The sequence below is a fragment of the Diabrotica undecimpunctata genome, chromosome 4 (genome assembly GCF_040954645.1).
Source record: "Diabrotica undecimpunctata isolate CICGRU chromosome 4, icDiaUnde3, whole genome shotgun sequence".
NCBI lineage: Eukaryota > Metazoa > Arthropoda > Insecta > Coleoptera > Chrysomelidae > Diabrotica > Diabrotica undecimpunctata.
In genome coordinates, this window is record NC_092806.1 from 31,166,887 (window position 1) to 31,743,602 (window position 576,716).

Genomic DNA, 576,716 nt, shown 5'->3' on the forward strand with positions numbered 1-576,716 from the left:
TACCAAAGCTAATCGTATCTCGGGGTATAGAGTTGTGTTATAGAGGTAGCATCTTTTATCAGAACGACCACATCAAGCGTCATAGACGGGAGATGGTTCTTGATAACTGATCCTGCAGATATGGCGAGAATATCACCGAGTGATAGCCGGGTAACGGATAGGAACTTCTTTGGATAGTCCTATCAGGGAAAATGAATCAATCCCTGCTCTCCGCAGATTCAAGGGGTTTCCTGACCCGGGAAACTAGTACCTGCTTAGGGTCCCTTATCCAGGGTCACGGATGAAGTCCACAACGGTAGCCACGGCGGAGAGGATTACCCTTTTTACGGTATGGATGGCGGAAGTGGCAATCCCTTGATTTTAAGGATTGTATAAAATCATAATGAACAGAACCGAATGATTATCGGAATAAGTAATCTCCCACTTGTTGGTCAACAGCTTAGGTGTAAGAGCTGACAAGTAGTAGGGCACTTCATTGCCCTGGAGTTGAAAAATTTGCTCCAAAGGCAGAAGAACTAATTTGAATTAGTCAACGGTATTGGAATGCAGAAGGCAATGGGAAACCACTGCATTAAAGGCTTAACAGAACATCCTTAGTAAAATCACAATGGACAGTACAAATACAGAATTTGCATTAGTGCCGGGCACTCCTTTACTGGAGAGAGGGTGCTAAGAATCCCCCGGAGGAACAAAATATTAGCAAATGCAACAAAAAGAATTGGAACCTGGGACGTCCGAAGTATGTTAAGGCCAGGAAAAACGGCCAACATCATAAAAGAAATAAGACGACTTAATATAGATGACACAACAAATAATAGAAATGGCGTTGCAATTATTATTAGGAAAGAATGGGATGATGCGGTTGTAGGATTTCTCCCAATCTCGGATAGAGTAGTTTTGTTGAAAATAGATGCAAGACCCAACAACCTTAATATCTTACAAATTTATGCACCGACATCGGATAGCTCAGAGCAGGAGATTGAACATTTCTATGAAGAATTAAGGAATACATTGAAAACTATGAAAAAAGACGAAGTCAGTATAATCATGGGAGACTTTAATGCCAAAATTGGAAATTGGAAAGGATACAGTAGAAGGCATAATAGGAGAGTATAAAGAGAAGAACGACTGATACAATTTTGTCAAGAAACAGATAATGTAATCATGAACAGCCAATTCAAACTACTAGCTAGAAGGCTATATACCTGGAGGTCTCCTGCCGATAGCCCGCAACAAATAATTAGAAATCAAATAGATTATTTTCTAATACATAAAAGGTTTCGTAATGGGGTTACTTCGATAAAAACCTATCCTGGAGCAGACATCAACTCCGACCATAACTTATTGCTTGCTGAACTGAGAGTAAGGATGAAAAAAAAGAACGATGGACATACAAAAACTGCAACAAAGCAACGTAAAACATCAAATACAAGAAGAAATAAACACAAAATTTAACGACATTGCAACACATAATAGGAAAGGTATAGATACAATGTGGAACGAGATTAAAGATGTATTGGTAACAACAACAATAAACAACATCAAACAGGAATGATAAATAAAACAACCATGGATGATACATCAGATTTTAGAGCTTACGGAGCAAAGAAGAGAGTTTAAGAATAAAGACGCAGAAAAGTACAAGGAACACTACAAAAAGACACTTAAAGAAATAAAATTAGCAAAAGAATCCTATCTGTTAGAGAAATGCTTAGAAATAGAGATGAAAACATACTATTCAATACGCAAGAAAAACTGGACAGATGGCAGGAATATATAGCAGAACAAGAACAAGCTGAATTTTACCGAGAATATTAATTTTGGGACCCCAAAAAAGACCCAAAAAAGGTTACTACTTTTACCCCCGGGCTTCCCCATAAAACCACCCACGTAGGGGGGTAAAAACGCAAAAAAATTGATTTCACGTCCTAAAATTTTTTTTTTTAAATAAAAGATATAGCTGGCATAATTTTGAATAAAAATGTTTATTAGCACTTTTTTTGTAGAAATAATCTAAGAAATAATGCTAGAAGCGACCGTCGATTTTAAATGTCAGTTACGCGCGCGAAATCAATGTTCAATACTATTTGTATCAGCTCGACGGTAAAAATTTGATATCTTTTCATTTAAGTGTTCTATCTACAAAAATCAAGATGTGTTTTAAAGGCAAAGAGTTCAGCTTTCGTATGAAATTTTTATATTTTGCCGTAAATAAACTCAGATTTTATAAAGGTGTTAAATAGGGGAGTTCTAGTAGAGATGGCGTATCAGTTGAGATGACTCGCTGTTACTATCCCCGTACCCACTCACATTGCTAACATTTTGACAACCTTATACGAAAGCCTGTATTGAAATTAGTGTTAGTTGTCTACGGCGCTGTTCTATACACGTGTTTAAGTTGTTTAAATAAGTAAAGATATTTTGCGAATCATTGAAACTTTTTACACTACGATAGTCGGATACAACTTCAGGTGAGATAATGCTATATGTCTATTACTTATTAAACACTGTAACCTGTTAGATTTTTTTTATTATTCCAACCTCTTTTCACGGTCACATTCCACAATTTCGAGGTAAAGTTATACGTTTATACGTATAAGTTTAGGTGAGTTGGCTGGTGATTACTGTAAGAGAGATAGCGCATGCCGGTAAATGGTTTTTAAACTACTTTTTAATTTTTTGCAGACATGCCGACGGAATATGTGCGGAAAGGAAGTGTGTCTAGAGGCAAGTGGTCGGAGGCGCAGCTTGTGCAAGCAATTACATTAATTGAAAATGGAGCAATGGGTGTAAACGAAGCCAGTAGACATTTTCAAATACCAGGAGCGACATTGCGCCGCCGTCGAAAATCCAGGGATTTCCGAAAGCGTGAACTTGGTCCGACTTCTACTCTTGGGATAAATAATGAAATTAAATTGGTAAATCATATCACAAGGTTACAGCAACATTATTTTGCTCCTACTCGGACAATGGTAAGATAAATTAAAGCACACATTTAATAGGGAAAACCGAAAAGCTGGTTATCCTTGGTTGGAATCATTTCTACGAAAAAATAAGCAATTGTCAGTAAGAAAATCTGAAGGTGTATCTACTGCCAGAGCTTTAGGAATGAATAAAACTGATGTTTCTGCTTATTTCACTTTGTGAAAATACTACAGTTTGTTCATTTTATTAATTTTTTTTAGAAATAACATCTTTATTTCATTATTGAAAGGTAGTCAGCTGAATGCTCTTTAACTTGATAGTTTACGCGATTTTGTATCTTTTCAAATAAAGATTATAACGAAGTTCTAACGCCATCTCTTCTAGAATTACCCTAAAGAAACTTGGCGCGATTTTTGCCATTTTTTATGATTCTCATGAAATGAATACAATCTATCCTTTAAAACCTTTAAAAAATAAATCACGCAGAAGAAGAGACCTAGGACGAAAGAAAATGGTAATACTGAGGATGAAGTAAGCTTAAAGCCTAATCCTTGAAGTGAAGAAAGTCTATAAGTGTTTCATTCAAGTATCAAAATTTTACTTACAAAAATACAATACAAATAATAGTTCTAATCAAAAATTAAGTCTAAACTTTAGTACTTTATTATAATAATATGTAATATCTAATATTTGCTCGGGATCAATTTTAACTGTTTGTTTAAAAAATGTAGCCTGAATAATCATAATAACATGATAGAGTTACAAAGAGAGTAAATATATAGTACCTCAAACGTTTAGTAAACATTTGGTGATATATCCTATAAACAAGTTACTTTAATAATTGTCACTGCTTTGTCTAATTTTTTTACCTTCTAAAATACACCTGAATGGCATATAAATTTTATTTGAAATCTTATAAAATAGGAAGAATATACTCATAACTCAACTGTTTTACGGGAAGAAAAAGAGAGCCTACACATTGATTTGTGAATCAATTCCCACTGATTTACTCCGCTACAGAATGTGAAGATTCTCGCAGTTTTTAAACTTGGAATCTTCTCTTCCGAATAACCACGTAAACATTTGGCGGGCCTTCATGCTGGCTTTGACCATCCCTCTGCTTTTGTACCATTGTTGTGTATGCCCGCTTTCGTCGAAATTGTGCACTTTCAGTCTGATTTGTGTCAATATTCCTACCAAGAGCTCGTCTACATTGTGGTTGATGCCCACAGAGATTTCTATAAATTTTGCACGGTACGTGCAAGCTAAGCATTTGCCATCTGAAAACAGAAAATATTAGTTTAAAAATATTATGTTATACATTATTAAAAATATTATGGTGTAAAAATTAACGATAATGTAACATTGGCAAAAAAGAAACACAAGTAGATTTCCAGACTTAAGAATATGAGGCTTAAATAATTATCTTTTTTCTTCTCCATTGCACGAATTAGACATTTTTTTTTCTGTCCCAGCATCGTACTGACAATCTTTTCAAAGGGAATCTTCTTGTATATCACTTTTTTTTTCTCTGCCTTATTTTGCAAGAACTTTTGATATGCTCTTTTATTTTCAATAATTGCAGTTTTTACCTATTTATTTCGTTGTCGTAATTTTTTTCATTCAAAAGGATGGATGAAGCGAATATAGCCATTTCAGGTAGAGTCTCAGCCTCCCTTCAGTCAAGATCACCATGTGTGGTGAAGGGCCACGTCTTATACGAGGTATCTCTGTTAACACCAAAAGTTACGGATCTAGACTGGAAGGTCGATAAACATTACTAGAAATGGTAAAAATATTGGATACTAGGAGCCAGGACTAGCAATTTTATTAGATACTATACAGCGATATATAATCCTCGCTTAGGGAAACAGCTAAATCAGTATGCTAAAGAGACTCAGAAGATAGAATTTAGAATGGTTCTAAGTAAAATGCATATGCAGAAGCTAAATGATGGCGGCATAGCTGAGAAACTGCGATAAGGAAAGCAACGGAAAACCACCCCATTAAATAATTTTCCTAGTACAAACTACTATGATAAGACAAACATAAATGTGGCCCTCATTCCTCGGTAGGTCTTAAATTGCCAGAGGGTGTGAATAATCCACAAATCGGTACATGCGTAGGTACATGCAACGTCAAGTCAATATATGAATTAGGTAAAATTTATAATGTAATACAAGAAATGCAAAGATCTAACATCAGCATTTTGGGAAAGAGTGAAACCAGATGGTGAAACTTAGGAGAGATATCAATTGGTCACACGAGAGTACACTATTCTGGTAACAGTGGAGCACATTATCTAAATGGAGAGACGTTAATTGTTGACAAGAACACAGTAGTCTGTAACTAGCTTTTTGCCAATATCGGATAGGTTAGTCACGATTCAACTACAAACACTTCAGCCTAAGTTCAACATATTTCAGATATATGCTTTAACAGACGAGAAAGAAGAAGAATAAATTAAAGAGCTATAGCATAAATTAGAACAAGCACTATATACCACAAAACCTAGAGATATCACAATAGTAATGGGCGACTTTAAAACAAGGATACATGCCGGCACCGACACTATTCAACCTGACCTGACTGAATATGTGATAAGACAACTGAATATATGAAGAGGTAATCTCCTAACAAATAAATCAATACAGATGACCGCTTAGGCCGATGACATTAGCATCATGTCCCGCAGAACAGAAGAGACGGCAGAAATATATTCACAATTAAAAACAGGGGCAGAAGAGACCGGAGTAGAAATAAATATTCAAAAGACAAAAAAACTAACACAGGCAATAGCTAGGGCAACAGACGCACAGTTAAATTAGAGGATGATATTGAAACTATAGAAAGTTTCAAATACCTAGGACTTAATTAGAATTCAAAGAAGAATAGTAAAGGGAAACAAAGCTTACTTTTCACTCGCTCATGTGTTCCACTCAAAAAAAAAACACACTGGAGATCGAAAATCAGGGTCTACAAAACTATTATCAGACCGATAGTATGTTATGGATGCGAGACATCGGTGATGACAGAAGACACAAAACGAAAGCTGGAAGCCCTTGAAAGAAAAGTCCTAAAAAAGATATTTGGACCTATTAACGAAAACAGAGTATGGAGATCCAGGTACAACCATGAACTTTACCAACTATTCAAAGAGACACCGATCTCAGAATTCCTTTAACTTCAGAGACTTCGATGGGCTGGTTATATAGTGAGAATGGAGACTGGAAGATTGCCATAAAGAACCCTAGAGAGTAAAATGCAGGGCAAACAACCAAAAGGAAGGCCACGGAAAAGATGGGAGGATGAAGTGGCAGCGGCCTCGCAAAATTTGCTAGATGTGAGAACCTGGAGAAGATCGGCGCGGAACCGGCAAGGTTGGAGGCATAGTTTGGAGGAGGCCAAGGCTTGATTTGAGCTGTAGCGCCATTATAGAAAGAGAGAGAATGGGCGACTTTAACGCAAAAATAGAATAAGGTAGTGAAGGAAATATTGGATTGGGCACGCAAATGTTAGAGGGGACAGACTTGCATTGTTTTGCAAAGAAAAGGATTTCGTAATTATGAACACCTATTCTAATCTCCCTGCTAGAAGTTTGTACACATAGAAGTCTCCAACAGATAAGCCGAACAGTTTTGTAACAAATCAAATAGACTTGCATCTGATCAACAAGCAATACTGAAATTCAGTTAGATTCACTAAAACACATCCAGGGGCAGATATAGGATCATGATCCTGCTGTATCAAAGAGAACTGGGTTTTTCAACAATTTTTCCGGGTTTTCAATGAACCAGAGAAGTTAGTGGTCCTTTCTAATTGTAATCTCAGGCTACCCCATCAAAATTTAAAGAACCTTTTTTGGCTTAACTTTATAATACCAAGAAAAATGTAGTAATATTAATTGAATAGTCACAAAAGTGGTAAATGGCTTTAAACATAAAAATTATTATTGACTAGGATATTAAAAACCATTTTAATCTGGGTGTTATATGCTTTTCCATTTTAAATTTTTAAAGTGGCAAATAGTACCCCAAATTCATTAAAAGGAAAGGTATATAATTTTATTAATCAATTTATAATTTTATTAAGTGTAATTTTAAAATAAAAATTTTTAAGATTTTTTCTTAAAATTTAATAATAATGTTACGATAAATATTATGACTCATAAAACTGTAAACATATTATTTCTAATTCTATTCTATTCTAGTAAGTTCGCAGCTCAGCTGAAAAACCTGTCTGCCAACCTGACTTTTCGAGAGGGTCGCCGTTAGAATTCGAAGGAATTCTCGATTAACGATATTTTATATTTAAAGAGGGAATTTTGTTGAAAACAGTTAGTTCTAGTTCTAGTTTTGAATATCGAGTTTAAATTGTAAGCCGGAAATAAATATTGTAAAATAAATTAGTTAATATTGTAATAAAGACTTTAATAAACTTGTAAGTGTTATAAATGTAGAACCTTTTATAATAAATAAAGACAATAAATTAGATTTAATAAAAATACTACAATAAAATCAATAATTAATATAGCACTATATATTATTATATTTTCTATTATTTCGTTTGACAAAAGCTTAAGTCGATACCATTATTTCCTGATAATATTTTAAAGACGACATTTAAGAGCGTTATGTCTCTATAATTTTCGCAGATTTCATATTTCCAGTATCTGAGATGATTTTAAAATTCCTACGCGGTAGTTTAAAGTATGGATACGCTTTCATATTGCATATTCACGCTTCTATAATACACATCCACCGTTCTTTACTAGTTCTGCATTTCCTCTGTTTATGCCGGATGCTTTGCTATTATTTAGAAGCTTTATGACGTATATAGTTTTGTGATTAAAAATCGTACTGGGTTTGTTTACTTTGGTCTGATTTAAAAACAATAAATTTTTTCTGAAAAATGTCTATTTGGATTAAAAACGTCCTTAACTTTTGATCAGTAGTTTATTTTGTAACTTATTACAAATCCTTGTTAAAAAAAAGTTCCATTTTAATAAGCGGCTATAGTAAATACGCTGATACCACAATACGCAAACTGTCAATTTTAGGGGCATAATGACGAACTATTGTGGAAAGTCATCGAGATCTACAAGATGTGTGCATTATGGAGAAAGTCACCCAGCAAATTATCCTAAATGCGTGGTGGCTAAAGAAGTACAGAAAATTCAAAATAAATAAATAAAGCAACCAGACTTTTTCGTAGCGGGAAATATACGGGGAATACCACTTGGAAACATATATCCAAAACCTACTTAAAAAAAAAGAATAATAATACTGAAACTGACGAGCAAATAGCTAGAAAAAATAGTAATACTGCTAACACTAATAATAGAAACAATCAGAGCTAAGGTAAAACTTCTATTACTGCAACTTTAAACCTTGTATTGGAATAACTAAATCTATTAGATGCAAGAATTACAAAAAACACAACTAAGGTACGATACCAAAAGTGTTGGTGTCATTTTCTATGTAAATCTTCATGAAAAAGCTTATTTTCATTTTGGACATTGAAAGAGAACTAGGTAGCAAGTAAAAAGTAAACGATGAAAAGTTAGAGGTTAGAGGGTGGATAAACAAAGGGACCTTAGGTATTTAGCGTCTAAACGGCTTATCGTATAAGGGTATGTAAAGGTCGCTAAAAAGGTGAAAAGGCAGGATGATTAACAAGTAAAAAACAAACATAACGCCAAAGGACACTATACCACAACCTTCTACAATATCAATCAGAGTAGTACACTGGTAGATTTAAGATATAGAAAAAATAGTTATATGTGACATAGCTTAAACGCATTTTACTTATGAGTTATATATCATATTTAATCAATATTTATTATTGGAAATTAACCCGAAAATGGATATAAACGTGTAAGTGCATTAATAATAAAGCCGACCGTATCACACCACCAGGAAATGGGCTGGAAAACTCAAGAAATATAGGTCACAGCTAGGGATGGCGGTTTTTGACAAAACACCGGTTTTCGGTTATACCGGTTTTTTTTACTTACGGTTTAACCTGGCGGTTATAACCGGCCAAAAAAACCGGTTTTTCCAAAAACCGGTTTTCGGTTTTTTTAATCCAATAAGTTACAAGTTTGCACTTTCAGTTTGCTTCTGTATTTATAAAATAAAATAAAATTTGAATTATGGTTTTGTTTGGAATAATTACTTGAGAATAATAATTATGATTGGGATCCAAAACAATACCTAACCGAATCCTAATTACCGTAAAAACCTAATAACCGGTTTTTACTTTAAAAATAAAAAACCGGTTATAACCGGGACAAAAAAACAACCGATAAAACCGCTTATTGCGAAGTAAAAAAACCGGTTTTCGGTTAAAACCGGTAGGTTTTTCCCATCCCTAGTCACAGCTGTGACTATTAAAACGAAAAAATATAACATGGCAGCAGCAGTAGCGTATTGTCCACCAAAGTATAATATTCAACTAGAATTATAAAAAAAGAATATTTAAATTCCAGTAATAATAGATTTGTGGCAGGTAGTGATTACAATGAAAAACAAACATGCAAAACCATGGAACTGTAGTTCAAAAGACTATCTTTTAATTATTTAAAATAGATAAAAACTAAATTAATCTATCTGAATAGAATGTAGTAAAAAGGTATTGCATGAAGTGTATTTCTGTCAAACGATCTTTTATCAAAGTTATTTGATTATTATATAACCGGTAAGTTTGTCTTCGTCGAGCGTGGTGCACTCTGTATACTAGTCTTTTAGTTCAAAAAACCGATTTACCGCTCAGAGACATAATCTCATCCTCCCTCCATCACAATTTTTATTACTCCTCAAAATAATCTTACCTTGTGTTGACACCGCTCTGCTCCTAGCCAAGTCGATTTTATTGGCGACGAGGATAGCCGGTCTGGATCGCAGCTGGTCAGTATCCTGCAGCCTGCTCAATTCCGTTTCCGCCTTCAGAAAACTAGCCTTGTCAACAACTGAATAAAGGACGATGAAAGCGTCAGGGGGGTGGTGGATCTTGTCGACAACGTCCTGCAGCAAAAATAAGGGTTTTATGCGTGCGTGACAATAGAGCCATAGGGTGATATCAAAAAATGTTTGATGAACGCAAGAGGCATAATACTTTGTTTTTTGAGGATAAGACATTTGAAGAAAAAGGTTTAGTTTGTAAGCTTTCATATAAAGTTTATTCTGATTTAAAGCAAAAAGAAATATTTTATTGTTATACAATATAGAATAGATATGAATACAATTATACAGCTTATATAAATTGCTTCAAACTATTAAGTCAAATACAGTGAGTACACAGACCATAAAGTCCAGTACAAAGTATTCAAATAGGTTAAATTAATGACCACCTAACTGTACTATTATTGATTTCATGAACGGATAAACTAGACTAAAAAGACTCAAATCTATTAAATAACATGACCTAATCACTAGATTTTAAATTTCTAAATTGTTTTTAATTAAATATTTTATTACTCTATAAACAGTTGTCAATGGTACTTTTCCCGTGCGTCATTAATACCTGGCGAGTTTTTTTTTTATTGGCTTTGGCTTGAAACCTTTAGCCAAATAATTACATATAAATATTAGTATTCATTCATACAGGATTGTACAAGGAGGACACTTTTCACACTCAGGGATTCATCAGAGCGGCTTTATTGTAACAAACAAGACATAAACCACCGCTAGGTAGGTGGGCAACATATATGCTAAACATACAAAGGAAATGTTCTCGCATACGATCAATTTTACACTCATACCTTTAATTTAATTTTTACAAGAAATACCATAATGATTTTAAAAATTTTTATATTGTCTTCACTTAATAGAAGATTTACGTTTAATGGTGTACTTAAACCCTCTTTTATCAATTCTTTTAGCAGCCACGTGCTTGTATTACGATGTAGTGGGCAGTTGAAGAATATGTGATTTAAATCAGCTATACTAGTTCCACACTCACATCGGTCTGTTGGGAGAACTCCTATTTTGTGTAGATGTTTCGGAAAACATCAATGATCTACTTTTAATCTTAAGACAGTTGACACTGTGTTTCTGCTTAGTGTGACATCTTTGTAAAATTGTTTTACGTCTACTGATGGTTGTAATTTGTATAAATTAGTGCCCCTGCTTTCACCAAACTGAATCCATTGTCTGTCCCATTTATATTTAATATGTTGTTTGATATAGGCAAGTAGGTCACATGTGTTAAATTCTTCTATCACCATATGTGGGTGCTGTAATGGATTTTTAGCTATATAATCAGCAATAGTATTGCCAACAATATCTGAGTGTTCCTTAACCCATAGAAATTTAGTACCATATGGATCTGATAGTTTTAGTAACTGGTGAAAAATTTCTAATATGAATATATTGCTATTTATTGTGAATTTAAAGTTTTTGCAAGGAGTGTAATACTGACAGTGAATCACTGCATGTGACAATTTTGTTCCACTGGTTTTCACAGCATAATTCAAGGGCTTTGTATATAGCACATGCTTCAGCAGAAAAAATGCTGGATTGATTATTTAAAATAAATGATTTTTTAATCTTCATTTTTGGTACAAAGTAAGCATTGGTTATACATGTTGGTGATTTTGACCCGTCTGTATAGATCACAATATAATCTGAATAGCCACTTAAGATTTCTTTAAGAGTAGTGTAGCAAAATTCGTGTATTTAGTGTAGCAAACAATTATCCTGGTTAAGAAATATTAAAGAATGGACAGGAATACACAATACAGGCGAGCTGTGTCACGCCGCCAAGAACAGAATTCTAGTAATGAGATAGTCGCCTACGCACTTTGGTGTATGGCATGTTAAGAAGAAGAAGAAGCAAAATTCGTTTTGGTATTTACGGATAATAATATTTGTAGCTAGAACACTTGTTAGATGTGGTATATCCAACGATTCCCAGATAAGATTACAAGGGGAATTTATTAACTTCAGTTCGTTGCAAATTATAATTGCTCTTGCAAGTGGTGGAGAGTTTTTTTTAATGAAGTATGTAGATGTTAAATCAGCTGTATTTATTTCATTAATTATTTTTGCATTATAAGTGCCACGATAATGTTGGTTTAGGAAATGTTTGCTTGCCAGATATTCTCTGCGCAATGAGAGTGAGTTTTCAGATGCTAGAGCTAGGGTGGCTTCATTTGGAGTGCTTTTCATCAATCCTAACACAATCTTTAGAGCTTTAAATTGGATTATATCAAGTTTACGTAAATTGGTTATGCTAGCTGACCCATATACCACACAACAGTAATCTATTATAGATCTTATATAGGCCCGATAAAAATTCAATGCAATGTTTTGATCTGCACCCCACGATCTCTTACACACCATTTTAAGAAAATTATTACCTTTTTCGCAGGGACCAATTGTATAATTAATATGTTGAGTCCAAAGCAATTTTCTGTCAAGTACGACACCAAGATATCTAAATTCCGAAACAATTGGAATATGATTGCCATGTAAGGTTACAGCGTGATGTTTAATAGGGTGTTTTCTTGAAAAAAAAAAATACTACGGCACATTTTTGTATAAAATATTGAATCCATTTAACCAAGTCCAATTATCCAAGTTGTACATAATATGTTTGAGTTCAGTAGTGCTTTCACTGTATTTTTTTTATGTGAGTAGATGATAATATCATCAGCATATTGTAAGCAAACAATATTGGGAGACCATAAATTGTGCAAATCGTATGTGTACAAATTGGCGAGATAAAACAACAGATATACCTGGCGAGATAAAACACATACTTTTTATCTAGCATCATTGTCGTCCACGCATGAAATTAAAGACAAATCAGCTACCGTCTGTTATTAAGTACAGACACATGTTATTATTATGATCGCTCTGGATTCAGTACATCATCGAAGAGAGATAGGTACAAAAAAGACGCTTGGGGACGTTGTCAGATTTTAAGTACAATTTGTGACGTTTGTCTGGTTTGTTTATTTGTGGTTGTCACTTTGTTGAACTTTTGCTGTTTTTTGTCCTTTTTTTGCATTTAGAAGTTATTTATATTACATTATTTTGTCATTAATTTACATACAAAGTTAACCTCATTCACACAGCACACAGTTAAGGAATGGTTTTGTTTAAGTTCCGCAAAAGTGAAAGAAATGATAAAAAGAAAATATTTTATTGAATATTTTTTAAATTGCCTGGAAAAACTCTTATTCCACAAGCACAAGAACTCGTCCAACAGCCTCGCCGAGTTCCAACTCAGTAAAAGGTTCCGCATCTACGAAACCAATAACCCTTTCACGCCTATCCTCCACCTGAGGAAAGAGTTCCCGTATTAAACGGAGCGAAGTTTCTCTTCCTTAGGCAGGGGGTAGGGTATCTTTTTCCCTTTAATTTGGTACAGACAATCTTAAAGCCCTGCCCCCAGAGACCCCTTTCGAGATCCTAAAGCAGGTTACTCTACCTTTCTTTCTTAGATCTTCTTATCTCATTCCTGTATTAATTCTGAATTTGCTTTAATTCATTTATTCTCTCTTCCAGTAACAAATAATTTGTTTATTACCGATTATACAAAAAAATCAAAAGTATGAGTAGGTGTGCAATATATAATGGTATAACGATTAAAATCGTTACCTATACTTAGAAGTGGCCCAATTTTACAAGTAAAGCCGATTATCCTACACACTAAACTTCAAGGAGAAGGAAAATCTGTGGCTAGTGACGGCTGGCTGTCACGCTGGATACATAGTTTATTTTCTTGGAGTGCGCGGTGGAAAGTTATCAGCGAACCCGACAGCTGCAAGCGAATTTTCAAACAATCTAGAGAAAGTTATTGCAGAAAATAACCTAAGCCCAAAACAGGTATACAACATTGAAGATACTGGGTTAAATTTCAAACTTTTGCCACGAAAAACACTGGCTGCGTCAACTCCTTTAAGGAAAACAAGAAAACTATCATAGTGGATGGACTCTTATTTGTTCAAGCATTGGTTTGTTTGTAAATTAGTGCCTAAACTAAAAAGTAGTTTGTTAAGTTTGAAACTTCCTGTAAACGCACTTCTTGTCCTCGAAAATGTGCTTAGCCACCCGGATGAAGTTGAATATGATTGTAACACTGCAATAAAACTATATTTTCTGCATTCCAATGTAACAAGCCTTCAACAGCCAATGGACCAAGGGATTATTGAGTGTCTAAAAAATATAACTAACATTTTTCACTGAAAGTAAGTTACAAGAAGCAACCTTCAAACTATATCTAGTATGTAAAGTTACAATACGAAAATATGCACCACCAAACATGATTTATATCGTTTGAATGTACCTATTCCATTAGAACAAAAATATAATTGACGAAATGTGTAGTGTATTTTTGAAACGCAAGCCTAAATAACAGAGGCACATTTTTTGAGAGCAACAATAGTCGTTCGCAAATAGAGATGTATCATTATCTCCGTCTCCGTCAATATAATTGCTTTCCGCCGTAATGTAATTTAACCATCTGTAGCTAAATTACATTTCGGCGGAAAGCTTTGAAATGCAGTTGATGGATTTAAAAAATAAAGAATTATGGAGCTCAAAATTAAAGCGACTTTGTGTCTATTTAGAACTTTTGTAGAAAACTAAATGATAATTAAATTTACAGCATATGTGGAGTTTGAAAGATCTGGAGAGCTAGAGACGTAAAGTACATTGGTTTTTAACATCTAGAATAGTATTACTGACTCATATGATCAACTGAAGAAATTAATGTTTCCTGTTCTAGAACTCTACTCTGTTCTAGAGTAAATTAAGAAATCGGTTTATCGATGGGAACTTGGAATCGACCTAAAATTAAAAACAATAATATATACACCTTTAGCCTTACTGTAAAAAGACATAAAACGCTGGTAATGCTTCGCTGGTAATTTTAGGGGAGTATTTGTAGTTTTTTTAGTGATACCTTTTATATTATTTATAATAAAGTTTTAGGAAATGTAAGGTTAGTTGAACTCTTAAAGAAATTTAAACACTTAAGTTTTAAAAAATAGTTCTTTAAATAAACTAAATTTTGTATTGTTCATATTAGGCTCTTTAGTACAACGAGTTTGCCAACCATTGTACTAGAAATAAGTTATTTCAATTACCTAGAGTATTACACAAAATTTGCGAAAGATAGCGACATTGGCTACAGAGTATTATGTGGGATTGTATACTTTTTGCTTATATTTTCTAATAATTTATCTATATTATGAACATTCGTGAAAAGTGAGACTACGTCAAAGCTGGAAAGCCAGGACCTTGCCGGAACGTCGTCAAAAAATGGCTTTTCTCAAAACCCTTTGTATTCAACGCGGAGTCAAACCCGGAAAACCACAAAAAGCATATATATATAAATATATATATATATATATATATATATATATATATATATATATATATATATATATATATATATGCTGTATATGAAGACATATGTACGTATATAAATTAAAGACGATGAAACCACAAACACAAGGGCACTTTATGACAATTTTCACAATAAGATCGCCTCAAATAGCAGCTGGACAAATATGAATTTAAATTGCCCAATCTAGACAGCAGCGAAATAAAGACAGAATATTCTCTGATGGCAGAAAAACACTCACTTAAATAATTTACGTCATGTACATATGTACAATCAGATCTACATGACAAATAATATAACACAAAACATACGTACGTTGGAAATTAGTGAGCTTCGTTGTTTGATCGAAATTGCATTATATATTAACTCCCCACATTGGAGAATTTATTTTAAAGTTCATCAAGCGTGATGATTAACAAACAGACACGATGTGAGAGAAACAATGATTATTTTGTTTTAATTAAATGAGTGGAAATAAAGATAAAATCAATTAATGAAATAGAAGCGATACCAGTATTTTAAATTTATTTATTAATTTACCAAATCATATCTATCACTTGTGCAATATTTACTGATTTTTAATAAATACAATTTTTTGTAAAAACCAATATAGCTATAGGGAGAACATTACCAACAGAAGGGGGTTTATTATTTATGTCACTTTAGTAATTTGTACATTGATAAAAGGTATTTTGAAATGAGTTTGGTAATTGCATCAAAAATTATGTAGGGAATGTTTATATTTCTCTAAATATTTTCATTGAAAATTTATCATTATTATTCACAAAAGTAGAATAAAAGACCAGGGACATAAAGTTTTTTTCGTTACACTGACTCGTCCAGGAATCGACAATTGTTTTGAGTAGTATGGATCTCTGTTACAAAAACTTATATGTTTCCATCAGTCGATTTTTAAGTTATCTGAATTAGTTATTAACAAATTAAGGTCAAAAAAGGTAAATTTTCACTTTTTTTAAACACATTTAAAAGTAATGAACTAAGAACCTTCATATTATACGGAATATTGGTTTTTGTAGCGCTTAAAGTATAATTAAAATTTCAAAGCGATTGGTTAAATAGTTTAAAAGTTATTTTATTTGTTTATGTCAAATTAAATTTTTTTGCAACAATATTAGTCAGAACATAATGAAGTTACATTAATTCTACGGATAGCTTATGAAAGAAGAAGATTTATTCTATGAATATTTTTTAAAAATGATTTTTACTATCTTTTTATGGCTTTGCAGTTTTGTAAATTCAAAAAATAAAATGTTTTACGACCGGCTATTAAAAAATCCATTTAGTAAGGAGTCAAAAAGTAAGACTATAAATCAGGTGTGTATGTAGAAAAGGTTCGTTTCAAATTTTTTTTTTTATTTATTTACGCTGTAACCACCAGGGTTATTAGCGACCTAAAAAATGTAATACAGGTAAAGTTAGAAAAAATTACAATAATTGATATAGTCCTGAGTCTTTAAGATAACTGATTGTGTTTTTAACGTTCATGTTTTTTCCTAAGGCTTCCTTTATATTATTTGGGATAGTGTGCTTCTTTCTTGCTGCTTCATATGTTTTGCACTGAGTTAGTATATGCTTCACGGAGAGTGTTGCTTGACAATTTTCACACATTGGCGGCTCAGTTCGCGTAAAGAGGTGTTTATGTGTAAAGTTACTGTGTCCTAGTCGCAAACGTGTTATTTTCACTTGGTCGTGTCTATTCGCTGTGGGTTGGAGCCACGGTTTCACTAATTGTTTGATTTCCTTCAGCTTATTTTGTGATGCACTCCACTTATTTTGCCACGAACTTAACACTTTATATTTTATTTCTGACTTGAAATCATCTGAAGAAACTTCATTAATAAGAATGGAGTCCTGGCTGAACGATGCTAAGCGGGCTAGTTCATCTGCTTCTTCATTTCCTTGTATACCTGAATGTGATGGAACAAACATGAAGTCAACAGTGATCTTATTATTATTTAGAATCTCTATTTCTGATTTGATATGTGAGGCAATTGGATTATTGGTATATAAACGTTTAATAGTGTGAAGTGAGCTTAGTGAATCGGTTATTATGAGAGACGGGGACTGTTTCGACTCTTTTATGTGGATAAGTGCTTGTAATATTGCAAACAACTCCGCAGTGTATGACGAAGTAATGGGATTGAATTTAAATTTTAAGGATGTATTGGGTGTGAGAATGGCTGCACCAACACCGTCTGAAGATTTGGATGCATCAGTATATATCTTATAGTGATTTTTATAAGTTTCCATTTCTATTAAGAATGATTGTTTGATCAAGTCTGTTATAGTCTCACGTTTTTTATATATACTAAGGTTATTATTTATCTTGGGAATTGGTATTAACCAAGGTGGAGAAGTTAGGAAATTTATTGGGAGAATTTCAGGAAATTCGAGATGTAGGTCATGAAGGTTTCTTCTAACCCTTTCGTAAAATGGTGGATCTAGTCTTGTTGTAGAGAAAGTGTCTGGAAATCGAACTGTGAATGTATTGGTATAAGTAGGGTGTTCTTTATTACTAGCTATTTTAGAAGCATATGAGAGAGAAAGGTATTTGCATCGTAAACTTAGGGGTGGTTCTCCTGTTAAGCATTGTAAACTTTCAACTGGTGTCGTTCGAAACGCACCTGTAGCCTGTAGCTATTCGTAGAGCTGTGTTTTGAACAGTTTCTAATGTTTTCAATACTGATACTTTGCTTGATGAATAAACCTCTGATCTGTTCCCCAGTTTTTGCTGGAAATAGTTTTCATAAAATTTAATCCTGCTTGACATGATTTTTTAAGTTCTTCTGTATGTTTTTTCCAGGAGAGTTTTTGGTCGAAAACCATACCTAAAAATCTGATATTATTTGTGAAATTGAGGGTTTGATTATATAGCTTCAGATGTGGAGTTAGATTGTTACGTTTTCGTGTGAATAAAATACATTTAGTTTTTGTCGGTGAAAATTGTAATCCAATAGGCCTAGACCATGATTCTAACTGATTGATTGTTTGTTGTAAATGTTTTTGAATAGATGTAGAGTTTTTTCCTTTAGCAAATAAAACTAAATCATCAGCGTATAATCTTCCTTTAACAATGGGTGAGCATTGTTGAAGTATGTCGTTTATGGCTATTAGAAAAAGGGTTGAGCTTATAACTGATCCTTGTGGTACTCCGTTTTCTTGAACTTTTTTATCTGAGTTAACGTTGTCTGATCGAACTATGAAGCTGCGAGATTGAAGAAAATTGGAAATAAATTTTAACATATTGCCTCTGATATTCCAATTATGCAATTTTGATATGATATTGTATCGCCAGACAGTATCATAAGCTTTATTAATATCGAAAAAAACTGCGATACAATCTTGCTTATTTGCAAATGCTTCATGTATTCCTGACTCTAAGTCTATTAGGTTATCTATAGTGGATCTATTTTGCCTAAATCCGCTTTGTTGTGGAATAATTAGTTTTTGTTGTTCTAAATACCATCTCAGCCTTTTATTTACCATTTTCTCTAATACTTTACATATAATATTGGTTAAAGATATTGGTCGATATGACTCGATATGGTCGATAGGTGATGTTCGTGATTTCTCAGGTTTAAGAAGTGGTAGTATTATTGCTTCGGACCAAGTTGATGGGAAAACCTGGTTACTCCAGATAAAATTATAAAGGTCTAGTAATAAATTTTTCCCATTGTCTGGTAGATGTAGTAGAAATGCTAAGGGGATACCGTCTGGTCCTGGGCTTGAATCTTTAGAAGAGTTTAAGACTTCAGCAAGTTCTATGAAGGAAAAAGGAACGTTAAGGTTGTGAATCTCATGTCCGTCGAATTCCAAAATGTTTTTTTCTACGTTGTTTTTATGTATTTTAAAATTATCAGTGTAATTTTCATCACTGGAATCTAATTCGTATTGGTCTGCTAACATATCTACTATTTCTTTTTTATCACTAATTATTTTGTTATTTTTTGTTAGAAAAGGAATCTTATATGGTTGGCTTTTTCCAGAGATGTTCCTTAAGTTTCTCCAAACTGTACTTATGCTTGAAGAGGTATTTAGAGATGAGATGAATTTTCTCCAGGATTCTTTTCTATTCTTTTTTAGAATGTATCTTGCCTCAGCTCTTCGTTTTTTGTAGTCCGTTATATTTTCGTCTGTTTTATGATGTTTTATTCTATTGAAAGCTTTCTTATACGCTCTTGTAGCTTGGCTGCATTCAGGTGTCCACCACGGAAGAGGTTTATGTTTCTTTAAAATTTTTGTTTTTCTTACATACGTCTCTGCGGCTGCTGTAATGGTTTGTAAAAATGTACTTAAAAACTTGTCAATGTCGTTTGATGATGTAAAGTTGGTTTGGTTAATGTCCTGTTCGATTTGTTTGGTAAAATTAGTCCAATCAGCATTTTAAATATTCCACTTTGAGATAGGCGATTCGATATTTGTGGTTTTCTGATGCGTTAAAGAAATTATAATGGGGTAGTGGTCACTACCATATAAGTAGGGTAGAACGTCCCATGTTAATGTAGTGGACAGAACTGGGTCACACAGAGAAATATCAATTGCCGATGATGTGCCATTATGTATGTTAAATCTGGTTGTCTTCCGTCGTTAAGTAGATTCAGATTTTGGGATGTTATAATATCTTCTATAATTCGTCCTTTCGGGTTGAGTTTTATGGAACCCCACATCGGATTGTGGCAGTTAAGATCTCCAACGATAATTCTAGGTGAAGGAATTTGTTCCAAAATAGCTGTTAAATCTTCTTGGGATATAGTTTGATTTGGTGGGATATATATATTACATATATAAATTGTTTGAAGTATATTTATTGCAATAGTTATTAATTCAATATTATTTGAAGTCACTTGTAACTGTGTGCTCATGAGTTTTTCATCCACGTAAATTGCTACTCCTCCACTGGCAATGTTTTGGTTTAATCTGTTATTATAAAAACATGAATAATTACGAAAGTTATATACATGGTTTGAATTTTTAAAATTTGTTTCCTGTAGACAGATAATAGATGGGAGTGTTTCAGAGATAATATGTTTTAGTTTTTCAAAATGGGTGTAAAACCCATTTAAGTTCCATTGAAGAAGAGAAGTGAATGTAATTATTCTTTAGAGGAATTATTTACCGATAAGTCGGAATCTTCTTCCGACAATGAAGTTTTCACTGCAGGGAGAAAACCTATGTGTTTGCCAAGTTTTCGTATTAATTTGGTGCTTTTGGATTTCATTCTTTTGTCGATGTAGTATGGATGTAATTCCGATAGAAACTTTATAAGTATATGAGAGTCTTCTGAGTACAATTTTGTTACGCTGATTATGTCTTTTGATCCTTGTATATTTTCGAATAGATCCACTACTTGATCGAAGTTTAACAATTGCTTTTCCCTTTCTACATATTCTCTAACTGGTTCTAGTAATGTTTGGAGATTTGGTATCTCATCTCTTAAGTTTTTGTCATCAGTTTTGGTTTTTTCTTTAATTGAAGCTTAGGTTTTTCAAAGTTTTCTTCGGCGGGTGGCGTGATTGCATCTTCTAAGGTTCTTTTTCCGCTTGCTTTGTTCGAAGTTATCTGGGGTTCGTGAGAATTCATATGTGTATTTTTATTTGAAGGTAAGTGTTGACTTGTTTCAAGTAAGGTTGATTGATGTTTTTGGGTATTAGAGGATGACTCAGACGATGTGGGTGTTGCGACTGTAGTGTTAACTGAAGAAGTGGTCAAATGTATAGATGTATTTTGTAGTGAGCACTGTTCGGTTTGGTTTATTGATGAATTTGGGATTGCTGCTGTTTGTAATGTGGTTTCAGAAGACGTAGTAAGCGTGGAGGAAGTGGTATTTGAGATTGTGGGAGTGTTTTGTAGATTATCTTGTTGAGTATGATTTATTGATGAATTTTGTCTCATTTCTGTTTGCATTGCACTATCATTGTGAAGATGGCTAGAAGTTGAAATATTTGGACAATTAGCTGCCTGGTGTCCAGTTAATTTGCATTTAAAACAAGTTTCGTTTTGGGCTATAAATATGCGGTATGATGTTTGTTCCAACTCGATAATAAAAGATTCAGATAGTACAAAGTTGTCTGGAAAAGATGAAACAAAAATTTGTCTTTGGAAGCTTAGAATATGACTGAAGGCAGGATTGGTTGCTCCTATCCGTAGGTATGATATGTCTGAGAGAGGATTTAAACCTAGTTTTATTAATTCGTCCATTATTAAGTTAGAAGGTATGCTTGGACATACATTTGACAGGATTAAGCGGACTGATGGAGTTATTAATCTTCTCGCTTCTAGTATATTTCCATTTACTATTATCTTCTTTGTTTCTGCTATGAATTTATCTACTAGGTTTTTAGATGATAGATATATGCATATTCTACCGTTTGATATACGGGATGCGAAAATTATATTTTTTGGTTCAATATGCTGACTCAATCCTTCAAGATAGTCATTAATTGTACAATTCTCTAGAGTGTTAAATAGAATAGCTTGATCTCTGTTTGGGATTGATATACTACGTGGTTGACTAACTGCTTTTGAGTATGATGCATTTTGTGGTAGCTGACTGGAAGATGACATCTTTTAAATGGATTTAAAATTCGACTAAAACCGATGCTGTTTTACAGCTTTCGTTGTGATACCAGTTCATGGAAATTGGATAATACGTATAACTAATTGCAGTGATTTACTTAAATATCTAAATCCAAATAGATGAAAAAAGTATATTTTATCTACTCACGATTCCAATATTCAGTATACAAATCACTTTCACTTTTATACTTAATTCTTCGTTTCAAATTGTTTTTTATACCAATAACTTTACAGATTTACTGACGCCTTGAGTTAGCGCTTCAAATAGTGTGTAAATAATATACAGGGTGGTCCTTAAGTATTTGTACAAACAGAAACCGTAGATTCTGCACTTTAAAATATTACGATTTAAGCCAACTTGCTTTAATAAAATGTTGATATTAAAAAAGATACAGAGTGTTAAACTGAAGATTTAAAATTTTATTTTTCGCTATAACTTTTACCTTTGTAAATATTTTTGGACAAAAATTTACAGTTAGATGCTTTTGAGTAGGATAAATTATAATTTTATACTTACTTTAATGTAACTAATAGAGGGCGCCACATATGCCACATGTGTGGCATAAATTTGCGCTTAACTTTTTTACTCTTTAAGTTAGCTCTATTTGTGTTAAACAATATTAAAGATACATTATTTCTACAAAGAAAAGGTACAATTGTCAGTAACCTGAAAATTTAACCGTTTTGGATATAAATGCATTTTATAAGTCAGCTGCACAATAATTCTTAGTTTGATATTTGTGCGGTAAAGCACTGAATACCTGTAGATAAGCATAATTCATAGTTTATTCTTATTAAAATAACTCAAAGATAATAATGTAACATCACAAAATGCTTTGTTATATGTGCTAAATGTCTTATTGAAGAAAATATATTTCATCTTCTTCTTTAGGTGCCGTGTCGGTATTCAGACGTTGGCCGTCATCATGTTTACAATTTCCCTTTGCTATCGCTTCTTAAGTTTCTATAATGGCGTTGTATTACTTTTTCTCTATTGTAAAATGCTAAAAACAGAAAATATGTGATTTATGCAAGATGGTACATAACCACATTCTAGAGAGAAGGCAGTTAGAACATACTTAAATACAACTTTTCTGAACGTTTGATTGATCGTAGTAGTCATATTCCTTGGCAATGTGGTGAGATATTGATATAATTATTTAATTCATAAAAAATCCGAAAAGAATACTTATTGTTCATTACTTAAATTGTTTACCCATTTTTATTAGGACAAATAGAAACTAGAGCACAGGTATTGAATAACACGCATGTGTCCTGCTTCATAATACTTTTGCTACAAATCTAACCTGAAAGACTCAGCATTTTTACAAAAACATCATCGTTGTCCTAATAACCGATATTGTTATAAATATAGTAAACACACAGGCAATTTAGTTCAGCATAATATTAGTTCGTTAGTAAATCATAATAGTCCATTTGTTCGAGATGTAATTATAGTTACTCGTAAGCTGTAACGTAATCATATAAATAAGTAATGCCATCGATATATTCATCCATTATACATTATAGCCACCACGTAGCCCCGAATTTAATCCGCTTGATTTTGGTGTATGGGGCGCATTAAAACAACGTGTCTATAAGAATCTCATAAACATTCGTAACCAACTATAGGAAGAAATAAATACTGCAGCAGTTTCTTTAGAACCAATGATGCTATTTAATATGAGACGGTCTTTTATGGAATATATTGACGAATGAATTAAAGAAAATGGTGGACATATCGAACATTTACTTTGACAAAAAGTTGTGTTGTTTAGTTTAACTATTTCTTAATTTGGTTTGTAAATAAAATGTTTTGATTATGACTTCAATTTAACATAAAACGTAAAATGTTTGATGTAAAATCCTATTATTCTGTTATTTTGTCAAATCCTATTATTAATTATCCTGCTGATAATTTTTTTTTTAATATTTCGTTAACTGTTAACTTTAGTTAAAGGTATTTTATACCAAAATTCAGAAGTATTAATGTTTTTGTCTATTTTTTCTTCGTTGACTGGAGTAATTGCCTTAGATCAGAATTATGCAGCTGATTTTTAAAATGCGATTATGTCGAAAACTGTTGATTTTTGAAGTTATTAACAAGTATATCTTTTTTTTTGTTAAAATAATGTATCTTTAATATTTTTTATCCCAAATACAGGTAACTTAAAGGGCAAAACGTTAAGTGCAAATTTATACCACATATGTGGCATAAGTGGCGCCCTCTATCAGTTACATCAAAGTGTGCATCAAATTATAATTTTTCATATTTAAAAGTACCCAGTTGTAAATGTTTATATATAAATGTTTACAAACATGAAAGTTATAGCGAAAAATAAAATTTTAATTTTGCACTTTAACACCCTGTATTTTTCTTAATATCAACATTTCATTAAAGCAATTTGACTTAAATCGTAATATTTTAAAGTGTAGAATCTACTGTTTCTTTTTGTACAATTACTTAAAGACTGCCCTTTATACAAATGTGTCTGAATAAAACAGTACTTAAAATGCTGGACAGACTTAAAAACATCAGAAGCCGATCTTATTGAGACTATAATGCTCCTGTACCGTATGATACTAGAATGGAATACACATAGACTCTTACAACACCAGCAAGAGTTATTAGTAACCCTATAGAATAGAATAGAATAGAATAGAATATATAGAATAGAATAGAATATATAAAATGTTAATAGTCACTTAAGTTTAAATCGCAGCAAAAAAATATCGCCAATCGATGCTCACAAAATTTTCCGCTGCCCCATATAAAAAAAAGCGAAATTGAAGAGGTGGATTCCAAAAGGGCTTAAGTCTTTTTTTTACATTTTGAAGTCATCATTTCTAATATTGGAAAAACAATTCATACCATAACAGCTTAAGTCAAGTATACTATACAGATTACAAATCAGTCCAAAAGTTGCCATTTCCAAAAGTGCTTTGGTCATGCCTTGTTCTTTTCCAAACAGGCTTAAGTCAGCTGTTGAGTGTTTGCGCATGCGCAATTCCAGTTGTCAGCATCCATTTGCAGTGAGTTTCTGGTTATGTTGACTGTTTGAGGTAAAACAAGTGAGTAATCGACAACGTGTATTATAAGTATAAAATGAGTTAAGATTTTGTAACAAGTGATTTTTCAGTATCTGTAAACGATATTAATAGTACCAAGAAGAGGAGGCAAGAGAAAGATGCAGATCTGTGGGACAAAAATCTCAAGAAATAATAACGAAGCTCATTCAGATCCTCGCGTTGTTTGTGCTCATAAAGTTGATGTTTGTAAGGCATATATAATTCTCATCTATTAAGTGATAGCTGAACTAATTTCTCACTATCAAAATGCCAACTTATTACGGCAACATAAACAAAATCCCTAGTTTACAGCTTTTAATTGTAATTTTATATTTAGGTACAGTTAATTTAAAAATTACGGTAGTATGGATAACGAAAATTTGCTTAAAATAGAGGTTTTTGGATAGTTAATCATTTAACGTAGTTATTTTGTACCTAAGTTCAAAAATTATTTCACAATACCAATTTTTAGGTACGTTACCACGTAAAGTTTACAGTTTGTGTACTCATAAGTTGAAGATTTGTTTTGAAATAGTGACGATAAGTGTACCCAAAAAGTATATAAATTTTAACATTGTGACATACCACCTTAATGCTCAAAATCATTCATTTTTGTCTCTGCAGCTTGGACCAAAAGCGTTGAATGCATGTTGAATCTTTATTATTCTCCCATGATGATTGATTGATCACAAATATGTAAACTTGTCTACCTCTTCTACTTCTTTACCGTGTATCATTATTTGATTATTTGGTTATTTATTTCGGAACAAACTTTTGATTAAAACTGTAAAATCTTATATCTATTTCTCTCTACCTAAAGAACAATTCATAAATAGTATTCCCTTAGCCGCTGCCACGAGAGCTGAATGGAGGAAATAGATAAAACTGAGATAATTAAAGGTAAAACCCTCGGGAGCCTATTGAAATCTCTCACGTCCCACAATTAGAACACTATGGTATTATTACATTTCTATTCTTACGGAGACGAAGAGCGATATTACAGTAACTTTTGTGTCGTATACTCGAAGCTGTTAGCATAATGGGAAAATGTTTAATAATACCGTGAATTAAAAGTTAAAAATGCTTATTTTTGTAGCACAAAAGAGCGATGATAAAAGATGTTCCCGTTATTGTTTAACTTTCATTTAAGTCGGTCAGATGGAATCATATTTTATCCTTATTCTTTGTTTTAATTATTTATTATTATATTTTAAAAATATCATGAACTGTGTAGTTTATATACAGAGTGTCATTTTGGGAGTTCTAATTAGACGTTTTAGAGAAACTTGACATAATTAATATCTGAACATTTAGGATGTGGGGTTTTTGAATAGTCCCAATTATTTTAAAATATTTAGAGTCAGTTACCATTTTCGGTTATACTGGAAGTTGACTAAAATTTCCCTATTTTAAATATAAAATAGGGAAATTATAGCCCTGTATATTATTATTGATTTTTAAAGAACAGTTCTTGAGAATTCTCTCAATATCAGACTATGCTACCTTAAATTAAGTTTTGTAATTGAGGCCATCACAAAAGGATGGACTATGTTTAATCTAGAACTCGCTAGTGTCTCCCTTTCGCTTTGAGTTTGTATATTACCATAAACAAATAAAAGCAAGAGGATTATAAATAAACTATATTTAAACCAAGTTAACCGAATAAACAAATTATATATGCATACAGAAGATTATATAAATCCCTAATATTTACGAATTAAAATATGCGTGATAAAGATACAAAAATCAGTAGTTATTCATAACCCAGACTGCTTTACAAAAAATGATCGAATTAGCGTAAAAACACAGCTGATTTCGAAAACTAAATATTATAAGACGAATTTTGGATATCTATATCACACAAACCGCTCGTCTACAAAATCATAACCATACCAAACATAGGGGGATAAATCGATAAAGGGGTAGAATGCGAAAACATAGAGTTGATTCCAGTTTACTCCAATTAGCCTCTTCTACTTAAATCCGACTCTCACATTCACGCTGGTATTCCCTGTAAACCGAGCAACCCAACTGGAGATCCGATATCGAACCCGGATGAACGTTGGGTCGGGAACTGACGAGAGAGAGAGTGAAATGGCCCTCCGAAAAGGGGGTTTGGCGTTGGGTTAACTACCCAACCCTGTAAAAAACCTTTTGTTATGAGAGCTACAAAGAAAAAAACCGGACTGTCTAACCTACGGCGAACTCGCAAACGAAATTAGGATAATGATTTAAAAAATTGCACGTGGAACGTAAGAAGCCTTTATCAGCCTGGTGCCACGGCACTGCTCATACAAGAAATAAATAAAGTCAAAGCAGATATAATTGCTTTACAGGAAATGTCTAAGAACATGGTAATAGCTGGGACACCATTTCCGCATAAAGATAATAAAGATATATAAGGGAACTTGGAAATTTAATGATAAAACGATTAACCAAATAGATCATATAATCATCGATGCAAGAAACTGCTCTAACTTATTAGATGTTAGGTCTTTTAGAGGAGGAAATATAGATAGTGATCACTATTTAGTTAAAGCACGATTTAAAGAGAGAATATTCAATTTAAAAAAGGAGATCAGGAAAAGGAGAGAAAAAATCGACATTATTAAACAAAAAGATAGCAAATAAAAGATCAAATAAGGACAGAAAACTTAGAAGAAGAAGAAGACATTAACTAACTATGGGCAAATATACGAGATATGGTGTTACAGAAATCGGTTGAAATATTAGGTAAAACCAAGTCAGAAAAAATCAAGGTTTGATCATGAGTGCGAAATGGCTACAAACAGAAAGAACGTAGCAAATCAAAAAACCATTGACGCAGGATGTACACGGAGAAAAAAAAAAGAAGAGTATATACATCTTAGAAGAGAGGAAAAACGTACATATCGATGTAAGAAGAGGGAATACGAACAGAACACTTCAATGAGATACAAAATATTACAGTTCTTAACAGATGGGCGCAACATTTCAGCGAACATCTAAATATAAACGATATTGAAGGAGGTTACAACATAGACAATCAACAAAATCTACAACGTCAACTACACAGTGAAGGCCCAAAAAAAAGAAGTGTCAAATGCTATTCTAAAACTCAAAGACAATAAAGCTCCGGGAATCGATGAAATCTGTTCAAAAATGTATAAAAAAGGTGGTAATCTTTTTGCAGCAATCCAAAAACTAGTAGTACTTATATGGTAGAATAAATGGGTACCAGAAGAATGGCTAAAGGTAATGATATGCCCGTTGCATAAAAAGGGTGATCAATTGAAGTGTAAGAACTATAAAGGCATTACTCTGTTAGCATCTGCGTATAAAATCTTCGGCAATGCATTGTTTGAAAGACTTAAACATTTTACAAAGAATATTATTGGTCAATATCAATGCGGATTTACTGCTGGAAAGTCAACTACACATCAAATTCAAGGACATATTCAGATTCTAGCAAAGTCACTAGAATATAACATAGATACACACTATCTCTTCGTCGACTTCAAAGCAGCCTATGACAGTGAGAAAAACTGTATTATATAATGCAATGATAGACTTTGGGATCCCACCTAAGTTAGTTAAGTTGAACCAACTAACAATGCAAAACGTAAGCTTATGCGTTAGAACTGAAGGAGAAAACTCTACGTTCTTTGACATTAATAATGGTCTAAGACAGGGTGACGCGCTGGCGTGTCTCCTCTTTAATATTGCCTTGGAAAAATCAATCAGACAATTAAATATTAGAATGAATGGAACTATTTTTAATAAATCGACGCAAATTCTCGCATTTCCTGTAGTATTTTACAAGGTTTGCGGACGCGGCAAGTGAATTAGGACTTGTGGTAAACGAGGAAAAAACCAAATATATGTTGGTTTCTAAAAACCCCCAAAATATCCAACAGAGAATTCAAATTAATAACCATACATTTGAGCAAGTCAAAGAATTCACATATCTTGGATCGCTAGTAAACATAACAAACACAACAAGCGTCGAAATAAAAAGACACATAGCAATAGCAAACAGAACTATTCACGGTCTCCAGAAACATTTAAAAAATAAAAATATAAAACATGCAGTAAAGCTCAATATATACAAGACCTTAATAAGACCGGTTTACATATATGGGACTAAAACGTGGACATTATCTCAAAATGATGAAAGATTTCTTGGTATTTTTGAGAGAAAAATTCTTAGAAAGAGTTTTGGGGCCGTAAATGAAAATGGGCTATGGCGTCGAAGATATCACTTTGAACTGTATCAGTTATATACCGGTCCAAGTGCAGAGACATAGATAGGCTGGACACATTGCTAGGAGGTCAGATCACAAATACACGATAAAATTATTATTTTCAAAAACAGAGGAAACAAGAAGTAGGGGACGATCACGAAGGAGATGGATTGATGATGTGGAAGATGACCTACAGATTCTAAGGGTTAGAAGATGAAGGGAAGTTGCCAGGAATCGACAGGAGTGGAGACTTCTTTGTGAGCAGGCCAAGATCCACAGCTGATTGTCAAGCCACTTATGATGATGATACCAAACATAGAAAAGACCAAGTCATCATCAACCGATTCCCAATGGGACATACTCTGCTTACACACAAATACACAACTATATCTTTAAAAAGGTGGAGTTGGTATATATATCTTCTGATATATACCAAGTGCAACACTCCATATTAGTGAAACATGTAATTATCAAGTGCTCAGAACCACAGGATCTCATGTGCCCGTAGGTATAATTTAAAAACCTTGTTGATTTCCAATCAAATATCTTTGTTAAATTACCTTAAAATAACTGAACTGTGCACCAAATTGTAAAATATTATGTATTTTACTGTCTGTGCATGACCCATCGCCAATAATCCCAAGTGGTCGAGGCGGGTATATTTGAGCAAATAAAAAATGAAAGAAAAAAAGATATGGACATATTAAAGTTAAAGGCAATGTTCCTACCAAAAATCATTTAGGAAGATGATCTGATCAGATAGAGGGCATGCCTAATTACACATTCTCGTTAGCAAAACAACGTGCTCAAAAGAGAGACAAATAGAGAGCAACAGTCATGTAATGAGGCCTTAAAATACATATCATATTCCATAAAATGGGATATTACTGTGGTTACCATAAAAACATATGATGCACATAGGAATTTTAAAAATAAACAGCTTTGTTTGGAAATATAAAGTCGCATACAAGCAGGTTAGTCATCTTGCCAGTAAGGGTTAATAATAAACTCCCCCATTGTTCGTATTCGCAAAAACCATTTCAATAAAAAATCATCGATACCTATCTACTTGAATATAATTTCCAAAGGGAACGAAACAGGAAGTTAAAAGGAGAGAAATTTGGTAAAATACTACTGGGAGTGAAGTTGACAAGTCATTTCCATACATTTTCTAAAAATGAAAAGGAATAACTCTGTCAGATTTAAATAACAAATAGCTTCAATGAAACAAGAAAATAATGTTTCGCATCTGTCATGAGTTAATCCTGAGTCACGCTCGTTTTGTAGAGACGGTCATTAAGGTTTTCGAATAAAAATATATTTTTAGTGTACAATTCGTTTTTTTGTAAGAAAGGGATCAACGTAGTTATCACGACACTAATTGAATCATTTATTTCAGAAAAGGTTTATCACTTCTAAGAAAAATAAGAGGATTAAGAGATAGCTAAACATCAAAAGAAATAATTTTTACGTCTTAACAACTAAAATTCTTTAACCTTATAGACGGAGATTTTTTAAATATAATTTAATGAATCTGATTAGTAGAACTCTTGAGAGTAATAATTCGTGTTTTCACATACGCTAATGAAATATATATTTCAAGTGAGGCCACGAAAATATGGTTAGAGAATTTATACGAAGACCTGCAAAGAATTAACAGCGAGATTTAGAAAGAATAAAGCATCGGACCTAGTGAAATGGAAAGAAGTTGTAAAGAAGTGAATCGAAACATTATAAAACTAGTTTAATTATATTTTATTTAAAAACATTATCTTATTTCAAAGCCTATTAAGTTTTAAGTAAATATGTTGAAAGTATTAAACTCCGCCTCTGGTAGAGGCTGGGCGGATCAAGTAGTAACTAGAATACTAGTACCTGTCCCTGTGTCCCTATTCCGGACAAAGGAGGAGGCTTACAGCGCTAAGTTAGGTTGTGGAAAAAGAAATATTACTAAACATCTCACGCAAAAGCTTCAGAATTTGGAGCTATTACTTAGGGAATGCTCCGAAAGACACTTTAGTTACTAATTTGATTTGAGGAATGTTGAACAAATGGATTTCTATGAATGATCTTTATTTCACCTTTTTAATACACTTTGCCCATTGAGGACTTTAAGAGAAGTCTAGTACATTTTTGTGCTGTGGCTATATGCGCACAAGCCTCAGACACAGGGCCGCTTCAATGTTTAAAAATTACAATACTTAACATACCAGCCACCTTGAAAGGCACATCTATCAAATTACAAATATTAAATGATACTAAATGTGAAAAAAAATACGCAAATATAAATAAAAAAATGCTAAATAATTAAACACTTAAAATAGTAAGAATAGAGTTCATAAAATAGTAAACGCTTTGATGTATTAAAAAAGTTCATCGTTCATCACCGCTAACTGATCTCTTGGTAAAGCCTTTTGTAGTCCGAAGAGTGACAACTATGGTTACATCATCTGGACCAGGGCCAAGAGAATAAACACGACCCACCAACCAATTTAACAGGTGATGTCCTTTATCCTTTATAAGAACTGAATCTATAATCTGAATATTTGACATATGCACCTTCTATTTTTGTCGTCGTTGTAGTTCTGATAAGTAAGATCATTCATAAGTAAGATATGAATTTGAAATAACTCTTTTCAGATGAGCTTTCATAGATTTAAAACATGATTTATAGATACCTCCAAAGTGAAGTGAATATACTGGTATAAATTGCCAATTTATTTGATTATTCGCACAAACATCTCATATATTGGATTTATTTGTATTGAGAAAGTTACCTAAATCCTTTAATTCATTATAAAATCCAATAAAATTTGTACTGTTGTCTGACAAAATCTGAACTGGTTTTCCACGTCTAGATATAAAACGTTTTAATGTAGATATAGAAGATTGAGCAGTAAGATCAGTTACTAGTTCCAAGTGAATTGCTTTGATAGAAAGACAAATAAATAAATTGACGTATGCTTTGTAAAATAACGGATTATGGCCGCTTTTGGTTTTCGAGGTAAAGGGTCCTGCGAAATCAATACCCGTAACTGAAAATGGAAATGAAACAGTAACACGAGCTTTGGGTAAGTTGTCCATTATCAGGTAGACATGTTTAGGATTAAAACGAAAACATTGAACGCATTCTCTTACTACCTTTTTTGCAGTGTTTCTGCCATTAATAGGCCAGAAATTTTCTCTCACAACTGCTAAAAGATGTTGGGCACCTGAATGAAATAATAGTTGATGCTTCAAACGAAATACTAATATTGTCAGATGTTGATTAGCTGGTAACAATATAGGATGTTTTTTTATCAAATTCAAAGTTAGAATTATATATTCTTACATCAACTCTAATTATACCTATGTCGTCCAAGAAAGGGTTAAAAGAACGAATTTTACTTTTGGAAAAAATCGTTTTTCTCTTTGAAAGATGAGCTAGTTTGATTAAACAATGCATAGACCGATTTAACTCTTAAGCACAAAGACAACCTGAGTTTCTTTGAGTTTTATCATGTATAGAGCAATCAAAGATAAACCGTAGCCAATAACCAACGAGTCTCTTAAGTTTGATAATACAAGATAAATCATCGAATGGAAACGTAAAATAATTGAGTGTAATTAAAACTTGAACTGAATTCTTCATTTCGGGAAGCGATATTTGAGTATCAATACTAGATACTTTCCATAACTCTTCAGGAAGAAACAAAAATTGTGGGCCATGCCACCAAAGGTTACAGGTTTTAAGAAGAGAAGAGCTAATTCCGCGCGAAAGCAAATCAGCTGCATTTTGACTTAAAAAAACATGTCTCCAATTTCGAACTGCTATCATTGACTGAATCTCACTGATACGATTGGCTACAAAGGTTTTAAGTAAGTGAAATGGAGTGTTTATCCAACCAAGAACGATAGTAGAATCAGTCCAATAATATGAGTTCCGAAATTAAAGTTTTAATGATTTATTTACTTTATTACCAAGGTGAGCCAACATGATGACTGCACATATTTCGAGACGAGGTATTGAGACTCGCTTGGGGAAAGTTACCTTAGATTTGGCAAATAATAGGTTTACTAATATTTTACCTTATTCATTGATATTGCGAATATATATATATATATATATATATATATATATATATATATATATATATATATATATATATGTGTACAAGAGCCATATGATATTTCACTAACATCAAAAAACCGTGCATTTCTAACACAACAGAATCCTTGAGCATCACATGCCTAGGAACATTTGGTTCATTAAAATGAAATAATTGATCATATAATGTTAACCATTGAGTATAAATATCTGGAGAAACAGATTGGTCCTAATCAATTTTTTGTAACCATAATTGATGCAAGGGAATTTTGGATTTTATTATTACGAGATACGGTATATGTGCAGATAGTCTATATTAGTAGGGGAAACTCAAATCACCAAACTAAAAAATTCTGAAATTCTGAAGCTGCTATCCAATCCAATGGAATACTTCGCTTCAACGCTCAACGCTTCAAATATTACCATGTATACCAAACGCTAAATAAATATTCTAACACTGTTCTTTTTATGGTCATTTATTTCTCTTCATTTCTTTCTATTTTATTTTTCCATGTATACTAGGTTGCAGCATTATAATTGCTGTCTAGTTGTAGACCTTGCTCCATTTTCAATTTTACTTTATAAAAAGCTTCATAAAAAAATGTTTATTTTTCATTATATCAATACTTTTCTGTACACTGTATTTATAAAACCACAAAGCTTTTTCTTGTTATACTTTTATAGCTGTAGATGAATGTTGTAATTTTTTAAATCTCTTTAGTTAAAAAGAATATTTGCGATAATTTGCAAAATCTTCTTTGTATCATTGTTAATTTTTTTTGTGATTGAAATGCTTGTTTTTATGTACCATGTTTTATACAGCAAATAACAAAGGATATACCTTGATCCCCACATATAACACAAGCGTGTAAAATCCCCACAAAGTAAATATGTTTGGAAAATCGTGGCAGAGATTATCTTGTACAATTTAATTTATTCTAACATCCCCTATTTCAAAACGTTATTTCCGTTTAAAGCCTTACGTTTATCCAGTAAACAAATATAGAAACTCAAAAGGAAATCGGAGCTTCGAGGCGTAGACGCAGATGGTTTCATTAACAAAACAAATGGGGAAATTTACCAGATACGTATTATAAATGGAAAAACAATAATGTGAATTTTATATTAAGAATAAAGTTACGGATCAGTAATATTACGGTAGAAATCAGTATGTCACAATAACGTGAAATACTGAATTGAAGAGCTTATTGCAACATAATGGCAAGCCGCAATTTTACAAAATTCTATTTTATTGCATTATGCATTAAAGAAATATATTGTAACGATTTATCTATCTTTATTTACAGTCTTTTAATTTATTATTGTAATGTTCAAACACTTAATTTATTGAGTATTTATTTAATATAGTCTAACACTTATTTACACTTATTTTAATTTATATTACAATTTATATTCCCGACAATAGGCTCATTAAACCGCATCCTCATTGAGTCGACATTGTCGATCGACTCTGTCTATCGACACTGGCGACCGACAAATCGAAAAAGCTTCTTCACACCAGGACCCCTATTCCCTAACTTGTGTGAGTGGTCATGTAGGAGTTCTCATATAGTCCTATGCGAGTACTCTACTACTCTACTGGATAAAACTAAGAGAATTGCTAAATTTTAAGAGAATGGACATGCGCCGCAGAAATTATAGATGACAGAAGGCCTATAAAATGAAGAAGAATATATATTGTATACAATACATATAGTTTATATGAAAGAAAGGTTACTGAAGTTTTAAAAAACTGTTGACTTCTATTTGTTTTTGGTTTTTATATATATTTTTTTTAATGGATGATGACGATATAATAATAACTAAAAGTTTTTAAAAGAATAGTTTATAATAACGAGAATCGACAAGACAAAAAACAATACACCGTGATACAACTAACTTAACAGCAAAAACTTTTCTTCTTCATTTCCTTTTATCGTGAATATGGTTGTGGCTAGGCCTACAGTAGGTACATTTGAACTAAATAATAGGCCAAAGTTACTCGTTCGCTTTGGCAACGCTGGGTAAAATGTAGTAGACTCTCTGAATCATAGTGAATATGGTTTTTTGACACCATGTGAGCGATGACCAAGAGAGTACTCACACCGATGAGTTGTCGTGCACGAGCACTCTCATGAGTTACAGAATACGGCCCCAGGTAGGCAGAATATTTGTCGACAGTCGAAACGAAAATGTGTGATGAAGATGACTTCGAAGATGACAGTCGAAACTAAAAAACGTAAATTATCGCGTAAAAGAAGATTTTGGGTTTGACCAAGTCTTCAAAGTAGAAATCAGTATAGCGGTAGTAAACTGATGGAAGATTTGAAAAAGGATGATATCGATATATTTAACCTTGAATACAGATGTAACGGTGGTTTCAGAAATTTTTTTCGAATGTCGGAAAGTGAATTGGAATATTTTTTGCAAAAAATTGGGCCAAAAATTTGTAAGCAAGAGACCAATTGTAGACCTGCCATTCCAACAAAGGAGCGTCTCGCCGTGACTTTACCATTTTTATCTACTGGAGATTCGTATCACTCACTGATGTATCTATTAAAAATTTCAAAACAAGTGATTTTTCAAATTGTTCCGGAGGTCTGCGATGCCCTTATTGCTACATCACAAGATTACATAAAGGTTAGTAGAGTTTTACTAAGTGGTACTTACAGCACCATAGCAGTAAAATGAAGTGAACTAATTCGGAAATAAAACTAAGTTTTCAAAAAAATGTAAGTAGCAAACCCAAAATTATAAATCGTGCTGTCATATCTACTATGGTACTGTGCTTATTGTGACGTGCCACGTCCCGGACATTATAGTTGTTGAATGAAATGATCCATGGCTTCATCATATTCAGTACCTGATTCTGTCGGAGTTGAAGGGTTAGTAAAAGATGAACATAAAAAATGCTCTGGGGATGGGTGCGGTACTAAAGTCGTTATTGAACTAACAGGATACTGCTGGCGCTGAGGCTGAGGATAATATTGCGGTGGTGGCTACTGTGATACTGGATAGTTGTACTTGCCCAATTTTCCTTCAAACAGAATCGTGCTTATCATGTGTTGCACTCTATCTTGAGCATAATCAGTAGGTAAATTTCGTAATGTAACAGCAACTTCTTTTCCAAATACACTAAAGACATTCTTTTTATTTCTTTTCGAAAACACCTACGTCATCATCCTGTATGCATCAATAACCATTGGGTCATTACGGTTCCTTTTCTTGGATGGCACATGGTCAAGATTTGGTGACTTGAACTGTTTTTTCGCACTTGTGTTTCCCTTTGGGCGTTTAACTTTTTTGACATTTCCAGCATTTGCATTATTACATTCTGCTAGATTGTCTTCTGTCGCATCATTTGTGGGAATAAAATATTGACTATAATCAAGATAATCTATATTAGATTAATTTGAAGTTAAATAGGTTAGATAATAAAAATAAACAGGTCTTTTCATTTCAGATGTCTAAAACCGAGGTAGAATGGAAAGCTATTGCAGAGGACTATTACAATCGTTGGAACTTTCCAAACTGTGTCTGAGCTATGGACGGAAAACACATAGCAGTGCAATAAATAGCGCCACTGAATTTTTTAATTACAAAGGGTTCTTCAGTATTGTTTTATTTGCCATAGTCGATGCAAATTATAATATTATTTATGCCAATGTGGGATGCCAAGGGCGTATTTCTGATGATGCTGTGTTTAGTAGCACTGTATTTAATAAATTTCTTGAAGAAAATACAATGCATTTGCCTGCGGAAAATCTGCTTCCAAATAGTGAAGTAAAAAGCCTGTTCATTTTTGTGGCATTTTTTCTGTCTACAAACATAATGAAACCTTATGCAGGGGTTCATCCTAAGGGTTCTAGTGAAAGAGTATTTAATTATCGTGCAAGCAGGGCTCGGAGATTATCTGAAAATGGTTTTGGAATAATATCTAGCGTATTTAGAGTATTTCGCCAACCAATGCTATAGAACCGACTACTGCCTCTAAGATAATCTTAATAGCATGTTATCTATTCAATTTTCTTAGAAAAAGTACACCCAGGAATATTGACAATCCTCCTGGAACATACGATGCTGACTGTTCTGACACCACAGACTTGATTCCAGGAGCTTGGAGAAGTGAAGTTTGTAATCAACCTGTATTAGTAAACTTACCAAAACTATCCAGAAAACGTGCACTGCGTGTTCTATATGCGACAAACGTGTTAAAAGACTATTTTATGACACCAGAAGGAGAAGTGCCTTGGCAATACCTAACGTGATAAAATGTGTATTATTATAAAAATATTATGTAGCCTAATAAAAAAGAAATTGTGGGTGTAAAATATATTTATTTTATCCTCCGAATCCAATATCTCTCTGGTCTTATTTTTGTCACGTAAGAATCTTAAACTTTCATAAGCAAACAATTTACTTTTGTACACATCCTCCATGCCACTGCCAGATTTATTGCCATCCTTTGTTTTTTTATTTCTTTTGCTAACTGACTTTAAAGATTTTTTATTTTTTGTTCTACCACTTACTTTTTTATATTAAATTGACTGGCAATTTCAATCAAAGCATCATGCCTCATGTTTCGGTCTTTATAATATTTGCCTCTAGTGTTCCATATATTGTTTTTAATATGTACGCTTCAATACCATCACTTTTTCTTTTTCCATTCCATTTTGCCGAGAAGTACAAAAGACGAGACTTTGGATGAGACTGAGACTACGCCGCGCGCAAACTGAATTATTTTTATTAATGTTGAAAGTCGAATGCTAGCTAGTACGTCCACACTTCGGATTCGACTCGACTACCCTTTGATTTTACCGACAGAGCATGGAAAACCAGTCGACAGGTTGAACGACATCTTTTGTCTATCGACAAAGTCGATTGCCGCGTACACACTCAGTCGAAAGTGTCGATAGACAAAGTCGATCGAGAATGTCGACTCAATGAGGACGCGGCTTTATATTTCAAAACTCGACTCGATATTCATTTTTAAACTAACTGTTACAATAAAGGTTTCTCTATATAGAAAAAAAAAAGATAGTGCGAACACTCCTGACCACGGCGCAGTAGACGAAATCCCTTCGATTATAGGGATCTGGAGATCCCTAGAATCGAAGCGTCTACCTGTTCCACAGTATATTGCTAAAAGAATTCTTTATAAAGCAATATACTGTGCCTGTTCGCCGGTAACCCTTCGTGAACCTTTTCGAATGCTGTGGAAGCCAGCCAGGTTTGTATATGTGGTGATTATTGCAGTCCATCGTGGAGTTATTGCTGTATCTTATTAGTGCAATCATTAGTTTCTGTTGAATTGTTCGCTTAAAACGCGATAGTCACATCAAAATGACGTCGACTACATATACACACGTGCTACTTAAGAGCTATTTTAAGCAAAAATAGCATTTTAAATGTAAATTTGTTTAATGATAGTGATCGCAGTGTAGCAGACAAAGACTTTAGGCCCAGTAACCATGATTTTTCGTCTAAATCTAGTAAAGTGGGCATTTTTGAAGCGAAGCTTCTGTACTGGCGTTTTAATTCATCTTATCTCTACAGTAAAAAACTGAAGCAAGCGTCACGGAGCTAGCGTCACAAGATGGCATCGTTACGGGTAGCGTCCCAAAAATAGCGGGTTTTTTTACATTGATTCACTACTCTCGATTAATTCGTTTTTAGTCATTATATCTTTACTCTAAATACATTTAAATAAAAAACTGCATGAAACATAACTAACAAAATACAGGTACTCCAGTAGTCAGAGACGAAAATGCCACTAAACCTCCAAAAATCATACGAACAAGCTGAATTTTGCTTTGAATTGAAAATGTTAATTTTGGGACGTTAAAAAAGATACAAAAAAGTTTACCACTTTTACCCGTGGGGTTTCTATTAAAACCCCACACGTAGAGAGGGAAACACGGAACAAAATCGATTTACCAAGAATCTGTACGTCATAGAAAAAAATGTTTTAAATAAAAAATGTAGCTAAGATAATTTTGAACAAAAATTTTATTAGAATTTTTTGTGTAGAATAAATGTTCTCTCAGAAACAAACATTTGAAATATGCTTAAAAAATGCTGAATTTAAACTTTCACGTTACAAACGATATAAAACGTTTAAAACTGCTCTTTTTTAAATGCACTAGTACGTTTTTCAAAAGTACTTAACTTCTGCTATACATTACAACAAAAACCGTCTCCTTGGAGGCACTTCCCGTGACGTGCAATCATTTGTAATGTAAAAGTTTAAATTCTGCGTTTTTAGTCATATTTCAACTGCCTCATATTTGTTCCCAAAAATCAAAATTGAATTTTCATGTTATAGGTTTGAAAGACTGGTCTTCAGTAATGGAAATTTCACTACGACCGGTCAATAAGAGTAGTCAATTTTATTGATCTCATGAAAATCCTAAAAAATGGCAAAAATCGCGCAAGGTTGTTTAATGAACAGCCATATAGAAACTACCTTCATTTGCGGCAAAGTACAAACATTGCATATAAGAGCTGCACTTTTCATCTTCAAAACACATTTAGACTCGATACATCGATATAAAAAAAACCTTAATTTTCTTATGAGATCGCACATACCAAGGATGTTTCACCCTCGCGACCTATCATCGCGGTTTACAGCAATGTCCATGCCAGAACAAAATAGTTTGTTTTACATCGCGATCGAGCTGTTCATCGCGTGGTAATTTACAGTTAAAATAACTTTACTTATTTAAAGTTTATTAGTGGTTTTCAAACTACGTGATATTCCCCAGAGATACGGATGGTACAACAAATATACTGAAATGTATCCAGACTTATTCTCATATAAGCATAAAATCTGTGTGAGTGGTGTTTCTTAAGCTCGTTTGAATTACAAATGATCCACTACTTTTTACTTGAAGACAAAAATTCACTCTCGTTACTATTGTTGCTCATGTACATAATTTTATAATGTAAAAAAGCTCAATTTCCCGAAATAACCTGTCAGTCACCTCAGAAACCGCATAGAACACAGAAAGGAAGGTATCTTCGGTATGTTTTGCAAGTCGTCGATGTAGACCGCGACTGCGACCTCCACCGCGCATATCCATGTATCTTCGGTATGTCCGTAACTTTACATAGGGTTTGAACTACCTCGGTCTTATACTTGTAAGACTTGTGATTAGCCATTACAATTAAGGTAGCAAAAGTCCTTGTCGCTTGGGAATTTTAGACAGTGATGGGCAAAATTGCAGGTTATAGAACGAACATTCTTTATTAGTAAATGTGCAAAGATTTTTTTACTTTAATTAAGAAATATTATATTTTTCTAAAGTCAATCGTAATAAGAATTTAGCAGTTCATCGTCTATTCATGCACGGGCAGAATGATGTTTGTTACAGCCAGTATACAATTTGCGTCCACCTGTGAACGATACCGTTGACTTCTAACTTGAATCTACTAAACTGAAACTAAACGTCGTTGAATACTAACGACGTTGACCTTCAACGATAGACATTTAATGACATGTACGATTTTCACATCTTTGACTTCCTTAGCTGTATATACTTATTTTATTTCAGTTCCTTTTCCTACTTAATATTTTTTTATATTAATTTGTAATAAGACACACATTTCCTTCCCAAAGCATGGACAAGATAATAAATGTGGCGTTTTATGATGGGAAGTTGTTTTCACATTTCTGTTCGTCTCTTTTTAGTCAATCTTTGTGACGAATAAAACATTTAAGTGTCAAACGATTTCATTTCTTTAAAGAACCCCAAACAAAATAAATTTCTCCGTTTTATTCTGCGGCATCAAATTTTACCGTCGAATAATTTTCTTTGGGTGTCTTTATTGAAAACTGAAAACCTAATAATCACTGTGATCGATTCAGTAATGAAAATGAATGAATAAATTAAAATAAAATAATAATAACTTACCTTTAACGTCCCTGTGTTTTGAAATGTTAATTCGGATTCTTCTCCGTTCAGCATAATGGATACCGTTTGAGCTCCCCGCAGATCTGCAAACATAAGTTATTGAAAGCGAATTTGAATTTGACTGAATTAATTTTGTCTTTCCTCTTCTGAATGGCTGTTTACTTATTCATCTAAATTAGAACAAGGAAAAATAATATGCATCGGTACTAATTACTCTAAGCAAGGCACCATTTTTAAACAGCGCGATTTATTTGTGAAAAATCTTACAGTTAATACACGTTTTTTGTTTATGAAATCATTTTAACCCACTAAGTCTTGTTTTAAAGGCTTTAAAAGCGTCTAGATATTTCATCTGTAGAACATTTTTTTAATTTTCTTTTTCATTTTTTATGGTCCACAAAAGGAAATATGGCGCTTTATAAGACATCAAAGAAGGCAGATAAAGGAACTAATAGAACCCCCATATATGATTGTCATGAACAAGTATTCGTCCATACAGAATACGAATATGGACGAATTTTGAGAAATATGATAGAGGAAAATATAAGCACAATGAAGAGGAAAAACAAAGCGGGTTCCGTGCAGGAAGATCGTGCACCGATAACGTATTTTGTCTTAAACAAATAATAGAAAAAAGATCGGCTAAGAATCTAGAAACTCATATTACTTTTGTAGACCTGCAAAAAGCATATTACAACATCCCCTTAACAAAACTGTGGACAACGTTGAAACGATCTAACATTAACCACACATTGATAAATGCTGTACAAGAACTATACAGAGACTCAAAGGCACAGATAAAAACAGGAAAATATCTAACGGAAGAATTCCTGGTTACAAAAGGCTTGCGACAGGAATGCTGTATCTCACCAACCTTATTCAAGATATATGTTGCAGCGGCATTGGAAAGATGGAAAAGAAAGGTGCATAGGATGGGTATAGAGCTTAGCAATGAATCTATATATACACTCCAGTTTGCTGATGACCAGGTAGTGCTAGCGACCGACAGGGAAGACATGCAGTACATGCTGAGAAAACTGATAGAAGAATATAACGACTGGGGAATGAATGTCAATACAACAAAAATCAAATATCTTTGTATTGGAAACGAGTCAGATAACATCGACCTCGAAAACGGACAACATATTTCCTGCTGTCAGAGCTATGCCTACTTGGGTGTTGCCTTTGACAATACAGGAACTGATACACGGGAAATAGAAAAACGAATCACTCAAGCAAAGAAAGTCTTAGGATATCTCAATGGTATACTGTGGAGTAAAGAGATAATGAAAGGAAGAAAATTTAATATATATGAGACCATGATTAAAACTACTCTTCTTTAAGGCGCTGAAACATGGAGAATTAGTGAAAAGAACAATAATCGAATAGAAGCAGTAGAGATGGATGCAATGAGAAGATCTTTAGGTATTTACAGACGAGACCGAATCAGAAATGATGTAATAAAACAACGTATGGGAATAGAATGAAATATAACTCAAGATATAGAGAAGAAACAATTAAGGTGGCATGGGCATGTTCAACGGATGTCAGCAACAAGACTCCCCAAAAAAGTAATAGAATGGCAACCGATAGGTCGACGGAAAAGAGGAAGACCCAGATTAGAATGGCAACACGGCGTAAACAAGTCCATGAGCGAAAGAAATTTAACAACAAACGACTGCGAAGATAGGAAGATATGGTGTTTAGGTATCGGACAACGTCGAAAGACGTTCTAAACCGATGTATATATATGAACAAGAATTCTTGGTGAACGTGATTTGGGCAAAGGTAAGCAACATCTGGGGATTTACCAACTATGAATATTGGGAACTGAAATACGAAATATTTTATGTTATTATATACTAATATTTGTCTTTTTAAAATAATAAATTTAAAATAATGGCATTAAACGTATTGAATATATTGTTCCTTTCATAAAAACATTCTTAAAAGTTCATAAAAAAATTTTAGTGAAATTCTAGAGATATTTTTAGTTTTATTTAAAACTAGCGGACCCGACAGACTTCGTTCTGTCAAATAGATTTGTAATGTGGCAGATTATTTCTTTAATTCTCCGTCACCGTCTTAAACAGAACCGTCACCATGATGATAGGGCGGTGTTTGAGGGTCAGCTCGGTTGACCTAAGTATCTTCGCTTCCACGAACTTTAGCCACCCTTTTGGACCCACTAAAAACCCCGACTGGATGTTTGCCAGAGGACTTCAAACTAAGAGGGGAACTTAAGGTTCAAACCTGATTGAAAAATAATCTATAGGGATAGTGGGAACCTAAAGATGACAAATATTTATAAAGTGGGTGCTTCAATGACAAAACATAAAGATAATTAATTATTTATTATTATTATTAACATAGGGTTAATAACCGATGTAATAAAGAATAATGAAATAAAACGTATATAATTATTTTTAGTAATCGCCTTATTGTAACTCAAGTGAATCATAATTATTAACAAAAATCTGTTTTATTTTTATTGTAGTGCTTTATGATATACAATATTTTTTGTTTCAACAGGATGGTGCGCCTCCGCATTATGCTTTAGATGTTCGAAGGTACCTAAACGAAATTTTTCCGAACAGGTAGATTGGAAGACGTGGACATATTGAATGGCCAGCGAGGTCGCCAGACCTTAATCCTTCGGATTATTTTATGTGGGGTCATTTAAAGAATGTTGTTTATAAAACGAAACCACCAAATATTGGAGACATAAAAACAAGAATTCGTAAAGAAATAAACAATATTTCTCAAGAAAGCATAAACAAGGTTCTACAAGAATTTATACAACGTTTGGGTTACTGTCAAATACCACAAGGGCTACAATTCGAACATTTAAGATTAAGTCATGTATTAATTACTGGATTACTTTCAAGTTATTTATTATAATTTATTTATAATTTATTAATATTATAAATCAATAAAAATTAATTTTCTAAGCGCATATCTTTCAAATTATATCCGTTAGACCCGCAGTATTATACTTTTTTGGAATCAGCTCTTTTTATAGATATTTTTCTAAAAATGTCCTAAAGTACAGGGTGTTACATTTAAAAAAAGAGACGATGACGTCATCACTGTAATGTGTATTACCTTGTATAATGAAATTTTATTGTAAAATGTAGGACATTAAATTTAAAAATTGACGTGTTTTAGATTTTTTTAAAAAGCCTTTTCATTTAGGAAATATCGAATTTATTCCATACTTTACGGACACACTGTACATAGAATATCATGCCAAACGTAATGCTTATAATTGACCGTCCTCAGTTTAGTTAATCTTTGGCTGTTGTTGCTGGGAATTTCGTATTTTACGAATCTCCTCATTATTGGTCTACCCATTTTTTTTCCTTTAATAATTTATTAAAATCACTCATTTTTAACTTTATATCCCGTTTTGGTAATGAAAAAACATTTCAATAAAGCAGTATTATAAATTCGTACGTACTTAATTAAAACCGTATTGCTTTACGACTATAGAAAACGTTCGTCGTTTTCGCCTTAATTGAATCAACATTCATATATTCTAAAGACTCCCCTTGCCTGCGCTTCTCCAAGATGCAAAACGTTGTCATACAGAATCGAGATCGTTAGGTATTACACTTTGATGTTCCAAAAATATAATCTATTTCTAAATGAAATACATGCTGGCAAAATGAACTTGTTTTCGGGTCAGTGGCAACGAACTCATGTTCATTTGTAACACACAAACTTGTATTTTTTGCTTTAAGCAATATTTTTAATTAAAATCGTGTAAAAGAGGCTAAAAGCAGATTTATCATATGACTGAGTTAATTCTGAATATATAGTAAAATAAACGATATAATATAGCTTGTAAAAGAGTTTAAATCATTCAATATCTATTTTGAAATAAAACTAATTTATGAATATTTTAAGTGACACTGACAAAATATCGAATTTATATTTAAATCCTCTTTCGATTCAATGCTAGTTAAAAACCATTTAAGCACTGTCCTGCTGTATTTCACCAATTATAATATTTATGGTCAAAATGGAAAAGCTAGCTTTTGGAAAAGGTGAAAAGGGTGGTTGTAATCCAAGTGCTGAGGAATTCTATTTGTTCTTTTCGAAATGCCTGTTTTCTTTGCCACTTTTTCAATTAATTTTGAATGTACCTTACATTTCACAAATGTAAACTTCTTATCACAATCAATTGTGGTTTAATCCCATATAAATACAATATCATAATAGAAATCTTATTTGAATATTCTTAAACCGGTATTTTCTTAACATTTTTTCTTATAATTTCGACGATGGTTCATTTCTTATGTCTTCATTGCATAAGCTGTCAGGTTTTGTAGAACCCTTTAAACTTCTTAAACATTTTATTTCCTAAGCTTTAATTATGGTTTTATATTTTTTATTCAGATTTCACTTAGGGAAAGGGTGTACAAAATGACATAGATTAAAAAAAAACCGAAAATTTTGCTTAAAGAAAACAGTTTTTTAAACAAAACTTGGATAGAACACAAACTAAAGTATTTGAAACACTTCAGAAGTTTTTAACAAAGTCGGAGAAAATATAAATTTTTAGCAAAACATATAAAAATGAACAAGAAAAGTTCATTTTACCCCACCTGGCGGGCAAAATGACACATTAATAGCGATTTATATTCTTCAGTCGGTACAAAGCTCGCAAACAAACATTTTTGTTTCTTGTCTAGTCTACTCTCAGTTCTCAGCTCTAGTGCACACTCAGCATGTGCCCACTTTTGACACGAACAACAGCATGCCATAGCTCACCTTTTTTAGACAACTTGTACAGTTCTGTACAGTAAATGCAAGCATCATCATCATTTTCTTCATCAGCAGAAAAAGGGTCTCTTTCATTTTCCGACTCGCATTCTATAAAAACATTCTTTTTTATCGCTCTTTTTATTTTTGGAGGGATCTCTGGTTTCGGTTTGCTTTTTTCTTTTGCCTTCTCAAATTTGGAGTTGAGTAAGGAATAGAAGTGCCTTGACGTTTTCTTGCCTTTCTTTTTGCTGGCCGAAAACAAATGGTCCGACTGGAACTGGACTTAAATCTGCCGGATCTACCACTAGTAAAATGCCACTTGTTGGAATTTGCAAGTTTGACTGAGCTGTTATCACATTAGGGACTTCTATGGTAAAAGAGGAAGGTCCAGATTTTTCATTATTATCATAAACGTTTACAGTAGGTTTGACACTATCTACTACAACAGTTGTAGTTTCAGATGCTTGAAACATCATGTAGTCGGGGAATACATCGGGATTTATTGGGTAGATACCAGTTTTGAAAAATCCATGAGCGGCATTCTGGACATTAGCTATTTTTCCATAGGCTTCATTTACCAGACCATCAATTTGGAACTGAGTCTCAACTCGACCAGGATGAGCTTTGAGCCATTTGGTTATTTCTTGGTTATAATAGGTTTTGAGAGGACCAAAGAATGCTACGTCGAGAGGTTGCATCCGATGTGTACAGTGAGATGGCAAACATAAAAGTACAATGCCATTTTCTTTGGTGTACAGAACAAACCTCAAGATATTTGTGACTTGAATGTCCATCCACAATTAACAAAACCTTCTCGGTGGAAGATGCCTTAGCATATTTTGGAAATGCTGCAACCATTGTAAAAACACTGGACCCGTCATCCAGCCAGTCTCCTGGGAAATACATAAAGTTTCTGCTGGTGTATGGTCAGTTAATTCCTTTTTCACATTTTTTCGTGGACATATTAAAGTAGATGGAATATTGCTCCCGTTAGTGTACATACAGCAAACAACTGTCACGTGGGAACTTCGTTCGGCGCTGGTAATTGCACCTACTTGTTTGCGACCGGCTGTAGCAAACACTTTCTGCGGGTGTTGTACGGTAGATACTGCAGATTCATCTGCATTATATATCTTCATGGGATCAATATTTTCCTTTATCAAAGTGTTTTCTAACACTTTAAGAACCTAAGCTACTTGAGGTTTATTAAAGGCCTGCGCTTTTGCTGCAGATGTGGCTTTGGGTTTACGCAGTGTTATATCTGGATTTTTTCTGCGAAATTCTCTTAACCAATATTTTCCAGCGGCCTTTTTCTGATCATTAAAATTATATTTAAACCCATTTTTGACTGCTAAATTATAAGATAACTCTAATACGTTTCGTCTCTTTAGTGCAAAGAACCTTGACTCTAGCATTTTTATATGTTCAACCAACTGTTTTTTCCATTTCTATGGGAAAAATAGGTTTAAACCTGCCAAGTCGTTATTCCCCTGTTTTTAAATTCTTATTTTTTTGCAAGGTATGCCTTCTTAGGGTTGCTTGAGGTATATTGATAAGATTTGATGACTTGAGCCACCCCATTTAACCTTCATTAACAGTTTCTATTGCCTTTACCATGGAATCTGTATCCCATGATTGCCTATTGGTCGTTCTTGCGTAATTTCGCGGCATAATCTGTAAAAAACAGAAATGTTATCCATTTGTAAGGCACAATATTTTTATCTATGTACGATCAGGTAAAATGATGTATTATGCCATTTTGCCCTCTATACCCTTATGTCATTTTACAACACATGAACTTAATTTAAAGAAATACAATTTTTGACAAAACAATAACTTTTTAAATAGGAAAACAATAAAACAATAATCCTTATAATTTATCATAAATATTTAAACTTACCAGTTTATCGCACTAAAAATATACAGCAGATTTTAATATTTCGCGCCAAAAACTTTTCGATGCCAAAAATAAAATAATCGAATGTGCTCCCACTCTGACCGATGAAGCGGAACTGAATGCAAACTAGCATGACTGGTACCCACGCCAGAATTAGATATTTGTTTCTGAGGACTCCTGAACAGTGAATTCTGTATATACAAGCACTATGTCATTATCATCTCATCATCTTTGGCTCTACAACCCTGTATGGGTCTTGGCCTGTTCAAGAATTAGTCTCCATTCCCCCCTATCTTTCGACTTGGCTTTCCAATTTCTGACCCCTAGATTCATCAAGTCATCTTCGACTTGAGTTTTAAATCTAGATCTTGGCCTACCTCTCTTCTTGGTTCCTACTGGCTCTTGATATAATATCTGTCTTTGGGGGCCTTCAGTGTCTATTCTTTCAAGGTGTCCTAGCCACCTTAGTCTATTAATTTTAATACAACGGACGATGTTGCATTTTTCATAGCATTGATACAACTCAAAATTGTAGCGCCTGCGCCATATTTACAGGCGCTTTACAACCAGGACAGGTTTAATAAGAGTTTCATACATTAGTATCTTGGGTTTTCTGCCAATTATGTGTGATGTTAAGAGCTGCTTTAGTCCAAAGTAAGCTCTTTTTGCCAGGTATATTCTTCTTTTACATTTCAGGTACTTCCAGGTCTTCCAGGTACATTTCTTCTCAGGAGTGGGAAAGGATCAAAGAGCAAGAGCAGGGATATCAATATTTGTACACAAGAAATTTGAAAAATATATTAAATCTTGGGAAGCATACAACGAACGTTTTATTAAAGTGACGGTTCTCCTAAGAGGAACACAAATAACAATTCTGGGGGTATATGCCGTAAATGATGACTACTCAGTGCAAGAAAAGGAAGCTTTTGAAGAAGACTTTAGAAAAATCCTGAACGAAATTCCTAACAGCCATGAGATTATATGCGGAGGAGACCTGAATGCCAGAGTAGGAAAACAAGTTCAAAGTAAAGTGGTAGGCATGCATGGAGAAGAAACTGTTAACAACAACGGAGAAAGACTCATAAATATATGCCAACAATATGAGCTAAAGATTTTGAATGGTTTTTTCGCCCACAAGAACATACATAAATACACCTGGTATCAGCACACAAGAGGTCTAAAATCGATAATAGATTATTTCATAACAAGACAACAAACTAAGTTAAGAGTACAGGACGTAAAGGTGAATAGAGGAGCAGAGTGCGGCTCGGACCACTGCCTGATAATAGGAAAAATATATACACCATTCGTAGACAGGAACCACACAGACATCAACAAAGAACACAGAGAAAAAATAGAGAGAACTACGTACACCTTAGATAATCTAGATAACGAGAGCACACAGTTACTTTACTCCTGGAGACTAACACAAAAACTACAGGAATCACACAGATCAACGACGGATGAATACGAACATATAAAAAACTGCATGAAAGACGCAGCGCTAGAAGCCTTAGGGCCACAGGTACGAAGAGTAGATAAACCATATTGGTGGGATAAAGAAGTGGAAGAAAAGATAAAAAGAAAAAAGGAAGTATATCTACAGTTATTACAACAGGGAGACGAACGTACAAAACAACAATATAAAAACCTGAATAAAGAAGTCAAACGAGAAGTGGTTAAAAAGAAAAATAGTACATGGGAACAAAAATGCCATTACCTAGACAACCATATAGGAGGGACAAAGAGCTCTGAAGCCTGGAGAACTATAAAAACGATGAGAACAACGACAAAAAACCAAGTCATAATAAATAGAATACCAGAGAACACATGGGTAGAGCATTTTGAGAACTTATTAACAGAGAGAAGAGAAAGGTTTAAACAGACAAATGAACAAGTGGAAGTAGAAGGAAGAATCGAAATATCAATAGAACAAGTGAATGAAGCAGTTAAGGGAATGAAATTAAAAAAATCTCCAGGCCCAGGCGGAATACACCCAGAGTTGATTAGATATGGATCATCAAAACTGTTTGAGATGATCCGAAAATTATTCGAAAGATGCTTAAACGGAGAAGAAGTTCCAGAAGAATGGAGACAATCGTATATCTCTCCAATACACAAGAAAGGCACAAAGATGGATCCTAAAAACTATAGAGGGATCGCAGTGATTGCTACTATAGGCCGACAATACTCAAAAGTACTACGAAACCTGATAGAAAATGATATCAAAGACAAACAACCCGAAGAACAAGTGAGATTTAGGGCCGGACGCTCCACTATGGATAATATCTTCACATTAAAAATTGCAATGGAAAAACGAGTGCAGAGAAATAGAGAAACTCATATAGCTTTAATAGATTTGGAAAAAGCATATGACAGTGTACCGATCTCCCAACTATGGATAGAAATGGGTAACTTGAAAATAAACCCAATTCTTATTAACGCCACTCAAAAATATTACGAACAAAACTTTGCGAGAATTAAAATGGGACAAGAAATCACCTCTCCTTTTCAAACAACAAAAGGACTACGACAAGGCTGCTGTCTGTCACCCACCTTATTTAAAATCTATTTGGACAGATCCTTAGTGAAATGGGTAAAAAAATGTAGAAACATGGGAATAACGGTGGAATAAAACAAGCTATATACACTTTTCTTTGCGGATGACCAGGTAGTAATTGCCGAAGACAGCTACGATCTTAGCTATATGGTAAGAAAACTGCAAGAAGAATATGAGGTGGCAGGTCTAAACATGAATATGACAAAATGTGAATATCTCTCAGTGGGAACAGATGAAATATGTGACCTAGTCTTGGAAGACGACAAAATCAAAGGCGTGCAATCCTGCAAATATTTGGGGGTCATTTTCAACAAGAAGGGAAATAGCGCAGATGAAATCAGGGAAAGAATAAACAAGGGCAGAGCAGCGACCCGTGCCTTAAACTCTCTTCTCTGGCAAAAAACAATTCGACGAGAAACCAAAAAACACATTTACGGTAGTATAGTTCAAAGTATTACACTTTACGGTTCGGAAGTATGGGACGTCACCAAAGCTAATAAAAACAAACTTATGACGACAGAAATGGATTATCTGAGACGAAGCTGCGGTAGATCGAAACTGGAGAGAGTTAGAAACGAACAAATAAGAAACGAAATGAAAATGGAGAGAAATATCAATGATGACATAGAAAGAAAACAATTAATCTGGTTCGGACATGTTAAAAGAATGCCAGAGTACAGATGGCCTAGGAGAGTACTGGAATGGATCCCTCCTGAAAGAAGAAAGAGAGGACGACCACGGAGAAGTTGGCGCAACGATATTGATGAAGCAATGGCGGCAAGAGACTTAGAAGAGGCAACTGCATATGACAGAAAAAGATGGAAATTGGGGGCGGAGAAGCGGCGACAGCCGTAATAAATCCGTTATTATATTATATATATATATATATATTCTTCTTTTAATTTCTACGCTTACTAGGTTCTAGGTTCGCACACTAGGTTCGTTTGTATTAACCACTGATATACGAAGGGGTGTGTGCTTCTGTCACCAGATCTTGTGGTGCCGCTATTTGTGTGCTGTTCGTGACCTTCATGTATTTTGTTTTGGATACGTTGACCTGCAGTCCCATTGTCTTCGCGGCTTTTTCTAATGTTTCAAAAGACTGTATCAGGTCTCTTTTTGTCCGTGTTACTATGTCAATGTCATCTGCGTAGGCCAATATCTGTACACTTCTATTGATGATCGTACCTTTGGTTGTTATGTCCGATTTCTCTCTGGCTCTTTCTAGAACTTAAACTTAAACTAGGCTTAAACAATAGGCACGATAGACTGTCTCTCTGGCGTAATCCAATATGTGTTTGAAAAGACCTTGACACTGTGTTTTGTACCTTGACTTTGCACTCAACTTTCGAAAGAGTTGCCTTTACCAATGTTATTAGATGCGACGGAATATCTAGTTCTGCCATGGCATTATAAAGTGCGCTTCTGTCTACACTGTATCGATTCCATATTCATATGTCTGAATATGAATATGGAATATATTTATATTCAGACAGGAATTACTCCTATAAGGAAAATCTGATCAATTGTTGACCTTTCTTTTCGGAATCCACATTGGCATTTGCCTTTTTTTGACTTTATATCATAATGTCATTATACCCCACTACATATGTCATTTTCTACACCCTTTCCCTATGTATGTATTTAAATGAAATCGTAGGCTTCCACGGCCAGAGTCAGAATTATAGTTTATTCGTCTTCCGGGTTTGGACCGTGTCATTTGTGAGTGACCCAAAAGTGGGTTCATCTCGACGTTTCGCTACAATTGTATGTAGCTTCTTCAGGAGAACAAAAAAGAAAAAGAAACAAAAGACAGGAAGATGGGTAGTTAGCAACGGTAACTCAGTTACTCAACGCAACCATAGGCGAATACTAACTACCAAGATGGGCATTTGGTCACAGTAACTCAACTACTCAACGCAGCCAGAGGTGAAAACCAAATGCCAGGACAGGGATTCACGTCCAACAGCTCAAAACACTAACGCGTCGAGAGGCAGGGAGTGAATCCTCCCCGATTCACTCCCTGCCTCTCGACGCGTTAGTGTTTTGAGCTGTTGGACGTGAATCCCTGTCCTGGCATTTGGTTTTCACCTCTGGCTGCGTTGAGTAGTTGAGTTACTGTGACCAAATGCCCATCTTGGTAGTTAGTATTCGCCTCTGGTTGCGTTGAGTAACTGAGTTACCGTTGCTAACTACCCATCTTCCTGTCTTTTGTTTCTTTTTCTTTTTTGTTCTCCTGAAGAAGCTACATACAATTGTAGCGAAACGTCGAGATGAACCCACTTTTGGGTCACTCACAAATGACACGGTCCAAACCCGGAAGACGAATAAACTATGTATGTATTTGTTTATTGTCCAACATAACATTTGAAATTTACTGATTTTGTGTCTGTCATTTTGTATGAGATGTCTCTTCCTAATTATTTAATTATGAAGATATTGCCATTGTCAAAATCACATTATTTCTCTTCCTTTTGAGCCTTATATATAGTTTACAGTCAATTATTGATTATTTTGGTATATTTTGTACCCGATATCGATTAACTTGATTATTTAATAATTATTAGAGTCATCCTGTTTGTCTTTAATAAACAATAATAATATTTTAGTTTTCGGAATGTAATTGAATTCTATATTATTCTTATGTTCAATATTTTGGTAGATTTATACTAAAAAGTATTTACAATATTTTTCATAATTTATGTCAATATTTTGAAAACTATATTTCTTTCTCCTTACAATAAACTACATACCAAATCTTACTCAAGAATTCTTAACTCGAATTCCACGTTGCCACTTGTTAAGCTGTTAAGTTGTCTGGGTAGCAAAAAAAGATTTTATTAAATTGCGAAACTTTTTAAGTTACATTCTGAAGAAGAAAATGCGTCTGTAAATTACCTTTTGAGGAGCTGGGAATATGGTTGTTAGGCGAATGGATACCGCACAGAGAATACAAACATGTTTTATAATGAGGGAACGTTTCCGGATTAAAAAATAAGTACGAATAAATTGGAAGTAAATATTTTCGTGTTTGTTGTTTATATGTTTGGTTAGATATAAAAATTGTCTTTAGATGCATGTTGTTTATATTGATTGAACAATATTAAAAGTTCTTTTCAAATGTTATATATTTAATAATACTTGTCGGCATTTTACAATTTCTTTTCAATTTTCTATTAACCACTGATATACGAAGGGGAAATATTTTTCATTCCGTCTTACCAGCAAGTTCTATCTGAAGAGCTAAAAATATAGAAACACTTTGACAGGATGTGCATATTTCTTTTCGTATATTATTTACACATTATTTTATAATTTTTTTAAAGTAAAGAATTGCGAATTATGTTTACATGACGGTATTTTAGATATTTTAGGAAATATATTAGGCGCCATCTAGTGCCCTTTGGAGAAGAGGGATAGACAAAATCATTGTAGTAGGTTTGCTTCTAGTTAAACTTGATTGCGTTAGTCAAATTGCCTATTTTATTTTCATACACCAACTCTCTACGTGCTTAGGCCATCACACCTCTTTTGGGGATAGAGCACATTCCGACGTTCCTCCAGTGATTTATGTGAAGCGATTATGATCACTCTACCTTATTTATTTTGATGGTATTATGTTTATTCTGATTGTAATGACTATAAACACATTACAACTAAGTTTAAACCGATTCTAATGTCTTATATTGTCATTTCTATTGCTTCCAGTAGTGTTTTCGTTGTTAGTCATTGTAGTTTAGCTTTTTGGGTTATGTCAATCGACTCTTTGGTCGCAACTAAGAAATCGGATGGATAGGTCTAATAGGTCATTCTTCCACTAGATGTTTAACCGTTTCCCTTGCAACACCAAAGTCGCAATGGTTATTTTTCCCCACCTAAAAAGTGAGTCGGAGCACCTGCTACAATTGGTGCTTATTCTGTTCAGTGTGGCCCAGATTTGTCTTGGTTTATCGAAACCCTTTGGCTTGCTTGTAATACATGGCATCTTACAGCAGGAAGGCGGTGCTTTCTTCTCCCATTTTTCTCGCCAACGGTCGGTTATTTTAAAGTTCCTTTCAATTAAAATTCTTGCAGAGTCTTGATTATTGTTTCTTGAGCCAAGCCTACTTATGTCTCTGCCTAATTTTTCTATACTCTCTGACAAGCGTATGTTCTCGGGTATGTGGTTGGAGCCAATACGTTGGCGTGACCTTGATTGTGCTTGATACACGCAAAGCCAAGTTTAGTTGGGCGTCAACACGTTTAGTGTGCGGTCTGATGAGTCACATCAGTACACACTACTCCACAACGAAATACACGACTCCCAGTACTATTTATCACTGAACGACACACACGACTACCCCATAACTTTTGTAGAATATTATTTCGTTTTGGCCTGAGTATATCATGGCCAAATAATAGGTATACCCAGTGGTGACAGAGAGCTTATATATACACCGAAGTCCCAAGTACTTATACAATACTAAATAGAAGATGTAAAATAAACCAATTGGTTGCAGTATGCCCGTTGTAAATCTTTAAGAAAAGAAAAAAAATATATATTTAATTATTTTTTAATTATCTTACCTTTTTGTCTATCGTAGGCATTTATACATTCTGATGTCATAAATTGACTGATCAAAGCTGTTTTACCAACTCCTTGAGCACCTAATAATGATACGACATATGATAATACTTCTGACAAGTTTTGGTCGGGCATGTCTAGGACAGGGGAGGGAGTGCCACCTATCGACGGTGGGATTAAGCTGTTACTTCTTGAGCGCCGTCTTCTAAATGAGTCACCTCTATTTACAATACCTGGAATAAATAAAAAGGCAAATTTTAGTACCCTTTCTATAAAAAATGTTACTAATATATAGATAACTATCTGCAAATTTAAATGTCTCATTCTAAATCACTCCAGAGACAAAAATGCCACTGAACCTCTAAACATTATGCGAAACAGTTAATTTTGCTGTGAATGTCAATTTTGGGACCCAAAAAATATGCAAAAAAGTTTACCAATATTACCCCACTACTTCTCTCAAAACATCCCTCGCAGGAGGGGGGAGGCAGAAAAAATATCTACCAAGAATTTTTAAATAAAAAATGTAGCTAATATAATTTTAAACAAAAATCTTAATTAGCACTTTTTGTGTAGAATAAACCATTCTCTAGAATAAACGCGACGGTAAAAATTCGACATCTTTTGATCAGAGTATCCTATCGAGAAAATAAAAATTGCTGTATCTCTTATTTCTAACATATTATTTTCCAGCTGTTTCGTCTCCTGCAATGTATATGTCAAATTCGAACTTTTTGGTTATTCCAGCTAGATGTTAAGTTTACCTTCTCCGTATGTATCTCTTATGTTTCTATGTTTCCAACAGTAATTGTACTTTTTGATATGTTTTCTTGTTTTTGTCCAGTTTCAGCCTTTTTCATCTTTTGCTTTCCGTTTTTACATTTTCATATCCTTTTCTGTGCCTGTTTCGTCAACGTTTTTCCTGTGGTGCAGTTATTGGTTAGATTTTTGGGGTAGTTTTAATCATTTTTTCATCCTTTGATTTAAAAAAAATCAAAAAATACCGCATCTGGACTTCACAGGTTCGCTTAGACGATAATAAACAAATTACCTGAAAATGGTAAATTTCTTTGAGAAATTTTTAATGATTGGTGGTTGAAACAAAAGTAATCAGATAGTCTTCACTTTTACCAAAAAATCAGTATGGATTTCGTAGAGGTATAGGTACAATTATTGCAATCTCCCATTTAGTTACAGACGCATTATTGTGTCTATCAAGACATAATTACATGTTATGTCTTTTTGTGCACCTTAAAGGTCCTTATGATCTGGTAGATTTGGAAAAACTATATTCAAAAATATTTATAAAATATATAAATATTTTTGAGAGGTTATCATAACGTCTTACATGGTTCAAGAGTATTTTACAGCGGGTTTCTATAAGGTTCTATTTAAAGCCCTTTTCTGTTTATCTTATATACCGCGGACTTACATGATTTTATGAGCGATGACACAAATTATTCAATACGCGGAAGATTTGCGCATTTATGCCACCCATGATGCCTATGATCGCTGAATGATAGACTGAAGACATACTTTCGATAAGTTACAAAACTGGTTCGACGATATGGGTCTTAGTGTTTCACCAGAAACGACAGCTGTGATGTTTCTCACAAGGCACAGATATCAGTTAGTCAATAAATGCTTTTTAGGTAAATACACTATCCCTATGGTAAACGAAAATAAATATTTAGGGATAATTAGAGATAAAAAACTTCAATGGACTAATAACATTACGTATATCAAACGAAGATGTGAAAAGGGAATTAATGTTCTGCGCTTCCTATCCAAACGAAACTGGGGCAAGAATCAACAAATTTCCTTAATGTTCTACAAGTATTACATTTGCTTGATACTGGATTATGGGTGTACTTTCTATGGTTCTACCTCTAACACTAACAAACTTACTCTCAATCAAATACGATATGAAGCTTTAAAAATATATTTGAGAGCCATGGTATCTTCACCAAATCATGCCATTCTTGCAGAGTTTTAAAAACATCCTCTTAGTTTTCGAAGACAGTTTTTAGCTAATAAAAGTATATTAAAATGTAGATGTTACAACAGTGATGTGATCGCAAAAATGAACTTTCCTATAATTGAAAATTTTGACAAATCGTTATTGGTAAAAGAAAACTCTCCAACATTGGTAGAGGCTTTTATTGATACAAACTTATTTCAAATCGATATTTTTCAACTTAATAAAATACCATTGTATGCGCAAAAAATCGATTCTATAATTGACAAACCGACCACCACGTTCACTCAGTATTCAGATTGTATGTATTAACTTAAACCAAGCCATGATAATATCCATTCTAAATAGCCTCGGGTCAAACTTAACAAAAATATATACAGATGAGTCTCAAATTATTGTTCCATTTTTATGACCATTGAGTCCTTTGCCATTGAAAAGGCATTAAAATGGCCTGTAACTGAATCATGCACGAATGTTGCAATAATTTCAGACTCAAAGTCAAGTTAACATTACAAGCTATGAGCGGCCACTCACTAAATCAATTCCGAAATTCCTTACTTTTGAACATAATAAGATTGATTATGGATCTTAAGCAAAATATTTTAACTGTTTTATTTATTTATGTCAAAGGTAATGAAATTGCGGATATGGCAGCAAAAAATACTCACAGTTGCCACCATATTGATAAAGTGTTTAATTTAACAGATTGGAATAATGCTCTCAAATCTAATATCAGTTGTAAATGAGAAGCTAATTTCAAAAAAATTGCAAATAAATCTACAAACCATTATTTTAGCATTCACCTATAACTATCTTCTTCTTCAAGTGCCCTCTCCGCTACGGAGTTTGGCAATCATCATTGCTATTCGTATCTTTGAAGCTGTTGCTCTAAATAATTGGTTAGATGTGCACTGGAACCAGTCTCTTAAATTGCGCAGCCAAGATATACGTCGTCTCCCTACGCTTCGTTTGCCCTGAATCTTTCCTTGGATAATTAACTGGAGTAATCGGTACTTTTTCCCTCTCATCACATGACCAAAATATTCCAACTTTCTTCTCTTGATGGTGATTAACAGCTCCCGTTCTTTGATCATTCTTCGAAGAACTTCACTATTTGTTACTTTGTCTGTCCAAGGTATTTTCAAAATTCTTCTGTATATCCACATTTCGAAGGCCTCTAGTTTATCAATATTGCTCTTGTTTAAAGTCAAAGTCTCTAATCCGTACAGCAGTATCGAGAAGATGTAGCATCTAACCAATCTCATTGTCAGGTTTAAGTTAATGTCATGACTTCCCAGAATGTCCTTAATATTAACAAAAGCAGCTCGAGCCTTTCCAATTCTAGTTTTTATTTCTTCTGTGATGTCATTGTTGTTATTAACGCTTGTTCCCAAATATTTATATTTGTGCACCCGTTCGATTTCGTTATTGTGAATGTACAGGTTTGCATTCAATCTTTGTTTTTTTGGAATAATCATGAATTTCGTCTTCTTGACGTTCATTGTTAACCCTTTCTCTTCACTAGCTGTGACTACCTTGTTTAAAATGGCTTGCAGGTCTTCTACTGTCTCCGCCATTAAAACCGTATCATCTGCGTATCTAATATTATTAATTGGTTGGCCGTTAACTTTTATCCCAATCTCTTCTTCCTCCAATGCTTTCTTCATAATTTCTTCCGAATAGAGATTAAATTGCATTGGTGACAGCACACACCCTTGTCTAACTCCTTTTTTAATTTGAATTTCATTTGTTGTGCTATTTTTGATGCGTGCGACTGCTGGTCATGCTTGACGTTATCAAACGCCTTGTAGTAATCAATGAAACAAGCAAATACATCTCGATTCACATCCAAACACCTCTGTGTCAAGATGTTAAAGGCAAATAATGCTTCGCGAGTTCCATATCCCTCCCGGAATCCAAACTGAGTTTCTCCGATATCTTCTTCCAATTTTCTGTAAATTCTATTGTGAATTATTTTGAGGAATATTTTTAAGGTGTGGCTCATCAGACTGATCGTGCGATGATCACTGCACTGCTTAGCATGTGCCTTCCTGGGAAGAGGGACAAACGTTGATCTTAGCCATTCTTCAGGAATTATACTGTTTTCATAAATCTTGTTAAATAAGTCTACTAACAAGTGGATTCGATCTTCGTCTATCAACTTTAGTATATCTGCTGGTAGCTCTGGTCCTGGAGCTTTGCTATTCTTTGAAGACTTCACCGTTTGCATTACTTCTTCTTTGCTTATTTCTGGACCTGTCTCCTCTGGAAAATTAACTATTGAACAGTATTTAAAATTAAACCATCATCGCTTTCCATCCCACTTCTATAAAACTGGAATACTTAACTCTCCTGTCCGTATTTGTGACAAAGTATCTATTATTGATCTAAATCACATATTCCTCGAATGTTCTCTCAACTCTCGGTTCTCTTCAATTCAGTATCAAGACCGTATTCCCAATGAGTTTCAATTGCCGCTAAATATTACAGCTCTCTTGTCTGTTTTAGATAAATCGGTACTTGATTCCATCATAAATTTGATCAGAAATGCAAAAATAGTCTTCTAATTTAAAGAAATAGACAACATGAAACATTTCAAATAATTAATAATTTTCATTTCATGTTTTGTGGCAAATAGATTTTGTTTGATGCCATGATACCCCCTCCCCCTCCCCCACACATAACTTATATAAGTAGGTAAAAAATAAAATATGACTGAGAAAATTTTAATAGGAGTATAGTGAATAAACGTGTGGACTAGAAGCACCAACAATGAATGAAATTAAGGTATAGAAAAAATGGTCTATATATTCCTTGCAGGTAGATAAATTTGGCATCGTTGATGTCACACCGAATTTATATTGAATGTGTGTATTTTAAGCTCGATTCTGCTAAAAATACAAGATACATTTCATTTGAAATTTGTTTATCTTTATGTAATGTAAATATTTTCGGAAAGGTTGGTCTGGATAAATATTCAGGAAGCTGCTACTTGACGTGAAATTTTTAGCGAGATTGATTCTTATCTATTCTATTTTAAAATTCACTTGACACTTAGATAGTTTTTTTTAGAATTGCCGCGATATTTTTAGCAAGTAGGGCAAATTAAGTGGGTAGGTATATATACTACACGTTCCGTATGTCTGTTGGTTGAATAACCAATGAGCAAACTTTTTTAAATAAGTAATAATTATTTTCATAAAATTAGTATAAAAATGTAGTAAACGCGAAGCAAAACTTAAATGCGTATCCAGAAAGTAAAATTATAATGTTATTGCTAATAATCTCATTAACTAGTAAGTAAGGTTATTAGCTGAATATTAATTGTCGTGTAGTTTGTTTTGAGTAAATTTTTTCTACTTCTTTTTTCTATCTAGAAAACTATCTATAAGTAAGTTATCATTCTATCGTTTTCGTGGTCTTCCCACTGATCGTCTTCCTATTGGTGTACCGTCTCTCGGGTTCATACTAAAAAAGCTACAACCATATATGAAGACCGATAAGTAATTAAGCGATGATCAATGGACCTCAAATAGTGGCTTTAAAATTTAATTTGGATCACTTGAACAGTAAATGATTTTATTTTCTCTATTTTATGTTGAGTAAGAATGATGAATTTTGTTCTATTAAAGGCACAAAAATGAATATAATACCTATTTATATAGGTACAGGGTGTGTGAAAAGAAGCGGGACTGTCGAATATTTTGCGAAGTGAACATTGGATTGAAAACTGAAAACAGCTGTTTAATATTTTTCAAATATCTGTCGAGTGACAACAAATACGACTTTTCAACCATACCCTCTAGAACGAGAGGGGACAACTTTGAAATCTTAAATGGGAATCTCAATGTTTTATTGCAGATTTGAATTCCATAGGAGTTTAAATGTATCACGCTCTAACGTCCACTGCTGAGCATAGGCCTCTCGCATAGGCCTCTCGCATGCTTTTCCACTTAGTCCTATTTTGCGCCATCTGAATCCAATTTGTAGTCACTCTTTTTATGTCATCTGTCCATGAGCTGAAAAGAACAATAAACCTCGCTTGGGCTGCATTTGGAAAGATGAAGGATATTTTTAGGTCTAAGATTTCAATGTGTCTGAAAAGAAAAGTATTTAATCAGTGTATTTTGCCAGTGATGACCTACGGCGCAGAAACCCTAACTTGAAAGGATAACAACACTAAAGTGGAACTGGGCAGGTCATGTAGCAAGATCAGTTGATGACCGGTGGACAACAAGAATTTTGGAATGGAGACCCCGAATACAAGCAAGACACATATACAGATAAATTAATAAAGTTTATCACAATCTGTAAAGTTTAGCATAAGATGGAAAAGTCAATCGGCTGGTGCTGCTCGATCAGTTCTGGACAAACAGTAAAATCCACGAGCTAAGCTCCTTTCGAAAGGGTTCTTAATTTATGATCCTCGAGTTACTGCATTAAACTTATCCCTTTAACTTGATGAGAGTACATCTTTGGTAGAAAAATCTAAAAATTGTTATATAACATGTTTAAATGTTATATAATATAAATATATACAGTAAGGTCTCTTTTTTTTGGGATTCGAGGATTCCGTTGTTACATGATGTCCCTATTACATCATTGTGAGTTTCGTATTGAAAGGTATAACCTGTTTTTCTTTTAAAATAATTTTTCTCTTAGGGGTGCTTCATTTTTTAATAAGTTGTTTAAAATTTTGTTGATTCCAAGTTGCAGTAAAATAAGCAGCACGGTTTTCGGATTGAAAGATTTCAAGTGAGTGTCGTAAAGTTTTATTTTTCATTAGAAGAGGTTTTTGGCTTGTCAATATCGTAAGTTTAATTTTTTTTATTTCTTTTTATATTTTATTTGTCCCAATGGAGAGAAAATCAAATACAATCAAAGACAAATAATTTCGTTGGAAACAAAAATTGCAATTTTAGATCGCTTAGGAAAAGGATTAGGATCTACGGCAATTGGAAAACATTTTAATTTAGGCGAATTTAAGCTAGCAAGGGGTGGATAATCGGGTTTATAAAAAGTAATGCATTTCATAATATCACGATCACAGGAGAGAGTGCTACAGCAGATAAAGCAACAGCAAAAATATTTCCAGATGAGCAAGCGAAAATGATTCAAAATGGAGACTATTTTGCCGATTAAGTATTTTACGCTGATGAAACGGAACTGTATTGAAAAAAATATACCTTACCATACTTACATCGCAAAGGATGAAAAAACTGCAAGTGGACATAAAGCAAGTATAGATGGAGTATCATTATTACATACTTTGTAGTAATACATCAGGAGATAGGATGTTGAAACCGCTCTTAATAAATAAATCTCTTAGACCACGTGCTTTAAAAGGCAAATATTTACTTTACAAATTGTGTTAAGTTTTGTCTTAGAATAATACTAAAATATACTTTATAAGTCGTCATCATCATTATGCAACCTCTTCTGTCCACTGCTGGACATAGGTATCTCCTGTTTTTCGCCACTCTTTACGGTTCTGTGCTTTTTGTTGCCATTTCTTGGATATTCGTCTAATGTCGTCCATCCAGCGTGTTGGTGGTCGTCCTCTGCTGCGTTTGTCTTTTCGTGGGCGCCAGTCAATTAGTTTTCTGGTCCATCTTGTGTCTTTCAGTCTCGCTAGGTGACCTGCCCAATTCCATTTCAGCTGGGCTATACGTTCGACCACATCACTGATACCTGTTCTTTTCCTTAAGTCTTGATTCCAGATTTTGTCTTTTTTTGTCACGCCGAGAATTGATCTTTCCATGCGCTTTTGTGCCACTCGCATTTTTAGTGCTGTTGTTTTTGTGAGCGTGAGAGTTTCTGCTCCTTATGTCATAATAGGAAGAACGCATTGGTCAAATGTCTTCCGTTTAATAGCTATCGGGATGCTGCTCTTAAAGATGTCTCTCAGTGAACCATACGCCGCCCAAGCAAGTGTTATTCATCGTTAAAATTCGCAGGTCTGGTTGTCCTTGCCTATTCTGATTTCATGACCAAGATATATGTACTTTTCTGTCAATTCTACCACTTGATTTTGGATGATTAGGTGTTCGCTGGGAGCTAAATTTGTCATAAATTTGGTCTTACTGATATTCATTTTTAGACCTATTGTTAAAGATACGTTTTCTAATACTTGTACCATTTGTTGTGCTTCACCCAGATCTTTGGTAATAAGTACTATGTCGTCGGCAAAACGCAGATGATTGAGCATTTCTCCATCTATTTTTATTCCTCTATTTTCCCACTTTAGCATTTTAAAGGCGTATTCGAGGACAGTTATAAATAATTTAGGTGAGAGAGTGTCGCCCTATCTCACACCTCGCTTGATATGAATTTCTCTGGTGGTATCATGTAGTTTTACACGCATTGTGGCATTTTGGTATAATGTTTGTACAAACTTTGTGAGCCGGTTTTCTATTCTACTATTGTTCAGAGCAGTTATAATGCTGTCTAATTCCATAGTGTCGAAGGCTTTGTGAAAGTCTAAGAAGATAAGTACTAGTGGTCTGTTATATTCTAGCGACTTTTCTATTAAGGTTTTTACTGTTTATAGATGATCGTTTTTTTTCGAATTTTGAGCGGAAGCCAGCTTGTTCTCGGGGCTGGTAGAAATCTAACTTTTTCTCTAGTCTTGTAATTATTCGGGTAAACATTTTATAGATATGGTTCAATAAGCTGATTGGTCTATAGTTTTCTAGGTGCGCCTTAAATCCTTTCTTGTGTAGTAAAATTGTTACTGCATTGTTCCATGTTTTTGGTATGCAACAATCTGTTAGATAAAGGTTAAACAACATTTTTATTTGGTTGAGAAGGGCACGTCCGCCCAACTTTATAGCTTCGATTACGACTCCATTTTCTCCTGGCGCTTTGTTGTTTTTCATCTTTTTCATTGGGTTCTGGATTTCGCTTAGTGCGATCTCTGGCATGAGCTCTGAACCCTGGTTGATAATTTTGCGTGATGCGGCGGCTTCCAAGTTCTTTTGGTCTTCTCTTTGGCTTGTGTATAGTTCTTGATAGAAGTCTTCAACTATGTGCAGTAGTTCTTTTCTATTTGATGTGGGAACTCTTTCTTTGTTCTTTAGTTTGTGTATTTCGCATTTTCCATTGTTTAGTCGTCTTCTCAGGACTTTCAGACTTTTATTCTCTTCTATAGTTCGCTGGACTTTTTCATTCTTAAATTTCCTTAAATATTTCCTTATAGCTTTTGATACTTCGTTGTTTATTTTTCGCAGTTCTTCTTCATCAATGCTTTACTTTATAAGTGAAACAAGAAAAATCAGTTAATGTTAGACAATTGATAGAAAAACATTATGATTTAAACGGGAGGAGTATTGAAGAATTAAGCTATTTTAAACATTTAGAACGAGACAACTTAGGAAAACATCCACCTGTAGACAAAGTACATAAATAATTAGAGTTTAATTTCAACAACAATACTAGTAAAATAAACAGGTTCCCCTGTTTTCCTGTTTATCGACACGATATGAATAAATATAAATAGTCACAAAAACGAATAGAAATATGGACCAGTTTTGTCCTAGAATAATATCAAAATATACTTTACAAGTACAACAAGAAAAAGCAGTTGACATTAGAAAATTGACAGAAAAACATTATGATTTAAACTATAAGAGTATTGAAGAATTAAGCAATTTTAAACACATTTTAGAACGAGATAACTTAGGAAAACATCCACCTGCAGAGGATTTTCATAAATAATTAGTTTACTTTTAACAACAATACTAGTAAAATAAACAGGTTCCCCTGTTTTTCTGTTTATCGACACGATATAAATAAATATAAATAGTCACAAAAACGAATAGAAATATTATTGACCAGTTTTTTAAGCTTTTGTATGAATTTCTTTCAGATATTGGAAGTAATTTACCATACAACCTATTTCTTTGAATTTCTGCAAATTCTTCTGTTTTGTCTTGGTTTTATGTAATTTTAGAAGGCTATCTCTACTTTTTCAAGGAAAGTGATGTCTTTTTTACGCAATTTTTTTATACGCGCTTTTCTGTCGAACTTATCCACCGTATAAAACGAGACCTTACTGTATATAAAACATATATCATTAAACGGTGGAACTAAATAAAGCTACGGTTATGGATATTCGTGTTCAGTGTTCATGAATATCTTTCAACATAATATGTATGTCTACGTGTAATAATCTATGTCATTGATATTGTCATGTAAATATGAATTATCAATAATAAGGTATTGAAAACTAATAACGGTACATGCCACTGAAGATAACCTCTTTACCTCTTCATTGTTGACGTATATTTGTTGTGCCATAGATAAAACCACATGTTTTAATCTAAAAATATCATAATAATGTTTACCAGACATCTTTTGGAGTGGCAGTTTTATTGGTTCGTATGCTGAAATGTTATTAAAAAGTCTAGATATGAAATATATATTAGATTATGAGATACTTATCGGTGATTGAATAACGTATCTAGTTTGGTACAAATTTATATACGAAGTGACGTGAAATAATTATATATGTATATGTAACATGCCAAAAGCTAATGGGAAACTTCCTTGAATCATTATATTTCTTAGTGATGAAGCAAGATATAGAAAACCAGTTCAAAACCTTGTGATAATCTTTTTATTTTTTTTTTGAAAATCAAAACTATTCAAACAATAAAATTAACCATTTTACGTTGGTAAGATTACTGGTATAATAAGAAACTAATCATATAAATTAAAATATTATTCACGAGGAATGTGTGACATATTAATTGGAAGTGAACTTATTGACAAAATTAAAAAAATTAATAGAAAATAAATTGGATATAGGTTTTACTAATTGATTGAAATATGCATCAATTTCTAGCTGAATACAGAAGAAGAGTTTTATCACCTGTGGACCAAAACAAAGTAATACACTGGCCCCAAAATTAACGGGACACAAAGTTTATTTTGCGAACATTAACTCCGCCTGAGAAATGGGTGGATCGAATAGCTCAGCAGTCACCACTGCCGGTCCTAAGCCCGGGTAAAGGAGGAAGGTTGGGCAGTATTCTGACAACCCACTCCCGGAAAAAAACACACTGTTATGAAACCCCAACATTTTGGAATACATGGACTATATACTTGGAAACTGGAATGTGAGGACACTAAATAAACCAGGAGCTCAAACCGCACTTCTGCAAAAACTAAAAAGATATAAGTTCATGATTACTGCCCTTCAGGAGACAAAATGACTGGGGAAAGGCGTCAGGGACACTAAAACGCACACAATTCTATATATTGGGAAGGAACAAGAAAGCAAAGAATGTGGAGTTGCATTTGTGGTGGATAATGATTTTAAGTCAAAAATCATAGACTTCCAGGCAGTCAGTGAAAGGATATACAAGTTAAGAATTTGCACCCACTTCTTTAACCTAACAATGATAAACATTCACTGCCCAACAGAAGAACAAGAACAACATACAAAGGAAAGCTTCTATCAACAGCTGGAGATAGTATATGACAATGCGCCCAAAAATGACATCAAGATTATAATGGGTGATATAAATGCTAAAATAGTCAAGGAGCCGCAGTTCTATGGCACAACAGGAAAACACCCACAGCATAATGAAACAGGTGAGAATGGCGAGTTTTTGATAAATTTTGCCACCAGTAAAAACATGGTTATAAGTTCCACATGCTTCCCACATAAGGACATACACAAAATGACATGGATGTCACCAGATGGGACCACAACCAATCAAATCGACCATGTGCTGATAGACAAAAGGGTATCCAGTAGTATCTCAGATGTGAGAAAACGACGAGGAGCATGCTGTGGATGAGACCACCTTTTACTCCAAATCAAATTTAGATGCAGAGTTAACAAAGAAAGAAATGAAAGACAACAATGAACAAACAAACTGGACCTGGAAAACCTGAAGATTCAGGAATGTAAAAAGAAGTTCGAAGAAGAAGTCGCAAATGAGTTAAGGACACCAGAACTGTACTCCATAGAGTGCAAAAGGAATAATATTAAAAGAGCAATACTGACAGAGGCAGTGTACACCCTGGGAAACAAGAAGAAGGCGAGAAGTGGAGCATGGTTCGATGACGAGTGCAGACAAGTAATAGAGGAAGGTAATGAATCACACAAACTGTATATAACAAGAAAGACGAACACCATTTGACGTCGCAAGATGGAAAGCAGACAAGATATGTAAAAATACAAAAAAGAGCCTATGAAAATAGATAAATGGAAAAAATGGAAGAAAATTTCAAAAACAACGAAATTAGAGGGGCTTACGAATACCTAAAAAAGATAAAAAGTGGGTATAAACCTCAAACAAGTCTATGTAAAGATGAAAGTGGGCAAATAATCAGTGACCAACAGAAAGCCACAGAAACCTGGAAGCATTATTTTCAGACCCTACTTGGTACACAAGTAGACATGGAAGATGAAATGGGTACAAACTACGTGGAACAGAATAAAGCAGAGAATGGAGTAGAAGCTCCAACCATAGAGGAAGTTATCGAAGCTATTAAGGCCCAGAAAAACAATAAATCCCCGGGAGTTGACGAAATACTAGCAAAATTGTATAAGGTAGGTGGTGACCACCTAGTAAGTCACATCCACTCGCTCATCAAAGACATATGGCAAGAAGAGAAAATACCCGACGGTTGGAAGAAAAGCCCGTATGCCCGATCTATAAAAAAGAAGAGGCACTCCAGTGCAAAAACTACCGTGGAATTTCTCTACTATGTACAGCATATAAAGTCCTCACGTATATTTTAAATCAGCGGCTCCAACTACTAGCAGAAAATATTATTAGAGAGTATCAAACGGGCTTCCGACGGGGAAGATCGACACTGGATCAAATATTTACAGTCAAATGGATCTTGAGTAAATCATGGGAACATGACATTGATGTTCACAACCTGTTTGTAGATTTCAAACAGACATACGACTCAGTCAAAAGGAACAAACTCTCCAATATATTGGCTGAATTTTCAATACCACACAAGCTAATTAGACTTATTAAAGCCACAATGGAGAGAAATTTGCCATATTGATCGCCATCCTCAACAGAGAAGGCACTTAGGAGGAGGAGGAAAGCCACAATGGATGAAACTCAGGCATGTGTACGAATACAAAACCACCGAACAGACTTTTTCAAAATTTCACAGGGATTAAAGCAGGGAGGTGGGCTGGCCCCAACTTTGTTTAACCTGGCACTGGAGTATGCAGTTAGGCAAATGTAAACTGGACGAGGAATCCTACTGACCAACCGAACGGTTCAACTGGCCGCTTTTACCGATAATATTAATATTATAAGTGGACAAAGTGGAAATATACACAGAGTTAAAAACGCTAACAAAAATGCTAGGCCTGGAAAGTAACACAAAAAAAAAATAAAAATAATGATTCAGACGAAAAGAAATATAGTCCCATAAAAGATTATACATGAAGATGACATTGAAACGATTGGAAAGTTTACATACCTGGTAGTAGAAATATATACCAACGGATCAGAAGATGGAGAAATACGGAAGAGAATAATGCAGGCAAGCACAGCTTATTTTGCCCTCTCCCATATATTTCGGTCTAAAAATGTCCACCGAAATACAAAGATGAGAGAGAATCTATAAAACCTTTACTAACTGCTGCGATAAATAAACTAATCAAAAACAGTTCACCAAGGAAACCACCTGGACCAAACCAGATTACCATGTTAAATGCCATGTTAAAATATAGGCTCTTCCCGAATCGATGCAAGAATGTCCATGTCATTATGATTTCAAAGCCAGGAAAAAACAGCACGTTCTCGCAAAACTAAAAGCCGATAAGCTTACTTCCAGCAATCAGCAAGATCGTAGAGAGAGTCATCCTCAGCAGACTGCAAGCAGAAACTTATAGGCTAGGAATAATACCAGAAGCACAGTTTAAATTCCGATCAAGAAAAATTGACTGACATAGTGGCGCGCTAGCTATATTTTACTTTATCTTTGATACCTCGCGTTTTAACGGCTGGCAACCCTAATTTGCGACCAATTTTTCTCACCATATATCATATTAAACAAGAATAGCTTTAATTTGATATACAAAACGGGTATATACGTTATGAGTAGCGTATTTTATTTAAAAAATAAATGAAAGAAATAAAATTTTTGTTGAAAAATGAATTACTATTAATTGAATTAAAAATATTTGCGGACACCTTTTGACTGGCAACCTAGTACCAATGTATTGCTCTAATTTTAAATGTATATAAAAATGTGTTTGATTAACTACGTTATGAACTTAGTGATCTCGCAGTGGAATCTTAGACTATAATATCAACATTATCTGACGTATCTTCAACGGAATGTTTTATAACAATATTTTTTGAAAAAGATTTCCAGAGTGGAAATCAAAATGTCAAACACCCATATAAACATAACATTTAACTGAGACATGCCACGAAAAAAAAAACAGTTTCATAACCTTTTTAAGTAAATAAATATGTAGACTTGGGGCGTATCACAAACCTGAAAAAGGAAAATCAAAAGTAGGAAATTAAAAGAAAGACAGATTGGCTTGGGCAGCAGTTAGTAAACTCTCTTATATATAGTGAAGAACAAAAGATACTCCCAGTACCTAAATACGACGGTTTCCGATACAAATGTCAAACTTGGATATTTAACCAGGATAATATAGAAAAGATAGCGAAAATGGATAGATGTTAAAAATTAGTCTGCCAAATAGAAAAAAGCAGCTAGATTCGTAGTAAAACCAAAGTAAAAGACGTCTCGAATTGAGTAGTAAAAATTTGATGGGCATACCATAAGACAGAAGGATGACCGCTGGAACAAAATATTGGAGATCTTGAAGTTGTAAACCACAACTTATGTCAGTGGATATAAAACAACTCGCTGAAACGAGATGGATGCAAATGGCGAAAGATAGAGAACCGTGAAAAAATTAGGTGGGGGCCAATGTTCAAAGAGGCATGTTCTTGGTTAATTAGATAGATATTATAGATGTTAAAATTATTTAAAAAAAAAACAGTTTTTTTTACTATTGAACAATGGGACCCAAATAAAAAAAATTGAAGGAAAATATAAAAGTGAGTAAGAGATTTAGAGCAGAATGAATCAAATAGAGGAAGCGACTGAAGAATTGTGTAACAGAAAAATTTCAATGAAATGGAAAAATAAATTTCAAAACACGCCGCGAGACGTCGACTATGTTGTATGATACTGAAGGTTGGAAAGTTAAAAAATAGGAACATCGAAGTATGTTGGAGAATTTGATATAACTAGATGCATGAAGGGTCACAGAAATGATAAAAAGTTAATATATTTAGGAAAATCTAGATGTAGTATCTGCAATTCTAAAATGCAAAAGCATAGATTAAAATGGCTAGAAAACGTTTAGTCTAATACAAAGAATTGTCATGTATCGAGCTCTTGAAAGGAGTGTGAGAGGGAGGCTGAACAGGAAAATTCTTATTTTTTATCTTTTTTAAAATTTTGTGATTTATTTAATTAAAAAACTTAAAGCATCGAGCAGCCAATTTTTCTTTTTGCTAGTTTTAATGCATATCATCGTAACTTTAGAGCTCTCATTTTTTGTGATTCTTGATCAAATATTTACAAACAACAGATATTTGCAAATAACAGTTTTAATTTAGTTAAGAAAATAGCGACCCACGAGGAAATGGAATTCGAAAAGTTTTCTAATTGAAATCGATAATTTCGCTACAGGAAACTTGTCACAGGGTCGACGCAGTTAGTACCCCGAAACTGATCGTAAGTTTCCAAATTTAGATCAACAGAAAAACAATTAAATGAGACATTATTAAAATAAAACAGGAGCAAACAGAAGCGGTTTACGCTACTCCACATATAAAACAATTTTGAAAGCTATTCTAAACGTGTCGATTACAAACAGAATTTATATAGAAGTCGCTCATATGTGAAGGAAAAGCAGCTTAATTCGAACATTTTAGTTTTCCAGGAAATAGAGTTGAATATTTAAATCATTCATTGTTGTAATATTTAGCACAATAAATTTCAGTTGAATAAATTAATTTTAATTATTGTAAAATAGTTAGAAGGTAATATGGCAAAACATTTGGGTATAATAGTAGATCTACTGAATCGTGGAAAAATACATACAACAGGATCCAAGTAGGCCGAAAATTTTTGATGGTTTAAACATGGTTTATTGAGATAAAACATTATTATATAAAAATTAAAAACATGATGTAAATACACTATACATTATTTCTTTAAAGTAATTTTGACGTTGACATTTTTGCACAGAAGAGAAGCTACGTAATTTTAAAATGATGAAAATGTAATTATTATCATAAACTAAGATTGGTGTCCTTCTCAGAACAAGATGAATAGGTAAAATTAAGTATTAATAAAATAAATTCATAAAACCAATTATATTTAATTTAGTTTAATTAATATGTATGTGACAAATAAATCCCACTAGGTATATAATTCTCTGAAACAAATGACAAACAAACAAGTTTATATTTGAAAATACTTATTCTGATTCTAAAAAGAGCAAAATTATGTATAGATACAATCTAAACATAGTGCAATTTTACAATAAGAACATTTTATCTCCTTTTCTCAATATTCTTTTTGTGGTAATTCTGATATCCCCTTCTTGTTGGCTCTTTTATTGGCAAATGTTCCGCATACTTCAGTTTGTGCGAAGTTTTTGATGGTCGTCCATATTGATGACGCCGATGATTGCTGCATTTTGTCTTTCGTAAGAAATGAGCTCTTCAGCTAGCGGAATATCAAACTGAAGTAGTGAAACATTTTTATGATAATGTTTTTATATGTTATCCAAGAGTTTACAACTGATTGTAGCAGCAAGCAATAAGAGACTTTCTTCCACCACTTAGCAGATTTTCCATCTATATCATAAATGTAAACCATCTGTTCTGAAAAGTCCACGCCACGCATATAATCATTGTAAAAGAATGCCACATCAGTAGAAATAATTTCTTTTTAAGTCCCTCGTATTTTTTCTAGTGATGGTTGTGTTAAAAACATGTGTTATGAAGAAGTATTTTGTTATCTCCCTTATTTTCTACTTTTTTTTTTCAAAAACAGGCATGTTTTTCCCTCTAGAAATACATATATTAACTGATTAATATTGTAGATCATTCAGCGAATTTACGGTCGTGAAATATCTGTCATTTGGTATTTTGATAGTCTGACACAGTTTTTTTACAACCTTTTCGCCTAAGGTTCATTCAACATTTCCTGCTTCTTTTCCAACACAAATGTTTATATCATAAGCAAAACCTGTTTTTACGTCAGATCTTAGCTTTAGTCCTCGTTTTAATAAATTCAATGGTAAGTATTAGTTTAAGAGATGACCTACCTTTAAATTTTGCCATTGCTTCATCTACGAATTGCACTGACTGTCAGAACAGCAAAAACAGAATAAGTTTTACTGCAGTTATCTCGGTTTTCCTGTATACTGAAATGTATTTTGGCACGAAGCAACATAAATTCATTGTCTGATTTTCAAGAGATTTTCGTGCAGAACGAAGAAATGCATAGTTGGTAGTTCGTTTTAACTCATTATTAGAAAAGAAGCGATAACAATGGCTCTTTCGGAAATACTTTTAAGAAAACATAAATTTTTTTACAAGAACAATCAAGGTTTATATTTGAGTAAATTATTACAATTGACGCGCATGAGGAAAATCTGCATCAGATTAAATTATATATTATTATAATTATATATTATATAAATGATATAACTATAATATTACTGACAAAATTATTATTGTTTGGTAGTTCTAGTGCCGGTCATTAAGGTTTATCAGTAGTTATATTTGAACCAATAATTTCAACTTGATCTGGTAACGAATGGTAACGATTATTTACATATTAGCTCTTTTGGAATGGTTTGTCGTCACTTGATTCATCCCATAAATGTTTTACTAGCTCTTGTAATTCATATTCGGTTATTTTTACTTTCCTGAAATAAACATTTTTTATGACTAAAGGGACACGGATAACCCATTAAAAATTACTAGTGGGACGCATGTATCCCATCGGCATGAAAGAGCCATTATCGCTAGAACAAATAATTGTAAAATTATTATTGCGATTTTATATATACATATTTTGTCCATATTTTTCATAAATCCTCCATTAAAACCACGTATTTTTGCGATTATATTACGAAATTCGATTATACACATGCAAACGCTAAATTGTAACTGACTTGTAGCAACTTTCCTCAACTACATCGTGAAATTTTGGTATGGTAGGGGAAGTAAAAACAGTATTGTACGAGTGGTGCATATTCGTAAAATTTTCTTATCCGTATTTAACATTTCAGTATTTTTTGAATATCGAATGGGACGTATATAACCCAATAGGCGTAAAAAGGTTAAGTTTCTCAGTAGCATAATAATCATTTCAACTTTGCACTGAAGGCTATGTTATGCCATTTTAGACGGAGTTAGACTTTTTACAAACTCCGTAAAGTAGTTATTCTGCTCGTGTGAGTACGACTTTGATGGTCGTGAGTACTGGTCACATTATTCACGAATGCAAGATTTCGATTGACAAATAATAAAAATCAACTAAAAGTAAATACATAAACACAAGGCAATTAATATGAGATGAAGAGTCTAAAACCACATTTAGTAAGCACATCAGCAAGAACTTTAGGAATATAGAAACAGGAAGCTGCCTAGAGAAATCCTGTGGAAAATAATGCTATAATATGGCTATAACCAAGGCTGACAAAGCAATTGCAAACAAAATAAAAGAGTATAATAAAAATGAGTAAATGACAGAAGAAATACTTGATTTAGTAGTGAGCAACGCAGACAGTACAAAATATATCAGAACTGATAGAATTAAGAGCCCACAAATCAGAACCAACCGAAACCAGTTTCCCAATTCTATAATAATAAATAAGTAATTTGATTTGGGAGTACCTGTCTCTTCTTTGCTAAGATAGTTAATTATGAACTCACACCAGCAAGTCGTTCATCAGTATATAATCAAAATTTTTGTTGACATTATTGTTTTTTTAGTTTTGCTATTATTATTACCAATGGTTCATCGTTTTTGTTTTTATCTTGGCAGTTATGTAATTATATTGTCGTTATATTAATTTTTGTTTTTAGACAACTATGCTTATACTAATTTTAATCTGTTTAATCTTTTTATATCGAATTTTTTTCATGTTCTTTTATACTATTGTAACTAAGTTATGAATGTATTATGTAACTAGCCATGCGCTATGGAGGCGTATCCATAAACTAATCGACCGCATATGGACACTAGAAGTCATCCCAGAAGATTGGAAAGTGGGAATCATACTTCCTATGTACAAAGGGGGAGACAAACGACTCTGCAAAAATTATAGGGGCATAACAGTTTTAAATGTCATCTACAAGATATTATCAGGAATTATATATAGCTGCCTGGAATCGTTTTCGGAGGAGATTATTGGTGAATACCAATGTGGCTTCAGACCAAAGCGGTCAACTATAGACCAAATACATATGTTAAGAGGTATACATGAAAAATGTGTTGAATATAACATACCTATTTACAACTTGTATATCGATTTCAAACAGGCGTTTGATGGAGTAGATCGACAAAAGATGTTAAAGCAACTATCTATGTTAGGGATACCCAATAAGTTGGTTAAACTTATACGAATGACTCTGAAGGGTTCCAAAGCTATGGTGAGAATAGATGGAGATATGACGCAGGCCTTTGAGATTGAAAATGGAGTTAGACAAGGGGATGCTTTATCAACAACACTTTTTAATCTAACTTTAGAAGCTGTTGTTAGAAAACTGGATGTAAACGGCTGTATTAATACAAGATCTATGCAAATATGCGCATATGCGGATGATGTTGCCATAATAAGCCGCAACAAAAGGGTATTGAGCGAAAAAGTTATAGAACTGAAACGAGAAGCTGCTACGTTTGGTCTATATATAAATGAAAGTAAAACAAAATATATGGAGTGCACAAAATCGAATGAACATGAGAATCTGAAGGTAGACAACCATACCTACAAATATGCCTCCACTTTTCCCTACCTAGGCTCAATAATAAATGACAACAACATCAGTCAAGAAATACAAGCACGGATTCTTAGCGGTAATAAGTGCTTTTATGCATACAAAGACTTAATGAAAAGTAAGTTACTGAATCGTGAGTCTAAGCTGAGAATCTACAAAACAGTAATTAGACCAGTGGTCACATATGGATGTGAAACGTGGACCCTCTCAACCACTGATGAAAATCAACTGAGAATATTTGAGCGCAAAATACTAAGGAAGATATTTGGACCAACCCAATGCAGCGATAGTTCGTGGAGAATTAAAATGAACCACGAGCTGGATAAACTAATGCAGAGCGCAGATATTGTCAGATTTGTAAAATCACAAAGACTAAACTGGCTTGGTCAGCTAGAAAGAATGCCAGATAATCGAGCTGTAAAAGTAGTTCAGAGATGGAAGCCCCAAGAAAACAGAACAAGAGGAAGGCCCCGTAAAAGATGGATAGACGACGTAGAGAGGGATCTTAAAACCATGAACATCAGGCAGTGGCGAAGGAAAGTATCCGACAGGGCAGAATGGAAGAACATTGTTAAGCAGGCCAAGACTCACAAAGGGTTGTAGCGCCATTAGAAGAAGAAGAAGAAGAACTAAGTTATGAATTATTTTACTTTTTACATATTATAACGAATATAATGTAAAATAGAGTGCATTTTCGAACAAAACATTCAACCAACTTTTCTTGTTGCTACCTTTACCGATAGAATGGTAACTTGGTGCTGATATTAGTTTAGTAAGTATGGCTATATATTCAAATAAAGAAGAGGTGTCGTTTTAATTCAGTTAAGAATACGGAGCCCTGTGGCACGCTGAAAGTTTGAAAGTTTCCTAATTGAAATCGAAACTTTTAGTATGGATAACGGTAATAAGAGTTGAGGGAGTTTACCGAGTTGTATAATTTCGATACTGTAAATTTATGTTGTAGCCGTAATGGTGAAGTTGAGGATTTATTAAGGGGAACTCTGCGAAACCAGCTATTTAAAAGTTTATCTTCTTTTCGAAATGATTTATTTAAGAGATTAACGTTCCCCTGAACTTTGATTTGGGTCGTATGCTGATGAAGCGGTTCAAAAATTTGAAAGGCTTCGGAATTGATGATTCCATTCTGTTGAAAATTACTAAATTTTGATTATCATACTGACAGCTGTCAATATGATAATACAAGTTAAATAACGTTTTCTTTTATGTAATTACTAATAATGGATTTATTAGAGACACGGTGTCTGTAAGGAAGTGTGCCTAAGAAATTTTTCACGCAAGTTTTATACTTGATTTGTTTTTCTTTCATGCACATTTATTAATAGTTATTCTTTTCGGAGTGCTCTTCTGATGTCTTTATATATTTAATGAGTGAGATTTTAACAAGACAATCGTAAATGTCACTTTTGTTTTATTTACTATATTTTTTTGCCAAATCATTGAAATTAATGTCCTTATAATCATCTGAGCAGCATTTGTTATAGAGGGAATCATTTTGTAGTATAATGAGGGTAATTTTTTAAGTTATACTTCTATACGCGCGTTCGACGTTGGAAATTTGTACGGGAGTGAATCGGCAAAATCATTACATATGTAAGATATAGGTAAGAGAGAAACAGAAGATATATTTTCTCTCTCTTTCTCTCTTGAGAACAAAAATGTTCCTTTTGTAAATATATTTAATATTTATTAATATTATTATTATTTTTCCATTCTGTTCAGATTTGTCTTCAGCCTCGTTAGGCATGTTAAATTATAAATTAAAACTTGTAAATATCTCAAGAAAGTTCAAATATGTACTTATATATACAACAAACAACAATTAAATTTTGTATCTGTCAATGTCAGACAAATTGACAGTTGTATCACGAAACAATATTTTTATTTTATTAATATTATTATCATTATAAATTAAATATATGCGTAAGTAAGTTATGTATATTGTCATTTTTAATTACTTATAAATATTGCATTTTAATTTGCATTGTATTATTATATTGATTTAGGTTGAAATATATTGTATTGTATTTTTATATTAATAACAAAATAAATAATGAATTTTACTGCATGTATGTGTAAAAAATTTTTTTTCGTCCAAGTAAACAAAATAAAAATATACATTTTCATCGAAATATTGATTCAATCGTTTATATACAGCAAACGATGCACCATATACCTATATACTTAATTCTGTTTCTCTTTCTGCTCTCTCTTACCTATAGCATTACATATGTAATGATTGTGGAGATTGACTCCAATATAAATTTGTACCGGCGAACGCGTGAACAGAATTATAACTTCTACCGGCAGTCCCACTGGACTGCCACACCCATTTTTTTTAAGTATTAATTTATCTGGGTCAAGATTATGTATTGTGTATTGTGAAATATATAGTCCAGTTGCCACATATTTTACCCCTAAATATCATACGAACAAGCTGAATTTTGCTGAGAATATCAGAGGAGTAAAAACTCAAAAAAATCGATTTATCAAGAACCTACGCCATAGAAAAAAATGTTAAAAAAATAAAAAATGGAGCTAAGATGATTTTGAACAAAAATGTTTTTTAGCACTTTTCAGTAGAATAAACCGTACTCTCAGAAACAATGCTTGAAGCGACCGGATATTTTGATTGTCAGTTGCGCGTGCGAAATCAATGTAAAATAAAATGTGTCTCAAGTCGACGGTAAAAATTCGATATCTTTTGCTCAGAGTGTTCTATAGACAAAAATCAAAATTTATTTTAAAGGTGAAGAGCGCAGATTTCTTGTGCAATTTTTGTATTTTGTCGGAATCAAGTCAGTTTCTGTAAATCTGTTCAATAAATAAATGTTGCGCAATTTTTGTCATTTTTTATAATTTTAGTTTAGCTAAAGTTATAGCTTCAAGCTTTAAGTTTTCGGCGAAGGTAAATAGAGATATTTTGAATTAATGATGCATCCGATATACTTCTGTTTCACAAATACAAACAACTTGATTGAATTCGATGTGTTATGACTAAGTTGAAAATGGGGGTATGTAGACACTGTGCAGTATATTCCGAACTGACTACCAAAAAAGACTATTCTAAGAAATAATACGATTTTGTACACAATAGATATAAAAGTCAGACCAATGAAATAAGTCAGTTTTTAATTAAAATTTATTACTTTATTATTGCAGGAAACGCCACTGATTCAGTTTATTCCCTGGAAGATAGCGTTAGGTATGAAATGTGTGGAAATGGGGATTCTGCTGAATAAACACAAACCTTCATACATTTGGATTACCTTTTATACCGAAACGAGTAAATGATGGTGTTCACAGGTGGAATCCCCAGTGTAAATTATCAGTTGGTAAATTACAGAATCTGCCAAATTCATTTATAATTATACCCCCAAAAGACACTGTATGAAATCCCCTAAACTAAGTTATTTGATTAACTTGGATACCATTAATATATTTTTTAAATAATTTATTTGACTAAATGTGACGTAGGTCTTTTATTTTAATTAAAATATTAGCTTTTTGGTTAGTTTAGGGATTTATTTTATATAACTTTCATTTTGATTTAAAGTTTTATCATCAACAAACTTCGTAATATGTTGATAAATAACTCAATATATAGAAAAGACAGTTAATCTTTGATTTCACGTTTGGTGCCTCTACAATTAGCTTATACGTATTTGGTCTTAGCAGGACTCATCAGGATGGCGCCACATGCGTCTGTATGAAGTTATGTTATTATTACTTCCTTTGATGGAAAATATTTGATTTCACGTTCTAATATTTCTATACACCCTCTTTATATATAAAATCTTCTTCCACTTTTTTGTAAGACCTTTTTGACCATATTTCTTTTTTTATGATTTATTTATTTCTTGCATCGTTATAAGCACTGTTCTTCTTTATCCTTTTCATTTCTTGCTTGTAGACACATTATTTGAATTATGATGTTATACTCTTTTTTTTTTAATTATTCTTCGTAACAATCGTTTTTTTATATTGTACCCTTATAATTATTTTACTAAAACAAATCCCAACTGAAAGATAGGCAAATCACCCTGATGAGCAGGAAGATATCGTACTATATCAACAGGGGCAGATAAAGACTTAGGCAACCTAGGCACGTGCCTGGGCCCGTAATTATTGGGGCCTGAAAGTTAGGTTTTGACTTTTTATAATTAATTATGCCGAACCGTTGTTTAATAAAGTGTGGACGAGCATTCCCGTGCTTATGCATCCACACCCGCAATAGAGTATCTCGCCTGTCAAGTTTAAACGGTCAAATGTCAACGGTCAAATTTAAATCAGTCTCCTGAACATTAAATATTGTATCTTATGTGAGTTTTGATTGAAAATTGTGCAATTAAGACTAAGTCCTATACTTGATTGCAAATAGATTGTTTTGGATTCATAGTTAATACTTTTTTAAAATTCCTAAATATAGAAAACCAATCATCAGCCATTTGGGAATCTGGAACCCCATAAACACTTTCACAATTCACAAATGAAAAAAAGGCAAAAAATCCAAAAAGAGGTGCTTCTTATCTTCAAGCTATCAAGAAATATATCGCTGCAAATTACAAAGTAGATGCGGAAAAAGTTGCACCGTTATCAAAAAATATTTAAAAGCTGCAGTTGCTACTGGATCGTTAGTATAAACAAAGCCAAAAGGAGCATCAGGATCTTCAAGTTAGCATCTATTACATCGTGTTCTGGATCTACAAAGCCTAGTTTAGGAGAAAAATGAAAACTGGAGGAACAACTAAACCGAAAACAACTGCCACAGTTGCCAAACGTTCTGGTTAGGTTTTAGTACCAGCGAAAAGGCAAAATCTGTAAAGAAAGTCACTAAGGCTAAATAATCACAATTAAAAACAGAGAAAAAGCCGGCCATGGCAAAGAAAGTTAAAAAGAAGTCAGCTCCTAAAACTGCGTCATTTTTATCTCCAGTTCCGACTTCTGCAGGCTAGAGAAAAAATACCAACCAAAGCGAAAATATCAAATAAAGGCAGTCCTACGAAAAATCCAAATGCATTTAAGCCAAAAACCGTCAAGGCTACCGCAAGTTTATCATCAGGCTAAAAAGCTGCTGCTCATAAGAAAAAGTAATTGGAGTAATTAATCTTTTGGAATTATTAAAACAAATGTAAGTTTTTATAAAAGTATTTCATTTGTAATTAAAATAATATATACCACAAAATAGCATAAATTGTGATTGTGATATTGAGTAAACTAAATTTAATTGAAGATGATTTTCTTCTTTCTTTTTAGTACGTAGTCTTCATATGAGTTCCTATAAAAATTTAAGTGGGTGTTAAAAAATAAAACGAAAAGCAGATCGAGATAAAGTGGCAAAACAAACAAAAAGAACGTTGGAAATAGAGAACAATTACAACAATCTTCATAATTTTCACAAATTTCACCTGTTTAAATTCCAGAAACATCAGTTGTGTCCGAAACTATATAAAAGACCAGCAGGAAAACCAAAGCAATTCCGATTGTGAAGATGAAATAAAAGAATAGTAATAATGGAACTAAGAGTTTCGTAAACGACATTGCATTATGGCCAGACACTTAACAGACGTCATGCGAGAGTATTATAAAATATCCACTAAAATTAATAAATGAATCTTTGTAATAATCTTCTATTCGATGTAACGAAGGGTCAAAACAAATCACAAGAAAATTAACAATTGCCTTCTTCTGAACAATGAATAACGGGGAAAAAGTGAAATGAGATCGTTTGAATTATACTAAAATCCTCAACTTAATGTACTATTAGGTCTCTAAATTATTTTCCAAGTAACTAGCTAACGATAAAACGGCCGCATGATTAGAAAAATGTACATAAAAATTGTCAAAACATTATGGAAACTTATGATTAACATTAAATTTAAAACGATTTTCATAATAGTGATGTTAGCAACTCTTCGATAGAGGAATAAAAAGGTTATAAACAAGATTTAAACAGACTAAACAACATTTAACAAAAATGAAAAATGAAGTATTACAATTTAAGACTTTTATAAGTAGAGAGAGATTTTTATAAGAAAATAATATTTCGCCAGTGTCCATGTAGTCATTTATTAAGAAAAATAATATTATTGCCACATTCCGAAATTTAAACACAACACTAAGATTAAATCCGTAAAATAGTTTCGGAACACAATTCAGATAACTGCCTTAATCTGAGCCTTCTATAAATTGCAAGGCATAGCTAGACGTTGATAAAGATGTTAATAGAGACATGGGGAATCTAAAATTTGCATTCCACGACATTTCTCCTCAACTAAGCAGAAATCGTTAGCGAATTGGTTTCTTGTACTCATACAGAGTAGATCTGAATAAAATGAAAAAGACAGTAAAGATTCCATTTCACATACAAATCAGAACAGTTATTCATAGGCGTTTTCAACTTGAAAAATAGATCTTTTCTGTCGTAAGAAGCAACAATAAAATGGCTTTGAAACGGACGCAATAGCGACATCTGATATTAAATCCGTAAAATAGTTTCGAAACACAATTCAGATAACTGCCTTAATCGCGTCCGTTTCGAAGCCATTTTATTGTTGCTTCTTACGACATAAAAGATCTATTTTTCACGTTGAGAACGCCTATGAATAACTGTTCTGATGAGCTTTATTAAAGCGAAATACGTATAAACAAATACATAGACGATTTGTACCTACGTGAAATGGAATCTCTACTGTCTTTTTCATTTTATTCGGATCTACTCTGTATGAGTACAAGAAACCAATTCGCTAACGATTTCTGCTTAGTTGAGGAGACATGTCGTGGAATGCAAATTTTAGATTCCCCATGTCTCTATTAACATCTTTATCAACGTCTGGCTATGCCTTGCAATTTATAAAAGGCTCAGATTAAGGCAGTTATCTGAATTGTGTTTCGAAACTATTTTACGGATTTAATATCAGATGTCGCTATTGCGTCCGTTTCGAAGCCATTTTATTGTTGCTTCTTACGACAGGAAAGATCTATTTTTCACGTTGAGAACGCCTATGAATAACTGTTCTGATGAGCTTTATTAAAGCGAAATACGTATAAACAGATACATAGACGATTTGTACGTGAAATGGAATCTTTACTGTCTTTTTCACAACACTAAGAATTTACTTAACCCTTCCAATTTTCGCTTGGATTCCAACAATTAAATAGAAGTACATACTAGATGCTTTGAAACTAAACTACCAAACGCAAAATATGTGTCATGACTGAAAAATAGGCCCGGAATTACAATGTTGCCTAGGGCCCGATTTAGCCTTAGTCCGTCACTGTATACCAAGTAGTGAGATAGAGATAGAAATACCTTAAATAATATTTATCATGTTCAAAATAACATTATCTACGAGTATGCATGCTTACTTGCTCTACCATATTTACATTTACACGAAAATTCAATTTATAATATTTTGCCACGACGTACACCTTAGTTTTAGATTTTCCATCAATATGTATATCAAGTTTATTAATTCTGTCGACTAACGAACATTTGATTTATTCCATAATGCATACATGTAACTTCTGAACACTTTATGCTTGAATTAAACTACCGGCATCTAACAATTCTCTTTGGTATTTGCATTTAACAGTTTACCTTCCAAGCTGCAATATTGTAAGCTTCACTAGAGCTAATTATACAGACAGTTTGATAATATAATTATGATATACCCAAATAAACTTGGATAATGCAAATTCCGCTGAGCTAAGAAAATAATTGTACATAAGTCTAAGAATAGATACCAGAATGCTTATGATGCAAACAATAATGTGCGTGGAATATAATTAAAAATTAAATAGTGTTAAGTAATTTGTCGTAAAAATTAAAAATAAAAACTTAACAAACCGTATATGATGGAGAATATTTTTTTCAATAATACCTTTATTAGCGCTCAGGCCCTACAATTCCATAGGCTATATGGTGTCTATAGAATTGTAACACTTTTCTTCTTATTTAATGCCGCCTCCCAATCAGAGGTTGGATATCATCATCACTTTCTTCACTATATCTACCGTTACTTTGAAGAGTTTCATTGAAGTGCATCTAAACCAGTCCCTTAAATTTTTCAACCATGACACCTCCTTCTTCCTATACTTCTTTTTCTTTTGATCTTTCCCTGTATTATCAATCTTAACATTTCATAGTCTCCTTTTAGCTCGATACACTTGACCCAGCGATGCTCCAACTTCTTTAACCCGTCTGAAAAATACGTTTTCTCGAGGTTTGCAAAGTAGACTTTAGTGGCGACTATGACTTCCCCATTTTACTTAAATTTCTGCCTAGCTAGTGCCCTTTTCAAGTTTGGAAACAAAGAAAGTCACACGGAGCCAAATCTGGAGAATACGGTGGATGCGGCAACAGTTCGCAGCCCAATTCGACCAATTCAGCCATATCGGAGCAAAGGTGGAGGTATGAACCACTGCGTTGTCATGGTGGTAGAATACTTTTTTCTTTGCCAAATGGGGTCTCTTTTTTCTGCAATTCTTCATCGAATCGGCCCAATAATTCGGCATAGTACGACCCAGTGACTGTTTTGCTTTTCTCCAGGTAGTCGATGTAGGTCACCTCTTGTGAATCCCAGAAAATATGGCCATCACCTTTCCGGCCGATGGGACAGTCTTCGATTCTTCGGAGCACGTCACCGGGTGCTATCCACTGTTTCCACTGTTCTTTGATCTCTGGTGTATACCGGTGGATCTATATCTTATCAACGGTTTCGAAACGACGTACAAAATTTTTTAAATTACGCTTAAATATAATCAAACACTGCTCTAAAGTGGTCTCACGGTTGCACTTGTTGTCCAGAGTGTGTAAACGCGGCACCAATCGCGCAGACCGCTTTCTCATGCCTAAAATTTCATGCAGGATATGACATACGCCATCTTTTAAAATGCCTACTGTCTCAGTTATTTTGCGCATCCTCAGTCGGTAGTCGGCCAATACGAGATCGTAGATTTTTGCCACGTTATCCTCCGTGATAGCCATTTTCGGGGCACCAAACTCGTTAAACCAATTTTTGACTGTTGTCATCTAAGGAGAATAGTCACCGTACAAAGCATCCTAGCGCTCTTTGATTTCCCTTCCAAAAACAAGAATCGATTCACTGACCGATATTGCTCGTTTTACATTTTTCTAAAATCCGCGGAATAGCCTGCTTTCACACGCTGTCAAGACAAAACACGAGTCCGATTCGGTTGAAATTTTGACATTAGCCGTCTATAAGAATATATTACATGATTATAGATTTCTCTTACGTCTTCGTTTTCTTTTGTATCCATGCTATTCTAAGCATCCCCAACACCACATTTCAAATAACTGTAGCTTATTTATGTGTTCTTGCTTCAGGGTCCAGCTTTCAAGTCCATCGAAAACACGTAACATCTCAGAGCTCTTACTCTCACTTCTAATCTAAGGTATTTATTGCAGAAAATTGTTTTCAATTTAACAAACGCATTTCTTTTGTTTTCTTTGTAGTAGTCTTTTTATATTCATTATTAGTCCATATTTTTCACAGGGACTGTCTGTCTTGTTTAGTATTAGTTGAAGTTGTTCAGCAGAGCTTGCTATAATCATGTTGTCCTCTACATATCTTATGTTGTTAATAGTTCTTACGTTAATTATTATTTATTTACATTCAGATAGTAATGCTTCTTCAAAAATGAATTCACTATATATATTGTATAGTAATGGAGACATAGTACATCCCTGCCTAACTCCTCTTCTGATTTCAATTTCTGAACTAGGTTCGTTACCTAGTACAATTTGTGCTGTTTGATTCCAGTAAAGGTTTGTTATTATTCTTAAGTCCCTTTTGTCTATGTTTTTGTCTTTTGAATTTGGACTAATTTTTCATATCTTACTTTGTCAAATGCTTTTTCAAAATCAACATAACAAACATGCACATCCACATCTATATTCATTTTTAAGCTATCATGTTAAAAGAAAATAACGCCTCTCTGTTTCCTAGTCCGTTTCTGAATCCAAACTGACTATTATTTATTCCTTCTTCCAGTTTTTTATTTATACGACCATGTACTATTTTCAACAGTAATTCGAGAACATGACTTATTAATGACATTGTTTTGTATTTACTGCACTCTTTAGCGTTTCTATTATAAGGGATACCGCAAAAGGTGGAGAGTAATTATTGTTTCGGTATTTGTCCTGTTTTGTATATTGTGTTAAACAAGTCTACTATAGGGGGAGATGGGGTAAATTGATACATCGAGAACATTGATACATGACTTATTGTGACGTATTTTACCTAGCTAGTTAATCGAATTCATTGGTCAGAAGAGGCACTATGCGTCTACGATCAACCTACAGCTTTTTACCGGCAAGTAGCCGTTAGTGAGGAAGTTTGTGTTTTCGCGCAAGAAAAGTAATATTCGGTCGACTCGTGATTCTTGTAATTTTAAGGGAACTATTTTAATTATTCCCTTAAACTAACTACCCGAACATAAGAAATTGGGTGGACTATGGCTACAGGTGACTGGATTATTTCCTAACATAGGTGCTCACTGGTCACGGATGTTTTAGGGCCTACCTCTCTAGCTTCGTGACATTTGGACACTGTGACATACCATGTTAGAGTGCAACAGATGGATAGTAGAAAGGAAGAGAATGGAAAAAGAAACTGGTGTGAATTTTGTTACAGTGATAGAAATGATTGAGGGAATGATTGAAAATAAAGCAGGTTGGACTAGTGTACACAATTATATCCGTGCAGTGATCAAGGAAAAAGAAGAGAAAGCAAGACAGCGGGACCAACGACAAAGGTAAGAGGGAAAGATGCTGGAAGTTGATGGTAGAAAAGCGAGTCAGACTGTGGGAAAGGAGGAAGTGCCTGCCTGGGAGTGACGGCAGTGATGCTGTACTACGAGCGATGAGGGTCTTCCACGCGCTACCTGAAACGAGACAGGGAGCTTCCTTGTTGACAGTCTGTGGATAAATGAAGGTAGTGATGCCGGCCTTACAGCGGTCATTTCGCTTCCGGATCGCTGGATGACAAAGGTGGGTCTGGTTTAGCAGGTAGGCGTTCGGCATAGACTCGGCGACGAGAGGGTATTTTAAAGTACCTAGGGAACTATTGCCGGGAGTATGAAGAACGAATCCAAGGTCAGTCAGGCGGCGTCCTGGACTGAGATGTCTTTTGAAGATTCCAGACCCCCCTCTATAAAGACGAAAAAAAAGGCTTATATGGATTCATTCACATCAAGAAATATAATAAGTGGTTTTAGTAAACCAGGATGTTTTTTATTTATTAAGTTGGCATTTACAGATGACGATTTTATTTTATGTCGCACTTTCGACAATCAGCCACAAAATCTTGGGGAAAATCTCAGACCAATTAATCTTGAGAAGGGGGAAGTAAACTTAAATAATACTGAGGCAGCTCATACAGATGTAGTACAGATTTTTTCCATACGTATTAAAAACGCCGCAGAAAACAATATACTTCTGATTAACTCCCAGAGAGCTAAATATATGCCGGCTATATCAAGAATGCAACAAAATAACTGTGCAACACAAAACTATAGAAACGGTGAAAGAGTTCTGCTACTTAGGAATACTGGTTGATTGCAAAAACAACACATCCAAAGAAATAAAAAAAAAGAATATGCGTGGCTAACCGTTGTTATTTTGGCCTAGGTCCTCAACTCAGGTCAAGACCAACGAAGTCCAAACTTTATAGAACTGTCATCGAATGCGATAGTCTGTGGACTAGTACGCATTTCGATGCGCATCGCTCCGCCTCAAATTTTCCCATTGGCTCTTGACCTGGAAATCCCTATTTATCGCTCGAACAGTGCATATATATATATGGGCGATTTTCAGGTCAGCCAGGTCAGTTCCTCACGGGCTCTCCGAGAGCTTATTGCTCTCGGGGCTCTGCTTCCTGCATTTATTTTCCATACTCTGTGGCTGAGAATTGTTTCAACTTAACTTGGTGTTTTTATTTCGACGAAGAAATTGTCATGTAAGAAATATCTTGCCTTTTTCAAGGCAAGACACCGAAGATAAATATTTTCCAAGTCCATAACCCGAAAATGGACTTAGGTAGAGGAGCTCTCGACAGTATATTCGAAGCCCTCTACAGAGCACCCGGGGATATCAGAAGGTGGTTAGACCCTTAATTGTTTCCCCAAGGTGACATGGCGCCCGACAACGTGGTTAAAATTCGAACCCACGACCCAGCTCGAATTCATAGAAGGCAATACACCATTGAGAAGAATGGGGAGAACCACGTAGTGTTAGAAAGCAATACTCTAACACTCCGACATCGAGGCCTTTTGCAGACCTGATTCCTTCGACGTGTAGACACCTTTGATGAGCCAGGCTTCTTCGAAGTTAGAAGCCCCAGATGCCGATGGAAGTCCCGGAGTAGACCCAGTCATCGCCCCCCTACCGAAAGTGGTCGGACGACCACGTAGGCTTCGGCACACTGGTACCCTACGAAACCCCGTTGGATATGGCAGATGGGATCCGGACGACCGAAAAGAAGACGAACACGTTGGAGGAGTTGGCACACCGACCGAGGATGGACCTGTAGGAGCTTGAGATGCCGTCATCACCACCGACCTTCCCCTGTAAGTAGTGCAGTGTTGTGTGAATTATTTTGAACATTTTTATTTGTATTTTTATGCATATTTTCTTGTGTATTTTCACATGTATTTTTATTGTATTTTTATTCAATAAATATTTTTCCCAGCCGCAGAGTCTCCAGAGGAGGGGGATGTCATCGAATGCGATAGTCTGTGGACTAGTACGCATTTCGATGCGCATCGCCCCGCCTCGAATTTTCCCATTGGCTCTTGACCTGAAAATCTCTATTTATCGCTCGAACAGCGCATATAAATATGGGAGATTTTCAGGTCAGTTCCTCACGGGCTCTCCGAGAGCTTAGTGCTCTCGGGGCTCTGCTTCCTGCATTTATTTTCCATACTCTGTGGCTTCAACTTAACTTGGTGTTTTTATTTCAACGAAGAAATTGTCATGTAAGAAATAGCTTGCCTTTTTCAAGGCAAGACGCCGAAGATAAATATTTTCCAAGTCCATAACCCGAAAATGGACTTAGGTAGAGGAGCTCTCGACAGTATATTCGAAGCCCTCTACAGAGCACCCGGGGATATCAGAAGGTGGTTAGACCCTTAATTGTTTCCCCGAGGTGACAGAACAATAATACGTCCAGTGCTTACCTAAGGACGGGAAACATGGACAATGATGACCCGAGACGAAGAGTTACTACGAATCTTTGAAAGAAAAGTATTAAGGACCATATATGGCGGAGTTAACGAACAGGGTCTGTGGATAAGTTGATATAATTTCGAACTCTATAGACTTTTTGGTGACACAGATATCGTAAAAACCATTAAAAACACCACCATAAAGACGGTGGGCCACGTTATGCGGATGGATGACAGTGATCCTCCTAAAATAACCATGCTAAATAGGCCGGGCGGAAGAAGAAGGGGGCGACCTAAACTCAGGTTTTTGGACGATGTGCAGGACGATTTAAGGGAGATTGGAGTAAAGGGATCGAGAAGACAGACATTTGACAGGTAAGGATAAAAGAATGTTTTGAGGCAGGCCAGGGTTCACGAAGGACTGTAGCGCCAACTGATAAACTCATACATGTTTAATAGCATCCACAGAACGTGTACCATTCACATCTAAAGAAATAGGAACAATCTTGACTACAGAAATAATTCGCCCAATTTCTAAACTACAGTTTAAATATAATAAAAAGGTGGAAAGAGGCTGGAAAATCAAGAATTTATACAAATACACCAGAGAAGCACAGGTTGGAAAAATAAGAGGTAATAAAGAAGCAGAAGAGTATTTTAAAGATACGACGTGAAAAGGCAAGAGAATTAAAAAATGCAAAACGGCTTATTGAACTATATCCTGATTTTTTTAGCCAAAACAAAAAATTAGTCAAATTGCGAAAAGGTAAGAAACGAATTTTCAAGCTATTCATAATCTGAAGATTTTGAGCGAGGTACCTGTTTAGCGAGGTATGGGTGTACCTCAATTTTAGTGTCTACAATTCTGATACTCAACTACAGACTCAGATATACATACAGTAGTGTATAATACGTACATAAGTGACCTAAAGGCACTTCATTTCGGAATACCAACTTTAATGGAATGTTATTAGATGCATTTTTATTAATTCTTTGTCTACGTTCTCTTTTACTCATGTAGAAATTTAGTAGTTTAAGATACGTAATTGGTAGGTAGGTATTTTTTAAGTTGGAAGAGCAGACCTAGATACCAAATTCTGTCAAAAGATTCTGTCAGTTGTAGGTAAAATAATGTATGTTTTTCCTTTCAACATAAAGATTATTTCATGGTTTATTCTATACGTTTTCCCTAATGTTTGATCCCTAATATTTGTTCTTTTTGTTTTATTTTTTTCGTAATTCGACATGTGATCTTAGTGTGCTATCTTTCAATAGTTATATGAGTTGTTATTTTTAGATAACTAACTAAATCCCGTTTAAAACTAAAATCCTTTGATTTAATTTGTGCTTTGTTGAGTTACACTGATTGACTTCTTAACCTGCCATACATGAAATATTTGGTAAAGTTTGTTTATCAGAAAATGGGTGACTTCAATTAGTGCGGTCGTAAATATTATTAAATTTATCTGACTTGGCCCATTGTTCCCCAGGTAAACCATTGTTACCTGAAACCGGGCTTTTTATACTATTATCGGTTAACCCAGGATGTTTATGGTCGGTACTAAGGCTATGGCTCCACGAGCGACAGATTGTCGCTAGCAGTAGCAGTAAAATGTAGTTTGATAAATGAAAACAACAGCAGTGATACTGAGTGGCTCCACGCGCTGTAGATTGTCGCTTCGTTTCGAGACCGAGACGCGTCGTCAAGGTCGTGTCGCGTTCGAATAGATCCGGACCTATTTTTTAGCAGTAATTTGCAGCGCGTTTGTGTCTCCACTAGTAGTAATTTGTCGCTTGTAGCGGTAATTGCCATTTAATCGGATATTTTTGTTCTTGTTTGTTTATTTCTCTGTATTTGTTAATTTGTTTCTTTGTTTTTATAAATTACTTTAAAGTTTTTTCATAAAATTTTGTGTCCCAAATCATAACAAAAAATTATAAGTTCTAAGAAAGAAATAAATCCAATATTTTCTTTATCGGTATTCTAGATAACAAAAATCAATGGAAGGTTTTTTTTCAATCCCAATTATCCCATTATTAAACAAGAAAAAGTTGAATAGAGAGAATAAACAGTTTTTATTGATTTCCCGAAAATCTATTTTTTGGATTTCCTTCTTCGAACTGGTGATTCATTTCTATATAAGTGGTTGTCTAATCATGTCATATAAATAAAATTTTAATAATTATTGTTTGTAGTAAAACTTTATTACCCTTCAGTACTAACGTTTCGTTTTCGATAGCTTGGCGTGATTCATAAATAAAAGAATGCAACAAAGGAGATTTTATGTCGCATCAGAATTTTTTAAATTATTGTAACATAAAAAAGCAAGTTAGATATTGGAAAAGGAAGATTCATTACATCAACCCAATATGATATATGAATATAATCGACATATGGGAGCCGTCGATCTACTTGATAATTCAGTAGCTATTCCTGCGAAATATTCGAGACTGGACAAACATGACTGTAGACGAATTATTCCACGTTGCAAAAGACAGAGAAGCTTTTAAAAATGTGGTCGCCAAACTCTGTTAATGGGGACGGCATAGGAAGAAGAAGAATTACAGAATACGCAGAGGTAAGAAGTGGGGGCGGCCCCTTTTTATTCTAATGAAAGTTAAATAGTTAAATATTTTGTTTTTTTTATTTTTAGATAGATACATGTATAGGATTATAAAATATGTAATTTGAAATCTTACTTTAAGGTAGGTAATTGCTAATTTTTCTTCTGGGCTTAGGCTATCACGCATTGATGTATCCTGTTTTCGTATGACATCTTCTATTTCACATAATAAAAAATTAAAAGAAGACACTGACATCCATTAATATTCAAAAAACTTTTATATATATATTCTTTTAATTTGTTGTGTAAAAAAAAATTCCCTCTGTCTGTCTAGGCACTAGAACAGGGTGAATCCACCATTTCCGTTGTTTTTTAACCCTACGTCGACGGCACAATGCCAATATTAAAGAAACTTTTTGTTGAAATGATAGATTATCCATACTATATTATTGTATTATCGGTGTGAATTTATTTTACTTATTTATTCATTTATTTTATCTGCTATATACAAGGACATTATATAAACGGACAAGATACCCCTGATTGTAGCTGCGTCATATTAACGCTCATGGCGCCACTACAAGACCAAAACGCGGCGATATGCGCGCTGTAAACTGTCGCTCGTGGAGCCATGATTTTACTTCTTTACTGTCGTCGTAATTTTACTGCTACTGCTAGCGATAATCTGTCGCTCATAGCCTTAATGAAGTCAACCATTCACTGCTAAACAAAAATACTTTCAAAATTGTTACTATACATTAAATTAATAGCTTATTAACCTAACCTTATAACACACTAATGACAATCTCTATTAGTAATTAATTAATGCTAGTAAATATCTTCTCATTTTAAATCTTACTTGACTTTTTTCTTGAAACACTTTTTTCTTACGTTTTACCTAAATAAAATATTCAAATTGGCTGCCTTTGCCATATTTCATTTACCTTTCCCCAATAAAGGGTTGTTGGTATATAATTATTCTATACCGACAAGGCAGGTTACGAATTTGGGAGGAATGAATTAAGGTTATTGCAGGATGAAACTAGAATGGGATGATAATTTTGGGCTGTATAATTCAGTCGTTTCTAAATTGATACTAAAAATAGAAAAGGGTTATACGCTGGTACTTATCACCGCTTTAAAAAGGGATTACAGTGTAATTTTATAACACTAACTTTGTAAATTCAGGTATATTTAGTGAAATATTTATATATTCGGATGATATTTAATCGTTGAAAACACGATATTATAAATGATATTAGACGAAAATACATTTTCATTTCTCCTTATAAAATTGACAATACACTAAATAATACATCGAATAGTTAGTAAATTTATTACAAGAAGAAGGATTTGTACCAGATACTATTCATCATTATTTTACTGTAAAATTGGTAAGTCTTCTAGTCATAGTTTTTTCTAGTATTTTTTTTACTGTGGTGAAAGAATTCTCTTATCAAATTATTATAAGCTTGATCTTTAACACTATTATATCCCTCTCTAAGAATAGTAAGACCTTTACATAGTGGAGGGGCTCTTTATGATCGATTTTTGTCACTAACTATGTGAGATGAGCTAGTTTAGTTATCACAAATGAAGTTCAAATATTTTAAATAATAAAGAAAGTTAAAATAGTTGGACCAGATGATATTCTTGAGAAGGGCGAAGAGCTTTATGTGAGATAGGAAGAAGTTGGCTAACAGATTTATTAAATAGAATTATGGAAGTGGGACAAATGCCAGACGAATGGAAAAGCAACGTGTTATTCCCTTGGGACGGCCTTAGCTCAGCGGTCAACATACTGAGCCAGACTTCTACTAATAAATTCATTTAAATATTATGTTTACATGGGATTAAGCCGCAATTATTGGTTGTAGTAAAAATCACATTTTTAAATAACAGGTGTTGGACGTTTCAATTTCCACTCCTGAAATCGTTTTTAAAAAGGGGAGCATTTCCCAAAAATTTTCGTACATATTATTAATATTATTATCATGTATTGTATATTTTTTATTAATACATAGAAAAATATAGAAAATTACAAAGTATAAAAAATATTAAAAACTATCTGTGATTCCCTTTCAGAAGTTTTATTGACACGTGTATACAATAAAACTTCATTTAAACTACTCAGTTCTGTTTCCCAGTTCAGGGAGAGTTCATATAAAAATCTTTGTATTTCAATTTCGCTAAATGCGACCGTTGCGTTACTGGAAGAGCTCTGCAGCGAGTATAGAATTTGATATATAAACGTGACTAGAGAAGCCAGAAAACCAGATTGCACATTTCTCAGATTCGCAGAGAAACTTCCAAGTGCAGAAAACCGCAAAGCTGCCACTACACAGAAAACGTGTCTGGAGAGATAGTTTTAACCGTTATGAAGGGACCATAACAGCAATGAAAAATAAAAATACCAACGATAAAATACTTTTAGATCATTATTAAGTTCAGACGGTACTTTAAGTGTAAAAAGGTTATATAGAATTTTCATAAAAAAGCTTTTTACTGATACATAAAGCAAACAATAATAGATGTATTGTTGATTTTGCTTTTTTATCATTAATATATTATTGAACGCACTAAATATACCGCTGTTTTATTATATTGAAAGCTTTTTAGTTTGTAGATGTTACTTTACTTCAAATAAACATTCCGAACAAATAAATTTTATTATTATAATTGGATGTGATAATTAAAATTGGCTTAGTTGGCATTAGGATTTTTCAAAATTATATAGTGTTTTCGAGACAACGCTAATTTATAATTGGCGCGGTTGGCAATAGGATTTTTCGAAATTGTACAGTGTTTTAAGATAATCTTGCCGAATTTCGCGTACAGTTTTTCGTTTTTACGATTTACGAAAAATTTAATATTTCGGGTATGGTAACAGCCAAATATCCAATTAACGAGAAAAAATCTCGATCTAAAAAATGTTTAAACATTTGAAAACATCTAGTTAAAATTTTTTTTTTCCGCTTTCAACCGTTGAACTTTCTGGACGTGAAAATTAAAGGTGTAGGCGGTGCTTTTTAACTTTTCCTGAACAGTACCATGCGGCATATTTAGTGCATTACTTATTCTTCTGTTATTAATTCTCGGATCATCTTCAACTGCATTTAACATTTGTTATTCCAAATTTATGTGCTGTCTCACACTACGTACATTAAATGTTTGAGTGGGAATGGATTATGTGTGTAAAACACTTAATATTTTAGCTAATGTTTTGTGTTTTATCTTATAATATTTTACCATCCACAACATTATTTTACCATAAGTTCTCGCAAAAAGGGAATTGAAGATAATACAAATACCCGATGTAAAAGCGTTAAATTAAAAAGGATAAGAATTACAATACAATAACATTTAAAACAACCAACACACTGAGATATATTCTTTCCAAAACCAATCCCAATGACACCTCAAGAGCACTAAGTGTGAGGATAAATGAGCATATATTAAAAACAGGTCAGATGGAAAATGTAATTCTTATTACAATCTACTGTAGTTTAATCCCGTATTCAATAATATTTAGCTTAAACATGACACAAGGAAATAGTTTCAGACCTCCCTTATGTTTTGTGATTTGGTATTTGTATTCCAGGCAAGCGTCTTTCATGTTCATCTTCGGAGATTGGTCAAAAGATCATCCTTAGAGTTTTTTTTTTTCGAAAACTTCCAATTTTCTCAAGTTATCACCCATGTATCACATCCATACCATACTGCTGTCGAATCCATCGTCGATTTACGATATACGCTTTTCCTGCGGAATATATTTCTCAAAGAGAAGTAGACTTTCTTGCTCTTTATTATTCTTTCTTAACTTCGAAATCGTAGACTACCCTAAGTCATATCATTATGGCAGAAATGATAAAACTACTAAACTACTACTGATCCTGAAGGTTAACTACCAAGATCTGCCAGAGGAAGAACATCACAAGACTATAAGGCTTCCTCTGTCGTAACTATGAGAAATCCTTGTGTTATAAATAAACAAATAACAGTTTTAAACAGTGCTACATGAAACGTGAAATGCTGGTTCTCGGTGGTAAAATTAGAAAACACAGAACATGCAATGGAGCGATGTTCAGTGTTGCCAGAGAAAATAATTACTAATAATGAATACTTTTTCCAGCTACCTCTACGCAGACTACACACATGGACCCCTCCACCATATACAAATAAAAAAAAGTGAGAAACTAGATAGACTATAATATTAGGATGACAAGAAAATACCGCATCGGTGTTAAATGTAAAAAAAGTTACCCTGGGACTGAGGCTGGTTCAGATCATTATCCAATAGTCTCTGTGAACGAGGTCAAACTAAAAAAGATAAGAAAACCTATTGTAAAATCTTCTTCTTCTTCTTTTTTGTAAACATGACTGTCTGTTTTTTAATATGTCTCTAGTCAGTGGTCATTCCAAGCTTTTCGTGGTCTTCTCACTGATCGTCTTCCTTTGGGGAACTGTCCCTCGCCATCTTCACTATTTCTATTTGTTGTTATTCGACTTATATGACAGTTTCGTTCTACTCTTCTATTTTTTACACAGTCCTTGATGTTCTCCACCTTGCATCTATGTCGTATATCTGTACTTCTAGATCTTTTCCATAGTGTTTTACCATCAACTATTTTCTTGTAAAATCGTGGGATTTAAATATCCTAAGAAATGAAAACATCAATGTATAGAGAAAGAATTTAACGAAGATCTCAACATATAAGATATCGTATGATATTTTTGTACCAATTCCATCTTTAACCATGTTTGAGGAAACTCGTTTCGATGTAGACTAGCCCAGGTAGAACGACGGCTTTATACGTGCCCTCCGAAGAACGGTGAATGGTTCGTATAACTTAGTTAGGTTCATAAAAATGAACAGAGATATAAAAAAATTAAAGTATTATTAAAATTAAATAAAAGACCCAAGAAAGTTACAAAGATTGGCTGTATAGGTAAATAAAATATTTTCAAAAACAACTTTTCACAAACTAAGAGTAAAGCAGAGTCAAATATATTAAAGGAAGAAATAAAAAAAATGCGATAAAAGTTGCTAAAAATGGAAAAGCAAGCGGACCCGTACAAGTCTCTACATATTTATTAATACTCATAACCGACAGTCCATAAATATAATGTTATATCTGTTTAACACTATATATAATATGGGTACTATTAAATCAAGAATTACTGTTAAATAAAATTTCCTCGATTGACATATTACTATTGTCCGTAATGGGTGCCGTTTAATTCTAAAAAGTATTGTTAAAGATATAATTAGCCGTATGAAAAAGAAATGATAAGCGAAGAGGCCGAATTGGGATTAGAAACTGGGTTGAAAATGGGTTTTAACACAACTTTCAACCGAAGATCCAGAAACTTACAAAACTTCATTGTTTCCCAATATTTTTATAAACATCTACTCGTGAATTCCTGTCTTTGTCTCGATCAAAATAATCCCACAAACATATATGTATGTTGTTCGTACATTTAAAGAAATTTTACAATATCCTGGAAACTCCATTTTTTGCCTCCTCAGCTGGTTATTTTAAGTGATATTTTTGTTAAAATTGCTTAAAAACAAATTTAAAAAGATTCTAACTTTACTGGCACAATGCATACACTTTTCGGACTGGCTCGCCAGTTCTCGCCAGTAACTGTTTATACATATCATTTTATTTTATTGTCGCGCCAACAACTACTGGCGCCAGGAAATCCTGGCGTGTACAAACTCGCCTTTAGTCCCAGTTTTGTGTTTCTATATGGCGGCTACAGTTTGGTGCAGCTCTGCTCATACTTTGAACGTTAATCATGCGATTAATGAAACAAGCCTAATAATATTTGGTTTATAAGATATATCCTATAATAGGAATTGATTCTCTCAACATTAAGATCTAAGAGTATAAGTTTAGCAGATGAACAACAGGGTTTTCGTAGTGGAAGATTGTGTACAGATACAATATTCGTTATAAAGCAAATTACTAAAAAATCACTAGAGTATAATAGACCAGCATTTTTGTGTCTGATTGACCTAAAGAAAGTGTTTGACAGAGTAAGACTCAAAGATGTAATCCATCTTCTGTATAATAGAGAAGTTCCCCTTAATATTACAAAAACTATCAAAAACATATACCAAAACAACAAAATAGAAGTCAGAATAGATGAACAACTTACAGAACCTTAAGAAATAGGCAGCGGAGTAAGACAAGAAGATTCATTGAGCCCCATGCTCTTTAATTTGATCATGGATGAAATTATCAAAAGCGTTAACAAAGGAAGAGGATACAGAATAGGAAACAAAGAAATAAAAATACTCTGTTACGCAGACGACGCAATATTGATAGCCCAAGATGAAAGAAAAGTCAGAAAGAAATGTCAGCAAAGAACCAACCAGATGTAAAATATAAATAGATGGCATCAGTATTGAATAAGTAATAGAAATAAAATACCTAGGAATTACACTGTCTAGCTATGGAGACCTGGACAGAGAAGTGAGAGATTAAGTACAAAAAGCAAATAGACTGACAGGATACCTTAATAACACTATGTGGCGATACAGACACATTACCACTGAAATAAAGTCAAGAATTTATAAAGCCAGTGTAAGACCAATATTGAAATATGCCTTAGAAATAATACCTAACACAGCCACAACGCAAAAGCTATTGGAAACGGCAGAGATGAGAGTACTGAGAAGAATTACAGGACATACGCTGAGACATCGAAAGAGAAGTGAATACATTAGAAGAAAATGTAGCGTACAGTGTATAAATGAATGGACACAAAATAAAAAAAAAGAATGGAATAACCACATAAGCAAAATGAAGGTGACCCGTGTCGTCAAAATAGCAAGAGATAAGTCACCAATCGGCAGAAGAAGTATCGGACGACCGCGCAAAAGATGAAATGACAACCTTCCATAGAGGTATTAATCCGCCAATGAACCAACAGAATTGCTTATAAAGAGGAAGAAGAAGAAGAAGAAGAAGAAGAAGAACAATAAGATCATAAAAAGCACAGTTTCTGAAGTTGAAGACAAGAATGACTTCTACGACTTCAATTAAAACTACTGTTGAACACTATTAAATTCTGATTTGATTTGAAATGCAGTCCGTTGGTATCCTAGATCCTAAAGAAGAGCTACCTGCGGATTACCAATCACATTACATCATATGGAGATCCCTTAATAGGCTCAAAACCAGCACATCATGATACGAGTCAAATTTAAAGCAATTAGGGGAGAATTCAGACGATAACAGATATGATTGTAGCGAAATACAGAATCCTAAGCATTTATTGGTTCATACATACTTTAAACAAGAGTGCACTCTATTTGACTTAATGGCAGCCAATTGACATGCCACCCAAATGGCTGAGTATATTGGCAGTATAGGATTTAAAGAAGTGATCCAGATACACAAAATATGTATGTGAATGCAAAAATGGTTAATAGAGTTCTCATGTTTTTTAATTATGAAAATAAAACTGTCAATTATAGAGAATACTTTAAAAAACATATCCATTTTTAATTTCACAAATGAATCCGTTCCTGACATTACTCTTGAATTCACTAATACTTATTCTCGATTCAACCTTATACATTTGTTCGGTTGTCGAAATGCAGCAAATAACTCCAATAAGTTTCACTTATTCCCAGTCTATTGTCCTCAATAAATTTAGTTCGATGTTCGCAGAAACTGCAGAAAGCGAATGCTATTAATAGTAGCGCTATGCTGTCTAAGTCTTTACTATTCACTTTATGCCCTGCTCTAGTAGCTACCTACCTCGTTGCAATAGCAGCAACACGAAACAAAGCGGCGACGTGACTCGTGATTCAAAAGCTTCACAGACTATTTCAAAGCTGCTGATAACATTTCAATCGCGTCGGAATCAGACAACATGTCGAACCAAAAGTCTGCGTTGAAGGTTAATGAAAATAATTTCTTATTTCTGACTGAGGAGACGGAATTTCAACTACGTGATAATTGTTTAAAACTAAATATTGGATTATTTGAACTGAGAAATACATGTTGTTGAAGTTTCTACTTCTGGCTGGGTTAGTTAATGTTGGAACTCTTTTCAATATTTATGAGAAGTTCTTCTTATCGAATTATTTCGCAATATATTAATAGTATGAGAAAAGTTAATATCCTAAAATCGTAGTAGTTATGATAACTCTATAATAAATGTTGGAAACACTCCAACTACTGGAAGTAGTTGGAATTCATTTCTGTAGATAATTCAATAACTTTTGTGTAACAATAAACTAATTTTTGCGTTATTTGCGTAAATACTTGAGAAGCCGAATTCATAAATTATGTACTACTAAAGATACTCATAGTAATGTTCATACCCAGTGGAGGCTCGTGACTACTAAAAGAGGGGTGCACAAATACAGTGGAACCTCGATTATCCGTTAGGGCACCGGGCAGATAATCGAAATGACGGTTAACAGAAAATTAAAAAAAAAATAAAAATTCATAGTATAACTCTCAAATTTTATTTGTATGTTTTATTTGACAATATAAGAGGGATTTATGTTAGTACAGTCGAATAAATTTGATTTAAAATATTCCGAAATCTTTGTTTATTTTATTGTTACTTCACATTTTGCAACAGCTGAATTTTTTAATTGACGTAAAATCATCAAATCTACCTTATTTGCTTCTTCTTGCCGAGTATACCACTCGATGAACTGTTGTATGTGCTTCTCTAGCTTCTTTCTTCTTCTCATTGTGCCGTCTCCTTTCGAAGGTTGGCGATCCAAATGGCAATTGTAGTTTTGGAAACTGCTGAGCGAAAGATCTCTGCGGATGAGCGGTCGAACCATCACCTCAGGTCTTTCAGCCACGAGTTCTGGCGTCTTCCTACTGATCTTTTGCCCCGTACTTTTCCTTCCAGTATAACTTGAAGTAATTCATATCTTTCGCCTCTCAACACATGACCCAAGTATTGCACTTTCCTCTCTTTGATTGTTCTTAGTAATTCTTTTTGTTTACACATGCGACGAAGTACCTCAACATTAGTAACTCTTTGAACCCATGGAATCCTCAACATTCGTCTGTATATATACATCTCAAAGGCATCTATTTTTTTTTCTATTTCAGAGTCCATTGTCCAACTTTCACAGCTATACAGTAAGACAGAAAAAACGTAACATCTGATCATTCGGATTCTAAGCTGTAGACTAAGGTCTGATCTTGTAAAAAATGTTTTATTGCTCATGAATGTTTTCCTTGCTTGTTCGATTCTTGATAGGATTTCTTTTTTTGGATTACACTGACTATTGATATTTGTTCCCAAATATTTTACACAGCTTCTTTACACAAATCTTTGTGAGTTGCAATAGCATCATCAACATTGCACCGTCAAAGTCGGTATCCGCTTCTGAATAAGTTTCGTCCACCTCTGTTGCCATTTCAACAATTTCATCATCTATCAGCAATCGATAGCCGTTTGCGTCCTCATCACAAATTAACCATTCGTTTTTGTCATCTTTAGGCAACGAAAAAACAAAACGGTTGATTCAGGCATAACTTCATTTGTTACCGCATCATGCTCAGCTATTACGGGGGCATTTTCATCATGAGTTGATTCACGCCATAATTTATTCAACGCTCTTTTCAGTGTTACTTCCGAAACATCAGCCCAAGCATCCACAGCATTGTCTGCGTGATTTAAATTGTATGTATCCAGTATTCTGGCAAATAATATTTCTCGTTCATAACTAGGTTTGGAATATTTTTTTTTCTGTATTCTATTTTGAATGTTTCAATGACCGATTGATCGATTGGCTGTATCAATGATGTTATATTCACAGGCAGAAGAGAGCACGTGATATTTCCATCGTTACTTCGCAGTATACCGGCTTCAGAATGGGCAGGTGCATTGTCCAAAATGAGAATCGCCTTTGGTGGCAAATTTTTTGCTTGCAAGTATTGTCGAACGTCTGGTATAAAAACCTAAAAAACAAGACGTTAGAAAAATAGATAAACAACTTTTAGTTTGCAGTACATACTTTACTGAACCAGTCAGTAAATATTTCCTGGGACATCCATGCATTATGTTATTCGTAGTAGTTACCGGAAAGCGCGTTCATATTTATGCCCTTAAAACAACTTGGTTTTTTTGCTGCACCAATCAATAATAAAAGAAGGCGATGGTCACCACTTTCATTTGAACACATCATTACCGTGATTTGTTGCTTTTGCGTTTTAAATCTGGGTGCATATTTTTCAGACAATGCAGCGAGTGTTTTCGTTGGCAATGCTTTGTAGTTTAAACCAGTTTCATCAGCGTTGAAACTTTCTTTTATATTGGTCAACGACTTCAATACTTGTGGCGCTCAATTTTTCACCTTCGATTTTCAGTTTCCGTATACCGTGGCGATTTTTGAACTTTTCCAATGAACCGCAACAGTTGGTCCAGACAAAGGAACATCTTCGCTTCTTTTTTGAATGAACCACAAATACAGAGCCGTGTCGAGTGATTTATTTGTGGCTTTTTTCATTGTCTTACGATGTTTCACCCGGCCCTTCAACAATTCCATTTGCGAAGCATACTTTTCAATTCCTTCAGCATTTTTCTTTAAATCATTGATTGTTATTTACGGAACATCATACTTTTTGCTCAATGCGATAGCAGAAACACCTTTTTTTGTTCTGCAATAATTTCTTCAATTGACAAAACAACACGGTTTCTTTTTGATGCTCCAGATATGGAAGGCTCCATTTTTCAAAACTTAATTGATCAAATGACTAAGTGACATAATCAATGTTCAAATTTGAATCAAACTGAATTATGGTGACATACAGATATTGACTGTAATAATTATTATGCTCTGCGTTTTTATTTGCGGCTTGCGATTCTAAAGCGGCCACTATACTACTCGCGAAGTTGATCGAAGTTCAGCGAGTACGAGAGTGTAGACAGGTACTTCATGCAACTTCGCTTCGCCTCGTTCTACTTCCGTTTTGTGTCGATTTTTCGCGTCAGAGTCAAAGGGACCGAAGTTCGAATACGAATTGCCACACTACATTACTCGACGTCACGAGTATGTAGAGAGTCACCTCGCCTCGATTAACTTCACTTCGTCCGAAGAACTTGGATCGAGAGTGTAAACGGCGTTTAAAAATAGAACTTTAAAAGCACAGTATCATTTATCATTACCTATTTAAATTGAAATTTAATCCAGAGCCCTGAATAAGAACAAAAATTATTTACATAATAAAATGCATTGGTGGCATAACTGCACGTGTACATTTCAATAAATTTCGTTTGGCTTATCGCAATGCTTAAACAAAATGAATTGATGACTAAATTTTTACTTATGTAGTTAATATAACTTATGTAGTTAATATAACTTATGTAGTTAATATAACTTATGTATGGACCTTATGGTTAAAAGAGGTGACGGTTAATAGAGAGGCGAATAATCGAGGTTCCACTGTAGATAAATTTACCGTAGGTAAATTTATCGGGTACTGGATGAAAAAGGATTTATTTTTCATTTTTTGGGCACACATTCTTTAAAATTAACATTTATGTATAATTAAATGACCGCATGGGTAAAAAATTATAAAAATAAGTCAAGGAATAACGATATTATTTCGCAACAAACCGAAAACAAGAACAAAACTAACCAAAGATTAAAAATTTTAAGGGTAACGTGTGCACTTAGTATTTTTAAATCATAAACAATAACAAAAACTTACCAGAATTTGCATCAGACAGTAATTTATGTATATGCACATATATTATACAAAGCAATATTTCTTCTGTGCGCAAGTAGAGTGGGTAATAAGCAGTTTGGATTTAGAACTGGTCTAGGAACTGGAGAGGCTTTGTTTTTTTGTATGCGCGTTCTCTTAAAAGCTGTGAGTTCCGAAAGAACGTTTATGTTTGTTTCATCGTCTTCGAGAAGGCATTCGACCGAGTACAACACGATACACTTTTCAATTGCCTGCGGGCAGCAAGACTTGACCACTATGATATAGGACTAATAAAATACTTATACTATATTATAATCAAGTAGCCTATATCCAAATTGGAGTCAAACTCCCACCAAACGTGAAGTCCGATAGGGTTGTGTTCTGTCAACCAGTCTTTTTAATCTGTACTTTGAAGAAATCCTTCCTGGAGTCTATCATCCAAAGCCTGGAGGCTTTGGATGATAGACTCCAGGAAGTAACACTAGGCGGAGAAGTAATCAACAACATCAGATACGCTGACAATACAACCGTTCTGGCAGAAAATTTATTTACAAGATTTCCCAACATTAGTAAATCTAGTCAGGAAAGCAAGTTATCGGACAGGCCTTAAAATTAACATTTCAACGACAAAGTGGATGGCGATTGGAAAGATTAATATAGATCAAGGTTTGCTTTCGCTTAATGGAGAGGAGATAGAACGCGTAAACCATTTTAAATACGGCAGCTGGTTAAATGTAAATTGTAACTTTGATAGAGAGAAAATAACCAGGAATGAAATATCACATAAGGCTTTTATGACCTGGAAACTAGTTTTATGTAACAGAAACCTGTCGGTACATATTCGCAAGAAGATCCTGAAGTGTTATGTTGTGAGACATGGACATTGGTTGTGAGACATGGACATTAAAAACCACAATGCTTAGCAAATTAGAAGCATTCTAATTGTTGTGTTATCGAAGGATCCTAATAATATCATGGGTTTTGCACACTTTCAATGAAGATATTCTTAAAACGATGAATTCATAACGCTTCCTGACAAACATTATAAAGAGAAGAAAAACAGAATACTTCGTCATAATTAGAGGATCCAAATACCATTTACTTTGCCTTATAATACAAGGAAAAGTGAAAGAAAAGAGATGGATTAGTCTAAAGAAACTTCCATGGCTTTATAATATTGGACAATGGTGTGGTACCACAGTAGAATAATTATTTCGCTCAGCAGCCGATAGAGAACGGTTTTAATAAATTGTAAACATGCTGATGGCTAACGTCTGAATACGGATACGGCATCTAAAGAAGAAGAACAAGTAATTTATGGCATTTCAAAAGTTTTTATTAAAATGAAAATTTAAACTGTTGAAACAAATTTGAAATTTAGTCTTCGTTCTGTTTTATTAACAAAATGGTCAAAACTCATTTATTAAAGCCTTCAATGTTGTTGAGAGATATTTTTTAGCTGATAACATTACCAATGTACTTAGTCTTTTTTTTTCATCGACTTGCGTAAAAAAGTTTTTATTCTCTTTAACATAGAGAAGCATCTCTCAGCTTCGGATGCTGACATAGGCGTAGACACTAAAACTTCCAGCAGTTTAACAATTTCCTGGAAAGTCGATATCATTTTTTCATTTAAAAGTAATGGTAAAAGAGAAACGGCTTCAGAAGAATTGGATATTTATTTAAAAAAGTACCTTTTACTCGTATAGATGAAAAACCGAGTATTCGGCATGACGAAGAAAACATTTGTGAAATAGACTACGAGTTTGCGGAGAGGAACGGTATTAGACATAGGTTTTTTAAAAAACAAAAAGTTAGTTGAAACGGTTTGGTTTAGAAATTTTTTAAAGAGACATCTAGAGATTTTCTTTAGAACTCATGAGCCTACCTCAGTTACTAGAGCGAGGGTTTTAATAAAGAAGCAGTCGCTAAGTTTTTTTTCTTTAAGATGAAATACAAAATAAAATATTATCAAACCTATGAGAATATATAATATGGTGAGTCTGGTATCCAGACGATCCCTAGCAAGTTGCTCAAAATTATAGTACATAAAGAACGGAAATAGGTTGATTTTCTACCCGGGGCTAAAAGGGGACAAATTGCTCTGTGTGGAAATGCTCAGGATTAATTCATTTATCCAGTAGTAACATTCCCTCACAAAAAAGGAATTAGTTATTATTTTAAGGCGCTCCATATAAAACACTTCATTCTGTTCTTAGAGCATTTTCAACAACATACGTAGTATTCAGTTGACAACAATATGGTAAATTATGGTAAATTATTACACTCTTACAATATTACTTATGCTAAATGTAATTAGTACTTAGTTGACGTTACACCGATACTACTTCATAATTACCAATACGTGGTATATCGACTTGCCATCTTGACGTTAATTTAGTTCTGAGATCTATGATAATAATTGTTGTCTCTTTTATATTCGTCCTTGCTATATCAGCAGTCGTTCATAAGTGGGTCAAGTTTGTTTTGTCAGCTGACGACAACAAGGTCACACTCCAACACTCTGATGACTTGCACATTCCGACCAACGCTGTTTCTTGTGTATGCCCTCAATTTGATTTATTAAAAACATATTTTATATAAACAAATGCGAAATGTGTTACAGGTTTCTTTTAACTTATTCTTTATATGAATTGTAATATTTTAGGGACAATCCCATAATAAGGTCCTAGTATTGCTTGATGGTCATTCAAACCACAAGTCTGTCGAAGCTATAGAATACTTTCATCATCATCTTGGTGCTACAGCCCTTAGAGGGCCTCGACCTTCTCAAGCTTTCTACGCCATTCTATTCTGTCGCTCGCTTGCATTTTTCAGTTGCCGACTCCGATCTTCTCGGCATCTTGTGTTACCCCGTCCATCCACCTCAGCTTTGGTCTACCCCGTCTTCTCATTCTCACAGGGTTGCGCTGTTAGAATCTTTTTTATCATGTTTGACTCAGGGGCCCGGGCTACATGTCCTGCCCACTGCAGGCGGTTTCGCTTAATTATAGTGGTAATACTTTAGAGAAATGATAATCCTAATAAATAAATCTTATAATGCAGTCGTTTTCTCCACATTGCACGCATGAGGTGCAGCCATGGAATATGGAAGTATTTTCACCTCTAATGAAGTATTTTAATGAGAAATATATTTTATGGCTTAAAATAAAAGTTGCAACTCCATATAACATAGCTAGCTTCAATAAAAAAGCAAATCGAAGAGCTGTCACCCTTAACAAGGGACAAGTGAATTCAAGACTACAGGAATCTGTCCTTTTAATTTAAATATATTCCCAGATTATAAATTCAAATCATCATGTACAACTGATCGTCTTATAGTAGAAAATGAAATCGATGGTCCCATCCATGAACAAAGAACTCTTTCTCCACAAAGAGATACTTCTTTATTTTCAAGTACTTTATCTGTCAGGAAAAGAAAAATTCAAAATATATCTTCATCAGAGAAATGGGAAGCAAGTAAACGATCTTCAGATGATATCAGCGTTTTTGAAAACAGTCCGAGGCAATTATCAGAAAATGAAACTTTACTTAATGCAGCTTCAAAGCATAAAACGGACATTACAAGCTCTAGAGTTGGTAATTTAATCCCAAGTTTGCACTTTAGAACAGAATGATGGCATTAAAGGAAATGAAATTTCATCCTTGCTGGAGGAAACTTTTGTAACTACCTATGATAAATCTCCACTACCTTGACATCTCCTCAGACAAGGCAAAGGTCAACTTTCTTCACCGCTATACCAAATTATCTTTTGATGAAAGAAAAACAAATAATACCAAAGCCAACTTCACAAGCAGCTAGGAAATCTGTAAGCAGAAAGGTATTTAGAACAAATAAAGTAAATAAGAGACTTAATGATGGTGAAGACGATGCGGCCTGTATGTTTTGCTTGAAATTATTCAGTAAATAACAGGCAATGGAGGTTTGGATTAAGTGCGAATTGTGCAATAAATTGCCTAATTTTGTGAGGGGGTACGAGCCCCTTCCCAGATCAGTTGGCCCACCTATGGAATTTGCAGTTTAAATCGATTACCATAAACACCATATACTCTGCATGCTTTTATAAGTTTTCATACGTATTAAAAATATTACCTTTATGGTTTTTTATTTATTTTCAACAATAAAGGTTCGGTCGTCACAAAATCTAGAAATGTACGAAAAAGTAAAATAACCGAAGCAGATCGAAGGGCATTAAGACCCATTATAGTGAAAAATCGACTAGTAAATTATATGGAGGTAAGCGTTTTATGGAGTGACGTTATTGGAAGACACGTTTCTACATCAACATGTCACCGACAGGCCCACAAATTAGGATTTGGTACTTACAAAATAAGTTTTATAGTTGAAAAAATTAGTATGTTTTTTTTTAATAAATTTCATTTTATTTTAGGCTAGGGAAAAGTCACTTTTAACATTACAACAAAAGAAAAATAAACTAAGATACTCAAATTAGCATAAAGATTGGACTCAGTCGCAATGGGATTCAATACAATAAAGTCATGAGCCCAGATTTGAAGTGTGTGTTGGAGATAGCAGAAGTCTCGTCATTCGCAGGAAAAATGAAGTTTTCCATCCCGACTGTCTGAAGAGAACAGTCAAATTTCCTGGCATGATCTGAGGCAGCATGTCGTATAAAGGTGTGGGAAAGTTACATTTTATCGATGAGATTGTAAACAACGACAAATATTTAAATATTTTAGAAGAATCTTTTGTCAACAGGACGGCGCAGGTTGTTAAACCTTAAAAAAGAGTGCTAATAAATTAGTTCAGTTTTGAGCATTTCACGTTTATTATAAAATTATTAACATAAGCGATACACCATGTATATATTTTAATGTTTGTCTGAGTTGCTCGATAGCTTGTAGTGGACTGTATCTTTTTTCAGTGCGCGGCCAGCCACCCGCACTCCTCGTCCCGCCGTCAAGAATTCAGAACTGTCCGGTTTTGGCATTAACAAAGAGTTTAAAATAGATTGAAGACCATGGCATACCACTTCTGGAATGGGTTTCTAACAGTCCCGACTTGTCCCCCCTAGAGACTTTGTGGCGCGAAATGAAAAAAGCTTTGAGAAAACATCCTGCCAGGTCCGTCAACGAATTAAAGGAAAAATTGTAAGAAATATGGGATTCGTTTACATTAGAATTTTGTCAGAACTTGGTAAAAACGATGCCTCGAAAAATTGTGGATGTCATTAAAAATAAAGGGGATGTAACTCAGTGTCACATTTTTTTTGTTAATATTACATATTCTATGCTTTTTTTTTAAATTTATTATTATTCTCTTTAATCAGTAGTTTTCATTACGTTATAAAATATTTTCTATAATTAGGAAATTCAAAAATGTTGTTCGATGCATTAAAACTTCTAAAATTTAGGGAGCGCTATTATTTTTGTTCTCTAAAGTTTAATTTTCTTTCAATCGAACGTTGAGCCAACTGATATGGGAAGGAGCTCGCAGTTCTATTGGTTCTGATATATGTTGTACCGTCTGCGTTTCTCACTACTAGATCAAGTATTTCTTCTGTCATTCACTCGTTTTTGTGATACTCTTTTATTTTATTTGCGATTGCTTCGTCAGCCTTGGTTATAGCAATATATTTTTCCACAGCATTCCTCTAGACAACTTCCTTGTTCTATATTCCTATAGTTCTCGTTGATGTGCTTACCGAATGTGGTTTTAAAGTTTATAATGAAAAAAACTAAAATAATTAGTTCATTAGAAAATCAAACCAGAACAAATTTATTGTACGACTTACTCAGAAGAGCAGAATAACTACTTTACGAAGTTTGTAAAAAGTCTAACTCCATCTGAAATGGCATCACCTAGTCTTCAGCGCAAAGTTAAAATAATTATTATGCTACTAAGAAACTTAACTCTTTTACTCCTAATGGGTTATATACGTCCCATTAGATGTTCAAAAAAATACTGAAATGTTAAATACGGATAAGAAAACTTTACGAGTATGCACCACTCGTACAATACTGTTTTTACTTCCTGTTTGGGAAAGTATGTACTTACTATTTCCTTCTTATTTTTACATTTAATATTTTTCTGTTACTGTACGAAACGAAAACCAATTCAATCCCTATGAGTATGTCTATAAGATCTGATTACTAAAATGCGTGATTTTAGATAAGATAAGATGCGTGAATTCGTCGTTTCGAATGAGGTGGAATCAGGCCACGTACACAAGAGTTATGTGGATTAACCAACGAAAAAGTTCTTGAAGCCGTTAAGTCACAAAAAATACAAACATTTATATGACTGATAAGAACCGGAACACAAGACACATTTAACACCTTGATTAGCTACCTTAGGGTGCTTTGTGGCACTAACGAAACCACTAGTAACGGAGATTTTATCGAAATATTGAAATAAGACAGCGATAATCGAAAGCGAGTAGAAGAAGACAATAAATTCAATCGAAACAAGGTTGTGAGATTTATGAAAATCTACCCTGGCTACGAATAATAATGAAGGCGTGTGGTTTTGATACTTGAATGCGTTTCATAGGCCTCCTTGAATCTAGAGAATGCCGAGTATGGCGCGAAAAGTTGGATTTGTTCATTTTGTTGAGCATTGTAAGATACAAGCACGAAAGAGAAGACAATGCAAACATAAATTAACAAATCAACACGAAGAGAATATCTAGATTTAAAGAAGTGAACGATTTTAAACAAAATCAATTGCAAACAAATAAGAATATCGATAAAAAGGTAAGTAACGAAAGGTATAGTAACAAAGAAAATCAAAAGATGTGTTTAAATTAACAAACAAGACGTACAGAATGAGTTGGAAAGTATTGTACAGTAGAACAAAAATAATTCATAAAAATCAACACAAAAATAATGTAAATATGTAATATATATGTATAATTAATATATGGTATTAATCAAAATATATCTAAAAGTATTTTACCTACTGAAATTATGAATTATAAAAATAAAAATAAATTTAAAAAATTGCTGTGTAAATATGATCCAATTTAATTATGTAAATTAAGTTTAAAAATAATGCCGAAGGACCGAATCAAAGTTAAATTGAAAAGAAACAAAAAACAATTAATTAAAATGAATTAATTGAAACACAATGAAATTAACTGAATCAAAGTCAAAAAAATTATTATTTATTATCCGGCTCGAAGGACCAAATGTTTTGTATAAAACTTAAGAGGTCGCTGGTTAAATGATAATAGATAAATAATTATAAAGTAAAAATGTAATATTTTGTTTGTGAATAGATTAGCGACAAATAGCAAACACAACTGTAAATAAATTAGGAAAATAACTGGTCTTACTCATTATTGATGTTTGTACAAAGAATATAGACTTACCCTTTGAAATATTTTAGTCGTTGCCAAGGAAATCTCGTTGGTACCGCGTCGGGGCGCCCGCCGACGCTCGATGGCGAGAACCTATCACACACTAGGTCAGTTTGGTTCGCTGTCTTGAGATGAAGTGGCTTGAGTTGAGACTTAAGACGGTCAGAAACCACCCTCTGACCACGCTTCGAGGTGGTCGGTAGCAACCATAAATCACTCTATTGTATTGTTAATTGTGACCGTAATACGAAACCGTACACTTGTGTGTATTGGCGACACAAGACAAAAGAGAAGTCAAATTCTCCGTACTTAAAACATAATACATGAGATGGCCAGTTTAACAATTTTACAGGAAGCAATATATTTTACCAAAGTCGTTAGGATACAGCATTGAATTAGTTTACATTACAGTACCGTAACAGAAAAATATTAAATGTAAAAATAAGAGGGAAATAGTAAGTACATACTTTCCCAAACACTTCCCCTACTATACAAAAATTTCACGACATCCTGCCAGGTCCGTCGACGAATTAAACGAAAAATTGTAAGAAATAGTGAATTCGTTTACATTAGAATTTTATCAGAACATGGTAAAAACTATGCCTCGAAGAATTGTGGATGTCAATAAAAATAAAGGGGATGTAACTCAGTGTCACATTTTTTTTTGTTAATATTACATATTCTATGCGTTGTTTTAAATTTATTATTGTTCTGTTTAATCAATAATTTTCATTACGTTATAAAATATTTTCTATAATTAGGAAATTCAAAAATGTTATTCGATGCATTAAAACTTCTAAAATTTACGCTGAGCTTTTATTTTTGTTCTTTAAAATTTTATTTTCTTATCAATCTAACGTTGGGCCAATTGATATGGGAAGGGGCTCGTATAACTGGAAATATAACTGGTATGTATACCTGGTTATAATTGGAAAGCAGAAATTGTATGTATGTAAAACGGTTCCTTTGGAGTTTTTAAAATATCGTGTTTTAACTGCAAACTCAGATAGAATTTTTGAAAGAAGTGTTTATTCCTCATTTTGTTTGAATAAGCTGTACTTAATTATTTCGTTTTTGAAGTTATACTTCTATACGCACGGTCGGCGTTGGAAATTTGCATGAGAGTGAATCTGTGAAACCATTACATATGTAAGATAATGAGTAAGAGAGAGACAGAAGATATATTTTCTCTCTCTTCCTCTCTCGAGAATAAAAATGTTCCTTTTGTATATATATTTAATATTATATATATATTATATATAATATTGTATATATATATAAATATATATAATATTATATATAATATAATATGTATTAATATTATTATTTATGTGATATGTTTTGTATTATTTAAAATTTAACGTTTATAATTATTTTAGGCTTTTGTATTTAAAATAATCACTGTTTTACCGAGAACTGTCAATTTTGAAATCCGTTAGTGTCATGTATAATTGGCAAATCCTTTACGTGTTTGGTTCATACGCTGGTGGTTGTGAGTTCGAATCCCAATTATGAATTTCCTTTTTTATTTTTGAAATATTTAAAAACCTCACGTTAATCTTATTAAATATATGTAATATACGCAAAAAACATAAATTTTAAAATAAAATGAAAATTTACAACATAATCCAAGTTGTTGGTTTTTTATTTTTATCTTCGTAAAGTAAGTTATGTATATCGGTAGTTTTAAATACTTATGAATATTATATTTTAATTTATATTGTATTATTATGTTAAATTATGTTGCAGTGTATTTATTGTATTGTAATTTTTATATTAATAACAAAATAAACAATGAATTTGACTGCAGAGTATGTGTAATTTTTTTTTTGCATTTAACTCCTTTTATACATATATAAAAATAAAAATATATATATATATATATATATATATATATATTCATTAAAATATTGATACAATCCTTCATTTACTATACTCCTATTACAGGTCAAATGTTTATATACAGCAAACGATGCACCATATACCTATATAACTAATTCTTTTTCTCTTTCTGCTCTCTCTTACCTATAGCATTACATATGTAATGATTGTGCAGATTGACTCCTATATAAATTTTTAACGGCGAACGCGTGTATAGAAGTATAACTTCTACCGGCAGTCCCACTGGACTGCCACACCCGTTTTTTTTTTTATTTTTAGCCTAAAATTACGGACCCCATTTTGCGCCACTCTTCCCTATACTTGTCAACAAGAAGAATATTGTATAACTTATTTTTGAATGCATCCTATTAAATAAGATCTTATCAAATAATAAGATACCATATCTCTCCAATTTTTTCAGCACCACTGAGTGCTCTAAATTGTCGATTGCCTTTGACAAATCTAAAATCATTCTGAATGAATGATCTCTGTTTTCAATCATTGTTTTTCACGGAGAGTATTAAAAAATCAATACATCTATAAGCAGTAAGCGATGGTACATTTTATTTTTATTTATGGATTTTAATTCAAACACAAAAATAAATTGAATATTTAACAAGTAAATAGATTTCGAACAATCTTAATCCAAGTAATCTACTTAGCATACTGGAACACCTTATCTTGACTTATCGACTAGTCTATGCAAATAATTCCTTAATGAAACGTTGGCCGGATAGCTAACCTCTGAATAATTAGACTATACCCCCAAAAGGTATTTACATTAGCTCTATTCCTGTCGGCTCCTCTGGTCCTCGGCTCGAAGCACAGAAAATTGTTTAGCATACTTGGTGATAGGATATTCTAAGAGGATTATAAGATGATCACGGTATAATTTTCACTTTATTATTATAATTAAAAATTAGTTATCTACGTGTTTACTAAAGGTTTTTAATTATATCATTTATAATTTTTTGGCAAGGGTTGATGTTATATATAGATCGAGAAAAGGAGAGAACAAATCCATATTAATAAACTAAAAGATTTCGACATTGCAAATATATACAGACAGCAAATAGAAGATCAAATAATGAGAGAAAACTTAATAAAAAACGAAGACATTAACCAACTATCGGCAAATATACGAGATATCGTGTTACAGAAATCGGTTGAAATATTGGTTTAATCATAAGTGTGAAATGGCCACAAATAGAAAGAACGCAGCATATCAAAAAACCATCTACGCAGGTTGTACACGGAGAAAAAAGAAGAGTATAGAAGTTTCAAAAGAGAGGAAAAACTTATCCATCGACGTCTTCTTCTTCCTATGCCGTCCCCATTAACGGAGGTTGGCGACCACATTTCTAAAAGTTTCTCTGTCTTTTGCAACGTGGAATAATTCGTCTACAATCATGTTTGTCCAGTCTCGAATATTTAGAAGCCATGACTTCCTCTTTCTACCTATTCCCTTTTTGCCATTGACTCTACCCTGCATGATGACCTGCAGAAGACAATATTTATAATTCCTCAGTATGTGTCCAAGATATGCAGTCTTGCGTACTGGATCAGGGTCATCATGCGTACCCTGCATGATGACCTGCAGAAGACAATATTTATAATTACTCAATATGTGTACAAGGTATGCAGTCTTGCGTACTTTTATTGTTCTCAACAATTGTTTGTCTCGACTCATCCTTCTTAGCACTTTCTCATTAGTGACCCTGGCAGTCCATGGAATTCTCAACATTCTCCGGTATATCCAAAGTTCAATGGTTTCAAGCTTCTTACCTATTTGCGCTTTTAATGTCCATGTTTCTACCCCGTACAATAGTTGCGACCAGACGTAACATTCAACAAACCTCAGTCTCAGCGCAGTATTCAGATTTTTGTCACAAAACAATTGCTTGAATTTTAAGAACGCTGCCCTTGCCACTTCTATTCATACCCTAATCTCTTGGTCTGGATCTAAGTTTGTGTTGATGTCAGCTCCCAGATATTTATATTTTGTCACTCTCTCTATTTGCTGTCCACCAAGAGTTAGTTGTTCATTATTTATTGGGCTCCTTGATACTATCATAAATTTGGTCTTAACTGTGTTAATGTCAAGTCCCATTTGAATGCATTTACTATTTATTGCATCTAGTAAAGTTCCATCGACGTAATAAGAGGGAACACGAACAGAACATTCTTAATGAGATACAAAGTTTATTCGATAAAATTGAAACGGGGAAATAATACAAATCCAAAATAGCCGTCGAGAATTTAAACCAAATAGAGAATTAACAAATTCTACAACGTCAACTACACAGTGAAGACCCAACAAGAGAAGAACTGTCAAATGCCATAGGCAGATTCTAGAAAAGTCACTAGAATATAACATAGATACACACCATCTCTTCGTCGCCTTCAAACCAGCCTATGAGAGTGTGAAAAGAACTGTATTATATAATTCCTGGGATTCCACCTAAGTTAGTTAAGTTGACCCAACTTACAATGCAAAACGTAAGCTTTCTTGAAGGAGAAAACTCTACGTTCTTTGATAATAATGGTCCAAGACAGGGGGATGCGCTAGCGTGTCTCCTCTTTAATATTGCTTTGGAAAAGGCAATCAGACAATTACATATTAGAATGAATGAAACTGTTTTTAACAGATCCACGCAAATTCTCGCATTCGCTGACGGTATAGTTATAGTGAGCAGAAGTATGAGATACACGTTGCAGTGTTTTACAATTCTTGCGAACGTGGCAAGTAAATTAGGACTTGTGGTAAACGAGGAAAAAACCAATTATATTTTGCATTCTAAGCAACCCCAATATCCCAAAAATACCCAAAATATCCAACACAGAATTCAAATTAACAACCATACCTTTGAGCAAGTCAAAGAATTCACATATCTTGGATCACTAGTAAACATAACAAACACGACAAGCGACTAAATAAAAAGACGCATGGCAATAGCAAACAGAACTCTTCACGGTCTCCAGAAACATTTAAAAAATAAAAATAAAAAACGTACAGGAATGCTCAATATATACAAGACCCTAATAAGACCGGTTTTGATATATAGGGCTAAAACGTGGACCTTATCTCCAAAAGATGAAAGACTTCTTGGTATTTTTGAGAGAAAAATTCTTAGAAAGATTTTTGAGGCCGTAAATAACAATGGACTATAACGTCGAAGATACAATTTTGAACTGTATCAGTTATACACCGATCCAGATATTGTGAAATTCGTTAGAATGTAGAGGAGACTTAGATGGTCTGGACATATTGCTAGGATGTCAGATCACGAATACACAAAGATATTAACATTTTCAAAATCAGAGGGCACTAGAAGTAGAGGACGACCACGAAAGAGATGGATTGGTGATGTAGAAGAAGACCTACAGATTCTAACGATCAGAAGATGGATGGTAGTTGCCAGGAACCTACAGGAGAGGCGATTTCTTTGTGAGTAGGCCATGATCAACGGATTGTGGAGCCACTTATGATGATGATGATGTTATATATTTCGCAAATATTCTTTACTATTATTATTACCAGTTTAGTGACAGCACGTTGATGATAATGTTAGTTATTATATATTGATTTTTAGGCAATATTAATATATTTTGCTCTTCAGCTCTTTAAAGACCGGTATAATCTATCAAGGTACATACTTTAGTGTGCCACACTGTTGAGTGTTGCCCCAAACTGATCCAGTTCCAAGTACGCGGTTGTATTACTTCATGATTTGTAGTTAAAATCAAACTCACAATATTCGTACCACAGACAGATATACTCATCTTTGATTAGAGAACTAATTAAATTAGATTAGGATTCGATTAGATCTATCTCTGATTAGGGAACTACTATTTGTATAAACCAAAAATTAAGATTAGATTTTCTTTCTTTAACTAGTTGACTGTCATGTCACCAATATGGTAAATACTATCATATCCACCAGCTGTTTTGGTAAAATCAATATATCGGTCTTGGGGCTACATCGTATTTTTAAATTGTAAATACTGTAAATTTAAATGATATTAAATAGGGTTATTATAGAAAAACTGACAAGAGGGAAGAGGAAAAACCAACGATTATTGAAGTTAAAGATGGAGTTAAAAAACTACTACATATACTACGTGGCTACAATACCATAATGGCATTACAGCAGCTTATAAAAGAAATGGGGACACAGAAATAACTCCCCAATGATTGGAATATTGGAATACTTTGCACCATACACATAAAAGGAGATATCTTTGAATGCTTTAACCACAGAGGAATTACGCTTCTAAATGCAGCGGATAAAATATTTTCCACAGTACTATGCCATGCAGAACGGATAGTAGGAAATACCAGGCTGGTTTCAGACGTAGTAAATCGACATGTCATAACATTGCACTCCTAAAACACATTTTAGTAAAAACACTGGAAAGAGCTAGGAATACCAAATCAGTTGGTAAATTTACCAAAACTAACTCTTAAAAAAGCACTTTATTGTCATATTCTTTATGTGTATCAGATGCCATTACGATTAAAAAAAAACAGCTATCGACATGGAAAGATCAATGGAATCTTTACTGCTTCACAAACCAAAGAAGATACACCACTTTACAACCAGTTATTCCACAAACTACTTGGTTTAAGAATTTTAAATCTCCACGTAAATATATAACCACCATAAATAGACTACGCTTTGGACATGCGTGTTATCCAAGTCATTTATATAAAATAAATGTGATTGAAGATGATAATTGCAAACATTGCGGAAAACTGGGTGATCTTGATCACATCTTTTTTGAATGTCCTAAGTTTCCACAGCATTCAAACTCTCTTTACAAAAAATTAATTGAATTTAATATGTATGCACCATTCAATATCCAGTCGCTACTGGCTACAGGCTCACAACAAATATATAATATCATTATAGATTTCTTGTCAGACTTTTTTCTTGTCTTTTCATTTCTTGTATTTGTCTGAGTGGAGAATCTATTGCAACTGGCTGAATGACTAATGTCTATGCCATTAAAAAAACTCTTAAAAAAGTTGAATGTAGATAGAGTACGAATTCAGGGGGAATTGTCTGAACCTTTTAAAACAAATAACGGGCTGCGCCAGGGAGACCTTCTCTCCTGTATACTGTTTAATCTGGCTCTGAAAAAAATAATACGTATATCACATATCACATCTACTGCTTCAGTATATAACGAATCAGTGCAAATCCTTGCCTATGCTGATGATATCAATATTATTGGGAGAACGGAAACGCTGTACAAGAGGCGTATGTAGCATTAAAAGAATCAGCTACAAAAATGGGTTTAATAATAAACAACAACAAAGGAAAGTATATGAAAATAAGCACGCAACCACAAATCCTATGACCACTTGTTATAGAAAACGACGTCATCGAAGCAGTGAACGAATTTGTATACCTGGAAGCGATCCTTAACACTGAAAATAATACTACCGCAGAGATAAACCGCAGAATTGGCAGGACCAACAGATGCTATTTTGAGCTCAATCTCCTTCTTAAATGCACAATTATATCGAGAAACACAAACATAAAACTCTACAAAACAATAATACGTCCAGGCCTAACATATGGTTCAGAGACCTAGACTCTAACAAAAAATAATGAAAACATGTTAGGATATTTCGAAGGAAAAGTACTAAGGCAAATCTATAGAGCAGTGAATGACAATAAAGTGTGGAAAAGATGATACAACTTCGAACTTTATAGAATATACCAGGATCCTGATATCGGAAAACATATTAAGATATGACGTCTGAGGTGGATAGGGCATGTAATGCGGATGGAACAAAATTACCCAGCTAGAAAAACGCTTCTTGATAGACCCATTGGTCAGAGAAGAAGAGGAAGACGCAAAACAAGGTTCCTTGATAACATGGATGAAGACATGAGAAATATGGGAATACGTACTTGGCGGAGAAAGGCGATGGATAGGGACAAATGGAGAGATATTCTTGAGAAGGCTAGGACCCACGTAGGGTTCTAAAGTGAGAATGATGACGATTATTATAGAAAAACGACACCATAAGTCAGACTGTACATTAACTACCATATAATTGCAGAGTCCAGTGGCGTAAACATTCTGTGGAAAACTATTAAAGAGCAGAGAACAACATAATAAAAAAACATCCAAAAAACAACCAGAAAGAAAAAACAGGATGACTGAATAACAGAGGAGATTTTGCAATTAATGGACAAGATATTCAAAAAAGGCATTAAAATTACATAAAAAGGTAAGAGCTCATACTGACTAACATTTGTGTAAAACTAACCTTACGGATGGCACCTTACCTTACTTACCTTTACACGGTTGGCAAACTATTAAAATCGACCGAACACAAACTGAAAGAATGGTAAAACTATATCAAAATACTTTTTAACGGCATGCGAAAAGAACAAAAAGAATATTGAACAATAACAAAGAAAGACCAGATAATCTGAAAACCGGAATTATATGTATACAATCAGTTTATAACATTCATTGCCGTTTTCTAATTCCCAGCTTCCATTGGTCTCGGTCATTCAGAAGGTACACCTCTATCCCTGTCGATTTTAGATCCTTGTCAACTCCTTCTCTCCAACTTAATCTCGGTCTGTCATTCTTTGTACGTACCCGTACCATGTTAGTTGGCTAATTTTGATGTCCTCTGTTATTCTATGTTTAACGCCCATGATTTCTTGAATTTTATCGTTTCTTACTCTGCTTAATCTTGATTTATACCGGCCGTTCTCCTCCAATAATCAATTACTGTTGCTTTAAAGTATTTCTGCTTCAGTAGTTATATTTCGCTTCCATATTTAACAATGCAATTATAGATTCTGTGTTTATTTTCTCTCAAAATTGTTTTATCATACAGTATGCTGTTCAATTGCCGAATAGTTTGTCTTCCCTGGTTATTTCTGTGTTTAATATCTTCATCAAAATTGTTTATATTGGTTATGTGTATGCCTAGATATTTATACGTTTTATAGTGATTTATTTGTAGTTGTTGCTCTTTCAAAATTAGATTTTGTTGTTCTCCTCCTATATAAATACCCACTACGTAGTTCCTACTCGCGGGTAGCAGGTAGGAACTCCTTTTGGATAGTCCTAGCAAGGGAAGTGAATCAATACCTGCCAACCGCAGATTCTAGGTGTTTCCTGACCCGGCAAACTGGTATCTGTCAATGGTCTCCCGTCCAGAGTCATGGATGAAGTCTACAACGATGTTAATGGAGGAGAGTCAAGTCTTCACAACCGTCTGAAGGGCGGAGATGGCAGGCCCCTGATTTTATGGCTAGTATAAAATCAAAAAGAAGGGAAGACAGGTCTCTTTGAGCTGCAGAAAAGGCAACCAGTCTAGGAGGAAGACTCTTCGAAATAAAAAGTCTTTTTAGAATCTGATTAGGTAAAAACGTAGTTTCGACACAGGTTTTCTTAGGAGTCAAGACCTTTTGAAAAACGACACAGATATAAAAGATCTTTTAAATCGTAGTATAATACAATCTACGAGGCAAAACACTAAAATTTACAATCCACGAGAATTTTTAATCATTTGTATAAAGCATAGCACACATTACAGCTACTATTAAAATTCAGGAGTCTAAACAAACCTGTTTCTTTATGCTTTATTATAACAACATAATTTATAGGATTTCCTTGCTTGAATGATTAATATCTGTAAAAAACGAAGCCGTTAATGTGTGTGTCAGATGATCGGTAGTTCATTTTTAATGTTTTGAATTATTTCTCTTTCCTGAATTTGTTTACAACTGCTTCCCACCAGTTGGAAGTGCTCCAATTTTTTCTGAAAATAGACGGGAATCAATTCACTTGTTACTTGAAGTACTTAAAGATCAAAACAAATGGTTATGGGAGTTAAAAGTCAAATAATACGTGATTTAGGTGTACTGTATAAATTATTTCTTTTGATTAAGGTGAAAGTTGTGAAATAGTCAAATATACATACATTTTGCATAAAATAATAAACATAACATTTTCTAAATTCATTCCACATTCCAGTTTTTTAGCGTCAAGATATTTTTTAAGAGAAGTATATTGGCAGAACATTTAATAAATTAAATTTATATTTCTTTTTTTTTGTAGGACAAGGTCCTGTTTATTCTCTCATCCCAACTCTTGTGATGTTGATATCCAGCTACCATACCAGCTCTTCCGTAGTCTTCCTAGTGGTCTTTTTGTATTGTATATATGTGTTTTTGACCATTTTACCGTTGTTAATTCTTTCTGGTTCCATTCTGTCAACATGATGTCTCCATTTGAGGTGTCGCTATCGTGTTTATATCACCACATCCTGGACTCCAGTTTCCCTAACTGTATCCACATTCCTTATTCTATCTCTGAGAAAAATTCCTCTTATCGTTATTAATAATTTCAATTCTGTAGTTCTCATCAACCGTTTTGTAAGCGATTTTTCAGCTCTTCTTTCCGCTGCATATGTTAAGTACTGGCCTTACATATGCTTAATATACCCGGATTTTGCACTCTACGCTGATATGTTTGTACCTCAATATGATATCTTTCAAGAATCCCGATTTTTTGGCTGCCCTGTTGATTTATTTTTTCACTTCCTCTGAATTATATCTATCATACGATACTTCTATTCTGAAGTAGTTGAAATTCATAACTTGTTTTATTACCTATCTATTCGTTAATCATTAGTTTAAACAGGATAGAAATACGAAAAAATGCATTTGTAAAAATAAAAACAATTCTCTGCAATAAAGACCTTAGAATAATAATTATTTTTTCAGTACTTTATTTGGCAAATATATATTTTATATTAATTAATTAATTAATTTTATCTGTCAGTTTATCTGTTTAGATTTCTTTCCTTGGTGACGCTTGAATTTAAATCTAAACTAAGATACAACTTTAAATTATTTTGTATTAAATCGTACCTTAAAAATATTAATAATATAATTTATTATTTATATTATTATGTAATTAATATTTTTTGTATTATTAATTAAACCTATCGTTTCAAAAACAAAATATGATTTACTGATAGGTTGAAATGCCAGTAGTTCAAATTTGTTTGTTCAGATGGCGTTAGGATTTTAAATCTAAACTAACATAAAGGTTTAGATTATTTTGTATTAAATTCTAGCTTAAAAATATTATTTAAATTAATTATTAGTTCTATTAGTATGTAATTAATACAGTATTATTACTTAAACATATCGCTTCAAGAATAAAATATGCTTGAAATGTCAAATTATGGTAGTTCAGATTTATTTCCTAGATCGCGTCGTTAGTTTACTGGACAAACGGTATGACTTGTCATCATAGCCTTTTATATAGATAGATTATTATCAAATTCACAATTCTGTAATGGTGATAGGTGAGGAATAAAACGCTGATAGAACGTGTGCGTTAAAGATGTAAATAATTTTAAAATGTCACAAGAAAATACCTACTGAATAATATGTGCTGATTTTATTCTGTAGTAGTTAAAAACAGTGTTGTTTTATGGATTATAATATATTATTGAACATAAATTTTCATCAATCGCCAGTTCCATAAATACTGATGAATCTCAAGTTGTACTGTCATAATCGAAATATGACAAGAATTCATTGTACCAATTAAAGTCATTAAATTTTTAAATATGATTAATACGCAATTCTTTACAGCAAAATTATTTCTTTTCAATCCATTAGCCCCAATTTCCCTATTTGAATTATTCAAATTTGCGAATATGTTGAATTTTCACCGAGCTGTTAACTTAATTATAGCATGAAAGACATTTCCATTATTGGATAGCCTGGCCACAACCGCTACAGATTTATTGCCTCTCCAAGGATTAACCTTCATTAATTGGATTCTCATTACCACGCTTATACATGATTTTCACTAATTCTCTGTCTATTACACGTACAAGATATGCGTGGGTTGGTTTCTTAATTAACTCAAAAACAGAAAAAAATACTAAGGACTTGATAGGTAATCAGCTAAATAAATAACAAGTTGATGACATTCATTTGAACTGACAATGACGTGTTTTTGTGTTAGATATTGAATCAATATCATTTAAACACTTTTTAGTCTATCAAGAAATTTATTTTATTTACGCAACCGATCGAACAGTAACAGAAGATGGTTCTGAGTATTGTTGTGAAGCTTTTTGCTTGTGGCATCTTGAAGCAGTTACTATTTTTATTGGGAATATAGTCCAGTCGTCAGAGAATTGACCCCTAAAAATTATACGAACAAGCTGAATTTTGCAGATAACATTATTTTGGGACCTCAAAAAACATGCCAAAAAGTTTACCACTTTTACCCCTGGGCTTCCCCCTAAAACGCAAAAAAATCGATTTACCAAGAATCTGTATACCGTAGAAAAAAATGTTTCAAATAAAAAATGTAGCTGAGATAATTTTAAACAAAAATATTTATAAGCATTTTCTGTGTAGCATGAACTATTCTCTTAGAAACAACGATTGAAGCGACCGTCGATTTTGCACGTCAGTTATACGCGCGAAATCAATGTTCAATAAAATTTATCAGCGGGACGGTAAAAATTCGATACCTTTTGATTCAAGTGCCTATTGACAATATGGTAGTGACACACACTTTAAAATATAGAGGAATTTTGACAAAAATACATCTTGACTATGTTTTACAATATGCTACCTGATCGGGTAAACTTCAAACCGCCTTAGAATTAATAAAGGTTATGTTAAATTATTAACTGAGTTATAACTTTTGTATTAAGATAATATTAATTAAGTCCAATAAAAGCCCAAAAAAGGCCACTCATGTGACAACATAGCAACCATTTACTAAATATGTTGCACTCATGTCGATTAGTTTTATTGTAGGAACTTGTAATATACTATTTTTTCGTTATGTTGCCAGGCGTGAGAATGAAGTAATTGTATGGTTTGCCTACACGTCAACATAATATTTACAATTGACCATAAGAAAAACAATTATTATCCATATTAAGTCCACGAATATTCAAGGATTGGCCTTGTGATTTGTTTATCACCTTGGCGAATTCAAGATGAATCGAATATTAAGTATAAATAGAGTATTGGGTGGTATCATCGGAATTCTCGGAATGAAAAATTTTATGCAGAAGTAAAACACTTCACATTTGTATTTAGGTATAAACCTAAATACAAATGTGAAGTGGTTTACTTCTGTATAAGATCATTAAAATTAAAATGGAAAAGATAGTTAAGATTTAATTTCACGTACAGGGCGCTTGCGCATCCGCTTATACGTATTTCGGCCCAATAGGCCTTATCAGAACGGCTTTCGCAATCGCTCTAAACGTGAAATAAATCTTTTCTGTCTTAGGAAGCAACTCTAACATGGCTTCGTATAAACGTAATGTAGCGACATCTGATAATAAAACATGTTGTGGAATGCAATTTTTAGATTCCCCATGTCTCTCTTAACATCTTTATCGACGTCTGTTTTGCCTTGCAATTCTTAGAAGGCACAGATTAAAGCGAAATTCTGAATTTGGTTTCGAAAATTAGTCTACGATTTTATCATTAAAATTGTTTAAATTTGTTCTGGAGTTATAAATGAAATAATTAACACAATTTATGACCCATGGAACTGTTAATAAAAATATTTCCCGTGATTGTAGTAGGCAAACAATAACTGCGTTATTAAAAAATATATAAAGGTTTAATTCTTCGCCGGCTAAAGGTCATGCGGAATAATCGGGGGCGAAATGATGGAAATTGGATATTACAGAAAGAAAGCATCCATTCGGAAATTTTGGAATCGCTAGATATTTCTTTGGTGGAGAAATTTTAAATCTGAATTTCAAATAGTTTTTCATCAAATACAGATTAATACTTTTATCTTAGATATCTTGTAATTATTAAAGCTCACTAAATATCCTGTAAAACATTTAAAATAATATCTTTAAATTCTGGAGTAGACAGAAGAAATATACTGTCAATGTTACCCCCTCAATTATCTACATAAATTTTGAGTAACTTATTGTTTTTCCCTTAATAACATTACATTGTTGATGCCGATAATTAGCTAAAAAAAGATGAAGTCGCCGAAATAAATTATACTGAAATAATAATTATACCTAGTTATTAATTTCTTTAATGCTCGATTAAAAAGTTGCATCAATGACAAATTTTTTTTATATTATTACAAAAGTTTTATGGTTACTGAAAACGTTGAATTGCTAGTACACATTGCTTTAGTTCTCTAACAATATCTTTAATACATGAATCTTCTCAGTCTAAAACAGTTTTGAAGCAATTCAGTAAATATGATAAATAATATGCTGTGATTTTGACATTAATTCATAAAACTAAGAACAGCTTGACATTTATTGATAATTTTTGTAAAATAAATTGTACATATTAATTTCTAAAGCTGACAGTAGTTATTTTATGTGTTTTTAAAAGCTCTACAATAAAGATTGTTTTTAATGAAGAAGGGCGAATAACTGTTTTATTAATAAAGGACTACGGCGATAGAAAAATATATTATAGTGAAGTACAGTTCGAGTTTAGCGTTCAAACGGATAGTACGTGATATTCCTCGTAACAGAGGGAAAACTGTATGAAGTCAAAAAAGAAAACTAGTATGGATTTGGATTTAGATTTAGACAACGTTCACGGTAGGAGGAGTATGCCTAAGATGGCATAGTACAGATTCTTCCTAGATTTTTAATACATCTGGAATCTCTGTAGGCTACTTGGTGAGCAAAAAACGTGATATTTCTTCTGTGAGTATCATTTACCTCGCTACAGAAAGGCATTTAGTGCTTAATACAGTTTGACTCTGTCAACACGGGCAAAAATTGCTAGTGGTGCCCGTAAAAAGTGTCTAATATAAAAACTGAATAATAGAGAGTTAATAAAATACGTTTATATGAGATATTCTAATATAAATATGGGTAAGACGGCATATTAGTCATACGTCTGAAATGGCATGGTATGCCATTTCACACGGATCTCAGTTTAAACTTGTATATTCATAAATATTCGTTTATTTTTTATTTTAGATATGGAACGGTATACACGTAAATATTTAAGGCAATCCTGGGATGGAAGTGAAATGAAGCAGCAGAAAAAATAATGGGTTGAATTTTAGCATCGAAGACCTACAGTATAACAGTGTTCCATCTACGACACTTAGATAGCGTGCTTCCAAGGATAAGGGATGGAAAAAAGGCTACATGGGCGGACATAAGGCTACGTTTGGTTAAGTTTTCAAACGAGAAATAGTTGAACACTTTAAGGATTTAGAATGTAGGTTTTTTGGTATGACAACATTTTTAGTCAGAAGATTAGCAGAGCCAAAAAGGATCTCTCATAGATTTTCACATTAAACCAAAATGGAAGGCTGGTATTGTTTAAGAGGATTAAGGGAAAGAAATCCCTCAATTTCCCTAAGAATACCTAAATCAACGTCAGCTGCACGTGCTTGGACTTTTAATAATTTACAAAATTCGATAATACTTCGAAAAATTGACAAATGTAACAAGAGATAATAATTTTGAGTCACATAAAATATGGAACATAGACGAATCGGGCTTATCCACTGTCCCTGCGCAAAACGCATTATGCAGACTTATGGTATATTAATGATATATTTAAACATTTATCAAAAATTATTACAATTCCTCAAAACGTTTTTGGTCTAGTCGGACCATCATCAGTGAAACATTTTAAAAGTAATTGAAACTACCTACGAAAATATGTGTAAAAACCTTTGAATTACATGACTTAATTGTAACAATGTAGTAACATGTTACAAGATTTCACATGAAGGGAACCTATATCTTTCCTTCTCGAAAAAGTTAGCTGGCACTAACCGTTATCCAACGGTTAGTGTCAGCCAACTGCAACAGCAATATTTACAGTGTATGGGAATGTAAATTTTAAAATTTAAGATGTTTAATTGAGGTAAATTCACACTTAATACGTGAAAAACAAACTCAAAGATCACAAAAAATTTATGTATGGTCGGGTATCGTGGATACTCAGTTAATTGGACCGTTTTTTTTTACAAAAAAATTTAGCAAGCGATAATTATGAAATGTGACTTATAAATGAAATTGTAACTGATCTAAAAACCAAGTTTGAAGCCAATTATAATAAGACATGGTTTCAGCAAGACAAAGCTTCAGCTCAATTTGACGTTATTTAGATCAGACATTTCCCCGACAATTAATTGGTAGTATTAGGTATTATTGAATGGCCTCCTTATTCGCCCGATTTTAATCCTAAAGATGATTTTTATTTAGGATACTTGAAAATGGGACTTTATAAAACTACACTAGCACGTGTTGCAGAGCTAAGTCAAAGAATTATCGATGAATCCATATTAACTTCTAGAGAAACATGGAGAAATGTAATAGACGCATTCTACCATCGTTTAGGATACTGTCAAATTAACAACGAAGAATATTATGAACACTTGATTAGGTAGTATTTAGCAATGTAGTAAACTTTTAATTAATATGTTCAAATTGTATATATATAATTTGAATAAAAACATTTATTGAGACGATAAAGCGTTTCTACACTTCTGTGTTATCTTTTTAAGATGTTCCTGACTGCATCAAATTGAAGTGGAGATTTCAACAAAGGTACAATACACAGGGTGGTGTATTAAAAAAAAACAAAGTGAGCAAAATGGCAAGTCTCACAATATTGCAAGCATAACATTTGAAATCTCCATATTGCAGAATAGGTATATCCAGGTTTTTGTACAATAATTACCATCCATTTAACCCTGTACTGAAAAAAAATTCTACTGTTATATACTTCCAGGATAGGATCAAATTAAAAAATTTTTGAAGATTTTTTTTAATTATTTATTTCCTTTGTTTTAATAGGGTTTGTGACTCTCAAGGGAAAAAAAGTTAGTTTTCATGAAAGTCCACAAAGCAATTAGAATTTGGCGTAAAGCACAAATTTACGTTACATTTTTCACATATTACTTTTGGCTCGTCTAGGCATCTGGGTTTCTTGTAACGACCGCGCCTTTCTAAAAATTTAGGCCAATGACCTATTCCGTCTTTCCGTATGTTTTTCTCCGGTAGAAAAGAGATAGGTTCTCTTTTCCTTTTCTGTTCTATTTCTTGTTCTATATAAAAAAAAATTATGGTACACATTATGGACCATTGTAACTTTAAAGTTACACAACATTTTTACTCACAAAATTTTGTTATCAGAGCATATACTTTTAGATTTTTTTTATTTCATCAGTTAGTATAGAAAGTACTTGAAATTGTAATCAAAGTCACCTATTACAACGCTGCAACACTATTAACAACACACGACAACTGCTAGAGCATATACATAAAATATTACCTTGTGTATGATTGAAATGTTCTGTGGTAGACAACTGTCTGTAACTTTAAAGAAACAACCGACTTTTACGGAAATATCAGGTTTAAAAAGGATTTTATGACTCTTATTCAATTTGTAACTTACGAGTTACAAGGGGAACTACAGGGTTAAGAGATAATTAGGCACTTCCAAACTTTTGGTCCACTATTTATAATGTATAATGCCCAATCTTAACTGAAATAAGTATTAACTAATATTTAATATTATTTAAAACTAATCTACTTTCACTTGAACTTTTCTATTGTTTAAAAATCTGAATAATCATCTCATCATATTATTACAGTATACTAAAAACATATTACTATGGTATATGTTATTTATACGCTAATTCTCATGTGATATTCTCATTACTAGTCATTTCACCATATCCAGCACTTTCTTGTTTAAGTTCGCGGTTCATTTTTTTTAGGTCATCTCGCACAGCAACCATCTATTTCTTGGTTTATACGCTTTTTTGTCCTTTGTAACCAGCATTACTTCCAAGATTTTAATTAGGAGTTCATATATACTAAGTTTTTTCCTATTTATTCAGAGAAAACCTCTTGCTGCTTTCTTTGTTTCTTGGTAGAAGGACTTTATTTATTTATTTTTAACTTTTCCTCTATCACTTCTCTGTTATTTTTTATTACATTTTCTTCCTGCACACGTTTTTAATTTTTTTTATACCTTTATACTTTGTTTCATTCTAAACGTGTTCTATATCAATATCTACATCACTCGAGTATACACAAAGCTGAATAAACCTCTAAGCAATTGATACTATTACGACTGGAATTAATCGCTTTTGTCCCAAAATATAATTTGCCGTTCATTTATGTAGTTCTATTGTACCTGATCGATTGCTTTGATACAATACCAAATTCCGAAATTCTCTATCTCGTTTAAAACCCACCTTGTCACCAATCCACTCAACAGGAAGATCAAAGTTAACACGATACATAACCTATTCAACATCAATTTTATACTAATTTAGCTCTTTTCATTCGACCATCAGTATACGCACAATTGAATCCCTTTCAACAATAGCGGTTCCGTTGAAATATTCACGGGAGCGACTGCTCGACCGAAAGTCAGAGGAGAGGGTAAGTACACGCAGAGTAAATTGATCCTTGACTAACAGATCCCTATAATAGGAAGTATGTTCATTTGTGCGGTTTGATAAACAGGATCGCCGTGGGCAGCGAATGCTGATGATGCTTGCTGGGCTTGTATTACACTGTAAACAGTTAATCACTGGTAGTTTCCGCCCGACTACTTATAAATCGTTCAGGTCTCATACGTTAAAAAATAAAGAGTTTTTAGAGCATGTGAACATTTTTTAACTAAGTAAATCCTGGTCCGAACTCAGACCTAACAATTTCTTTATTTATATATTTAATCTGGGAAAATATTTATACAGATAGGTATTTAAGGAAATCGCTTAATGTAACGATCTTAGTGGAAAATATCAGGTATGCTGTATGTTTCTTTGTCTGATTAACACAAACAAGAAACGAAAATATGGTATAAACATATTATATATATATATATATATATATATATATATATATATATATATATATATATATATATATATATATATATATATATCCTCTCTGATGTCTTCTTCAACAAGTGTCTGGGGGCTTGGGAGACTAAGACCTCGAAAGCCCCGAAGAAGACATCAGAGAGGATGTCGAAAGCTCGGCCCAATGGATATCGACGCGGTTCAACCCGGAAGACTGGTGAGTTTAATATTAATTTTTATAATAGTATTAATTTTAGCTCTAGGTTTACTATATATATATATATATATATATATATATATATATATATATTTATATATATATATATATATTTATATATATATATATATATATATATATATATATATATATATATATATATTTATATATATATATATATATTTATATATATATATATATATATATATATATATATATATATATATATAAGTATATATATTTGTATATATATATATACATATATATACAAAACTAGAGATAATAGCAAAACTCAAAGTCACTCAAAGGTCAAATCCCTGCTAAATATAACAAAGAGAGATCAAAAAAAGAATATTTTTATTTATCGTATGGCAATTACAACACATTTAGAACAAATACACAGACACTAGTAATATAGGTATTTGACAAACTTTAAATAGTTACAAACAAACATCAAGTGTATTTATATAATCAATTGACTCTGAAGTTGCAAACAGGAAGTCTTCTGGGCTACCATTGTAGGATCTTGAGGGACACTCTTGAATAATGTGGTCGATGGTTTGGTTCTCCCCACAGTCACATTGAGGAGACGGGTTCTTTCCCCATTTATGTAGCATGTATGCACATCTGCCATGTCTGGTTCGGATCCTATTTAGAGTGAACCATGTTTTGCGTGGAAGATCAAAACCTGGTGGCTTGTGCTAATGCAGGGCATGTTATTTTGCCATTCGTTTCATTCTTGGGACCATGCATTCGTGATGTTGAACTCCTCATGTATCATTCTTGCCGTTTTCATTGGTGGTTTTCGGCAGGTTGGTATCTTGGTGGATCGGCAGGTTTATATTGTTCATGATCTTTTTGTATTCACGTGTAAGTGCGTCCACTCGTCGTAAATGTGGAGGTGGGATGTGACTTAATACTGGAAGCCATTGGGTGGGAGTTGATTTAATTGTACCAGCTATCATCCTCATAGTGCTGTGCAGCTGATTGTCGACCTTTTTTACGTGTGGACTGTGTAGCCAGACTGGAGCACAATATTCAGCGGTCGAGAAAACAAGGGCTAAGGCAGTAGAGCGAAGAGTGGAAACCGATGCTCCCCAGGTGGTACCGCAGAGCTTCTGTATAATGTTATTTCTTGTACTCAACTTTTTGGCAGTTTTTGTTAAATGCTCTTTAAATGATAGCGTTCTGTCTAGTGTTACGCCCAGGTACTTCGGTGTTTTGTTGTGGGTAAGTGTGGTATTTTCAAACCGTATGTTGAGTTCCTTTCCAGCAAGTTTATTGTTCATTGAAAGCAACTAACTTCTTTTTTGGATGCATTTGGTTGAAGTCGCCACTTGAGAAAATATTTGCCCAATGTATATAAGTCTGCCGTCAGAACTTCTTCAGACGTTTCCAAAAAAAGAATAGAATGAATCAGACAGAAAACTAAGATCACTGATGTAATCTACAGTCTAATTTAATCTTTAAAATGACAGAGGGCGGAACATTTAGCCAGAAGAATTGACAATAGATGATCCACTAAAAACTCAAATTTATAGTCTGAAATACACTTTATTATTGTCACTATCCAACTGAAGGCTTCATGCCTCGTGCCTACCCAGATCGAAACGTCCAGGACTTTAAAATGTTCCCCAGAAGCTACGGCTGTGTGAATGGCTGTGTAAGTTAGACATTAATATTTCGTTTAATTTTATTTTATTATTTGTATATGTGTATTATCGTACTCTTAAAATCCATAAGCTAAATAAATAACAAATTCAGTATAGTCTTCCTGACCATAAATGCACTTTTTTCAATGAGACTCTGAAGTAAGAATCTAGAAGGGATGCAAAATACGCTTCCGCAGCTGTTATGACCTCACCATTTGACGAAAAACAGCTTTTCACGCATGCATATTTTTAGGTCTTGAAACATATGAAAGTCGCTAGGGACCAAATCTGATGAATACGGTGGATGCTTTAACAATACGAACTTTAACTCATGGATTTTAGTCATTGTTAAAATGTGTCCGTGCAGTCTTATATGACACAGTGCATTGTCCTGATGAACAATTATTTTTTTTCTCCAAACCGGGTCTTTTTTCACGAATCTTTTTCTTTTGTTGATCTAAAAGGTTACAATAATATTTGGAATTTATTGTTTGTAAGTAATCTACAACCAAAATTTGTTTTGCATCCTAAAAAACTGATGCTAATACAGTCTTGGTCAATTTCTGGACACACACTCGTTTTGGAGCAGAAGAACAAGGTTCACATCACTCTAGCCTCTTGTATGTGTTTCTGAGCCATTGTTAGCGAATGCATATATATATATATATATAATATATATATATATATATATATATATATATATATATATATATATATATATATATATATATATATATATATATATATATATATATATTCAGGCAAATGCCTGAAGAATGGAGCTTAGGCTTAATTTGCCCTTTACACAAAAAGAAGAGTATCAGGCAAAAAAACTCATACGTTTGATACACGTGACAATGGCGAAGATGCTATCAGCAGTAAAAATTCAAAACGACTCGTCAATTCCATTAGAAATACATAGGGGGTTAAGACAGGGAGATGCGTTGGCGTGTCAGCTTTTTAACGTCGCCTTAGAAAAAGTTGTACGAGACGCTAATTTAGGTAGCAGGGGAACAATATTTAATAGATCAGTCCTAATTCTAGCATATGCAGATGACGTAGACATTATAACAAGAACCAGGGCGAGAACTGCGGAAATCCTAACCGAGCAAGTAGCAGCAGCAGAAAGAATGGGGTTACATATAAATCAAAATCAAACCAAATTCATGGCGACTAACATAAACACAAGAGCTGGAAATGTTGACGCAGATTTAATCATCAATGACCAAAACTTCGAAGCAGTCAAAGAGTTCATATATCTAGGGACATCGATTAACCCCAATAATAACACATCTGAGGAAATAAAAAGGCGAATAATAATTGCAAACAGGTGTTTTCATGGTCTATCAAAGTACTTAGCTAACAAACGTCTGTCTTAAAAAACTCGTATAAGGCTGTATAGAACACTTATAGTTCCCGTTCTCACATATGGATCAGAGGTATGGACGCTAACTAAAACAGATGAATCCGCTCTATCGATTTTTGAAAGAAAGGTGCTACGCAAGATATTCGGAGCGGTCTGTGAGAACGGAATATGGAGGCGTAGATATAACTTTGAACTGCAGAATATCTACAAGCATACGTTTGGTGGTAAAGATATTACCACTATAATTAACCGAAACCGCCTGCAGTGGACAGGACATGTAGCCCGGGCCCCTGAATCGAACATGATAAAAAAGATTCTAACAGCGCAACCCGTGGAAATGAGAAGACAAGGTAGACCAAAGCTGAGGTGGATGGACGGGGTAACACAAGATGCCGAGAAGATCGGAGTCGGCAACTGGAACATGCAAGCAAGGGACAGAACAGAATCTTGAGAAGGTCGAGGCCCTCTAAGGGCTGTAACACCAAGATAATGATAATGATGATGATGTACAGATTTTACGAGACTACAGAAGTTCTAAGAGGTTACAGACTGTAATAGCCATATATTAATCTCACTGATAACATATACAAGTAAAATCCTTCTACAGATAATATACAACAGATTGGATCAGTTTACGTGTTAACCAAAACAGGGATAGAGGGAAAGAGCGTAAAAAGAGCAATACGATCCCTGGAATACCTAAATGCAACATTCATAATCACTATGCACCTGTTAAGATGTATAGATTGGAAGGGAGGATACTCAGCAGAGCTCAAAGCCAATAATAAAACAATCTAATCTAATTTAGTACAGTATCACATTTTAACTCGTATGTGTTTTAGAACTTTTTTGAGAGTAAGATTTTTCCTCTGTAATTAATTGGATAAATAACAGGCATACATTAAAGACAGTTTACCCTAATATGTAAATATTGGGTGTAAATTGTTATGCACTACATTCACAACGAAAAAAGCACTGATGATATAAATGATCCGTTTAAAGGCATGTCATCCTCACGCTCAGTTTATTATCTGGGATTTTCTCGTTTTCAACAGAAAACCGAAAACCTTTCATTTTTCATCAGGCGGTTTTCATCGATACGTCAAAAGCATAACTTTGATTTCGGTATAATTATTTGTTGAAATAATTGGTTGTCTGTTGATTTTAAAAAGTGCTATTTACGTTGGTGTTGTTTATATCGATTCCATCTATATATAGACACATTAACAAAATAAGTGAGTAGAAACATTTGTCTCCCTGACTTTATTTTGTGTTATTTGAATTTATGTTTACTTAAATAATTGGAAGAAGGCAAAAAGTTTTAGATATAGAAAAGGTAAATACTTTTTTTTGTTTGTAAGCATACTAACTCAAACCGTATTTATTTGCAAATTAAAATAATAAATACCGTATTCGTAAACACATTCATACTGGAAGCTTGCGATAGTAACTGACAGGATATTGACCGCAAAGACAAAGAAAAATAGAAAAAAAATTGGAATAATTACACTTTGACTCTTGTTATGTGAGAGGTAGTATACAACAAGTTTTACCAACAGGCTATATATCGCATCAATAATCACAATATATAGACTTAATCCTGTGTTGGTGTAGTGCTTAAAACTTACGTGCTCTTGGTTTGGAGTATGACGTATCCCATGGGACAATATGTCTCACAAAACTTAATAATTCCGTATTTAAAAGTCAAAAATAAGCTAACACAATAATTAATCACTTAACTCATTGACTCAAGTAACGAATAAAACACACACGTAGTGACTCTATCTTCCGTTCTGGGACAAACCACACATCTTCCTTTTGTTTGTTGACGTTTACCGGTAAATGTTAGAAACTATAATATTTAAATAATAATTCGAACATATGCCAAGCGACTTGGTAAATATTGACATTCACTGGTGTATCTCGACATTCACTATATATATATATATATATATATATATATATATATATATATATATATATATATATATGTATATATAAGAAATATAAGAAATACTGGATATTAGTGACTGTCGATATAAACAAACAACACAGTTTATTAGGGTTGCAGTCAGAAAATTGGCCGGGATGTTAATGAAATACTCTTTTGACTTTTTGTGTAGCTTTCGGAATTCTTTTATTCCTTTTTCAAGATACTGTAATAAGAAAAATATGTAAATATTTATAAAATATCACAATTCTTCAGTGCAACTTACTATAATAGTCGTTGAGATGATTTATAAAAGCATTGACACTCAACATTACTGTTATTAATGTTAAGTGTCAATGCTTTTATAAATAATTAACGACTAGTAAGTTGCACTGAAGAATTGTGATATTCTATAAATATTTACGTCGGTCTATTGTTTATTTATTGGCTTGCCGTTTTTACTGTGATTTGTTTTTTATTGTTGGTATTGCCGATCAACGTGATGGAAACGTGATGTTCGGCGAGATATTTTAGTTACTCTTTTTTTTGTCCCAAAATTAAGTTTATTTTCATTCTTGTAGGATGGTCCGAATAGTAATTTATAAATCGATTGCTAGAAATCGGTTTTCGATACCATTCTGTTTTGAGACTATTGTCATTTCTGCGATGGACAATCATATCTAGAAAAGGGAGACTGTTATTTTGTTCACTTTCTGAAGTGAATTGTAATTTTCTACATTGATTGGTAAACATATTTAAGACCTCAGCTATTTTGTCATTGGGTACTGCTAGGATCAAATCATCTACAAAACACAACAGTACAAAAGGTATTATTTTTAAACATTTCTCAATAAGATAATGAGCTTTCCATAGGAGTGCCTGATGTTTGTTTGTAATAACTTATTAAATTTGCGTATATTTACCACAAATTAATCAAACGAACAAATGCAGAGAAAATTCCAGTAGATAAAATCCTAGGCGTCGTGTATTAGCGAAGTACTAAACTATTCCACCAGAATTTACCCACAAATTGAACAACCGATATAGTTAAGCCTTTAAACTTGTTGCTGTAGTTGTGTGTATATAATGTACACATGAGATAATATCATTCTGTGTTCCGACTTCATATATTCAGCTCAGTTTGTTGGTAAATACGTAACATATACCACTTACGCTATCTAAAGTTTGTGAAAATATACAAAACGTAGCTCAGTGTGCGTAATAGTATATTTTTTGAGTTGATAAAGTTTTAATGATCTATTCGTTAAGAAAAATTATTACCAATTTATTGATTTCTAATAATATTTGCGAACTTCATAATAATTCTCAGTTAAGCAATCAGGTTCTGATCGTTAGAATCATGAAAATAATAATTCTAAACCTGTCCTTCAAAAATATTATATATAGTATTATATATTAAGTATTCAATCAACATGAATAGAGGAGGGGAGTATAGCCGTTTCACTACCGCGCGGGCCAGTGCGTATTGGTAGTGAGTTAGGATGTGTAATAGATATGTACGAATTTGATGGAAATTTTTGGTTAGGACATGACTTCTCCTTGGTAGGGGACTGTGGAGAAAGTCAAGGCTTGCTTAAGGTAGGGTTGCGTCCCTTTAGCAGATCTGTCTTCTACCGGGGTCGTAGAAGAGTATCTACTTGCTACCTTAGGCTGACTGCAAAGGTTAAAACACCTTTGGGCGGTGGGGTCGCCACATCCCTACGCCTTTTTGCTAATCATTGCTAATAAAAAAGAAATTGTACAAGATGTATCTGTTTTAAACAGATTTACAATTGGAAGTGATCACAGATTGATTCGAGCAAAAATTCTGTTCAATTTAAAGAATGAACGAACAAAAATGATAAAATCAGACAATCGCAAATGGACCCCGCCCGAAAATACAGACCACTTTCGTGACATCATTGACCATAACCTTCAACAAATCAACGACGAAACACAGGTCGAAGTTTTAAACGAAAGTATCGTAAAAGCCCTTAAAGAAGCGGAGCAGTTGTGCTGTCCTAAAATGAAGAAAAAACATGAGAAAATAAGTTTCAACACTAAAAATCTGATCTAAGAAAGAAGGAGGCTAAAGGACAGGTATAACACAAACTACGCAGAATTTAGTCAACTCAGTAAAACAATAAACAAAGAAATCCGAAAAGACATACGGCAACATAACATGAGAGAGGTGACAAGGGTGATAGAGAAAAATAGAAGTCTGAAAGTTCTAAGACACAACATGTCCACAGGAAAAAAGAACATACATAAGTTAAGAAATAAACAAGACGACATTGTGACTGATAAGGAAGAAATTGTGAAAACAGTGGAAGACTTCTACAGACAACTCTATGAAACAAGTGAATCCGATGAAAGACGCCCCTTACCAAAGATAGAGAATCAAGGCTCAGAATTAATGCCGAACATAACTGTTGACGAAATTAAAAATGCACTTCGGGTGATGAAGAACAATAAATCCCCAGGTGAAGACAGGGTAATGACCGAAAGCCTAAAACTAGGAGGAAATAAGCTCTTCCTGACACTTGCTAAACTGTTCAATAAATGTCTGTGCGAAGCGATAACACCGACGCAGTGGAACAACGCGGAAATCATCTTACTTCATAAGAAGGGAGATATCAGCGACCTTAGAAACTACCGCCCCATTAGCTTGTTGTCACAAGTATATAAGCTATTTACAAGAGTTATTACCAACAGGCTAGGAAGTAAGCTGGATTTCTATCAGCCAAGAGAGCAAGCAGGTTTTAGAGCAGGATATGGCACGAATGATCATTTACAAGTAATTAAGAACTTCATAGAAAAAAGTGAATATAACAAGCCATTAGTCACGATATTTGTTGACTATGAAAAAGCTTTCGACACAATAAGTCATCAAAAGATGTTAAAAGCCTTAACAGAATGCCGTATAGATCATCGCTATATAAACATGATAAAATACATCTATCAAAATGGTACAGCAAGTGTGAAACTGGCAGATAAAAAGAACAACGTATTTAAAATAAAACTAGGAGTGCGACAGGGAGACACAATTTCGCCAAAATTGTTTACAACATTATTAGAGCATATGTTTAAGAACGCAAATCTGAGTGAAAAAGGAATTAATGTCAATGGAGAAATGCTTAGTCATTTGAGGTTTGCTGACGATATTGTCCTTTTTGCTGACAGAATCGATGATGCAGTATCGCAACTGGAGAAACTATACCTAGCCTCCCTACAAGTAGGATTTAAAATCAACCACACAAAAACACAAATCATGACAAATCTTGTGTTAAGCGAAAAGATTTCAGTAAATGGCATGCATATTGAAGAAACCACCTCATATAAGTACTTAGGACATGAGATACGCATAGGAAGAGATAATCAAACGTGCGAACTAAGCCGCCGCATAGGACTCATTTGGGTGGCATTCGGCAAGCTAAGCTATGTTGCCTATGTGTCTTAAAAGAAAAGTCTTTAATCAGTGCGTGTTGCCAGTACTTACATATCGTGCAGAGACATTAACACTAACCAAGAAAGTAAGAAATAAAATTTGTGTTACCCAAAGAACCATGGAACGATCGATGTTAGGCATTTCTCGTAGGGATCGGATCACGAACAAGGAAATAAGACGGAGAACAGGAGTGACAGATGCCATAGAAAGAATTATGACCCTTAAGTGGAACTGGGCGGGGCACATAGCTAGAATGTCGGATAACAGATGGACACAGCGAATAATACCGTGGAGACCGAGACAAGAAGCACATCAAAGTAGAGGTCGTCCACCAACAAGATGGTCTGATGACATAAAACGGATCGACAAAAATTGGATGCAAACAGCACAAAACAGAAATACATGGAAAAGACTGAGGGAGACCTATATCCAGCAGTGGATAGATCCGGGTTAAATGATGATGATGATGATTCAATCAACGGTATTACTAAATACGATATCTTGTTCGGTCTCTTATTATAGGATCTTAGTGTTTTAGTTTTACCTTTTTCAGTCTAGAAAATTTTTTATCACGTTCCGTATTCTACAATTTCTTTCTTACTTAAAACATAGACTATTCAATGCAGATTCTCAAGCTTTTTAAATTCTCTTAGCTCTTAAAACATGTCTTAATGTCATCGACAATCTTATTAGCCCAGTCGTCAGAGATTTGACCCCTAAAAATCATACAAACAAGCTGAATTTTGCCGAGAATATCAATTTTGGGACTCCAAAAAAGATGCAAAAAAGTTTACCACTTTTACCCCAGGGTTTCCCTATAAAACTTCCCTAGAGGGGTAAGAACGAAAAAAAAAAAATATTTACCAAGATTCTGTACGTATTAGAAAAAATATTTCAAATAAAAAATGTAGAGATAATTAAAAAAAAAATGTTTATTAGCACTTTTTGTGTAGAATGAACGTTCTCTCAAAAACAGCCTTGAAGCGACCGGCGATTTTGAATGTCACTTCTGCGCGAAAAATCAATGTTAAATAAAATTTGTATCAACTCGACGGTAAAACATCGATATCTTTTGACCAGAGTGTCCTATCGACAAAAATCTAAATGCGTTTTAAAGGTGAGGGTGCAGCTTGCGTATGCAATTTTTGTATTTTACCGCAAATGAAGTCAGTTCCTATTAATCTATTCAATAAATAAACTTTGCGCAATTTTTGCCATTTTTTATGATTCTCTTGAGGTCAATAAAATTTATTACTTTTATTGACCAGTCGTAGTGAAATTTCCATTGTTAAAGACCCGTCTTCAAAACCTATAACATGAAAATTCGATTTTGATTATTGTCAACAAATATGAGGCATTTGAAATATGACTAAAAATTCAGAATTTAAACTTTTACATTACAAACGATCGCACGTCACGGGAAATGCCTTCACGAAGACGGTTTTGGGTATAATTTATTGCAGAAGTTAAGTACTTTTGAAAAAATTACTAGCGTAATTAAAAAAGGGTAGTTTTAAACGTTTTAGATTGTTTGTAAAATGAAAGTTTAAATTCAGCGTTTTTTAAGCATATTTCAGTTGCCTCACATTTGATGCTAAAACTTAAAACTAAAATTTCGTGATATTTATTTCATTTATTTGTATCAACACCTTTATAAAAACTGAGTTCATTTGCGGCAAAATACAAAAATTGCATACTAAAGTACTCTTTGCCTTTTAAAGGTAAAGAATGCTTTCGAAGAAAGAATCAATAATTAGCAAGAAAAATGCTAATTATTGTTTTTATTTAAAATTATCTTAGTTACATTTTTTTTTTCGCATTTTCTACGTGGGGAGTTTTAGAGGGAAACCTGGGGTTAAAAGTGGTAAAATTTTTTGCATCTTTTTTGTCGTTATAAAATTGACATTTTCGGCAAAATTCAGCTTGTTCGTATGATTTTTAGAGGTTCAGTGGTATTTTCGTCTCTGACGACTGTAGTACAGCGGCGGCCGGCCAGGTGAAGTAGGTGAAGGTGAGGTTCACCAAAAAATATAATTAAATTGAGACAAATAAATAAAAAATGAAAGCAACATTATTATATCTAAATTCTGAAATCATTTATTTATTCTCTTTTAATTAATCTAAAAATTAAAAAAGACCACTAACTTTATTAGCGGTACGTACTTGACGGTCAAGTCTTGACATGTGTCACTAGCCGTGTAGGTAGGATTCAGGAATAGGTGAATATCATTTTTGAAATGCTAAATCCATCTGCATAAGCGTTCACGGTTGCCATGTCAACGTGACGTCAGCCTATCCTTAGTGATAGCTGAGAAAACTGGTGAGTGCAGTTCCGTCTAAAAATATATTATCCGTCTTCACCCACTTTTGGGTGTGTATTTGGTATTCCTATTTTTCGGAAATTTCTCTCAGCGACAATATTTTGAAATTTAGTCTATTATATGGATATTTTTTATATAGTATAGTGTATAGTACAGTATTTATTAGTTTAGTTTAGTCACAGTATTAATTTTATTTGTTTAGTGCACTTTATTAATACATATTTCTGTGGTTTGTTTCGGATTTCGGATATAAAGTGTTCTCGTGGATTTCGTTTGCACAAAAATAATTTTAGACAGACATGAATCCAATTAATGACTTCTTCTTCTTCTTCCTATGCCGTCTCCATTAACGGAGGTTGGCGACCACATTTCTAAAAGTTTCTCTGTCTTTTGCAACGTGGAATAATTCGTCTACAGTCATGTTCGACTCTACCCTGCATGATGACCTGCAGAAGACTATATTAAATGGTGGCCAAATTAATGACTTGGTGTTTAATATATTAGAGACTCTGTTTAGGCATTGGAAAAATGAAGATAAAAGGGATGTTCTTTTACATGGTCGACCAACCAGTATTTTAAACATCTGCGTCTGATTTAGAGTGGTCGGCTGAATCGAAACTCACCAACCCGTTTTAGCAGGCGTGGTGTTTTATTCGCCAAAAAACTCTCAATGAAATGTCAAGGTTCAGAACTAAAATACCCCAGGCAAGCAGAACGAATCGTATCTAGTATAAGTGCCCTAAAAAACTGTTTTCAAGTTATTAGGGCCCTAAACTCTATACATTTTTTTAACGAATTTTTAATGATATTTGGGCGCGAAGTAGGTACCAAAACTCCTTTTGGCTCCGGCAAACTTTCTTCCTCTTCACCACTTTTTTAGGCCACAAGCCGCCGCTGCTGTAGTATATACTATTATCCAGTTCTCGATTGATGGATATACCTCGTCTATCTTATGTTTCTCTAAGTATAATTGTCTAACTTGCATATATTTGTGTGTTTCATCTTTTTTTACTGTTATGCTATCTAATTTTAATATAACCTGTAATATTAAAAAAAAAAAGAATCGCGGAAAACATAGTACTCGATTTAAACTGGCGTCGAAATTATATCATCACGGAAGCTACAAATAAATTATTAGAAATCAACTTGCTTAACTATTGGATCCATTTTGATAAGTGAAAAATTTGACCATTTAATCCCAATTACTAATGTTCTTAAAGAATTCGCCTATTGCGCTGTCTAATATGTTGATTTGTACAATTACTGGAGGCGGTACTATTAACTGACTAATAATATATTTTCTGTAATACTTACAAACCTTCCGATTCGTCATTGGCAATCAGTACCTACAAATTCTATGATTCATTCTCACGTTATGCATGGTTTAAGTTTGTCATTTAAAATTGCTACTTTTTTGTATATAACAGGTCAATAATAGAACTAAACTCTCAGATCTAAATTAATACTTTAATTTAAAACCATGCACGTTTGATATAAAAAAGTATTTGCAGGACTATTTTTATAAGAGAATGAAAAAGGTAAAAACTTTGTTTCATTACGAATTTAATTTCATTTTCATTTAAGAGATTTGTAATCGCCATTGTTATTTTTACATTTGATACTGCAGATTTAAATATATCTATTTATATATATATATATATATATATATATATATATATATATATATATATATATATATATATATATATATATATATATATATATATATATATATATATATATTTATCTCACTTTCTCAAATTATTTAATTACAAAATGCACCTTCTTTCCTTGTATTGTCATCTATAACCATAAATAATAACCTTCTCTCATTTCTTCTTTATCTTTTCATTCTTTTCAGCATCTCAACATTATTCTGCCGACCCAACTTATTTTTAATACTCTTCTGTTAATTCACATTTTAAATACTTCTAGTCTGGCACTTACTTTCTTCTTTAAGGTCCATGACAGGTCTCTCTTCCATAGAGCAGCAGGAAAAGCACAGTCATTTGAGTGTAAGGTTGTAGCTATTCGGAATGGACTACCTAAATCTCACGTCACAAAGGACGTGACATAGAAAATCTTTCCAAACATTTCTAATTTGTGTGTTTTTATCCCATAAGAAGTTGTAAATATTGGTTTTTTTATTTGTTTGAAGAGCAAATATGGACTTTTGGTTATGAGCATTCATTCTGTGCGAAAGGTAATATTTGGTCGTGAATTTGTGAGGTAAGAATATTAAATTATTAAGATATTGACTATAAATGTTTATGTTTTAAGGTTATGTTATTGTTTGATTAAAACTTTAATTATTCTTTTTACTGTTTGTGTTGAACTTAAAATAATTGATTTTTTCGACTCTGAGTCTCTGATTACTCCTTCTAGTATGATAATAAATAGCGTCGTTGGCAGACTATCTCCTTGTCTTACACTTCGTTCTGTATTGATGTCGTTTGTTTCTCTTTCGGTTGTTTTGACTCTTGCCGATGAGTGTTTCATTGTCATTCTAGTCGGTGTTATTAATTTTGTTGATATGGCCATTCTTTTCATTTCTTTATATTTGTTGTCTGTATATGCTATCGAAGGCCTGTTGGAAGTCGATGAACAATATGTTTAGTTCTATGTCATGTTAGTAGCTTTTTTCGATGGTTTGCGTTAGTACTTGTATTACGTCTATTGTTAATCTCGCTTTTCTAAATCCTTGTTGATAGTGTCCTATATTTTTTATTAACAATTTAGTCGGTTTCTGATGATTGTAGTCGGGATCTTATACGTTGTGTTTAATAACATAATAGCTCTATAGTTGTTGCACTTAGTTGGATCGACCATCTTAAAAATTGGTGTAATGTATCCGTTTTTTCATTCTAGACATGTTTTCGCCATTCCAAATTTTGACCATTAGTTTGTGTACATCCATTTCAGCAGCTCATATCCTCCGTTTATGATTAGTTCGGTGTTAATTTTATCTGGTCCCGGAGTTTTGTTTACTTTTAGTTGCTTTAGTTGCCATGAATTCTGGATAGGTAGGTGAGTCGTCCTCTGCATTTCTATTTTTCTTGTAGTGCCTACCGGTTTTGGATGTTGGCGACCATCATAACAATCTGTATTTTGCAAACTACGGCTCTGAAAAGATTTGTGGTTGTTGTGTTGAACCACGTACGTAGATTGTTCAGCCAGGAAATCCTTCGCCCCCCTGGTCCTCGTTTTCCTTCTACTTTTCCCTGAAGAATTAATTGCAGCAACCCATTTCTTTCGCTGTTCCTCATGATGCGACCGAGGTTTTTTTATTTTGGTTGTTTTATTGTGCTTAACAACTCTTTTACTTTTTAAATTCTTAATAAAACGCTCTGGTTAGTGATGTGGTCGGTATAGAACATCTTTAGGATTCGACGATAAATCCACATTTTCAAAGCCACGACTCAACACGACTGTGAGAGTCCACGACTCAACTCCCTACAACAGTATAGAAAAGGTATAACATCGTAGTAACCTGATTTTTATGTGTAATGATAAATCATGGCATTTGAATAGCTCAACCATTTTTTGAAATGCAGATCTTGCTTTCTCTATCCTACATTTTATTTCTAGGGAATGATCCCAATTCTCATTGACGTTCGTACCAAGGTCTCGCATCTCTATTAACTTTTATTTATTCGTCTTATGCATATCTCTCTTGGCTGGTTTTACATAGATGCGTAAAATGTTTTTCCCAATCTTTTTGTTTATTTTTATAGTTTTTTTTGGAATGTATTGTTGTTTTATATATTCTAACAGTCTTTTGTTATCCTTATTATTTATTTCTAACTGCGCCATTTGTTCAGAGATTCATGTCCCTTTCTTTCGTCTTTTTTGTGACATTCTTTATTAAACTGTACTTTCGATTTTTTGTTTTCTTGGGGTAATATTATTTGTTCTGCCGTTTCTATTACATTGTTGCTTTGTTTCTTGTGTTTAAAATTTATCTATATTTCATTTTTTTCTTTTACTTTCCTTGTTAATATTTGTTTTAATTATTTTCGTCCATTTTCGTCGACTTCAAGGCCGCATACGGCAGTGTCAAGAGAAAAGTTCTATACCAATCAATGCGAGAGTTTGTTATACCAGAAAAACTTATACAATTAACGAGAATGACAATGTCTAACTTAAAAGCCAGCGTTAGGATACAGGGAAAAATTCTTGATCCTTTGAAATAAAGGATAAAATCAGACAAGGGGATGCCCTGGCTTGCTTCCTATTTAACATTGCCTTGGAAAAGGCAGTCCGAGAGACACGAATTAGAGACGGCGGTTACTATTTAAAATACATTGATACAAATCTTAGCATATGCTGATGCCATTGACATAATAGGGCAATAGCAATCGAAATGTTGAGCAATATTTCCTACAATTGGAAACGGCGGCGAAACAGGTCGGTCTAGTCATCAACGAAGACAAAACCAATGACATGTTGGTTACTAAGGATTCTATAGCAAATGATGAACGGGAAACAGCCTTTGGAAGTCATATCTTTGAACGCTTCACTTTGACAGCTTCACATACCTTGGCTCGCAAGTGACTACTATCAATAAAATAAGTGCAGAAATGAAAAGACGAATAAACCTTACAGATAGGGCATACAATGGACTTCAAAAACAATTCCACTTAAGAAATATCCAAAGAAAAACTAAAATTATTATATACAAAACACTGCTGAGGCCGGTCTTCACATACGGGGCGGAAACATGGATTCTAACGTAGAAGGATGAAAGACTTCGGGAATATTCGAGCTTAAGATACTCTGCAAAATATTTGGACCTATACACGATCAAGAACATCAAAAACAGTGACGTAAAAGATTTAATTATACCAACTCTTTAATGTACCAAATGTCATAACGTTCATTAAAACACATCGACTTAGATGGGCCGGACACATAATATGAATGCCTGACAACATGATTGCTAAAAAGCTAACAACAGGAACACCTATAGGAAAAAGAAGCAGAAAAGCGAAGACCGCGAATTAAGTGGTTAGACCGACTTAGGGATACTATAGATCAGAAGATGGCAAGAAACCGAACAGAATGGCCACTAATCTTAGAGCAGGCCAGGATCCACAGAGGATTATCGAGTCAAAGATGATGATGATAATGATTATCATCTTTAATTTAACTATTAAAAGTATGTGATTGATGCTCGCATTCAAGCCTCTTTAAGATCTCGATATACATATTGTACTGCATGTGTCAATTTTTTCGAAATTAACACACGGTTTATTTGATTGACATCTGTTATTCCCGGTATTATCTATAGTATCTTGAGTTCTGTCTTGTGTTTGTGTTTTGTAATGTCTATATATGTGTTTGTTGCAGATGTTAGATTGCACATTTTTCCTCCATTATCATTCTTAATCTTCCAAATCTTACCTTCCCACCTTTACATTAAAGTCTACCATTATTATTAAGATGTCATTTCTGGAGATATTTTCACAGGTTTCTTCTAGGATATCATAAAATGCAACTTTATCTTCTTGGGTTGCTTTTTCTATAGAGGCATAGCAGTTTAGTATTAAAATTTTTGCTGGTTTATTCTAAATAATAAACAAGTTTTTTTTCCTCAATTTTTTCTGGATTCTTCCATCGGATTTTCGTGCGGAGCTAAAAATTCTAGTTAATTTTTTCAGTTCTATGACTATTTTTTGCATCGTACCTATTGCTAGCATGGTTTCAATATTGCAGGATCCGATTTTAGCAAATTGCAAATCCGTATTGAAAAAGTAAATTGGACACAAATAAAAAAGGAAGGAAAGTAATATCAATGTTAAATGAAGTCAATGTGAATAAAAGCGAAGCTTTAAGCGAAGCGAATCTATAGTAAAGAGCATAATAATGTATAGCTGCGAAGTATGGCCTTTAAAAGAATGGATAGAGAAGAGTCTAACAGCCACAAAGATAAGTCTAAGAGCCACAGGACTACTGGAGACTAGCAGCGAGAAAATCAAGATAAGAAAGGATCAGACATAAAAAATCAGATAAATTATAGAGGTAAAACATGACATCACAGACGAAATACAAACAAAACAATTAATACGGTATGGACACGTATAAAGAATGGTCAATCACAGAATGCCAAAAAGTGCTAGAATGGAACCCAAAAAGAAAGGAAAAAACGAAGAAGAGCACAAAAAAGTTGAAGAGAAGGCGTTAACAAAGAGATAAGGGAGAGTAACCAGGAAAATGACATTTTAAAAACAGAGAGGAATGGAAATTAAGGATCTCAAGACTTCGACTCACGTTTTACTGCGATATGTATGTATACCTTGTGTACTTAACCGTTTATTAATGAATTTAGTTTTCTGCTATTAATACTTAATACTTTTGGATATATGCCAATAGCAAATCGCCTCTATTTGAGACTCTTTTAGACTAGTAATCAAGAATACTAATGCATTCAGTAAATTTCTACGGTTGATAAATTATTGAGTACTTTCTTAAACTCAGCTTTAAATATTGCTGTAATTAAAATGAACGACGTTGAGACACTCTAATCTCCTTTGCAGATCTTAATAGAATCTGTAAAACTAAGACATTAAAGAGAGCGATATTTTAACTATATATAACTATATATAACTTTGTATAAACTTACACATTAATTCATGTTGAAAAAATGTAGGTATATTTTGTACATTTTTAAAGTAAATTTATAGTGTATGAAATAATTGTACACACAAATTCAAGTATAGAAAAAAAAAATTTAAAATTTGTGTTTGTGTTTTGATAATTTTATTACTAATAATGTTTATTTTTAGTGTATAATAACATTGTGACTCCCGCTCTAGTCTTATACAGGGTGGTCCTTCAGTAATTTTACGAGTACAAAAAGCAACAGTAGATTCTACACTATAGTTAAAATATTAGTATTTTAGCCAACTTGCTTCAATAAAATACAGGGTGTTAAAGTTAAAATTTAAAATTCCATTTTTTGGTATAAATTTCATACTTTGTGATCATTTATATATGAAAAATGGCAGTGGCATAAATTTGCGCTCAACTTTTTCGATCTTTAGGTTATCGCTATTTGTGCCAATAAATATTAAAGATACATTATTTCAACAAAAAAATATATACCTGTTAATAACTTAAAAAATCACTACTTTTCGAGATAACCGCATTTTACAAATCAGTTACATAATGATTCTTAGTTGTATGTTTCTGCTTTAAAGCACTGAAGACCCGTGGATAACCATAATTAATAGTTTATTCTTATAAAAACAGCTCAAATATGGTTACTTAACACTACAAAATGCTTTTTTACGCCTGTTAAATGTTTTATTTGAAGCCAGTTTAAATGTCATCATTAGACAACCCCTATCTTATTTAATGCGTACTCTAGTAGGCTGTTTCGATTAATCAGTGGCTTTTATAAGATCTAGTTTATTTTGGAATCTTATAAAAGCATTTTATAAGATTCCAATTTTATTATAGAAAAGCAAAAAATGCCGAGGCGTAATAATTTTTCTAATATCGAAATGAGAGATTTGATTGCTATTTACGTTAGCAATATTTTAAAGTGCGTGCAGCGAAAAGAGAATATTTAAGAAGATATCCAAACACGGTGCAACCTAATCACTAAACCTTTAAACATCTATTTCAGAATTTAGGCGAAAGTGGTTTATTTCGTTCTAAACGTGATAACTTAAGCCGATCAAAAATCATTACGCCTGATCAAGAAGGTGAAGTAATCGTCTGCGTTGACGATGATTCTCAAGTAAGTACACGACGTTTATCTTCAGCGTTAGGAATCAGCAAAACCTCAGTTTTAAAAATTCTACAAAGTAAGCATTTTCACCCTTACTATTTTACACCTGTGCAAAAAGTATTGCCAGCAGATTTATTTAAGATCTAGATTTGCAAATGATGTCGAAACAGGCAAAATCTTGAACACTCCTTGCTTGATAGATTATTGTTAATAGATTATTATTAACGGAAAGGCATTTCCAACATTAATTTAAAGTAAACGTATGGTCTGAAATCATTGTTGGTAATCATTTTTTAGGGCCATCCGAGTTACCTCGTAGTTTGAATGGTGAGAACTATGTCCTATTTTTACAAATTATTTTATTGATTTATTGGAAGAATTTCCATTGAACTTAAAGCAGAATATGCGGTTCACATTATACAAGGATAGTGAGAACATACTTAAATCGTGCTAGTAATTTTCCTTGGCCACCACGTAGCCCAAGAAAATGGTGGACATATCAAATACTTACTTTCACAAAAAAATGAATATTATTTAGTTTAACTATTTTTTAATTCGGATTGTAAATAAAAAGTACTTTATAATGACTTTAATTTAATATAACACCTAAAATGTTTGATATTAAATTCTATACACTTTATTTATTATCCTACTGATGTATTAACCACTGATGTAATCTATTAACTTCAGTTAAAGGTATTTCATACCAAAATGCAGTAGTATTGAAGTTTTTGAAGTATTTGAAGTATTTGTCTATTTTTCCTTCGTTACTTGAAGTAATTGCGTTAAATGAGAGTTATACAGCTAATTTGATAAATGCGATTATCTCGAATTTTGTCGAGGTTAGAAGTTATATACAGGTATATCTTTTAGCGTTAAATTAATGTATCTTTAATATCTTTTGACACAAATAGTGCCAATTTGAAGAGAAAAAAAGTTAAGCACAATTTTATGCCACATATGTGGTATATGTGGTGCCCTCTATCCGCTACATCAAATTATGCATGAAATTATAATTTCTCATACTCAAAAGCCCTCAGATATAAAGTCATAGAGAAAAATAAAATTTTAAATTTCAACTTAAACACTGAACACCCTGTATATTTTTACCTATCAATATTTTATTAAAGTAAGTAGGCTAAAATTATAATGATGTTAAGGTTCTGAATCTACTGTTTCTTTTTGTACAATTACTTAAGGAACACCCTGTATAAAGCTTGGTATCTGCATGCTTGTCACATAAGAATGTATGTAATTAAATTTTTACTTAAATATTCAGATATTCCTCTACCGAGCACAATAGCTAGAACATTAGCCATATACACTTCTGTAATCTTTATATTTAAAAACCTGTAAGATTTTATGGCAATAATGTATGACAAAAATGTTGCAATGTTGCCAATTGAACTAAAAAAATTACCTTCTGAGAAAGATTGGATACGTAATAGAAATATTACTTTAGATAGAACGATAAAATCTCATAATTATAATAAAAAAAATATGATAAAAACATTTCGATTTCAACATAGGTGATTTGGCATTTGTGGAAAATGGAAATAAATTAAACAGAAAAAAACTTGACGAGTTGAAAATATGACCCTATGAAATTACAGAAAAATGATCGAGATCAATTTACAGAATAAACATGAACCAAAGAAAATCAGAGTCCAACTTATTCCATATATCCAAGCTGACTCCAATCTCAACACCTGAAGACGAACAAGAAGATGAAAAAGATAGAGACGATTACTAAACTTTTTTGAAAACATAAATATTTCCTCCTATGGGAAGGGGGATGTAATGTAATTTTAATTTCATTATTCAAACATTGTCTAGTGGAATTGTTCACAAACGACAAACATTAACATTACACTTACTACTACTAAATTAACTACACTATTTTTAAAATAAGTCATCGTCAAAGTCCAGTTTTGCAGATACATGGTAGATTTATTTTAAATTCAATAGATCGCAGAATATTACAGTTGATGTTATTCAATTTGTAAAGTTATAAACTTCACATGTTTGATAGTTTTCTTCAAATGACTATTTTGTCTCAATTTACTTCGATTTTATTCATCTATTCATATTTTACAATTTTTATTCTAAAAATAGTAGGCGCTCAACTTTCTATTTACTAAATAGTCTGTCATAATCTAAATTCCAATTTTATTATTCAAGTAATATTCTAATTCTCTGTATTCAAACACCATTTTGTTCTAAGCCATAGCCATGTACAAATTTGTATACCCCACTTTAGTCGACAAATTATGTCTATCAGTTGTCTACACTTGACTTCGATCATGTCAGATATACTTTAATATAGAACAAGAAATTATTTTTTATAATGTCTTTCGTATACTTAAGCTAGGTTTTCTGTACCAAATTCATTTATATTGTTAAATCTTTCAAGGTGTAAGTTTATATTTAATATTTAACCAATATCCAGTGTCTGTTTTAATAATTTTTTTTATCTTTCTTCTAGTTCATTTTTCGTACATAACCTACACAGCATTTGTTTTTTTTTAACTTTATAAATCGTCTCATATTATGCACTCAAAATCTTTAATATGTTTGAACTAATTTATTTTAATAATAATTATATTGGTTTATAATTATCCTTGCCAACAGCTATTTTCTTTTAAAAAATTGTTTTTCTATGCCAAGTTTTTTTATTTTAGTTTTTTGGAATAAATTTTTCGTGTTCCCCCTTGTTAGGTGAAACTTTCTGAAACCTCTCGATACACAGCACATAGGGATGATAATTGCAGCAACATAGAACATTTTATACAGGACTTAATAACTGCTCAAAATTACACTGGGTTAGATCCCATTTTCAGACTTGGATTTTATGATAAGACGTTCTCACACCTGATAGACTGAGCTAGATGAGGTCTAACAATTGGCTCCCAAAAAAAAGTAGTTGAGGTAGTAGTAGAAGTATTTATATTGTTATCCATTGGCAACCAACGTTTCTGATGGGTCGTTCGTTGGTTACAAGTTAATTGGTGTCTGCTTTTTATTTAATTCCATTTTTGGTTTTTATAATGTAACACAATTCTAGAAACTGTTTTCATAATTATTTATTGTTTATTAAACTTTATAATATATTAATGCGTGGAGCAGCCGAACATATAATACGATATTATGCTAATAATAATTGATCAGGGTTTTTAGGGTTTATTTTATAATGAAAATTACGATTATTTGATAGAGCGATAAAATCGTATTTCTCTTACAAAAAAGCTAAACGTTAACTGACTAAATATAATGCCAAAACTATCTTTTTGTATTCTGATTACATATGTAAAACTAAAATATATACAAAACGGCCAGATTACACACATTCAGGTCACTGGTCCATCTGACAGGACTCTCAAGATGCCATATGCTATGTTTTAAAAATCATAATATTACGGCTCGCCCTACAGAGGCGCAGTATCAGGGGTTCTTTTGTTACAACTTCTTTGTTTAATCACTTGAAGTACACTTCTGATCAAGCCGATAATCAGTTGGCAAAATATTATATATTTTCTAGTCACTTATAACTGTCAGTTATAAGTGACTAGAAAATATAATAAGAGGTTTAATCGTCAACATCCAAACGACCAAAAATATCGGTGAAAAATGGCAATTTAATCCTATAATAATGACAAACTGTCAATATTAAATAAAAATAAAAGTGGAGAAGACTATTACAATTGTAAAATACTATACTGTAGCAGATACATGGAAACACTCCCAAATCAAGATGTACGAAGTTGATATTAACCATCATAAACTCCCAAAATTAAACAATAGAAGGGAACAAGTAACCTTCACTTCCCTCCGGATTGGTCCTACTCGGTTAACACAAGACTACTTATAAAACGTGTGTGTAATAAATCTGTTTGTCAGATGTGTGAAAGTGTTTTAATGGTAAAATATTGTTTATTGCAGTGTCCCAAATATTAAGTAGAACGAGAAATGTATAATATACCATTAACATTAAAAAGTGCTCATGTAAAAAACATTGATACAAAAAATATTTTCGCCTTCCTCAGAGACTGGAAATTTCTATCAAAATTCTAGTATTTTGGTTTGTATAAAATTGGAGCTACTTCCAATTATCTACTGTTGTAAGTCACAAGTTTTTATCATAATTTTTACACGATAATAACCCTGCGTGGTTGATGCGCCATTTAAAGAAAAAAAAATATTTTTAAATCGATACCAGACAGATACCCAGCATCTAGTAATAGACTCAAAATGCTAAAATCTATCTTATTTTACATTATAATCATAAAACATTCCGCCTCTGGCAAGTTTTTCTACTTTGATTTATTTCAAGAAAACTTTCTATTAAGTGTAAAGCATGACTTTTGTGATAATTTTTTTGAAACTGAACAGATCAAGCTAAAAGCTTTCAAGATTTTCAAGGGCGACGGAGATTCATATAATTCTGAAAGAAAGGACTATATTCGGGAGACATCAAAATGCTTTTTGTTTTTATAGTCATTACAATTTCTCGGTGGAATAACGCTGCTTCCAATATGATCCAGTGTTTCCAATTTATTCTTTTCATAGGCGTACATTTTTCAAGAAGCCAGACTATGACTTTTACTTTCTAAATTGGAAAAAAAGAAAATTTTTATATATTAACTAATTTTTCTATGGTTATTATTTTTTGGATTTTTTAATCAAATGAAAAAAATTAGAAAAAATTGGAGATATAATTTTTGATTCAATGCACAAAATAAAAAAAAAATAGACCCGCAGCCATTTTACAAAAAAGCTATACGTCTTTTAGAAAAAAATGCATTTTTCGGTTATGTACAAATATAAGAATGTAAAATTTACGTTTTTGGTTGTTAGTGTGTGGTGGATGGGGTGGCAGGCTAATATTTGTTAGTATTTGGCGGGCTTATTTGTTGATCACAAAAAACGTAAAAAATGAAAAAAAATTGAATCCTGGGATTGAGGGCATTTTGCCTATCTTAACATTCTGTTACTCGCGCATGGTGTGTCAGACCGGCCCTGTTGATAGTTTCCAGTAACTCTGATTGTAGTGGGGATTTGGAATTGCTGCTCCATATATCTCTTCAGTCCTCTTCAGCTTCAGTCGTCGCTCAACAGTGGGTGAAGTATAATATGTGCAGTGTAAAAAAGAGCAATGTAATTCTATTATTAGTCAACATGGTCGGGTACACCGAGTGCGAGTATTGTACACATATTTTTGTGCTTTTTATCAGACATCGAAAGGTTTACTCTGTAAGATGATATAAGTTTATTTTATTAATTTTCAATGTTTATATATTTGTATATTTATAGGTATACAGATATGGATTACGAGAAGGAGAAACAAAGATTATTCAAATTGTGGTGAACAAAATGAAATTGACCATGTAGAAGAACGATCTGAATGTAGTAATACTGAACAAGAATTTGTAGGCGATCAAACAGAGGAAGGAAATGTTAGTTTCAGAAGGGAGCTGTACTTTATAGGTAAAGATAAATTAACAAAGTGGAAATATCATTGTCTACCGAAGAATGTAAGAACACGCAGTACCAATATATTTGTACGATTGCCAGCTATAAAAGAATATGTTTAACTCAATCAACACCTATTGACATTTGACGAAGACGCATTTTTGACGAAGAAATGCTAAATCTAGTTGTTGACTGTACAAATATAAAAATTAAGAGTGTTGCAAATGATTACAGCAGACAAAGAGATGCGAAACCTACCGACATTGCTGAAATCAAAGCCCTAATTGGAATAATCTCTGGAGAACAGATGGCACTGGCATTGAAACTTTTCTACTAATAATGAGTAAGCCTAGATTTCAATTGCTTCTGCAATGTCTGCGATTTGATAACATTCACACAAGAAATAACAGAATACAAGTGTATAAGCTGGCTCCAACACGAACATTGCTAGAAAAATTTAACAGCAACATTAAAAATACTATTCTCATTCTGCTTATGTTACCATTGACGAGAAACTAGAAGCTTTTCGACGAAAATGCAATTTCAGGCAGTACATTTCTAGCAAGTCGAATAAATATGGCATGAAAATGTTTGCTATTTCCGATGTCAAACAGTTCTATACTAGCCACTTAGAAGTGTACGCTGAAAAACAACCAAATGGCCATTTTCAAGTTCAAGTCAAGTACAGCGACGCAAGACGTAGTAGAAAGACTTTCTGAACATATTAAGGGAGTAAAAGGAATGTTACTCTAGATAATTGGTTTTGTAGTGTCCCTCTAACTGAAGCCTTAAATCAAAAAAAATTACTTTAGTGGGTACAATTTGATAAAAAATAAAAAGCAATATTATTATTAGATAAAAATAAAAGCACTATCTATTAGAATTTGTACAAAATAATAACCGGTGCATTGGCTCTTCAATGTTTGGTTCGGATGGGAAAAGTTAAGGAAGTCGTCAAAACAGTTAAAAATCGCAAACTTGAATATGTTGGCCATGTTATGCGCCACCCAGAGAGATATAATATACTCCATTTAATAATACAAGGCAAGGTAGACGGAAGAAGAGGGCCAGGTCGAAGAAGAACGTCATGGCTTAGATACCTGAGAGATTGGTTTAACAGATCCTCTGCATCTCTTTTCCGAGCTGCCGTCAACAAAATTACTATAGCCAATTTGATAGCCAACGCTCGATAATCGAGGTCGGCACATGAAGAAGAAGAATACGATATTGGAACAAACGCATATCTACAAAATTATATGATCATTTATTCATCAAATAGGATAATTGTACACAATTTTCAAAAAAAAAAACTAAAAAATATTACTGACCCATATTTTCGGACTCGGTCTTGTGCACTGTAGTGAGTATTTGATCACAGAAAATTGGCGCGAGTAACGGAAGGTTAACGAGGGGTATCCTTTCTGCACATAGAATAGTCTGTTCATTACTGACACAAACTTTCAGCATTATCAAGGACGATTACATATTTGAAAATTAGGAGATAATAGATACAGAAATATGCCAAAAAGTAGAAAAACTATAGAAAATTTAGACTAGAAACATGTTCAAAAAAAGCAGATCACATTCTTCTTTGCGCAAAACCAACGCTATCAAAGATAAGCATGCCACTAAGACAGGATATTAAATTCTTTTGTTCTTGTGTTAAATCTGTAAACTAGTCTTCGAAGGCTACCTTGATTTTGGGCTATCAATATTGCATCATCTGCTTAACAGAGAATTTTAATTTCATTAGAGCTCTACTGATCTGTATTGCTCTTAATGTCGATACATTAATTAGGATCACCAATATAAAATGTACTATACAGGGAGATTCGATTTTGTAGCCTTTCCCATTAACTTCTCACTTTCATTAACGATTTTGTTTTTTTTTTCGTAAGTCGCAAGATGTGAATTTCAGTAATTAAGGCAGTTAATCAAAAGCGACCGAATGCTGATATATAGCTTAAGCGTTGGGTTGCGTGCTTGTGGATTGTTTTTGTGAATACGTTTCCTCACCATCGGCAATTTACAAACTGCGTTTACGAGCCTAGAATTGTGTTTATCTTTAGATTATACTTTTTGTAGCGGTAGCAGTTACAGGTATCAGCAGGGTGGGCATTTCTCAAATAACCAAGAATTAAAATAATGGAACGTTACGTGAATGTGGTAAAGCGTTGTTGATGGTGATGGGATAAGAGGTTTTGTTTTCTATAATTAGAGAACAGTTTTGTCTTATTGTGTTCATACAAATAAAGAATGCACGATAATAAAGAAACATAATTCTACTAAGGGAAAATGGTGGAAAGATCAATAATTTTTTTAAAGAATTTTTTTTTGAGTTTAACAAAGAACGGCTCTGAACTTGGCTTTTAGATAAGTCTGTAATTTACTCAACCACCAATTTTTTTTTAATAATATGACATTTATATTGTCATTGTCAATGTGATATTTTGATTTTTTAGGTTTTGGCTTTGGCTTAGCCAATTAGCCATAACGTTTGGTTGTAGATGTATATTTAAAAAATATAATTAACGTCATCATAAATGCACTAACTTACATTTAATTAGTAAACTCATATCAAAAGTTATTTTATTACAAATAAACTCATGTTTACCCTTGGAGTCTCCATGAATTATTTGTCGACTGATATATTTATAACGGTTCACATGTCTCCGATATGCTAGATGGAGATATCTTTTCTACCATACCACAATAGCTACATTTTCGGGCTTTCCAAGTGATTTATTCCAAAAATCTATCGTATGTCCCATACGTTTCACATACTTTCCGTTCGTTATTGAAAAATGTTGATTTTGTCGGATTCCGGACTCGATACTTGACTTCGATGTGGAGAAATATGTTTCTTCCCCTTTTCAATGTAGCCGGTATCGCAAAAAATGTTTCTGCACCGATGATAGACATTTTATAGATATAAATTTGTGGTATATTTTACAATTTTCGATAAAAATGTATATATATATATATATATATGAGATTTATGATTTAATATGATTGTAAGGTCAACAAAAACTATTAATGTAGGTTGTAAAAAAGAAAGATTGAAACCATGGATTACGGGGGGACTAATAGTTTCAATAAGGAAAAGGGGTAGGTTAAAAAAAGAGTGTACTTTAAATAATAATAATTTATTTCTTATAAATAAATATAGGATGTATAGAAAAACTCTATCTAAACTAATACAAAATGCAAAATACTTTTACTATAAAAAGCTAGTACAAAATAATGCAAATGATCCCAAAAAACTATGGAAGGTAATAAAACAAGCTACTAATGATGAAGTATGTAAGACAGAAATTAGAACAATTGTAAATAGTGATAATGTAGAGCTAAATGATAAAAAAGACGTTGCAAATGAATTTAATACATATTTTACTAGTATAGGAAAAACGTTAGCTGATAAAATCATGCAGTGTCCTGATAGGAGAGATAGCGGGGGTAAAAAAAGGGTGTTAAATTCATTCTTATTAACTCCATGCAATGAAAAAGAAATATTGAGAGAGATACAAAGCCTAAAAAATGGGGTGAAGGGAGGTGAAGATAACATTTGTTCAAATTTAATGAAAAAATATAAAGAAAAGTTAATAAAGCCACTTCAGCATATTATTAATATAGTATTTGGTACTGGAGTCTTCCCAGAAATTTTAAAAACGACAATAGTACTGCCATTATATAAGCAAGGTGACAGAAAGTCTACAAACAACTATAGACCGATTGCGTTAAATAGTACTGTAAGTAAAATAACTGAAAAATGCTTTAAAACAAAACTACTAAAATATCTAGAAAAAAATAAAATTCTACACTCAAATCAGTTTGCGTTCAGGGAAGGCTGTAGCACCGAAAATGCACTTTGTAAAGTTACAGAAAAAATACAAAAAAAACTTGATGAAGATAAGAAAGTAATAGGTATATTCATGGATCTTCGCAAAGCATTTGACACTGTAGCACACCCAATTCTTTTAAAGCGTTTAGATATGATAGGCATAAGAGGTATTCCTAATAATTTAGTAAAAACTTATTTAACAGGCAGGAAACAAAGTGTAAAAATATCAGAGACAGAAAGTGAAAAACTGGAACTAGAGGTAGGGGTGCCACAGGGTACTGTGTTGTCAGCTCTGTTATTCAATGTATATATAAATGAAATTATGTCATTGCTAGATAAAGATCACATCTTTTGTTATGCAGATGATACTGTGGCTGTAATTAGTGGAGATGATTGGGACGCGGTAAAAACAAATGCTGAATTGGCTTTTCAAAAAATTAATGGGTGGTTAGAAAATAGCTTACTCTCACTAAATGTTGAGAAAACTAAGATTATCACTTTCTCGATGTCTACTCGTTCATTGCCAGATTTTCAAAACATTAAGTTACATAAAGTGGGCTGTAGATTAGATGTTAACGATAGTTGTAATAAAGTAGTTGAAAGGACACCATTTTTAAAGTACTTGGGAATATACATTAATGAAACTTTTCAATGGAAAGAACATATAAATTATGTAACTGATAAAGTTAGAAAGCTTATTTTTAAATTCTACCAACTAAGAAACATACTAAATTTTAAAGTACTTAAGCAGGTATATTATGCGTTTATAGAATCGGTAATTGGTTATGGCATAGTAGTTTGGGGAAATGCGGGTACAACAATTCTTTCAAAACTCAGAATAGCACAAAAATGGGCCATAAAAATTATGCTGTTCAAAAATAGAAGGTATGCAACTAACTTATTATATTATAGAGAAAGTGAAATATTAAATATTGATCAACTGTATAATAAGTGTGTAATTAGATTTATGTTAAAAAATACATATTATAAAGTAAACATAGAACACGGTATAAATACAAGAAATGTAACCCTAAAGAACGTAAGAACGTAAAAGTAAGCAGTCCTAAACATACACTATGTCAGAACCATATATATATATATATATATATATATATATATATATATATATATATATATATATATATACTGTAGGACCAAAATTATTTAATAAGTTACCACAGAATATTAGGGCAAAACCTTACCATAAAGTAAAAAAAGAAATCTTTACATGGATTAGAGACAACATAAAATAGGGAATTATTTAAAACAAAAAATTACTTTTAGTTTAATTTTATTAGAAAAATTGTATGTTTAATTTATATTGTTTTTATTATTTTTTGTTAAATGATTGATAAAAACCTCATTAGTTAATTGTAAATGATATGGGAAATGACACACTCACAATATCCTAGATATCATTGTGTGTCAAAACGGTTAGCAGTAGAATTTAGTATTAAGGAGGTGTAAAAGAAACTAAATTATTGTTAATTTTTACTACTATTCTATTACTGAAATGTAATTTATTGTCTAGTATTTGTATTTACACTGTACTATTGCTAATAGATATGTCTATATATATATATATATATATATATATATATATATATATATATATTGTGACGATTAGGGTTTATAGAAAATAATTTATAAGTTATATACTACATAATATTAGATATTTGGTTGTTTTAAATAAGTTATATACTAGAGAATTTAATAAAAATATATTTATGTGAGGGCATTTTTAATAAATTAGCATATAATAATCGTAAAAAGTTGTATTTTAATATTGTAAATATATATAAGTGAGCCATGTGCTTAGGCAACCAAAAATACTCTCGGAGATTGACAGATATTTATACTCTGAAGTGACGTTTAAGAATATTTACGAATATAAGTGGGTTATAATAATATATTGTTTGAAATGTGTATTTTATTAAATTAGAATGTTAAGTTACTAATTTAATTATATATTCTGATCTGAAAAGCCTAAATGTAAACAAAATTATTAATAGAAAAGAATGGAATTCTCTGGATCTCCGGAGATGGCCATGTTTGCGAAATGGTTTGTTCCAGAAAATTCATACAAGTATGAAATAGAACAAATTGGAACATGATCTCTTACGAGATGGTTCTAGAATGTCCAAAAGATATAAATACCCGTGATTTGGATTCAAGAGGGCAGTTTTGGAAGTTTTTAGTCAGAAGTCAAGCAGTTTATTATGAAAGTTAGTTGGAGTCAGTGAATCAAGTACAAATAGTCAAAATGTTTAATATAGTGAGTTAAATGAAGATTAAAAATTATGCATATAATTTAATGCACATTTATAATTATACACAAATAATTATTGAAGATAAAAAAAGGTATATTGGAAGAAATTAAATTATATTATGGTTGGAGATTAGTATAAATCAACTTATAATAATTGGATATTGGTATATTGAAAAGAAGAATAAATATAAATGCTGTTTGCTGGTTTGGTTGGTGGTGTATACATGCTGGTGAAGAAAACTATATCTTAAATTGGTAGAAGCTGATAATTGGAAAAAGAAATTTCACAAAAACAAGGATAACCGAAGTAGGAAGACTTTCAGTGGTGACTAGAATATATATAGTGGAAAATAGTTCATTTAGGCATTCAGTGAAAGAAAGGTACAAAATTTTGTTAATATAATTTAGTTAGTGTCATAACAATTTCAATTTTGAAGATAGTTTGTTTAAATTTTAGATTGTCTATAGAATTTAATTAGTTTTGTAAGAATATCAATTTAAAGATAGTTTATTTTAAATTTACATTGGCTAGGTTAGATATATATATGTGTGTTTCATAATAGTTACAATAAAGATAATTTAAAAAAGTACTTACAAACTAATTCTTTGAGAACCGCGATAAAAACCCTATATTATTAAAAATACTCATTGCTCATCATTCAAACAAAAAAAAACACATCATAACAATTTGGCACCCAACGCGGTGGCTCTCTATTTAAAAGAATTAGTTTGGGAAGATAAGTGCTCTCATATAATTAAATTAATTATCAGTAGAAAGAAAAAATTATAGATTTTATTTTTAATTATATTTGAACAAGTAAAGTCTCAAAATGTCTCAAGGAAAGAAAGGTACAAGAAGCAAAAAGAATGAAGAAGATGTGGAAGTAGAAACACAACCTATACAAGAGGAGAGTTTAGTTCAAGTTCCACAAGATACTGCAGAAATGAATCCAGAAAGAGAGGAAAATGTCAATATGGCAGCTTTGATGTCATTAATGATGCAGATGAACAAGACAATGGAAGAGAATTCAAAAGAAATCAAAGAAGACATGAAAAAAATGGAACAGAAAATGGAAGAGAATACGAAAAAAATGGAAGAGAATTCAAAAGAAATCAAAGAAGACATAAAAAAATTGGAAGAGAATTCAAAAGAAGTCAAAGAAGACATGAAAAAAATGGAACAGAAATTGGAAGAGAATTATAGAAAATTAGAAAAGAAAATAGAAGATAATAATAATAAAATTGTAAAACAAATGGATAAAAAACTTGAAGCTGCAGAGAAAAAAGTAGCAAATGAAATAAAAAGTATACGGAATGACTACAAGAAAAGGATAGACAATGAGAGGACAGAAGTAAAGAGGATTATTCAAGATAATAAGATAGATATAGAACAGAAAATAGAGTTACAGAAATGTAACTTAGAAGTAAAAATTAACGAAGACAGGAGAAACACAGAAGAAAAATTAGACGATATACAACAAAATATTCAAATAAATTGTAATCAAATAAGAAATGTGGAACAGAGAATAGATGATATTTCACAAATGAGAGACATAGGGAGACCTTACTTAAATTTAACAAATGAGACTGGGATTAAATTCTCTGGTAATATAAAAAATTTGCATCCTAGAGTATACATAAATAGTTTAAAACATAAATTAAGATTTGTGAATAATATTAATGATATTAAAGATTATATTAGAGTGACATTAAATGACAATGCAGCAACTTGGTTTGCTAGTATTGAGAATGATTTAGATAATTTTCAAACATTTGAAAATAAATTTTTAAATTATTATTGGGGTGAATTAGAGCAAGCCAAGTTTAGAGAAATTCTATATTTTGGAAAGTATAATCAAAATTTAAAATCAAATATGGTAGATTATGCATTGAAATTGATAACAGTTGCAAAATATTTAGAACCACCACTTAGAGAGGATGAAACAGTCTTAAATGTATCTAGATATTTTGATGCTGATGTTGTGCAAACCGTAACTGTACAAAATATTCAAACAATAGATAATTTTATTAATTTTATTCAAAGAATACAAAGAGGCAATATGACAAGTAATACTAACAACAGAAAAAACAATAATAACTTTCAATATAAAAAAAATGATAATCAACAATATAGACAATCATATAACAATAATACTAGGTATGGTAATAATTTACAAAATTTTAATAATAATAACAGTAATCAAATTAGACAAAATTGTAATAACAATACTAGTTATAATAGACAACATTTTAATAACAGTACTAATAATAATAGACAAGATTTTAACAATAGAAGAAATACAGAGCGACCTAACTATAACAGACAGGTAAATTGTGTTCGAAGGAATAGAAGCTGCGAAGACAGGGAACGAAATAGTACAAGGCAAGAAAATGTGAGTAGAAGTCATAGTAGGGAAAGACATAGGACATCAGATCCAAGTGGTCAGATACAATCTGACAATTCTAATAATCAAAATTTTGTGCAGTAAACTTTCTGAATTACAAGTTAGGCCATTGCTATTATGAAAAACCTTCTGAATTTATTTCTTTAGATGAGGATAAAATTATTGACTCTATTAATTTAATTTATATAAATGCTTTGGCCAAAAAATAAAATGATTAAAATTATGATAGATACTAGTTCAGAAAGTACTTTAGTCTCGGAGAATTTTATTTTTAATACATTAAAACTATCAGATATAATAAAAATTCCAAAAATTAAAATTGTTGGTGTAAATAATAAGAAGTTGGGTGAAATTGATAAACTAGCCAATTTTAAAATTAATATTCTTAATAAAGAAATTAATATGCAAGGATTTATTGTCAAGGATTTATGTGTTGATATATTAATGGGAAATGATGAATTGGAAAAGAAGAAAGTAAAGATAGATTTTGAAAAAAAAATGGTAACTTTGGAAGGGCAAATAATTAAATTTATGCAGAAAGATGAGGTGGAAGAAGGAATAAGAGTTGATAGGATATTATTAAAAGAAAATAATGATGTTTATGAAGAAGAAATGTATTTTGATGATAGGGAAATGTCCCAAAAGAATGTAAAGAATAATTATTGTAGTGAATATTTAAGGAATGGAAATTTTAAGCAGATGGATGCCTACGAGGCGGAGTGCGTAAAATTGGAAGCAAGGAATAATGAGTACATAATGAAGAATAATTTTATTTGTAAAGAAGAAGATATGATAAAAGTTTTAAATTGCCCTGAAGAATATAAATCAATAGTCATTTCCATATTGCAGCAACACAAGGGACTTGTCAATAAAGAAAATAGAATTGCACAAAATTATATCCATAGTATAAAAGTTAAAGAAGAAAAAGATTTTAAAACAAAATCATACCCAATACCATATAAATACAGAGAAGAAGTAAACAAAACAATTAATAATATATTAGAAGATGGAATCATTGAGAAAGCAGACACACATTTTATTAACCCCATAGTAGTAGTACGAAAAAGATCAGGTGAAATCAGGTTATGTTTGGATGCAAGGAATATTAACAAGATTACTGAAAAGCAATTTGAAGCACCAATGAGTATAGATGGAATACTAGGAAGAATTACAGGAATGTCATTTTTCACTAAAATCGATTTACAGCATAGTTTCTGGTTAATACCTCTAGAAAGAAAAAGTAGACAGTATACAGGATTTCAGATAGATGGAGTAGTATATCAATTCAAAGTAGTACCATTTGGACTTCAATCATCTTGCAGTGCTCTATGTAGATGTCTTCATGATATTTTGGATCAATATGAACATTTTGTAATTCACTACATTGATGATATATTAATTTTTTCTAAAACGGCTGAAGATCATGAGAAACACCTAAAAATTATAATAAATAGATTAGACAAAGTTGGACTAAAAATAAATCAAGAAAAATGTACATTTTTTCAAAAAGAAGTCATATATCTAGGTTATAAACTTAACACTAAGGGAATCGAAATGGATCCAGAACGGACACAAGTCATTCAGGAATATAAAACACCACACAATTTAAGAACTTTAAGAGGATTTATTGGAATAATTAATTATTATAAAAGGATGATACCAGATCTAAGTATAAAAGAAATTCCATTACTTGAACCACTGAGAAAAGGTGTAAAATGGAGATGGGATCAGAGAAGAGAACTAGCATTCCAAGAAATTAAAAACATTTTTCTGTCAAATTTGAAAATATACTATCCTGACTATACACAGCCATTCATACTAAGAACAGATGCATCAATAGAGAGATTATCAGGGGTATTATTACAAATACATGATGGGGTCGAATACCCAATACAATTCATTTCAAGAATTACAAAGCCACATGAAAAGGGTTACTCAGTTTCAGAATTAGAACTAGCAAGTATAATACACTGTGTCACAAAATTAAGATTTTATTTGTTGGGTAATGAATTTACAATAGAAACAGATCACCAAGCTTTAACGTCTATATTAAATAACAAATATGGAAACAGTAGAATACATCGGTGGAGTCTAATACTTAGTGAATACTGCTTTGAAATCAAATACATTTCTGGAAAATCCAATATAGTGGCAGATGCTTTATCAAGGTTAGAAAATACATCACAAAAAGGGCAGCGAACAATAAAAATTGGATTAAATCAATTAGTAGACAGTACTGGATTATATTCTAGAGAAGAAATTATAAGAGATCAGATCAATTTGAGTGAAAAACAAAAAGTCCTTAAGAAAGATGGAGTTTATTATAAAATAATAAATGGCATAGAAGTATATGTAATAACTAGAACTTTAGCAAAGAAAATATTGAAAAATTTACATAACAATTATATGCATATTGGTTCAAGAAAGCTATGGATGCTATTTAGGGACAATTATTTTGCAAAGAATGACATAAGTATAGCAAAAGAAATTACTACCCAATGCCCAATATGTCAACTAAACAAAGAAAAGAATTTCAAAAACCAGAACACATATAAATCTAATGTTGTATATGAAAAACTAAATACAGTTTCCATGGATTTTATTTCAAATTTAGTTCTCAGTCCAACAGGAAAAAAGCATATACTAGTGATAGTTGATTTATATACAAAATTTATTAAACTATATCCCTGCTCTAGAACAAATGTTAAAACATTAAAATTATATATTAATCAATTTTTCGAAGAAATAGGACCATTTAGAAATTGCATAATAGATAATGCTACATATTTTAACAACCAAAAATTTCGGACAATTTGTGAGAAAAAGGGAATCAACATTCATTTTACAAGTATCAGACATCCTCAGGCAAATCCTGCAGAAAGATATATTAAAGAAGTTATAAAATATTTAAGGATACTGTGCCAAAACCAACATGAAACTTGGCAGCAACATATACCACAAGTAGAGTATTTTTTAAATAATACACATAATTTGAATACAGAAGAAGTACCAGAATATTTAATGTTTGGCCATATAGGAAACAGAAAGTGGATTAGTGAATATAATCAGGATATGTTAGAACAAGTAATGCAGAAAGTGAATAACCGAATTAGGAGGAAAGCTGAAAAATATATCAGAAGACAAAATCGAAATATAAAAAAAACCAATCACATTACAAAAAGGAGACCTAGTGTTAATTCGTTCACTTAGAAAAAGTAATGTTAAAGAAAACCATTGTAAGAAATTACAACCAATGTTTGAAGGTCCATATACAATTGAAAATCAGAATGGACTAAATAGTTATGTGTTAATAGATGCAGAGAACAGACTAAGAGGCATATTTCATATCAACGACATTTTTCAATATCATGAAGAGATTGAATAATATTTTCTATACCTTTAACACAAATATAATAACACTAATAACTTACTGATATATCCATTTTATTCAATAGACTTGATTTGTTAAATGGTAGATGGTAGATTTCATTATTTTGAAATCAATTTGACATCATACTTGTTGAATTTTGTACATATGGAAATTGTTTGGTACCCTAAAAATCATAATTTGGGGTTAGATACAGAATTGATTGTGTAAATGTCTGTATAAAAAGTGTAAAACTTACCAATTTATATGGATGAAAGCCTTTTGAATGGAAACAATTCCTAGATTTTGTCTATAAATAAACAGAACACAATATCCATTATATTTTTAATTAAGGTTATATTTTGTTCTCTGATAAAATCCATTCTCCATTTGACATGACAGTTTGACCATAGAATAGCCGAACTGTGATCCGTTGTTCTCTGTTTTGACATAGACAGCGAATAGGGATGTATTTAACACATTTTAAATAAAAAAAAAATTTTGATTTATTAAATTTAATAAGGTATGAGAAAATTAATATTTAAAAAAATAATAAGTAAATTATTTATTTTAAATATTATTTTTGGGGTATTGTGACGATTAGGGTTTATAGAAAATAATTTATAAGTTATATACTACATAATATTAGATATTTGGTTGTTTTAAATAAGTTATATACTAGAGAATTTAATAAAAATATATTTATGTGAGGGCATTTTTAATAAATTAGCATATAATAATCGTAAAAAGTTGTATTTTAATATTGTAAATATATATAAGTGAGCCATGTGCTTAGGCAACCAAAAATACTCTCGGAGATTGACAGATATTTATACTCTGAAGTGACGTTTAAGAATATTTACGAATATAAGTGGGTTATAATAATATATTGTTTGAAATGTGTATTTTATTAAATTAGAATGTTAAGTTACTAATTTAATTATATATTCTGATCTGAAAAGCCTAAATGTAAACAAAATTATTAATAGAAAAGAATGGAATTCTCTGGATCTCCGGAGATGGCCATGTTTGCGAAATGGTTTGTTCCAGAAAATTCATACAAGTATGAAATAGAACAAATTGGAACATGATCTCTTACGAGATGGTTCTAGAATGTCCAAAAGATATAAATACCCGTGATTTGGATTCAAGAGGGCAGTTTTGGAAGTTTTTAGTCAGAAGTCAAGCAGTTTATTATGAAAGTTAGTTGGAGTCAGTGAATCAAGTACAAATAGTCAAAATGTTTAATATAGTGAGTTAAATGAAGATTAAAAATTATGCATATAATTTAATGCACATTTATAATTATACACAAATAATTATTGAAGATAAAAAAAGGTATATTGGAAGAAATTAAATTATATTATGGTTGGAGATTAGTATAAATCAACTTATAATAATTGGATATTGGTATATTGAAAAGAAGAATAAATATAAATGCTGTTTGCTGGTTTGGTTGGTGGTGTATACATGCTGGTGAAGAAAACTATATCTTAAATTGGTAGAAGCTGATAATTGGAAAAAGAAATTTCACAAAAACAAGGATAACCGAAGTAGGAAGACTTTCAGTGGTGACTAGAATATATATAGTGGAAAATAGTTCATTTAGGCATTCAGTGAAAGAAAGGTACAAAATTTTGTTAATATAATTTAGTTAGTGTCATAACAATTTCAATTTTGAAGATAGTTTGTTTAAATTTTAGATTGTCTATAGAATTTAATTAGTTTTGTAAGAATATCAATTTAAAGATAGTTTATTTTAAATTTACATTGGCTAGGTTAGATATATATATGTGTGTTTCATAATAGTTACAATAAAGATAATTTAAAAAAGTACTTACAAACTAATTCTTTGAGAACCGCGATAAAAACCCTATATTATTAAAAATACTCATTGCTCATCATTCAAACAAAAAAAAACACATCATAACAATATATATATATATATATATGTATATATATATATATATATATATATATATATATATATATATATATATATATATATTGGATATTTCCCTCCATTTTTTTCGGTCCCTTGCCTTCTCTCTCCAATTTCTCAGGCCTATGTCTTGTCTTGCTTTACTGCTTCCAACTATTTCTTCTTTGGACGTTCTCTTCTTTTTTTCCCATTTCTCCCTCCTTCAGTACTGTTTTAATTCTGTAGCATTCATATAATGTGACCAAGCCACCTAGCTCTTTGCGCTCGTATTTTTGCCGTAATTGTTGGTTTTCCATATATCCTCATTATTTTTTTATTCGTTCGTCTTCTCCAAATATTCTCTGCCGTCTTTATTTCTCCGAAGATTTTTCTGAGTACCTTTCTTTCCAAGATCTCTAATTTCTTTTGTTTCTGCTGGTTCGTACTCCACGATTCACTGGCATATATGACTGTGGGTCTGATTACTGTCTCGTAGACTCGCAGTTTAGCTGTTCTTGACACAGTTTTTGCTTTCAGTAATGTATTTAGTGACTCTATCGTTCTGCTTTCTTTATTAACCTTTTGTCTATTTCTTTTTTTCTTTTCCCGTGTTCGTTATGGTTACTCCGAAATTAATTACTATTTAAATGGGAATAAGCCACAATTAAAGGTTAAAATACGTTTATTGACGTTTCAATTTCCACTTCGGAAATCGTTCTCAAAATACAAACATTATTTTATTAATGTTTGCATTTTGAGAACGATTTCCGAAGTGGAAATTGAAACGTCAATAAACGTATTTTAACCTTTAATTGTGGCTTATTCCCATTTAAATAATAATTAATTTAAAATGCCACAAGAAAATAGCTTCAGAACAATGTTACTCCTAAGTATTCAAATTATGAAACTTTTTCAAAACCATAGACAGTCTCTGCTCCCTTCATTTTGATAAATTTTTGGAAAACTTTTTGTAAATGTTTTTTTGTTCTCGCTAGTATCACCACATCATCCGCCTACGTTATGCACTGTTCCCTGCTATTGAAAATAGTCCTGTTTGTGCATATATTTTATCTTCTTACGATTTGTTCTAATACTAGGTTAAATAAATTCGTTGATAGCGGATCCCCTTGTTTTAAACCTCTATTTACTGTGAACTGTCCTACCATTGTTACCCTATTAACCTTATTCGTGTTTCTAAGCGTTATTCGCACTAGCCTTATAAGCTTTTCTGGTATTTTTAATGTTCTCATGGCCTTATATAGCATCGTTCAATTTAGAGACCCATATGCTTGTTTAAAATCGATAAACAGCATATGTAATCCTAAGTTTTGTTCTAGCTATTATGTTGTATTAATTTTAACATACTTATTTGATCAGTAGTTGTTCTTCCTGATCTAAAACCTCCCTGGTATTCTCCAATCACTTTGTTATCATATTTTATTAGTCTTTTCCTAATAATTTTTGTAAGTATTTTATAGACTACTTCTAATATTGCTATACCTATATAGTTTTCGCACTCCGTTTTGTCTCCTTTTTTATAGATAGGACAAATAAGAGCACTGTTCCATTGTTTCGGCATTTCTTCCTTTTGCCAAATTATTAGTGTTAAGTGACATATCCTTTTCTTTAATCTTTCGCCACCTTCCTTAAAAATCTTAGCTGGGATACCACTTTCTCCTGCACTTTTGTTATTTTTTAGGTCTCTTATTATTTTTTTGACTTCATTCAGAGTTGGTTCCTCGCACGTCCCATCTTAATCTTTTTGCCAATTCTCATTTTCCTCAAGTTCCTCTTGTTGGTCTGCATTTAATAGATCTTTGAAATATTCCGCTTATCTGTTTAATTTTGTTGTTGTTTCACCTAGAAGTAAGCCTTCTTTATTTTTGCAACACTGTGGATTATTCTTTGTAGTTTCTCTGGATTTCTTTTTGGTAGAAATTCTTCACCTCTTTGTTTATGTAGATTTCTTCTATGTTTTTAAATTGCTTTTCCAGCTGTTCTCTTTTCTTTTTTCTGCAAATTCTTTTCACTTCTTTTTTTCTGCCTTCTTCTTGTCACATAGTTTTTGATCGCATTTTGGGTATTTTCTTTATCTCTTTGTAGTTTTGCCCTGTTTCTTCTTGCCAAAACATTCCAACATTCTTCATCGAACCAGTCTTGCCGTCCTTTTATATGCTCTCTTCCTATATACTTTCCCGCTGCTTCCGACATGGCCCCCTGTATGGTCTGCCATTCTTCAATCTATATCCTGTTTGACTGGACTCTGTAGATTTTTATTTATTTCTTCCTCTGGTCTGTTTACCACTAGCTTCTCTTGAAGGCGCTCTAATTGGTAATTCAATCTATCTCTAACAGGTTTTAGTATTATTGGTAGTTCTTGTTTTAGTTTTGCTATTATTAGTGTTTGGTCACTGTTGGTATCTGCCCCTCTGTAACTCCGGCAATCGATTATTGCCTTATCATTGCCTTTCAATTAGAATGATCTACCTGATTTTTTATTTTTCCATCGGGAGATGTCCATGTTACCTTATGAATATCTTTGTGCTCAAACCTTGTACTAGTTTTCTTCATTTTGTTCTCTGTAGCAAATTCTATTAACTTTTTCCCGTTTTCATTTCATTCCTTATGTAATCTTCGTCCCTGTTATTCTTCTATATATTTTCTATTTTCCGACTTTCGCATGCATGTCACCAGTGATTATCTTTATATTGTATTTCTGTATTTCCCTATTAGAGTGTTTAGCTTTTTTTAGTCTTTATCTTCAGCCCATGTACATTAATGATATTCCTATACTTTCCTTTTATTCTCAAGTAACATATTCTATCTGATATTGGTTGAAAATTTACAACTGCTCTGTTTACTTTCTCTGATACCATGAATCCCACTCCAAAATATCTCTTGGTCCCCCCACTCTTGAACAGTGTGCTCTTTCCTTTTTTTATTATTTCATTTCCCAGTTGTTTCGTTTCTTGCAGGGCAAGGATATCTATTGTATATTGTGTATTATACCTATATATATATCCGGTATCGGATGGCGCGGGGGGTCGCTGAAGCAGCGGTCGCTATGTTGCCGGCAGTCTTTTAGCGCCATCGCGTGTTTTTAAGTTGTTGGGCGGTTTTCAATTTCGATGACTTCACAAATAATTCTCGATTTTAAAAATTTGACAAAAAGAATTGAATTAGATTATATGTATATATTTCTTGTTTTTTTATTTTTAATTAAATTTTAAATTTAATTCATGCTCTGATCCCTATATACATACATGTATATATTTCCAAAAAACCTTTTAAAGCACGTTTTCCTTCTTTTCATATTAAATACCAAAGAGATTAGTCCCATTTGCGTTGCATAAAATATTTCCTAACAAAATACCATCATAAAAGACCTGAAATAAGTACGTATTTATTAAAAATAATACAAATAACATGTTCTTTGTTGAATTATAATATAAACAAATAATTCTCTATTCACAAACGAATTAATTAAAATCAAAGTAGCAAAGAGAAATGATACTTTTTATTGGGTTACGAAGCGAACAATGTCGCAGAAAAAATTTCACAAACAGTAAAATGGTTTCGTATTTTAATCTTCAATTGAGGCATTGTAATGCAATTACCTAGCTCTTAGCATTTTCTGGAGTACACATCAGAGATGTGTTAACTATTACTTTGTTGTATTTTCCTCTGAGGTCGCAGTACTGGCTACAAGTACAATGATAAAATACAGGTTTTAATTAAATTAGGTGGAATAGTAGCTTTAAGGTGTTAAATATGGTGGTAGATTTTATTTTTTCAATTTATTTTTCTTATTCTTAGTGCAGTTATGGCGTGATATTACTGTTCGATTTAGAATTTGTTTTTAAATTGTCTTTCTTCCTTCATTGAGGGTTTTCCTGTTCTATTAGGATATGGATATTTGTTCAAAGAAATATTTTAATATTTTTAATTTGTTTTTATTGATTTAATTGTATAATGCAGCTAACTTGTTTTTCTCTAGTTGGATAAACGATCAATTTTTTTTAATAGTGTCTTAACCAATACAAGCATACAGGACTGGCATAGTTCACTGCCTTAATATTAATAACACCAAAGGGTAGACAACTTTTAAAAGCAACAGAAAACAAAAGTCTTGACTTTATATCAACAGGTGAAAGGTAAAATCAACAGGTAAAAGATTCTTTGATAAGCTACGGGACAAAGGTTTTAGAAACTAGACAACGTTAATAATCGGGACAGTGTATTCGTAATGGGCGATCCTAATTCAAGAATTGGGATTACCACCATACCAGGAATTATGCAGGGATTCAACGAATAAAAAAATTGAAACAAAGAAAAACTATTCAATCTGGGCACGCGTAATGAATTACGTATAATAAACAATACACAATTCGACCACAAGCCACAACATAAATATACATTTAACAACACCAGAGGTCAATAGACAAAGATCAACTTTGTAATCATTAACAGAAAACTACATCCTAGCCACATACTTGACGTAAGAATGCTAACGTCAGCAAATGCTATCACACAACATAGTTTAGTCTTATGCGAAGCTTGAATTATTGCATATAAATCAATAAATAAAATAACACCAAAACAAAATTTTCCATAGGAAATCACCGAGGAAAAATTCAATGTAGAATCACTATGGAACGACTCTACAAGAGAAATGTACCAAAGGATGCTAGCACAGAAGATACAGCTGAAACAAATAGACGATATCGAAGATATAAACGCGAGCTTGAAGAAAATTAAAAACAACATTAAAGAAGCAGCAACAGAAGCTCTAGGAAAACGCAAAGTCATACTGAACAAAAGAAACAACAACAATACACCATGGTTCAGAAAAGAAATAAAAGAGAAATGAAATAAAGCAGTTGGTAAGAAGGACAAATAATGAACACTGGGAACAGTTTACAAAAAGAATGGAAAGCGACTTCTACGGTACACAAAAACAAATATGGACATTCATAAGAAACCAACGGAAAGAAATGGCAGAATTGAAGGAATACAATAACATACCAGCAAACGAATGGGAAAGATACCTGACGGAACTATTTAAATCAAAGGAAAATAATAATCAACACAATAACGTACCTGAATTAAGACACGAAATAGAAATCAGTTTTTAGGAAGTAGAAATAGCCATAAATTCACTCAAAAATAGAAAGTCACCAGGACCAGACGGAATAACCAACGAGCTTCTAAAACACGGAGGAGAAAGTATGACCCTAGAGATGACAAAACTTATGCAAAAACTAATATTGTTCTGCAAGATACCAAACGCATGAAGAAACAGCATAATGATACCAATGTTCAAGAAAGAAGATAAAGAAGACCCCAACAATTATAGAGGTATAAATCTACTGAACACCGCACTTAAGCTTACCACATAAGTTCTAACCAACAAAATCAATAAAGTAACAACTTTACCAGATGAACAACAAGGATTCAGATCCGGAAGATCTTGCGTAGACGCCGTATTTGTACTAAGACAAATCACAGAAAAGGCCATCGAGTACAATAAACCAGCATATCTATGTTTTATAGACCTGACAAAAGCTTTCGATCGCATCCAAGTCGAAGACGTCTTACACCTACTGTATAAAAGAAACATACCAATTAATATTATACAAACCATCGAAAACATCTACCTCCATAATCGAATACGGGCAAAGATAAATGGAAAACTAACACAGTGTATACCAGTGCAAACCGGAGTCAGACAGGGTGACTCGTTAAGCCCACTTCTCTTTAATATAATAATGAACGAAATAATACAAGCAGTACGTAAAGGTCATGGCTACAGAATGGGGAACAAAGAAATCTAAATATTATGTTATACAAACGACGCCGCATTAATCGCCTAGACAGATGACGATCTCCAAAGATTAACACATATCTTCAATACAACAGCTAAGAAATACAATATGATAATATCAGCAGAAAAAACCAAATGTATGACAACATCTAAATACCCACTACGGTGTAAAATCGAAATTGATGGGAAAATAATAAAGCAGGAAGCAAGGTTTAGATATCTGGGAATAGATACAACTAGTTACGGAGATGTTGAAGAAGAAGTACGACAACAAAGCTTAAAAGCAAGTAAAGCGGCGGGATCTTTTAATGACACAATCTGGAAGAACAAACACCTAAGACAAGACACAAAAACAAGAATTTATACAGCAGCAATCAGACCTATATTAACATACACGGCGGAGAAAAGACCTGACATATCTAAAACGAGACAACTACTTGAAACAACAGAGACAAAAATACTCCTGACGAATATCAGGGAAAAGTCTGTTGGATAGGGAGAGAAGCGAAAACACAAGAAGAGCATGCAATGTAGAAGTCATAAATGGATGGGTGACAAAACGAAAATAGGAGTGGAACGAACACATTAGTAGAATGGAAGAGAATAGAATAGTACGAATAGCACGAGATAAGTTACCAAATGAACGAAGAAGTATTGGCAGACTAAGAAAAAGATGGTGCGACAATTTAAACAATTTAGGAGGCTAATATTGAAGAAAAAACAGGTTTTAAAGCCTACATACAAGAAGGAAGAAGAAGAAGAAATCCAGGAGAAAAAGGGAACCGAGCTATATAATAAAATTTAATGTGGAATACCTAGAAAATGAGAGCACGAAAATTCTTTACCACAGACGAATGCTATAGCATATATTAATGTATTTGTATTTATTTAATTACTGAACTTTTCTATTTTGTTTATGCTGCGCTGATATATGTAGGTTTTTTCTACAACAATTTGCTTGGTTTATTTCAAATATTCTGACGCATCTTCATCTCTTTATTTTTTATATTTCTTTTATTTAGAAATTTGGTCCCTTTTGATACAGACTCTTCCTTGAGAAAATTGATAAGATTATCCTAACACCACCTTTTCCCACGCTCGCTAGTCTAAATTTTACCAGCGCGGAACGCTCTAATAGTGTCTCCCAATATTACCGCGATACAGATGGACTGCAAGATAAAGAAGCTATTAACTAAAATGGAATTCGGCAGAATAAAAATGTTGTCACGTGAGTAAGCTCCGGCTGATTCAAAGTCGGGATTTTTATTCAATTCAGACACAGGGTTTTGGCGCGAGATTGCTGATATATTATATTGGAGGTAATCTATCCCCTTATATACACCGAAAAGGGCTTTAGGTGTGATGTTAGGGAATGGTCGGGATGTATGCAAAATTTTCACATTTTTATTCAGGACGTGGATGTGTTCCGCTCAGATATATTTATATTCGAGTCTGTTTTCCTAGTCGAAAGAGGAAAATTTTACTCAACATTGCAGAACTATAAATTGATTTACGATAATACTGATTTTCTATTTTATCAAACAACTTTAATAACGATATATGCTCGATTATATTGTTTGGAGTATTGTTTTCTAACCCAATTGTTATTGGTATATATATATATATATATATATATATATATATATATATCTATATATATATATTATATATATATATATATATAAATATATATATATATATATATATATATATATATATATATATATATATATATATATATATATATATATATATATATATATAATCAGGGATTCTTCAGTATTCACTACCTTCCCTCGCTTAACCGTTTGTATCTCTCTCTGTTGTCCCATTTTCTATCGTTTATGCCTCTCTTACTCATGGCGTCGTCTACTTCGTTCCTCCAGGATCTTCGGTGTCGTCTTTTTTTCCTCCTTCCTATGGCGCCCCATTTGTTTATTTTCTTTATCCATCTACTGTCGCTAGTTCTTCTTACATGTCCATACCACTTTAGTCTTTTTTATTCTATATATGTTAGTGTGTCTGCTTCTATTGATGTTCTTTGCTTTATTTCGTCATTACTTCTCCTATCCACTCTTGTTACTCTGCAGCATCTTACTACTATCTTACCTCTGTTTTTCTTGTTAATAATCCAATTTTCAGCCCCATATGTCATAATACTTCGCACTCATGTTTTATAAATCTGTGTTTTTGTCTTCCTATTTAGGTGTCTATCCCACCATACTGAGTTAAGCTGTTGGATTGCTGTTCTATATTCTATGATTGTAATCTGTAGATCTTCTATGTCTTCTTTACATGTAGATAGGTACTCTGTTTTCGAGAAGTTAATATCTAGGCCAGCCTTGGTATATTCTTCTTGTAGTTTCTTCATCATATAACTGCGGTCTTCTTGGTCTTATGCAATCACTACTTGATCTTCTGCAAAGCTTAACGTATATAGGTATTCGTTTCGTACAGGTACTACCATGCCTTCGCATTTTCTTTTCCATGTAGCCAAGGCTTTCTCTAAGTATATTTTGAATAAGGTTGGAGATATGGAACAACCCTGCAGAAGCCTTTTTGTTGTGGTGAAGTCTCCTATGATAACTGTTTCTTTCAGCAGATCTTCTGTTGTTTTACCTATTTTTGCGTTTCAATCACCCAATATTATGACTGGTTCTTTTTTGGATATATTAGCGATGTTACTGTTTAATAACTGGTACATCACTTCCACTCTTCATCTGTTCCATCGTACATGGATCTTTGTTAACTGTTATAGAGAGTAATTTTAATTAGGCGGTCATTTATTGAAAGGTATTCGTATACACATTTTGCCAGGTTCTTCTGTACCAGTATTGCTATGCCTTTTTGACCGGTTTTATTGGCTCCCGACATGAATATTTTATAGTAGTTGGATTCCCAGTGACCCTGACCTTCCCAGTGGGTTTCTGAAACTCCACATATGTCTATTTTTTTTTTCATAAGCTCTCGTTCTAAGATATGTAGTTTTCCTGGTTCTAACAAACCTCTAATGTTCCATGTGGCTATACGGTGTTTTGTACGTAGTTTTATTTTTGGGTTCCCAGTTACCAATTTCGCAGATGTAGCTTGTTTGCCCATATATGACTTTCGTCTATTTACAGAATATATATAAATATTCACAGGAGTCATATGTTCAACAAGAAATAAATCAGAGCTAATTAATGATGATGATTCTAATATGAATCACTAAAAATTACGTAAGTTTGCAGTTTTTTATAAAACATCTTGCCTTCACTAAATTTTAATGGCAGATAAATAATATTCTATTACTATCCTCGTTAATTTATGCAAATAGCATAAATATTTAAGGCTCTATCATGTCTTTTGTATTTTTAATTCACTAATTTCGTGATTCCGAGCTTTAACTAAACGGGGTCGGCCGCGTATTATTTTCGAGGGTTTTCAAATTAAAACTGTAGTCTCTCAGGCATGGTATTTACTACTACGCCAAAATGTCTATTTAAACATCACCACCACGGTGCGAAAACAAGAGAATTAGCATGAACACGGAAAATCTGATGAAAACATTGAATAATTTACGCCATGTTGACAATGTCATCGAATATTCCTAAACAGAGTTTGTTGAGCCTATCATAAATAACATAATCATGAATTTACGTTGCATAAGCGACAAAAGATAATGTTTAACAACAATCATTTAAACAACTATACTTATGGTTCTATTAATTTGAAGAACTAGAAACTATAACTTTTATTCTTATATTACGTTTATATATATATATATATATATATATATATATATATATATATATATATATATATATATATGTATTGTTGTACTTTTGAATGTCCATAAGCAATAAAAAACCGATATACAAATTTTATTACTTAAATAAAAATTAAAATTATTGATATTTCATAAAGACACGGGCATATAAATTTTCAAACATCCTGTATAAGACAAAATATGTATTTTAAGTTGTTCGAAGAATTGTTCATTAGGCCTCAGAGACAAGACTTTCAAATATTATCGATAAGAAATTTAAATAAGTCGGTTATTGTGGAATGGATTTACCCGGAATAAAAGTGTAGATAGAAAGTGTAAAAACAATAGACCGGGATTTGCGGTGGTTTGTCTCCCCGAAAGATTATATCGGTAAAAGTTTATTAACAAAAGACATTGAATTGAGAAACAGGTATCGTTTGTAGCTATTAGTAAGAAATATTTGTAAAGCAGATAGATTTAGTTAGAATAATTAAAGAAGGTTGTTTTCTGGAATTACCCGAATGACGTTTTATAGAGAGAGTTGGTTGGTAACGATATACGTCACAAGAGGTAGATGATTTTTATTGGTCAATTTTTGAATGCAAGGAGGTTGGTTTTGGCTATGAGATAGGAGAGAGAAAAAAAGGAGAGGTAGTCAGTTTTAGTCGTCCAAGAAGGAAGGAGCTTTGTGATTTGTGTTTGTTTGAAGTCCCGAAGACGTAATTTACCGGGTGTGTTTATTTGCTGTGTAAAAGCTGACCAGTGTGAGGAACGGGGTACAGAGAGATAGAAAACCAAAGGGTATAAGAATATTAAAAGCAGATGAAGCCGGAAACATTTGGAGTTGTAAACAGGCGCGGAGATTGGCTCAAACAGGCTGCATAGACTAACACGAGTTGTTGGGTTGCAGATACAGTGACAGATAGGAGAAAGGTGTACGTCATCTGGACCACAATAGGAGCAGAAGCAGAGAAAGGATTTTTTTGTTGTGGCGTGGCCATAGAATTGCAACGGCAGAGAAGGAAAGGTCAGTCAATTTTCATTAGAGCCGGAGTGTGATTTTCATTTATTAATTAAATAAATTGAATAAATAATAGAGACAGTTAATTTTGCGACCACTTAAAAAAAAAGAATTATAAAAAGAGCTTAGTTATAACACATATTAAAAATCAATGTAAAATAACATTTGGGTCCATGATAGAAAACAACTTCTCATATATTTAAAGTTAGTATATTGCAAATATTACAGGATTGATTGTTATATAAAATTTCATTAAAATAAAGGACATCTCACATATAGTTCAGTTGAAATTCTATGTATTTTATTCAGGTCATATTACCTATCCCGATTAGGAAGCCAATTGGAAAATATTTTGAATCCACGATCAAAGGTAAATAGTACACTTTAAATAGCCTGAGATTGTAATTAATTAATGCTGATTTATTGTGATTAATTGGAAATTAGATCATTTAATAAATATAGACAGGATTTTTCCTAAGTAAGCAATATAATACAATTTAAATAGCATAACAGTATATATATATATTATATATATATATATATATATATATATATATATATGTATATATATATATATATATATATATATATATATATATATATATATATATAATTAGTTAATCAATCAATCAATCAATATTGCCTCTTTATTTCTCATTAAAAAAAAATACAATACAATATTCTCTTTTAGCGACATTTGTTCTCCTTGGCACATGCCATCAGGAGGGTTAGCAACCAAATATTATTCTATATACAAAAAATTACACTGAGGCTAATTCAATCTATCACGGTGATAAATAAATATTCATATAAATGTTATAGTAATAAACTAAATTTGTATATCCTACTGAGTAAGACTCCGCACTAGACTAAACAATAATAACAATGTATAACAGTAAGGCATAGCGTGCATTTGAAATAAGTGAATTTGTCTCTTAGAGGAAGTGAAAGCTGTTTGTATAATAATAATAACAATAATAATAACAAGATAGTCAGAGGAAAGGTTCAGCCTGAAGGTTTCGATATGCAAGATGGCCAAAACATCGAGGCAATGAGTGAAAATGATATGTACAAATATCTCGTATAGAAAGCGCACAAAATTGACCATAAACTAATGAAAACCAAACTAACTTCTTAGTTTATGCGAAGGGCAAGACAGCGAAATCGGTCATATCTTAATAGCAACAATTTGTTTAAGACATTAAATACGTACGCCTGTTCCGAGCTTAGCTACTCATTTGGTATTATCAAGTAGTCAAAAACGGATATAGAAAGTCTCCAGAGAAAAGTGAGAATACTTCTCACAAAGGCGCAAAAACACCATCCACGCAGTGCAGTAGGGAGAACAACATTACCGAGATATCAAGGAGGAAAGAAAATGTCGACAATACAACGTCGAACTATTGGTTGACATCAGGAAAAATGTTTACCGAGACTGAGGGTTTCCTAATTGTCATTCAGGATCAGGTTATTCCAACTAAAAATTACGTGAAATAATTGTTAAAGATCCTCAAGTGCTGATTGGCACTGATTATAAAGAACGCCATAACTCAGTAAGAAAGATTATCCACCAAGAACTTGCTGACAAACTGGGACATCTGCAAATCGACCATCTACCTTACTATCAATATGTCCCTGACAGAATACTTGAAAATGACAGTCCCACAAGCTATACTGGGACCGCACTGTGCTCACAGACCAACCAGTGGCACATAATAGACCGGATCTCATACTAGTTAATAAACTTACTAGGTAAACAACACTTTTTGGTGTGGCGATACCTAACACAAATAATTCGCGTATTAAATACAACGAAAAGATCGCTAAGTATAGAGATCTAGAAATACAAATAAGGAGACAATGGAGAATGGAAAGTACCCAGACATAACCTATTATTCTATCTACTACTGGTGTTATTCCAAGAAATCTCCTACTGAACATAAAACAGCTGGGTCTAAATCAACATCTTTATAAGGTCATGTAGAAAGGTTAGGTAGAAAGCTGTACTACTCGCGATGTCCAGATGTGTACGAAAATTTTTGGAGGATACTAAAAACATACCAAGTCACCTAGGGCTCTATAACACGGAAAGAGTCCCACCAGAGCTCAATCCTTTTGATACCGTAGGTATCTGGGATGAGTGAATTTTTCCCTTAGAGGGAGTGTTAGCCGTATGGCTAAATCTGAACAAGACAGATAAAAAGATATAGAATAGCTATACGCAAAAAAATTGTTAATGCTAATTTTAATACTTTCATCCTATTAAACTAAAACCATGCTAATCGATTTAGTAATTAAACAGGCTCACTAACTCATACCTATACGGCCATGCCTCCCTACAATAACTTGCTGACTCAGTCGGTACCTCTCTCATCATAGTAACTACTTCTACTCTACTAAGTTCATTTCTAATCTACCACTTTAACCTAATCTGTCTCAACACCGAACATTTTCCCAAAAAATGTACCACGTCTTTCCTTTCTTTCATGTTACACATTGAGCAAAACCTTCTGTCATCAGTTTTGCCAGGTCGATCATTCAAATATAAAACTCCACATCTTAATTTAAACAGCCTTGTTTAAATTAAGATGTGGAATGTCCTCGAATGTCCCCAAAATTTTTCATTTTAATGCATGTTTACTCCTTCTTTCCGCAGTTCTTTTGTAGTGTCCACAAAAATTTGATTCGAGCGCCCTATTCTCAGCTTGACACTGTATCTCCTCCTTTCTTTTCTCTATCATACTCTTAATCATACTAGGCCAGCTATCTGTCCATTCCCATTCAAACCTTAGCTCGATACCAAATTTGTCTCCCATGCTCATCCAATCTTTCCACCAGCCACATCTTGCTCCCATCATTTCTTTCAAAATAAATTTTGGCAACATATCATTCGAATATCCTAGAATTTTTTTATTATATTTTTTATGTATATTTACATAACTTAATTTTAAATTTGCTGCTTCCTAAAGAATAATAACAGAAGAAACTAATCAAAATAATGTGACTGTGCAGGGAGAAATTAATTACAGGTGTAATCTAGGCGTCCAGACTCCAGAGTCTAGAAACCAATCTTAAAAAAGGGAAAGAAAATTAATCAGATAAAAATAGATAAAATAATATTGACTTAAGGAAACACAAAATTAGCTAAGTATAAATATTGAAATAGAAGACAAATAAGTTAGCTAAAATAGAGTAGACGTTCTAATACTAATTAATTACACATTACACCAAAGAAGGCCCGTCCTTCAAGCTTTTGCTACAAAATTACTCGCATTTGTTAACAATATCCTTAAGGATAACTAAAAGCTCTTTCTAAAGGATCTTTCAAGAAATAAACTTGTACGGTTTAATCAATACTCAACTTTAACAAGAGATATGTAGAAAATTTCGAGGGAGCTTTCTACACACTTAATTGCGTTATCATTTTGAACTTTAAATACAGTTTACTGTTTTAATTCATTGAGAAACTAAACAAGGCAGTTCAATTTAGACTAAAATTAGTTCTTTGAAAATGTGTTGTTAGACACACGCAATACTGAATACAGAAGCTTATTATACCCACTCAATACTAGCAGACTAATTAATAAAGTCAATTAATAAATTTGGATAAGTTACTGATGTAATACGTATCTCGAAACCTTAAGTGTTATACCGTTTGTCTTTAACATATTACATTTTGGTCACATTCTGATGTTTCATATTAAGCGGCTACAGAAGTGCTGAGGAGCTCTAACGAAAAATCTTGGCTGGTATGGGAATTCATAGAAGAACTAGATATACTAGCTGTATCATCGGGAAATACATGCAATAAAAAAGCTGAAGAAATTGCCAGAAGCGGATTATTTTTATAAAATCCTTTGGTCCATAACCGGCTGTAGGACTGCCAAAAAGCACCGACTGCGACTAAAAATTATCACTTTAGAAAAAGAAGCTTGCTCCAATGAAGAAGACCTGCAACGACTTATAAACAGGGTAACCAAAGCAAGTGATAAATATGGGCTAAAACTTAATACTTCTAAGACAAAACTTATGGTTGTCAGCAAAACGGAGTTAAAACCAACGAACATCAGAGCGTGTCGAATAGAATTAGAAAGAGTCCACAATATTACCTATTTGGGCGCAAACTTTAACGATAACTGGGATATAAATAAAGAAATAAGAATACGCATTCAAAAATCCAGAGCCACCTTCTATAAATTAAAGAAAATTATAATTAATAGAGATATTACGTTAAACCTTAAAATCAGATTAATACGCTGCTACATATTCTCCACATTGCTGTATGGTATGGAGAGCTGGACCCTTACAGAGACATTAATGAAAAAATTAGAGGCCTTTGAGACGTGGATTTATCGACAAGTATTGCGGATAAGTTGGGTTGATCGAATAAGAAATGAAATAGTTTTATATCAAATGAAAAAGACCACAGAAATAACAAAAACGTTAAAAATTCGAAAGTTACAATATTTCAGTCATGTAATGAGACATCCAAAGAGGTATAACCTTCTACTCCTCATAATACAGGGTAAGATTGCCAGAAGGAGAGTCTCAGGCTGAAGAAGAACATCCTGGCTTCGAAATCTCCAAGAAGGGTATCAAGAGAACACCACTAATTTATTTAGAGCTGCCGCGCTGTAAACAAAGTTATTATTGCCAATATAATCGCAAACGTTCGATAATCCGACAGGGTACTGAAAGAAAAAGAAGAACCTAAAGAAAATGTTTATATATTTATCAGAATTAGATCTGTAAATGCCAGCTTTTAATTCTTCCAATTAAGCTAATGGTTGGCTTGTGGATATTTATTAAACGAGAAAGTCATGCATGACATACAAAATATACTGTATACTAAAAGGTTAACACTAAAACCAAATTAATGAAAATGCATGTAACGTAGAACTGCGAGGAATAATCGCCAACCAAATTGATTATGTCTTGATGGACAAAAGGACCGCAACAAACATACAAGATGTAAAGAACCGAAGAATAGCATGCAGTGGATCTGACCATCTTCTAGTACAGATAAAATACAGATGTAGAATTCAAAGAAACGGGAGAGACAAACAGGAACAAACAACAGAACAACTATATATACAAAAATTGAGATAACAAGATATCAAACAGAAGCAACAATGAGCATTAAAAAGAAATTAAGAACAAAAATTTTTGACGCAGCAAGAAAGATCATCGGCAAAAAAAGAAACAAACAAAAAGAGAATGGTTAAATGATGAGTGTAAAGACTATACAGAAAAGAAATGAAGAACACAAGAAATATATGGAAACAGAAACCAGAGAAAGAAGAGCAAATTACGAAGATGCAAGACGGAGGGCCGATAAAATATGCCGAAAATGGAAGAAAGAGAAGAATACAAACCCCGAACAAATCTATGCAGAAATTAAGAAGGACAAATAACTATTGATCCAAAATAAATAAAATTAGTCTGGAAAACTTATTTCCAAACTCTCCTAGGGACGCAAGAAAATGAAGAATATTGATATACATCACATTGAGGGAGAAACAAGCACTACGAGCACAGAAGAATAACCAGGATTCAGGTATTGACAACGTCCCCTCTGAGCTATATAAATTAGGTGGCGAACACCTAGTAAGACAAATGCATATGCTTATGAACAAGATTTGGAATGAGGAAAAGATCCCTAGCGACTGGAAAACCGGGACTATATGCCAAATCTATAAAAAAGAGGATATACTGAAATTATTACTGAAGTTTTTACTTATATACTAAATAAACGACTCCAACAACTAATTGAAAATATTGTCGGTGAATATCAAACCGACAAGGAAGTTCTACAAGGAAGGTTTTCGACAAGAAAGAGAGAACATCTCCCAAAAGTACATCCGACTAGTAAAAGCAATAATGGACTCGTCAACAGCAACTGTCAGAGTACAAAATGAGCTCACTGAGAACTTTTCAATAGTCAACTGAATAAAACAAGGAGACGGGCTGGCACCGACATTATTATTATATTAAGACAAAAAAATTAACACAGGCAAGAGCTAGGGGAAACAGATGCACAATTGAATTAGAGGACAATATTGAAACTGTAGAAAGTTTCACATATCTGGGAGTTACACTAAACACGGATGGAACAGAAGAACCAGAAATTTAAAGAAGAATAGTAAAGGGAAACAAAGCCTTATTTTCACTGGCCCATGTGTTCCGCTTCAAAAACACACGCTGGAGATCGAAAATCAGGGTCTACAAAACTATTGTCAAACCAGTAGTATGTTATGGATGCGAGACACGGGTAATTACAGAAGACATAAAACGAAAACTAGAAGTCTTTAAAAGAAAAGTATTAAGCAAGATATTTGGACCTATTAACGAAAACGGAGACCATGAACTTTATCAATTGTTCAAAGAGGCATTGCTCTCAGAATTCGTAAAACTTCAAAGACTTTAATGGGCTGGTTATGTAGTGAGAATGGAGACTGGAATATTGCCAAAAAGAATCCTAGATAGTAAAATGCAGGGCGCAAGACCAAAAGAAAGACCACGGAGAAGGTAGGAGGGTAAAGTGGCAGCGGACGCGCAAGATTTGCTAGATGTAAGAAATTGGAGAAGATCGGCGCGGGACCGGCAAGGTTGGAGGCATAGTTTGGAGGAGGAAAAGGCTCAATTTGGGCTGTAGCGCCAAAAGAGAGAAAATCATCGGGAAATACATGCAATAAAAAAGCTGATGAAATTACCAGAAGAGGATTATTTTTATAAAATACTACTATAGCCCAAAATAGTACTGAACCAAACAGTACTGAACTTGTAATTATTTTATTGCTTTAAAAAATACATATTATGGACACTTTATAACATGTTCTAAATGAGCTCCTCCTCTTCCAAGACAGACTTCATACCGATATTCCAGATTTCTCGTAATGTTATGGAATAAAGGTTGTCTCAAGTCTGCGAAGAAGGCTCTAATGGCATCCTTTAACTCATTGACGGTTTGTGGTGCTTGTTTAAAAACGGCAGTTTTAGCGATGCCCCAAATGTATGCGTCTAGAGATGCTAAGTCTGGAGAATGTGCAGGATAGAGGAAGTCAGTAAATCGTGAAATAAATTTTTTTGGAAAATGTCCCTGAAGAAATTGACGAACTGCGACAGCAGTATGGCAAGTTGCAATATCCTGCTGAAAAAATTGGTCTCGAAATGCCAAATTACGTGCACGACAAAATTAACGTAGATCAGGGATAAAGCGTGTTAAAATTTGTATGTACCTCTGTTGATTAAGTGTGACTTTGTCACCATTTTTGTCTACCATTTTCTTCGATAAAGTATGGACCAATAATTCCGTGTCCCGAAACTGCACACCAGACACTCACTTTTGCGCTTTTTAAAGGAACATCTTAAACTTTATCTGGTCTGGCAAAGCCCAGAAATCGATTTGTGCGACGATTTACATTTCCTGACAAATGAAAATGTGCTTCGTCTGAAAACCATACATTTTTCAAAAATTCAGGTGTTTCATACTGTAATGCAAGAATTCTGGCACAATATTCCACTCTACTGTGATATTCCCCCTTAGATGTAATTGTTGATGTACCTGAATTACATACGAAAATGCACCCAGCTCCTTCAGGATTCTTTGCAAGGAAGTTCGTTTTAAGCCAAGATGCAGCGCTGATCTTGTCTGGTTGGACGTTCGTGGTAGTCGTTGTTGTTAACTGTCCTGGGACGCCCTAAGTTTTCTTTTCATTGGCACAATACATTACCCGTATTTCTAAACTTTTCAACAACCTTCAAAATTACAGCATTACTTGGAGAACGTATATTAAACCGTTGTGTGAATTGATCACACACGTATTGCAGACTTGCACTATTACGTATGAGCGAAAATAATGCTCCACAAGACACATTTTCTCCTCTGTACTTAACACCATTTTTAACAATTAGGCCTGAGTAGTTAATTGTTAAAGGATTACTTGACAGGTCTATACTAGTTAATTTGAATACGATAGCGAGCCCAAAGAGACATCTATGTTTCAGTTTCAGTACTGTTTATTTTGGGCAATACTGTACTTTGGTTCATAACCGGCCTGCCAAAAAGTACCGACTGCAACTGGAAAAAAGTCCTGATGTGAAAACAATGTAACTCTCAATAAAACAGTGCATTAGTCGTCCAGAAAGTAAATAACGCAAAATTAAAAAAATAAGATATCAACAGAAAACTTGATTTACAAAGTCACAGTACCGTAGGCTAATTTTAAATGTGGTTGTCTTGGTTGTCAAGGCATTTATTGTACCGTTGAATCAGTTTTTTAATGTCAGTGTTGTAGTTGTTCACCGCCAAACGTTCTAGCTAGGGCGCTACTTCATCCTTGTACTGCGCTCTTCGTCGATTCCAAACTCCTTTCTATTCAAGAATTTCTTCAGTTTCTGCAACAAATGATAATAAGAAGACGCGAGGTCTGGGCTATGGGGGAAGTACTCGAAAACTTCCCATTGTAGACGTTGAAGTTCTTGCTGAGTTCATGCCGATACATGGGGCTGAGCATTGTCCTGTATCAGAAACATTTTCGTCGACAACATGCTACATCGTTTATTCTGTATTTCACGTTTTGCTCTTTGAAGGGTTTTGCAATAGGCTTTTGTTTTTATTGTTTTACTCTTTTTCTTCTTCTTGCTCTTTATAAGCAATTCTGCTTGCTCTCTCTCTCTCCAATGGCGCTACAGCCCAAATCAAGCCTTGGCCTTCTCCAAACTATGCCTTCAACCTTGCCGCTCCCGCGCCGATCTTCTCCAGGTTCTCACGTCTACCAAATTTTGCGCGTCCCCTGTACTTCATCCTCCCACCTTTTCCTTGGCCTTCCTTTTGGTCTTGTGCCCTGCATTTTACCTTTTAGGTAAAAAGCACCTCTCTTTCTGACAATCTTATGGTCTCAATTCTCACTATATACTCAGCTCATCGAAGTCCCTGAAGTTTAACGAATTCTGAAATCGGTGCCTTTTTGAACAGTTGCTAAAGTTCATGGTTGTACCTGAATCTTTCTTAGGACTTTTCCTTCAAAGAATTTCAGCTTTCGTTTTGTGTCTTCTGTTATCATCCATGTCTCGCATCCATAACATACTATTGGTCTGATAATAGTTTTGTGGACCCTGATTTTCGATCCCAGGTGGATGATTTTGGAGCGGAGCACATGGGCCAGTGAAAATAAGGCTTTGTTTCACTTTATTATTCTTCCTTGAATTTCTGGTTCTTCTGTTCCATCCGTGTTTAACGTAACTTCCAGATATGTGAAACTTTCTACAGTTTTATTATCGTCCTCTAATTTAACTGTGCGACTGTTTCCCCTAACTCTTGCCCGTCTTAGTTTTTTTGTCTTTTGAATATGTATTTCTAGTATGGTCTCTTCTGCAACTGTTTTTAATTGTGAATATATTTTTGCCGCGTCTGTTCTACGAGACATGATGCTAATGTCATCGGAATAGGCGGCAATCTGTATTGATTTATTTGTTAGGAGATTACCTCTTCCTATATTCAGCTGACAGCTGAATATAGGAATTCTGCTTGTTCATTTGCGGATTAATACCTCTTTGAAAGGTTATCACTTTTGCGCGGTAGTCCGATACTTCTGCCGATTGGTGACTTATCTCTTGCTGTTTTGATGACACGGGTCTCCCCCATTTTGATTATGTGGTTATTCCATTCTTTCCTGTAATTCGTTTCAGTACTCTCTTCTCTGCCGTTTCCAGTATTCTTTGTGTTGTGGCTGTGTCGGGTCTTGTTTCTGAGGCATATGTCACTATTACTCTTACAGTTTACTCCTAGGCATAAACTTTACGTGCGATAAAGGCTTACGGTCCCAAAAAATAGTCGCCATCATTTTTCTTGTATTTATATTCGGTTTTTCTTTTTTTGGATTTCAGCAAGAGTTTTCATGCCACTCCATGACGCTAATTGATTGGCTCAAAAATCAACTTTGTTTAAAATTATAACTTAAGAATATAATAAATAAATTGAACCTAAACAAGATATTTATATATTTAACAGAATCGGGTCTGTAAATTCCAGCTTTTAATTTTTCCAATTAAGCTAATGGTTGGCTTGTAGATATTTATTAAACGGGAAAGTCATGCACGACAAAGATATATACTGTATACTAAAAGGTTAACACTAAAACCAAATTAATGAAAATGCATGTAAATCTGGGTGTAGCTATATCTGCACCTTGTATCAAACTAAAACACACTCGAATGTTATCAAAATATTCTACAAAACTCACTAAAACTTCAAACCAAACTCACCTGTTTTTGACGTAAAAACTCCTATAAAAATTAAGTTATTAGAGTAAATATTTATAACACAAAAATATATTTTTCTAGGTATTACATGTGATAGATAATTTAGTTTAAAAATACATCAATCACGAGGTCAGGTCTTTTATTTCTTTTGCTAAATACTACATGTTTTAAATAATATTTATACAATTTTTGTATAATCAGCTGTTTAAATAGGTTTATCAGGAAATCTATAAATTTGAATGAGCCACGATTAACCGAAATATAGATTTAATTATAATTTTCTGTATAATAATAAGTCTAATTTATACGATGTATAGCACACAAAGAAAAAGAGGAATCAAAATATTATCACTTATTAAAATTAAGTAACCATAATCATTATCCGTTTAAACTTAGTTATAAAGTAAAAACTAAAAAGTAAAAAACCTGAACACTGACAAAATAAACGCTTCTGTGTAAAATATTTTTATTACTAAACGAAGAAAAAAATCAGATTAGAGTTAAACTGTTCAATGAAGTTTATACAATTAATATTATTAATATCTAGCGATTGGATAACTCTACTTTGACACCGCTGTGCGTAGCCGAAAAAACGGACACCTCACTGGTCATTACTGCTCACTTAGGCTATGGCTCCACGAGCGACAGATTGTCGCTAGCAGTAGCAGTAAAATGTAGCTTGATAAATGAAAACAACAGCAGTGATACTGAGTGGCTCCACGCGCTGTAGATTGTCGCTTCGTTTCGAGACCGAGACGCGTCGTCAAGGTCGTGTCGCGTTCGAATAAATCCGGACCTATTTTTTAGCAGTAATTTGCAGCGCGTTTGTGGCTCCACTAGCAGTAATTTGTCGCTTGCAGCGGTAATAGTCATTTAATCGGATATTTTTGTTCTTGTTTTTTTTTATTTCTCTGTGTTTGTTAAGTTGTTTCTTTGTTTTTATAAATTACTTTACAGTTTTTTCATACAATTTTTTGTCTCAAATCATAACAAAAAATTATAAGTTCTAAGAAAGAAATAAATCCAATATTTTCTTTATCGGTATTCTAGATAACTAAAATCAATGGATGGTTTTTTTCCCCAATTAACCGTATCAAACTGTACTTGATAATAGATGCCATTATTTAACAAGAAAAAGTTGAATAGAGAGAATAAACAGTTTTTATTGATTTCCCGAAAATCTATTTTTTTGGATTTCCTTTTTCGAACTGGTGATTCATTTCTATATAAGTGGTTGTCTAATCATATCATATAAATAAAATTTTAATAATTATTGTTTATATTAAAATTTCCTTCAGTACTAATGTTTCGTTTTCGATAGCTTGGCGTGATTCATAAATAAAGGAATGCAATAAAGCAGATTGTATGTCGCATCAGAATTTTTTTCATTATTGTAACATAAAAAAGCAAGTTAGATATTGGAAAAGGAAGGTTCATTACATCAACCCAATATGATAAATTAATATAATTGACATATGGGAGCCGTCGATCTACTTGATAATTCAGTAGCGAATTACAGAATACGCAGAGGTAAGAAGTGGTGGCGGCCCCTTTTTATTCTAATGAAAGTTAAATATTTATTTTTTATTTTTAGGTAGATACATGTATAGAATTATAAAATATGTAATTTGAAATTTTACTTTAAAGTAATTGCTAATTTTTCTTCTGGGCTTAGGCTATCACGCATTGATGTATCCTGTTTTCGTATGACTTCTTCTATTTCACATAATAAAAAATTAAAAGAAGACACTGACGTCCTGTGATATTCAAAAAACTTGTCAACATATTCTTTTAATTTGTTGTGTAAAAGAAAAAATTTTCCCTCTGTCTGTCTAGGCACTAGAACAGGGTGAATCCACCATTTCCTTTTTTTTTAACCCTACGTCCTACCTTACCATACTATATTATTGTATTATCGCTCTGAACTTATTTTATTTATTTATTTTATCTGCTATATACACGGACACTATATAAACGGACAAGATGCCACTGATTGTAGCTGCGTCATATTAACGCTCATGGAGCCACTACAAGACCAAAACGCGGCGGTATGCGCGCTGTAAACTGTCGCTCGTGGAGCCTTGATTTTACTGCTTTACTGCCGCCGTAATTTTACTGCTACTGCTAGCGACAATCTGTCGCTCGTGGAGCCATAGCCTTAAGCAGTTACAAACTCATAAGCGTACCAAGTAATTACAATCTTTTTTCGAATTCATTATGGCCCAATTAGAAAGAAATGCAAAGAAAGCCTCGACAATATACGGTTTGGTTTCTAAGAAGAATCCTCATCATCATCATTCTGGCTTTACAACTAGCCTCCTCAAGAAATTTCTCTCCAGTCGTCCCTCCAGATCAGGACATGTACTGGCCAGTGTCTGAAAATGAAGTCGTTCAACGGGTTAAGCTGTGGTCAATAGTCTTGAAAAATGTGTGCTATATCTCGTGTAGAACAGTTATGAAACGGGACTGTATTGGACTGTATCGAGCTGAGCTAATTGCAGTAGGTAGAGATGAGTGCATTTATTAATCCCGACGGGAAGGTCGGGACGCCGACGCTATTAAACGAGAAAAAATAGTAGCACCTTTGTTGGATCAGCTTCTTTTGTAAACTCAAGTTATTTTTTAAATAACAATATCTTTTACAAATAAGAATAAGTTTTAAATTCAATATGTGATTTGTAGCATTTAAAACCAAAATACAACCAACGAAAATAAGCATTGCTTTGATATAAGAACGTAGTTTCATAACATTCAAAATAGTTTCAATATGTTTCACGCCGAATGGAGGAAATAAGTATTTCGTCTGGTGTAAACAAGTTTTTTTATATATATATAATATGCACTTTCGACTAATCTTTTGGCTGTTATTCGTATCTGTTGAGAGTGTAGGTTGTGTGAATGTCGTCCAGATGTGCATAACAACTATTACTCAATTTTGAGAGTGTACGTCATGCGTAACCAGGAAATTACTGATATTAGAAATTGGATTATTATATTAAATTAAATATGAAAATTTCCTAACAGATAATTTTACATATTTAGAAATTTTTGCTCTGTTGTATGTCAAATATCTAAAATAAATGTACCTTAATGTGACCAAGTATTTTATTTCCAACGGTTTAAAGGTAATTACAATGACCGTGACTTTTTAAAGACCTTATTTTACTATGATTTTAGTCTCATAAACATTAGAAGCCTTTGTTTGAACAACGATTTTGTCAGTTATCGTTGTCCATTCTTCAGAACCAACTGTACCTTTAACATATCCGAAAACATGCTCTGTCTCTACAAACTTTTGGTCTTTCAGTGTATTTTCATCACTATTATTCTGTAGAATCCAATCGGTCGCTGAACGTAATATCATATTTACAGATAACAACTGATGTGACTCGAAAGTGTCTTTTTATTCTGTCGCTTTTTGGCTATTTTGCTGCCACTTACACACATACAGTTTTCGCACGTTTACAATTGCCTTAAGGGAAATAAAATCATTTATCAGTCAGTCGCGCTGTTTTATAACTAGTATAGTTTTTTAAACTCAAAAGCTAGAAAATAATAAAGCACTATTTAAAACTATCAAATATCTGATGAAATCCTTAAGGAACTCTACAAATATGAAGGTGCACCACTAGAAATCCAGTCCCCATTAAAGCAAGAGTACGGGATGAAGCACAAATGCTAAAGACTGAAATATTGGTTCGATGTGTCCATTAGACAAGAAATGCGATCAGCTAGAATGTAACAGTTATAGAGGGAAAATACTTTTGTACATAATCTATTAGATACTTATCAACATAATTTACAAATCTTTCAGCCAATATAAATGAGTCAGATTATTAGTCAAATTAAATTATTAGAAGGATTTTTCACTAATAAATAAAATTTTAAAAAAAGAAATAAATAAAATTAGACTTACGATAATGAGATGGCAAAAACCTCTTCTAATGAAAAATAAAATTTTACGACACTCACTTGAAATCTTTCAATCCTATCAATGCGAAACTCGCAATGATGTAATAGGAACATCATGTAACAAGGGAATCCCCGAATTGCAAATGCTCACTTTACTGACCTCTGGATGTGAATAGTTAATATATAAATTATAATAGTTAATAATATAAATTGGATGGATGGATTGGATTGGATGAAATACAAACCGCACAACTTTAAAATCGCATAACAATAATCCGCATTAAAAGAGGCCTTACTGTATATATCTTTTAAGTCTGCCTACACAAGCTTTCATTTCAAACAGTTTCTAGTTATATAACTAAAAATTCATTGTCGTATAGAAACTAACATATTTTTCCCTTCGTTATTCAGGATGTTAAAAACCAAGTGATCTTAAACAGCAAATTTAAAATCAGTACTACAATGGCAGTAAAATAATATCAAAGCATTACTGGGTTAACAGGAAAGCTGATATCAATTCAATATTCTGACCTACAAAAATATTGCTGTTTAACGCGTATAATCAACTCTGACGACACTGTAAAGTATTTATGTCATTCTAAAATAATACATGAAATAAATAAAGCATTGATCATTCGTATCGTATGCATTCCATGTGAAGAGTGGAATAATGGAAAATAAACAATGTGGAAAGACAAACCGTCTGATTTGAGAAGGTTGCTGCGGGTTTCATTCGTCGGCATTTCATCGGAAATTTTATGATGTCGATTTGATCTATTTCAAGATAAATGTTTATTTCACACAATACCGATTGAAAACTTATCAATAATGGTATGCAGAGACGGAATAATACTGATAGTATTCAAACTCTGTATAATACATAGCAGTTTTCGAAGTAGGACAAGTAGAACAAAGAACTGTTCTTTATTGCATTAATAACTTTTAATACTAACGATAAAGTTTTTTATTTTCTAGCGACTTAACCATTTTTTCTGCACTACAATATTTAATATGTAAAGTTAGAATTTATTAAACAGTTTAAGATAAGCAGACAGGTTTAGGTTATCCCTGTTTTTTAGGAGCGCTGTATCAGGAACTATCTTACTGTTAGATCATTACTTCACAACTAACACACAGGTTTATTTTTTCGTTAAAATAAAGGGGAGTTTATCAACGCATGGATTTGCTGGCGTCAGTAGTTATTGGCACGCCAGTGAAATAAAATGGCATGTATAAACAGTTACTAGCGAGTAGTGGTGAGCAAGTCCAAAAAGTGCATGCATTGTACCAGTAAAGTTAGAATCTTCCAACTTTTCATTCGCCAGTAACCATTTTATTGGCGTTTTAAATTGAATTTTCACGTGTAAACCTTTGTGTTTTGTGGTTATTTTAAATTATAATATTTTTTATCATTATTATTATAATATATAGATAATATTTTATTATATTTTAATATTTTTAAATTTGTGGTTACACAATGCTCGATTACCTGTGCCGGTATAGTTTCCAAGAAGGAGGGGTTCTGAATTGTGTAGGAGCTCTTCAGTATTTCTTGGAAAACATACTCGGAGGGGGGGGGAGTTCTCAACCTCAACACGGCGCGTCACAAAGGCTGATAGGGAACACCCTACAGATTTGTGAGACAGGTGTGAATAAAGCTTTGCCAAATAAACAACCGCGGAGCATGGCATAGGGCAGCAGCTATGTCATTACTGGATCGGAGCGGTAGGGAAAAATCTCTTTACCGGTCTGATACTGAATAATTACAGGCGGTAATTATAATTCAACCGGTTGTGATACTGCGAAATAACCGAACGATTACCAGTAAAAGTAATCTTCCATTTGTTGGTCAACAGCTACGGGTTGTAACGATATTCTGATCGTTTAACAGTTCGAAACGTGGGAGTGTCAATATTTGCGCATCCACTTCTACAACGAGACGCCGAAGTGGGATTCGGAACGGCTGTGTAAGGCGTGTGAGTAGCGGAATTAGATAGTCTTGTAGCTAGCGCTCTAGGCTCCCTGACTCGCCGGTGTAGGGAACCTGCGAGCCAACCCGGACAGAGAGATTTCCGTATTGAGGATCATACTCTGTTCTTAACCAAGCGGGAACCCATCGGTATTGTGTATTGAACATTACCGTGTGTCTGAACAGAGCCAACCCGGACAGAGAGATTTCCGTATTGAGGATCGTACTCTGTCCTTAACCAAGCGGAACCCATCGGTATTGTGTATTGAACATTCCCGTGGATCTGCACAGCCGAATATTTTATTTGCGAGTGCGTTCGGAGCTTCCGCTGAATTGAAGCAGAAGCGAGCATAAGTCTGCGTATGATCGACTTCACCTATTTCATTTCTTTATTAGTAATAATTAATTTCTTTTCTTTTATAGACGTTCGCCGGGGAGTTAATTCATCGCGGGACCAAGATGGAGACGTAGAATTCACTTAATTTTTATTTATTGTATATGCATTTTATTTTCTTTATTGTATATATGCTAAATTAATAGATTTATTTTTAATTTCAACCTATGTTTTACTGAGTCTGTCGCCCCGAAAGAGCTACCCATCACAGGGTGAAAGAACTGACATGTGGTAGGGCACTTCATTGCCCTGGAGCTGAGAAATTGACTCCAAAGGCAGAAGTGCTAAATTAGCCAACGGCATTTAGATGCGGAAAGCCACGGGATGAAGCCCTAGACACCACAATGGCTGAAAATCGAAAAGAAACGGCCCTCAGTACCGGGTACCCCTTAAGTGGGGAGAGGGTGCTAAGAACCACCCGATCAACTAATAATGTCCCAAAACTTAAAATAATCGGTACGTGGAATATTCGAAGCATGTACCAAGCAGGCAAAGCAGCAAATACCATTCAAGAAATGACTCGCCTGAACATAGATATTTTAGAATGCGGTGAAGTTCGATGGCCAAATTCTGAAATAAAAATTATAGATGAACACCATGTCTATTATTCTGGAGATGACAACAAGAAACAGAAATGGTGTAGCGATAATAGTAAAAAGGGAAATAGCTAAAGCAGTAATATGATTTACGCCCATATCAGACAGAGTTGTACTAGTGAAAATTAACTTCTCTCTACTATAAACATCATTCAGGTATATGCAACGATATCAGAATCCACTGAAGAAGAAATAGAAAATTTCTTTCTAGAAGACTCTCTAAAACTGACCAAAAAACATGAACTTACTATTAATTATCATGGGCGATTTCAATGCCAAAATAGGATAAGGTACAGTCGAGAATGTCGTGGGGTCATATATGATCTTGGCATAAGTAACGAAAGAGGAGAAAGACTAATCCAATTCTGCCAAGAGACGGATATGGTTGTAGCAAATACACTTTTTAAATTACGTTACGTTCAAGAAGACTTTATACATGGAAAGCACCCGGTCAGGAAAAATCATAAGAAACCAAATTGATTTTATCAACATAAACAAAAGGTTTAGAAATTCTATCACCCCAACAAAAACATATCCAGGCGCAGATGTCTTTTCAGATCATAGTCTATTGGTTGCAAATATCAACATACGATTTAAATGGGAATAAGCAACAATTAAAGGTTAAAGTAAGTTTATTGACGTTTTAATTTTCACTTCGGAAATCGTTCTCAAAATACACACATTAGTAAATTAAACAAATTTTGTTTAATTTAGTGTGAAGTTTTTGTTCAAGTGAGAACGACAATATTAATTGTCAAAACAAACAAAATATAAAAGTTCCCGTTTGAAATGGTGGCGCGATACAACAACTGAAGAAATTGAAAAATTTTTAGATCTTGTCATGTGGATGGGATTATGTTCCTACCCAAAAATCACAAATTATTGGCCCAAAAGTCCTTTGTACATAAATATCTTTATGCAACACATGAGTAGAAATCTTTTTGAATTAATAATACGAATCTATAAATCTGGACCCCAATGATAAAATAAGAAAATTAACGCTTTCGCTCTATGCTGAAAAAGAAATATCCAAATGTAATTGTACCAGAAAAAGAACTAAGTATGTATTAATGAGACAAATGTGCCATTTTGGGGACAATTACCTTTTCGCAGTTTGTCCAAAATAAACGACATAAATATGGATTCAAGTTGTAAAAACTATATTTGAAAGGAGGATACACCTTTGGCCAACATATATTGCGGAATAGATACTCATCCACTGGGAGCATCTGCTTACATCTTACAGAAAACTTGCTGTGAAGTCCAACGTTTCCTAGAACTTGCAATAGAACGGATACAGAAAGAAGATTGGTCTAATGCCGTAGCTCATGTGACCAAGGAAGAAGAAAAAAGGTGGAGATTAGACGGGATGGTAGACACCGTTTTCGACAAAATAATAATAGACTAAAGTGTTACTGGGGATTCCTGTTCGGAGGAGTCGCTGGATTCCGAAACTTCATAAGCATAACTTGGGTAATTATTTCTTTGCTTTGCAGTTTTCCTTCTATATAAATGAAATATAAACATTATTTTGCAAAGTTTTCTGTTTTTTGAAGTGCTGTATTAGGGACTCTATAATAAGAATAAAATTTTACTTTAATTTGTTAGACAACTATAAGATACCTATAAAAATACATATGATAATTTAATAATTATATCGGTCTTAGATTTAATTTTTACGTAATTATTTATGTGTTTAAATAAATTATACTACTACTACTACTATCGGTTTTCAGCGTTCTCCGACGCCTTCCGACTCCTAACCGCCATTCTTCTCTATTCAGCCATAGGCCTGGAGGGATTTCTCTTTCCTCTGGTTCTTTTTCAATTCCCTCTCTCCAGCTTTTTCTCGGCCTTCCTCTTTTCCTTCTCCCTTGTGGTGTCCACGTCAAAATCTGTTTTGGAATCCTGTCATCTGGCATTCTCCGTACCATATTAACTGTTTTGTTTTTATGTCATCAACTATTGTATGCTTGACTCCCATCATTTCACGTATTCTCTCATTTGGTATCCAATCTCTTCTTGATTTTCCTGCTGCTCTTCTCCAGAAGTCCATTTCTGTTGCTAGTAACAGTTTCTCTGTTCTTTGTTTCATTTGCCAAACTTCGCTTCCATATGTGATTACACTTTTAAGTATGGTGTTGTATATGAGTTGTTTGTTCGCTTTAGATATTGTTTGGTCCCACAGAATTCCGTTCATCATGGATATGGCTTTTCTACCCTGTATGTTTCTGTCTTTTATAGCAGCATCGAGTGTTCCATCTTGAGTTATCTTCATACCCAGGTACTTGTATTCATCACAGTTTCTAATTTCTACCCCATCGTCTAATATAATGGACTGTTTTGTCCCTCCAATACACATGGCTTCAGTTTTCTTAATGTTGACTTCGAGACCCCATTTGTTATATTCTTCTATTAGCTTCCGAGTCATGTAACTCAAGTCGTCATGATCCTGAGCAATCAGTATTTGGTCATCAGCGAAACATAAGGTGTATAGTGTAGTCTCGTCATTGAGAGGAATTCCCATGCCATTACATTTTCTTTTCCACAGCTTGAGTGCTTGTTCCAGATAAATTTTGAAAAGGGTAGGCGAAATACAGCAACCCTGCTTTAGTCCTTTCGTGACCTTAAATCCTTCAGATATCCTTGATCCAGTTTTAATTTTTGCAGTCGTTCCATTATACAGACTTTGGACTGCTTTGATAAGACCATGCTTAATGTTGGTTTACTGTAGGGTTGGCCATAGTTTACTTAGGGGTACACTGTCATATGCTTTTTGTAAGTCTACGTACATCAGGTGAACTTCTTTATTGACGGCTGTTTTTTTTCAATAACTTGCGTAATAGAGTACAGGTGGTCTACTGTGGATCGCCCAGCTCTAAAACCAGCTTGTTCCTCTGCTTCGTAATCTCTATAGTCATTTTCTATTTTGTTCTTAATAAGTTTCTCATACATCCTACTTATTGTGCTGTTTACCGCAATTCCTCTGTAATTTTCACACTGATCCTTGCTGCCCTTTTTGTGGATAGTTGACATGATAGATAATTTCCACTCTTTTGGTAATTCGGCTCCATTCAAGCAGTCTTGAAAGAGTTTTCTTAACTGTTCCTGGAGTTTGTCTGTACCGGCTTTCACTAATTCTGCAGGGATGTCACCAGGACCAGAGGATTTTCCATTTTTCAGGGATTTGGTTATTTCTTCCATCTCTGATTTACTTATTTGTAATGGTGATGAATTTATACGTATACCTATCGTGTTGTCTTCCATGTTAGCAAATTCTGGTCTTTGTTCTGTTAGTAATTTTTTGAAATTTTAAATAAATTATTATAAATATTATTTTGATATGCCTCTGCAAAGTTGATAAGAAGAATATCGTTTGGTCGCTTTAAATGCGATATTGCCAAGTCTTCTTCTTCTTGATGTGCCTATCCGTTACGAATGTTGGCGATCATCATGGCAATCTTTATCTAAACTGCAGCAGCGCGGAAAAGCTGCACATATGTTGTATTGAACCAGATTCTGAGGTTATTTAACCAAGATAATCTTCTTCTTCCTGGACTTCGTTTTCCAAATATTTTTCCTTGCAGGATGGCTTCAAGGAGAGCATATCTGGATTCATTTCGCATAATATGTCCGAAGAACTGTAACTTTCGAGATTTGATGGTGGTCAGTACCTCTTGGTTCTTATTCATTCTTCTGAGGACTTCCTCATTTGTGACTCGGTCAGTCCGCGGGATCTTAAGCATTCTCCGATATAGCCACATCTCAAATGCTTCCAGTTTTCTGCACATATCTTCGTTCAAGGTCCACGATTCAACACCATAAAAAAGGACAGAGAAGACGTAGCATCGCATCATTCTTACTTTTGTATCAAGAGAGAGGTTGTGACTCTTGAACAAGGCCCCATCCGATTGAAGGTGGATCTAGCTTTTCCGATGCGTGCTCTAATCTCCTGGTTGTTGGTCCATTCTTCATTTATTATGGTGCCGAGGTAGTTGTAGTACGTCACTCTTTCTACAGGGGACTGGTTGACGTAGAGTTGACCTTCTGTTATTCTTTTCTTGCTAATTATCATAAGTTTTGTCTTCTTAACGTTTATATTGAGTCCATATTTTTGACTGTAATACGTGATTTTGTTCATAAGAACTTGTAGGTCTTCTAAGTTTTCCGCAAATACTATGGTGTCATCTACATATCTGATATTGCCAATTAATCACCTACAATTAAAAATTGTTTTAGTATACATAAAATTTAATAGTTATATATTTTTGTGGAATTTGTAAAACTCTCTAATAACCTTTAATGGTTAATGCGGCAATTCTAAACAAAAAAAAAAAACAAAGTTATGCTGAGGTTTGATTCTTGTTAGTATCTAATTGTTTATTTAATTCTTTTTAATTTTGAATGTGGAAAATTTATTCTTATCTTGTCTTTTCTCAATTCTGCTTTTTATTGTTGCAGTAAAAACCTCTAGTTCAAGTGGGAGGATCGTTAAGTACAGACTCATATTATGCTCATATTGAACCTAACCTTCTCTCTATATTAGAAAAAAAGCAGCAAAAACTAAGTCTTGTTCGAGAACATAATCAATTAGGTATCAAATAACTGTATTATTTTAACTTCGTCTAGTGTTTTCTATTCGATAGAGATCTTAAAACCACAGCAATGCTAGTTCAATTTCTTTTTTCTAATGACAAAGTAGATATAATTAAAAATATTTTTATGATTTCAAAACTTTTAAGATAATAACTCAATTAGTATAAGTTTCTGCTTCGGCTACTTTGTCTGTCAAACTAACTTTTTACGCTTTGTGTCTTTTTGAGGTACACTTCGAATTGCTTAACGGCAGTAATTGTATTAGACGCTTTTGGAAGTTATAATGAACTTAAATTTTTCGGCAGCTACCCTGAAAAATTAAATAAATTACTCTCCTAACTGGCGACCTAACGAATTGAAAAATAATTCATAAAAAGAACAAAGAAATAAAATAAGATTTATGTCCTCTATCGATCATTTTTGGTTAGCTTATTAACTCGACAGGATCGTACTGAAATTTTATTTTATGATAGATCAACGTAATTTCAGATACATTTCGTTTTTAGTTTTCGTTCACATATATTTATTGTTTTAATTGCCGTTTCTCAGTTGCCGTTATTAATAGCTTGATTATACATAGTATACATTCAAAGAAGTATAAATAGTATGAATAGAAGTATTCATAGTATAAATTCAGAAGATGAAGTAGAAATATTCTACCAACAAATTGAAGATGCACTGAAAATGACAAAGAACAGGAAGATCACGGTAGTTATACGTAACAATAGAGGAGATTGTCTGATACAATTCTTCCAAGAACAAAGTCTAATAATCACAAACAAGTTCTTTAAATTACCTATGAGACGTTTATATACATGGCGCTCACCAGCAGATAAACCAAAGAAAGTAGTAAGAAACCAAATCGATTATCACCAAATCAGTTAAAACATCCAGGAGCAGATGTCCCATCAGACTATAACCTACTAATCGCTCATGTCACGCTTAAGCTTAAGCGTATTAGAAAACGCCAAAGAACTCCAAAATTAGATGTTAGAAAACTGAAAGAAGCTGATATAAAAAACAAATTTTAACCGAAAATATACAAAAAATTTGATAAATTAGATACTAACGAGATAAACCAACTAATCTGCCTGCTCATTCCATGCAAAGAGATATTAAAAGAACCGATGAGAAAGAGAGACAACTGGATGACCGACGAAATACTCAGCAGGATGGACCAGAGAACACAAGCCAAGAACAAAGACAGTCACAATTACAAAATCATTAACAATGAAATCAGAAAAATGATAAGAGAGGCAAAACAAACTTACTACTTACTTACTTACAGACTGACGAAAAGCTAAAACGATGGAAAGCATATATGGAAGAGCTCTTCGACAATGAAACAGGAAACCTTTAAGACATATCCTTCGAGGACAGAGAAAAAAGTCACATTTACAAAATCATTAACAATGAAATCAGAAAAATGATAAGTGGCAAAACAAACTTACTATGTACTTACATACAGACTGACGAAAAGCTAAAACGATGGAAAGCATATATGGAAGAGCTCTTCGACGAAAAAATAGGAAACCTATAAGACTTATCTTTCGAGGACAGAGAAAAAAGTGTAGAAATTACAGAAAAGGAAATATTGTATGCACTTAAGAACACCAGAAACGGAAAAAGCCCGGGACCAGATCAACTACCTATTGATATCCTTAAAATAATAGAAGATAAGTACATGGATGTCCTTTTAAAGCTCTTTAATGAAATTTATTAGTCAGGTGACATACCCAATGAATGGTTGACCTCAATATTTATTTGTCTCCCAAAAAAGAAAAATGCTAGAAAATGCACCGACCACCGCACCACAAGCCTGATGTCTGACACACTTAAAATGTTTTTAAAGATCATCCATAAACGCATTTACCAAATACTTGATATGGACATTAAAGAAATCCAATTTGGATTCCGTAGAGACATAGGTACCCGTGAAGGTCTCTTTGCGTTCAACGTACTAATCCCGAGATGCTTGGATGTGAACCAAGATATGTACGTCTGTTTCATAAATTACAACAAGGTTTTCGATAAAGTCCGCCACAAAGAGCTAATGGACGTCCTCAAAGTAAAACAATTACAATACAGTGACCTTCGAATTATAACAAATCTATAATATAAACATCAGGCACACATACGCGTTCATAAACACACATTAGAAGAGTTCTAAAATAAAAAAAGAGTGCGACAGTGGTGGGTATTGTCACCACTACTATTAAATGCATACTCTGAAGAAGTGATTTTAAAAAAGAACACACCTACTGCCTAAATATTTCGTGTTGACGCGGATGACGCGGATGACGTGCAACGGTAAGTAAATTAGATGAAGTATATAACACTCAAATAACTTTTAAGTTTTACAACTATAAACACACACCTTCAACAAATTTAATTAATAAAAACTGAAGATACTGGGCTACCGGTCGAAACGTCAGCAAAAAAAGAAGAAGAGGAGTTTTCACTGGATACTCACTTCACTTCACTGAACAAAGTGGATACAACAGTAGTCAGATTCTGTGAAAATAAAGGGTAATAGAGGGTAATTGTTCTCCAAAGCATAAATATTAGGAACAGGTCTTTTCTAACTTGATTAGGTAACAAACATACGATTAGGTTTTCTTAGATATGTAGATTTTTTAAGTAATCTACAATTATTAATAATTAAAAATATACAACTTCCCTCCTAACTAGAAACGAAAACCAACAGCCGAGAGTATTAATATTATATGATAATAAACTGTGAGGCATAACTTATGGATATAGCTTAATATTAAATAAGCAATAATATATCAATTATACAGCTGTATAAATCAATTAAGTCACTTATCTACATCAACAAATAACATTAGTTTTTTTTAGTCAAAGAAATAAATGATTAAATTTATAAGTTGTTTCTAGTTTTTAACCCCATGAAACGAAGCCGAAAAATCTTTTGAAAAATCAAAAATTACAGAGCTCTATTTTTTAATTGGAAGTATATCTCGTGGTTATCGAAACTTTTTCTGCATCATGACATTTAAGCAAAAAAAAGCGACTTTTTTCATGTATTTCAATATCGTGAAAGAACTACGCATTCTAGATAAAAACGTTCAACAGACGACTTTCTTGAAAATACTTGTTCTGTAAAATAATATTTTCTAAATTAAAAAATGTTTATAAACAAAAACGTTATTGCAAATTAAACCCAAAAGTAAGCAAATTTTTAATTGTTTATAATTACAAAAATAAACAATAAAAATATTTTTCCGTCGACCATCCATTCATGATCAATTTTAACACCCTCAAAATCATTGATTAATGACCCCTATTAATGAATGATTTTTTATTAATGAACGATTTTATTATAGAAAACACAACATACATTGCTTGCATAAATTAATTTAACCACATTTAACGCTCTGTGATTGGCAGTTACCTGTGGTGTAGGCAACCAAACATACCTATTTATATTCCCACCATCGAGCAAAAAGACAAAAGAGGGTATGTAAAGGTAGTGGTGGCAAAAATATTGTTAGGCAGGAAATGCCATCTTGAGAGGCCACATTAAACAAGGAAAGAGAGACTCTTTCCTTGTTTAAGAAATCAAATTTAGTTGGGTTATGTTATTGCTGATGTTATTGTTTGTCCCAACTGTCACACGAAAGATTATTTGTATTTTCTATTGAAGTTTTTTAACAATTGTTTCACATTTTACACTATTATTGTTATTATTTCATTAAAACTTTATTATGTTCTAGTGTTAAAAAAAGTGTATTATGTATTAACATTATGTAATATTAATATTATGTAATATAACAAATAAATAGATAAATTAGAACCCCTACACCACTGTATGATTATTGTGAAGTGTCATGGAATTTAAATTTGGCGCATTCGCATTTCCGGATATGTCCGCCATCAGAGGCCACTTTTTTGGTCTCCTTTTCATAACGATTAGATTTCCTCTTTTGTCTTTTTGCTCGATGATTCCCACTAACAAATTATTTAAAATGAAGTAGCCGCTGTAAGTACTGTCTGTCATTGTATGTCATTATTTATCGTTAAGTAAATAAAAATTTAAACTAAGATATTTTTATTTCTGAAAAGTATGATCGACGGAAAAGTTTTGTAACGAACTCGTGAATTAAAATGGCGATTAACAATCTCGAACATTAACGCACTCGCTTCGCTCGCGAGTGCGTTAGATTATTTTTAAATGGCTGTATAGGTGCTTCGTCAATACTTAAAATGTCTTTTTTGGTCTGATTCTGTTTATAAGGTCTCATATTTTCATTTTTAGTGAATGATGCAGTGAATACAGCCAGCTACAGGAATTTAGTTTCCTTGTGGATCATATTTTCATATTTTTTAATAATAATTTTTAATTGTTTACTTACAAATATTTGATGCAGAATGAAGTACCATTACCATTATATTGATATCCCTAACTTATGCCGCGCAGTATCTATTCTATTTAAACAAATTAAAAACCATTAAAACTAAAACGAAAACTGTTTTAAAATTCTATAGATTTTAAAGAAATCGATTTTGAAAATGTAATTTATTTCAAATCAAAATAAAACAACTTTTTTGGACACTGTTTTATTGTTTTACCTGTGAGACCAAGTCTGATTAATAAAGGGTTAATTAAACTTCCAAACTCTTAGCCTTCGAATCGACGAAAAATACTTTTCCCCACTTCTAGTTTTATCCGAACGACAAGGGTTATTACAGAGATTTTTCGTGGGATTTAGATCGGATAATAAATTGTCGACTGCGGATAGAAATTTTCATAAACGCCGCTTTATTTGCATGAAGGGCAGATATTATTGGTTTTATTAAAATTATATACGCATCGACGGTGGTGGTGGCGGTATTTTAAATTATGGTAAATAGACGGTATATGAGAGTTTATTAAAATTGTTTGTGTATAACGGATTTGATTATTTTATTATTTTATTATATTAAATTTAATCATGCGTAAAATATTTCAACATTTTGTGCTCTAAAACTAAAATGAGGTTTTAGAAATAGAACAGCAGTAATAAATGATTACCTATTTATAACTTGTTATATAATATTCGCGAAAATAACCAATACCAAAAATGAACATTACCTTTAATGATATTTTTTATAACTGACAAATATGCACGATCGCGTTGAAAACAAGCTTCGTAATGATTTATCAGTGAACATTTGAACATTTTTACAGTGATATAGTATAACCCTAAACAATATTCATGTTGTATATCCTATTTAATAATTGCAAAATTAGAGTTGGATTTTTAGTTCACAATTTTTCAAATTAATGTTGTTATTGTGAGTATATATGATTAATTATTATATAGTATTAATTATTATATTTCTTTTCGTAACGTTTCATCATGATATATAAAAATTGTTTATTTGCTGAACTCATTATAGAACCCTGACATTTGAGTAGTCAAATTGATGCCCTGAAGAGAATAATTACAGAAAAAGATTGTTTTTACAAATGTGTCATATTAATAGATAAAAATATGCAGTAAATTACAAAGCAGACACGGGACAGTTGAGCAATATCTACTGTAATATTCGCAGTTTGTTAAAATAATTTTTCTGTTTACAATTATATTTTAAATCACCCTGTATATTTTTAATGTGTAATTTTATTGTGTTTTAATTGTTTCTTGGTTGTTTTTGTTGCTTTTTATATTTAATTACTAGTGACCTAGGTGCTTTTAACAAATATTGGCAGTACTGTTTTGAACATATTATGTAGAAGAATATTTTCAAATATTTTAAACTCTAAATCTGTAAGTAATGCATTCTTTATTCTCACCATTTATTTATACAAATTTTAACCATATTTTAGTTGTCTCCTGATGAAGATGACAAAAAATTAGCGAAATATAGAGAAATAAAAGAAAAAAGAGTTTTTTTTCAAATAACAGACCGCATACCGGATATACCATTACAATAAATTGTTATTTACGTTTCGGTCGAATATATATATATATATATATATATATATATATATATATATATATATATATATATATTTATATATATATTAGGACACACTGTATATATATATATATATATATATATATACAGTGTGTCCGTAAAGTATGGAATAAATTCGATATTTCCTAAATGAAAAGCCTTTTTAAAAAAATCTAAAAAACACGTCGATTTTTAAATTTAATGTTCTACATTTTACAATAAAAATTCATTATACAAGGTGATACACATTACAGTGATGACGTCATCGGCTCTTTTTTAAATGTAACACCCTGTATTTTAGGACATTTTTAGATCGATACGAAGATCAAACCGGTCTCACTTCTTTAGAAGTGTTACCCTTCCAAGGTGTGACTTACGTGGGGAGGCTTATGATCTAAACGTTACTTTAGATGTCCTGGGTAATGGAACACCCTCTTGACTGGTTAAGCCACCTAACTCTAGGGGTAGCACACATATCGGCTTCTCTCGCTATTTACATTACTGACTCTGTTGAAGTTATTCTACATGACTACGAAACTATAGTCCCTAAAAAGGTGTGTGTTTCGTACAGAGAGTCACAAATTTAAGTATTTAAGTTGATGACTAATACATGCGTACTGTGTCACTCAGCCGCCGATTTGGCCTTGATGTTCAGACTTCGCGAAAGCAGTCTCCATTCGATTTGCCTGAAGAGCCTAAGCCTAAGTGGCTTGTATAGACGGGCATTTTATACTAATTAGTGTGAAATTACGTGATTGAGATTGCATGTAATTGAGTAACTAGTGTTCATTTAAGACATGGTCTTCCCTATGTCCCTTAATTTTATGTTTTGGCCGTCTATGTACCATCCTTACGTTTTCATCGTAATCTGTCAACTCTCTTAGTTTTCTGCTATTTTAATATATATTAACTATTTTATTAATTACTTTTACAAAAATGTAGCATATTCAAAAAAATATGCAATAAATAACTACACAAAAGGTTATTTTTTACTAATATATTCCATTAGAGCGATGTATTTTAAATCTGACAATACAACATTGCACCATGGGCTAATTAAATTATATATTGAATCAATTTTAAATATCTCTTTCGATTAAAAGAGCTTGTAATTTAAAATAAAGCCGTAATTAATAACAGCATGTATCTACTTTTAATTTTATAATTGACTGTTATTTTGTACGGCCTGATTGTTTTCATTTAAAATTATAAGTAGCTATCGATTAACAAGTAATTTCATTTAATTTGATATGTTTTATATGCTCATTTATATTGAGGTCATATAATCGCTTATTTCTACAGCTGGTAGTAGCATAGTCACCGTCCTAAATGGCGTGACATTTGTGGTTTCATGATCTTCATGGCCTTAATTATGAAGTTTCACAATACACTAGATCTTCAATATAGCCCCAGAATAACCAGTTCACTTTATATAAATCTGACCCATAATTTAGTTCCATTATATAAATACTATAACTTTACTGTTTCCTAGAAAAAGAAAGAGCCTGTTACATAATTACCTTATCTCCTACCCCAAACTACCTAGTTTGACTCTTCGTAATTGTGTGGTTTGGATTTTTTATGCAATAATAGTGAAAATTATGCAGATTGACACAACCGTCTTTGTGTAACGTTGCTTCATCTCAGAATAAAATTAAATCAAACAAATTTCTTTTTACAATTATTTTTTGTTGTAGCCATTTATCTTAAAGTACCCTTCTTTTAAAATCATTCGCAGTCAATTCTTAGTATCGCTAGATATGGTATGGATGCAACTGGTATCTCCAGGGAATTTTCTAATTAGACCGGTAACTAAAGTCAGTACCTTCCTTGAAATATTTCTAATTGTATGGTAATACTCAGTAAAGGCCCATAAATATTTAATTCGGTTTTTTCTGTTAGAACTTTTTTTGTTTTTTTTTTGGTCTTAATAAATACTAAACCATTGCGATTGAATATATCTATTCTATTTTGAAATATTCTCTTATTCGGTTGCCGATAATCTGGATATCGCTCATAATAGACTCTGTATCTAAAAGCAATAACAAAATCTAAGCGCACAGAAAAATTTTATGGAGGGTGTGCAGCCCTAAATCCCCCCAAACTTTTGAGTGCGTTCAAATCAAATGTATTTTGTGGCATCATTAGTTTAACACATTATTTTAAAAACTTTTTTGCCCCCTTATCACTTTTTTGAAAATCTAGTTTTTTTCTAGGCCATAAAATTATAATTAGTTTCTACGGATACAATAATTACAAACAGTTCCATCAATAATAGACAATAATTTGAAGCTATCATTTATTGTGTGAATAAGATTAATATTAAAAATTTTGATATTACAATGGCCTACATATTTCAGGAAATGGCAGATATGCATTTAACTTTGGGTAAGTTGGATCAGATTAAATTATAATTTCAATAAACTATCGGGAATATCGTAGGTGAATTTCAAGGAAATAGTGCAGCAGCCGCAAGGCGTTATGCAATAAAATACCCCAATCGAAATAGACCCGATAGACGATTATTTCTGACCATTGATCGTCGTTTACGGGAAACGGGTACATTCCAACCCCAAGTTGCTGGCAATAGTGGTCGCCCAATAATGGATGCAACTGATGAAGACATTTTAGAAATCATTGAAGAATTCCCTGGAACAAGTACAAGGGTAATAGCTGCTCAACTAAATGTTCCTCACATAAGGGTTTGGAGGCGTTTGAAGGATCAGCTGCTTAAACCCTATCACTTAACAACGGTTCAAGAGTTATTGGTTGAAGAATATCCTAAAAGGATTGGATTTTGCGATTGGTTGTTAATGGATAAAAAATCGAAATGTTAATTTTATTGGAAATATATTGTTTACCGACGAGACTACCTTCAGTAGAAATGGAATAACAAACCATCATAACGAGCACATTTGGTCCGAAGAAAATCCTCAGGCTAAAAAACGACTCATACTCATCACCAAAGGACTTTCAAAGTTAATGTTTGGGCAAGAATGTGGATAACAATCTAATAGGCCCAGTATTTCTTCCCAACAATTTAAATGGTGATAATTATTTGCAGTTTTTGGCAAACGATTTACAAGAGTATTTGGAAGAAGTGAATATTGCAATAAGGCAAAATATGTGGTTTCTACAAGATGGCGCTCCACCGCATTACAGTAATGAAGTCCGGGAATACCTTTGCAGGCAGTATCCTGGTCGGTGGATTGGAAGGGGTCGTGACGCACCTATTTCTTGGCTAACCAGAAGTCCAGGTCTTAACCCCATGAACTTTTGCATTTGGGGGTTTATGAAATAGAAAGTGTATTCTTCTGTAACAATAAAGGACGAACAACAATTGAGGGTTAGAATAATTGAAGCTGCAAATCAATTTCGTCAGAAAAATATGATTTTTCAGCGCATTCGGTTTTCTTTATTAAAACGATACCGAATGTGTATTAAAGAAAATGGGGGTCATTTTGAACATTAATTATAATATTATATTTATAGAGGTTATAGACATTTTTTGTACTTCAATTCTTAAATACTTAAATACTTCAATACTTAAATTCATTTAAGCCATTTATTTAGTTGCACGTAATTTTTTTAAGATTAATGAAAAGGGCCGTAACTCAATGTTATGTTTTATGAAAAAAGTGAAAAGAGGCAAAAATTTTTTAAAAATAATGTGTTAAACTAATAATGCCACAAAATTCATTTGATTTGAACGCACTCAAAAGTTTGGTGGGATTTAGGGCTGCACATGCACAATCCCCTTAAAATTTTTCTGTTTTAGATTTCGTTGTTTTTTTTTTATTTAAAATGCTTTCATAACAAGAAAGTAACGCGTCCATTTTTATTACAAAATGTCAAGTAGTTTAGAAAATAATGCAAAAAAACAACTTTTATTTTGTAACTTTAAAGGGCTGTAACTTTTTTTGTGTACACTTGTGTACTAAGGTAAGTTAGATTCAATCAATTTATTTTTGTCCCCGGAATGCGTTATTTAATTTATTAGATACTTTTTTTGAAACACCCTGTATATAGACAAACACATCTTTGATGCAGCATAACGCTACAGACCCTGTATATTTGTAACTATAATTTTAAAACGTGAAGCTTACAGCTACCTCCTATTTTTGTAAATAACTTTTTTTTGGTACCCATTATAACAACAGATATAACGGACCCGAACGTTCACTAAACATGTGAAACAATTGGTTCTCAAAGCCAAGGCGCTAAGAAGTCAATTTTATTCATTAATAGGAAGGAGAAGCAAACTAAGATTCAAGACGAAAATCGGAGTGACCAACAGTAAAAATATGCCCTCTGCCACGTGGGTACATACCTGTAAAATAAATAGGGAAAAAATACAAACTGCCCAGAATCACGTGATAAGACAGGCATTAGGGATACCTAAATATTATGTACCGCTAAGGTACGTATGTAGAAGCTCAGGACATAAAAGGATCTTAAGATCGATAGACGTAAGAGCGTACGAAATTTTTTAACGGCCTCAGAAATCATTCCAACAGAAAACAGAAAAGAGTTGACAGATTACGAAGAAAACGTAAGGACAGTATATAGACACATGATAGACGGATGAAGACCAAGACTAATATAGTATGAGATAGCCACATGGTAGTCAAATAAAACTAAATTAGAAAGACAGAGGTAAACCAAAAAAGCTGGAAGTATCATTACATAAGACTATTATAGGATAGTGCTTTGTAATGATAGGTGACTGATGTCCTATGTCCTACGGAAGACCGACGGGTATATGGGGGCCTTAAGTCGCGTATCAGTAGGATACACAGGACAAGTGTATTCTGTTGACATTATCCTATATTGATTTAACCTTTTATTTTTTGAGAAGAGCTCAATTATTAATGGAAACAAATAAACGATAAACAATATACGTCAAAAGTTGATGACTGAACACATACACACACACACACACACACATATATATATATATATATATATATATATATATATATATATATATATATATATATATATATGTATAGAAAAAAGAAAAAATAAGTACTTGTGACTCGTTTGAAACAAATATATAACTGTTTTGGATGGGTTGGAGTCAATAAAAGGGCTATTAGTTAACTATTTTTTTATTCTCGAGCTTTCAATTGTGTTTACAATTATTATCAAGAGCTAAAAAAGACAAAATACATACAAGGTTGAACTAAAAAGAAAAAACAATTTTTGTTAACTTACCAAATAAAAATTAGTTTAGTAAGTAAAAAATTACTGCTAATACATCTTCAAAATATTTAATATAAAAATGTTTTAATCCAATAAATGTTTCTCCGAAAATTTTATAATTTTGAAAACATTTTTTTAATACAAAAATAATTGAATTTATAAATAAGTTCAAATAGCAACCAATTACAAATAGCCTCAATGTCATAAATGCCAACATAAAATTTTTATTTTTGACAATTATATTGCCAAAAGTAAAATTTCGTTTAAACATTATTTTTTGTTTAGTAACAAAAAGAAGAAGAGTTATTCACCGTTGACAGATGTCTGAAAGAATGTAACAGATATATGGAGAATTAAATATGACATTTTACAAGTTTTATATATAAATCATAAAGAAAGAATATAATTATAAATTTTGCTTAAATTTTGAATTTCTGATCTTTTGTTTAAACTATTATCACTTTTGCTAATACAAACCATTTCCAAAAAAGTCCTTTTAAATTTATTACTTTCACTACATAAAATTTTAATGTTATCAAAATCCATAATATGGTCTTTATCGATTACATGCTCTGCCAAAGCACAAGATGGTTTTTTAATTCTGCAATCACTTTTGTGTGAAATAATGCGATTTAAAAGATTTCTTCCGGTCTCACCAACATATTCAGCCTCACACTGAGTACAACTACTAATGCTGTATACTAAATTCGTTTTTTCAAATTTGTCTATAGGATATTTAGTTTTAGAATATAAAGATGAAATAGTTTTGATGTTCTTTGTTGCTATTTTTATATTGTCAATATCCTTTAGTGTTTGTATTAATTTAGGTGTTAATGATGGTATAAAAGGTAGTGAATGATAATAGATGTTCTGATTGTTAGATACAATGTTTTGAGATTGAGCAAAAAATGGTGTTAAATTATTTATATTACCAATATTAGAAAAAAGCATCCTATGTAGCATATCTGGAGGATAAGAGTTTTCAATTAGAATATTTTTTAATAATTGAAGATCTTCTTGTAGATAATCTGGATGAGAAAGTTTTAAAACAAGTTCTTTTAATCCTGTTATAAGGTTCATTTTCATCTTATTTGGATGGTGAGAGTATATATATATATATATAATGTATATATACATCTATTATATATATATATATATATATATATATATATATATATATATATATATATATATATATATATATATATATCGTTTTTTATCTACCGAAAAAAAAAATAGAAGCGGGCAGATTTTTAAAAAGTTTTATGACAGCTTATGATTATTAAACTTGCGATAAATAAATGGATTAATATACAACTAAACATCATGGTACGATGAAGCAAGAAATTTGGTTGTATTAATTTAATATAGTTTTTATTAAGTTTTATACATTCTATAATCGTAAAGACATTGTATAACCTATAACCATTTTCCTATTACTTTCATATATGTGCCAATGGTGATGCTACCTGAGTGCAAGATTTTATTGCACATAAAATTTTACTTCTATACTATTTTAAAACTCTCTTGCTCGGGATTTTATTTATCAAGGTATAACGTACAATGTAACAATAACTGCATCTTAGAATTTTTAAAGTTACGGGAAAATGAAATTTAAATATGAACTAATATAAATACTTTGTAAACTAATGATACGTAATCTCTATTGTTGCAGGGATTTTCCTAACAGAATTGATTTCTTGACAAATTTATATTTAAAATGTAAGAGGCCACAAAAATATTTTTTTGGAGAGTTATCTTTTTGCCACATTTATAGCTCATTAAGCAAGTCCGAATTATAAGCATTGTTAAATAAAACAACCTGACGGTCGATCAGTAAACAGTTTATTAAACAATAAGCCGAAGAATATTAACAAACTTTTGCCTCGAAAACAGTTTGACACGAAGTAACATAACCTAAAAAATAAATAATTCTTCTTCTTTTCTACGCTGTCGCGTGAAGGTGAAATCTTCAATACTAAATTAGTCCGCTAACAGTCCAACTTGTTCAAGATTGGAGAAAAAATATAAAAACAAACACTTGATACAAATTACCAAATACATAGTTTTAATTGACAAATTCAATCTACTCAATAAATTATTAAAAACTGTCTTTGACGACGCTTTGGTGAATATATAGGGAAAGTCGCGGATATATGAGTGTCTTTGCTTTAGTGATCCAATGCATTAAATGATGACTCTTTATTTCAATAGTTGCAGTGTTATCGATTCATTGTTTAATGTAAACAGATGGTTGCTTCACCAAAAAAAAGTATTTGACGAATAAAGCGTGAATTTTGACTATATAAACCTTGCATTAATTCGCAAAACAACATTAGGCGACCTCGATCATCCTTATTGATAACCTGGTCATTTTAATTACATACTGATGCTATTTCTCTTTTTTTAATACACGTAAAAAATCTTTTTGACATGTTAGTATCAGCTACAATTTGTCTTAAAAAACTTTGAATATTCTCTGCCACACTTAATAATACATCAAGGTTTACATTATCATTTATTGGTGGACGACCAGCACTTGCAACATGTTTCATTGTATAGTAAATAAATGACATACTTCTTGTTTTGTTCTGGTTTTATCTCTATATCCAACTATAGTTAATACTTCTATTATTTGTGTTTCCATATAATGAAGCCATTATTTATTTATTTATTTATTTATTTATTTATTTATTTATTTATTTATTTATTTATTTATTTATTTATTTATTTATGTATTTATTTATTTATTTATTTATTTATTTATTTATTTATTTATTTATTTATTCATTTATTTATTTATTTATTTATTTATTTATTTATTTATTTATTTATTTATTTATTTATTTATTTATTTATTTATATATTTATATATTTATTTATTTATTTATTTATTTATTTATTTATTTATTTATTTATTTATTTATTTATTTATTTATTTATTTATTTATTTATTTATTTATTTATTTATTTATTTATTATTAATTTTTTATTTTATGCAATAAACTAGTCATAATAGCAATATACAAAGTAATGACGTAAATTTGACCAAAGCCAACTCGATTTTTAAAAACTACATTTTTTACTAGTTCTTTTTTGTTATTATTATTGATGTGTCTAATATGAGAAATTATATTTGGTTTTTCATACTATAAGTAGGGGAGATCCTTGTACTTTGGAACGGTTTTTAAATAAAAGCAGGTTTCAGTAGTTTTTAAATTTTATTTCGAACTGAGATGTTTTTTGAAATAGAGTATCTTTAAGTAAACAAATAAAAAATAAAATATTAATTCTAATGGCAAACAGGCTTATGAATACAGAAAAATTAAGCATATCCTAGAGGTCTCAAAGTACACACCGAGGTTGGTACTTTGAAACATAAGTAGGTGTACTTTGAAAGGCTTATTTATTGGACGTTAATGCAGATAAATCGATAGAAAATGTCATCTCAGCATTTCTTCTGGCAGTGCTCCCCACTACTGAAGGGGCTCCTAGTTTCATCACCATATCTTCGTCAGGCCAGTCATAGACAGTGTCATTTTCGAAAAGAGATTTGGCGGCAAAGTTACTTCTTTTTAGGTATCTAACTTTAAACCCATCATCATTCACTCCAACGACATTAGCAACAAAATGTCGTTTTGTCTTTTTTGTTGCAATTTGTGCTAAACTAAAATCTCCCACGCAGGGCTTATTGTCAAACTCAAGAAAATCTTTATCTTCCTCTTCTGCATTGGGAAAATCCACGTCATCTAGTGAGTCGTCCTTTCCAAATTAAGATCACCCTCATGTTGTATAGAGTGTACTAACGTATGGAGGAAATATAGCACAGTATGTATCTTCTTTCCTCCGGATGCGTTCTCACATAGTTTTCTCCGCAGATAGGTAAAATCACCAAGTTTCACGCTATTTTTGACAAAAGTACCACTTCGTGAATTTTTTACCATTTCATCTCATATAATCGATCACTGTGGTCTGGTTTTAGCGGCTCGTACTGTCTCGTTTAAACTTTGCTCCCCCATTATTTTACTTTTGTACGCGAAGCAGCAGACTGACCCAGAGTAAAATCCAGTTCAGCTGTTATATAGGTTCGGTTTAGGATTGTTTCACTTAACTATCACCAATTTTCTCATCATTATATAACGGGGGTCCTACGGCGATTGCCGCTTCCCGCATTTCAGCCTCCATCTTTTCCTACCTCTCCAATCTCCTTTTTCTAAGCCTCTAGATTGCATTGTTTTTGTAATTTCTCTTCTCCAGGAATCTGGTGGTCTTCCCCTTTTCCTTCTTTCTGGCGGAACATACATTAAGGCTTTCTTTGGCCACCGCTCCTCCTCCATTCTCATCACGTGACCATACCATTGTAATTGCCTTCCTTGTATTCTATCTGAAAGAGTATCTCTAATTCCTGTACGGTTTCGTATTTCCTCATTCCTGATTCTTTCCATTCTCGATACTCGACATGACCTTCTAAGATAATCCATTTCCACAACGTCTACTTTATCTCGTTCATTCTTTGTCATCGTCCAACATTCGGCACCATATGTGGTAATTGGTTCTACAATTGCTCTGTATACGCGAAGTTTGGTATGCATCTTTATTTTATTAGACCACAGTAATGAATTCAGTATTCGTGTGCATTTTTTCCCTTGGGTTATTCGGTTTTATACATCTATCTTAACTCTGCCATCTGCTGATATGATGCTTCCTAGATATTTATACTGGTTGCAACCTTTTATGACTGCATTTTCAAGCCTCAGATCTGTGGTATTTCCTCCAATTTTTAAATAGTCTGTTTTGCTTATATTTACAGTTGCCCATTTGGCATATTCCTCAAATAATTTTCGATTCATATAATTTATATCTTCCTCATCGGTTGCAACCACCACCTGATCATCTGCAAACAATAATGTATACAGAGTTTCTTGTCCCACTTCGATGCCCATAAATCTATATTTATTTCTCCAATTCCTCAATGCTTCTTGGACGTATATTTTAAAGAGTGTCGGTGACAAACAGCATCCTTGCTTTAGGCCTTTAGTGACTTTAAATTCATTTGAGGTTCTGGTTCCAATTTTTACATAACTAACTGCATTTTCGTACAATTTATATATCGCTCGGATATACGTCGAATCCAATCCGGATCTTTACAGGACCTCAAATATTTCCTTTAACTGGACACTATCATATGCTTTCTCAAGGTCTATAAATACCAAATGGGTCTCTCTACTTCTTTCGACACGCTTTTCAATTATTTGTCGTAGGATAAATATATTATCAAGGCAGGATCTCCCGGTACGAAAGCCGCTTTGTTCTTCAATATCTTGTATCTATCTTTCAACCCTCGTCTTTAATATTCTGCCGTACAACCGGCCCACAGAGCTCGTCACACTAATACCTCTATAATTGGAACAGTCTCTTTTATTCCCTCTCTTATAAAGGGTGTTTTTTTTAGAGGTATAGAAATAGAAGTTGGCAACACGTTTTTAAGGGGCGGCCATTTTGACAGCTGTCAGGTGATTATTATTTACTTTAGTTTGACATTTCAATATGAATAGACTGACACCTGAACAACGCTTTCAAATTGTGCAAATTTATTTTGAAAATCATAGTTCTGTTCGGAATACGTATCGCGCACTACGTCCATTTTATGGTATACATAATCGCCCATCAGAGCAATTAATTCGATCAACTGTGGAACGTTTTCGCACCACGTTCACTCTTTATGATAATACGTATCCACAGAGACGTCGTACAGTGCGTACAGAAGATGTTGTTGCTGCTGTTGAGCGTAGTATAGAGGAAGACCCGAATCAGTCTATACGCCATCGTGCACAGCAGTTGGATATGTGTCCATCCACTTTATGGAAGATTTTGCGAAAAGATCTTGGTTTGCGTGCTTACAAAATTCAACTTGTGCAGGAATTGAAGCCACACGATCACCTAGCAAGGCGTAGATTCGGTGAATGGGCCCAAAACGAAATTGCCGTTGATCCCGACTTTCATAAGCGAATTTTGTTTAGCGAGGAAGCTCACTTTTGGTTAAATGGCTACGTCAACAAACAAAACTGCCTCATTTGGAGTGAAGATAATCCTCAAGTGTATGTTGAGAAATCACTATATCCAGAAAAATTGACTGTTTGGTGTGCTTTGTGGGCTGGTGGAATCATTGGTCCGTACTTCTTCAAAAACAATGCTGGCCAGAACGTTACAGTCACTGGTGACCGCTATAGAGCCATGATTACTGACTTTTTATTCCTGAATTGAACAACCATAATGTGCAGGAGCTGTGGTTTCAGCAAGACGGCGCAACATGTCACACAGCTCGTGCCACAATGGATTTATTGAGGGAAACGTTTGGTAACCGCATAATCTCGCGTTTAGGACCCGTGAATTGGCCTCAAAGGTCGTGCGATTTAACACCGTTAGACTATTTTCTGTGGGGTTATGTGAAGTCGCTAGTCTATGCCAATAAGCCTGAAACAATTGACGAACTGGAGGACAACATTCGCCGCGTTATTGCCGATATACGGCCACAAATAGTGGAAAAAGTCGTCGAAAATTTGATCTCCAGATTAGACTACATCAGAGCCAGCCTCGGTGGTCTTATGCCAGAAATCATATTTAAAATATAATGTCAAAAAATTATCTTTCAAATAAAGTTAATTTCCTGTTCATATAAAAAATAATCTTTGTTTTATTCCACTTTAAAGTTCTATACCTCTAAAAAAAACACCCTTTATATGGAGCTTATATAAGATTTATTCCAATCTTTAGGAATTTCCTGGTCCACACATACATTTATTGAAAAGGTCTACTATTAATTCTAAAAGTGCAGTCGGCCCATATTTAACCAGCTCTATGGGAATGTCTCCAGGCCCTGGGGCTTTTCCGTTTTTAACCTCTTTTAAGGTTTCCGTCAATTCAGATAATGTTATTATAGGAATTTCCTGTCTTTCATCTCTGTTGTCTATTAATTCCCTTATCTTTTCCCATCTGTACTCTACTCTATCCTCTTTCAGCAGTTTCGTATAATATTCTTCCCATTCATTTAACTTTATGACAAAAATGTTGTCTTCATTTTTCTCATTTTTCCTAAACTGCTTTAATGTTTTCCAAGCTTGTGCCACTTTTGTTCCACCCATAAATCTGTCCAGTTCATCACACTTAGCCTCCCAGTTTATATTTTTCGCCTTATCCACGTCTTTTTTAACTTCTCTATTCCATTTAGCGTATATTTCTCTGTCTTGAGGATCTTTGGACCAATTTTCTTCATTTTTAAAAATTCTAAACAACGTGGCATCTTCAAACTTTAATAATATGTTTTGTAGATTGTGAACTGTCAAAGACAGTTATTTTTCAAACAACAACCATGTCTAGGCAAGGCCGGAAACTTCTGGGACCACCCAGATAAATAGTTTTGTTATTTTACTACTATTTCCTTAAACATTCCAGCAACATGTTCAAGTAGGGACAAACGTTGGTTAAAATATAGATTTAAAAAATTGATAAACAATAAATTATTGTATAAAAACTATTATTCTAATTTCAAAGAAACAAAACATTGGTGTTTTATTTAATATTTCAATATATTTTTAAACTATTAGCTTGTTTTCAAAACTATAAATCAATTTGTTAAAACAGAAAAACATCAAAGCGGTTTGATCTGTTGATGCAATTTTTCATTTTCCGTGTTTTGTGGCATCAGGCGGCTTTTACAGTTTTTCATCGTCCTTTGACAGGTCGAGTAAATATTAAAAACTATATATAAAAACTATCTGTATATTTATTATTTGATGTACTTTACAACTGACATAACAACATTTTACGAAAATATTAAATATTGAGAAACGTTTTAGAAATAGTAAAACTTACTAACAATATTATTTAAAATCTGATTATATTTTAATTCAGTGGCGTATCCAAGGGGGGGGGGGGGGCGTCACGGGGGTCATGACCACCCCCAAAACAAAATTAAATATAAATCAAATAATCCTAAAAAAATAATTTAAAACCCATCAACCTTATAAGCAGGAAGTCAAGAGTTGAAATGATTCAAACTCATTAATCTACGGGTAAGTGTAGAAGACATCCACGAATTCAGAGTTACGCGATTTTCAAATTTTGTCAATTCGTCATTTGAGTGGCAGAGAATCGTTCGATTATCGATGAGATAGAATTTCCGCCCACACATTATTGCTCATTCAATATACATGACATGACTTTTCGCACGAAATCAGCACATTTTTATTTTGTATTAGGTATTTCTTATCTTCAGTTTTGTCTACGAATTGGTGTTTGTAATTTGAATATGTATTATAATTGTTGAGACTGTGTGCTACATTTTATAATTTATCTATAATAAATATCAAAGTGAATATTGTTGTTGCATTAGCTCTGTCTGATAAGTAAGTGAATACAAATAAAGAAACTCGAGGCTGCTGTCCAAGGTATTTCTACGTGGAAGGACAGTAAAATGTCAGCTGATGCATTTTCATTAATGGAAAATATTAGGAGCCCACAATTTCTCATTTTAGTAGTTTGTATTAGTGATGTTTTAGGTACAACTATATCACTTAGTCGTCTTCTTCAGTCACCAAAATTAGATTTGAAGTAGGCTACTGAGGCCATAGAGGACACTAAATGCAACCTTCAAAATAAAAAATCAAATGCTGAATCTGTTTTAGCAAACTTTACTATAAAGTAAACAAAATAGCTGAACAACTAGACATTAAATTGAAGATGCTTCATATAGTTTCTCGTCAAACCTGTCGTCAAAACCAATCTGCTAACTGTTGCTAAGAAAATTTCCGAAGATCTATTTATTTACCCCTTTTAGACAATATCTTAACTGATTTAGAAGAACGACTTTCACCGAAAGTTATGAACCTATTCAATCTTTGAGTTATTTTACCTAAAACTCATAACACACCAGAAGATAAAGTTGCAATAAAAAAATTGTTGACGCCTTCCAGGATACTATTGAACCTACTAATTACTGCATACTCCACAGTAGAACAAGAGTTTTCGCTGTGGATTCAAAAGTGGAAAAGAGTCGTGCAAAATAATGGAAAACATTCTGATTGTATTTTAGAAGTATTAGAAAACTGCGATATTAACATGTATCCAAATATCAGAATATTTCTGCAAATATTAATTACACTGCCAGTCAGAGCAGCAACAGTAGAGCGTTCTATGCTTAAGCGTGTTAAGACTTGGATTACAAATAGAACTTCGGAGGAAAGGTTAACTGGTTTAGCACTCATCAATGTGCAACTTGAAATTTCTCTAGATGTTGATGTAATCAAAGAGCGATTTGCTAAATCAGATAGGCGAAAAGAATACATTTTATAAAATTACATAATATTTACTTATCTTACTCTTACAGTATTTTTAACCACTGAACTTTTATTTACCACTCGTTACCATCTGTTACTGACAATTCCTAAGAAAAATTTCAATACCGAGTAAAAACATATTTCACTCACTTGTAGCCTAGTATACCTAATTATAGAAATAACTATTCTTAAATTATAATTATGTTTTTTGTTAAATAAATTAATTTAAATAAAATGCTGTTTACACTTCTTCTTAAGGTTCCTTCTTCATTACGGAAGGGTGGCTTTAACTACAGCAAATTGCTCTCTATCTTAAGTTGTTCTTAGTATCGAATGTGTGTCCATGCCTGTCCCAGTCTATTACATTCTTCAGCCAGGAGCATTTTCTTTTTCCTGGACCTCTTTTTTCTTCTACTTTTCCTTCCATTATGAGTCGTAAAAAGTTATATTTTCTCCTCTGTAAATATGTCCTAGACCACTCGTTTTTCTGTTGTTTACAATATTTAGGAGTTCTCTTCATTACTCTTAGCACCTCGTTGTTGGCCACGTGCTCTGTCCACGAAGTCTTCAGCATCCTTCGAATAAAACACATTTCAAAGGCTTCTATATGCCTCATAGTTGTAATTCCGAGAGTCCATATTTTCACTCCGTATAGTAATAAGGAATAAACGAATGTTTTTACAAATTGATATCGGATATCCAGCGATAAGATATGAGTTTATTAGGAATGTTTAATACATTCATTACTTACATTGAGTTATTGCGTTTAAATTAGTTAACATGGGTTTATACTTATTTATCCTTGGTTTGTTCTTGATTTTGTAGCCATAGGATAGGTGGGTTTAAATTAATTGTCTTTAAAATATCTAGTTTAAATTGACAGTCCTTAATTTTTCAGTATTTATATTTCAATAACTTTCCTATGGTTTAATAGTTTTGTACACTTGATTTTACTGCCATAGAGTATGTGAGATTAAATTTTTTTTTCTGGTTTACGTTTAAGAGCCCTTAATGTTGTATCCTTCTTTGCACCCGTAGGGTATTTGGGTTTTAATAATTTCTCATTCGTTTAATATATCACCTAAAATAATTATTAAGAAAATGGTTCCCTTACATAAGGCACAAATCATATCAATCGTAAAGGTGCAAAAATCTAAATCCTACATTAAAATCACCCTCAAGACCCATGACCCTCCCACCCGACAAAAAATTTCTGGGGATCAGCCACTGAAATGTGCAAAAATCTAAATCCTGTATCAAAATCACTCTCAAGACCCATGACCCGACCTGACAAAAATTTCTGGATCCGCCACTGTTTTAATTTAGATTTTTTTTACTTTTTATAGATATTTTTCTGATTTATCGTTACTTAACATTGAAAAAAGTATATACTTTTTCCAAATTATCAAATAAAAAAATTAACACTTTAGAAATGCGATTCACGACATCATTTAAAATTAAATTTAATGTCTGTGCCGCACAATGAATTTAATCTGCGTTGGGTGCTTGTTTTTTGTAAGTACTTGTAATCCTTCATATGCACCCGATATAACGTTTGTTTCATCGTAACCCTATCCTCTACATTTAGATAAATCAATTTTATATTCTGTCACAGTATTCAAAATAAGAGTTTTAAGCCCTTCTGCATTGCAATTAGCTACTGATATGAACCTCAAAAAAGACTCTTAAATTTTGATTTCTTTGGGTACACACTCATTGTTTTCTACTTTTGACACGTATAGAAAAATTACAAAAAAATGGTCAGTTTTTGATAAGTCTTAAGTTGTTTTCCAAAATAATCGCCATATAGAATACGGAGCTATTTCTGAGACAATTATTTCTCTAACTGCAGTACCAAGTAACCTAATAAGATAAATTGCATGGTGGAAAAGTAATTATAACATTTATTATACGATTCAGTACATTTCATCAGAAATTATTTTTATTGCTGATTTCACTTTGTAGTAAAGTATCAACGGTATTTGTAATCAATAATTGTAAGATAAAGCTGCGTTAATATGTTGCTGTAGACGTAGACTGTAATCATTTTTTGGTTATAATTAATATAAGAAATTGAATAATTAAATAGCATAAACGGAAAAAAGGGCAACGTAAATTTAATTTTGAAAAAATTTGAGGTAGTGCATGATTATCACAACATACAACAACATACAACAAAAGTTCTTTAAAATGACAAACACTATAAAGGAAGCGATGTCGAAGAACATACTAAGAACAAAAATATTTAGAAGAAACCACTGGTTCGATGACGAATGTAGGACAGAATTTAAAAAAGATCAGATTTGAGATTAAAAATTTTGCGATCACAAAAACAAGACGACCTAGAAAGATATGCCAAACGATAAAAAAAAGTAAATAAAATCCTAAGGGTGCGAAAAAAAAAGTATATGGATAATAAAGTAAAGCATATTGAAGAAAATTACAAGAACAATGAAATAAAACATTTTTACAAAGAGGTAAAATACATTAAAAGTGGGTATCAGGGAAGAACGCTGAATGTAAAAGATATGTAAGCAAGGAAACCTGATAGTGGACGAAGACCAAATATGTGATAGGTGGAAAGAATATTTCGAAAAGATGCTAAATGAAGGAGTGACTACTAAAGAAAATAATATTGTTCCTAAACCTCAAATAGTAAAAGAAGAAAAGAAATACCAAAGCCCACTTTTTTTAAATTTTTGTTTCGACTTATCGGGTGCCCCGTATAATTGATACGGTGGTGGTAGCTACGCCTCTGAATTCATGTAAATTGGCAAATCTTACTCCTGTGCGTAGCATGCTATTCAAATAATGTCTCATTGTGTTTTTCCATAGTTTCTATACACGAAATATCATTTAATAGAAAGTTGCTTCTGCCAGACGGTAAACAATTTCTCAAACTCATAAAAATGTTGGATTGTCTCCAGTCAAATTACCTGGTATTTTATTTTTATCCGTTACATTTTACTACTTCCGAAAATTTTAATAATGGTGTGACACAAGCTAATCATTCACCTGCTTCTGGCAACAAAAGTGACTTTTTGTCGAATAATCCGATGGAGTGAGTCTAAAAAGGTGCTTATTGAGTTAAATTGAATTGAGTTTTAGAGAGTATATTAAAAAGCATATAATTTGATGTTTGTATGAAAAAATAAAAAATATATTTTAACAATTTTAGTAAAATATCGGTGATTGTGAGATTTTTTATTTTTACATTAGGAGAATTAAAATTGTTTAACCTTAATAACATGGAAATAGACATAGACAAATAACATAGACATCAAAATCTACCGAGGTCCAAACATAAAAAGTGACCACTTTCTTGTAATGGCAAAAATCAAAGGAAGAATATAAATCCTTAAGAAGAATCAACATGTGAAACAAGAAATACTGTGGATAATCTGCGCATTGATACCGTTGCAAGAGGATGTGAACCGAATTGGAGGAATTATGGACAAAATGTAAACACATAATAATTGAGAAGGTATGCCCTCCTAATAATTGAGAAGAAGCCCAAAAGAAAGTATGGAAAATGCTTCGGAACAGGAAAAAACCAGTTAACGAGTTCGTGCAGACCAAGGCAGTACCTATAGAGGCATGGCAACAGCATTTTAAGGAGCTCTATGTTGCTGAAAAACCGCTAAATATAAACGAATACGAAGCAGATATAAGTGCTAAAATCAATGACGAAGAGGTAGAAGCAAAGATCAAGAAGCTAAAAAACATCACCTGAAAATCACCTGGAACAGATGGTATACCCAATGAACTATTAAAATATGGAGGCCCTGAACTGGCAAGTAAACTGTCACAACTATTTAATAAAATTTTAAACGACATAGAAACACCAGAGGAATGGCATAAGAGCATCACAATCCCCATATTTAAAAAAGGACAAAAAACTTGCCCACAAAACTACAGAGAAATAACCCTCTTAAATACAACGATGAAATTTTTCACGAGTATTCTTAAGGACAAATTGAAAAGGCAAATCACTAATGCTGAAGAACAACAAGGTTTTACAAGAGGGCGGTCTATAACAGATGCAGTATTCATAATAAAACAAATAAAAGAAAAAGCTATAGAGTTCGGCATGCCAGCGTATATTTGCTTCATTGATCTGACGAAGGCGTTTGACAGGTTTCGCCTGGAAGACATTCTGAATATATTAATAGAAGATAAAACACCGACCAACATAACAAAGATAGTCCATAACCTAAATAACAACAATGTAACCAAAGTTAGAGCAGGAGACCAATTCACTGAAAATATTCCAACACCGAGAGGAATTAGACAAGGCGACAGTTTAAGCCCCTTCTTGTTTAACCTACCCATGGACAAAATTATAAACAAAGTAACATCTCTCAATCTCGGATACAGAATGGGCAACAAAAGAATTGGTAGGGTAGGGTGGTGTTACGCAGATGATGCAGCAATTATTGCCAAATCAGAAGATGATCTTCAGAGGCAGCTCTTTCAGTTATTTCAAATAAGTCGCCAACTAAATGTGAACAAAACTAAATGCAAGACAATAGCAAAAGATCCGCTCAGATGTAAGTTAGTGGTTGAGAACAACCCCATAGAACAGGTGATGCAATTCAGATATCTGGGCATAGATATATCAAGCATACACAACCCAGTAAAGGGCCTAAGGAGTCAGATCAACAAAGCATCCGCATTGTCAGGATGTCTGCGGGAGATAGTCTGGTTAAATCCGTATATGCGCACAGATAGTAAAATTAGAATCTTCAAGACTTGCATACGACCAATCATGACATATGGCTAAACAGATGCTAAGGGTTGCCGAAATGAAAACCCTAAGAACAATAGTGGCAAAACAAGAAGAGACAGGGTAAGAAATACAAACGTTAGAGAGCAGTGCAAAATTCAAGATATTCTAAGATGGGGAAGGCAGCCTAAGAGGATGTGGTACAATCATGTAAGACGAATGGATGAGAATAAACTCCCAAAAATTGCCCTAGAAAACAACCCGCCCGGTTCAAGACCTCCCTGAAGGCCACCTAAAAGATGGAGGGATAGTTGACAATCTACCTCCCAGGAAATTAACCAGAGGCAGCTTCAGAATTAAACAGATCGAAAGATCTCTAAGATATAAAAGAAGAAGAAACACAGGAATATTGGAAAAAAACTAAGCAGTTAAAAAAACGAATGGTTTGACAAGACGTACCAAGAAGCAATAGTTAAAAAAATAGAGCATACCTTTGTATATCAAGCAGGATACACAAATATAGCAAAGGATGAATACTGGATCCAACGAAGAGAAGAAAAAATATTACATAGAAGAAAGAAGAGGCAATTTAAAGAAAGCAGTAAGAACGGTTAGAAGGACCAAGACGCTCTAAACGAAACTGGAAAGTTTTACAGAAATCTGAACAAAAGCGGAAAAGAGTTTAAGTCAAAAATAGGGACTTCAAGGGTGGAGAGCGATACCATGTCTTATTGTGAATAGTCTCATTTTGTGATATGCTGGTTACAGAAAAATGTGACGAGATCCAGTGTGAAAACCAAAGAGGTATAACCCTGTTCACAACTGTTTACAAAATAGTATTAACTATTCTTTACAAAAGGCTACAAGTTAACACAGTGGGCATCTTTGGATAATATTAAGCGGACTACTCTAAGAAAATCAAAAATGGATCAGATTCATACAATCATACAAGTTCAAGCTGTTTAATGTTGAGTCCATCAATCTCCCCACTAGTGAAAAAGAATAAACAATTCAATAAAAAAAAAATAGTGTGTACTTAGTAAGCACGTAAGAAGTTATACTTCTATTATATGATTTCAACGAAATAAATATATTTTAAACAGTTTATTTGTATTTTGTTTAACTATTAAACTAATTTAAATACTTACTATTTTCCAAAAAAGTCCTTAAAATAATACCAAGAATTAAAAAAAAGTAAGGCAACAACACGAGGTGTTCCACAGCTATCCTATGTGGTTCCGTAGCGGTCACCCCTCCAAATCATCGGTCACATCCATGTGACCGAACGCTGTCACATAGCAGCGTTCGACACTGCTGTTATGTGACAATATAATAAAATTGATACAAAATTAATAATTTTGGCAGATTGTACAAATAATATTAGGATTACTTTTTAATCTTCTTTTCATCATATTTTTAATAATTCTCTTCCCGACGAATACTAATCCAAATACACAAAAATTATAGTTTAATAATATATTTACTAAATTTAACTTTATAAAATACGTCCACCGGGATAGTAGCCATTTCGTAATTATTACATTGACAGTAGTACAGTCCATCTAATTTACATACCGTTGCACGTCATTATCTACGTCAGAGATCGAAGTTGACATAGTTGCCAAAGTATAAAAAATCCTGAATCCATTTTAAATCAAATAGGTCACATAATTATTATTATACTCTGTACAACGACTATTTAAATTCTTACGTGACATTTTTTAAATAAAACACACTAATTTTGTTCTAAAAAGAACAGATTTTATTAAATAGGTAAAAATATAAAACAAGAGGTATTCACTTTAAAATTTAAAATAATAAAGTACAAAAAGTGTCAACACCGCAACTGTCAAATAAGTGTTACCAATTTATGCCAAAATTTCACCTTCGTTCTATTACAGTTACAGTGTGTTCCGAACAAATGTTCTTCATAAAAACGCTTTATAATGCATTTATACAAATTAAATGAAACATATTGTTGTCGATTTCTTTAAGTTAACATTAATAGAAATCTTTAAATAATATTTCTACGAGTATATAATAAAATATGTCTAGTGGCTGTAATGCCAGTGTACTCGGCAAAGTGATTCTAAAAAAGAACACACCTACCGCCTAAATATTTCGTGTTGGTATCATGTGACCTCACGGGCTATGACGCCGATGACGTGCAACGGTTTGTAAATTAGATGGACTGTACACATCGACTTACCTATCATTTAATATTTTGATTTAACTTGTTTGAAAATGAATCATGACGCAAGAGAAAAGATAGAGTGGACGTACTTTATCTGAACATAGTCAAAGTTAACGTAAACTGACAAGTATATCTGAATTATTAATGATAGACATGCGCTGTATAGCTATCATTGTCCGTCAGAGCCCATTCTAATGACAATAATTCTGGATCGTGAATTATACTAAAATTCCATAAGAAAATAGCTTCAAACTATTGTTAAATAATGTAGAGTAAAAGGAAAATAATAAAAAAGTGCAACTTGCAAGTGCAAGTTGTTTTTCTGTTTGCTTCAAAACCTTTTTATTTATTTTATATATTTATACAATAAAGTTTTCGTAGATTAAAAATTTGTATCACCCTGTGCAACTTAAACAAAAAAATGCTTTACGATACTATTCAACTTTCATTTCAAAATTCAAATTTAATTGTTTAAACACAAGTTCTATCTATCTCACGTAAAACTTAATTAGAGATGTTCAGTAGGACATTTCGCCTATTTCAAAGTTCAGAATAAAAATTTCCAGTTTCCGCCCGATCTTTTCAATTCTGGAGTTATTGTTAGAGGCAATATTGGCTTCATAATTGCACAAAAAATGTTTTCGCTTTTCAGTTGAACGCATTGGACACCTTTCCTTGCAGTAAAATCGATATGAAACCTGCTGGCGGCAGTTTAATCAGAAGATGGTTACTTGATCAGCTTTTTACTCACTCTACTTTAAAATCGAATTACTGCTGGTGGCGTGTTTATAAAAGCAGCAAAGATCTGCTAAAAAAGTTACAGGGAATTTACTGTGTGTGCTTAAGACAACTGAAATAATGTGATATAAATCTCGCAAAAAATATGAAAAATACTGATTGAAACAGAAGAATAATTTGCTTGGATGTTGTTTCCATTATTCTTTTTGTTCTACTTATGTCAGGTCCTCTTTCTGCAGTGTGCGTCATAATGGGTATTATTGTCGTGTAAATTTTAGTTTTTTTTAAAGAATTGAAAGGAAAAGTACTTTAAAAGTTTGTAAAGTATTTAAATTTCTAGCTGAGCGCTTTCGTCTTACAAAGCCATCTTCGGAGCTGTGCTACAATGTAGTAACTTAATGTAAGTAACTATTTAAATGTAACAATGTTAAAATTACATTATATTAAAAAAATAGCGATAAAAGAGGGATCCCATTGTTCAAAAAAGTGAATTTTCAATTAATATTTAAAAATATTATATATATATATATATATATATATATATATATATATATATATATATATATATATATATATATATATATACAATGTCGGTTTACAACGTTCTTCGACATCTTCCGATTTCCAATCTTCATCTCATTCTATCGTTCCATAGATCATCCTCCAGTTCTCTTTCCCTGATTTCTTTATCAACTCCTTCTCTCCAACTTCTTCTAGGCCTTCCTGGTCTCCGCCTACCTCTTGATTGCCATTCAAGAATTTAATTACTATTTAAATGGGAATAAGCCACAATTAAAGGTTAAAGTACGTTTATTGACGTTTCAATTTCCACTTCGGAAATCGTTCTCAAAATACAAACATTAGTTTGTATTTTAAGAACGATTTCCGAAGTGGAAATTGAAACGTCAATAAACGTACTTTAACCTTTAATTGTGGCTTATTCCCATTTAAATAGTAATTAATTTAAAATGCCACAAGAAAATAGCTTCAGAACAATATTCAAGAATTTGTCTTGGTATTCTATTCTCCGGCATTCTTCTTACGTGTCCATACCATCTGAGTTGTGTCGTTTTGATGTCATCAACAATATTATGTGTAACCCCCATGATTTCTCGGACTCTCTCGTTTGTTGTTCTGTCGTGTCTGGAGATTCTCGCCGAGCGGCGCCAGAAGTTTATTTCTGTTGCTCTAAGCATTTTCTCTATTCTCTCTTTTAGGGGCCACACTTCACATCCGTATGTCGTGATACTTTTTATTATGGTGTTGTATATGCTTCTCCTATTTTCCTTAGAGATGGTTTTATCCCACACTACGCTGTTCAGTAAGGCTATGCCTTTCCTTTCCTATGTATTTCGTTCCTTAATGGCTGAATCTAATTTTCCGTCCTGAGTGATCTTTACTCCTAGGTATTTGTAGTTTTCACATAGCTTGATCTCTTGATTTTTCTCTACGAGAAGGTTATGTTGATCTCCTCCGATACTCATGTACTCAGTTTTTTCCATATTCACTTTCAAACCCCACTCTGTAAACTCTTCTAATAGTTTTCGCATCATATAACCAAAGTCTTCATAGTCCTGTGCGATAATTACCTGGTCATCTGCAAAGCACAGAGTGTACAAAGTTAAGTCCATTAGTAGTATGCCCATATTCGTACATTTTTTCTTCCATTTGTTGAGTGCTGCTTCGAGGTATATTTTGAATAATGTTGGGGATATACAGCATCCTTGTCTTAGTTCTTTAGTCACTTTGTTTTCCCCAGTGTCTCCCATAATTTATCAAGCGGGACACTATCATATGCTTTCCTAAGGTCTACGAACGTCAGGTGGACTTCTTGGCCACGAGCAACTTTCTTTTCAATTATCTGAGTAATAGAGAAGACATGGTCTATTATAAATCGACCTGCACGAAAACCAGCCTGTTCTTCGGTTTCCATATCTTGGTCTTCTTCTTCTATTCGATTTTATTACTTTCCCATATATTCTGCTAATACTACTAGTAACTGCAATTCGTCTATAGTTTTCAGGTTTCGATTTATCTCTCTTTTTATGGATGGTGCTCATATGCGATTCTTTCCATTCCTCAAGTATTTCATGTTTATTTATGCATTCCTGGAAAAGTTGTCGTAGCCGTTAAATTAGTATTTTGGGTCCATGTTTGATGAGTTCCGGAGCTACATTTCCTGGGCCAGGTGATTTGCCATTCTTTAGATGTCTGCATACGGTTTCGACTTCTCTCTCATTTATTCTGATTGGTGATCCTATCAGCCTGACGCCTTGTAGACCATAGTTCTCTATCTGTTTGAAGGGCTCTCTTGTCTCAGTTAGTAAATATTTAAAGTATTCTTCCCAAGTTTGCGATGATATGTACTGAATAATATCTCTTTTTCTGTTGTTTCTTAAATTTTTTATCAGTTTCTAGCTTTCTAAACGTTGGCTTCCACCAATTTATGTATTTAGCATGGTGTATTTTTTTCCCAGGATTCATTTTTCTTTTGGCATATTTTTCTTCTGACCATCGCTTGCATTCTTTTGTATTCGATTCTGTCTTCCACATTTCTTATGTTCAGATATTTTTGATACAATTTTCTTTTCTGTGTTATTTCCTGCCAAATATCTTGATTCCACCAATATGGTTTTTGTTGTCCGATCTTTTCATATCGCCCTAGTGCTTCTAGGGTAGCGTCTACGTTTATATAGGTTTCTAACACTTTCTTGGTGTAAACTATTCAAATTGTATCGTACTTCTTGTACTTGCTCCTTTGTATGGTTATCTTGCGGCGTTTTCTGTTCTCTTTTATGTGTAAATGAAATATCTAAACGTAGGAGGTAGTGGTCACTGCCGCAAGTGGGTCCTCTACATGTTGTTTTCAGTCGACTTTTTTGCTTGAGGATGACATAGTCTATAACTGATTTTAAGTTTCGAGTTTCCTAAGTCCACGTATATTTATGAATGTTTCTATGTTGGAAATATCCATTCATGATTCTGAGTCCATTCTGATCACATATATCTATTAATCTTGACATTACATATTAACCTTAACATTAACCTAAACAGTAAAAGTTTTTAAAAAATCATTAAAAAGATAGTACAAAAAACACATTAAAAGTTAAGTTATGGTACGAGTGCAAGCACCCATTCATCTGGAGACACACATACTGATTAGCACTGAATCCTTTGCTGGGTTTTAATTAATTGTTTAAAAACTGACAAGTGTCATAATGAGAAAATTAACATTATTTAAAATTGTAAAATTGTTGAAAAATTGAAATTCACAATGTAAAATGAAATGTTTCAAAGCCTGTCTAAATTAAATTACATAAATCGCAACTTGAATGAGTGTATTGCATACATGTTGAAATTGACTAAAGGTCAAAAAGGTCAAGTGACAAGTTGACAAAAACAAAATTTCAAATGTTAGATTGAGGGGTGTTTTTTAAAAAGAAGAAACTTGATTAAAATGTTTCTATTTGGGTAAGTAATGAAAATTAAATAAATGAAAACTTAATTTTATATTGCATGAGGTGACTCTTCTTGCTCTAAAGCCTCCCGCAATAATTTAAAAAGAGGTTTATTGTTAAAATTGAGATTAACGTATGTGTTTAAGAAACACTCATCAGTATTCAGTTTTATTTCTTTCGATATTTAGCATATAAAGCATTAACACGATACACAAATCGTGAAGCACTAACACTGCACGGCACTGGGTACATAAAATGTCATCATTTATAACCATCCCTACAAAACAAGCAGCAAAAGACTGCTCTGATTATCGAACACTGAGCCTGATGAGTCATAATTTAAAAGTTCTGCTGAAAGTAATACATAAGAGAATATACGAAAGACTAGAGGAGGATATTAGGGAGACCCAATTCGGGTTCCGAAATGGAATGGGTACTTAAGAAGGACTATTTACCATCAACATATTGATTTAGCGATGTCGGGATGTAAACGTTGATCTACTCTTGCGCTTTGTCGACTACGAAAAAGCGTTCGATACAGTAAGACATGAAAAACTAATTTCAATACTTATAAACAAGCGCATTGACAGTAAAATCATAAATATAGTGCAAACATTATATTGGAACCAAAGTGCCATAGTTAAAATTGTTTAACTTTTGTTTAACTTATATTCTGAAGAAATTTTCCAAAAAACGCTCAATATTATCAAAGCGGGAGTTACCGTTAACGAAAAATTACCACAAATAACCACAAAATATACATCACCTATTGACAATCAATGATAACGTAATAGAACAAATAGAAAAATATTAGTACTTGGGAATTTTGATCAATGAAACCAATGATCATACTGCAGAAATAAACAGAGGAATAGAAATTGCCATATCAGCATTTATACGAATGAAGCCACTCCTAACGTGCAAAAATCTAAATTTGGAGATCAGACTACATACCATTCGTTGTTATATATTTTCAATATTATTATATGAAGCTGAGACTTGGGCATTAAAAAATGCAACTTAAAAAAAATCGAGGCTTTTGAACTCTGGTTATACCGGAGAGTAATTCAAAATATCATGGACTGATAGAATTACAAATAAAGAAATACTGGAGAGGGTTGGTAAAGAAACAGAACTAATCACCACTATACAAACCAGAAAACTGGAATACCTAGGCCACGTGATGAGGGGACCAAAATATGAAATTTTGAGACTCATAATACAGGGAAAGATTCAGGGAAGAAGATCTGTTGGCTGAAGTCAGAACTCATGGTTGAAGAATCTACGTGATTGGTATCAATGCAGATCGATTGATTTGTTTAGAGCAGCAAGTTCAAAAATAATAATAGCCATTATGATTGCCAACCTCTGTAGGGAGATGGCACTCTAAGAAGAAGAAGATAGATAGAAAAGTAGGTAAAAAAACTTACTGTGATTTTTTTGTTTTGCTAAACTTGCTTCTACTGTATACTTGCTGCTTCTTTAATAAAGACGGTTGCTCCCAATAATAATCAAATAATGGCAGGTCTTTTAGCATTAAAAAATAATAAAAAAGAATGTATGCTCCACCATACTTCGACAATCAAACGAAGAAAAAAATTTTACTCAACTAATAATGCACTAAACTTAAAAATTGTTGGTTCTAAGGGCTCAAAGCCCCCAGAACGGATGGAAAAACACCAGGACTGCCGCTCCTGGGATAAATCTTGCAATTTTGTTAAATCTTCACAGTCTTGAGGGCGAATAGACAAGCTTATATTCCGGTAGCATATGGGAGCTTTATTAATATACGAACAAAAACAATTATTTAGCCTACACTGAAATATTTTTGATAGGTAACATATTATTAAGATTTTAGGATTTGGTAAAATTCGCAAATTAAGTTGTTTTAAAATTAAAGTTTCTATAAAAATTCTTGATTTTGTAAACGTTTTAATTAATTTAAAATAGCCATAATATTACTTCAACAGTTTTTTTATGTTATTACTATTTCCCTCTACGTAAATTTTAACGTACTTTAATGGCCTGATACACGATTCTGCTAAAATCGGTAAAAGTACTTTTATAAAATAAACTCCGTTGTATATTTTTTCCTGAGCCTGTTTTTCTAAACGAGAACCCCAAATACCCTACCTGCGAACGAAAAATGTTAAAAGATTTTCCAACGCCAATATTTTCCCTGTTCCATCAACCTCATTTACCTTTTTATAATTTTCGGAGCTCTAGTGAACATCTTCAGTTCAATCACGTTCCGAACTTTATGGACGTCATGTTTATTCAGGATCTTGTCAACACAACGGCAAAATAAAATGAGAGTGTCAACAGTTATTCCATTTGGAGTTTAAACAATCCTGAATTTTGAGTATTGAAAGGCACAAAACGTTTTCGATAAACAGTCTTTCTTGTACAGTTAAAAGACGAATAGACTCTTTTTGTCACTTTATTGTGGAATTAAAAACGATCACAATTCACAAATTAATTGAAGTATTAAAATAAAATAAAAGAGTCAATATACCCTCCAGTATAAAAAATGTATTGACTATTAAGACGGCAATCCACATTGTCAATCTATAATACAAAATATACGAGTATAAGCAGACAATAAGATATATATATATATATATATATATATATATATATATATATATATATATATATATGTATATATATGTATATATATATATATATATATATATATATATATATATATATATATATATATATATATATATATATAGTCCGTCTAGAAAGTATCCGGAAAAAATAAAGCAGAATTATAATTTTACGGTATTTATTTCTGTCACTTGAAATATAAAATTTCAACAAATAATTCATCTCATTTACTAATACAACCTCCATTTAAATGTAAACACTTATTTAAACGTCCAGGTACACCCGAAACTAGGCCAAGGCCATAATTTTCGGTAATGGTGTTCCAGGCCTGTAAAACTGACCGAATCAAATCTTCTTTATCTCGTGGCGCTGCTCGTTCCACTTCAATCTTCATCAGTCCACGTATGGTTTTAATCGGAGATGGTCACGGAATTGTTGCTAATTCGTTTTCTTGCATCCAAGCTTGAGTATAAGCAGAAGTATGGCATCTTGCATTATCTTGCTGAAAACGCCACTCCTCTAGATATAAAACATGAACCGTTTCAAGAAGAAAACCATTTAGGATGCCACAATATTTCACACTATTAACAGTACCATTAACTATACAGAGAGGTGTAGCACCACGCTGAGATATTGCTCCCCAAACCATTATTTTTGTGGGAAATTTGGAAATTTGAACAGTAAAATTTTCTCTTGATAGGACTTTTAGATGATTTGCACCAAGCTGGAAACAATATTCCTATTGTTGCATATGAAAACCTATTCTTCGTTGTCTTTGCAGAGGTGTCATTGTAGGGATTTTTTTTGGATTCCTTGATATGTAGCCTTGCTTTTTCAGTGACATGCGGATAGTTTCTGGGCACACTTTTATTCTTCGTTAATTTCCAAATGTGAATTCCATGAATCATTTTTATATGAAAAGTTCTATAGGTCTTATTATAGTTGCGCCAGTAAGAATAATTTCGGTTTTGGTTAAGTTAAGAGAAGAGTACAGTACAATGATCCTAGACGTTAATATTCGTGTAATAAGTTACACGACTGCATGGATTTAAGCTTGTCTTACCACCTTCTACAAAATTTATATATAAGCGAAGTGTGCCTTTTGTTTTTAGAGCTTAAAACTACCCCTAAGTAGAAAAAATAGGAAAACACGTATTTAAGCGTTTTAAGCATTAAAATCTGTATAAATTAAGTTAAATAAACATATTCAATAATCGTTAAAAATAACGTTAAAAAATAATTTTTTACGATGTAAAATGCTTAACTTATGAATTAAAATCAATAACGATTCATTCATTCAATGTTGTTTCATTGGTTTTAAGTTTCTAGCCTTTCTAAGGCTAGGTTCATTAAAAAGACAAAATAACACTTTCAATTTTAAAAAATTACGATTTGAAGTATTCGAAACTTCACACCAAGATACACATTTTAATCGGTAATATCTCCATTATTTTTTACGGTACAGAAGTTTATAAACAACGAGATTATCGACGTGAAAAAATAACTACATTTTGTACTGTATCATTTTTTATGTATATATTATAATACTAAGTTATTTTGAAATGATTTCGAAATTTTCAAAATAGAGGATACAACTTAATATAAATGTTTTCAAAACTAATGCATTTTAAAACAGTCAAACTTCTGGATCTAACAAAGAACACTAAAATAAAATATAACTTTGAAAACCGAATAATTTTGATTCCAGTGGATATTAGGGTAATTAAACTGCCCTTTCTTTTTTCCTTAAAACATTCGAAGAGTCCTTCTTTAATGGGCTCTAACTTACTCAGTTTACCTGCAAATTACTTTTTGTAGTACTCATTTTAAAGGTCTTTTCATGGATTATAAAAAACTTTTATATTACTGCTCCCGAAAAATCAACCTTTTTCTTACAATTTAACGTTGATTACATTTATCCAGATATTTGCAAAAAATGTCTTCTTTCACCAACCATATCTTACTTTGTACTTTACCTAGAATAACTTATAGAAAATGAATCTCATTCCTCTTTTATAAGCTTCTTTTGGTTTAACATATTTTTTTGGTAAAACGCATATTTTTTTATTTATTTATGAAAAACCTTTAAAAACGTGAATTTTTTCAATGAAAATTTGCTGTTTTTAACCACAAATAGCTCAAAAAGTATCGACTTTCTGAAAAAACTCTGTAAAATAGAAGTTGATTAACCTTCAATTCTCTATTGATTTCCGTAATTATTTTGACCAAAAAATTTCCACTCCCGAGAAGGGGTGACAACCACCCTTAAGGCGGAAGCACATATCGGCGTTATATAACTTTTGTTATTTGAGTACGTTCCCATGAACTCACCAAATTTTAAGTAAATCGGTTTAGCCCGACAAAATTCGGAGGAGAATATCCCGAGTGACTAGAGTATAAGGGACAGTCAATATATCCTCAGTTTTAAATTTTAAAGAAATAATATCCGTAGTATGTAGAGAAAAATCGCTTAATGATCAATTCTGACTAGATTGTAAGGTTATTAAAAATATTCTTCTTCTTCTTATTCCTCTTTATAAACAATTCTGTTTGTTCATTGACGGATTAATACCTCTGTGGAGGTTGTCACTCCATCTTTTGCACGTCATCCGTTACTTCTTCTGCCGATTGGTGACTTATCTCTTGCTGTTTTGACGACACCTGTGTCTCCCATTCTGCTTATGCGGTTATTCCATTCTTTTTTTCTATTTTAGGTCCATTCATCTATACACTGTACGTTATCTTTTCTTCTAATGTCGTCACTTCTCTTTCGATCTCTCAGCGTATTCCCGTAATTCTTCTCAGTACTTTCATCTCTGTCGTTTCCAGTAGAGACATATATCATTATTAGTCTTACATTGGCTTTATAAATTCTTGACTTCATCTCACTGTTAATTGTGTTAATATAGTGTCATTAAGGCATCCTGCCACTCTATTTGGTTTTTGTACGTGATCTCTCACTTCTTTGTCCAGGTCTCCATACCTGGACAGTGTAATTCCAAGGTATTTAATTCCATTACTTGTTCAATACTTATGCCGTCAATTTCTATTTTACATCTGGTTGGTTCTTTACTTATTACTATTGTTTTAGTTTTCTGAGATAAGATTGTCATATTAAATTCTTTTGCTCTTATGTCAAATCTGTGGACTAGTCTTTGCAAACTATCTTCATCTTGGGCTATCAATATTGCGTCATCTATGTAACAGAGTACTTTTATTTCTTTGTTTTCCATTCTGATCCTGTAGTCCTGGATGTTTTAGCTTTTGAAGCAATTGTCTGGGTTATAATCTCACCTCCATTACTAGTAGATTTTGCTGACGAAGGAGCAGGGCAGTTTCAGCCATGCATTATTACTATCTGCCCACTCCTCCACCAATTATCTATTATTTTTCGTCTCACTATACCTCTAAGAGGTGCTGTGGTTACTGAAATATCTATTGATGAAATATGTTCTCTGATTTCCGAAATTATGGGTTTGCGATCTTCTGGTGGTTGGTATATAGTCTCGCTATTTTCAATAGTTGGCAGTTTAATGCCATTTTGTGTTGTTCTGTCCTCCAATAGAAATCTACTACCGTGCTTTGGAAGTAGCGCCTCAATAACTAGAGGCATTCCATCTATCTTTGATTTGGATTCGCTTTCATCTTTATCTGTTTTCTTGAGACATAAAATGTTCAAATTTAGGGTTCTGCTGAATTCAGCAAAAATATTCTGGTTGTTCTTCTTAAGTCCCTCAATATTTAGGCTAACACTTGGCAAAATTGGCTCTGAAATTAGCCTTTTGGGTTCGGTTGGGTTGAATTGTTGATGGCTTAGAGTTTTGTATTTTGCGATGATAAAAGAGTTACCCTTGGTTATACAAACGTTTTCAGTAGACGCGGGCGCTCGGCATTTGTATACTTTCTTCTGAACTCTTGTGATATAAACGAACTTGTGGAGGCACTTTTCATGTGCCCCTGTATTGTCATGATTTGACTATTGTTTAGCTGTACATGTACGAGTATTATAAAATGATTTTTGTTTAAAAAAATTAACAAAAACTAATAAAAAACAAATAAATTATACATTAATAATTTTTCTTCGTAAAATAACTATACCAATTTATTAGAAGGAAGTTTTGATTTCTGTATTAGGTAATTTTGTCCAATCCTTATATTTATAAAATTAAAATTTTCTATTTAAATTGATTTTTAGACGAGAAACATCATTTCTTTCATTAGAGGAAAAATGTAATTTCAGACACGCAATATAATTTCTATAATCAGACATGTAGCCGCTTTAATTGCGCTAATGTTAATAATTCTCAAGCTTCGCAGCTATGTAAATACCAGCAAACCAATTCCAGTTAATTAAATTGCGTAAATATATTTTGTGAGAAAGCAAATGCCTAGGAGAGATGTATAAATGTAAAGGGGAAAGCCTTCATGACACGGTAAGTTTTAGTTTAATCAAATATTTAACAGTTTGTATATATTATTTGCGTCTATAAATTACGAGTCATAAAGCATCTATCAATCCATTCATTAGGGAGTAAATAATTCAATAAATTCAATGACTCGAACAGCAAACACAACACACGAACTCCAGGTAAAGAAACGAATGATCGTAATAGTAATTGCCATTACTTATTAACTAATAACTTAAAATGGTTAGATGGTTAATATATATTTTGTAAGATTTAAAAATTATATTATTAAACAAATTTTTAGATTCTTACACCCCAAATAACCTCAAAAGGTTTTTTCTAAGTATATCTTCGTTTTTACCGTCGGCGTCTTCCTCGGCGTCGAAGTCTCTTGTATGCAAATAGATTTGGCTGTTAATGCTCAAGATCGATGCCAAAGTAAGTGACACATCAGTTAAAAAAAAAACATAACTGCTTAACAACTTTTTTGGTGGTAAAAACACTTCACTATTTTTAAAATAATCTTCTTTGAAAACATAGACATACAATATCTAGACCCCCTGTTACAGTCTAAAGCCGTTCCCCCAGTGAGAAAGAAAAAAAAAAGATCTCTTTCCAATGGGCGAGGTTTATTGACTAAGTGACCTTCCCACTACCAAACAACCTCCAACCATAAGAGGGGTAGAGTCGTCTTGGTGACCTGTTGCGTGTTGGTCTTAAATCCCTCGCTATTTGTGATAATCTCTCATTATCCGTTCGTGTAGCTTGGTAATTTTATTCTTGGTTCAAAGATTTCAAAGTAAAATTAAAATAGCTATGATAGTAACCAACGTTGTGAAAGGACATGGTACATGGACACGGTTAATAGTTAGTAGTCAAAGTAAGTGTTCGATATGTCCACCATTTTCTTTTATTCATTTGCCAATATATTCCATAAAAGATCGTCTCATATTAAATAGCATCATTGGTTCTAAAGAAACTGCTGCAGTATTTATTTCTTCCCATAGTTGGTTGCGAATGTTTGTGAGATTCTTATAGACCCGTTGTTTTAATACGCACCATACACCAAAATCAAGCATATTAAATTCTGGGCTACGTGGTGGCTATAATGTATAATGGATAAATACATTCTTTTGGATACATATCCAAATCTTATGATATATTATGGAACTACATCTTATTTGTCGCAGAGGTTAAATAATGTATTAAACTGTGATGTATCTCATTCACTGGTTACTTATATACACACACAGAATAATCTATCGATAACTGCTTATTTATATTATTACGTTACAGCTTACGAGTAACTATAATTATTGCATCTCGAACAAATGGACTATTATGATTAATTAACGATCTAATATTATGCTGAAGTAAATTGCCTGTGTGTTTACTATATTTATAACAATATCGGTTATTAGGCCAACGATGATGTTTTTGTAAAAATACTGAATCTTTTAGGTTAGATTTGTAGCAAAAGTATTATCAAACAAGACACATATGTGTTATTCAATACCTGTGCTTTATTTTCTAATTATCCTAATAAAAATGGGTAAACAATTTACTTACTGAATAATAAGTATTTTTTGAAGATTTTTTATAAATTAAATAAATATATCAATATCTCACCACATTGCCAAGGAATATGACTGCCACGGCCAATCCAACGTTAAGAAAAGTTATGTTAAAGTATGTTCTCACTGCCTTCTCTCTAGAATGTGGAGGTGTACCATCTTACATAAACCACATATTTTGGGTTTTCAGCATTTTACAATAGGGAAAAAGTAATACAACGCCAGTAGGTATAGAAACTTAAGAAGCGATAGAAAAAAGAAACTGTAAACATGATGACGGCCAATGTCTGAATACGGACACGGCACCTAAAGAAGAAGATGAAAAATATTTTCTCCAATAAGACATTTAGCAGCCATAACCAAAATTTTGTAATGTGACATCATCTTTGAGTTGTTTTAATAAGAATAAACTATGAATTATGCTTATCTGCGGGTATTCAGTGCTTTACCGCACAAATATCACAACTAAAAATTATTATGCAGCTGACTTATAAAATGCAATTCTCTCGAAAACGGTTAAATTTTGAGGTTACTAACAGGTATATCTTTTCTTTGTAAAAATAATGTATCTTTAATATTTTTTAACACAAATAAAGATAACTTAAAGACCAAAAAAGTAAAGCGCAAATCTATGCCACACATGTGGCATAAGTGGCGCCCTCTATCAGTTACATTAAAGTATGTATAAAATTATAATTTATCCTACCTAAAAGCATTCAATTATAAATTTTTGTCCACAAATATTTACAAACGTAAAAGTTACAGCGAAAAATAAAATTTTAGATTTCCACTTTAACACCCTGTATCTTTCTTAATATCAACATTTTATTAAAGTATGTTGGCTTAAATCGTAATATTTTAAAGCGCAGAATCTACGGTTTCTGTTTGTACAATTACTTAAGGACCACCCTGTATATTGACTAAAAACGAATTAATCGAGAGTAGTGAATCGATGTCAAACACCGCTATTCTATGACGCTACCCGTGACGACGCCATCTATTGGCGCTAGTTCCATTACGCTTGCGGCAGCATTTTATTGTAGATAAAAAAAAGTAATACAACGCCATTGTAGAAGCTTCTCTGCTAGATGCTTTGCATTTAAGTACATGAATTATTTTCTCAATTTGAAGCTGATTACGTACCTCGGTATTCTTTTCTTATTTTATTTTTTCAGTTGAAGAACTGCACCGCAAGCATATAACATAGGCTGGCGAAGCAAAGCCGATATTATATTCTAGGCAAAATATATTTCTAAAACAAGTTTTTTTACTTTCAAATTTTTTCAGATACTTGGTCATTATATATTGTGAGCAGTTTATTAATAGTTAAATCAGAAGCCAAATACTGTCGGTTACTATTTTTTACAGTAGTGGACATTTCTATTTAATTTAAAATTATAGTATTTTGCTTATAATGAAGTACAGTTTGTCAAAATGAGAATTTTTTTTAACCTTGAAAAAATAAATTTATGACGATTTTTTGAGACATACTGTATAAATAGAATAAAAAATGTGAATAATCTGGAAAAACGAAAATAGCTGGAAATATGCAAAAAAAATCTATTAAACTTAAATCGATTAACTTAAACTTTGCAAATTAAATTCAGAATTTAAGTGCAAGCTATAAAACTTGAAAAAAAAAACAAATAAAAGTTTTATTTAAGGTAAATACAACGCATACATTACCCTTAATGGCCTAGAATTATTTGTAAAGCGCAGGAACTGGGAATTGTACTGTACTCGTAAATATTTGAGTAATTTCAAAATACATGCAAAATGTTTCATACTGCATTAAGAAACTTAGGGTTCAAAGAAAGGCAGGGATTTATTCGGAATTTTATTAACAAGGATCGTATTAAAAATTTACGAGTACAAAAGCAGATGTACTTTTTGTAATAGCATTTCCGTCTTAGATAAGCGGCTTAAGTGAACTACTGATGAATTTTAGATGATTTTAATGTTACTTCAACATAATTTTGGATACGTTTTAGTTTCTTACTTTTTTGTTTTACTGCAGCCTAAAAATAGTAGGATATTTATTATGCTTAATTGTCTTCATAATTATATTTTATTTTGCAGCTTATACTATGTTATATTGTGTTCGTATGCACATTACGTTTAAATTTTCTCTCTTTTTATATTTTCACCATTTATCTTGATCCCTTCTGTACAGTTTTCAAGTACCTGTGTAAACTCTTCGCAGTATATATTAAATAGTACTGGTGAGAGTACACAGCCTTGTCTCACATCTCTACTTATCTGTAGCGTATTCGTGCTGTTTCCATCTAATGTTTCCAGAGAATGTTGATTAGAAGAGAGATTTCTCACTATGTTAATACATAATTTTTGTCGTGTCCTTTTCGCTTTAGATATTCCATGGCAATATCAGTTTACCTTTATCGAAAGCTTTCTCATAGTCTATAAATGCGACGTAAATATCATTTTATTAGTCTCGACATTTTTGTGCAAGAGTTGTGAAACTATACAGAGCTTCTACTGTTAAAAAACCATTACGAAAGCCAAACTGTGTATTACTCATATCCGCTTCATACTTTCTGAATATTCTTGCATGTATAACCTTTAAAAATATTTTTAATAGTTGTGACATTCTTCTTCTTCTTCTTCTTCTTCTACTACTTCTTGGAGATCTTTCGATCTGTTTAATTCTGATTAGTTAATTTCCTGGGAGGTAGATTGCCAACTATCCCTCCATCTTTTAGGTGGTCTTCCTGGAGGTCTTGAACCGGGCGGGTTGTTTTTTAGGGCAATTTTTGGGAGTATATTCTCATCCATTCGTCTTACATGACTGTACCACATCCTTTTACCCTGTCTTTTCTTGTTTTGCCCACTATTGTTCTTAGGGTTTTCATCTCAGCAACCCTTAGCATCTGTTTCGTTTTGTTGGTATCTTCGCGCACTTCTATGCCATATGTCATGATGGTCGTATGCAAGTCTTGTAGATTATAATTTTACTATATGTGCGCATATACGGATTTGACCAGACTATCTCCCGCAGACATCCCGACAATGCCGAGTTGTGACATTAAGCTGTTTAATCTATAGTCATTACAGTATTTGTGATTCTTGGTTTCTGGTAGCGGAACAAAGGTCGATAGTAGCCATTTTGTAGGCATCTCACCAGATGATGATAATGATATCCACGTAGTCCGGTAGTGATCTTTGTAAAAAGAAAGAACATTTAAAAAATACGTGCGTTCCTGACCAAAACAGTTGCGTGAGCAACTAGAAGAACGCGATGAAGACTGCAGCGGGTCCAAGAAGATCCTCTAAAAATGACTGGAGAATATTTTTAACAAGAATGGAGATGACCCAGAGATATTTTAGTTTCAAACAGCAGAAGAAACAGTTTTAACAAAAATAAATGAGAAATTTGAAAATATCTCGCAAATGATTGAAGAAACTTCTAGAAAAAATGATAATAAATTTAAAAACGTCTCAAATTATTAAAGAAGCAGCTAGACAAAATAACGAGAAACTCGAAAATGTGTCTAGAAGATTCGAAGAGACTTCTCAAATAATTAAAGAAGTATGTATTCAGAACAATGAGAAATTTGAAGAAGTTTCTAGAACATTCGATAAGGTAGAAGAGAAGATCAAAAAATTAGAGACCATTATAACTAAGATGAAAATGCTACCACCAGTTAATGCAATAGTTTTAGATCCGGTAGTAAAAGAAAAATCACCTGGAGAAGAAAAGACACATCATATGAGATTCAAATTGCCACCATTTAATGGAAAGTCTTCTTGATCCATATATCTTAGACACTTTGAAGCTATTGCGACATTGTCAATCATTGGACAAAAAAAGCTGTTTCCTTGACTGCTACTTTACGAGGTGATGCTGCGGATATCCTAAGATTGATTCCTAAGGGTCAAGAAAAGTGTTACCAGACCTTGTTCACTCGACTAGAAAAACGTTACGGAGATGCCCATTTACAACAAGTCTACAAAGTACAAATAAGAAGTACAATTCAACGAGCAGGTGAGAATTTGCAAGAATTTGAAGCAGATGTTGCTCGTATAGCGTGGTTGGCTTATACGGAGGTACCAGACAACATTTAAAAAAAAATTGTTGCAGATACCTTCGTCAATGGGTTGAGAGACAGTGAACTGCAGAAAGCTTTACGACTAGCAATACCGAAAGTTTTAGATGAAGCACTTGCCATTGCCTTGGAACACGAGACAGCTAGTCGAGCTTCACGGAGGTATCGAGTAAAAACCTCTGAAGAGAGCAACGGACAAAATAATAAACGTCCGGAGAAAATCGTACGTAAAGTAGTTTGTAATACGATTTCGAAGAGATGCGAAACCAGATGTTGGTGGCGACTTAGGTCACATTCGCCGTAAATTGCAAAAAAATAATACAACAGCCAGAAAGCTAGAAAAGATCGAACACAGGGCTGGAAAGAGTCGTTCAAATGTTGATGCTTAGTCAAGATGGCCATACAGTGCAAATTATAATCACTGTCTTAAATAAGAAGAACGACTTTGCCCCGTGAGACGAACCACCGTCATTAATGATCAATAGAAGCCTCAACAGCTACAAGACGCTCAACCAGATGATCCATGTATAAAAAGAGTATTGGATTGGATGCGTCGAAGTGAAAGACTTTCTTGGCAAGACATTAGTGCATCAAGTATTACTGGAGCCAATGGAATTGCCTAGTGCTAAAAGATGATCTTCTATATAGAACCTTTGAGAACGATGATGTAAGAAGATGGTGCCGGAAATGTGAACTGTGTGCAACCAGTAATGGTCTAGTTGGTAAAAAGAGGGCACCCATGAAACAGTACAATGTTGGTGGTCATATGGAACGAGTAGCAATCGACATTGCAGGTCCACTTCCAGAGACGAATGATGGAAATAAATATATTCTGGTAGCCATGGATTATTTAATGAAATGGACTGAGGACTATGCGATACCAAATCAAGAAGCTGCTACCGTTGCAGAGGTATTTGTAAAAGAATTCTTTAGCCAATTTGGTGTTACCTTGGAGATCCACTCCGACTAAAGGCGAAACTTCGAGTTAACTCTTTTCCAAAACAATTGTAAATTGATTGGTATCAATAAGACTAGAACGACATCCCTGCATCGTCAATCAGATGGAATGGTCGAGAGGATGAACCGAACGATGGGTAAACACCTGTCTAAAGTTGTATCAGAACATCAAAGAGATTGGGACCAGCACATTCATTTATTCCTAAGAGCCTACCGCTCGGCCGTAAATGAAACTACAGGCCAGACTCCAACCTGCCCAATGTTAGGTCGTGAAGTTCGTTTGCCCTGCGACCTAGAGTTTGGCTGCAGACCTTCCAAAGAACATGTTGCAAGCGAAGATTATGTCGACCGCCTGAAGTTAAGAATGAACAACATTCATGAACTTGCCCGACATCCGAATACATCCAGTTATTCAGTGACAGAATGAAAGATTAATATGATTCCTGATGCAAGAACGAAAGCTATGAAGTAGGTGATCTTGTTTGGCTTTATAATCCACAACGTCGTCGAGGCTTGTCTCCTAAACTGCAAAGACAATGGGAAGGTCTGTATGAAATTAAAAAGAGAATAAATGACGTAATATACCGAATTAAGAAGTTGCCGAAAAATAAACCAAAAGTAGTTCACATAAATCGACTTGCACCATATGCTGGCTCAAATGAAACAGAAAAAGCACGAATCCTTCAACATGAGATCAAAGATGACGGGTGACCAAGCTTTAATGAATTTATGTCAAATCAAGCAGGGAGAAAGAGTTAGAGTTATGCTAGATTCAGCGTAAAAACAGAAGTTCAGCAGAATCTTTTTAGTGTTCCGCATAACGTCTCTCTAGCCCAAGTGTTGCCCAAGTGTTGCCCAAGATCTTGAGGTGACTAAATGAATCTCATCCGTATTTTATAAGAAGTTCGATCGTTTGGACGAGTTAAAAAATTAGCAGCCTAAAGTTGGAAGAGTACTGAGATTAGAAGATGGTCCCCGATCTTTGCTGTATATGGTGACCAGGAAGGCGTATACAGACAGGGCAAGCTACGAGGATATATGGCGTGCTCTAACTAATTTGAAGAAGATCGTGTGCAATTATGACATCCAGAATTTGGCCTTACCCAAGATAGGCCATGCACTACATGATCTGGATTGGAAGATTGTCAGAAGCATGCTTGAAGTGATCTTCCGAGAAACCAGCTTACGAATTACTGTGTGTTGCATTAACCCGATGAGATCATGTCCTTTAAAGTCAGTAGTGTGTTATTTCTTTCTGAGGGGTTCATGCAGAGCTGGAGAGTCCTGTAGATTCCGCTATCCTGGGCTACATATAAAGTTGCTGATCGGGACGCTCAGATTTAAGAGAGGAGTAGTGTTACAAACACGCATTCGACGTAGCTCATATAACGGTTGCATCGCAAGACGACGAGAAGCTTTCAAATAAATCGAGCACGGAAGAGATTGTCCCGTCAAACAAACGAATTAGGGGTGGACTACTCCAGAAGATTCTAGAATAATACTTTTGGTATATATATATATATATATATGTAACTATGTTATGAGTTGAGTTCGTTGATAAGATATAATCGTACTGTAAACTTATAAATAAATATATTTATATAAATTCGAATCGCTCGTTTTATTTAAAAACGGTACAGTATTATTCTCAGATCTTTGTTATCGATCTCCTTACTTTCTACTGCTTACAATCTATTATTGCGTAAACGCTTGAAAGCTTTTTTAAAATATATAATAAGTACTTTTCTTGATTCATATTTTTGTACACTGATACTGTTATGTTTTGCGAATATATAAAATGATATTGTGTGAGATGAAAAATGAAATTAAAAATTAACTTCATTTCCTTTTGCTTTACAAAATATCATAATAAAGACATATTTATTTATTTTTAATGGTTATATTATTATACTAATTTATTAACATTGTAGAGTATTTTATAATTTGCTAAAATTGACTAAGGATTTTCCTGTAAACGCTCTATATTTTTAATGAAACGTCTTCGTCAACAAACTGTTCTAAACTCGTCAAAAAGCAATTCAAAATGATTTTGATTAATTTATATAAAGCGTCTTCATCATGCTTTCGTGTACGTCATTTTCATAAAACGAGATGATTATGACTTTAATTAATTAAGTTAATGTAGACGAATCGAATAAATTACTGTAAAAGTAATAATAAGTGAAACTTGTTTTTTTATTAAACAATTATAAAAATACTGTCTTATTTAAATACAGTGAATATTGCAAGAATATTGTTATTTTAATAATTATAACGGACGCATGGTTCCCTAACACTCTGCAGTCGAAAGGGGTCAACTGAACCTAATCTTGGAGTTCGTTCCCCAAATCTTTAATTACTGAAGGTAGAAGATAGTGCAAGCACACCTGACCACGGCGCAGTAGACGAAATTTGGTTTAGTCCCCACTTCCATGCGAAACGCATTGTACTATGCACTGTATAATTCCACTTACAATAGAACCTTTCTGCCTTTACGTGAATTTGACTCCGCCTTCGCGCAGCTCCATGGTCAGGAGTGTTTGAACTATCTTTACGAGTATATCTTATTTCCACAAGAAACATATATTTTTTAAATATAAAAGTATTCTATACAGATCACGACATTGTTTTATTGACCGTACAACACAATGGCAATCGCTGTGACATATTACACGTTTCCACCTCTATATTCATTTCACGGTAGGTACGAATTGTCGTAATTGTCACATTGACAAAATTTCAAACGAAGTTCTGAAAGAATAAACAAATAATTAATAAAATGCCTATTACGTTGTATACCGTCCAAGAAAAAGTGCAACTTGTATCATGGTACTTTCAGGATCATTCGATTCGCGAAGTAATTGATTTATTTATTGTTGCCTTCGAAAATAGACCAACAGCAAGTGTTACAACAGTTAAAAATATCATTAAACATTTTCAAACTTCGGAATGTGTAAACAGTTGTAAAAAGTGTCATGAAGGTAATGAACCACGTGTTAGACCTGTCGATGAGGAGCGTCAAAACAGGGATATTGATATTTGTGCTTTTGTGGAAGCTAGTGAACCCTGCAATAGTGTACAAATTGCTAGGGAAGTTAACGTGAATGCTCGAACTATCCAGCGAGTTCTCAAAAGGAATGGGTATCACTGTTTAAAGATACAACCAACACAAGAACTGTTTCCGGAAGATAACTTTAGGCGGATGGAGTTTTAAGAAATTATGTTAGATAAACAGAATGAAAATGTACACTTTTTAACCGTTGCAAGGTATTATTCTCGGAAAAATAATATATAATAATAATAATCTACATATATATATATATATATATATATATATATATATATATATATATATATATATATATATGTATATATATATATATATATATATATATATATAAATATATATATATATATATATATATATATATATATGTATATATATATATATATATATATATATATATATATATATATAGTTAGACACCTTACAAACACTATAGACTAATAGTAATTACATGTAAAGTGTTTAAGACAAAAAAATACAATGAGTCAGCTATTAAATACTTCATTACAAATTTTTAACATATTGTTTATTGGTGATATGTTTCTATAGTAATTTGTAAAGAATAGATCTAGGTTAGTTATCCTTAACCTACTCTTGGGTACTCTAAAGTAAATAAACTTAATTAAACCACAGTTTGTGTACTTAATACTGTTAACAATCAAGTATATGAACATAATGGCCTGACTGTTTCTTCCAGTGGCAAGTGACTGCAACTGAAATGAGTCTAACATTACCCTGTATGAGACCACATATGGATATTTCTTAAAAATCTACTGGAGATTGTACTAGTACTGGAGAAATTGGTGCCACTTTTAAAATATCTGGAAAATATTCCTGTTCGATCGACATATTAAACAAAAACGCCAGAGGTTTATCCGAGGGTTCGGCCATTCCCTTATAGATATAGGGTGGTATTTCATCAGAGCCTGTAGATTTTTTTGGGTATATTTAAAGGTAACAGAACTTCACCCAGTACTTTGAGAATGACAATGTGCGCAGTCAGATGTATCATACACCGATGAAAAATATTTAGCAAAGGCACTCGCAATATCAAAAGGTGTATTAAACTTGGTGTTGTTTAATGTCATTTCTATGGAAATTCCACTATTCTTATATTTTGACTTAAAGAAAGTCCAGAATTTGTTTGGGCCAGCAAAGTAGATGGTTTTCAAGTGAACGTTTGTATAAGTTATGTTCATATTTGGTTTGGTTTTTAATATCAGTTCTTAAAAGCTAAAATTCAACACTTTGGGCTCTCTGAGGCTTTATACGTTACACAAACGATGCAAACTATTTTTCTTTTTAATTTTATGGATCAAATCTGGGAGAACCAGTTTGGAAACCTGGAAGTAGAGTGGCTGGCCCTTTTTTTGGCTTTAGAAATAGAACAATTTAAAAAGGTGTACATTTGACTATAAAAAACATTAAAAGCATTTTTAATATCCTTATATAAGAATAATAAGGACCAGTTAAACTGAAAAATTAAATGATAGAGATGCCAGTAGTTACCTTGAGCATAGTTGTATGTATATACCTTTTTGTTGCTTGGTAAATCAGCTATTTCACATACTCTGATACTGAAGATGAGAGCGGGATGATACGAATCTTCAGCCACTAATGGACAGTCAGACCTTGCCACAGTACAAATATCTATATTAGTCAGAGCAAAGTCTAAAAATCTATTCATACAATAATTAGCAATATTATTTATTTGTTGCAAATTGTTAATATTAAGAAACTGCTGCAACAGCACATTTTTGTCACAATCCCATAAGCTGTTATCATTAAAATGGGGTAAACTGAAATTTCTAGTAACATCACGTTTGAATTTTTTGATAATAAAATATTCTCAAACAAAATAATTTTCATACATCACAAAATCAGCTTTAGGCATAAAATACACAACGGAAACATAAAGGGTAAAGTTTTTTAAATTTATCTTAACCCTGAACTGGTGAGGTGGTGCCATACACGACCCCACCTCTACCAAATATTGGTGATATCTCAAGGTTACGGTTATCCATCGCCAGACTCGTTTAGGAATGCCTCGTTCAAGTAGTTTTATGAGAGCTGTTGCGAGAAGAGCGTCGTGTGAATTATTATTTTACTTTTATTTCGTGTTAAATATTTGCTGGGGTACGTGAAGGCACCACATCACCGTAAGTGTAATTTTTTTATTTTGTAGATAATTATGTAATTACTGTTTTTTGTAGAAAAATGACTAGTGAGCCATCAAAAAAAGTATCCTACAATGATCCCAACTTTGAGGAGACTGTTATGAAGTGGTTTAGCGATTTAGATAGCGATACAGAAGAGGAAACCAATAATGTAGCAGAATTATACGACTCTAATTCCGACACAGAGCAAAGCGAAGGAATCAATGATGAGGATATAACGGTGATGGAACAGTCTTCTTCTGAGAGTAGTGAAGAAGAACAAGCAACTAATGAAAGAAGAGCCTTTTATGGGAGGAACAGATACAAATGGGCAAGGGAACCTGCTCAGAGAACTCATACAAAAACTTCTGCTGCCAATCTAGTCAGGCAACTTGCTAGTCTCAAAGGTAGTGCGAGGGCTTTAGAAAATCCAACACCACTAAGTCTTTGGCAGTGTATCTTTACAGACGATGTTCTCTTTGAAATAATGAGAAGGACAAATGAAAAACTGGCACTTGCAAGAATAAAATACAAGGACCAACAAAAAACTGAATTAGTTGATGTTGACATGGTAGAACTAAAAGCGTTCTTTGGCATTTTGTTTTTTTCATCTATTTTTAAATCGAACCACGAAGATCTTGATAGTCTTTATGCCACAGACGGAACTGGGAGGGACATTCTTCGGTGTACAATTGCACAAAAAAGGGTTCAAGTTTTGTTGGCTTGTTTGAGATTCGACTGTGCTGATAGTCGAAAAGAAAGAGAAAAGACAGATAAGACAGCAGCAATATCATGGATTTTCAGTAGAATTGTTGAAAACTCTAAAGAAAACTACTGCTTAAATGATTTGGCTTGTATTGACGAAATGCTTATTGGCTTTCGAGGCAGATGTAGATTTAAAGTATATATGCCCAATAAGCCTAATAAATATGGTATCAAAATTATGGCTTTGTGTGACGCTCGTACATCATATCTATTCAACGCGTATATTTATTCGGGAAGAGGTAGTGATGGTCAAGAACTAACAATAGATGAAAAGCAATTATCAGTTCCAACTCAAGCTGTTTTGCAGTTATGTAAACCGATCTACGGTTCTAATCGAAATATAACTGCGGATAACTGGTTCAGCTCCATTCAAGTTGTTGACAAATTATTAGAGAAAAAGTTAACTTACGTTGGAACGCTAAAAAAGAATAAGAGGGAGATACCTATTGAATTCCTGCCGTCAAAAAATAGAGCTGAAAACTCATCCTTATATGGATTTACATCTAATAAAACACTTTTGTCTTATGTTCCAAAAAAGAATAAGGCAGTTATAATGATTTCTTCCATGCATATAAACAAGGCTACTGATGCTGACACTGGGAAAGAAGAAATAATTTCCTTTTATAACTTCACTAAAGGTGGGGTTGATAGTCTGGATCAAAAATGTGCTACTTTTTCGACAAGCAGACGAACTCGAAGGTGGCCGATGGCGATTTTTTTGCAGCTCCTGAACATTTCTTCGGTGAATTCATATGTTTTATATACATGCACAAAAAATAGTGAAAACAAATCTAGATTTCAGTTTATCAAAGATCTTGCATTTTCCCTCGTAAAACCTCAACTTTTTAGAAGAATCGAGAATACACGGGTGTCACGAGAACTCCGAATTTCCATAGGAAAAATCTTGCAATTTCCGTTGCCCATTGCTATGGATGAAAACATTTTAAACAAAAGAAAACGCTGTGGAAAGTGTCCCAGGTCCAAAGACAAGAAAACTATATTCTCTTGTAAATTTTGTAATACGCCAATATGTGCGGAATGTACAGAAAAAATATGCAAGGATTGTTGTCAACAATAAATTTGGTCCAATAAATCAAGTGTCATTTCTTAATAAACATTATTTTTTAGAATTGTTTTTAACTTTGTTTATAAGAATATACTTTTATTTTTTAATTTTTGAAGTTAAACTGTTAAAATTTTCAACAAATTTGTTTTAGTTACTAATAAAGTACATGTTTGTCAAAATAAAGGGTTTTATTCAGAATGTGTTAAATAATCATGTAATAATCAAGTTAGCTCTTTAAAATGTAATATTTTTGTATTTGTAGTTTAAAGTAATATGTAAATACACAATATGTAATCAATTATCTAATTTATAAAAAAAATAATCCGATAAACATTATTTTAAAAATGGGGTCCGCTAAGGCACCACGTCACCAAGTACGCAACATATTATGCACCTCACTAGTTAAGGGTTAAGTATTACACAATCACTATCACAGGTAACATTAACAAGTTCATAAGGTAATTCATTTTTGATTGCTAAAAGTACTTCTCCACCTCGCAGCCTAAGATGGTGTTGGACTCTAGCTCTAGGTGGATTTAGAGCTAAAATTCAATCGGAATTGCGAACAGAAATGGAATGTTCATAAATCCTATTTTGGATTCTACGATTTGTTTGGCCTATATAAGATCAAGGGCAGCGTGCACAAGTAATTTCATAAACTATGAACAATGACACTTTTAATGTAAGAAAGAAAAGCTGTCGTATGAGGAGGGTCTGAGCCTTTGGATTGAGATTCAGTTCTTTGAGTAATCTTAGCTCTAGGTTTAATTGTACTAACCGTGGAAATTTTTCGGAATACATATATTATATATATATATATATATATATATATATATATATATATATATATATATATATATATATATATATATATATATATATATGTGTTTATATCGGACCTCGATCATTATAATAGAATAGAAAAATATTATTAAAAAATGCTCAATTAATTATTATGGAAAATTTACTAATTTTAAAATATTACGAGCTTTGTTTACATAGAAACTGACTGAACAAAATATGCAAATAATACATTATTACATATTATTGTATTTTATGATTGGTTTAAAAATATACACATACTTTGGCTTCCAGCTGTTCATTTATATTCTATATAAATAAACCTATTGGGGTCAGATAATCAATTTTACGTTATATTTTTAAAATTCTGATTTTAATTACGAGTCTAAAATTAAATAAAAGTATTTAAGACATTTTTATGGTTTTGTGCAAAAGTATTTTTACTCATTATACCTATTTTTATTTATATTAGAATTTTTTATCAATTTTAACCTTCTCTAATGAACCTAAAAATAAATACAAAGCAAACATTAAAGGAAGTATGTAATCCTAGAAAAGTTATCCTGTAAACCAACTAAACCTGGTATTTTCTTTTTACGAAAGAAAATACCAGGTAGTTATGTATATTAGAATAATTCATCATGCAATACGAAATAGAAAATCTAGTTTAGAAATAAGCAAAACTATGGTATATAACTAATGATACTTATGTATCGTTATGTTTTGTTTTACCTTTGTTTCTCAACTAAAGCCACCGTAAAGGTCGCAAAAAGGATCACCGGTATCTTGTAATGTAGTAATGTCACAAAAAGACCGAAGGGTCGTTGATTCGGGTGTAAAATGGGCTTCTCTTGTTTTTGCGGCTCCGACAATTCACCATTTGAAAGTAAAATAAGCAGGCAATTCATTATCTCTCGCACTCGTCTGTATAATTGGGCTTAAGAGGGATTAGGGGTGGATTTATTTTCACTTTTACAGGAGCTCTTGTTAATAATAAAAGAATTTAAATTTGGCGCTGTCGGTATGCGAAATACTTGAATGTAATTAAACGATGAGATAACGAGCTTGCGGAAATTTTACATTCCCTTTTTGAAGCCACAAGTCCAGATTCATATTTTATAACGTTTAGGGCAACATTTAAACCCAGGAGAAAGGCGAACTCGTTACAGTAATTACAATATAAAGAATAAATATAAAAGAGATAGAATACAATAATAAAATATTTAGTAAATTAAGCGTTTTAGAGTATAAAAAAATACACTTTAAAAATATTGAAACTTAGTAAAGAGATCCATACTAATTATTCCGATATTTATAATACAGTTTTAAAAAGTTTCTGCAAAATTATACTATAAATTCCATAGTAGAAGATGCTCGAGTAGAAACAAATTTATAACTAGGGATGGCAAAAAAATTCTACATCGATATATCGTATTGTATATAGATATATCAATATATCTATATACAATATATATCTGAAAAAGTATATCGATATATATATATATATATATATATATATATATATATATATATATATATATATATATATATGTTTATGCAATATATCGATATATAAACAAAAAATACTAGCGGACCAACTCGACATCGAGTTTTTTAAATGAAATTTTTATTTTATTTATTTTCATCAAATGTCGACATGGATATCATTTAGCAGTTAATTTTGCATGCTGATCACGAATGTGGTGTCAGATTTGCTCTATCTTGACGTTTTATGCGCGTTTCGGGTCACTTCCGGTGTCGGATCGCAACCGGAAGTACATATTTAGATTCGTCTCGACGAGACCTTTCCATCCATATATACATTGTGGGGTCTAAAACTTAAAGTAAATTTTAACTTCCTGTCATCTCAAAACCGGAAGTGAATTTTTGTACCAAAAGTATATCTTGACAATCTCATACGTAATACTAATATTATTCCGAAAAAATATTTTAATTATCTAATATGGTTTTTGAGTAAAGTGGTGGACAAGAAAAGGGCTTAGCGTTTTAGTATATAAGATAATAAATAAAGGAATAATGTTTTCTTCATATTTTAAAGGTAAAGATGCATCTACATATAAAATCCTTTTACTATTCAAAGTATTTTCTGAGGTTTTTACAACTTTGAAGCAAACATTGCAGCGAGATTATTCTTTATTAAGTTTATTATAGCCAAATATTGGTTTTAGATGGTACCATTTTCCGTTTTAGTTTTATTAAATAAAACACAATATTCGCGTTCTGACAAATATCTAATACTAAACGAATAAACACAGGAAAGAAAACTCAATACTTATTATAAATATAATTTGAAATGGAGACTGACATCGACAGCTACTACTGGGACATCAATAGATTATTTTCTTTTTTAAGTAGTTATATTTTAAATACCAATATGGTATATTAATCCTATGTGGGCGATACATTGAATCTCATATATCGATATAATATGTGCAGATAGAACGCAAGTTAAATATCAATATAAAAATATTGAAACAATTTTAAAACACACACCAATTTCCCCATTCCATATGTCAGTTTCTGTTAACAAACTTGATCTAATATGGAAATTCATTACAAAATAATAGATGTGTCGTGAAATATTACAATTCCACCTTTTTCGTGGACGACCTGTGCCCCTTATTCCAATTGGAGACTTAAGCCGCTTTGACACTTGTTTCCCTAGTTCCCCTTCAGTGTAATTATTATCGTTCGATATAGGCCATGAAATATGTCCAAAAAAGTAGTCTAAAAGGAATTACAATCTTAAAGAGGTTTTATTATTTTATATGGTCAATGAACCCCTGAATATGAAAAAAGCTCGGTGTGCTACCATTTAAAGAGTTTCGTTTTTGAGAAAGGGTTGAATTAGTCCCTATGAACTAGGATGCATATAGAAGTTTTGGGGAACCTGACGTTGTAAAATATTTTAAATTAGCACGCCTTCGATGGGTAGGACATGTAATTAGGCGAGATGAAGATGCAACGATCAGAAAAATTTTCGACCGAAGAGGACCAGTGGGAAGACGAGCCAGAGGAAGACCAAAACTTAGGTATCAAGATAACATGGAGGATGATCTAAAATCCATCGGAGTTAAAGCATGGAGAAGAGTTGCCAGAGACAGGGGCGAATGGAAGATTGTTCTGAAGAAGGCTTTGGCTCATAACGAGCTGTAATGCCACTGATGATGATGATGATGAACTAGAATGCATTTGGGTGAATTCTATGTACTTTTCGTACATGTAACTTTAAAGAACAGTTTATTAAAATTAAATTTTCTATCGAATTGTGACCTTTAAAAAGGCTCGTACACATTTGGTGAACGCATGTGGCCGAATCCTAGCGACCAAACGCCTTCAGTAAATGTGTACGCCCCAACAAACGATAGCAAACGCATGTGTTTGCCTTCCCTAGAGTTCGCTCACTGGGCGGTACATCAAAAGAAAATTGAAGAACGAATTCGTTTGGCTGTGTTTTATGTGTACGCTTCCGAGTCAAAGTGTCGAACGTCGTAGCGATTTTGTTTTGATTTTAGGTATACGCAATGGTACATTTAATAGAAACAAAAATAATAAAAAAAACTTACAAAGAAGTAAGAACTTCTAGTGTATATTGGTACACGTTATTAAAAATATATTTAAAAATTTATCCAAAAGGATTACAAATCTTCATAACGTTTTTGGTCTAGCCCAGAGGTTCCCAAACTTTTTTTCGGTCGTAGATCCCTTGTCATCTTTTATAGATCTATTTACTTTGAAAGATTTAAATTTCTAACAGTAGTGACACATTTTTTACCCATTTATTAATCAAACTTAAATAAAAATATAGTATCTGTTACATACAACAAATTAAGCAAAAAATACATCCATTTAATGAGAGGAATGAACTTGGTTCAATGATAAATTCAATGATAAATAATGATTTAATGATAAATTATCAACATTTGGTATTAATTTAGTTAGGTTTATTGTTAAATCTCCTCGGTTAATGATGTACAGTTTAATACTTTTTTTTGTTATGGGATCTATAACCGCGCTGAAACCTCTTTCTACTAGGCATGAAGAAGAAAAAGCAATTAAAAACTTTCTCGCAGTATTCCATAATACGGGATAAATAATAGGTATGTCTTTTTGAAGCAAGAATTATTGATATCCGTTTCTAAACCGTACTTTTAAGTTCTCCGTTAGTGCTTATTTTAATCAGTTTTCCTTGTAATGTAACATCCGTTTCTTCAATGTCAACAAATAAATTGATAACATCAGTGTGGTATTACCAGCGTCAAGATATCCTCAAATTTAATTTCAAAATCTGAATAGACGGCATTTAAATGTTGAACATAAACTTAAACATCGTCTTCATGTCAGATTACTTGGAACAAATTGAAGAACTGGGAAATTCGTACCGTCCAATGTTTTGCTTCATCAGTTTAATTCTGACAAGAAAAGCTGAAATGATCAACTTTGTTTTTATCAAATTTAAACTGTCACCCTGCAACTGCAAGTTCGCCATATTAAATTTAGCAAGTAAACTTGCTTCTCAAATAAGCAATGTCTGTTTTTCTCTTTAATAAATTTTCTTTTTTTAAAGTAAGTTTTTATCTTAACTATCGAGAAATTCTAAAACAGTTTTAAATAGTGTAACAAATTTTGTCAGGCATATGCCTTTCGACAGCCAGCGTACATTAGTGTAAAGAAGAAATTGGTGGAAGCTTTCGCCATTTTCTTCACACACTGCGCAAATTCGGATTCAACGAATTCAAAACCGCGTATTCAACGCATTGTTTCGGATTTGGTTTACTGCATTAATGACAAATTGGAGAGATTAATAATTTCAATTTTTAGCAACTAAATGTTATCTCTGGATGACGCAGTGCAGAAAACGATCATATGCCAATAATAATGCTTCATTACTAGGTAAAATTGAGTTGTCCAGCTGTATAAAGAAATGGGTCATTTGCAAATAATTACACAAGCTTTCAACATCATTACTTATTTCATCAATACGTCTTTAAACTACGTTTTTTCCTTAAAGAAATTGTTTTAATGATATCAGATGCAGGTCTGTGTAAAATAGTTTTTAAGGCCACTCCAATGTCTTGCAGAATTAACGGTTCTCCAATATTATGCGGTTTTCCGGATTTGTTATCAAGATATCTGGATCAACAAGATATAGTAAGATGCAAACATCGTTTCTTTGTGACGTCGAAGCGAAGATTTTGTCCAGGGTGGGCAAAACCTCTTCTGCCGTTTCTCTTTAAGTTTTTGAAAATATTTCAAATCTTTATCTGTTCTATTAGGGTATTATATTCTCAGATGATCTTCAGACGGCTTCATTGGGTCAGTGCTAAAAACTTCGTTGCATAAAACGCACAAAGGCATTTCCTTATACGACAACAATTAACGATTTAAATTTTTTGCCATTGACCTCCATTTTTATTTTATGGACCCCAATTTTTTTTCGCCCACGTAGACCACTTTCAGGTTTTCATCGATCCCTGGGAGTCGATATAGACCACTTTGGGAATCACTGGTCTAGTCGGACTGTTATCAGCAAATCTTTATAAAAATAGTTGAAACTATCTACGAAAATAGGTGTAAAAACCTTAGAACTATATGGCAATTATGGTTAATTATAACAATACAATGACAGAAGGTCGATGTTAAGATTTCACATGAAGGAAACCTACATCTTCCCTGCTGGAAAGGAGGACGACTTTGACCAACGTTTAGTGCCAGGCAACTGAGGCTAATTGGCCAATATATATTAAATACATTTGACTCGGCGTTAACATAGTTCTTATAAAAATGTAAAATGTGAAATATCAGCGTTTACGTATTTTAGTTAATTGTTTTAAGGTACCTACACCGGGTTAAAGAATTAGTATGATCCAATGAAATGTAAGTTCTAATGTCAATAATATTTTAAGGAAGCCTGATTGAGTGTAACTTATTCTACTAGATTCAAAATACGGCTAGGGAAATATGACGGATATTTTTTGAGCCTTAGTGATTTTTTATATGTATTTTACTATTCTGCGCGATCGTTTAAACCGAACTATTTGCATAATATCACATATATTGAATCAAGTTTTGTTCCAAATTAATAACTTAATATTTACATTCAAATCACATTGACATAATCCAAAACTCCAGTTCATATATTTAAATAACAATTTAAATAGCTCTATGATAGCAACATTGCTCATAATTCGCAATAAACTTTAATTAATTCAGATGGACAGATCAAATTTATAATTCTGTCGAATATACTGATTTTGGTATTATTACATCGCTGAGAACATCTAAAAATTGTGGTCCGCTTTCCCAGCATCAAATTGATATGGCAAGCCGAAGTAATTGGTATTGACGTCAATTGTGATTAATGGGATTAACTGGCTACTAATGAATCTGTAAGTTCTTGGATGCTCGTACGCTGACAATTTTTTGAAAATACGTTTTTATTAAATACGTCTAAAGTACTCAGGATAAATTGGATAATTTATGAGGGCCATTAAAAACTACATACCGGTGCTTTTTAAGGAAAATAGAACCGAAGAAAACTTTCATTGATATAATCGCATTGGCGCCGTCCGGTCGGTTTAACAGCCACGCTTATTTGAGACATATTTTTATAAATATCTTTGTTAGTTTCTACTAACCTTTTTTTACATCATATTAGTGCGGAATATTTAATAATTTCTATTAGAACACTGGATTATAATGAAATTATATAGTGGTTGATATTCACCAAAATAGTAAATTTTGCTAATTAGTATTTTGTTTTATTTATTACGAATTTTGCATTAAGTATGACAGCGGCCGTGCGAGGTTGTCAATTTTTGTCGGAGGTTTCTATCAGTTTCAAACATTTTAAATGATGTAATTAAAGAAATCAAAATATTTCTGGATCTAATTTACAAATATCAAAGCAAGTTTAGTTTATGTTTTGCTTTTATTCCCGCAAAATGAAAGTGGCTTCTATTATTGATGTAACCAATATTAGGACACAAGAAAAGATTTGGAATTAATCCAATATTTGCAAACGATTTGGATTAATTAAAAAACAATTTAAGTGTAAAGTGAGAAATTGTCGACGTCTAAGTACAGTTCGATCAAAAGACTCGTACAAATTAAACCATGGTTTTAATGTAATAAATATATTGTATCTCATATGCATCGATACATGTTTTATCCCACTAATACCCAAGGGGTCGTTAACGACCCACCAACTAAAAATAAATCTATTGTGGGCTGCGATTTAGGCTTAACTAAGATGTACCGAAACGTAACGAAACCAACGTCGAACAAGTGGACAACTATGCATACCTGGGAACAATGATTAACTTCACAAATGATTACAATCAGGAGATAAAAATAAGAATAGAAAAGGCTTGAGCAAATTTCAACAAAATGAGAAGAGTTCTATGTACCAGGGATTTAAAACTGGAACTAAGAGTTAGGTTGGCGAGGTGCTATGTTTTTTCGACCTTATTTTATGCAATGGAATCTTGGACCTTGAATGCGACATCAATAAAAAAACTGGAATCATTTGAGCTGTGGGTGTACAGAAGAATTCTGAAAATATCATGGATAGAACACGTCACAAACAAAGAGGTTCTAAGAAGGATGAACAAAGAAATGGAAATTTTAAATTCAATAAAAACAAGAAAATTAGAATATCTCGGACATATTACACGTGGAGAGAAATACACCTTGCTCCAACTGATCATGCAGGGAAAGATCCAAGGAAAGAGAAGCATAGGGAGGCGTAGAATGTCATAGCTGCGCAACCTGAGAGAGTGGTACGGATGTACATCAAATGAACTTTTCAGAGCAGCCGTCTTAAAAGTCCGAATAACTATGATGATTGCCGACCTCCGCCGCGGAGATGGCACTTGAAGAAGAAGAAGATGTACCCCTTTCGACCAACAAAACAGTGTTCGTACGGTGGTTGACTTGTCGATCAAAACAACCACTGTCCGTCAACAATTTCGTGGACGTGTTGTGGTCGAATGAACCACATAAATCACAGAGTACACAGAATACACAGAATTTTGAAGAAAAAGCATTGTTGTGGCTTTTACTGCGCCAAAAAAGACGGCATCGTCGTAATATATTGTATTGGGTTCATCCTATCATCGAAAATAAAGAGGAAAGTCAATTTCAACAACTTTATCATAATTTAAGACTGTATGATGACAAATTTTTTAATTATTTTCGAATGAGCAAAAGTACTTTCGATTATTTGTTAACAGAGTTAAAGGATAATTTGAAACGAGAAGATACATCCATGAGGACAAGTATTCCTCCTGACGAACGCCTCGCAATCGCTCTAATGTCAGTAAAACCATTTTATTATTTAATGTTTATTGAAATATTTACACAATAAACATGATGTCAATTAAAAATTTGAGATAAAAGTGACTCCTGGGAAAGTGGTAAAAACTCCGGTTGACTTGGCGACAAAGCTTGTCCCGGATTCTCATGTAGCAAAAGCTCCGGTTCTGTTGGAGATAGTGATGCTTGAAGACTACTTTCTTGTGAACATTCCGGTTGAACTCTTGGCGATTGGATCTAGAAATGCCGGATCTCAGGTCGGTCAGTTCGGATACTATAGCGGTCTTCGGGAAACAGCTGTGATCTCTCTTGATATGTATTAGTCGTATTGTAACCATACCCGTGGTAACCATCGGAACCTCTATATCTAACATTTTAGGTCTGCATGGGTTCAGAAAAGAATATTTTTTTATAACATTTAAAATTTCTATTTAACAAATATTTAACAATCACCACCAGCACGACTTTATGCTTCACGCATAGAAAAGCGAATGACGCTTTGGCTATGGAGTCGCTGTGCTGATGGGGATGTCGTGCCTGTGGTCGGCTTGTGGACGGTGAATTGCCCGTGTAAGCTCAGGACGGGCAGCATCTGCGATAGTTTTGTAGACGGTATCACCCACCGACGACGACAGTTGTTGATACCGACCACAGTCGGTCGTCCGTCTGAGTGCTACCACGATATTTCATACAAATTGTATACTCTCAACACACAACCATTTTTTTGTGGTTCTAATGTGGTCGGAAAGTGGTACGTCTGAGTTAAGCCTTACAAATGGAGCCAGGATTGCCCCCACTGCTAGCTAACACAACACATTAACTAATATTCCCTCCCGTGCGACTAGTTATAACATACACTGCTTTCCAGCTGGTACGTATTGCGATTGTAAATAAACAGAGATAACATGTTTTCGAATTCTTATTAATAAGTAGCTTTTATTTTATTACTTTGTTTATGTAGATATTTTTAAGTCTTTATTAGGTGTTTTTGTAAATATCTGGTTTGATATTTATTGTTTTTTCCATAATATTTAGAAATTATCAATTATTGCTTGTTCGGCACTTGTAAGAACTATTTTACAATTTTGGTATTTTTTAGGAAAAAGCCACCTTCAGTTGCTGAACTGTTATAGGAAGCTGAGAATGACGATGAAAATACTCCAATATTGCCAGAAGGCATATATATCATGTCTGCCGACAAGGAAGGTAAAAATTTCGACTGTGACTTAGGAGACGAGGAAGATAATGATGTAAACCATCTAAGTACCCGACAACTTCAAGCAGAAGGAGACGTAACAAGAGAAGGAGGAGAGAGGAGAGACGTAGAAGGAGACGGAACCACGTACAGTACAGAAAATAAGCGCATTTTATTTTATTAAATATCTTCTTCTTCTTAACATGCCATACACCAAAGTGCGTAGGCGACTATCTCATTACTAGAATTCTGTTCTTGGCGGCGTGACACAGCTCGCCTGTATTGTGTATTCCTGTCCATTCTTTAATAATCCTTAACCAGGATAATTGTTTGCGGCCGGCTCCTCTCCTACCTTCGATCTTCCCTTGTAGGATTAACTGTGGTATTTCATATTTTGCTCCTCTCAATATGTGCCCAAGGTAACCAATCTTGCGTTTTTTAATTAATTCAAAGATTTCTCTTTCCACGCCGGCTCTCTTAAGGACGTCATCGTTTCGAACTCTATCCACCCAAGGTATGCGCATCATTCTTCTCAATGACCACATTTCAAATGCTTCAAGTTTGTTGATAGATGTATTTTTCAAAGTCCACGTTTCCATGCCATAAAGCAAGATGGACCATATGTAGCACTTGACCATTCTGTAGCGTATTTCGAAATTTAGGTTTTGATTACATAGAAGCGGTCTGAATTTCACAAAAGCTTGTCTTGCCATTTGTATTCGGGTTTTTATCTCTTGTTGTGGATCCGATTGGTCATTGATTGTGGTGCCAAGGTATTTAAAAGTTTTCACGCGTTTTATGCGATCGTCACCTATGCATATTATCGGGTTTTCTGGAGGGTTTCTGCTAATGACCATATATTTCGTTTTCAAAATGTTGATTTTGAGGCCATATTTTTTACCTATGCTATTCACCCTATCAAGTAATAACTGCTGATTTTCCAAATTATCAGTTATAATCACTGTGTCGTCCGCATAGCGTAGGTTGCTAATTGGTATGCCGTTCACCTTAATGCCTAATTCCGTGTCTTCTAATGCTTCCGCAAATATATTTTCAACATATAAATTAAAAAGCATCGGAGAGAGTATGCAGCCTTGGCGGACACCTTTCCGGATTTCAAATTCATCCGTATATTGGTCTTGCTCAATCCTCACCTTTGCCATTTGGTTCCAGTATAGATTCTGAATAATTCTGATCTCCTTCTGGTCAATGTTGGCCCTATGTAGTAGTTCCATCATGATATCATGTTTAACATTGTCAAATGCCTTCTCGTAGTCGATGAAGGTGAGGTAGACATCTTTTCGTTGATCTAAACAGTTTTGTATTAAGGTGTTCAAACATAAAATTGCCTCTCTTGTTCCTAGTCCTCCCTTAAAACCGAATTGTGTTGACCCGCTAAGTTCTTCTAGTATCTTGTACATTCTTGAGTGTAATATTCTAAGGAAGAGTTTCAGCAAGTGACTCATTAAACTGATTAAGCGGTGTTCATTGCATTTTGTGGCATTAGCTGTTTTTGGGATCATCACAAAGGATGACTGCAGCCATTCTCGCGGAATGTAACCAGTATCATAAATTCTATTGAACAGCTTTACCAAGATTTCGATATTCTCCTCGTCTAGTAGTTTTATTGCTTATTAAATATAGAGGTATATAAAAGGAAAACAAGAATGAAACTCGCTTCAAATTTTAAATAAATATAAGGACCCAAAGAATCAATAATACCCAATCAAATCCTAAAATCGTGCTAAAAAAAAGCTAAAACCGAGATCAAATTTCAATGGGAAAAAAGTGATCAAGATGGATCTATATCATCCATACATGGGGGTTGCAGATCAAATGGATAATATCAAATGGATATATATATATATATATATATATATATATATATATATATATATATATATATATATATCCAATTACAGAACTGCTATGAGAAAAAAAAATGGTATACCCCAATATTGCGTTGGATGATTGACTTATGTGTTACTAATGTTAATCAACTAGCCCGACCTTATGGATATGATCAAGACAATCTACATTTTAGAAGAGAAATTGCACAGCATTTTTTAACCCTTTGACTGCCAGACGAAATTATAAAATGTTGCATTTACGCCAAAATTTTTTATCATTGAAATCCATGTTTTTTACAAATAAGAAACGTGTGGGAGGTCAGTTAAATTAATTTTTGCAAATTTAGTTTCATTTTAGAACAAAAAATTGTGTGATAAAATGACGCACATGTCTATACACAGACTAGAACAAAATGGTTTGTACGCCCTGTGCGCTTATATGACAGACAGACACATTTTGGAGTGGGAAAGCGTACTAAACTTCACACGGTAAGGCAGGTTTATGCAAGTCAATACGTTTTGAATTATGGTTACGTTTAGTTGGAGTTCGTAATTCTATGGTTTGCCAGCTTATCTTAATTTGATTGTATTTTTTATACTGTTATTAGTTATATTAGTTGGTATATTGTTAGTGTGTCAGGGCGATAAAATGTCTTGGAAAAAATATAAAAACAACAAGAACAGCTAGAAGCAGCAGATATTAAGGAAAATGAGCTGGATATGAGTATTGAGAGTGGCATGAGCGACGAAATTGACAATTCTGATGACTCTTTGGCGGATAAAAATTATTTTCAGGATATAACAGAAACATCAGAATATGAAACTCGTCCATCGTTATTATGTTATGGTTTTTTATATGTTTTGAAGAAAAAAAAAAGACTACTTTGACATTCTCTGTATATTTTAAATATTTCTTCGGTTTTTTCCACATAAGCTGCAAATGCCATCTTCTGTGTTTCCGCCTTTTCTGCGCTTGTTCTTTTTCTTCATCAAGTAATATTGCCAATACGGTGAGATCTTCTATCTAAGCCGCCATATTTTTAACTTCCTTTTACACAGAAATATGTAATAACGTTTCCTCTCTATTCGGCCCGGTACTCACACTGCTACAACGCGGTTGTATGTAAATATAATATTGAAAATACCCGGACTCGGCACTGGCACAAAACGGACACGGCACGGATATGTATAAATCGACCTTTATCTTGTGTTTCTTAGAGTTACCGAAAGTCTTTGATATTATTTCAGTTGGATGGTGGTAATACCTTCTTCTTCTCCTAGTGCCGTCCCCACTAATGAAGGTTGGCTATAACCATTGCAAATTCATCTCTATCTTCTGCTTTTCTTAAGAGCGTCTGTGTGTTTAACCCGGTCCAGTAGCGAATGTTTTTCAGACAGGATATTTGTCGTCTACCAGGACCCCTTTTTCCTTCGATTTTACCCTTCATAATCACCTGCAATAACTCGTACTTATCATTTCTAAGTATATGCTCCAAATATGCTGTCTTTCGCTTTTTAATGGTGGTCAAAAGTTCTCTGTCTCTTTCCATTCTGTGCGACACCATTTCGTTCGTAATATGATCGGTCCATGGTATCTTCGAAATTTTCCTAAAAACCACATCTAAAAAGCTCTCAGTTTTCTCATTAAGTCAATATTAACAGTCCAGGCTTCGACACCATAAAGAAAAATAGAGTGGATATAACATTTTAACATCCGATATCGGATTTGCAGATTGAGTCTTTGGTTACTCAGAAATTTCCTCATCATTAAAATGGCTGCTCTTGATTGCTCTATTCTTGAGCGAATTTCTGATTTCAGATTCAGATCTTTCGTAATCCAGACTCCTAAGTATTTCATTTTGTCCACTTGCTCAATATCTTCATTTTTTATCTGGATCATTGTAATGACTTTGCCCTCTTACTGATAACCATGATTTTTGTTTTCTTTATGTTTATTGTTAAACCAAACTGTTCCCCAGTATCACAAATTGTGTTTAGTAACGTCTGCAGGTCTGTCTCACTTTCAGTGATAATGACTGTATCGTCAGCATAACGGAATAACGGATGTTATTTATATTTTCACCATTTATCTTGATCCCTTCTGTACAGTTTTTAAGTGCTTGCGTAAATTACTCTTCGGAATATATATTAAATAGTAATGGTGAAAGTACTTAGCCCTGTCTCAGTTCTCTACTTATCCGTTGCGCATCCGTGCTATTTCCATTTAATGTTACCACAGCCTGTTGGTTCCAATAGAGATTTCTCACTATGTTAATATCATTTTTGTCGAGTCCTTTTCTCTTTGGACATTCCATGAGAACTTTGTCGAAAGCTTTCTCATAGTCTATAAACGCAACAAAAAGATCTTGTTGTTTGTCTTTTTATGGTAATAACGATTCGAAAAAAATGTATAATCATTTTTAAAGAATCGATACACTGTGTCTTAAAACTTGAAAGAAAAGTAATAGAATAAATAATGCATTTTAATTATCTGGAGATAGAAATATCCAGCGCAACGGAGAATAAAGAAACACGACAAGCTACAAAAGCTAATAAAGTAAAATTCTGACTACGACCATAATATGCATAAATAAACACCATGATGTAGACTTTAAAGAGTGTAAGACAACAATACATCTTATTATGATAAATATTGGAGAAACAAACCCTGAACAAGCAGAATGGTTAAATTCTGTTTCACCCGGTATAGATTTCAAATCATGTCGATATTGTGATTCTTAGAAGAAATAACGAAGGAACGTGTTAAACGGTACTTTGGGGTAAAAACCCCATAACTAGCCGCCTATAACACATTATACATAATTTGAGTAAGCAGTGAAGTAAGTTGTCATAGAAATCAGTCGTCAAAATCGCTGGCTCACAAAATATTCGCTTCGCTTATTAGTATATTATATTTGTAACTAAGTAGTATGCATCGCATTATTTTTTGCATAAATGCATAAATATTGTTATATTGTTAAATCAATCATTGATAGTACTAAGTGTTTCCTACAATCGCAGTTATAAGTTAAATTATTTCATTCAAAGGAGTGAATGAAGTTGCCAAAGAGCAGTATTGCCAGTAGTTCGCTTTTAACATTGAAACGACATTCCGCTAAGCAGTTTTTCTTGTAATTAGACATAATAGTGAAATAAGCCTCAGTGAAGTGTAGTGAAATACTTCACAATACAGTGTTACTGGACAATACCGCCATTCGCAATCCATTCTACTCGTACATATAAACGTTACTTAATGTCTAGTTAAAATCAGAAAATACTATTTTGTAGCATTTGAAATTTATTGGAATCCCCTCGTATATGTGTTAATTGAAATCCCCTTATATATGCATTATAATAACGAAGAATTTTTTCAATGTTTCTTAGTTCGTATCCTTCAATTTAAAACCAAAATAATCTTTCGTTCCTTTTAGGTCGCCGCCGTCGATAATAAATCCATTTTATTTTTTATTTATGTCACAGGCGCAAATTCTTCGATATTTCTTTGTTCAAACCGCCCGGTATTGCGTTTTCAAATTAATTTACGTCTTAATTTCCGTTGTGTTTAGTTTATAACCTAAGTGGTTTGTTTGTTCTAACTTATGCGAGCAATTTTTAAAGATAATTTCGTTACTTTCGTTGGAGCCGCGGTGAAGAGCGGTGATTTCCAGCGTTATGTCCAAATTCATCCATCGAATTTGTGGTTTTCTGTTTCTGGTCCCTTTTTATGGAAATATGTAGCAGTAAAAAGTAGTTTTGTGTCAGTTAATGCTTCAATTATTGTTTTGAGTGAGGATTGGAAGAATCGTCGTTTCCATCCTCATTTTGTTTCTCCCTGTTTGTCATCCAAGGCTTTTTGGCAGTTTGGAGATGGATTTGTTTATGTGTTCGTTACGCAGAGAGTGGAGCCCAGGTCTACCCCCAGTTATTTGCAGTTATGGTTCCATAACATTCAAAGTGTGATTTGGTGAATTAAGGTAACTTTTGTTTCAAATTTTAAAGTATAGACAGACATTTTTTTAAATAATATTTTGCTTTCATACAGGATAAAAAATTGTAATACTTAAAGTAGTAAATTTTATGGTTTGACTTTAGCTGTCATTTTATTTGATTAGTTTTGTTTTAAATTTAATGTTAATATATGATAGCTAGCTTTATTGTTTTCGATATTTATTTGTTTTGTTTGTTTTAAAGAAAGGTTAATCTCTGTGCGGTAACACTTGGTAAGTTTATGTAGTATCTCCAACTCCTGGAGTTTGTAAACGGATGACATGTAAGTTTTTTCTATATTGTTTTTTTGAATTGTGACTATTAATATAGTGTTTTTATGTTCTCTATGTTTTGTAACTGTTTGTGGTGACACAAAAATATGTTAAATTTTGTTTCTTAACATTTGTTAATTCTTTTTTTAACTAACCCTTTTTTTTGAGTTTCCATTTGAAAAAGATATGGTTTTTTATGTTTAATAATTATATCTAAAGTTACAACTAGCTGGTTGTAATAGGTATAATTAGGCACCTCAAGTGGCGCCCTATATTAAATTTCTTGAGGTGTTTCCGGTTTATTTTCATTCTGTTTGTCCCAAGAGATTTATGACCCTTTATTTCATTTTTCTGTGGTTGCCCCAATCCAAACCCCCTTGTCTTTTACTTATTCACGACCCCAGCTCTCCTACCAAAACCTGATTGCCGTTCGCACAAGTAGCGTTTATTTTGCTTACCCTATCTTCGCCCCAAGAATTTCCATCCCCCATCTTCTACCCCTAATAGTAATACCCTATGGTATGCAAAATTTATCGTTACAATTTAATCCTAGAATTAAATTTAAGTTAGTGTTTAATTTGTTTTTTATTCCAGCATAGGATGGTAGTCCTTCAATGCTTCTCTCTACGCCCTCTTAAATTACAGAATAAAACGAATAATAAAAGCAGCAGAGATGAAAACACTAAGAAGAAAAACGGGTTAAGTTTATGTGGTACGGAAAAAAGTGAAAACATTAGAAGGTAGTGGCAAATAGATTAGAACCATTGGGCGCATTAAATAAACCCAAGTTGTTTGTTTTGTTTAGTTTAGATTGAAGAGGCACTAATTTCTTATTAGGAAGAATAAGAATGAAAATCTCCTTTATGTGAAAGGATAATCCTGCTCTACTATCCACCAAAGCTTAGTAAAGATCTTACCTTTTTCAATAAGTTAAATGATATGTTAAAATTAATCAATTTCGAACAATTTTTTGATTGTAAATTTTTTTATTTTAATTTAAAAAAGCTGTAAATATATTTTATATTGTAAAAACGTTTCAGAGACCTATCGATTAGGATTAGGAATGTCCTTTAAACGTAAAACACGTTTATGCAAAACAATATACGGAACTGTGGTGTGAACCCTTGGACGTGCCAATAGGGAATTACCCAGGAACTTTAGTTTGACAACATTAACATAACTTATGAAGAACGTTGACCTCCATGCTTCTCAAGTATGTACTTCCGATATTGTGGAGGAAGAGAATAGGATACGGTGTACAGATATTGGGCGGTGTTGGAATAGTTCGTGAATATCGTGCAAAGTATATTTTCAGCATAATGGACTGAGAGAGAGTTTTATTACTTTATGAATATTAATCATCTGGATTAGAATATAAATTTGATTTACTTATTTGATCAATAATGTAAATGCAAGTAAATTCTAAGAACAAGTAAATCTTTTAGATTTTATTTTCGATTTATGGGTGTACCCTAAATAATTGGTGCAGTGGATCTTTGCACATGTATCGTCATTCAATTTATACTAATTATCGCTTTAACGCTCAGAACTTATTTTGTCTTTTTAAGACGAATATTTTTGGAAATTGTGATATCCAATAGAAGTTAATAGATTACCTGAACATGGAAATTATCTTTAATCCAAATGATTTTTCTTTTAATCCATTTGGTCCCACTGTACTCGTCTAAATACAGCAGCAAAATGGCCTAGTAGTGACACATCTGGTAAAAAAGTGGTACTCCACGTGTATGTCCGATTCTAATAGGAAGTGTTCTACTAGATTTTCACAAATTATACCCTAGGTGGTGCTTTTATTCCTAATTTTTGCCGCAGTAATTGTAAGCTAACCTCCATATTTCTGTTGGATCATTGAAGTGTATGTTATTTTGTGATTTTGACATTATTTATCATTTTTTAACTTTTATTGTTGTAAGGGAAGTACTAGTAATGTTTATTTATTCAGTATAAGATTTTTTTTATCATTGTTGTTTTTATGTTACAAAATAGAAATGTACTCATCTGAGTACAGTGGGTTTGTATGAGATCAAAATGATTATTTGGTTTTTTATTGTTTCAGGTTTAATATTGGTGTTAGAATGGATTTTCAAGAATTGCCGCATATTAGTCCCATTAGGTTTTATGGAACACGTTATAGAACTCTTGCTTTAGCTTCAGATGACCTAGAGAGTTCCACTCATAAAGATGTATCGGTGGTGGTTATTCCTCCTAAGACTCACTATTAAACTGACAATGAGGACATAGATGAGGATGATCTTCAGACTTAAAGCTTTCTGAATGACGTTTTCGGAGAAATAGTAGTTCATTACATGAGTGATGACTCTGATAACGATGAAGAAGACAATCTTCCTCTTGCCATTAGAAGAGAAAATTTACTGAAGGGTCAAAATAAAACCAGGAAATCTGACTGGACGGAAGAAATTACTGATATTAGTATGATATCTACAATAGCTTACGAGGGTCGTCTGGATAATATGAAAGAACAAATCCGAGGTAAATCTCCTATAGAAATATTTGAGAAATTTTTCGAAAATGAAATTATTGAATATATTACACAGCAGACAAATTTATATGCCGCTCAAAATAATAATCATCAATTTCATGTAACGCAGGAAGAGATAAAGATATATCTGGCTATTTTACTTTTTACCAGATACCATCGATTGCCACGAGAGCGCAACTATTGGTGTTTAGATGAGAATTTTCAGGTTCCCCTGGTGACTAATGCAAATTTAAGGAACCGTTTCCAAGAAATTAAAAAAAACCTACATTTGGCAGATAATTCGCAAATTGATACAAGGAACATAATGTATAAAGTGGGGCCTTTCATGAACAAACTTAATAAAAAATTTCAACAATTTGGCATATTTCACAAAGACTTATCAATTGATGAAGCGATGATAAAGTATTTTGGGCATCACTCATCTAAACAGTTCATAAGGGGAAAGCCAGTAAGATTTGGGTGCAAGGACTGGATGCTTTGTAGTTCAACTGGTGATTGCTACAATTTTGACACATATTGTGGAGCATCAGTGGATAAATCAAAAGTCGCAACGTTGCCTTTAGGATCACAAGTTGTTCTAAAACTTCTTGATGTCGTTGATGTGCCTACTGACCATGAAGTATTTTTTGAAAATTATTTTACTAGTTACAATTTAACGAAAACTTTAAAAGAGAAGGACTTTAGGGCAACAGGCACAGCAAGAGAAAGTCGTATAAAAAAATGTTCTTTGTTACCTTACGCTGTAATAAAAAAAAACGGTAGATATTTCGAATATCGCTTTGACAAAACAAGTATACTACTTTTTGTATAATGGAAGGACAACATTGTGGTCACAATGGCATCAAATTACGATAGTATTAAATCACTTTCAAAAGTGAATCGTTGGTGTGCTGATGCCAAACGAAAAATTGATGTATCCCAACCAAAACTTTTCTCATCATACAATGCTTCAATGGGTGGTGTTGATCTATTTGATCAATCGGTTAATACCTACCGAGTCAGTATACAAGGTAAAAAATCGTGGTGTCCCATTTTTACCCACATGCTCAACTCAGCTCTTGTTAACTCGTGGAGGTTACAAATATTTGCTGAAAATAAGGAAATTGATCTTTTGACTTTTCAACGAGATGTAGTACATTATTATTTAAGACGTTTTGGGAAAGCTACTTATTCTAGAAAACGACTAGCAGGATCTGTACCAATTAGTCTAAAAATGGATGGAAGCGGTCATTTTCGAAAGAAAATAGACAAACAACTTCGATGTCGCTTATGCCATCATCAAAGAGTATATTGGATTTGTATGAAGTCTGAAGTTACTCTGTGTATTAAACGTGATTGTTTTGTACAATTTCGTACTAGTTAGATTATAATACAGGATATACCCAAGTATGTACCTATATTGTAAGAAAATAAAATATTTTCATTTTTACACAATGTTTTATATTTTTGACTCCCGATCAGCCCATTGTACTCGTATGAGTACACCTACTTTTTGCTAAAAATTTAATTTTTTTATGTCAAATAACAATGATTATTACTATTTAACCCAGATCCAACAAGCACATTCAAAAAAGTCTTGTATTATCGAAAATAAATATCGTGGGATCAAATGGGTTGGTATTGGTAAATATAGCTGCTAGTGGGCGTTGGAGTATTTACCATCATCTGCAAATGGCTGATAAAGATTTCTACCGCTACATCTACACACTAAAACAAAAGTTATAAAAGAGAAAATCATTATTTCAAACTTCATTTCTGATGGTATATAGAAAAACAATATTTAGCAAATCAACTATTTTCACATGTGTTTTGCAATGTCTATAGAAATAGAAATAAAAATATGCTTTATTGTCACTGAAAATTGTACAATTTTATGGACAAAGCTTATAAAAAGTCAGAAAAATACCAATAACAATTTACAATTTACTAAAATTACATAAATCCTCGATATCACAAAATAAAAGATAAAAAAATACACAATCCATTGCCAAATTTAAATAAATTGTAAATTGCATAATAAAACCTTACGAGCTAATAAGTTTAAGTTTCTGCATGTGATAGCCAAATAAATAAAAAGATACTTTAGTTACTTGTACATAAACGTATTATAATGTAGATTTCTTTACTAACTCAGTGGACGGGATCGGTAAATACACATCAAAGGCTGAATTTCTGGTCAAAATTCATGATTAGGTCTTGCTGGAAAAACATGTAAGTTTTTACAAATTAAGCAAACAGTTTCTAAAATATATAAAGAGGGAAGAGTTAAAATTTCGTGATTTTTTAAGGAGCATCTGCAATTTGTTATTCTACGGAGGCCACAAAGATACCGTATTGCTTTTTTTTGTAATTAAACAATGACATCAAATTGGGCAGCTGTACTAGAACCCCAAAAAAGGAAGACCATATCGAAGATGAAACTCGAACAAAAATAAATATGTTATTTTGGAAGATGCTAAATTGATTTCCTTCGAAACAGATCTTATTGTATAGTGGGGACCATTTAAGGTTGCTGTCTATAAAAATACCAAGAAATTTTACAGAATCAATCTTAATGTTATTAAGAAGCAAGGGTTGAAGATCTCCTTTATTTAGTATAATGCTACTGTATTATCCACGTCAAAATACACGAGTCGGACCAGGTTTTTATTTTTCCATTAATTTGAATTTCCTTTGAGGCCGTGATAAACCGTTTTCTCCTCAAAAACTCACCCCCTTTCACTTTCTGACTTTAGATCGCGCGTAAATTATTTTTTCTTTAATCTTTGCTATATTTTCTTCCTTTTACAATGAGTTCCATCTTGTTACTATTTTTTTTCGTATTAAAAATTATCGGCCCGTAATACATAAACCTCTTCTTTATTTAGAACTGTATATTTTTTCAATAAAAAGAAAAATAAAAATGTCTTCGCGGTCAGCTCTACAGATACAGTTAATCTCTTGTGTCAAAACTACGTAACTTAATAAAAGAGATTTAAAAAAGTTTATAGAAAGAAGTTCGTGGATTTATGTTATTTTATTTATCCGATTCTCACTATTGTCTGAGATTAGAAGATGTCAAGTTTATTGGTTTAATATATCAAATGTCAAACGATAGCATTAAGATCAAGATATATGTATTTTATTAAAAATTATTTAATTATATACTGATAGCAGCGTTTTTTTTTGTGGGAGCGTTAGTATTTCAATTCTCTTTTTTTTTCTTAAGATAAAAGTATATGCCAAAAGTATAGAGGAATTGCTTTATTGGATGTAACATATAAGATAATGGCTTTATTAATAATAAACCGACAAACAAAATATGAATCTGAAATGATAGGTTAATATCAAGGAGGGTTTAGAAGAGAAAGGTCTACAATTGATCAGATTTTTACGATGAAACAAATATTGCACAACAGCTACAAACAAAATCTAGGTTTGCACATTCTGTTTATAGACTTAAGCAGGCATACGAGTCAATCGATGGAGAAAAACTATACAAAGCGACGAATCTGTTAAAAATACCTACCAAACTTATTAAGTTTGTGGAAATTACTTTAAAAGAAACATTAAATAATATATAAAGTGATCCTGGAGAAAAGGTTATCAGATACTTTCACGGCAAAGAAGGGATTAATACAAGGAGATCCACTGTCCACAACTTTATTTGACCTTATCCTAGAAGCTATCCTACGACAAAGTGATGTAGAGGCAGATGGTATAATATACTGCAAGAGACAAGTTATTGCTTTTGCAGACGATATTGCATTGCTTACGAGATCAACATCAAAACTCATAAGAATAGTCAAAAAAATGGAAACAATATTGAAAAAGTTCGGACTATGTATAAACGAAAATAAAACAAAATATTTTAAAATGAGAGCAAAGAAAATAGAGCCCGAAGATAACCAAAGAATAAGTAGCGGAAATAGAGAATGTTGTTTTTAAAAAAGTGAATTAATTAGAATACTTGTGAGTGGCGATTACAAATAGAGTAGGAATACCTGACTGGGAGGAAAAGACGAAAAACGGAGATGAGTGAAAAAAATAATGAAGGAAATGGAATCTATGGGCCAACAGGCCTGAAGAGCTTTTATCCAGATTTAGCCATACGGCTCACACTCCCTCTAAGGGCAAAATTTACTCATCCCAGATACCTACGGTATCAAAAGGATTGAGCTCCGGTGGGAGTCTTTCCATGTTATCGAGTCCTAGGTGACTTGGTATGTCGGTGTATCTCCCAAAAATTTTCGTACGCATCTGGACGTCGAAAGTAACATAGCTTTCTGCATAATCTTATATAGATGTTCATTTAGACCCAGCTTTTTTATGTTGACTAGGAGGCTCTTCGGGATGACTCCAGTGGTAGAAAGAATAATGGGTATCGTCTGGGTACTTTCTATTCTCCATTGTCTTCTGATTTGTATTTCTAGATCTCTGTACTTGGCGATCTTTTCGTTGTATTTAACACGTAAATTATTGGTGTTGGGTATCGCCACATCAATAAGTGTTGTTTGCCTAGTAATTTTATTAACTAGTATGAGATCGGGTCTATTATGGGCCACTGGTTGGTCTGTAAGCACAGTGCGGTCCCAGTATAGCTTATAGTTGTCATTTTCAAGCATTCTATCAGGGACGTATAGTTATAAGGAAGATGGTCGGTTTGGAGAAGTCCCAGTTTGTCAGCTAGTTTTTGGTGGATAATTTTTCCTACTGAGTCATGGCGTTCTTTATAATCAGTACCGACAAATGCCTGGCAGCCACCAGTAAGATGTTGGATGGTTTCTTGGGCTTGGCATCCATATCGGCATTTGTCATTTTGGACTTGAGGATCTTTAACAATATATTTCAGGTAATTTTTAGTTGGAATAACCTGATCCTGAATAGCAAGTAGGAAACCCTCAGTCTCGGGAAACATCTTTCCTGATGTCAACCAATAGTTCGACGCTGTATTGTCGACATCTTCTTGGCTGATCTCATTGAGATGTCGCCCATGCAGAGGTTTACTCATCCAGGTGCGCATTTTGTCTTGTTTAGTCAGGTGGTTTATGCGCATTTCTTGTTCCCTCAGTTTAAGCGGAGTCGTATCATCTACTGCGCAAATTGCTCGATGTAAAGTAGATGTCTCCGCCTGTACCTGAAAATAAGTTCTTAAATTAGCAATTTGTTTATCCAATTGCTCACCTATATCCATAAGTCCTCTTTCCCCTTGATACCGCGGTAATGTTGTTCTCTCTACTGCACTGCGTGGATGATGTTTTGCGCCTTTGTGAAAAGTGTTCTTACTTTCCGCTGAAGACCCTCTATATCCGTTTTTGACCACTTTATAATACCAAATGAGTAGCTCAGCGCGGAACAGTCGTACGTATTTAATGCCTTAAACAAATTTTTACTATTAAGATATGACCGATTTAGTTGTCTTACTCTCCGAAGTTAGTTCAGTTTTCATTTGTTTATGGTCAATTTTCCGTGCTTGTTTTACTCCGAGATATTTGTACATATCATTTTCACCCATTGCCTCGATGTTTTGGCCATCTTGCATATCGAAACCTCCGGGCTGAACCTTTCCTCTGACTATATTTAGTATACGGCACTTGTCTAGTCCAAAATTCATACTGATATCATTTGAGAAAAATTTTCTACAGTTTTTAGCATCTCATCTAGGTGGTTTCGAGTGGAAGCCATTAATTTTAAATCATCCATATACAACAGATGATTAAGCTTCGCTACAATAGTGTTGTTATTTTTGATGCTAAAATCTGAGTCAGTAGAGTTCAGCAGCTGAGATAGTGGGTTCATTGCTAGGCAGAACCAAAGTGGACTCAATGAGTCCTCCTGGAAAAGCCCCCGGTTAATAGGGATATCTTCAGTTTCGATATTAATTTCACCGATATTTGAAGGTGAATTTTAGTCTTTCACTCTGTCATTATATGCTTCAAAAAGGTCACGAGATTATCATCGACTTTACATATTTTCAATATATCTATAAGCCATTCATGCGGCACTGAATCAAAAGCCGTCTTGTAGTCAAAGAGCTTTTATTAATATTATTATTATTATTTTTTAATGGATTGGAATTTTAATGTACACGTTTCTACCCCATATGGCAGCTGCAACCAAACATAGCATTCTATGAACCGCAATCTAATAACTTAATTTCTTGTTTGTGAACATTGATTTGTATTTAATAAAATTTTTTTTATATCCTCATCAAAGTCTAATTGAGAATTTGATTGCTCCGAGATATTTCTACTTATCGACCTTCTCTAGCTTTTTACCCTCCAGTGTCAGTTGTAACTTTCAATGATTCTACTTAATATTTCCAATACTGACATACGAATGTAAATCTTGGACACTACAAGAGGAAAGAAGGAAGATAGACGCCACTGAAATGTTCTGTTGGAGAAGAATGTTACGATTTTCGTGGACAGACCACAGGACAAATAATCTAATTTTAAACTAAAGTCAGCAAACGGCTCTCTAGCAAAATTCATCTACAACAACTAAAATACTTTGGAGATGTTATGTGAGCAGACACAGAAAACATGGAAAGACTTATTATCCAAGGAAATGTACATGACCAAAGATTACGATGAAGATTCCCAACAAAATGGATCGACCAAATTACTTAAATATACAAAATATTATTTCTTTTAAAAATTATTTGTAGTTCTTGTATGTTTTTTGATGATGTGATGTGTTGATTTGTATTAATGATGTTTCCTCGTTATTACAGCTCCAGGTCTTTTCCATAGTGCTTCCTGAAATATTAGTTGCGAGTATATATTAAACAATTGTGGGGATAATACACATTCGTGCCTGACCTCTCTTTGAAATCTTATCTGTTTTGTATCACTTTCTTCTACCTTTACTACTGCTATTTAATTGCAGTATAGATTTTTGATTAGAATAATATCCTTAAGATCTAGGTTTATATTTCTTCGTGCGTGTTTGAGTTTACCGCATAGGTAACTGTCGAACTCTGTCAAACGCCAAGATAGGCCCAACAATATGTTTGCTAAAGGGATTTTTTAATTGTATGGTACAGAACAGAAACATTTATTAAACCATGTGAAGGATAAAATACCTATTAAAAAAAGATTATTTAATGTTTGAAATAAGTCAGATTTTACATGCAATTTTATCAGTTTGAATTATTATATTTTTTTACGTGAGAAATTTTTAAGTTGAATGGTTTGTGCTATTAAATAGATGCACTTACGTTTACTTATTTAAAAATAAAGAACGGTTCAAGTTTTTTGCGAATTATATTTGAAAAACATTGTTTATTAAACAAAGGCCTCTATTATTCTTTAATTAACACCTACACTGGAGATGATTGTTTTTTAATGAAAAATTTACTGGTTCGGCGATTTAAATAATAAAGATCAATATCGCTCCGGTAACAAATTGAGCAATTTGGAGAACTGACTATAAAAACACTAGGAGTAAAACGGAGGATAAAATGCGAACCACCTGTTCCATAGTTTTTATGCCGGAGTAATTTACAACTCAACTATTAGCCCTGAGAGAAAAAGCTCTAATGAAAACAATTCATGGTTGGACAGTTGTTTTTTTTTGTAGGTAGTTTCAGAGTAATCGGTAGTGAGTTAACGATTGGAAATTTAAACATATTTATAAAATACGTTCATGAAATAAGATGAAAATAAAATCAAGTAAAAATACACTACGTAATATGTAAGGGTATGATGGCAAGGAGGTTGGGTCTTAGAACAGAAGAAGCAGAGGTAAAAGTTGCAATATTACATAATATAATACAATCTTTCTCTTCCATTGTCAACCATTGTCAACCTTTATTAATTTACTCCTGAATGTAAATCTCTACCAACTACCTTTATTTCTCTATGTTCTGCTGTTTTGCGCCAATCAACGAGTTCGCTTTTATTATTTTATCTGGTTATGTGGACGATCCATCGTCATTTTATTTTTACCACTTTTATTGCGATGTCTCTAACTTCTATTCTTCGTCTTATTTCGGTGTTACTATTGTTTCTTAGTGATACTTCTTCTTCGTTTTCTTTACTGCAGGGATTAGGCTTTGTCTGTTGAGTCTTGGAAGGAATAAAATACAACGATATAAGGACGATCTTTTTTAAGATTTTAATAAATATATCTTGTCTTTTGGATTGTACTTGAGTATTTTTGGGTATTCTTTAATTTTACATCCTGTTATGATATCTTTTCGTGGATAAAAGAAAACTAGACGACCTATATTTTTGATGAAATGTATTGACGATTCTGAAGAAACATGCTGAAACAAGATGGATGACAGCAGTACTGAATAAAAACTAGTAAAAGTAATAAAGAGATATCTATGTTTAAAACTGAGGTACTAAAATAAAATAAAATATGACAGACAAGCTATTGTCCTACATTCTAAGAACTATCTTAGATTTATGGTATAATAGAATAATACCATGATAATAACTAGTTGATAGAAAAGTTGACAACTTCAGACTAACAAGAAAATCTGAGCAAAACACTTTGAATAAACAAGTTACTTAGTTTGTCATTATATGGTTTCATAAAAAATTCACAAGAAGACATAACGAAATTAAAAACTGACTAATAATACTAAGGCTGACGGACGATTTTAAAAATATGTTTCTTCTGATTTCTATACGTCTACCGACTGTTTTAAATTAAAAATTGTAATGAGAGCTATAAGATCGGTGAAAGAGGAAGGAAATGAAAATTATCAGCTCATTATCTATATATAATTATTATTGCTGAATAATTTATGAATTAGCATGAGAGGTCTTAATTACTACTACTAATTTTTTTCTTAATATTATATAATTACATATACCTAATATAAATGATAGATTTCATTATATAATACGAAATTTTAACAATTACTTATTCTGCATAAACAGTCTTAAATGTTCTACCAGGAAAGTCATCGTAGTTTCGTTTTTTCCTCGCAAGAAAGGTGCAGTTAACTACACGAGTTTTTTTTTTTCGTAAAAAAATATGTACTTTTAATGCTCTTATTTATTTTAAATCTATCTGCGCTATTTTCTTGTGTTCTATTTCAAGTTATCTCTCGATAGCAGCGGTTCTCAAACTTTTTTGGTGGCGAATCTTTTTAAAAACTTAAATATTTAACGGAACCCTAACCCCTAAAGCCCTAAACTACAAGCAAAATAAGTGTTATGTACATTTTTCATTAATAATTATCCAAAAAAGGTAGTATTGTTCAAAAGCTATTTTCTTGTGACATCTCAATGCAATTCACTATTTGTATTGGGAATAAGACACAATTTAACTTTAAAATAAATTTATTATGATGTTGTATTTTGAGAACGATTTCCCAAGTGGAAATCGAAACGTTATAATGAACTTATTTTAAAGCAAAATTGTTTTATATTCTCTAGTAAGTAATAAGTTAGTAAGCAAGTGATAAAAATAAGTTCATTTAATAGAAGGTGACTTTTGTCTTTTTTCTTGATCAACTGGGTAATGTCAGGCTTGATACAAGAAAGTTTAATTCGTATGTATGTTTGATTCGACATCCAGTCTATTGTAGTATTTTTTTGGAGCTGTATATGCAGAAAATTCCGTTTCATACAAGTACGTTATTGAACGAAATGAGAATATTCAAAGTCTCTGTATCAAGCTATGGATATTCATCACGAACCATGTATCAAAAATCATTCAGTGAAATTATCTTGAACAATGATTTATAGATCTGATTTGACATATTTTTGGGCTTTAGCAAATTGTATGAAAAAGGCATGTATTTTGAATCCATTAGTTTATTTTTGGTTTCCTATTATATTCTTTAGGAAAATAAGATTAAGCCAACGTTTCATTCTTCTTTAACACTAATTTAATTTGGCTAATTTTGTGACAAATGGAGTCTCTTTACGTACAAAATACAAGACTTTACAACCACTACGAGCATAAATTACTGCGAACAACACAAGCCAATATAAATGACTATACAACCATCGCATCGGGTCATAACAAAATCCCCAAAAACTTCGCACAGACAGATGATTTTTTCTGAACTACTGCACATCCTGCGGTATTTTTTCAGTTCACTAATCATCCGCTGTAGAACCTTCGGATTGATTGCCATCCAAACCAAATCATCTGCATATAATAACATTCTTATAATTAGCGCAAAAGTGAAAATTTGAATTTAAAAGTTCTACGAGAAAAATTATAGTTTTTAATAATTTTAAACAGTATTGATTTAAAATTTAAGTGCAAAAACCATAATAAACCAGTCGGTTTTCTAATTAGTATTGTGATTTACTTTTTATGTATAATTAGGATTTTAATTTTGACCATATAGTTAAACGACAAGTGTTTTACGGTTGTAAACTTATATTTTGTTCCCCCAATGGGGGACTCTAGTGCAGGGACGTCCTCGTTGACGCAAATGTTAGTAGATAATAGTGAGGACCATTTAAAAATAACTAATAATCAAAGCATGATCATAAAAAATGTCAACAGTGTAGGTGCTGTCATGGAACCGGAAAAGAAAACCTTTAATTTACGCTCAGATAAGTATAATATTAAAAATATTTGGGTTTATATTGAAAAAGTAAATGTTGAAAATTTAGGTAGATTACATCCGATGACTGTTGGTCACATATTATTCAAAAAATTAAAGCTTACAAATATTTTAGAAATTAAAAGCATAGGTAGAAATCGCATCAAGGTTTTGTTAAAGTCTTTACTGGAAGCAAATAATTTAGTAAATAATCAAGCATTAAAATTGGAAAATCTTAAGGCGTACATACCTAATCATTTGTTGGAAATCAAGGGTTTAGTACGGGACGTAGATACTCAGTATGACGTAGATTATTTAATAAATACTATAGAGTCATCTTCTAAAGTTATTAATATATATAGAACTAAACGTAAAGTTGTTAATGATAATAAAGTTGAATTCATAGATAAAAAGACAATAATTATCACATTTGAAGGCAACGTTCTGCCAAATTATGTTTCTTTTAATAAAGTATTTTGTCCTGTTGAACAGTATATTGGAAAAGTCGTTCAGTGTTATAAATGTCTTAGATTTGGACATGTATCCAAACAGTGTAAAAGTACACAAGAACGGTGTATTCAATGTAGTGAAATTAAAGAAAAAGATCATAATTGTAATAGAGAAGTTGTATTTTGTATTCATTGTAAAAGTAGGAACCATCTGTCGATATCTAATAAATGTCCACAATATGAAAAACAGAAAAAAATAAAAAATATAATGGCTGAACATAACATATCTTTTGTAGAAGCACGTAATTACTGTGAAAAGTCCTTTTCAAATTTTGTAAGTAACAACTCCTTTGAATGTTTAGCAGAATATGAAAAAGATTTTCCTAGTTTGCCTACAACTAGTAAAATTATTCCGGTATCTAAACAAGTTTCACACAAGCCAAATTCTGTTTTTACTCACACTGATTTAAATATTACGAAATCTCAAACAAATAAAAAAAGAAAAGTCAATTCACCAACTACACAGTCGTCTACTGAGAAACCAATGTTTCCTTTTGTTTTTGGACCTGATAAACCTTTACCTGTTAATCGAATTGTACCAAATTATGAAAACGTTGAAATTAAAAGAAATGTAACTGAAAGTCTTTCTACTTTTATATATCAGCTTTTACAAAGTATACAAACTTTTGATGATATACGATCTATAGATAAACAATTAATAGTCAATAATATTGAACAGGTATTGGAGGGTACTCTGATTAATACTAAATAAAAAAATGTCTTGTCAACCTAAGTTAAAAAGAATGCAGTGGAATGCTCGTTCTGCTGTCTCAAATAAAAATAGTATGATGCATTATTTAGTAACTAACAAAATAGACATAGCTCTTATTAGTGAAACATGGTTTAAAAAAAATGTATTATATGATTTTAATGGGTATAATCTTGTTCGTAATGATAGGTTGGATGGTTATGGTGGAGTTGCTATACTGATAAATAAATCAATTTGTTTTACTGAACTAAAAATTGAAAATAATAATTACAATAACGAAATACAGTTATGTGCTATAAAAATTAAATATGGCAATAGTCAAATTAGTTTTATGTCACTATATAGAGCCCCGAAAATAAGATGCACGATAAATGATTGGATTAATATATTTTCCCAGTTACAAAAACCAATTATAATAGGAGGTGATTTTAATGCCCATCATACTATTTGGGGTTCAAGTACAAATGATGGAATCGGAATACAGCTGATTAAAATGGCAGATGATCTTGAATTTACAGTTTTAAATAATGGACAACCAACAATACTAACTCAACCTAACCAAAATTACTCAATGATTGATGTAACTTTCTGCAGTCCGGATCTTGTTAGTAAGACTGAATGGTCTATCTCTTCAGACACGCTAGGATCAAATCATTTTGTTATACAGTTGGAAATTTGCATTAAAGCCGAAACAGAAAAAATATTACCAAAAAATAAATGGAACATCAAAAAAGCTAATTGGCCTTTATATACTTCTTTAGTACAAAACTTTTTTAACCAAAATACTGAAATTCCAAATAACACATCAAGCAAATATGAACATTTAATTAATAGTATAAATTATGCTGCTCACATTGCAATACCACAATATAAACCTTTTAAGCCAAAAACTCGAAACCCGCCACCTTGGTGGAATTCTGAATGTGACACTATTATTAAAAACCGGCAAGATTCACTCATGAATTATAAAAAAGAACGTAATTTTGAGAACTATATAAAATGCCAATCAAACATGGCAAGTACAAAAAAACAACTAAAAAGGATTGCGAAACAAAGCTGGGTCAATTGGGTTTCTTCTCTTAATAAATCAATACCATCATCAGTACTTTGGACTCAAGCTAGAAAGTTATACAGAAAATCACCAACAAAAAAAAAATCTTTTGAAAATATTTGGATAGAAGAGTTTTTTGATATAATTGCTCCTCCAACAGTGATATCTATGCCTAATAAACCTAAGAAAATAGTAACCGACAAAAACCACTTTTTACTTCAACCGATTAGACAGACAGAACTAAGCTATGTTTTAAATAATCGTTCTAGCACAAGTCCTGGTTATGACCACATTAAGTATCCTATGCTTGATCTGCTTCCTCCAATCGCTAAAGATCTTTTATTGGAAATATTTAACGAATTTATGTCTGCAGGTACGGATGAATTTAAAGAAGTTATTGTAATCCCAATTTTAAAGCCAATGAAGGATCCGAATCTGGCAAAATCATACAGACCAATTTCACTTATGTCTTGTGTTCTCAAAGTATTAGAAAGGATACTAAAAGTAAGGCTTGAATGGTGGTTAAGTGAGAAAAAACTACTTCCAAATTCTCAGTTCGGTTACAGACAAGGATGTGGTACTTTGGATGCACTCGCTACCGTAGTAACTCACATTCAAAATGCATATTCTCGCAATACGTATGTTCCACTATTATGTTTGGATATTGAAGGTGCATATGACAGTGTTAATTTAGATATGCTAAAAGAAAAAATGATTCAACAATTCCAAATACCTTTCCTGCTTGCCCAAAATATTGTCAATTTCTACTTAAACAGGAAAATATATATTAGGATGGAAAACAATCAACTCATTGGACCACGTTTTAATAGTTCGGGTCTTCCACAGGGCTCAGTTTTAAGTCCACTTCTATTTAATCTTTACACAGCCGATTTTCATAATATTAGTATCGAAAAAATTTCATTTAATACAATACAATATGCAGATGACTTCTGTATCTATACTGAATCTAAAAAATACAATGACGGCTTAAACACATTGGAATGTGTTCATGAACATTGCTGTAGGTGGTTTAGAAAAAATGGTTTTGAGTTGGCAAACAACAAGTCTAACATTTGTATATTCACTAGACATAACTTGCCTCAAAGAGAACAAATAATATTAAATGATAATTATTTTCCCCTCTGTAAGTCGATAAAATATTTGGGTATGATTTTGGATACAAAACTGACCTGGAAACTGCATGTTGATTTTATGCTTGATAGGTGTAATAAAGCACTAAACTTTCTCAAATCAATTACAAAAACTTGGTGGGGTGCTGATGTTGAAACATGTCTTCTATTTTATCGTTCTTATATCAGGTCCATTATAGATTATGGCTCTGTACTTTACGGATCCGCTAGTAACAATATTTTAGGCCGTATAGATGTTTTTATAAACACAGCTTTGCGGTGTTGCATGGGTGCTATGAGATCTACCCCTATTGAACCACTTTATGTTGAGACAATGGAACCGCCCAGTAAATTTAGAAGAGAATATCTCAGTCAAAAATTTCTCCTTAAAGTTCGTGGTTACAACACTTGTTTATATAAAGATATTAGTAGTTTAAACTATTTCGACTTAACAAATAAATATTGGACTCACAAGAATTCTCCACCCTTATGCGAAGCATTTCGAAATACTGCAAATAAATATACTGAACTTACAGTTGCAAATAAAGTGGTAAATTTTAAAGATTTCTTTGAGTTACTGGATCAAGTACATATAATACAACCTATTTATCATGAGAACCCTTTAATAAGTCGTATTGTTTTAAACAACTATCTAACAAATTGGCCAAAATCTGTTTGTATTTATACAGACGCATCTAAAAGTTCAAAGGGTACTGGTTGTGCCTTTTATATTCCAGATAAATTTATAGAAAAAATGTTTAAGCTGCCCACAAATTTCTCTATTTTTAGTGCCGAGGCTGCGGCCATATATGAAGCTTTAATTTATTTTAAATTTGCATCCTATAGTTCAGCAGTAATTTTATCTGATTCATTATCTGTACTTACAGCTATTCAAAAACCGCAACTACCATGTAGTACTTCTAATCCATACATTTTTTTAATTAAAAAATGCTTATTTGAAATTAATAAATACACCCAAAAAATACAATTGATGTGGATCAAAGCACATTCAGGACTTACATATAATGAACACGTAGACCAGTTAGCTAAAAATTCCATCATTCATGGAACACTAACCAACTATCATCCTTGCATTATAGATGCTTTTGCTTGTTCAAGAACTGAACAAATGAACAACTGGAAAGCACACTGGGAAAAGTACTGTAGTATTTCAACAACACAATATAGTTTGATACAACCAAATATTCCAAAAAAACCTTGGTATAACAATTTCATCCTCCCTCGCAAATATATAACTACCATCAGTAGACTTAGATTTGGTCATGCATGTTATCCTGCACATTTATTTAAAATAAATATATTAGATTCCGATATTTGTCAAAAATGTCAGATTAAAAGTGACTTAAACCACATATTTTTTGAATGTCAAAAGTATAAACAACACACCAACAACCTTATTAAAAGAATGATGGACAAGAACATCCCACTTCCTGTTAATATTCTCTTTCTACTATCACTTAATGAAAAGAAAATGTTTGACTGCTTGATAAACTTTTTGTCTGATAGTAAAGTATGCCTGTAATTAGATTTGTAACCTATGTTTGGAAAAAATAAAAAAAAAAGATTAAAAAAAAAGGAATGTAAAAAAATACTTAAAAAAATAGATTAAAAAAATAAATTAAAAAAAAATAAATTACAAAAAAAAATAAATAAAAAAAAAGATTATAAAAAAAATATTAAAAAAAAAAATAAAAAAAAAAATAAAAATATAGTAAAACAATCACTAAGAGGATCTAAACCTCCGAGGTGTTGAATCGGGTTTATGTCCTAACGTAGTGATTAAAAAAAAATATATATTACCATAGTTGTATTTATTAACATAGTAGGTAGATATTTTTATTTGTAAGATGTATACACTATGTATTTCACGTCTGTCAATAACTAAATTTAATTAAGGTATAATATAGTATTTATTAACATAGTATGTACATTAGCTAAGTACGGAATAATTATATTATTATTATTATTATATTAATCATGTTTCACTAATTCTTTAAATATTTATATGCATATTTAAATTCGAAAATAAAGCTCATGCTGATTGTGACTGGCTGAATGACAATTGTCCAAGCCAAGAAAAAAAAAAAAAAAAAAAAAAAAAAAAAAAAATTATAATTAGCGCAAAGAGTAATGGACTTAAAAGACATCCCTGCCTCCCTCCTACAGTCAAACCATTCAAATAGACCTTCCTTAGACCAGACTGCAAATTTTGTATTCGCAAACATACTTTTTAAAATGTATAAACATTTTTTACTCCCCGTGCACGTTGAATTTTTACTATACTCCTAAGATTAAAAATGTTGTCTATAGTTGATTAGCCGGTTCTATATCCTGCGAGGGAACTCATTTAAAATGTTATTATTTTGTACCGACGAGGTAAGTCTGGTCAATGGTCAATGCCACAATGAGTTTACTTATTGCATTTAGGAAGCTAATACGTTGATAACTTTCTATACTTTCCATGTTTCCTTTCTTATAAAGAGGAAACATTATTGCATAATAAAAACCCCAAGGAAAGTCTGGTTTGACGAAAAAATTATTAGCAAGCCCAAGTACAAGCACTTTTTCGTTTTCTGGAAGAAACTTGTAGAGCTCAGCAGCAATTCTATCAACTCCTGGTGCTTTATTTGGTTTTAAACAATCCAATGCCATTTGAAGTTCTTCCATGCTAAACGGCAGGTCTAAATATTCATTGAGGATAAACGGTTCTGCATACAATACAGGATTCGTCGTTATCTCCGTATTCAAATGTCTTGAAAAATGTTGCAGTAAACTGTTTAAGTTAACCTCTTCTCCAATAGCCGAACTTCCAAACCCATACAGCCCAACAGCCTCCCAAAATTCTTTTGAGTTTTTTGTATTTTTTAAACTCAATGCAGCATTCTTATAAAACTCTTTTTTTTAAGTCACAAAGGTGCTTGTATTCCTGTTTAACGACCCTTTTTATATGTTTATTGCATAAGTCGAGCCAATCTTTCTAGATACTCTGAGATATGAAATTACTTGCTTCTTCTTTCTTGTACACTCACCATCAAACCATTGCTGGCTTTGTTTACACTTCTCCTTTGCCTTAAAAAGCTTACTCTTTCTCCCTTGTGTGCTGACTTTTTTATACATTGCTGTAATAACTCTAAAGTTATCTCCGATTGGTCAGTCCACTCATTCACTTAAATAAATATATGGTAATATATATATATATATATATATATATATATATATATATATATATATATATATATATATATATAGTAAACTCTTAAATATTGGGGAAATCTGCAAGAAAGACTCTAATGAGTATCAATTGTTTCGCCTAACGTTTTCGCCAAAGAGAAATAATTTGGCTTCTTCAGGGCTGAAAGAGAATTAGCTACCATATATTATCTATTAAAAACATTATTGATCTTACCGTAACTTAGAATTGTAGAGTTAGAATGTTAAAAAACTTAGCTAGTAACAACATAGTGGTGTTGTTACTAGCTAAGTTTATGTGTACATATATCACTTTTAAATTTATAGTCACTAGCAGCGTACAAATTACCTTGCAGCAAACATCTTTTAAAACAATCTTATCAAATAAATAATTTTAAAATGGTCTAAATCCAAACCTGCTACTGACCCGGACACAGAAATAAAACTCATTATTTTTTCGGAACTGGCGTAAACGAGGAGATTATAAACGTCTGCTAAAGATTATTTATCTTTCGCTTTAATTTATGTACTTTTCGAGAAAACGAAATCAGAAACGAATAGTCAGATAAAAGTAATTGGAACTTAAAACGTAATTAATAAAATTACTGCAGGTAATGAGTTAAATGAAGAAATAGTAAAAGGATAAGTTACTGGAAATGTAAGTAATAAAAGAACTAGGTATATCTACATTTATATTTACATTTGAAAATAAATCTATTATTTCTATGTTGATGTTTTGCCTACTTATTTTCTTCTATCATTTGTACGATAATTCTTATGTAAGTTTTGAGATACATAAATAAAATAATTCTTATTCTTTTTGAACCCATGTTCATCTAACTCATAGTGATAAGTCTCATTCAATTCTTTAATTGATCTCTGTCTGGTTTTTTACATAGCCAGTGGTTTCCTTCTGTAGCTTGCCCATATTTTCTGCGGTTTATCACACACACACATACACACACACACACACACACACACACACACACACACACACACACACACACAACAATTTTTGTAGAACCCCAGCTCCAAGTGATATGTGTTTTCCAATGAAACAGTAGGACCCATATGTCCAAAGATCAAACCGATCACACCCCGTTATAAAGTGGTACCTATCTAATTCCCAAGCTATAACCAACCAGCCCTATCCATCGCAGAACCTAACGAATAAGGAGGCTTTGTACTGAAAGTTACTTTGGATGCCCTTGGTACTGGGACATCCTCTGTTTTACTTTGTGGTTAAGCCACCTGATTTTAGGGGTAGCTAGAAGACCTTTTCTCCATATGAATAACTGAAGTTAACTTCTAAGTGACTTTGGACTTGTGTCACAAAATCTGTGGTCCGGACAGCGAGTCTAACCTAACTTGAGTCAGTGACTCTTCGCCCGGATTGTGTGTGCTCGGTTATTCAACAGGCGAATTGGCAAAATAATTTTTTTTCTCCTCGTCGGCTGAGTGCCCGAAGAGTCTGGCTATCGTCGGTACGTGGCCTTGACGCTCAAGTTCCGCGAGGTTGGTTTTTTTGACCTACCTGAAGTGCTTTTTCCTGAACGACTTTTCTGCCTGTACTGCTGATCAGCATTCACTCTACTTTTTTATATTGTATTGGCGCTGCATAGCTGCTTTATATAGGGTATTTTTGGGTCTTCTGTTACTGCGTACATTCGACTACTACATGACTATCATTTTTTCACTGTTCTTCTGGGTCTTCTTTATATCCAGCCAGCTGGTATTTGAGCTGCCTATGTCCTTTGTCCTTTGGTTTTCGCCATAGTATGTCAACTCTCTTAATAGTCTACTAGGATGGTTCCAGAGATCGTTAAAAAAACCCCTGTGCTTTTTCGTTCATTGTTGTCAGAATTCTCCTTTCTTCCTAGTCCCTAGTCCCAAGTCCCTAAATACATATATCAATCGAACGTACTTAGATATATTCAGAGCCTCTCTGATCATAGGGTTCTGGACTATTTGTATTTTGTTGCTGTTCGATTTTCAAGTGTGTCCCCATGCGGCCGAGGCTTATGTTAGTGTTGGTAAAATTTTACAGTTTACCATCCTTATCTTTGTTTTAAATCTTTGTTTATTCTTTCGACCTATTAATGATGAGAGTTGAGTTCTAATTATTTCAGCTTTATGGGCTGTTTATGTCACGTATTCTGTGAAGGTCTGCTTTTTGTCCAACGATACTCCAAGATATTAGGCTTGATTTGACCATTCGATTTGCGTATCGAATAGGGATAAAACCCCGTTTGGTACGCCCCTTCTTTTTTGGTACGTGTTACAGGTATGGCCCGTATTTTGTCAGGGTTGACAACTATCTTCCACCATATACACCAATCTTGTAGTTCGTTAAGTGCTCTTTGTAGGTGTCGTGTTGCTAGATCTGGGTTGGTACTGCTAAGAGCTATCGCTGTATTATCTGCGTATAGACTTAGCAACGATCTGGGTTTTGTTAGAGTATCTGCTGTGTATATGGTGTATAGATACGGCGACAACACCGCTCCCTGTAGCACACCAGACTCCATAGCTTCAGCTTCGGACAGGGTTGGCTCTATCCGAACTCTGAACCTCCTGTCGACTAGGTATGACGAGAGAAGACATGTCATCGACTCACTATAACCATATTAGTTCATTTTATACAGCAGGAATTCTTACCAGACTCTGTTACATGCTTTACTGACATTTAGAAAGGCGGCTGCTCTATATTTCTCTTTATTGAACCTTTTTGTGATATATTTTCTAGACGCAGTATCCGAAGTTCACATGAGTGTTCTGGTCTGAATTCGAAATATGCTTCAAGTATTGTTACGATTTCTTCTGATTCTTGTTTTGGCCTAGCTAGTATAACCCGATCTGAAATTTTGCTTATTGCTGGTAATAAGCTTATCGGCCGATAATTCTGTGAAAATGTGCCATTTTCCCCTGGTTTTTTGATCATTATTACGCGAGCTTCCTTCCATCTGCCAGAAAAATATCTTAATTTTAGGAAGTGGCTAAATAAATTTGTTATGTATACTATTGCTTTTGCTGACAGATTTTTCAGAGCTCTATTCGTAATGTAGTCTGGTCCTGGAGCTTTTTCTACACAATTCCATTTTCTCCATGTAAGTGTGGAATTGGTATTTTTATCTTTTCTTCGTATTTTAGCTTCCAGAACGCAGATTTATTTGGGTTTCGTTGCTGGATATAGTTGTCCCAATTTTCGTTTCGATGTTCTCCTATTATTCGATTAGTTATTTCAGCTCGTTGCTGATTTTCTGAATCGTACCTTAACTGGTGTTTTTTAAAGTGTGGTGCTGGACTTATCTGTATCTACTTTAGTTTAAGAAAGTTTATTGATTAAGTTTTACAAAGTATCACTTCTAAAGAGAGTTTCCGTTGGTGAAAAATATAAAATGTTCTTTTAAAAGTCGAAAAATTTTAAGAAAGCTGTTGAATAAAAAACATCTACAATGGAGTATATTATTATCGAGACTCCTTTTTTTGTGTAGCCTCCATTACCAATGGAGACTCCACAAAATCATAATAAAAATTTTGTTTATGGTCGGGTTCTTACACCCTAAATACTCCAAAAAATTGTTAACGTACGAATATCAAAGAACTTACAGATTTATTAGTAGCCAGTTAATCCCAATAATTAGTTGACGTCAATTCCAATTACTTCGGACATGTCGATTTGATGCTGGGGTTATCGGACAACAATTTTTAGATGTTGTCAGCAATGTAATAGCGCCAAAATCAGTATATTCGACAGAATTATATATTGTATCTGTCCATTTGAATAGATTAAAGTTTATTGCGAATTATGAGCAATGTGTCATAGGGCTATTTATATTGTTATTTGAACATGATGTGAAATGAAGTTTTGGATTATGTCAATGTGGTTTGAATGCAATTAGTTTGGAACTTAATTAAATCCAAGTTATATGCGAATAGTTTAATTTAAATAATCCTGAAAAATGGTAAAATGTTATTAGAAAAATAACCAAGGCTTAAAAAATAATGATATTAAATAGTATTGTAAACTTGGATTAAAATAATGTTTAACGTACGTCATATTTGCTGTATATTATATATATATATATATATATATATATATATATATATATATATATATATATATATATACATACATAATAAGCAAGTCTTCTACAGCTGGCTCCGTTTTTCGCATCCTAATTTCCAGCGATTTCAGTCGAAGCAATCTTCAGTTTTTATTTCTCTGAAGGTCATTGTATCTTCGACATCTGCTCTCCATGACCCTCTTTTTTTCTATCTTTTTTGGGCATCTATTTTCAGACATTCTCTGCAGGTGTTCATAACAGTTTAGACTTTTGTCTTCGATAGTATCTATTATGTCTAGGTCAATTTCCATTTCTCTCCTAACGTTTACGTTCCTCACCCCATTATATTTAGTATGCCGGTAACATCGTCTCCAATAGTCCATTTCCATTGCCTTAATTTTTTATTTACAATCCAATACTTTCTATTATTGTTTTATAAATTATTCTTCTTTTATTTTATTTCGTTTTAAAAAATGTTTAAAGGTTTTAGTTTCAGTTCATTAGTAGAAGAATAGTAATGTGAGCATGAAGACTATTAACTTAGATGTCAATGTATCATAGGACTAATGACATATTATGTCAAAATTAACAGGTATATGTCAATGATTGACAATTTTTGGTTATTTTTAATCTAAAAAAGCAACAAAAACTCTGTTACATTCCGTAGGTATTAGAAGTAAATTTATTCAATATTCATTGAGTTATTCTAAACGAGACATTTCTATCACTTTGTAAAATTAACCACAAATAATGACAATAATTATGACATCTTCATACACGGCTTGCTGAAATAAGACAATAAATATCTTACCCTTAACATTAAAGTACAATTATCTCCAAAAGTATTAACTTTAACTATAGTGAACCCTACATTGAAGAAAAATTAATTTCTATTTTCATTATAATTATAAAATACAGAGTGTTTCATTTAAAATTATTTACTTACTGTAATTTAAAGTTTAAGTTTAAGTTTTGTGAACACCCTGTATTTAACATTATTTAAATTTTGTGTGCAAAGGTTTTCAAAATATTGGGGACTATGAATAAAAATGAGAATGTAGTTTATACTCCAAATTTTATATATATATATATATATAGTTTATACTCCAAACAGAAAACAGAAGTAGATATTCGGCTTGAGTAGGTACTCTTATGAACAGTTTATTATGAGAACGTTCTAATTTTTGATATAAATAAAAATATCTTTATGCTCTTTAGGATGAGAATCTACTCCATAAATTTTGAGTCTAATAGTTACCAGACTTCAGTTTCATCTTGGCAATGATATGGCTGAGTGCATGTTTAATTTGCGTCCAAAAAAAAATTATAAACCCAGAAGAGGTACGTATGATAGCGACTTTAAAGTATAAGATCGATTTAATAAAGAAAATTTTAAGTGGTTTTCAAATAACTTTTTGAGTGAAGAATCAGAAAAAACAAGAGGTGGAGCTATATGTAACTTGGGTTACAAACAGGAGTGGGGGAAGATATTGGTGTTCATCAAACTACTGTTTTTAAGATTGTGATGTAAGCTGCTGAACAGATAATAGAAAAATGCGCACGTTGGATAACATTTTCTCAGACCCCAGCGGTTATAATAGAAGCTAAAGAAAGATGGCAAACAAAGTACACTTTTCCGTGTACCGCGGGTGTGATCGATTGCACCCACATAAAAATAAACAGACCACCTCCTCAAGGTGATGATTCATCACCTTGAGGATATCACAGTATCAACGTTCAAGCCACTTGAAATGCAGATAAGTGGTTTACAAGCGTAGACGCATCATGGCCAGGATCTGTCCATGATTTACAGATATGGAGCAACTCACAAATTTGCAACATTGCTAAAAATGAGTTTAGAAGGTCAAATGCAATAAGTTTAGGGAATGAAGGTTATAGCGTAGCCTCGTGGTTAGTGGTGCCTTTTAGAAATCCAAATACTCCTGCAGAGCTTGCTTATAATAAATTATTTACAAAGGAGCGTGTAATAATTAAAAGATGTTTTCGACAACAACAAAAATAACGATTTCCGATGTTTTAATATAAAGTTCGGGTGTCGATTGAAAATGTTCCAAAACTTGTTATATGTTTTTTTATGTTACACAATGTAGCTAAAAATTTAAATGATGAACTCGATCCAATGGAGCCCCCAATACAAGGTATTCTGGATCCGTGTCCAGTAGAAGATGAAGATGACATTAGACAAAGTGGGCAACGAAGGCGATCTGAATTAGCAGAAATCGTTCTTGCTTTAACTTAAGGTAAGTAAAAGTCGAAATACAAAACAAAACATTTATAATTTTTATCGTTAACATTTTTTCTTACAACTAACATGTTTTAGTAACCTGTAACAACAACAGTTAAAATGAATATTCAAAAATTACATATTAATGTAAGTTTTTTAATCGTAAAAAATGGCAAAAATTGCGCAGCGTTTATTTCTTTAACATATTTATCGAAACTGATTTTATTTCAAAATACAAAATTTTTGTAAGAAAGTTGTAGTTTTTACCATTAAAACGCATTTTGATTTGTGTCGATAGGACATTGATTTGAGGAATTGATATATAGGATATAGCTTAATATCAAATAGATAATAATACAACAATTATACAAGTTTAAGCAAAAAAAAACTATTATTTTTATTTATTTTAATATTGTGAAAAAACTACACATTCTAGATAAAAACGTTCCACAGATGACTTTCTTGAAAATACTTGCTCATTAAAATGAGATTTTCTAAATAAAAAAATGGTTACTGTTTTATTAATAATAAACAATTGTTTTTAATTAATAAAATAAACAATAAAAACTTTTAAAACACATTTTATAATGTTAGTTTTTATGTAATTACAACATTTGCTAAAGATAGGCATAATCGATCAAGCTGTTTTTAAACAATTGACTTATTTATCCCATTTGAGAGAAAAAAGGAGCATTTTCAAGTGGCTGGATACCTACTTTGTCAATACCTAGAATATTTTTTGTTGGTCCAATTCTTTTTTTATCGTCTCAAATTTTCGTGTTTTTTAAAAACTATAATAATTTTTAATTGTTTACTTACAAATAATTGATACAGAATGAAGTATAATTACCTTAAACCGGGTGTTTTAAAAAGGTAGGTCATAAATTAAATCACGCATTCCGGGGACAAAAATAAATTGATTGAATCCAACTTACCTTAGTACAAAAGTGTACACAAAAAAAGTTACAGCCCCTTGAAGTTACAAAATAAAAATTGTTTTTTTGCATTATCTCCTAAACTACTTGACATTTTGTAATAAAAATGGACACGTTACTTTCTTCTTTTCATAAAAAAGAAACAACAAAATCTAAGCGCACAGAAAAATTTTAAGGGGGGTGTGCAGCCCTAATTCCCCCCAAATTTTGCCTTTGCCTTTTATCACTTTTTTCAAAAAACAGTTTTTATTGAGTTACGGCCCTTTTCATTAATCTTTAAAAAATTATGTGCAACTAAATAAATGGCTTAAATGAATTAAAAAGTACAAAAAATGTCTATAACCTCTATAAGTAGGATATTACAATAAATGTTCAAATTGACGCCCATTTCCTTCAATACACATTCGGTATCGTTTTAATAAGGAAAACCGAATGAGCTGAAAAATCATATTTTTCTGACGAAATTGATTTGCAGCTTTAATTATTCTAACCCTCAATTATTGTTGTTCGTCCTCTATTGTTACAGAATACACTTTGTCTTTCATAAACCCTCAAAAGCAAAAGTCCATGGGGTTAAGACCTGGACTTCTGGGTGGCCAAGAAATAGGTCCGTCACGACCCTTTCCAATCCACCGACCAGGATACTGCCTGCAAAGGTATTCCCGGACTTCATTACTGTAATGCGGTGGAGCGCCATCTTGTAGAAACCACATATTTTGGCTTATTGAAATATTCACTTCTTTCAAATAATCTTGTAAATCGTTTGCTAAGAACTGCAAATAATTATCACCATTTAAATTGTTGGGAAGAAATTCTGGGCCTATTAGATTGTTATCCACAATTCCTGCCCAAACATTAACTTTGAAAGTCCCTTGGTGATGAATCATTTTTTTGCCGTAAGGATTTTCGTCGGCCCAAATGTGCTCGTTATGATGGTTTGTTATTCCATTTCTACTAAAGGTAGCTTCATCGGTAAACAAAATATTTCTAATAAAATTAACATTTCGAGTATTTTCCATTAACAACCAATCGCAAAATCCAATCTCCTTTTAGGATAATCTTCAACCAATAACTCTTGAACCGTTTTTAAGTGATAGGGTTTAAGCAGCTGATCATTCAAACGCCTCCAGACCCTTACTTGAGGAACATTTAGTTAAACAGCTATTACCCTTGTACTTGTTCCATGGACTTCTTCAATGATTTCTAAAATGTCTTCATCAGTTACATCCATTATTGGACGACCACTATTGCCAGCAACTTGCGGTTGGAATGTACCCGTTTCCTGTCAACGACGATCAATGGTCAGAAATAATCGTCTATCGGGTGTATTTCGATTGGGGTATTTTACTGCATAACGCCTTGCGTCTGATGCACTATTTCCTTGACATTCACCTACGATATTCCAGATAGTTTATAGAAATCATAATTTAATCTGATCAAACTTACCCAAAGTTAAATGCATATTTGCCATTTCCTGAAATGTGTAGGCCATTGTACTATCAAAATTTTTAATATTAATCTTATTGACACAATAAATGATAGCTTCAAATTATTGCCTATTATTGATGGAACTATTTGTAATTATTGTTTCCGTAGAAACTAATTGCAATTTTTGGGCCAGCTAGGAAAAAACTAGTTTTTCGAAAAAGTGATAAGAGGCAAAAAAGTTTTAAAAATAATGTGTTAAATTAATGATGCCACAAAATTCATTTGATTTGAACGTACTCAAAAGTTTGGGGGGATTTAGAGCTGCACACCTAAAATTTTTCTGTGCGCTTAGATTTTGTTGTTTTTTTGTATGAAAAATGCTTTTAGAACAAGAAAGTAACGTGTCTATTCTTATTACAAAATGTCAAGTCGTTTAGGAGATAATGCAAAAAAACAATTTTTATTTTGTAAATTCAAAGGGCTATAACTTCAAAGAGCTGTAACTTTTTTTGTGTACACTTTTATACTAAGGTAAGTTGGATTCAATCAATTTATTTTTGTCCCCGGAATGCGTGATTTAATTTATGACATACCTTTTTGAAACACCCTGTATTGGCAATATCCCTAAGTTATGCCGCGGTATCACTTTGTGACTTAGTATCACTACCAACAATAAAACAATTTATCACTTATCTTTTCGATACTTGACTTAAATGTATAAACATGGATAAATCATTTATCCACTCAGCTTTTATCGTCAAGATTTGACAATGTTTTAAAGTTTTAAAATACGACAGGGTTTCAACAAAACTTTCATAAATGAATTATCCCTTTTTGTAATCTGCTCGTTATATTAATGAATTGTATTTAGAATTTTATAGCTTCTCCTACTTTAGACATTATAACTCTGAAGTTGTGTCTTAATGTTGTTTCGGAACTTAGCTAATCCTTTCGAATTAATGTTCTAAATCCTTCTAACGGATTTAGAACATAAAAGTAGAAAGTAAGAATTTTTAGTCTGAATTTATTTAGGAAACGATATTTTGCGTACAAATTAGTTGTAAGTATTAGATTAAAACAATGTAAAACTATTTAGTACGAATTCGTGTGACAATTCATTATGTTAAAATTTCCGAAATAGGGTATATAATATACATATCCCGTAACTGCTGAGCTGGAGTCACACAGACTCCTAGTACTTTAGAAGTTATTGTAACTTTTTCTGGCGACCTCGAATCTTGCGCTTACTCATGCACCTTCAAGTCATTATTGGTAGTTATTGGTATTCAGTGGATGTTCAGCTAGGGTACTGTAAACACATTCAAATTAGAAATCAGAGTCTCAGTGACTCCTCACCGTTAAGGTAGGTGTTGTAATTGTTATAAAATAAAAGATTTTTGTGTAAAACTTATTATTTGTAGATGGATTTGGTTCCTAGTATGTCAAAAAAGTTAATCCATTAGACAATAATTTTAAAAGTACTATTTTCAGATGGTATAATTAGGAAGAATCTAACTTGACTGATATAGAAGCTGGATATGACAACGAAGAAGTACATAAATATCGACCTTCAAGTGAATGTGATGATAATGAACAATCTTTTACAAATGATGAAAATATTGATGAACAATTATACCAAGAGAATGTGCGAACTCCACAACATAATATAGTCATAACCCTATCAGGATTAAAAGATCCTGCTCGTACTCTAGGAGATGAAGCCACTCCAGAAGATATACCATAGTGCTATATGCAAACATAAAGATTGCAGAAATTCGAACAAGGTTGGCTGTTGAGACACAAACAGATTTGAAAGATACGGATAGTACCGAAATAGGAGCTTTGATGGGCCTACTCATATATATCGCGATCTATAAATCTAATGATGAAGATATTGACGCCATATTTACTGCACATGGAACTGGAAGAGATATTTTTAGGATTGTTATGATTATGAATGGAAACCGATTTAGTGTTTTGATAAATTGCTTGGGGTTTGATGATGCCACATCTAGGAAAGAACTTTTTGTATCCATGGAATTTTGCCTTATTACCCTGTATGTAATTCGAACGCAAAGGTCAATACTAAGATCTTGAATAGTGGTTGCAAAATACGTTCCTTATTATTACAACAGTGGCTCGGTCTTGTTATATGGGGCTTTACATTTTTACGGCTGGATCCCATCTGTCATTGATATTACTGCGATACCAAAGTTTCTCTACTCTGTCCAGTGTTACATCTCCGACTTTAATACCATCATCCTGTATATTTTATTTGCTAACTATCATATATTTAGATTTCTTACCATTGAGTTTTATTCATACTGATCACAGGTTTGTTTATTTTTTCATTAGATTTTAAAGGTCTTCTCTGCAATTAGCCAAAACTAAGGTATCGTTGTCATATCTAATATCTATTGTTTATGGGAATACTATTCACAATAGGACCTTCTGTAGGACTTCTTTATGTATTTCTTCTGAATACAAGTTAAAGAGTAAAGGCGATAGTATACAGCCTTGTTCCACTCCTGCTTTTTTATTTATTTCATCCGTCAGTTCTTGTTCAACTTTTGCCAGGATAGATTTGTAATTATTCGTAAATCCAGCTGTTTTCAATATTTCTAGCATTTTTGACCTTTAAAAGTTTTTTCAATACGGCACTTCCAGTGCAACCAATGCCGATGATGCAAAAATGCCTAGCTCGTATTATGTCCAAAAAATTATACTTCTCACGAGGTAAAAAATGATGTCTGCAGTGACAACACATTTTTTTAAATTTCAAATAAAGGATAAAAACATGTTACAATTTATTTGGCATTATATATTACGTGTTTAGTCATTCTAATCACAACAGAACTTTTCCTTACCCAGAAAATTTGAAGATTATGATCAGTATTTTGTTTCTTTTACTAATAAACCTAATCAATTTGAGTGTACATGTAATACTGTATATTATAGATAATCCTATTTACCCTGTTCAATGGGGATATTTGCCTTCTAATTAATTTAGTCCATGTTGGTCGAATAGCTTACCTGAAACAAACAAAGCAGAATTAGTCTTCTTCGATAGTTTTCATATTTTTATAAATAAATATTAATGTATATATTCATAATAAATAGAATTTTTTAGCATCAGTTTTACCTATATATAAATCGTTCTTACAGATTAAAATTATTAATATATTATAACAAAACGAAGGTCATTTTTGAATATTTATTATAATTTTTATATTTTTGTTAAATTAATTTTATTTGTTAGGCAATTTTTTGTTGTTGGTAAATTTGTTAGTCCTATTTTGTAAGTTGATTGGTATTGGTATTTGATTGGTATTTCTGGTAAATAAAACTGTGAAGGATTAATATATCCTTATAATACAATGTAAGAATGTGTTACTGAGTGTTTATCTAAGTATCTCAAATATGATTATCAAATATGACATGTAATATCAGGTAAAAAAAAATTAAAAATTAAAAAGAAAAATGTAAAAATATATGGGGTATCTCATCTAAAAAAACATAACTTGGCACTATATTTTCTTACTGAAACCCCTAAAAAATTTCTTACACGCAACTGAAGCCTTTCAACATATAGGTACCAAAATTTTTAATAAAGTTTTTTAAAACTTATCCTGCCGTTTTTTTCTAGCTCATCTAGTTTTCGGTACACCTTGCAAAACATACCCTGTAGTTTTTACTGCAGTGTACATTAGTACTTACAATTTTTAAGCAAAGCGTTTATACTGGCATTGTATTAGTTTTTATCTCTACAGTAAAATGTTAAGGCGAGCGTCACGGAACTAGCGCCACAAGATGGCGTCGTCACAGGTAGCCTCATAGAATAACGATTCTTGACATCGATTCATTACTCTCGATTAATTCGTTTCTAAACAAAGTAAAGATAGCCGTGATGATCGCCAACATCCGGAACGGATAGGCACTTTAAGAAGAAGAAGAATTCGTTTCTAGTCACCATATATTTACTCTAAGCAGGTTTAAATTAAAAACTGCATGAAAAATATCTAACAAAACATTAACTAACAGACATTAAATGAGAGGTAAAAATTAAACGAATATTTCTCACCAAAAGATTCGATTCGTAACAATTGTCAAAATTTAATAAAAGTCATGAATGTCATCCGATTAATAACAACACTAAATCATATGTTTAAATTTTTATGATAATTCTTGTTTTAAATAATTTCATATAAATACAATTATTATTTTTAAACGTATTATTTAGTTCATATATAATAATTGAATTTACTATCAAATAATATTTATTTACATTTTATTATTAATATTTGTGCTGAATTTGACAGGTTTTTCATTAGTAAACTTGTGATTTTTCTATACGTTAACAGGTGGCGTTAGAAGCAAACATAATAATTTATTAAATTTATTAAAAATATAAAAGTTAGAGAAAACAAAACAAAATATAGGATGAAGCTCTGCGCTAGTCTAGTTCTGCCTACTGTTCCACTTTTGTTCTTTTTTCTAGCTAGAAAAACTATTAAATTTTACTCTAAGTAACAATCTTGTTTAACATATATGGCATAAACCTACAAAAAACACTTTTTCGTCGGAGCTGAAGTTATTGACACTTCTCTAAACAAATATTTCGATAGTTATCTTAGGTCAATTATCTATCCCACACTGTTTGTCCGGTTGAGAGAAGAGGTAGAGGTAGAGGAAAGAAATCTGAACTACCAAGTGACATTACAATCATATTTTGTTCTTAAAACGATACGTTAAATTAATAATATGAATTACATAATAATATAATTTGTAATTATATTAATTACAATGTTAATTAATTAATTACAAATGTAAAATTAATATATTTGCCAAATAAAGTACTGAATAAGAAGTTATCTGAAAGATAAATTGTTTATTTAAGTTTATTATTATGTTGTAGGTTATCGCGAAATAAAAAATATAACCTAAATATTGTTGTTTATTGTGGGTGAGAGACATGAATCCGGTATTAGAAGATTTATTGAAATCGAAGAGTATGTATAATGTTTATAAACTTAGTGCGGAAATATAATTTAATTTATTCCTTCCACCACAAATTGTATATTCAAAAGAGATATTTAAACATTATTGTGATTTCTTTGAAAATTCAGTAAATATTGGTGTGTGTCGAAATAAATTATTTTACTTTTATCTTAAAGATAAGTAACCGCAACACAATTTGCCGTGATAAGTCGGGTACATTTTATTCTATGAATAAATGTCTATCTTTTAGATAACTATCTGTCAAATAGGATAATATTTATCTGGAAGTTAAAAGACCGGCCCTTTCATGCATGAAGTTTATTATTTTAAAAATTTAATTTTTAATTATTTTGAAAGTTTGTTAATCCTAAAATATCAGTTGCAAAATCCGTAAACTAATTTTCGAAACCAATTCATCAGCTGCAAATTTGGTGGTCAGTGACAAATATATTCCCAACAAATGAATTAGAAAACTAGAATTATGCTAATGATAATAGAAAAAAATAATAATAATAAAACTAGAATTATGCTAATTATAAAATGATAATAGACGAACATAAAATTCGAACAACCTGGTGTAATTATATAAGTGAACTGTATAATGATGATAGACCCAAAAAACTGGAGACTTTAATTGAAGGTGAAGGACCAGAAATACTAAAATCAGAAATACCGCATGCTATAAAGTTAGCGAAGAACAAGAAAGCCGTTGGCCCTGATAACATACCGACAGAGATGTTAAAACTTATAAATGAGGAAAACATTGGAATACTGGTCAAGCTTTTCAATGATGTTTATTCGACTGGTGATATCCCTGAAGATTGGTTAAAGTTCGAATTCATAACACTACCAAAAAAACAACGTCCGAAAAACTGTAGCGATTATAGAATGATAAGCCTTATGAGCCACACTTTGAAAATATTTCTACGCATCATCCACAGTAGAATCAGAGATAAATGTGAAGAAGACCAGGATGAAACACAATTTGGCTTCAGAAATGAACTGGGAACTCGGGACGCCCTCTTTGCACTAAATGTATTACTGCATAAATGTCAAGATCTAAAGAAAGACGTCTTTGCTGTATTTATTGACTATGAAAAGGCCTTTGATCGAGTACAGCATCACAAATTAATTACAATATTAAAAGATAAAGGAGTTGATAGTCAAGACATACGATTCATAGAAAAGTTATACTGGCGTCAAACAGCGACAGCTCGCATAAACGGAAAATATGTAAAATACGTAAATATGTAAATAACAGAAATATGTAAAATACAAAGAGGTGTCAGACAGGGTTGTATACTATCCCCACTGTTATTTAATTTATATTCAGATAGAATATTTAAAGAAGCGCTGCATAATTTGGAATGGGGCGTGAAAGTTAATGGAATTCTGATGAATACAATCAGATATGCAGACGATACAGTTATTTTAAGTAATGATATAAATGGATTACAATGCCTTTTAAATGCCATTGATACAGTGGGAAGAGAGTTTGGCCTAAACATAAACTGTTCAAAAACAAAACACATGGTGTTTAGCCGTTTAGCACAATAAGATGCACGATTATATGTTGATGGTCATATAATTCAAAGAGTGTCCAGTTTTAATTATCTTGGTTGCCATATTACTGAACAACTAGATCCAGATCAAGAGATAAAACGTAGAATGGAGATAGCCCGCACGACATTTTTAAAAATGAAGTCATTCTTCTGTAATGATAACTTGCAACTTCAATTTCGAAAGCGCATGGTTAAATGCTACATTTGGTCAGGTCTCTTATACAGTGTCGAAGCATGGACATTAAAAATATTTACCATAAATCGTCTGGAGGCCTTTGAAATGTCGCTGCACAGACGTATACTAAAAATTCCATGGACGGCTATGCTGACAAATGTGGCAGTCCTTGAGAAAGCAAATGCTGCTCGCGAGCTGCTTGATAACATCAAATGTAGAAAGATGGCCTATTTTGGACACGTAGTAAGGGGAGACCGATATAATATTCTTCAACTTATTATGATGGGTAAAATCGAAGGACGCAGAGGAATTGGTAGAAAGCAGGCCTCTTGGTTGAAGAATATCAGGGAGAAGACAGGAATGAGGAAAGCTGAGCAACTCTTTAGAATAGCTCAAGACAGAGACAGTTTCGCCATGTTAATCTCCAACGTCAAGGGGACTTGATAGGGCACGTTAAGAAGAAGAAGAATTATGCTGGTTTTGTACATAGATCGATTTCATAAAACGACTTTATGCAAAAGTTCTCCAAAAGTGACTTATTTGTGGCGAAAGTTGTACAACAGACTAAAATATCATTTTGTTGTCGTTCTAGCGTTAAATATGAAGAAGTCAGAAAAAATTGAGTGGAGTGACTGTAGATGACAACTGATTGGATTCCCCGTTGCATGGTGACGGGCAAAATCACTAGTTAGATAAAAAAGTACTTTTATTCGATTTATTTTTAAACCTTGCCTGCATATCTCTTGCATTTTTAGTCATATTGCTTTGTATATATCCATATGAAGTATTTGATATTTTTTTCAGTGTATACATTTCGTATTGGAATCCAAGTAAATTTAGTCCTCTATATTTTCTCCTCATAGCAAACCAAAACATCTCTATTCAGAACTTTCTAGTTTTGCTAAGGAGTTCATTAATTCTAATATAACTAACAAGGATAATGTGCAAGAGTTTTGTACAACAAAATTAATCCTAAGGAGTTTGGATAACTTGTATAATTATACCGAGACCAACCACAACTGGGATGAGAAAGCTTTCGTTTAATTTATGAACCAGTATGTCTTGTATTCATAATTTTCCTTTTACCGTAAAATATTAAACCCGAACACTGTAAATCTTATTAGTAGAGAAATAGTCGAGAGAGTTTGAGAATCTGAGTTTAGTAACTACGCTACGAACTTCATTGAATTGGATTAATATAAGATAATCGGAGTTTTAAAGTTATTTAAAACTTTGTTGTTATGAGTTAACAAACATTATTTATTTTAAGTATATAGGTAGTAATAAAGTCTTGCAACGCTTTTTAACGAATTATACATAAGCAAAAAGTATATCTTGATTGTGTTTTAATAATAGTTAACAATAAAAGAATATAAGAAAAAGCATGTACGAATATACAATCTTTAATTAAGGGCAATAGGGCAATATATAGCAAATAATAAATAAAAAGCTATACGTTTTGTTTTGTGGTGGTCTCTGGAATCTGTCTAATATTTAACCCGGCGCCAATGTGGTGACTAAAATGGGCATTTACCTATATCTGTCTTTCTGAACCTATTAAGATACGATCTAAAACAGACAATATACCCAGTCTCTAGGCTCGGGATTAGCATCTTGGTCCACTGGGCAATATTTTCCGTGTTGTTTTTTTTTGCCAGCTTTCAATTGATCTATCCCTTTCTTCTTTTTTATGGCTAATGTCAAATGTTTCTTCTCTCATAGAGATGTCTCCTTTCTACTGCTGACACATGCAGAAGAACACATCCCGTGATAGTCAAGAAGGCGGACGCAGATACAGTCCTTTAGGCGCGTGCTATTCGCAACAGACTCGTTCTTTCTTCTCTTATCATGGGTCTAATATTCTAGTCTATATCTAAATATAATGAAAAATAATAATTTAAATCCTTATCTGTATTTTAAATAATAATTTGCAAACAAATTAAATTTATAATAAAATGTCCAAACAACGTTGCTTTAGAGCCATATGGTTTTTTACTTCTTCTTATCTAGAAATTAGCCACTCCATACGAATGTTTTCTTTATTTTCTTGACGACACAATGGTTGATCATCTAGTGGATCAAACAGACTTGTACGCTCGGTAAAATGATATACAATCAAAATTCAGCATCAAGTCCGACGATATTCGAAAATTTTCTGACATTTTTCTGTATATGTCTGTTTATCGCTATCCAAATATCCGATCATATTGGAGAAAACACTCTTTTGAGCCAATTCGTCAGACTATGCCTTTAATTCGGTTTGAATCCATACGCCAGTACCTACACTATAATGACAACTCAGTAGCTGTGGAAAGGGTAACCTGAATACGATCCTCTGCATAAAGTTCGTCCGTTAGTGAAAAATTTCAATGACAGGCTTCTATCACCTTATGCCTTCTAGGTTGTGCGTAGATGAACAAATGTGCGCTACAAAGATCACTGGAAGTGACTCTTTGTGACACTTCTGGATTTTCGTATTCATTCGAAATTTACACTGGTACAGGAGACAAAATAATCTTGGACGACACTCCAGATCTTGGGCTGCCTTGAATGTTTGATTATCAAAGCACATTTCAAATTTCTTAAATCACATTTTATACTTTGACAATTTCTATACGTCTTTGGGCGTACTTACCTATCTCCGAAGTAGAGGAATATACAGCTTAGGAACAGTGAGAAGAAACAGAGTACCCAATTGCAAATTATCGACTGACGCAGATTTGCAACAGAAGAATTGTCCGTGGCTATTCAGAAGAATTTGTTGGTAACGCATATGGTATAGATATTACCTCTGTATTGTGGAACGATACAAAATCGACTAATCGACAAAATCTGTCAACTAAGGTTGGCGTGAAACCATTTGCATCTAAAAATGTTAGTGTACAGTCCCAAAAAATTAGACGGTGGAACAGAAAAAAAAAGAGTTCACGATGAAATCGATTGCCCACAGATCATCAAAGAATATAATCGGCATATGGGAGGTGTTGATTCGATGGATGAGCTATTAGGTCGGTATCGCATTCATATGAAGACCAGAAAATGGAATAATCGTATTTTTTACCACCTCCTAGATGTGGCGATGATCAAAGCTTACCTACTGTATCACAGGATTCATCCCCAAAAAGAAAAAATTGAGTTGCCAGTGTTCATAACACAAGTAGTTGAATCGAACGACCTGTTGGCCGACCTTCCAGTTGTTCATCTAAAACCACTGCAAGAGCACCAAAAAGAGCATATCTTCCGACGGAGGACATCCGTTACAATCAAATAGGTCACTGGTGTGTCTTTCAAGATCGTACTGGTAAAAAAGAGTGCAAATTTCCAAAATGCACATCCGAAACCCAAGCACACTGTATAAAATGCAATTTATTTGTATGTAATTTAACCACAAAAACATGTTTTTACGATTTTCATAATAAACAATGATTTCAATAAGTTTTTATTTGCTTATTTTGATAATTAAAAAAAATTAAATGCTGTTACCTTAATGCATGGTTACTGCACAAGTCCGCCTCAAGGCGGATGTCTGTTTTTTTCCTTTTAGAGGTACACCTGGCAGTAATATCAATTTTTGCCTCAGTACATTTGTGTTCGTAAGTGCAAAATCTAACTTTCCTGAATTTTTCACCTCGAACACAAATTGATGCATTAGAGGGTTAAACATTAGATTCTCTCAGATAACGGTGATGTTCACAGAAAAATTGGAACTCTTTACGTTGTTATTTATAGTAACTCCAATCACCATCACTTTAAACTTTTTGTATTCTACAATATAGAATTTACCAAGACCTTATAAAGATTTTCTTTCACGTCTTTTACGTTTCTTTTTGTCGTGCACCTTGTGATTGATTGCGGAAACACTATCCATTAGAATGTCAGCACCCTACCTGCCACATTATTATTTTCTTATTTTTAATATTCACGTATATATCATCCTCCAGACAGTTATCTCTCTGTCGGGAGATTTTAATAGTCTCCTGACTGTATTAAAAGATCATCTTTTTTGTTCCTTTTCGCTGCAAATAAGAATAAATTAATGTTTAAAGGAAACAGTTGTAGGTGTGTGTCAATAATAAATTAGTTTGTTAATATTGAAAGTGATATTTGATACACTTTACGGAAGCTATTTATATCCCTTTATATTAAGTTAGATAGTTGACACTTTCACTTAATTTTTATACGTTGTTTTTTAATTTTGTTTACAGTACTTTAAGCTAATATCTACTTAAAAGTATGATGATTGTGTATAACTTAATATCGTCTGCAAAAAGAATAGGCGAAGTGTGCTGGAAGCAGTGGTGTGTATCATTGATGAATATTTTAAATAACAGGGGTCCCAAAGGAAAACGCTGGGGTAATCTTGAATGAATCTTAATATCACTGGAAACAAAATCCCTGATACACACCATCTGAACTCGGTCAATCAAGTATGTTCTCAACCATCTAAGAAGGAGCCCATCAACACCCATTTTTTTTAAGTTTAACTATTTAAATATTATGGTTGACCCGATCAAAGACCTTTAAGGACTCAGGAAGTCCATACACACTAGTATATTACATTCAGTTAATCTGCTATTCCGAAATCCAAATTGTCTACTAGCTGTTTTTCAAGTGAAGCTTTAAAATAGTCACATACAAAACATTCAAATATCTTAGGTAAGTTTTATTTATTTTGTGTTTTACTATTTACCTAAAATGAGCTTTTATATCTTTATATCCAAGAGTTAGATTTAGATTAGGACCGAGATATATAGGTTAACATTAATAATAATCATTTTTTTTTATATCAGGCAATATTTTTTACTGACTGTAGATAATAAACGCAATATAAAAAAGTGACCACTTTTAGAGGAGTGTATTGTTTTAACCCAAATAATTTATACATTGAGAAGTAAAAATCGATCTATTCAGGAAGTTCTCAGTGTTTTCTAATTATATTCGTAAAATAAGGGTAGGTAACCCTAATAATACATGGTATTGTGTAAGCGTTTGCGCCATTGATAGAGTATCCAAGCTCGCAACCACAGACAATATGCGTATTGATTTGTTAGTAAATTGTAGTATTCGGTGTAGCGTTCGAATTTGTGACAACTTGTTGATTAAAAAGTAATGATCATTTATAACGCACTTTGACGATTTACACAATGTGCCACTTATTTAATTAGATATTAGAAAGGGTGGTAGCTGCCATCAAGCTAAAACTTATCCAATATGGTTTAGCAAAATATTTCTCAAATTTGTTTGACTGTGCGTTTCATTAACGGCTATTCTAAATTTTTATTAAATACGGATTTAACACAGTTTGAACGATTGTTGTAAATGTGGATGTTTCATCTTCTTGATAATTAAACTACACAAATCACTTACAAGTAGTGATTTGGGTTTGGACCTTCATTGCTCTGATAATGCTTAGACTGCGCAACTGGCTAGCAACGTAGTGACCATAAATTTCAAACTTATCTTCTTTCAAATCTTCCTTAGCAGTTTTACAAATGTTTTGGAATTTGTTTATCGCAAACGATATTTTGTCATTACATCTCGTTTTTTAAGGCTAGAACGAGATGTACTTAATGTAACATGTTCACATACTGTTGAAATTAATATTATTGATGGAAAAACTGATGATTTGTCCGACTCATTTCCTCCTGCCTTTGCTACTTCTTCCAGCGAGGCGAAATCTTCAGTGTCCGTTCCTTCTGTTGAAGGGGACACAGTGCCTCTAATGATTTAGATTGTTGATTGAGAACTCTAAAAATATATATATAATATTTATCATCAGCTTCTCTTTACATTGTGTATCTATAAAATCACATAATTTTTTTTCTCTCGTAGGTCCCTGCGACAGATATTTAGTGGCGACGTATAGAACAAGGATTTGCTACGAAATGGAATTTTCCGGCATGTGTGGGTGTTTTGTATAGTAAACACATTGTCATTAAAAATCCTTTACAGGTTCTGATTATTATAATTATAAAGGTACATATAGCATCGTGGTATTAGAATTAGTGGATGCCGATTACTGTTTTACATACATAGACTTTGGCGCACAAGAAAGAGCATCAGCTGGGGGAATACTTTAAGAAAGTAACCGGTATGAGAATTTAGAAAATTCGCAGGTAAATATACAACCAAGAATGATAATTCTATTCTCTAAACAAAACTTGACATTACGAGAAAGAATATTCAATTATCGATTGAGCAGAGCCCGTAGAATTGTTGGAAATGCTATCGGAATTTTGGTATCGACATTCAGAATTTTTGAAAGACCGATAGCACTTTTTCCGGGAAAGATTACTTCAATAGTAAAAGCAGCCACAGTTTTACACAACTGGTTACATCAATCTTCTGCAGCTACTTACATTACGCTCGGTTTGGTCGATACAGAAGATTTAAAGACAGGAAGATCACTTTAGGTTCCTGGAGAAATTAACCGTCAATACTACATGCACTACATCAACAAGGTAGTAATAATTATTCCCAAGCCTCGGATTTTCGTGAGAAATATGTTGACTATTTCTGTACAAATGGAGCAGTCCCATGGCAATTAAATATAATTAATAAATGATTAAAATAATGGTTCTTGGTGTTATTTTATTCCCACAATATGCGTAAAATTTTTGTTAAACATGTACTTTATTATTTTTATTGGCATAAAAGTATCAGTTTTCAAGTATTCTAATAATAATCGTGCAAATCCTCGCAACCGGGGTCTATGAAGCGAGCCAACAGCTCTATTACCAAAGTAGTAAGACAACAGACATAAAAATCGATCAGCATCTTTAAACCAAGAACAGGTAGGTTGATATGAATCATCGACTTTGTAGCCTTTTCCACTCTACGAGATCTGCCATGTAGGTGGTGCGAATCGCTTTTATTCTTTTTCTAACATTACCTTTTGTCATTCTTATACCTAATTGCTTACTTTCCTTATTGCATCCTCTCTAGTATCTCTACTTCTATATTGGTTACTTTTCGTATTCCATAGACATTAGTACTTCTTATAAATATTAATACACTTGCATGATTTCTCCTCCGTCCATCTAACTGCCGCCAATTTACACACTTTTTTAATTCACTTAAATGCAAAAAGTTCATGAATATTTCAACTGAGAAGCCATTCAATGCACGCGATCAAGTGAAATGAATAAAGCGGTTTAAGGCGCATTCTCATGAGTCAAGTTTCGTTGACCAATTTTAGGTGATCAACAAAAGTTGAATGAAAACTCCATTGAGAACCCGCCTTTAAACAGAATTGATCAACTTTTTGGTTGATCAATAAAGTTTGACCCAGTCAAACTTTTATAGTTCAAGTGGTGAATCACCACGAATTGTTTTTAAGTTGAAGCTTGTCTTAAAGTGTGTGTGAACTGTGTGCGTTTTTACCTTCTAACTATCAATTCAATCCCCAGCAATTTCGAAAAACATGAAAGAAGAATCTTCATAATATTTAATTTTAAATCTTTTATACTACAGACAATAATGAAGGGATAATTCATAGAACTCATCTAATATAATTACTACAGCTGTAAAAGGTCTCATATACTTAGAATGTACTCTTTTATTACTTACTTTAGGTAAAAAAATTTATACTTTAATAAAATCTTGTAACACACCGTATATTGCTGTACATACTTCTTTTACAAAATTTAAAGTAGTATTTTTAGGTACTTGAAATGCAGAAGCAAGCGTTGCAAATGAATAAGCTGTAGCTAAATATCTTACAGTAGCTTGCAGCTTTAATTTAGGTGGTATTGCTGGTCGCAATACTCCATCTTTTTTGTGGCATCCTGCACTTTTTACAGCAGCTCGTCAAATTTTTCTTCGGACATTCATAAATAGTTTCTATACTCTTCTTTACCCTCCAACGGTAACCTCTTGAGCAACTCTTTTTTGGGAGATCAAATTTTGTTGATCAACTAAAGTTGACTTGTGAGAACGTACCTTTAGATATTCTATTCGCTTTCAAGTCACTTGAATTCAACTGACTTAATCAACTCACTTGACTAATTTAATCGCCGCATTACTTCCATATTCATTTGATTTTTTACTGCTTTAATTATGTAATTGCTAATTTTAATCAAATTAATAAATAAGTCTTAAATAAAGTAGAGTATTTTACTGGCAATAGCTATTATTCTCTTGGAATAATACTCGCGGTTCGATTCTTAGATATTCCTCGTAAATACTATATATCTACTATAAAATTCAAGCTTAATTAATTAAAGCATTAAATAAAACAAAACATAAAATATCAGTATCCTTCACGTAGCGTACAGCATACATACACAGTCGTACGCCAGCCAGCAATCATTTCACATTTAATGTCAAATGGTAAACCACGTATTAAAAATTTATATAAAACTACAAATCATATCGGCTAATAGAATATAACTTTCAGATATAACGCTTAAATAAGGGATTTTATAGCAGTTATAAAGTCTAACCGCACGTTGTAACATCTGGTGTACTTTATTGGCTCATAATATGTCCTCATAGAGCCAACCTTTTTTCGTTTAATGGGGTAATATTCTTAGAAAAAAATGTCAATTAGGTGAAACGGTGTTGTTTTATGGTGCCGAGGTTACGTGTTTTGTTGTAAAACAAAACAATTATCCTTCAGGAACGAATGATGGGATTTAAAGCCTATACAGTTTGGATTGATGCTTAGGCATTTGTAGGAGAAAAATGTAAATTTAAATTTTACTTAAAATTTTTCTAATAAATAATAATAATAATAATAATAATAAAAGATACTTATACTATACTCACAGGTAAAATAATTCTGAATTACTAATGTGGTTGTTGTAGGATAACGTCCTAGCAGTTTGCTAAATTATTTTAGAACAAAGATGAGACCAACTCATTTCTTGACATTTAATTAGGGTGACATATATATTCAAATTTTAATCTATCATGTATTTATTTTCGGGCAGTATTAATGTTTGGAAAATATTTGCACCGATAGATTATTTTGCACTTGTCTCGTATCTTAATGGTCAATCAAACTGTTTCGACATTTTGCCATAAAAACGATTGTGTTAAACATGCATTAATCTTATCCGCATATGTAAAGAAAGGAATAACCGGTAATGTCTGTCGGAAGTCACCAGACAGTAGTAATACAGATTATGATTATGATTAAAATATATTACAATTACGATAAAAATTAATATAGAAAATTTTATGAATATAGTATACTCAATAAGATTTTAACATTTTTGAACATTCTCACTAGACTTTAAAATTTAAGTTTATTTAGAATTCTTTCATTATATTTATAATTAATAAAATGTATTGAATTATTGCACAAGCTTATATTTTTAACTTTATGTTAGTGAAAATGTTTTTATGTTTTGAAAATGAACATTTTAAAATTATTTTAAGTTCTAATAATACATAATTCGGTCAAAAATAAAAATATTTTACTCTTGAGTAAAAATCACATTTTTTAAAACACTTCATATACAACTAATAAAAGTTGATATCTGATGGTATATGGTATAGATCAGTATAATATAACTGTGTATATGAAAAATAAAACTGCTTCTACTATTTTCCTTACAATTTCGTCATAATATTTTCTTGAGTTTATGTGAAACGAAAAAAGTATCCTTCTTTAGAAATATCGTTCTTTAGTTCCTTTCACTTCAATACATATACACATAAACGAAAATAGCCAATATGATGGTTTATGTACTTGCGTATTTGAAACTACTGTTAAACGATTAACTAGTTACTTGTTTATGAAAAACGATTCAGTTTCGTTAACGATAAAAACGTACATGACCCATTACTAAAATTCATAGCATAGCCTTCAACCTGTCTCCTACCCATCCATCCTATTGAAGTGGATGGATGAATAGCAATGTTGCCAAAATTATCTTGTTTTATTGGAAATTCGGTTACTATTTCGTCAAATAATAATACCAATCTGTAAATTTCTCATGGATTTAAGAAACTTTGTACCAGTATTTGTGTCATTTTGTTTTTAATATCATGATCCAGTTTTGAATGGCAATATAACCGCGCCACTGATTGCCAATTTTTTGAATCAATTCAATGTTTTAATTAAAATATGTAATAAGGCAACCTTGCCGCTATTTCTTAGGTGTACACTAAATCGGAAATAATCGTCTCACTAATAGGTGTCTATTAGAAATGTGGAGGGGAGACCAAGGGGAAATATGATTGTTGTCTTTGTCTATTCGCTGAAAATATGATTGTATATCTGTGTTAGATATCCAGTTAAATTTTACAATACCGACCATAAACTTTTACCTACATATATATATATGAAAAACTATACTACCTATACTACCTATATATATATATATATATATATATATATATATATATATATATATATATATATATATATATATATATGAAAAAGATAAAATCTTTTAGCGAAAACCGCTATCGCTTTATTAAATTAAATGGCCAAATATATGGCCTAGGAGGACAAATTCGTTAAACTTCCCGTGCTCGAATCGGTATCAATAAAGTGTTATGATCATTATCATCAGTCTATTTTGTCCTGCTTTAATGAGTTACTTTTTTATTCAGTTAATTTTTCATACAAAACCTGATTTCCATATACAGTGATGAGTGTCTTACCACCCGGAAAAATAGCGGAAAGGATAGAAGACAGATTAAGTTGTGAGATAGTACGAGATAAGGCTAGTTATTAGACGTGTCTATTTGACTTCAGTCATAATCATACGGATGACCTCGAAAATATTTTATTTTAATAATTTCTGATGTTAGAATAAATGATTAAATATATTAAGATATATTATAGTAAAAAACATTAATTAGTAGCGATTTTAAATTATAAATCTTTAAGTTTATTTAATAATAAAAATAACTCAACTGAAATATTTTACTAAACTAAATAGGTATGTTCAGTCCGAAAACAATTGTTGTATGTTTAGTTGGCGTAATAGTTAGAGACATTGTCTATTGATAAGAAGACTGGGGTTCAATTCACACCAAGGGTAAAATTTTTGTTTTACTCAATCAAAAATAATAGAAAATATGATACATATTAGGTAACAAGTTTTCGAAAAACTCATTATTTACAATTTATTCTTATTCCAATTTTATAAAATAGAAATACAAAATATTTCAAATTCAATTCCAGTTTTACAGTCTTCAGTTGTGAATGGAAAATAATCCATTGAAGACTGTTTATTGTCAAATCCATCACTAAATTCTCAATGTTAATATCAATTCCTCTGTACAGGTAATGATTTTCAAAACAATTGACGACATTGGAATGGATGCGCGCGAACAACTACCTGCTTTATAGCTAACCAAATCATCAAGCCTTCAAGTTATCAAATAATAACACATCGAGAAGTGTTTTTTACGGTAAACAGAAACTTTTTATTGAAAAAACAATTCGTGAAAAGGATTTTAACGGTCGAGGAAAAAGTGCAAATTGTTGTCTGGCATGTGAATGGATTATCAGACAACATGATTAGACAACAATTAGACACTTTGATTTGTGCAAGTATTGAGCAAAATCCTACCCAATCAACACCTCGTCTCGGAGAACAATGTGGAATTCCAAGATTTAGAGTGGGTGAAATTTTGTAAAGACATCGATACCGTCCCTATAAACTTCATAAATCCAACGAACAATTCCCTGGGGATCAATATAAACGTTTAGAATTTTGTCAAACTGCAATGGAAATGTCACATCAAGATGAACATTTTTTAGAGAACGTTTTGTTCACCGATGAATGTACGTTTTCATTGCATGGCCGTCACAATTCAATCAATGCTAGGTATTGATCTCAAGGAAATCCTCGTCAGATTTATGTCGCTCGTACCCAGCGTCTTCGAAAAGTAAATGTTTGGGGAGGCATAATAGGGAATCATGTCATTGGTCCATTTTTTATAGACGGTATGTTGACTGGGCGGAAATACTTGGAACTTCTGCAAAATGAAATTGTCCCAGCCCTTTGTAATTTACCAATACCTTTCGATTCCATATGGTTTCAATATGATGGTTGTCCTGCACATAATTCTCGCATCGACAGTGAATATCTCAGTGCAACTTTTCCTAATCGATTGATTAGTGGCCACGGATATTTTTTTTATTTTTGTAGAATTTTTACTTATTTAAACATTCTTTAAAAGTTTTTACTTTATTTTCGAAAGTACGACGATACTGTTTTGTGAATAAGATTTTTCGTTTTAACTTTAGTTTTTGTTTAGTTTTGTTTAGTGATTCAAAGCAAAAAAAAAGAAAACCACATGTGGGTTTTGAACTCTAATCGTCTGCGATGTCTGTATCGCAATGTCGAATTCTTACCACTAATCCACGAAGGATTTATAATTATTTCGTGACAAGAGTGTATGAAACTCTTCAAATCATAGTAGAATATACTAGAAAATAGTATAGCATATTATATTGTTTCCTTGTAAACATACTGTGAGATTTTTATAACTTTTTAATGTTTGTATACATTTAGAAAAAACTCTCAATGTATTTTGTACTGTATTTTTATTGTAATTTTTAAATGTATGTTCTAATACCTAAACCTATGCATTTGACATTGTTTGACAGCTATATATGACTTTACAATCATTAGAACTGAAGAAGTGCAGGAATACTGCATAAAACGTTTTCTATTAAAAGATTGAGTTTTTTCATTTTTCATTTCTCCTTGACCGATTCCTCATTTACAGTGAGATTTGTATCCCACTTGTATTTTGTATATATATATATATATATATATATATATATATATATATATATATATATATATATATATATATATATATATATATGTATGTATTTAATGAGACTTATTATACCTCTTATATTAAATATATGAAGTACCATTGTTGCTAAGGATGCGAATTATATTGAAGTACATTTCAAGAGAATCATTTCGAAACGAATTCAGATTTCAAATTGATATCTTGATGTCACGTTCTTAGACTCGTGGGTCGAATTCAAGTGTCTGTATTCTTCAGATACGAAGCGGATTTCGCAGTTGAATATTGCTTTATTGTTTCCAAGGCGTTTCACGTATGACAGGTATGTACGCGACACAAATCAGAACAGAAAATTTAACAAACTCATACACAAAATGCATTAAATAGAAGAGGTTAAATAAATAAATAAAATGACTATTTTAACAAAGTATATGGAAGATTTACTTGATACAAATCTTTTTCATACTAACATGGATGAACTGAGTATATTCCATTCTCTGGGCTTTGAAATTATTAAAAAAAAACAATAAAAGAGCAGTACTGAGAATGAACCATAGTGCCCTCTAATTGTGTACAAAATTTTTACGGGGAATCATATTATCTATAAGCCTAAAGTGGGATGGTTCCTGGTAGTTGGCTGTATACCATTGTATTTAAAAATCCTTTAACATTAAAGAGAAAACTAGTGTTCTTCTTCTTCTTCTTCCTATTTATAAGCAATTCTGCTTGTTGATGGGCGGATTAAAACCTCTATGGAACGTTGTCACTCCATCTTTTGCACGGTTATCCGATACTTCTTCTGCCGATTGGTGACTTATTTCTTGCTATTTTGACGACACTAGTCTCCTCCATCCTGCTAATGTGGTTACTTCATTATTTTTTTTTCTATTTTGTGTCCATTCATTTATACACTGTACGTTATATTTTCTTCTAATGTCTTCACTTCGCTTTTAATCTCTTAGCGTATTTCTTGTAATTCTTGTCAGTACTCTCATCTCTGCCGTTTTCAGTAGCCTTTGCGTTGTGGCTGTGCCGGGTCTTGTTTCTGAGATATATGTCATTATTGGTCTTACACTGGCTTTATAAATTCTTGACTTCATCAGTGGTAATGTGTCTCTTTCGCCATATATTGTTATTAAGGCATCCTGCCACTCTATTTGCTTTTTATACTTGATTTTTCACTTCTTTGTTCAGGTCTTCATAGCTGGACAGTGTAATTCCTAGGTATTTTGTGGAATTCCTAGGAGATGTGATTGACATATTAAATTCTTTTGCTCTTATGTTAAATCTGTGGACCAGTCTTTGCAGACTATCTTCATCATGGGCTATCGATATTACGTCGTCTGCGTAACATAGTAGAGTAGAGCAATTTGTATCTCTCCGTTTTGTACTGTGTACTATTGTTTGTCTTACTTTCGGTGTTCTGTTTGTAGTATTGTGTAAAGGGGCACAAACGATAAGCTAAAAGAATGTAGTGATAAGTCCCACAGCTAGATCCCTTTTTTTGCAGTCTTGGCACTTAAATTTTGATTTCGGTCTCATTATTATATAGTCTATGATCTTCTGTTGGAGTGAAGGTCATTTCCAAGTATATTTATGAATGCCTTTATGTTGGAATTGGGTATTCACTATTTTTATACCAAAAAATTGACAGAACTCAATAAAGCTGTCCCCTGAACCATTTTTAACTATTTGTCTGTGCTGTCCCACCACGTCATCGTTTATTTGAGAACCTACTCTGGTATTTAGGTCTCCTAACAGTATTATTTGTTGATGACTTTTTATTTTATCACAAATGTTTGATAACTCTTTATAAAAGGAATCTTTAACTTGTTGATTTGAATCGTATGTTGGCGCATACACTCCAACAACTATGAGATGTACGCATAGTCTTTTATATATTTTTTTTAATGATTTTTTTATAAGAATTGAGACTCTTAATTTAGCGTGTACGTGTTTCTCTACTCCTGACCATATATGAATGTAGTCTTTAATCTGTTCATTTCCTTGGCCTTTCTTTTTCAGAGAGCACTATGATGTCCATTTTTTGCTTCTAACTAAATATGTATTATTTTATTTAATTGGTTAAAGTTATTAAGACTCCTTATTTTCCTTGCAAGGCGAGGTACTACTCATTTCGGTTCATAAATTATTATCGTTAATATTATCGTCTCTTTATAAATACCCTGTATTATTCATGTCTATTTTTAATTTTTATATTTAAACTATTCTGGGACATTTTTATGGGCTGTTTTAAAACAAAATTTTAATTATATCTACAAACGTTTAACAATAGAAACCAATAAAACCACACTAATCCATTTCCCTATTTACATTGTTGTGCAAGGTACAATTTTTGGCAACTGTTGCAATGACGTAAATCTTTAAGATGTATGTAAGATAAAGAATAATAAATAAACGCAAAATAAATGATTTAGAGTTACAATATACTGTGCCATGATTTTCATATTTATTACTCATAAAATTTATTGTGAGCTTTGTTTGTGTTCTTTATGAAAATAAAGCTCTGACATAAGTTTCTCAGATAGTAATACGGAAAGTTAAGCACGAAAGCTGTAAACTTTAAGAGTGATGAGTTTTTTTACAAAATGAGAAATTTTTATTTATTTAGCTTATTAACACTTTAAAACAAACTCTAAAACTTAAATAAATCGAAAAATTACGATAAAAGAAACATAAAAATATATCTACAAACAATAGGTATCTACTAGTCATAATTAGAAATTATTTGCTTCTCCTTCTTCTTCCTACTTTATAAATAGGCAAAATGCCTGTTTTACTTCGGTTTTTAGCCTCAATTGACGTTGTCTGACCATCTTTTTCTCGGTCGTCCCAATGCTCTTCTTCCATTTGGCGATTTGTATCTTGCTATTCGTACTATTCTATTTTCTGTCATTCTTTCGATGTGTTGATTCCATTCCACTTTTCTTCTTTTGGTCCACGCGTTTATTTCCTCTATACCAGATCTCGCTCGTATTTCCTAATTTCTTACTCTGTCTCTTAGAGACATTATGTTTGTTATTTTTTGTAAGACTTTCATTTCTGTTGTTTCCAGTAGTCTTTGTGTTTTCGCCGTATCTGCTCTTGTTTCCGCTGTGTATGTCATTATCGATCTTATTGCTGATTTATATATCCTGGTTTTCGTTTCCGTTGTGAGGTATTTGTTTCTCCAGATTATGTTGTTGAGACATCCTGCTGCTCTGTTTGCCATGTTCACTTGTTTTTGTACTTCTTCTTCCACTTTTCCGTAGCTTGACAGTTTTATTCCCAAGTATTCAGTTTCTATGACTTGTTCTATTATTTTGTTATTTATAACTAGTTTACATCGTCTCTGTTCCGCTGATATCACTATCGCTTTAGTTTTCTCTGTTGAGATCTTCATGTTGTATATGAGCGCCGTATCTTCGAATTCTTTAATTATTCTTTGTAGGTCATCTTCATTTTCGGCTGTTATTATGGCGTCGTCGGCGTGGCATATTATCCTTATTTCCTTTTACCTATTCTATATCCTCTTCTTTTTTAACTTTCTTTATGATTTCATCCATTATCAGATTAAATATTAATGGGCTCAGCGAATCGCCTTGTCGAATGCCAGTTTCATATTTGATAGGTTGCAATAGTTTTCCTTTACATCTTACCATAGCTATGTTATCTTTATATATATTCTCAATGATTTTTTACTAAATCCAGTAATATTCCCTTTTCATATAATAAATGTATCGCGTCCCGAATTCTCACTCTATCAAACGCTTTCTTCAAATCTATCAGATATATGTGTCTGGTTTGGTCTATATATGCTGGTTTGTTGTATTCCAGCGACTTTTCTTTTATTTGTATTATTACAAAAACTGCATCCGTGCATGATCTTCCTGTCCGAAATCCTTGCTGTTCCTCTTGTAGAGATATTCGTTCGTTTATTTTTGTCGCTATTATTCTTGTTGTCAATTTGAGTGTTGTATTTAATAGATTTATTGCTCGATAATTATTGGAATTTCTTTCTTATTTCCTTTTTTGAAGAACATCACCATGATCGCTCTCCTCCATTCATCTGGTATTCTGTTCGTGGTGATTATATTATTAATAAGAAGTTACAGTTGTTGTACAAGGTGATCACCTCCATATTTTAAGAGTTCATTTGGTATTTGATTTTCTCCTGGTGACTTTCTGTTTTTTAATTTGTTTATTCATTCTTTCACATCGTTTAGGGACATTTCTGTCTTTTCCTCAGTTATTATATTTGGCGTTTCTGGTAAAGGTTCTTCGTTTTGTTTTTTAAACATTTCTGTCAAGAAGGACACCCATGTATCCTCTTGTATGTGTTCTATTTCAACTAGTTCTTTCATTTCGCTTCTTTGTTGTCTTATGAAGCGCCATACTTGTTTTTGTTGTCTATAGAAATCCATCTCTAGTCCTTTTGTGAATCTTTCCCAGTAATCTGTTTTTGTTTTTCCTACCATTTGATGAGTTTTAGTTCTTATTATTTTATATTCTTCATATGCGTCATTCGTTTTTTCTGACTTATATTTTAGGAAAGCCTTCTTTTTTTTGGTGACATTTTTGTTTAACCTCTAGTGTAAACCATGGTGTTTTCGTTGATCACTTTTTGTTTATTATTTTCTTTCCAAGTGCTTTTCGGGCAGCATCCAGAATATTTTTCTCAAGTTTTCTCCAGCTAGTCTCTACATTGCTTTCGTTTTCGTTATTCTCCATTTGTATTTTCTGTTCTACCCTTTTTTGATATTATGATTTCATGGAGTCATCTCTTAAATTATTTGCAACAAATTATAACTTATAAATAGCGAAGAATACTTCGACACAATAGTATTCATAATTTAAATTCAATTATTAAAAAAAAGGTTAAATTAACAGGTGTTTTTTTAGAGCTATAAAAATGTAAACTGGCAACATGTTTTTAACTTTCCGCCATTTTGACAGCTGTCAAGTAATTTATGTTAAGTTTGGTTTGGAATTTCAGCGTGAATAGACTTAAGAGCTGACCAACGCCTTCAAATTGTGCAAATATATTTTGAAAATTATGGTTTGGTTCGAAATACGTATCGTGCACTACGTCCATTTTATGGTCAACATAAAAGTCAATCAGAACAATTATTTCGATTAACTTGAAACGTTTTCGCTCCACGTTTACTCTAAATAATAATATACATCCACAGACACGTCGCACAGTGCGTACAGAAGAAGATGTTGCTGTTGTAGAGCGTAGCATAGAGGAAGAACCGAATCAATCTATCCTCAATCGTGCACACCAGTTCCTTGCACTTTATGGAAGATTTTATGCAGACAGATTTTGCTTTGTATGCTTACAAAATCCAACTTGTGCCAGAATTGAAGCTACACCATCATTTAACAGGGCGTAGATTCGTAGATTCGGTGGCTGGATCCAAGACAAGATTGCCTTTGATTCCGATTTTTGTAAGCAAATTTTTTAGCGATGAAGCTCACTTTTGGTTGAATGACTACGTCAAAAAATAAAACTGCTCTATTTGGAGTGAAGCTAATTCTTAAATATATATTGAGAAACCATTACACTTAAACGATGCTCGCCAGAATGTTACAGTCAATGGTGACCGCTATAGTGTCATGATTACTGACTTTTCATTTCTTAATTGCACAACCATGATGTACAGGAGCTGTCGTTTCAAGAAGATGGTGCAACATGTCACACAGCTTGTGCCACAATTGATTTATTGAAGAAAATGTTTGGTAACCGCATAGTTACACGTTTCCAACCCGTGAATTGTCCTCCAATATCGTGCGATTTAACACCGCTAGAATATTTTCTGTATGAACATGTGAAGTCGCTAGTCTACTCCGATAAGCCAAAAACGCTTGATCACTTAGAGGACAACATTCGCCGCGTTATTGCCGATACACGGCCACAAATGTTGGAAAAAATGTTGGAAAAATTGTACCTCTAGATCAGACTACGTCAGAGTCAGTAGTCATATGCTAGAAAACATATTTAAATTTTAATGTCAAAAGAATATCTTTCGAATAAAATCAATTTCATGTCAATTTAAAAAATCGTCTTTGTTTTATTCCATTTCAAAATTCTATTCCCACAAAAACCCCCTTTATCCGCAAAAGGTGTTTTTTTTATACATTTTGCCGTCGTAAATGACGCCTATTTTGCCTTTTTTTTTTTAATTACACTACTACCCGTAATATTATTCATACTACCATTATCAAATGTTTCTATAATAAAATTTTTCGTCATTAATAAAATATCAATGGTTTGTTTACAATAGAACGCGAGGAAAATGAACCTGATCAAGACTTGATGTTTAACCATTGGGAATTTCCTAATATTTTTCCCCTTGTTTAATAAACAATTACCCACAAGAAAAATGAAATTTCTGTAGTTTGCTGTATACCATGAATCACAAATGTTTTAATTAAAAATCCTTTATAAACAGTAAATAATTAAAAATACTCCATCGGGCTAAATCACAGAAGGTTTTCGAAAGATATTTAAGGATTTTTCATGATGTGCGTGTAGTCTAAATGATTTTTTAAAGATCAGCTAGAAAAGGGGAGAGACAATATGGCTAAGCCATCCGATTATCTGTAATATTTATCATTGAATACAAACAAATCCTGGGCTAGGCAAGTTTGTAATAATTGGATAATGGAATTGATAGTAGATGTGGTAATAGAGTTGGCTCGTAGGTTTGTAATAATTGGATAATGGAGTTGATAGTAGATGACGTAATAGAGTTGGCTCGTAGAAGAGATTGAACCAGATTAATCGTTTCCTGTTTGGGGACAGCAGTAAAAAGATTGCTAACATCAAATGAAAGAATTGTTATGTTGAGACAAAGATGTACTTGTTGTAGTTTATTTACTAGATGACTGGTGTGTTTGATTGAAAAACGAGAAATAAAGTTCGCCATAATGTTAATGAGATTACGTATAACTTTTAATATAATGGAAACAGGAGTGTTGGTCAAGCTAGGAACTGGACGAATAAGGATGTCCTCCTTATGTATCTTAGTTAAACCATACAGTCTGGATGTCAGTAGATTACTAGGTAGTTTGTAATATGGGGCAGAATTATTAGAGAAAAAATCTGAAAATTGTTTAATACTGTCTTTTAGTTTGGTTATGAACTTTTTTGAGGGATCTTTTGGAGGTAGGGTAAAGTTATTATTGAAGCAAACATTAGTAACCTTTTCATTATATGAACTTTGTTCTAGAATCAATAAATAATTGCCTTTATCAGTTATCAGTTGTACTGTCGGTTATTGTATTAGAGTTTGGTTTTGTTCTTATTCTTAGGGCGCCTGTCCGTTCCGAACGTTGGCGATCGTTCTGGCTATGATGATTTTCTTTGTTGCTATAGAGAATAGCTGTGTTGAGGTCTTTCTATGCCATGCTCTGAGAAGCCAGGATATTCTTCTTTGGTCTGGGGCCCTTTCTCCTTTAATTTTACCTTGCAAATTGCATTGGATTAGCTCATATCTGCCTTGATTTCTCATTATATGTCCCAAATACTGCAGCTTATGGTCCTTCACGATGTTGACCAAATTTGCGGTTCTGTTCATCCCCCGTAGTACTTCCTCATTGGTGACTTTGTCTGTCCATGGTATCTTCAGTATCCTTCTGTATAACCATAGCTCAAAAACCTGAAGTTTTAACAAAGTTTCCGCCTTCAATTTCCACGTTTCTACTTCGTACAGTAACATTTAAGGAGCCTTATTTTTGTTTCTAGGGTGAGGTGATTTCTCTTGAACACAGAGCTCATAGTCAAGAATGCACTTTTTGCCTATCCGATGCGACATTTAATCTCTTGGGTATTTTCCTACGACTCATTGATTAATTATAGTTTTCAAGTAGTATTGTGAGACACGCTCAATTCTCATTTGGTTAACAGATTTGCTCCAGTTATGTTTTCCTTGCTGATGATCATTAGCTTGGTTTTGCTGGTGTTTATTTCCAGTCCATATGTTCTACTTGTTTCCGTTATGTTATTCATTAAGTTTTGCAGCCCTTCTATGGTATTGGAAAACACTATTGTATCATCTGCATACCGCAGATTATTAAGCTTGACTCCATTTATTAAGATGCCCTCATAAATATCTTTTAGAACCTCTTCAAAAATGTTCTCCGAGTATAGATTGAATATCAGTGGTGAAACTATGCACCCCTGTCTCACTTTTAAGATTTTGACCTGATCTGTATACTGTCTATCTATTCAGAGCACCGCTGATTGATTCCAATACAGCTTATCTATTATTTTTAGATCTTTTTCGTCAATCTCTGTCCTCTTCAGCACTTGCATCATTAATCATACCTGACTCTATCGAAAGCCTTCTTATAGTCAATCAGGTATGCAAAACATCACAGTTGACATCTCTACATTTCTGAAACAATACCTGCAAAATATTGCTTCCCTCGTATCAACGGCGTTCATAAATCCAAATTGATTGGGCGCAATTTGTTCCTCTCGTTTCCGGTAATTTGTTTTGTGGATGATTTTTAAAGCTTCAGAGCAGATGGCTCATTAGGTTTATGGTCATATAGTCTTCACAAACTTTTGCTCGTGATTTTTTGGGAAATGGTACGAACTCCGATTTGAGCCACTCTACTGGTATTTTTTCTGCCTTGTATATTTCACTAAATATTTCAGTTATTTTTTTATTTGTTCTGCATCTAATAGTTTTAGTAGTTCTGCAGAAATTTCATCAAGTCACGGTGCCTTACGATCCTTCAGTTGTCTGACGACTGCCGTTGTTTCTTCTGGTAGGATTTCGGGATCTGAATTTTCTTTAATGTTGGGTTCTTGTATTGTTCTAAAGTCATGGAAAAGTTTCTCCAAGTATTCTTCTCATACTTTCTTTTTATCTTCTTTGGTTATGATAAGATTGCCTACATCATCTGTTATTTTTTCGCTGTTGCGTTTTCGGAACTTTCCAGCTTGGTTTTGTTGCTCGAAAAGCAAAAAACACACATTTTAAAAAGTTTTAGACGTTTGTGTAGAAATATGACTTCTAAATTAAGTGCATGAATCGGACCATATTCGGAACTTTCTCTAGAAGGGGATGTAGCATTTTGTAAACCGTGAGGCAAATCGGTAATTTTTATTCTTTCTCTCTCTCTCTCTCTCTCATCCCATAACTAAATTCCAAAGTGGTATTAAATTTCTGATTATTGATATTTTTTTAAATTCTCAGATTTCAAGTAGTAAAAAGTCCTTTATTGACCAGCATTGTAGAACCCCACTTCAGAAACGTTATTAACGTAACATTAAAATTTTAAATTAGTCCAAATATCTCTGCGGCATAGTTTAGGCAGTCCAAAAAAGGATGAAACATATTTAAATTTGTTTTATGCCAGATGATGATAGATTCTAATAACCCTCTGTATTAAGTTATTTACCCTAATTTTAAGTTTTTTTTAAATATTTAAATAAATCCTTACCAATAATGATTGTCGACCTCTATCGCGAAAATGGCACTTAAAGAAGAATATTGTTATTACTATTTTTTTGTCATCCTCTATTAGTTTCCACATTTTAGTATTATCATTTATTTCATATCATTTTTTATGTGCTAATATAATCTAGTCGTCCTCTAATTGTAACGTATAAAGGTGGATTTTCACAGGTCCGATATCCGACGGTACGATGATACGATATAAATTTCAGCGAATTTCATTGGTTGAAAAATGAAAAATGGATTTTCGTACGAAATTAAAAGTCATCGGAAGAAGTTAAAAATATTTTAACTTTTGCACGAAAATCGGATGAATTTTGACATTCTAACTTGAACCTTAACCCTTAATCTTATTTTTGTGGAGTGTTTATGTTTACTATTTGAAATATATTTAAAATAGAACAATGACCTAATCATTATATAAATGCAATGAAATAAAGTATTGTCCTTGGGTCTTCTACACTATGTGAGGCAAAAACGACGAGAACGTAGCTCAATATAATATAAATATATATTATATCAAACAAAACGGCTAACATTTATTGACAGTTAATTGAAATTATATATTAGTTATCTATGTATTAATCCATCCAATAATCTGACACCTCATACATATATATGACATATATTATGTCAAAAAATTTCGGATACGACAATCAAATATTTTCGTACAAAAAATTTCGTATTTCGTGTCATCGGATATCGGATCTGTGAAAATCCAGCTTTAATCTTAACGAACACCTTGTTCGGAAAACATATCATTTTTCTTGTTTCTACCCCTTTTTAATTATTTTTGTCATAACTTTTGCGTATAATCTTTTCAACGTTATTATTACTGTAACGTCCCCGCAGTTAACACACATTAACTAACCTTAAAAAATCAGACACCCATGCATATAACTTACAGCAATAAAGTCTTAAATACACTTCTGAGATACACGCTACAAGTATGTCGTTAAAAAATTTTTCTACTACTCTCTGAAAATCTGAACATCTCTTTAGATATAACATTTTTGGGCGGTTAAGAGTAAGACGGAAATGTCCTGATCCCTTTACAAACACCGTTCCTTCGGTTAACCTTCCGATTACGTAAATATTTTAGGTGCACACAGGATAAATGGGTGAACGGTAGGATATGATCCCATGTTTCTTAACCAGTTTCGTAAATATTTTTTTGTAACATCAAGTAAGGTTCAATCTCTTAAAGAAAATTAGAATCGATTTTTTTATTTTGTAGTAGCAAGTTGAATAAAAGTAACGATGATTTTATTCTGTGTTAATAATGGATAGAAAACACGATGCCATAATATTTATTTTAAGGAGCCTTAAAAAAAAACAAAATCAAAATATAGAACTGCTATTAATTTTTGTTTAAACAAAAAATATCAAATAAATAACAAACCTTTGAATCACAAATAGTAACAAAGATAATAGTAGACTATATTATTACATCAAAATATATTATCCTAAGCTATAAAAAGAATAAAAAAATACACAAGAAAAGGCTAGGTTATTTTATAAATGACAACAATAGTGAAAAAGGTTACGATAGAGCTCACGAATTACTCATTTCTGACTCCTTCTTCCACTTAGACCTCTTAGGGCGGTTTATTGTATTACCCCGTATTACACCTGAAAGGACCCAGTGTTCAGCACGTCTGGAGATCAAGCTATTCCTATTATCTATTAGAATCAGCAAGGACCCAGGGTCTAAGCCTATCTTACCGTCGAAGGTTTCTAGTCCCTTTATAGAATTAGGACCACACGGAAAATCACGTCTCTCTAATGTCACATTTATCACTTGGCTCAGTTGGATGACCGTGGATCCAAGATTAGGCCACCTCTGGATTTACCATACACTTATAGATAATGCAAGAGAAAGGAAAGGGGCTATTTACCAATCCAGGCACAAGTAGGTGCTCTCTGAGTCTACAGCGACCAGTGAGCATAGTGACCGCAAAAGAGCACCTCTCACGGTGTAGAAGGAGTATATGATTAAGTTGCAAAGCCCTTGGCAGGTCTGTTATATGGAGCCTAACCTATCTTATAGCTTTATGACTAGATAGAAAACCTTCACGAGAGATCCTCCTTGAGAATACCCCGCCTAGTACTAAGAGCATCCAAGTTAGTATCGAGTCCCAGAGAATCCCCGTTTAAAAAAAAGTTGTACTTTTTATCTGAGTATCTCGGTATACATATAATGTTGACCTTATTGGTCAACGCAGAACCAGCCCAAGTTGGATTGCCAAGGATTTTACAGCAGTTTGCCATCATGGGAGATATGGATGATCCTAAACTTTATCAACATTCTACAAACACAATCTAAGATCGCGAGGATCTCAGTTTGAAAGTTTGATAAATAGAAATCGAGTACCTGACTCAACCAAATCCAAACTCACGTTCGAATAATCCACAGCCTGCCCGCTTGTTTATTTTGGACCTATCTGCAAAACAAGAGGGCCTACTTAGACTGAGAAATGCTGATTCGCGTTCCACTCACCACAATCAGAAAAGAGGATCTCCCCTTTCTATGATATTTTAATTACTACCCTTTTTCTGGTAGGTTTGTTTGTACTGACTCTATTTGATTCTCCATCTCTTCAAGTTAGATACTCAGGTATTTGATCCGACTATATCAAGGGGTAAAAAATGAGAAAAAGGGTTACCAAAACAAAATCTCTTTACCACAAAAGCAAAAATGGAAGGAATTTAGTATGTCACTAGAAAATACTAAACAGGTAAAAAGAATATTTCGAGGAACTTGTAAATAAATAAGCTCTAACAGAATATGAAGAAGAACAAGCAGAACTGAAGTAATATACCATCAAGATGAACTGAGGAAAGATTGAAAAAGGCCTACTGAAAAAGAAATAAAAAAATAATAGAAAAACTAAAGAAAAATAAGAGCCCAGGAAAGGATGAAGTAAGAGCTGAAATATTCAAATATGGAGGACCAGTACTAAAATAAGCATTTGGAAAATTTGCTAAAATAAATATGGGAACTAGAACGCATACTGAAAGAATAGACCGAAGCCACACTGTGCCAAATTCACAAAAAAGGCGACAAATGGCGCTACTTCATGTTGCATATAAATTACTTGCAGTACATATAAAAGATAAGATATCACAAAAAATAGATAATGACGTAGGAGAATGAGACATAGGACAATGTGGATTTAGGAAAAGCGGAAGAAATACAAGCGAAAAAATCCGAATACGAGAAATCTACAGTGGCACTATTCAACGACTTTAAACAAGCTTTTGACTGAAGTAGTACGGAAAGAAATATACTGCTGGTGACTTCCAAGTGTGTAAACGACGCTTGGGTAGTTTAAATAATGTATTTGTCACACATAAATTGTTCTCTCGGCAGAATTCTACAAAATGATCTTGTCAGATCGTTTTGTAGAATTCTTCCTAGAGAACAGATTTAATACTACTACAGTAGATACTTTTTTATGTACAATGAATGCCACGACATTCCCGTGGCTATTACCATCTTCCAATCATCTTACCAATCATACGCAACTAGTTCTATTTAGCGTAATTTTAAATTAGTTGAAAATCTGATTAAAAAAAATAAATTCAAATCATAAGTCTCACTTTCAGTTAAAGTATCTAGTAAATCGATTTTTAAGTGAATTCCAATATTAAAAAAAACTCAGCTTTGAACTTCTTAACCCGAGTAAAGTGCAGGTACGTGAATATTTGTTCAAGTCTCCCAATTATCTATTTTCGTCCTGTTTATGAGTTACAAAACACCAAATAGCTTTTGGATAGTCTCATATAAATCATAAAGGCGAATGACGTCATGCTCTAGATGAAAGAAAACAGACAATCTCTGATCTCGGTTGTACGATGAAAAATCTGTAAATATTATTTTCGTATAATAGTGTATGTAGTGCATATGAAGTGAAGAATGATGATCTTTATTAATTTTAGATGATTTTTAGATGATTATTATAATGTACGAAAAGACGTAAATCTGTATAATTTATGTAATAAAATATACAATATTCTTCATTGTATTTTTAGTTAACGTAAATTGGAAGTATTCAAGTATTTTATTTAAAAACTATGAAAGTAAAGTAAATATGCGAAAATTAAAAATAAACATATACCTAGTATATGTAAAAGCAATTATTATTGTATGCCCAAAGGATAAATAAGAAACGATTAAGGATATTATTTGAGGTAGCGGGTAGATACTCTTGTACGATCCCAGGTATAGATCTACTTCAGGTATGCAACCCTCCTCACGCGAGCCATGGCTATCCTCCAACCCATGACAGGGGAAGTCATGTCCCCACCCCAAGATCCCTACCAAAAACAAATAAATCCTCTCACATCTCCATTCCCAAGGAGTAAACCTCACACAAAAAAAATCATTGGGGAAGGCAACGGGAAACCAGCCCAATTAACTTTCCCTAGTATAATCACAATTGATTAAGTCAATATAGAAACTGCCCTTAGTCCCGGGCACCCCTTAAGTGGAAAGAGGGTGCTAAGAACCCCCCGGTTGCCACAAATATTTAGATTTAAGCATGATAAGAAGATTGGTAAATGGAATGTACGAAGTTTATTCCAGGCCAGAAAAATGAATAACGTAATTAAAGAAATGCGATGACTCAACATTGACATACTTGGATGCAGTGAAGTTAGATGGTCCAATTTAGGTGAGTGCGAAATATAAAAGCGGAGTGGCTATAATAGTAAATAAAGAAGTTAACAAATGTGTACTTAGTTTAATAGGAATATCAGATAGAGTTGCAGTACTCAAAAGTAATGCTAAACCAGTTAACGTGAACATTATTCAATGATATGCTCAAACTTCTGAAAGATCAAAGCAGGAAATAGAAATATTCTATGAACAATTGAAATAATCACTAAAATATACCAAAAAACAAGAAGTGAATTACCTGCTAGGAGATTTCAACGACAAAGTAGGCAAAGGAGGTGTTGCAATACTGTGGGTCACTTTGGACTAGGAATGCAAAATTATAGAGGAGACCGCCTTGTTTAGTTCTGCCAGGAAACGGATAGTGCAATAATGAACACCTTTTTCCAATTACCAATTCGAAGACTCAACACCTGGAAATCTCCAGCTGACTGTCCAAAAAAAATTATTAGAAACCAGATTGACTACAATATCATCAACAAACGATTTCAGAATTCCGTAAAATCCGCAAAAACATATCCGGAAGCAGATGTTTTATCAGACCATAATCTTTTAGTAGGACGTTTCAAACTGCACATGAAAAAAGTCCATAAAAGAAAAGCAGAAAAACGTCCGGACATCCAGAAGTTGAAAGATAAAACTACAAGAGAAGTCAAAGAGGAGATCAACAACAAAATAAACAGCATGGTAATCTCAGATATTAATCATGAAAACATAAGTGTTGATGATATGTGTAATAAAATCTGCAATTCAGTGGTAGATAATAAACTTAAACTAGAAAACAATATAAAGAAACAGCCATGGATGAGACAAGAAATATTAGAGCTAATCGAAGAGCGAAGAAAACACAGAAATAAGAATGAGGAAAGGTACAAAAAAATAAACAAAATCACTAAGAAAAAGATAAAAGAAGTAATATAATCATGGCTACAAGATCAATGCATAGAAATAGAATCGCTAGAACAGAAGCGTGACACTTTTAACCTACATAAAAACATCAAAAACTTAACGGGGGGAAACGGATTACGTAGTCATAACTTAATACTAGACGTTCAAAACAATCAGCTCTACAAAAATGAGAGAATACTTGGGAGATGGAGGCAATACATGGAAGAATTATTCAAGGGAGAGCAAGAGACAGAAGTCAGTGTTTCTGGATGTTCAGGACCAGAAATAATGCTCAGTGAAGTAACATATGCAATAAAAAGATTAAAAACCAACAAAGCACCTGGACCTGATAACATACAAGCTGAAATATTGAAACTATTTGAAAACTACCAACTCAAACTCCTAACGAGTCTACTGAACAAAATCTACGAAACTGCAGAATTTCCTACAGATTGTCTAGTTTCCACCTTTATCCTTCTCCCCAAAAAGGCAAATGCCACCATATGCTCTGATTACAGAATTATAAGCTTAATGAGACATGCACTCAAAATCCTTCTTTCTGTTATTCACTGTCGCATATATAGAAAACTTGAAGAAAACATTAACAGTGTTCAGTTTGGGTTTAGAAGCGGACTGGGAACGCGTGAGGCCCTATTTTCCATAAAAGTATTGATAAAAAGAGCTCTGGACGTAGATTGCAAAGTCTACGCATGCTTTATAGACATTGAAAAAGCATTTGACAAGGTGCAACATCAAAAATTATTTCAGATACTGAAAGAATCTAGTATTAATGACAAAGATTTACGCCTTATTAAAAATTTATACTTACAGCAAAGGGCAACTGTACGAGTAGACAACGAAACTTCACAACAATTCACGATAAAACGGGGAGTACGTCAGGGCTGCTTTTTATCACCGACGTTGTTCAATAACTTCTCGGAAATGCTGTTCAGGGAAGCTATTGATGGTTTAAGAGAAGGTATAAAAATCAATGGTGAAATTATAAACAATTTAAGATATGCGGACGATACGGTTTTGATTGCTGATAATGCGGAGGATCTGAGGTCTCATGAGAGCGGTATGTGCCACTGCTCTGAATCGAAACAAAATCTATCCCGTTATAGACCAATAATTATCAAAATAACTATTTACAGACGTAACAACGCTATCTAATAACAAAAAGAGAAATCATACGATTTCCTACCTGGCGAAACTGCATCAAAACTGTATCCTGTATCCAAACAAAAATCTAATACCGTCATTATGTTTTATTTCTTTACTCTGTTTGAAGTACCAGAAACTGAATTTACTACGAATTTTGACCATGACGAACGGCAGGTGGAATGCATTTTTTAGATTCCCTTACCGAGTAATTCATCAAGCTGTTTACTGTGCAAGTTGTAGAAAGCACAGTGGTAAAAATTTGAATTTGGTTTCGCCAGGTAGGAAATCGTATGATTTCTCTTGTTATTAGATGGCGTTGTTACATCTGGAAATTGTTATTTTGATAAATATTGATCTACGACGGGATAGATTTTGTTTCGATTCAGAGCAGTGGCATATACGGCTCTGATGAGACCTAAAGAGGTCAAAATATGTATAAGCGGCTTGCCGCTACCTTGTATCGAAACAAAATTCTAATACCGTCATTATGAATTCTTTATTACTTTTTGAAGTTTGCCGAACTCATTCTTTTTGACGTGACAACGTCTTAAATTAGGTTGTGGCTCGGAGTTATTTAAGAAAAAGTGTAACGCCCGCTCACGTCTGTTACAGTGAGTCGCCGAACGAGAGAGAGGCCCGCCGGACCGGCGAATGCCTTGCGTCTCTCTCCCACTCAAACATGATCGGTCCGCTGCGCGCGGCACTAGAGAATTAGGCGCGTTGAATCGCTAAAGTTGAAAATCGTTGAAAGTATCGTCAGCTGTGTCTGTAGTGAAAATGTGGAGTGCTTAGATTCGTCATTTACAACAACTACAACAATAAAGGTAAATAATTGTACACTAATATTTCATTATCGTAAACTATGATTGATTGATTAATTGTTAGATTGACACAAAAGTTGAGAAACTGAGTTTATAGGTTATGTCATACTATTGACAAATGTTGATAGTATTAAGTAAATTATTAGTTTAAATCACTCTGCAATCAATCGTAATTCAGTCGATTGAGAAGAAACAGCGCGTATTGCTAGTCAAACATTTAAAATAACAAATTATAACTTCTAACCTGTCAAAACAGGGCGACCAAACAAACGAACTAAACCGACCAATCACCACGCGCGGAGTTAGAATTTAACTGTGTTTAGCAAGAATTTCAAATTCCAATTTTAGTAAATGTTTTAATTTTCAACTTTACCATTTACATTTACAAATTTTAATTAATTTCAAATTTATTTAGCAAAAATTTGAACCTTCGATCTGATTAAGTGTTTTGATTTTCAAATTGATTCTTTAAAATTAAAAATATTAAAATATATATAATCAGAAGTGAACGTCACATAACATTATCTGTACTTATTATTATTTAATATGTAGGCAAATACATGTGACCATACTTGGTAGACACAATTGGAAATAGTAATTTTTTATAACTGAAAAAAATAAATATATAAAATACTGGTAACAAACAATAACTTCAATGATCGATATCTCCGCAACTAATTGATATATCATAAAAATTTTCAAATAAATTTTGTAGAAAATAATAAGATCAATAATATAATATAAAACAAATAATATATAAAATAATATATAAAAATATAATATATAAAATATAAATAATATATAAAATACCTAATAAATCGGTAATGCAATTCTTATTTTCATTCAATTCCTTGTTCCTATTGTGCAATTTAATAATATTCATATCCATAAATATTCTACCGAGAAAAAGACGTTGTCACGTAAAATCTTCGCCCGTAAAACCGACTTTACAGGCAACCGATTTTTTTATTCTTTCTGTTGCATCTTTATCAGATCTATAGCATATAATTAGGTTTCTAATTGCTTCCTTTGTTTTAATCTCTATATCAACTTTAAGTATACGCTCATTGAAATATATTCACTTCCTTAATTTATTGATGATATATTTCTTTACCATGTATGCTACCTCTGCCTGAACTCTCTTTTTATTTTCTATTTCACTCTATATTAGTAAGCTTTCGTTTGCCAAAGTCTTCCTTTTCTTTTTGTTTCTGTTACAGCTACTACTTCAATCGTCTTATGTTCTATTTCTTTCTTCAGTTCTATTTCTATCCCGTTTATGTCCCTTACATTCCATGTTGCCATTTTTAAAATGGATTTCTTATATTACCCTTTAAATGTAGTTTCTTTTTGTTTGTATTATTATCTTTATATTCACTTATGTCCTTATTCTATGCTTTTTCCATTTCGTGTTCCGTAGTGATTTTCTTTCACTAGTTTTTTGAACTAGCTGGCACTTCATTGTTTGCAGGTCTTTCTATCATGTTGGTTTTTTGGCCCCATTTCCATCTTGTGTCTTTTATAGTTATGAATCCGTAACCGATTTTTGTCTTTTCCCCATTTATGCTATTGTTAGCGACTATTGTCGTACAGTTGGTTCATCCTCCGCTGTATTCTGGATTTCTGGATATTTCCGAGCCGCCGTTTTAGAAAAGGAACGAAAGTTTTTCGATTCCATCTTCTTATTATTTGAGATTTTGGCTCAGATTGACGCTGACTAAAGATATACCTGAGCTCTACTGTCAACGAAATGCTATTGGAGATATAAAGTATTTTAGCAGTTCGAAATTCTTAAAGCAGTTAAAAGTTAAAAGTCAAAGGAGTACTTTATGCTTAAGATTATGGCTATGGATATGATAGATCCGTGCAGAACACATTTATAAGCTCTTTAGATACTTAAACCTTCTAAGACGGGTCCATTGTAACACCCCTATCATACGGAACGGCCCATAAGGACCTAGTCTTCGGCTTTTCTGGAGCCCATGCTATTCCGGGCTCCCATATCTGCTGTAATTTTAGCTAAATATTCTTGTATGTTTTTTCTTTGATATTACTTATCTCTATATTTATTGTAAGATTATTGATGTACTCTTATATTGAACTGATGATGTGTATGGTTTCATACCAAAAAAGTTGTTATTAAAGAATGAAGTAGCGAGATCCTTGTTTTCTTCTCCATTTTTGTGACCGATAACCTTCGCACAAGTATCCTTATGAACCAAATACTTAATTTGAATTCACAATCGTACCTTTTTTTCTATACATATATATATATATATATATATATATATATACATATATATAAATATATATATATATATATATATATATATATATATATATATATATATATATATATATATATATATATATTGTTGTGGTATTCAAAATTGAAGAGAAAAAGAATATTAAATGTATGATGAAATCAATATTTTAGAGATTATAGAAAATAAAAATACTCCGAGCTGCCTGTAATTAACCAAAGGTAATCTTAGTCATAAATAATCTTTTGTATAAATATAACAAGTGGATAGTGCGGGTACAATGAATAGAAGTTAACGATGGTTTTTTCCCATAAGCCATAAAGTGTTCCGTAATCCGGGTTTGCGCCATGAACAGGACAACAAAAATAGTTAGTAAGTAAATGATTTTTCGGAATCTGTAAATAACCAGTATAAATTAAGTGTCCTTGTAGAAATAATATGAATTAGGAAAGTTTGTAGGTATTTCTGATTTTATGTGGGGAGTGGTATGCAAATTTCTGATTGGCCGAGAATTTGAAAAGTGGTGATAAGAGAGTTAGTTGGTTCCAGTTTCTTAAAATGAATGGTTGGTTTTCGAGTTGGTCTCCAAGGGTAGTAAGTGAAAATGAATAAGTTGTGAGTTGGTGAAGTAAGTGTGTCCGACGATAGTTGATCTGGTACAAATTTGTAAGTAAACTTTTCCTACTTGTATTCTACGTATCGCTGTTTATTTCGGAACGAGAGATTAAGTTTGGCGAGAGGAACAGAGGCTCGCATCATTGGAAAGGTACGTGCATTCGAATGAGAGCATTGAAGACACTAAATTGCAATATCTTGTTTAATATTGCAAACTACATAGGAGGCTGCTGAGAACTGATAGTTAATTTTGCATAGAACGAGGTATTGGACAACTCAAGGCAGAGGAAGCGTTTCAACGGGAGAAACATTCATAATATATTCAATTGGAGAATTTTGGGTCAAATAATATTATGTATATCATATTAGTAACGTGTGAATAAGTTGCCGATAGTCGAAGGAGATCAAATTTGTTCTGAGAGGGGACACGGAGCTGTGGAGAGAATTGGATAATTCATACAAATTTTTCTTGGTACAATCGATATATCAAAATTGCATTAGGAAGGACACGGAATATTATTTGATTTGTTTATGTAGAATAATAAGCTGGATTTTAGATTGTAATTGTATTATATTATCCATGCATTATTGAAGGTTCACGTACGTAGAACGAATTTTGTTTGATAAACATTGTATGCTAAAAATTTTTGGAGGTATGTTAATCAGTTTATTTTATTACAATATTTTCATATCATATTATGTTGTTTTATTCCGTTATTCTTTGGACCTAACCCATCAGCTGTAAAGTATAGATATTGAAGCACGAGTAAAACCTGAGATAACAAAATTGAAAGGTGTGATATAAATCATAAATCAAAAATTTTAATAATGTTTTATATATATTTTTTGTAAAGTTTTAAAATTAAAATTCTTGATATCACATTAATATATATATATTGTTATGCTATTTAAATTGTATTATATTGCTTACTTAGGAAAAATCCTGTCTATATTTATTAAATGAACTAATCTCCAATTAATCACAATAAATCAGCATTAATTAATTACAATCTCAGGCTATTTAAATTGTACGATTTACCTTTGATCGTGGATTCAAAATATTTTCCAATTGGCGTCCTAATCGGGATAGGTAATATGACCTGAATAAAATACATAGAATTTCAACTGAACTATATGTGAGATGTCCTTTATTTTAATGAAATTTTGTATAACAATCAATCCTGTAATATTTGCAATATACTAACTTTAAATATATGAGAAGTTGTTTTCTATCATGGACCCAAATGTTATTTTACATTGATTTTTAATATGTGTTATAACTAAGCTCTTTTTATAATTCCTTTTTCTTTTAAGTGATCGCAAAATTAACTGTCTCTATTATTTATTCAATTTATTTAATTAATAAATGAAAATCACACTCCGGCTCTAATGAAAATTGACTGACCTTTCCTTCTCTGCCGTTGCAATTCTATGGCCACGCCACAACAAAAAAATCCTTTCTCTGCTTCTGCTCCTATTGTGGTCCAGATGACGTACACCTTTCTCCTATCTGTCCTTGTATCTCCAAATGTTTCCGGCTTTGTCTGCTATTAATATTCTTATGCCCTTTGGTTTTCTATCTCTCTGTACCCCGTTCCTCACACTGGTCAGCTTTTACACCGCAAATAAACACACCCGGTAAATTACGTCTTCGGGACTTCAAACAAACACAAATCACAAAGCTCCTTCCTTCTTGGACGACGAAAACTGACTAACTAACCTTTTTTTCTCTCTCCTATCTCATAGCCAAAACCAAACCTCCTTGCATTCAAAATTTGACCAATCAAAATCATCCACCTCTTGTGAGTATATCGTTACCACCCAACTCTCTCTATAAAACGTCATTCGGGTAATTCCAGAAAACAAATCTTCTTTAATTATTCTAACTAAATCTATCTACTTTACAAATATTTCTTACTAATAGCTACAAACGATACCTGTTTCTCAATTCAATGTCTTTTGTTAATAAACTTTTACCGATATAATCTTTCGGGGAGAAAACCACCGCAAATCCCGGTCCATTGTTCAACACTTTCTATATACACTTTTATTCCGGGTAAAACCATTTCACAATAACCGACTTATTTAAATTTCTTATCGATAATATTTGAAAGTCTTGTCTCTGAGGCCTAATGAACAATTCTTCGAACAACTTAAAATACATATTTTGTCTTATACAGGATGTTTGAAAATTCATATGCCCGTGTCTTTATGAAATATCAATAATTTTAATTTTTATTTAAGTAATAAAATTTGTATATCGGTTTTTTATTGCTTATGGACATTCAAAAGTACAACAAATCCCCGCCTTTGTAATCGATAAAATTTATCAATTTATGCAACTAAATTTTCTCGAGGCAAAATAAACGCACTTCCTGTATGCTATCTGTACTTATGCTACGTATTATCCTATCCTACTATCTACTTTATACAAATTTAAATCTTCATTCGTGATATTTATATACATCATGGATATTATAAATACCTCTGATCTTTTCAGAATCCATATGTTTCAACTCATAGCTGTTTACTCCATCTTCGTTGTTTACTATGTATGGCCCTTCGAAAACAGGCATCAATTTTGCGCAAATACCGGTCTGAAGATTTGACACTCTTAATGCTCTTACCATTACTTTGTCACCCTTTTGGAAAGTTACTGGTCTTCGTTTCCTATTATGACCCTGTCTCTGGATGTATTTCTCATTGCTTCTTCTTAATCTCCTCTGAACGGTTTCTATAACCTGTCGATACTCTCTTTGTTCTGGATCTTCCCACGGTCTTATCGGCATGACGCCTTTCATGATGTATTCTGGTGTTTCTTTCGTTACTGTACTTGGCATGGAATTTAGGTACATCTCTATTTCTCCCAATTTTCTGTCCCATCGCCGATGTTGACCATCCGTTGCAATACGAAGAAATTTCGTTACCTCTTGTATAAATCGCTCAGAAGGATTACTTTGGGGATGCCTGATGCTTACAAAGTTCGTCTCGATTCCCCGTTCTCTAAGCTGTCCCTTGAAACGATCATTTCGGAAGTACGTTGCATTGTCTAGTAAAATTTTTCTTGGGGTTCCTACCGTAGCGATGAAATTGTCTATTTTTCTCAATATTTCTTCCCCTTTTGTGGTGCGGCAACTATATAATTTTACGTATTTTGAGAACACATCCACCATCACCAGAATATGCTTGTTCCTTTGCGTGGTCACAATTAGATCGCTTAACATGTCGATGGCTATAATGTCCAGGTTGTTCCGGGAAACAATGCTCTTTGCAATATTTTCGTTTTTAAAATTCCTGCTCTTGTATTTCTGGCATACTTCGCATTTCTGTGTGATCTCTTTTGCAATGCGGTAATCTTGTCGACTGATGTAGTTTTCCCTAAATACAAGCCATACCTTTCTACTGCCAATATGTCCATTTTCCTCGTGTAGTTTCTTGATGATTCTTTCTGCCAATGTCGGTGTCACTAAATATAATTCCTTTCCGTCTATTCTCTTAAAAAATATCTCGTTTTCTAGCTCTGCTCTTCTCTTTTCTCTTTCTTCTAAGCCTTCCTGGTCGGTCCTTATCTCATTTAACGAAAATATCCCTTCGTCTTGTGTCAGTATATTCAATCCCACATGTAATGTAATTGTCTCCTTTTTTCCTGTATCTTCGTCCCGTGTTAAAGCGTCAGCTATTATGTTGTCTTTCCCTTTGATGTATCGAAATTGGAAATCATACTCTTGTAAGAGCAGAATGCCTCTGTGTATTCTGTTATTTACCAATCGATTCTTCATGATGTGTATCAATGCTGCATGATCCGTTTCGATGGTGAATTTAGCTCCCAATAAGTAAAACCTTAATTTGTTTACGCAAAATAGTACACTGGCGAATTCCAACTCGGTGACACTGTATTTTCTCTCATGTGTTTTAGTCACTCGAGATATAAAACATATCGGAACCTCTTGGCCGTTTTGTATTTGCGACAACACTCCTGCAAATTTCTGTATCGACGCATCCGTACGGAGTATAAACGGCAAATTGTAAATAGGGTGATATATTTTTGTTCCTTTAGCAAATTCTTGTTTCAATATTTTGAAAGCTTCCTCCTGTTCTTCTTTCCAATTCCATTTTGTCCCTTTCTTTAACAATTTTATTAAAGGAATTTCTTTTTGGCTTAAATCGGGAATTAATTTCTTGAAATAATTTATCGTACCGAGAAACCCTCGCAATGTTTTTAGATTTGTTGGTCTTGGGTATTCGTCGATGAGCTTTACTCTGTCCTCGGCTAGACTTACAGTTTCGGTGTCAAGTTTGAAACCCAAATAAATCACTTCCTTTTGAAAAAATTGACATTTTTCAATGTTTAGTTTTAATCCCGCTGTGTCCAATTCTTTCAAAATTATTTTGATATGTTCCACATGACTCTGCATATCTTGTGAAAAAATTAATAAATCGTCGATGTAATGGACGATGAACTCTTCATGGTGATTCAAAATGGTATGCAAAGCTCGTACAAGTGCTGCACAGGCGCTTTGTAATCCAAACGGAACTACCTTAAATCGGTATACTATACCATCAATTGAAAAGGCAGTGTAGTTTCTACACTTTTCAGCCAAAGGTATTAACCAAAAACTATGCTTTAGATCAATTTTTGAGAAAATATGTGATCCCGTGATTCTTCCAAAAATGGCCTCGATATTTAACGGTGATTCATATTGTGATACTGTGTGTTGGTTGATATTTCGGGCATCTAAACAGAGTCTTAACTCTCCACTGCTCTTCTTCACTATCACAATTGGGTTAATATAGGGTGAGTCACATCTCTCAATGATTTGATCTTCCAACATTTTTTTGATTTCTTGCTTTACTTCTTGCCGATACTTATAAGGAATTGGATAAGTCTTCGATCGAAAATTTCCCAAGTTTTTCACCTCAAATGAGTGCTCGTATTTTGTGGCCACTCGGTTTTCCTCATTTATCAGCGTTTCATAGTCTCTTAAAATTATACGCAAATCATTTTCTTTGCCTTCTCCACATATCAATTTTTTGTCTCTCCCATCAACTTTTTCGCACATATTCACCGTGTACTCCGTGTCTTCTTCAAACACCACTGTCTCCATTGTGTCCTCTTCATTTTCCTTTGTTTTTTTTTTTGTTGGGCTCGTCTCTTCTTTTGAGGAATCCCAAGTTTTGCTTTCATTTCTTGTCAAAATTTTTCCATCTTCTTCTCCTGAGCTCGTCTCATCTTTTGAGGAATCCCAGGTTTTTTTTTCTTTGATCTTTTTCAGACCTTTTCCCCTCTTTCTTCCTTTTCCTTTCTTCGTCGCCAGGTTCATTTCCACCGTTTGTTCTTTCTCTGATTCGTCCGTAATTTGTTTCTCTTGTTCCTTATCCTGTTCTTCTTCTTCTTCCTTTGTTATTTTCATCGTATTGGTTTTGAAGTCGATCACTACATGTTTTTCCGTTAATTCGTCAACGCCTACAATCATGTCATGTGACATATTCGGCATTATTACACATTGAAGTGCATACATATTTTTTTTCAATCGTACCATTACTCGTATACCTTCATTTATTGTTGCCAATGTCCGTTTATTTGCGCCCACTAAATTCACCCTAGGTATTTTATAAATTAGACTTGTTAAATTTACTTCTTCGATTAATTTTCTGTTGACCAGTGTTATTTCAGAGCCTGTGTCTATCATAATTTTAATTGGTTTCTCATTTATAAATCCATCCACAAATTTTAAATTAACTCCATTTCTCTTTTCATTGTTTCCTGCCAGTTTAATAAATTCCTTGGGGTGACAAAAAATTCCTGTTTGTTTCTTCGTTTTTAGTGAGCGCCTTCTTGAAAACACGCCTGTTGTTCTTCTGTGTTTTCTCTCCCGTCATCTTCTCTCTCATATTCATTTTCTTCTCTTTGCATATTATTTATTTCTCTTCTGTTCTCTTTTGGTCTATCATTCCCGTATCGATTACCGCGAGATTCCTGTTCATTCCGTGGGTTATTGTATCTGTTTCCTTGGTATGGGCGGTTATTTCTACTCTGATTTTCCCGATCTCTGTTTTCATTCCATCTCTGGGTTCTGGGTTCATAATTCTCTCTTCCGTTCGGTCTATTTTCATATCCCCGTCTAGGTATGAATTCTCGTCTTGTATAATCTCTTCTAAAATTTTGACCTCTATCTCTATATTCTTGGTTTTCTCTTTGTCTATAATTTTCTTGCGGTCTTCTTTCTCTTCTTTCATGCCTACGTGATTCTCTCATTTGCAAAAATTGACATAAGCTGTCAATGTCCTTGTAATTTTGGAGATTTATGTGGTCTTCCAAGGTATCTTCAAAATGTCGCGATATCAACTCTACCAATTGTTCTGATGAATAATTATATTGCAAATGTTTTGCATTATTATAGAGTTGTAATGCGTACATCTTTTCTGATACGCCCATCCTCTCATGGTATTTTCCATTTTGTAACTCTTTATTTACTTGTAGTTGCTGGATTTTTCCCCAGAAATAATTTAAGAATCTTCTCTCAAAATCTTGCCAATTGTCCAATTCTTCTTCCTTGCTGACAAACCAAAGATTTGCCTCTTCTTTGAGATGGTTTCTGATGGTTTCCTTTGCTGTTGCAAACGGTCCTATGTATTTGACTTTTTCCTTTAGGTTATTTATAAAAGGCACTGGGTGTATTTTCCTTATATCCCCGCCAAATCGTACTTTTACGTCTTCTGTGCTATGTACGATGACTTCCTTTCTTTCTACTCCTCTTATCTCCATCTCTGCAATTTGTTTAAATCTCCTTTCCGTTTCTTTCCGGTCTTCTTGTAGCGCATTTTCAAATTTTATTTCTATCTGTTCTAATTCCCTTTTTTGCATACTCTGAATATCCTTCATTTTAGTTTCGATTTCTTCTCTCTGCAATTCTATTTTCCTCTCTGTTTCTTCCCTACTTCTTTCTAAACAGACTTTTATTTCGTTTTCATATTTGTCCATACGCGTTTCCATTTTTTGTTCCATTTTTCTTTGGTTTTCTTCCAAATTGTCCAATTTTTGTTCCGTTCTTTGTTGTGATTCATCCATTATGTGTTTTGTTTCCAGTTGATTTTTATCCATTTTTTGTGACGATTCTTGTATTTGTTGTGTCTGTATTTGCATCATAGCTAATAATTTTTCTAACATCCCTGTTTCTTTTCTTTCCTCCATTATTGTAGCATTTCCTTCATTATCCGATCCTTCATCAATAATTGTTTCCTCTTCTATCTTGTCCTCTTTCCTTTCTTGCGTTTTGCTTTGACTCCTTGTGGTCGACATGTTCGTTAGATTATTTATCCCCGCCAAATATGAAACTTTGAAATTTGTGCAATAATATCCCCGCCAAATATAAAATTCTACTGGTCTGTTGCAACAAACGGGACTTTTCCTGTTCAAATGTGATAACTCTTGAGTACGAGTATCAAATTTCAATATCCCACAAATAAATCAAATGGTAAAATATCAAATGTCAAAATCAATCAAATAATTCAAGTATGGTAAAATTATCAAATTTAAATATCACACAAATAAATCAATTATGGTAACCTATAAATTGTCAATATCACGAATAAATCAATTATGGTAAATTGTATCTTAAAAAAATATATAAATCTTTATGTCCTCAATTTTTACATAATATTTCACTTTATCCCCGGCATATAAACTTTCAAATATCTGCTCGTCTACTCCTATCCTTTCAAATTTGCCAACTAGAAATATTTTCAAAGCTTTACACGTTGGGGGCCATTTTGTTATGCTATTTAAATTGTATTATATTGCTTACTTAGGAAAAATCCTGTCTATATTTATTAAATGAACTAATCTCCAATTAATCACAATAAATCAGCATTAATTAATTACAATCTCAGGCTATTTAAATTGTACGATTTACCTTTGATCGTGGATTCAAAATATTTTCCAATTGGCGTCCTAATCGGGATAGGTAATATGACCTGAATAAAATACATAGAATTTCAACTGAACTATATGTGAGATGTCCTTTATTTTAATGAAATTTTGTATAACAATCAATCCTGTAATATTTGCAATATACTAACTTTAAATATATGAGAAGTTGTTTTCTATCATGGACCCAAATGTTATTTTACATTGATTTTTAATATGTGTTATAACTAAGCTCTTTTTATAATTCCTTTTTCTTTTAAGTGATCGCAAAATTAACTGTCTCTATTATTTATTCAATTTATTTAATTAATAAATGAAAATCACACTCCGGCTCTAATGAAAATTGACTGACCTTTCCTTCTCTGCCGTTGCAATTCTATGGCCACGCCACAACAAAAAAATCCTTTCTCTGCTTCTGCTCCTATTGTGGTCCAGATGACGTACACCTTTCTCCTATCTGTCCTTGTATCTCCAAATGTTTCCGGCTTTGTCTGCTATTAATATTCTTATGCCCTTTGGTTTTCTATCTCTCTGTACCCCGTTCCTCACACTGGTCAGCTTTTACACCGCAAATAAACACACCCGGTAAATTACGTCTTCGGGACTTCAAACAAACACAAATCACAAAGCTCCTTCCTTCTTGGACGACGAAAACTGACTAACTAACCTTTTTTTCTCTCTCCTATCTCATAGCCAAAACCAAACCTCCTTGCATTCAAAATTTGACCAATAAAAATCATCCACCTCTTGTGAGTATATCGTTACCACCCAACTCTCTCTATAAAACGTCATTCGGGTAATTCCAGAAAACAAATCTTCTTTAATTATTCTAACTAAATCTATCTACTTTACAAATATTTCTTACTAATAGCTACAAACGATACCTGTTTCTCAATTCAATGTCTTTTGTTAATAAACTTTTACCGATATAATCTTTCGGGGAGAAAACCACCGCAAATCCCGGTCCATTGTTCAACACTTTCTATATACACTTTTATTCCGGGTAAAACCATTTCACAATAACCGACTTATTTAAATTTCTTATCGATAATATTTGAAAGTCTTGTCTCTGAGGCCTAATGAACAATTCTTCGAACAACTTAAAATACATATTTTGTCTTATACAGGATGTTTGAAAATTCATATGCCCGTGTCTTTATGAAATATCAATAATTTTAATTTTTATTTAAGTAATAAAATTTGTATATCGGTTTTTTATTGCTTATGGACATTCAAAAGTACAACAATATATATATATATATATATATATATATATATATATATATATATATATATATATATATATATATATATATATATATATATATATATATATATATATAGGACATACATTAAGCCAATTGTGAGTTTTCCCTCTTTAATTCTCATATATTTTCCCCTTCTTACCAATTCAATGGCCTAATAAAATGCCCGATATATTTCCTAATTTGATGTATTTTCCCGTTCCTGCTTCTTTTCAAAGCAAATAAAAATCGCTCCTGTATAAAGTTTAAAAAGAAAAAAGAGTCTCATTTTACCTCGCCTACAACCATAAAATGTGAGATTAGTCAAGACATTCAGGTCTTGATAAGACTCCGGAGTTTTGTGAGCACTTCTCTCATCGTTACTTTTATTTTAAAATCCAAATAAGTATGCAGTTACTTTATAATGTTTTCAACAGAATCGGCCTCTTGACTTCGACGTTTATTTCCATTTTGATGTCGTCGAGAAAAGGCTATTTTTAACATAAGTGGCTTATTTAAGAAACACGTAAAAGATACAAAAATATACCTAATTAGTTCTTTGAAATAATAGTGGTGGAATTAAAATATCATGTCAAAGATTAAATAACTTTTCCAAAGATGGAACAAGAAGGCATATTATATGAAATTTTAGTTTTTTGTCAATCTCAGTTTTATTTCAATTATAGAGAGCTTTCAAAGAAAAAAAATCTACAAAACACAAAATATGTTATGCTGTTCTTGACTAGATATATATCTACTACCCCCAGTATTCAGGTGGTACGTGTTTTCTACAGTGGTATACAGTGTTGCCCCGTGGGCTATGTCCGAAATGTTAAAAATGTGAAATCATTTAAATTAGTAGAATAATATTTGGATTATGAAGGGTCAGTGATACAATAAACCTTAAATTCCTGGCTTATAGATATACGATAGTGGACCAAGAAAACATCGATAGAAATGGTGTTCTCAATATCCTAAAGAATACAGAACCATAAGACGGAGAAGATTAATAAAATATTTAAACTTGTTTTGCTTTTTAGATAACTATTACCTAAATGTAAAAAGTTATTAATACATGTAACTTTTACTTAAATGTATTAAGTTATATAAATTGTAGCATTTTTTCAGTCTTAAAAATCTTTGAAGAGAAACAGTGTCTCTTCAAGTAAAATAAACAAAATTCAATTGTTGCTTTACATTGTCAAATGCTAAGAAGCGAAAACAAAACGCCGACTGGGAAAAGCTCACCAGCAATATGTCTCTGGTAGATGCTTCTAAAAAGTGAGTTCTGCGCATCCGGATAGAGGGGTCGAAGCTTAAGACAGCTCGCATCTGCACAAAGAGATTCCTGTTTAGATCGTGAGGAAGTCAAGTAGAATTCTGGGTCTGACATTCAGCCGGTCACGACATGCTGGGCGTATCTTGGTAAGAGCGATGCTTGATTGCTTGAGTACACCTTTAATATAGTTGTGTCTTTGGCAGTATTTTCAATAAAAATATGCAGTAAATAAAAAAGTATGAAATAAATAAAAGTATGCTGTAACACCAGAAAGGAAAGATAAAACAAGAAAGTTTTTGTCAATCAAACAAGTTCAATTAGATAACCTGAATATTTTCTTATGATTATAAATGCAAGAGATACTTAGTATTATTTTTGTTTTTCAACATATAATATACCCAGTGCCAGTAAAGTGTCACAGTGTTTTTGGATGGAGTATATTCCTTTAATTTTTTACGGCATCTTTGAATAGCCATTGTTTTGTTAATACTTCACTAGATTTGTATGAAATTAAATTAGGATATAAATTCTGCCACTTACATATCATGATATGACCATAACCAAGGTAAATTTTTATTTTTTTTTGTTTATTTTAATTTTTTTTTAAATAACGTTTATTATTGAGAGTATTTTGAAATCAAATAATATACCAGATCATCGAGAGATATAAAATTTTAATTTGTATAAAGGGATGAAGATTATTTTTTTATGACCATTTATGTTCTTGTAAAATGTCATTGAATATTTCAAGTTAGTTTCCATACTCAATAATTGATGTTAACAAACAAAAAATATTTTTGTTCCAGCAATAAACATAGTTATGCTTCATTTCAGATATCCGTGCAGTAAATGAATGTGCAATTTCCGTTTGAAAACCAGTATTTAATAGGCTTCATAGTAATAAGGGTTATAAAGAGTCTTCTAGACAATAGTTAAATAACTTATAATGGTTTCATTTATAAGTGTAAAACGTACATGGGCGTGCAAATGAGTTTTACAGCATTTGTAAAAGTTGAAGAAGAAGTATAACTTTTTTTGATTTTTAGCAAATTTTATATATTATTATATATTTTTTTAATTTGTAATTTGCTATTTAAGTAATACAAATGTCAGTTTTTTAAACAAAAAAAAGTAATTGTTTTATCGACACTTTCGCAACAATCAGTTTACTTTTTCAAGATTAAAAATTTTGTCAATGTATAATAATTTTATTTTGTACATAATTGTAATAATTTTGAAAATGTTTATAAAAGTTAATAAAAATAATACATATTGCTGTAATAAAAATTTTAAATAATACAAAATAGCTAAAAAATAATTACATAGAAAGTATCACGTTATGCATAACATGCGTTGACTTTTCTTCATCCGTGGGGGCATCTTCAGCAGTCACGTTAATAATTATTGGTTCCACCAAAATATCTAATGTGTTGGTGGATTCACTCTACTCTATAGGATTTAATTCACAGTGATAAAGCGGCAATCTGAGTACTGAGTACTATAATGTTAAGTTTTTTGGTCATTTCGTCTACGACATGCATTTTTGATGCGTGTGAAGATATGTGTTGTCTAGCGATTTGCAAGAGCTCCAATTTTAGAAGGTCATCTCCAAAGGATATAATTAATCATTGTCTAATATTCTTTTTCTTCCACACTGTTGTAGGAAACTGTTCGGTTTGCTGTGAATGATATTTGGCATTGTCCCTAACGATAATCTAACCTTCTGGTATAAATTTCAGCATTTGTTCAAAATATTCTTTAAAAACTCATCGGCGTTCATATCTCCGTGGTAGTCGTCCGTTTTTTTGGATTCAAATAGGAGTAACCTTTCTTTAAGAAAACCCCCAGAACTCCCAATGTAGGTAGTTATAAGCCTTCTCCCTTTTCACGACGGTGCTTTAATACATGTGGACAATCCCTCAAACACAGCTTGGCGGTTGCTTTTAACATTTTTGTCTTGACACTCCCAATGTAGGTAGTTATAAGCCTTCTCCCTTTTCACGACGGTGCTTTAATACATGTGGACAATCCCTCAAACACAGCTTGGCGGTTGCTTTTAACATTTTTGTCTTGACATACCTTGGAAACCGCATGGCCTTCATTTATCCATGTCTCATCTAAATAATATATTCTTCGGGTTTTTTCTCTGTGCTGTTTAATTTTTCGAAGATACTGCCTTTTCCAAGAAACGATTTCCGGACTGTTCATTAACCTTGATTTTCTGTTAATGTTTTCCACGAAAAATTTAATTCATTAAATCTTCTACAATCGAGTTCAACTGATGCCCAGTACATCATCATATTGCAATGCGGCATGAATTTTTGAAATTGTTGAAATTTCCTTGGCAAAATAGAAATAGTAACCCTTTCTTCGAATTACACTTTTAATATTTTCATTAATTTCCAGTGGTCGTTCCTGCGATTTTACAACAGGATTCATGATGACCTTTCCTTGTCCTTCTTTCTTAAATTATAAATTGACCTCTTGGAACATTCTGTGTACTTTGCGCATATCTCCACAACACTGTCTACAGAGCACGTAGGATTGTCGTGTTGTAATACTTTGAAAACATTTAATATGATGATCTTTTCGTTGGCCGAGAACGCAGTGAGCTTTAGCCGTTTTGCTGGAGAAAAATCCGCCATGACGCCGTTACGAAAATCTACCAACAAGTATTTGAAATTTCCAAAGAATCAATATATATATATATATATATATATATATATATATATATATATATATATATATATATATATATATATGTATATATATAGGTACAGTGTTTACAACATTTGAAAATTGCCCACTTTAAAAGTAATTAAATAATTGCTGCAAATTTTAAAAAAAGATTAAACGTATTTATTCTCTTATTTTTATATATTTTTATTTGTGTATAACAATTCTCTAATATATAGGATTCTTGATTTTTCCTTGGCCCTTATAGAAAAGATACGGTGGCACCAAGTCTTTTAGAATAAAAGAGAAATAACATAGCGTCTGTCCATATTTCAATACTGTGAAATATCTAGCCTATTATTACACTATCGCGTGGTAAAAACCGTGCCTGACTTCATAAAAACAGTTATTTCTCAATGTCGTATATTCTATGTGAAAATTTCGCTGTCACTGGTCATGGACTTCATCCCAGAGGCATACTAAAATAAAACAAAAAGCTCTATTGTTACACATTTTTCAACTAAAATTTTTCAATTGTAAAATATTTTCGAATAAAGCGACATCCAGTCAGTTGAACTACAATTTAATCAATTTCAGTTCCATTGATAATTTTCAATGGGTTTAATTGATATTTTATCTGAAACTTTATTAGTCGATATGTGAGTTTTTGTTCGAGAATGTTGGAGGATTAAAACTGTCAAAAGTGATCTTCTAAACAAGTTAATTTCGTGATCAAAGAAATAAATTAACAACAACAGTAATAATAAGAGAGCCCAAAACGTTTGTAACCAATTATTGCTTTGTATCCCTTACACTCCCGAAACAATGTAAGTTGACATATACAGTTGTTCAGTCTATTTTTTAATTTATATGGGAATAAAGAGATATGCTATTTTTTTTCAGAATTTTGCTATGTCACTTTGACGGATTTTATTGATACTTACGATTGTGTTTCCCAGGAGTATATGCATGACATGCACAATTGTGTGACTGACAGATTTGTGAGTATTAGGAGTGTATGACTACTCCCCCAAGAAAACAAAACAAATAAATTACAACATTTTACAACCTTTATTAGAAATATTAAGTACATACATTGTCATTTATTACAAATGTTAATAACTAGTATATTTTTAACACATTATTTGTTGTGAAAGTTAAAAAACCAATTTTGATTTTTGCTCATACAGAGATAAACTTTACATTTGCTGCATGAAACTCTTGACCTACTCTTACAGGATTCCAATCTGCAACATAAAGAAGTTTTTAGATCTTCCAAGACAGGCCAGTGATTAAAACCATCATATCTTTGGTCAGTGCAAGGTAAAGGTGACGGTCTCATTTTCTTTGGACGAGGGTCTTCATGTTCATCTTCTGTGTCCCCGTTTTCTGTATTTGGACTTTTCGTTCCACATAACAAATAATCTGCTAGTTCTAAGCGAAAGGATAATAAATCTTTAATATCTTTTGATTTGTATTTGTTACTTCGGCAGCCGCGACGGTATTCCATCCAACTGTTAACAATAGCTAAATCAAATAAATGTAGGATTACCTTCAATGTTCATTTGCGAGTTTTGAAGAAAGTTCTATAACACTCCATCATCTGATCGCAGATATCAACTACACCCATCTTTTCGTTGTAAATTTTAATTACGTTTGGACATGGAACCTCTAGACGACTAGCACTAGCTTTATCCCATCGTTTGACTAAATGTGTGGGTTCTTGGCCAAAAGCCGTAGAAGCCATTAAAACGAATTTATTATCTTTCCATTTATTGATACATATCTTCTGATCACTGCTAACAACCTGCTCAGAATCGCCTCTTTTCATCTGTTTATCTGTTTTAAATGTAAATCCTTTAAAACGATTGTTCATAATAGTTCCTGTGCCATGTATTTGTAGCTCAGATAATTTGAGCAACAAAGGTATCGTCGAAAAATATCTGTCAAAGAATACAAATCTATTAACCGGTAACGTTTCCACTAGCCTAAGGATGGCTGACGGTCCGAGTCCCAGTTCTTTATTTCTTAAATTGGTACTTGTTCCTTGATATATTTCAAAATCTAGGACAGTGCCATCACTTTTTGATAAAACGAAATTTTTTAAACCCATAGGTCTTGGTTTATTTTTTACATACTGCCGAAAAGCACATCGACCAAGAAACGGAATGTTAGTCTCTTAATGTTAGGTAAGCAACATTTAAATTACTTACAGTTGTAGTAAGTTCTAGTTCATCGTCACTTTCATTGTCAGAAACATTAGACACCTGTTTGTTTAGACACCAATAGGGCTGCATCAATCTCTAGGTAGTTCAAAAAATTTTCAACTCCATGACTTTCGCAAAATGTTAACAATGGCAAATCATCTTCTAGGTCTTGTAGCTCTAGAGTTTCCACAATTTCTTCTCCGTTACTATCGTTTTTTTAAAAACCGCACCTAATGAAACACTTTTTAACTGTTTTGGTTAGAATGTCTCTCCATGTTACCTTAATCCAAATTAAGTCGCTAGCAATCGCTATGGACTTCTCCAATTCAGCCATTGATAAAGAATAATCTATAGATGATAACATTCTTCTCATCAAGTACTTCTCACTTTACAAAACCATTCATACACTATAATATCGATGATAACACTTTCAGTTCTAATCCTCTTTTTTTGTTGAACATTTCCACTTTCACTATAACACTTTTTTAAATTGGTCATTTTTAAATGTCATTAACTTTAGTTTTTCCTATTTGAAACTGAACGGCCAAAACTCGAACACTATAATTATTTTTTTCAGATGCTTCTATTAGCGATATTTTTTGGCAGGTAAAATTACAATAATTTGTGTCCGTTGTTCGGAGGTGTCTTCCTATTTACCCACATATGAAATGTTCGGTTTCCTAAAAATTGTCCGTTCAGCAGAGGTTTCATTTGTGAAGAGGTATCAGTTAACAGAAGTTTTACTGTAGATGCTTTCTTAATTTATGTGATACCTGATCGGCAATGTCTCTAGAATCGAGTTCAAGAAATTAAATTAACTTAAAAATTGGCAAACGAGAATTAAGAAAATAAATTGTGCCATATTATATACAGAAAAAAATACTACATGCACGCAATGGTTTTGTGGTGGGGAATGGTAATGGAAAGACTTTAGGTACAATAAAAATGATTTAAAAATAAAAAGGTTCATTAACTAAAAATTTCAAAGATAGCTTTAGCACAGCGTAAGATTTTCGATCGACACCTTGTATATATTTACCTGGAAAATTACAGAGGAATTAATTTATTAAAGTCAACACTAAAATTAACAACCAAAGTGATGTTTCGAGGAACGTGGTTTAAATATCTAGGCATCACATTATCTAGCTACGGAAAGCTCGAAGCAGAAGTGGAAGATCAAGTGAATAGAGCTAACAGAGACGCAGGTTGCCTGAATGAAAGAATATAGAAAAATAAAAATATCGGGAAAGAAATGAAAGGCAGAATTTACAAAACAGTCATCAGACCAATAATGATATGGGACAGAGCTAGAAGTACGGATATACGACGTAGATACAAGGTGAAAAACATCAAGGACTGGGTAAGAAATAAAAGAGTAGAGTGAAATGATCAAGCCGAATGACAACAAATAACAAATAGAATAGTAAAGTCGGCAAGAGACGGTTCTCCAACAGGAAGACGATCAGTAGGAAGACCACGAAAACGATGGAACGACAAGTTACTGGAGGCACATTGAACAACAAACAGAGTCATGTTTACATAAAAAAAGAAGAGGAAAGAAGAAGACCTTGTATATATCATGTTTTTTGTTTTAATTTGACTGATTGCCATAAAATTTAACGAAGAGCTATATTTTGTAAAAGTAAAGTTGTACACTATTCACAAATGATTAAGTACCGGTATTTTTTGAGAGATTTGAAGATGTTTCAATATAAAGGCATATTGTAATACGAATATATGCACATTCATTCCTTTTAAAGGACTTTAAAAAACAACTCGATAATTGCCAGAAATATTTTCAATCGGTTTTGGATAAATATGCGTTACTTGAGTTATTTCCAACACAAATAAAAATTCGGCCGTATTTAATCAAAACCCAGTAAACTCTTGATATTTTTCGAACCCTCTTACCAAGTTTTTCATGAATGTTGAGACTGGTTTCCTCTAATTCACCTCCTTTTTTTATTCCTTAAAAAAGTAGTAAATGAAAGGTCGGGAAATTCTTCGGTGAGCAGGTACCGAACAAATTCGACGTAGCCTCGGGCTAGCATAAATTCCCTTTAAATTCGCAGCACACATTTCTTGTTCTTGGGGTGGGTTAGTCCTATCTCTTTGTTGTATAGAAACTCAATGGATATTGTTCTTTATGAATGAGATAACGGTAAGCTTGTGTATATTCATGTTTAATACTTGTGCTAATTTAACGGAATGGCTAATGCCAATAGCCCTGAATTACAAAACGATGAATACTTAATTATGAAAACTTTTCATTATAACTTATATGGCAAATATTTTCTCTGATTATTGTATTTTGATGAATTTAATATAATAATGAAACTTAGAAAATAAAATAATACACACTTTATTATCATTCAATCTTCGCTTATCCACTGCTGGACATAGATCTCCCTCATAATGTTCCATCTATTTCGATCTTGTGCCTCTTGCATCCAATTCCTATGATAACGTTTTAGATCGTCAGTCCAACTTGTTGGTGGACGACCTCTGCTTCGGTGGGCATCATCTCTTGATCTCCATTCCAGTATCCGCTTTGTCCATCTATTATCTGCCATTCGAGCCACGTGACCTGCCCAGTTGCATTTCAGTGTTGCTACTCTCTCTACTGCATCAGCCACTCCTGTTCTTTGTCGTAGCTGGCGATTTGGGATCTTGTCTCGTAGTGAAACGCCCAACATAGCACGCTCCATCGCCCTTTGACACACACGGATCTTTTAAACTGTTCTCCTTGTCATGGTCAACGTTTCCGCACCGTAAGTTAACACTGGCAACACACACTGATTAAACGTTTTTCTTTTAAGGCATATTGGTATATCAGACGATTTGAAAATAGGGTTCAGCTTGCCGAAGGCTGCCCAAGTCAGTCTTATACGACGGAGAAGCTCAACGGTTTGGTTATCTTTTCCTATGCGAATCTCATGACCTAGGTATTTATAGGCCATTACCTGGTCTATAGATCTTGTTCCTACGCATATATCTTCGAATACACACTTATAACAAATCAAAAAAATGTGGAAAGAAAAAGTATTTTTGAAGTGTGTAAACATCTATTTTCTAGCTGAGCGCTTTCGGCTTACAAAGCCATCTTCAGAGCTATGCTACAATAAAACAATGATATAAATATTTGATTTAAAGTTTACAATGGTTCACTTACGTCAAGTTTTACTACTACTAGGGGAGATCTCATTTGGTAAAAACATTTTTCTTTATTTTTCTTTATTTTCCTTTAAGTCTATGTTAAAATATTCGATTAAAAAACACAACAAAGACTGTACACTGGACTCCACAAAAAAAAGGAATAAAAAAATTGTGGTATGTTACTGGTACTTACTTACTTTCCGTGTCCGGAACACCAACAGCTTTAAATTTTGTGTTTCCAATGGTTAGCCACATAGATGGCCCTGTCATTCGCTAAGAATAGATCTTCTTCTGTGAAGGTCTCTCTCATCTCTGTGCATGATAGTAGATGGTGACTATTCTGAACCGCGCCACAGTCTCAGGTATCGTCCCCCTGGTATCCCCATTTCTTCAGGTTAGTAGCACAACGTGACCCGCCAGTTCTTAGCCTGTTTAGCGCTTTCCATGTGGAATACGGCAAATTGTGTCCAGCGGCCATTTCCTCTGAGGAAGCAAAATGTGTTGTAGCTGACGCTTGCCACAGGTGTACTCAGCGCGTCTTTGTCTTTTCGGGAAGGGATCGTGATTTTTTCAGAGAGATTTTCCGAGATCTTAATCTACTTGGCTGAACTTGGTGGTCATACAAGGGGTGTATTCGATCCGTCTCCTACTTCTTTCGTTCTATCTCTGACGTGACCTGCGTGATCTGTCTTCTGATAGCAGGTGGAGCGATTTCAACTATAAGGTAGACCTCTTCGATAGGTGTCGGTTTCAGGCAACCGGATATTATACGAACCGTTTCATTTAACGCAACATCGACGTTTTTAGCGTGAGCAGAGTTTTCCCACACTGGTGCTCCAAACTCGGACAGAAAAACATAATGCTAAGGCAGAAGAATGGAGAGTGTGTGGTTGTGCTCCCCATTTTGTGTTTGTTAGTTTGCGGATAATATTATTTCTGGCCCCTTACTTTTTTCTTGATATCTTGACAGTGATATCGATAAGACCGAGTTCTATCCAGACGTACTCCGAGGTATATTGGCATCTCATTCTGTTCCAGCATCTGACCACGCCATTTCACCTCCAGTGTCCTTCGGACATGCTTGTTTCTAAGGTGAAAAGCACAGACCTGGGTTTTTGTAGGATTGGGTTTCAGATGGATTTCGTCATAGTATAGTGCTAAGTCTTCTAGGGCATGTGTCAGTTTTACTTTTACTTGATTAAAGGTACTTCCCTGAGCTGTCACAGCTGTATCATCCGCGTAAATAAACTGTTTTGTTCGTTGATTTTTGGGTTGGTCGTTGGTGTAAATGTTGTATAGCAATGGCGCGAGGACACTTCCCTGTGGGAGTCCATTTTTTTGATCCCTCCAGGAATTATTCTTGGACTGGAGCGTTACGTAAAAGCATCTATTCTGGAGAAGACATTTCATTAACCTTTTTAGTCGGAAATTCTTTGTAATTTCGTAGAGTTTTACAAGTAGTACCCATTGATGGTTAATTGTGTCATAGGCGGCAGTCAGGTCTATGAACTCTACTTCTGTTATTTCTTTCCGTTCAAACCGATCTTCAATATATTGGGTGAGATTAAGAGTTTGACTGCAGCAGCATTTTCCAGGTCTAAACTCTGCTTGTTCAGGAATAATTTGAGTGTCCATAGATTCAGCGATCCGGTTTAGTATCATTCTTTCGAACGCCTTGGAAAGGTGACACAACAGAGAGACAGGTCCAAAACTCTTTGTATTCGCCGGATCCTTTCCTAGTTTTAAGAGGGCCACCACTCTAGCTTTCCTCTAGATTTTGGGGATTTGGAATGTACGGACGAAACAGTTCATCGTTTTTACGAGCCACTCTAGGGTTTTTGGTCCAAAGTGCTTTATTTGTTCTGTTCGTATATCGTCTACGCCAGCCGCTTTATTATCTTTCATTTGGTGGATCGCACCTCTCATCTCCTCCAGACAAAAGGTGGTACCTAGAACATCCTCTTCTACGTCGATATTTTTTGTTCTTCCTTGATGTCGTCCTACCATTTGTCAGGAGACGATGGGATATCTGATCGGGTGTGACTTTTGTCAGATTGGGTGCCGGGATGGCGAGATTGTTGCCAAGATTCCGAATTAATTTCCAAGCGCGTCTAATGCGTTCTAATGCTTCAGCGAATTTTTCCCATTTTGCTTTAGTGAAACTAAAAAAGTTGTTCCTCTTAAAGGATACAATTTCGTATCTGATTGCCGCGTTCAAAAAGCAAGTTTACATTTACGGGTGTACACGATTCATGTAGGATCTCTCCTATTAAATCCCCCACCAAGAAAGTACCTCTAAATGAATCACCTGTTATAAAATAAAAATATGATTCAAGAATCTAAATCTTTTAATAACCTTGTTATCATGGAACTGTCTTTAATTTTAAGCAAGAAAGGTAAATCTGCTGATCAAACAAACATTTCCGCGTAAAATCTGCAATGCGCCTGAATTATATCAAAAAGATTAACATCTTCAGATATAACTTCTTATTTAAACTGTAAAAAGATTATAAAAGGATTTTTTTTATTTAATTTAGAAATTACTTACATATTTCAATAATGCCTATGACATTAATAGGTTATATGGGTTACTAGAAAGTGAAAAAACCTATCCAAGCGCAGATGCAGATACGGACCATAATCTATTACTAGCAAACATCAACATTAAACTCAGAAAACCGGAGAAAAAAGTTAAAAACACCAAAATAAACATCAAAATATACGAAGACGGATGCGTTTCGATTTAAGTTAAGTCTCTTACCACTCCCTAACACGTGTTTCTGGGTCTACTCGTCATCAGAGAGAGTTTGTAAGAAGACTCAAACTAAATCAAAACGCACCGACTACTCTTTCAATTATAGGAAAAACAATTGCCAAAGTATGCTACTAGAGACCTCTAGTGAGGAAATATGAAGTTAAATGTGTCGATAGCAATTAAACACAAAAACCTAAAAGACGACAACTGCCAATAGCAACTAAACGCAGAGATAAATAAATTAACTGAAGGAAGCGTGGAATGAGCAGATATGAAAAAAGCCATACTAAAATCGGGAAAAGAGGCCCTAGGCGAAGAAGAGAAAACCACTAAAAAAGATTGGATGACACCGGAAATAGTTGAGGTAATAACTGAAAAAAAAATACAAAAATAATGAAGAAAATAAATATAAAACCATCAAAAATAAAATCAAATATGAAATCAGAAAGGCTAAAGAGGAATGGATGAACAAGGAATACTAGGAACTGAAAGAACTTAGTAACAAACATGACACCTCAAACTTACGTAAAAAAATGAAAAAACTTACAGGCAACACCAGACAAAGAAGAACACTCATAACAAGAGATAATAATGAAGGAATACTTACTAAAGAGAGCAAAATAAAGGAAGTATGGGAACACTATATAATCCATCTGTTCTCTGACGGGAGGGAAAATGAACAAGATATAAGTAGATGAAGAAGAACAATACTTACAAATTTTACCCTCAGAAGTAAAGAATGCCCAACAGAATGCAAAAACAAGGAAAAGCACCGGGTCCTGATCAAATTCCAGTTGAACTGTTAAAAGCCTTAGATGACGGTAATATAAAGAGACTCACCCAAATTCTCAACCACATATACGTAGAGGGCAACATCCCGGAGGAATGGCTTAAATCGATATTTTTACCTCTACCAAAAAACAACAATCACAAATCATGTAATGACTATAGATTGATAAACATAATCTGCCACCCTTTAAAGATTCTTTTGAAAATTGTTTAAAACCGAATTTATAAGAAATGTGAGGAGCAGATAGATCAAACCCAGTTTGGTATCAGAGGAGGCATGGGTACAAGAGAGGCATTATTTGCGTTGACAAGAGTGACAAGAGTACATATGTATGCGTCATAGACTTTAGGAAGGCCTTTGACCGAGTGCAGCATATGAAGTTAATAGATGAATTAAAAAACATCAATTTAGACAAAAAAGACATTGAGTTTATTAAGGCTATATACTGAAACCAGAAAGCAGTAGTAAAGGTGAACATTATAGAAACAAATAATATATAGATTGCGACAGGGGTCAGGCAAGGATGTGTCTTGTCTCCGACGCTTTTTAACGTGTACTCACAGGTCATATTCAGAAAAGCCTTATGGGAAAGAAAAGAGGGAATAAGAATTGGTGGACAAATCGTAAACACTATGAGATTTGCAGATGACACGGTAATTATGGCTGAGAGTATAGAAGAACTACAAACTTTACTAGATGTAATAAATAGTGAATGCATTCAAATGGGACTTGAGATCAACACAGATAAGACCAAATTTATGATAGTATCAAGGAGTCCAATAAATAATGAACAGCTAACCCTTGGTGGACAGCAAATAGAGAGAGTGGCAAAATATAAATATCTGGGAGCTTACATCAACACGGAATTAGATCCAGGCCAAGAGATCAGGGTACGAATAGAAATGGCAAGGACAGCGTTCTTAAAATTCAAGCAATTGTTCTGTGACAAAAATCTGAATACTGCGCTGAGACTGAGGTTTGTTAAATGTTACGTCTGGTCCCAACTATTGTACGGGGTAGAAACATGGACGTTAAAAGCGCAAATAGTTAAGAAGCTTGAAGACTTTGAACTTTGGATATACCGAAGAATGTTGAGAATTCCATTAACTGCCAGGGCCACTAATGAGAAAGTGCTGAGCAGGATGAGTCGAGACAAAAAATTGTTGAGAACAATAAAAGTACGCAAGACTGCATACCTTGGACACATACTGAAGAATGATAAATATAGTCTTCTGCAGGTCATCATGCAAGGTAGAGTCGATGGCAAAAAGGGAATAGGTAGAAAGAGGAAGTCATGGCTGCGAAATATTCGAGACTGGACAAACATGACTGTAGACGAATTATTCCAAATTGCAAATACAAGGAAAACTTTTAGAAATGTGGTCGCCAGTCTCCGTTAATGGGGACGGCATAGGAAGAAGAAGATGGGTTATATAAAAGAATATTAATTATGTTTTATGATTTTTTATCATTTAAAATATTGTTTATTTATTATTTATTTTTTAACAAACAATAACAGTAATATAAAACTAAAATCAAAATAAGAATTTTTAGTTTAAAATAAGCTATATAAATATGCTATAAGCGAATAAGTCCATTCAGTTTGTTTAGATATAATAATCACAATATTATTTATATCATATCATGTTACTTTAATATCGAAGCCCTTATTTTTTTATTTCACCAATATCCATACCATTATCCCTCACTCACATCGAAGTAATAACCTATTCTGAAAATAAATGGACTCTTTTTAGCCTTGATGATTATAGAACTTGATGATGAAATATTACTTTTTGATGTTCACCAATTTTTCCTAAGGTCAACGGCAATACTCTAATACCCGAAGGAATAACAGGAGTTTTTTATGAAAACGTTACTGCGCACAGAATGAAAGTTTCAACGACTAAGATTTATTGATGGTAGAAATTGTGAATAAATGGTGTATATAACGGCGAAGTTAGTTTAAACTTTGTGATTTATTGAACGGTTTATTTAGTTTGAGTATTATTACAGTGGCAGTCCTGTGATATACTATACCCTACTCTATAAGTAGTATACTATTATAATATATGGTAGAAGCCACAGTTATATATAATGCAGTACAGGTAAGATACGCAATGCATTTCTTACGTGAGAACGGCCGACCACGTTTCCGGCTTGCCCCGAGCAGCATCAGGACCGGATTTAAGAATCATAAAACTGAAATATACGCGCACACAACAATTGCCTATGGTTGTATAAAAGACTATCATTATTGTTTCAACTAAAGTATGATTCAATCATCGATGTATAAATAAGAGAGTTACATTGTCGAACTAAACAATAACACGAAGAAAAATACCATAAAAAATAAAATATATCAAAAAGTCATTGTCGATAGCTTATCTATATTTATCAATTTTCGATAGCTTCCATTGTAAATACATTCTTTGAAAAATAGAGATCATTATAAAGTCAATGTCAACGTCAAAGTCAAACATGTCTCTTTGTCGATTTGGGTACTGCCATCAGACCAAAAACAAAAGTTGTTGGCAAAAATTATGAAAGCTCAGCTTCATTTCATTTTTACAAGCGGTTGAAAGTACCTACATCACGGAGCCGTTGACAGTATCTGTCGTGAATTTCAAACAGGGTATGACTCTTAGTGTGCAAGTAAAACGTGTAGTGTTAAATGTATTGAACTATCATCTGAACCTAAAAAAAGTGACAGCTTGGCTGTTACTGTGAAAAAAGTTTCGAAAATCTGCGGTGTGATTGTTCACAAAATCTATGACATCTGCGAAGAGGCCCAGTAAGGCGAACTAAAACTGATACAAAAAAGAAAGAAAAGCAGTTTGCAGTCCAATTCACGTGAGAATACTTACAATTAGGGAGTGAAATCTTGAATAAGTAAAATTGTATATATTTTTTTTTTTGAAAAACATACCACCAACCGTCGACTGCATAATAAACAGAGTGAAGGATGATGAGGACCTACCAGCTTATTCAAAAACCACATTTCGTAGGCTAATAAATGACATGAGTTTTGAATATGGTAAAAAAAGTTGAGATTCGATAATAATGAAACGAAAAGATATCATATCCTGGAGACAAGTACCTCAGACAAATAAAAACATTGAGGAAGAAGGATAATGTAAACCTTGTTTATACCGATGAGTCTTGGATTAACGTCGGTGCTTCAGTAAAAAAGGAATGGAGGGACACAATATCAAGAATTCACGAGATGCCTTCATAAAAGAGCTCTCTACTGGAATAAAGCTCCAACCCAAAGAGGTTTTCGGTTTGCTCTTCTTCATGTTGGAAGCGAAACTGGTTTTGTAGCATGGGTGGAATTAACTTTCTTGGCCAAGAAGCGAACCGCTGATTACCACGACGAAATTGATGGGGATCTATAGGAAGATTGGTTGGAGAAGACGTTAATTCCAAACTTGCCGAAAGATAAAGAAAACGTTGTCTTTTTGGATAACGCGTCATACCACTCGTGCAAGTTTGATTTTCCGAAAAAATTGAGGAACAAAAGGCAAATTAAGGATTGGCTAATTGAAAAGAACATTTTCTTGGGGGAACATTACCTAAAAAGTGAATTACTGGATACTGCGGCCGCATTTAGAGACGAGTAAGACAACTACAAAATTTAAACAATTGCCAAAAAATATGGCATTAAACCGCAATCAGTACCGCTGTTAGAATTTATCCAACATTTTAAATTTTTTTTGTATTACTTTATCTATTTATTTCCGGCCAGCTATGCCCCACCCAATGTTTTGTCTAGTCACTCCCATGTTTAATTTAGACTGAAATCAACAAGAATCTGTTCAGTGCGCTATGAAAGTTGTCAGTGTCGGGATGTTAGTAAAAATCTAACGCGGTACTGATTACGTAGTTACGTAGAATTTTGAATTATATTAAAATATTTTTTGTGAGCTAGACTAAATTTGGACTTTGTTGTTGTTTGTGATGGCGTACGAGAGGGAACAGCAACGGTTACTAGTCCTTTGGGAGGCTATAGAAGATGATATGCAACAAGATGAAGTCGATCAATCGGACACAAATGTTTCAGAGGCCGCTTTCTCAAGTGACGAAATAGATAAATAGAATGTACAATGCCCTGCCTGTACACAATCAAATTTAGAAAGTTCTCAAAGAAGTGGTCCCTCTTATACTGGTAAAGATGGTACTAAATGGTTAGTGCACCAAAATCAAAACAAAGTTTTTTTCTGGGATGAAATCATTCAATATATCACAGATTGTATCAACGAGAAACTTCAAAAAATTAGAATCACCAGAAACGCAAAATATTACAGTCCTACAGATTTTGACGAAATAAGTGCATTTGTCGGGCTCTTGTATCTTGCTGGTGTAAAAAGAGCCCAACATTTAAATACTTCAGAACTTTGGAGCACGGACGGAACGGCCCCAGAATACTTTACTGCTGCTATGTCAGAACGCCGTTTTCACTCTTTTGTATAAGCTATTAGGTTTAATGATATTAAATCTAGAGTAAAAAGAGTCCAAGAAGATCATTTGGCGCCTGTGAGATGCGTTCTGGATAACTTTGTTGCGAAGTGTTTACAACATTACTCGGTGGTAGCTACATAACAGTGGATGAGTTGCTTGAGGGTTTCAGAGGGAGATGCAAATTCCGCCAGTATATTGCAAATAAACCTGCGAAATATGGCATAAAAATTTACGTTGTTGTAGACTCTCGAATGTTTTATACACATAACATTGAAATTTATGCAGGTAAACAACCAATTGGTCCATAACAAGACTTTTAAGGTATTGTAGTGGTACTGGACGAAATGTAACTATGGAAAATTACTTTACATCTGTATCTTTGGCTAATGACTTGGTACACAACCACTGTATAACGTTAGTTGGTACATTACGTAAAAACAAGAAAGAGGTTCCCCCAATTTTTTTAGATACTAAATTTCGAAAAAGAAATAGCAGCTTGTTTGCTTGGGGAGTCGATCCCAATAAATGCGTTCTTACCTCGTATGTACCAAAACCTAATAGAAATGTACTGATGCTGTTGACGTTTCATAGGGATGATGAAATTGATCCAGAAAGTGCCGATGCAAGGAAACCTTCAGTCATAACGTTCTCTAATCTAACAAAAGGAGCTGTTGAGGTGGTGAACAATTTGAAGGTAGAATATTCGACTACAAGAGTGAGCAACCGTTGGCCTTTAACTCTTTTTTGTTATTTACTCAATATTGCTGGCATAAATTCACAAATTGTTTACTACAGCAATACAGACACAAAGCTCAAACGAAGAATATATATGACAGATCTTGCTAAGCCACTTACGAAGCCCCGTATTGTTCGTCGATCAAGTATTACATCACTATCAATTCCACTAAGGTAAAAAATTAGAAATATTCTAGGAAATAAAGTCATTCCAGTTGATGCTGCCAAACTAAATGATGCGAATGCGAAACTTCGTTGTTTCTTTTGCCCGAAGAGGAAAAACAGATTTACTTAGCACCGATGCGGTATTACGGTATCTACGACGGGAGATTCATAAGCGGTACCGGTCGCGGGTTAAGATTTTAAGACTGCCACCTTACCATTGCGAGCTAAACCCGATTGAAATGATGTAGAGTCAAGTGAAAAGGTATTTGACTTCAAACAACGTCGATTTAAAGGAAAAACGGTAGAACGGTTGATAAAAGAAGCTTACCAACGCGTATATAAAGAACAGTGGCATTATTATGGGAATAACGTCAATAAAGTAGAAGAAAAAATGTTTGCTGGGGACAATTTGCAAGAAGATATTGAACCCCTGATAATTAATATATGAGATAATTTAGAGTAGTCATGATCTAAGTTGCTATTTTTCAATAGCACTGCTATTTGCGATCGCTATTTTTAAATCGCTGCTATTTTTTCTTGCTATTGCGATCGCAGTTTTGATGTAGACAACTATACTTAACTTACACACGACGCATATGATATAACATCATGGTATATAGGTAGTTGCGATATATATTAGCAGCGAAGATAAACATTATTGGGATGAAAGAATGATAGCTGTCTTATTGTAGGCAACTTATTTTTTATTAACGCACATATTATAGTTACGAAATAAGCAGTGGCGGAAGGATTATTAATTAATATTATGATAAAAATAATAATAGTAACTCTTTACTTCTAAAGCAACAAAAATAATTCAATAAAAATAAAAAAAAAACACACACTTAAAATATTTGTCAAAATTATTGTACTTAAATGTTAATATTTTATAAGAAATAAACAAAGTATCGGTTTTTTAATTATGTTTGGGTAATATTGCGAGTCGTTACCATTTTTTATTTTTTAATTTGAAAGTTGCAAGGGCAAATTAGTTTTAATTTTATATATTTGGATCTAATTTTTGTCTCGATATCGGATTTATTTTAATAATAATTCACTTAATATATTTTTTCAAGGTGTTCTATAAAATATCCAACCAACTTTTTAAATTTTGAGAAAAATTGGCTTTTGTTGTATTATCACAAAAGTAGGCTGTAAAAAAGTTAGCAACAATAGACTAAAGTTTAATTATTATTTAATAATATCACAAAATTGGTAATTCATATTTAGAAATAATAACATTTTTTGTTTTCTTATCAATGAGTCTAGTTCTCCTTTCATTTAGTACTTGCCTAGCCTTTGAAAACAGCCTTTCACACTGTATTGAGGAAGCCAGAGTACATAATTTTTCTTGTGATATTGTTGATACTGTAGGATAGTGGTATTTGTGTTCTCGCCACCAACTTAAGGGATTTTCATTTCTTGGTAAAATGTCATCCTCCAAAAATCTTTGTACCTTAATAATGGCACGGAATTTGGTAGTTACCTGAGGTTGAACTACTGTCACAGGCTTGTCGAAAGAGCTCCAGATTGACGGTTTATAACTATCAATGGAAATAGTGTATTTTGTTTCAGGACATAAATCTGTTTCTGAAATATTTTTTTTTGCGAAGTTGGTCTGCATATTTTTCTGAAACTGCCGCTGTAACACATTGTTTGCCATTCCCACATTTCCCACCTGAATTTATTTCAGAAAAGCTTGGATCTAAAAATGTTGAGATAATAATTAAAATTTTACTTTTTTCTACATTTCCTAGCCGCTCATTTAAGCCAATCAGAAAAGTTCTTAGAACTTCGTTAATCGGTGGGAAAAATCTTTCTTTATTAAATTGTTATAAACTTTATTTAGAATACTACATAAATGTTTAATATTTTTCCAATCAGCTACATTTATTATAGGAAGTTATTTAAGAAGATAGGACCATAACCTCTCAATAGCCGTATAACTCTTTCGGAAATGAGTTACAATCGTCTTGACTTTACAAAGAAGTTCCACAATTAATTTTATTTGCAATTTTAATATGGGCATTATCAGAAACTGCAAGCAATGCTTTGTTTTCTACTGAATATTGAGTAAGCGAAACAAGTACGGTCGCATGACGCTGACTATCGAGATTATTTCTCTATTTGTTTCATTTCAGAATAATTAAAACATATATATATATATATATATATATATATATATATATATATATAAATAGTTTATGTCCATTTTGTAAAATTAACAACGAAATATACGTACTTTTTTGAATGGGAAAGAAGGGCGATTCCAGGACGTTTAAATATGTGATTTTAAATTCCTGAGGGTTCAAAAAAGTTCCACATTTCATTCATTTTCCTTTTTAAAGACATTTTTTATTTAAAAAATAAACCAACACCAACTCTTCATAGTATACCATCAATATTAAAATAGAAAACTTTTAACTAGCCATAAATAAATATTATTTTTCTAGTTACCACTAGATAACGGTACCAGTACCCCACTATTTAGCTTATGTATAGACAGATAGGTATATCTCGCACATCCTGCACATCGCACCAAATATAGGAGTATCGTACTACCGCCTTCATCATTCCTATTGCTATTCGATTCGCAGATTCAGATAAATAGCTGTATTCAGAATCGCTGCTATTTTATTTTTCCATAACAGTTGCTAACTGTTGCGATATATTACTCATCACTAATTTAGAGGATGAGGACGATTGAGATATGGATTGCGATTAGTATTAATTAACGAGAAATATCTCAGATTTAATGCTCATTTGTTTTTTAGTACTGTACGTACATTACATTTCAGTTAGGATCTTTTTGTGTATTTTATGTATATATATATTTATCATGTCGTATAGGGTAAACTACTTGCATTTTTTTTTGTAAAAATGTATATAAGTATTTAGGAGGTATGAGATATTTTATGTATACAGGCATTTTTTATAGAATTAATTTATTTTTTGTTGTTTATTCTCTTATTTAACTCAGTTAAATTAATGAGTAAAGATTTTAAAACAAAGCGCGTATGGTATGGATTTCTCTATCGCCAAACTAGCACACACCTTCCACTGTGCCGACATGAGCAGCATCGCTGCGCGCCGCAAGACCAACACTGCATTCTAACTGTGATTTCTACTATATTTATTATATACATTTAAAACATCCAAACTTATAAATACTCTCCAAAGACATATCCAATTACTGAGTGGTTTGGGTAAAAAATTCCTCATTTGCTGTTGCACGTCCCTTATCTATTAAATTCATTGATTTGCAGATGCGAATTCACACATTTAGTTAAGCGGTTCGTCGGTTGCTTTTAGGTTGTTTTACATGTTAAACTGAATAGTCTATTTTTTTTAAATAGCTTTTTTTTCATTTTATATGTTTCGCAGTAAAAACTAAAACGTACGGCTTTCAACATTATTCGTTATTTCCCTATTCTAATGGAAAGGTAGGTATAAGCAATAAAAAATATTAAAGATATGTTTAAAACAATATTAACATTCATTTTATATGTTCAGTTTAAAAATATCTAATCTTAAATCGTATATAAAGCTTTAAATTATTTTATATTTAGTGCTTTGCAAAATATAAACATTACATATAATAATAATACATTATTTTAAATTTTTCTCTGCTTGTCTGTGAGTTATTTTTTTAATTACACCTGTATATTATTACAATCTGATTTTATTTTCCACCAATTAGCAACGTTGTTGTTCCCTTATTTAATATGAAACATACATAATTGCATTAGCCACCAACATACACCAAACTAGAACAAAATACTCGTATTGTCGAATTGCTAAATAGCGTCAATATTGATGATGATCACGGAGTCTTTTTCACAGCTCTCTGCGTAAAGAAATCTTCAGATTTCTTTACACATCTTTCAAAGCCGAGATCACTATTAATGTAGTAGTGGTTAATTTCTACTCTATAATAAGGAAAATTTACTGTATTTCTTAATGCTTTGTTCTGAAATCGTTGAATGCCAATGTCCTATTTTTGGGACACATTTTCAATTTATTTTATTTTATTAATTTTAGTTTTTTTTTATTAAAAATAACCGTTAGAAGAATGACAACATATCTCCCCCTCTATGAAAATCCAATGATTTCATGAAATCATGAAATGATGAAATGATTCAAGTTTGAATCAAACCATAACATAACCTTAAAATATGAACATTCATAGTAAATATTTTAATCCTTTGATATTTTTACCTCACAAATTCACGAACAACGAATTATACCAATCGCGCAGAATAAATGTTCACAACCAAAAGTCCTTATTTATTCTTCAAACGATTAAAAAAACCAATATTTCCAACTTCTCTAGGGACAAATCCACACAAATTAGAATTGTTTGGGGAGCTTTTTAAAATATCCGCCCATTGTGACGTCAGAGCTTAGGTAGTCCATTATTACCTCGCTGCAGAATCGCATTTAGTGCTTAATGAAGTTTGATTCCGTCAACACGCGTAAAAATTTCTAGTGGCGTCTGTAAATGAGTGTCTTGCTTTAAAACTGAATAATAGTGAGGTAGTAAATACGTTTATTTGAATCGGTATATTCAGTAGCACGCTAATTGTAACACGTGGCTGTTCTAAAAATTTCAAATACTTAGATAAAGAGATATTTAAATATAAATATAGGTTAGACGGTATACTAGTTATCAGTTTGAAATGACATGGTATGCCATCTAACACTAATCTCAGTTTAAACTTCTATAGTCATAATTATTCGTTTAATTTTTTACAGATATTGGACGGTAACACATACACACCTAAATCTTTAGATGAAAATGAAATGAGGCAGATCATATATAGCTGTCGGAGAAACAAAGAATGTGGCTTTTAGTATCAATCACTTACAGTGCTCCATCTGCGACGCTAAAAAGGGGTGCTTCCTAGGATAAGGGATGGGAAAAAGGGCTGACATAAAGCTACGTTTAGTTAAGATTTGGAATGAGAAATTGTTGAATACCTTAAGAATTTAGAAAACACGTTTTTTGGTATGGCAACAGTTGCAGTCAAAAGATTGGCTTACTAAGTAGCAGAGGCAAAAAGGGTCCCATTTAAATTTTCGCATCAAACCAAAATGGCAGGTTGGTTTCGGTTAAGAGGATTTGGGCAAAGAAATCACTCAATTTTCCTAAGAGTACCTGAATCAACTTCAGCTGCAGGTACCAGGTCTTTTAATTAAGCACAAATTCGATCATACTTCGAAAAATTAAAAAATACAATTAGAGATAATAATTTTGAGCCACATGAAATATGGAAGATGGAAGAATCGGGCTTATCCACTGTCCCTGCGCAAAACAAGGTCAACATTTAACAGTGGTATACTATATGAATGCTGTCGGGACTTTCGTGCCACCAGGATTAATGTTCCCCAGGAAAAATATGAACTTAGAGTTAATGGATATTACATCCCTAGGAGCTGTAAGACGTACGCAGGAAAATTAGTTAATGAATTCTAAAGTTTTCATTCACTGAATGAAGCATTTCGTCAAGTTTGTAAGGGCAACTGAAAAAAAGTTTTATTACTTTTAGCTGGACACGGTAGTCAAAAAGGCCTTGAACTGATGGAATATGCGAAACCTAACCGTGTTATATTATTTTGTTTTCCGTCACATTTCACCTACATGGTATAACCGCTTGATGTGGGCTTTTATGAACCCTTAAACACTTAATATAACCAAACAATAAATAGCTGGACAAGAAGACACCCAGGAAGGACTGTGACTGACTACCAAGTTGCTGCTTTTCTTTAAACAAGCCTATGATAAAGCTGATTAAAAAATGATCAAAAGCGGTTCTATTTCAATAGGAATATGTTTACTAAATGCAGAGATTTTTCCCAATTTTTTATTTGCACATCAGAGACTAACAATATTCCCGAGGCTCCAGACGATCAAATGTAGCTAAACCTTATCTTCGAATCGAGAATCAATCATGTGATAATCCTTTGCATAACAAAGATATTTCTAATAGACCAATAAGTGCAGATATGCCAGGTCCATCAATTTCCGTAACAGTAGCCGAAATAATCACCTCTTCCAACTGTCACTCAGACTAAAGCAAGACTAATAGAAATCGAAAAAAATGTGAAGTTCTTAACTCTCTACCTGAGATAAAGGTAGCCAAACAGATAACTGCTAAAAAGGAAGAAAAAGAACTAGGAATATCTGTCAGGAAAATGAAGCAAAAAGTGTTGATTGAAGAGAAAGCAAACAGTGATAGGTCAGAGTTATTTGCTGATGACGCTGACGATGAAGATGTAGCTGGTATCTTCTGTAATGAGCTATTTTCAAACTCTGGATTTTAAGAGAAATAAATCAGATGTCAGATTTGTGCAAAATGGGTATAGGCAAAAATAAAAAAACAAATATTTGCAATATATGTAGAGTGAAGGTTTTTTTTTTCTTTTGATATGCCATCTTCATCATTAACTTGTATACGTCCACTGCTGGACATAGGTCTCCCTCGGTTCTTTCCATCTGTCTCTGTCTTGTGCGGCTTGCATCCAATTATTGTTAACACGCTTCAGGTCGTCAGTCCATCTAGTTGATGGGTAACCTCTGCTCCGTTGCTTCTTGCCTTGGTCTTCACTCTAAAATACGTTTTGTCCATCGATTGTCAGATAATCTGAAAATGTGTCTTGTTCAATTCCATTTTAACGACGCAATTTTTTCGATAGCGTCTGTTGTTTTTATTCTACGACATATTTCTTCGTTTGGGATTCGGTCTCTCTGAGAGACACCCAACATCTGGCGCTCCATAACCATCTGAGTCACGCGAATCTTTTAACTACCTTTTTTGTGAGTATCAATGTTTCCGCTCCATTAGTGAGTACGGGTAACACACGGATTTTCCTTTTGAGGCATATGGGTAGATCCAATTTAAATACGTAGTTTAATTTACCAAACGCTGCCCAGGCTAATCCTATGCGACGTGGGAGCTCACATGTCTAGTTATCTCTGCCCAACCGAATTTCATGTCTTCACAGTATCCGTTCAATCAACAGCCATATTTCGATTTAGCACCAGATTAGTCATTATTTGTGTCTTGTTCATATTAATCTTTAGTCCGACCTCCAAATAAGCGTGATATAATTTTTCAAACATTATTATTGCATCATCCATACGATCGGCTACAAGGACGATGTCATCTGCAAATCTCAAATTACTGAGCTTCTCTCCATTTATGTTGATATTATGCTCGTTTAGATGTGCCTTCTTACAAGCATGTTCTAAAAGCGTTGTGAACAGCTTTGGAGAAACTGTGTCTCCTTGGCGTACTCCTCGCTGTATACAAAATTTATTTGTTTCTTGTTCAGATACTCTTTACGCTAGCTGTGGCATTTTGGTAAATATATTTGATTATGTTAGTGTAGCGATGGTCTATTCGGCATTCTGTCAATGCTTTTAAGATTTTCTGATGGCTTATGGTATCGAATGCTTTCTCGTAGTCGACAAATATCACTGCCAATGGTTTGTTGTATTCTGCAGACTTCAGGTTCTTTATCACTAGTGAGTGGTAGTTAGTGCGGTATTTCAATCTAAATCCAGCTTGTTCTCTAAGCTGATAGAAGTCTAATTTAGCGTCCAGTCTTTTTTTTGATAATTTTTGTCATCTTACCCACAAGTATTTGAGTGAGATAGTACCTGTAAGAGTTTTTTATTTATTTTTTTATACTTGTCCTAATTATTTAATGCTGCTTATAATATTTCTTATGTTTGGTTTCAGTTGTAAGTTTTCATTTTTCTCAGCTGAAATTCTTTAAATGGCATTTCGAAAAAAAGTGTGGACTAACTAAAAAATGTATGCAATCTGAGGCATACTTGCCGTAAAAGTCCACAAACACGAAGTAACAAATGCATATATGCAAAATTGCTACTACTTTTTTTATTCCACACATGATTTTGCGCCATTTTGTTCGACTGTCATTTATTTGCGCATGCGTTAAGGCTACTAACTAACTTAAAAGTTAACGTTCATTTGCATTGTTCATCTTGATAAGTATAGCCCAATGATACACAGACAATCCGTTATTGTAATAATTAACTACCGAGTTAACATTTTTTAAAAAAAATTTTAATAAACACAAACTATACAAATTTAGCTTCGTGGGTTACATTGGCCGTCTCTGTTTAATAAAATTCACAAACAGACGACTTCACAAGCAGACGATAAAAAAATCCCAAAATAGAAACTGTACCAAGTATTCTCTATTTATTTGTTCATTGGCTTGCTGTTAATTTAATGATTTCAGCCACATTGTTATTCCTAGCCAGACTTCCTCTAATTTCTGCAACCCTTCAGTTTTGTCGATAAATTATATTGTTAACAAGTTTCCTATTCCCAATTTAGATGTAATAAAACAATACCCATACGTGGTGTATTTAATTAAGCTGACACGAGGGAATAAAGATTTATAAGTGCGATAAAATATCTTATTGGTTCTCTTTCGGTAGAGTCGAAAAGAATGGCGTACTTTTCCATTAAATGGGATATTAAGGAAATATTTTATTTGGAATAGCCTATACGTTCGTAGATAGCGTCATTTTTTTAATGGCAGGGCTTATTGAGCCTATTGAACTTGTATAGGTATTAGGACGTTATGGAGGGTAATAAAATAAATAAATTGCTGTAATGTACTGGAAAATTATATTATCTACTTGAGGCTTTTTATTTTTTATTGAAAATGACATTCTGTACACATTTAGTAGAAAATTCCTTTTTGTTTAGAAAATAATATGCTATCACCGATATTCTTGAAAATTGTAAAGTTGTTTTGTATAGCCTATACAGCAAAGATGATCTCGGCAAACTAGTTTAAATCAAATAAATGAAATACTTTAAAAATAAATAGTAGTTTCTTGAATACACTTTTATATAATATATTGCCACCTATTTTGAAGGGTTACCGTTCGGTTCATATAGGTTTATATAATATTAATTATAAAATTAATGTGCTCCTTCTATATAAAAAACTATAGTAACTAAGTAAAACAGAAACAAAAGCAAAACCACTTACAGCAAACAAACACGTTCAATCCCTAAATACACTGCGCTCCAAAATTATCGCATAATTTTAAAATTCTTATTTTGGGTTGTAATGAAAAAATTTTTGTTTGTTCTTTTCTGCTTTATGGTTGTTTTAGAACATCTTAAATAAAAAACATTTCTTTTTTTACAAAAAATGTATTGAATAATATCATAAATCTAAATATCTAAACAAACAACTGATCTAAACAAACTAACATTATAAATTATTGACGAAATTGAAGCTTTTAAAGTTGAACAAAATACTAGTACCGTGTACTAGTATCGAGTATTGCCTCCTCTGGCATTTATTACTGCTTGACAACGATCTCTTATACTGACAATATTCGTTCTAATTTCTTCTTGATCAATTTGATCCTCAAAAACAGTTCATCTAATGTGTTTGGTGCATTAGGTAGTTGTCGCAGTCGTCTGCCTATGATATCCCGAACATGTTCTATTGGGTTGAGGACAGGACTTCTCGCAGGAATTCCAACCTACTGACGATACTGCTGCACAATTCTTGCCGTGTGTGGCCTAATTATCTTGCATAAGCATGAAATTATCCCCAATAAATGGTGCAAATGGCACGATATGCTCTTCTAAAATGTCTGTTATATAGGTACCTCTGCGATGTAAGCCGGCCGCGATCTATTCTAACTAATTTTGTACGAGCCTCTAAATTAATCACACCTCACACCATTACCGAGCCGCCGCCATACTGTGCAGTCCCTACGGTGTTACACTGTACGTAGCGTTCCACAGGCCTTCTATACACTCGGTTTCTCCTGTCATCAGAAAAAAGGCAGTACCTGTATTCATCGGTGAACAATATTCTTCCCCAATCGTCATTATTCCAATCAACATGTTCACGAGCAAAATGCAATCTTTGTCTCCTATGGTCTCTGGTCACTAATGGGCCAATTGGTGCTCTTCCAGGGTGTAGGTCGTTTTCGGCAAGTCTTCTTTTAATCGTATTTTGGCTAATTCTAAAGTTATAACGATCCAAAAATTCATTTTGTAGAGAAGTACTGTTAACAAACCTTTGTCTCAGTGTACGAAGTGTCAAAAACCGGTCTTGATTATGAGTTGTAATCCTTCTACGGCCTTGACCGGGTCTTCTCGAGTTACTTCCAGTACAGAAAAACGTGTTAGCACTCTTGAAATGGTTGACTGAGTGACGTTAAAACGTTCAGCGACTGCTGGTGGTTCATTTCAAAGAAAAAACACGAAATAAATTTGAAAAACCTCTTTAAATGTTCAGCACAACGTAATCCAACCCAACTAAATTCGAAATAAAATGGAGCACAATTAGCTTGTTTTTAATTTTTTTGTAAAAAATGGTAAAAACATCAGCAATTTTTACCGTTCTTTCGACAAATTTTACAATATACCGGGGATAACAATACTATATTAGCACAAAAATCGAAACAATAAAATTATTTGATTTACCAGGGTTTTTAAAATTATGCGTTAATTTTGGAGCGCAGTGTATAATTAACTGATACAAACTACACAGTTGTCGACTTAAGATTACCCAATATTAAATATCAACTTTAAAACTGAATTCACAAACAAAAGGAAACTCAAACTTATAGTTACTACAATAGATAGAGCCCAATTAAGTGTCATTGGTTAGCCTCCTTATGAAAAAAAAACTATTGACAAGCATTACAAAAAAGTGATTGGCAAGGCAATAAAAGCAGTAATGGTATGCACAAATCATTTACGACAAATTTAAAATGTAAACCACAAAATCTGAGGTAAATGCATGAGGTGGAACAGAATACAAAGAAAAGAAAAGAAAAGTCAACGTTTAAACTATTACAATAAATGATAGCACGGTTGAGTAGAAACAATTGAATAAATATCTAGGCCTTATCACAGAAAACAAATTTTCTGAGACAAACATAAATAAGGGATGGTTGGCAAGGTAACAAAACCCCTAATAGTGTGTAAATCTGTAAGAAAAATTAAGAATGTAAACTAAAAAATCTGAGGTTGATGTACAAGGTGAATCTAGTGAAACTTTAAAGAATTTAAAAGCACTGCATATAATGTCTGTGTCGTCCAGAAACTAATGACCGATTGCGCATTACGCTCGGCGCCTGTCTCCCAGTACCGTGATTTTGTACGCGCCAGTTACCTCTGTCTGTCGCATCGGTATGAGTCAGAGCATAAGTCAGAGTCAAGTCTCATTGCTGTGTGATCATGTGTCTTTGTTTCATATCGCTTGGAAATGGCGGCGCCCATTGAAAACCGCGAAAAATGTGAAGTACGCAGTTTGATTCGGTTTTTAAATGTAAGGGTTTAATTCATACAGAGTTTATGTTTAGAGCTGAAACAATTAATTCAGCAACCTACTATAAAATCCTTCAAAAAACAGAATAAACGACGTTCTTTGCATATTATGCCACATGCTTTTCCTGTTTTGAATCTATTTATGATTTCGTCCATTTCTTCTCTTGTTATCTCCACTAAGCTTTCTTTACATAGTGCTTCTCTAGTATTCTTCTGCCAGTTCGTCCCCAAATATCTCTATGTGACATTCTTTCCAACTTTCTAATATTTCTATTGTCTCCGTTAAACTTAAATTTTCTTACTAAATCGTCTTAAATTTTTTATAACAAACGCCCTTTTACGTTCCGTTAATCCTTCTAAAATATAAATTATGTTCTTTATATTTTCCTACAATAAAATGCTAGCTTAGAGCTCTTTTGAAAAACTCAATGTTTAAAACCATCAAAAGAGCACCGTCGCGTCGTGAAGTAGCTCGATATAAAACTATTGCGTTGTCGTTCAGTACGAGATTTCTTGAAAAATGCGCGCACTTTTGTTTCCTTTGTTGGTGGCAAGCAAGAAGTGCTTGGCTACGTAAGAGAAAGGCACTTTTCGAAACAACGCAACAGGGAGAATAATAATGAATCTTGTTTGCTTGGGAAATGTCGGTATTGAAAGTAATGTTCTATGAATAATACATAAGAAATCAATATTAGTTAAGTAATGAAGCTATAATTTAAAAATGGTAATTTTTATAAACAAAATTAAAATAAATATATTATATGCATTATAAATATTTAATATGCATGTTTATAGCATCTCCATATAAATCGCTAACTGCAGAAAGGCAACAAGTCCAGTTTTGCCAATTTTTCAGGAGAGACAAAAAACTTGGTAAACTCAAACACGCTACTGGTATTAATTTTTTGCATTTAAGGTTTATGTGATTGGGCATTCTGGACTACTACATACTTATAAAATATTTAAATATTTCAAGAGAAGAGGGTAGAGAATTTTTTTTGTGTTAAGGACATGTTCCCTTTGTGTCGTAAACAAGAAACTTCAAGAAGTTCTAAGGAAAACAATCAATATACAAACAGAATATTTTATGAGAATTAATCTTAACGAAATAAAACAATGTCCTATACATAAAATAAAGCAATTAAATCATAAATTAAAACTTTGAAGTAAATTTCAGTTCAAATTTTTAGTTTTCTTCTGTAAATGCCGGTGTAATTGGCCATGACAAAATTGGATTTCAAAAATTTATTTTTTCGTCCAGGATGTATACCAATGTTTTCTTCATGTCTTCCATTTTCTTGTTGTTAATTGGAAGTACAAATGAATATGCTCTTCTAGTAGGAGCCTGAATTGGCTCTGCTGCATTCCGTAGTTTGAATTCATCCATTATGAAGCCACCGATGTTCATTTTACATTGAACTGTGTTAGGATTCTTTGATGAACAAAAGCCCTTTTTTGGTTCCTTGGGACATTTTTGCCATACGAATCATCACTTAGGCAGGTTTTCTTATAAAACTGGGGCCACCATGAACTTAAGTCAATGAAATCATCAGCAGTCATTTTAATAACAGAAAATTTGCCGTCAATTTTTGATGATTTTATTTTAAGATCTTCGATTTAATTTTCTTCTGATGATGCCAAAATCTCTGTCATTTGGCATAAAAAATTGGCCCCTAACAGGAAAGGTTAGTTTGACTTTATTAAACTTTTTTATCTCACACAAGTACATCATCATGCGAATCACAGTATTATTTTTATTTTGCCCTGCGCAGTTGTCCCCAAACAGATAAAGTTTTTTTACACCACTGCCAATTTTGTTTTTTATGTACCAATCTAACATAGTTCAAACTCCGTTTCAGCCTTTACTCCCTTCACCTTCATGATAGATAAAAATTGTACATTCCCGTGTAGCGAGATTTTGCACACTAAAGACGTTTACAGTGAGCTGTCTAAGCTAATAGGTATCTTAGACAGGAATACAACGTAAAAATATGTTGGCTATAAAATCTATGCAGATGCCAACATTTTCTTCAGGCTTACTGCCACACTGCGTGGTCACTTTCAGTGATGCATAGAACTTTTTACATTTACACTTGTATACTGTTAGCTCAGCGACAGCTGTTCGCTTTGCATTCTCATTTAAAACAGGACTTTTCATTTTTAAATTTAGTTCCTCACATTTAACACATGCCTTTTTAATTGGTTGAGCAAAGCCAATAGAAGGGTAGTTTTCCTTGAAATATGTCCAAAAAAACTTGTAGGAGAGCCTTTTCTCAGTTCCTAATGTTAAAATTAGGAAACTATGTTCTTTTTTAATTAACATGTCGTACATGATTTTTAAATTCATATTAGCTGAAAAATACTTTCTTTTTTTTTTTCCTGTATAGTGATGTACTTTGGTGAGGAATAACTCTACATGAACCCTTAATTTAGACAGTACGGAGCCAGGTGTTGCATTTCCTGATACGTTTTTTCCTCTGTTGTCAGTTGGTGTTTCATTTAGTTGCAATAGATTGGACAAGAGGTAACACTGCTTTGCAGTGTATCCATAAGTTTTCATAAATCCATTTTTACATACTTTTGTACGTTTTCCATTGTGTACTACATAATAAATCACACCGAAAGCCTTGGGTTTCGCGGTTGATGAACTAGACCTGGGTCTTTCCCTTGCAATCTGACTAATTTTCATAACAGATTGGATGTAAATGTCCTGTTCCATTTTGGTTGTCATGTTATGTAGTCTGGTGGATGGTGGATGTTTCAATCATATCTTTTTCAGTGAAAACGCCAAGGCAATTGAATTTGCAACTAAAACAACAAAAGACTTTATTGTAACAGTGATTCAGTGAAAAAGATATTGGAAATAAGTAAATTACTTTGAGGTTAGGTTTTAGTGGCCTAATATTACTTCAAAATACATACAAGATTAAATTATTAGTAAAATGGTATTTAAACCAAAATGTACAAATTAACAACATTGAAAAAAACAATATTTACCTGAAAAAATTTAAGCCTGGTTTTTTAGCTGGTACAGTTTTGCCAACCCAGTTTACGTGTTCTTGTCCAGCCACTTTATACTTCTTTATTATGTTCCTTTTATATTCGTCAAAGCTTTTCTTTTCTTGTTTACACGCCATTCCTCATCTGAACCAGTCATTCTAATCTAATTATTAATCACAGTAAAGACGACAACAATCGTCAATAAACAAAGCACAATATTGTCTGACTAAACTCAGCTGTGAGGATAGTTCGAATATTTGCCACGCAGTTCTAGAGCCGCAACTGTTTACCGCAGGATGAGAACTTGTCCTGGACTAGTTTCCATTCTGCAGTAAATGGAATATTGAAAGCGTTGCCATGCCAATACTAATATGTGAACGTGTTTCCTTTTTGTAGTAAACGTTGCGTTTAGCTACTGGAAACAATTTTAATAAAATACACAAAATTCGTACATATTTAACATGATGCAATTCTGCAGTTAGCGATTCATATCATATCCGTTCTGATAATTATTTCTCTAACGTAAGGATAACAAAAGATTCATGTTTACATAATTAACATGTTTGTTTATAATTAATTATTATGTTTCTTTGGTTGCACAGTTGTTTAAAATCGTTAATTAATTAAACTTTATTTTAATTAAAATTAATTAAAGTAATTAAATTTATTTTGCTAATAGTAATAGACGATGATAAAGGCGGTACCAATAGGATCATCCCACTTGGAGTACTGTACTATTAATTTAAATCGTTTTAATTTGTCTATCGTAATTCGTATTAGTGTAAAGAAGGCTAAACTGGTTTGTTATTAATTGATTTTTAAGTACTTTGTTTTCAGTTTTAAATTTGATTTGACACAATTTTAGAAAAAATTACAACCTTGTGAATCACCAAGAATTTATTGGACGTGAGTATTTTGAAGGTTTGGTCTGTACATTTTTTGTTTTTTTGTGGTAGTGGAATCTATAAAATAATAAATTCTTAGACAAGAGTCACTCATTATTTTAATTTTCACTATTACTTTGTCATTTTTAGTTTTAATTTGTGAAGTAAAAATACGAATAAGTGATAAAATACAAATATATACAATACATTATTATATTAAACGACTGTCTTCTTCTTCTTCTCGTGCCACTCCTAGCGGAGATTGGAAATCATCATGGCCACTGCGACTTTGTTAGCAGCGCGCCTAAAAAGTTCAATCGAACTACACCCGAACCATTCACGTAGATTACGAAGCCACGATATTTTTCTTCTTCCCACACTTCTTTTGCCCTTAATTTTGCCCTGCATGATATTTCTTAAAAGTTCGTACTTTTCACCTCTCACAATGTGCCCCAAGTATTCCATCTTTCTAGTTTTTATCTCATTTAGAATTTCGCATCTTTTGTCTAAAGTTTGGAGTACTTGCGTGTTAGTGACGCGGTCCATCCATGATATTCTGAGAATGCGCCTATAGCACCACATCTCGAAAGCTTCGATGTTTTTTGTGGTCAACAGTTTTAGTGTCCAAGCCTCTACTCCATACAACAGGGTAGAAAATACATAACACCGCACCGAAAAGACATAAACGACTGTGGGAAGCCTTAAAATTGAGCAATATTATTACATTATAAAGGCAGTTAAAGAACTATATAAGAACACCAGGCTCGAGTAAAAATAGGAAATAAACTCTCAGAAAATATTTAGGTAACCAACGGCATACAACACGGTTATTGCATCTCACCAAGGCTTTTTAAATATACCTTGAACAGGCATTGAAGGTAAGGAAGAGAAAATGGGAAGGAATGAATATTCCATTAAACAATAATAAAACCTTATACACCTTGTGCTTCGCAGACGATTAGATAGTGATGGTACAGGACTACATCTGAAATACATGACAAGGAAACATAGAAGAACACAGTAAATAGGGACAAGAAGTAAACGTTAATAAAATGTAAAGAAGCTATGTGCATAGGAGGGATGGAACATTACATTATATTATAAAATGAATAACACTGAACGATTATGAATTACAGCACAAAAAAGCTTTCATATTTAATCTGTATTCTCCTTTCCAAAGAAATATAGAAATATGGAATGAAGTAGTAATAAAATAAGGGATGACAATTAATAAAAATAAATAAAAAGTTACGGTGATAGGAGAAAATGAAGAAGAAAAAAAGATTAATATTAAAATAGAAGAAATAAATATACAGGGATGAGTGCCTTAAGAACCGGCAAAATAACGCAAAAGATAGAAAACATAATATGTTGTGAAATAAAAAGAGATGAAAGTAGTAGAGGTGAGAAATTATCGATATTAACCTATAAATTTACTTTATATTACATTAGAATTATCGAAAATTTCCCACCTTTAGACATTAGCTTATGAGCTGGTTGACTTCAGTCAGAGTAATACGTATCACGTAATGTAAGTAAAACAGTTTAAGTAGGAGTATTTTTTTATACAAAATTAAAATATTGATCAATAATAAACTATGATTTGAGACGTCGCATACACTCTTCTCAATACAGAATTATCATAGCTTGTTATTCTGTATTCGTCAACACAGAATTAATTATCAAATTACTACTAATTAAACTGTTTACTTACATTTGCTTTATTGCCTTCAATCCGTTTTTACTTTATGCGAAATTTAAAAAATGTAAATGTTCGACGTCATACTTGTAATATTATGACTGAATTCAACTAGTTCATAAGCTAACGTCTAAAGGTGGGAAACTATCGATAGTCCTAATGTAATTTAACGTAAATTAGAGGTTTCTATCGATAATTTCCCACCTCTACTACTTTCATCTCTTTTTATTTCACAACGTATTATGTTTTCTATCTTTTGCGTTATTTTGCTGGTTCTTAAGGCACTTATCACTGTAGAACAACCATAACCTTTCCAATATTTTGGAGATTTAAAAGACAATGGAAAACAGGAAACAGATATTAATAATAAAAGAAAACGATGAACCTATACTATGCAATATACATAAATTAAATATCTGACATGAGTTCCAGGAGTTACCAAAAGAGATAGACTACGGAACATTCAAAGAAAAGAAGATTTGCAAATAGAGTCAATATTGGAATATGTCGTAAGAAGGCATTTCAATTGGTGGGGAGATCTTCAGAGAATGAAGAATACAAAGCTGGTGAAAGAAATTTGACAGGCAAAAACGCAAAGAAGAAAGAAGACAGGTAGACCACGATAAATATGGTATAAAACCCTAGGAAACATTATAGAAAAAAAAGGAAAAAAACATAAAGAGAATCAAGGAAGCTGGCCAGAAATAAGAAGGAATGAGCCAAATTTGTGGTAATGTAAATATACAATACAATATAGTTAAGTTTACAAATAAGACTAAGTTTGATTTTAATATTGAATTGTATTTGATTTATAAGGTATATATATATATATATATATATATATATATATATATATATATATATATATATATATATATATATATATATATATATAACTATATATAATATATCGTAAATCATTACAAAGAAAAATTTGATATCATGATCTCAAATGTACACTCATCACGTAAGACATTCACAGTTGATGTTAAACGAACGTTTTACCAATATATTTCCGCGGGAACATTATATTAGTGGTGAAGCGAATCGCGTGAGAAAAATGGTCTCTGGAGAAAAACCGCAGAGTTGCTCCTAAGTACCACGTTGGAATAGTTTTTCAGTTAATTTAATTTTTCATTTAAAAATTACGTGAAAATATCTAGAACTAAATAAATTTTAATTTATCCGAATTTACTGCGAATTTTTCTGGACTAATTTTGAATCAACTATTTTGTGTGAAGTAAATGTTTAAAGCATATTTTACGAACAGCTATCCCGGCTGATAATTATTTGTAGTCAGAAATTACTTTAATCAAAGCCTTTGAACATTTAACACGTGTAGTCTTTTTTGTCGTTTATTTTGCAAACTAGGTTAAAATCTGACAACATAATACGCAGCAAAAAACGTTGAATATTTTAGTTGTGAACTTTATTTTCTAAAAATCACCATTTCCTGTAGTAAAAAATTCATTTTACTGACAGGTTTTAAATTAAAAATGCATAAAGAGCATATATGAGGTTTGGATATTCTCTATTTTTTTTGGTAAAAAGTGGTAGTATAAAAAATATAATCAATCACAATAATGTACAAACAGTAAAACTTCTGATAACGGACACCTATTCACAATGGAGACCTCTGCTGAACGGACTGTTTTTAGGACACCGAACATTTTATATTTGGGTAAAGAGGAAGACACCTACGAACAACGGACCCTCTTCACAACGACTCCGGACAAAAATTGACATTGACATACCAAATGAATCAATCTATAAAATACATTGCACCAAATCTATAAAATATTTAATGAAAAACATGTTACAAAATAATAGTTTCAGAACTATATTGATGGTTATTTTTATAGTTTGTCCGACCAAAAATGATAGGCAGAATTTGAATATTTATATAAATAAAGGCTATATTTCTGTTTAAGGGCATATACCAAATACGAATGGACTTATTTCGACGAACACCGATGAAGACGACAGGTTTTAGACGACATTAGGTTTTAGATGATCAACATCTTCATCCCTACAGTACATTAGAATTAAATGAATTATTAAACCAAAAACAAAAAAACTAAAAATCTCAAGGCTTTGATTACCTTTCTGGGGTTTTAATAAAAAAGGTTGTTTCTTTTATAATATCTCCAGATTATATAAAAACTAGAAAAGTGCTACCGATTCATAAAAAAGGTGTCATTAACAAGGGAATAATTACCATCTAATAACAATTTCTTCGGTATTTTCAAAAATCTTGGAATACAGCTGTTTACAAAGACTTTATTCAATTTTACAGATAAATATTTTAATTGTTAGTAACCAACATGGTTTCCTGTCCCAAAAATCTATCCATACAGCAATTTATTCCATTTATGATACTTTCACAAGTTTAATAGATGCAAGAGAACCTCCTGTTGGAATATTTTGTGATCTCAGTAGGGCTTTCGACTGTCTAAATCACGAAATTTTAATTTATAAGCTAAACAATATGACTATTCAAGGACGTGCATTGAATTGATTAACATTTTATTAAACTGCGCGTCGACAATACATCAGCTTTGTGCGAGTCATAAATCTAACTATCTCGATATTAATATAGGTATATTATAAAACAGTTAACTTAACTTGGAATAGTATTGGAATAGTAAACGAACAATTGGATTACTCACAAGAAGTAAGATATAGAATAGAGAAGGCTAGGAGTGCATTCAACAACATGGCCAAACTCTTTAAAAGCTACAACCCTAATTTGGAGATAAAAGTAAGGCTCCTACGATGTTATACTTCTTGATATTATATTATTATATACAGAGTTGAATCCTTGACACTCACTGAAATGGAAAAAAAACTTGAAGCCTTCGAGATGTGGCTATACAGAAGAATCCTAAGGATATCATGGACGGACAAGATAACCAACGAGACTGTACTACGAAGAAATACGTAAAGAAAGAGAAGTGATGTATATGATTAAAAAGAGAAAGTTAGAATATCTCGGTCACATAATGAGAAACGGCCTAAACACACACAATAATTCTTCAAGGTGAAGTATTCGCAAAGCGAGGACTTGGAAGAAGAAGAATATCATGGTTAAAAAACCTGAGAAAATGTTTTTTCACAACAACATCTAATCTATTCAAAGCATCAGTTAATAAAATAATTATAGCCAGAATGATCGCCAAAATTCGAAACGAATAGGTATCAAAAGAAGAATATAGGTGTACTACAAGACTCAATTTTAGGACCCATTCTATTTCTTGTTTACAAGTTTACATAAACGATGTTTTCTCTATTAACTCAGATGGTTGTTTTACATTATTTACAGATGATATAAATACTGTAATCAACGGCTCTGATACCTCTTTGGATTCCAAATGTAATCGTTTACTGTCAAACCTGTCAAAGCTGATTCTGTAATAATTACCTATTATTAAATAGCCAACAAACTCTTTTCATGCAGTTTCATAATAGGCAACGATATTTTAACTCAATTAATTTAGATATAAATAATAATCACATTGAAAATGTTTAATCAGTAAAGTTCCGAGAACTTCATACTGATGAATGTCTTAATTGGAGAAAACATTGTAATGCACTTTGCCATTGTATGCCAGTCTTGGGCTATAAATACATGTGAATGTAATTTCTTTTCTTTTTCTATTATACTAAAATCTTGGTCAGATGGCAAGTAGGAATGATTACTTACCAAAAACTTGTGGTCTATTTCTTCCACTGTAAAATCTGGAGATGTAGTTATATAATTGCATAATAATGACATTTTAATATTACGATTCTGGCCGCCACGTTGGTCAGAATACATAGAATAAGTCGTTTCGATTTTACGAAATTTTTGATGTAAAATAAAATGCAGGATCCTACTCTTGAGAACCCTTAGAGGCGACAGTTTCATCCCACACAAACATAAATAAGTTGTTAGTTTCCATTTCATGAATATTGAAGCAGTAGGTCCATAATTACCGCTTGTAGTAACAAATTCTTGCGGTAAGCACAGGTGTTGGTAAAGTCTTCATTAGATCGAAACAGATGACCGACGCGTTTCCTTTTTTTGTCATTTCGTGTCTCTTTTTAGAGAATCTCGAGGAGTCTTTGCCTGTTTTTTTGACAAAGTTCTTTTTCAGTTTCGAGTTGTTTAATTGATTAACTATTGGCTGCCTTTATTTTGACTTCAAATAAATTACACTTCTTATAAGAGTCAGCAATTATTGGTGGATGAAAAACATAATCAAGAATGATAGAAAAATATCTAACTGTTAGCAGCACAGTGGACTAACCGCATGTGGTCCACTGTGTTTCTCTAAGATACTGTCAAATATGAAGTTCCAAAATTACTTTAGTGCAGCCATCTAGTAACAAATAGAAAAACGTGGATTGGTCTACTACGCAGCTGATAGATTTCAACTAGACAATATTCTACAATAAAATAAATTTTGAATTTTTGTGGGTTGGTTCGTTATTGCACTCATAGCCTCAATTGTTTCGTTAACATATTATTCTTTCGAAGAAGTATTTGTATTTGTAAGTATATTTGTATACTTTATAACTATATTAAATAACTATTTTATTCAATGCAAGCGTTTGTGCTTCTTTTGATGAACATTTTTTAGCACCGTCCCTTATCAGTCGTCAAAAAGGGCCCCGTCATAAACTTTGATACTGGGCCTCTCTATGGCTAACTCCGCCACTGGCGGATATAATAATAAAACTACATTTTTGTATAAACTAAAAAGGCAGTTTTAGAAGGGATTTGTTTTCGAATTTGCCAAAATGTAGTTATTTATTCGTAAATTTTTTTAATATTAATTATTACCTAATTAATTTAATATGTTTTAAGATACATTTACAGAGTATATTTTAAATGTTTACTAAAGTTTGCAGGCCATTTATATACTTAAAATTACTTTCCATTAAAAAATATTTATGTATAACAAATTAAGCAATAAATCATTACAGACATTATCGCCTGTTTCCAAAAATATATAATGAAATTCCCAATCTTGACTGCGAAGGTTTGCCCCAAATAACCCTATTACCGGGGTCTAAATGTCTTGAATATAGGCGCTGATTTCGTGTATTGTAACGTACTAGATTTCTTTTTGATACGACGAATAACCCGAAAAGGGCACTTTTGTCAAACGCGATAAATATCTAACTAGCAACCGTGAATACACTCACGAACAAAAATGTGGAATAAATATATACATATTATATACAATTATAATATTTAAAAAAAATTATAAAAAATTACGATTATCAAAATATTCGTAATATAATACTGGGCTAAAAAAAAGTGAAAAATATGCGCATAAATATGCACTAATTTACCCAAAAATATGCATTTTTTTTAAATTATGCATACTGTTAATGGGAATATATATGTATATATATATATATATATATATATATATATATATATATATATATTTAATATTGGTATATTATCTAATGTTTATTTTAATAATTAGTAAACAATATAAATAAATTTAAAAACTAAGTAGGTAAAAAGTAAAATACTATTCCTTAGAATTGAGTACACAATAAGGAAATAATGATTAAGTAATAGTTTTTTGAAGCAACTAAAAGTTGATTTAATGAATAAAAGTTGCTGCTGAAGAACGTTGTTTTTAAAAATCTGTTTAAAATCTGTTAAAAAGCATTTTTTATAAAGTTGAATTCTTATAGGAGATTTGAGGAATACTTTTTTGTGCTTGACATCAGGGAATTACAAAAGGAAACGTTTTTCTAATTTCTTTCGCAATCTGTTCATTACATGTACTATAAACAAGTAACGGGTATTAAGTTGGTATAAAATATTTTTAAATTTTGTCCTGCCTTGACCATATAGGATGCAGCATCGGATAAAAAAGCAGTAATATATGACTAGGAAAAGCTGCAGGAAAATTTTTTTTTGATATTTCTTGTTGTACAAAACGTGATATTGTTGCAGAGTTATTTTTTCTAATTGCTTACATAAAATTAGGATTTTGAGCGATGTATCTTCCTGACAAATCAGTGGTTTCGTCAACAGACACTTACAAGTAATTGTCACTAATACTAGTTTTTATATTATCTATTACTGACGAGTAAAACGAGTTGACATACTTTCTTTTCAGAGTCCTTTCACTTGAAATATCTAATGTACAGTATTTTTTTAAAAAAGAAGTTAGGTTTTTATTAAATAATTTTAAAAGAGTCATGTTTGAAGAGATTAACGCACGGCCCAAATTGTCAGTAAAATTATCTTGTTTGTTCCCTTCTTTCAAACTTGACCAAATAGACTTGACACCGAAGCTTGATATTTTTTTCCATATTTAGTTTTGTCTTTTTTGGCTAAATGTAACGCAATTCTGACATGTTGATCTATCGGAAATTTCTTTTCACATGCTACCTGTAATATATTTAATACTATAAATAACTGCAGTTAAAACCAATTTTTTTATTATCCTGAACTAAAGGCATCAGTAGAAGAAATTCCATTTAAGTAACTGCACGATTATTGCATGGCAGTCACTGATATTTTAGCAATAATTTAAATATTTATTTTATAATAAAAAATACATAAATAGCAAATTTTTTTGGTATTACGGAAAATTGTGGATGTCAATAGTAAATTGACAGTCTAGATTTCAGGAAGAACGGGGTGAGAGTTTACCAAGACTTACTCTCCGTGTGTTATGGGTAGAAAAAATTGATGGAAAATTCTTACGAGCATTTACCACAAAAAAATTATCTCTCCTCCAGTGCAAAAAAAGTCTCATGGCACCAACCTAAAGCTAAAATGTGTGTTAATAACACATTAAATAATCAGCCAAAATAGAACAATAATGATTAGAATATAAACAAAAAACCTCAAAAAGTGGCCAATATTCTTATTCTTCTTCTTTTTATGTAGACATGACTCTCTGTATGTTTTTTAATGTGTCTCCAGTAATTTGTCATTCCATCGTTTTCGTGGTCTTCCTACTGATCGTCTTCCTATCGGGGAACCGTCTCTTGCCATCTTTACTACTCTATTTGTTGTTATTCCGCTTTTATGATCGTTTCATTCCACTCTTCTATTTCTTACCCAGTTCTTGATGACCTTGGATCTACGTCGTACATCTGTACTTCTAGCTCTGTCCCATTCCAATATTCTTAAATCTGGTATTATTATATTGAATTTATTTTATGTTGAAGTTATTTTGTATTGAATTGTATTTGCCGGGTTGGTCATATTATTTTTATACAATGTTTGGCGGTTATACACCCTTTTTAATACAATATTATTAAAGAATATTTGCTTGAAAACGATTTCCGGAGTAGAAATCGAAACTTCAAATTTTTAGTTAAAATTTAACTTTTATTATAATCATTTGTGGCTTAGTTTCATATAAACACATTTTTAAAACTTAGACAAGCCACACGAAAAAAATTTCAGAACCTTATTATCCATATTCATACTACTGCACTGTCTTATTTGATCAATATCTTCTTCGAATCGGTAGAAATAGACATTATTCTTAACTCTGCAAACATTGCAAATAACATTGCAAATATACAAAGCATTGGCACTGATTTCGGTTTTCTTGTTAACAAAGGACTGTTTAGAAATCGTTGACTCATTTAATCTTCTGTTTTTGTTCGCGATACAAATTTACCTCAACAGACGCAGCTGTCTTTTTAAATAATCCTGGCTTTAAATTAAGATATCTGTGATTAATTATACGACGATTTTGGTTTCTAGAATTTTTGCATAGAGAACCAAAATAACTTAATCATAAAGATCTATATTTAATTCCAAAAGAGATCTGGAAGTAAATTATTTACTAGAGATAATTTTTGTTCTAGTATGACATATGAAATATCTCATCAGAGAAATATCTTCAAAATATAAAAGAAATTATCACTTTTAGTATTGAAATTACTTATTTTATTTGATATACATTTTATATGATATAAAATTTAGCTCATTATAGATAAGACACAGAACGTCCGAGCACAGTCAGAAATAAATCTTCTTCTTAGAGTGCCATCTCCATACGGAGGTTGGCAATCACAATGACTATTTTTATTTTTGAACTTGCTGCTCTAAACAAATCAATTGATCTGCATTGATACTAATCACGTAGATTCTTTAACCATCAGTTCTGCCTTCGGCCAACAGATCTTCTTCCTTGAATCTTTCCCTGTATTATAAGTCTCAAAATTTCATATTTTGGTCCCCTCATCACGTGGCCTAGGTATTCCAGTTTTCTGGGTTGTATAATGGTGATTAGTTCTGTTTCTTTACCAACCCTCTCCAGTACTTCTTTATTTATAATTCTAGCAGTACATGATATTTTTCTGCATGAATCTTTCGCGCAGCAATTTCCAAAACTACAATTGCCATTTGGATCGCCAACCTTCGAAAGGAGATGGCGCCATGAGAAGAATAATATATTTAATACTCTGCGGTATAACCAGAGTTCGAAAGCCTCGATTCTTTTTAAATTGCATTTTTTTAATGTCCAAGTCTCAGCTCCATATAATAATATTAAAAATATATAACAGCGAATGATACGTAGTCTGATCTCCAAATTTAGATTTTTGGCTTCATTCGTATAAATGCTGATCTGGCAATCTCTATTCGCCTATTTATTTCTGCAGTATGATCATTGGTTTCATTCATCAAAGTCCCCAAGTGCTGATATTTTTCTACTTGTTCTATCACGTTAACCTTGATTGTCAATAGGTGATGTATATTTTGTGGTCTTTTTGTAATTAGCATGTACTTCGTTTTTTTAGCTTTAATAGTCATTCCCATCTCAGCACTATTCATACTTAAGCTTTCGATAAGATATTGTAGATCTTCTATATTCGTTTCTATGATCACAGTGTGGTTTGCATATCGTAAGTTGTTAATTAATTTTCCGTTAACGGTAACTCCCGCTTTGATATTATTGAGCGTGTTTTGTAAAATTTCTTCAAAATATAAGTTAAACAAAAGTGGCGATAAAACACATCCCTGTCTAACTCCTCTACAGATCTTCATTTCTTTTGATCCCTACCGATCAATTTGAACTTTGGTTCCAATATAATGTTTGCACTATATTTATGATTTTACTGTCGCGCTTGTTCATAAGTATTGATATTAGTTTTTCATGTCTTACTTTATCGAAAGCTTTTTCGTGGTCAACAAAGCACAAGTGTAGATCAACGTTTACATCCCGACATGGCTGAATCAATATGTTGATGGCAAATAGTCCTTCTCGGGTACCCATTCCATTTCAGAACCCGAACTGCGTCTCGCTAATACCCTCCTCTAGCCTTTCGTATATTCTCTTCTGTATTATTTTCAGCAGTACTTTTAAAGTATGACTCATGAGGCTCAGTGTTCGATAATCAGAGCACTCTTTTGCTGCTTGTTTTTTGGGAATGGTTATAAATGCTGACTTCAGCCACTCTTGTGGTATTATTCCCGTATCGTACACCGTGTTGAATAAATCTGCCAATACTTTCAAGTTATCCTCTTGCACTAGTTTTAACAGTTCTACTGGTATTTCATCTAAATATTCTTTTAACCTCTAAACCTAAAATCTCTTAATATTAAAAAGATTAGTCCAAAGAAATCAGTTTTTAGATTAGCAGTTAATATTTATTATACTTATTAAATAATCATTAATATGGCTAATCGATTTACCGCGAGCTTTGCAAAAACTTTTTCATTTTGTAAAGAAATGGCTGAAAAATTTATGACTTATCTTTCGTTATTTTCAAAAAGTATTTATATCTACATATACAAGTTACGTCAATTGATACTGAACTGTAGCATAAACGTAAAAGAAAATTGTTTAAATCTTATTAAGTAAATTAAGTAAATAGTTAATCTCTTAAGTTATTACTTAATTTTAAAATATACTTGGGACAGCCGCGATGAAATATTTATTATTTAATTTTTACAATAGGGTCCATCGATGATAATACACTTTTATTCTTCGGTATTTTTAAATTTTAAAGTCATAAACATTGCAATATGTAATTTATGTTCTTACAACACAGTAATATGTACCACCTAGATGCTTATCTATTATATCTGGTTAATTATCGAGTTGGCGCAGATTGTCAGGATCCAGGATTACTAAACTATTAAGATTTATTTACTGTTCTGAATAATTTTATTTTCGTAATCAGATTTTGTGGAAGATATGCCATAATATGTCAAATATTGCGAACAGTATGCAGAAGCAGTAAAAAAAGCAATTATATGCAAAATGTGTAATAAATACTCAATTTTCATAAAGTCCGATCTCAAGGCTGGTAGTGTAAACAAGGATGTGTTGCAAATCAATTATAAATGAAGATAAAACAAAAAACAGGTTACACTACCAGCAAAAAGTAAATGAAAAACATTTTTGACATTTTTTTATATATATAAAATGAATTGGAGCTTTTAATCAATCTCTACCTCAGTTATGTTTCAGTACAACCTATTAGTTGTTCATTGATCTTTGTTCTTATCTTTAATTGGTAATTAAGTTGTAGTAATAATTTATAACTTAATAAATTAAATATCTATTACCCTTTTAAAACAAAACCTCTTCCAATATGTTTCAATCAAAAACTTCAATCAAACAAATTAAAATGGTTTAATTTAAATTACTTTAATTCGGAGCCAAAATATAATTTTAAAATCAGTATTTTAAAAGCTTTTAAGTAAAGTATCGCGTGATAAACTTTCTCGTTTAAAAAATCGAAATTATCAATAGTAATACCACTAGTGATTCAATTTTCGCGATAAGTCTGTCGATTTACTTCTAAACGAAACTGAGTTGCTTGAAAACACCACGAGTCCGTAGGACGAGTGGTGTTTTCTTTAAGAAACTCAGTTGAGTTTAGAAATAAAAGAGAGACTTATAAGCTAAATTAAATCACGAGTGGTATTTTATTAGACTATTTCATGAACAAAGTGATAGGTGAAAAATTCAGTAGAATGAGAGGAAGGAATTTAGTTAGTCTTTCGTTGTTATTTTCTGCATCTAATTTGTAGTTGCGATCCACACAGAACATCATAAATTGTCTCCATATATAAGATTTAGATTTTTTTGTGTTACTCGGTATATTGTCTTCAATGTTTTGGTTTATAACTTCGTTTGAAGTACCACCGAAACGACTCATTTTGACGTATACAGCTACAATAATTTTTTTGGCAAACGTCAAACTTTGCTTTGCGATCGGTATCCATGGTTACGTCGTTGAAAACACGAAGCTGATAGACCAATCAGAATTGAAAGACAGTTGGTGTTTTCGCGATAACACAAGCTGTCTTTGGTTTGTGATTGGTCAGATTATGTGAAAATTTTAAGATGAGTGAAATAGTCACTGTCACTTGTATGAGTATAATGCAAAGACCGAAACTTTTGTTTGTTACTATAACAATACCGAATACTATGATTATTTTAAAAATCAACGTAGGTATGTAATAGTTTTCTAATAATTAGATAAGTTAATAGTGGGTTTCACTTATCCAAGCTATGTATAAAATAAGAACATAACATTACTTTCTAATAAAAATTTTTAATCTGATAATATTCAAGCTTTATTCGTTGTTATTTCACAATAACATAACCAGAAGATTGCCTTTTATTTTCATACAGAAAGTTACTTAAATAAAATGCCGAGTGGAAAGATTGGATTGCACATCTTAATAACACTCATATTCTGAAGAAAACTTTTCAACTCTCTCATGCGATCGTTAGTGCCTTTTCTGCTTTTATTGTACCAAATTTTAAACACGCAAACGCATTTTTCAGATAAAATTGGGATGCTGAAATCTGAAACGTGCTCTAGACGTCGATGTACTTCGTGGAGGGTTGTTAGGAAGGGTCCAACAACTTTACCCAAAACTTTTCGTCTTTTATATACTTTCCGGAGTAGCGTACAAATGTTGTAGTGGAATTGTAATTAGAGACTTTTTCAAGTTGTTTATACTTGGAAATTTCCTATGTGGCACAGCTGGCGAGTTTGAAAATTTTTTGAATTAAAATACTTTAATAAAAAAAAAAACTTTATACATTTGTATATTTTACATATTAGAAAGTATTTAGATATTATCCAGATATTTGAGCCAAAAAAGTAAAAAATGTCCAAATACATTTGGAAAAAACTGCAAAGATTATATAAAAAGCTTAAATGAAATAAAAATTTGGAATCCGGCAGTAAATTTGAATAAAGTATAAATAAAAGAATGCAAAGAAAGAATGTAAAAGATTTAAAGAAACTAAAAACTTGCAGGCCTTTCAGTAGGATTTTTAAAAAAAAACTTTAAAAGCTGAGGCAAAAACATCCAGATTAGGTAAGCGGTTATCTACAAATATGCTGGAAACTGGAAAAGCTTATGGCTATCAAATCTAACATTATTTATACTTTAAAGAAATTATAATATAAATGGTAACCAAGTATTGAATGATGTTATTATAATGATAATTTAAAATTGTTAACCCATTTTAGTCCACGTTGCCATACGGCAACGAGAATCGGATGTCTATAGAAATATTCCTAGTGTATAAAATTTGTCTTTTGTAACACAGATGGTGCTGTAGGTCGCTTCAGTTAGATTGTCGGAACACGTGTTTTCTGATCTAGTTGTTTATTGTGAATTCACACGTTGGCAAGAGACGTTTGTAAACAGCGAATTTCTGTGGTTACATGCAAAATGGACATTAAATTCGAGAAAGTAATATTATTTGATTAAGTTATAATTTTTTCGCGAAATTCCGTAATAAATATCACATAAATAGATGGAACTTTAGTAATAATGTTGTTAAATACATAATACTAGTATTTGAGGTGCATTCATAGTGACCGTGATCTCAGTGTTGCCATATGGCAAATCTAGGTCAATACGCTACTATTTAATAATTTCTATATTGATTTTTTTCAGATGGGATTTGACTTTAGAAGAAACGCTCCAAATAGTATATGAAGATGATTTAGATGTGGATCAGATATTCGTTGAACCCCTTAAGCCTAATATTTTAACAGAAGAAGACTCGGGAGGCGAAAAAGATGATTTCAAACTGATTAACAGGGTGGCAACTCTCTGAAAATGGTGAAGTTTTATTACACAGTAACCAAAGAATAGGTGGTGATATGGGCATCGATGATGGGGTCAACAAAGAGGATATCATGTACTACGCCGCGCATTGAGTTAGACAAAAACGTTTCTAGGATTTTCTTTGATTTAGAGGTTCCACCAAAACATAATACAATGATGATAAAATATAAACTGTACGAAAATATGAGTCCTGAACTCTTTGAAGTTTTTTTTTTCATGAGGATGTGATGAATTTGTTGGTAGAGGAATCATTAAGGTATGCTTCTTCTAAAAATGCTGCTCATTTTGCTATAAACAACGATGAAATAAAATGTTTCCTGGGTATCTTACTGGTATCTGGCTACAATTCACATCCAGATAAACGATTTTATTGGGATTCACGTCCGATCTGAATAATTAGGATGTTAGTTATCAATCAATGAGAAGAAACCAGTTTTTTGAAAAAATAAAATAACTATTGTGCAGATAATAATAACATGGATGTAACGGATAATGCTGCTTCAGGCTACTTACTTAATTTTGATACATATCAAGGAAAAGACCCTAAGTCTACGAATGTAGATAAACACATTTTTGGAAAGAGCACTGCATCTTTTAGCTCTATGGTGGATGAAATTAAAAAAAAAACAACTTACAATTTAATTTCTATTTTGATAACCTATTTACAAATATGAGTTTACTAAAATATTTAAGATTAAAAGGATACACCGCTGCCGGAACTATCCGAGATAATAGAGTACCAAAGACCTGTTCTCTTACATCTTTCAAAGTTCTAGTTAAAACGGGACGCAAAAGAGATTATTTTTCTTCGATTGAAAGAAATAACGGCGTTATATTCATAAGGTGGTTGGACAATAATGCAGTGACAATTGCTGCGAATGCCTATCGTGTGACGCCTTTGTCTCAAGCAATAAGGTATTTTAAAATCGATTACAAAAACATTTAAGTACCGAGACCTTTTGCCATTAGTTAGTATAAAAGTGGAATGGGTGGAATTGACCTAATAGACGGATATGTCAGTCGATATAGGATAGCAATATGTTCGGAAAAATGGCGGTGGGTGATATTTACATGACGATAGACGAAACAAGAATATTTTAGAGTGTATGCTATAGAAATAATAATGCAGTAAAGATAAATATATGAGTTTGTTTTGTTGGGAGGGGGCTCAATATTAGAAACTTTTAAAGAATTTATGATTACCTTTTGTAGTCAATATTTACACAAGCTCTGATATATGTATTATATTAACCTTTAAAAGTTTTCACCACTAGGCCTAATGAATAGGGAGTATATATTGTAAATATCGAAACCAGTCGCACCTATTATTATATAAAAATAATAAATAATTAAAATCATGAATGTGTTGCTTGTGTGAGTCCATTTCAAAAGGTAAAAGAAATAATAAATTAGACTTACTCACAATCAATTTAATTTAACTATCCAGACGACCGGTTTCGCTTTCTACAATATGCAAAGCATCTTCAGGTCTCGATACAAAGTTAAATAAATGCTGAAATAATAAACCCATATTAGGGTATTGTCTAATAAAGATAAACAAAGATAGATGAAATATGAAATAAATTACAGTAATTATGCCAATATTACATGTCTGTGGTTTTTCAAAATAAATAAAATGTTTAAGCAGACAAGGTAAGACCCACAAATTGGTGAAATAGTCTATTAAACTGTAATAAATTAATAAATGAACAAATCAATAAAACATTACTTACATGCCGGTACTCTATTAATTGATGGTTGAAAGAACATGGTTCAAACTATCCTGTATTGTTGATTGGAGAACTTAAGTCTGCTATTGTAATTGTTTGACAGTAAACGGGGAAGTTTTTAAGGAGACAGATTTTATCCAATGAAGTAGAGATAGTTTTAATGTGATTGTTTGTTTGATGAAAGTAATGTTCTATACCGTGGAGTTATTTAAGTTATTTATATTTATTCTAGAGATATATTTATGAAATGTGTGTTATTTATTGAGATTTTATTTTATGAAGGTGACAGTTTTAAGACAATGAATGAGATTAGATGTACAAATTGTGTGGGTGTGCAATTCTTTCAACTTGTAATTATCAAATTTCTTTGATATAGTTCTATTGCAATATATGGCAAATGATTGTAAAGTCCATTCATTTTGAAAAACCACAGACATTTAATATTGGCATAATTACTGTAATTTATATAATTTATATCATCTATCTTTGTTTATCTTTATTAGACAACACCCTAATATGGGTTCATTATTTCAGCATTTATTTAACTTTGTATCGACACCTGAAGATGCTTTGCATATTGTAGAAAGCGAAAGCGGTCGTCTGGATAGTTAAATTAAATTGATTGTGAGTAAGTCTAATTTATTATTTCTTTTACCTTTTTTAATAAATAATTAATTTGTATCGTGAGTACCTGTATCTCCTTTGCTAACATAGGTAATATGGCCTCGCTCTTTTATCACTAAAAACCAGGTTTTATGTGTTTTTTTGTTGATAATATTCTATTTATAACAATTTATATGCCGCGGAACGTTAAATTTCTTTACTGAATGCCACTGACTCCAGTGAACTATGACGTCGTAGTTATAAAGGAGGTGATTATGACGTGTTGGCAGATATTTAAGATTATTTCTGGTGATCTAATTATTCCAGACGTTGGGAAATCCATACTATCCCGTTCTTTTTTTAGATTTTCTGGCAATGTTAATAATAGGTGTATAATACGTTTTCATATTTTAAGTAGTCTGTCGTATGAGAATATCCTATGTTGACATCATTAATATAGGCGAGCGGCGAACGGCCAAAAAGTGCTTTAGTTTTCGATAAACCTATAACGCGTCGGCTAACGAGCAAATTTGGTATTAAAATGTTCGAAATCACTATCTGTACATCTTTTTTAAGTAAAATTTTTCGATTAAAGTGGGGGAAAATATAAGTAAATAAGAAAACACAAAAATTTTGATTTTTTAATTTTAATAAAATTTTTACTTCAGTCGTCAGATACGAAAATAACAATGAACTTCTAATTAATTAATGTAATTAAGAAATACTGGTTTCAAGATTTAACATAAACAGTTGAATTGTAATTGTAATATATAGTTGATTTTATTCATTAAATTTTGTTTAAAATTCTGTGAATGATGTGAAAAATCTTATTCAAAAAGAATATTATTTTTTTGTAATAAATATAATGTTAAATAATAGTGACACAAATAATTTAGTAGTCTTCTTCTTCATGTGCCGAGCTCGATTATCGAGCGTTGGCTATCAAATTGGCTATAGTAATTTTGTTGACGGCAGCTCGGAAAAGAGATGCAGAGCATCTGTTAAACCAATCTCTCAGGTTTCTAAGCCATGACGTTCTTCTTCGACCTGGCCCTCTTCTTCCGTCTACCTTGCCTTGTATTATTAAACGGAGTATATTATATCTCTCTGGGTGTCGCATAACATGGCCAAAATATTTAAGTTTGCGATTTTTAACCGTTTTGACGACTTCCGTAACTTTTCCCATCCGATGCAAAACAGCCTCGTTACGAAATCTATCCACCCAACTTATTAGTAGGATTCTCCGATACACCCAGAGTTCAAAGGCTTCCAGTTTCTTAAGAAGTGTATCCGTCAAAGTCCAACCCTCGACACCATACAAAAGAGTAAAGAACACATAACATCTCACTAATCTAATTTTCAGACTTAAAGTAATATTGTTTCCACATAACAGTTTCCTCATTTAAAGAATGCAGCTCTGGCCTTCTCTATCCGTATTCTAATTTCTTTGCTCATGTCCCAGTTCTCATTTAGATTACAACCAAGGTAAGTGATACTGTTAGTTCTCTCCAGTTGTTCACCATAAGCGGTTACCACTTCCGGTTGTATTGGCGTTTTACTGACGACCATCACCTTTGTCTTTGCGGTGTTTAGCTTAAGGCCATATTCATCACACGTTGTGGTAATCCTATTAATTAGATGTTAAAGTTCTTCGTAATTGCTTGCAATTAACACTGTGTCATTCGCATATCTCAAATTATTATTATTGACGCCATTCATTTTTATACCACATTGAACATTATCCACTGCTTCATTGAAAACGAACTCAGAATAGATGTTAAATAGTAGCGGGGACAAAATGCAGCCCTGCTTTACTCGTCTTTGTATTTGAAGCTCTTCAGAAGTGTCCCGGCCAATCCTGATGTTTGCATGTTGATGCCAGTACAGATTTTTAATAATGCGTAGGTCTTTATAATCAATACCTACCTGCTGAAGAATGGCTATCATTTCAGTATGTTTTACTCGATTAAAGGCCTTCTCAAAGTCAATAAAACACATATAAACTGGATGTCCGACATCTCTGCATCTCTGTACCATAACCTGAATGCTAAATAGTGCTTCTCTTGTTCCAAGGTTATTGCGGAATCCAAACTGTGTGTCACCAAGTTTTTGTTCTATTTTTTGATACATCCTAGAGTGCAAAATTCGTAGAAATATCTTTAAAACATGACTCATCAAGCTGATGGTTCGGTAATCACTACATCTTTTTGCATTTGCTTTTTTAGGTATCGTCACAAAAGTCGACAGCCGCCAATCCGTTGGTATTTAGCCAGTTTCATAAATTTTATTAAACAGATGAAGGAGAGATATTTTACCTGAACTTTCGAAAAGCTTTAGGTATTATTTCACTCGGTATTTCATCTGGTTCCGTCGCTTTTCGGGTCTTTGCTAATCGTATTGCTTGTTCAATTTCGTCCATAGTTATGTCAGGTCCTGTAACTACTTCGTTAATTTCAAGCTCGGGCCTTTCATCACTAAACAGTTCCTCAATTTACTTTTTCCATCTGTCTATTTTATGCAAATTAGTGATAATCAGTTTTTCGTCTCTATCAACGATGTTGTTTGCCTATTTTTTGTTCTGACCTGTCAGCTCTTTTATTTTTTATACATATTAAATGAATCATGTTTTCCCTGCAATTCTTCAATTTCTAAACATTTGTTTTCGAAGTATGTTTGTTTCGCAGCTCTTATTTTAATCCCTATCTCTTAATTAATTACTTTATACATTTCGACGTTTTGGTTCTTAAAATTGCGTCTTTTTTCCATCAAGTTCAAAATCTCATCGTTCATCCACTGTTGCTTTTTTTGACTGCTCTTTTTTAAGTTTGGAGTTGAGTTGCCTATAATCGTTTTGATTTGGTTCCAATGATCCTCGATGGATTCTTGTTGTTCATAATTCTCAAAATGCCTTTAAATTGTTTGCAATCATCTGGCTATTGTTTCTAATAAAATTCATATCCAGTTTGTTATAGGATCGTTGTTGCTTTATCCATTTAGTAGTACTCAATGTTTAATAATCATATAAATCAATTTTGATAAGGCTCTGACATAAGCTTATGATAATTAAAAAAGAAATCCAAAATTATTTAAGTGTTTCATGTTTGTATAATAATAGTTTTAACATTGTATTGCCTTAACTGTAAACCGATAGTCTAAGATTTATATTAACTGTTTTTCAGAACCTGATTAATTAGAATTGCCCCGCTAACTCTGCGTAATTTATATTTTCCACTCAGTCTTATTAATTGGAAAAATCTCTTTCGGTTTCTGTAAGAACTTCAATTGTGAAATCTCATTAAAATGAAAAATTCAGTCAGATACAATTCTTTCTGAAAAGGGAATAAAAAATACGGATATAAAAGTAACTTCAGTTGATAAACGAAAAGTTGAAAAGACGAAAAAACGTCAAACTGAAAACAGAACAATTAGTTTATAATTATAGCCAGAGAAAAAAAGATGATTTTAAAATTGTATCCTGAGTTTTTTTGGTTTCGTTTAATTTAAAGATTGTTAGGCACCAATTGGAAAAATTTAAATAAAAGTAGTTTCTCCTCTAATGGGATTATTAAAAGTTGGAATTAGGACAGTAATTAATACAAAATTTTTTGTATAAATTATTTCTAAATTGTGTGCTATTATAATATATTATACTATCTTAAAGTTTATATTAATATAATTAATATAAAACAGTGTAATATATTATATATTATATAATATATTATTTATATATATATATATATATATATATATATATATATATATATATATATATATATATATATATAAAAGATAAAATCTTTTAGCGAAAGCCGCTATCGCTTTATTAAATTAAATGGCCAAATATATGGCCTAGGAGGACAAATTCGTTAAACTTCCCGTGCTCGAATTGGTATCAATAAAGTGTTATGATCATTTCGGCCTATCCCAGCCTCATCAGACACTTGGGCTGATACATATTCAAACTCGGAAAGTCCAACGAATGTCTCCCAAAACTTCACTACAACACTAGTTAGCTTACAAAGGCGCCACCTATTTTGGCGGCTGTGAACGAAAACGTTGTAATGTAAATGTAAGTTTTTTTTGTTCGCAGTGGCGGTCCTTAGTGTAATTTAATAATTTAGTGTAGTCAATGAATATTTTTTCTTGTTATTCCATTTTTCTTAACTAGGTATATAATTTTAGTTAACTAGGGTAGAAATAAATATTCGAATGATACATCGTAGCAAAGGCGATTAGGACCCTTTTAAATGAAATGTCCTGTGATCGGACACAGGACATTTTACAGGACACGTATTAAAAAAATCTTTGGTTACGTCATTATGCCAACACTGATGATGTAGTTTCCAACACGTTTATAGCAATAGATGATCAATCAAAAATTAAAATTGACATGTTTTAGGATTTTTTTAAGGTCGTCTGATTCTGAAATAATGAATTAATTCCGTAGATGTGCATCATTCTGTATACAAATAACACATATTATACTCAACTGAGTATAATCAATACTAAAACTTAATCGTAATATTAAAAAAGTTTGAAAAACAATTTCTCTCTATAAAGCCAGCGGTCGAATTATACGGTGAAAATAGGATGGCCTCATTAACCCCAAAAATAAATGGGATTAATTTCCTTACGTGTCTCATTATTATCGTAGTAACAGGTCCTAATTTACGTGGCGAAGTATTAATTCTCCATGTAAGTTTGGAAGGCGAAATACGGATCGCTATTGTGACTTTTTACTCTTAATCCGTAAGTGGTATTATTGTGGGGTCCTAGTAGACCCCAGAATAAAGAATATGCGTTGTAGTTTTGCTACTAATTAATAGATGGCATTGTGACATTATGTAATCTTCCAATACTAGTATTTCTATGGTTAGATATCCAACACGTATTAAAATAAACTCTTATTTAGAGAAACAGTAACGAAAAATCTCAAAAGATCATACTGTACCGTTAATATAAGTATTTTTAATTACTTAAATTTTGTTTTTTTTTATATAATTTTATGACTAATTATTTTGACTAAGCAAATAATAGTTGAGTCGTGAATTTGAGGTTAGAAAATTTATTTTAGGATAGCTTAATCGAAGGCGTTAACTGATGATGAATTGCGTCCTATAATAGAAGATTCAGAATTTTATAACTGGCACGTAGATATAGTAATGCAGATACGGACAAATTTTTACCTAGTGACCACGATACTTCGTCAGCAGCGTCGCTGGAAAGTGAAAATTCAGAAGATGAAGCTGTAGACCGACAAAAAATGATGATGAACGGGCGTGTATGTATTCAGGTGATAAATATTATTTTTGTAAGAAAATTGGTATATGTGGTCAAAAGAATCATTTAAAGTAACTCGTACAAGGTCATAACGTTCGTTTATCATCCAATATACACTGATCATTGCAGTTATTAGTCACAAACAAATTTTTACAAATACTTTTGATGCATACCAACAATAAAGTAGAAATTTCGAGACTTCAGTATAAATCTCCTCAACCAACGTTTACCAAATCCGTGGATATGATCGAATTAAGAGCTTTTATTGGATTATTGTATTTATTCGGTGTAATACAGACCAACAACGAAAATATTTTGTGACTTTTTGCTGAGAATTTTGATTGTATTACTACCAGAGAAACTAGAAAATCTAACGACCGTTTAGCTGCAGTCAGCTAGATATGGGATCTTTTTATATCCAATGTACAGAGTATTACACACCCGGTGTTAATTTTACCATACAACTGACAAAACATTATCAATTCCAGCTCAAACTGTTCTAATACTTGTAACATAAATTGAATGTGTACAAATCGAAATATTCCTTGCGATAATTGGTTCATGTCCGTAGAATTATGTAATTTACTGAAAGCAAACAGTTTGATAGTTGTAGGGACTTTGAAGCAAAATAAGCTCAAAATTCCTCCTTAATTTAGGAAACATAGAAAACAAGCTGTTTCCTCTTCCAATTTTGGGAATAATGAAAATATAACTATGTGTTCTCATGTGTTTAAGAGAAATTGAGCTGTAGTAATGCTCGCCACGATGCATTAAGATCAGATATTCTTATGGACTTTAATGCTTATAAAGTAGGTGTAGATCCACTAGATAAACTGCGTGATAATTATACACTTTTACGAAGAACACGTCGTTGGCCAATGGCAATTTTTAACACAATTCTAAATGTAGTAGACTATAATAATACTTAACCGCAACAAAAACGTCGATTACGTAGACGATGCAGCACGGAGAAATATTTTAAACAATCTTGGAATGACTTTAGTGAAACCACATATTGAGCGCCGTGATGTTAGATCACTTATTGTGAGTTAAGAGATATAATAATAAGACTCGGTGGTACTCTTATTTTTGTCCTTTGTTCACGACAAGCTGACAAAAAAAATAAGAAAATAAGTGCGTGAAAATGTCGAAATCACATATGCACTATTCAGAGAAGTATAGTTTACTCCATATGTTTTAAAATAATTCTATACTATGTAGTTATATATATATATATATATATATATATATATATATATATATATATATATATATATATTGTACTCGTAAATAAAATGTTTGATCAAAAGTAGCAATATCGATTTTTTTAACATTTTAGTCTGCGTTCCGCGAAAACCTGACTAGACAATTTACATAACTTTATTTCACCGTACCACTTAAGGATAAAATTTTAAGATAAACCACATTTTAAGTGCAAGCTGAAAACGTCAATTAATTACTAGAAACACTAGGGTCGGTTTTAAAGAAAAATTCAATTCATTGTAGTCACAAAAATATAAAAAAAAAGTGATTTATACAGTAGAATGGGTTTTAAAAGAAAAGAGTCTACGATTGATTTGCTGCGGTCACTTAATCTGCTGACTGGGTCAAATTGCAGGATTCTTGGTCTATCGGAATGAAGTGGTGATTATTCAAGTTAAACTCGAGTTGTATGTGTTTAATGTTACCTAAAGAAACGAATCTCTTTTTAGAGTATTAGGGTTGGAATATAAATTTTGAAGTAATGTAACATTAGATACAAACCTGATATGGTATTAGTTATACAATTTTTAAAAAAAGATATTGAACGAACGACTGAACCTTATAGTAAAGGAAAATAATTTTTTTTCTGGACATCTGGTACTTGACAAGTTTTCCGATAATATATACCTATAGTAAGCAAACCCGAATACAACATTGAGGGGGTGAAAAACTTTATATACTTAGGATCCCTAGTCACGTCTGATAATAACGTTACGGAGGAAGTGAACGAAGATCAGATAACGTCGCAAGAAAAACAAAATGCCAAATATATAAAACCTTAATAAGTCCGGTACTCACATACGGCTCAGAAACCTGGACACTCACTAAAAGAGAGGTAACGTTGTTAGCCACCTTCGAAAGAAAAATCTTGCGACACATATATAAGGGCACAAAAGAAAACGGAATATGGCGAAGAAGATACAACTCGAAACTATACAAAATATAGCAGGATCCGGATATTATAACATTTATTAAAATAGGACGGCTGCGTTGGATAGGACATGTAGAAAGAATGGAAGAAGGCGAAATAACAAACAAAATATCCAAACAGATGCCAGTAGGAAAAAGAACAAGAGGAAGACCGAAGCTGAACAAATAGAAAATGATATAACAACCTTAAAAATAAAAAACTGGAGAAAAAAAGCACGAAACAGATCAGAATGGAGAAGAATCCTGGAACAGGCCAAGACCCAAAAAAGGTTGTCGAGCCAGTGATGATGATGATGAGTAAGCAAACCTATAGGTTTTTTGCAGAAATTTTGGTGTGGTTTTTTAATTATGAAGAGTTTAGACCGAAAAATGCTTTTTTTTAACTTTTTTTAACTTTTTTACCTTTTTAACTTTTTTAAATTTTGCCTATCATTAACCCTCCAGTAGACAGGTGTGTTAAAAATTACACGAGTACACAGGCTTGTTAGGACCAATTTTTTTGTCAATTTTTTTAGTATAAAATATATTTTTCAAAAAATAGGTTATTTTTTATAACGTTTAAAATACTCAAAAATACAAAAAACTGTTACTTTTTGAAAAATGAAAGGACTGATACGTTTTCATACACACTTATGACAAATCAATGGTGAAAAAAAGGAAGTATTCTTGAAGTGTGTAAAACATTTTTATTCCTAGCTGAGCGCTTTCGGCTTACAAACGATCTTCGGATCTGTGGTCAAATATTGTATCTATATAAGTATTATACTTAAGTACAGCTATCTGTTGCTTTAACTCCAATAAAATGGTCGGGTTCTGACACGCGTACCGTAATCAAATTTTTTATTGTGTGTTTTGTAGAATCCAGTATAGAATACTTTGTATTTTTTCATTAAAAAAAAAGAAAAAATAAAATAGAACTAGCATTTTCATAAGCTTATTTTCTGCTTTTTATAGTGCCGTGCACCTATAGTGCGTTGACGAATAATCTTAGCCAGATGTCTGTCTTTTGCGTCATACAAAAGCTCGCGATGTTATTTATGCGCGTCCAATTCATTATATTCAGTAGCCATAACATTTGTTTGCGGCCTATTCTTCTTTTGTCCTCAATCTTTCCTTGGATAATTAGTTGAGGGATTAAGTATTTTTTTCTTCTCAAGATATGGCTCAGACATAAAATTTTTCGTACCTTGATCAAGTTAAGTAATTCTCTCACAGTAGCTGACTTCTAAAGAGTTCCTAATTTCTCACCCTATTTGTCCATGGCATTGATAATGCAAGATATTTTGCACGTCCATGTCTCCATGCCATGTAACAATATGGACCATACATAGCATTTAACGATCCTGTAGCGGATATTAAAGGAAATATTATTGTAGTGGAGTTACATTGTAGCTTGCCTTGCTTGTTTGGTAAAACATTTTATTTCTTGTTGAGGCTCCCATTAGTTATTCACTACGACTCTCAAGTATTTTAATATTTTTACTTGCTCTATTGGAGCATTATCTAGTTGCAGCTGCACTCTTAAAAGTTCATTTTTCTTATTGCCATGCAATTATTTTTTCCAGCATTTATCTTTCAGCCATATATTTTTCGTACGGTATTTATTTTATTTACCGTCAACTGCATATCATGTTCATTGTCTGTGATTCTCGCGGTATTAAACTTTATACCTTTATACCAAAACCTTCGAAAACTTTCTCCACATAGAGGTTGACCAGTACAGGAGACAAAATACATCCCTGCCACAACCCTCTTAAAATTTAAAATTCCTGTGTATTTATTGATTTGTTCAGCATCACTCATGCTTTTTGATTCCAATAGAGCTTCTGGATTACAATTATACCTTTCTCGTAAATTTTAGCGTTGTGTAGCATTTTTATCATTGTATCCTTTTACGGCGTCAAACACTTTTTTATAATCAAGAAATGTAACGAATATATCCTTTCTTTGGATATATTCGTTATTGTGATCAAGTGCCAACGTTTTTGTCAGACTTTGCCGAATAATACCTTGTACTCAAAATTACAGAGTATATTTCTATAATTTTTATACTTCTATAACTTTGATGGTCTACCTATTGCAACGTGTTGCATCGTTGGGAACGGTAAGACGATCAAGATTACCCAATTGTAAGCTACCTTCTGACCAGCAACACAAAAAGAACCCAAAGGATCTTCAAAAGAATTCGTATGTGATATTGATGGTGTTGAGGTATCTTCAGTGATTTGGCTGGATAATAAATCTGTTATTCCAATCAACATATAAAGGTAAAATGCCACTAACTGAGGCCAAACGTTGGGACAGGAAGCAACGTAAGTACATTAGCAATAAATGTCCAAGTTTGGTTCCTGAATATAACGCTCATATGGGTAAAGTTGACGCTATGGACAGTTATATCGGTCGTTATAACATAAAGATGCAGACAAAAAAATGGTATCTCCGGTTATTTTATCACCTCTTGGATATGACTTTTGTCAACAGTTAGAAGGTAGTAATATGTAAGTCATATATACATAATATACATAATATACATAATTTACCATGATAATAATATTAATAAAATAAAAATAATGTTTCGTGATACAACTGTTAATTTGTCTGACATTGACAGATACAAAATTTAATTGTTGTTTGTTGTGTATATAAGTACACATTTGAACTTTCTTGAGATATTTACAAGTTTTAATTTATAATTTAACATGCCGTACGAGGCTCAAGACAAATCTGAACAGAATGGAAAATTAATTACTATTTAAATTTAAAAATAGCTTCAGAACAATATTAAGAATGGAAAAATAATAATATTATTAAGAAATATTGAATATATTTACAAAAGGAACGTTTTCTGTCTCTCTCTTACCTATATCTTACATATGTAATGATTTTGCCGATTCACTCCCGTACAAATTTCCAACGTTGAACGCGAGTATAGCAGTACAACTTCAAAATTACTATTATTTATACTATAAGGGAGAGCGCCCACCAAACTGGCATGGCAAGTGGCAAGTAGCAAGTAGCGCGCGTATAGCATGTTACTTAAAATGTAACCAATGCAAACGAATGATTCAGCGCACACCAAAATGACAGTGGCAGTGGCGTCATGCAGCTTGCTACGCCACGACATAAAAATGGAGCTTCTTCTACTTTTTGCCACGTGCTACTTGCATTTTGCATGTGTGTTTTTTAAACAATTTAAATATGGAACACAGTCCAGACTTTATATTCGTTTTATCGTCTTATTAATTGAGAAATTTCCAGGTATCTATAACAATACAAGTCCGCATTTTTTATTTCTTTAAAAACATTAAATTTAGTTGCATCCCTTGATTACCCTTGAATCTCTTTCCAATAAGGTTGTACCCAAAATTGACGTTAAGGGGGAGTTTTGTTCATATTGTTGACGTTTAAAAGCGTTAGCATAACTTCATCCTCAGAGGGCGATATTTTGAATTTAAATATTATGCACTGATAGTAGCATGCTACTAGTCATTTTAATTTTATGCTACTTTGGTGTGCGGTAACTGCCATGCTAGTGCCGTGCCCGTGCTGCCATGTTACATTTGTCACGCCAGTTTGGTGGGCGCTCTCGCTAACCTCCGCCACTGTCAAAATATTTATTTCTTAGTACCTACTTGCTATAATAGTAGTATTTAAATTGTGTTATCCTATTTTATTTTTAGCTTAAACATTAGTGTAATAAACTCTTTGTAAATTCTTCTAAGAATATAATAAAATTATTAGATTAGATTTATTTTCCTTTTTTTTTAAATAATGCGTACTTTTTTTATTCCTCTTGTAACGTATTGTCAAAAACCTTTATTATCTATAGTCATTACTGAAATTGGAGGAAGACCCTTAGCAAAATACATGCTTATATTCTTTTGTGAGTAAATTTAAAAGCTATTAAGAAAATTAATAACCCCATTGTGTTCACTTTGTGTACTTTACGTTAATGAATCAGACGTTCTGAAGGAGATATAGGCTCAAAAAGCGGCCTAAGGTATTTTTTTTTAAATTAAATCTAATTAAAAGGTTAAAAAAAGAGTTTGAAAGGATAATCATTTATATTTGATGAGCTCACAATATCGGGATTCGATTTATTCTTATAGCTTTTTTTTTCAGAGAAACTTTGTTATTTATCTCGTTATTATTTAACAATAACTTTGAATGCTTTCAAATATAATGGGGCAGATTTGAACGTATAAACACACAAATTTATACATTTTAAATCCAAGACAAACTCAAATTACTACATCTCATTGCCTAAACACTCCAAATCTAACACAGTGGTTTACAAATTTTTTGAAACTCCGGTTTTTACCACTGCCACTCAAGCTTTATTTAGCAAAAGATTTCCATTACTCTGTTACCCCAAGTCACATTCTAATTGACACAATCATCTGTCAAACGGAAGAAGCCTTTTTTAATTTATCTTTTGAGGATGCTGAAATAGCTAGATAAACAATCGACAAAGTTGTTCGACAATTTAAAACCTGCTACTCCAAACATTAATCATTTCGTGAGAAAAGCCCTAAAAGACCTTCAATCAAATGTAAATCTAGTCGTTCATCTGATCGATAAAGGGAACGACGCAGTTATCCCAAACATTTCGTCTTGTATTTATAAACTGTCAAATCTTAGCAGCACTCCCGACTACAAACCAATTTCTAATATTCCAACAATTTACTTAGAGAAAACAACAAAAGTCATCATCAATAAATCCTTCTTTTCTGTTGACATAAAGCACTTTAACTGTAAATAAATAATATTGAATTCCATGTTAAAAGTCTTATAGAACATCTCAATCATATGGTTTACCTAAAATTCATAAACCCGATATTCCACTACGTCCAATTGTCAGTGCATATAGCTATCCCATACAACTATTGTTCATGTTTCATCCTTTGTAAAAAAAATCTTTTCCTTCGAACTGTTTTGTCATTTTATTAAACTGAAGCAATTATGCTATCTCACCCTCAGACACTAGGGTAAGTTTCGAAATTATTTCACTTTTTACAAACAGTCTCGTCGATGAAACCGTAATTATATTCTGGAAACTAAACAGAATATCAAGCAAGACCACTTATCTCTCAATAAACGTTACATTTCCAACACTTATTTCATTTTATAAAATTCTATAAAAAAGTCAAATGTGTCACAATTTAATCCAAACCCTCTTTAGTAACTAACAGTATCTTCATGGAAGATCTGAGCACTGTCCTCATTATTTATTAAACCCACATATTTGCTACGACAGGTCAATGATTTATTCGTCATCTGACCCCGGTAAGGTGCCTCTTATCCACTTCACAACAAAGACTGATTTATCCTTACCATTCCTAGACGCCCTCTTAGAAAAACCAATCGCAAAGTTCACAATAACTCTGTTTACCGAAAACCCACATACCAACCACTAGTTGCTAGCCAACTGCCATCAGAAAACATCAACAATTAATTCAGTCATTAATACTTTTATTTCCAGATCAATACGCCTTTTCAGATATTCAAGTAGATTCGTAGCACTGTTTTCTCTAAAATAAGCCCTCATACAAAATGGTTACCTCGCAAAACATTTAAATAGGTGCACCCAAAGGCTTCTATTTCAAGTTTTTTCTCAATCTAAAAAATCAGATCCTTATTTAGATTTTCCTGATCTTCATTAAGTTTAGTGTCAAAGTCATAGCCAATTAGGTAAAATACTGTGTTTCTATTAATATTTTACACACCAACAAACTTAACTTCTTAGTTATTTTGATATTTTAACCAATACAACGCCAATACTAACAAATATTCAAATATCAGTTTAAAATCAATCAATTCAATCTAATAAAATTTCACCTAATTGTTGTTGCAATTATTGTTTTGCTTAAAGAATTACAAATAACTCACAAATTCAAGCAGTTAGGTATAGAAAATTACTAAAATACAGGGTATTCCATTTAAGAAAACTCGAAAAATACTCATTCGTGTTTCGACCTACCCTGTATATTAAAATTCAATATTTCGCTATGTTTATCTTTTCAGACAACAGTAGACTATATTTAAAATCTTTTGAAGATAAATATATTTTTTGATGTCAAAACTCTACAATTCTACAGAATGTTAATTTTACTAAGAAATTAATAAAAAAAAACCGAAATTATTTTCTTAACTACCTTGTATATCATTGACAAACATTATATTAAAAAATAAACAAAAAATTAAGTCCAAAAATGTAAAAACACACAGGGTGTTCTATTAAAAAAAGATTTTTTAATTTAACAGGTGACCCTGTATATTTGAAAATATTTTTAGAGTATGGCCCTAACTATGCTCCAACTTTTACTTAAATATTTTTTTATCGTATCTCTTACAATAAATCAGTAATTGGACTTTCTCGCACTAATGCTGCACCTTCTATATATAAATACTAGGGCGGTCTGATAAGTACTTAGCCTACAAAAGAAAAACGAAAATCTTGGAAAAGTGGCGATTTATTTCTCAACATTCTTTTAGCTGGATACACTTGACCCAGCGGTGCTCCCACTTCTTTAGCCCCTCTGGAAAATACGTTTTCTTGAGGTCTGCAGAGTAGACTTCCGTGGCAGCGATAACCTTCTGTTTCGAGTTAAATTTCTGCCCGGCGAGGGCATTTTTTCAGTTTGGAAACAAAAAGAAGTCACACGGGACCAAATCTAGAGAATATAGTGAATGAAGCAACAGTTTGTAGTCCAATTCGACCAATTTCGCCATGGCGATGGTAGAGGTATGAGCGAGTCCGTTGTTATGGTAAAAGAGTACTTTTTTTTCGCTAAAAGGGGTAATTTTTTCTGTAATTAGGTGTCAAATCGGCCCAATAATTTGGCGTAATGGAGCCCTGTGACAGTTTTGCCATTCTCCACGTAGTCGAGGTAGATCACCACATGCGAATCTCAAAAAATGGTGGCCATCGCCTTTCCGGCCGATAGAACAGTCTTCGCCTCATACGGAGCACGTTCGTTGTGTGTTTCTTGGTCCCTGGTATGTAACAATGGATTCATGTTTCGTCAACGGTTACCAAACGACGTAGAAACTCCTTTATTTTGCTTAAATAGCGTCAAACACTGCTTTGCAGTGACCTCACGGTTAAGGTTGTTGTCTGTAGTGAACAAACGCGGCAATCATCGCACCGACAGCTTTCTCATGCCCCAAAGTTTAGGCAGGATTTGACATACTCGGTCTTTTGAGATACCTACTGTCTCAGCTATCTCGCGTACCTGCAGTAGGCGGTCTGCCAATATGAGATCGTGGACTTTTGTCAGGTTATCCTCCGTGGTAGCCGATTTCGGGGCACCTGGACGTGGCTCATCAAACACCGACGTGCTACCATGTTGAAATTCGTTAAACCAATTTTTGAGGGTTGCCATCAAAGGAAAAGAGTTACTGTACACAACATACAAGCGCTCTTTGACTTCGTCTACAAGAATGTATTAAACGATAGTAGATTTCTCATGAGATAGTCGCGCCATCGAGCGGTGAGGCTAAGTAATTATCGGACCGCCTACGTATATAATAATATAAGTTTTTTATAATTTATAATTTACAATATATTAAAAAACAAGCGTATTATTTCGATTATAATGGTTAATTATTTTGATATTACTAAACGAAAAATAATATATTTATAGATTCAACTATATTTAATAAACCAATATTTCTTTTACAAACAAAGGAAATTCCTCACACATTCCTGTTTCTTGGCCTGAGTTAGTCCTCTCATCCGTTCAAGGCATCGCATTCACGACTTTGTGGTTTTTGTTTTATTACTATACACGTGACAATTTTCTTTCTTTGCTTTGCCAAATTTAACCGATTTTAATAGCTAAAATACTATTGCTAATTTATTGTCTTAAATTTTATCTTTTGAAATATTAATTGCATGCAAAATTCCTATAGAAGGTAACTATTTACCTTTAGATAATATTCTGAAAAATCTAATAACAAATTTGCTGATTTCTAACCCTAGTTTCCAAAAATAAGTGATATTTATTACATAATGACGGTATTAGATTTTTATTTCGATGCAGGGCAGCGGCAAGCCACTTATACGTATTTCAACCTCCTTAAGTCTAATCAGAGCTGCATATGCTGATGCTCTGAATCGACACGGAATCTATCCCGTTTTAGGACAATAATTATCGAAATAATTATTTACAGACGTAACAACGCTATCTAATAACAACTTATGAGAAATCATAAGATTTCCTACTTGGCGAAACTGAATTCAAATCTTTACCACTGTCCTTTCTACAAGTTGAAAAGCAGACAGATTGATGAATTAGTCGACAAGAGCTTTATTTATTTCTTTACTCTGTTTAGAGTACCAGAAACTGAATTCACTACGAATTTTGACCATGATGAACGGCATGTGGAATGCATATTTTAGATTCCCTTGTCGACTAATTCATCAATCTGTCTGCTTTGCAACTTGTAGAAAGTACAGTGGTAAACATTTGAATTCAGTTTCGCCAAGTAGGAAATCTTATGATTTCTCTTGTTAATATTTATCTTTATAATTATATATTCAGAACGTTATTAGTTATATGTATTTGGGAGGTAACACTTTTCCACTGATCATGTCATAAGCTGGAGATTTTCTATCATTTAAATTTTTAATAGTTAACGTGTCTTCAGAGGATTCGAAATTCAAAATAGGCAATCTCCTTTCGGACTTTTAATCTACCATTACTTTTTATCAAAATATTGATTTAATCCTTCATTTACTATACTCCTATTACAGGTCAAATGTTGTTTATATGCAGCAAACGATGCACCATATACCTATATACCTAATTCTGTTTCTCTTTCTACTTTTTCTTACCTATAGCATTACATATGTAATGGTTGTGCAGATTGACTCCCATATAAATTTGTAACGGCGAACGCGTTTATAGAATTATAACTTCTACCGGCAGTCCCACGACTGCCACACCCGTTTTTTTAGTTTGTACTTTACTTCAATACTCTTTTCTGGTTTAATCATCCTTAATTCTATCAGTTGGTCATATTCATTTCCAGGTAACTGTCTTTTAGAGGCATGTAAATTGGTCGAATCCTTCCTGAGTTTAATTAGTCATCCTCTGGAATAGCCTGCCAGCCAAGCTGCATTAAGTCTCACAATATTGTATTGTGAGCACATCTCTTTCATTTTTGTTACATTGGCTACTTACTATATCCGCTAACCTCCTATTCTTGTTACACTTGTGTTATTCTTGTGCCTAGACCAAAATCCACTTATACAATTTTTGTTACACTCTGTGTAGAGATTGAATAATAATATCGAGAGTGTACAACCTTGTCTAACCTCTCTTTGGATTTTTATGACCTAAGTGTCCCTCATCTTCGTTTTAACAAATGTATTTTGGTTCCAATAGAGTTCACGTATTATGTTTATATCATTGGAACCAATGTTCTTTTCTTGTAAACATTTTATTAGTTCTTCATACTAGACTTTATCAAAGGCCTTTTTATAATCCATGAAACACAACTATGCACCTTTTTGGTAATCGCCACATTTTGGTAAAAGTACAATGAAACAGGGCCTCTCGGGTTCCAACACTTCCTGAAACTAAATTGTTTTGGGCTGGTATCCTTTTCGCGCTTTTTGTAACATATTTTTTTTTAGAAATAACTTCAATATATGGCATATGAGATTAGTCGAATGGTAGCCAATCTTTTGATTGTTGCAAGTTTTCTATATATTATTAAAGATTTTTGCAAGTAGCTCTAAGTTGTCACCCTTAGAAGAGTACAAGCCAATAAAAGAAGTCTTAAAATCATTAGATGAAACCTATATTCACCTTTGTTTAATCGCTATCTGAGGAAGAAAAATATTTTTTGTTCAGAATTTGTTAAATTATAAGTATTTCAATGTTTTTATTTTTTTTTCTATTGTACATTGTATATCTAAAATAATTACATACAGTTTTCTATTCTTTCCATTTAAAAATAATAAATAATAAATGAGCCCTACTTGATACACTTAACTCCATATTTATTTATCCTACTTTTCCTCTTATATGTTTAAAATATGTTAAAATTATTATTTCTAAGTCTCTTTTATATCTGTACAGAGAGATGCTTTCACAAAGCTTTTTAAAACTCCATTTCAAAGAATGAAATAGCGAGTCGGAATATACTGCACCAATAGGATAAAGCCAATTAGGGTTGCTGTAGAAGATTTAAAGCATCATACGTGATATGTTTTCAGGCATAATTCCGTTATCTCGAATTCCTTTAAAAATTACACTTATTATAGACACATATAATCATATATATATATATATATATATATATATATATATATATATATATATATAAATATACAGATAACGACATTGTTTTGTTGACCATAGAAATTAAGATTTATGGCAATCCCAACTCTAGAGCTATATTTATTATAATGCTCTAAAACTAATTTTTTGGTTATTTTTAGGCTTAATAGCAATACAAATAAATAGGTAAGTAAATAAGTAATATGCTTTATTGTCACTGCAAAAATTGTACAAATTTTATGGACAAAGCTTATAACAATAAGACAAGAAAGAAGAAAAAAAATCAGAATAAGAATCGTTTGTACTTTTAAATAAAAAAAACAATAAAATTCTTGCAAACTTAAACATAAAAAATACTACCTAATTAATAACCTACAAATTTTGTAAAATGTACCTAACAAAAAATAAAAATTAGGAAAGCAGATTAATGAATTAAGGGCTCAAATATTCCACCTCCTTGTGCTATACAGTAACCAAATCTGTCATACAGTTTTCTCCTCATACTTTGGAGTAGGGCTGGTGTAATGTTGGCAGAGAAATAAAGTATTTTTGCCCTTAACTCGACTAGGTTTGTGGCCCTTCAAACTGATGCCATTAAATGTTTTCTTTGAGAAAACCCCAAAAAAAGAAATCGTTAGGCGCTAAGTCACAGGATCTTGCGGGCCATTTAATTGTACCACGTGTGTTTATCAGTCGATCAGGAAACGTTTGGTTGAGGAAGTCAATAGTTGCTCTAGAGTTTTAAGCCCCCATCCTGTTGGAAATAAACCTCCTGAAAATTAACGGGAAGGAGTAGAACTGCCAGAATGATCTCATTCTGTAAAAGTTGTAAAGATTTGGGCCCGTTTAGGTTTCCATCGATAAAAAATGGACCGACAATATGGTCGCCTAACATCCCAGTCCAAACATTTAACTTTTGCGGATGCTACGTTCGCACTGCAACACTAAGGTGCTTATTTTTCTGAGAATAACACTTTGTAAGAGATGGATTGTGTTTTTTATGTAATGAAAATGAAGATTTGTCAGAAAATAAAATATTTTTTAAAAAGTGTACATTTTTATTCTGTTTATCTAACATAATTTCTCAAAACTCCATCCGGCTAAAGTTATCTTCCGGAAACAGTTCTTGTGTTGGTTGTATCTTAAAACAATGATACCCATTCCTTTTGAGAACTCGCTGGACAGTTCGAGCATTTACGTTAACTTTCCTAGCAATTTGTACACTATGGCAGGGTTCACTAGCTTCCACAAAAGCGCAAATATCAATATCCCTATTTTGACGCTCCTCATTGACAGGTCTAACATGTGGTTCATTACCTTCATGACACTTTTTATAACTATTTACACATCCCGAAGTTTGAAAATGTTTAATGGTATTTTTAACTGTTGTAACACTTGGTGAAAATAACGATTATACTTCAGAAATAAGAGTCAGAATTGAAAAAGCACGTGCCAACTTTGTGAAAAAATGAAAAAGATTTTATGCAGCAAAGATCTGACATTGGCCCTCAGAATAAGGCTAATTAAATGTTATGTACACAGTGTACTCTACTATGGAGCTGAATCATGGATATTAAACCGGAATGTGGAGATTTAGAAGATTGTTAAGGATTCCTTGGGTAGATAGAATCACAAATACAGAAGTGTTAAGGAGAATAGGTAGAGAGAGGGAAATGGAAAATACAATAAAAGAAAGGAAATTGCAATATCTCGGACATGTGATGAGAGGCGAAAGATACAACATCTTGAGACTCATAATTCAAGGAAAAGTAGAGAGAAGCGTAGGAAGAAGACGCGTTTCCTGGTTGAAGAACCTGAGAGAGTGGTTTGGTTGTAGCTCAAGGCAATTGTTCAGAGCAGCTGCCTCGAAATTCAGAATAGCCATGATGATTGCCAACCTTCGTCGCGGAAATGGCACTTAAAGAAGAAGAACACTTGGTGGGGGTCTATTTTTGAAGGCAACAATAAATAAATCAATTACTTCGCGTATCGAATGACTCTGAAAGTACTATGTTAGAAGTTGCACTTTTTCTTGTACGGTATACAACGTAATAGGCATTTTATTAATTAATTATTGTTTGTTTATATAAAATGTTTATTTTTTCAGAACTTCGTTTGAAATTTTTAATGTCAATGTGACAATTACGACAATTCGTACCTACTGTGAAATGAATATAGAGGTGGAAACGTGTAACATGTCACATCGATTGCCATTGTGTTGCATGGTCAATAAAACAATGTCGTGATATGTATATATATATATATATATATATATATATATATATATATATATATATATATATATATATATATATATATATTGAAAGTTACAATCATTACGTATTAGTTTTTCTTATTATTATTTTTATTTATTGTTTAACAAGCAGTTTCCAAAACTACAATTGCCATTTGGATCGCCAACCTTCGAAAGGAGACAGCGCAATGAGAAGAAGATTGTTTAACGTTGTTTGAAAAATAAAATATTTTATTTTGTACAAAGAAAAATATAATAATAATAATACATGTAAATGACATAATACTAAACATTGATGCCTGTAAGGCGCCATGTGAGCACTTATCTTCTTCTTCTTCTTAGAGTGCCATATCCCTACCGAACGTCGGCGACTACCATGCTTATAATATTTTTATACTGATCTCGGTCTTGCGCTACGTGTAGCAATTGGTCCGCTGTCAAACCTGTCCACTGCCGCAAATTCCTCAACCAAGAGAGTTTCTTCCGTCCTATCCATTTCTTTCCTTCGATTTTACCGTTGAGAATTAGCCGAAGGAACTCATATCTTGGTCCTCTGATTATATGTCCAAGATATTCTAGTTTACGCCTCTTAATAATATTTAAGAACATGGTTTAAGAAAACCTCAACGGAGCTGTTTCGAGCCGCAGCGAGCAAGGTCATGATTGCCAATATGATTTCCAACATCCGAAACGGATAGGAACCAGAAGAAGAAGAATAATATTTAATAGAGTTCGTTGATGTCCCATTCTTCGAAGAACTTTTTCGTTTCTGGTTCTGCTAGTCCATGGAATTTTTAGTATCCTTCGATACAACCACATCTCAAACGCCTCGATTTTATTCATGATATCGGCGTTTAAAGTCCAAGTTTCACATCAATACAAAAGTACAGACCACACGTAACATCTTGTAAACTTTTCACGGATTTCCAAATTTAATGAGTTATTGGATAATAGAGGCTTGAATTTTTGGAATGAGTTTCTTGCCTGTTCAATTCTACATCTAATTTCGAAGCACTTATGCTCATATGTAAAATCTATGCAAATATATAAAGGAGAAAAAATTAATATTCCAATTAACACATCAAATTGTAGGTTAATTTTGAAAGTCAAATAAAAACGTTCTATAGTCTATAAAATAATTTCATCGAAAAAAATCCAATTTGACGAATCTAATGTGAATATCTCAATTTTTTTCGTTGGTATTATTTTAATGTTAAAGGAAACTAACTGACTTTTAAATAAATGATCTAGTTAAACAATCAGCTAGCGTGATACATAAAGCTTGAAAACACCTCTAAAAAATATTTACTTCCCTTTCTACATAGTCTGATTTGAGTTTATTGAACTATAATATGGTTGATTTGTATTTTTTTAAGAACTTATATTAAAATAAGTTAAAGTCGAACAACGTGATGACCCGTATAAAATTAATGTAGTTTTAATAACGAAGAGTTAACTCAAGACTACAGGTACAACTAACGAATAATTGCTAGTCAGATAATATAATAATTATATAAGAAACGTATAAACATCTACACCAAAGAAATTAATAATGGTAGATTGGAATAGAATAACAAATATCTGATGATTCTACACTAACGAGCACTATGACAAAATTGAATAAACATAGGAGTTTTTTGGGAAAATCTTGAACTTACATGTATTTAATTAATATGGTTACAGAACTGGAAGTAAACAATTGAAGTTAACAGAAACATCTACATTGATGATGATATTAATAATGGATATTTGGCTGCATAAATGTCAATTTTGAAGTTAAAGGGTTGTTGCAAGCCTTAGTGAATAAACAAATAATTAATTTTTCTTCAGAATCATAGTTTTCCGTTAACTTTGTCGACAAAACGTAAAATAGACCCAAATTATTTGGAAATTTTTGAAAATAACAAAGGAAAAATTTAATATTCAATATCATTTAACCAAAATTTATTTAGTTTCTGTTCCCCGTGTATAAGCTTACGTCATATTACGCTGTGGAAAAAAAATCCCTCTTTTTATTGCTTATTTATAAATCTACCACTAGATTACTTTGGAACCTCTTGGTATAGAGTGCTCTACTACTAGTAGTATCCAATATGATATATTGTTACAAAGAAATTTAAAATCCCAAAACAAAAAATACGACAAACTAAATGAGGCACGCGTGAAAATAAATAAATTAATACTTTTTAAAATTTTCAATACTTCAGTGAAAGCAACAGCGAATTGTACAAGAAGTAAAACTACTAATAACAAGTTTTAAAAACTGTACCTACAACTTGTAAATGTTACGATGTATATGACAATTATGATAGAGTAGTAATAACTTTTATTAAAATCCAAATCGTATCAATATTTACTAAATTGATACTTTAATAATTTTTGATTGCCTTCTTCAATTTTGGATTTTACTGTTGGATGTTTAAAAAATAGTTAGTTTAGTGCAAAATAAATAAATGAATATCAAAACATTTTTATGTTTAACCAACCTTTAGAGGTGAAACTGAAAGATCTCAATCTGTACGAATCCTCATCTTCTTCTTCGGGATTAAAATTGTTTTTGGAGCGCGTATCAGGTACGTCCAAGAACGCCGTAGACTTTCTTTGATAAACGGAAGTACCTCTTCTCTGTGAGCCTTTCCTTCTGATATGTGGTGATACTTCAGGCGTGATATCATCAGTCAACTTGGGTTCACTGTTACTCTGGCTTTTGACACTGTTAGCGGTCGAGGTGACTGGTCTGTTTTTGACCGATCTCCTGTTGTTAGTCAACCTGGCACTCTGAGACCGAGCGGCCGGTCTCCTTCTTCTGCTACTTTCCGGGGAAGCACCGGATGGCGGAATAGCTTCCAAACTCGTAGCGCAAATCGAGGCCGAGCGGCCCTTAGCACGCGGCAGTACGTGTGGCCTGTCGTCCGTCATGGCGAGAACTGACGCTCCTCAACGCTGAAAACGCCGACAAGCGACGCCTCTGACGCCGTCGGTTGATGCCCGGTTAGTTGGTGGGTTATTTCGGGAATCGACATTTACATTGCGTTCGTTGTCTCTAATTTCTCTTCGGTCAGTTCAGGAGGTTGTCCGAAAAGAATTATCTTGGGGTTTTTTCTTTGTAATGGAAAAGTGTTAATAAAAGGTGTAAACAATAGTAGTGGTAATATCTATTAATAGTAATTAACCACAATTTCAGTTGAAAATACGTGTATTTTGGACTTTAAAATTACATTTAACATGTGTATATTACAATAAAAACCTTAAAAGTGTGTAATAAAGAGCAATAAATTATTTAAATAGACCCAATAAAGCGAGAAACGATAGGTAGAATATATATTAAAAATTAATTTATTTAGAAAAACAAGATACTGGTGTTGCTGGACCTGAAGGATCTTTTTGTGAGGTCGTTTATTAGAATTTATGTCTATTTCTATATCAGTGTCTATAGAGTGTACTGCGAAGCATTTTTGCAAAACCCAGCAATGCGTCGATTTTTTTATTAAAGTGAAACACATTTTTCCGCTATTTTACTTTAACCCCTAAGCCAATTAACGAACCACTCCAATATTTTTTAATGGCAATGAAAGTCAAATACAATATCGTTTTATAGCCCCGACAAATACATATACATTATTCTTTTAGTTTTTAAATAGTTTCCAATACTTTCTTTGATTTATTTAAACAAAAATACAATTAAAAATTAATATATTTAAGTGGATACTTATTGCTTAGTTGTTAAACATTGATGATCTTTGGCATCCATACAATGGGAAATGTTTTGTTCGAAACGTTCTCTAATAATCCGAAAAAAAATGCTGAGTGATTCGTCGGTCGTAATTGATAATTCGTTGACATTAATCTTATAAAGGTACGGGTGGTGTTCTATAGATTATACCTTTCATGTATACAAAAAAATCCCGGGGAATCTGGCGACTAAGGAAGCTATTCGATGATGTCTCTTCTCACAATCTAATTCCGTGGAAAATGTTGGTCTACATATTAACGAACAAGTAAAGCATAATGCGATAGTGCATCGTCCTGGTAAAAAGTCAAATGATCTTCATCATATTGTTAGGCAGGAATAATCACGTCTTCCCGTAATGGTAAATATATTTGGCCAGTCAAATTGCTAGGTAAAAAATAATCCCACCACCGTCGATCACTGAAAATATCAGTCCATATATTGATTTTTGCAGTTGTGGTGTATGCACTTCGTAAAAAATCTTGGGATTTAAATCGAACCAATAACGGCAATGGTATTGACTTACAAATTCGTTTATAAAAAAGGTGTATTTAACGGAAAAACAGAGAAACTGTGGATTTGTCACATATTATTCACCAAAACTGTAAACTGTGGACATAATTAAGTTCCTACACCAAATGTAAATAAAATCTTTATTAATAGTTGAGTAGTCAGAGATTTGACCTCTAAAAATCATAAGAACAAGCTGAATTTTCCTGAGAATATCAATTTTAAGACCCCAAAAAAGATGCAAAAAAGATTACCACTTTTTTTTCCACCAGTTATACAATACCTACAAGTATACACTGCCCAACAAATACAACCAAAAGGTAATTAACAATACTGTACACCAAATTACCAAACATTACCGAGCACTTCCAGACCACAATAGAAAACGTAACAGAAATAGTCCCGAAAATTACCAAAACAAATTAAAACAGATGAAAATAGACAAATACTGGTTTAATCTTCCTACGTCAACTTCAAACCGGTTCAATTATTTAAATGGAGAATCCAATGATGGCCATTAAGAGACACAAGAAAATGTTAAAATACCAAAAGCTCCGCCAATATTTATTGCAGGCGTCAAAGATATAAAACCACTAAACGATGGACGATGAACGAGTAAAACAAATAAAAAGTTCAAGCCAAAACAATTGAAACGTAGGGTAAAGTGTGCAAATCGCGGTCACCTAAGAAGAAAATTTAATATAAAAAAAGTAAAACTCTGTGAATCAAATTTAAGGCGTCAACCGATCATTTAAGGTTTTAACTTATTGCAAGGCACATTAAATTTAAAAAATCAAAAATTTTTGTCTTTGACAGAGACAAAAAATAAAAAAGCATCTTTGGCCGGTAATGCCACCATATATGGACAATACCGGTCATGCGTGTGGGTAATGCCAGTCAATTTGTTTGTGTTATTATTAAAATAAAAATCAATATATATTTAATGCCTTAGTGCCTTAAAGGGTAATAGTTCAAGTAAATTAGTAAGAAAGGTGAAAAATATTTTTTATTACAAAACAAAAAAAAATAATAAAAATATATGTTTTAATGTAAAAATGGTTGACACTCATCGCAGGTGTAACCCTCTGCAGAATCCCATCCACTGTACTCTGAATGGGTCTATCTTGAGCAAAGGGTACATCTAAACCACATTCCATTGCTTTTGCCAAACTCACTGCAGACCAGGCATCTATTTTCGTCTACATCGTCACTGTCATCATATGGTATATCGATATCCGATTCCGAAGAACTAGAATCAAACACCTTTCTCTTGTAATGAGGTTTCTTAGTTTGTACTTGTTTTCCAGTCTTATTTATATTTTGTCCTTTCTGAGATTTTTGGGTATTTAATTCCTTTTTCTTGAATTTTCTTTACCTTTTCCTGTTTTTTCTGTTCCTTTTCTTCTAACTCTTTTTTAAAAGGCGTATATGTCAGGATTTTGGCATGTTGTTTTTTTCTGGTTATACTCTTTCTTACAGCGGAATTTGTAATAGACGTAATTTCTTTAAATGATATGAAACTAGTAGAAGGTCCCGGAATAGGATCAGTTGCTGTTGTTTCAACCTGATCTTTATTGATAGGTAACAAAGTTTGGGATGGGTTTGTATTGTAAATTTCGGCTGGTATGGCTTCATTGTTATCTTGGACTTCAACAAGCGATTGGTTTTGTAATGTTGTAGCAGCTAATAAATCTTGATCTGTAAATACTTTTGGGTTGAGTGGAAAAATGCCAGCGCATTTAAAGCCAGATTCTGATTTACTTATGGTCGCTACTGTAGAATATGTTTTATTAAACAGACGAGCAACATCATATGGCGTGATATTTCGCATAAAATGTGTTTTAATAAACAAATTACATTCATTTCAATATTCAGCTTTCTTCTTCTTAGCCGTGTCCTTTCGAAGGTTGGCGCTCCAAATGGCAATTGTAGTTTTGGAAACTGCTGAGCGAAAGATTTTTGCGGATGAGTGGTCGAACCATCTCCTCAGGTCTTTCAGCCACGAGTTCTGGCGTCTTTCTACTGATCTTTTGCCCTGTATTTTTCCTTCCAGTATAACTTGAAGTAATTCATATCTTTCGCCTTTCAACACATGACCCAAGTATTGCATTTTCCTCTCTTTGATTATTCTTAGTAATTCTTTTTGTTTGCACATACGATGAAGTACCTCAACATTAGCAACTCTTTGTACACATGGAATTCTCAACATTCGTCTATATATATACATCTCAAAGGCATCTATTCTTTTTTCTATTTCAGAGTCCATTGTCCAACTTTCACAGCCATTCAGCTTTAAGAGGCCCATAAAAAACAATATCCAAAGGTTAGATCTTGTGAGATGAATGAGACGGAATTGAAAGCATAGAAATATTATTTGCTTTACAATATTCATAAACTTTTATTGATATGTGGCTGGAATGGTTATCTGTAATTAGAAGAACTGGTGAGGTTTTACTGGGTTTTGAGTATTTGTGGAAGTGTTGCAACCATTCATAAAAAAAACCTTCATCAATCCAACCCTTATTTGAACATTTATATAATGCCTCCAGAGGTCCATCTTTTTCTAAAAGAGGTGTCAGTCACTTTCGCGGAAAAATAAACATGGGTGGAATGTATCCCCCAGCGGCATTCATGGCACACATAACTGTGATGTTTCTACCCCTCTCTCCACTGGTTGCAAAGGCCACCCTTTTCTGACCTTTGGTAGCTAAAATTTTTCCAGGATCCTGAACTGTACTAATGCCCGTCTCATCGGCATTGTATATTTTGTGTTGGACCAAATTGATATTTTGTCATTAAACTTTCTAAAAGCTTAAAAAACAGGTCCACTTCTTCTTTATTAAAAGCTGTTAATCTGTTCAGACTCGTGCCCTCTACTTTGCGTATGGATACTGTTGGATTTCTGCGAAGAAAACTTCGTAACCACTCGACACCAGCTAATCCTAAGCAGACGTTAAAATTATGTTTAATACTGTTTCTTTCAGCAAACTCAAATGCTAATTTTCTCAGTTCTTTTGCTGTTACGCCATAAAAAATAGAAGCTAAATATTTTATTTGTGTGGCTATTTCAGCTTTTTGTTCGGCAGAAAATACTGATTTTCTACCTAATGACGCACCTTGAAGATTTTTATTTTTTATCCTTTCTTGCAATGTCGAAAAAGGGATAGCATATGCTTTTGCTGCTTTTCGCATAGTCATTTCACCATTTCGATAGGCTAAAATAGATTTTTCTAAATCCTGTTCACTCCATTTTGCTTTACAAGTTTTTCTTTTTCGATTCCTTGTCATCTGAAATATAAAAATTCCCTAAGGATTAATAGTACAAACTGTAAACTAATATAAGTCAGCATGGGGGTAATACCGGTCAACTGACCGGCATTGTCTCCTGTTGACATTTTTTTTCTTAGAATTTTTTACTCGTAAACATGTATTAAATTATTGATCTTTAAAAAAGGAATAGGCAGCTAACATCATTATAATAAATTGTAACCTATTTTAGGATCTAAGTGAATAAAAATTAATTAAGACCTTATATTACTCACCATAAAAATAAGATCGAAAACACTGAAAACAGGTTAATAATATTTCTATGACAATGATATGCGCCAGCTCAACGCTCGTCGGCAATCTGAATACAGAGTAGTATAGCGACACGTTGACAGTTACAGGAGGTTGCCAGATTGAATAGATATTGCACAATCGGGATGACCACCATTACCTACTGACCGGTATTTGCACAGTTTACCCTATATCAATATAAAAGCATTAGATGAAAAAAAATTGAATACCACACATACCAACAAAAAAGGAGATCATTTATATATGTATTTTAATCAAGCCAATATGACAATGACATATAATGACAATGTAGTTATTTTAAGAAAATTAAAAAAAAATTTATATATGTGTAATGGTGGTTATAAAGTACAACTTAACTTACTTACTTACTTTTTCTGTAAGAAAATTAATAATTATGACTAAATAATTTTTATATTTATTTTTTAACAGATGTCTTGAAAAAGAATTAAAATAAATTCGAAAGCTTGACAGTAAGTCAAAGAGTTTTCTTTGTCTTTGTCTTGTGGGCCAAATAGACACCATCCTCAAGAATCACCACTTGATATTTAAACCAACAGTCAATAATACCTTCGTCTTATATATATATATATATATATATATATATATATATATATATATATATATATATATGTGTGTGTGTGTGTGTGTGTGTGTGTGTGTGTGTATAAAGTAAACATTAAATATTGGGTTTGCAGCAATAAAAAATGAAACGTGTACTCTTGTAAATTTTTATTCCAAGCTTTCGGACATTGGTTATGTCCTTCATCAGAGAAAAACTTAATGAGGTTGTATCATTAATTATATTATGTAATGTTGATAAAATTTATCACAGTCTATCATCTTTGTTCAATATAAAAAACCTATTTTTATGTTTAAAAATTTAAAAATTACTGTACATCCACAAACACTTAATTATTCTAAACACATTCATGACATTATTATTCTTAATTTTATTCTCCTATAGAATTCTCCTCCCTTATAGAATAAAATTAAGAATAATAATGTCATGAATGTGTTTAGAATAATTAAGTGTTGTGGATGTGAAGTAATTTTTGAATTTTAAACATAGAAATAGTTTTTTTTATATTGAACAAAGATGACAGACTGTGATAAATTTCATCAACATTACATAACATCATTGATGATACAACCTCATTAAGTTTCTCCCTGATGAAGGACATAACCAATGTCCGAAAGCTTGGAATAAAAATTTACAAGAGTACACGTTTCATTTTTTATTGCTGCAAACCCAATATTTAATGTTTACTTCCTTACGTTGTCAGCAAAATACTTCTGATTCTTTATGTATATATATATATATATATATATATATATATATATATAAGCAGCTTTTACTTTGGGACCAATCTTGTATTTATCGATTAAACATAGAGCCCTCTATTTCAGTGTTCTTTATTTACTTTGTCAGGTTTTACAATAATTATACAGTTTCTATAGTGCGATATAGCAGAAATATGTGTCACAAATAATGATTTCGATGCAAATTAACTTCATATACTTCATCACCAACCAGTTTGTTAAATTACATTCGCAATCAAATTCACTATTGCATTACCTACTATGCAATTAACTATTAATTTAAGAAACTTTTGAAATCAAATTTACAATACGTAACTTTCGCATAAAATGTTATATAGTTTCTAATTAAACAGGTGCTTATTAAAATTTGTTTTGGACTCATTATAGAGAAGCTTTTCGAATTAAGAGAAATTATATCGAAAGTTGTTGAGCTGTTATATTCTGTAATTAGCTTTATGTATAGTTGGAAGGCTTTATTCGCGTTTACAGGTATATTTTAGCATATAGTTTTGATGAAATAAACACACAAACTGAGGATGAACATGAAGTTTAAATTGAATTGCTGCCATGAACTGATACAATTAGAAATCTTCTTGTTAATTTTGACTTTGCAATAATCGTAATAATATAATTGAAAATTTCTGCAAGAGCTGCTTGAGTATTACACCTCATTTCGCCATAAACTAAAACATGTTCTTCAACATATTCCTCATTAGTAAAAACCTTTTTTATTAAATTGAAATTTTTATATTTAAATGCCACAAAGTAAAAAAACTAAACGGTAAACTTCACGAACTGACCACAATTTGACAATGAAAAACGTAGGTTATACTTCCGTTGATAAGTCTACGGTCAACTAGTGCAAAAAATATTAATTTAATTTTCATGACGAAAAAACGAAAAATTTTCAAATCGATTTTTTTAGAAAACGGTGTATCCTATCGACGTAGAGTAAGAATTCCTTTTAGTACTAGAATACTTTAAGAAAATTTAATTATCAAGTATCACGAATGCTTAAAAGGTAAAGACAAAAAAGTTATGAGGTAAAATAACCGTTAACCTACCCAAAACGGACGCCTATGATCGATACTAGAAATTCTCAATTAATGAAATCGATTCAATTCTGGGGGATAAATAATGGTACCAGTTTTAGTTTATAAAAGAAGCGTTCTGAAGGTATTTAACAATTATATATGGCGGGTGTTGGGGAAAAGTGATATAAGTCGAAAAATGTAAAAAATGAGTTAAACATAGATACCACTTTCAAATGCGTGTATCTTTGATAGGGTGAAGTGATATAAGTCAATTTAATAGACAAGCAGGTGTTATTTGTTTGTGTTACATGATATAAGTATTTTTAATAGGTTTTATCCTATCATTTAATATAGTGAAAAATGTTATAAATATTCTAGTACTATTTGTTTTGCCTCCATCTGCCAGACAGGAAAAAAAATTATAGAGAAAACTGAAATAAGTCTAGTTATAATAGTCTTCCCTATATAATTTTATGATTAATATTTGTGAATAGTGATACAAGTGCAAATATATCAAAAGTTATTGGTAAAATATGATTGTGAATAAAGGTATATGTAAAAATATATCACTATTCTCATTAAAAAATATAGGGAAACACATTATATGTTGACATATCACAAATGTTTTAACTCCAAAATTGAAAACTGATGATATATGTTGAGATATACTAGAAGTTACGGCAATAGAAATTCAAACTGTGCAGTTTTAGGTCGACTTACCTCGCTTTTCCCTATTAAAATAATGACCGCTTTGTTCCCGCTCAATCGACTTGTCTGTCATTTGTGGTTTAGTAAAATACTACACGTGTGTTACTGTTGGTTTTATCCACTTTTGTTTTGACCTTTTAAATGAGCTTTAAGTATTCGAGAGAAATGTAATAAGTAGTGTAGTGATAGTATACCTCACCTAGTTGTAATATAACATCAATTCCTGTTCGAGATTATTTAGTAATAGCCGTGAGAAATAAAAATTAGAGGTTATGGCATCTCAAAGAAGCAAATTGATTTTCAAACTGTTGGAAGAAGATAATGTAAATACTGGAGACCTCCAAGGTAATAATTGTATATTTATCTGTACAATAATAATTAAAACAGTAATATCATTATTTTTTATACGACATACTAGATTAACAACATTTATTTTTGCGTAAAAGTTTTCTAGATGCAACTCAACTATAACTTGGTGAATATGCCTATTGTTTTTGGTTAACTTTAACCAGTGGCGTTCCTTTAACTTGTATCTCTAAAAATTTTAAAAATTAATGTATGTAAAAGTTGATGCTTAACTTACATACTCAATTCCAATTTCAGATTTCTTATCATTTTATACATAAAATAATATATTTTCGGTTTTCTCTAGAGGGGACCGAATTTCCATAAAAAGCAAACACCAATTTTGGCGTGACAATTTCATTTTTCTGGAAAAAAAAATTGACAAAATTTATTAGTTTTTCAAAAATTTGATATTAATCTGGGTTTTTAGATGAAAATTCCATGATGGGCAATGCGGGTGTTTTCCTTGAAGAACCTGTCTTAGCAGATGAAGATAATATATCAAGTCCTGCACCTTCACTGTCCTTCTGTGAACCGAATGTTCGAAAGACTTTGGAAGAAGTTATTGATCAAGTATGTGGGATTGATGACGACGACAAAGTTTATCTGGAATATCCAGGTAATGAGGAGGCGTTTGATGATAGTGACGCGGACCCAGATTATATACAAGAAAGTGATACCGACTCCGATAATGACATCCCAAAGAAAAAGCTGCAAAAAATACAACAGCACTTATTGCACATGAGTCAGGAAGAGAAATCTTAAAAAATAAACCTGGACATAAATCGCTAAAAAATGAAACTAGGCTAATTCGTGAGGAACGAAAGCAGAACAGAAACCTTGGGTTATCGTACACCACGAAAAGTGGGAAGGTTATAAAAGCACGGACATGTCAGGAGCTATTAAGTTGCCGCTTAAAATGCAAAGACAGGATAACTGAAGAAAAACGACAGGAAATTTTTAAAGAATATTGGTCTTTAGCGAGCTTCAACAAACGCGTGTCTTTTATAGCTAGGCTTATAACAACAGACGGAAAGAAAACCACAAAACGTAAATTAGAAAACAAAAAACATAAAAATAGGCTTCTGAAGAATACAAAAAATGGCTACCTCACGAGAAAACCCCAGTATCGAAATTCAAATATCAAGAAGTATTCCATTCCATGAAAATACAAATCAAACAGCCTAAAAAGGATACCTGCGCTACATGCGATAAATATCATATGCTCCTGAAAACAACTAAAGATGCACAAAAAATGCAATAAATTCAAAATCTTCTTGATAATCACCAACAAGAAGCATCAAACGCTTATGAGGCTAAGCGTATAGATAAAAATACTGCGTTAGAAAATGAATCAAAAATCATTTATACGTTTGATTTGCAACAGTGTCTCCCCACACCTGATCTTTAGACTTCAATAGCATTCTATAAAAGGCAGTTGTGGACCTTTAATTTAACATTACATAGATTTAATCATAATCAAGCAATGTGTTTTATGTGGCATGAGGGCGTAGCTGGACGGGGTGCAAATCAGATTGCGTCATGCTTATACAAGCAGATTTCACATATTTCACCTGAAATAAAAGAGATCACCTTATATTCTGATACGTGTGTAGGACAAAACAAGAACTCTTTTCTACCTGCAATGTTCTTGATGGTTTTAAAAGAGAATCCCAATCTATCATACATTAACCACAAATTTCTCGTTCCTGGTCACACCAACATGGAGTGTGATTCAGATAACGCAATCATAGAGAAAAAAAAGGAAAGATATCCATGTTCGATAGAACACCCAAGAGACTGGATGAATTTGGTAAGATTATGTGGAAATAAGCGAACTTTTTTAGTTACTGAAATGTGCAGATCGGATTTTTTTGAGTTTTCTTCTTTGTATAAGAATGTCCTTCAACAAAGAAAAATTTACAACTTAGGAGAAAAAGTCATGTGGAAACAAATGAAATGGTTGAGATTTTCACAGAATCCTGGTGTCCTTGAATACAAAAGTAGCTTAAATGTAGACGAACCATTTAAAAGCGTATGTTTTTTAAGAAAAGGTAATACGTGGCTTAAAAACATAAAAATTCCTCTGTCATATAAAGGTCCCAATCCAATAAACATCGATAAAAAAAAGAACTTGGTAGAGCTATTGCCTTATATTTCAGAAACATTTCATGATTTTTATAGAAATTTAACTACGAAGGAGGATATACCAAATATGTTAAACGAGGATGAAAATAGTAGTGACGAGGAGAGTGTACACACAGAAATTGAAATTTTTAAAAATTAAATAAACTTTTACGTTGTATTTGACCATAAATGTACCCCCTTAAGTAAACATAAAACTTTTCAGTTTCACATTTTTTTTGTTAATAATTGTGAAAAGTGATATATTTTTTTCTTTAAATTGTACAACTAGGTCCTTTTTACTAGTAGATCTGTTTTAATCCAACAAACTCAAAGCCATTTCCAAAAATTGTTTAACGAAAATACCTAATTTGTATCCGTAACAACAATATTAAATTTGAAAAAACTGTAATTGCGTTTTTCTCGAAACTTAAAATTTAGACTTATACCACTCTTCTCCAACACCCGCCATATATATATATATATATATATATATATATATATATATATATATATATATATATACGTATATATATATACGTATATATATATATATATATATATATATATATATATATATATGTATATGTATATATATGTATATATATATATATATATATATATATATATATATATATATATATATATATATACAGTGATACAGTGTAGGTAAAAGTTTATGGAAGGTATGGTAAAATTTAACAGGATATCTAACACAGATATAAAATCATATTTTCAGCGAATAGACAAAGATAACAATCATATTTCCCCTTGGTCTCCCCTCCATATTTTTTATTGTCGCCCATTGCCCATTGCCCATTAGTGAGACTATTAGTTCCGATTAGTTCCGATCAGAGATATTTTACATATCTCTGGTTCCGACCCTAAGAAAGTAGAGGTGGGTCGTTACCATTTTTATCGGAACCGTTTTTTACCGGAACCGGAACGAAGGATATATTTATTATAACTTGAAAAATAAATTAAACAATACAAATAGTACTTACATTTACATTACACATTATTAAATCGCGAATCGTCTAAATTGACATTTAAAAGCATAAGTTTTTCCACTTTTCCTGTTAACCGTGTTCTTTTTTTATTTAAAATTAAACCAGATTTTGAACATGTGTTCACAAGGAACAGATTTTGTTACAATACTACAATATTTTATGAATATAGTGGTTAAGTTAGGATATACATGGCGATGGTTTTTCCACCACTGTAATGGACAGTTCCAATCTTCGTTCGAAATTTTTTGTGGGTAATATCATCAGACAAATACATGTCCACTTCTTTTATATCTGTCGATACAGGTGTATGTTTAGATGAGTCATGTCCAATTAATTCATCAAAAATGCACCATGGACTTAAGTCATCTTTATCAGTTTCTTTTTCTTGTACTGGTTGATTTTCACTAGTACAATCTTCTTTTTCTTTTTTTATAGAAGTAACCAGCTTCTTAACTCTTTCTTTTGTTTTGTATAACTAGGTATTCTGATTAATGAATGAGTTCCGATTTACGATTGATCTGCATTTTCGATTTCAAATCTTTATTGATAGTTCGTCAAAGGATTTATTTATTGTAAATATTTAATTATGAATTATTTTTCTTAGTCAAAATTATTGACCTAGTATAAGAATAATAATTTTATTTTCAAAAAATGCACATTTGTAGAAGATGCAACTTTTATGGTCCGCTTTCTGAATATTGCAATGATTGAAACTTCTCCTGACGCATTTCTGTCCGTTTCGACTACTTCTACTACAAGTACTGACATACTGCCACCGCCACCCAAGCGTCAAAAGGTGATGGATACTTCCATTAATAAAAATATTAGTTTAGAACAAAAGAAACAAATGGATATGGATTTACTAAACCTATGCAAAGACTCGCTTCATCCGTTTTCCATAGTTGAAGAACGAGCTTTGAAAAAGTTTGCAGGGTGGATTCCTGGATATAAACCGCCAACAAGAAAAACTTGTTCATTACGTCAGGTCAATTACTTCAGGAATGTTATATCAAAACTGAGCAAATTATTACATCACAAGCTGTTAAAGAAGTAGAAAATATCTGTATTACTGTTGACCTCTGGACATATGGAGTAACTGAGAGTTACATTGCATTAACAGTACAATATTTAACTGAAAATTTAGAATTTAAAACGGTTTTATTAGGCTGCTGCCATTTTTCTGGAAACCATAATTCAGAAAACATCGCTTTTGAAATAATTAGTGAAATTATTAATCAGTGGGGTCTAAAACGAAAAGTAAATTTTGCAGTAACTGATAATGCCTCAAATATGGTCAAAGCTATTAAAGATGTTTTGAAATGAAAACATTTAAATTGTTTTGCTCATACGTTAAATTTATTGGTGGAGGACGCACTTAAATGTTGTCGTGTATAAATAGATAAATTAAAAAGTCTTTTCTTCGACAATTCGGCAAAAAACACATTTCAAAAAAAAGTACCTTATCTTCAGAAAGGATTTTAAAGTATCAATTACAACATAACAAAATTCCCAAACGGCCAATCCAAGATGTGGAAACTAGGTAGAACTTCACCTATTACATGATAAAAAGAATGACCGAGTTAGAAGAGGCAATCCGTTCCACATTGGTATTAGTTAATACAGACTTAGACTTAGACCAAATCTAAATAATGAAGACTGGATTATTTGTTCTCAACTTTCCCAAATTTTACGGCCTTTTAAAGAAATAACAAGTACAATGAGTGGCCAAAAATACTTGAAGGGTAGTTCAGTGATTGTTATGGTACGCTGCCTGCAAGAATCTTGCAATAAAATTTTAGCAAACGGTAACCTTACATCCATAGTATTCGACGTAGTACAATTACTAATATCGGGTTGTATTGTTTAGTTTATTTTTCAAGTTATAATAAATATATCCTTCATTAGTTTCTTTCACTTCAATAAATATTGTGTATAAAAGATAATAGCCGTTATGTTTGTTTATGTAGGTACTTCTTACTTGAAACTACTGTTAAACAATCATAGTAACTTGTTTACGAAAATCGGTTTACGATAAAAACTTTAACGACCCACCTCTACTCGTTACCTCTGTCCTTACTTTGATTCGGTGCTTTGACGAATCGAGAGATCGGGAGACGAGACGTTGTCAAATTCTTTTGTATGAAGAATTTTTTATTGTGGCATAATATGCAGTTTATTATTTTTAATGGGAATAAGGCACAATGTGACTTTAAAATAAGCTTATTTTGATGTTTAGATTTTTAATTCGGAAATCGTACTTAAAATAAGATACATTAATAAATTTTATTTATATAAAACGATTTCCGAAGTGGAAATCAATATCGTAAAGTAAAATTGTGGCATATTCCCAATAAAAACAGTAAGCTCTCATTTAAATCCATTTCGCCCAAATTTGATTATCTTAGAACATTGGTCAAATGCTAAAAAGACAACAGGTCAAATAAAACCAATAAGTTTGGCAACATTGAATTTCCCCTTTTTTATTATTTCAACTCATTCATTTTCGGCGATATAAAGGGCTGACCTAATATACTTCTCTCTTTTTAAACAGGTGTTTCTAACTCCATCTCACGTAAGCTCCATGCCGACCATAAACTTCTACCTATACTTAAGAAGCCCTAGCTCCCTTAAGAAGTATTTTCGGACTAGATGAATTGGGTATAATTGTCTTAAAATCATCTTAGGAATCTCTGGTCTTCGTTTGTCAGGAGAGTTTTTGAACAGCCTGTATACATGTACAAAATCATTTTAAATTCTGCGGTTTTTATTAAATACGTTCACATAATCGTCAGTTATCGAACCTAACATCAACTTGGTTAAGTTTTTCTTACATTTTTCAATTAAGTATTTATTATTATGTATCCGTCTTCTAATTAGTTATATAAATACAGATTGTTTTGCGTTCACAAAGTAATTCAGCTCAAAGAAACTGATTGCTCGTATGCTTTAGCGTTGGTGACCCAAAAAGAAATCCTTACAAATTCTATCCCTTACAAGTGATAATTAATTAGCTGTCAAGTGTTTCTGTAATTAAAGATATACTGAATGGGGTTAATTAAACATTTACAAGTCTGAGAAAGTTTTAAGATAAATTCAGGGAGAATAAAAACGTAGATATTTTTATCGTATATAATATAAGAGAAAATTTTGCCGGCAATAATTTCGACTGGTATGAACGTTTGTTGCCTGGCAATTTTCGCGAATTAAATTTTGACAGTTAAATTACGAGACGTCAGTCAAGTGATTTTGTCAAAATTTCATAAGCGAAAATTGCCAAAAGGCCAAACTTGAATAAAACCAGAAGAACATTTTGCCGGTAAATAATTTTCTCACTAATGATATTCGACAAGACTATTCCACGAGACAATTAATGCACCATATCAACGAAACATAATCTTTATTTTTTTGTCATCATGTTCGTTCATCAATCAATATTAAATAAATGATTATTAAAAGGTATAGTAGTTTGCCCATTCTTTTCTACCAAAGCATGATTTTGTGTATTATTGACCTGTAGCATTAAGGAACTCGATGGTCCAGCTTCATTTGTTGTTCTGAGATTTTCGATCAACTTCTGGTGGTGACTGGAATCCAGCTGCAGATATGATTTTAGAGAGCTTGCATTTGAGTGACCCGTTAATTTAATTAACTCCTGTTCAGAAACACCTTGCTTGAACAAGGCTAACACAGCTGACGATCCATAAGAATGGTTTGTTATTTTATGTTTTTTTGTGTCTATACCAATTTTTTCAGCTGAAATTTTCGTCCATTTAGTTACGGTCTTAATTGCTTTTGAATCAAGATCCATCCTTCCAGTTGGAGTGAACGGTAAGAAAGAGTCTGTCTGATAAAATCTTTGATCCCCTTTTTTCCATTAATTTCAAAAATAATCTAACTGGGCATTAATTTTCGTTTGATGAATTTCTTACCAGCCGTTTGCTGCTTGCCAAACTTTTCGAACCGCCTTGATTTGTTTTGGAAAAAATGCTGTTGTATTTAATTTGGCCCGTAAGTTCTACCATAACATCAGATTCCTTCTGGAAAAAGTGAATCTTGTAGTTTACGGCCTCATTGCCCCTCCAAGCAAGTTCAAATGAGCAAAGGTGAAAGAACTTTTTTTGTGCTCCATCGAGGGTTTCCTCGTCATAGCTTTGTCATAATTTTGTCACTGAGAAATCACAGACAGGAAGGAGTTTTGTCAGTAGGAAACGTGGGGTTATTACGACGTTTTATCAGTTAAAAATGGTCTAGTGTAATAGTCATTTTAGTCTAGTCTAGAGTTTTATTTCGAACCATGTTTATTTTTCTTACTTGACAAGTCACAGAGTGAATATATCACTGAAGTTAACTCATTGTGGCAGGAGAAATAGTGAAGCAATCATTGAGCTGTGCTATTCCCTCCGTGCGTGACTGACGCAACACCACTTCTAGCTCTAGAATTAGCTTTTCTGTCAACATAGACAACAGAATATTTACTACCGGACAGAAAAAGAGAGGGCGAATATTTATCGTACCCGAAAGAAAAAGAGAGGGCGAATATTTATTTTACGGGACAGAAAGAGAGAGGAAAGAAAGAGAGAGGGCGCCAACTACTTTCTGAAAAAAAAAATAGTAAAAAAGAAACTGAAGGTAAAGAAATTATTAAATTAATAACGAGATTAAAATAAAATAATTATTTAAATATAAATTAATATAAAACTACAGAAGACTTGAAGGTAGGTATAATTTTACCTATTCACAAGAATGGAGATCAAACAATTTGTGATGATAACAAAGGAAATCCCTTTCTACAAAATATTGACTTACATTCTTTACGACCAACTATCGGGATATTGTAAAAGCCTAATAGCAAATACCAGTGTGGGTTTCGCAAAAAAAAATCAACTATCCATCAATTATCCCTTCTAAAACAAGCTTTGAAAAAACATAGAGTATGGATTTGATAAATAAGTGGAAGAACATGGTTAGAACATGGGAACCATTCAACGAGAGAATAATTAAAATGCATATAGATATATACGGTAAAGAGACAGTGATACTCGGAGTATATGCACCAACAGACGATTCTCCGAGAGTAGAAAAAGAACATTTCACGGAACAACTCCAAAATCAAATAGAGCTAATTAAAAAGAACGTGGAGATAATTATAACAGGAGACCTTAACGGCAGAACCGGAAGGAAAGAAAACGATAAAGTAGTGGGGACATTTGGAGAGGATGAACAAAAAGTTAACGGAGAACGTCTGATTGAATTATGCGAACTAAACAACCTAAAAATCACCAACGGATTCTTCAGACATAAAAATATTCATAAATATACATGGACGCAAGAAACACGAAAGCTGAAATCGATAATAGACTACATAATAATCAAAGAAGATACCACTATAAAGATCAAAGATGTGCGAGTCACAAGAGAAGCAGAATGTGGAACGGACCATAGACTACTGACAGCAAAAATGGGCATTAATTGGAAACATAACAAGAACCCCTCCACAGAAGAACCGTTGAACACTATAAGAGAAAAACAATACAATATAGAACTACTCCAAGAACAATCAATAAGAGAACTATACCGACAACGTCTAGACCAAAAATTAATAGAATTTAGATACGGCAACATCGAAGAAATATACAAGCATATAAAGGCGAGTATAAAGCAAGCAGCATTCGAAGCCCTTGGGCAAAAAGAACATATAACAAATAAACAGCACTATTATGAAATAAATGAACCAACAAAAAAAATAATTGAAAAAAAAAAGTGTAAATATACAGAAAATGACTGACTACAATTAACGATGAAATTTATAAAGAATATAGAGAAAAAGATAGAGAAGTGAAAAAACAAATAACATAGCAAAAGAATGAAGAATGGGAAAGAATCTGCTTAAATATTGAAACATATATAGGAGGTACAAGAACTTCGGAGTCATGGAAAGTACTGAGAGGATTGAAACAAAACTCAAAAGAAACAATTAAATTGGGAAATATACAGGACAAAGAATGAAAGGATTACTAAAAGGAACTATTAACAGAACAAAGACCACAATTCATTGGAAAAGAAAACAGGTGAAGACGAAGCAGATTCCCACAACAAGAAATAGAAATAACAGATAGGGAAATGAGAACGGACATAAAAGCAATCAAAAATAAGAAAGCACCGGGACCTGGAGGCATCTCACCTGAGCTTATAAAATACGGATCAAAAAAATTACACCGGATGATACAATGGATATTTCAGAAAGCCATAAATAAAGAACAGCTCCCAAAGAAATGGACGGAGGCATATTTGTCATCTATATTTAAGAAAGAAGATAGAAAACGATGCGAAAACTACAGAGGAATAAGCGTAATATCATCAATAGGAAGATTATATGGAAAGATACTGCGAGAAAAGATAGAGGAAGCGATAATTTTGCGAACAAGGCAAAATCGGTGAGGATCAGGCAGGCTTCACGGCAGAAAGATCATGCGTAGACCACATATACACACTGGAACAACTGTTGGAACAGAAAAAAGCATAAAATAGCATTTGTGGCATTTGTGGATATAAGAAAGGCGCATGACTCCGTACCAAGGTCAGAACTATGGGAGGCAATGTACAAATTAGAAATACAGACGGAACTCATAGAAGATACAAAAGCTCTGTATAAAGAAAATAAAGTATCCATTAAAACGGGAACAAGAATCATAGGAGACTTCACCACAACAAAAGGGCTCCTGCAGGGTTGTTCCACATCTACAACCCTATTCAAAATATACTTAGAGAAAGCCTTGACTACATGTAAAAGAAAATGTGAAGGCATGGGAGTACCGGTACGGAACGAATACCTATATAAGTTAAGCTTTGCAGACGATCAAGTAGTGATTGCACAAGACCAAGACGACCCCAGCTACATGATGAAGAAACTACAAGAAGAGCAAGAAGAATAATTAGAAATTAATTTCGCGAAAACAGAGTACATATCTACAAGTGAAGAAGACATATAAGATCTACAGATTGATGACAACGTAACAATCAAAGGAGAGGATAAATCCAAATACCTGGGGTTTATAATCACGAAAAAGGCAACAACAGAGGAAGAAATTACACACAGATTAGGACAAACAAGAACAGCAATCCGACAACTTAACTCAGTATGGTGGGATAGACACCTAAATATGAAGACAAAAACGGAAATTTTTAAAACATTAGTTCGAAGTATTATGACATATGGGGCTAAAACTTGAATCATAAACAAGAAAAACAGCAGTAAGCTAGTAGCAACAGAGATGGAATGCCTGAGAAGATGCTGCTGAGTAACAAGAATGGATAGGAGAAGTAATGACGAAATAAAGCTAAGAACATCATTAGAAACAGACATACTAACTAAAAAGCTCTGGTAAAATTTAATATCCCAATACACTTAGTGAAATTGGTACATGCAACCCTTTTAACAATCGAGTATAACGTTGCAGTGCAGAACGGAGCATCAAGAATTTTGTAGATACAAATAAGACTTCGACAAGGAGATAGCTTCTTGTGTCTTCAATTTAATATTGTCCTAAAGAAAACTATTAAAGAATATGGAATAATAACAAGAGGAACCATTATTAATAGGAGTACTAGTATACGCCGATGACATCGATATCATAGCAAGAAGAAAGGCGGACCTGGGCCAATCGTTCAGGCATTGGAAGCAGCAGCAAAAAGAATGGAAACACACTTACTGGTACATACTTTTAAAGAAATAAGAGACTTCATATATCTAGGCTCACAAATCAACCAAAGTAATACAGTAACTGCAGAAATCATTATACGTATGTACTTAATAAAGTGAGCATACTATGCATTAAAGAAACTATTAACATTCAATATAGTCACAAAAATACCGAAAATATTGATATAGAGCTCTTATTAAGCCCGTCCATACTTCCGCGTCAGAAACGTGAACGATAACAAAAGGTATGAAGAACGTTTAGGCTGTTTTGAACGGTAAATGTTCAGACATATTTATAAAGGCATAGTTGCTATTATTTTGAGCTTTACCGCGTTTATAGTGAACCTAGTATTGGTAGATCCATCAAAATAAACTGGCTGCGGTAGCTAGGCCACTTAGAGAGTACACTTATAACCAAAGACACAGGTTTCATTTTTGTTAGCATTTTCAGGGTTAAAATATTTGACGTCTCTGCATCTTTGCAATACAACTTGTATTGAGAACAAAGCATCTCTCGTACCAACAGGATTTATAAACCCCAACTGGTTGGGGGAAATTTGATTTTCAAACAGCTTGAAAATTCTCTTGGAGATTATCTTTAGGAACAGTTTTAGTAGATGACTCATGAAGCTTATCGTATGGTATTCTTAGCATTTTTTAACTCTTGATTTTTTTGGAAGGGCAATAAACTCAGACTTCAGCCATTCTGTTGGTATTTCTACAGAGTTGTTGTGTATGTTGTTAAGTATGTTTGTTATTATTGCGATTGACTCCTTGTCCATTATTTTGAGTAGTTCTTTTTGTATATTATCGGGGCCTGCTGCTTTGACATTCTTTAGCTGTATTATTGCAGAATAAACTTCTTGTTGTAGTATTCTTGGTCCATTATTAACGTTTTCGTCTAACTCAAAGGTGTTATCTCTTTGGTCTTCAAAGAGTATCTCTAGGTATCCTTTCCACGTTCTAGATGACGATGATGTTTCCCTATATATCTACAATAAGTTCAACAAAATGTAATAAATTTTGATTTATTAGTATTGTGATATTTCAAAGACATCACTTGTAAAAAATGACAGAATTTGAAATAATCATGAATATTTTTTTAACTCTAATTAAAAATATCCAATCTAAAAATAAAAATAATAGATTAAAATGATATATCTGTTTATAATCCGGTCATCAAACTATAGGTTATTACTCCACCAAATTGAGGAAGTAATAAAAAATCGACATTATTACGAACTCGAAACAGCAAAAGTGACGCAGATTTATAATCGAATCAAAGTGACGGTTCGTTCTCTCTTATTTTCTTGAAGTGTCTCTTCTCTCGAAGGATAATATTTTATCACATATAATTTGTTCATTGAAGTACAAAATAGATCATCTATCGAATCCAATCCCATCCATTCTCTCGACTGTTCTATTTAAGAAATACGATTGTCGTTTCATTTATAAATTGTTGTGCTGAGAAACATTTTTGATTTGTTTTTGTTGTTATGATCAAAATGAAAACCGCTCTGCAATTTTCAGTTAATATATTTCTTAGTACCGTTGATGTAATATATGTTTCAAGTATTTCAGAAATAATTCTTTTACATTTAAAAATTACAAAAAGTTTGGTGTGACAAAATGGGAATGTTTTTTTTTTGTTAATGTTAATTTTTCTAGACTTCCTCATTGATTTATTTATTTTTTTTTTATTAGAAAAAGATGTCACATCCACCAAAAGGTTATTAGCGACGGAACAAAATATAAATAACAAAGTTAAACACCTACAGATTATACAAAATGTTTATGGATCTGAGATAATTCACTATATTGTCACAGGAACAGTTTTGACCTAGAGCCTGTGGTAGAGCGTTTGAGATCTTGTAGCGCTGTCTTTCTTGGTCATATTTACTACAAATATTAGACACATTATTTTTGATTTTATTTAAATTGGAATTAGTTTGAGACCACTCATTTCGCCACAAACACAACACTTTATTTTTAAAATAAGCTTTTAAGTCACTGGAAACACACTTGTCTATCGGCTCCGACAAATCACTTAAAATTGCCTCTCGTGCAATCCTGTCAGCTTCCTCATTTCCTGTTATTCCGACGTGTGAGGGAATTCATAAAAATTGGACGCTTCTTCCATGTTCATGAGCTTGAGAAAGCTGGTATTTTAGCAACTTTTCAAAAGGATGTTTCGGAAAAATGTGTTTTAATGAATTTAGAAAGCTAAGGGAATCTGTTATGATCAGGGCTTTTGTGAGTGTAAGCTCGTTCAGAAGTTTCACAGCACGGTATATGGCATAGAGTTCAGCTGAATATGTGCTGCATGCTGGGGGTAAATGGAAAAGAAGATTGTTTTCTGAAGAAACGATTGATGCCCCCACTCCGTCTTCGGATTTAGATGCATCTGTGTAGATTTTGTGATAGTCGGGGTACTTATTTATGAGGGCCTCAAACTTGGACCAAATTAAAGAATGATGTGTATTAGATTTATTTAAATACTCTAGAGATGCATCACAAGTTGGTATATCGATCAGCTAAGGCTCGAGGTATTTAATATCCGAGGAGAAAACCTCCGGAACTTAATGTTTAGGTTTTGAAGAATGGATTTAATAATTGATTTATTGTTTCTGTATTTTGTACAGCTTTCTGACTGCGGCCTTTACACGGTTTCATTAAAATATCTTGTAATTTTATTTTTCTGAATATTTTTATGGTAAATGTAATTTTATATTTAATTAAAGTGCAATTGATTGTAATGAGAAGTACATTTTATATTTATTTTGAGGTTTCAGTTTCCGAAATTAAAGGTATTAGTTCTGATCTGTAAATTAATATAATTTGTCGGTAGGTAGCAATACTAATTTAACGGTTGACTTACTTAGCTATGATTTTGTAGGCAATCAGCCATATTTGCTGCCCATAAGTATCAAAACTAGCGCTACTAAAAAAGTCTGTCAACAACTAATACTACATGAAAAGGAAGAATACAGAGTACTATGCAAAACGGCACTTGAAAAAAGCCCAAAATAAAGAGCAAACGTAATTAAAGAGAAACTTAAATAATAAAACTCTTGTTAATTATCTTATTTTGTTAATCATAGCTTCTTTTACACAAACCTTTACCTGATAATAACAAACACAACAAAAAATAAATTATCTAATTTGGCGCAGTCGTTCTGAAGTTTGTACAAATATTTCGATAATTCATTTTTAATAAAATAGATATCATTTGATAGTTAATTTAATTATTATATAAAAATATAAACTAAATATACTAAAATACTCGTTTTCATCGTTCTTGGCGTGTGCCTGAAATAAGCTACTACGGAATTTTTAATATTCGTCTCTCTCTGATCGACAGATGCGTAATTCAATTGTGTAAGTCACGCTCGTCATGGTAAAGGGCGATGAGAAGGGAATGAAGAGACCACTCACGTCTCCCAGTATTGTAGCAATAACACCGATGCGTTTAGCCGATACGGTGTCGGTGATAAGTTCGGCCTCTTTACGAATACAGATAGCTGGCAGTGACGTGTTTTTTTTAACATGTTACCCTGATCTGTGCAGGTTTGAAGTAGCTAATGAAACAGTTTTTATAAGTAAACAGTTTTTAATTAATTAATAGTTTGAGCTCTTACTGTGTGGAATTCCATTACATAAAATAATACTCTCGACACCTTAAAAATTCCAGTTTATTATAAATTAACTCTCTCTCTCTCTTCCGATACCCATTGCAATAATGACTTGTGGCATTGTTCTTGAATGAGCTGGCTAATAGGTTTATAATTGTAGTAATTACCATTGATATTTTATGTTGTTTTAGTCGATTTTAGTCAGTCATTGTTGGAATTTGTTTCGAACAGTTTTACTTATTATTTTTTGTTGTAAATAACTAATTGTTCTATTTAATAAAAAAATGCCGGGAAAAACGATAACAGGAGAAATGCGACAATGTGTAGTTCATTTATTGGAGTATTTTAAAAAAGAAAAAGAAAACAACGGACCTTTGCTTTCGTTATCATCGGTACATTAACGAGTAGCGGACGCTTTGAAAATCAGTCTTCGCACAGTGACAAGAATAAAGAGTGAATACAAGACAGGGGCAGCTCTTACTACACCAGGAGAGTCACGTAATGTACAAAAAAAAAGACTAATGATGTCGGCGATATTATAAAAGGAGAGATTAGAAATGTACTGTATGGCATGAAAGCAAAAGGAGAGCACGTTACAATTAAAGTTCTAAATACACAATTAAGAAACTGATACAAGTTTGTGGCGTCTTATGAACAATTGTGGGTTTTCATACAAACTAGAAAATAGTAGACGAGTGCTATGTGAGAAACTATATATTGCCTCCAAACGACTGTATTTTTTGAGGCAATATATGAGAAATTTTTTAAGTCCAAGCCCACTTCAATTCGTTTTTTTAGATGAAACATGGATATTCCTAAAAGGGGCATATAAACGTACTTGGCAAGATGACTGTGTGAAAAGCATCAGAAAAGGACACGAAAATACAGGTAAACGCTTTGTTGTTTTACATGCCTGAAGTAGGCAAGGATTTGTTTAAAGATGCTGGATTACTGTTTTCTACGACAAGGGCAAGACAGAGCTATTGAGTCTTTGTCGCCAGAATAAACCACAAAATACCAGGTAAGTTATAGACGAGCTACTCCAAGAACAAGGGCATCAGGTTTTGAGATTGCCTCCATATCACTGTCAATATAATCCGATTGAGTTGGTCTGGGGCATTTCTAAACAATAATATGATCGTCATATTGGAGAACATGGATGTGGAGATGAAACAGTGAAAAAAGTTTGGGGCGATGCATTAGCTGAGGCAACACCTGCAGTGTGGGCGAATTGTGTTAACCATACTGAAAAATTTATTCAGGACGACTGGGCAAAAATGGTCACATATGATGAAAATGAAAGTAGGATTATCATCGATTTGGCGGAAGATTCCAATGATGAAGACAGTTCCAGTGAAGACGCTGACTGATTCGCTAATTAATCAAGGTCAGTACGTTGTAACAGTTCAGAATTCGCTACAGTGCTTAAAACTTAAAAAAATCTGTATCATTTTTTAATTAAAGTGGGTTAAATAATTAACACTTTTTTGGGTATATTTCAAAATCCTTTTAAAATGTACTTTTCGTTATATCCTGTCCTATTGTACTGCAATCTGAAAAAATACTTCTTCGCAATTTATACGTATATTCCGTTATTAGAAATTTAATGAACAATAATTTATAATTTTCTTTTATAACTATTATTTCATTTGACATGCTACATTTTGCTCCGCCACTGGAAGAGGTAAACGAATCGAGCTTAGACAAGGAAAGACAGATGAAACAACTTATTGCAAGTGTTTTTACACGCACACGCCAAGAACGATGAAAACGATTATAATGTTTAAAAATAATAGTTTAATTTATGTGAAATTATTTTAAAATGAGATATTATTATAAACATTTAATCAGATAATTCAATATTGTTATTAATCGGAATACATTTATAACTTTTAAATTTTGACAATCGCTGTGAATCGAATCATTTAAGGACAAATATTCTTTAATTTTTTTACTTCGCAGTTAATGTATGTATTTTGTTAATTATTTTTCATGTAATTTTTACTTTAAACCTGCTTAGAATAAATATATGATGACCACTTTTTTGATAAACATTTTGATTACTGATAAACGGCTTTTTTGTGACGCCGCGTCGTGCCGAGTACAATAATTGTCGACGCCATCTTGTAGCGCTAATTCCGCGACGAAGCCATCTTGTGGCGATAGTTCCTTGACGCTCGCCTCAGCAGTTTACTAAAGAGAAAAAATTATTGCAGTAGTAGTAATATAATACAGTCAGTATAGAAGATTCGCTTCAATAAAATTCGACAGCAAAAATAATAAAAATTCGATATTCGATAATTCGATACAAATTTCCAAAATGAAGTATTAACAAAAATAAACTAACTTCTTACTTACATACCGTCACTGTATGTTTGTATCGTCCAGTTCAGTTCGGTAACGATTGAGTTGTCCTGGATTCTTCCAACGTTCAATGTACATTTTTGGTTTCCATTTCGAATTTGTGATAACCATTTTTATTTTTTCTTTAGAAGATCAGGCCTTATGTATTTGCAGAGGTGGCCAAGTAATAATAAATAAATGATGTTATGATGAGGTGTCTTTGAGGCTCAGGCAAATGGATAACATTATGTATTTAATTTCACTATATTAGTTTATTGCTTTGAATAGAGTAACGAACGTTAAATGAACTTAAATGTAAACCATAACATAGTACTGACCCACACTAACGGTCCTGAACGAATATATAATCTTAATTCTGTACTTCTATTTATATATCTAATTATGGTAAAAAGCCGTGCTATAACACTGTCAGCGACAGTTCAACTAATTTTATTAGTTAGAGAGTGTATAATATTAATTATTTATATTTTTGCAAGATTTTTCTGTTTAAAAATTAAAGGTAAAGTACCTTAAGGCTGATATGTACTCCCCAAAAGACAAACTGCATATTCAAAAAATTTAAAAAAATTTGAGAAAGTATATGTGATCACTAGAAGTATTTTGGCAAATTTTGAGCAAACTTCATATTTTCGTTTTAAAAAAAAACTCAAAAAACTACTTTTTTTTAAGTATAAAGCAGGTAAACCTGGAAAACATAGAATTTTGTTAATTTTTTTACAGCATAAAGATATAATCCTAAGAAATACTTATAAAAAAAAATTGAATGTACCCACAGTTTTGCCCTAATAGGAAAATATAGTATATGTTCTGGCTTATAATAAAGCTACCAGCAAAAAGCCGGACAAAATTTTAATGACAACATATATAAAACTGTAAAAGTGGAAAATATTTGCTATAAAACGTTGAATATTTTTTCCTAACCATTATGAAAAATCTCGTTAAACAAGAATTATATCTTGAACAACTGCCGCCATCAAATTTTGTTCCATCTGAAACATCGGTAATATAATAATAATATCATCCATAGCATTACTTCTGGCTTCGAAACGCTTCAAACAAAACGTCGTACTAACAGGGTTGCCATATCAATTACTTTGTAAAACACTTTGGCAGATTATAATAATAATTTAATTAGAATATTTATCGGTTTGAATTTTGAACTGGCCGTGCTGAAACTTACAGAATAGTAGATACTGTAACTTTTTTTTTGAAAGTACGATGTCATAAAATCTACAATCTACAAGTAATATATCTATAAAAAAGCTATATCTATAAATGAATATATTATGTATATATTATATATACAAGTTGTGACAACAGTTCGTCTATGTACGATATGTCTGTTATAAAATAATAAATTTTTGTGCCTTTGAACCTTAAAAATTCTCATATTTCGTTTTTTTTTTAATTTTAAATTGTTTAAAACAAGAGAGCCATCCACTTTAGAGATTTTTTGTTCAGATTTGTCAAAGAAACCAAAAAAGTAGATTTAAAAAAAAATATTATGTAAACAAATTAAGTCCACTTTATTGCTGATGTGTCTTAAGTAATGTATTCGTTGTATCATTTCAAATCCATTGACGTATATAACTTGAAGCTCGATTTTTTAAGATGTTACAATAATTTAACATTGGGGCAGTGGTATGCAAGCTTTTTTTAAGATTGTTTTAGTTTTATATATATAGTTATAGTTTCTAGGAGAATATCAAGCAGGATTCAGGCGTGGACGTTCAACTATTAACCAGATCTTTACACTACGACAGATCCTCGAAAAAGCGCAAGAGTTTAACATAGATATGTATCATATTTTTGTCGATTTTAAAGCGGCATATGACAGTGAAGACCAAGTCTTTACAACGCTATGAATGAGTTAGGAATTCCAAAAAAACTCATATGTTTGATAAAAGTGACAATGGCGAAGATGCTATCAGCAGTAAAAAATCAAAACGACTCGTCAACCCCATTTCAAATACATAGGGGGTTAAGGCAGGGAGATGCGCTGGCGTGTCAGCTTTTTAATGTCGCCTTAGAAAAAGTTGTACGAAACGCTAATCTAAATAGCAGGGGAACAATATTTAATAGATCAGTCCAAATTCTAGCATATTGTTCTGAAGCTATTTTCTTGTGGCATTTTAAATTAATTACTATTTAACTGGGAATAAGCCACAATTAAAGGTTAAAATACGTTTATTGACGTTTCAATTTCCACTTCGGAAATCGTTTTCCGAAATAGAAATTGAAACGTCAATAAACGTATTTTAACCTTTAATTGTGGCTTATTCCCAGTTAAATAGTAATTAAATTCTAGCATATGCAGACGACGTGGACATTATAACAACAACTAGGGCGAGAACTGCGGAAATCCTAACCGAGCTAGTAGCAGCAGCAGAACGAATGGGGTTACAGATAAATCAAAATAAAACCAAATTCATGGCGACTACACAAGAGCTGGAAATGACACAAATTTAATCATCAATGACCAAAACTTCGAAGCAGTCAAAGAGTTCATATATCTAGGGACATCGGTTAACCCCAATAATAACACATCTGAGGAAATAAAAAGGCGAATAATAATTGCAAACAGGTATTATCATGGTTTATCAAAGTACTTAGCTAAGAAACGTCTGTCTCAAAAAACTCGTATAAGGCTGTATAGAACACCGATAGTCCCCGTTCTCACATATGGATCAGAGACATGGACGCTAATGAAAACAGATGAATCCGCTCTATCCATTTTTGAAAGAAAGGTGCTACGCAAGATATTCGGAGCGGTCTGTGAGAACGGAATATGGAGGCGTAGATATAACTTTGAACTGCAGAATATCTACAAGCATACGTTTAGTGGTAAAGATATTACCACTATAATTAAGCGAAACCGCCTGCAGTGGGCAGGACATGTAGCCCGGGCTCCTGAATCGAATATGATAAAAAAGATTCTAACAGCGCAACCCGTGGGAATGAGAAGATGGGGTAGACCAAAGCTGAGGTGGATGGATGGGGTAACACAAGATGCGGAGAAGATCGGAGTCGGCAACTGGAAAATGCAAGCAAGGGACAGAACAGAATGGCGTAGAAAGCTTGAGAAGGTCGAGGCCCTCTAAGAGCTGTAGCACCAAGATGATGATGATGATTTAGTTTTATATTCTACACATTTTTCAGAGAACCCGTTGCATCATTCAGTGGTCAGACAACCCCAACATTATATTCCAATACAGAAGATTTAGAAATTGAAGTAGTGCGAGTACAGGGTGAGTACGATAATAAACTAAACAATCGTTTTGGAAGAAGAATAGTCGATATCAGCCATAAAGAGTCATGAATGCTATGTAAAAAACTGGATACTTGGTATTTGACAAAGAAGTCGTCATGTATTTAAATTCTTAATTCATTTTCAAGTGTGCTGTATGTGGAATAAAAAAACCGATACATACGAACAGGGAGAAACACTATGTGAATCTTCTAGTGACGTGCGGTGCTTTGGCTTTTTGGCTATTGGAAAAGGACATCATTCAGTAGAAGAATGTTTATCAGTGTTGAATGTTCCGCCAATTGGTTTTCACACATTTAATAAATACCAACAAGAACCAGGAGAAACGTGACAGCAATGTTTAACTGATGCAATTCAAGCAACAAGAGGAAGAATACCAAAAAGCTTTAGAAACCCAATACGTTATACGAGGAGGAATGGGTCAATGTGCAGTGATTATTGATGGTGGATGGAGTCACCGTTCGTATGGACATGAATACACGCCAAAATCCGGCATAGCATGCATTATTGGAGTTCATACAAAACAACTACTTTTACTAGAAATTCGCAATCAGTATTGCGGTTCATGTGCAAATAATGAACGAAAACAAATTATGAAACTGCCTCATATTTATTATAAAATTTAATATAATTTGATCTTTTAAATGTGATCAATCATATCTTTGGAGATCATGAATATTGTTAACAAGAATATTGCGTACAATCCTTTATTGCGCTCCATTCCTCTTTCAGTCATAGTGTCCATCCCCACATACTTACAATAAGTTTTTTGGTGATAAGTTTTTTTTTATTTAGCTACCATAATATTCACGAAAAATAATTTAAATGAAAAGACAACGTTTGCTGGGTTAGCTAATATAGTTATAAAAAGATCTCATATATTAAAAAAAGAAACAAACCAATAATTTGTATTCAAAATTTATATTATATTACAAAAATTCTTGAAAATTAAAAAAATTTTAATCCAATAAAGTCTAAACGTAACACTAGAAAAATAAACAAAAAAAAAACAGTTGTTAATAATTATTGTTTTGTTGAATATCATTTTTTACTTAATTTTCCCAAAAATTTGTTCAATGTGAAGGCCAAATTAAACTTTACATTAACATGTCAAACCATAAATGTTGCGCCGTTTAGAATAGAGACCCGTAACAATAAGCCATTTCATGGCCTTACATTTTACTTGCATAACATCGGTCACAAAACGATTTAACAACTTTTAAGCGAATTTTACAATCGAAAAGTTTTTCGATTTGTTATAAACATGTGTAAATACTTCCAAAATTAAATATAACAAGCTTTGTGTTGATCAGAATTGCCTGTCACAACAATATGTTGTTACACATGACAAATACTAAGTAAAATAAACAACAAAAACTATTTTACATCGCTTCTAGATATCGCTAGATCCTATTTCCCTTTAACACAGGACATTCCTCTTTCCTCTCTGTTACAACAGAGTTAAGAGCTTTGAAAGTTGATACTATTGCTCCTTTGTTTGTCGTCACATAATTAGTTGACAACAAAAGAGAGAAGTATGAAAATTGCATGTAAAAATAGCTTTTTAAATGTGACTAATACAAGTTTCTTGTATTTTTGTTTTATTTGCGTTGAACGGAGATATCCCTTAAACATTTGGGTTACAATAAAATCATTTCAAAATTGATTAAAAAAAAACATTTCTTGATAAAAACAAGAAGAAACTCAACAAGAGCTAGAAGTAATTAAAAAAAAGCTTTAATAACTGTTGTTTGGGAAAGTATTTAGTATTTATTTAGATATTTTACATTCAATATTTTTATTGCTGCATTATAATATGATCTTGTTTAATTATATATTTTAATTACTTATTTACTCTAAAATATTACAGTATATTATTTTTCTTCTATTCAGTAAATTCTTAAACTGGCTAACACATGGTGACCTTCAAAGAAATTCACTTGTTTTTGTAATTTTTGCCAACTACGTCGCAAGCACAGAAAACATTACAAAATATCAAATTTCTATTTAGTTAAAATAAATAAAAAATAAAAATAAAACATTACAAAATATCAAATTTCTTCTCTAGAAGTTGGAGATACTATAAAATCTACAATTGTTAATGGGCGACAATTTGTAGCAGAAATAAATTATTACAAATAAAAAAATATCTTTTTAAGTAAAACTATGCATAGAGGTTAACCTTTTTTTTTAAACAAAACAAAATCTCAAATATGATTAGATATTTACCAAATGTCAAAAATAGTGCTAGCTGTCATATGTCAATACTAAATCTTAAAACTGAGAACAAATAAAATGACAGCTAAGCCACACAATAAGATTTACAATTTTAATTATTACAATTTCTTAAATTTTAATAAAAGCAATAATTATTAGAGAAAATGTCTATTTTTACTTTAAAAGTTCAAACAAAAAGAGTTACCTGGGTTTCACTAAAATTTCTGGGGTTGGAAACTAGACTTACACTTTCAGCCACACCAAGAAATTCATCTCCAAGCTGTGAAAAGGTATTTTGAAAAGGCCTCTTAGGACAAAGCAAATTAAGGTTGAAATTGGCACTGGACACAAATTTTAGACTCGGCTTCTTAAAAAAACTGGAACCACGTGGGTATTTTTAAAATTGTTGTAAACGCCGTTTTATAAATATCTCAGATGAGAGACGGCTTACGAGTAAAAAACAGTGATGACTCGTCCAAAATTGACACATTGCATTAAGTAAAAATCGCTTTTATTTTTTTAACAAATTTGCCGGTTTTTTCCGACTAAACTAAAGACGTCTGCTTTCAATGGCCCATCTTCCAAACCTCACTTTTAACCGTAACTGCACATTTAAAATAACACTGCTACACATTTTCCATGAAAAGGGACAAAAAAACACAAAACGTTTCAAATTTTACGTAAAATTTGGACCAACACTGAAGTCAACTGCCCCCAACAGCGACCTCAGCGAGAATCCTGTAATTATCTTTGTAATTCATTTGCTCAACTTGGTATAAACAAAACATATAAACGGGAATATTTATTTGAAATGCAGAATAATAAGCGGCTTCGATCATAAGAAAATACAAAAGAAATACGCGTCCGTGATATATAAACAAACTTAAAATGTTTCTATATCAACTCGGCAACGCAAAGAGGATTAAAATAATACTTCGGTGTTTTAGCAAATACGAGGGGATTTCAATATATACCAAGGAATTTTAAAATTCTATATGGTAGCTGTTTGCAAATAATTTTTCAAAAAAAGCTCTACAAATTTCAGATGGAAAGCTCACTAGAGCTTTAATAAAGAAATCAAGAGGGGGCGAATTAATCACTCCGCCACTGGATAAAAGAGACAAGCACCCCTCTGAGAAAAGGACATGGGAAACATATATTCAAAATATATAAAAGATTTCAATAACAAATTTGCCAAATATACATCCCACTATAGGAGCAACTAAAATTCCAATCGAGAGTATCTGTCACCTGATTTAAATATCTCAAAATTCTTGATTTGTATGTGCAAAGTGAAAAACCAGTAGTAAAGGTATCCAAATTCGTCTTTTCGAAAATATTTAAGGAAGATTTTAATCTTCTTTTCTGTTATCCTCTTACTCAAACTTGCAAACGATGTGACGCTTATAATATGATAATAAAAAGTTTTGTAGGTGTAGAAAAAAGCAGAATGGAAACAGAAAAAGAGTTACACCTATGGAAGGCAAAAGCAGCTCGAACTGGAATGAAAGAAGATGCAGCCACGGATAAAGATACTATAACAGTAATTACATTTAATTTGACTAGCCTCACATAGCCCCACGTAACCCACAAGAAATTCGTTCTTGCATTTTACACTACGTAAAAACGTATGTTAACACACCGGTTTTGATCTTGTATATCGATCAATGCGGAGATCAGAATCGAAATATTAAACTGGCATCCATTTATACATTCATGGCGGTCTCCAATACTTTTAGTCCCACAGTTATACATCACACGTTTGTAGTTTCCGGTCTCTCCTATTTTCCATGTGATGGAGACTTTGGAGTTATTGAAAAACAAAAACGATATTTTAAAGCCATTTTTTTGCAAGACGATTGGATGAAATTTATTTCCAGTTCCAAAAAGAATAATAAATTTTAGGTATTTAAAATGATCTCTGAAAATTTTAAGTGTACTAAAAGACTAGAGAAGTTACTTACAAACTGGAAAGAAGAGGAGAAAGATATTAAAGCAGAATGTCTTAAAATGCAGTGGCTAATGTTCAAAGCAGAAGAGCCCTTTAAAATTTATTTTAAATATTCTAATAATAAGAGTGTATTATTTAATTGTGTTGACGTCTCAAAAAAAAGAACAGTCTTTCAGATAAAAAGAGAATACTTCTACTTGGACATTGTCTACCCTGCTGGAAGACCCATAGGTCAACATAATATAAAGACATTCAGAGTCTTCTTCCTTACATTCCGCCAGTCTATCATGAATTCTACACAAACCTGAAAACAAACGTGAAGGCAATAGATAATGATATTATATATATAATGATTTAATATTTTTCGTACAAGCTTAATATTTGACATAGTTGCCCAACTGACTTTTTTTTGTATAAAAGAAGATTTTTTTGTTAATATTTTGCTCATTCGACTCATATAATGAATAAGGTTCCAGGGATGTTTGTGTAAGTGAATAGAATAATACTGGTTACTAAAAAAAACTGGTTTTATTTTTAGCTAAATTCTTTAGTTGCCGATATCTTAAAACATCAACTTTATCTTTATACTTAGGCCATTGTGCTTCAGAGCGACTCATTTATGAATTCAAAGGGAGAATTAGGATCGAAATTAATTTAATTAATGCTGATCACCTTAATAATGTTTTGTAAGAGTTTTAATATCGCCTTACATATTGTCAAGAGGCAAATGGTTAGCAATTTGAGCATTTTTTTTAATGGGAATAACCCGCATCAACCAATATATTATAATGATTGATATAAAATATAAACCATAAAGTTTTTACAAAGTTGATTATAATTTAAAGCGCACTTTATATCACTTGGTAGTCCAGTAGCCTGTCTTTCCATTTGATATAATGGACAGTCTATAACAATGTGGCCTACAGTTATATTGGTGTCACAGGCATAGCATATTCTAGGAGGTTCCTTCCTTAGTAGGTGTTCGTGCGCTAGTCTGGTATGTCCTATTCGGATACGATGTAGTACAACCTGGTCCCTTCGCTTTACTAAATTTGGTATTTTCGCTGATAGATCTGGGTTTGCTTGCCGCAATTTATTATTTGGTAAGAGCTGCCATCTTCTTAACCATAAGTTTTTTGTGTACTCATTGATGCATTTTTTCATATCTGAGTGAGGAATTTGGTTAGTTCTATCATCGGATCTCTCCGTTTTACAAGCTTCTTTGGCCATTAGATCAGCTATCTCATTTCCTGGTAACTCCACATGAGATGGTATTCACAGAATATGTAGTTGTTTATGATTATTTTGTAGAGTCACAAGATCTTTTTTAATCTGTTCTAAAATCGGATGGTTTCGATATATTTTCTGAATTCTCTGGATTCCACTTAAGTAATCTGTGAATATTACTGTCATGTCTTCAGGTCGATTAAGAGTTTGTTGTACTGCCTTGCATCGGTATAAAATAGTTGACAGGATGAATATTTATTTTTAATATTGTAGAAGTATGAAGTTAAATGTGTCGATAGCAATTGCTATCGACACATTTAACTTCATCTTTCATCACTAGATGTCTCTAGTAGCATACTCTGGTAATTATTTTTTCTATAATTGCCAGAGTAGTTGGTGCGTTTTGGTTTGGTTTGAGTTTTCTTACAAACTCTCTCTGATGACGGGTAGACCCAGAAACACGTGTTAGGGAGTGGTAAGAAGCTCAAATTAAATCGAAACGCAACCATTTTCGTATATTGTAGAAGTATTGGAGAAAAAGAGATGAAGGGTGTCCTTTGGTATAAGTTGACAGATCTGTGTTAAAATCTGGAATTTGTATAGTCCAAGTGGGAACATAATCAATATTGGTATGCATAATACCCGAAAATATGAAGTTGCTAATTCTTTTGCTAAATGATGGTCGAGGATTAGGATTTTGATGGTAATTAGAATGGTAATGTGTGAAGAAAGCATAGAGGTAGGCCGGGTTGTTTGGATTAGTTGATAGCTTGCTTGCGTATTGTAAACTGACACGTAATCTTCTAATAGAAAGTGGAGACTCATTTGCTTCGAAATAAAGACTTTCAACTGGACTGGTTCTGTAGGCTCCTAGAGCTAGTCTTATTGCGGTATTTTGTACAATATCTAATTTTTTTAATGTTGAGTCCTTAGCTGAATTATGTACAATTGATTCATAATCTAATTTACTGCGGATTAAGGATTTGTATGAGAAAATTCTTCTGCAACAGAGATATAAGCATCCCTCTACGATTAATAATGCTAAGGTGCTACGTTTTTACCACACTATTATACGGTGTAGAGGCCTGGACTCTTAAACAGAACAACATAAAAAATATTGAAAGTTTCGAGATGTGGTGCTACCGTCGAATGCTGAAGATAAGTTGGGTTGAAAGAGTCTTTGAAGTAATGCGAAGGATAGGAGAAGACCCAGAAATTTTGTCAACCATCAAACGAAGAAAACTTGAATATTTGGGTCAGCTGATGAGAGGACATAAATACGCATTACTTTAAAATATAATGCAAGAAAAAATAGAAGGAAAACGGAATCCAGGCCGTAGAAGAATGTCATGGTTGCGTAATTTGAGAGAGTAGTTTGGCTTTACCACTAATGAACTCTTTAGGTCAGCTGTAAACAAGGTCAGGATAGCCCTCGATGATTTCCAATCTCCGATAGGAGTGGCACAAGAAGAAGAAGAAGGATTTGTAAATATTTAGTAGCTGTGTTTTGTCTGTGCTCCAGTTATGATTAGCTAGTACTTTAAGAATATTTATGTTCTGTAAACATAATTTTTTAAGTAATTGATGTGTTTTTTTTAAGTAAGTTTTGCGTAGGCTCTATATTTTTTAAAAGCTGTTATGTTTTCCGGTGTATGATGTTTTTTGAATACATTAAATACATGCTTACTTTGTTTAAGTTCCTCTTCACAATGTTTGTTCCACCACGGTACTGAATGTTTACGTTTTGATTTTGCTGTTTTGCCTTTAATATTTTTGGCTACTCAATATGTTGTTGGTAAGCTATCCAATTTGCATCTTTAGTTTTCCTTGTTTCTGAAAAATTTATAATTGTTCTTGTGGAATTATTATTTCTTATTTTTATAGGCCAGTGGTCACTATCGTAGGTATGGGTTAATACTTCCCAGTTTATACTAGGAGCTTTGGGAACTTTCACATATAGTCAGATCAATAGCAGAACGATTGCCGGTAACAGAGTTAAACCGAATATTTAATAGTACAAAATCTGTTTCATTAAGACATTTTTCTATTTGTTCTCCTCTTTTGTCTGCGGAATAACATCCCCAGGAAATGTTGTGAGAGTTAAAGCCACCTAGAATAAGTCTAGGTTTTGGAATTTGCTCGATTAAATGTTCCAAGTCTTGTGTGACAACATCCATATCTGATGGGATATAAACATTGCATACAAATAGGTGAGTTGGACATTGAACTTTAATTGCTACGGCTTCAAAAGCAGAGTGTAAAGGAATCTCTTCTGATCCTAGATTAGAATTGACATATATTGATACCCCACCGATTGCTTTGTTGGCGTAGTTGTGGTATGAATCAAAGTGTTTTAAGTTGTATTTTTTGTTGTTTTTAAAGTTTGTTTCTTGTAGAGCTATAATTTGTGGGCATTTGAGCATTTAGCTTAATGGTTTGTAGGTTTATTTAGTCCTGTTTATATTTTCATAAATTACGTTTAGATATGAGTAAAATATGTTTTATTTTTTGAACTTACGGTTCTATGACATAAGCGACATAAAAAAAATATGACATTCGTATACACTAAGATGCGTTCTTTTCGATAATAGTGTCAAATAAAGGTATTACCATTAAAAAAGTGATAATGACGTCATAATTTGAACAGCGATGACGTCATGAAAAATATGAGTTCACTCAAAAATGCGCAACTAAAAAATAAAATCGACGTGTCCTGAGCTTTTTTTTACCCAATTATCTATAATAAGCGTTTAACGAATTTATTCCAACCTTAACGTGCTCACTGTATAAAATATTTTTGTTGAAATTTCACGTCTAATAAATAACTTAATAAAATAGATACAATTTAATTGAATGTTGGATGTTACGAGATTTTTCAATTTCAATAAAAAATACCGAATGATAAATGTCAGTAATTACCGAAAAAATTTAAAAAGCTGCCTCATCCGCGTGACTCGTTGAAGTGCTTTTTAAAGAGAAGTCCAAAATACCAGCGTGTAAGCGTATTTCAAAGTAACACAAATAAATTGAACACCTAAATTTAGCATCCATCACCAAAAACAACCTTTTTATGGCCCATATATTATATTCATTATAAATAACATATAACGAATTTATGTGCGAAGTTTAAGTAAACTTTTGTTTAAAAAACAATGGAGATTTTTCAAGATTTGTTTTCATTCGGCCACTGATAAAATTGTTGGAGAATATTTTTTTGTATTCCAAGGTTTGCTTATGTTTTCTCTGAAAACAAAAGTAGTTAAACATGTTGTTTTAAATAACAAGTTTATATTTTGGTTAATTAAACGCCATTGTTATTGTTAATTTGGCGAGTATGTTAATAAATACGTACATAAATATAATACAGAAGATTTTAGTCAACAGCGAACTACCATCTAAATAATTGTAAAATTTTATTTTATATTTAATTACAAAGCCCTAGATGTAATTTTATTTTCAAAAAAGATGTTATATTTGGTAAAAGAAGTATTGAACTCTTGAAGATATTTAATTTTACCAAAATAAAAATTGATGGATTCGACCGTGATTGAATAGAATATTAGAAAAATAGAGATTCTACATAAGCACTTCACCTTCTAGATCATAACCATTGTTTTAATGACGAATTTAAAATTCTTCACATTCGAAATAAAGACCTTAAGCTATCTTTGTTAGAATCTATGGAAATCAACAAATTAAAAAACACAGATATAATTCTGAATGACTAACTTGAGACAAACAGTCTCCCCTCCTCAACCTATTGCATTAGAGACTATAAAGTGTAAACGCATGCCAAAAATAGATCAATTGAGAAAGGCAATCAGCCGAAACAGCTGTAGTGATAAGAGTTTAAAATAAATTTTGTGGAAGTTTTGAAAACAATGTTTTCAAAGAAGTGGTAGATACCGTCGACCAAATGTGTTTATCCTATAGTAGCTCCAGAATTACCCGGAGATGGCCTCTTTCATTATTTTATAGACATCTAGATATAGTAGCAATAACTGCTTATGTTATTTTTAAATTTAATAATAAAGTTCAATAAAGCCCATTTTGTTTATTTTTTTAAAAAGGACAATTTTCGTTTAGTGAAATTAAATATCTCTTATAGTTAAACGGGAGGGTGTTGTTAAACGTTACGGTGTACAGGGATGGGGGGAGGGTCCGAACAACGCGTTACGTCGTATTATCTTTTTCCTTATAGAAAAAATCCATAGAATTAAAATCTCTCAAGTTAACAATCCTTTTCGTTTACGTTTTACGGTGAATTCTTTCATTGAATTCCTGTATTGTACAATCTTGAGAGTTTCAAAATTAAAATACAATGACCAAGATAATTGAAAAAGCACTTATTTTTGCAGTAATTTATAAATGATTATAACTTTAAATTTTGCATAATGACATGTAATATAACTAAAAATTTTCGCTCTCTTGGATAAACAAATTGAATAACTTATAAACTATTTGGTCGATCTGTATAACATTTGAAATACTTTTTTAAGTCGTTAATTGCCACAATTTTTAGCAGTTATTACGCATGAAGGGTACAGGTCCATAAAGAGCTAAGTCACCAGATGTTTATTTCGTACAAAACGAAGTTTAAATTTTAAAACCAGTTATTGATAAATTATTGCTGGATATCATGAACCTTGTTGATTAGATTAGTTATTTGGGTACTTAATGAGACACACAAGAAATTAAACTTATATTGATATTATGCAAAATAGAATATAAGCTTTGATTGGTCAAACCACCAAACATTATTGGACTAAAGGGGCCAAGTCTAAAAAAAAAACAAGTTAAAATGACAAGTAGACAAAAGTTATTAACATGAAATAATTCTAATTCTTGGACAGGTTATCAAAAAATTGTTTTGCTTCGTCACCCAGAATCGTTTCAAAGCTTGTAGTAGGCATTTAAATTGTTTAGCCGAGATTGGTATCAAACCTAAAAATAATGTTATTTAATAATAGTATTCCAAGATATTAATATTTTTTTATACTTGAATAATAATACGGAGAAAGTTCAAACTCATTTTGTAGTAGCACAGGTTACTTTCGCATACTTTCTTTTTCCTTCACTATTGCTGACTCCCATGCTGCATTATAGGACTCCCATGCTCTATTATAGGACTCCCCGTGATATATTAGTCTACGATGTTCTTGATGATGTATTTCTAATTCTCAAATTGGGCGGAAACTGAAAGGACATTTTATCAAATAATCTGTTGTAGTATTAAAAAAATTCGTCCATGCTGGACAGTAGGATTGATCCATTTTTACAACGTCAAATAGCAATGGTTTTGCACGAGCACTTCTTAAAATGTCAACCCAATCTGAAGGAATCTCAGCTCGTTGTTTGGAATTTATTAAGTCCATATTTTTGTCCGGTTCCATGTATAAATGCCCACGAATAGGAAAAGTAACTTTAACATAATTAAGTCTACGTGAATTGTGGACAATATAATGCAAAAAACGAAACAAGGTGAATTTTTTTTTTCCCAAACGAGTCGTAGAATATTTCAAGCGATCTTACTTGTATATCGAGAAAATTCCATAGAAAGTCATTCAGCATTGAGCATACATCGTAGCTTCCCTTTTTTGCCAAGTGTTTCTGGGTAAACGTAAAACACACTTTTTGCTGTAGATATAATGTGGACATTAAAGGGATAGACGTTCAGCTGGCTCTTATAGTAAACATCGTTTGTTGTTATGTTTGAGACACTGAGATTTTTTCCAAAATCGAGACAAATAGCTTCGTGAGTCACAGAGGTTTGACTTTTGTTCTTCGCTGCCCTTTTATTACTGTAAAATACCTCATATATGTATATCCTGGGTTGGCAGAGTTAGTAATGTGGAGGTCCTGCGTAGAATGGGGAAAGAATGTGAAATTCTCATGACCGTCAAAACTAAAAAGTTGGAATATCTAGGTCATGTAATGAGAAATCAAGAACGTTACGGCCTTCTCCAGCTGATTCTCCAAGGAAAAGTAAATGGTAAGAGAGGACCGGGAAGAAGACGCATTTCCTGGCTTCAAAATTTCCGAAAGTGGTATAACACGACTACCACTGAACTGTTCCGCGCTGCAATAAGCAAAGTGAAGATAGCCGTGATGATCGCCAACGTCCGGAACGGATAGGCACTTTAAGAAGAAGAAGAAAATACCTCAGCATTTCTTTTGTGTACATCATTTTGTATCGTAAGCTGGCGTATTTTCTTTTGCAAGTGTTCATTTTGAGCAAGATCGAAACTGTTTAAAACATCAGACTGAAGAGATTTTATTTTTATAAGAAACTCATCACAGAAACTACATGTATCTGTCCTGAAATATCCAAAGGCTATGTTAAATTTTGTAAAGACTGTTCTGTAAGACTCGTAAGATATTTTCATAGAAGGGTTCAACTCGCAACATTTTGAACATCTTCTTTATGTTTAAGTCTTCAGGTAAGTACCATTTTTTACTATAAATTTTACTGTAGTGGCTTTTCCTGCCTTCAAATGACTTTATATGTTCGTATATTGCTGCAGGAACGTGGGATTCCAATTTTCTAGGATGGTTTTGATTTTCTCCCCTTTTATCTTTAGGGGCGACTCCAGTCATTTTTAGTGAATTTTGTAATATGTATCTCTAATTATTTTTTATTACATGAATAGACCTAAAGGCTTGTCTACAAATATTTATTTCTTTAAAGCTATTATCAGTGCCAAAACGTACCCTGTAAGAATCTCCAGAACTTCTTAAATTTGCTTCGTCTTCATTTTTCCTAGGCCTTCTTCGGTGAATAGGGAGTACTGTAATCAATCCACATAAGTATGAGTTCTGCCCATTAATAGAAGTCATTATGTTAAAATTCTTGAGTATAGTTCTTGTTTCTTCAGGCACATTTTGAAAACATTGTTTACGACAATTACAGGTGGCACCTACCTCGTGACTCTGCAGTCTAATTTTTTTCATGGCATCTCTTATTCTGCCGTGCTTTTTCCTCTTTTTTGATTCATTCTGTCTAGGCACTACTTCAGTCTCATTTCCACTACTATTGTTTTCTATATTCATTATTATTTACTTTAAATCACTTGGAAAAAAATGAAAACACTAGCTTAACCGACGAACCTACCTCTAAGCTGCGCTGGAGGAAATAATCGTAGACCTATGTAGAGTGCTGGACGAAAGATCTGTGTCGAGAACTGGACTAAGGAAAGCAGGCCTGTGTGTAGCAGTGTTTGAAATAAAGGATTTCCATGTCAAGCAGTGGACGTTCAATTAGTGAATAGAAAAAGGTGACATGAGAAAAAAAAAACAGATAACCTGACGGAAAGAAGAAGACGAAAGGAAGAAAGTCAGTGAGCGTGACGTAACTTGAACACATGAGCAGGTGCAAACATCAAAGGATGCCGCTTTTTCCCACGGTCGGTAAAATTTTCCCAGCCCCAACCGGCGCAACCTCTACTCTATCAAGATCTATTAGATCAACGTCTATCGCTGTTTATATGGACTTTACCCTTTTAGGACCTGTCTGATGAAGACTTGGCCCCTATTGGCGGTGTATGCGTAAATTATAATTAGCATTTCACGGGAAGTAGGCACTTTTCGGACGTGTAACAAGCCGCTGACCACTTCTATGTTAAAATTGCTGCAAGATGGCACCACTACACCGATTTATGAAAAATTGCGACTTGTCCACTTTTGGACCTTTACCCTTCATATGGTTATGCAAAAAATAAAGTACTACAAAAATAAGTGTTTTTTATAATTATCTCGGTCAATTATTTATGCATTATATTTTTCAAACATTTCTTTCTAGATTGTACAGTAAACTTTTTATAGGCAAAAAACTTTGTTTTTCACTTTTTAAGAGTATTAAAAAAAAAAAAAAATAAAACAAAATCAGCTATAAGTCTTCACGGATTTTTTATCAGCTAACCCTCATATACCTTTTATTTTAGAACCTTCAAATATCTAGAAGATTTTTTCAGCTTTTTTTCTTCATTGATTCGGGTAGCACTAAGTTCTCCAAAACGGTAAACAGATGAAAAATTAATAGTATTCAAACTTTATTTTTATCGATAGCAAAAAACTATAAAAACAATTCAGATGAAAAAAGTAAATAATTTTTTATTTTTCAGGTGAGACGCAAAACTTATTTGAGTGTGTGTACATATACAGATTGAACGAATTTAAAACGGAACATACGAAATCAATGTATTTCGGCTCAACTCCGCTCTAGGTGGTTGGCCAACAAAAGGTTGTCAAATAATTATATTATAAAAATCCAATACTTCAGCGGGCTACTGGATTCGGAACTCATTCAAGAACAAGTCAAAACTCCACCCAAATAGGTTGCCTAGAATCACTGAAAAAACAAGACAAAACAAGCAGTTATTATGCTGTCAAACCACTTATCGCTTCCTTATAGTCCAAGAGATAGAGCCGAATTTATAATGTTAACTATTAAATATTTTTGGTATAACAAATAGTAATTTTACTTATTTTTTATTACAATAAAAAGGTTTTTAAATTTATATTGCATAAATAATGATTGTTCAGATATAAGAAAAATTTGATTTATTATTACATGAATAATCAAATACAAAATATATTATTTCTATTTATCAATAGGTAAAATTCAATTTGTAGAATTCCTTTAACATTTTACAAATAATTATTAATAAAAATCAATTTAATAGAGGAATAATCAATTTTTTAAGTTTTGAAATTTACTTTGTAGATATTTTCAATATCTTTTTTAACTTTCAAATTGATTGAATTTTTTTCATTAGTTAATTATAATTTTACAAATGCTGTTTGGACATTAATTTTGCATCATTATTATTTTAAAATATTAAAATAATAATGATGCGCGTTCATTTAGATCAGTAATTCTAGACGCATGCGCTAAATGTAATAAGTATCAAGATGCTTTTATTCAACTTGGTGAAACTGACTTCGATTGTAATGAAGTTTTTGAAACCTTAGTCACTTATATGGAACAGGACTGACGAGAACAATTCCAAAAAGAAAACTAAACGATGTCAGATTTTTACTATTTAACCGGCAGTATAAGTTGCATGATGTGAACGAGCCTTAAAAAAAAACTAAAAAATTTCGATGCTTCAAGCTTACCACCATGTCAAGATGAATTACACCAACATCTACTGCGAGCTCATTATATTTCAAATATTTGGACAAATGCTCATAAAAAAGTACCAACAGAATTGACTGTTGAAGAACATGGTTGGGAGTTTGAAGATGAAACATATAAATTCAAATGGTTTAGTGGACCTCAGATGCCAGAATCAGTTCGAGAAGTAGTGATTGAAAATGAAGCAGATAATGAATGTGATATTATTGAAAGTGAAAGTGACGAAGATGATGAATGTGATAACATCAATGAGAGTGAGAAAAATGACGAAGTTTTTCTAAATTTTTTTTTATCGGAAAAATCGTTTGAAAATTTTTGGAAAAAAATCATGGTATAACTTACAGAAAATTGAAAGGATTCTACAAATTAGATTTTACCTCAAAAAATTACGCAAATTTTCATTTACGGAAATTTTTTTGGAAAATTTTGAGGAAAACTACTTGAAGCTTCTCAGAATAGTAACAGAAGTGAGCATATAAATTTTCAAATCAATCGGTATAAAAATATAATAAAATCAGTTTGAAAATTGTTACCGAGACCTAAAATGCGCAGGCAAGTGGTACATTTGACCCCGTTTTGTGGCTCTCTGTACCAACCCAGCTGTCCGCCCTTTTGGATTTAGAGTTTTTAGGGGCTAAATAATAAGCCATGAAAATGGCGGACATATTACTTATCGTTAATTTTTCCCCAAAAAATTGCAACTTCGCCCCTGTCCGCCACCCCTTATGTATCCACTCTCGCGTCCGCCCTTTGGGATTTCGTCTAGTTATACCAAGATCTTACTCTGGGCAAATTTTCAGCCATATTATCGATCGTTAATTTTTCCGAAAAAAATTTTAACTTCATCCCTGTATAGCCACCCCCTGTACCACGAGGGACGTCCGCCTGTAAGGCAAAGTCTTAACCCAGTTACAATGAATATATTCCAATAGAGAAATGTCATATTACTGATCAGTTCAAAATTTCGGCTCTATCTCTCCGACTATTAGGCAAGCTCCTCTTTCCTTTAAAGGATACAGATAGTTGAACGATATTTTATACAATGTCTATCACCGGGTATGTATTTATTTTTGTCCAAGTTTTATATTGGTCCACTATTTCAAATGCAGTTCAAACAGACATATATTAAATTGTATGTTCCGTTTTAAATTGGTTCAATCTGTATATTCAGCATAGTAAGAAATAAGAATTAATTGAATAGTCCGAATATTATAAAAGATTTTTGAGGTTTTATTTTTTTCCAGAAAAATGTAAAGTTTGCACAGTATCTCATATTGGTATCAATAAAAATTTTAAGTTTAGTTCGTGTTTTTAATTAGATATTTAACGGTATGATAAAATTATTTTTCTGTGTAGGAAAATAAGGTTATACCAAGAAAATTACGTGCTTTTGTAATCCTTTAATAAAAACTGTTACAGTGTGTAGTGTTACAAACGTATTATATTTTAAAATTCTTCAATAAACATTTCAGGATAAAGAAATATTGTTTTCTTCTTTCCTTCTTGTATTAAGCTGACTTTTACGGTTTTATTGTAGTCCGACGACGAATAAAGATCAGCAGGATTTGACACTGGAATGTCGTTGATGTGAGTTATTATATCTCCTGCCTTTAGGCCTCCCCTAAAATATTGCTCTTTTAGTATATTATGATAAGCTTATTTTTAAAGAAAAAATAAATAGAAACTGCTGATAAATTCGTCATATATTTCTAAAACATTTGGGCTTATACATATATATATATATATATATATATATATATATATATATATATATATATATATATATATACATATATATAAATCGAACAGAAAGAAAGTGGACTTGGGTAGCACCAAATGAAATCACTAAGAACGAAATTGACTTCATTCTAACCAACAAGATTGCTACAATAAAGCAAAAGCTAAGGTAAAAATTTATGAAAACACTCCAGAATTTCCCACTACCAGAGCCGTCCGACAAGGATGCAAGATCACCAAAGCTCTTCACTGCAACTCTAGAAAATATATTCAAGCAAATGAACTGTGATAGTCTTGTTACACAAAAAAGGCGATATTACTAAATTAGACAATTATAGACCCATCAGCATCTTGACACATATGTACAAACTCTTTATGAAAATCTTAACAAAGAGACTAACACGTAAACTTGATTTCTATCAGCCCACAGAACAGGCAGGCTTCTGGGCTTACATGATTCAGGGCAGGATATGGCACAAATGGCCATTTGCATACCATAAAGAGCTTAATAGAAAAGTGCATTGAGTACAACATACCACTGGTTTTTGCATTTGTCGATTACGAGAAGGCTTTTGATTCTGTAGAGTTTGAAACAGTACTGGAAGCCCTAAATCAAAGCCTAATAGATTACAGGTACACGACTACACGAAGACACAGAAAAATTCAGCTTAGGTCGAGGAGTTAGACAAGGAGACAATATTTCACCAAAATTGTTCACGGTAGCTCTAGAGTCAATATTTAAGAACACTCAATGGCAAGATATGGGCATCAATATAGATGGAGAAAAATTAAATCATCTAAGGTTTGTAGATAATGTTGTATTAATCGCAGATAACTTACAGGATACAGTTTCTATGATACATTCGCTTAAAAGTCTGTTTGAAAGAGCAGAATTAAAGATAAACTTTGAGAAAACTAAACTTATGACAAATCTCGTAATGAGTGGAAATATAACTATAGACAATAATACCATACAACAAACAGACACTTAGAAATATCTAGAAGACGAGATCAAAATAAGCAGAGACAATCAAACACATGAAATACAGAGGCGAATAGGCCTGACATGGGCAGCATTTGGCAAATTAAGACATATTCTAAAAAGTTTAATTCCCATGTGTCTCAAGCGAATGGTTTATAACCAATGTGTTTTGACTGTACAAACTTATGGAGCAGAGACTTTAACACTCACGCAAAAATCTGCGAATAAACTCAGAGTTACACAACGAGCCGTGGAACGTGCAATGCTGAACGTGAGCCTTCAAGACCACATAACAAACCAACAAATCAGGCAAAGATCAGGAGCTCAAGACTTCATCGAGAACCACGACGCTTAAGTGGAACTGGGCAGGGCACTTAGCCAGAACACAAGATGGACAGTGGACAATACGTATTATGGAATGGAGGCCCAGAAACTATAAAAGAAGCCGAGGACGACCACCGACTAGATGGACCGATGATATAAAACGTGTAGCGGGAAACTGGCTACAAGCGGCCCAGTGTAGAGAACACTGGAAAGAACTGAGGGAGGACTATGTCCAGCAGTGGACGCGATTGGCTGATTAATGATGATGATAATGACATAAGGAAACTAGCCGGTACAACATGGCACAGAAAAGCGAATTTTAGACAATCGTGGGCAGATATGAAGAATGAATATGTAATGGAGGCTACATCATAATTCGTAGAATATGTTGAGAATGATGATGCTGATGATGATGATGATGATGATGATGATGATATAAATATATACAATTATGCTGACCAGTCCGAAGACGTTCTATCCATTTGGATTTTTAAATTTAATTTTAATTACAACACAAGTGTTTTACTTCGATGTCCAAGTTTTTTATAATATTGTTTCTAATACAACTATTATAATATAATATATTATTACATTAATTAGGCTATTAATAATATTTAATAATTATATATTATTATATAAATATTAATTTTTTTTTAAACAATCCCTCATTTTCATTAACGCATCAAATTAAATTTTACTCTTCCAACCCTTACAGACCGAACTTATTAATTATTAACATATTTACTTGAAAGCGGCTGTCCCAGGTAAAATTTTCCAGACGAGCAGTCCTTGTTTGATGTCTTTCGGAATATCTTTGTTATTTCTTAGTAGCTCACTTACAACCTCTGGTGTAATCGAAATCGTCGTTATGCCAAACAAATTTTTTCCCATCGGACCCGCGTACTGCAGTCCCTTCACTCTGTATTTGCCGTTCTCCAGAAACTTCTTCGCATATTCTTAAAGAAAAAGTTATGATTAAAACAGTTTGCCGCAAGTTACCGTGGTACAATTTTCACAAAAAGGTGTTTTTTTATCAACCAGAGGCGGAGACAAACACAAAAGTAAAATATAGATAAAACTTTTAAAAGACAAATTATGTACAAATAAACAGCGGTGAATTGTAATTAAAATATATTCTTTTGCTTTTGACGTTTTGATATTCACTGCGAACACTAAAAAAAATCCTGAAATAGAGTAGGTACGCTAAATACTGCCACTGTTCCTAATACCTACTGTCATGCCTTATTATCACAGATAGTACCGACGCACGCTGCAAGTAAGGCAGCAACAGTGGCAAGTGTCTTTGTCTACCAGCAATTGGTTTCCATTCGGTGGTTTTAGTTTATGATATCAGTCAGATGTAGGAGCTCGCTATTTGTTTTCCGTGTCCGCGTTATAAATACATCTGTTTTTCCGGTTGACTCTACATAAGATATATTACAGTTTTCTTAATTTTTGTAATTAAGTTTAGGTAAGTACACTCCAGTGGTTTGTATTTTATGAATTGCATGAATTATCTCAAATGCAAATTATAGTGACGGGTTTTTTTCTGCGCGTTATTTATATCTAATATTGCCATAGCTAATAATTTCTAATATTACCAGTGGTAATATTAGAGACCAAATACTAAACTGTTTTGTCAGAAGATCTACGCTCGGTGCTGCAAGCCATAGCGAACGAATTGTCCATCAAAGACAAAACAAGCATTACAACTAGACTTCGGCAAATATGCAAATAAAAATGTAGAAAATATGCGCATAAATATGCACGTGTTTACCCGAAAATATGCAAATATTTTACAAAATATGCATACAAATAAATAAAAAAATCGTAAAATAGTAACAATTTTATTAAAAAAAAAAGTGTACAAAACTAAATATTTCCTACTATTCATTAAGATTTACGTTTATTTTAAGTAACTACATCATTTTTAAGTATGAATAAACTTATTTAGAATTACGGTAACAATAAATGACCAAGTGGTGTTCAAAATTTTCTAACAAAAACTTGTGGCTTCTGTCTGAGTACATATATTTATATATGGAAAAACTTCGTTCAACATCAACTGATGTAACGGGAGCATTTTTCAAACTAACCAAAACATTTGGTTCTAAATTAATTGTTTCCGAAATATTTCCAGCTAGAACACTGACTACTTCAGAAAGAATATGGTAACCTTTATTTTTTTCCATAGTAGCTTCAAATTTTTTTAAAATATCTTTTCCAATATTACCTCTAACGTTCCGACAACATGACGCAAATTCTTTTATTAATACTGTACTTTCGAACAATGACAGTTTTGGTGATTGTAACTGAGTAATTGTTTTTTGAACAAAACTAAAATTTGATTTTATAAATGAAAGTTCTTGTTGAAGCAAGTTACTCTGAAAAGTTTGTTTAGAATCCAAAAGAGATTGGGAACTTTCATCTGTTATCAATTATGTTCTTTATTTTAACAAAATGATCTGCATAAAAATTAGCTGCTTCTAACCATGTTCCCCATCGCGTTAAAATAGGTTGTGGTGGAAGAGGAATGTTAGGTAGCATTTCTTTATAAAGTTGAATTCTTATAGGAGATTTAAGAAATACTTTTTTGACACTGGATATCATGGTATTTACAAGAGGAAACTTTTTTCGTATTTCCCCTGCAACTCTGTTTAATCCATGCGCTACACAAGTAACATGTATTAAATCTGGGAAAAATATTTTTAAATTTTGTCCCGCTTTCACCATATAAGGAGCAGCATCCGATAAAATAAGCAGTAATTTATTAGAAGGAATAGTTGTCAGAAGAAAAAAAGTTGCTAATGTTTCTTGTATAAAACGCGAAATTGTTGAAGCATTTGTTTTCTCAAGTTGCTGGCATGAAATAAGATGAGATTTTGGTAAGGTATCTTCTTTAAGAACACCAATCAATAAATAAGCAATATACTTTCCTGAGGAATCAGTGGTTTCGTCTACAGATATGTAAAAATAATTATCTGCAATTTCTTCCTTAATATTAATTAACACCGACGAGTATAGCCCGTTCACATTATTTCTTCTTAGAGACCGATCACTTGGAACATTAAGTTTGCAATATTTTTTTAGAAACGAACTAAAATTTACATTTGCTAATTTTGAAAGCGGTATGTTTGCAGACACTAATGCGCGACACAAGTCTTCATTAAAAGTTTCTTGCTCATCTAATTTTTTTGAAGTAGATTGGAAACATTTAGCCATTGAAGTTTGATGTTTTCCTCCTATTTTTCCTTTTTTTGCAATGTGTGAAGCAGTTCTCACATGTTGGTCTATCTGAAATTTCTTCTCACATGCTATCTATAAATAAAAATAAAAACCTTTATTTTAACCCAACCTTTAAAATCTAAAAATATACAAGGTGTTTTTGGTTAATCAAATAACTGGTTTGGAAAAAAAACACTCGCTAAGTGTTTTAAATGCAGTATTAATCCACAAATTAGTTTTTGTTACTAACCATTAGTACATCATATAACTTATTTTAAAATTCAACAAAAGTTTTTTTTTTTGTTAATTCAATTACAATAAAAATAATTGTGTTTTAGAATAATAGCTGACTTCATAAAAAAAAAGTAAAGGTGAAAAATTTTTCTAAATACACACCATTGTATTGTATACTTCATCCACAATTATAAGAACTGACTTATGCAGAATTTAAAAGTATCCCGCTGATAAAGTCGACGCCATAAAGAGATTTGCCTCTTCAGGTAAATAGTAAAAAGGGCCGGCTTAACGAATTTTATATTTTATTTGGCATTTACATTACATATTTAATTTAAATAAATATCTAGATAATTAAGGGAAAATACATAAACTGATAACTTATTCAATATACAAAATCAACAAATGCAAAAGTATTTTTTTATTTACTTTTTACTTTAAATGTATTATTTAATTATTAGAAGGCCATGAATCTAAACTTGGACATAATTTTTAATACCTACAAACATTTTAAAATAACATTTTCTTGTATATCTAAATTTAAAATCACTTCAGTATTAATTAATAATTATGATTTTCCCTATCTACCACTTAATATTTTATAAGATTATTGATTAATAATTTTATGTAATGCACAACCTTTAGTGAAGAATAATTTTTTTCGTGAAATTATTAAGAAAGAAATTTATCATTTTTTGCCAACTTTTTCAGACATGAAACGGAAAAGTTAAACATAACATGTCAACATGAATAAATATGAACCTTTTAAAACGAGTAAATCGGTACTCACCTGAGGGACCGCAATCGTTCGGATACAATTAGCGTCCCTTTGTAAAGACAATGACGTCGACTTTACTAAACTAACAAGACATTTACTTAACACAGAGACTACACATTACTCCCCTGAGTTAGTGATAAGTTATAGTCTAAAAAAATCATTATGAAATTGACTGGCCAGTTGGTTGTGAAAACCAGTGCCAATAAAACACAAAACACACACACACACACACACACACACACACACACACACACACACACACACACACACACACACACACACACACACACAAAACGAGTATAAATATTACATCACATAGATATTATGTTAAATCTGTGTCACTATCACTGTCGTCTTTTAAATTGATGATAATATTTTGTATATTATATGTAGGAAAATATGAATTCTCAGCTTTCATAACATATGAGACTGCATTTTTCCAACTATTCGCATCAATTTTCAGTACTTCCTTTTCAATTAAATGCAGTGACATTTGTATGTTTATAAAAAGAGTTTTTTGATATTACGCTTGAATGATAATATTTGATCTGATTATATGTACTAACCTACAGTTGACTTGGCTATATGCCGGTCCTGTCAGCTTGGATAGCTGTGATAATTATACAACAATAGAGTACTTACAAGGGATTATTCAGTTTTACAGCTGTTATTAAAATAACTTTTATAATGAGACACTAAATTTCTGGATACAGTATACCATGGACAATTTTTTCTCACTAAAGGAAGCTATTTTTCTATATTTAAATGGGAATAAGCCACAATTAAAGGTTAAAATACGTTTATTGACGTTTCAATTTCCACTTCGGAAATCGTTCTCAAAATACAAACATTAGTAATGTTTGTATTTTGAGAACGATTTCCGAAGTGGAAATTGAAACGTCAATAAACGTATTTTAACCTTTAATTGTGGCTTATTCCCATTTAAATATAAATTAATTTAAAATGCCACAAGAAAATAGCTTCAGAACAATATTAAGAAGCTATTTTTCATTTAAAAACAACCTACGAGTACTAAATTTCAAGTAAATACGTTTATTGGTTTTAAAGTTATTGTTGTTATTAACTAAAAGAATTTAATTTTTTTTAATTTTAACACCCTGTATCTCGAAAAGTAAATAAGTTTGACCCCTCATTAATTATATCGTTTTGTTCAATTTTTCGAGAAGTATCTACAGTCAAACGTTGTAAGTGTCATTTGGAAACACCCTGTATGTATGAAATATTAGATATTTAATAGAAAATATTAGATACTTACAATTTTGCCACAGACTGAACAGTAGATTTTTCCCGTATCCATAGACAGCTCTTTATAAGGTTTAATCCAAGTTGAAGCACTGGTTGTTTTAGGCATTATAAAATCAGAATCTTCCTTTTTGTTACGCACAACGAGTGTTTACGCTTTGAATATCAAAACAAAAATGATTTACAAATCTGAGCATCAAATTAGACATGTTTAGGTACCTAATTCAATAAACTGGGAGATTTTGGAAAATCCCTAAATTAGGAACAAAACTATTAGCCGTTTACCTGCTGTTAAGATACAATAAATTGTAGATAGATTTGGGGATTAGATGATAAAATGCAAATGAGCGAACCCTTAGCGATTATCCAATAACTGAATGCCTCAGTGACCGAGACTTTCTAAGAATGTTGAGCGCTACTTAAATTGATCTTCTTTGAAATTGTAAATGTTTTGTACCTGTAGAGATTACGTACTTAGATCATTTCTTGATTAAAATGACTACAAAATTTTATACAAGAATTGAAATAAATTGGTATGTTTAAAAATTTTCAAATACAGTATAAAAATCTGAACTTTTATGCACTTTATGCAAACTTTTATACAAATATGCCAAAATATGAAATATTTGCATAAAATATGCACAATATGCAAAATATGCAATATGCATATTTGCCGAAGTCTAATTACAACATTCCTCGCTTAACGCTAGGTATTCATCACAGACCACAAAATCCCGCAAAAAAGCTTGGAAGATCACCGGTGTTGTCTGCAGTACAAGAAAATGATATTGTCGAAAGAATTCACAGATTATGTAAGATAGGAATGCCTATTACATGCAAGATTATCATAAAAAGTGTGTTTTTTTAGGCAACAATAAATCACATACCAAATCCGCTTTCTAAAGAGTCGAATAGAGCTGGTAGAGACTAGCTTAAGTTATTTTTGTGCAGGAATCCAGACGTAGCTAGGTACAAAGCTCAACAAATAAATATGACTCGAGCCCAAAAAATAAATAAAACAATCGTTGATGACTACTTTCATAAATTGAAAGATACCATAGAGAAGCTAAACCTTTTTGAAAGAACCTGGTAGCATATATAATAGGGACAAAAGGTTATTTAGGCCAAAGATTTAAAGGCCAAAGGTTTAAACCCGAAAGGTATGATCACTTGCCACCTGATTCAAAAGCTATTGTCACAAATAAAGCTAGTATAACATGCGAAACATTTGCTTCGTGGCGTGACTATTTCTCTTCATTCAGAAACCCTGGTTCTCCCCTTCTAATATTTGATGGAGCTAAAAGTCACCTAGATATTTCCATAGTGGATGTAGCTAATCGCATGTACGTAACTTTATTTTGTCTTCCTAGCAACACGTCAATCTAATTGCAACCTATAGAGAAATCAGTGTTTAAAAGCTTTGAGACATTTTGGCACCAAGAAGTTCTACAGTTTTTATTAAAAAATCCTGGCAAGGCGCTCACCAAAATAAGGCTTTTTTACTCCAATTTGGCTAAAAACAATGACTGTTACAAAAGAAACAACAAAATGGAATCCGGGGTCTAATCAAGTAACAACTTCTGATTCGAAATGCTTAAATAGTTTTCTTAAAGATACATGATTGCTGATGACAACGCATTGCAATAATTGGCAGCGTTATCGTCAAGAGGTTGGAATTCCTGCCATGGTTCGGCCTACGAGAAGTCTCGATCTCAACCCAATAGCACATTTGCAAAAGACTGATACGCTTTGTACTCATTTATGATAAATGAATAAATTGAAGACAATTATTGTAAGTGTGTGTAATGCATTGGAATGTATGTACACGTATGTTACACACACGTGTGTCTAAGTGGAATACATTTTTTTTTAATTTAAAAAAAGTTTCTAAATCAGATTAAAAGTTTTTGTTAGGGTACGGGTGAAAGCACCAATCTACCTGGATAGAGTTAAGGAGGCAGACAGAAAGATTTCAATTCTTTGCTGGCTTTTAAATGCTTTTTTATGAAAATGACAACTGACAAGTGTCATCATTAGGAAATTAACATTATTCAAAATTGTAAATTCTTGGAAAATTTAAATTTAGAATAAAAAGTGAAAGGTATCAAAGACATTCTAAATTAAATTACATAAATCTTAGATTGAATAGCATACATGTTGAAATTGACTGAAGGTCAAAAAAGATCAATTGGAAGGTTATTCAGCCTAGGATCCAAGGAGAGTGTTGAGTATGCACTTTTATATCCCTTCGGTAACTTTACGTTATTTTATGTTTTTCGGTGCGTAAAAAACAAACGTAGAAACATTTACCAAAGCTTAAAATGTTTGTTTTGAGTTGTTCTCTAACTTACATTGGGAGATTGAATATTGACCTTCTAATGACCTTATCTACAAAAGAAGGAGGGTAACCATTATTGACTGCTACTTGTTTAATCTTTGAAATTTTCATTACTATAATTGTCTTGGGACATAAGAATAGTCTGTGGACATAATATTGAATACCTGTCATCGTATGTTCAAAGGAATGATTGGATGATCGATATCATATGATCGGTTTGCATAGGTTTTTAAAAACCTGAAAATTCTAGTGTAGAAATAGTAGAATTCTTTGAAATATTTAACTTTAAAAAGTTAACAGCGTTGTTGTTTTCTAACTCTAAACTAAACTTAATTGCTGGATGTAAGTTGATAAGCAATGGCAGAATGTTGTGTGGTTTTGTAGATGGACCTTATGTAAAGGCTAAATTGGCATTTACATTATAATAGATGGTATTTTAGCCTTTATATAAGGTCCTTTGTAGGTCACTTGTAGGTTTTTGCAAATAAAAGGTTAAAATATAAAAGTGAATGGAATGGTGTCCAATCTGGGAACATTAGTGGAAAGGTTTGTTACATCAAAAGAAACTATAGTAAAGTTGTTTGAAAGAGTAGTTGAAAAAGCTTTAGATATTAAATATAAAGTGTTGTTAACAGTATTATTAATAAGATCTTGGAGAAGAGTGTTAATAAATTTTGCCTGTGAAGCTAATGGAGTATTGACAAAACTAACTACTGAAACTCATTATGAATCATTAACTTTATAAATTTTTGGAATACTCGATATGAAAGTTTTGGGTTTAATTTCAAGTTCTTGAAAAAATCGTGGCTTTAAAAATTCACAGTTTTTAGGTCATTTCCAAGGTTGTTATTTAGATTTTTGTTTCATTTCTAACCTATTTTGTATAATATATTCCTAAATTGTCATTAGAATAGGGCAGATAAAATTAAGTCATTAGAACAGTTGTTTTTTATTACCAAGTAGGTACAAAACTAATAACTTTGTTTAATGTGTATTTTGAGAACGGTTTCCGAAGTGGAAATCTAAACGTCAAAATAATAGTATTGTCAACTAATATTGTGGTTAATTCTCATTAAAGCTAGTAAAGAATTTACAGATAAAATAGATACAAATCGAACACAATAAATTGTCTAATAGGGTCACATCCTTTTATAATTCGGTAATAATTATATCTCTTGATTAAAACTAACCATTGTTACCGCAACAACCATCCCAACTTTGGCTATATACACACACAAACACCAAAGTTAACTAGGAATTCAATTACGTAATGAGTGCACTCACCTACGGGAATAGCGAAGGATATTCCGGACGTCAGCCGGAGATTGTTGATTCCTATAACGTTGCCATCTAAATTCACTAGAGGCCCGCCCGAATTTCCGAAGGTAATCGCGGCGTCCGTCTGGATGTATGACATCGAGTCATTTTTCAACCCCAAGTCTTGGGCGGGACGATTAACGCAGCTTATCTGAAAACACAAAGTGGTTAAATTATACCGTGAACTCCAAATTGTATGTTTACTAACATGGTCAAAGTGATAATATATTTACCATTAACTTGTTATCACCATCTGTAGTATAAATAAACAACAAACACGATTGAATGTTGAATATTATATTTTTTAGTAAATTTAAAAGAAACAGACGTCAAGTTTTATTAATTAAACGGGATTAACATTGATATTTACCTATTTGGTCCAAACTTAAATAAAAAATAGCTTTTTTCTCGTTGACTGCCGTTAAATCATTGACAACGTCAAATTTTAACCTAAGGGAAAATTACTTACTTACATTTATTTGTGTAAATGTGGCTTTTCGTTGTTATACATACTTACAGATTTTTTTATTCATTAAAATCAAAATTAATGCACCAATATTGATAATTTGGGGTACTCGGATGACACGGTGTTAATTGCAAATAGTTACGAAGACCTTTAACATCTGGTTAAAAGGATTACCACAAAATGTGATGAATGTGGACTGGAGCTAAACACCACAAATACAAAGGCAATGGTTGTCAGTTAAACGCCAATAAAAGCAGAAGTAATAACCGCTTATGGAGAACAGCTGGAAAGAACCAACAGTATCACTTATCTTGGTTGTAGTTTAAATGAGAAATGGGCTATAAGCAAATAGGATACGAATACGTATAGAAAAGGCCAGAGATGCATTTTTTAAGATAAAGAAAAACTTATCTAGAAATAATATTACTTTGAGACTGAAAATTAGATTAATAAGATGTTATGTGCTCTATATTCTTTTGTATGGTGTCAAAGGTTGTTCTTTAACAGATATAGTTCTAAGAAAACTAGAATCCTTTGAAATCTATGTGTATTGGAGAATTATGCGATTAAGTTAGGTAAATAGATTTCGTAACTAGGTTATTTTGCAAAATATGGAAACAGTTACGGAAGTGGTCAGAACAGTCAAAACTACAAACTGAAATATTTTGGCCATGTTAGGCGTCACCCCGAGAGACATAATAGACTTTATTTATTACTACAAGGCAAAATAGATGAAAAAAGAGGGTCAGGTCAAAGATGAACGTCATGACTTAAAAACCTGGTTTGACAGATCCTCTGCATCCATTTTCTGAGCTGCCATCAACAAAATTAGTATAAATGTTACAAATAAAAGGTAGATTTCGGGCAAAGTTCTTTTATTAGATCTTGCTTAAGTACTTTTTCTGTTAGAGCATTTTCAGAAAGATCTAAAATAGCCAAGAAACGTTCAAATGCCTCTGAAGATGATCTAAGAGCAAAAGTACTTGGGCAAGATTTAATCAAGGATCTGTGCTCGATATCTACCTTTTATTTGTAAAATTTATATATTCGAGTATTTAAACATATCTTAAAACTAGTATAGCCAATTTGAGAGCTAACGCACGATAATCGAGCAGGGCACAAGAACAAGAAGAAGACAGATTAATAATTGATCATGTGGGGCAGGGTCTTTCAACATGTGTACTGCGGCGTCCCGGCAAAGACTCTCCAGGAGCGCAGCACTGTCTTAATTTATAAAATTCACTTTAATAAAGTGCTTAAATTTAATACAATACAATAGTGTAACTAACAAACTTATTTCGACGTACCCCATATAACGGTTGCATCTCAAGACGATGATGTGTGTTCGAGAATATTCATGATGTATCGACCGGCCGAGAGATCGCGGTGTTCATAAAAGCGAGAATAGAGGTGAACCATTGCAGATTATTCTAGTACATAATAACTTGTATATATAAGCTGCGCTGATATTAGTTTAGTTAGTTGATATCGTACTGTAAGCTTATAAATAAATATATATACATAAATTAGAACTACTTGTTTTATTGGTAAAACTCTGTAGTGGTGATACGGTGCGAGGTAAATTATTTATTTAAAAATTTTATAAAAGACTTTGGAACTTTTGTAAAGTATTGTTCGTCAGAAACATCCACGTAGTTCAGTAGTGATCTTTGTGAGAAAGAACATTTAAAAAGTACGTGTGTGCCTGACCAAAGATGCGTCTTGCAGAATTATCAGTAAAACAGTTACGTGAACAACTGGACAGAACAAGAAAAGGCTGTTTCCTTGACTGCTGCTTTATTAGGTGACGCTATCCGCGGATATCCTAAGATCGATTTCTAAGGGCCAAAAGAAATGTTACCAGACCTTGTTCACTCGACTAAATTAACGTTACGGGGATGCCCATCTACAACAAGTCTACAAAGCACAACTAAGAAGTAGAATTCAATGAGCAAGTGAAAATTTGCAAGAGTTTGAAGGAGACGTTGCTCATATAGTGCGGTTGGCTTATCTGAAGGTACCAGACAGCATTTTGGAAGAACATGCTGTAGATACTATCGTTAATGGATTAAAAGACAGTGAATTACAAAAAGCTTTACGACTAGCAAGACCGAAAGTTCTAGATGAAGCGCTCCCTATTGACTTGGAACATGAAACAGCTAGTCAAACTTTACGGAGCCATCAAATAAGAACAATTAAAGAAAGCGACGAACCAAACAATAAACGTCTGGAAGAAATGGTACGAAAAGTAGTTCGTAACACAATGCCGAAGAAACGTGAGTCCAAATGTTGGAATTAAGCTGACGTGGGCCACATTCACCATAATTGCAAGAGAATGATACAACAGTCGGCAAACTAGAACGGGTCGATACCAAAGGTCAACTGCCGACCTCAAGAAACAAAGCCCCCATAGTAACTACTAACAAAACGTCCTCCGGTGGAATTCATAGCTTGTACATCGAGGGTCGTATTAATAATCAATGTAAATCGTTTTTGGTGGAACCAGGTGCAACAAGAACTATTGCGCGTCCAGAAGTAGTACGAGGCATCTTAAATTATACCCTACAAGGCTCAGAACAGCAATTGGTGAGCTAATTAATAGTTATGGGCTAATATGTCAGTATCCGTTGGCTAGACGACAGTGAAACACGGAATATTAATTGCAGGATTTAGTAAGAAAAGTTGAGACTGTATTAAATGTCAAAAATGGAGTTCTCGAGATCAGTGGTAAAGATTTGTCGTTTCACGAAGAAAAAGAAAATGTTATCAGCTTACTAACTACTTGTGACGTAACAATACCCGGTAATAGTGAGAAAATTCTTATGACCAGACTTGATGGTCATTGCCGAGAGGGAGATTTAAGGATTGTCGAAGATGTGGACAATGCCGATTTCCTAACGGCAAAAGCTTTGGTCAGAGTTCGAGATGTTTAAGAAGGGAACTGCTATTAAATTAAGTAGAAGAACTTTGATCGGACAGTGTATTGCCTTAGCTTTGATTTGTTCTTCGAATGCTAATGAGAAATCATCAAAATCTAAGTATCCAAAGGAGCTTGTTGAGATGGTGATTAAAACGTGCCAAGATCTTGATGATGAACGAACAAAGAAAGTGAAGTCTATGCTGATAGAATTTCAAGATGTTTTTGCCATTGATAATAAGGATAAGGCAAAACAAGCATAGTAACGCAAAAAATTAATACCGGAGACGCTCAGCCAATCAGACAACTACCTAGACGACTTCCATTTGAGAAAACAGATAAAGCCGAAGACATAATTAAAGATATGAACAGACAAGGCGTAATTGAACTATCAAACAGTCGATTAACATCACCAGTAGTTCTAGTAAAGAAAAAACATGGTTCAACACGTTTTTGTTTTGCGGGCAGCAAATTTGAAGTTAGGTTAGGTTAGGTTAGGTTAGGTTAGGTCCGAAGAAATGTCACATTTTTCGACGAGAAGTGAAGTACTTGGGACACATTGTAGTGAGTAATGGTGTAACAGCTAACCCTGAAAAACTTGCAGCAATTAAGGATTGGCCAGTACCATAGTTTTCTTTTGTGAAGTGCATATGTGGACACCCTGTATAAATGCTGTTTTTATTGTCGACTAGAATATTCATCGATCGGTCTTCCATAAAATAGATACGTTAACATTAATAAAATATGCAAAAAAATTTCTGAAAATATAAGATAAAAGGATATTGTTTATTCATTACTGTGATATCAGGCCTTATCTACAATAATAGTGAAAGCTACTTTTTAGTAATTAGAAATCATATACCTAACTATTTATAACTGAATTATATTTTTAGTTAAATAATAGGAACTACTACTTATTTCTCTGTAAAAATAAAAAGTCGAGGATTTTAAACAAAATATCATACTTTCGACTAAAGGGCGTAGAACTAGCGTGAGAAACAATAAATAATTTACCATCATAACCATCTGTTTAACGTACACTCCTATCCTGCTGTTGTCATTGCCAAAACATAATTTTATTTTCTCGAGAGAAACTCCAAGTGTTGTATGAAAGGAAAGCTTTAGGTAAATATGAACGGTTTTTATTTTCCATATTATAAAAATGGACTACTTGTGGAAGCTTTGTGTAATACACTTATTTTAGGATTGAAGAGCAAACGTTTTGATAATAAAATTATTTTTTGTACTACTAAAATACATTTTCACTTCTAATTTTATTTCCTTCGAGTACGAAACTTTTGATTTATTATTATGACTTACTCTTTTTATTGTTATAATAATAAAATCCGATTATTATCGGCAGCTAAAAACGAAAATAAATTCAGAGAGATAGAGCAAGGAAAAGTAGCAGAATTTTTAACCAAATTTCTCACCGCATAGAGTAGACACGCTACGTGGCGACACCTAAATTAGTAATAAAAAAAATATTTTCAAAACCTTCTAAAACCTTCAAAATTTTCCAGAAATCAATTTCTGCAATTATTTTTATAGAGGGCGGCATATTATGTATTACAGACATGGCCGACACATCGACCGCAAAGGGTTTCGAAAGTTTCCCGCGAAAATAAAATTGAAAAATTTTAAAAACAGAAAATAAAATATTTAAATATCTTATTTTCTTTTACAGAAAATAAAATGTTTAAAAATCTTAATTCGATAATTTATTCTAATAATAATAGCCAGCCTGTGTAACGCACTCGCTCTGTTTGTATTTATACGTTTCAACAATGCAGATAAATTTTTACTTCCTAATTAATTGTTTTCGCAACGCACGTACATAAAATAATAACAGCATAAAAGGATACAAAAACGACCAACCCTTGACTTTAATTCACTTACTCAATGTTTGTCCACTTGTATTTACTTGCAATTGTAATTTTTGACAGGAGAAGGTATGCTAGTTACTAATTATTGCTTTAAATGTTAATATTTAAGCCCGTTATTGTCATGGACATATAATATAACATAGACTAATCGTTGCAATATCAGCTCGTTCCCCCAGTGCGACAGAGAAAACTGGCGCAAACCAGTCCCTGCATTTCTTTCTAATTGACCGGGTTTATCGACCACGTGATCTTCCTAGATCTGATGAACGAGTGCGGTATTGAATACAAAAAAGAAGAATAGAGACCGTTTATTGATTCATCCAAAGCTAGTTAAAAGCTGTTTTATTACATAATGGTGACTCTTATGCATCTATACCTGTTGGCCATTCTGTACATATCTGAAAGAGAGCTATGAAATTCTAGAAATAGTATTGAATAAAACTAGCTATTCTGCCCGTGGTTGGATGATATCTGGCGATAAATTAACATGCAAGGTGATCAGCAAGGTGGTTTTACCAAATTTCCATGTTTCTTGTGCCAATGGGACAGTACATCTGGGGATCTACATTGGTGTAGAAAAAAATGGCCTGTGAGGGAGTCCTTAAAACCCGCCGAGATGAACATTCTCCGCAAAGACCTTGTAAATCTTAAAAACATTCTCCTACCACCTCTACATATAAAGTTTTACCTGATGAAACAGTTTGTAAAGACATTGCCTAAAGATGTACCTTATTTCAAGTATCTTTGCCAAAAGTTCTTAAACCTTGCATATGCTAAACTTAAAGAAGGCGTCTTTGTAGGATCCGACATTCGAAAAATAATGTTCAGTGTTAACTTTGAGACCACAATGACCATAAATAAAAAATAAGCATGGGTATGATTTAAGCGAGTTGCTAAAAATTTCTTAGGAAATGCAAAATACCTAGAATATGGTACTATTGTCGCTAAAATTGTAGCATTTCTAAATTCTTTGGTGTATATTGAAATCTCCTCGTACGTATTAAAAGACAAATTAATTTTTTTTGATCCCTTTTGCGTCGCCAAGTAATATAAACACGTTTTTAAAAGTTTGTTTATGTAAAACAGATGTGTATTTCCTTTTTATCCTTTTGATCGAAATTGCTTTAAGATATTTTTGTCGTCAAATGAACGAAATATTCCAGTTTATATGTTTTTGTTTATACTAAGTTGGAAGCGAATAATTTTTAAGAATTAACTCACTCTCGCTGGGGCGTTGTCAGAGACAGCTGCTTCTAGCGTTTGTCCAAATTTCACGTCGAATTTGTAATCTTTTGTTCTTCGTCTTACGTTATGAAAAATAAGTTTAGTGGCAGTTAATTGTTCATTTAATAGTTAGAGTTAAAGTAAGGATTTGAAATATACCCTCATTGTTCCAGTCTTTTTAATAAGCAGAGCTCCAAAGTTTGTGTTCCGTGCCCAAATTTCCAATCTCAACTTTGTCTTGTCCTATCACAGTGGAGATGAATTTGTTCGAGTGGTACAGAGTTTAAGTTCCAGTGAAGTCTAGTTTCTACCCAAAGAATTTTTGTGTAAAACCCCAGTGCAATCCAGGTAACTTTTTTGTGTTAAAATTTAAAGTAAAGATAGACATTTTTTAATAAAAATAATTTGCTTTCATAACAAAAAGTCTTTGTAATAATTACTATTGTACTATCTAATCATATTTGACATAATTTTGCTTTGTTTTTTTTTTAAAGAAGGTTAACCTCCAAACAGTAACAATTTTTTGTAAGTTTTGTAGCATCTCTCACTTGTAAACAGAGTTTAGAAACGAATAGGACATATGCAAGTTTTTCTTTTTTATTATTTTGGTATAAATCCTTGTAACTATTTATATCGTAAGTATTTTTGTACTGTCTGTTTTTGTAACTGTTTTTGGTGAGACAACAATAAATGTTTAGTTTTTTTTCTAAACCATTTTGTTTTCTTCTCTAAACTAACTCTCTAACCCCTTTTTTAAGTTTAATTTAAAAAGATATATTTTTCATTTCTAATAATTATTTCAATAGTTACAACTAGTTATTGTAATCGTTATAATTTGGCACTTCGAAGCGGCGTCCAATTTAAATTGCTAGATGTCTTTCTTGTGTTTTGTTTTGTTTGTTCCAAGAGACTTATGTAAGTGCCCCTTTGTTTCATTTTTGTAGTTGCCCTAATCCAACCCCCTTGCCATTTAACTTATCCACGACCCAGCTACTCCAAATAAACCCTGAGTGCCGTTCGCATAAGTTTCGTTTATTTTGCTTGCCCTATCTCCACTTCAATAGTTTCTGTCCCAAATTTTCAACCCCCATAATAATACCCTATGTGGTAGGCAAAATATTACGTTACAAAATGTCAAAGAAGTTTAAAAAGGATGTTTGATGAGCCTGAAAGTTCACTTTTTAGATAGTTATTTTAATTACTTTATGGAAAATTTTGGAACACGTTAGTGAGGAACAGGATGAGCGTTTTCACCAGGATATTAAATTTATGCAGAAAGACTATCAGGGACGCTGTAACACTAACACGACGGGGGACTACTGTTTTTCACTTCACCTAGAAGCTCTACAAGTGATTCATTGCAGAAAAATCTACACAAAAAGCTTCAAGGACAAAGAGAAAGAAAGTATAAACCAATTTCATCTGACTACTGAAAAATACATTACTGTGCCAATATTTCAAGTAACCTACTGTAAATAAAAACCATGATTGTGATTTAACATGGTATTTCATTAATTTTACCATATACCGTATGTATAGGGTTTTTAAACTATATAACAAAAAACAAGTTACTGAAAAACTATTTGTGATACAAAAAAACTCAGAGCAGATTTGGTTTTAGCACATAAAAATCGATAAAAATCAACTATCAAAGTCAAAACAGTTTTCAACCAAAATTTTTTGTTGGCCTGGTTAGTTGTTTAAAAAATGCCTAGACAATTTTTTTTAACAACAGTATCTACTTAGTTCCGGAATATTAGATCTTTATAATCTTCACTTACATGAGAATTTTTTCTAAATTATGTTGGTGTGCTGTTAGTAATCTTTATTTGTCACATCATTATACTGCCGTCCTAAGCCAAAAAGACCCATCTCAATATTTTAAGTTTTTGAGTTATTGCGATTTATTACTACTGTTTTTTATTACAGCACTCGTATTTATTTAATTTTTGAATTTTTTTTAGTTATTTGTAGTAGTAATGTGTTTGTGTAATAAATAACTTTGAAGATTTATTTGTTTAGAAAGTGCTTTTTTGTTAAAAATGAGATGCGTCTATTCCGCTTAAGATTTTAGTACAAACTTTAGATACGCCAAGAAGGATATTGCATTTTGCTAATATTATTATTATATATTTGCTAATATTACAAAAGAAATAAACAGCTTTATTACATACTTTTTAAACAAAGGTTTATTGAAAGTGAATAAGTTTAACATATCAGCTTACAACAAAATACTAACATTTTAGTTTGAGTCATCGTCTTGGGAAACTGGAAGGTCTTTCCAAAACTGAAGCCTGTTGTTCTTCATTATTGCACCGAGGTTTTTTATTAATAATTTTTTCTTTTTATATGAAATTCCAAGGACTTTTTGTTGTTTTTTTGGCGGGGACAGTATTTTATTTTTTGTAATTTTGGCAGTAAGAAAATCATGTGCAATTTTTGGACCATCGAAGTCATTTTGGTATGTCATAATATGGGAACCCCTTTGGACAGATACTTGGACTATTTTATTTAGATATGGCCGGGGGTTAATTTTACTAAGTTTATATTGCGAGATGTAATCCTCCCAAAGAAAAAAATGGTTCCAAAAAAAAATACGGCTTGAACAAAATCTGCAAAATCGTATAGTTTGTTGCCCATCTTTTTAATTGACAGTTCAACTTTGTGATGAAACGAATCCGCGGCCATAAATATATGGCCGGGCTCGAAATATTTTATAATAATTGCATTAGCATTAATTTCATGAGAATTAACAATGTATAGGAAAAATGAAAAGAATGACCAATTCTTATTTTGCGCAGAGCAATTATCAAGCCATAATGTTATTTTGACAGCGTCTCTCTTCACAAGAAAAAACTGGTAAAATGTGCTTATTATTTCATCTTTACTGCGTTTAAACAAGGCGTCATTCCAAACAGCTGCAAACGTTTTTTCATTCTTTTTTTTTGCCAATTGGTACAAAGCTCTCATTATAAACTGTTAGTCTGTTTGTGAAAATTGCAGTTTTAAATGTTTCTAGTCTTGGCAGCATAATAACTTTTTCAAGATCTGCGCAGTATATAATCTTACCTGGTTCATCTGGTTGACTACCATCATCTCTGTAATTTTCACGCGACTTTGTTGCTCTGTCTATATGTTTTTTCCAACTGTTACAATTATCACAGGTTTTGTCAAGATTATCTTTTGTGTGACTTTTATCATGTAGAGAAAACTCTTCACAACTTTCATATTCTTCGTGTCCAAGATTTGCTAGCGAAATATTCATCTTCTTAGCTACTACACGGTACTTTTCATAAGAAATTTGTATATTGGGATATTTAATTAGAAAATCGTGATGCATTGCCGCAAAAGTAAGGTCACTTGGAAGGTAAAGACGTTGGGGTGCATGCTCTCTCCGATAGTGTGAAATAGTTGGGTTGTAAGAATTATAATATGATTACGAATCACTTCATTATCCATTTTATTGTGAAGTTGCTTCGTGCATCTTAAGTCAGCCACAGGTACTACAGAATTATTAGCTTAGCATTATGCAATGCTGTACGGATAACTTTGTCACTTATACCTTGCATACATTTTCAGATGTTCCTTTTTCATTTTTAAGCGTATAGTTATAAGTATTATTTCTTTGATAACCGAGATCACCTACTGAAGTAGTTCTCTGTTTCACAGGTTTTAATGAAACATGATGTAAAATAAAAGATTTTCTGTCTTTATCATTTGAAAGTTTTCAAAATTCATTGCTCAAAAATTTTCTTCTCTCTTCTGATATCTTCAACGGACATTTTTTTAAACAATCTTTTCCACAACCTTCTTTAACGCTATGCTTTTTCGCAAGTGATTCATGCTTAGCTTTTTTTCTGGAACTTACTGATAATTCGAACTTCTTTTTTTTTTCGAACTATTCCCTTTGTAGTGTATTGAACTACAGGTGCTGTATTATTTACTTCAGTTCCGTCGGGTTCTACAAAATCGTCAAAATATGTAACTGGCTCGTCTTGAATAGGTTTATGCATCAATTGTGACTCGGCTGCTTCCGTGATTTGATCACATAATTCAGTCACTGTTTCCAACTCAACATTTTTTACTTCTGACGTAAGGCAGCATTAGTCTGCTTCTTCGAGAGCCTCAAAGTGAACTGGCACAAAAGACCTAGAAATATTGAGAAGAACTGGCTTTTCCGATTGTACGTGTATGGCAGGGGCGATTTCTGTTACACAATTCCCAGAGTTTATGTCGTTATTCAAATTAATGTCGTTATTAATATTAAGTTCTTTACTGAACTTACTTGCCGTGTCGCTACTACTATCATTTTCCGAATCAGGGTCAGTCGGATAATAATCTAAATCTCCTGAAACCTTACGGTTTTTATTTTTTTCCTTGGGTTGGAATGCTTGTTTAGTTTCCTTGTTCAGCGCCAACATGACCAGTTTTTTTTCTCGAAATCCTTGTGTTATGTCCATTGAATCTGAGAGGAAAGGGAGAGTTAGTTTTAAGTATTTTTAATAATAAAAATTATTTCTGGATTTTTTTAAGATGTACACCTTATTAAAAGTAAATAAGTAAAAAGACGAATAAACACAGACAAAAGTGACGCTCAGACAAAGACGGCCGTGCATAAGCTCTTCATTATATATTTATAACCTTAAAATATATGACTCACCTCTTTTAAGGTATGATTAAAGTATGATTCTGCCTAATTTTATAGAAATACCTTAAAACGTTATTAGTTCTCAGGCGCTTTTTACTTTATCGATGTCTCTCTATCATGATGATCGCCAAAATACGATCTAATTGACTAAACAAAATTAAAAATAATTACTTACCTGTCGAAAGGGTCTTGTAGCCGATATGTCTGTTGTTACAACTTTATAATAGGCGCTGTATTAAGTAAGTCTCATAGTTTATCGCGATAAAACAAATTTGTTGAAACAACGATTACTACAATTCACATAAAAGTTAGATTATAAACAGCCGATAACCGGTTGCTCGTGTGTTCTTACATTAACAACATAATTAATTTGGACGGCATCTAAATGCGCACTGTGCTTATACTTACCAAAAATCCTAAGCGAAAAAGGCGCATCTTTGAGAACCGTCATATTCGCTTGGAAATTTGATATACGTCGGATCGGCGTAGGATTTTGTATTCTTTTTTAAGATGCGTCTAATTTTATTACCAATTTTTAGGCACTATGGAGTTAAAATGCGTCTCTTTCGCTTAGAAAATTAGGTTAAACATCAGAAGAACCATAATATAAAAATCGAAAAATTTAGAGATACGCCCTTTTGGCTTAGGACGGCAGTATATCTCTGACGTGTAATGACAATTTATTTTTCTAGCATTCTACTGTGTAAATAAAATACTTGATTAAATATATACAGCTTACGCTTACATTTCCAGGTTTTGCATAAAGTACTCGATCCTATAGTTAAATAAGCCCTTTAAATTATATGTTTGAGCAGTCTGTTACAAAGACTTTTTTGTCGTATATCACTAATCCTATCGCATCCGTTGCCATCTGAAATAAAATCCTTGACCATTTATCGTCTGGATGGTTAGTTGTAGTGTGTCTGCTGTCCAGTTACGTTGGAACCCTAGTGTGAGTAGGGACACTAAATTAAATTTGTTCTGTTTCCGACAGCGGTCGACAGGAAATATTGGCGAATTCATGTTCGACTCCAACTGGCGGATTTCTCCAGGGAACACATCTGCTAATGTGAAGAGCATACTAGACTTTTTCTCTGAATCTTATTATTGTTAAAAATGTCTTTTTAACAATACGTACTGAAAAAAACATTTTTTGCGGCAAATACAACGTCCTTTAAGATCAAAATCTACTTAACCTTTCAGTAGACACAGTTTAATTTTATGTATCAGTAGTCGCACACGGTCTACTATACCGGCCATAAAAATGCTCCTCTGGATGCATTTTGTTTAAATTTTAATAAAGTAGTCTATTGTTTGTAGTTTTTTAGCATTATTTATTATTATTGACATATTTTATTTATTTAAAATGTTCAGTCTTCAAGAACTATCTTAAACAAAAATAAAACCTTATTTTACTAAGACTTATCATAAAAAAATATAAGAGATGGCAAGAAACATAATAAAATTAAGATGGAATATTGTTAGAGTCATTGCAAATTGGATTTACATGTTCCAAACAAAGATACTTTTTTGTTAAACTGACAAAAAGACAACGGCCTAACAGCCCGAACAAACAGTTTAACAAGGTAAACGATGGCCGTGAAAGCCTAACGCATTTTATCAGTCGCCTCTACGGGGAGGAGGTAACTACATACTACAGAAGACTAGATTGTCTACGAAAGAAGAAAGCTCAAGTTCTTGCGTCGTTAGCTTTTCTATCACGATGTCGGGACAACGGGGTACTACCAAATTTCTTACGAACAAATCGTTCCATCAGAACAAGTCAAGCCAATAGAATATATACACGCATAAAAAAGCACTATTACGAAAACGAATACATGATACCAGACGAAATTTGGCGAAGGCGAAGAGCTTCTAGATTTGTTTTACGTTTTGAGCAGCAGGTTGAAATATGCAGATTGGAATAAGATTGAATCCATTTGTCACAGAAAAATGGAAAATGAACTAGGAAGGAACACTGAACACCAGAAAAACAAATACGAACGCTTAACCAAACATAAGGAGGTAGAATCAGAACATTCACAGAAGGAAAGTGGTCAATCTTTCAGATAAGGTTTTAACTCCAGCCGAAACATCATTGCTAGCCAAATGGGGAAATTTTGCGATTGCACCTAAAGTTATACCTAAGGAAGATATGATCGCTAATATCGAGTCTGCGATTCGCAACTTACCAATCGAAAAAGCTGAAGAAATAAGGACATAATCAGCAAGAATTTTACATAAAGTTAAGATACCAAAAAATAACCTGAGCCACCAAGAAATCCGTACCATAAACTCGTTAAACGCAGACAAAGATGTTGTTATTTTACCAGCAGACAAGGAAAATGCCACCGTCGCGTCGCAATGAAGAGAATCTTGAGTATAAAGACATTTTGGTTTCGATTCTTCTGATGGTTGTACAAAGGGCTGCATGCTTAATTTGTTAAAACTTCTCGTCGAGTCTTTGTGGAATTGTGAGTGTTACAAGTGTAAATAACAAAGGAATTTATTGCTGTAATATTTAAAAGACTCTACAAAACCACCATAGGCCATCTTCTACTACAACGTGCAATCTTATATTCTAAAACGCTAAGCCCTTTTCTTGTCCACCACTTTACTCAAAAACCATATTAGATAATTAAAATATTTTTTCGGAATATTATTAGTATTACGTATGAGATTGTCAAGATATACTTTTGGTACAAAAATTCACTTCTGGTTTTGAGATGACCGGAAGTTAAAATTTACTTTAAGTTTTAGACCCCACAATGTATATATGGATCGAAAGCTCTCGTCCAAACGAATCTAAATATGTACTTCCGATTGTGATCCGACACCGGAAGTGACCTGAAACGCGCATAAAACGTCAATATAGAGCAAATCTGACACCGGATTCGTGATCAGCATGCAAAATTAACTGCTAAATCTTATATACTAAAACGCTAAGCCCTTTTCTTGTCCACCACTTTACTCAAAAACCATATTAGATAATTAAAATATTTTTTCGGAATATTATTAGTATTACGTATGGGATTGTCAAGATATACTTTTGGTACAAAAATTCACTTCCGGTTTTGAGATGACTGGAAGTTAAAATTTACTTTAAGTTTTAGACCCCACAATGTATATATGGATCGAAAGGTCTCGTCGAGACGAATCTAAATATGTACTTCCGGTTGCGATCCGACACCGGAAGTGACCCGAAACGCGCATAAAACATCAAGATAGAGTAAATCTGACATCGGATTCGTGATCAGCATGCAAAATTAACTGCTAAATCTTATATACTAAAACGCTAAGCCCTTTTCTTGTCTACCACTTTACTCAAAAACCATATTAGATAATTAAAATATTTTTTCGGAATATTATTAGTATTACGTATGAGATTGTAAAGATATACTTTTGGTACAAAAATTCACTTCCGGTTTTGAGATGACCGGAAGTTAATATTTACTTTAAGTTTTAGACCCCACAATGTATATATGGATCGAAAAGTCTCGTCGAGACAAATCTAAATATGTACTTCCGGTTTGCGATCCGACACCGGAAGTGACCCACAACGCGCATAAAACGTCAAGATACAGCAAATCTGACACCGGATTCGTGATCACCATGCAAAATTAACTGCTAAATGATATCCATGTCGACATTTGATGAACTAAAAATTGTATTCCGGTTTTGAGGTCGACTTCCATAATCACTTTTTTTTTATTGCATTATTACTGATGAATGTTATGTATATTCTTGCTTATATTGTTTGTATTGATCTCTTAATTTTTCTTGCAAAATAAAAATTTCATTTAAAAAACTCGATGTCAAGTTGGTCCGCTAGTATCATACTGTACGCATAATTTATCTACGGTATCAATACCACTTTTTGTGCTGTTATACCTTAATATTATTTCCGGCTTTCCAGTTGTAGGATCAACGTCGTCTCCATGGTATATAGAGAAATATAACAGAACGTTTTTGTTTTTTGGTTTATATGACACTAGTATTCCTCTTAAACCAAACCCAAACGCTTAATTGTTAGAGAAATATGCAGGAATTTGTATTTTATTTACTTTTATTGTTCCCAATAGACTTAGCCATTTTCCTTCAAGCTTATTCCAAAATCAACGTTGGTGTACCAATTGTCGGTGGTAACATTTCTCTTAAATGCGTGACTACTGCGCCGTAGTCAGGAGTGTTTGCAGTATCTTCTACCTATCAAAAGAAGGTACAGTGCCGAAGAAACTCGAAAGCTTCCGATTAGCTTTAGAATTGATCGTCATTGACTCCCACTATACCCTGGCCGCTTAATACATGGAATCCAAGGTCGCATGATCACTCAATGCAAGCATCGACAGGCGCTCGAAACTAGACCTTATGGGAAACTGTTTACACCGTCATTATTTGTGTCATGATACTATAACTTAAATGTTTTATGTATCATGATTTGTGTTTCACTTTCGCTGGCTGGTGAATTTTGTGAAAATGTTTAAAATTAATATACATCAATAACCTCTAAAAAACGGTATAAATATATTATAGCAACATTGTTAGTTCGTTTTTGTTAAGCGGTGTAAACGTGGGAAAAGTGGTAACATAGGAAGAGGAATATTTAAGAGTGCGTGCCACTCACATGATCATTCCATCTTTTCAGCGGCTTAACTATAGTCTTCTAGACAAGCTGCGTCTACTGAAAGTAGACATCTAGCTCAAAGCTCATCTTCACAACAAAACATTTTATATGTCGATAATAATTACTGGGTTGATGGTAAACAGATATAACAGGGACGATTATTTAGTTTAGATTAAGTATGGTAATTACGTCTGCGTTTGTTTTATTTCTGATAAGCCTAGATTCAACAAAAGTCTTATTTTATGTGCGTAAAATTTTAAATGTATAACTATCTGAAAGCTTCTTTTATAAAAATGTTAAGTTAATAATGGAAGACCTCTAGGAATTAATTTCTTATTTTAAATAAACATCTTTACGAACATTCTCTCCATTTTATCAACGAATTTTTGGATAATCTTTTTATTTGTTTTAATATATTTATTCCTATTACTTGAATTACTAGCATATGTTTTCACTTTATTCAAGACATGCCTCACCACCGAAGTGGACAAAAAACATATTAACAACATCTGCAAAAAAGAAGATTAAACAATTTTTCAAAGAACAGGGAGATAAGTGTCCTATATTCTATATTCTATATTCTATATTCAACATCATGTAAGCTGATTATACCGTCCTAATAGCAAGCAACGCACAAGAACTACAAAATATATATAATAAATGCGGTAGTTCGACATAGCGAAATGTTCGGTTTACATCTAAATGTTTCCAAAACTAAAATTCTAGTATTTTCAAAGACACCAACAAACGTACATTTGTACGCCAAAGGACAAATAATAAAACAGGTAACTTCCCTAAAATATTTGGAAGTAAATATTAACAGCCAGTGTAATCCAAAAAAAAAAGAAATCCTATCAAGAATCGAACACGCAAAGAAAACACTCATGAACATGAAAATATTTTTTGACAAGATCAGGTCTTAGTCTAGAGCTCAGAATTCGGATAACCCCATGTTACGTTTTCTCTGTTTTGCTGTATGGTTGTGAACGTTGGACAATGGACAGAAAAAAAGACAACAGAACAAAGAATAAATACCTTTGAAATGTATATATACAGACGGATGCTGAGAATCCCATGGGTATGAGAAGTTACCAACGGTGAGGTACATCGGCGCATGAGTAAACAAAAAGAATTACTCAGCATAATCAAAGAGAGGAAAATACAATTCTTGGGTCTTATGTTGAGAGGTGAAAGATATGTATTACTTCAAATCATATTGGAAGGTAAAATGCAGGGCAAAACATCAGTTGGAAGACGCCAGAACTCGTGGCTGAAAGACCTGAGCCGATAGTTTAACCACTCATCTACAGAAATCTTTCATGCAGCAGTTTCCAAAACTACAATTTCCATTTGGATAGAATAAGAAGAAGAAGCGATTATACTTCTTAAACAAAAACCAAATTTAGTTTATTAAGATTCTCTAACTCTGTTATTGATTTATCATGTAGTTATTAATTACCCTGCAGAATTTGCCATATTATCCAAGTCTGGAGAATATTATTGCCTTTTATTTTTTCTAAATAATTGTTTTGGATATCCCTAAACTTAGAAGATTAATAACAGAATAAATTCTGACGGAACAGACTGCCAGTACTTTTCTTCTAACTTGATTTGATATCACTAGACGCATTCATTTGAAACATGCTAAAAAAATTTGTATTTCATCATCATCATCTTGGTGCTACAACCCTTAGAGGGCATTGACCTTCTCAAGCTTTCTACGCCATTCTGTGCTGTCCCATGCTTGCATTTTCCAGTTGCCGACTTCGATCTTCTTGGCATCTTGTGTTACCCCGTCCATCCACCTCAGCTTTGGTCTACCCCGTCTTCTCATTCCCACGGGTTGCGCTGTTAGAATCTTTTTTATCATGTTCCATTCAGGGGCCCGGGCTACATGTCCTGCCTATTGCAGGCGGTTTCGCTTAATTATAGTGGTAATATCTTTACCACCAAACGTATGCTTGTAGATATTCTGCAGTTCAAAGTTATATCTACGCCTCCATATTCCGTTCTCACAGACCGCTCCGAATATCTTGCGTAGCACTTTTCTTTCCAAAATCGATGGAGCGTATTTATCTGTTTTAGTTAGCGTCCATGCCTCTGATTCATATGTGAAAACGGGGACTATCAGTGTTCTATACAGCCTTATACGAGTTTTTTGAGACAGACCTTTGCCAGCTAAGTACTTTGATAGACCATGATAACACCTGTTTGTAATTATTATTCGCCTTTTTATTTGCTCAGATGTGTTATTATTGGGGTTAACCGATGTCCCTAGATATATGAACTCTTCCACTGCTTCGAAGTTTGGTCATTTATGATTAAATCTGCGTCAACATTTCCAGCTCTTGTGTTTGTGTTAGTCGCCATGAATTTGGTTTTATTTTAATTTATATGTAACCCTATTCGTTCTGTTGCTGCTACTAGCTCGGTTAGGATTTCCGCAGTTGTCGCCCTGGTTCTTGTTATAATGTCCACGTCGTCTGCATATGCTAAAATTTGGACTGATTTATTAAATATTGTTCCCCTGCTATCTAAATTAGCGTCTCGTACAACTTTTTCTAAGGCGACATTAAAAAGCTGACACGCCAGCGCATCTCCCTGCCTTAACCCCCTATGTATTTCAAATGGGGTTGAGTCGTTTTGAATTTTTACTGCTGATTGCATCTTCGCCATTGTCACTTTTAACAAACATATGAGTTTTTTTTGGAATTTCTAACTTATTCATAGCGTTGTAAAGACTTGGTCTTAAGACACTGTCATATGCCGCTTTAAAATCGACAAAAAGAAATTTGTATTTAAATAAGAATATTCTCCAATAACTATATTACAACAACGATAAAAGATCGTAACCTACTTTTAGCAATTGGTACAACCACTGCTTGTAAATATAATAAATAATCTGTAAAATTGTTATGAAGCTTATTTCACCACAACCGTCAATTATGAACTTCTTCTTCTTCTTTGAGTGCCTCTCCTATTGGAGATTGGATATCATTAGGGCGATTCTAATTATGAAAAATAATTATTAAATACAATGTTTATTTTTGGTACTGATTTTTTTTATCAACAACGCTAAAGTAGGGCTGTTGGTCCGACAGAAATATCTTTTACTCTAATACTTACAATTCCTACAGTAACTGAATTGCTGAGAGATAGTGGACTACCCAAAGCAACTACCCATTCACCAACGGAAGTATCATCTTGACCAAATTTTAAACTGGGTACTTTATCTTTGACATCCAGTTTCAATAGAGCCAAATCAATATTCATGTCCATATCTTCTACATCAACTTTATAACTGGTACCATCTCTTAGTACCTGATAATAAAATAATAATTATCTTAATATAAGAAGTTTTTTAATATTCGTAGTATATAGTAAACTTGATTTTATGTTTCTTTGAAATATTAACTTCTTCATAAGAGTGACAATTTTGTAACAAGTATGGGGTTTATTATTTAAATAAATTATAAATTAAAAAATAAATTGTGACAGAATTTATTTTTGTCAGTGTCAGTTAGTGTATTCGGGATTATAAAAATATTTGCGAGCAATCGGAATGCGTTAGTTGTTAGGTTTCCGGTAAAGATTATTTAAATACTTTGAAATAACAATTTCTAAAACATCGCGTGAGTTCGGTCGATGATGATACATTAACAATAAAAACAAAACTGAATATATCGGCTATAATGAAGCTAGTAACACTATGCACTGCAAACACTGAATTTTCAATTAGTCAACGATTTTTATAAACAAGATTTTAAATTGGACATAGACTCTTCATTATCTCCATTATAAGCTGATATGTTCATAAAAGAATTTGAGCAAAACTTTGTGTACAAACATAACTAGAGTTTGGTGGAGATATGTGAATGGTGTCATGCCAGTTAGCCTCATGGACCAGAAATACCAATCAAATTTTTAAGTGACATTAACTGCAAAGAAAAATCATAAAAATTCACCATAGAAAATAAAACAAGAACTTACTACCATTTCGGGATGTGTTACTGAAAAAGAAGAATGCAGAATATGTAACTAAAGTCTGCAGATAACTTACTCACAACAACAAATATTTAAAGTATCATTGAAACTACAAAATAAATAATATCAAAAAGCGAATCATCAATTCATCATTATGATGGAGATTAAAACATCTTAGGAAAGAAACCTACTGACAAAGCCTTGAATCAGAAACGATTATTCGTAATCATTTATAAACAAAGAATTTCACAAGAATAAATAAAGGAAACAACAAAGGAGAACAATAATATATTTATTCAGGGATTCTACAGTATTGACTGCCTTCCCGCACTCAACCGTTTCCATCTCTCTCTGTTGTCCCATTCTCCATCGTTTAGACCTCTCTTACTCATGGCGTCGTCTACTTCGTTTCTCCAGGATTTTCGGGGTCGTCTTTTTTTCCTCCTTCCTATGGGGCTCCATTCGGTTATTGTTTTTATCCATCTGCTGTCACTAGTTCTTCTTACATGTCCATATGTAAGAATATATATAACAATAATACCATACGTAAAACTCTATTAGAAAAATTAAAAAGCATAGGAAATATTTTTTCTAAAACCAACTAACACTCAGAAGAGATCAAAGAACTGCATTTGAAAAATATCTTGAAACAATTTTTATTTGGGAGAAACATCAAGATCAAGTATTAGGATAAATGAGCATAAATCATATAGTGAGCATAAAACATATAGTAAAAACAGAGATACAGATATGCAAACATACCTGGGATATGGAGCACATAGTACAGTCGAAATATGCATTGCTATTAATAATTCTGATGGTACAACAACATCTGTACTCAAAATATAGCTACTTGCTTACAAGATCGAGTTCAAATAAGTCAATTGTTTAATTGGTTGTTGCTATCCAGCGCAAATTAATAAGTTTTAACATGTTTTAACCCGAACTGGAGGATTATTGAGAGAAGATTGCAATATATACTATAGCAGACATATCACCCGATTTCGAGATTGGCAGTGGTTTCCTAGTCAGTAAAAAACAAAGAAATAAGTCATTGACTATAAACCTTTAAACAACAGAATATTGTATCTACGTCGTAAAGAAAAATTCTTTAATTATTGTTTGTTTAGTGTACACCTACGGAAGAAAAGGAAGATGACAACAAAATGAAATCTACGATAAATTGGATAAATAAAATGATCAATGCCCACACGTCATGACGTGAAAGTAATTGCTGAAAACCTTAATGCAAAAATTTGTAAAGAGCAATTTTTCCAGCCAACTATAGCATTTGGGAGCTACGTTACATAAAGTGTCAAAAGATTACAGGCTGATAGTAAAAAACATGATAGAAAGAAAAACAAGATTTCTCCACATCATACATAAAAGAAAATGGAAATCCCCTGACAACAAAACCGTTAACCAGATAGATAACATCCTGATAAAGGCAAGGCATTCTTTCGATCTCATAGACGTCAGAAGCTGCCGAGGTTCTAACATAGTTCGTGACCACTTCCTTGTAATAGCAAAAAAGAGAGGAAAAATATCAAACTGAAAGCAGTATAAACATGCGAAACAAGATAGAATTAATAAGAATAATCTGCGCATTGCGCGTTGCGAGAGTAAAGGAGATAAATGCATGAGAAAATAAAAAGCCTGGAGGCAGGATGGAGAAATTATGGACAAAAACAAAAACACAACAATTGAGAAAAAACAGTAATATTGCAGCAAACAAACCAGTTAAGTAAAACAAAACGAATAGTTTAACAAGGAGTGCCAAGATAACCAAAATGGAGTATATCTTAAGACCAACCAAACAGGATGCACAAGAAGACCAAATATGAAATATCGGACCCTAAAAAGAAAAGAAAAAAGATTACATAGAAAAAAAAACAGGCAATTTGGGAAAAGCAGAAAGAAAATATTCTAAATTATAGGGCCTCAGTCTTGAACCGACGGCTTGAATCTTTTGACGCAAAATTTAATAGTCATCATATCGAAGAAGCAGATAACACCCTAGCAAATCGAAAAGATTTAAATCTATTGAACCCAAACGAAAGATCATTTACCATTGAGAAGGTTGTCCAAGCTTTTAAAAAGCTTATACTTATAAATAATAAGTCACAGGAAATCACTGATCAAATTTGTAATGAGTCCTATAAGAATGGTGGCGACGAGCCATACCCTATCAATGGTATCAAGGCTTGATATGCCCACTCCATAACAAAGGCTGTCGCTTCGGGGTAAAAACTACAGAAGTAAGTATAACCCTGTTAACAGCTGCTTACAAATACTAGTAAATATTCTCTACAAAAGTCTTCAAGTTTACACAGTGGAAATACCTGAAAAATACAAGGTCGGATTTGCTCTAGGAAAATTACTAATTTACCAGATTCATTAAATAAGACAAATCCTCAAGAAAACAATAGGATTTATTATTGAAACCCATTATCTATTCGTCGACTTCAAGGCATAGTACGATAGTGTCAAGAAAACAGTACTATGTCAATCAATACGTGAGTTTGGTTATAATATAAGAAAAACTTATCCGACTAACGGGAATGGCACTGTCTAATTTCAAAGCAAGTGTTCGGTTAGGTTAAGTTAGGCAGAGAATTCTAGAACTTTTGAGATAAAGAATAGGCTGGCGCCTCCCTTTATTCTATCTTTCCTCATATTTATTATTGATTTGGCAAAGGCAGTCCAAAAAACATGAATTAGAGATGACGGTACTGTTTATAATCGATCGATACAAAACTTAGGAATGGAAAACAGTCCTTTGAAGTCATATTTTAGAACGTATTGATACTTTCACGTACATTGGCTCGCTGGTGACTTAACTAATTTAATCGTAAAGATAGGGCACACTATGCACTCCAAAGACAGTTCCATTCAACAAATATCTAAAGCAAAACTAAAATTAATATACACAAAACACTGTACAGACCGGTCCTCACAAATTGGGGGAGAAACATTGACCCTAACGGAGAAGGATACAAGACTTTTGGGAATATCCAAGAGTAAAATACTCCGCAAAATATTTGGAGCTATAAACGACCAAGATCAGTGGTACAAAAGATATAAGTACGAATTATATACAGACCAGAATTTAACGTTCATTAAAACACACCGATTCAGATGTGCATGGCACATAATAGGAATGCCAGACAATGTAAACACTACAAAGCTAACCACACGAACGCCTGTAGGAAATAGGTCTTAAGACCAACTTAGGGGTATTAAAAATTAGAAGATGGCAGCTAGTCGCTAGAACTTAACAGAATGGCAACGCATCTTGGAGCAGGAAGGGACCCACAAAGGATTTTAATTTTTATAAAATAATATTTAACAATACCAGACTTTTTGTTTACATGTGCATCGAAATAAATATTTATTATGTAAACTATATTGTTGTTAACTGTAACATGTCCAATAGTATACCAATTTTTCTTTTAAATTATTAAAATTGATGAACTACGAACTAATATATTAAAAGGCAAAATAAAATAAAAAATCTATAAAACTTACTGCTGTTATTATGGACTGTGGTTTGTTTAGGATGACATGCGCATTTGTAAGTGCCCAACCGTCATCACTAATAATAAATCCAGATCCATTTGATGTTATTAAAGGGAGTCCATCTATATCTTTTTTAACAGGATCTCTAATTTCTAAGTAAAAGACTGCCGGTGCACATTGAGTAACAACTTTGTTAATAAAGTTGTAGCGTTCCCTAAGATTTTGACCGTTTTCGGTAGGTTCTGCTGGTAAACTGGTTATTGTGTCGGTAGAGTGTGACCTGGTTAGCTCACCCATATCTTTTCTATACTGATTAAGTTTATTTTTTGATTCTTTGGCCCTTCGAAGTTTTCGGAAGTACAGAGAACTTAAAATTAGCGCAGGTACTCCAAATATGGCTATTTTCTTTGAACGATTTGTAGTATTAATATTTCGATATTTGCCATAGTTTCTTACGCCAATAAATTGAAGTTGGGGAGTTTTGTATCGTAATTTTCTGATAGTTTTCAAATACCTGTAGGAAGTTGAGCAATTTGTTGACAAACATCTTGTAAACATACCAAGAACCCTACTCATTGATTATTCTTATACTGTTTCATATTAACTGATTTTTTTATGTGTGAGGATTCTTAACAATAAATTTGGAAAATTTTGACAAAGTTTTTTTAATGACACATGAAATGAAATTTATATCTGAGTTTACATGACAGATATGCACTGTTTTTCACGTCTTTTACAGAAAATTTATTAGATCTGCCTTTTATAAAGAAAATTAAGACACTAATAGTCTAAGATCCCACTGCAGGATCACTATGTTCATAACGTAGTTAATCAAACTCATATTTTTACATTCATTTAAGAATAGGAAAGTACATTGATAATTTTTCGACTGTTCTAACAACCATTCAAATTTCGTCATTTTGTGTCATGTGGAACAATTTCACCCAATCATGTCAACATTAGACTGATAATTGCATTCAGTTCAATTTTTAATCCCTATGACAACACGATCGAGTTTGACAACTTCATCCAAATAAATTTCAAAATGTCACGTTTCGGCAATGAGAATGTTCAAAGTATAAATGCGCTAATCAAAGAAAAAATTCATGTACTTTTAATAAATAAATGTTTCGTTATGTTGAGTTATGATTTTTTTTTTTTTTCGAAAAATTATCCGCCGAATATCCCTCGGACATTGATGAATGCCTCATAATTTCATGACAAATTTCTCAAGCTCATTGCTTGGTACCAAGGAACGAGCTTTCGATTGTCATGAAATTATCTCGTCTGTTATCAATGTCCTAGAGATATTACTACTGATAATAGATTGCTAGTCAAAAATTTACCGCAAATAGTTTTAATTTAATTAATGATAATTAATTTTAGATTAAAAATTTTATTTGGTTCATTTATTTTTTGATAATATGTATATTATTATGCAAGTGATAATATGTATATTATTAATGCCACAGAATACACTTAATACTATCTATAGACGCATGCTTTAAAAATACACCTGACATGTCAAACCAGTGGCATTGCGCGTTAGCGTTACTTTTACTTTATACATATTTGATCATTTCATTTAGCAATTTTTAAAGGGTTTTTACCCCCATATTTAGTGGCTATTTCCATTTATTAACCTGTAAGTATTAACCACATTTTACATTAACCTTAGTCAAAACTTAAATTATTTCATGTTCTTCTTAATTATGTGGTTAAATACTTTTTAGGACACTGATGATGGAATACTTATTCCGAAAACGTTTTGTCAATTTAACATAGCCCAAATGGGTTTTTTATATACCTTTTTATAAAGGATTGTATTGGAAAATTTTTTTAATATATGGTATACAGCCAACTACAGGAACTTAGTTTCCTTGTGGATTATACATATTTGATACCTTGCTTTATTAAAACCCATTTGGTCTCACTGTACATACCTAATCGTCTAAGTACAGCAGCAAAAATGGCCTAGTAGTGACACATCTGGTAAAAAAGTTGTACTCCACGTGTATGTCCAATTCTATTAGGAAGTGTTCTACTAGATTTTCACAAATTATACCCTAGGTGGCGCTCTTCTTCCTAATTTTTGCCGCAGTAATTATAAGCTAACCTCCAGAATTTCTGTTGGATCATTAAAGTGTTTGTTATTTTGTGATTTTCATACTATTTATCATTTTTTTAACTTTTTTGGTTGTAAGGGTAAGTACTAGTAATGTTCAGTTTATTTATTCAGTATAAGATTTTTTTTATTATTGTTGTTTTTATGTTACGAAATAGACCTGTACTCATCTGAGTACAGTGGGTTTGTATAAAATCAAAATGATTATTTGATTTTTTATTGTTTAAGGTTCAATATTGGTATTGGAATGAATTTTCAAGAATTGCCGCCTATTAGTCCCAATGGGTTTTATGCAAAACGTTATAGAATTCTTGCTTTGGCTTGAGATGACCTAGCGAGTTCCACTTATAAAGATTTATCGGTGGTAGTTATTCCTCCTGAGACTGACTATCAAACTGACAATGAGGACATAGATGAGGATGATCTTCAGACTCAAAGCTTTCCGAATGACGTTCCCGGAGAAATAGAGGTTCATTAGATAAGTGATGACTCTGATAACGACGAAGAAGAAAATCTTCCTATGGCCATTAGAAGAGAAAATTCACTAAAGGGTCAAAATAAAACCAAGAAATCTGACTGGGCGGAAGAAATCCGAGGTAAATCTCCTATAAAAATATTTGAGAAGCTTTTCGACAATGAAATTATGTAAGAAGTTTTGGTAAATCTACTTATTCTAAAAAACGACTAGCAGGATATGTACCAATTAATCTAAAAATGGATGGAAGCTGTGATTTTCCAAAGAAAATAGACAAAAAACTTCAATGTCGCTTATACTATCAAAGAGTACGTTGGATTTGTATAAAGTGTGAAGTTACTCTGTGTATTGAACGTGATTGTTTTGTACAATTTCATTCTAGTTAGATTATAATACAGGATATGACCTAGTATGTACCTATATTGTAAGAAAATAAAATATTTTCATTTTTACACAATGTTTTATATTTTTGACTCCCGATTTTTGCCAATACAAGTAATTTTGTAAGAAGGGAAGTAATTTTCAAGGTAGATTAGATTAGATTAGATTATGTGAGGTCGTTAAGCACCGCACTTCGACCTATAGAGATCTTTTGCGCATACCTTAATCTAGTTAAACTCTAGAATGCCAATACTTCTGATGAAGTTGATTAGCTTCCTAGGTGACTTGTTTCCTATGTCAGAGAACGCCAGACTGACCTCTTCTAGAAATTTTAGTCGTTTGCAGAACAGTGCTACGCAGTTGCATAGTATATGTTCTGCCGTTTCTTTTTCATTGTGACAGAAACGACAGTTCTCACTATCTGATTTGCCCATCTTCTTGAGATGATATCTGAGAGGGCAGTGACCAGTGAGAAGGCCAGTGACCATTTTGATATCTTTTTTACTCATTTCGAGAAGGCGGTTTGTTGCAGTAGGCGACACTTTTATGAGCCTTTTTGCTTGCCTTTGTCCTGGTGTGTTCTAAGACCAATATGATCTTAGTTGATTGAGTTCCCAGGTACGGAGTTCCTCTCTGATGTGGCTTTTTGATAGTCCACAGAAGGGTTCCGGACCCTGGAATGGGGTATTAGCTCCTTCTTTTGCGAGGCTGTCAGCTTCCTCATTTCCTGCAATTCCCTTGTGACCTGGCACCCACATCACAGTTACATTGTTGCGTTCCGCCAGCTTCTTGAGAGATTGTTTACAGTCCCAAACCAACTTCGACTCGCATGTAAATGACTTTAGAGCCTTTAAGGCGGCTTGGCTGTCTGATAAAATAAGGACTTTTGCCCTACGGGTGTCTCGGTTGAGACATTCTTGGGCACTTATGTCTATAGCATGTATTTCTGCCTGGAAGATAGTTGGGGCGTTTCCAAGAGATTTAGATAGCCTGAAATTGGGCCCAGTAACTCCCACTCCTGCCCTTTCATCTATCTTAGATCCATCCGTATACCATACGAGTGAACCTTCTTCCACTTTTGGTTCAATTTCTTCACCCATTTGGTGGTTTTTTATGACCACTTTAAAGGGTGTTTCAAAGTCGAATTTGACTGATTCTAAGCTCATTCTTACAAAACAGGGACAGTTTTCAAGCTAAAAGCCACAGATCTGAGGAAGTAACTGGAAAAACATTTCGGGGAAGATTTGAGGTCTTTAGAAACTCTTAAATATTACAAAAGGATCGTAGAAGGTGATCAGTTGGCAGCTGAAGATAACCAAAACGATGACGACATTTGCCAGTACCTTACTGGAGAAGACGGCCTAGTAATCTAACCAGTCGATTTTGTTACATTTCAATAAATATAATGAAACATAAAAATTGCACTTATTTTATTTTTTTATAAATTAATAATTTAATATAATAATTTAATATTATAAATAGATCAAACCTATGCAAAAAACTTCTTTTCTTGATACTTAGTTTCAAATCCATATAAATCAGCTACAGTTTGTTTCAAACTTCAAAACAATATAGATCCACAACATTGGTTGAAAAATCAGATACATTACTAAAGTTGGTTTCAAAACCAGGTACATCCAAAATTTAATATTTTTTTTTTCAAAAACTAATTATTGGTCAAAAGTGAAAACACAGTCAAGGATGTAATCATCTATGACCAATTTATATAAAACATTTAAAAAATAAATAAATAGAAAACAAGCTAGTTATTTTTTCCTTCTTTCTGAACAATTTGGAAAAAGTGACTTACCTGGTTTTGAAACTAGACGGCTCATCTTTCTTGTTTAGAAAGTAGTCAAACACAACTAGATTTTATATAAAAATATTTATTTAAATTTAATATTTACACAAGGATTACTTCGTTGATGAATTACATTTATTAAATAACGTCAACACTCATTTATTTTACAAAAATTATATAAATGAATAAAGGTAAACTAGCAAAAAATGTCAGAATTTAATACACTAATCAAGAAAACTAATTTTCTCTAAGAGTCATTGATATAATTTCCACTGTGTTGGTTAAACGAATTGGAACTACATAATAAGGATATTAAATTTTATTACTTAAAACATTATAAGTATATAGTTTAATAACTAGTGCATTGAAATAAATAATTAGACTACTAACCTACTTTATTTAATTTTAGAGTTTAAAGTATATAATAAATAAATATTATAATAATACATTTGTGTATTTGGAAAACAAAACATTACCTACTTATTACAAGGAATAACAAAGATACATAATTATGACATTACATTTCGCAGCAACTTGTCAAAATTGGATTTTGCAATTTAGATTGCCATTCTTCTGAATGGCAATCTGCAATCTAGGAAGAAAATAGATAAAAAGAAAAAGAAAATATAAGAAATATAAAATCGCTATAAGGAGAGGAAGAATAATCAAAAATATGGTGAAGACAAAATATGAGAGCGGGAAGAATGATGAAATTAGAGAAATTAAGAAAATATTACAAATAAGGATGATAATTCTGTACTTCTAAAGTAGTGAGATGCATTAACAATGGAATAATAGAAATAATAAAACAAAAGAAGTATAATTTTAGTAGTAATTGAAGCGTTTATTTAAAATACAACACATGTCCATTTTTTGCACATTTGACTTTATATGTTGTTCGCATAGAATACTAGTTTCTTTATCGATCTCACATATTCTGTTGTGTAAAAATCCCAGATCCTCATATATATCCCCAAATTCGGATAGTTTTAGAAAAATAACAGATGCCCATGCAGTTTGTTGTAAAAGCAACAAAGTCTTAGCCAACGGTTATCGCTAAGCAGGAATGACCTTGTCTATAAATTTATCAGTTGTCTGCGTTATTTGTTAATAACAGGTGATATTTGTTTCTTTTGTAATAAAAAAATAGTTTAGCTTGGCGGAAACTATTCGACACAATACATCTAATATTATAGATGATATTTGATGATATTTCACATTTGTGAAATTCGAAATACAACCACGAAAACGGAAAAGAAAAGTTTATCGAAGGGAAACCATAAAGCAAGTTAAAATATATGGAGTTGCTCACAAAACGCATAAAGAAGATAAAGATATTTTAGTCCGAACAATAGGAAATGACTGTAGGTAAGTTTTTCGATAACAATAAGTTGTCTTCTCAATGCTTATGACTTCAATCTTGGTTGTAGGTGTAAACGTTACCGATGCTTCTATGTACTTCTATGACTTACTGAATATGTTTAATAATATGAAGATCAAAAATGAGCAGAATTTATATTTATACTAAGTACTACTACTAATTTACCTAACCACAGTACTACTGGTGGCAGTGGAAATAAAGATACAAACAAAGCACAATATCAACAAGGTTCACCACATGTAGCTTCTTTTATGTATAAAATTCGACTACAGGAAAAAGACGTAAGTATTTGTGCCAAAGCTCTTCGTAGTATTTTCGGTGTAACTGAAGCAGACCCGTATAATTAGAAATAGCTTAGCAATGAGTGAATGTTCTCCAAAAGATGATACGCATAAGCCTAAGCAGATACACCGTACTGATATGAAACACATAATAGCCAACATTTCTTCATTCAAAGGCCGCCAAATTCATTATACACGCAGACTGGACAAAAAGAAAATTTATCTACTATCAGAGTTAAATGTACAAAATATGTACACAGAGTCTTTAAAGAACTTCACCCACAGTCCAAGTTTTCTTACTTTGTTTATTAAAACATATTTCAAACTCGATTTAACATATCTTTTTCTTACCGCAGATGTGACATTTGTACATTATGTAATGAAACTGAAACCTAACTCAAACTGCTTCAAGTGACAAATATTCATCACGTTAAAGCAAAGGCATTTTATGAAATAAAACGAAAAATTAAACATAAATGTTAGAATAGTAATAAGGTATCTGCAATAGCCTTTGACTTTATGCAAAATCTTCCGCTACCCAATTTGACTACAAATAAAGTTTTCTACAGCAGACAACTTTGGTAGTATGTATATGGTGTACACAATATGTATGACTATCACGAAGTAATGGCTGAACGTGGTCAAAATGAAGTAACTTACATGATATTTCATTATCTAAAAGATCATATACTCTGTAAAATGGATGAAATATGGTTTTTTGTGATGGTTGCCCGGGTTAAAACAAAAACTACATCTTTATCCGCTTTTCATATATCCTGGTGCATGTACTGAAATAAGCATCAGAGATAACACACGTATACCCAATACGAGGACATTCATCCCTACCTTGCGACAGTGACTTTAGTCTAATTTCTTGTGCAAACAAAGTAGTTGTTGATGTTCCAGACGAATGGAATGATCTTATTCGGCAGTCAAGGACTTAACCTTCTCACTTTAAAGTGCTTAATGCTGGTAAAAAAACTGACTGGTTTCTTATGAACAAAAGTTTTAAGGATTTATTGTTAAATAATCCACAACCAAAATTTCATTGAAACCAGCAAGAATAGACCGACTATCTGAGAAGTTTTCTGAACAATACGTCAAAATTATCATGACCCATGGACGTTCCACACCATTACTGAAAAAACAACATCAAAATAAATAACTCTCATACCAAATAAAGCGAAAAATAAAATAAGTCAACCAAAGTTTCGCTTTCTAATGGAGTTAACTAAATAACTCAAGATTCCTCTTAATAAAGAATTTTATCTTAATATAGAATCTGAATACGAGGAAACGAAGGACCATACTCTAGTCGTAGAGCTATGTAGCGATGATAATAGCAGTGTGACGAATATACATCATAGAATTTTTTGTTACTTTTACGAGGACATTATATAGGTTCATTTTTCAATGTATTTTGCTAAGTTTCTACCGTTTTTTGTTTAAAATATTAATAAAGATATGAAATCAACTTGTACAATTATTTTGATATCCACAATCCTTCTAATGAATATCTTAGTTAAAGTAAGATTTGAAATGAACTGAAGCTGGGCAGTTTTTCTTGATTTGTCAAAATTTTTCTTTTTGGACAAGTGTTGTTTTTCAAATAAAAGCATTTATTTATGAAAATTTAAATGAAAAAATGTCAAAAAATACAAAATTTAAATTAATATAGCTTCTATGCTGAGAACGTAGTAATAATATCGAAGGATGAAAATAACCTACAACCATTACTAGAGAGGTTACAAAAGATTGCAGAAAATATTAATATGGTTATATCTAATGAGAACACACAGTTACTCCCTATTATGAGAAAACCACTAGCGGCAAATATCTAAAAATTTAAGCAGATTATGAAATTCAAATATCTAAAAGTAAACATTACCAGCAGCAGAAGCATCAGAGAGGAAGTCAAAGTGCAGATTATTAGAGCAGCAATGATACCCGGATACCCACGTGACATTACCTGAGGAACAAGCACATAAACGTGGCAAGTAATATGAGAATATATGAGACCTGCACAAGACCAGTAATGATCTATGCGATTGAGACCAGAGCAGAAACAGTTGCAACCAAGAGATTCCTAAGGATAACTGAAATAAGAACGCTGAGATCTACTGCTGGTTAAATTCTTAGGGGTCGAAAAAAGGATACCTTTAAAAGACAAAAATGCAGCGTTTCAGATATCTAGAGCTAGACAGAGACGTAGGGAGTGGAGAGGCAACATCAGCAGTATAGACGATGAAAGGCTCGAAGAGAAGGTTTAAAAAACCTTATCCATTAAGACCACCTAAAGACCTCCAAAACTATGTTACGGACATAGAAGTCCCAAAACTTAGTTGTAAAAATGGACATGAGTTCTAAATTAAAAGCAAGAAGAAGAAGAAAAAGGACGACAATAACCTCAGTCAACCAATAGAGGCAATGATCCTTAGCTTATATGCATAAATTTAAGCTCAACTACCATAAAACAGTTATTTACGAGTAGCTGCACGATGAATGGAAAGGTGATAAACTGAAAAAACCGATTAAAAATATTTTAGCACAAATTTTCAGGAAAGTACAGAGATATTATTAAGTTTGTAAAGTCATAAAGACAAAATTGACTGGTTCATTAAGAAAAAATGGGACATAATAACAAGATAATATATTTTTAATATGAAAATTTTTCAGTGAAAAGTTTCAATGAAAAAGAACCAGAAAAAGTTCTTGTAAGAGATAGAAGATAACGTTGATGCCATATGAAAGCTGACAGAAATAGTATCTAATCTGAAAACCAAAAGGTCAAATAAATATTTTATTTTATCATCGTGGTCTACATATGTAGTACATAATTTAATACATGGATAATTTTTCCTAAGAATTCCTAGGCAAAACAGCAGCATATTTAAGGCAATCAAAATTGTTGAACTAGAAAAAGGTGTAGGATAAATAACAGCAAATTTTAGAATTATAATTTGTAAAACACCAAAATGAAAATAACATATTGTACAATATTAAAAAAATATCACCCACATTATTTGTAAATAAATTATTATATAATATCATAAACAACATTAAATATTAGTCTCCAGATGTTTATATCTTTGTGTTGTAAATCTACTATGGATCTCCTTAATTTCAATCGCTAGAATAAAAGCAGTGATCAATAAAATTGAAATAAAAGTTAATTTTACATAAAAGTAGTTCAAAATTATATATTCTGTTCCATCAACTTCAAAAATTAATCGAATATCTCTAGGATCTGACTTTGGTATTAAAACTAGAGAAGCAACATCTAAGACGTATTTATTGTGAAGCGCCCTGATGGTGATGAAACCTCCGAAGGGCTGATTGCTGAAGCCTTTTGCCTTCATGAATATTAGCGGAAACATCAGCGTGCAGTCAGAGCTGACGTTGAGCGCGTGTTCACCTGGTATTGGTAGATAATCGGTTCTGCCTAAAATTAAAAAAAAAATTACTGAAATATTAAAACGTTAATGAATTATTAACACTTGAAATATAATATTGCTTGGAAAGTTCGCCATGCAACAACTGCGCTCTACTAGTAGGAATAAATTTTTTATTTAATTTAGGAAATATTTTATAGCAATAATTTAGTTTTCCATATAGTTTTTATTTACTGGACATATTCTACATAAAATAAGTAGTTAAAAATAAATGTTTCATGAATTTTATGCAACATTTTGTACAAATGTGCAAAATCCCAATAATTCATACTAAAAATGCGTAATATAGAAAATATGCATTTTGCATATTTGTCTAGGTCTAATCATAAATAATGCAATAAACACGTCATTATAAACATTCATGTGTTATTATAATTTGACATATTTTAGTAAACAGGCTTAGTTAATTTGATATAGTTATTTATTTGTTTTCACAATACGCCTCACAATACAATCAGTTCCTTTTATGCACTTCGATTACATAAATTTTATGAAGTCAACAGTCGATGCATCTGATATGGTGCTGAAGAAATCTACATATTTTTGGCTAAATATTAGTTATTTTAAATTAATATTATTCTGCAGGAAAACATTGTTACCAAATAAAGAATATCTATAAATTTACTCAAACGGTCAGATCGGTTGTTTCCCTCTTCCTCTTTCTGAGTTCGTTAGTCAAATATAAACATAAAATAAAGTCCGTTCGCTCTGTTTGGGACTATTTTGACAGATTCATTGTGGGAAATATATACCACAAAAACTATTAACTCTCACAAAAAAAGAAAAACAAACATAAATAATTGGAGTGTTTACTTCGCCTTATCATACTGAGAAAAGTGAATGGCAAAATATGGATAGGGCGTAAAGAGCTATCTTGGATACGAAATATTAGACAATGGTGCGATATAATAGCTGAAGAACTATTTCGCGCAGCCGCTGATAGCGAATATGATGATAGTCAATGTTTGATTACAGACATGACACTTAAAGAAGAAGCAGATAATTTTAAGCTGGTTTATATAAATATTTAAACAATAGTATACAAACTTTAACGAAATTTTAATCTTTTACCTATGTATAATATTCAATGTTCTATAATATTTAATGTTCTTACTTGTGTCTACGTCAAAAATGGTATCCATCGATTCACAGTTATCCAATACAATTGGATCTACCAGCTCAAAACTTATTCCATCGACCTTAACAGTATAAACTTTTTTTGAAAAAGTTGGTTTTGCTCCTGTAAAACCCAGACTGTTATAGTATTCCTGGTCAACAACCTAAAAGGGTAGAAAAAATAATTAATTTGACAAATAAATAATTTATAATAAAGCCAAAAGATTTTAATAAAGATGATAGGAGATAAAGAGCTACAGTGGATACGGCGAAGACTCACTCCGAGTTTTAAAGGCAGCCAAAGCCAAGAAGATGAAGATAAAGATAAGATATATATATATATATATATATATATATATATATATATATATATATATATATATATATATATAAATTAAACTCCTTTGAGATGTGGTGCTACAGGAGAATCCACAGAATATCGTGGACTGAAAAGGTAACTAATATAGAGGTGTTTCAAAGAATGAAGAAAGAATGTGAAGTCATAAAAACTGTTAAAATTAGAAAGATTCAATATCTGGGTCATATAATGAGGGACGAGAAGTAGGTATTACTTAGGTTAATTATGCAAGGGAAGAGAAACCCAGGACGACAAAAAATATACTGGCTAAGAAATTTGAGAGAGTGGTTCGGTTGCAGCTCATTAGAAGAATATATATATATATATATATATATATATATATATATATATATATATATATATATATATATATATATATATATATACCTACTCGTATATATATACAGTGCTAGTCAAAAGTCCGTTCTCCCCGTCGTATCTTTTTAACGGTTATTGTTATAATAGTAAAATTTGGAGGGAGGTAATAAACAGACGAAGGCTTCTCAACTAGTTATAACAGGTGACGTAATAGTGACAGATGACGTTAGAGCGCCACTGTGACAGACAATTTTAAATGGGACCTTATGAAAAGTGATACCTCGTTTGAAAGATATTGAAAACACTTATTCAGTCATAATCATTTTGTTTGAGTTTAAACTCATTTTGGTGAATAAATTAAATAAATACTAAAATTGTAGCTTCTCATTTAATTAATAAATATTTAACAACAAGTTCTTAGAGTAAGTGTTCAAAATGTGCCCCATCTGCTTTCTGACAATAATGCATCCCATTTCTAAACTCTTGCCGTACTCGTTCAATTGGATCGGGGGAAATTGCCCTAAATTCTTCAACAATTCGTTGTTTGAAAATGTCGGATTTTTCGGTTAAACTTTAGATTTCAAGTATCCCCACAGAAACAATCTTATGGTGTGAGGTCCGGTGACCGAGCTGGCAATTCTATCGTACCTCGTCTGCCAATGCATCTACCACGATATTCCTCGTCTAGGTAACGTCTTACTGCACCATAATGGTGTGAGGGTTACCATTTTGTTGAAAAGTTATTTCTAAGTTGCCGAATTCATTTGGATTATCCTACAGAATTTCAAGTATTAACGGTTCAATTGCATTTTGTAACATCTCCAGATATACTTCACACCAGTTAAGTTAGTATTGAGAAAAGTAGGCACAACTATGTGGTTTCCCAAAATACTTTCCCAAACATTTATTTTTTTGGAAATTGAGTATGTGTTTCACGAAAGACGTGAGGATTTGTGTTACTCCAATATACCTCACATTGTGTGTGTTAACATTTCCATTGAGAAAAAAAGTACTTTTGTCACTAAAACAAATTGTTTTTATGTAATCGTGCTGTTGGTTAATTTTATTGGACATGTTTTCACAGAATTCTAGCCTTTGGTCTGGGTCATCATCTGAATGTTGGTGCACAATTTTTTATTTGTAATGATGAAATTTGTTTTCAGCCAACACTTGGTGTACTGTCTTTTGACTGATTTCATAGATAGATGCAAATTGGGCTGTAGAAGAAGTAGGGTTCACTACCATTTCTGAAATTATGTTAATTTTTTTCTAATCACTAATAATTGTTGGTCGACCAGATCGTTTGACATCTTGACCACTACCTGTTTGTTTAAACTTCCGAAGAAGCTTCCTCAAATAAGCTCTTGATGTAGGTCGATCAGGGTATACCTCTGATTAAAAAGACGTTGCGCTGCATGGACATTATTTCCACATTCACCAATTATTAACACAGCTGCTACTTTGTTGGCTACAGTACGACCATTCTGCCTTTGTAAAAATTTAAACGTCTCGTTAAAAAATAATCAATCTAAAAGTTAACTAAGGACAACTAACTAAACAACGACTAAACTTGAATTAACTAAACTAAGCAGAAACAGAAACTAAATATTCAGGTATAAACGAGTTTGCAAACTAAAAACAACTAGAGAATTGACGAACGTCAACTTTTTGGACAAATAACCAAAGGCGGACGTTAGAATTTTTATTAATTAAATGTCAAAATAGAATTTTAGTATGTATTTAATTTATTCATCAAAATCATCTTAAATCCAAACAAAAGTATTATGATTAAATAGGTATATTAAAATAATTGTAGTTTCGCATTTAATTCTAACGTTAGCCTCTGGTTAATTGTCAAAAAAGTTGACGTTGACGTAAAAACAATTAGAGAATTGAAAAACGTCAAATTTTTAATAAGTAACCAGAGGCGGAAGTTTTAATATTTATTAATTAAATACGAAACTAAAATTTTAGTGTTTATTTAATTTATTTCTCAAAATGAGCTTAAACTCAAATAAAATTAGTATGGTTGAATAGTATTTTCAATACCTTTCAAACGAGGTATCACTTGCCATAAGGTCCTATTTAAAATTATCTGTCCCATCGGCGCTGTAACGTCATCTGTCACTATTACGTCACTTATAACTAGTTAAGAAGCCTACGTCTGTTAATTACCTCCCTACAAATTTTACTATTATAAGTGTAACCGTTCAAAAGATACGAGGGACGACGCACTTTTGACTAGCACTACATATAATATATATATATATATATATATATATATATATATATATATATATATATATATATATATATATATATATATATATATATATATGTATATATATATATATATATATATATATATATATATATATATATTTAGCTATATACATATATAAAAGCGTTGACCTTTTATCTGTGTGTAATTAAGGATTAAAGAGTTTACATGACAGGGGAACAGAAAAAGATAAAATACTAACAATATAATATGTTCACGATATTATAAATATCTAAACGTTTATTTATGTTTTAAAAATACTTATTGAAATATTACATAGTCACCTCATCTCATACAAGATTCACATTTAAATATATTTTATTTATTAGTTTAGATTATTTAAATAAAATACGAGTCCGTGCATATAATTAAATATATTTGGGATAAAATAACAAATCGATTTCCAATTTTAATTGAAATGTTTAATTATCAGTATATTAAACATTGACTATTGTTTTGAAAAGGAATATAAAATGAAATGTAAATAAATATTTTATAAAATATTATTCAAAATCATAATTATTAACACTCTAAACTGGACTCAATTTTGTAAATTCTGAAAATTTTCAATACGACAATATAGATACATTAATTTGTCATTTTATTCATTTTAACCATAGATTTACAATTATACTGTCTCAGTTTCAATAATTGACACTAACTTTTCCATTAAAAAGGGATGTCACAGATCGATCTCCCAAAGTTTTATATTAGTATTTCCTCTGAGAACTCCTATCGTGTAATAATCATAATGTTACAGACACAGATGTTACAAAAACTATATGTGCAAACGATCCGGTTTAACAAACCATTGAGTACAATTGAAGACCTGCCCGGAAAAACGTTGTAAGCGACAAATTTTGATAAAGTGATGTTTCAGTAGAAAAATGTTCTTTATATGTTAAGAAAACTGTGACACCATCTATTAGAATTAATTTTAATTCAATGCCCTCCAAAAAACAATACTTGTGCATTAAACATGGTGGAGTGTGGGGAGTTATCGTCTACAAAAAGTGCCTTAAATCATCTAAATAAAGGTAAAAAACGAAAAATAAATTTTGAAAACTGGGTGAAAGAAAAGTATAAGCACTTAAAGAATATTGGCAAACCTTACAAACATTATAAAAATGTTTCTGTTCCAGAAAAATTGCGTCCTAAAATGGTAAGTGGAAAAAGTTACATGTGTTAAAAATCTGAAACTTATATTTTCGTTTAAAGCTAGATCTTGTGCATGTTCGTTCAATGCATGTCAGTTAATTGTCCTTAAAATAAGACACAACTTATTTATTGATTTCTATAAGAAAACATACAATCACAGCATAGGCAGGTGTGATACAATGAACAGTCGCAATATTTGAGATTATAAATGGAAGTAGAGGAGCCAAAGAGAAGGAGGATAAATATAGCCACATTAAAAGGCCAGTGTACGGTAAAATATTTTTTGTTGAGTACTGGAAAAAACAAAACACAGAGTTCAAATTTTTTTTGAAAAAATCAAGTCAAATCAAAAGTTGCTGGACTGTCGTGGAAAACACGTAAGTCGTCCAGCAAAAACCAAAGAATCTGTCAAAGAATTAATAAGTCAACATATTTCGCCTTTTCCATCTCAAGAAAGCCACTATTCTCCAAAAGTCCAAAAAAACAGTGCCTTAACCCTGACCTAAACATTAACAATATGTTTGACCTGATTAAAATATTGTATCCAGAAGTTGAAGTAAAATCCCATACTTACAGAGATTCAAACACGATTTTAATTTGCGTTTTGGAGTTTCTCCCTCCGATACTTGCAAAGTATGTGATGAAAATTTTACTGAGTGTTGGGAGAATAAGGAAAAACGAAAGAAGATTTAATCTGAATCCGATCTACATCACCGAAAAGTAGAAAATGCATATCCATCTTTGAAAGCTGATGAAGAAGCAGCTAAGTTGAAAGTTAATGTGATAGTTTTATGTGAGGATTTGTAACAAGTCATTTTTATATCTATTACATTCCAATGTTCATTACCAGCGTCAGAACGCAAATTACAATTTTGCTATCCACAACATGGGAAACTTTAAAGCTACCATGTGTTGTTGGCATGAAACTGTAGCCAAGAGGGGCAGTGCTGAAATATCTTCTTGTATTTTAATGTATGTTCTTAATAAATTTATGAAACTAGAGGTTGGAGCAAAACGAAAACTTATACTATGGTCTGATCGATGTGTCGGTCAAAATAATAATTTGAAGATAATATCATTGTGTCACTATCCTAATGTCAGCAATGTTCTTTACTCAAGTAAATCAAAAATTTTTAGTATCCTAACACAGCTTTTTCCCTGTCAAGAAATTAAGAGAAACAACATTAAAATAACAGAAGTACGTTGGATACAGGTCACAGCTAATGAACCGACTGTTCTGCGGATAAGACAAACGGATAATATCCTGCAACCATGGTAGACATCACCTTTACTAAAGAGACCAAGAGTACAAGCTGCAGTCCGCAATATAGTTTACAATCTTATTGAACCTTGCCTCCAATATACAGAGAGCTTTTAGCTATATCTGATAAGAAAAAAGCCGACTTGTTGAAAATAACTGAATGTTTAGAAAAAAGTATAGATCTTTTTATTGTGAATTACCTGCATATATGCAACTTAATCTAATTTTCTTTATCTACTATGTACCTAAGTTTTAATGAGAATATTTTTTTTTACTTCTCAGTTTTTGGTATTTTCAATTAACTGTAATTTTGTGACATTTCAATATTGCTCATATTTTCCTACTTTAAAAAGTGTGCAAGGACTATCGTTTATAAGTACAACCTATTAGCGAAAAAACGTTGCATGTATGTTGATATTAAGTACATATGCAACGTGTTTTTTTTCTACAAAAAATTACTTTTTGGTTTTCGGCGCTCATTAGCCGTTTGTTCTGTGTTATTTATATTCAACGTTATTACCCTATTAGTAATACACATAAGCACCACTTAAATTCACAAAAGTTGGTAAATAATACTATCAAAATAGTTTTTTGTTATTATCTGACAAATTTATTTTTGTCGTTTGCAACATTTTTCCGGGCAGGTGTTCAATTATAAAAATCGATCACAGTGAATCATTTGATGCAAACGATAATTATCCACAGACATCTTTGGACAGAAGTTCTGTGTTAGGCGTTGAATACACAAGAAGTTCCCAGTGTGTATGTGAAAGTAGTGAGCGGTATTTACGAGGGTTAGTCATTAACTCAGAGACTGATTTTTTTAACAAACACATGTAGAGTGACGGGACTGAATTGATCAAAACTCGTAAGAGACATTCGTCTGGAAGGCAATGACGTTCGCGTATGTGTAAATTTGTATTGGAATCAAACAAATTTTTGATCAAACAAAATTTAGGGTGGCAGTAAATAAAATTCAGATGGTCATAATGGTAAACAACGTTCTGAAAGGACATGCTACATAAAGAAGAAAAATCAAACAGCATCAGTTTTAGTAGACGGTAAACTTTCTTACACTTCCTGAAAGACAAGAAAAAATAATTATGACCTCGCTTCTAGTTGAGAGCTATAAAGAAGCAGGTCTAGATTTGAACATACAGAAAACCAAAATACTCGTAATAAGTTAAAAATAAAATTATAAGGCCATCTGTATATGTATATAGTATAAAACTTTAGCAAGTTGGTTAAAGTGTTTACCTTGGATATCAGTTAAACTGTGACGAAGAGGGACACGGTAAAATTAGATCGAGAATTGAGTACGACACAGCAGTTTTCAGAACGATGTCCAAGGTATTATGTAGCAGTGTAGCAGAGACCTAGCTAAACTTAGCTGACCCTCTTTCACAAACTATTAATACAGGTATGGCAAGAATGCGCTTTACCAGAACATTGGAATACTAGAATTATATGCCCTATACACAAAGAAGGAAACGTGCTTGACTGTTCCAACTTTAGAGGGATTTTCCTTTTTAATACGACATACAAAATTTCGTCGTAGATTCTGAGCGAACGCTTGGCACAGTGTACTGACAATGTAATAGAATTATACCAAAGAAGCTTTTTAAAAAACAGATCTACCATTGATCACATATCATCCAACAGACAAATATTAGGAAAAACGGCGGATTACGACAGACTGCCGTTACATCTTTGTAGATTTTAAGGCAGCGTACAATACTGTTGACAGACTCCAGTTATATTCGGCGACGCTCGAATTTAGAATACCAAAAAAAAAGAAGGAGGTGACCTAAACTCAGGTATCTGGACGATGTGCAGGACGATTTAAGGGAGATTGGAGTAAGGGGAGGAAGAAGACAGACACTCGACAGAAAAGGATAGAAGAATATTTTGAGACAGGCCAGGACTCTCGAATAGCTGTAGCGGTAACTAATGATGATGACCTAGCTAAAACGTCTTGGCGCTTTCGAAATGTGGTTATATACAAGATATAAAAGATTTCTATGAAAGTTTCTTGGGTGGTGCAGATTTGAAACTCCACAATACTAGAACGTCTCAACAAGACTAGCAATATTATAAAAAGCATCAAGATGAAAAAGCTAGAGTCCCTTCGGACATGTAACGAGATGCCCCAACTATATGTTGCTACAAAATATTAGGCACGGAAAAATAGAAACTTAGTGGTTAAAGAACCACTGTTTTTCACAATAATTCTATATTTCGTTATTATTCACTAACATCATCAGGGATGCTACAATAATTTTATAAGTAAAAAGTTAAATAGCTGGTTCAGATTGTTTTACGGCTTACCTAAACCGATAGCACTTTTGCAAAAAGAACCCTTGAAGTAACGAGCTTAGCGCAAGTTTCAAGTTTTAATGAAGCTGCACGTATTATGTTACAGTTTAAATTAATGTATTTAGTTATGTAGATTTACGTCTTTATGGTTTTATGTGTTTTTTTTTGTTTTTTGATAAAATATTTTTACATTTTCAGTAAATATGTATTTTAAATTATTTTTTTTTTGTTTGCGTCAACCAACCCCAGGTAGTGTGTTAGCAAACCCGACCTGGGGCTAGTTGGCCCATACTAAGATATATTTTAAGAAAATATCCTATATCCAAATGAACGGCTTTAACATTTTTTTTTCATAACTAGATTTTGGCAAAATATTAAACTATTCTGTATTGAAAAAAAATTCACTTTAAAATGTTTTAATTTAGAGTTTAACGTCTGAAATTCAAAAATTGCATCAACCAGCCCCGATCTCCCCTATATTAATAAAGATAATTTTAAGCATTTAATTTTTCTATTTATTGTAAATATTTTTGATATCGATACGGTGGTAGCAGTTGGTAGCGGCCGTATTTTTAAATCTACATTTGTCAAATTGGCTGCCATTTATTTCGTTTGTTTTTTGAAATTACCATAGATATAGCGAGCAAATGATAAAATTGTTACGGTTGCCGTAATGGTCGTACTGAGGGTATTATTCGCAGTGTAGTGAATAAATTTGAGTCCCCTAGTTCAGTAAACTATTATCCAACACCCGTACGTCGACAAAATGTAACATGTAACTAAAACGTCGGCGTGTAGTATGCAGGAAAATCCTAAGTATGTCGTTGCTCACAAGAACTTAGCCTTTCATACACTACAAAAAGTTAAAAATTAGCACTTGTGAGATACAAGAGAATCCCAGAGATCTTAGAGATCTCAAAAAAATACTATTTGGTGTGCATTTTAGTCTGGTGATTTAATCGAATTATATTTCTTTCAGAACGACGTTGTTCAGGTCATCTAAGTCAACAATATTCGCTATAGGTCAATGACTATCAACTTCTTTTAGCCTAAAATGGATGATATGGCCATGGATATCAACGGCATGTGGTTTCAACAGGACTGTTGCTTTATGCACATACGATGACCTTTATGTAACATATAAAGACATCAGAAAGGGATGAGATTATAATATATGTTCAATCTCGTTCTCGCTGGTTTCTTCCTTTCGCATTGCATATGTATTATTGCCATCAAAAAATAACAAGCAAGTAGACTAATTAAAACTCTATTTAGAAATAAATAAAAGAAAAAGACAAATATACATAAACATGTAAACATTCAAATATAGTGAAATATAAAGGGCACAAATTTAAATATTATGTAAGAAGAAATCGATACGACAACCAATATTGTATTCATAATTGAAATGAGTTTACACAAGGTAAACAATTTTTTGTAAAAACATAGCTGTTTTGAAAACATTACGAGACGAATTGCGGATATCTCTATCACACAAACCAAACCGCCCGTCTACAAAAGAAATTTTAAGTAGGTATGATAAAATATGATATGATATAAAAGAACAATGACTTTAACAGCTGGTCGTTACTTAAAATACAATACAAAGAAATATAATGATTTTATCATACACAACGTTTAATTATTATAATAATGATGAAATCGTAGGCTTCCACGGCCAGAGTCAGAATTATAGTTTATTCGTCTTCCGGGTTTGGACCGTGTCATATGTGAGTGACCCAAAAGTGGGTTCATCTCGACGTTTCGCTACAATTCTATGTAGCTTCTTCAGGAGAACAAAAAAAGAAAAAGAAAACAAAAGACAGGAAGATGGGTAGTTAGCAACGGTAACTCAGTTACTCAACGCAACCAGAGGCGAATACTAACTACCAAGATGGGCGTTTGGTCACAGTAACTCAACTACTTAACGCAGCCAGAGGTGAAAACCAAATGCCAGGACAGGGATTCACGTCCAACAGCTCAGAACACTAACGCGTCGAGAGGCGGGGAGTGAATCCGACGATTACTCCGCTACCGCTCTATTTATAGTCGCGGTGACCTGTCTTGTCGGGACGTATCGGCACACTCCGTGGCGCGAACGTCAAGAAGCGCGCGCTGGCCAATCATGTGGCTGCATCGTGGTAGCGGGACCGGACGGCGGCTCTAGACTGAGATTCCAGATGGGAGACAAGTAGTATCCTTCCTCTCGATTGATATTATGTGGATTTTTTCGAATCTCTAGAGATTCGCGGATTTTCCTGGAATAAAAGAAGGGGCTCTTAGAAATAATATGGGTTTTTTCGAACAATATGGAATGACCGGTTTCTTGGCAGTGTTCTGCAACTGCAGAATGGGAGAAAAGACCTGATCGAATGCATCTTTGATGCTCTTGAATCCGAGTTTTGACGGAACGACCAGTTTCGCCAATATACACTTGTCCACATGAACAAGGAATAGAATAGACACCACAGGAAGATAGGGGCGGTAATTTGTCCTTAGGAGAGGGTAGATATTGTGAGATTTTCTTGGGTGGTCGAAAAGTAGTCCTGATACCTTCTTTGCGAAGAATTTTGCCAATCCTATCAGTGACACTTCGAATATACGGAAGAAAAGCCACAGGAGTATTACCCGAAGATTCTGAATTTGTCGTCCTAGGGTGTAAAGGGGGATGTAGATGTCGGTGTGTAATATTTTGAATTGTGGACTTGGAGTAACCGTTGGCGACAAGGGTTTTTTGCAGATGGCCAAGTTCTTCTCTAAGGTTGTCAGGTTCAGAAATCGAAATGGCCCGATGGATGAGGGAGTTGATCACAGAATGCTTTTGGGCAGAATGGTGGTGTGATGAAGCATGTAGGTAACGATTCGTGTGAGTCTTTTTTCTATAAACAGAGTGACCCAATCGGCCATTGGGCTTGGAGGTGACTAACACACCGAGAAAGGGAAGGGGCCGATTATTTTCTACTTCCATTGTGAGTTTTATACTCGGATGATGTATACTATAATAATGATGTTAGACAAAAATGCAATCGAAAACGAAATAATTAAATTATACTATATGCAATATAAAAGTAATATTTTTAAACACATGTTAATAATAATTAGTAACAAAGATATAAATATACTAAAAATTTATAATGTTATAACGAAAGTAAAATGTTCAAAATAAAGTTTAAATAAAAGGTTCAAATCTCGACACAATATAACATAATTTAACATCGAGTAAACGTACTTGATCTATAACAGCAACAAGATATGGTGTATTGTACTTTACCTCAATGGAATGATAGCACCAACCGCTATCGTAAAGGACATCTTCAACGACATTACAGGAACCACAAAAATAATGATGAAGCAGCCTCCACCCCTACTGGATAGAACTACTGTCTGGAACTCACCGAGTAGCCTCCACCCCTACTGGATGGAACGACTGTCCCTAACAGACTGGTGGTAACTCAGTGCATCGGCTGTTAGACCAGGAGTTGTTTTGTACAAGTTGACGCTAGGTGTGGGCGATAATTATCCAACGATCTGCACTTTTACCAAAAACTATTCGTTTTTTTATCGTTTTTTGTTAACATAGTCATAGTCATAGTCATAGTCATCTTTATTGATCCTTTACGACATTCAAAATAAATGTATAGGATACGTCACTACAGAATTTGGTATAAAAAAACATTAATGTGTATAATACAATATTCACAGTGTAAAAAAAAATTGACAAAACATAAAATATATAAAATAACATTTTTACAAGTAAAATATGAAGCTATTGCAGTTTGTCCTCAAGATATTCATTTATAGAATAATATGCTTTTCTTAAGAGTAAATCTTTAACATTTTTTTTAAATTTAGAGATAAGTGGTATTTCTTTCACAGTTTTTGGCAAATGATTGTATAAGGTCAGTCCCATATATCTGAAGCAATTTTGAAATTTGGATGTTCTGTCTTTAGGAACTCGTAAAGATTCAGCACTTCTTGTATTGTAGTAGTGATTGTCTGAATTTATGTATAAAAAAATGTATAAAAAACAGTCTGTGTTTTTGTACGCGAAATCTTGGTTAAATATACGGGGAGAATCAAAACTAACACAGTCTCTTAATAATTTAACAAGGTTTATATAAAGTTGCGAATCTGCAACAAGGACAATGCTACGTGTCATACAGCTCATGTCACATTAGACATTCTGCACTAGCAATTTAAGGGCATAGTTATCTTAGATGTAGGTAGTGTAACCGGGATCGTGCGATTTGACCTCGTTTAACTCTTTCTTGTTGGGTTTTCTTAAGTTGCAGGTCCATGTGAATAAAGCACAAACTACAGCGGCTTTCAAAGCTAGCATAACTCATGCCAACGGTCAAAAACCTGATTTATGCGCTAGAGTCAACGAAAATGGGATATTTCATATTTCGGATGCGCGTTGACCAGAAAAGTTGTGACGGACATTTGAACAATGTTATATTTCATAATAAATATTGGCGTTGATAGGTCTTTCAAACAAATAAAAAATTTTGATGACATCTCACACATATTTTGTTTTAGTTATATTTAGGGAGAGGAAGCGATTAATTAAATACCTATATTAATGCTTGATATTTTGTATATAATTATTCAGCTGAAATAATTTAATCAATAGACAGATTAATTTTGATAGAAGTGTTTTATGTTACTAAAGATGACCTAAATCTAACGTTGGTTTTCGAGGCATATGTATATAGGTAGATATGTTTTGATATCGGTTTATTGTTTCAAAGAAGTTAGACGTGTTTTGTATTGGGTTAATCTGGAGCTAATTTAGAGATATCAGCTAGGTAATACTATTTGAAATAGTAAGTAAAGGGCTAAGAGGGAACTCATGTCATGGAAAGTTGGGGGAAATTTTGTAATTGTGTTCAGTGATTAAAAGAAACTAATTTGAAAATATTATGTTATAGAATATTATTAGTATGTAATTTGGAATTAAAAAAGAGTTACAGATATGAAGGTAAAAAACATAGTACCTAATTGTTGTTTTTTTTTATGGACAAAATAAGTATTAATCTGTTTTTTACTTTTTATTTTAAGTTTAGTGAACTTAAACGTTTTTGTTTTTGTTTTTTTTTACAATCACATTGTAGTAATATTATATATCCAAAGTAGTAATATAACCAAAAAATATGTCTATATTTACATATTTATAGAACTGTTTATAAACCCTTCATTTTATTTGCTTGATAGCTAGATACATGGCCGTTTGTAGAATTTTAAATTAGTTTTTTTTTCAGAGTTCTTTATTTTTTTTATATTTTTCATTTTTCTTTCTATTTTATGTTTTTTTTTATTTTTAGTAATTTTTTTTATAAAATATTTAATAATCTATACTAGTCTTTATTTTTAGCAGTACACGTAGATGATTTAGTAATAAATTGATTTAAAGAATAGTTTTACGTTGAATATTAGTGAATAGTTGTACGCTTTTCGATCAGGCTCTCACATAACGTTGAAGTAAACTCCACATTTTCTTTCTAGTGATAATACTGGACATTCGAGTATGATATAGTCGTTAATCCCAGTACCAACTGTCTAGTACCTTTATTAATTTTTTTAATAAGTTAGTTAAATTTTGATAGACTAAAAGTGGTTGGAAATTATTATGCAACCAAGCAAACGTGCTCATGGTCAATAATAATTGTAAACAAATATTTTTTCACATGCAGTTAATTAATAAAATAAAACTGTGTGAATTAAAACAATATATCAAAGGTTAAATGTTGCTATTTTTAAAACTGTATAATTGTTTATAGATTTCTATACACAAATAGAAAGATTGCTATTTATAAAATAGTTCTTGTGCCATTACCATTTGTTTGGCGTAAATAATAATATAGTAAAAAAATTAAATAAAATAAAACTTTTAATCTAATGATTGCAGATCAATATTTATTTACACCATATAATGTATTGATAACAAATATTTACATTATGTATTGTACAAAATATAAATATTTTGATGAAATAATTTTCACAAAATTAGGCAGTCATTAAGAAACGCGACACACTTTATTGTTGTTGTCATTTTCGTACCTATTGTTGTCAATAACATAAACTTTGAGCAATTACTATTTTAATTGGGAATAAGTGGTAGGTCTACTTGGTAGAACTTCAAAACGATGACCTCTATAGATGCGGAGCTGTTCTTGGCGCCCAATAAACGATGTAAGATTTTCCAGAATATATATTTCTCCTTTTATAAGTCCGCTGCGGCAGCCTTTGATTATTAGTATTGACTAATTGTTTTGTAAGCGATATCAGTGCGCATTGTAGGCGATAATTAGTAGTGTTATTAGAATTTGTGATATTAATAATAAAGTAAGTTTTTTAAGGTAAATAAAGTTCGTTAAACCACTTAATTTTTAAAATCACAGACAAAACGTAGCAGTATTCAAAGATCAAGAGTTAGAACATGCTGAGCTATAAGATCTTGATATGTAATTTACAGGTCGAGTTTACTTCTACTAATAATTTCCAGTAATTTTGCTGCACATCAATTAGGCAGTAGAATTTTCAAAGTCATTCTTAGTTTTGACAAAGTGTAAGACAAATCGTAAAGTTATCCTCCTCTAAGACTTACTTAAAAAACAGTAGGCATACGAAAATAATCATATTATATTTAAGGTAACCATATAGTTAAGTTTTTTTAAAAAGTTTTAGTGATATCAACAGGAGAAATCGTAAGATTTCCTACTTAACGAAACTGAATTCAAATTTTTACCATTGTGCTTTCTACAAGTTGCAAAGCAGACAGATTGATGAATTAGTCGGCAAGGGAATCTAAAGTATGCATTCCACATGCCGTTCATTATGGTCAAAATTCGTAGTGAATTCAGTTTCTGGTACTCCAAACAAAGTAAAGAAATAAAACATAATGACGGTATTAGATTTTTATTTCGATGCAGAGCAGCAGCATATGACGCTTTAATGAGACCTAAACAGGTTGAAATACGTATAAGCGGCATGCCGCTGCCATTTCTCTAATATATGTATCTTCGTACACTCACATTAATACTCATTCCCGTCTTTTTTGGCATTAGGGAGGATTATCACATGGCATGAATCATTTTTTATATAATTTTAGAAAGAGGATTTAATAGGAATTACACTCATCTAGTAGTCAATCGGATCATGATATTTCACCATACAAGGTAATCTCAGATAACATATTTTTTTAATTTTTTAAAGCTTAACACATAAAATAACGTTTAGTTACTATGTACTAGACTAGATAATTCTTAAATATATCAAAATATAGAAATAATTGTATGACTTTGGCTTAAAATTGTTATTTTGACTCACTTGGTATTAAAATTAATTATGAAAACACGATTGTTGTTGCAGTACCTGTGCAATTATGTGTATTGTTATCAGTAACACCGTTTTATAAATTGTTAAAAATATAAAAACTAAAAATAAACCTTATTTAAAAACCAAAACAAGCTTTTTATATTCTAGACCACCGAAATTTTGCTAATCAAGGATGCTACAAAAAACATAAAAGTAAATAAACAACAATAAAGATGCAATTTTTAAGAAAGATTACATGAAAAATAATTTGCAACAGGCAGAAAAATTAAGGTATTAAAATGATAGCAACGGTTATCAGAACAAAAAGGTAAAACAACGAAATTACAATAAAATAACTTGAATGGTTAGGTAACACGGACGAAAATAAGGTACTGAAGAAAGTAACGAAACTAAATAATAGCCAAAATTTATTTAAAATACTATTTTTTGTAGGCAATATATTTTTATCAATTATAATAAACAGCTTCTTAATTTTTGCAAATTAAGCATAATTGTTTTTATAAGTGGCAGAGAGTGGCAATTCTACAACGAAATCCAAAACGCATTAGACAAATTAAGAGAGACAAGAGAAAAAATAATAATCTTAGGCGATTGGAATTCAAGAGTAGGTAAGGACATTAATAGGGGATTAGGATGCATTGGACAATATGGGGAAGAAAAATTAAATAGAAATGGAATTAAAATGCCGGAATTCTGCCAAACCAACGACCTGATAATAGGAAACACATTCAGTGAACAAACCATTAACGACAAATATACATTTGTGGCTGAAGAAAGAAATGCGAAAAGCTTAATCGACTATATAGTCTATACGAGAAACCTAGAACAAAATATAAAAAACATCTTAACGGAAAAGGAACCAGAACTGTCTACACAACAGAGGATGGTCACTGCAAAACTGGAGGATGAAAAAATGGAGGAAGTGGAAAGAAAAGAGTACAAGAAAGTAAATATCAACAAACTAAAGATAAAAATTGTGCGAGAATTTTACACGGAGGAAACTAACAAAAGACTGAAAAAAGAAACATGGACAATGGAAGAAAGACGGAATACATACAGTGAAGTATTAAAGACAACAACAACTAAAGTGTGTGGAATCAAAAAATATAATAAACAGTTGAAAAGGACAAGATGGTGAAATAAAGAAGTGAAGACAGAAGATAAAGAAAAATACTATAGGCAGAGACGATTGGCAAAAAAGACAGTAAGACAAGCAAAAGCAAAAACATGAAAAGAATTTGGAGAAGAACTTCAGGAAGAATATATAACAAATAATAGAAACTTTTGATACGACACATAAGGCAGGGAAAACGAAAGGAAATAAACGCAGTAAGAGATACTTTAAACCAAATACAAATAAGCACAGAACAAGTAGCTGGGGTATGGAAAGAATATTATGAGAAAAAATTTGATACCGAAGTGATAAAGGAAGACAATATAATCAATGAAGGCGAAGAAAACACACAGCCAGAGCAAATAAGTAGAGAAGAAGTAATAGAAGGATTATCAAATATAAAAATAGGCAAGGCAGGTGGAGATGATGAAATTGAACCGGAAATGATAAAATACATGGGAGAAGAAGGAATAAACTGGCTATGGAAAATATATAAAGAGGCGTGGGAAAAACAATCCCTAAAGACTAGCAGAACAATATCATCGTGCCAATATACAAAAAAGGAGAACATGTAAACTGCGACAACTATAGAGCAATATGTCTGTTATCGGTATGCTTTAAAATATATACGAAAATAATAGAGAAGAGACTGAGACAAGAAGTAGAAATGGTATTGGGAGAAGAACAAACGGCATTTAGACCGGAAAGACAGACAAATGACAACATAATCTATATTATTAGAAACCTAATAGAAAGAAGCATAGATACGGGGAAAAACTAGTATTAGCATTCATAGACCTAAGAGCAGCATTTGACACGATAGAAAGACATATTATAGGAAAATGCTTGAGGAAAATAAATGTACCTAATGCATTGATAAAAATTATAGAAAGTACTTACAAAGAGGTAAAAGGAAGGGTACAAATAACAGGGGAAAGATCGGAAGCATTTAATTGGAAGAGAGTTATTAAACAAGGAGATAGTCTCAGCCCTTTGCTATTCATAATAGTAATGAACGAATTGATAAGAAACACTAGAGTCAGAACCAATCAACTACAGACAATAATAGGTCACCGCAGATTACAACCGGTAACAATAGAGTCCTTAATGTATGCAGACGACATAGTACTAATAGCAGATTCCGAGAATAAAATGCAGAAACTAATGGATATATGGGTAGAACAAATAGAAGAACTAAAAATGGAGATAAACGAGGAAAAAGGTAAGATAATGATAATCAGCGGCAAAGGTGATAAGGAAGATAATCAAATAAAGATAAAATGTAAAAACTCAGAATTGGAAATAGTAACAACTTACGAATACCTGGGAAGTATAATTACTAATGACGGAAAAATAGACTGGGAAATAACAAATAGAGCAAAGAAATCAAACAAGTTATATTATGCGTTAGCCCCAATAATGGGAAAAAGAGAACTTGCACGAGAAACAAGAATAAAAATATATAACAGAATAGTGATACCGACTGTGCTCTATGCAAGTGAAAACTGGACAATTCTGGAAAAACATAAGAGCAGGATAAACGCAATGGAGATGAGACAAAATGGGATAGATTAAGCAACGAGACTATTAGGAGAATGGCCAACCAGGAACCGATAATGAACAAAATACCAGAGACAAATGAACTGGTATGGACATTTGATGAGGAAGCAATCCAATAGAATAACAAGAAAAATTTATGAAGCAAAAAACATCGGAAAAAGAAAAAGAGGCAGACCGAGAAAAAAATGGATACAGCAAGTAGTACAGGCGGGAAAACTTAAACAAAAATCACTCGAGGAATTGAAAATAATGGCAGGAAACAGAAAAGAATAGAAGAGGTAGGTAAATGGAAATTAAAATAGCTAGCCCAAATCCGACACCATGATAGGGTAAAAGGAAGGGGAGAAAGAAAGAAAGTGGCAGAGAAAAAATTATGTAAAACTTTATATTGAGACCTATTTGTTTACTTTTATACTGTTACTTCAGTACTTTCTGTACTGAACCCCTAAAAATCATACGAACAAGATGAATTTTGCCGAGACTGTAAATTTTGGGACCCCAAAAAAGATGCAAAAAAGTTCAAAAGGTGGAAAAGTAAGAATGTGTACGCACCACCGTAGAAAAAATGATTCAAATAAAAAATGTAACTGAGATAATTTTGAACAAAAAATGTTAATTAGCACTTTTTCTGTAAAATAAACCGTTCTCTCAGAAACAATACTTGAAGCGACCGGCGATTTTGAATGGCAGCTACCCACGTGAAATCAATGTTTTAAATAATTTTTATATTAACTCGACGATAAAAATTCGATATCTTTTGACAATATTGACAAACATGAAATTGTTTTTTAATGGTGAAAATTCAGCTTTCATATGCAATTTTTGCATTATGTTACAAAATAATTCAGTTTCTCTCAAGTTGTTAAATTTATAAACGTGCGATTTTTGCAATTTTGGACGAATGGTTTTTATCAGATCAATAACATTGATCACTTCCACCAACTAAAATGTTAAAAACTCATATTTTCGATTGCACAAGCACGTTTTTTTAAAACTACATAAATTCAGCTATAAATTCTACCAAATGCCGTCTTCGTGAACGTATTTTCTTTGGCGTGAGTTTGTAATTTGAAAGTTGAAACGCACTTAGTGTTTTAGGCAAATTTCGAATTCCTCATATTTATTGCCAAGATGTTTAAAATCGAAATTTCATGTTATAAGTTTAAAATATCAGGCTTTAACAATATAAGTTTTACTGGGATTAATCAATGGAGGTAATACATTTTATTAATCTCATGATAATCGTAAAAAATGACAAAAATCGCAAGGCGTTTACTTATTTAAACGCTTTATACAAATTGACTTGATTTGAAAAAAACGCAAAAATACATACGAAAGGTACACTCTTTACCTGTAAAACTTATTTGAATTTTTGTCGATAGGACACTCTGATCAAAAGATAAGAAAATATAAATAGCTTCAGAACAATAAAAAATAGTTACTTACACTTAAAATCGCCGGTTACTTCAAGCATTGTTTCTGAGAGAATGGTTTATAAAAAAGGGGAAAGTTCTTGTAAAATCTCTGCAAGAGCAGCGTAACCAGATTACAGCACCAACTTACAAGAAATCCCTGAAATCTCAGAACCACAATAATTAACACCAACCACAGAGAAAGCTACAGCCACCTGACAAAAAAAGAAGTGCCCAATAACGTTTAAACTGTTGAGAATAAAAGAAGAGGTTATTGCAAGTAAATAGGATAAACTTAGTTAAGGAATTAATGGAATGACGTGCATAAACGATGAAAATAGCAGATTTCTGCAATAAAACGAGAGGGAATTACTAAACGCAATACAATTACTCTAGATACTACGAATTTTATCTAAACGATAATTTTTTATGTCCGAAAAAGTACATATATGATGTGTTTTTAATTAGTAATGTTTGTAATAGGTACATTTTAAAATACAAACAATGCTTCTATTGTTAATAATAACATTGTAAATATAAATTTAGTTTAAGAATCTACTTTTTACATTTTAATAGTGTTATCTTTCAAATTAATTATACAAATACTTATCTGTAAAGCAAAACCTTTAAAATAGTTATTATAAATTTAGTACTTACGTATTCCTCCACAGCTATACATGTATTAACAATTAAACATATATAACACAAAACACGTACGAACATTTCGGTCATTTTCGATAACTGCTAATGGGGAACTGAACAATTTCGCCGCAGGTAAAAAAATAAATTATTTTGACAATTGATTTACTTCATCGCAGATTATCTTATCAATGATAAAGGAGACGTGTAAATAAATATCAACTACACTAAATAGTATACCTAATGGAGCGCTGATATTGTGTTATTATAGTTTTCTTTATTATTACGAATGATTACTTCTCAATTTAAAAGATTATGTTTTTATCTTGTTGACACATCTTTGTAATTTTAGATTTTTGACATTAAAACTGACAGTTTATTTATATTTTCTAATTTAGTAAAAATATGCTGTACATTTGTTTATTTATAGTCCAGGTGAGATGTGTTTTGAACTGGACATTTTCCATGGAAGTCTATTTTTTTGCTGGAATCACATCAAGATCTACCTTGTATCAATAATCACGATATGCGTCAGTGGCAAATCTTGTGCTTAATTTTTTATTTAAAAAAATTGAATTTTTTTTTTTGCGAGCACATTTTTGCTTATAACTCAAGAGATATTGTTTTTAAAGAATAAATATAGCAGGTAAAAGTTTTGTTTTTCAATTTGACATAATATTTGACAGCTAGAAATTAAAAATTTATGTTTATTCTTTAAAAAGAAGCAATAATTTTGAAAAAAGTTTAAAAAATGGAGTTTTTCCATTTCCATTTCCAAATTTATTCTACTCCTTAAACATAACTTACAACCTTTATATTTCGTCTAGAAAAATTTTTATAGTACAACTGAAATGCGCGTTAAGTGTAGTTAGTATCGACTTTATAAAATTTTTAAATAATAAAAATTCTTAAATTTTCAAATTCAGTTTAAAAAATTGATATCGGTTAACTGGGAGAATCTAGGATATCTGTTAAAACTTTAGAAATTTTTTTACTTCTAAATAAATAAAACAATTTCGCGAGTTTTAGACATATAGAACTGTGAACGTGTCGCGACGCTTCAAACAATGCATTCGGGTTATTGGTTGCCGAGATATCGAAGGTAAAGGTGGCATACATTTGCGCCTATCATAAGAAGTGATAGATGACTCGTTTTTAAACAAGTTACCTTTTCGTGTCAACTACTTTCTATCGAAAGATTTTTGCGGTGGTGGTGCGCTTCAAGACAGTATGTATAAAAAAGTCGTTTTCGCATAAAAAGTCGCTCGAAGTACATGGTAGGTAGGGTGGAGGTAGCCTCTCAACGCACTCAGCAAACAGAGAATCGGCTAGTTGAAAATCACAACGCACTCTAAAAATTCTATTTCCTCGGCTTTCTATCACCCGATTTTGATCTTTCTTTAATCGATGTCTTGCGGGACAAGGATTTCAAATAATATGATATTTTTAAACACCTATTTAAATTGCAAAACGGGAAATTTGCAATAAACAATTGAGGCGTTCTTTGCAAAAACCCATATGTAAAGCGTAATTTCCTACAAAAACCACAGTTGTTAATGACTATTGGTGTTTTTGCAGGAAACTTTATCGCTTGGCTGTCAGTAGGTTGTTATAGGTTAACGTTCCTTCGAATAGTTGTGTTGTGTGATTTTATAAGTAAACACCATAAACCAATTTAGTAAAATGAGTTTTATAATAAATACAAGTAACAATGAACTTGAACGATAAGGTTCAAGTGAAAATTTGCCATTAAAAAAGAAAAAGAAGGTGCAGAGGTAAAACAGGCAAGAGTGATGAGAGTGACGAGAGGGACAAAAACATGTTAATTATAAGGGCATAGAAAAAGCACAAGAACAAATGGGTCGCAATTGCAGGTACGTTATACATATTAATTGTAAAATGATGAGTAAAACATTTATATTTCTATTAGGTGTTTACGGTTTCAATGTTATTCTAAAATTATTGATGAAGGGAAATCTCGAGTTTTCGACCGAAAGATAGTTATTTGGCAGGTAAAATCAATCGCTTTATTTATAAAATTAAAATATTAAAAATTTATTAAGTATATCTCATTGTAGGGCTAATATCTTATTACATTCCAAATCAAAGAAGAAGCCGAAAAAACGCTGAAATTAGGGATGTTTTACAAACAAAAGTAGAAAATGATGCGCCAAGCCAAGGTAACGTTCCGCAAATGCTCAAAGACCAACATTCTGCTGCCTATAATTATAAAATAAGGTTGGAAAAAAGAGAAGAACCAGTATGTGTAAAGGCTTTTTGTGGTCTTCATAGAATAACATATGAAAGGTTTCGAAGGTTACAAAAACATGTCTTTAATGGTGGATCAGCACCAAAGGATAAACGAGGCAAGCATTCAAACCGACCAAATAAAACGGCAAAAAATACATAGGCTTTAATTAAGAGCCATATCAAATCTTTTAAAAACCGACTGTCTCATTATTCAAGAAAAAAAAATCCGATTACCTACTACCTTCCTGAGACGTTATCTGTGAAAAATATGTATAAAATATTCATAGCAGAACATCCCGGTGTAAAGTCTTCTTATAAAATATATTAAAAATATTCCATATCGAATTTAACCTTAAATTTGGTTTATCGAGAAGTGATACATGTGGTACTTGCGATCGGTATCAAAGTAAACTGTTAGCTAGTTGTGACGATCCAGAAGACGTGCGAAAATTAAATATTGAGAAAGAACTTCACTTACGGAAAGCTGAGAAGTTTTTTGAATGAAAAAGAAAATATAAATTAAAAGCACGTGATGATTCAGAGAACTACAGTTGCTTGTCTTTTGACTAAATGTAAAACCTTCCAATGCCTCAGAATAGCTTCAGAATCTTATTCTAATAAGCGACAGATGTGCTGGACAAAATAAAAACAATGTTCTTATGAAATTTTTGTACTAGCTTGTCCATGATTTACACATGTTTGAAACTATTACACATGTATTTCCTATTCGAGGCCATTCATTTTTAAGTTGCGACCAAGATTTTTCATTGATTGAAAAGCATAAAAATCTGAAACCGTAATCAAGAATGCAAGGAGAAAACCATCACCGTTTACCGTAACTGATGTTAATCATGATATTTATTTATGATATTTAACATTTCAGAAGCAGTAACTCCATTTTTTCCTAGATCAGCTCGTCCTCCAGTGAAAATCAAAACTGCGCGAATGTTGAGATATTCAGTTGATGAACCTGGGGTTGTTTTAATAAGACAGACTTATATAGGTAGCTGGGAAAAATCCCCTATAAGAAACAAACGTAGTATACCGAAAGAGTTTGAATTTAAACCGTTATATAGTACGCGTTTGGATATTCCTCAGGAAAAAAAAAGAAAACCTTGGAGAATTTGAAAAAAACAGAGGCTCAAAACTTTTATAACAAACTGTTCACACAATCTGGTCATCAGTCGGAAAAGACTACCGATTTAGACGAAGACGATAACAGCAGTGGTGTAAGTAATGAAGACTAAATACTTTGTTTCAAATTTCAACAATTTCATATTTCAATTTTTTCACATTTCAAATTAAAGGTTTCGTTAATTTTTTATTTTAGTTTATTACTATAAATATCGTTTTTCCTATAAATTATTGAAAATTTTCTGCAAAAACCCCATATGTCAAATAAATAAATAAAAAAACCAAAGGAAAAATAATGTTATTTATATTGTAAACTGTGTGTAATCATCAAAATAATAAATCACTAGTTTGAGAATTTCCGTAGACTTTATACGGTTCAATTAAATAACTTTTTTTTAACTTTTCAATGTTGTAAATAATGACAAATGGGGTTTTTGCAAAGTACACCTCAATTTATATGTCATTCAATAATCGCATTTTCTTTATATGCAGTTTTTGATTCTGAACTATTGATGTGTTATAATAATACCTTTAGTTTTTCTTCTTTGTGTGTCCAGAATATAAAAGTATCATCCACGTACCTAAGCCAAAGTTTGGGTTTATGTTCGGCTGTTTCTATTGATCGCTATTCTATTTCTTGCATAAACAGGTTTGCTATTACCGGTGACAGTGGTGAACCCATCGGTGCTCGTTCAACTTGTTTATATCTTTGCTCCTAATAGATAAAATAAGTGTTATTTAAGCAGTGCTTTATTAGATTTAAAATATCCTGTGATATTGGCTACTTTCTGCTGATTTCATCTATAAGGATCAAAGATATAAACAAGTTGAAGGAGCACCGATGGGTTAACCACTGTCACCGATAATAGCAAACCTGTTTATGCAAGAAATAGAACAGCGAGCAATACAAACAGCCGAACACAAACTTAAACTTTCGCTTAGGTACGTGGATGATTTTTTTATAATCTGGACACATGAAGAAGAAAAACTAAAAGTATTTTTAGAACACATCAATAATATTCACCATAAACTCCAGTTTACTATGGAACTGAAAGAAAACGAACAACTACCATTTTTAGATAGTTTTTAATTATTTAATCAATTATATCATGGTCACTTAATGCATAATCCACAAGCAGTTCTTCTATATCATCGTGGCTAAAGATATTAAAACCATCTCTGGTAATTTCATGTGCCAAATTAATTATTTCATTTGATAGTATCACTGTTGGAACGGTTTCATTGCTTGTTACACATGCTGGCCAAATCTTTTTCCAACAGGCATTTAAAGTTCTTGGTCTTATTTGAGCGGAAGCAAATGCAACATGAATCAAACAATCAAAAATAGAAAATTGCTTCCACACGTCTTTTACTGTTAAGGCTTATTTTGTAGTTTACTCACGATGGATTTGTAAATTGCCTTTATGTAATATTTTTTAAACTTTACAATTGTGCCTTGATCTAATGTCTGAATAATGCTTGTTGTATTGGGCGAAAGAAATACTATTCGAACGTTTGGATGTTCTAAGTGTGGATAACATGAGGTTTTAATTGACTATTTGTATTGCTTTGGTGTAAGTCTCATTCAACTGTAAGCAGGAATATTTCATTTAAAAAGATTTTGAAAATAAAAATGTGTGCTACCGAAACTTTATTACTTTTATAAATAAGAGCCTAATAACTAAACCTATCACAGATATCTATTTAATATCACATAACAGTGCAACTCCACGTAATGTCCAGTGCCTTGGATTATGATCAGTTTCGAAATCTATGGATCCTACATATTTCAGATCAGTTCGTTGTGGTTTTCTATAAATTGGACATTCGTAGAGCTTCGGATCCTTACCAGCTGTGGTATTAATTGCAAAAATAAAAATAACTGGCATTTGTTCGTAGAGAACTTTGGGTTTACTTTCTATTAATTTGCCGCTTCGCCTGTCTAGGCCTGCGCCTTCCAAAAACAATCCGTGAACGTATACACCTTCAGCCGGTCCTTCTTTGATGTCTTCTTTACTATGTCTGGTAATCATATTTTGAAGTACTACTGAGTCTAACGCCCAACCTTTGTGGGCTCTGGTTACGTCCTAAAATACATTAAGAGTTCTTTAAACTACTATTTTATACTGATTAAAAAATCTTTCAATAAGTAATTATAATTAGTATGTAAATTAGAATCACTCTTAACTCATATTGTTTGTTATTATTTTGATAATATTTTATTGTAAATAGGTTATCACGTTGGCTTGGTTTAAATGAGTTAAGATTGTAAAGGGTGATTCATTTAGAGGTACTTTTTTCAACAGGAAAAAAACAATGCGAAAAATAAATTTTATTTGAAAATATTTATTATTATATAAAAGAACCATTCTTAAAAATAATTTCTTTTAAATGTTGGCCATGACTACGATTAAGTAGGTTCATTCTGAAGTTCCAATTCTCCATGACTCGTTCCATCATTTCAATTGGTATTTCACCAATGACTTGAGTAATGTTGGCCTCTAATGCCTCAATCGTATCTGGTTTATTCATGTAGGTTTTGGACTTTAGGTAGCCCCAAAAGAAGGAGTCTAGAGGTGAAATGTTACAGGATCTAGGCGGCCAATTCACTGGTCCAAAGCGTGAAATAATTTGTTCACCGCAGTAAAGCCATGCTTTCAAGGGCTATATGGCACGTGGCGCCATCTTGTTGGAAACAAATATCGCCGAGATCACGAGCTTCAATTTCAGGTACCAAATAGTCCATTATAACGGCACGATACCGGTGTCTATTCACAGTAACATTCTGGCCGGCCTCTGTTTTAAAGAAATATGGACCAACGATTCACCCAGCCCATAAACCACACTAAACAGTTATTTTTTCAGGGTGTAATGGCAACTGTTGAACCTTTGAACCTTTTTGAGTTGTTCATTACTCCAAATACGGGCATTTTGTTTATTAACGTACCCATTAAGCCAAAAATGGGCCTCATCTGAAAACAAAATTTTTTTTGAAAACAGTGGATCTTCTGAAATCTTATCAAGAGCCCATCGACTGAAGCGGTGATGACTCGGAAGGTGGGTCGGCTTCAGCTCTTGCACTAATTGAATTTTGTATGCTTTTAAACTAAGTTCCTTACGTAAAATACACCAAGTTGTTGCATATGACAAGCCAAGCTGTTGAGAACAGCGACGAGTCGATTCTTCATTATTTTCGAGTACACTATCCGATACCGCCGCTATATTTTCTTGAGTACGTGCTGAATGTGGTCTATTTGGTCGCGTGTTATCCAATAATGAAAACTGGGTTTCAAACTTATTAATCGTAAAGCGAATTGTTCGTTCGGTAGGCCGATTATGTGGACCATAAATTGCTCTAAGCGCACGAAATACATTCCTCAGAGAACTTCCATTTTCAAAATACAACTTAATAGTTAAAGAAAGATAGTTAGAAACCTAAAGAAAACTGAATACCTAACAACGGAGAATACAGAAATAAAACAGCTGGAAATAGACGAAGGTAAACAAATCAAAGGAACAGACACGTATAAGTATTTAGGCTTCATAATATCAAACAAAGGAACAACGGAGGAAGATATAAAAAATAGGCTAGGACAAACAAGAGACTGCATACGAAAATTGAACCCGGTAATATGGGATAAGAACATCAGCATGAAAACAAAGAAAAAAATATATAATACCATGACAAGAAGTATCCTCACTTATGGTTGTGAAAATTGGACAATAAATAAGAAAACCAAAAACAAAATAAGAGCAACAGAGATAGAATTCCTAAGGAGAATCTGCAGAGTAACAAGAAGAAATAGAATAAATAGCATGGAGATTAAGAGGAGAATGGGAATGAACTCCGACATAATAGACTACATCGAACAAAAGACTAACCTGGTAGGATAAATAGAATAACAGAGTGGAGCCCGATAGGAAGAAGAAAGAGAGGCAGACCCCGAAGATCTTTCAGAGATGAAGTAAACGAAGCAATGAGTAAAAGAAACCTACAGGAAGGGGACTGGCTAGACAGGAAAAATTGGAGAAAACGGTTGAGTGAAGGAATACAGTGAAAACTGTGGAAATCCTTGTATATATATAACTTAATAGTTTCTAGACGCTGTGCCGGGCTAAGTCTTTCCATCATGAAATGTCAAACAATACTGAACAAAAGCGAAATATCAGTTTGACAGTATTTATTCACGATCTCCAATCAAATCCCCACCAAAAAAAGTGCCTCTAAATGAATCACCCTTTATATCGACGGTGTCACGAAAGAAAGGCATAAGCGCCATTGACAGTTTTTTTCAGTAGACACAAAAAACGTTTAATATCGCTTAATATTTCTTTTTTTACATTTTTTTGGCATTTTATTATTATCGAACTGAGGCACTCTGACTTACCATATGTTATTTATAAAACAATTATTATAAACATGAGATATTTAACATTTTGGTGCTTACGCCTTTAATGTTAGGTTCTGTGGTGTTTAAGTCTTTTTGAAAGGCGGTTACCATATTTTAAAAAAAGTATTTTGATGAAAAAATGTCGCTTAGAAACTTGTACGCCTTTTAATTTTACGGAATTATAACAAAAATGGAGAATAAATCTTTTCATTTTAAAGCATAACAATTAAGTAAAAATAATACAAATTAAACAATACACAATAATATATTTATGAGTTTCTTAGAGTTATATTGGTGTAAAAAAATACAAAAATAAAAGTTAATATAATTATCACGTTATATTAAGTAAAAAACAACAAAAACTATTAAAAAGTATCATTTTTTCTACATTGATAACTAAGTAAGTTGTATTATAAAACTAATAGAAATAAAATGCAAATCAAAATTTGATAACAGAAAATAACATTTATCAATAACAAAACAAACTAATAGAAACGAAGAACCGATATAACAGAAAATTGAACCAGTTGATGAGCTAGAACGTAGTGAGCTAGAACTAATGCTGTCAATTTCAGTCTCATTTTTAAAAAATACTGTCAAGGATGATGAATCTGATTCGGAGTCGGATTCGGAGAATCATTTTGTTGTATAAAATCATTACAACCTATCTTATCATCAACTAATGAACTAAATACTATTGCGGCATTATTACTACTATCATCAGTATCATCACTATCTGAGTAAGGTACAAGCTTTTTATCACAGGTTAATAAATCAGTCTCTTCTTCGGCAGTTTCATCAATATTCGAAAATAAACGGCTGTCAATATTCAAATTTACACTTGAGGAAAACTGAAATCCACAATGGCATCATCATCTAGAACAAAACTAGGCATTTGGAGTTCTTGTTCATGGTCTTTTAGTACAGGCTCTAAAAGAATATCATGCTTTAGCGCTTCATTGAGGACCTCATTTACAGTGGAAAATGAACCATGGTTTTTATTATTTCCGCTGGATTCCTGCACATTGCTTTTCTGATCTTCCCAAATGGATTGCAATGCAAGATTCATTATTTTCTGCCCCCGAGAAACCATTCTAAAAACCATTAAAAAAAAAAAGAAGTAAACGCCATTCAAATGTTAGTTTTTTAAAATAATATTACTACCAAAATATAACTTTAAAATTAAAAAAAAACTATACAACAAAGTCAATATATATTTTATTTAGGTTCAAACCTTATTTAAGTCGGTTAAGTAGTAACTTTTCTATGGCATATCTAAGTCATAGTGTATTTTAAATGGCCAAATGGCGGTTAGATAAACGAAAAAATTTTTTCTGAAAAGGCCTAACCGACAGTCGGTAAAATTGTACATTCTTATGGTATATTATGATTTCTCAAGATAAATGATCTAACTAAACGCTTAATAAAGCATTAAATATTAATAATATTTCAAATTATTGTTTACCTTATTGATATAACCACGTTTTCAGACCCAAGACGTAAGCACCACCTTCAACTACGGATCTTGTCGCTTACAGATTTCGGTGTCACATCTTTTAAGCAACTCGTTTGGCGGTTAGAAAATTCAAAGCTTGTTTTAGTCGAGTTGGAATTTTTTACAGCTGCGTCATTTTAATAGTCGATAGGACGTAAAATGTATTTTATTTTGATACCAAAACATAAATTTATAAATTTTGGCGCTTATGCCTTTTTGTCGTGACGCCATCGATATAGTCTATTCATCTGTAATACAGTATGGTTCGTATCCAAGAAGTAAGATTATAAATCACAGCGAATCTTTTTTAAACTAGAATATCAACTTATATTATATTTTATTTACCTGTCTCATTGCCGTGAGAAAACCTTGTGGATTAAAGAAACCTGTCATCCAAAACACATTCGGTTTACCATTTTGACACCACGTTCGGAATTGCGCATCTCGTTCCAACAATTCTGTATACCAAAATCCTAAAGTGGCAGATTCCCACGATATCTTTAATAAAGAACAATATATTAAATAAAGCACAGGTAAGGTTATATTAGTTACCTTTTGCCATCTTTCCGGAATTCTAGCATCATACATAGAATCTAACGAGGTTCGAAGATTTTGGCTCATAACAATTGTTCCGTCTATTGCTAGCTTTAAATCTGTTAAAGTGGACTTTACCTAGAGAAAAAAATATATGTATAGTTTATCGATAATAGAATAAAAGTCGATATCTCTGTTTAGCCCTATTTTTGGAACACCAATTTTAAATTAGAAAGCTGTCAAAAAACCAGTAAAACTAAGAAATAAATTATCAAGATATATTTTTATGGTTTCATGTTATAGATAGGCCAAAACGTTTGTCAACCTGAAATAATGTTACTAGATGACATTTTTATCGAGCAAATAATCTCATTATTTCAAACTTAAGTTTAGTTATATTAACACACTACTGCATAGTAGCACTACAAGAAATAAATGACTATTTATTTTTCAGTAGCGTATTAGAAAATAGAATATTTGGGCACGGGCTTTGTGGTAAATAAAAACGTGCCTTAGTCTGTGGACCACATATCGATACAAAAGAAAAATGTATAAAAAGAGTGCATTTTCCAAGCCAAGGCAGTCTACTCTTGCTCCGGCTCCCACATAGGGTCTACTTTACCCTTAAAACCCCCTTCACGGGACTATGCTTCCCACTCGTCCTTAGACTCTTTTGCTTGAACCTTTTCACTACCAAACTGTGTTTTAATATAAGATATTTCCTTACCCACCAAATTGGAACACAAACGCAGAGGTAACTTCGATTGGGCTGGTCGAAGCCGTTCGCAGAGCACCTAGGGAGCATATATGGGTTAATTCGTGCCAAGAACCAAACATCCTCATGGTGATATGGCGCCCGAATAACAGTGAGCCTCGAGACCCAAGCTAACTCCGAGCTACGCTGAGCATCTTCCAGAACGATAATGGTTCCACGATCTCAATACCAACCCACACCGGCAGCTAACCTAGATCGTAGGCCGTCATGATATTTTGCAGTTTCTGACGCTGTCCTGTGCCGAATGTTTTGGTGAACGACAAGTTTCCCTAGTCACGAAGCCCAGAAACAACTGGGTGCATTTTCCAAGCCAAGGCAGTTTAATCTTGCTCCGGTTTCCACATAGGGTCTCCTATATCCTGGGAGCCCCCTTCACGGGGCTATGCTAACCAGTCCTCCTTAGACTTTATTGCTTGGATCTTTCTACTACAAAACTGTGTTTTATTGTGAGATATTACTTCTTCTTCTTGTAGTTCTTTCTCCTATTAGAGGTTGGCTATCATCACAGCTGTCCATACCTTATTGGCGGCTGCTCTAAAAAGATCTACTGAGCTGCAACTATACCACTCTCGTAGGTTTCTTAGCCAGGAAATTCTTCGTCTTCTTATTTTTCAAGGGATCAAGGGATCTTTTACCCTTGATTTTGCCTTGCATTAGGAGCCTTAATATCTCATATTTCGCACCTCTGGTAATGTGGCCTAAATATTCCAGCTTTCCTGTTTTGATGTGCTTTATGACCTCGCAATCCTTTTGTAGCCTTCTTAACACTTCTGCATTTGTTACTCGTTGGGTCCATGGTATTTTCAAAATTCTTCTATGGCATCACATCTCAAATGATTTCAACTTCTTTATATTATCCACTTTTAGTGTCCAGCTTTCCATTCCATACAACAAAGTCGAGAACACATAGTATCTTAAGGCTCTTATCCTCAGCTCCAGAGAAAGGTCTCAATTAACAAACATTGTTTTTATTTTTATAAATGCTTGTCTTTCAATTTCAATGCGTGTCCTTATTTCTCTACCTTAGTCATTGTTTTCATTTACCCAGGTTCCCAGATATTTGTAGTTATTCACTCTTTCTACTTATTTTCCCTGGATATCTAGCCTTCCTACCGTATGTTGCGTAGAAATAATCATGCACTTGGTTTTCTTAACGTTCATTTGTAGTCCATATTTTATAATGACTTGATGTAATCTATTTACTAAGCGTTGCAGTGATTTTAGATTGTCTGCAAAAACAGCGGTGTCGTCTGCGAATCTTATGTTGTTCAAGATTTTTCCGTTTATTGATATACCCTATTGTTCCTCTGATATTGCTTCCTTAAAAATAGCTTCGCTGTACAAATTAAATAACAATGGGGCCAGCACGCAACTTTGTCTAACACCTCTTTTGATTCCTATAGTTTCTGTATCGACATTTTCGATTTTAACCTTTGCTTTTTGATTCCAGTACAGATTGACAATAACCCGTATATCTCGACTGTCCACATTCTTTTCTTTTAACAGTTTTACAAGTTTCTGATATCGTACTCGTGATGTCGTACTGAGATATTACCTAAACCACCAAATTGGAACAGAAATGCAAAGGAAACTTTGATTGGGCTGGTCAAAACCCGTTGCAGAGCACCTAGGGAGCAGAATTGGGTTAATTTCTGCCAAGACCCAAACGTCCTTATGGTGACAAATATCATTTATGAACATACATGCACGGACTGAAGAGAAAATATAGAAATAAATTTAGAATACAGTATTCGAAAATATTTCTAAATACGATGTGAAAATAATGCTAGATGTTGCTAATCAAAAAAAGGGAATTAAAAAATGTACATACCCACCATAAGAAAATATAGTCTGCATAAAGTAACGAACTAAAATAATAGGTTTTTAATAGATTTCACAAAAGCATAAAATATGATCATTATGAGCACTCACTTCCAACTCAAAAGAATATATGAAGGAGGATGAAGATCGCCAGATCGGAAAACCGTAGATCAAATCGATTATGTGCTCAGCGTTATCACTGTTGTTCAGCATCCTTTTTGAAATTGCCATCAAAGAACCAGAATCAACAGGACAGCGCTTATTTATCAACAAAAACACCAATGTCTAGAATTTTCTGATGACATATTACTGATGGCCAGAAGTAAACAGCAATTAAAAGAAATAGTAAAAAGAGTAAAAGCGAAAGTGAGAAATAAAAGGATTTACATGAACGAAGACAAGACCAAACATGTGAAAGTGACAGAACAAGAATAAACTAATGGTTTTATTTTCCAAAAAGACGTAACATAAAAATAAATATAACCTTTTAAAAGTAGTAAAAAGAATTTCTTAGTTAGATTCCATTTAATATCTAAAAATATAAGCTAAAAGTATCATTATGTACCTCTTTAAGTACTCGTTGAATTCTATCAACTTCTTGTCTTAGAAAAATATTCATCGGCAACAAGGGTCCCATTCTTTGAAGAGCTTCTTTAACCTCAAAGCTATTATACTGATTTGGTAATTTCTCGAGCATATCTTCAGCTAGACAATACACAACGCTTTCTCTGGTCTCACCGCCGCCACCACCTCCTTCTTTAGGTTGAACGTTGAGAATTGTATCAAGGATGCCTAGAAATGTATTCAATTAGTTGTGTTAACCTTATAATATCCACCACATTATTTTATATTTACTGAATTATATCTATTTGCAGATGTTATATTTTCGTACACGTTTAAAATCCTAAACGAAATAAATTAACAAAAACAAATCAAACACATCATAAAAAAGGAAATTTAAAGCCTTTGGACGTATATTTAAATGACTGAAATCACAAACCAACAAAGTGATGTCGGCTCAAACCATTTAGCTACAATTGCCAACCTTGAAAATCTGATATCAAAACTAATGGAGAGAATGGACACTATGCATAATCTCCTTACTACTATGATTTCCAAAATGCACTAATGCAACACAGACTTAAATTAGCCGTCTGGAACTCAAATGGCCTATCCAAGAAATCAACATTTTTCTCGATGAGAAGAAAATTAATGTTATACTCATATCAGAAGCTCATCTAACAGACAAAAATTATATTAAAATTCCAAAATACATTGTTCACTACACAAAACATCTAAATGACAAAGCACACGATGGCACACCTATCATTGTCAAATCAAACATAAAACATCATGAGATAAATAAGTTCAGTGAAAAGTACCTACAATTGTAGCGTTTTATATTTAATATCTATATAATAATATAAATTCTGTTTTAAGTTTTGTATTCAGTTGTTTTTGTCGTTGAAAACGATTTGTTTACATTCGAGTCCCCTAATATTCCGGTTGAAAAAGAGGTTCGTAGAAAAAATATTGCAAGTCAGGTATTCAATTTTTCTAAAACGTAATAAAGCTGAGAATATTTTTGTCTTTATTTACATTAAAATTCTCATATTCTTTGTATGTATTGTGAGGTAAAAAATTTCCAGTTACCCAATTTAAAAGTAAATAATCAAGATGTTTTTTTGTCGGTTAGTTGCTAAGAACGAGGTCAAGAGGGGTATTTTGTTTGTTTAGGTTCGTAGACCACAAACTGGCTGGAGACGTGAAGGGAAATTATTTGGCGTTGAATTTTGTAAAATGTAACGCAGAGAGGAGTAAAGCAGAAGATTTTAAACGGAGAAGACGTTTTGCGGACTTTGAATCAAGGGTCGATTCAATGTTCTTGGTGGTAATGTCTTAAGACCGGTTAAGGTGATTAATTTACTCTTTGCAAGTAATTGCAGTTTAGAAAAGAGTAACCACCAAAATATTTGTGTAGATAAAGGAAACTGATGAAATTATTATATAGGATGTCCCCGTCGTCAGCTTGCTTCCTCCACCGAACCTAATTTACATCTCTTGATTGTTCGTCCCTGAGTATGGAAATGGTTGCTTTGTCCCTGTTGGAGAATATATCCAGATATATGTCCCATAGATGTTTAACAAGTTCTTTTTCAAAGTTAAGTGCGAAACAGTGAAATTCAGGTAACTTTTTAAGCGATTAAATTTTAAAGTAAAGACAGACATTTTTGGCTAAAGTAATAATTGCTTTCATAACAATTTAAAAATTGTAATATTTAACAATTTTAATTTGATTATTATATAGTATATTTTTTGTGCCATTTATATTTTTAATAACTGTTTGTGGTAAGACACAATAAATGTTAAATTTTGTTTCTTAACATTTGTTTTTTTTAACTAACCTTTTTTTGAGTTTCCGTTTGAAAAAGACATGTTTCTTTATGTTTGATAATTATTTCCCTAGTTACAACTAGATGTCGTAATGGTTATAATTAAGCACCTCGAAGTGGCGCTCTTTATAAATTACTAGAGGTGTTTCCTGTTTCCTTTTGTTTTGTTTGTCCCAAGTGATTCATGACCCTTTGTTTCATTGTGTAGCTGTCCCAATCCTACCCCCCCTGTCATTTACTTACCCACGACCCCAGCTCTCCAGTTAACCCCTGAGTGCCGTTCGCACAAATAACGATTATTTTGCTTGCCCTATCTTGACCCCCATTAGTTTCTGTCCCCAATTTTCTACCCTGTGTTCTTACCCTGAGGTAGGCAAAAAATATTTCGTTACACAATCAACTATCAATGTCATTGAAAACTGGCAAGGCAACCTTATCTTATCTGCAGAGTACTATCCTCCTTGCCAATCCAGTAACGAAAACAACTTTAATACCTGCTTTAGTTCTCTTGGACACAAATTCATAGCAGGAGGAGACTTTAAGAAACTTGACAGTCAAAACAGAAATACAAATTGAAAACGTTGTACAATATCTTACTACTTCCATACAAAAGGCGGGATGGAGTGCTACTCCTGAACAGATAATATGGAAGGAAAGCATAAATTGTTTTGAGTGCAAAAAGCTTGATTGAAGAGAAAAGAAAACTAAGTAGAAAGTGGCAAAACTCACACGAACCTATTGACAAAGAAAAACTTAAACAGAGTTACCAGAAGACTTAAAAATCTGTTAAAAGAAGAAATAAATAAAGGGATCCAAACTTATCTAGAAAATCTGACGCAGTTCAAAGATACACACTATCCTTTATGGAAAACGACAAGAAAATTAAAAGGGCCACAAGAAGCCATACCTCCTTAAAAAAATGCGAAAACAAGAACACATACAGAGAAATCCGAGACATTCACAGAACACCTTTTGAAAGTATTTAGCCCATTTACCAGAGAAGTGCCTGTATAACAAAAAGAACCACTTCATTCTTTTCTTAACGCTCCATATCAAATGGAACTACCAATCTCCCAATTTAACATTAAAGAATATTAAAGAAGAAAAACAGATAATAAAAAATGAGATAAAACACAACAATGCGGCGGGATACGATCTTATTATAGGTAAGGTCCTTCAAGAACTAACCCATGATTGCTACAGAATAATTACTATGATCTTCAATGCTAAGTTAAGTCTGCACTACTTCCCCTTGCAATGGACAGTGGCACAGATTATACTCATTCAAAAACCTGGTAGAGATCCAAAAGATGTCAACTCATACCGACCGATTAGTTTACTTCCAGTCATTTCTAAGGTTTTTGAAAGACTTCTGTTGAAAAAAATGAAACCAATATTAGACAAAAAGGGTCTTATACCTGACCATCAATTCGGATTTTGTAACTAACACGCTACAATAAAACAAGTTCACAATTATACACAACAATAAGAACTAGTTTCGAAAACAAGCAATACTGTACTGCAGCCTTTTTAGACGCCTCTCAAGCTTTTGACAAGGTGTGTCAAAGAAATCATCACCACTGTTTGATATCGTGCCAAAAGTGTTTCGATATGATCGTGTTTCGTCTTTTCAGAAACCCAAATTATCTTAAATTATTATTGCCTACTTTTTTTTCTTCTTCTCCTCTTGGTGTAGACATGACTCTGTTTTTTAATATGCCTCCAATAAGTTGTCATTCCATCGTTTTGGTAGTCTTCCCACTGATTATCTTTCTATTAGGGAACCGTCTGTGGCCGTCTTTACTACTCCTTTTGTTGTCATTGGGCTTATGTGATCATTCCATTCTATTATTCTATTTCTTACCCAGTCGATGATGTTCTTCATTTTGCATCTTCGTTATATATGTACTTCTAGTTCTGTCTTATAGTATCTTACCATCAATTTTTCTAACAGTTTTCATCTTTGCAGTTTCTAGCATTTGTTTGGTTCTCTCCGGATATGCTCTCCATTATTGATCTGATATCTGTTTTGCAAATCCTAACTTAAATGTCGTGTTCAATATTTTTATTTTTTCATATAATTTCGGGCTACATTCTAGTTAATCATGAAATACAAAAATTGCTTAATAAATAAAACTCACCTTTAGCAGTATTAATTTGATATGTTATATCAGCATTGCCATGTAAGCCAAATACCTCAGGGCTATCTGTAGTTGGTAGACTATTTATATAGTCAATATAGCCCTGAAGATTTCTAGTTTGTGGAACTTTATACGCTTTATAAAACTCAAAGCCTGGCCTTAGTAACACATCGCAAAACCACACCTAAAAGCATATATCGAAATCAAACATCATAATTTAAAATTATTTACAAACAAGATACAATCAATATACAACCGTGAGAACAGATTCTTTTATATAGGGTAATATATTTTTTTTAATATACTATTTTTGCCTACTTCTGGTCCTCCCAAAATTTTGATTTTGTTTTGCATGTTACTTAAATTGTTAGCTTAAATATTTCTAAAGTCAAAAGATTATTATTATTAAAGCTAACAACTTAAACTTTTATGTTAATAAATTGTAGAAAATTATTCATTATTTAAACAACCTCGATAACAAAAATTTCTTTTTAAATAGAAATGAAAATAAATTTATTTTAAATTTAATTTTATGCTAATGGATATGATAGCATTTTACGTCAATTGCCCTTCAAGATAACCAATATTCACTGTACCTTATGATTTAGTTTGTAAACCAACTTTAAATTTACCTGTGTGAAAGTCGTTAATAGACGCTTGTCAAAATCATCAGTAACTCTTCCACCATATTGTACTTCCCCGAGCATATAACAAACTGTCGGCCAAGAAACACCTTTCTTGGGATCCATATCATCCAGGTGATTCTGGATGAATTGCACACTCGCCGCAAAATCTGCTTGGTTGAATTCATATGGAATATTCCATCCTAAAAAATATCTTTGTAACGATAAAGTTGCGGTTACTTATATAATACACTACCGAGCATAAAATTAGGGTTACCTTGTAATTTGAATTTATTTTAGAAATTATTATTCCTTTTTAACTATTTTCGGTTGTAACATAGTTTTTCTTCAAACGTCAAATAAGGATGACATTACTTATCTAACTTGATCCTGTCAAAGTTTGATGTCTCCGCCGGCAGCAGTTTTCTTTTCCCATTTCTTTACGGCGGAGGGAAAAATTTTGTCACAAAGCAACAATACAAATGTCATTAACAACAATTAAACATCATTTTTATTTATAGTAATATTAAAAGTACAATTAGTTAATGAGGCATTTTCAAAATTGAAACCGTGCAAAAATGTTCCCGACTCTTGATACGCATTGGTAATTGTTGATGATACTGATGGTCGAGAACAACTTTCAGCAATCATTCCCGATGTTGGCGAATCATGAGGGTTTAAAATTTTTGTCAACTAATTATGTGATGACAAACAAAGGAGCAATAGTATCAACTTTCAAAGCTCTTAACTCTGTTGTAAACTACATAAAGGGAAATAGGATCTAGCGATATCTAAAAGCGATGTAAAATAGTTTTTGTTGTTTATTTTACTTAGTATTTGTGATGTGTAACAACATATTGTTGTGACAGGCAATTCTGATCAACACAAAGCTTGTTATATTTAATTTTGGAAGTATTTAAACATATTTATAACAAATTTCGAAAAACTTTTCGATTGTTAAATTCGTTGTTCGTAAAAGTTGTTAAATCGTTTTGTGACCGATGTTATGCAAGTGAAATATACAGCCATGAAATGGCTTATTTTTACGGGTTGTTATTCTAAACGGCGCAACATTTATGGTTTGACATGTTAATATAAAGTTTAATTTGGCCTTCACATTGAACAAATTTTTGGGAAAATTAAGTAAAAAATGATGATGATGAATGATGAATGAATGAAATTCAACAAAACAATAATTATAAAGAACTGTTTTGTTTTGTTTATTTTTCTAGTGTACGTTTAGACTTTATTGGATTAAAATTTTTTTAATTTTTAACAATTTTTGTAATATAATATAAATTTCTTTCATTTAAGTTATTTTTTCTTCAAACGTCAAATAATGATGACATTACTTATCTAACTTGATCCTGTCAAAGTTTGATGTCTCCGCCGGCAGCAGTTTTTTTTCCCATTTCTTTACGGCGGAGGGAAAAATGTTGTCATGGCAACAATATGAAACATGTCACAAAGCAACAATACAAATGTCATTAACAACAATTAAACATCATTTTTATTTATAGTAATATTAAAAGTACAATTAGTTAATGAGGCATTTTCAAAATTGAAACCGTGCAAAAATGTTCCCGACTCTTGATACGCATTGGTAATTGTTGATGATACTGATGGTCGAGAACAACTTTCAGCAATCATTCCCGATGTTGGCGAATCATGAGGGTTTAAAATTTTTTGAGCATTATCGTTCTTATTTCTTATTGAATCCTCTATATATCCTTCGGCAACCGTGCTTGATTTCCAGCCCCCATGTTGTTTGAGGCATTCTAGATTTCCGCCTCCATCAATTAAAAGTGTTGCTAAAGTTCGTCGTAAAGAGTGACCCGTGTATGCGCTTGCATGGTTTAAATTTAAATAACTAGCTACTTTTTGGGCTACTGCTCTGATCGAATGTATTCCCATGACGCTTCGGTAACACTTTCCATTTTGGTACTTGATAAAAAATCGGTTTTCTGTGAAATTTTCAGGCCGCAGTGATGTATACTTTTTATGCAGTTTAATGTAGTTTTGACCAATTATCGTAAAAGATCTAATTTGTCGTGTTTTACTGTCTGGGATTTTGATAATTATTACATTTTCTTTATCCTCAATGTCCACAGTCTTCATTTTTACCATTTCGTCGCATCGACAGGCGCCGGTAACAAATTAACAAAACAATCTGAAATATTTTTATAATTTAGTAGAATATACTACATGCTTTGCAGTATAATTTTTTTTACCTTTAATTCTAAATACAACTTATCTGGCGCTTCAAACAAAAATTTATCAAACTCGTCTTTAGTGAAAACTTTAGACTTCTTTGCAGTATATCCTTCGCTTGTTTTTTTCAGAAAGGCACGTAACTTTAAAAATTTGCTTATATCCACATTTTTTCTAATAACTAACTCGGATTTTATCATAGAGTATCGTGACCACATTGTAGAAGATTTCCATTTATTTTCATTTTCCATTATATTAAAATATGCCAGTAAAACATCTTCGGTAACTTGCCGTACTCCTCTTGTATCGCACCACTCTTGGAAGTGCTTGTACGCTAACCGATACTTTATTCCGGACTTGGAGGGCCCCAAACGTGCTACTGCATCATTAGCCGCGGACTCAATTTCGTTTAGGTTTTCTATTTTCGCACTAAATTTGCGCTTGCGGTTGTAACAACAATAAGCTGTCTTTAATAATTGCAAACAACTGTCAAACAACTGTAACCAGGGAGACGCAAATCCCACCGACGACTTAATTATTTTAATTTCTAACATCTAGACGACTTTGATAGTTGTCACAGTTAATTTCGAGTAAAAATAGCGTATGAATTGTACTATTTATGGTTGAAAATTGCTACGTTTGAAGAAAAAATAGTATACTTTATTCGGCAAAGAAGCGACTTTTCTTGACTTGCCCTCTATTACGCGCCTCACTTCGTTCGGCGCGTAATATCGGGCGCGTCAAGAAAAGTCATGCTTCTCCGCCTCATAAAGTAATATACTATTACTAATGGATTTGAGATAAAAATGACCCCTTACCCTAATTCCTAAAATCCATTATCTGCATAGTTTTTGTTTTTTGGTTTCAACGTCAATTGTAAATTGTTTTTGTAGCGTTATTATTGTCATTTTATTGTAATTAACATAAGTTCTATTGTGGCAGCAAGAACTGTGGCGCCGTTAAGAAGATGGCTACAGTTAGCGCAAAACTGCGAGAATCGTTGGTGTGTGCAACAAGTATGATGACGGTACGAAGAAGTCTGCTTACTAGAAGACCTGGTTCAGATCGAGGTAGAATTGTAACATATTTTTATCATTTCTAGTGCTTTAAGACACCTAACGGTCATGGCAGTTTCCCTTCGAAATTATTTGCAAGAAGTAGGAAATATAAACGTAAGGGAATCGACAGTTAGAAGGGGACTTTATGCTGCTGGTTAATTTTCTCAAACTAGAGTAACTGGACTGCTGCTTTCCCGTGAACACCGAATTGCCAGATTGAATTTTGCACAAGAACACTTGACTTGGACAATACAAGATTTAAGTCGTAAATTGTTTTCCGATGAATCAAAAATCTATCTTATGGACTCAGACAAACGTGTAAGAGTGTGGTGATGTCTAAGCGAGAGATATGCTCAAGCATGTATTGAGCAATGGGATGGGGATATTGATTGCGCTAATTACCTGACACAGGTTCCAGAACACCATGTTTTACCGTTTAATAATATTCTTGAAGACGATGCAACATGTATGCATGATAATACACGGCCCCACACTGCTTGGATAGTTACTGAGTATCTTGACGAGGTCACAAATCACATGATTTGTTTGGCCTGATCGCAGTCCAGATATCAAACCCATTCTTCTTCTTCGCGTGCCATATCAGAATTATCCGACGTTGGCGATCACCATTGCGAAGGCTTCTCGATCTTGTGCAATATGGAATAATTGTCCTGCATTTGATATCTGTGTCCATTTACGAATGTTTTTTAACCAAGGAACTTGTTTTCTACCTACACCTCTATGGCCCTCTATTTTGACTTTAAGGATGAGTAGTAATATTTTAAATCGACTTCCCCTTACTATATGTCCCAGATAAGACATTTTTCGATCTTTAACAGTCTTTAGCAGTTCTCTATCTTTGTTGACGCTACTTAGTACTTCTTCATTAGTTTTCCTTGCTATCCAAGGTATCTTTAGCATTTGTCTATGAACCCACATTTCCAATGCTTCAATTTTGTTCATGATCGATAGTTTTAGCGTCCACACTTCTGCACTATATAAAAGTACGGACCAAACATAGCACTTAACCATTCTTTGTCTTAGTTCTAAACTGAGGATCATTCCAAAGAAATGACTTCATTTTCATAAAAGTAGTTTCAGTCATTGCTATTTTGCGTTTTATTTCTATGTCTGGATCTAGTTGGTCCGTTATCACAGTTCCCAAATATGTTATTTGGTGAACATTCTCAACTTGGACTCCCTTTAATTGAAACTTTGCATCGGGATGTGGGTCACGACTAAACACTAAAAATTTGGTTTTGTTTGAGTTTATTTTAATGCCGATTTCCTCTCCTACCTCGTGAATACGCTCAAGCAGAATTTGGAGATAATCAAAATTATTACTGAGACAGAATTACTGTACCGTCTGCATATCTAATCACATTAAGTAGTTCCCCGTTGATTTTTATTCTATATGGTTGTCCCTCAAGTGCCTTTTTAAACAACTGGTCCGAGTAAACATTGAACAATGTTGGCGACAAAATGCAACCTTGTCTGACTCCTCGTTGTATGGAGATTTTATCGGTGTAGTTATCTCCAATTTTTGCGATAGCAGTTTGATTCCAGTACAAATTTTTAATGACACAAATATCCTTGTCATCTATTCCGATATTTTTCAGTATTTGCATTAATTTAACATCCTGTACTTTATCGAATGCCTTTTCGAAGTCCACGAAACATGCAAATACATCTTTTCTTTGGTTACGGAATTTTTGTATTAGGATGTTAAGCGCAAAAAGTGCCTCCCTGGTTCCCATAGCATTTCTAAAACCAAATTGGGTATCTTCAAGATCTTCTTCGCATTTGCATCTAATTCTGTTGTGAAATATTCTTAGGAAAATTTTAAGAGTGTGGCTCATTAGGCTAATTAATCGATATTCTGAGCATTTTCTCGCATTGTGTTTTTTAGGTATTGCCACAAAGATGGATTTGAGCCAATCTGTGAGAATCACTCCGGTGTTCACGGTGGGAGTCAAACCCATAGAACATGTTTTAAATGAGATGAAGAGACCCAGTAAGGTGCCGACCCCAGAAATGTAAAAGAGCTTTGCGACATATTGGTGAAGGAATGGAACAATCTTCCGCAGAGTGTTCAAAATCTGATCCAAAGCCTGCCTCCTCGTTTGCAAGCCGTTATAACTGCCAGAGGAGGGAATACTCGCTACTTAACGTTTTTAAAATTTCTTTTGTTTCAACAAAAAGCACATCAAATTAAAATTGTTCCTTTTCAGTAATTAGTTTATCAAAAAAATTGTTCATTTTTATTACTTTCAATAAACTTTATGGGACAAAAACGTTGTTTTCTTTAAGAAATCAGTAAGTAAACTACTTTACAACCAAAAATACTCAAAAAAGGATATTAATTTCTAAAATAAATTCAAATTACCAGGTGACCCTAATTTTATGCTCTGTAGTGTATTTTTATATTGCTCATTTTTCTTCGGGTATTTATAACAAATTGATATATTGTTAAATGTAACAGATGAGCTTATCTATTGTTGAAATTATTCGTTTTGTTAAGAAAAGTCAACATTGCCATGTCCTAAAGATGGTATATTTGATCGTTTTTGACTGATAATGACTATGCTAAAATATGGCAGCCACTTTTTAAAATTATAGCATATTACAAACAAAAACTGAAACTGAGATATAAAAATCGTAATCTTCAAAATCGCTACATTACCCAGAGGTCCAAACTTTCTTCTTTCTTGAACAACAGTGTGCAAAAACGCGACAGCATACAATAAAGGCGGCCATTGGCTTTGGGCAGAGTAATCCAAGAAATCCTGAGTAATATTCTGGTACGTCCTTTTCATACTTGCCCTTATTCCTTGTGGTGGTTCATTGGTAAACTTAATGGCCATCTGCAATAGACCAATGGGAAACTGTTCATGTACTTCTGTGGTTAACCAAATTCTGAAGCTATCGTGAATGGATTCTGTATCAGCGATCATTGTCATCACTTCTGTGGCGAAAGGAAGAGAAAGATGGATGTTTTGTAAAAGGACCCAGCCTCCGTTTGCCATAGATGTTTCTATCATATCTCTTGCAACGATTTCTTGACCTTGGCCCATTGAAACTGCTTTCAGTGCTAAAAGAGATCAATCTAAATGTGAACTTAATTTGGTTATTAGTGTGTAATAAAAATAAATCACACTTCAGTATATTTGTTAAAGAATCTTGAAAATGATTTAAAAGAGTACATGATGAATAGAGTATACAAAGATGAATAATAGTTTCACATCAAGTAATTTCAAAGAAGAGTGTTCATAAAACAAATTACAGATAATTTGAGAAAATTAACACTGAGAAAAATATTAAAATTCAATGAAACAAATAAATTCTTAAACATACTTAGAATTGCCACATGAAACGCTAATGGCCTGCTAAACCATAAGCAAAAAGTAATTACTTTCTTAAACCTGAATAAAATCGATATTCTGATCATTCCAGAAACCGACTTTGCCAATCTAACTGTGTACGTTCAATTTTCCGCTCTATACCACATATAGTACACCTCACCCCAATGGTACAGCTCATGGTGACTCGGCGGTAATCATTCGCAGCTGTATATCACATCATAAATTGCCGAAATATCCAACAACAAAAATAGAAGCAGCAACCGTTTAGGTGAATGCAACGCCATGGCACTTGAACATATCTGCAATCTACAGCCCACCTCGTCATGAAATCTTTACAGATAAAGGTAACGCCTTCTTCCAATTATTTGGCAGTAAATTCATAGCAGGGGGAGACTGGAATGCGAAACATACACACACTAATCTCAAGACTCACAACAACAAAAGGTCGTAATCTTTTAAAAGCAATGACCGACAAAAATTATGACACCAATGGAATTCCTACGTACTGGCCGAGTGACTCCAGAAAACCGGTTATTATGAGTAAGAGTACCACAGCTATAAACAACTCACTCCCTCCTCGAGTCACATCAGAAAACACCAACTGGGCAGATTTTCAATCTTACCTAGAAGAAAACGGATCTTAATTTGCATATCAAATCACCACATGACATAGATACAAGAGCTTAATACTTTACCACACTTGTGCAAAAAGCGGCATGGCAATTTATACCACGAACTAAAAGTAAACCAACACATATCACAAATATTCTTGCACATTCGCCAACTCATTGCTGCAAAACGTCGTGCAAGGAGAACCTGGTAAAGATTTAGAAAAAACATAAATCAACATACATTCAATAGACTACTTAGGCAACTTGGAGTAGCCATCAAAGCCAAAAACAACGAAACTTTTAAACGTTACATTACAAAACTTACAGCAAATGTCAAGACGTTATGAAAGGCGACTAAGAAGCTCAAGAAACCACTCACAACTATCGCTTCCATCGGTAAACCAAATGGCGAATTTGCCCGTTCTTACAAAGAAAAAGCGGACGTCTTTGCTGAATATCTTACAAATGTATTTCAAACAGAGCCAGCAGATCCTGATGAAGAAGTGGAAGAACTAATTAGCGCAGCATATCAAATGTCTCTCCCAATTAGAAGTTTTATTCCTATAGAAGTCAAGAAAGAAATAAACAAACTTAATTTACCAAAGGCCCCAGATTATAATTTAATCTCGGCACAAGTACTAAAAATTTCCATATTTCCAGAAATATAACAATTCGCTAAAATCATTATGCTCCTTAAGCCAAGAAAAGAGTCCAGCAAAGTAACATCTTATCGACCCATCAGCCTACTTCCAATCATAAGAAAAGTTTTTAGGTTTTTAAGTTTGGTTTTCGGGAAAATCATTTCACTACCCAACAAGTCCATCGAATAATAAATGAAACATCAAAAAGTCTTGAAAAGAAGAAATACTGCAACGCTATATTCCTAGACATCTCACAAACGTTTGACAAAGTCTGGCACAGAGTTCTACTTTACAAAGTAAAAATAGCAGTATCCAGAAACTATTTCCTTCTAATTAAATCCTACATATCAAATAAATATTTCTCTGTAAAATTCAATTACCAATAATCCAACCTCTGTCCTATCAACTCCAGACTCCCACAGGGTAGTGTTCTCGGACCGCTGCTTTTGTCACTCTACACAGGCGATATACCAGAGACTAATAATACTACAATCGCTTCCTTTGGTGACGACCGACCGAGACGTAGCAATACTAGCTGTAAATGAAAATTCCATACAAGCCACACAAAACCTGGACATACTCAGTGATTTTCACATAAAATGAAGAAGAAAAGTAAATAAAACAAAATCAATTCAACTAACATTTACCAACTGCCACAACACATGCCCACCTGTACGAATGGACAATTCAAGAAGATCAATAGTAACAGACGCTAGTTGCCTTGACCTTCATCTTGATCAACATCTCACTTAGAAGAAACATATCCAGACCAAAAGAAGACAGCTTGACTTAAAATTCTGGCAAATATATTGGTTCCTTGGATGTAAATTAAAACTCAACATCCAAAACAAAATTCTTCTATACAAAGCCATACTCAAACCTATCTGGTACTACGAACTACGCATATAGGACTGTGCAAAGCCAACGTCACTGAATATCATCCAAAGGTTTCAGTCTAAAGTGCTTAGATCGATAGTGAATTCTTCTATACAAAGCCATACTCAAACCTATCTGGTACTACGAACTACGCATATAGGACTGTGCAAAGCCAACGTCTCTGAATATCATCCAAAGATTTTAGTCTAAAGTGCTTAGATCGATAGTGAATGCACCATATTACGTGAGTAATCAAACCTTTCACTACGACTTAAGGAATCCTTTCATCAGTGAAGAAATCCATTGAGCCACAGAGTCACAAAACGAACGTATTATTTAACATGAAAATGAGCTATTATAGTAAGGGAATTATTTAACAATGGTCCAGCTACAAGGAGACTAGATAGAGCCTGGCCTTAAGACCCTATTTCAAAACTAAACCAAAATAGAATAAGGTGGGACATCATTGGAAGTCTCTTATTTACGCACAAAACCAGTAACATATTTACTTAATACTATGTAATAATGTAGATTGTAAATAAACATACTTTAAAAAAAAATAAACCAAAGATTAATAAAAGGTTACTGAAAGTCACAAATCAGCTAAACAATATTATACAGATGTACCTATCTGTTAAAACGTGTTCACACATGACGACTAAGTCAGTTTTTTATGTGTCCTGTAAAATTTATAGTTAAATGATTACTCTTTACTCCGTCGATATTTTGATCGAATGGTCGAATGTTTACGAATTATTTTATAAATTTTATAGTTTTAACTGTAAATTTAGTTATACTGAATTATCTTACGTATATCCTTGGATTTAGCTAATGCTGATATCTGCGGAGAAGGATCTGACCCTATGGACAAGATGCATATTAACGGACTTCTAGGTTCGGATTCACTCCAGGTAACCTCCAGATCAAGTATACATGGCTCTCCATATTCGGGCCCAAGAGAATCTAAAAATTAAAGTTATTTATATTAAAATTAATTTCGTATTTAAAAAATTAAAAGTGTGTAGTATAGGGTGAAAACAAACAATTTAGGCCAGTAAGAAAAATATTTAATAATATGTACTTAAAACATTGTTATAAATCATTATTTATTGTACGAGTTTCTCGATCCAAAACAATAAATTATATTACTGTCAAACTACGATATTAATTCAGGTTGAGCAAAAGCACACATCAAAATAAAGAGAAAGCGGAGAAAATCGTTATCAGCCAGAAGAGACATAGTGGAGAACTCACAGCTGAAGCCAGTCAAAGATCAACTATATTATTTCCAGAGATTTTTGGCGTAGCGTATTCATTAGGAGAGAAGTGCCTCAATTCCCGACTGATAAAGATAAGTGTCCAAGAAAAGGACAATCGACAAAAACAACGGGCATTTTTTTAATGTAAGTAAATTTCATCGAGTTCTATGGAGAGGGCGTCACGTGATTAAAAACGACCCAATATGGCCGAAGCCATATTGTTATGATCATTGTGTCAGATCGTGTATGATGGTTTACGTTCGTTGTTTTTAGAATATTTTTCAGTTTTAATATTTTATAGTAGGTAACTGTAATATTATATTGTGATAGAGTATAATAATGGTTTCCTGTTCTCAACGTAGTTGCAGTAGCAGAAGCAATATTCTTCTAACCATAAAAAATCTTCAGGAATAAAGTCTTATAGGTTAGTATACAAATATGTAGACAAATGTATGTTAATACTTTATATTGGGTACAAATTAGTTACAATACATTTTTTATAATACATTTTATTTTAAATTAAATTGTATAACTTTGTGTTTTTTAAAAAGTTTAATACTTTTTCATAGTAGCTGCTGTTTGAGATAAGTATGTCTTTTAGGTTTTTACCAGGATTGTATTTTCTTCTGGCCGCTAGGTAGTGTTGACAGTCAAGAAGTACATGTGTTACGGAAGTCGTGGTGTTGCAGTACTGGCACAAAATCTGATTACTGGAATTGATTAGGTGTCCATGTGTAAGGCGTGTGTGCCCTATTCTCAATCTTCAAATGATAGATTTGTCCTTTCTTTTAATTGATGGGAGTTGGTGGTAGATAATGTTTGGTTGTAGAACGCTTCACTTGGTATTGCTTCTTTTCCAATGATCATTCCAAAGGTCCATTATTTTATGTTTGAGTGTTCTTTTTGGATCTGATGATGTTTGTTGTTACGTTTAGAGAACATACTTGTTTTGCTGCTTGATCGGCTTTTTCGTTACTTGGAATACCAACGTGTAATATGACCCACAAAAAGTTGGAAAAATAGCAATTAAAACTTCCACTTTCAATAAAATAGAAGTAATAAATACACAAAATATAAAGATACTAATAAATAATTTCTAAGCTTTTTATAATATTTTTGAGTCCGGTAATCACTTGATCAGAGATACTACCGACTCCAGTTTAGTGATTTATCGTCTTATAATAATAAATTGCCTTTAACGAAGGACATCATCATCATCATATAACGGGGGTCCTACGGCGATTGCCGTTTCCCGCATTTCAGCCTCCATCTTTTCCTATCTCTCCAATCTCCCTCTTCTAAGCCTCTAGATTGCATTGTTTTTGTAATTTCTCTTCTCCAGGAATTTGGTAGTCTTCCCCTTTTCCTTCTTTCTGGCGGAACATACATTAAGGCTTTCTTTTGACGAAGGACAATTGATAATATAAGTACCGTGATAAAAATCCAAAAATAATAATTGTTAATAATATTTACTGTATAATTATATATCTATGTATTTTTGTTTTATTTATAAGTAATTGTATAGAATTGTCATTTAACAGGGAAGTGATCACTGCTCCTATATTATGTGTTCCCAAGGTTTCATAATTATTCATATTTAGGTAAATTCTAAAATCATTTTTAATTAAACTTTAACATAATCAAATTCTGAGATATTTTTTTCGTGCTATTTTTGAGAGTACACAAATATCTTAAATCTTAAATTCTAATATTAAATATGGTAACATATTTTTTTTATTTTTATACAGTATTTCGATTATGATATTTGGCGGATATTAATTGTGGTTTTTTTTAATAATAACTTTTCTAACTTTGTTAATTGAACTAATTTTTGGTAAAGTATGTAACGAATTTTGTACAGCGTTCTGTTGATTTGAAGTTATCAAATACATAAGTTGTAAAACGAACGTATTTCTTTTATACCGTATATTCATGTTACCCCTTAAAACATTATTTATAATATTACCCTTTCAGGTACAACCTGTTCTTTGATTGTATTAATTTATCTTTATATATTATGTATATATGTCGTATTGTTATGGTTTACCGCGGGATATAATTACTCTTTCCTACTCTTTTTGTTCCCGTCTAGTAACCATCTGTATCTTTTTCGTATTAGTTTTGCCTTAATTTTTTCCGTTCTCGTCACTTTGTATCTTTCCCGTTATTGCTCTTATATAATTTTCTATCCATTTTCGTATTTACTAGGTTTCCCTATTCCTTCAAAAATAGGGCGGTGTCCAAAAGTTTCTTCTCCTACGTGTATTTACCTAACTCGCGAATCTCTTGCAGTAGAGCTCTGTAGGACCCCGACCAACACATATCTACTAGACAGAATCCCAGACCGTAGTACCCTTATTTGTGCCGTATTGCCAATGATCAGAGCAATTTTCATCTTCCATTAGGCACACTTCTCCCCACAGCCCAACAGTGGCATTTATTACGCTACACTTTTATTCATTGAGCATATTGTGTTGCTACGTTTTAATAAATGTATTTCCTACATTTTTTATACTCGTGTAGTGAGTGAATTTAGTATAAATCGCATTATTTTTTAATAGCTACCCAATGGCAACCTTTTTAATTTTGATTGAAAAAACCATAGTTTATTAAAAAATTGTTGCCTTTTTTTAGGTTGTCTAAATCTTCTGAATAACTATGCATAATTGTATAGTACTTTTAACCTTTGTATTATCTCTGGGTACGCCTGGACCAGTAGTAAAATTTAATGTTTATATATTTATTATATCGTAAATTTGAGACGTGATGTTTCATGATATCCTTAAGATAAAGTTTATATACAATTTAACGTATGTGCGTTTTCAAATATCAGTTTGGTTTTCATTGAAATGAAAGAAATACATCTGTTGCTTATGGGTCCACCTGCACCCAGAAGTGTTTCCAAATGTACGTGATGTTTGTTTTGTTTATTTTTCTGAGAAGGGTGATTAGATTTTATGATTTTCGGAAGCGTTTGTCGAGTATCTTTAGTGTTGTACCAGACTTGATCGCTTGAAGTTTAGAGTTGAGAGTGTGGTGAACATACAATCATTTGTGAAAAACAGAATAATAAGCGCTTGCTGAAAAATGAGCTCCAGAAGAGGACTCACGGAAAAGGAATTTCGAAAAATCCTTGAAGAAGACTCAGAAATGAAGATGAATCTAACAATTAAGAAACCGTCACTAGTGATGAAGAGTTAGTAGATGAAGAATTTTCTGAAAAAGATCATGTATTTACGGTTGATGATAACAAAGATGAAAGTGAAAATTCGGAATAGGAATAGAAGTTCCTGAACAAGAAGATTTACAATATACTGCTCGCGATGGGACAGTTTGGAACAAATATCCACCACCTCTGTCACGTGTAAGGTAAGTGGTGGCTCAAGTGCTACACATATTTTCTTACTAAATTTGTGGGTTTTACTAATTGCGTTGTATATTGTTTAGATCTATTAATATAATAAATCCTGTGCCAGTTCCCACCAGATATGCCACTCAACGAATTACCGGTGAACCTATATCTTCAATGAGATTGTTTTTCAATGATGAAATGCTCAATTTACTCTTAGTGGAAAATAACAGAGAACGTGGTCGCATATGTAATGAAAAAATGTTATCTGTAAAAGAAATATCACTGGAAGAGTTAAAAGCTTTTATAGGTAAATACTTTCATTACAGTTATAAAATAAATTAACTTGAAATTTTGCATTTTTATTTAAGGTTTACTTCTTCTGGCCGGTGTTCATAAAGGTGCCGAAGAATCTCTGCAGGAACTTTGGAGCAATTCTGATGGTAGGCCCATTTTTAGAGCTACTATGTCTCTGAAACGATTTTGTAACATCAGCCGCTTTTTGTGATTTGCGATTTGATAATAAAGAGTATAGACCGATTCGACGGAGGCACGACAAGTTAGCTCCAATTAGAAGTTTTTTTGATTTATATGTAGCAGAACTTCCCAAAATGTTTGTTTGTTCCATATGAAAGCCACACTGTCGACGAACAACTTGTACCATTTAGAAGTAATTGTCCCTTCAAACCACGTGGGAAATATGGAATTAAATTATGGCTTTTATCTGATGTCAAAACTGCGTATGTGTATTGTGCAGAAGTGTATACAGGAAAAGCAGAAACTTAGTCCCGTAACGTATATCAGGGCAGAAATGTGGTTTATGTTTTTGCCTGCGTTTCGAGCGTACTATCATCATATTTCTGACTTGGTGTACTACTTGTTGTAATTCGTCATAAAATGTTTTACTTATTATTTGAGACTTTTTGTTTTCTCGATTGTATATTACAACGATGTTCAGGTCTTTCTTCTTAATTTTTATCTTTATTGTTACAATCCTTGCTGATACATCTTATTTGCCCCTGTTTCTTTTGTTACTCCAGTGTAGATTAGTATATATTCGCCTAATTTTGATTGTCATTTTCCTTTCCTTTTGTTTCCTATAGTTTTTTCTTGATCTCTTATGTTGAATGATCAAATTTTTTATGTGGTAACTCTTATCTGAATTTTCTGGGCAACCCTTATTTCCTGCCGTGGTCGTCTTGACATTATAAATCCGGTTCCGAGGCTTTCAATTGTTTCTTTGAACAGTATTTGATTTTATGATTGGTAGGTTGCTAACCTTGCCAATCATCCTACACAATTTATCTGGGCTTGGGTCCGGCTGTTTCGGTTAATTTCAACAACTAAATTTAAATTTTGTTTACCGATTTAATTAGTTTTGTAGAATTTTTTACTTTATTTATCACACCCATATAATTAGGAAATTTGTTTATTTATTATTTAATATACTCACTTTTCTTCCCAGAAAAGAGTTCCAAAATGTTAAAAAATCCTAATATCTAAATGATCTCTAATATACTTTATGATAAATATTATTTCATGGTGCAATACACATTACTATTAAAAATTACCATTAAAAAACGCTAGTAGATACTTTATTACAGTAATTCCATACATAGAGGGATCCTCAATTTAAAAAATAAACAAGGTTATCATCATTTGTAAAAAAATGCACATAAACAAATATTTGAATCTATGATAACGTTGTTTAATATGCAAATATGTTGTACAAACCTAACTAACCTATACCAAAACAAAGTACACGATAAACCAAAACAATGTATACAATAATTTACCAAACAAACAATATCATTCGAATAAAAAATACATATGTTTTTAAAGGTAAACGGTCCTTAGTGTATTTTTTTATTTATAATTTGGGAAAAAATTTACCATAAATAAAACACGCTGCTTCTTCTTTTACCATTTTAAATGTTCGATATACTTACTTTGAAAATTTTAATCCTTTATAAAAAGGTATATTTATTTAAACCTTTTTATAATACTCTGTAACGTTATAAACGTCACATCTTTATTAATTTATATTTAAATAATTATTTTATTTTAATTTCATTATTAATTTATTAATTCCTGCCTTCAGATTCGTTTTTACTATTTTTTCTTCAAAAAGTAGTTGGCGCCTTCTGTCTTTCTTTTCTCTCTCGTTCTGTCCCGTAGAATAAATATTCACCCTCCCTCTTTCTGTCCGGTAGACTACATATTCTGTTCTATATTGACAGAAAAGCTAATTCCATCATATAGGAACATCTTATGTCATCTGTGCTAATTTTATTTCAGTCTCCCACTTACATTCTGGCAATAAACTTTTCTAACGTAGTGAGAATATAATTTTCTGGCTGTTTTTAAAATTTATAACACAAGGTAAGAATTGTAATAAGCTTTTATGGTCTGCAACATTCTTTTGAGGTGAGTACTTTCATTGTAATCTTTATTCTATAATTTTGACAGCAATTTCAATATTCGTAGCCTCACTTCTTTCGAAAGCACATTTTTTGATTATATGCATGTAGAGATCTGAACAGAATTGCACTAAGTAATAATAATTATATTTCATTTTACTCTTGCCATCCGGTATTCGTTTAATTGTAATTTTGTAAAACGGCAAGGAAATTAAACCCTTTTTGATGTGTCACTAATACAAGCTGTTCCTTATATTTAAGTTTATTGACGATTCTATTAACCATATTCAAGAATTAATTAACTATATTCACGGTTTATGGGCCGTATTATGAAAATTTATTGACCATTGGAGGACCTAACCACTTAATTGAAAGGCTACACTCACATGGTATAACTGCAGTTCTCCGGAGGACCTAACGTCTAATTGGGAGGCCACACAAACAGTCCATTGATGTCATCGATGCCATAAGTATCATCCCCACTAATTCATTGTTAAACATTGGCAGGGTTGATTGTTTTTTATTTTTTTTTTTTTTAATAAATATGATTAGTTAAAAATTGTGTTATTTGCTATCAGCTAAGGGTTCAGGTTTAATTCCTAGTTTAAGACAAGACGAACTCATACTTGAGATACTGAGCTAAACGGAGCATAGACGATTAGCTCCCATGGTTGATTGAGGTATTATTTTTATAATAGTACTTCAATTCTCTTTGGTAGTCTTATCGTTACAACTCCAGTCGTCAGAGAGAAAATGCCACTGAACCTCTAAAAATCATATGGACATCTGAATTTTGCTGATAATGTCAATTTTGGGACTCCAAAAAAGATATCTAAACTCCCCCCTCCCTTCCCGGGAAAGGGAAAAAACGAAATTTATCAGAAATAAACATATCGTACATATTTCTGATAAATAATAAAGGTAAACTTATAAGATTATAAATAAAAAAATGAAGCTAAGATAATTAGACAATTAGAACTTTTTTTGTAGAATGAACCGTTTTCTCAGAAACAAACTTTAAAGTTACCGGCGATTTTGAATGTCAGTTACGCTCACGAAAATAATTTTAAACAAAATTTGTATCAACTTGACGATAAAAATACCTACTAAATGCTGAATTTAAACTTTTAGATTGCAAATGATCTAAAACATTTTCTTTTTGGTGGCACATTTATGTTTTTCAAAACAACAAAATTTCAGCTATAAATTCTACCCAAAACTGCCTTTATAAAGGTAATTCTTATGATTTACGATTGTGTGTACTGTAAAAGTTTAAATTCTGCTACTTTTCAAAACTCCTTATAAGGAGTGGTTTTGAGGATAAGCTGGGGGTAGGAGTGGTAAACTTTTGCATCTCTTTTGAGGTCCCAAAATTGTCATTCTCGACAAAATTCAGCTTGTTCTTCTGATTTTTAGAGGTCATATCTCTGACAACTAACTGGACTATAAAGGATTTTTTAATAAAATTTCTGTGAATTATGGTATGCAGCCGACTACATAAAATTGATTTTACTTGTGGATTCCATTTCATTAGGTTTTGAAGCAAAGAAATTCTTCATCTCCCTGATTCTTTTTTTCCATACACTTTATCCTGAAAAACAAGTTGCAACAAGCGAAATCTTCAGTCATTTCTCATAAAACCGGCAAATATTCTATGAATATATGGGCTATGTATGAATAAGCCTGCATCTCTTTTCCATTCTACGTACAATTTTATCATTAGTCAGTCTCTGTCCACCCATGATTATACTAAGTCTGTAACACCATATCTTGACGATACAGAGCTTGGAATCCATCCAAGCCTTTACTTAACAATAATGTAGAAAAAACGTGACATCTGTTGATACAGACTTTGGTTGTGAGTGGTAAATAATAACTTCTAAAGATAGACTTCATATTTATGAATGCTGATTCGGCCTTCTCCATGAATACTTTAATTTTGATGAAGTGGTCTTATTGTTGCTCTAAATAGTTGGTAGTCATGTTGGTACCAAATATGTGTAGCTATCGACCTTGACAATAAGTCGTTGGTTAACCAAAATTTAGTATTTGGTGCTGACTACAATCTATTTTGTTTTTTTTTTATTGTAGTAAGATCCAGTCCATATTCTTTACTAATATTTAATATGCGTGGCATTATTTTTTTTAAATACTCTCTCTCTCTCTGTAAACTGCTCAACTATCTGTAAAAGCTACTGCATTGTCAGCATATCTAATGTAATTTGAATATTTAGATGCACTCCGTTAAATATTATGGTTTTCTACTGTTATTTCAGAGCTTGTGGGAAATATTATTCAGAATATTTGTCAACCAGTCATCTACTTTATTGTTGGCAGTTTGGTTAAAGTAGATAATATAGAGAGTTTAGTTCTTTATTATCGAAGTTCGCTTCTTTTTGATATTTAAGAGCTTATCATGTTTTACTTTAATAAATCCATTCCTGTAGTCGACAAAACAATACGTCGCAGTTGATGTCTTTGCATCATAGGCAAAAAAGAGATACATTTTATTGCTCTAGTCACAGTGGAGTTTCCCTCCTAAATGTAACGTACCTATACAATATTCTCCTCTATATTACCTCACCGTGTGGTAGATTATCTTTTTCTTCTTTACGTGTCATCTCCGCGACGAAGGTTGGCAATCATCACTGCTATTCCAACTTTGACACTACAGCCCGAAAGAGTTCAGTTAAGCTGCATTCAAACCATTCTGAGATTTCTCAGCCAGGACATTCTTTTTCTACCTATGCTGCGCTTTCCTTGAATCTTTCTCTGCATAGTTAGTTTTAGGAATTCATATCTGGCACCACGTGTTATATGACCCAAATTTTGTAGTTTTCTTATTTTGATGGAATCCAGTATCTCCCTGCTGTTCTCTATTCAAATTCTTCCAATTTATTGAGACATTGTTTATTTAGAGTCCATGTCTCTACACCATACAAAAAGAACAGAAAATACATAACACTTTGTACTCGTTTTCTAAGATTTAGGCTGAGGTCTCTACAACATAACATTTGTTTCATATTATTGAATGAACTTCTAGTCTTTTCTATGCTAACTCTAATTTCTTTGGTATAATCGCTTGTTTCATTAGTGTTTGCCTCTAAATGGTCATAATTCTGAACTCGTTCTATAGTCTTATTATTTACGTGTAGATTGATGTATCTAATTTTTTTTTGTTTAACCATGAATTTTGTTTTCTTTATGTTTAGTGACAGACCAAATTCTTCACTTGCTGCAACAACCTTTTCTAAAATTCTTTGTAGATCTGTGATATTGTCTGCTATTAGTATTGTAAAATCAGCATATCTAATTTCATGTAGGAGTAGGCCATTTGTTTTTATGCCTGCTACTTCATCTTCTAATGATTTTTTAAATATTTCCTCTAAGTACGCATTAAACAGTGATGTCGACAAGACACAGCCATGTCTAACACCTCTTTTGATTTTTATTTTATTAGTTTTTAAATTATTTATTCTCATAACAGCTTCTTGTTTATAGTATAGATTATTTATTGTTCTTATATCCCGTGTGTCGATGTTCTTTGTTCTCAGTAGTTTTATTAACGGATTATGTCACTGTATCGAATGCCTTGTTCTAATCTAGAATGCAGACATAGATGTCCTAGTTAACATCTAAACATCTCTGTATTAGCACATTTACTGCAGATAATGCTTCTCTGGTTCCTGGTACCTGGTCTGGTACAGGTATTATTTCTGGCCAAGTCTACTCAACTAAATATTCATTATCTATTTTGTCTCATTTGTCATTAAACAGCTGTTCTATATAGTTTGCCCATACCATCAATTTGTTTTCTGTATCCATCACTGTGTCTGTCTTCCTTTTCATTAACTAGTATATTTTGTTTGTATTCTGGCCTTCTAGTTAATTCTTTTATTTTCCTGTGTAAATTAAATCTGTCTTGTTTATTTTGTAGAATTTCATGACATTTTTCTGCTAACCAATTTTCTTTTGCTATTTGAATTTGTCGCCATATGTCGTTTTGTGTTTGCTGGTACAATGATTTATTTTTGTCCTCATATATTTTTTTTTGTTCATAAAATTTAGTATTTCGTCCGTCATCCAATCTTTTTTCTTTTCGTTGGTTTTGCGTAGATACTTTTTTGAAGGTTCTATTAAGTCATCCTTTATTTTTTCCCAGTGTTTGTTGATGTTTTATTCATTGCATTTTCCTTCAATCTGTACGGTGTTTAGACGTTCATTTATTTTTTCTTTGATATTTTCTTTAATTTCTGGATCTCTTGGTGCATTTATATCAGTTCTTTCTTCTTTTGCTCTCTTCTCTATTCTTTTCATTTTAATTTTCATATTTGCTGCTAAAAGATTAGTAGTAGATGCTATATCTGCTCCAAGTTGTGTTGTGACTGCAGTAATACTATTCCGATATCTTTCTTTGATCATTATGTAATCTATTTGATTTTTCATTATCTGATGTTTATTATCTCTTGGTGATTTCCTCATGTACAAACGTCTATTAGGTAATTCAAAGAACGTGTTTATAACAGTCATATTATTATCTTGGCAGAATTGTATCAACCTATCTCTTCTTTGATTTCTATTACCTAATCCAAAATTTCCCACTACATTGCTTGTTTCTACCCTTTCCAATTTTGGCGTTCAGGTCACCCATTATTATTGTGACGTCACGTGCTTTGGTAGTTCTCAATACCTACTCCAATGGTACCCTATGTAAAACGGATAATAGTCCAAGCTATAGGGACAAAGTGATTTTAAGCAATAATTAGTGATTTTTTTAAACCAGTACATCGTTATAAAGGACAATTCTTGGCGTAATCTACAAATGCGTGCAACTCCAATTTGTTGGTTAAATTTTTTTTCCATAGCTAATGTTAAAGTGTTGCTATAACAACTGTTTTGAGTAGATAAAGTATCACTTTAACCGCAAGGGTAGATAAAGTAACACTTTAACAGAAAGAGTAGATAAAATGTTTTAACTTTTTTTTATTCAATAAAATTTACAAATTCAAACACATTAAGGATTAAAAACAAATGAAATTTTATAATTAACATTATTAGAAATATCTATTTTTGGAGCATCATAACTTGTACTCGTTTGCTTAAACACTTGATTCGAGGTACTGGATTGATTTGTATCCTCCACTTAGGTTTTTTAGTAAGGTTAACTTGCTGAATTTAGAAATGTCACAATTTTCATTCACCAACAACGTTAGCTTCAGCATCGAATAATACGACCATAATGACGATGGCATCGCTTTCTTCGACTTTTCAGAAAAATACGCCAGAAGTATTTTTTTACTCACGCCATTGATATTCTTAATGCTTTTCCACTTTTTAAAAGGCTGGTATTCTTTCTCATACATCATCCTAGATTTTTGTAGCAACAATAAACTTTCTGCTTCCAAGGCTGCATTTGCTACATCCGATGGCAGGTTTTCCTTTTCTTGTGTCAATTCTTTTCCGTCCATTTTGTATTTATTCACTTTGTACACAAAACTCAACAATACTCTCCAACAAAAACCAAAACGTAACATTTGTTTGACATTTGTTGACAAAGTAATTCATATCCCTAGCAACGGAGCAACACAATTGCGATTTTTGTGCTAAAAATTACAATTTTCTTTGAAATTCTATTTTTCACCTGAACTTGAAGTCTTGCTATAGAAAAAAATGTTGTATTGCACACGACGATAAAATCGCATTATCTTCTCGAGCATAATTAGCGTCTCGACTGACGTCTCGACGCTAAAAACCGCTCTCGAAAATAAAGTACAATTTTATTGTCTTGTACAATAAATAACTATTATGACACTTTTAAGATGCAAAAAAGGTATCTTTTCTTGATTTTGAGCTAAATTTGAGCTGTGATAAATTAAATTTGACCCAATAGTTGATGTAAAATTAACGATTGAAGGTTCAAAAAAATGTAAATCGAACAAAATCGAAAAGAAGTAGAGAACAGGAAATATCAAGTAAGACGTAATAATCTAAAAGAATATTAAAAAATGTTTAAAAAATAAATAAAAAGAATAAATTCAAATTGTTTCCTTAAAATTCCTTTGACTATTTTATCCTAATAAAATATTCATAATTTTTATACCCATAATATACTTCCTGGCTTGAGATAAAGTTCTATCTGGACTCCACGATCTTATCAGTAGTAGCTTTCTGAAAACGTCAAGACTTTTTTGATATCCACAAGGAATATCTTCTTCTTCCGGTTTTTCTTTTTCATACCACATGCGCCATTCTTTTTCATTTGTTTCAATCTAAAAAGCATAATAGCAATAAAAAGCAAATACACAGAGTGCTTGAAATATGAAGCTTACAGCTAAATGATTTACATACTTCTTGGTAGTATTTACGTTGTTGTCAGATTTTCCATTTTTCTCGAAATATAATGAACTCTGTTATTTCTAATATTACCCCGTATATTTTTTCTTTTCAACATTTTTAAAATAAGTATACTAAATATTTGTCATGTATTATTTTCTATACCTAAATGCCATAATTTCGGAGCTATACCTAAATTCATATTAAGTTAAAAAAATAATACATTAAAAAGTTTATGATCGAGTAAATTCGTTTAATTTTAATAATCTTTAAAATTTATGATCCAACGTAAATCAAACAACAAGCTTTACTTTTATATATTAGTACAAAAGTTTAATCATTAGCAAAAAAAAGCAGAACTGGTGCGATAAAAGGTTTATCTAAATCATGGCACAGAAAAGCTGCAACAACTAAAGATGTATCTTTAGATATTTTTTTCATGTTAAATGGAAGTTTATAGTTACGTGTTAACCAGATAGGAAACTTTAGAAAACAAAAAATAAAGGCGTTTACTGCAAATGCTCAAAATCTTGTCCATTTAGTCAACATAATAAGTCATGTGATCTTCGCAATACATTTTGCAATGTGCTTGACTACACAATTCTTCTAGTTTCTACGCTAATTCTATTTATAAATGGTTTGTATAGGTAAATCATAGAAAATAGTCTAAAGGATTCATATTTCTTAATTAAAATATTTTATTTTTCATTGTAGATTCTTCGATTAAATTATTTCCTGTCTAAACTTTATCAGATCAATCGAATATGTAAATGCATTTCATTATCATCAACTAAATTCATTATTACATAAACATAACACACATAAATCTCAATTAAGATATATAGCAGTTCCAGCACATCCATTTTACACGACAGCAGGCTGCTTTTTTCGTAACATCTCCTTCATCTTTATATTTGTCTTTTAGGTAAGTAAAAATTACAAGAACTAATGTTTATAGGTATGGTAAATAATATAGAAAGTAATATACTTGAAATAAAAACTTTTATTTTATTTCCAGAATAACAAGAAATCTGACATCAATGTAACCAATCATAAGATTGACCATAATAGAAAATTCCCACAAACCAAAATTTATATGTATAAATCTTGCAAGCCATTTCCGAGATAATTGCGGCAATCCACAAAACTCACTCTATCCATGTATACGGAAATATTTTTGAAAAAAAGGTAAAAAATAAAAGAATAATATTAATAATATAGTTGAAAATAAAATAAAAGCTATAAAATAAATATTTTATTTGAAATTTCGATTCCCAGATCAAAAACTGTTTTTAAAATAAAATTGGTCAGTTAAACTATTAAATATCTGATTTCGTAAAAAATATTTTGACTAAGTAAAACTGTAAAGAAGTAGTTTTTAGTTTTATAATTACTATTACCATTTAATTACTGAGAAAATCCACTTTACTGAGATTGAAACATATTTATTATAATACTCTTAGCATTTTACATTACCTTCACCAATATTTCCGAAAAAGTCGGCAACTTGTTTATTTCAACAAGATTGAGCCATGTTATATCCAGAACCCATTTAAAAGGCTTAGGAGTAACTGCATTTAGATCAAGAGAAGCTCCACCCTTAATAAAAGCCATAAATTCCTCATGCTTTATCGTACCTTCGTGCAAATCTATTTTCATTGCCATCATGAGTGTAAACAGAGCTTTGTGTCGTTCGTATAAACTTCGTTGAGTAAAAATCCAAACCTTAAAAATAAAATAGCTGGATAAAGACAAATTTAGTATTATGATTATGATGTAAGTAAGAAATATCAATATTATTGCCAAATATTCATCAGGGAAATGTTTCCCATTCACTAAAAAGAGCAAAAATCGTAACCATTTTAAAACCAGGGAAAGCTAACGACATACCAAAAAATTACCTGTTAATTGCACTTTTAAGTGTGGACTATAAAGTTTTTGGAAAGGAATACTATATGATATAATTATCCAAACAATATTCCAATTAATACACATGTGCAACAAGCAGAAGTTCGACCAAACCGGAGCTGCATAGACCAAGTTCTAGTAATAGTAATATGTAAACTAATTCGAGCGATACTATGCAGAAAGATCAGTGATGTCATTAATGTTATGCTATGCAACAGATGTTGCATAGCATATGATGATGCAAGACAACAAGGGCAATAAGACTAGTTAGTACCCAAATGAAACTAAACAATGGCCTTCTGCAAAGATGGGGCTGGTCCCCTTACCCTTTAACCTTTATGAAGTAGACATGCCTGAAACCGCACCAAAGAAGTTCGGATATGCAGACGACTGCGACGACTGCAAAATTTAAAACACGAAATAATATTCTGCAAAAGTTATGCGGTATCACATGGGGTTCCTCAGCAACCATACTTAGATTGACAGCACTGGAATTCGTGTATTTCGATGTAACTCAACAGCCAGCATACCAAACGTGTTGACGCCCAACTAAATTACGCTTTGCGAATTATATCAGGCACAAGCAAGCTGGGTCATAACAGCCCTGGGTGACATAGCCCCTTACACGTCCGCCGAGAACATACCCTTGTCAGAGAGTATAGAACAATTAGCGCCAATCCTGTGCTCTGCTTCCACGATGGTAACACCGCCAGAAATATAAGTAGACTTCGCTCAGGAAACAGTCCTCTAGATTCTGCAAAAATTCTAATTGAAAGGAACTTTAGGATAACCGTCCGTTGTCAAAAAGAATGGGAGAAGAATGACCGCTGTCACAAATGTGTCCAAATTGCTATTGCTGCAAGACAGACGGTTAAACATCTGGTGGAGGAATTCAAGGTCAGATCTTACAGTGGCGATCCTTCCGATTTCTTAGTTGCGGCCAAAGAGTCAATTAAATATTTTTGTTAAATACATAAATGTTTATTTGTAAAAATTAATTATTGTTATTTACTGTTTGTAATATAGTTAGTTTCCTTTTGGTGTATACACAAAAGTCAACTGATGTGATGTAGCCATCTTCTTCTTCTTCTTATTGTGCCGTGTTCTAACGAAGGTTTGCGATCACTTCTTTAAATGCTTCCCTATTTTTTGTGATGTGAAATATTTGTTCAACACTGAAGTTAGTCCAATCTCTGATATTCCTTAGCCAAGATTTCTTCTTTCTTCCCAAGCCTTTTCTTCCCTCTACTCTTCCTTGCATGATGACGTGCAGATGAGAGTATTTATCGTTTCGAAGTATGTGGCCAACATACAATGTTTTTCTTATTTTATATATACGATGTAGCCATAAGGTAAATAAATAAATGAAGAGGTACCTGTAGGTATCTGAGTACCATATGGTCCAAAATTATCATCCAAGTGGTATGCCTGATTTCCATGTTTAGTTTTTGCAGTCTATAATATCCCATTCTCGCCTTCCTTTCACAATGCTGTAGAGAGAAGGGAGGTCCAGTAGAACTGCCATAACTGCTGTGTTGGTATGCCCCTAAGAGTCTTTGTCATTCCAATGCAACCAAATGTAGTTATATTGTTTTTAAAATATTAATAATGTAAATTTTAAATATTGATAGATTTTATTTTAATTTGTCTTAAGAATCAAAGCCAAACATGATTAGACGAATAAAACCATAGATTTATCAGTCAATAAGTTTCTCAATCATTAAAACATGACAGTTAAAAGCTTTAAACGATTATTAGTTTAAATGGCTTACCTCGTGAGTCAAATATTTTAAAATAATATTAATCCTGTCTGAAGTAATATTACTTTTTTCAGACTTTGTAATAGAATTGTCAAACAGTATCAAAAATTGTTTTAAAGAATTTTGATACATTACATTTACATTGCTCATTTCCACTGAAAAAAAAAATACTCATATTAAAACGAATAAGACAAACTAGAATTTTTTAATGGAGTAATGCATACCAATAAGAAAATATAAAATGGATCCTCTGGCTGCGACTGCTCTAAATTCTTCCCTAGCGATGTTGATTTTCTTCTCCGTAGTCACTGAAACGGTCAATTTCTGTGTAACTTCTTCGGCGGTAGTTTTCGTTACTTGTAATACGTTGATCAACTCTTCATCATCAACCAAAGATCCTTGGGTTGAATTAAGCCTGCTCAACAAGTTTGTTTCTAGTTCTTTCATACGTCGTTGATTTTGCATCACTGATTCGAAAAGTGCGACTCGCTCAGCTTCTAGATCAGATTTTTCCATGAGGATTACTCGACCAAGTAGCTGATCTTCCAAACCTAAGAAATGAATTACCTTTAATGTATAGTTCAATTAACAAGATTTTTTAAAACATATAAAAAATTTACTATAATATTTAATTATAATATCCTATTTCTTAAAAATAAATTCATAATGTAAAATTCATATAAAATGTGTGATTAAACTGTGAAAAATAGGAACATTGTAGCTGAAGATAACATAATAATAATTTGATGAGGATGAGCAGACAAAGTCTTTAAAAGACTAGATAATTGTTTCGTATTTTTTAATAAATATATCATTTATATATTTACTACCATTTAAACCAAACAAGTATATGGTTGAATATTTCGGTTCTTTGCTACAAAGTCTTCAGCTTAAGTCCCATGAAACAGTCCCATTAGAGACAGGTGTTTTTTGACTGGTACATGTCCAATAAGAAAGCATGTTACTACTCTAAGCTAATTCTCTGCTTATTTTCCGTACTACTTCAAATTTATTAGCACATGTTCATCCAAGGCTATTTTGCCTGATGCTGTCCTGGCAAGTTTATCAGCTCGTTCATTGTCATATACTTCCCAGTAATCTGGAACCCATACCAATATGACCCTTTTATGTTTCGACAGTTCCTCTCGGAATTCTCACGCTAGCCAAGACTCTATCTTACTGCTTATATCTGACGTGATGCTATATGTGCGTTTATTGTTCCTCTTCAGTTCGAAACTACTCATGTTAATTTCTGTTACAAAGGAAAAGTGAAAAAAGAACAGCTAGTAAATAAGAAGGACAAAGCAGTGTAATGTTTATTATACTGTATTAAGAAACAATTACCTCAGAATATAATTAAAAACTAGAATAATACAATACAAAACAAAGGGAGTGCTCCGAAAGTGTTGTCAGCCTTACAGCGGCCATACCACTTACGGAGTACGGTACGTCTGACAGTCAACTGCGCACAGAAAGGAGAGGGTGGTTTTACTCGGTAGGTAGGTTAATAGGAAGGCATCGATTTGCAGGACCTCCTTCTAGGGGGAAATGGGTTTGGATTTACTCCCCTACCCTGAAACCAACACACGGTAGCCATCCATAGGAATGGGTTAACCTAGTACGGTTATTAGAAATTTCCATCACCAGAAAAGAAAAAAAAAATATACAAAACGAGCATAAGAAAGATAGTAACAGTTTCTGAGAAAAGATTAAGTGACAAGTAATATTTTCTTAAAACATGAAGATTATTAAAAATAGCAGCAATGGAAATCATACGAAAAGTAACAAACAAAAGTGTGAGAAATATGATAATAAACGAGGAAGTTAGAACAAGGTATGGGATAGCATATATGAACCAGTGGACAGCAATAGGAAAATTAAATTAAATTAACAAACAGAAAATATTCCAGAACACGGATCCGTTAGAAAAGTAAGACAACAATAAGCAAACTAGAGGACAATGAGAAATCCAATAATATGCACGTACAGAGTAGTATACATGGTAGTTAAAATCGGCATTATCAAAACAAGCCTATCAAAATAATATAAATAAAATAGAAGAGTGTGTCACTTGGTAAATGTTAACTAATAATCATAAACAAATGGGAAATCTCTAGTTTCTCGGAAATCTTTGTGTACTTTAAAAACAAATTTTCTGGGACAATTAGTAACCATGGATAAAATGTGTAAGTATCCATTAATTTACACAAAAATGTAAACAATAGTCCACAGAATTAAAGGGAATTAGTGACTTACAATTAAAATGAGCAAAGGATTGCATCGACTAAAGATGCTACAGTTACCGTTTTTTCAATATCAACGTGATTTTGTTCTACTAAAGCTTTAAAGACCGAATGAGGAATTACGTTTATTCTGACTAGCTAAATGAAATTCAAAAAACATGTACAGCTGCGGCGACTGAATAGGTTCCACCTTCATTTTTACATTATAATACTGTAGAATCACAGTATCGTATGGATTTGCTAAATGCCAAAGTGCTTGTCGAAATTTTCTCGCGTATTGAAAAATAAAATAAAAGCTATTAAACGCATCCAAAATGTCTTTCAGTTACATGCAAAAAACAAGACCAATTGATAAACTCGTAGAAGGTTGGTCACCAAGGCAAGTTGCTATGGATTTAGACATGAGTCATATGTGCATATGGAAAATGAAACAAAGAGGGAATCATTTTTACTCTACAGCACAGTTATGTGGTTCAAAAGGGCAAAACTCCACCAAGCAACAAGATGAGATGTTAGTAGATTATCTGAGATAAGCTTCTGTTGACATAGCTCGAAAAGCTAATACAGAAGCAGTGTTTCCGAGCAGCATTCGCACTGTACGAAGAAGAATTAAAACAAGTGAATTAATAAATTGTGCAGCTGCAAGGAAACCTCTTTTGACTGAGGATCACAAGAGTAGACCAATTGCATTTTGTAATGAATTCATAAACCGTGAAGACAACTTTTGGTCTAATGTTGCATTTTCCGATAAAGAAGTGTTTTAATCATATAGTAATGATCGAATAAAAGTTTATAGGCCGAGAAATCATAGGTTTGATAAACAGTATAGACATCATTTACGAAAGAAAGGAGGATTTTTAGTCAACGTATGGGGATGGATAACTACTGAAGGCACAGGCGTTTGTTCTCATATAGAAGAAAAATTATTATATTACAAACATATTATTGGGAACATAATGTTCCCATTAGTGATCCAGAGATTCCCCAAAAACAACTTATTAACTTTTAACATAAGAGTAGAATTGTTCGAGAATGTTTGGAAGAAACTCATGTTAATGTTCTTCCGTGGCCTTCTTGGAGGTCATCGAAAATGTGTGAGCAGATTTAACAAAGAAATTAAACGAAAGAAACCTTACACTACGAAATAGAATTGAACTATGGAAAGCAATTGAGCAAGCATAAGAGAAGCTTTTTGAAGTAGAGATTCACGAGAGCCATGAAGGCATGGGGAGATTACTGCTATCTATAAACAGAAGATTTCAAAGTTGTATTGACAATAGTGGGATGTACTCAAAATATTAATTGTTACTGTTTTCAATTGTGTCATTATTTACAATAAATTATATTTAATATATAGTGGATATTTTTAACTCAGAATTTCTTATTTTCGTTATAAAGAACATAATCCATTTTATTAAAAAAAAACTTCTTTCTATAATTTCCATTTTGTTAAATTTTGTAAAACGAGGTAAAAGTTCAACAAATCTGCTACTAGATATGTAAGGGTGTAAACTATTCAATGGCTGCAGCTATACAGTAAACTTTTAACGAATAATACTTATTGTATTATTAAATAAACTGGTATCGTTTGACAAACTTACCCAACATCGTTACAGTAAAATCAATAATAGATGTTTTTGCGCTGATTTCTGGAGAATATGGTGGATTTGGAAGTTTTGTAGTAATATACAGCATAAATCCTTTCAGAACATCACATTCTTTGTCACCAACTATGACTTTTTCTATAGACCCAGACTTGATAAAGTTTTTCTCCAATACGTTGTCGAGAACAGGGTCTAAATCAACATCTATATCTTCAATCAACAAAGGTTTACCTTAAATATACAAAAATGGTAATAACCTTTAGAGCAAATCTTTTTAAAAGAAGATGTATATAAATGTTAAATATTTTAGAAATATTAAGTTATAGTTTCCCGTTTGCAAGTACTGTTATACAAACTTAGTTTTTAAAAGTACCTACGAAGTATACATTTTTGGATTAGAATAATTTTCAATCGGTTTTCTAAAAAAAAAAAAAGAAAAGTGTACACAGTACAGACTTACCTAAAGATAAACAATCTTCTAGATGCGTTCTAAAATACTTATGATTTAAAGATGTAATCTGCAAATTATTATTTGCTTCCTTATTTTTAATCCAAAGCTTTCCTTGTGTTTGCGGATCAATTAGTAAAGGATAAGATCTTGATTTGGTGACTATCAACGCGTTTTGCACTGAAAGTTCATCATTTGGTAGGCCTTGAAGAGTCCATTCCGAGATAACTGAATTTTCTACAAGCATATTTGTGATATTGAGATTAACAGTATATGGAATTGTATGCTTTTGTAGGATATCCATCCAGGTCTTCACTAAATTCGCTCGAAATTCTTGGTTGTACGGACCACAATACGAGAGAAACCCGGTAGCTAATAGTACGTCTCCTACGAGACGACCTAAAATAAAAATAATTAGATAGCAATTAATTATGAAGCATAAAAGCATTAAGAAGCAAAAAATGCATTCTTATGACACTAAAAAAACTCAAAATTAAAGATATATGTATATGATGCCTTTTTCCTTTTAATAATGGTCAAAGGCTCCGTGTCTCTTCCCATTCTGTACAACACCATTTCGTTCGTAATATGATCGGTCCGTGGTATTTTTAAAATTTTCCTAAAAAGCCACATCCTAAGTTTCTTTCTTTCTCAACTACCCCACATTAACAGTCCAGGCTTCGGCGCCACAAAGAAGAATCGAGTTAATATAAAATTTTACCATCTGATATCATCATCATCACGTAGCGCTACAACCCTGGGTGGGTCTTGGCTAACTGTACAACTTTTTTCCAATTTGTTCGGTCTTCCATCAACCTAGGGTCAAATGGAATGTTTATTTTCCAGAGATTTGCTTGGATGTTATCTCTCCATCGCATTCTGAGATGTCCGAGTGGTCTTTTGCCTGTGGGAATCTCCTCCCATACCAGTTTTACAAGTCTCTCGTTATGCAGTCTGTGCACGTGTCTTAGTCGCTGTGATTTAATTTCTTGGACAATATCGGCGTCATTGTAGAGTGCTTTTAATTCGATATTGGTTCTGATCTTATACTGGTTTGTGGTGATGTCATGGTGAAGTAGGGTGAGGAACGGGTGGATTGAGTAGCTCGGAAATCACCTTACTGCAGCGTTCCAAGCCCGAATAAAAGAGGAGGGTTGAGCGGAGGGTTAACTACCTATCCTCGAAAAAAAAAAACTAGTTATGAAAACTGCAACTTTGCCATCTGATATCGGATTTGCATATTAAGTCTTTGGTTACTCAGAAATTTCCTCAAAAAGGCTGCTCTTGATTACTCTATTCTGGATCGAATTTATATCTTCGGTAATCCAGACTCCTAAGTATTTTACTTTGTCACTTGTTCAATATCTTTATTTTTATCTGGATTCTTGTTATGACTTTACCCCTCTTACTGATAACCGTTATTTTTTTTCGTTATTTTTATTGTTAAGCCAAACTGTTCTCCAGTATTACAAATTGTGTTTAGTAGCATCTGCAGGTCTACAGCTTAGTTGATTTATAGCGTCAAATTCAAAAAATAACATATTTTTGACAAATAAGGCGGGGAAAAGAGTATAAAATTCTTAAACTGATTATGATGGATAAACTCGAAGGACACATGGGAATTGGTCGAAAACAAGCCTCGTAGTTGAAGAATATTAGAGAATGAACCGAGATACTAAGAGCATGTGAACTTGCTAAACACCTGTTCATAATTGCTCAAGACAGAGAGAGTCTTGCAATGTCAATCGCCAACGTCATAGGGACTTAATAAGGACGTTTAGAAGAAGAAATATATAATTAATTATGTAAATTCTAAAAATCTACTTGACAGAATACGAAAGCAATTATATAGGGAAGCTGAGGAAAGAAGAAAAAAAATTGAATATTTTTTTCACGAGAGAACGTGCGAGAACACATCTCGCATTTTTAAAGCTATGTAAATTAAATAACCAAAAAAGGATTAACTAAATAAAAATCTGTCAGTAGTTTTAAATGAATGACAAATAAT

General features: G+C 32.7%; 5 protein-coding genes across 6 annotated transcripts in view; 1 reads left to right on the top strand and 4 right to left on the bottom strand.

The window, feature by feature from the left end:
• Positions 1-1,880: 1,880 nt before the first annotated feature.
• Rgk3 (Rad, Gem/Kir family member 3) lies at positions 1,881-417,907 on the bottom strand. 2 transcript variants are annotated; one of them, XM_072529288.1, is made up of 6 exons: positions 417,468-417,907; positions 187,350-187,370; positions 54,965-55,195; positions 41,172-41,254; positions 9,758-9,950; positions 1,881-4,205 (listed from the first exon to the last, which is right to left on the bottom strand). In XM_072529288.1, the coding sequence occupies exons 1-6, from the start codon at positions 417,898-417,900 to the stop codon at positions 3,940-3,942; spliced, it is 1,227 nt and encodes a 408-aa protein (XP_072385389.1). In that variant the 5' UTR covers positions 417,901-417,907; the 3' UTR covers positions 1,881-3,939. The 2 variants fall into 2 exon arrangements, with proteins under 2 accessions (XP_072385389.1, XP_072385390.1); XM_072529289.1 differs by lacking the exon at positions 187,350-187,370.
• Positions 417,908-425,959: 8,052 nt separating this feature from the next.
• LOC140438197 (uncharacterized) lies at positions 425,960-426,972 on the top strand. Its single transcript, XM_072527907.1, has 2 exons — positions 425,960-426,207; positions 426,638-426,972. Exons 1-2 carry the CDS (start codon positions 426,135-426,137, stop codon positions 426,970-426,972), a joined length of 408 nt encoding a protein of 135 aa, XP_072384008.1. The 5' UTR covers positions 425,960-426,134.
• A 35,252-nt stretch (positions 426,973-462,224) lies between these two features.
• On the bottom strand, positions 462,225-497,011 carry LOC140438198 (serine protease HTRA2, mitochondrial-like). The gene is made up of 5 exons (XM_072527908.1): positions 496,311-497,011; positions 491,925-492,119; positions 473,001-473,184; positions 464,624-464,834; positions 462,225-462,456 (listed from the first exon to the last, which is right to left on the bottom strand). Exons 1-5 carry the CDS (start codon positions 496,875-496,877, stop codon positions 462,282-462,284), a joined length of 1,332 nt encoding a protein of 443 aa, XP_072384009.1. The 5' UTR covers positions 496,878-497,011; the 3' UTR covers positions 462,225-462,281.
• An 8,676-nt stretch (positions 497,012-505,687) lies between these two features.
• LOC140439406 (uncharacterized) lies at positions 505,688-527,396 on the bottom strand. The gene is made up of 3 exons (XM_072529290.1): positions 527,087-527,396; positions 507,312-507,477; positions 505,688-506,187 (listed from the first exon to the last, which is right to left on the bottom strand). Exons 1-3 carry the CDS (start codon positions 527,159-527,161, stop codon positions 505,805-505,807), a joined length of 624 nt encoding a protein of 207 aa, XP_072385391.1. The 5' UTR covers positions 527,162-527,396; the 3' UTR covers positions 505,688-505,804.
• A 4,705-nt stretch (positions 527,397-532,101) lies between these two features.
• Positions 532,102-576,716, bottom strand: part of Dhc1 (dynein axonemal heavy chain 1) — a 283,979-nt gene continuing 239,364 nt past the window's right edge. The window contains exons 47-60 of the mRNA XM_072529291.1: positions 574,721-575,107; positions 574,258-574,491; positions 570,638-570,964; positions 570,426-570,568; positions 568,222-568,470; positions 566,513-566,681; positions 554,195-554,347; positions 550,578-550,985; positions 544,635-544,828; positions 544,003-544,186; positions 540,034-540,260; positions 536,891-537,010; positions 536,684-536,836; positions 532,102-532,539 (exon numbers count right to left, since the gene is read on the bottom strand). Coding sequence (XP_072385392.1) covers positions 532,153-532,539; positions 536,684-536,836; positions 536,891-537,010; positions 540,034-540,260; positions 544,003-544,186; positions 544,635-544,828; positions 550,578-550,985; positions 554,195-554,347; positions 566,513-566,681; positions 568,222-568,470; positions 570,426-570,568; positions 570,638-570,964; positions 574,258-574,491; positions 574,721-575,107 — 3,335 coding nt within the window. The 3' untranslated portion in view covers positions 532,102-532,152. The remainder of the gene's footprint in view (positions 532,540-536,683; positions 536,837-536,890; positions 537,011-540,033; positions 540,261-544,002; positions 544,187-544,634; positions 544,829-550,577; positions 550,986-554,194; positions 554,348-566,512; positions 566,682-568,221; positions 568,471-570,425; positions 570,569-570,637; positions 570,965-574,257; positions 574,492-574,720; positions 575,108-576,716) is intronic.

Coding starts and splice junctions, on each gene's coding strand:
- Rgk3 (XM_072529288.1), bottom strand. CDS start 417,900: ATGACGGACGACAGGCCACACGTACTGCCGCGTGCTAAGGGCCGCTCG. Junction 9,951..41,171: donor AAAACACAGGGACGTTAAAG/GTAAGTTATTAT, acceptor TTTTTGCTGCAG/GACGTTGTCGACAAGATCCA. Junction 4,206..9,757: donor CAGAGCGGTGTCAACACAAG/GTAAGATTATTT, acceptor TTCTGTTTTCAG/ATGGCAAATGCTTAGCTTGC.
- LOC140438197 (XM_072527907.1), top strand. CDS start 426,135: ATGGCATCTCAAAGAAGCAAATTGATTTTCAAACTGTTGGAAGAAGAT. Junction 426,208..426,637: donor AAATACTGGAGACCTCCAAG/GTAATAATTGTA, acceptor CTGGGTTTTTAG/ATGAAAATTCCATGATGGGC.
- LOC140438198 (XM_072527908.1), bottom strand. CDS start 496,877: ATGAGTAGGGTTCTTGGTATGTTTACAAGATGTTTGTCAACAAATTGC. Junction 464,835..473,000: donor ATCCTTCGCTATTCCCGTAG/GTGAGTGCACTC, acceptor TTTTTCTTTAAG/AATATGCGAAGAAGTTTCTG. Junction 462,457..464,623: donor CCTGGGACAGCCGCTTTCAA/GTAAATATGTTA, acceptor GCAATATTTTAG/GGGAGGCCTAAAGGCAGGAG.
- LOC140439406 (XM_072529290.1), bottom strand. CDS start 527,161: ATGACCGAAATGTTCGTACGTGTTTTGTGTTATATATGTTTAATTGTT. Junction 507,478..527,086: donor GTATAGCTGTGGAGGAATAC/GTAAGTACTAAA, acceptor CTACCCTTTTAG/GTTGTTGACCAGGAATACTA. Junction 506,188..507,311: donor CATTTTTGACGTAGACACAA/GTAAGAACATTA, acceptor TTTTAATTTTAG/GCAGAACCGATTATCTACCA.